Source organism: Rhopilema esculentum, chromosome 10, assembly GCF_057945365.1.
Source record: "Rhopilema esculentum isolate cy_ngs chromosome 10, ASM5794536v1, whole genome shotgun sequence".
In the NCBI taxonomy this organism is placed as follows: Eukaryota; Metazoa; Cnidaria; class Scyphozoa; order Rhizostomeae; family Rhizostomatidae; genus Rhopilema; species Rhopilema esculentum.
In genome coordinates, this window is record NC_142824.1 from 15,604,160 (window position 1) to 16,136,272 (window position 532,113).

The following is a 532,113-nucleotide window of genomic DNA, read 5'->3' on the forward strand; positions in this document are numbered from 1 at the left end:
AAGTGGCATCCAAGACCCTCACTCGTTTATATGAAATCACACAAGTGAAATGTCTTCACACATAATCCCAATGCTTAACGAATATTTGTTTGCTGCTGAGTAACACTAAAATAATTGACCATAACAAGATTAAGAAGATCCAGAAAAAGCAGATTTTAAACTCAGGAATTCGAGTCATCTCACCTTGCAATCCCCTGTTTAACTTTCGACGATCGAGCTCTTCAATAGGCCCAGCTACTCCTGCATAACGCCTTTCTTGACAGGGACGCCGGAACGACCAAGGGGCAAGAGGGGTAGGTTCGAATAAAAGGGCATTTGAAAGATAACCCTCAGATTCTGGTAATTCTTTCTACTAACTGTCATTTAATTGCGATCTTTTGTAGTTATCTTGAAAATTAGCTAACTTTGGCATAAGGATTTATTCTACAAATTTTGAGAAATGTCATCATGAATTTAGCACTACAATCAGAATTTCATATGAATCTCTCTTCATATGAAATTCTGATTGTAGTGCTAAATGCTGTTGTTCCAGCGTTTATAAAGCATCAGATTGGACTGGCCGTCAATCAACGGCTTGATTGTATGTCAGCCTAAATCATGTACCCTGTGTCAGCCAAAGGTTTAATTTGAGCATCAAAGTCACTGTTTGTGACGAAACGGGCTTTCTGGCTGGCATATCTTCGCAGTATCCCCGGAAAAATAGACTATCAAAAGTGCAACTGAGCTATGCTAGCTAGTATAACGAGCCTCAACATTAAATAATTGAAAATTTTTGTCTCCCAGCCCAGAAAACATGGGTGTCACGTGATCGACAACCTTAATGTAAGCCCACCCTTAGCTCAGCCTGATTTTCAGAACAAGCTTTTCAGGCTGAAGGGTATTGTTTGAAGAAAGGCCATTATCTCATTGAGTCTTTGCTTGAGAGTTTAATTCAACGTCTCAGGGAACTTTAACTCACGCTTTTTAGCCATCAAGCTTGTTTTTGGGCATTCAGTGATAAATCATTTCATTTTAGCTAACCATCTATCGAGTTCCCCCAACTCTTTATAGATAACCTTGTTCAACTGTACGATATTTTTGGAATGTGCTAATATGTATAGACATCAGCATGAATAGACATCTTGAGCTTTCACAATGCAGCGGAGATCATTAGAACAAGTCAAGAGCCTTGTGGAACACGTATCTTACTGCACTCAAAAATGAACTACTTCTATTAGACCAACAAGATTGCTTCCTGTTTGTTTTAGACAAAAATTACTGTTTTTGGCATGAAAATTTATTCAGCAAGAATAGATAATAATCGGAGATAATCTTGACTCGACCTACAGATATTTGCTTGGAGGGTGCAAATCACGCAATCTAGTTTATCAGCAATCTAGAAAACGTTATTTGACGTCATCAGGGGGGCGGTTAGACATTGGTCAATGTGATAATAATTGGGAGTAGGAGATTGGAAAAATTGAAATTAGTCGTTTTCTGTTTTCATATTTATGCACCAATCTTTTTATATTATTTTTGGTACCCATGAACTCTGTGTCTGTTGAATGCACCTCTTGAGACTAAGTTACAAAATTAAAGTGAATAATTTTATGTAAGTACATTGCTTAGGAAGAATAATTCAAAATTCCGTTAATCCCTCATCTTTTTTGTCCTCACTTTTATGTTGCTCTGCTACCCTGGATACCTAGGAATATGCTTTGAAAAAACAATTTGCTTTTAAAAATTACTCGCATGTTGCCAAAAAGAGCTAACATTAAAAACTGATATCTAGTGATCGTGGAGACAATTCACGGTAGAAAAATAAATTTTGAAAGTAAGAACATTTGAGCTTGAAAGCATTAGAAATTTCGATTATGAGCCTCAGCTAAAATGATCTGCTTCTTGTAAAAAGATTATACGCGTACAAGATTAGGCAGGGAGACAATGTCTCAACCTAAATTCTTATATGTGAAAAGGTGTTGATCATTGATTTAAAATCTTCTTCTTCCATCCAATCATCGTCCATTCTTCTTCATCTTCCATCCATTTCCATTTACAGCTGCAAATTTTCTATCTAGACTTATTTTGAAAAGACAAATGCAATTTTGTAGTGTTTACGTTGATTTAGCAAATAGTGTAAAGGCAACAGGATTTTAAAGACAACTAATAGAGAGTGCGGGAAATAACCGACCTGAGCGAGGCTCGAACTCACGATCCTTTCAAGCCATCACCCAAGGTCGAGTCATTCATCCGCACTGCCCATATAGCAAATACTAGATCAAAAAGTCATTTTACCTTTAATTTGTAGCTTAGACTATTCATGGTTTTGTTACGTAACTGACGAAAGAAAGTTCTAAATAGATATTTACAGACTTCTAGAATAATAAGCAGTGGACCCCTAAATTATCTACTAAAAAATTGGCTACCACAAGACTGCCATTCAGTACGTCCCTTGTCATCGACTGTCTTCAGAAAAGAACCTGGTTAACCAAATGAATACGCTTAAGCGGATGAAAATTTTCTATCATCTATTACAATAAACTGGGCTGGCTTTGCATAGCTCAGACTGAATATTAAACGCCTATTTTTGCTAAACTTGGACAAGTGGACAGTCTGGTGTCTCTTCCTCGTACATACAACGTGCTTACACCATAAGTTATAAGCAGAGACCAAATTACAGGGGCTTGACGAGGCAAGAACCTGTGCTCATTCGTACAAAACATCTACTTAAATTTGCACATTAAACTAAGCTGCACATTTAGAGGTATTTTGTGAAGCTCCTTCAGGTTATGAGATCCAAATTGAAGAATTATAAAATTACATTTTTCTGACACCGTCATTATAGAAATCTAATAGAGCCTTACCTTGTAATCTTTAAAATAGGTTTTTTTATTAATTGACTTTGTCATCTATTTGCCTCATCTATTACATTTGAATTCTCTGTCAGCGTATAAGGCAGCAAAAGAGGGCGGAATAAAACAACGCCAAAAATTTGAAATAGCTTTGTAATATCATGATTAAATGTTTTATTTCAACAGGCAGCTTTATTAAAATCAAACAAAACACCAGGTTTTTCAGAGAATATTTTCTAGGAACATTTAAAAACATAATAACGATTCAGCGGAAAATTCAAATTTAAAAATCTTTGCGTTTTCTTTGTATCAAATAATAAATCAGCGTTTTTATTCACTGCAGCTATAATTCAAAACATGACACTACCAAATATATCAAACAAAAAACACATTAAGGCTTTATGAAAAGAGTAATATTTTGCCGGAAATTATTGCATGAATAATTTGCTAGAACTATGAAGTTTATTTAATGCTTTCTACAGAGCATGCAAGATTGAAAATGAATTGTGAAATACCAATAAAGTCAAATGGGCTTCTTCTGGATATACCATGACAAACTGCTAACGTATGCCCTGAGAGTCTTTTAATTGGCATTCATATGCAACGGAGCGTCCGCATAGTGTGTGCGAATATGTGAAAAAGATGGCGAAGAGGTATAGTCAGTCAACTCAAATCGCTGGACCTTCAACACAATTCGTATTATATTGACAAGTTTACTGACCTCCGGAGATGGAACTGTTTATAAATGGAAAACAAGACTCGCTCAAAAATAGTGCACCTTTTTGAAATTCCTTCTTACTTAAAGATTTCTGAAAAGAATCGAGTTCTAACAGGTATCATGGAAGGTCTAAATGTTTATGTTTTTTGCGCTACTTCTAAGAATTTATCGAGGTTTAGAATTTTTGTGGTTTACAAAAATATTGGCGAAAACATTGCTAGCAACTCTAAGATTTTTAAGCATTTTGCTGGTACCTCCTAGCTAATGAAGACATAGCATTTAATCGCATTCTAGTAGTGCATTATAGCGCAATCAATTTCTCTAGAAATTATTGTAATAATAAAAACATAATAGATATCATAAAAGTTAGGTAGAATTACTGTTTCATCTGCTTATATTTATCAAATGTAGCAGGCGCTCCAGTCTTTCTTGGAGTTGCCACTTCTTGCTGTAAACCTCCCTGTCCTTTAAACGTCTATGAAATGTTCCTTCAGAACGTAATCTGCATCTAGCACCGAAGCGTACACCAAAAGATATACCGACCAATGCAATCACAATTCACAATCTCGTACTTTCCTGGCCATCAGTTTCTGGTGCAATTTTCAGCGTATAGTCCTCTGATGCATTGTCACCCAGGTTGATTGGTGATGGCTCTACGCTAACTGTTACGGAGATATCTACCGGTTGCGCAATTCCATCTTCTCCGCATTTGTCATCATTGCTTTCCTTCTTTTTAAGTGATTCTCTCTTTTTCTCAAAGTGGGACTTTCGTGCCGCTTCAAAAAGCTTTTGTGCTTCCACCCCTCCGGTTTGGGCAACAAGTTTGTACAACAAATTGTTCTTTGATTTCAGCAGATTGTAAGGTTTATCAAATTCTTTTATTCGACCAGCATCTAACACCTGTGTATCGAAGAAAAAGTAAAATCCATGGATTAACAACAGCGTGAAATTCGTGAATCAAGAATGACGTCTTGAGAACCTTTAAGCAGAAGGCACGTAGTGCTATTTGTGGAGTAACAGGGAAGCCTTAAAAGTCAAGTGGCGAAAAGGGAGCCTATTTGACGCTGGAGAAGGGGCAGTGGTTATTCGGAGTAACTGGTTAATATGTCATTTTCCCTTCCAATTCCTACCTAGAAATATACAATGACGCGGCAGACCAACCAACAGCTTTCAAGGAGACAACACATGCACAAATGAGGAAAAGTCCCAGATTACAAAAATTATTGCAATCTTAACATTTTGCCAAAGTAAATCCAGTTTTATTTCGCATGTTTTGTAAAAAATTTCTTTCCCATATAAATATAAAATGCTAGCTTAACTTTTTTATTGTCAAAGTTGTCAAATTTTACTTCAAATGTTGTTTGGTCGATCTTGTATCAAATCTGTCGAAGTTTCAGGCATTTCACGCTAATAGGCAACCAAGGTTAAGGTTAGATGTGGATTAATTGTGGTTTAAATGTCAGTAAGATATGGGTTATGCGTGGGATAAGTGTGGGATAAGTGCAGGTTAAATGCGGGATGAGTATAGGTTCAGTGTGGGTTAAATGTGGATTTAGTGCGGGCAAAGTGTGCGATCAGTGGCCAAAAATATTTGACGTTCATAATCAAGGCATATTAGATCAAATAGTTGCTTACCATAATCCGATCGGAATCCATTATCGTGTTCAGTCGATGCGCAATAGTGAGGACGGTGCAATCCTTGAATTTCTCCCTTATCTTCGTCTGAATTAAGGCATCCGTCCTGTATGCAAGACAGGTATTTTAAAGAAGTTTGGGACAGATGAAATTGATACAGCAAAGGAGCACAAAATGAAAGCGATGATGATCAGTACCAGATAGAAAGCAGGCTTTATCGACGATTGCCTTTAGCATTAGGGTATTGCTAATGAAACACTTGCCTCTGTCAGATTTCGAATATATGTTTGCAAAGAAGCAATTGAGATTAACAAGTTGCCATAAACGTTAAAATAGGTTGACGTATGGAATGATTTTTTTCATATTTATGCAAAAGTGAAATTTTTACAGAAACATTGTTGCAAAGACGATGCCATTGGGGGCATGATAGACGGAGTTACCCATCGACCATAACGAAAAGCAATACCCTAATACTAATGACAATTTGACGCAATTTTAGAAGGAAGTATTCGAAGAAGCTTCTCTTGTTCACGTACCATTAAATTTTATTCTTTGACATGCCTTTGATTTGCAATGGATGTATTCAAAATGCACTCATCTGATCATGGGCGAAATACTCCAGTGATATAATTGTGATTGACAATCTACTACATATTTTTAATTTTCTGATTAGCTTTACTTGGACAAAGAATGTCGTCAGCACCTTCCATAGCAAGCACTGACTTACTCCGAAGAAAAAGTGACTATTGGACGAAATAAAATGAAAAGTTTCTGCCTTCTGTTATATGCACAGTTAACATTTTTTGAGCTGATTCTTAGCTTTTCATTTTCATTCCTTTAAAACACAGCTGCTCTCTTTATACGTCTGGATCTGCTTCCTAAAATGCTACCCTTAGGCGCCTTTTCCAGTCAAACCTATGCTTTGAGAACGTTGCTCTAGCGAAGCTCAAAAAATAAGTTAGAAAACTCTTCGGGTCGGTAGAAACAAGAAATTAGTAATTAGAACAATGATTGGCAGGGTTCTTGCAACATGCCTCCATCAACTGCTGGTTTGAAAATATTTCTACTTTTAATCAGATGTTGCTTTATTGGCAGCAAAATTAGAATAAAAAATAAGCAAAATAAAATTCACAATAAGGCAAAAATGTGTAACTTAAGTAGAAATGAATCATATTGTCTAGAAAAATTGCTTTCACTCACACTGGGTCGACATTAGCAGTCGCCTCATCAATCACAAGAATCTTGTTCCTTCTTATAACAGCTCGGGCAAGGCAGACCAATTGACGCTGGCCAACGCTCAAATTACTTCCGGATTCGGCCATCTGGCTCTCAAGCATTCCTGGCAATGCTTCAACAGCATCCTTCAGTTGGACCTATTGCAAAGCAGACTTACAGTCACATTCTATGTAAAACATGTTTTTTTTATTCCACCGAAGGTTTACTATAATTTTCTAGCAATCGATGTCATAACAGTCATAAAGGTCTTGACACGAGTAACCTCTCAATCTATAAAAGAAACAATTTACGAACTAGTGGAAGGTTGATATTACGGAAACAGTTGCTTAGTTTCGCTGTACATCGAACTTTAATTCATTAAAGACTAATGAGGAGGGCGAAAATGCACCTTTAACAAAAACTTAGTTAAGAGTTTCCGTAAAATTACAATTTCCACAAACCTCTTCAAGCGCATTCCACAAATCTGCGTCTGAATGTTCAGAGAACGGGTCGAGATTCTTCCGCATCGATCCACCAAACAGAACCGGGTCCTGAATAATAAAATGTGACAGATTAGATAAAAATGTATTGTTAACAGAAAAATATACTAAAAGAAGAAAGGAAATTCTTACATCTTTCCCAGCCCACCCTATCACAAAATTTTTACAGTGTCTCTTGCTGTGAAAATGCTTGAAAAATGATGAAACAGTAGTTTGAAAATTTGAAAACAAAAATCCATTGAAGTGAAAATAGGCAATCTGCAATCTAGCCTCAAAATAAACGCCAACGTTTCAAAGTTTTGCTCTTCAAAATGGTGCATGTTTTTCCGACTTTTCAAAATAATCAGATATTTGACTGCATAAACTAGGCGAAATAGGCTTAGCGCGTAACAAATTTTGGCGGGAAATTGTTGAGAACCTCCCGAGTGCCTATGAAAATAAAGTTGCTGATCATTTAATTATGCAAAAAAATCCTGTTTGTAAAAGAATAGACCGTGCAAGGAAACGTAAAGCAATTTGTAACCACACAACAGCTGTAAGAATGTACAAAAGCTTTTTGAAAGTTAACCGATAGGAAAGAAATAAGCAAACAGACAAAATTGAATATGACTGGCTTCATAAAAAACTTAAAGATCACGATCCAAATGAACTTCACGGATCAGAGTATCTCCGGGCCTGGCCGATCTTCCGCAAGAATGCAATGACTAATTTAATGAATTTCTCTCAAAGAGGCCAACAGCATTTTCAAAAGTTTGCAGTTACCAAAAATAATATAGGAACGCAGGGCCGGCGAAATCGGGGGGCGAGGGGGGCCATGGCCCCCCAACCTTTCTGCAGAGCTAAAGAAAAATTTTAGACAAAAGTGGAAATAACTGTAGTATATGATTCTGTAAGTAACTTTGTCTAGTATTCTCTTAAATGTGTCCTCAGCTTTACCTTGGTTGCTATGTCTTTACCTTAGAAGACATACATAAAATTGAATATGGGAATTAGATCTAAAAAAACGGTCATTGTCTAAGTTTTACAACGAGCTTGGCTTAGCAAATAGATTGAGAAACCTAGTCCAGAATAACTTGGTGCCAGCACAAATTGATGGAGCTTCGTTTGTTCCGTTGCCTAAACTTGGCACACAGGGTCTATTTGTTAATGAAAATTTTTTCAGAAATATTACAAAAAAGAGAGAAATCAGCTGTTGAAGGAAAAGAAACAGCTAGAAAGAACTTTTTGAGGATATGAGAAAAAGGTATGGGCAGATTTGTTTTTAAAAAGTATCATCAAGAAAACTTCAGAGTTTGATCGTTTGGATAATCCATTCCTACTAAGAAAGAGAAAATATCGACGCAATTATAAATTATATTCAAACTCATTTTGACAAGCCCAGTTTGAAGGTTTTTCAAATTTTTGTTAAAGCATTTAATTTCTGAAAAAGTTAAGATCAGATGTTACAAGGCTATATCTTAACTGTACAAAATTGCTTAACTTTTTGTTTTCAGTCTCCTGTTGATATTTCAGCGCTAATGTTTTTTATTAATCCGTGTTTCATTTATTTTTCTCCCCCATCTTATTTCGGGTACTTTTAAATCTAAAAAAGGATTTCATTACGAGCTATATGATAGTGATTATTCTAAAACTTTGCAAAACTTTTCTATTTCAAGTCGACATCACAATAGACGCGACTATGCGACACCTTCAGTCAAAATTCATTTTAGATACAGTTTCTGGCCATCCCTAAGACACCATAATTATAAAATTTTTCTTGCCGCCAACTATGGTGGCGGCCTTTCCTAAGCCCTTTCAAGACTTTGATATTTTGGCCCCTCTACTTTCAAATACGTTTCGCCGGCCCTGGCAGACTGGGAAAAACATTAATTGTTTAGTTCTTAAAAAACCTTGTAATGAACTGAAGTTCCAATATTTGTGTGCTATTCACTCCTTTTTTCGAGATGATTGAATATTTCAAAAACGCATTTTTATGGTAAATCATGATTGTGTTTTAACTTTGTTAAGCTCTGTTCTCTGTTGGCAGACTTGGCAATCCCAAGACGAGTCGAAGCATCAAATCATTTTTGAGGTATCACACTTTAACCTTCAAAACCCATGATATGTAGAAAAGTTTTGAATCACTTAATCTTTTCTTATTTTAGATGCTCGGGCATACCTGTGGAATGATAGAAATTTTACTTCGGAGATCTTTCAAACCCATTTGCGTAATATCCATGCCATCAATAATGATTTTTCCACTTGGCTCACTGAGACGAAACAAAGTCGTAAGAAGAGACGATTTTCCTGCTCCAGTTCTTCCACACACTCCGATCTACAAGAGAACAAATCCAATTTCATGGCTTGCAGGGCATTGTCACAGAGTAAAAGTCAACAAGCAGGCTCTATTTAAGTTAGAAGGTTGTTGGGACAATAACCTGTTCAGCCTCAAAAGAACATTTGCTAATTAAAGATGAAATTTGAACATTAAAGATTAAATCATAAATTTCTAATTTTCTTCTGGCAAAGGATTACATGTACCAATACAGAATCAAGAGGAAATTGTACCAGACCTTTTCAGAGGATTTGATATGGCAATTGACGTCTTTTAGCACGTAAGGGAGGCCATCAGCATAACAGAAGCTCAAATCTTGAAATCGAATAGAGCCTCGGTCTGGCCATTTAGCAGGAGGCTTCGTGTCAGTTTCAGGGGGTGCTTCTGGTGGTAGATCACAATACTCGAGGATTCTTTCGACAGAGGTCATGTGATTCTCAAACTCCGTACTTTGTCGCACACATTGCTGGAAAACTCCTGTGATATTGATAGTGTAGGCCAGTATAAGACCAACCTGACCAGCAGTCAAACCAAACTCATCACGTAGAGCCACAGAGATAAACAAAACGAATGAAATAAAGAGTAAAGACAAAATCTCGAGTCTACAGGCAAGCCATGCGGCTGAACCAATGAAAGCAAACCAAGATTTTGTGTGCTCATCCTGGTATTTGAAGTGGAAGTCAAAAAATCGTTCCTGTACTCTGAAGGCACGTATAGTTGGTAGCCCAAGAAGAGTTGTAGAGACGTTACCAAATAAAGGACTGCGATCTGAAAAAATATCAAAACATTAAAGTCATTTCTTGTACGCAACTGCGCACATTTATATGATTCTTTATTTTCAAATGACATTTGAATTGACAATAATGTCAGGCATCTAACTGATGCTCACTAGATAAATTGAAAGCCATAATGACAAAACGTTCTATTTGAAACAAAGCGAAAATGAGCAAGGATCTTCGACCACTCGCGGACAAAAGGTCCTCCATTAGATCGTTCAGCAATTAAAGAAGAAACCATGGTGTCTTGCTTGAAATTTTAGATTTATCAAGGCAGATGTTATGTCCTTTCACGAAAAACTTTAAAAAACTTACTAAGGCCTTCGATTCTCTTCACTTCGCGGGCTGTTTTGATGTAGTAGTACCGCAGAAGTAGGAAAAGGATGATAACAGGAGTTGCCCAAGCAAACACCACAGGATTGTTGGCACAAACGAGAAGTACTATTCCAAGAACAATCAAAACAGTCTGAAAAAAGTTTTATACAGAAAATTAGCAAGAAAAAATTTGTCCGAGCAAAAGCATGCCACACTCAAGAAACTATCGTGTTAAGTAAAAATTTTTTAAGTACATTTGTAAAATAAATTACTATTTTTACGAGATCATATAGTCAAGTTTGGATCGAGTCTATTTGATTTGATTTAAAGAAAATCAGCCAGATGCCAATTCTTTCCAACTGAGTCATTTCAACTACATGAAAAAGTAACCATATTTAGGTAATCATTCAATTAGGCCGTTTTTAGGTCATCATATTCATGTCACTTATCAATAGCTGCTGGCAACAAGTACCTAATAGAAATAGAGAATACCTTAAGCACAAAAGCAAAAAAATTGAAAATTCTACAAAGTAATAGCAATTGATACCTGGATGAAGTCGAAAAAAACAAACGAAAACATGTCATCAACAATACCAGTGTCTTTTGAGAATCGATTCAGGATACGGCCTAGGAAATAAATTAATTTATGTGATTGGTATTAAAAAAGGTTCTATAAATAAAAAAAATTGATATTTTGATAAAAAAAAACAAAGATCAATTAACATATGGTCTCACCTATGGAATTGGTGTCAAAAAAGCGAAGTGGGGCCCGAAGTGTAGCTCTAAACATTTGATCGTGCAGAGATCTTGATGAACGTAACATCACGTGGAAGAACAGAAACGCCCGGCTTATGCCGAGAACAACGAGACAAATTACAAGTGCAGCGTAGATTCCCAAATCTCGATTTCTGTGTTTGTAACTTGGGTTTTTCTCTTCCTCGTTTGTCCTGAAAGACAATATAGCTTCAAATCTACCAATTTAGTTTGAAACATGAATAAATGAATAAAAAAAGGTTCATATGAGGTTTTCAAATCGTTCTTTAACGAACATTAGAATAATTGCCCAACAAATAACGTAGACGGATCCGATCTGGACCAGATCCACCCGTTTACACGGGATCCGCTCCAGATCGGATCCACACGGAATCCCAAAAATGTTCGTATAGCGGATCCAAAAGTATACGGATCCACCAGTTCCCGTGTAAACGCAAGGTCTATTCGTACTCTTTTGGATCCGATCCGGTTCGGATCCACTCTCGCGTAAACGGCGTCTTAATTAGTTGGCTTTTATTGGAGCTAATCCTTCTATTAACTTATTCCCAAAATAATTATAAGCATTAATCAAATTGATTCTTCATCCTAAGAATAAACTTTTCCTTTACCACCTCCTTTACCACATATAGCTCCGTATATGATCTATGCTTTGTGGCTACTATTTGTTACCACCTAGACAACCTCGTTTCTTAATTTGTCCATCAATGACTAGAAATGCTACTTAAAGCAGCACAATTTGTATTTGATGGTTAACTTCCTTCAATAAAGTTATGCAATATCAAACAGCCTTCCACAACACTATGAAGTCTTCTTGTAACAAAAAATCCATGCTTTGTAGAAAAACACCAGCGATAATACAAATCTGCAATGCGACCTTCATTTTAGAACCAAAGAGGCACTAAATTCCATGATATCTTATAACAAAGAGAGTTTAATTCCCAACGTTCCTTGTGAAGCTGCCACTCTCTTGTTAAATAGGTAGGGTGTTGTTGGTCGAGATTACAAAAGTCTTCCTTCTAATGTCCACAAATTTACGACAGAATGTCTTGAAAACTAAGTCTCTATTTCTGTAAGTGGAATATGAGTCAAAAATCTGAATGCCGATTTCTGTTTCCTTCCAGAAACTTTACATTATGTCGTTTCTTACTTTAATGTAGATGTAGACTTACGGCATTAAACGTGAAAACAATAAAAAGATTTACTTTATATGCTTAGAAATACGGCTTTTCTTTTTCGTATATTTTAATTGGTGATTCACTAAAAACGATACGTGACAAGGTGCCCATACCGATTCGGGCAAAAGCTGACACAAACAGTGCGAATTCAATTCACAGAACTATCACATTTGAATTCATATACTTTGTGAAAATAATTTCATATTCCATTCTATTCTTGTAATAAGCTGTTTTAAGCGATTGTTATTAGGTATTAGGCTGTGTAGCGGGACTGTGTAACTGTACCATCCATTAACACATAACCAATTGTATCTGTCAAAAAGATAGCTTTTAAGAAAGACAAATGAGCAATATGTTTACGAACCATCGGGACAGCCACCAGTCAGCGACGATGTATACTCCTTGACATGTTATAAACATCAATAACACAAGTATCCAGATTTTCAAACCAAAGCCTGCTCGAAAAAGCTTCAGGTAAGAGCGATATGTGACGGCTCCTTCGAATTTGAATTCTTTTGGCATGTTTCTCTCCTCCTGTAGTTATAGAATAGCGCGAGAATTATAGTTTTAGTCACTTTAAATCAGTTTTTTTCTAGATTTTGGCTTTAAAATTCATAGCATGCACAAAAACTACATTTTGGTTTATACATATGGAATATTTCAAATATTTTGAAACCATTGCAACATATTTACCTCCCTTGTATAAGTTAAAATATTTATCCCAAGTATCTAATTGATTTTACAAATTTCCATTTAGATGGATACCTAGCATTCGAAGATTTAGAATAGGCAAATTATTAGCAACGTATTATGAAGCTAGATGTCCGTGGCTAAGATAAACCATTCTTTATAATAAAAAACTTACAAAAACTTTAACGCTTGCAGCTTTGCTTGCTACGCTGAGATCAGAGCCTAAGTTGTCTGGGTCATTGTGTGACAAAATGCTCTCCTTTCTTCTCCTGACTATTGAAGGGCTTGATCTTCTTTCACTGACAGCACTAGGGGTCCTTTTTCTGTGAGCATTTGAAACCTTCCTCAAGATATTTGGTGACCCTCTAGTTTCGTCGACACCGCTTTCTTGTCGACTAAAACTGCGAGCCCGCCCGTCGTCATCGATATCAGTATCTACTGCAGAATCTTGATCATCGCTTGCTTGCAGTAGGCTCATGAAGTCGATGCCACTCGCTAACAAGCTGTCAAATGACCCCTTCCCGAGACATTTTCCCTGGAAATAATGAAATGTTTGTACAGTTTTTCTATCATTAAGATCAAAGTGAATCAGATGAAGTTCAATTAGATCAACTATAACAATAACTGTGTCATGATCATTAGAATTGACTAACAATGCATCTATTTCAAGAAGAAGGAAAGAATAATAAGAAAAATTTGCAGACAGCTCTTTTTCCTCACCATTAATTAATGATCAAAAATGGTTTCGTGAAAATGTATGAAAATTACTTAATTTAATACTCACTTATTGGATGCAAGACATAGAGTAGCTTGTCTGTTATGCAAAAACGTTTAGAGGCAACAGAAATGTAGTTTAAAAGCAGAACGTGGCAAAAAGGTAAGAGAGCAAGAGGCAAACAGAGAAAGACGAAATAAGCAACATCCAAGAATGGAACAGTATGAAAAATGGAGATGAACTCATTCAAACTTGTAAAAAAATGGATTCTTGAAAGGGCATGATCGTCATAAAATTATGGACCAAGATCAAATTACAGAGATTTCATAGGGAAAGAGCCTGTGCATGTGGCCATATCTCAGCCAATTTGTAACATATTAAACTGATTTTGCACAATTAGAGATATTTTATAATGCTTTTGAGGGTGACATGGTCAAAATTGGAAAATTCCAGAAAATAGATTTTTATGACGTCATCAGATTGGAACTCTATTAGAGTTTTTGATAAATTGCTCGATAAATGTGACAATAAATGCTTGATAAATGTGACAATAAATGCTTGATAAATGTGACAATAAAACAAAGCAATAGTTTGTAATCTGATGTGAAATAACATGGTCTAAAAATAACATAAAAACACAATGAAAAACATTCAAAAGAAATAATAAAAAATTAATATAATTACGGAACACAGGAGATCAAATAAAAAGAATGAGCAAAAGAATGATTACAATGCTGATTATTCTATAATCGGAAAACCTTACAGGAGAGGTGAATTGTGCAACATGTAACAAAGTGATTCTATCGATTCATTATCAAATATTAAACATCACAGCATAATTACTTCTGACAGGACCAAGACTTGATCAGCGTCGGAGATGTACTGCAGTTGGTGTGTAACCAAGATTCTTACTTTGTTTGATAGGTAGCCATTGATGCACCTGCGAAGGAACATTTACAAAGATAATTCTATCAACGATACACGGAAACATTTACGCTAAAGACCTCAACACTATTTGTTGACGAATGGTTTCGATCTCTACTGCCTACTCCAATTTGTAGCATGTTAATCAATTTGCGAAAACCGCTGAGTTGCCTTAGAAAGACTCACATAAGACATAATACTTAACGTTTAATGAGCCGAATTGTTTTTATTCAAACATTTTTGTTGTTATGCATGGGCCTCGAAGTCTGCCTTGCTCTCAAAAGTAAACAGTTGCCTTGGTAGCATAAATTTATAGATTCATTGGTTTTCTTGCATTCAGCTATCAATATTTTAGATAGGATTGTTAGTAGTAAAAAAATAATTTAGAAGATTTCTTCTTTAGAAAGATTGTAAAAACATTTTCAGGGTAGCAAGAAAACTCACTTTATTCGTGCGTCAATGGATGATACCTAAATGCATTTATCTTTCCATCAGTGTACATATTAGATATCTATGAAAATCCTGAATATCATAAGTCAGTTCAAGACATTATTTTCCTTACTGGTCAAAAAGATGTCGTCCCACGTGGGCATCTACAGCACTCAAAGGATCGTCAAGAATGTAAATATCGGCGTCAAAATACACAGCTCTAGAAAATAAACGTAGAAAACAACAAAATAAAAAGCAAAATAAAGGAAAACAACAATTCTATGTGGCATATCTACTTCTGACAGGTAATAAACAGCGTAACATTCTAACTTCATTCGTGACATAAAAAGGCAAAAAGTATACCAGCATCAGCGTTCACAAAGATAAGAAAATTGGCAAAAAGCTGTTTCTTGAAAAAATAACGAGGCAATAAAAGCGTAGCAAGGTTGGATCAAATGATAAACATTGCTCTTCATTTGAACAATTCTGGGTGTCACTTTTGACGGGGTCCGTGACTTTGCAATGATAGAAACAGATATCCGTTTGAATATGATTAATTAATAACAGAGGAAACATTTAGGTTTTTTATGGAAATTTTAAATTATCTTCAATAGCTTCTCCTTCGACGATTATGCTCTAGTAACAGCACAAATACTACCTCTACTTTGCAAGGGATGATTTAAAAAAATTTGATAAAAAATGAAAGAGCAGTTTATGAAATTCAATCCTCATTTCAACAAAAGATACAAACCTTGCTAGGTTGACTCTTGCTTTTTGGCCACCGCTTAAAGAGACCCCTCTCTCTCCTACTAAAGACATATCACCTTGGGGAAGCATTTCGATGTCCTTTGAAAAGAGATGAAACGAACCTTTAAAAAGTTTTAGAAGCTTTAGAAAGGCTTTGATGCACGAAGAAAATAAAATGGTAGAGACGGTTTGGATTGATGCCTGGAGTGATTAATGTCTTGTTATTACCATTGCTCGGGCAACATGAAAAAACTGAGGCACAGACCTCGATAGAAACAGATTCTTATTTTTTGCCATATATCATAACATAATGATTTGCAAGGGTAACATGTGTGCAGATATAACATTCCATTGCGAAGGAGAGTAAGGGTGGAAGCTAAGGTAAGGGCTCCAAAGATGAAAATCTTTCGCAACAAAATATGAATTTACCTTTTCCAAAGCGCAGATTTCAATAACGCGTCGGTACTTCTTCTCATCCAGCTCTTGACCAAAAGTTATATTGTTTTTCAGCGTTCCATTGAATATCCACGCCTCTTGAGAGACAAACGCAATTTTTCCTGAGGTATTCACAGTTCCGCTTGTAGCAGCCAACTCACCTAGCATTGCCATCAACAGAGATGACTAGAAAAAGAATTCCTTAGCAAAATCGCCAATTTGGTCTTTTGGGTTGACAGTGAAGGACACTTTTCTCTCTGTTACAATACCAAAATGACTCTAGATCACATATTCCGTCTTGATACAAAATATTTATTTAAGAATTTTGCAGTACAAAAAAAGTTAGAAAAAATTATTTTTACGCAAATCCTGATGCAAGAAATGACGATTTCTGTTAAGAAGTTATAACAATCAAATATGGAATTATTTATTCCTTAATTGCTATTAGCAAAATAATTAATAAAATTTCTTTTAGCATAAGCATGCAAATAAAAGGTTTAAAATGAATTTATAGAATACCAAATACCTTGCCTGATCCAACTGGACCAACAATAGCTGCCAATTCGCCCTAAATGTGTTTTGAATTCAACAATTTAGTAAAAATGCTTCTTAATTACGTTTTGATTATATCATATTGCATAATTTGATTAATTTGTGATGTCGTGTAGTATAGTATCAGCAATATTCCATAATATTGTGTAGATTTTTACTTCGGATTATGGGAAAGATACCAATAAGTTAGAAACAAGGCTTGGTAATTGTTAAAGTTCACAAGACTAACCAAGTCATGGCGATTTTCGCTTACTTTTAGTTTCACTATAGAATGAATAATAGTTTTCTTGTCAGGGTTGCACTGCTATTTTCTAAAGTGTGTATTTCGTTTACGGAATTAATTCACAGAGAGTTGTGTTTAATTCCAGAATAAGTGACAAAATATTAGAAGAATAGAACAAGAGCGAAAAGCAGCAAAAGCTAAGAGAAATGAGAGTACCTGTCCCACCGTCAAGCTGATGTCTTTCAATGTCTCTGCCTCCTTGAAGTTAAGAAAAATGTCAAATGACTTAATTTAACGCATGATATAAGGAAGTGGATTTCTGGACAAAAAAACAGGACTTCAGAACCCGGAGCCGGATATATAGCTTGAGACTACACCAGAAACTTTCAAAGTAAAGCATAATGCCCGTTTGGCCCAAATTTCAGTTCTTCAAAAGTATCAACAAAAAGTCGCAACTTGATGAGAAAAATAAAATGTAAAAAACATGATTTTTCGTAAAGGTAGAGCAACATTTTTTCCAGCAAACGAAGCCTCATCGGAGTAACTATATTTATGATATCACTGGTACTTATAAACTAGAATGAAAGTAGAATAAAAAAAACATCCAGACTCTAAAACAGACATAAGCATTACATCGATATTTAAAAAGCTTTGATACAATATAAAGGTATAAGATTTGATTCTAAAAATCAAAACATTTAAAACAACCTCCTGAGAGTCAGTCACTTTCAGAAAATAAGAATGTGATCGAATTATCGGATACGATTAAAGTAAATTCAAATTTTAATGTAGATTGAATAAATTGAATCTAAATTATTCAATTCCGAGGCATAAAACAGTTTGCAAAGTCCCAAAGATCTATTTGAGGATAAGGGTAATTGTTCCCTGGACTTGTGTACTATTACGCAAAGAAACCCCCATTTAGCCATTTGAAAACTGAATCCTTTTACGTTTTTGATGAGTTCTAAGGTTTTCCCTAACATCAGTAAATTCTTCACCAAACAGGAATCATGCTTTTCTTTACAAACCTTTGTCCATGATGCATGTAGACGATCGATAGTAACTTGACAGTTGAAAGATCTAGGGCGCAAGTTTGTTTTCTCCATACCGGGAGCTCGTAGCTCATCCATCAAAAGCAATTTCTGAAAAATTTAGAAAAGGGTTGAGTATTTGATAAAACAAAAGCACACAATTGTTTGTAACAAGTGCAAGCAAAGGAATATGTTGCGATGACAAATCAGTGAAGACGACCGTTTACCGGTCAATTATATAGAGTCTGATAACGCATTGGCTCAGCAGTGCAAGCTTTGGTGTAAAAAATACAAAGGTTCTTAACTGCAACTCCGAGTTTTACCCTGAATGCGATCATCAGATAACTGTTGCCGATGATCACATTAAACCTTGAATTTGGATTTGCATTTTAGAACTGTTCTCTTTTATTTCAACAAACCTGCATCCTTTCTAGAGAAACCCGGCCTTCATTCATCAATGTCACAGCGATCGGGAAGAACAATGTCATGACCAGTCTCGAGCCATTGAACAAGGCAACACAAGTGAAAACCTTTCTTGCTGTTAATGAATTTCCAGCTAGGACATAGGTCATCATAGTTATAAAACTGACAAGTGATGCTGAACTGAAGAAAAAAGACATGAATGTTGCACGGAGGAATGACAGCTTTCTCACTTCGCGAATTTCTTGCCTGAAATGAAGTAGACTCTCCTTAGCTGCCATAAGAATTGAGATGCATCAAAATACACAGGATATAAGTACGAAGGCTTAAACTTTGGCATTGCGTATGAAGTATGATGAACCAGAACAACAGCAGATAACTTTAACAAGTTTAACAAGTTTTCCATTCTTGTCTGATGTTCCAAAAAATCCAAATTTTTACTTCAAATCCTAGATAACAATTTCTGATCCCAACAGCTTTTCCACAGTCCCAGTTTCGTGAAATCTGGGATTGAATAATCCCAAATAGCAACTCTGCAGCCATTCATGCTATACACTGCACAACGGCACAATTGAACTTCATTGATAAGCCCCTTAAAAAGTACTAAAAGTGGAGTTGGCTTTTTAAATTCTTTCTGAGCTCATTCTCACTATTAGCAATGGCTCATATGAACTAGTGCTATCGAAACTTTGAATTAAAAGCTAATTTAGAAATGGACTTTGACTTACTTTCTCAAGGATTCAACGAGCTGCGTGAAAGGATCTTCCCAGGTGTATAGCTTTAGCACTCGCATCCCAGAAATGACTTCATTCATCACCTTTACCCTCCGATCAGTGTATTTTACTATTTGCCGCCTGTCAGTAACAAAAACAGACAATCACGGCCACCCATACTAATAATTGGCAACAATATTGCGGTATAGAATTATGCTTTTCCATTAACATTTACTATTGTATTACCCCATTTTATCCATGCAAGAAACAGTGTGTTCAAAAGTGAATAGCAATTTATGCCAAATACTTTACAGGGCTATAAAAATGGTAAGAGAAATGCATTTACAAAGAATACAAAAGAAATTGTTCAAAGAACCCCGATGGAAATGCAGTTACCTGAAATTCATGAGCAATTTTCCCATTCCCATTTGCAGTGGCGCTAGCAACAACAACAGCCCGAGCCCAGAGAGGCTAGAGACGCCTATTTCTTGCCATAGTAAATAGCCTGACACAGCCATAATGATTGGACTGATCCACAGATAATGCAAAAACAGGGCAGCCTGGAAAACGATCTCTTGTTTCATTAACCAATTTCATTGTTATCTTTTTAAATGAGAGTAACCTTTAAAAGATTTTGCTTACGTTTAACAAATATTGAATAATAAAACAAAAGCAAAAACATGTAGAAATAAAAAAAAGCATTTATCCATGAAATTTTCATACGACCAAGCTACGTTGTTTAAGTAGCAGGACTAGTTGATTCTTTCAAACAATTCTCGATATTTTGATCTTTTTTTACTTTCAATTAAATTGAAGAGAACTCACAAAGTCAAGCTTCTGAGCATCAACTGAAACGAGATTAACAATATGTCCTGTTGTAGTTTGAGAAAGAGCTTTGTTGCTTAACCGTAGAATCTGCAATGGAAACAACATTTGATTACCCTAATGGAGAAATTTCTAACAAAGACAAGAGAACAGTTTACTGTGATAGAAGTTTGATTAGAAACAACTATATCAACTACAAAGATAAATAGCACGTTTAGTTTCATCTGCAAGTCAATTCTGAAATATATCAATTATCACACGTCTAGCTGACTGAATAAGGGTCAGATAAAAATGGAGCATAATAAAGAAATATGTTTGAAATACCTTTTTATAGACCAATGCACACATTGCAATTCTTACTCTCATTCCAATTCTTTGTCTTGTGAAATTCAATGGTATCATGTTCAAACTTGTTGCAAGTGCACACAGGCATAGGCCAAGGGAGTACAGGTAAGCATTTTTTCTGCTGTCGCTTGTGTTTGGTTTTGAGAAGTATTCAGTAACCATGCCAAGAAAGACGGGCTGAGCAAGCCTGAAGCCTTCCTAAGGCAACCAAAGAGAATTTGTTGCTCAAGAGAAGAACAGTCAAATCAACACTCTAATTTCAAGGAAAGTACCAAGTATCCAACCAAATGATTTTCATGCAAATCCATTGTAAAAATTATGAAAAAAGACACGTTCTTCATACAAAAGCAGTCTAAAATGTAATGTTTCAATGTTCTATAACGAAGCAAAAGTTTTAATGATTCGGAGAAGCTTCAGCAACTTCTTGATTATTGTTAAACTCAAAATTCATTGAAAGATGCAAATTTTCTCAAAATGAATTACAAGAAACTTGGGGAAAACTCATATCGTAAAAACCAACGTAGGAAAACCAAACACCTTCGTAGCAAAAAAAATGCTAAAGATACGTATCATTGTATTCTTTACGAATAGCTAATTATCAGCTTACTCGTTCTGTTTCCCAAACCTTAATGCTTGTGAATGAAATAATCTTGAATTATCTGCTGTTGCTATCACGAAAACTTTGCTTCAGCCTTTTCTGGTTTTTGTAGAGGTATAGAGTGTTTATATACGCTTTGTTTTGTAATATTTTATAAAGCTTATTCTAGACTTAAACGCATTTTGACTCTCCATAAAGCTTGAACAATTCTTAAGGTTATTATTACACAAAAGCTCTAGCTGTCATTTCTAAGATTATAGGAATTTTAACATATATAGTGAAATCATTTTATGTATAGTATGTGCAATAAAAGACACGCGCCTTAGTTAACCAAGAAATAGGCTCTTTTTTCAATGGCATGATAGCTTAAAGGCAGGAAATATATGGAACCATATCATCAGAACAGTGTCATTAAAAATAAAAAAGTGATGTGAAAGAAAATACTCACTGCAAGCAAAGATGGAATTGCCAGCAACATATACTTCCAACCGAAAACGCGAAAAATGACTTTTATAATCGATGCATTCTCCTTTATATTACCATTTTCATCGTAAGCTTCTCTGTACCATTCTCTATTTAAAGAGATTCGAGAGTCAAAAGAAACCTTAATTTTTAGGTCTTCAAATGTTTTTAAAAAAAAAAATTCTTTGAAGATGAATCAACTGAAAGGCGATAGAAAAATTCCAGGATACTTTTATACGGTTACAAATTACTGATGAAAAAATAAAAAATACGATAAAAGAATTATTGGTTTTGTATGCTACATTTTCCTTTACTAGCTCCAAAATCAGGCTAATAGATTATTTTTGTTAAAAGCTGGCTGTCCATCGCAGACGAAGTGAGGAATGTATGCTAAAGTTTCAAGTTTTTTAGTTCCTAAATGCACAGAAATATGTCTAGAGATTTACCAACTCTTAGTATTTCCCTTGGTTTAGTTTTCTACAGTACATTGAAAGGCCAAATTGAAATTATCAAGAATTGCAAAAGAGAAACTAACAACTTGCACAAGACTTCATTTCGTGGTAGTAGTTTGCAAAAATTGAAGATGCTACAGAAAGGTGTACCTTTCAAGTTTTTCGCAAAGCACGCTGGAACTATCATTTGGTGTGATGTCATATAAATCCTCTGCGTCTAGCACCTTTTTGTAGCCAATGGAAAACAAACTCTGCATCCACCTGGACAGAAGTAACACATCAATAAACTCGCCAGGGGTAAAATTTGTTAAAGATGACACATGATCTTAGGAGAGACAAAAATTTGCAGGCTTCTACAGCGAATTAAATCTAAATGGCAAAATGCATCCTTGGCTTTTCATCAAGTTACTGCTTTTGTAGCAGAAATGGGTAATTGCTAAAAATATTTTTTATTTAGAAACGATTAAGACTTTAAAATGTGCAGGGAAATTCCAGAAGAGATGGAAGATTAACTTTTCTAGAGTTGTGTCTTTAAAGAAGCATTTTAAAGAAGGCCTGAATGGTGCGGAACAAATTTCACACTTATTTATATGAGCATATTAATCTACAGCATTTGCATTTCGCAAAGAAACAATTGACTTTGCATACTTACCAAAAAGTAACATACTTTGAAATAAAAAATGCATTTTTAAACGGAGACTGTTTGGATTTTTTCTTATCCTGCTTTTGCGATTTATGATTTTTTTCAGCTTCTGGTTTTTCGTTTTCTTGCATATCTGAAATATCAAGGCTGTTCTGCCATTTCTTCATTGCTCCATTGGAATTTTTATCCTCGTTATTGACTGAATTGCCCTCTGGAGTTAAGTAATCCATTGCAAAACCCTTATTCAAATGGCCTTTCTTTTCTGGAGACATGTCTTTTTCGTCATCGTCCCTTTTGTCAGAATTTAAACTGATCTTCTCATATTCAGTCGATAACGCAGGATTTATATTTCCAGAAGACCCTTCATTTCTTTTTTCATTATTTTCTGCTGCCTCTTCATCACAGTGATTTTCATTTTTACGTTCTTCCTCGACTTTTATATCTTTTACTTCTCCATCTAGATCCCTTGCTTCTTCATTTTCTCCATTTTCTTCTTCACCATAATTGTTTTTTGGTTCTGCCATCGTTCACAATTATATTGCTGCTTCCTTAACCCTTATTTCACTGCAAGAAAACAATTTTAAAAGTGTTTGTAACAAAACCGACTTACTTGCTACTCAATGGCAAGTTTTCTTGTTTAAATACCCGATGGAGCCCTATTTCAAACAGAATTAACATCGTTAATTCACAAGCATTTCATAGTTAGCGGTTACAAAAGAAAGACCCTACAAACAATCTTCAAAAAACAGAAGCAAGAAATAGAAAAGCGCTACAGGCGACTCTCGATGTCTTGATCCCTCACGGAAATAAAGAATTGTTCAACACTGCGGAAATTCAAGGCATCCGGAGTTTCTTCAATATTAAAGAGGCTTCATATGTAAATATAGAAAATGATCCCAAGTAAAAGAGCATCTTTGTTGTGAGGATGGTTTAAATTCAATGGCATGAATTGACGTCTATAGCATTTCTAAGGTCCCTAACTGATGGCCTAAATCGGATTTCGTCAACAATTTCTACAGATGCATGGTTCTTCATGCAAAGATTTTGCAAAGATGCAACAATTGCATTTGCATACAGATATGTTGCTATGTTACTTCTGGAACCGGTTCAGGACATATTCTTTTCATAGCTATCATTGAAGTTTGCAGATGCGTAAGTTCCATTGTTCTCCCTAATTAATTATATTGTTTCTATTTTACTTTCTGTCTCGTTGTTTAAATGCATGAAACCCATGTAAAACGAACGTGACATGGTAGGTCTTTCTTTCAAGAACGAAAAGATCAGATGCCAGATGTATTTGTTGTTTATCTTTGCTTTCAAAAGCCTGTTGTTGGGATGTAGACGATATGGCTGGTTTTATAAAACATGCCTATTAAAGACAAGGGCTTATGGAAAAATGAGGAGAGTCTTACGTTTATAATGATATTGGCACGGTTGAAGGCAATGAGTTATAAGCAATGAGTTATAAGCAATGGGATGTAGCAATGGAGCAATGGAATTACGAACAATCAACTCCCCAAGAAATCAGCACTTTTTCAGAAAACCGAAGTTACGCATGGTTGTATATTTAAAAAACTTTTTATTGTGTAAATGAGGCAGACCATTTGTTAATTCAATCCGTCAGATTTAAAGCCGCGATTAGACTGAACCCTTCAGTAATGAGCAAAACAAAATTTCGTGTATTCTCCCATTTGTGTTTTTAAATGAGCCTCTACCTGATCTTTATTGATTTGAATTTCAAATGCATAGCTCTAAGATTATTACGATGACACAACAAAAATCGTAACAAGCTTAAACTAAGAGTGGTTTTTATAACAAGAAGGATTAATAAGATATCAAACCCTTACTTGCAGCTTCGTGTCATGTACCTCACGTCCTATACTACAAAACTGATGGACATTACTACAATAGCCAGACCAGCTTATTTAAAGACCTTTTCTTGGTAGCAAACATTTTGGCTTTTAAGACTATCAATTTTTGAATCTATTAAGGCTTTTAAGACTTTATATTATTTATTTGATTGAGTAGAAATATGCAAGATTCTTCGATACCAACCTGTGGAGATTACAAGATTAAGCACTCTGCATTTCTTATCAGTTATGTACGAGCAGCAGAATGTTTTTCATCGTAATAACGGCATTGCGAGCAATGTTTTTTACGTAAGTTCATAGCAGCAGAACAATGCATTACTCTTATTTAGGCGATGTGGTATGCGCTGTTTCTCTATATCGAGCACGACCTCGTTCCTCTTCCTCGTTCCTCTTCCTTGTTCCTGTTCCAACCCAATAACATTCAACGAAGCATAAGAAACTTTCAAATTGATGCAAAAATACAATTGTAAGCAAGACATTTAGCTTTAAAAGGAAAGCGATACACTATGTACAAATTTTTCTTGAAAGCCCCTAGTTTTATTTCTGATTGTATCATATAGCAAAAATACGAAATTTGATAAAAGGATCTCTCCTTGTCAGAGAAGTCACGGTGTGTGATTAAAAAGTCATTCGTCAATATACAGCTAATTGATAGATAAATTCGCGCAGGTGCAAGTGCCTAATGTGGAAATCCCTATATGCCCATAGAAACACTTGAGTCCAAACATTTTCCCCTTTCTTATGTTCCACCGATTTAACACCCTCCCCTAGGGGCTCTTTCTTGCTCATGTGTTTATGTTTCTAAGTAATTCGATTTGATGTGATACAGTAGTCCTAATTCAAAATTGGAAAAACCTCTTTAACCCTTTTGCAAAAGACAAAATTTGACAAAATGCCAAAATTCCAATATTTGGCTTCCTGCTTTCAAAAATTTGTATGAGCTAGAATGTACTCAATTTTATTGAATTTAGAAACCTAAGTAAATTTACTTTAAAATAATAGATTCTTTTGTGCGAAAAAGACAATTTAAATTTACTCAATAGGATATTCAAAATAAAATAAACATCGAGGCAAAATGATTCAATTTTACGCATATTTCTGAAGGTCTCATTGACTTTAAAAAAAAGCGTGTTCTGAGACACAAAATAGGGATAAATATAAGGCCCCCAATGAAGCCCGCTATAGGAGCACCCTGAATCTTTTGTTAACACGGGGACTCAACGGACCAGTTCGCCTTATCACATTGGAACAGGCCGGAATGACTGCGTACCGTTCCACATTTAGAAACCCCCTTCGGAACGGAACGGAACGGTACCATTAAAAGCGCTTCCGCGTGAGCTCAACACTTAAGCGTTCTACTTTTGGGAAAGGAATGATATCGAACAGTAGGCAAAATGTTCCCATGTGAATGGAGTCTAAGAAACTCGAAGCCTCCGTGTATTTCCCAAAAAGAACAAAAAATAGTCTCGATTAAATTCCAACTACAGGCACATTATCCGTATAACGAAAGTAAACTTTAGCTGTAATTGCTGTCATTACAAGTTGAAGTAGGACCGACTTTGTTCTAGTTGGTTACTCAGATAGAACAGTTGGCAATATCTAGCATTACTTACTTGCGAGTTTCACAGCAGTTCATGAATAGTGCAGATAGATATGCTCACACCAGCTGTCTGAGGCAAACGGCCTCAACCCGTCAGCTATACACAATTACTGTTCAGTTCAGTGCTTCTATGTTATGCAATAGGCCCTGACAAATGAAAGCTTTTATATTGTCTTTGTTTAGACGTCTTTTGATGTTGTTCAAGGATGACTAAACTGTAATCAAATGCAGAGTGTGTACATCTGATGCATAAAGCAACCATTCAAAAGGAAAAAGATCTACCAAAGCCATGTCATGAATGATTAGGCCAGAAGTGTCCGCTTTCCAAAAATATGTTCGCACAGTGGTAGAGGTTCTTGTCAGCTGTATTTCGTCATAAAAGATTACAAAAACTTGAATCGACATGGCTTTGAGTCGAGTGACCAAAGAGCATGCAGGTCACGTCTTACGTGAAAAGAAATATGATGCCATCTTAATCAATCAATTTTGATGACATAACGTAAATCCTCAAATTGGACCACTCCATTTGATAATTTTTGCCATCGAATTGGACCCCTCCATTTGATGAGGTTGCCTAAGGCGTTTTATTGAATCACCATAACAAATTCATACTTTTGGTAGTAATTAATTAAATGCTCATAAGGAAATTCCTACTAAAATAAACGAGGTCTTTTGATAATGTCTTCTTAATGTCTACAATAATTTTATAAGCCTCCCCTCGCCCTCGAAAAAGCCCCCTCGAATAAGCCCCCATCCAAAAATATAAAAAATAAATAAGCCCCCAGGGCTAATTTGAGGATTTGCGGTAAGTTATTGGTCCAAGGGGTAGTGAGAAAGGCTCTTCAGGGCAAAGGAAAAGTTAGACTTAAAAGGGCTTTTTGGGGAAAATGAAAGTTTATCGAAGAATAATTCTGCAGTTTTTTGATAAAAAGTATGGATATCTTCATTCTGAGGAAAAATAAGGACTTCATTTGTAGTATGGAATTGTTAAAAGAAAAAATTAGATATTTGGTATTGGATATTTGGTATTTAGAAAAAAAATAATAGGACATCAGATTACAAGACCACAAATGATTGAATAACATTAAATTGTATTGAAAACCGTAGAAATACATATCTTATTTCATATAATGAACCATAGACCTTGGTTTGACCACAGAATAGAAATAAAACCGTTCTTGGGGAGCAACTAAGTCTATAGGTATGTACAAAACTATTAGGAAAATTTCTCGTTTTAAGCTACTTACTATAGAAATTCAACGATAAATTGGATCTTTCAAACCAAAATTATATTGGAAATACTTTGTCTAGTATGAAAGAAATTTTACAATGCAAGTCATGTTTCAAGAGGAGATATGTACAATCCTTGCCTTTGATTAATCTATCAAGAATTATAAAAGCGCTTCTGTGATGTTAAAATCGGAGCTGCTGAACCTTAATGTCAAGTACACCATGGATACAAATGAGCTTTCAACTTCAAAAAAAGAGAGTAACGAGTAACTAACAGACTTACTGCTTTCACTCTAATACTTCACTTTAACAGTTGTAGTAGGACGTTAGAAGGAGAAACTGTCACTGATATTTGTCTACTATTATTTCAACTAAATGCCAAATTTATCACCGAATCTGACAATAGGTGGTGCAATAATCTAAATTATCCATCTAAAACTACACACCAACTTGGAAAAGGCTTTTGTTATTAATCGTTCAATAATTTGTTTTTTCAAATTGCAATTCGTGGTGCAACTTCCAGTGGCCAAAATAAACCATGACGTACTGTGTTTTTCACCCTCTTGTCTTAGTGCAGTGTAACGGTTTGGATTCTATATTTAAAGACTGGTTTTTATATAACGTATTTTGACGTAATGTTCTCGTTGCGTGTTTAGGTCACATGTTCTGTCAAGTCCGGTTGTGTTAGTGAACAATGTATGGCAATGTGTTTGTCTTTGAACATGTAGTGTGACGCTCGTATTGTCCTGTTAATTAGCTTTTGTTTATGTTATTAGGTTATTAGAGTCCCTTCCGTCCATTCAAAAGGACTGCGTTCCTGCCACGCGAAAAAGTTCTGTTGTTTATGAATTTACGTGCCAGTGTGATTCTGGCTACGTAGGACGCACTACCCAAAGATTGGAGGATAGAATAAAACAACATGTTCCGCCTAGTATTAGAAACAAAACCCATCCCCAAAGAGAACAGCCACCTCGGTCTTGCAAATTTAAAATTACAACTAAAACCTGCGATTCTGCTATCGGGCAGCATTTACTGGAAAACCTAGATTGTGCAAGAAACTACAATGGCGACATGTTCCGGATTATTGGTAAAGCCCGATCGTCGTTCCACCTAGCAGTTTCGGAATCTATCTACATAAGCATGTAAAAACCGCTACTGTGTAGACAAAAGGAGTTCGTTTTCACCTCAGGACTCCATTAGTAACATGCTCAATAGGCAAGCGGCACTGATTGGTCAACCTCAACAGTCATGTGCTCAAGTTTCTGATTGGCCTATTTAGATCCACAACTGGGAATATATATATATTTCTTAGCGTAGAGTTTTCGATCTATGTTCTGACGTTTTAAACTCTGAAGAGTGTCAGACGAGAAGCTTTAGTTTACTAAATGTTTGCTTTTTTCAAAGCCATTTTCAAGTTTTGTACCACCAAAAGGTTGGTTATTAGAGTATTCCGTTCAGTGGTGGCGCCAAGGGGTGGTATGGGGGGGGGGGGGGTTATTACCTCCCCACTTTTCTGAAAATATGGTCTATATATTTGTTCTAAAAATGGATTAAGGGTAGATCAAATTTCCCAAGGAAAGGGACGAATCACTGGAACGAGGCAGAAGGGGTTGTGGTCACACTGACCACGCCCATTACCCTCCCACTTTGTAATAGCTGGCGCCGTCACTGATTACGTTATAAATTAGTCCTTATGTTGAAGCATTGGAGATCACATCAAAGAAGTAGTATCTTTTGTTCGTCACTTATTCAGGGCCTGGGCCTTTTGGCCTGGCCCATCGCTCCACCAAAGAGCTGGTTATCAACGGGCTATTCTCCGTCATAAAAAGAACCCTGATCGTTACAGCAGCATCACGTGACAAAAGTTTTCAATGACGCGATGTTAACTATCCAGCTAAAACTTCAGTGATTTTCAATTTAACTTTGACAGTCAAGATTTTTTTGCTTAAAGAAATTATCCCTGCCCCTTCATATATTATTAAGTTGTTTTATCATAGAGCCGTCACAGACGCGTGTTTTCATCACATTTGTAAAGGTTGTTGCCTTTTTGGGATTAAATCTCCTAATTTCAGAATGCATCTGTTCAAAGGTAACCTCTTGGAATTTGAAGAAGTAGTTAACTTGAGCAAAACTACGACTTTTCCTAATGCTTGGAAGTTTTGAACATTTTATTATGGCCTTTTCTTTAGAATATGATATAGCTTCTGCACTTATGGTAACCTCCCTGTTCTCTGTAAGACCTAACGAGTCAGTAATCGATGATATAAAATAGTTATTCATGGTTTCTGCAACTTCCTTATCTTTGGAAATTATCGTATTATTATCGATATGCGTAATTCTTTAATTAAATCGACCTTCATCGGAAAAGAAAAGGTTTCACAGTTTTCTAAAATTTCTTGTTGTCTGTAATATCAGAAGCATTAAAATTTTTCCAGAAATTTCCTATTTCCGTTCTAAATTATTTGAAAACAAATTACGCTGTCGACCAAACGCTTCTCAATGTTCAGCAGTGCAGCTTTTATTATATCTATTTTTCAACCTAGAACGCATTACGAAGAACTCGATACATGAAGGGACCTTAAAACAAATGCACACTAGTTCAAATTCAAACTTGAATGATTTTAACTGTTTCATTGTGCTGTCACTTTCCACATAGACCAACAGACCTCCACCTTGACCATTTCTACCAAGCCACAGTGGATCAATGTAACTGTTTCATTGTGCTGTCACTTTCCACATAGACCAACAGACCTCCACCTTGACCATTTCTACCAAGCCACAGTGGATCAATGTAACTGTTTCATTGTGCTGTCACTTTCCACATAGACCAACAGACCTCCACCTTGACCATTTCTATCAAGCCACAGTGGATCAATGTAACTGTTTCATTGTGCTGTCACTTTCCAATTAGACCAACAGACCTCCACCTTGACCATTTCTACCAAGCCACAGTGGATCAATGTAACTGTTTCATTGTGCTGTCACTTTCCACATAGACCAACAGACCTCCACCTTGACCATTTCTACCAAGCCACAGTGGATCAATGTAACTGTTTCATTGTGCTGTCACTTTCCATATAGACCAACAGACCTCCACCTTGACCATTTCTACCAAGCCACAGTGGATCAATGTAACTGTTTCATTGTGCTGTCACTTTCCACATAGACCAACAGACCTCCACCTTGACCATTTCTATCAAGCCACAGTGGATCAATGTAACTGTTTCATTGTGCTGTCACTTTCCAATTAGACCAACAGACCTCCACCTTGACCATTTCTACCAAGCCACAGTGGATCAATGTAACTGTTTCATTGTGCTGTCACTTTCCACATAGACCAACAGACCTCCACCTTGACCATTTCTACCAAGCCACAGTGGATCAATGTAACTGTTTCATTGTGCTGTCACTTTCCATATAGACCAACAGACCTCCACCTTGACCATTTCTACCAAGCCACAGTGGATCAATGTAACTGTTTCATTGTTCTGTCACTTTCCACATAGACCAACAGACCTCCACCTTGACCATTTCTATCAAGCCACAGTGGATCAATGTAACTGTTTCATTGTGCTGTCACTTTCCACATAGACCAACAGACCTCCACCTTGCCCATTTCTACCAAGCCACAGTGGATCAATGTAACTGTTTCATTGTGCTGTCACTTACCAATTAGACCAACAGACCTCCACCTTGACCATTTCTACCAAGCCACAGTGGATCAATGTAACTGTTTCATTGTGCTGTCACTTTCCACATAGACCAACAGACCTCCACCTTGACCATTTCTACCAAGCCACAGTGGATCAATGTAACTGTTTCATTGTGCTGTCACTTTCCATATAGACCAACAGACCTCCACCTTGACCATTTCTACCAAGCCACAGTGGATCAATGTAACTGTTTCATTGTTCTGTCACTTTCCACATAGACCAACAGACCTCCACCTTGACCATTTCTATCAAGCCACAGTGGATCAATGTAACTGTTTCATTGTGCTGTCACTTTCCACATAGACCAACAGACCTCCACCTTGCCCATTTCTACCAAGCCACAGTGGATCAATGTAACTGTTTCATTGTGCTGTCACTTTCCACATAGACCAACAGACCTCCACCTTGACCATTTCTACCAAGCCACAGTGGATCAATGTAACTGTTTCATTGTGCTGTCACTTTCCATATAGACCAACAGACCTCCACCTTGACCATTTCTACCAAGCCACAGTGGATCAGTGTTACTGTTTCATTGTTCTGTCACTTTCCACATAGACCAACAGACCTCCACCTTGACCATTTCTACCAAGCCACAGTGGATCAATGTAACTGTTTCATTGTGCTGTCACTTTCCACATAGACCAACAGACCTCCACCTTGACCATTTCTACCAAGCCACAGTGGATCAATGTAACTGTTTCATTGTGCTGTCACTTTCCACATAGACCAACAGACCTCCACCTTGACCATTTCTACCAAGCCACAGTGGATCAATGTAACTGTTTCATTGTGCTGTCACTTTCCACATAGACCAACAGACCTCCACCTTGACCATTTCTATCAAGCCACAGTGGATCAATGTAACTGTTTCATTGTGCTGTCACTTTCCACATAGACCAACAGACCTCCATCTTGACCATTTTTATCAAGCCACAGTGAATCAATGTAACTGTTTCATTGTGCTGTCACTTTCCACATAGACCAACAGACCTCCACCTTGACCATTTCTACCAAGCGACAGTGGATCAATGTAACTGTTTCATTGTGCTGTCACTTTCCACATAGACCAACAGACCTCCACCTTGACCATTTCTATCAAGCCACAGTGGATCAATGTAACTGTTTCATTGTGCTGTCACTTTCCTCATAGACCAACAGACCTCCACCTTGACCATTTCTACCAAGCGACAGTGGATCAATGTAACTGTTTCATTGTGCTGTCACCTTCCACATAGACCAACAGACCTCCATCTTGACCATTTCTATCAAGCCACAGTGGATCAATGTAACTGTTTCATTGTGCTGTCACTTTCCACATAGACCAACAGACCTCCACCTTGACCATTTCTACCAAGCCACAGTGGATCAATGTAACTGTTTCATTGTGCTGTCACTTTCCACATAGACCAACAGACCTCCACCTTGACCATTTCTACCAAGCCACAGTGAATCAATGTAACTGTTTCATTGTTCTGTCACTTTCCACATAGACCAACAGACCTCCACCTTGACCATTTCTACAAAGCCACAGTGGATCAATGTAACTGTTTCATTGTGCTGTCACTTTCCACATAGGCCAACAGACCTCCACCTTGACCATTTCTATCAAGCCACAGTGGATCAATGTAACTGTTTCATTGTGCTGTCACTTTCCACATAGACCAACAGACCTCCACCTTGACCATTTCTACCAAGCCACAGTGGATCAATGTAACTGTTTCATTGTGCTGTCACTTTCCATATAGACCAACAGACCTCCACCTTGACCATTTCTACCAAGCCACAGTGGATCAGTGTTACTGTTTCATTGTTCTGTCACTTTCCACATAGACCAACAGACCTCCACCTTGACCATTTCTACCAAGCCACAGTGGATCAATGTAACTGTTTCATTGTGCTGTCACTTTCCACATAGACCAACAGACCTCCACCTTGACCATTTCTACCAAGCCACAGTGGATCAATGTAACTGTTTCATTGTGCTGTCACTTTCCACATAGACCAACAGACCTCCACCTTGACCATTTCTACCAAGCCACAGTGGATCAATGTAACTGTTTCATTGTGCTGTCACTTTCCACATAGACCAACAGACCTCCACCTTGACCATTTCTATCAAGCCACAGTGGATCAATGTAACTGTTTCATTGTGCTGTCACTTTCCACATAGACCAACAGACCTCCATCTTGACCATTTTTATCAAGCCACAGTGAATCAATGTAACTGTTTCATTGTGCTGTCACTTTCCACATAGACCAACAGACCTCCACCTTGACCATTTCTACCAAGCGACAGTGGATCAATGTAACTGTTTCATTGTGCTGTCACTTTCCACATAGACCAACAGACCTCCACCTTGACCATTTCTATCAAGCCACAGTGGATCAATGTAACTGTTTCATTGTGCTGTCACTTTCCTCATAGACCAACAGACCTCCACCTTGACTATTTCTACCAAGCGACAGTGGATCAATGTAACTGTTTCATTGTGCTGTCACCTTCCACATAGACCAACAGACCTCCATCTTGACCATTTCTATCAAGCCACAGTGGATCAATGTAACTGTTTCATTGTGCTGTCACTTTCCACATAGACCAACAGACCTCCACCTTGACCATTTCTACCAAGCCACAGTGGATCAATGTAACTGTTTCATTGTGCTGTCACTTTCCACATAGACCAACAGACCTCCACCTTGACCATTTCTACCAAGCCACAGTGAATCAATGTAACTGTTTCATTGTTCTGTCACTTTCCACATAGACCAACAGACCTCCACCTTGACCATTTCTACAAAGCCACAGTGGATCAATGTAACTGTTTCATTGTGCTGTCACTTTCCACATAGGCCAACAGACCTCCACCTTGACCATTTCTATCAAGCCACAGTGGATCAATGTAACTGTTTCATTGTGCTGTCACTTTCCACATAGACCAACAGACCTCCACCTTGACCATTTCTACCAAGCCACAGTGGATCAATGTAACTGTTTCATTGTGCTGTCACTTTCCACATAGACCAACAGACCTCCACCTTGACCATTTCTCTCAAGCCGCAGTGGATCAGTATAACCATCAATATAGAATTGTTCTATTGGGAAAGAATCATAAATTTTTGGTTTTGCCACCAATAGAATATCAAGATTCTTTTTAATGCATCAAATTTACTTCTAATGGAATTCAAATAAAATTATCCGATAGTCATCCATCCTATGTATCTACTGGTGTATCTACTGGCCTTCTCTCGGTAAACTACATCTGTTGTTGTTGCCATAGCTGCTGCTTGTGGTCATGTAATAATATCTTTAGTTAAAGGGAACTAGAGGTAGATTAAAACCTTCTCCACACGACAGAAACTAACCCGGCTTCACTCCATGTTAAGCTAACCCAGATTTGACCCAGCTATGTTTAATCTGACGGGTAGTGATTTGGCTAAAAATGTTTTTGAGATTTTGATGTTATGCAGGATGCTTTTCGAGATGAAATGCATGATCTAATACATTCATTTTCATAAGAACAATTTGATAATAACACGAGCCTCAAAAGTGGTCAAAAGTTAAGAACAAATAAAAAACAAGCTGAGTCTGAAGTATTGTAAAATGTAATTTTAAACAACGTTTCATCTCAAAAACGAGGATTTTGAACCATTGGTGGATGCTTTTCGGTGAATTTTCAAACTTGTAGGCAAATGAAGGTTGTCTCACTCACTTTGTTGGCAAACGAGGCCTGAACACCTCCTTAGAGCGAAAAAGCTAGAAATCGCACTGCTTACACCATACTAGTTTAATAACAAATTAGGAACAATCCAGCCTCAGATTTTCGAAAGAATTAAGAACAGTCAGACTGAACTTGAATTTACTGGTTCTTATAAGAAAGAAGTATATTGAATAATTTTATGAAGCGGCATTGAAAACAAACTAGATTTTCTCGAATTAAGGAAAAATTTGTCAGGAGACTTGGTTAATTGTAGAAAGTCTTTTTCGTTATGATAGGAATGTCCTAGCCTATATGATTGTTTAAATGGGACAATGGGACAGATGCGAGCCGAGATCTCTGCACTCGTCCTGTATTCCCAGGTACAGAACAGAATTCGCCAATAAATGCGTCCACCATATACCATCCACCCCGTGCACGGAATGCGTGAAATGATGCTCCTGCTTAAATTTGTGAACAACCAACTAACGCTAGATCGTTTCATAAAATGTGCAAAATTGCTTTATGCTGATGACTCAAGTTCGGAACTACAGATACCGGATAAGAAAGACAACGATATATTGTTTAGGCACTAAATTCTAATTCAAATAGAGGACTGTACAACTTTATTTCTAACGCATATTTTGACGTGTTTGTTTAGTGACTACAACAACAACTATTGAGGAGTACGTTATACAATACAATTTCTTACATAAAACAACTTAAACAAATCTACAGTACAAAATACATCTCCCTGGAAAAGCAACAAATTTATTATTTAAAAGGCTTATCATTATTTACTTATTTCTAATAATAAGTTTTGTTATTTATAGATTGTTATTTAGACACCTTTATATTGAAGGGTATATTAGTGTATAAGGAATATAAAATGAAAAATGAATTGAAATGAAAGAGTGAAATATTGCGCGTAAATAATGGCTACAAAGAAATCGAATCCAAGATTGCATTGCTAATCACTTAAAATCGAGATCACAAATCACTTTCACTAGCGATTGAATCAATGTTATGTAAGCAAAAAGCGTTATTAATTGGGTACAGTTGATACGGAAAGGGGTTGTGTTATAACGAAATGCTGATAAACAAAAGTGACACATGAGAAAATAAATTAAGTGAAATAGATGAAAGTCTTATCACGAGAGTTAAAGGGACCAAACAATTCGTAGTATTTGTGGAGGATTTCTTGGCCGAAGTTGCGTGATTCGCATGAACCAGAGAGTGATTGTTACCAAAACCCGGAGGTGGGTGGGATGGTTGCCAAAATCTAGGGCGACGTTTGTTCGTCGAACCTCACGGGCTCGTAGATCGGTTTTGGTTATACTTTTCGAAACGATTTTCGCGATTCCCGCAATTAGTTTGCGCACCAAATGCTGCAAATTTTTTTTGCAGCTGTGTAGCCAAGTTTGGTCTGCCTTATCCATTATAAATTCCAAAGTCTCCTGAAATAGAATGGTTGGCAGTTAAAAGTTGGCTAGTAAGCTTCCTTTGGGTGGTTACCTGACCCTCAACTCAAGTAGTAGCCTGTTTGCGTGAGTAAAATTTTTGATCAGGTAAATCGTGACTTCCTACGCAAAATCTATTTTTAGTGTGACTAACAAAGTTTCTGAATCAGAAAGTTTGTTGCGGGAGAATGATGCTTAATTTGTGAGTACTTCTCCACTTGTCAAATTTCGCATTTGTTTTGAATTGTTCAATAAATTCTTTTACTAACTTCTTTTAAGGTAATGTGTCCATATAAAAGGACTGCGTATACCCAACTTGTCAAGCCACCCATCAAAATAACGGTTTGCGATTGGTTAGTATTCTTGCGATGCAAAACTGCTCACATGAAAAGCTGACCACGCAGCAGAATAGATAAACAGAACGACCGTAATAGAGTACCGATGATGACGTCATTCTGAATTTCGATCCCAGGATCTGAAAGAGCATCATAAAATACCTCTAAATATGCAAAATCAGTTAAAGGCATTACGAATTGGTTGAGATATGGCCACTTGAGCACAGCCTCTTGCCCCATCAAACCTCTGTAATTTGGTCTTGGTTCATAACTTTAGGAACCAGGCCAGAATAACAGTAATCCGTTAGCAAACTTCAAATCTTTCATTTGTCATAGCTCGTCCAATTTTGAACATATCTAGCTGATTTTGCATATTGAGAGGTATTTTAAAGGTCATATGAACCGAAAAACGATCTTCACATATTTGGTAGAGCTTTTTTCGCTTGTCAAGACGCCGTTTCCCGTTTCTTTCTATGACTTGAATTTGTCTAGATATGGCGCTCGAAAGCCCGAAAAAGTGACCTTCAAAAGCGATGCCACTCGAACGCGGTCAGATCGACGCTGTGACGATTATAGGTTTCGTAACAGGTTTGACACGTCCCTTCGATAGCCATTCAGAGGAGGTGCGAAGCTAGAACGCGCGTGCGCATTACGTTGCTTTTCACGAAGAAGCTGTTGGCCGATATTTGCGAAATTTGCGGTACAATTACAAACGGTAAGTTCTCATAGAATTTGTTTATGGTAGCCCATAGAATTTCTAGAGACTTTAAATCTTGTCTTTTTTTATTTATATGTTTGGATATTTATGTCCTTAAACTCGTTTAAATGCCAAAAATGAGTTGTAAACTTTTTGTGGTTTAGGCCCGTCTTGCGAGTTTCGTCAATTGCATATATCCTTGGGCCGTGTAAGCCCTTTCTCCTGTGGGGACACATTCAAGTAATGTATATTTTGAGCTGATAGCCATTGGAACCTTTGTCAGTGATGTTGATAAAAAAATCTTGCAAAACAAGATAGAAGCACGGAACTTTGTCAGAATACAGAGTTTGACATGCTGAAACAGATAGGATGCATATCTTATCTGGCAAATGCCCCTTGTGCTATTTTTAGACTGGGGTACTCGATTCCAGGCCTTTGAAGGGGTTTTTCCATAAATCAGTTGAAGATCGCGATAAAAGCATGAAACTTTGTGAAAATACATAGTTTGATACGCTGAAAAAGAAAAGATAGGATGCGGAACCCAGTTGGCAAATTACCCCTTGTGCTATTTTTAGACTGGGGTACTCGATTCCAGGCTTTTGAAGATTCAAAACACAATTAAAGCAAGAATCGTGCTGCGAGTACATGACTTGATCGCTGAAGATTGGATACTGTCCTCAACTGTCAAGTACCCCTTGGGCTATTTTTAGACGAGGGTACTTGTTCCCAGGCCTTTGAGGATTTTTTTTCAAAAATCAGTTGCAAAACACAAGAAAGTCCAAGGAATTTGAAGGGTTTTCCAATAAATCAGTCATGGAACTTTGCAAAAGTGCGTAAAACAAGATTGTTCTAGAAAACTACGAGGGCCGTTCAAAAAGTTTCCAGATATAAGAAATCTGTTATAAAGAAATGTACGTTTCTGCTAAAAATGAAATCATGTATCTATAAATAATGTATTTTGGAAGTTTTGTTTACATAGCTTGAAAAACATGAACACAGCTGAGTTTTAAATGTGAATAGCTCGATGTAATCACTTTTCAGTCATGGAGCTCCAACGCACTCAATGGCGGGCTATGATTTTTTATGACTTTAAAAGTGGGTTAAATCAAAAGCAAAGCCTTGAACGACTTCAGGCTGCCTTTGGAAATGAAGCACCTTCAAGGACAACTGTTTACGACTGGTTTGCGGAATTTCGAAGGGGCAGGAACTCTTTGGAAGATGACCCCCGCTCTGGGCGTCCAACAACAGCAACAACAGAAACCAAAGTGGCTGCCGTACGTAGGATGATAGAGGAAGATTCCAGAGTAACGGTCCTACAAATTGCTGAAAGTGTTGGAATATCATCGGGAAGTGTTAGCAACATCCTACATGATGTTCTTGGACTCAGTAAAGTTTCTGCAAGATGGGTGCCACACATGCTGACAGATGAGCAAAAATGCAAGAGGGTGCAATGGTGCCGCAAAATGATCGAAAGATTTGACAGAGGGAGGTCAAACGCTGTTTGGGAGATCGTCAGTGGGGATGAAACTTGGATTTACAGTTTTGACCCAGAAACAAAACAGCAGTCTCAGCAATGGACCCCAGTTGGACAAAAGCCCCCGCAGAAATTTGCCCGTTGCCGCACCGTCGCCAAACAGATGATCGCAGTTTTTGTCTCTCGTGTGGGCCATGTGGCAACCATTCCACTTGTAACGCAGCGAACAGTTACTGCTGCCTGGTATGTGCGAGACTGCCTTCCTTGTGTTCTTGCTGCAGTTGCTGAAAGGCGCCCAAGAACTCGACACCGTGGGCTGCTGCTGCATCATGACAACGCTGCAGCGCACAGAGCAAACGCTACACAGGAATTCCTGCAAATGGAGAAAGTACAACAGCTAGATCATCCACTTTACAGTCCAGACCTGGCTCCCTGTGACTTCTTTGTGTTCCCTTTTATCAAGTCGAAGCTCCGTGGGGTGAGGTTTGACACCCCTGAACTTGCAGTAGAGGCATTTTTGGAGTACATCCAGGCTATACCACAAACAGAGTGGGCTAACATGTTCCACAAATGGTTCCAGCGCATGGAAAAGTGCATAGATAATGCTGGAGAGTACTTTGAAAAAATGTAGATAAAACTGTTTAGTTAGTATTGCCGCGTATTAGTATAACCGGAAACTTTTTGAAATGCGCATTGTGTAGCAAAATTATTTTGTAAGGATAATCAAATTGTGGTTATGACATGGTAATTTGCATTGAGAAAATTTAAAAAAGCCTTTAGAAATATAAATCTCAAGTACATAAAAAAATTCTATGCATTTCAAGTTCATATCAAATACATTTTAGGTAGGATTCCAAGCATTGAGCTGGCCCCGCCTTCTTTCGGCGGCCCTGGGGAAATGCTCGATGTTCGTCCAGGGTGCATTCCATGTAGTTTACGCCGGAGATCTCCGGCGTGGACTTGGCTTTTTCCTCGGCGTAGCGGCGTGAACTTTGCTATTTGCGAGCCTTGGCGCATTGGCGTACGTGATAAATTTTCGCGATCGGCGTAGCAAAAACGGTACTTGTACAGAATACGTGGACAGCCTGATTATATTGATATGGACAGTAAAAGCAATGCCTGTATGTTTTACACTTGGCGTAGCAACTAGAATAGGTTGAAATTTCTCTGGCGTGGGTCTAACATGGAATGCACCCTGGATGTTCGTTCAGTTCCTTGTGACAACACTTCCTGATTCAACAGCAAGTGTTGATTTTATTCCACAAGTGAGAGCAGTTCGTACTGCCTTTGAGTCTTGTCCTTGAAATATGAGCCGGCAAGGAGGATAACTTCTTTGTGAACAAGATCCTTGAAGGGGTTTTATTCTGTTACACCGTTATTCATGCCTGTGTGTTAAACCATCAGATGTGAGCGTGTCCTACGTCTCGTTTATTTCTCGGCTGCAGCAGTACTTCCTTGTCTGATAAGCGATTATGTTGAGCACTTTGTACACGAGCACCTGTGATAGAAAAATATAATCACGATTCAGTCTTTCCCTTTTCCCACCAATTTAATGAAATAGAGTTCGCCAATCTAGTGAAAGCTTACACACAGTAAGGTTTGTTTATCACGCTAGTATCCCGTTTGCTTTAGGCCAGTAGGCCAGGCTCGTGTCAGTGAAAGTTTCTGCCTTGAAATACTATAAATTGTAAAGATAATGGAAAAATAAAGAATTTAGTTTACCTTTGATTCAAGGCAATATGTCTCTCAAACCAAACTCCAAGCTGTGTTAATCAAATGCAATCTTCATTCACAGGACACAGAAGAGAAAAAGTATTCTGTGCCCAGGATGGTCCTAGTCCTCTCCCTCACATCGTTCGACGAGGATTGATGATTCTTCTTCGGAGGCTACCGGTGTTTTGTGCTAGTAAAGCTAGAAAGGCCACCAAATTCAGCCAATGCTCCCTCACTCATTTAATTCATTCGAAGACTGATCCAAATCAATATTACCATACGTCTCCTCTGCAGTTGCTTAATGTTTATGTTTACTACGGCTTCAAGGCCAAGAACATGTCAAACCTATTACGTCACTTCCTGTCTTCTCGTCCCAGACCCCGGTATCACTTTCGGTCTCCAAAATTGAGTTTTAAAGTTGAAATTTTGGTGTCTTACAAGTATCTTTAGAAAATTTAATTCAAATTGCGTAAAATGGCCAATAAAAAATTTCGTTTCATATGACCTTTAAGCTGTTCTTTCAGATTATGTGGCCAAATTTAAAGGTAATGTGTCCAGCTAAAGCAAGCGACTCTGCGGGGGTTTTTAGAAACATGTGATTTTTCATGTCATCGCCCCAGTCATTACGGTCGTTCTGTTTATTTATCCTGCTGCCAGGTTAGATTTTTATGTGAGCAGTTTTGCATCGCAAACTGTTATTTTGATGGGTGGCTTGACAAGTTGGATATACGCAGTCCTTTTATATGGACACATTACCTTTACCACATGTTTCTAAAATCCCCCGCAGAGTCGCTTGCTTTAGCTGGACACATTACCTTAAAAATCATTGATTGAAAATACATTACTATTTTCTACTTGAACATTTCTGAACTGGAGGTCTCCATGAAAATGAGGCAAAGCGGAAGTTAACTAAACGGAGACGGATAGTGGGTCAGTGAGATGGGAGAAATCGAATCGAAAGTGAATTCAATCTACGATGAAATGGAATCAGAATGGGCAGTGAAGCAGACCTTTCATTACTCGATGAGGTAGAGTAGAATATAGATCAAATATTATATCTTTTTGAGCAGAAAGCCTCTTACTGTTTTCAAATCAACAGTGTTTTGATCGACTTCTTCCTTGTTTTACCTTACGCAACATAAGTGCATAAATTTTCAAATCTGGGACAAAGTTTTCAAAAATCTGGTGATAGGCACAAATTTGGCACTGTCCCGGTCTTCAATATCAAATAGAGATATAATATATAACCAATATTGACCAATTTCTATAACCTAATTTGGCCCTTGAAAATTCGGATTTTATCTGACAAAATCCGAGCAGCAAATCACTCTATGGTAAAAATCTGTGAATCCTCAGCAATCATTTTGATTTGTAGAAATATAGGATTTTAAAGGCGTTGAGTCATGGTAAATAGGCCTTCTCTATAGGGGGTCATTTGGTTTCGGCGTGATCGCTGCTGTTTCATGTGATATTGGCATCCGTTGTTGACAACTTGCTATTGATGGAAACTGTTTTGTTAATCAGTACGAGGTCAAGTCTGAGAATTTCCCGACAAATCAATGATTTTTCCGAAAATCTGTCAAATTTTGAAAGCAGAGGAGCTCACGGCCCCTCTGCCCGCTGACAATGACAACATTGGAATTATGAGACTTTAACCTCCTTGATGACCAAGACTGCAGAGTATACCAGTTTCTAACGAGTAAAGATACATTTAGTGCTTGTAGACTATAGCATTTTACTTTGAATATGCGTCAAAGAATGCAGTCTTTCATTTATGAAGTTTTTAACAGGTTCTGCTTTATGATTGATGTAGAATATTCCTGCCTTGAATCACCAATGAGATTTAAATAGTTTAAAAAGTGACTATTTGACAGTTTAGAATTACTATTTAGGTTTGTGTGTCTTCAAGATCATAGTCTAAAACACTCAATAAAAGGACTGTATATTTTCTTATTTGACTTCAATATGATTAGGCTTCAATACAAATATGATAAGTATGCATTTATATGTGCACTCAAATATTGAGTTAACATGGAAACAATTTCATGAGAAACTTACATGAGTTAGGTAGAAATCAATGTGGCATACATATGACAATTGGATTGGTTGTCTTTTTTGTCTGTCTCTCAAGGAAGGGGGGTGGGGTGGACAGTGGCGTACCCAGGGCTGTAGTAGTGGAAGGGTCTGGGGTGCAGCCCCCAGAAAATTTTTTGGACCACGCCCTTCAAACACTCGCAAATGCGGGAAAACGCCCTTTTTGCAAATTTTTCCACATTATTTGATTCATGTTAGTTACGGTAAATAGCAAAGCATTTTACAAATGTTATTGACACAAGCATACAGTATACTACCCCCCCCCCCCAATGAGTTTTACATCGTTTTTGGACAAATCTCGAGGACCCCTCCATTCCCCCCCTTCGGTACGCCACTGGGGGTGGAGGTCGCTGAACTTTGGCTTTGGCCAATTTTTTCAGGCCTTTTTCTTATTTTCGTTTTTTGAATTGTTGTTTACGGTATCTTTCTTCCCAAACAGCTAGCTAGCATGCCTCAGCAATAAAATGCATTCACATGAATGACAAATATAGACCCCAAATATCTTGAATGTTGATGACTTTGATTCATGATATGGTATTACTTGAGGTGAGGTTGGTACTCACTCATCTATCAGCTAAACGTGTGCATAGAAATACAATGTGGCATTATTTCCAAAATTACTAATTTGCCTATATCTATCCTCTTTGTTTCCTAGCTTAGGACAGGTTTTCCATTATTTTACGCTCATTTGTCACAAACACGAGATATCTTTTCAATAAAATTGAGATATCTTTTCCATTAGTCTAAAGGAAGCCTCATATTGTGCAAAGTTTTATTTCCACTGTAGTAAATTAAATTGGCTTAATAGTCATTCACCCACCAAGAGCTTTTCCCCCATTCTTAATCTATCCTTTGCATTTTTGTCAAGGGATAGCATTACCCAACTTTAAAGAGTTGTAATTTAACATATGCTCTTAAACATTCTTAGCATTTTCAAAACTATTTTAGCATAAAGTGCAGAGATTTAACCGAAAGTCTATCAAGTTTAAGATCGTAAATTTTATTTGAAGATTTTCAATGTACTTATAAAATGGATGAAAGCAAGGATGTCAAATTGTTACACGAGCTTTGCTGTCAAGGGAAGTGCCAGAAAGTTAAGGACTTGCTTGAAAAACATGACAAGGCTAGTTTTCTGATAGATATGAAATCAGGCAGCTTTGGGTATACAGCATTACATGAAGCTGTTTGCAATGGAAAACCTGATGTTTTGGAAATATTGATAAGATTTGGGGGCAATGTTAATGTAATGTCGAATGGAGACTACACTCCTTTGCACATTGCAACAACAATTGGAAATACTGAATGCATAAAAGTGTTACTGAACCACGGTGCTGACATCTCATTAACCGACCAAAAAGGAAGAACTGCCTTGGTTTCTGCTATAGAATGCAGGCAAGCTGAAGCCTGTAAGCTTTTGAAAGCTGCAGGTAAGAACTCTCATCTCTATTTGGCTATGCTTGTAGATTTTAAAAGGTATTCTTTTTCGGATATTCAAGTCTTATATTTCTTTGTTCTTTATCTATTTGAAAATGCTATTTAAAGTTCATTTAGTAAATACAGTGCTTTTGATGCAGTTGTTAATCTATTTTCATTTAAATGAAATGTCAAACTTTGTTGTTAGTATATTTTATGTTGCTTCAATTCTGATTCATTTAGAATTTTTCATTTCGCAAAACTATTTCATTATATTGATTTCATCTCCATTTAATTCGAAATCTTGCTGTTACACAGGAACATTTATAATAGATTTTTCTCTCTGAAGATTCCCTCCTTGCGTCCTGCCGGTGCCCATTTAAAAAATGCCCATGCCGATCCAAAGAAGATAAGCTTAAAAGCGAGATAGCATTACAAGCTTGAAATGAAAACGGAAGCCATTCTAGACATTATCATTTTTAAGGGTTTCTTTATCCTAGAGAAAATGTATTAATGTGTCCTCCTACGAAAGCCATGCTGTAGGATACAACTGTGTCGAGTTGAAATCGTATGGTGATAGACTCGGCAGTCGTTCTTTTCGTTTAAACAACACATATTTTCCTTTAAAGAACCTCAATGGAAGAATTTTAGAAGCAATGAATAGATCTTGTATTAATTGTTGTCCTTCTTTTAGCCTTTTTTCTGATGGTTATTGAAAACAGGAAAGTAATGTAAGCATGTCAAAAAGACAAGAATATTTTGAATATTTTAAGATAGAATATTTTCATTTTCCAGTATTATTTTTTCACCTGTGCTAACAGTAGGTATTTTTCCCTTATCAAACTTGTGTTGTTCGGGATGATTGTATACTTTTGACTTTCCTTTTGACTTCATTACACTCTAGAGATGAATAAATTTGCAGAAACTGATGATCAGAAGCTGACACAGTTGTGTCGTAAAAGTGAACAGGATCAGGGCGTTGACCAGGCCTGCTTGGATGCTGTTCTGCAAACTGCAGTTAAGCACAACAGCCAAAAGGCTATCGTAACGTTGATCAAGGCAGGCGCTAAGAATATCCAAGAATGCCTACAGGTAGCTTTGATTTATCCTGAGCTATGTGAATCAGCTGTGTTGCTTTTGATGTTTATCGCTTTCAATGAAAATGATGAAGAGCTAGTAAAGCTGCTATTGACAGACCGTGCTAAAGAGGAGCAAAAAGACGACGGTTCTTTGTTTCCTGAGCTGTTGCAAAGGGTATACTTCCCAGAAGAATGGAATCATTCCCTTCCCTCAGACACCCTGTCAAAGCTAAGGTAGGTATAAATAGTTAACAGAACGTTCAGCTGTTTAGTGCAGTTTTCTTCTCTTTGCTTGCTCAAGTCTTTACTTCGTGTTTTGCAAATTTTCTCTCTAGCTGAGGTGGTGCAGCTATTTTATGGTTACGTTATGCTTTGTTGAATGTCAAAAACTCTGTGTGTCTTTCCAAATTATGTTGCTTTTGCGGCCATATCCTATGAAAAAGCAAGAAACATGTCAACTTCGAATAAGAGATTGATCGTTTCTCTTCTTCATAGGCAGCTTACCGTTGCATGTTCGGATCTTTGCAAAAATTATTAAAGATTGATATACATAGGCTGCCAATTCAACAATGATTTTCAAAACGTATCAAGGAATTTTTGAAAATTGCAAAAATGTTTCTATTTTCAGAGAACAATTTTCGGCACAATTTTCAACTCCTAGATTATTTACCTAACGTTTGAGACTTTGTATAGGCTAGATCGTACATGAACCGTTTATGGCAAAAAGGCATTTTAACTCTAGTACCTTTTTAAGCTGTAACTTGCAAATGATCCTCAATGGCTATAAGAAGATTCTCAAGATGCGTAGTGTGAACGGGCCTTAGTTTGTCGCTTGAAAAAAGGATTTGCATTTGATAAAATTAATCTGATATCATTTAAACTCTATAGGATGGCTTGCAAAACAGTCGATTTCCGGAATCTGGTGCCATATGCTGTTAGACTTAGCCGAATCAACGTTGCAGAAATTGTACTTTTGGAAATGTTTTGTAATGTTGCTATAAGGAAAGCAAACTGGCAGGGAATGGAATTAGGCCAATTAACGCAGTTCTTTTTAAGAAGAATTGATAACTACCATAGCCTGAACTTATCTAGAAATGCAATTTCATCTGTTCCTGCTGATGTATGTCATATGAGCTGCTTATCAAAACTCAGTTTGGCGCAGAACAGAATTGAAAGCGTGCCTAAAGAAATCTTTGAACTGAAGCTTCTTCGAAAATTGAACTTGTCAAAGAATAGAATCACTAGCTTGCCAACCGTCGATAAGTGGAGCCCAGCAATGAAAACGTTGAACCTTCAAGGAAATAAATTGAGTATTTTAGATGAGTCTATTGCTCGCTCCAAGCTTGTAGAATTGAATTTAGCCGATAATGACATCAATACCGTACAAAGTTGCCTCTGTGACATAAGAACATTGAAAAGTCTTTATCTAAGTCGAAATAGAGAAGTTGAAGTACTGCCAGCCGAACTTGCCCGACTTTCCAACCTGACGTATCTAGAAATTGAAGAAATGAATCAGGTAACCATTCTAACGCAAATTTGGACAATGAAAACGACATAAAATACGTCGATGATGACAAAAGCGATAACGACGACGATAACGACGATGACGGCAACGATGAAGATGGTGATATATGACATATTTACGTTTTACCGATAACTACCTAAAGGCTTCGTAGCATATCCAACGGTAATGCTATCAAAAATTTTGAAAATGTACCGTTTGAATGGACATGACTATTAATTTATATGTGGTAATATCTTAAAAATATCTTACAGATTATATAACCCTTATAAGTTTAGGTCTTATAACTTAGACGTTTGCGTGTATATAAAATATACTTTAACATCGTTGCTAAGGATAAAATGATTGTTGATTAAAATATAACAAAGATCAAGAATATGAACTAGGTAATCGTGGTTATGATTCTGATAATATTTTTCAGTTGATAGAGCCTCCTGTTGCTCAAAGGCAATGTACGTCTGATGTGATGCGATATTTGAACAACAAGCTAAGAAATGCCCAGCCGAATTCTTCGATGAAGCTGATGATTGTAGGGTCAGCTAACTCGGGAAAAACCACTCTGGCGCACAGAATCGCCAAAGACTTTAATTTCAGTCTAAATGAGTCAACAAAAGGTCTATAATTTTCAGACATTCTGTTGCTATTTAATTCCTGTTTATAGTCATAGAAAAAAGTTATTCGAAATTTGAAAATAACACCTTCGTAATAAAAAATCTTAGTTGCTTTTTTGGCCGGGGGTAATACCATATGAAATCAACATAGGGCAGCAGTGAATCCCAACATCTCAGATTTTGATGAAAATGTGCTTACTTGTTGATGTTTTTATGATGTATAATCTAATGGGATTTCATCCGCATCTGGGCTTCCCTTTCCAAAAAATATGGCTCTTTTATATTGCACCTTTTTGGTGGATTAGCAATCCCCCTTCTAGTAAAAAGGCAATTATTTATTCTGTAATAGGTTGATTAGTTAGTGGAAAGTATCTAGCATTTTGAGTTTTTTCTTGAAGTTTTTCCAAATCAGTTCTAAAAGAAATAAGATTCGCTGGAAAACACCCCTGCGACCCCCCAGAAAAGCTCTAATTTATTATATTTTGATGATCTTCTCTGTGATGAATGATTTCTCTTAGTAGATGTTTTTCCTATTGGCAGGAATTGAAGTAAAAGACATATCGGTGGACGATGTAAAATTCAAATGCTGGGATTTCGCCGGTCAAGATGATTATTACGCCACACACCAATGCTTCCTGACAGAACGTTCTTTGTACGTTATTGTTTGGAATGTGACTGAGTGTGAGACAGGGCTTGAAACCTTGAGGATCTGGCTTGAAAATATCGAATCGAGGGTAGAGAATGCGGTTGTTCTAGTTGTTGGTACCCATTTGGACAAAGTAAGCCAAGAAGCAATAAAAAAAGGCTTCGTGGAGGAGCAGGTGAATAAGGTTTTCGATTTTATCCATAGACAGTTCCAGAAGGTAGCATGCACGAAAGAAGGAATATTCATCATTACTTGCAGTCATGAAAGGAAAAACCGGAACGAATGTAGTAGAGGTAAAAGTTTTTTACGAATAGAGTTGGCATTTCAATCAGCTGCATAGATGCTTAAATAGTTTTAATGCAATTCCTTATAAATGGTTTGGATGTGTATGTAAACTCTATAGGAGTTTCAATAGATTAAACGTGTACATCTTTCCGTAGAAGGATAGATCTCAAGTATTGGAAACATTCTTTAACTGTTTTCGTTCGTATATGAAAGCTATTGATGCTGCTGTCAGCTTTCCAACTAATAACGAACATCTTACTAATGCCATTGCTCTATGACTCACGAGACCACATTATCACAAATTGTCCACCTTCACCATCCTATTCATTAGTTTTTTTAAATCCCTAAAGAATTGTTTTTTTCAAAATTTGCTTATTTGATTGAAGGAATTGAAAGGTTACGAAAAGCCATTTGCAATGCTGCAAAGAAAGCTGTTTTTGAAGAGAGAAAATTTGGAGCACTGGAGATCAGAAGAAAGGTTCCAGTCCTTGGAGAAATGGTTCCAGCAAGCTTTTTGACTTTAGCAAAAGCTCTGTCCGAGAGACAATCTGCAATGAAGAGTGCTGGTAAAATTCCAGTCCTTACAACAAAGGAGTTCATTGAGTTTGTTGAGGAAAACGTGAATGCTAGGCCGCATGAATATTTTGTTCCAGAGGATGTGCAACGAGCAACACGCTTTTTACATGACGCAGGTAAACAAACCTTAAAACCTGCGATGCCTTGAAACCGTGAAGTTTAAACGAATGTTCATATGAGTACTTTTTATATGTATTACCCTGAGTGCATGCCTTGTTCTGCTTCTCAACACATTTTGCTTGTTGGTTTTTAATGGGCAGATGGTGCAGTGATACGTTGAGGGGCAGATGCTCTATTTCCCATTGTAGAGATCACCAAATTATGAAATTATTATAAGAAGAATGTTTAAACAGGATGTAAACTAGTTAAAAACAGCTGCTATTTGGGCATCACCCACGGGTACCCGTGCTCTATGCCTATCTGTGATATGTGTTGTAAAAATAGAAGTACAAATGCATTAACTAAAAATCAAACATTAAATGCTCAAACTTAAGGATAAATGTCCAATAAATTTCATTTAAAATATTCTTTGACTTTATTACTTCATTCGCTGTAGCTTTCCATTTTTTCGAATTTCATGCGATAGTTCATTGTATACCTTTCGTACCAGCATTAATTTTGTATATTACACATACAGATTAGCTACATTAGCCTGAACTGTACCTTTTTATTGATGATTTTATAATGAAGCCAAAAGTTAGGCTGTTGCTACAGCAAAATCTGAACATATATTTGCCAATGCCGAATTTTGCATAACCATCTAGCAACCTGCCTAACGAAACTTTTTAAAGTTTGACTACAATTCGACTACACAGTCATTAATCATTATTGAAGTAAGTTGTTTGACAATACGAAAACTTTTAACAGTAATAAATTGTAGCTAGTAGGTCAGATCACATTGTCGTATTATTACATTTTACTCAGTTTTGCAAACTCTTTCCAATGGTATCATCAGACTTGAAAAAGTCGAAGGTCAAATTTTGCTTACCATTTATGTTTCACGCTTCCAGAAACCTGATCTCTAGTCATTTTCTAGAATGTTCCCAAGGCTTTAAATGATCAGCGGTCTTTAATTTTCTGTTTTAAATTTTAAACTTTTTGGTTAGGCAGGTTGCTAGATAGCCATGCAAGATTCTCTATACGAATGTACGAATCGTTTATCAATACTGCTACAGTAGTTGTTGTTTTGATAAGGAGCTTGTTGTGAGTACCCGGCGCATGAATAGTCTTGTTCCTATCACCAGTTATTGATATTGTGTTTATACAGGCCTACCAACATCATGTTTTACGCTCTTTTGCCTACAAACAAGGCAGAATTTATCTTTGTAGTCCTACAGTCCATGTATCTTTTTGTAGGCGTTATTTTGCACTACGACAATGCCAATCAGCAGCTGAAAGATTTGTACTTCATAGACCCGAAATGGTTATTTGATCTCATGGCGAAAATTTTAACTGTAAATGAGGCACACAGTTTTATCCGTAATGGAATTCTCCTGCAAGAGCATATACCTTTCATTTTCAAAGATGATTGTGGCCGATTTGTTGATAGGTTTTTTCCTCAGTATCTGCAACTGGTTACTGACTTCCACATTGCCTGCCGAATCGATGATCAAATGGTCCTTGTTCCATCAAAGCTCCCAAGTCAATCGCCATCGTCAGGTTTTCTCAAGCCATCTTCGCCGCTACTACGACGTGTTCATACGCTTCCTTATATATCTCAAGGATTCAGAAGTCGATTTATATGTCGTTTTCTGCTGCATTTCGTTGAGCTACTTAAAGTGCAACTAAATGGACTTTATCACGGACCCGTTGATTTGTCAAGTCTTTTAACTCGAAAGAATTTGAATTGCTGGCGCAATGGCATTGTGTTTAACTCCTCGGATCTATTTCTATCAGTCGCACTCAACTCTATGCAAGATGGACATCATGAAATTGAGACAGTTGTGACCCGGTCAGTTGCGGGGTACCGCACGTTGGTATTTGTTGTTGATCAGATTGCTACCTTGATAGTTGAATGGTACCATGGATTCAGTGGCACAGATGGAAGCACTGCATATGTGCGCCAGTTTGCTTCGTGTCCAATCTGTATGGATCAAAATGTCAGCAATCCTTTTCAATTCGAAATCACTGACTGTTTCAAAGATGCTCTGACAAAAGATCATACAATCTGTCTTGAAGGTCACAGCCCGCTTGTTGTTAACTTGCGTGACATATACCCAGAATTATTCTTCATGGATTTAGATCCATCGTTGATCCTTGCCTCTAATGATCTAAACTTCACAGAATCAAATGACAACTTGCTCGGAGAAGGAAGCTTTGCAAAAGTGTATAAAGGGTCTCTTGGCAGCTCGTTGGTGGCATTAAAAGTCTACAAATTCAAAATGAACACGAATCGGAATACGTTTGATGCGCTTGCGCACTTTTTTAACGTGAGGCGAGAAGTGGCTGTTTTAAGCAGTGCAAGGAGGCATCCTTACATTGTTCCGTTTTACGGACTTGCTTTACTGCCAAAACTATGCCTGGCGATCGAATATACCGATAAAGGAACCCTGCGAAAGATTCTGAATGATTCGCAATGGCCAATTCAAAGGATTGTCATATACCGCATCGCTCAGCAAGTAGCTGATGCCATTGTATTTTTGCATTCAGCAAAAATTATCCACAGGGACTTGAAATCAGATAATGTTTTGGTATTTTCATTAGAACCTCATAGTACCGTTAATGTCAAGGTGGCAGATCTTGGCGAAGCTAACTTCATATCTCCGACTGGGTTGAACAATGTTGCTGGCTCTATTCGATACAAGGCCCCAGAAATCATCAGCAAAAGTATTCAAGGCAATTTTGAAATGCAGGAATACGACAGCAAGGTCGATGTCTATTCGTTCTCAATGTTGTTGTATGAATTGATGTCAAGACGGATTCCATTTTATGAGATGGAATCTGATGAAATTGGCATGGCTGTTTTCCGTAATGAGCGCCCCAGTTTGGATGATGTTTGTTTCACCAAGTACTCGCTTTTAACATTAAAGGAGCTTATGTTGAAGTGCTGGGTACAAGATCCCGTGATGCGCCCTGAATCAAAAGTTGTCAGTATCCAATTGAAGTCACCAAGTTTCTATCTTCTTTATGGCTTAAACAAAATTTCAAGCAATAGTTGTCAGCCATGTTTTATCCAAATGATGAACGAGTTATGGATGGTGGAAGATGCTGGTCCGGATGGACTATCAGTAGTTGTTTTTGACATGGAAACTACTTTCGTCAAGCAGCGATTCTCTCCTGAAAATGATGCTTTTGTTGCAGATAAGCACAGCTGGTTGAAAGTTTCATTCATCTGTGAAATTGACTTTGAGCATGTGGCTTTGATTTTTAGTTACAAGGCTGACTATGTCAAAATCTATTCAATTGAGACGAAACTGGCAATGCGGTCCTTCACACTGCCTTTCATTGGTACAAGGGCTATTGTGGCTACGTTAGGTTTCATTGCCATCGGATTTGAAAATGGTGTCTTTTTAAGGGTGAAAAGTGAAGATTTTGTAGCTGGACGATTGGGTAGCGTCACTAGGTTTGTCGTCAACGATGGAAGACCCATTTCTTCAATGTTTGCTTGCGACACAGGACCTAGATTGTTTGTCTGCTGTGATGGATCTGTTTACAGATATCCTATACTGCCTGAAGACCCAGCTGAAATCAGTAAAGCAAATGTTGGGTTTAATGTTGAAAACAAGGTGATATTTGCGTTCCGAAAACTTCTTTTTATTTCTGATGCAAAGGGCAGTCCCAAAATAAAAATTTTCGGAAAAGAGACTTTGGCTTTGATCGGCAGTATAGATTGTGGGAAGAAACTAAACATGATTTGCCCAAGCTGTGTGGTGAAAAATATGAGAATTACTTGTTTCTGTATTAATGGAAATGCCCTCTGGGTAGGCATGGGCACTGGCCACCTTCTTATATATCAGGTTAAGGAAGGTCAAAAACCTGAGTTTATCACCTGGTTGAGACCATATAGAACAGCTGTACAATCGATTACAACGTTTGAAAGCCCTAAACCGGGGAAGTTTGTTGTCACGACAGGTGAAAATTTGAACCCCTCTGTTTTGTGCTATGGAGATGTTCAGCTTTGTCAGCTCACAACAAAACTTCTTCATCAAGGGATTCAAGATGAGAATGATTCTACTTTAGAAGGCTCCCAGATTGCAAATAAGAACTCTGCAATTTTGGTTTGGGAATGCTTGGACCCTTGTGTGCTGAAAAGGATTGCCGCAAAGCCGTAGAAAAGAAAACTTCAACATGGCAAAGTCATTCTGCAGCATAACCTGCTTGTGTTTATGCCTCGTTTTCAATTGCGGAAATGAAAATATGTAGAAATGCTTTCATTTTTCTTTATCACGTTAAGCATACTAGGGACTTTAACATTGAAATATTGTGTTGAGATTTCAGTATAATTATCATTGGGTTACTGTTGTCATGAAGTTACGAGGTCGAGGTTACGAGGTCGAAGCTACTAGGTCAAAGCTACGAGGTTGAAGCTACGAGGTCGAAGTCTCGGACATGTCAAGTACTAGACCATCAGTTTTCTATTTCGTATTTTAGAATTTTATTTGATTAGCGCTTCTACCTGCCTTTCCATTTTTAGAAATTTTCAGAAATTCCTTAGTTTTTGGCTTTGACACTTTTTTTAGAGATATGTAAAAAGACGACGAGTGAATGAAAATCGTAGGAATTTGTTTAGGATAGTGACTGTGCTTCTTTCTAATAAGCTAGGGAAGTCGGGGCTCGGGAGTCGGGGGCCGGGTGGGGCACGCGCCTCCACAGCGACCAACACTTTAAAGAGGGGCGCTTGAAAAATGTAAACGAAAAGACCACTCGGCATAGCTGCATCCCTTCACACTTATCCGTTAATAGTTCACACTTGGTAGCCTCATTGTTAAACAAAGGCCTCTATTTGAAAATGTGACAATTGGTAATAGCGACTGTCCATTGTTAATCATGCTATTGTTAGCATATTATTCTGGAGCAATGTGAACATGACATCATAGACTTTGCAGGAGTTATAGCGCTTACAGTTCAGGAAACAATGAAGGTTTTGAACTTGTTTGTCGTCATGGTATCCACCCAGCATCATGTTTTGCTTTTTTGATATTACTCCCATAAATAGATGCATTGCAAACTTACAAACTTGTAATGTATCTAGCCTGTAATCAATCTATATGTCATCATCTCTGTATCATGTTTGTAATGTACTGCTGTCACTATGCTTTGTACTCTGGTGTTGTTGATTGATTGTAACCAGATTCATGTATTTTGAGTAATTGTAATTAACAATGCAAGTCAGTCGTGATTCAGAATATGATGAATACAGGCGTATGAACCAGTGTCCTTTATTAGCGTTAACGCTACATTTTGGTGACAGGAATGGCGACCAACATTATTCCGGAATGATTCAGCTCTGGCGATCTCCTTTCGTGGTTTCGCCATTTTGAGCGCTGTGCTCAAGCCAACTCATGGAATGAGGAAACCCGCTTGTACAAACTGCCCGCTTTTCTACAAGGACCGGGCGCATCCTATTTCGAGTCACTTGACGCTCGTGATCGCATCACATACCAAGAGTTGGTCGACGGTCTGAAGAACTGTTTTGCCCCTGCAGTAAACCAGGAACAGTATTATCGAGAGTTTGAGGAACACCGTTTACGACCAACAGAGGACCCCACCCTTTACTTTTGGCGACTTAAAGATGCCCTCCACCTCCACCAGATTTATCCGAAGATGCCTTTGATGCCCTTTTGCGACGCCAGTTCTTCAAAGGCCTACCTAATGTTGTCCAACTGAAGCTCTTGGAATCCCATCCTACCCCAGAATTGGACGAAATGTTGGCGTTTTCGAAACGGTTTCGATCGCTTGAAGTTTTGCCCTCCGGCAATCCTGCATGTGCTACTACCACCCACATCGTTCCTCCGCAGTTTCCTTGCGATGAGCTGCAATGCAAGTCATGCGATGACCTACCAATGTTGTTGACCCAAGTTGTGGAAGGCCAGAACCAATTGATCGCAGCTATCGGTGAATCAAGGAGAAGCAGTCGGCCAGAAATTCGTTGTTTTGAGTACCGTGAAGTGGGCCACATGAGACGGCACTGTCCACGCCGAAGACGTTCTGGAAAGGGACATCGACAATGCTCACTTTGATCCGGATTAGGACACAACGAAAGTATCTGTGCCAATAACAAGGGCCGATTCACCAAGGAAGGTAACGGGCCTAGGCATCTCCATTTCCGGACAATCGACAATTTGTTAATTCAGCTAGGCCTCATTATTTAAATGGTAGTAAGGCGTCTTTAAACGTCCAGGGGGTGCCTCGTTAAGGGGCTGGAACGACGAGCACCCCTCTGTTTTTGCTGTTGGTTCTGCTTCAGACTTTCGTTTGAAACCCTTAGCTCCTCGCCAACCCCTGCTATTTTGTGAGCTTGAAGGTGTGCAGGTTCCAGTTTTAATTGATACTGGTTCCATGAAATCCCTGCTTAGTTCAAGTGTCTTTCAGCGTATTTCTGCACGCTGTGTACACCAAAACAAAGCCCTTCCTCCACTTCGAAGCATATCCAACAGTTGTGTTTCTTTTACCGGACAGCCGCTAAATTCTTCAGGTTCAGCAGATATTTCTTTGTCTTTTCCGGGAAGCCAATTTTTGTATGTGGGAGAGTTCTTGGTATGTTATAATGTGCTTGCCCCTCTGCAATGTGTACTTGGTTGGGATTTTTTGACCTTTTCTTCTTTGCAGTTGACTGTCGTAGGGGATTCCTATTGCCTTGTTGGGCCCCATGGCAGCACACCTTTGACCCCTTTGCCTCTTCCTGTCCAACCACCAACCCAAGGTCTTTCTGCCCCTGTCAATTCATCTTGTAAGGAATATCTACCTGTTTTTGTCCAATCATCAGACTATGGACCAGTCTTTGTGACCGACATTATATTATCGCCAAGAGTTGTAAAGAAAAAATAGGTATGGTATGTAGCCTCAGTGAGGATTCTGAATCATCTTATATTACTGCATACAGTATCAGTCAAGCCTCTGAGCGGATGATACCAGTAAGAATTCTCAATCCGTCTAAATCTTCTGTTGAACTTCATGCAGGCCAAAAAATAGCTAGGTTTTGGCCAGTTATACCCTTCAGCCTCATCTAGTCCACCTATACACAACATGTGCGCTAGTGTTCAAAACAATAAGTTTGATTCAGTTACCTTGTCTGAGTTACATGCAGCTATTAGTCCTAATCTTAGTAAGTCAGATCAGAAACAGATTCTTGAGACATTGCTTTTTTTTTCTAGATGTTTCTAATGATGGTTTAGGCCATACCTCGGTATTATCTCATAGTATAAATACTGGTGACTCTTTGCCAATAAAGCAGCATCCACGACGGTTGCCTTATCATTATAGAGGAGAAATTCATAAACTGGTTAATGAAATGTTAGAAAAAGGGGTTATACCACCAAGCACTAGCCCTTGGGCGTCTCCCGTTGTCCTTGTTAAAATGATGGGTCCTATAGATTTTGTGTTAACTACCGCAAGCTAAACCTTGTCACCAAGCAAGATGCTCACCCCTTGCCTAGAGTAGATGACCTTCCTGATTCTCTAAATAGCAACAAGCTCTTTAGTACTCTTGATCTCCGCAGCGGTTACTGGCATGTAAGTATAACCTCAGAAGATAGAGAAACAATAGTTTTTATTACCCCCTGTTGGCCTATTTGAATTCCTTCCTATGCCATATGGGTTATCAACAGCTCCAGCAACATTTTCTAGGGCCGTTAGCATTATATTATCAGGTTTAACCTATGATATATGCCTTTGTTATTTTGATGACGTAATCATTTTTTCTGATACCATTGAACAACACTGTGAACGTTTAACATCTGTTTTGCAACGATTTCGTGAAAATGGGCTGCGTGTCAAGGCTTCTAAATGCTCTCTTGGTGCCGATCAGGTCATTTATTTAGGTCACTGTGTCTCAAGTAAAGGGGTTCATACTGATCCATCTAAAATTAAGGCTGTGCAGGATTCACCCGCACCAACTGACCTGGACAAGCTTAGATCATTCTTAGGACTAGCAGGGTATTATAGGCGTTTCATCCCTCAATTTGCAACCATGGCAGCACCCTGTCCCCTCGAGAGCGAAATTATTCCACCATGGAAAAGGAAACCTTGGCTATTATCTTTGCCACTCAACACTTTCGTGTTTATCTTGTAGGCCATGCATTTCAGATTATCACTGACAATCAGGCCCTTAAATGGTTGCATTCTGTAGAACCCAAGGGTCGTATCGCCAGTTGGCTCATGGATCTCCAAGAATTTGATTTTACAATAAGCCACAGACCTGGTAGCTCCAACCAAAATGCAGATGCTCTCTCTCGTTTAAATCATTACCAAAATAGTCAAACCAACCCTGCTGTAAGTTGTTTAGTGAGTTTACTACCAGATGCAAATCTGCATTACGCTCAGCATGCTGAACCTCATATATTGAAGGTTATTGAAATTAAGGAACAGGGTTTTCCAAAATCCCCTTTATTTGTGTGGAAAAGGAATCCCAATCTTTCATCTTTTTGGAGTTGCTGGGATCAACTGTATGTCAGTAATGGGCTGCTGGTAAGGGCCTTGGTATCTAAGCATGAGTTTTCTAGGGAACTTGTGGTCATACCTGATAGTTTAATCCTTAATATTCTTCAAAGTCTTCATTGTGGCCCATCTGGTGGACATATGGGCATTAGGCGCACTATAATGCGGTGTAAAGAACGATTTTTCTGGCCTAAAATAATTGATTCTATTACCAACTTTGTTCAAAATTGTCCAGCTTGTAGCCAAGGTAAACATGATTCCAAACAGACACGAGCTCCTTTGCATCCCATTCAAGTCAGTGAGCCATTTGTTTTTTGGACAATAGATTATATGGGGCCTATCTCTGAAACTGCTAGGGGTAACAAACATATTCTTCTCATGATGAACCACGTCACCAAATGGTGTGAGGCACTCCCAACAAAGGATCAAAAAGCCCCACTGTAGCCAATAAACTTGTCTCTCGCGTTTTCTCCAGGTTTGGTCTACCGACGGTCATCCACTCAGAACAAGGACGAAATTTTGCAGTACATTATTGCATGAAATTTATAATCTCATGGGGGTTAAGAAGTCACGAACAACAGCCTATCATCCGCAGGGTGATGGGTTGCTTGAGAGGCAAAATCGCACCCTGCAGGACATACTTAGTAATTTTTTATCAGACCATAGTGGTGACTGGGACCAGTGGTTAGACCAGGCCGTCTTTGCCTATAACACAAGTATACATGAATCAACAGGTTTCTCTCCTTATGAGTTAGTTTTTGAGCACCCAGCACGTATGCCCATTGAAATTGAGTTAAGTGTACCTCTACAGAATCCATCAAGCCAATCTGATTATAGTCAGTCCTTACGCAAGGCTATTCAGAATGCCAATCAGATTGCTCAGAAAAACTTAGAAATAGTTAGATCTAGACAGAGTATGCATTATAACAACAAGACCCTTAGAGAATGGCAATCTTTCGATATTGGACAAACGGTTTGGTTATGGCGCCCCAAAAGCTGGAATTTTGGTAGGAAATGGGTTGGGCCATACCAAATCTGCACTCGACGTGGGGTCAACTATAACAACAGGTCAAGCAATGGCAAATTTCTTGTAGCCCATCACAATCAACTCAAGGCTTAGCATTTGCCCCTGGGCCAGGGTCAACCATTCCATCCAGTCCCTGAAACTCCAGGGATAATTCCTAGAGAGGGTTTTCCAGTTGTCCAGCATGAAGAGATGCAAGGAGTTGCTCAAAGGGGTACCACCTCACCTTCGTCAGGTCATTAATCCCCCCCAACGTTATGGAGAGGTTGTTGCACTTTTACACAGACCAACCTTTGCTACACTCAACATTGTAAGGGAGGGGAAGGTGTAATGTATCTAGCCTGTAATCAATCTATATGTCATCATCTCTGTATCATGTTTGTAATGTACTGCTGTCACTATGCTTTGTACTCTGGTGTTGTTGATTGATTGTAACCAGATTCATGTATTTTAAGTAATTGTAATTAACAATGCAAGTCAGTCGTGATTCAGAATATGATGAATACAGGCGCATAAACCAGTGTCCTTTATTAGCGTTTACGCTACAAACTAGACTTTAGTTTTTTGAGGGCAGTGATAAAAAAGGCCATTGTTTGAACTTACGCTGATGAAAGTTGGTTTCATGAATCGTTATGAGTTAATTTATGACTGAAACCGCAGTTTAATTGGAATATTTACCGTCGTGCCAATTTTTTCCGAGTAAGCCTTGGAACAGAAGAGTGCTTAAAGGTGAACTGACACGCAAAATTAACTTGACCTCAAATGAAAGCATATCGAGCATAAATACCTGGTACATTATTATTTTTCTACTATTCAACACAGTTATCGAGTTATTGAGCCTCAAAGTTAGCCACCGAACATTTTCCGAGCACGGACGAGTTTGCCCGAGCCTTCCGCATAATCGTTACGTCACAAATACCATGCTCACATCACTTGAGCAACACGACAGTCTGGAAGGGCCGTACTTTCATGACTTTGCAGATGAGCATCGATACATTAATTGAGTAGGTTTTTGCTCCATTTCGACAACCTGATTGGAAAACAGATTATGACTCCTTTACAAACCTTTCATAATCAGATTTGCATTACATCAAATGCCGACAATGGTCGAACACTCGACGATAATTTCATGAAATTTAGAGCGGACAATAATAATTGACCGAAAATTGCGTCAAAACAGACAATAATAATTAACCGAAAATTTGAAATTAAGATGCCATGCATCGTTTTCTGCATTATATCAAAAAATAGTTTTGCGTGTCAGTTCACCTTTAAAAAACAAGTAAGTTTATCAAGGATAATCCCATTGCATCAATAAGGCGCTACTCCTGTTGAAATATTACAATATAAATGTTAGGCAAGTTTGCTATCACCTTAAAACCGGAGCTCCAGTATTTGCCTTAGCAAATAAATAGACAATATCCTTGATATAATTTTAACAAAACTTAGATCGTAATGATCATAAGTTTATATTCTTTTTGCTATATAGAAGTCATTGATTGTGTTTGTTTCCCTTTTCTCCAATCTCGGTTAGAAATTTCGATGTGCTTTAGGGATTTCCTCAGACAAAATGGCAATTCTCTGAACCTTTATCAAAATAAATAATTTCTCAAGATTTCAGTCACATTATGCTACTACAGGAATGGCTTATTTTTTGTATTCTGAGAGGTGAATTTCTAATTAGCGATTTAAAAGAAAATACAGTGAACGTTTGAACATTTGCCTTTCGCGTTTGCCATATAAGGTAATAACGGAAACACACATGGGCGTAATAGATCAGATCGCATAAAACGATTGCTTTTAGCATTTGAAATGCCCTGACCATTCTGCTTGACCATAGAGTTTATTCATTTTGAAAACTGTTTTAGGTTCTTTTTGCTTGAGAGTCCTTTTAAACCACTGTCATTTCACCATTTTTTCATTGTTGAAATTATAAGACTACACTTTTCTAGCATGATTATGCAGCTGCACACGAATTGGTAACATGTGTTACTTTTTTCAGCAATGTCTTCAAATGACCGAAAAAGGTAAAAAAACCGGTGCAGAGTTCAGAGGAAGAGGCAAAATTGAGTCAGTGTATGAGCAGCATGTATGAGCTGCATAAAAAAGCTGATAACAACAAAAGCGAGTTCCAGAAAGGAACATTAAATATGATCAAAGAAGAAAATCTGACATCCATAAATGATTCGCAGTTGATAGAAGAATGTCTAAAGGAACCTGTGACTGGGAGATGAAAGCCCATATGATACTGAGCAGCCAGAAAATAGCGAAGAAGCTCGTTTTAGCTCCAACAACGACCCTCTGCGACAGAAAGTTACGTTGAAGTTCATTCCGCTTACCGTGCACAAGAAGCACGGGAGCATAGTGTAAATAATGTTTGCCATGCGAGCAAAAAGAATGGTTTGGAAAATGCTGACTTTGAGGCCGAGACTAGCAAACATTTGCCAGAAGCCAAGGAGAGCAATAAATATAGCAATCAGGATGAAGAGAGTTCACCAGATGTGGACAAAAATAAATATGAGGAATTTGATTGACGAAATGTGGACGGAACAATCTCAAATTTGAGAACATCAAACAATGTCTTCGATGTTGAAAGCAAAACCAGCCCTGCGATTAATGCTATAATAGATTAGGAACAAAAACGGTTGATGCGGCCCTGCTCACTGACCTGAAGCTGTATACAGCGGACAAGGAAATGCTCCTTAAGCTTGCGCTATGTCAGCCCAAACAAATTGTATTAATATCACAGAAAATGCAAAACACAGAAGTTCATCGTCAATGGGTTTCATATTCTGTAAGCAAAGATGCTGTCTTTTGTCTCCCATTTAAGCTGTTTTCAGATCGTGTATGCTCTACGTGGAAAAAATCAAAGCAGGTTTTAAGGCGATACATTTACTGTTACTGGCTTTTTCAATTGGAAGAAGCAGTTTAAATGCAAAAGCATGAAAGATCGGAGGTTCACATCAATTCAAAAGGGGCAGAGGCATTACTTTTTCAGGAGAAACCTCTACAGTATTCACTTGATGAGCAGCATACTACTGGAAATCAGCTCAGGAAGGCAGCTGTTATTGCAACAGAAGAATCATGAAGCGGATTGTACATATCATTATGTTTCTTGAAGACAAGGCCTTGCCCTAGGATAACATCAAGAATCACTACACAGAGCTGTGGAAATTTCCTCGAACTTTTAAAGCTTCTTGCCGAATGTGACGAATCTTGTAAAAATCATTTGAAGATGGTAAAAAAGCAACAGCAATGTCCCTCATCGTCCAAACAGAAAAACGAAAGACCAAAAGTCGAGAGAGAGGATCTAAGCTTACATTCCTTAGCAATGACAGCCTGAATGAAATAATTGACATCATAGGCACAGCTATCAAGATAAAGATTAGCTCGTCATTTGAAAAGGCGGTTTTCTTGATTGGAAAGTGTGAAATTTTAAGCTCAAAAGGCATTGTGTTCAATTTGTTAATTATAACGTGTCATAATATCGCACTACGGTGGAATAACATGATTTGAAACACATTGCGTTTCACAATGTTATACTTTTGCATAGGGTACCAAAACGCGTATTACACCGTATCCCGGTGTAAGGCATTTCTAAACAGTCATAACTTAGATCCTGGATTAGTTATTTTAGCGACCCATACAAATGATATGCACAGAGCGTTAATTCGAGTTATCACCTTTTTGAAATGCCCCCTTGGAGTGGGTGAACACTCACTTGACAATGCTAAAAGAAAAAAACGTGGAATTCACCCTCTTTTAAAAGGGAAATGTAGAAAATATAGATAAGATAATACAAATGTAAACTTGGTATGCTTTTGAATTTTGAATGTAAAGTATGAATTGAATACACATTCCCTCGAACGAACTTCTTCATAGTACCATAGGAACTTCCCCAAGGCAAAATTGGAACTGTGAAGGAACACGTAGAATAAATACAATTCAACTCAACGGCTACATGGAGAGAAAGAAAAGTATTGGAAGTTGAACTGGAATATTCACACTTTGCCAAAAATGGGGTCAAAGTGCTCCACTATACAGCTGGAAGAAGAAGATGTTCGTGAAATAAGCAAGGATACAGGATGTATGATTCTTACTTTGCTCCTTGAATTCATTGAAGTGGCCTTTGCTAGCAGTGGTTTTATAAATAAAGCAACAACGCCATCGATTTTTGAAAACAACAAAACGAACTTCATCACAACAAAACGCGAGACAGTATTTTTCTTGCTTTTCCTTCGAACCATGTCCACAGGCCTTGAAATATAATTTTCTTACATTTTGACGTTGTAAAACTTTGAAAATCCTTGTTGCATTTAATTAATTTGGAAGATTGGAATCTTTAGGTAATAAACCTGAACTTGAACCTGAAACCACTCAGAAATATTATCTGTTCCGGTCAATTTTTTCTCGTTACATTTACCAAAATGGGTCATAGAATTTGCCGATGTAGTGAAAACATCTCCTCTCACTGTCTGGCTGTCCAAACAATATGAATTTTTTAGCCCAGACTACTTTCAACATGAAGATTCATATTTTATTAGAATAAATCTAATAGAATTTCAATCTTCCTGTCAAATCTACAGAAATATATAAGTAAAAATTTTGTTTTCCAGGCAAATTTAATGCTTAAAAGTGTACCACCTTCAAAAGCTGTTTTGTTCCCTTGCGTTTGAGGTAACAAAAACTGACTTATATCAGCAGGAAGTGCAGATCCCAAGCTACCAAAGTGTGTCTCAGATTTCTCAAATTTTTCTTCCCTCGCACAGTTGTATTTTGATATAAAAGACAGACATGAGCAAGTGCAAAATTATTGAGACCGACTTTGGTTACCTGACATCAAGATATAATAAGGAACTAAGATAGTCTAACTAAAACCCCTTGATTTGCCTCCATTTTTGCATCCCAATTTTTGGTGGAATGAGCTCAGTTGCTCAAAACAAGACCACCTTTGAGCAAGCATTGACAAGGCAAATGAGCCGTTGCTCTTGTATTTCTATCAATGTTTGACCATGGTTTCTAGCCTCTTTTCCTTCACAAACTTTCATGTTTTGTATGCCCTTTTCCAAGGCAAAGTGATGATTTTATCGATTTTCGGATGCGAAAAGGGAGGTAAACCTAGGGGTTTTAGTTAGACTATCTTAGCTCTTTAATTTATTTTGCTGACATCTGTCCCGACCATGTGCAAATTTTTGAGCCATTTGATTGGTTCCTTTGGTACAAAATAGCTTTTTCATACCTGTATATAGAGGAATCGTGAGGCTTGAGAAAACGGGATTCTACTGATTGCACTTGCAAGGTACACTCGCAAACCACAGTGTAATCTCGGTCAAGTCCTTTAAAGCTTAAAGATCAATAAACCTGTTTAAATAAACACACCCCTACATTGGATAACTATATGTGCCAGGGGACTGTAACTAGTTATTGCAAATGAGACATGCGACCACAACCACAAAGCAAGGACGGTAGGCTTAAAAGGTTAAATGATTTTCAGACCTCAGCCTAAAACTCTGATAAAGAAATTATGGAAACCTTCTGCAGAAATCGAAAAATGGATTTCTTCATCCAGAAATGTTTACTGTAACCGAAATATTTCAAATACAGATTTCTGGGTTTTTATACATATAAGGCTACAGGTGCAAGTTTGCCCTAGCCTTGCAAATCTTTTTGCAACCAGATTTGAAGAGAGGTTGGTGTATATCTCTGGTTACTTTATATATCAATTAATAGATGAGTTTTATGGATGAATACTATATCCTCTTATTAAGAAACAAATTTCAGATTTTGTTGCACTTTAAATTTTTATAATAATCTGTGATCTGAATTATTTTTATGTTTTCTTGCGGAAATTTAAGGAAAATCCTTTTATTTTCATTAGAAATATGCTTGTCATGTTCAGGCCTTATGATCAGAGGTGCTCAAGCTTGTTCAAGCGCCCCACATTTGCCTAGGTAAATCTAGGAGCTTGATCAATCAAGCACCTTGTAAATTTATGCTGTCTAAAAGTAATGAGGAAAATCCAATCTGCCATTAGTCATATTGGTAATATTTTACAACATATTGTTTTTGAGATTCCGTTAAAGAAATTGCAAACAGACCTAAAACGATGATAAGCTATATGTTTACAACTCCACTTTTCTACATAAGTCCACCTTTGGCCAGTGCAGAGTTTTCATCCTGTTCTCGCTGACATTTTCGTCTTGGGCAAAATTCAGTTCAGTTCAGTTTAGTTTAGTTCACTTCAATTCAGTTCATCTATATTGTAAATGTGGAGAGATGAATCTTTCTCAGTTTTTATCTGAGTGTTGTTTGTTATTCAATGATCATTACAAAAAATGATGTCAGGAAAACCAACATACCATAGATCTATAACTGCTTTGGTTTTTTCTCCAGTTACAGCAAGACAGATAAAAAGACTTTACAGCAGGTTTTCAAATCTTGATAGAGGGAACCTTGGGAAACTAAGGTGAGATGATTTATGCATTAGTTTGTTAGTTTTTGATAAACATTTGCATTTTCTAAATTGTCTTGCCAAAATAAACTGGTAATGATCTGGCTGTATTTTAACTTGCACATTTTATATTTCCCACAGTTTTGCTGCAGAATCCCAGTTGCTCAGCCTGTTTGTATTTCTTGTTTGAAAGAATCATCTTAATTTACTTAATAAAAGGACTGACACAAGAATAGGCAAAATTTGGCTCAAGTTGAATGCTAATTGAACAATGATGATACAACAACTACAAATGGATTTTCATTAACAACAAGCTAAATTAACAAAATATTAACAATAACGCAAGTATATAAAGAAAATGTAGCAAATATGAAACACCGCAATACGCCGAGAATAAACAACAATAAAAACATGTAAATCAGTAATGATTTACTGATTTACGTGTTTTTATTGTTGTTTATTCTCGGCGTTTCATATTTGCTACATTTTTATCGACTTTTCGCCACAAGAAGTCCTTGGAGCCCTTCGAGCAGCCTGCTACAGTGGTCTTTTCTTCATTCACACATATAGAGAAAAGTTTCATAATTACTAAGATTGATAATCTCCAGTGGATGTAAAGAATAAGGGGGGCTTTGAGTGTGGTTGAAGGGAAAACCAGGAGGTGCTCAAGGTAGGGTATGACATAGATAAATGAGCCAATATGTCATATGTGTACAGAGATTCCTAATATGGAATTACTTGAATAAGCTTAGATAAGGTACCTTAAAAATCATGGGATCAAACCCATGAATACAATGACTCATTTCCCATGCCAAAGATGCAAGGCCAAATATTATGTGAAAAGTAGGAGAAGTACTACACATCAAAAAAGTAGGCCAAACAATCTCTTTATTTAAGCTATAAATATTGAGCCACAGCCACAATGAACACAACAATTAAAGCCCTAAATAGGCTATTCTTATCTGGGTTTTTCCAGTAAGAGCTTTTGATTTGCTGTTGATAGCCTATTTATGTACTATATATCATCTAGCCATCCCCACTAGCAGGGTGAGGCTGCTTTAATGCAAGGAAATTGTTGCCTGGCCAAAGTGAACAATATCTTTGTAGATTGAGATTTCTAACAAGCATACATAGAAAACTAAAACTGTCTTAAGACAAAAGAACTTGACTAATGTGGATGGAAAGAAATCCTTTCTTTTGTGATTGGCCACAAAAGGAACCTATCAAAAACACCATTCTTCCTGTTATGTTGCTTTTCATCTGTACCTAGGTGTAACTTTAATTTAGCCTTTTGGTCCTTATCAGATGGTTTATATCCTTTGAATTAACAACAAAACGTTTATTTGAATGTTACGAGAGTCGTGCTTACAATTTTTGTGCCAATTGGAAGTTCCACAGTGCAAGACGCTTATTCAACTTTTCATACAAAAGCCCCACTAATTTAATGTCCATGAACTGAAAATGCCAAGGGATATTTGAGAATGAACCATATTTGCATAGTCTTCTTTTAATGATTTTTTAAGTTAAATGAGCTGCTAGTGTTGCTGTAGATGGTCAGTTCTCAAGGAAATGCAAGTTATTTATGCCTTTTACATTTGTACTATAGGAGAGAGGATTTCTTCAGAATCCCAGAACTTGCCATAAACCCACTCGGGGATAGAATCGTGCAGTCTTTCTTTGCATTCAAGGACAAGTATGTAATAATTTTCTTTTTCTAAGATCTCTTGAAAATAGTAGATTCATCAAATTTCTGCTATATAATCTTAAAATATCCGCTTAAATCATTTATTTATGTTTATCCTTTTGTAGGTTATAAAGTTGAGATAGGCAGAAAACAAGTATGAAAGGAAACTGTTCTTCAATCTTTAAAAAGATTTGATTTGTAGTGAAGTTTTACAACCTTTTTTGAAGTGAAGCGATAGGCTGTGGATATTTTGTAAAATTAGCTTTGAAAAGGCAAAAATTTTGAATCGTAGCACTTTAGCTTTCGTCTGACGTCGGAACACAGGCCGAAAACTCTACGCTGGGAAATATATATACCCAGCTAGAATCGAAAAAGGGCAATCAGAAGAACGCAAGCACATGACCGGTATAGTTGTCCAATCAGTACCGCGTGCCTAAAGAAAAATTACCATTAGAGTCAGTCCAAGAGAAAAAACGGTATCCTTCTAATAACACAATGACGGCTTCTTCGTTTGTATGTAGATAGATTCCAAAACTGCTAGATGGAAAGACGACCGGGCTCTGCCAATTATCCGAAACATGTCGTCGATCTGGGTTGTCTAAAAGGTGTTGTCCGATGGCCAGTCAAAATTGTGAGCACATGACGGTATAAACTCTGAACAGTGTCAGAGGAAAAGCTACAGTACTATGTTTCAAAATGTTTTCTTTTTCAAAGCCATTTATAAATTCTGTACCACAAACGATTGTTTGCAAATAATGTTGTATTCACCATAAGAGCTAGGCAGTTTTACCTTGGAAGTATTTCCTTTATCCGTTCAAGCTCTTTTTATGCATTCATCATTTCGGAACATTGCATTGCGTTTTACATTTTGTCAAATCATTGCACTACGTTTTACATTTCTTACTTCGCAGGGACGAATCAGATAGTGCTGGAATAAATTTCAAAGAATTTGTCCGAACGCTAGCCTACTTCAGACCAATAAGAAAGAAAAACGAAAACCCTTTGAATACTAGAGAATGCAAACTTGAATGTGAGTACTGTAAAATCTCTACCATCTGGAATCATATAATTTTTTGCATAAAAATGTCCAACCAAGACATCGTTCTCCCAGTTTCTCTAATATGTTTTTGACTGTTACCCGTCTGATAACTTGACGCGATGAAAAAATAAACAGGGACTTACAATTTCGGCTAGTTGTCGAACAAATCCTGAACCCTCTAATTCCCATTTCCCCTGCTTATCCATCTCCCCATATCAGAGATTCCAGACCAACTTTTCATATCCATTGACTATTTTATATTATCTCTCAAACTTTTCCTCCTTTTTCAGTTGCATTTAGGATTTATGACATTGACGGCGACGGATATATATCTAGACAGGAGCTACTCGATGTAAGTTTTGCAATTTTTGTTGGATCGAGATAAATGGTACCACAAAAGTTGAAAATTTTCTAAGCTAGGCCTGCATTTCAAGGTTCAGTCATCAATGCCATCCAGTTTTTACAATTCTCTTATATCAGTCTTATTATGATTCTTATTCATAAACATTATCAGTCTGCCTATGGCTGAGTCAGCATAAACCACGTTCTCTCTTTCCAGGTACATTTCTACGCAAATATCGATTTGCTTTACGGGAATCTTTATGGTGTAATTGACCAGCCAGTAGAAAATAAATGCCAAATTGCTTGAGTTGAAAGATTGAGCTTTAGCATAATAAGCGAGCCATCGGGTCTCATCAAAAATAACTTTATATATATTTATATGTATATATTTAGTAACTGACTCTTTAAGAAAGAAGGAAGTTGCTTTTGTGAAGTGCGCCGAGAAAGTTACTTAATTGATTTTTTGATAGAATATCGAATATCTTGTTTGATTTGCTATAGCTTTTACGGATGATGGTTGGTGTCAACATTAATGATGAACAATTGGAGAGCATAGCAGACCGGACATTATCAGAGGCCGATGATGACCAGGATGGGTTCATCTCATTTACTGAATTCAGCAAGGTAATACAGCAATCTAGTCAATTCATGAACAGATTCTTGCATCCTCTATGAAAAATAAAAATAAAACAAAGTTAGTTCTAGATACGGACTAGATACTAGTTAGTTCTAGCAAGGAGTCCCTATTACGTTCCGCGTATCAACCCCTCAAAATTCTTATTGCGAAAAAGGATTTTTCACTGAGAATGATTTTAACTGGTACTATTCTTCACCTTTTTGCGTATTTCAAGTGATAACCTCTGCCTTGATGACAAAACAGTAGTCTAGTAACTGCTCGTAATCTAAAAAGCAAACTTATTTTTTATTCACTCTTCGCCACCATTTCCTGCCCAATTCGTCTCGATAATCATTGATGTGAATTGCAAAAGAATCTTGATTCCAGCAGGCGTCAAATCCTGATAGCGTAAACTGGCATGAGTTGTGTGTATGCTTGTCTCGGGTATTTTGTTTAATCATAGTCTATTTATCTTGTTTTAGATGATGGAAAAGACGGACTTTGAATCCAAGATGAGTATCCGGTTCTTAGCTTAGAGGAATTACACAGTTTTTTCTATTGAAAGGACACTGGCCATGTGTCGTAACATCATCAAATTGTATCCTATTGAGACGAAAATGAATTATGGCAATTTAACTTTAATTTGACCAAATTACTTTGAACCGATCTAATCCAGGATACCGGGCCTGGATTAGAATTTGTAGACACCCCTTCTGGACAACTTGAGACTGTATCGGACAAATGTAGCTTGTTGAATTACTGTGCATTACCATATGCAGATAATGGGTATGTGTATCGTCTAAGTTGGCATGTTATGCTATGCTGTTGATGTGGTATCACACAAAGGTATAAGACAGATCTTACAGAATGTAAACAAAGGCATGAAAGTGAAACAAGTCCTTAGAAAAGTGATTTTTGTCACACCTCTCTTCGAAAATGATGTTTTAATCTCTCTTGTTGCTCTTAGGTCTCTAGCAGTACACTCTAGTGGCATTGTATTCGATTTGACCTCTTCAAGCCCGAAAAAGGGAAAACAACGAATAATGAACCAGTGTGCATTGGTTTTCCAACGAGCAGCCAAACGTTTCTAAGGGTCTGATAAAATGAGAGCTGCTCAGGGATATAGCAAACTGTGATACAAGATTTGTTTTAATTTTTCCAGGAACATCTCGTGGGTTTTAATGACCTTTTATGCTTTAAGCAGAAAACTACAGAGAATTAATGATAGCAGGATAACTTCAGTAACCTGAAATGAGATAATCGGCTTCCTAAGGTCGAAGACTTTTACACGACTTCACTTAGAAAAACTATCAGCAGCTCGCGAAATAAGACAAGTATTTACTCTGTAAAATTACTGTTGAAAATCTCAAATCATGAAATGTAAAAGTTGATCAAAACAACTGTCCGAATCCGCAAAATGTAAATCTTTCTCGCAATAAACAATGAAAAAAGTGATTTTCAAGTTTGGCACTTTAATTTTTGTCTTTAGCCTTAGTCACCACAGTTCCTATTCTGTGTCCTCACAGTTGTTGACCATATGGCCGCAATGTATTGTGTTATGTGGGAAAGTCTACAGCTAAGAGCCAGAATGTACACAGAATATTTGAAGAGAATCTTGGAAAAAAGTTCTTAATAATATTCCTAAATCACTGACATGAAATAAAAAGGGTTATATTGATAGTCCAGAACACTGTCCGCTCGCTAATAGCATTGAACTTCGAACGATTTGGTATTATTAGCTATCTACATAACAATAGTCGCACAATTTACATCACACACTAATTTAGTTTAAAATAGTACAGGATTCCATTTTAAAAATACACAATTCTGTAAAATACCTCAAAGTCACTCTGAACTACAAAATATAACATTTATTACTCTCGGATCTGCAAAAATATTGAAACTTATAAAAATGTTTGTACATGGTCTTGAATTAAACCTTGAATTTCTCCTGACTTGTGATAATCAGCAAAGGTCTTTAATAACAGTTTAGTGCTTCCTTTTCAAAAGAAATGGAAGAATATTCCCAGGGGAAGTAGAAAAGTTGATACAAAATTAATATGCAAATTAACTATACGAATATTTAGTCTGGCGAATATTATACCAAAGCCAAAACTTAAGTGAAAAAGAGGTAAAATTAACGTTCATTAAATCTAAGAAGGGCGGGGAATTTGGAAAGAAAGCTTACAAGGGTAGTTGCGGAAACTGTTTTACCATTTTATAATCTTAAATTATTTAGTAAAAATTCTTGAACATCACTACGAAATTATTATTTGCCAAGTTTTTAAGAATAGGAATTATCATTTTGAATAAAAATGCAAAAAGCAGCTTGGCTTGCAAAATGTAGAAGACGAGTACACAAATACATTTGGATAACAAGTCTCTGTTGGTATTTAAATTGGCACCTTGTTGATCAATCTGATCAAAAAATTCCTAGATGTGTAACCAAGGAGGTAAGTATTATGGCATTATTTCTGCAAAGACCACTGAAAGACACAAGAAGGGATATTAGAGCGGCTATCTGTCTCAATAATCTTCATCATAAGGTACAATGTGCTGCCAACAGATTTGATACCTGAAACTTTTTTATTGTTCCACTTTACTTGGCTTAGGAGGAATAACTGGTGGCGGCGTGCCAGGAGGCGGAAGACTGAACCTCTCAAAAACATCTGGTGTGGCTGTCAACGGAGTTCTTGGTGGGCGGGGAGGAATAGGCGGCGCGCTATCATCTATGACTGGCGAAAGTGGCGGGGGAGGAAATGCCCTTCTTATAGGTGTTCCTGGCAGAAGGGGTTCAGGGGACTGTGCTGTCCTTAAAGATTTCGATCTGGCGGGGCGTGGTGGAAGAATAGGGGGTCTTTGAGCATCTTTATCGTAGGCCTCCCACAATTTCGAATTTCCTGACAAGTTGTCAATGTCCACTGACGGCTTACGAGGGGGCACCCTAGGAGGTGGTGAAACTTCCTCTTCAGGAGTCTCTTTGATTGGCTCAGGAGTTGAAAAGCTCTTATCAGGGCTTCCACCATTTTGGATGCTCTCTTCATTTTCAGAGATTTCCGATAACGACAGTGAGCCACCTGGTCGCCTCTGAGGCGAACCAATGATCTCGAATGAATCTGAACTTGATGTTGACAAGGAAATCTTTCTGCCTCCGGTGCTTGTTTTTGATTTTATACCAGGAGATTTCAAAGACGTCTCTGTCTTTCGTGCCTATCAGGAAAAGACAGTCATATTACCGGCACCTTAGAAGTACGGTCACAGCAGAATCATGAAGGTTACGTTACTCCATGATAATAATGATGAGGTTATTGGTTGAGGAATGGCAGTGCAACAAAATTGTCATTGTTTGGTATGATTGAAAGGCAGTTTGAAAGTTAGTATAGACCGTAATCAGGTGATCAGTATGGACCATTGCATTTGAGCTACAATACGCCCTGCAGAAGTACAATGCGTACAATGAATAGGTTAACAACTTTGATGTTATCAACTCTTGTGAAGCCTTTAAGGTCTTAGCGGTATAACACAGTTACACACAGTCTGCATTTTGTGATGAAGACCGGTCGATAATTGTATGGCATGAAAATAACACATCAATTGAAACAATAATGATATTTTCAAACAATCAGCAAGATGAGAATATTTGATTAATCAATTTAAAATGAGAAGTTTCTGTGCTTCAATTAAACTCACAAATTTTGGAGCTTGTTTTGATCCTCTTGGTTCAATTTGCAACGAACCATCATAAAGAATGTCATTGACCTCTTTCTCAGACATGTCACACATCGGATTCAAATCTTCGAAAAAGGCCTTCGAAAAATAAAACAAATGTATTTGCATAATGTATCGAGAAGTAAATGTGACACTCGTTCTCATATCTCAGACGTTTCAAATCGTTAAAAACTCTTAACTTGCAGTTCTTAAATGAGGTACTCTCTACCAGCAGTTCTCAAACGAGGCATGCAGAGAGGGTAAGTGAGGTGCCCACCATTTTGGCATTTTGAATTGAGATTAACATGGTAAATAAACAAGACCAGATGAATAGTAAATAGATAACAAGATAAATAAGCTCTTTTCAATGATTTGACCATCTAAAAAGTGCACCTAAGAGGAGCCTTATAATGTATTGGTTTTGTATTGTTGAACTGGTGTGCAATGAAAAGGATTTACCCGAATAGTTAGTTCTGTTTGTAGATTGTAAGGTTGATTCTGATACTGTTGAATCTCGCCTGTTATATCAGCAACCATTCGTCTGTAAAAAGTTATACATTATCAAGCAAGCAAAGAAATAAAGGTTTGCTGTACAAATGATGAAATTCTGAACTGCTTTTAAGTAAAATGCGACTCCCATACAATTTCCTACAAGCTCATGATAGATAAAACGCGCGTATACTGACAAGTTCACTTAGATGTATTACTGCAATTTCAATCCACAACGATACTCCTTGAACATTAAAGCCTGATAACTTGTAAAGGAAGTGTGCTGATAAAGTTGCTGATACATGCTAACCAACCAGCGATTAGACACGCCGTATCCAGGAATGTAGTCTGATTAAGTTGTCTAGTTAAGGTTGGAGAAGAAATAACTGGAGAACAAAATACCAAGGCGAAATCGGTCAAAAACCATGCAAATGAGGAAATTTTTATCTAAAGTAAGAAACAAAATATTTCGAACAAACTGTAACGAAATTACCTTTTGGTAAAGTTTATAATTCCCTCTTCTCGGTTTGGTATAAAATCTGAATTCCCTTCCTCTATCTTCAGTATGTTTGTCAAATACATACCTGGATTAAAATGGATCATCAAAGTAACTTTTTAAACCAGATAACAGCCATGGGTTGTTTTAAGAATAGTTGGAAAAGGAGAAATTCAAATTGAATACGAGGTAAATTAACTAAACCCCCAAAACAATACATTTAACAAGCAAGAAGTGCTCTGTCGGCATTGGGATGACCATATATGGTCAACCCTCATTTGAGTATTGTCAGGGTCATGCATTTTATAACAAGCAAGAAGTGCTCTGTCGGCATCGGGATGACCATATATGGTTAACCCTCATTTGGGTATTGTCAGGGTCATGCATTTTATAACAAGCAAGAAGTGCTCTGTCGGCATCGGGATGACCATATATGGTCAACCCTCATTTGAGTATTGTCAGGGTCATGCATTTTATAACAAGCAAGAAGTGCTCTGTCGGCATTGGGATGACCATATATGGTCAACCCTCATTTGAGTATTGTCAGGGTCATGCATTTTATAACAAGCAAGAAGTGCTCTGTCGGCATTGGGATGACCATATATGGTCAACCCTCATTTGAGTATTGTCAGGGTCATGCATTTTATAACAAGCAAGAAGTGCTCTGTCGGCATCGGGATGACCATATATGGTTAACCCTCATTTGGGTATTGTCAGGGTCATGCATTTTATAACAAGCAAGAAGTGCTCTGTCGGCATCGGGATGACCATATATGGTCAACCCTCATTTGAGTATTGTCAGGGTCATGCATTTTATAACAAGCAAGAAGTGCTCTGTCGGCATTGGGATGACCATATATGGTCAACCCTCATTTGAGTATTGTCAGGGTCATGTATTTTATAACAAGCAAGAAGTGCTCTGTCGGCATTGGGATGACCATATATGGTCAACCCTCATTTGAGTATTGTCAGGGTCATGCATTTTATAACAAGCAAGAAGTGCTCTGTCGGCATTGGGATGACCATATATGGTCAACCCTCATTTGAGTATTGTCAGGGTCATGCATTTTATAACAAGCAAGAAGTGCTTTGTCGGCATTGGGATGACCATATATGGTCAACCCTCATTTGAGTATTGTCAGGGTCATGCATTTTATAACAAGCAAGAAGTGCTCTGTCGGCATTGGGATGACCATATATGGTCAACCCTCATTTGAGTATTGTCAGGGTCATGCATTTTATAACAAGCAAGAAGTGCTCTGTCGGCATTGGGATGACCATATATGGTCAACCCTCATTTGAGTATTGTCAGGGTCATACATTTTATAATACTGATTCTTGCATCATATATTTGTACATTTATGCTCAGTAAAAAACTTACTTTTTTGATGATACAACTTATAATTTGCATATATGATGAACTACTGATAGAAAACATAATATGCAAATTATTAATATCATTCTTTTATATTTCGAGAAGTAAGTTAAGTTAATCAGTTTATTTTCTTTTTGGCCTAGTTGAAAAGTTTAATTGGAATAACTGCAAAGAGTACAAATACTTGCCTAAGAATGGAACACAAGGAGGATTTATTGACCTGAGCTTCTCAACATATCGCTTACTGTGGGTGTCAGCCAACTCTTTCGCTTCTTCAAGTGCTTGCAATCTCTTGGGAGGAACTTCCTAAAATAAACAGGTTCCACCGGTTTGCTTTAAAAGTATTTTAATAATGCAGTTTTAATAATGCAGTTTTAATAATGCTGTTTACTAACAAAATGAAGCAATGGAGCGCTTGAATGTAACGAATTATCAATTTCACATATCTCTGTGATTACCGACGCCTAGATAAAGTTGTTATGGTTTGGTAAATATTAGGTCAGAAATTGTACGGGAAATGGTCAGGTGCCCGAAATTTTTTACAGACAGTCCTAACGATTTGTTAGCTTTATTTTTTTGGACGCTTAGCTAAATTTGTTAGAAGGTTTTTGACAAAATTTTGTTACAACGCTAACTCTAACTCGAAGCATTCATTAAATATAAGGTGAATAGGCATTTGAATACCGAGAAGAAGCTTTCAGCTTGATTTTCAATCTAAATGAGAAAGCTGATGGTACTCTCAAAATGTTTCATAGAAGACAGTTACTGACTTACAGCAAACGTTATGTAACGCTTACAAAAGCTATTTAATGCTTACAGCGAACGTTAGATGCAGCCGGTGAACAGGTGCTGAGTTGAGAGCACTAACCACCTCCATCATGCCGTTGAAATTGTTCAAGTCTTGAAAAACCTGCAAAAGAGACAGGTAATCCTAACTTTAAGATGTTCCGACTAGCTTTACCAATGCAACTTAATTAACTTCAAAAAATTTATGAAAAATACTTGGCATAAATTACTTGAAGCCATTGCAATACTCTGTGTTGCACCATTAATCTAGGAATAAAAGTTTGGTAGCCAAGAGATTATTTTTTCACAAGTAGGCATAGGTTTTGCTTCGAAAAGCAGAAATAACAGTCCCGTCTCTTCACATAGTTTCGACTTATAAGCCTGGCATAGCATACTTTTAAAAGCACCTGATTTGTCAATTCCAGTTTCGAGAAACGGAGAAATATAAGCATTCGCCGTTAAACAAAATATGACAAAAACCTGCCTTCATAAATGGCTGCATTTATCCAGTAACATATACTCCCAAACGGCAATGCAAAAGACGGCTAAAGTTCAGGTATAAATCCGTGCTTAGAATTAAACGCCACTTCTAAAAATGCCACTTCTTTAATTCAACTTCTAAAATGCCTTTTTTTAATTCAACTTCTAAAATGCCACTTCTGAAACGCCACTTCTAAAAGGCCACTTTCTGAAATGCAACGCGCCAGTTCTAAAGCGCTGATGCAATTTTCAAGACTCATTTTCAAAGACGGTATTCATAACTTACCAACAAAATCTCTATAATTCTTGTTACAACAGACACTCTTTCTTCAAAGTTTTTGGTATCAATTATACTCTTTTCAAACCAGTAGGTGATTTTGTTCGAAAAACGGATCATTTTTAGAGCATTCGGAGATAAGATTTCTTTGTCCTTTTTCGTCCAAGCAACACCAACAAGTTCAGCAGCTTTGATTGATCTATAATAGAAATTTAGATCGGTGACATCTAGCTAAAAATGGCAAGTTAGCTTGGCTGGTTGGTTGGTATAGCAAAATGGCAAGAGAGAGGCTAGTTTAGACTTTGAAACTATTCATTTCATGCAATCATAAAAAAGAAGGAAAATAAAGCAAAAACGATTCGGTGAACAAAAAATTTTTAGATTCTTCCTAAAAAACAAGCTAATGGCGTTTTCACTGTACAATAAAAATTTCAGCTCTGAAGTGATGTTCCTAAGAAACCAGTGTTTGTGCAAAAGAATTTCTACCTGAACATGTCGGATTCGATGAGCGTCAATTGTCGTCCGATTTCCAGCGGATGTAACTGTGAATATAAAATTTGAAATTAATTTTTAACTATTTCAGTTTGAAACAATGATACAAGTGATATGAGAAAAGTAAAGTTTTGATGCATTCACAGTTTATTCTATGTTCAAATAATCTTTGTCCTAAACAGGAAAGTAAAAAACCGACTTTCAAAGTCTTAACTGATCACTTCAGGATATAAAAAAACAGGGGTCTCAAGGAATGTAAGGAAATCAGGCAAGTGTCGTTCCCAAATACCTCCAAGAGATTTTCTTACTTACTGTCAAAATGTCGAATTTTTCAGGATCCGTCGTGAGATGCCATTCGAGCGGAGGGGTTGGACTCGAAAAGCTGTGTTCTGGACTAAATGTCGTGGCCTCTTTCTACAAGCGAAGTGAAATAAAAATGTAGTGTTAAGGCCAACATTTTTCAGTCACAAAATCTTTGCTTTGTTTATCTGAGATTGAAGATAGAAATCTTCTGATCATCACTTAAGCTTGACATATTTTATTCAATGAACAGAAGTTTAAAATATTATTTTTCTAAAAAATACACGATGTACACAGGCATTTTCATACCCTTCTATGGATAATTTTGTCAATCGATTCGACCCATTTCTTCGCAGCCTTCGATCTTCGAATTCGACTGAAAAAATCTTCAAGTTTTTCAAGTAGACCCTCTTCCCGCTCAAAGTCGTAGAAATGCTGGTCCACCCATTGCCGGATGACATTCAAGACCCTTGACGTAAAAGAAAATTTTTACAGCATTCAAATTCTCAAAATGCATGGTCGGTAACATTGATTTACAGCATTAATAGCATTATAAATCATGCGAAAAGAAGCAAACATTGTTCTAAAAGAGAGCCTGATGCTAAACTAATAGAAAAAAGCAGATAGTTTACGCCTCTATCAACAAATTCTGGTTGTCAAAAGTCTAATTCTGAAGCAATACTAGACGTTGATGGGTGCTTGCTGGTTTGTCAAAACACAGAAATCTTCCTTTTACTAATAGAACTCTATCAAGTTTGCAACTGAACCTGCGTGCAAACAAGTGAAATTAAGAGCTACAAAGTAGCACATTATACCTGAGCTGGACTGGCTGTACATATTCCTTTCTAAATCTCTTTAAATCTTCTCTTACAACAGCATGGCCTCTTTGCGACACCATTTGCTCTTTTTCCGTCAATAATGGCTCGGGAATTTCATACGTACGGGTATGTCAAGGTTACAAAGCATGCATTGGTCACGAAAAGAGTTAGGTAAATCCGGTTAGTCAATAACCTATTTAGAGGCATCGATGGAGAACCAACAGAGATATAGGTGGCTTTTAGATGACAAATGCAAGTTAATTAAGCAAAAAGGGGAAACGAAACATGTTAATGCAAGTTAATTAAGGAAAAAGGGGAAATGAAACATGTGACGCTAAACATCCGGTCAATGACAGTATATTGATTAAGCTATTACTAGAATGTGTCAATAGAGCTTGCATAAATGACTTATGGAAAATTCGTAATAAAGAAATATAATCGTTTCATTCAGATTCGTTAAATGATTCTGGACGTTGAATGATTCTTAGTAATATTTTCATGGAAAACTATAACTATTTGCAAACGAAAAGATATCTTTTCACCAGAAAATCAAGAAATTCCATCGGCGTGCAGAAAGATCGATAAGTGGTTAAAAATATTCTCACAAAAGTCGGATCTAGAAGCGAAAAGAGTAAATAAGATATCAGGTAACGTATGAAATTCTATAAAAAGATAACCAATCAGAAATTTGCTAGCACTTTCAAACAATAGATTCAAACAATAGATTCAAAGCTCTTTACCCAAAAAATCTTTCAGATTTAGGTGAAGGAATTGGCCGAAAAGAAAACTGCGCCTCTTTTCGGTGTTAGATGGAAATCAAGCACACTCGAACGTACTGAACGCCTTGAAACTGAATAGAACAACCGCTTTCCTTTAATTGTGCAGAAATGTTGAAAAATACCTGCATATTTATGGTACGTCAATCTCTCGATCAGCTTCAGTAATGTCCCACCTTTGAGCACAGGGACAGCTCGATCCTAAAGCAAAAATATTATTGATATGTGGAGCAAAGCAGAAACCGAGGTAAACAGAATCATTAACAAAAACATTCTCACATTTTAACAAAAACATAGTCGGTACGAGGTGTCCTTGTCCTGGTTTAGTAAATATTGAAACCGATAAGTCAAATGAATGTCAATTTAAACTAGATTCTTCGTTTGCAAGGAAGACTTCATTTAGATTCAAAAGATCTGTTGCTTTAGAAAACGAGCACTGTACAAATCTATGTTTATTTTGACGTTTTATTCTATAATGAAAGCAGTAAGAGAGAAATCAGTCTCCAAACATTTCTATAATCGCCTAGCTGAACGGAACAGTTCGCATATAAAAACCTAAAGTTGGACAACCATTGGTCTTTACGCAGATCTAGCATGGTAGCTTGACAAGATCTAAGACACCTAAACAAACATTTAGGTTGCTGCGACCAATATTCGTCAGAAAGAATAAAAACTTTGCAAACAGTGAAAACAGGTTATGTAAACAACGCGTACATATTCCAAATTTTGCAAACCAGCAATCAAACCAGTGAAATTCTGATTCATTATAGTTAAATGTATACAAATTGTGATAATACGCCATGTTAAAATAGGTATTACGAGGATTATGTTTTCCCTTACTTCCTGTCCTTCTTCAAATACTATATTTCCATCCGAATCTTCAACGGCAAAACTGGAAGCGAAAAAGACCAGGTTATGATTTGCATTATCTATTTAAACAATGCATAGCAAGATATGACAAGTAAGGCTGAAGTTCTGTGAAACCTTTGTTTTCTCGATTGCCCAGATCAAAATGGTTGCTACTCTATATCAGGTTGCACGAAGGAAATTCATTATTATGCTGAAAAATCTGCACCTATGGATTGCCAGAAACACGATGCAAGCTACCACTGGAAGTTTAAAAATATTCAAGAAAGCCACAATAAACTCACCAATATTGGTCTGGAATTTTCCATTGATTTTGTGAAAGTTGCCCCTCACTAACCAAGATTGCATCAAGCATACGATCCAATGTGCTAGCGGGCGAAGAAAAGAATCTTATAGACTTGACGTAAGCCCACATCAAAATAAGGAGTTCAACTGAGGTTTTTTGCTAAAAATTCTTTGTCACTGTATCTGAGAAATCAGGTATAACTGCATCTACAATTTAAAAAGATCTTGAATTTTTCGCCTCAGTTTTCTTTGTTTTGTTACATACAATAACAACAGGCCTTGAATTAATTCAATGAAATTTTCAAACAACTTGTGATCTTACAACAGGTGTTGTAAGTAGATAACAGATCTTTCAGCAAACAGGCTGTCAGGTTATGAGTCAACAAATGCCCTTGAGCCGCAGTCTCAGATCTTTCCAATCTTAATTAGCCAACAAGATTTCAGCATGAAAAAGCAGGAAAAGGGAAACAGATTTCAACATAGGCCAATTTCTTAGGTTATACTTTGCATGCACGAAATACCTTCTGTACAGCAAGGTTAGCAAAATTGCCATCCACTCATTCTTTTCTTCTCCTGTCTTGCAAAACATTACACAAGGAGGCTGCTCCTTTGGTAAGATCTCAAATGCATTGGTATACTCTAAAAGGATGGAAAAATAATGTTGGATGTATAATAATATCTAAATTCATTACGATCAGCATTAGAATCAAATTGATATAATTTGGCACACCCTTAGTGTGACATGTTCGCTCAGTTTTAAATTCGGGCACCTGTCTGCCACAATCGGTGATATATCACCTCCATCGTTCTGTCTAAACGTAGCCGGTGTGTAGCTATATCACTAGAAAATCTCCGCAAAGAAACTTTTTGAAATTTTATTTCTCTATCACATTTTAGCTGTATTCTATCTAGAAATACTTAAAAAAAGAAAACAGATTACTATCCAAAAAGGAAACAGATTAAATGGTCTACCATAGTGACACAAACGTTTGTTTATCTTTGGCAGCCAAAAAGCTTTGAAGTTCATGAAAAAGGAGCTGATATCAAGAAACTAGCTGACGAATAGATTTATAGCCTTGACTATAAACTGTGGCATAAGGAGAGGAGAAAATATATTGAACTCGACTATCCGTAATATTACACCGAGCTAGAGAACATATCGGAAACAATGATAACATTTTTTGTCCAATTAACACCTCAAATTTCGCTCTCAAACCCTTTTCACTCTTAATTTTCGCTCAGATTAAATTCCGCGGACATCGGTCCTGTGCCAATTCCGATACCACGTGATTTAAAATAGAAGTAAGGCACACTAAGTACCCAGTCGAGAAAATACAACCACTCCAAGGTTTAAAGCCTTAATTATCTACTTATACGATATTTTAAATAAAACATTCTTCCAATAGCAAAAAATAATTGTTTCTATAAACATGCACAGTAGCTCGATCTAGACTTACTCAGAAACAATGCTTGGTTTATTAAATAAAAATTCAAGTGTGAAGAGCATCCAGACGCAAAATTGTTATTGCCTGGGTTAGGAAATCTCCAGCGAGAGATCAGATCGAGGTAAGTCCAGGGGGGTCTAACACGAACTAGAACAAACTAAATTTGCGTCTTTATAGATACAAAATGCTTCGGTGTACATAATAGGACGGTTCCAAGTTGCAGCTTCGAGTGTCGCCCTTGATGAGATCATCGGGCAACTGTATATAGTATTTTTTTATTATAAGCTGCCCTTGTTTATATGCTTCCCTCAATTTAATACAATTTAAAACCATGCAGATACACGTAGATTGAAAGGATGAATGCAAAAATTGATAGCAATGTTCAAAAGCTACTTAAGTATAAAAATAGACATAGGAACTTCAACCAACAACATTATTCAGCATGGAATAATCAATGTCGCCCAAAAGCAATCCTTCCTTATCTTTTGCACTATCACCCTCAGCTTCACAGTCGCAAGAACGTTTGTTATATGGATATGGATAAGCAGCCCTCATTTAAAAACCACCCTCATTTATAAGCCACCGTTATTTACAAGCCCCCCCCCCCCCCTCATTTATAAGGCATCCTCGTTTACAAGCCATGTTCATTTATAAGCCACCCTACTCTTCAGCAAAACTAGGTTACTTTATTAAAAAGCTAAAGGTTACCTTACCGTCGGAGTCTTCTAAGTCTTTTATCTCAACTTTCCTAAGAAAAAACTTCTCCTTCAGCCTGTATTCAGCTCCCGTTAAGCCAGGCAGAGAATGCCTAGCGTTCTGTAAAAGAACAAAAATAATAACTGTAAAACTATCATTACAATTTACTAATTATGCAAACTTTCAACTGTGCGTCACGCGAACAATTTTACATCCGATTCAAAATATGGTACAATGCTGCTTCTTCTAGTTATCAATTGCAATAAACTATTCTTTATAACGTGATTCAAAAATTTTAACCAAATCAGAGAAAGAATTTCATTGCAAGTGAATTCAAGAAATCATTTGTAGATCTTACCTGCTTTGTCAAAACTAAAAGACTATCAAACAGAAACATAAAGCGGTCGGTAGCACCCTATCAAAGAAGAAACAAAATGGCTCAAATTAATGAATTTGAACTTAAAAAAAGTATCCTCTTTGTAAGCGGGCATGAATCGGTAGAGTGAAATGACAGGCGATCCAAAGGGTGCTCATTTCAAAGAGAACGGTTTGTAGTATAACTATTTTCATGTACGAACAACAACAAAAAAGAAAATCTTTTGTTCTTTCAGGTCCTGCAGGATTTCGAGGAACTCAGTATTTCACTGGCATTGGCTACTGCATCTTGGTTGTTTACCAAACAGGAATGAAAAGGATGCAGCCAAAACAAGAACATCAAATGGGACTAACGTAAAAGCAAACATTTTTAGAAACGCTAAAGCTTTTTAGATCCATAATGAATCTATAGGCCTAGCTGAAACACAAGCACATGGCAGTTATCGTCAAAGCTTACCGATATATTAAATATCCTTACACGTATGGAGCCAGTGGCGCCCCTTTAAATCAAAGCTTGTAAAGAAGGTCAAGTCAAGGGGGGCTGCAGGTCTTTGCGGGGGCGGCTTTCAAGTGGGCGAAAGGAGCATAAGTCATTTTGGTTGAAAATGATAAATAAATCATCAAAAATTAAATGTACATAACTACGATTTTTAACTTTCGACAACGGTGCCATGGCTAGTTTCAATTTATGCTTTTTCCTTTTCATGTAACACATAATATTAATTTTCTGGTGATACAAATACCTTTTTGCCACCTGGAACTATCTTCCAGAGCGGACCCTCTGAAATAAACCATAAAAGACAGATTTTTAAACTTTCTTAAACCAAGCAAAGTCAGTGAATATGATAATTATCTTATTTTCGATCTGAGTCAAGAAGATAATGACAAATGAGCACGTTCAAACTAAAAGGCTGTTTCAACACAAACCTTTCCTCTACTGGTCAAGATAATCAGAATTATTTCTGTAGCAATATTCTCTCACAATAAAACTGGGAATGAAAAAACTTTAGCACATATGCTATCGTACTTGTCATACCTTACAAAACAGTGACCAATAATTGTGGAATTTAGAACAGCTCGTTCTTATTGCTTCGATAAGTTTTTACCTTAACCTGCTTTGGAAGCCATCATACAGGAAAATCAAAAGCCATCAAGTTCTTTTCTATTGTTTTAAAGTACTTTTTAGCAGAGAAAATTTGAAAAGGTTTTAAACGCATTGATTCACAGCTTCGAGCCAAGAAACATGCATCTTCTTCGATAGGCAATATGGAAAATACTTTATGTTGCTTTTAGTGTCAATCTACTTTAAGAAGAAATGAATACTTGATCTGAAAATATGCAAATTACCTTTCAGGAATTCTGATGTACATTGACAAATGTCCTTTCCCTAAGAAATACAGAAAGAAAAACTAACTTATAACACATTTAATTTCGTTCATTTTACGAGTGTGCCTGTCTCGATGAGCTTAGTTAAAAGCTAAAACTTCACTGAATGTAAATTGCAATACCTCCCAGCCATCGATGTTCTTCTGAATTTCATTAAGTTTAGAAGTTGGCGAGGTCGACATTCCTCCGATCCGTCTTTGATAAAAAATCCGGTCTCTATGAATGACAGAGAAATAGAAAACAATAAGTCTTCGAAATGGCATGTAAGCAAGTACTGACTATATCCAAATGCAGTTTGTCGAAATAGATCTGCAGGTCGTTGAAAAAAGGAAGGTTTTTACCAACTTGTCACAAATCATGATATTTGGTATACTTGAATACTTGAATTGTAACTAAAATGAATATATCTCCACAACAAAACTTGTTTGTAGAAATCAAATTCGAAGGTGCATGTATCATTGACTCGAATATCGTTATGAACAAATTTGATGACATCATTGCGATGGTGAAATATCAAATCAAAAATATTTTGTTGTAACAGGATAGAGAATCCAAAACGCAACAGATAAATGAATTGAAACCTACTCAGCTTTGGTTTTGAAGGAATTTCCTGATCCAATTCTTTCTAATGATACCTGAAGACCACGCAAGGCTCCAAGAGACTAAAATTTGAATGGGAAGCTTGCTTTCACTTCTATTTTCAAAATATTGCACGCTAGCTAATAAGATTATACTCAGGTAATTTTCAACCAACTTTGCAGCCCTGCGTTGTCTTAACGTAACGGGAAGGCGGGGATGCGAAAAAAAATGGCTGAGTTACAAACTCTGCAAGAATGAGAAAACAAGACTTGATGTTTTACCTCTACCGGCATGGATACCAACAAAATGTTATAACTATTCATTTACTGCCCCTTTACATTTAATTTAGACATTTCTATTGTCGCAACAACGGTCTTATCGTGCACATTAGATGGGGTAATACGTAGGCATATCGGACGATTCCTTCAATAAACAACCCTTTTAAAAAATTAGAAATAAGATACAGTGCGTTGCTTGTTGATTCATGAACGATAACGGTTTGATATTTTTAAATGCTGGTATCTCATTGCCTTCTTAAAGGAATCAATGTAATTTAATTTGGAGCCAATTTTGCTACATAATCTTGACAATTTTTTAGATGATAGCTTTCTGAACATGCTTGCAAAATATTTCTATTTTATGGGAGATTAAAACCCCTTAACCAAACATTCAAATTTTGGGGGGGGGGGAAGTGTCACCGGGTTCTGTGACTTAAAAGACGACAACGATGGCTTTTTGATAGGCCGTTGCAATGGACAAACCATGCCGGAACTTTCTGCAGAACAAAACATTAGTCAAACCAATTGAAAACTATCCAAACAACTTTTCAAAAGTTCACAAATGCAATCTTTTTAAGTTAGAGATAAACCATTTTTGTCTTGCCTGCTTATGAAGGCTGACAGATTGATCTGCTACAACATTTAAGAGGGAAAACTGTCCTATCTCAAATTCCTTGAGACAAGACCACACGAAAAACAGCTGGTTAAAAAGTGAAAAATTCACTGTAATTGACAAAGTGAAACTTTGTTTGCATAGATCATAAGATATAAAAAGTGTTGGTGTTCAGTAGAACGCAGAACATTTCCTCGAAGAAGTCCGAAAATATCAAAATGCAAAAATATTGAACAGGCAATTAAAGCTGTCATAATTGCATCTACGTTATTCAAGTTCATGCTGTTAAGATAATTCTTAACGAGTAAGATAATTTTCCAATGTTTCAAAATGTGACTATAGGGGCGAAGAGTTTTCATTAACTGAATTACACTTGTGGGTTGTGGGTGTAACGTCTGGGTGTGTAACGTCTTGGCGTATAACGTCATGGTATATAACGTCTTGGTGTATAACTTTAGGCAATTATAAGCTGGGCGACAAGACAGTGTAATGAGCTAAATTTACAACAAAACAAACCTCATCTAGCTTCTCTCTGTCTTCTTCATTCGGAGATGTGTTCATTAATAACTAGATGAAGATCGAAAATTATATATTTCTAGGATGTCTAGGACAAAAATAATGTTCGATAGAATAATTCACAAAACAAAATGCATTTAAAAATGGTTAGGAAGGAAATAGCATTTGTTGCTTGCATTTAATAGCATTTAATACTTTTGATTGAACTGCACCAATCACTTGGCATGATTTACTAACAAAATCGGGATACTTAAGTTAGGAATCAAGCAGATTTTTCACTTCTACATTACATTAAAAATAAACAAACTAACCTACAATAGTAAAATGTTGTAAATTTCCTTTAAAAAATCCATGATGAAAATTCAGTACAAGTATGGGCAAGATAAAACTGCTTAAAACTAACTAATTTAAGTAACTAAAGATGGCCACTGTAATGATGTACGTCTATCATTGAACGAGTCTTTTTCATACAATTAAACATATACGTCGCGTGTGGTACTTCATCCAAAATAACGATGATATGGTTAGCAAATAAATTGAGTACCAGAATGAAATAAAATAGTTGGATTGTTCTAATACGATGTTTCGAGCATCTACTCGTTTTTTTTACGTTTCAGATCGACGGTATTTGTAACAAGAGAACAGAGAGGACTTTGGTTTGCAAAGAATTCCTGGGAACTTAAGCTAATCATTGAATGTCTCTTTTTCTTGATGTGCCTATTATCACCTACACACTTGCAAGAAATGTTTTGAAAAAATTATTTCTCTCTAAAAATAACTCTCAAAAATATATACTAACGTTCATGTATTCAAAATACTCCAAGCAATGAAAAACAGGTATGTACAGAAACTTGGGCAAAATGTACTGAAAGTATGACTTCATTGAAGGCTGCAAAAGATTTTAATTAATAAGAATAAGAAAAATCAATTTGAAATATCTAAGTGTCAGTTTAGAACAATCTAGCACAGGGTTCAACGACTAGACTAAAATTGTAACGAAAAATTGAGTCTGGAAAAGACATTAGAGATTGGCAAAGAAGAAAATGAACAAAAAACATCTTTGTCTATTGCCAACGAAGAAAATGGTAGATTAAAAATACTATTTCCAAATGAAATAACTGTAGCATTTAACAAACATGAAGGTTACCAGCCCTTTAGAGTGATGCAGGTGCTTGGAAAGCAGCATTGACCAATCATTAGGCTCGAATAAAAACAAATTTAAACACACCTCTAAAGTTTCCCTGACATTCGCCCGTTTCAGTATCTCTTGTATTTTCATGAAAAGATGCTTAGAAAACCCATGGCCATTGGTCGAAATTCCGAGTGCATAATACTCGTAAATATCGAATTCAGCGGCCTAAAAGCGAAAACAGAGACGCAATTTAAAAACAGCATTTTTAAAAAAACGAGTATATTTTTAGAACAGAAAAGATCGAAACAGTTTTTATTATTCAGAAATTTTAAACTCTAGAAGAGCGTGATACGAAAATCTTGCTTTCTGCGCCTTAAACCTTTTTGTTTTTCTGAGACAGTTTTAAAAAATATTAAAAATATGCCATGAGGCCTATAACAGACGCATAACATTTATCAATACGTGTTCCACTTTTCCAGTGACAAAAAAACGTTGATTGACTGGCACCGTCTCCTACAGGCATTCATTGGTGAAAGGTTATTACGCAGCCAATGTGATAACATCTATAACTTTTTGCTCATTGTTTTGCAGGCTGCCTATAACCAACTTTAATAAGTTTGTGCGTTCGAATTAGCACGATATCTATTAGAGATTAATAGCAAATATGGCTTACTTCTGCCATTTCTTCAAAGCAATCGCCAACAAGAGGACTCTTCTTGGAAAGTGAGTCCTCATCCGCCATTTCAACGGCAGCTTCCAGCATACTGTAGAATCCTATTGTTGTTTCGTAAATATCCTTGATGTTGCTGAATATGCCTATCAAGTCCTGGAGATACAGAAATTGAACTGTCAGTCACATTCGGTTGGCAATAAAGATGGGCTTCATACTGGTAAATTGAAATTAATCCCACAGTCTTGTGCAAAATATTCAGATTGAAACATTCCAATCTCGGTGTCAATAAATCGCAGAATTAATACATAAACAAGACAGAAGATTGTTCAGATTTTAATAGATCAGTTACATATATTATAAATCTATATTCATCTTCTTATGGCAAATAATATGATGTACGAGTGAAAAAGAATTCGTTTGCTTGAGTGAAAAAGAATGCAAACCTCTTCAGATATTTCGTCAACAGCTACCAACTGCTGCATAAAGACCTGACAAAAAGAAAATTCATTCATCGTCCAAAACAGATTTCAGGGATGAATTACAGAACTAAGCCAAAATACTCCAGGCCTCTCAATGTGGAAAACTGCACTTATTTCTATGAAATTCTGCTAATCAAGTGACTGAGTATGACCCATTTAGCCTGGAAAGAGACTGAATTTTGCCTATTTGATTCGACAAAGCATCAAAATGTTTCTCTAAAGCACAATGAAAACAAAGAAACCTATTTTTAAGCAGTAAAGATAAAGGCAAAACGACTTTAATGCTGAAATAGTAGATGACAAATTTCCAATCTTATTTAAAACCTCTATATCTCAATTACAATAATTTTCTTATAAGCAAAAAACTCCATATTTTTAATGTATATAAATTAAAATGCACGTTCAAATAAATTTGAAAATATCAGGACTGAAAATAAGTATTCCAAGGTTATGTATGAAGCTCTTTGATGTATAATTTAAAAGAATGAAACAAATTTTAAGTGGAATCTTGTTGATGGCGATGAGAAAAATCACAAAAAACCTTGATCAGAAGGTTTAGCTCTCTAATGTACTGATCTTCTGAAATAAGAAAGTCCTTGAGAATGTCTTCATATGAAAGTGAGCCACGTTTTGCTAAAGGCTGAAATAATAAAATACCAAATATTCGAGTTAAATGAAACAGATAAAATTCAAAAAGTGTAGAAAGATCATCTGGATAAAACAAATAACTGAAGTAATTGACAGAAAGTAAAGAAGAATGAACAAATTACAGAGACAAAGAGCTGGCCCAAAACCAAAAAATATAAGTAATTGACAGAGGAAATTTTTTATGAGGATAATAAGATGTCACTATGTAGAGGATTTACAAATCTAATCTCCATTGCTGTCTATTCTGATTATTTTATTCTTTACTACATAGTCGTCAGTGGCAGATTTAAGGACACCAAAAAGCTTTGCTTGTAGAGCAGTGTCCTGGCCCCACTTCTTGATGTGACCACAACTCTAAATTCCAACACATGGATATACCAAAAGCTAGTGACTACCTTCACCGTGAAGTGACATTAATGCCAATGACTCTTACCAAAGACCCTTGGACCTGTAGTCTGCAATGCTAGCCACTGAACTACCCTAGCTTTAATTCTAAACCCATTTTAACCAAATGATGCTAATTTGTGGTCATAATTGTAGCTTTTCTGCATACTTAAGACAACTTTCCTATTGAAAGGATTGAGCACCAAAACTAAATGAAGCAACATACCTCAAACCTGGCCTCAATCAGTGGTTCAGATTCATCACCATGGAACATCTCTAGCAGAACCTGTTTAAAAGAACAAGCAAACAATTCAATTTCATTATGCAAAACAACAACTTTGTTTTTAACTTCTACTTACTTTTTTTACATCATTAATATTAAAGTTTTTCTTCAAAAACCAAAGTAAATATCTTACATATCTATATACCTCTTTTCTTCAACTATACACTTAGCCTTCCCATTCAGTTGACAACACTTTTCAAAATCACATTAAATTTGTTAATAAAAAGTTTTGTTGCACAGATTCAAATGAGATATACTCAGTGCAGTTTCTATACTAGTTTTATTATATTGAATTTAGAAAAAATTCAAAACGATTGAACAATAGGAAAGGAAAAGGATTCTAAATAAAATTCCATACTTCTATCTAGCTTAGCAAATACTGACTAACATGTAAACCTCTTAGAAGATTCTCCAGAACAATCTGGGAAGTACAGTAAATAGCAGTGAGCAAAACCTTCGATATAAAACAGATGTTGATATAAAACATGACTGACCTTGTCTGCTTGCATAGCAACTTTGATATCCTGACAGGTTATCTCAGTATTTCTAATATTCTTGACATAGTTCCCTGCAAGCTAGGAAAAATATAATTTATGGAAGAAGCTTTCGTGCAAAGGCATTTTTATAATCATAAACCTTAACCATGATTTTGCTGGACAACTATAAACCTTAACAATAATGCTGGTGTTTAATAGGGATACTCTTTATTCATATTTGAAGAAAAGAAAATTAAACCAGGGGCGGCTGGGAGAGATTTTAAACTGCTATTAGAGAAAATCAGGGTATCAGGGCATGGCTGTCGCTGTTTTGTACTTCCAACCACACCCTCTTCAATGGTTGTTTTCAATATTGCACTGTTTTTTTCTATGCTCTATCTCATCGTTACATCTTGATTTTCTTGGCCGCAAGTCGAAAACACCCTGCCATTTTCTATTGTAACGCTCTCTTTCTCATAGTCATAAAGAGAAAAGCAAAAAATCAGGGGGGGGGGCTATGGCCATGGTCGGAGGTTATTTGATCTCCAGAGCAAAATGGCCCATTTTCAGACTTATCAGACCTTTAATTTTGATTTTGATACTAATCCTAAAAAGATTGTAAAGTTGCAGCATGTTTCTTAGTTCTAAATAAAATTCAGAGGCATTCTTTCAAATTTCTACTAAAACAACCTTCATTGGGATATATCTACAGTTCTGAGTCATGTCTACACATTCAGTCTTTCAATTACGACTGTAGGCTTTGGCTTCGATGGCCTGCGACACGCAGATGAATATCATCAGCTTACAATGAAAAGGCCCTCTGTCCATAATCGTAGCCTATTTTTTGTTGCTATTAACGGCCGTTTTTTAATAGCAAAATCATATCAGCAAGTATCGTACATTGAAATACTCCTTAATAAGGACAAACATTTCTGATAAATGCTCATTGTTAACATAAAAAACCAAAGCACCATATTTTTCAATTCAATTTAAGTGCAGATTCAGATTTTTGATGAAACTAAACTAACGTGTAGCTTGAGAATAAACAACATATCGCTGAGCCTAAAGAAAATAAGAGAGCGCTATCTTTCATATATTTAAACAAAGTCGCTGTTATTGTGTTTATTGTTGTTGTGAAGAAAGGATTTTCTGTCAGTATGTCATTAAAACCCCCAACGTAAACTAGAAATGGCCATATGCATGAATGGAAGAAGGATCGGGGGAATCTTGCTATTAGAAGTGACCCAGCTAATAGTAAGTCTGCATATATTGGGTCTTTTACAACAGCATGATTGGCCACTTTACGTCACACAAGGAGACACAAACAAAGGTGGATATGAAAGTTGCTATTAGGATTCACAAACCTAATAGCAAAATTCCAGGGCTGTGGCTGTAGTATTTGTTTGAGGCTGTCCGATGAAGGCGTCACAATAAGTGTCACAAGAAGCGTAGGAGGGAGGTCTTTTTTTGAAAGGATCAAATCAGTATCAAGAGTAGCGGCTTCTGCTCGCTTTACCATGGCCATATCATGCCATATCATTTCAAAATGGCAGGAAAACAGTTAGCTGTCCAAATAAACTGTTTTTGCCAAGGATTCTCAGTGCTAGTTTCATTTAAAAGATATATGACCAATAGATTATGAGAGCGCTTGCTGAAAAAAATACCGCTCCCAGCCGCCCCTGATATAAACTAATGAGGATCTGTACTATTATTAAAAGTATTCATTATCATGTTGAATGTTTGTTTCAAAAATTATTTTTTAAAAAACCAAAATGATGATGTTAATTGCTGAATGATTCAAAAAGATGAATAATGTTGTAGCAGAGCATAAGCAAAATATGATTAGCAGCATCAGGGTAAAATATTAGCAAAATGTTAGCAAAAAATTAATGGTGGATTTCCTTTCTCTATTTGATGAGAAACATTGTATAAAGATTTTACCTTCAGAATATCAGAGGATATATATTCCAATATAGCAACAATAAATGTTGATGTGTAGCTTTCCACCTTATAGCTGAGCACTTCCTGCAAAGGCAAAAAGAAAAAATTCAAACCAATGCATAATTACATAGAAACACTGAATAAGATAGATTTGGTTCAAGAGTTTGCAGTGTTTTATGGCATAATGTCTGTATTGTAATTGAATTGGTATATAAAAACTTGATTGGCATATTTCTAACAATCAGAAAGCTGGATAAATGCCCTCTTTGCTTTTATATTTTCGAAAGTACTTCATCCACATACAGGTATTTACTTCATTTACTTTCAATATATAAAGTAAATGAAGTACTTTCTTTCAGAACATAACATTTGCCTGTGGGTGTAGGTTTATTTTATTTTTCATCTGAAATTCATACATATAAAATAACAGCAAACATTTCAGACTAATTTTTAATGCCTGCTAAAAGTCTTCTGGTACATTAAACTAAGTTTTTGACTATTTCAAACTGCAACCTTCTCTCGCCAGCCACACAATGTTTCTTTATGCAAAGTTTAGAGGTTTGCAGGGTCAAATGGATTAATTTCAGATAGCTAGGATATTTAAAACTTTAACCAACTTTGCTTTGGAAAAGAGAGGATGCTATGTGATCCTTTTTTAAAACAGTTGTGTTTAAAAAAAAAAAAAAAGCAATACGCATTCCAGAGACATTGGGCAAGGATTTTATTTATTCAAATAAGAAGACAATATACATAAGAAAAGATAAAGTAATGAATAAGACAATACCTTGCAAAGAAATGGGTGTATTTTATCATGAGGGAGTATCAAGCCTTTCTTTCTTTTCCCTTTTGCAAAAGCAATTGCCCATTCTTTAATCTTCTGTGGGAAAGTCTTTGTTACTCTGTCTTCAACATCTTGTATTGTATGCGGAGATGATGCACTGATCAGATACATCAACTGTATAATAAGCTCTTCCAAATAGGTGACTGCATCTCCAGAAATGCTCAGGGAAGGTTGAACCTGTCTTCCAACCTTAATAAAAGTGAGTATTATAAAAGTTATGGCCCACAAGACATGTTTAAGCTAAGATATGATATTTAGCAGACACCGTTATTTCATAATAACATGCATAGACATGGTCACAGATGTCTCAAGTACCACTGCTGCCCAGGGTACCATCTTTGCTGCCAATGGTTGTGCCAGTGGTCTGATACTGATTGTGGTCTGTAAAAAGTCATTGAACGGATATTTATTAAACCCTCAAGTCTATTAGGCTAAAACATATTCTAAAAACCATATTGTATTGAAAGCACAATTACTGAATTCATATTAGCTATCTAACATCATTTTAACATTAGTTTTCATTTAACATCTAACAATATTATATACTGAATTTACTATTGGTATCTTTTTATTCTGTAGCATTCTTAAAACATTGGCAGGCTAGCTGGTATTTTTAACAGTAGCTGAAGAACTCACTTTTTTCAAAGAATTGACCAGCAAGCCCCTCCATTTAGCACAAGCGCTGAGAGCTTCATGCTGGATGTCACTTCCAGGCATTTTCCACTGTAAACTAATGCGTCGGTATGGTCATCATTTTAACAAGTTGCCGACTCAAGATGTTTATCAAGACATGTTTGCTATACCAGAGACAAGTAGAAAAATATCATCTCTATCATCTATCGGTTCTTAAAAATTTGATGAAACAGTTGCTTCTTTTTCAGTTGACAGGGATGTTAGAAATCTGCGAGTTCAAAGGTTTGATGACAGCTATAATCTACCGTCCGTCAGTGTCTTTTGTGATCGGAGGATCTTGGTTATGACCTCTTCCTCATTTCAGCAATCTATCTCTGATAATTAAACTAAACATAAACAGTCACCCATAGTTGTGGCAATTTATTCACAGTTATCGGTTCGATGCCTCGTCATTTATTTACCCTTCTTCCGTTACCTGACAGTGCCCATTTGTACAAAGCAAAACATTGCCTCCCAATCTTGCCTCTTTTTATTCCCAAATCGAGGTCGAGAAGCAGTGAAGGAGCAAAGTCCCTTAGAAACAAAATGGCACACAATGAGTAGTTGCAAATAACAGTCCCATTTGCAGAATGGAGGTAAATGAGGTAAGTATATTGAAATTATTCAAATAAGAAAAATATAAGAATTTGCATTAGAACTAAAGCGTAATATTAGATAAATAATGTGCCACCTTCAATGCCAGTTGACAATGCTACTTTAATTTCAAATTGGATAATTTCAACATAAAGTAGTGAATTCAATTTTAAGAATGGAATTAATCAATAGTAACAAAATTTCAAGGCACACTTCACAAAAAAATGAGTGCAAAGATATTCTCAATGTATTTTTAGCTAATCTAAAGGGTGCGGTTGCAAAAATGGATGATTCTGAGCCTGAATATTCTTATAAACAATATTCTTATAAAAAGGATATAGGCAATATTGGGACAAGTTTCTTTCAATGGAAAAACTGCCAAAAACATTCTGGTTTCTATATGGGACATATCACCTAAATGCATGCTATCTCATTTTTTATTTTTTTGTCAGCGGCTTCATCATTGGCAGTTACAATGAATATAAATTATTGCACCTTGAATGTTTGTCTCTAGCGCCACTCCTGAATATTTGTAGCCACCTTTGCTCCATCGTAACAATTTTTCCTGACAAGTTCTGATAGGTAAGCTGGCTTACATAAATGAAAAAACTTAAATTGCATTTAGCAATTTTGTGAATCGTTTATATGTCTTATACTCTGCCCTAGCCAGGGCTTTCAGTATGCATGCGTGTGCCTTTTGCCTTTCTAGTGATAAATATTTCTCTTGATGCTCAACTTAATTCATCTTTGGGAAAATTAGTCATGTCTGCCAGTAGTCTAGAGATTTCCAGATGCTGATAATTTTTATAAACCAATCTTTAACTTTGCTGAACTAAGTTCAACCCTGACAATATTCTAAAGTCACTGAAACATCTCTTCATCTCACAGTGCCATTGATGATAATTTGTTTGTTTTTGGAAGTCAAATGGAAAAAAATCATTGAGAGAGCTTTGGATAAATGTTGGAAACAACAGGAAACAACAAAAAAGCTAAAATACAAATGAGGAGAAACAAGGAGAATCGAAAAATCTAGGCCCTCATTGAGTGAAATTCTGTCTTGTGTTCATTTCCCCCAAAGTTTCTCAGTAGAAGCATCAACTGCTTGGGTCACAAAAGATGACTAAAAATTTGTTAATTAATGCAATATTTTTTCCGGAATTACTTACTACTTTTCACAAGAGATCAAAGCTCTAGTGGTTGGGTTTGCGCAAGTGCTGAAATATAAACAAGCTTAAAAATAATCACCCTTAAAGTAAGTATGAAAACTATATAAGCAATTTCTTGCTCATGCTGCATTTGCAAACCATTCATAGGACAAGACGGCTATGTAAAATGGCAGAGAACCTACTGTACATTTATGTATTTTATTAGTAATTCATTTATTACTGTTAGTGTTATTGAATTCGGTATTTGTTTATATATATATATAAAATTTCTATATATATATATATATATATAGAAATTTGTCTTTTGATACTTCCGTAGCACAGTGCTCAATACGTTAGCACGTAGAGCGTGATATATCATAGATTGAAGAAATTATAGAGATAAACCATGTAGTTTTAATTTCTTCAATCTATGATATATATATATATATATATATATATATATATATATATATATAGTTGATTTTCAATTAGCTTTAATATAGCTAGAATTGTATGTTACCAACGTTAAAGAAAATGGAAAAACTTTGAGTTAGGCCCTGTCTCCAAACATTCAAACATTGTTCAAGAAGTAGATTTTCAGCGATTACAGGTTGCTTTTCTTGTACATTGAAGTTCTTTTATTTAAATTAAGTTTTTTTGTATAAAAAACAATATCATTGAGTTTTCCATAATGATCTTAGACAACAGCAATGGCTTTGGAGATCGACATGACCGAACATATAGGCCACTGCCAGGGCCATCATGAGGCAAGCCTTGTCTGGGGGCGGAAGGGGGGGTCGTGGACTTCAAATTTATCTGATTAAAAATTTTTTGCCTGAAATTCTTTAGTTGCTGTCACAAACCTCTCCAATAAATTTTGTCAATCTAACTCTGTATATAACTCACAACTTTCATTTCAATTTGATAATAACGGAATTTTCCTAATAGTTTTGTCAAATCTCTATATCAGAACGGCAAGCGATAAAGTTACTACCTGAGGCGGCATCATGGTTGCCTCCAAAGGAGGATGAAATTTTTGAATTTTGATGCTTCTAGTTCCTTAGAAAATGCACTCTTTTAAGCACATTTCACTAAAGCAATCCTCCTAAACCTATTGAAAAGAAATTTTTTTGCAAACAAAAATATGTTGTCAATTACTTCCAAAGCTAGGTAACAAGCAGCACTGGTTGTCAATTTAGAACCCTCTTTCCATGTTATTGATGCCTTTTGAATGTTAAAACAATCTGGAGCTCATCACGTCTGGGTTATTTCTTATGAAATAAACCAAACACTATAGGCCTGCATATACTATAGGCCTTGGTTTATTTCTAGTGAAAGTGAGCCCGCCAAGGTTATAGGGTGATTCAGTTATGCTAAAAATATCTTCCATGAAACTTGGGTTTTCGTGATGAATAGTTTTGTAAATTTCTGTTGCAAGTTGCTTTAAATTCCTTGTCTGGATGATATCTGTATTGTCTTTGAGCAGTAGTTGTTCAAAACAAAAATTGTTACAATAGTTATCAAGAAGGGGAATTTGCAATGTTGTGTCATGAATGTTATTAATGAGTTTATTGTTTTTCCTTCTGCAATACATCAATACCAATTCTACTTGTTTCCTACTTGTTTCTTCTTGTTTCTTCTTGTTTCTTCTTGTTTCTTCTTGTTTCTTCTTGTTTCCTAGTCGTTTCTTCTTGTTTCCTAGTCGTCTCTACTCATTTCCTGTTATTTTCTACTTGTTTCTTCTTGTTTCTTCTTGTTTCCTAGTCGTCTCTACTCATTTCCTGTTATAGTAACCACGGCTGTGGAGTTACATTGAAAAGGAAAATGAAATAAACAATCAAGAGCTCCAGCAATGGTTGATTTGTCTGAGTCTGATGAAGATGGTGTAATTGAGAAACTTGGTTTTTCGGAATAAGAACTTTAACATGATAAGAAAATGTAGCATTTTTTATTTTAATAGTTTTTTTGAGCTCAGTGTTCCACATCCATTTCCAATTATTGCACATCTTGTTAATTTTGAAATTCGAAAGCCTGGTCTAATGAATAAAAATAGAATGGTTTACTCAATTTCACCAAGCCTATTTCAGGGTCAATCAATTTTAGATGAAAGCTTTAATTTTCACTTTGAGTGAAATGAAATCTCCTGGGTATATACAAGTATGTTGTTAGGCAAATGCTTGCTTTAATGTTCTTTTAGATTGTCGAATTTGTTTGCATCAGCATTGTACAATTTTTTGTGTACTTTACTTTACATGACGTGAAAATATTTGATATAAAGAAGATCAACAGTGAAAATTATGACACAATTCATGAATTAATTGCAGACACCAGTGAAAATTAGTTTGGATCAGGGTAGCATCATCAATGGAATAGTCAGTCTACCCAAAGAAAGATCTACCTGGAGTGAATTTGCAGTGGTTATAACCCACGGTGCTGGAGGAGACATGAACATACAGCAGTTGAAGGAACTGTCGCAGGCTGTTGCACGCGCTGGGTTGGTTTGCTTGCGATTTACTTGCAAAACACCGAATTTCGGCCACAGAGTTAGGTGCTTTGCAGCAGCAGTGGTATGACATAAATAAATCGTTTTAGTCCTCATTTGTTTCCTGATGCCCTTCAAAGGGAGTCGTGCCTCATCACATGCCAACGATATATACTTTTCTCTTTTCCTTGGCTGTTATTTTTGTTTGCTTTTTCTAAGAGATAATCGCTGTTACAGCCATGCATCCACACTTTTTATCCTTTTTTCTAGTAGTCAATCCAGTCCTATTTATTCACAGAGGGCTATTTCATTTTCAATTATGTTGTCAATTTTTTTCTTTTAGAGACATTTAAAAACAAGTGAAGAATTCAAAGTCAAGGGTTGCATTGTTGGAGGTAGATTTTTTGTTTTTTGAATATAAATCTTCAATTTATGTTTTGCAACGTGAATATTTGCTAGCCATGCGTGCCCTAGTAATGTTTACATAAAATATTCTTTTGGCAACTAGTCGTTGATTGTTGATTTAGAAACGGGGCAGTGTTGCGAAAGTCCAGCAGAGTTTTCGTAGGCAAGTCGACTCAAATCAAGAACAAGCCAATCCTGAGGTAATGTGTCCTTATGACAAATAGACATCGCGAATGTTCAGTATTGTCTCAACTAATAAAATCCAAAGTAACCTTGTCTAAACCATTCAATTCACAGAGCAGTTGAACTCCCGACTGCATCGCATCACCTGTTTTACTTAGACTTTTAGCGATGGTGGATGCAACTTCAATCTTAAGAATAGACACACTTCCTTTTGTGTAAGCAGAAGATCCTGTTGTTCACAACTTGGCAAGAAAAAGTTTAACCAGTTATTTAACCTTGTTTAGAATTTTTGGATATTGTCGAATTTGAATAGAGTTTGACTTTATATGGTCATTTAAGTAGATTTTCAATTCAGGGAAAAAAATCTTTTGCTCTGATGAAGCCCCGTATGCTGTGGCAAAATATAAGCTATTACTGATTTATGTTGTTCATTCTCTTCGCGCTGTGGTGTTACTTATTTACTAAAAAATAATCCAGTACTGCAAAAAAATTCAGGAAACAAATTGCCAAGGCATGAAATTCTTTGTCAGCTGATATTTTGAATTTGTCAGAGAAAGTTTTAACTGGTATCTGGACGATAAGTGAACAGCTTAAATGAGTTATATGTATTGATTGCGTTGCACGTATCTTCTCATAAGGTGTACCTTATATGGTTATCAATCATTGTTCTTCAGGGTACTAATCATCTCAGTTAATTTTTTGTGTTTTTAGGAAGATCTATGGGCGGTCGTGTTGCTGCAGAACTAGCAACTTTGCATGGCAAGGAGGATCCTTTTATCTTGGGTGTTTTCTGTTTGTCTTACCCTTTGCATCGACCAAAACGCTACAATGATCTTCGAGTGGCTCACCTGATACATCTAAGTGTACCCGTGATGTTTGTAAGTGGCACAAAAGATCCTATGTGTAGAATGGACTTGATGGAATCAACTATCGATAGAATCGGCAGTGATGTAAGAGTGCATTGGCTTCACGATGCCGACCATTCTTTGAATCTCAAGGGAAAATGCGATGCTGAAATCCTGGCAAAGATCTGTGAATGGACCATCAGCTGGATTCAGTCAGTGTTTATGGCTGAAAGGTGACCTGTTGCTCAACCTATTGTGCCATTATGAAGAGTTGGGAAATCAAGGCCTCGCCTTTCAGCGTACGATGTGTTTATGTAGCCATTGTTCTTCGAAGACTAAACGAGACAGTTGAATAATCTTTCGCGATGAACAACTGCTACCTCCAGGGAGAAATTTATGAATTTCTTGCATCTCGTTATGAATATTAGACGTCCTTTCTATATTGCTAAGAAAAACACTTTAGAAATTTACAGAGCATGATTCGAGTTTCTTTATCAATCAGATTTTAGGTTTACGATTTCAGGGGCTACAGCTGGAGCGGGATACCCCCTCCCATCTACATTGATTTGATACCCTTGTTTCTACAAATTCGGCGATCTTTTTCAAGAACAGCACCCCATTTCTTGTTTTCCTGTTTCATTTTCCATTTCTTGTTTACCTGTTTCATTTTTAGAGAACTGTCAACGAATATGTATTTAATACTTTATGCCGTTGCATGACTTATCATATATTACATACATTAAAAAACTCTTGTCATGAAATTTCCTGTCGACGTCTTATCTTGTCATGGTTGAGGTGGGTAAAATTTAGCACATAGCCTAATGGAGTTATGAGGAATTACCGAAAACAAATTCCTTATCGGCCTTTGCGAGCGAAACCTTTTCTTGTTATAAGAATTGTTCAAGTATCTACAGTGGTAACACAAGGCTTAATTCTTGGAATGTTGCTGTTTTTAGTCTACACGAAGAATAATCAGTAGTAGAGCACCTTTAGTAACAACAGTTTTGATTGGTTATCATTCACAAATGGGGATCCCACCAGTACCGACCGTACCGAGTTTTTACTGGCTTTGCTATTCCTGGCTCAGAATTTTTTCTTTACACTAAGGTTCTTTAGAACAGATGTACCTTGTAGTGTGCATTTACTCGAATAATAATTTTGGCTGTTATGATGTGCAAGAATCCACTTCAAATTTAAAGAACGGAAGATCCGATAAGCAATTCCATCATTGCTGTCTGTTCCGTCGAAGCTTTCGACGGGGAACTTATTCTCCTCATAGCTAAAAATCTGTGTAATTTATGTAATAATTCTAATGGAAATGTTATCCTTTCTGCATTTGTATTTCTCAAAACCCGAAACTAGACCGAATTTTCCAACAGTTGGTTATCGTGTAAATGTTAAAACATAGCTAATGATACAGGGGTGTGCAAACTTTTTGGAGACTGGGCCAGATCCTTCAGACCTTTTTTTAAGCGGGCCAAAGGTAATAAGAAAAACGAATACAATAGTTGTAATAAGATGATAACAGTAACAATGAAAAACTTTTATTTAACTTTAATTTCGCTACATTTATAAACCTTTTCGCGTTTACATAGACAGTTTGCAACGATAGATAAGACATTCGTGAGTGCAAGAAAGAAACAAGGGCGCCGGAGCCACGGTTGCCATTGTGGTGCGGGGGCAGCAAAGTGCCCTTTTCATGAAATTAATTTCCAAGCGATATGAATTCATATCAATATTATGAATGCTAATGAAATCTAGGTTTCAAGTATCTCTTGATACCTACATGCAAGAGAGAACTGTTAATCGATTTGCCAAGCAATTTGACTATGCTGAAGAGGTTTCAGATTGCTACCGATGTTGGCTCACATATGCTCGATATATTTGTCAAGGCATTAATGATGTCTCAAACTCAATCAAAGGCGTAGGAACCAGGCGGCACAGTGGGTACGTTCCCCCATTTTTTTCCAAAATTCAGGTTACCTTCCTCTTTGTAGCTCACTGAGTTGCCATTTTTGCCAACTGCATAACCAAAAAGTGCCCTTGAATTGCTTAGGTGCTATACGTAATGAGCAAAGGGGTAACCCTTTGGGGCCATGACAAAAATGTTTCTATTCAATCTGCTTTTAGAAAAACCAAAAGAAAACAAGATCAGGACCAGGGTTACCGCGAGGTGGTGGCGATGCTAAATTGGCCATTGAGGTTGAGGGGGCCCTGGAAGTCTCCAGTATGTAAAAGCAATGAGTAAGACATAGCAGACATAGAAAATTACTGCGAAAAATATTCTGAAATGGATTTTTAGCGAATCTAAAGGGCATGGTCGCAAAGGGCCTCTTTATTCCGTTCTGCCGCAAGGCCTCCGAATTTCCTCGGCGGCACTACCCACAGCTAAGCCAGAAAACGACATCTCAATCATTGTAGCCAGGCTCTATGTACCAGCCGTTTTAACCTTTATGGAATCTTTATTAGGGTGCCCCTTAAACAGGCTTTTAAACCTTATGAAATTTTTGTTAGGTTGCCCCTTTCAACAGGTACCCCCACTTTCATAATATTTCCACGTTCTTGAATTCAAGACTTTTTATTCAAGACGTTTTTTTAATCAAGAAGCATTTATGCAGCTCGGTATTCCTAGACGACGCTTCTAATGTACCGATTGGTTGGAAAGTCGCCCCAGTGGGCCCATTTGCTTGTCCTATTGGGTCCTTTTAAAACCCAACTAGTTGAAACCACCAACACTTGGCTTAGATTTGGTAAGCAGTGCTAGAATGCACATGTATTTTCATGAGCCAGTACTGAGAGCTTCTTAAACATTTTGAGCAATTTCAGTTTCTTATGAGATCTTACGGGAACCTTGTTGCAATCTGAAATTTCAAAGCAAGTCTTTGAAGCCTTTTTGAAGACGAATTGTCTCTCTTCAGAAGTAGCAATAATAGAATGATATGATTTCGTTTGCTCTCTGCAAGATCTTTGTCATACAGATCTAGCCAAATATGGATTTCAGTTTCAAACAAAATAAATACTCTTAAATAGTTTACAAATATTCAAGAAAAAATCTCAGAATGTTCATCGTTCAATTGTATTTTGATTTTTGCAAGGAATACGTATGGAACATCAGTTATATTTGATTTGAAATATATTGAGCATTGATAGTCTAAATTACTTGGCTTCAATTTAGCTACAGATTTTTCCAACTTTAAATAAAGAAAGAAAAGAACAGTATGTTCAGAGGAGTATATCCAAAGTATATCCAAAGTACAAGAACAGTATATCCAAAAGCCGTAATATCGAAAATGGTGGCAGTAATTTCATTGGGTCCGTACACTGGGTCTTGTTTGAATTTTAGGCCTATCAGTTTTATTTATTGAGTCTGGGGCCCCGAGAAATGCTGAATAAACCTTAGATTACATGTTTTATGATTCATCTTTTAAGCTAGGTTTCCCTGAGTTTTGCAAAATCGTACTTATTGGTGGAAGGGAGCCCTGATAAAAAAATTAGGTAATCTTGTTTTAATCTATGACCCGTTCAAGTGAGTTATGTTTGCATTTAGACTCGTTGCATAAAGATATATTATACTTTTGGGGCCCCTTTCAGCATTAATGAAGAACCGCTTACGTTCAACAATGACTCAAGACAGACCCATGACTCTTTCGATCGAACACAAACTAGCAAGACAAATTGATTCCGACAATATCATTGATCAGTTTGCAACTGAAAAAGCAAGAAAAATTAACTTTTAAAGGACGAAAGTGCAATGTATAAAAGTTTGCTTTCATATTAAATTTTAATATTGCGTGGCTCACCAGAAAAAAACAGTCAGAATTGAAAGAACACATTTTGAAGTGCTCTTTAATCAGCTAAAAGGGTGTGGTCAAAGAGCGTACTTATATCGCTGACCTCTAGAATTGATGCTTTTTATAACATTTTATGATATTTTAACGATATTCTATAACGTGCGCAAACGTTTGGAAGTAATGGGCGTTTCCCATTTTAAAAAAGGGCATGGTCTCAAAAATTTTTGTATCCGACTCTAGGGCCCCAACCGGGACTTTGTCCCTAGGCCCAGGCCGCCTCTCGGCGGCACTGCTTGTAAGATTCATTCTTGCTGCATTTGTGAATTTTTGTCCAGTCCCTCAAAGATTCTGCTGTCCTGTATTCAAGCAGGACATTTCATGACAACGGATAGTGAACAAATCTTTGCATGGTTCCCAGGTTTTATAAAGATATTAGATAATCTAATTTTGAAGATAATCTAATTGTTTCATTCAATATTTTGCCACTTCTCAGAAAATCATCCTTGCAAACCAAAAAATTGTAATATAATATTTTTCTAGAAATGTAACAGAAAATGTTCAATAGCCGCAAAAATAGGCATCTTATTCAAGCAAAAAACGTGTGCTGATATCGAATTGTTGAAAATCATGCATGGTGACAATGTTTCGGATTCAGGTCTCCATTTTGCTGATTTGATGCAAATTGCAGCAAAGCAATAAAGCAAAGCAAGCTATTCCAGCAGTATCATGTTCAGCAGAACGTTCATTCAGCTCATTGAGGTACATAAAGAAGCGATTATTCAAATCTTGTTAAAAGTGCAAGATCAACATGGACAAGTCCAAATGGAATGACACAAAACCAACTTGAAAACATTCTAATTGACAAAAGATACAGAAATGCCATCAAAATGCAAAAACAAGAAAAGATGCAGATTGTAGGTCAGATGACGACCCAGTTTGGATAAAAATCCATGCAAAATTGAAAAACAAAGAGAAAGAAAAATATTGTAAAAACCTGGAATGTAAACAAGCTTAATAACAATGAAATAAGCGAAAAATATGCAACAACTTTAAACCAAACCATGAATTAACAGAATAACACCTCGGGTCTATGGAATCATCTTAAAGATTGCCTAACAGGAGTTTCAGATGAAATATGCGGTAAAAAGGAACGTAGAGGAACAAATCAAAAATGGATGACAGAAAAAATTATTGGTATTATGGAAAAAGAAGATATAAAGCATTATCCAAAATAATTAACAAAAAAGGCAGGAAATAAATGACTGCTACAATACTGGCATTTGGCACCTAAAATTCACATTTGTCACCATTCCAAAAGTGGACAATACGACATTATGTGACAAACATCGCACAATTAGTCTCATATCCCATGCCTCCAAAATTTTGTTACAGATAATGAAGAGAGGAATAACAACTTTCTTTTGGTGGTTCAAAACTTTGAAAAAGCAAACATTTAGTAAACTAAAGCTTTTCGTCTGACAATCTTCAGAGTTTAAAACGTCAAACATAGATTGTAAACTCTACGCTAGGAAATATATCGGTGACAGTTCCCGACGTTTTGAAAGCCAAAAACAGGCCATTTCAAATTGTTTCTTTGCGGTCAACCCACGTGTTGTTTATAGTACGAAAAAGGCCCTTCCGTCCATTCAAAAGGACTGCCTTCCTGCCACACAAAAAAGTTCTGTTTTTTATGAATTTACGTGCCAGTGTTATACTGGCTACGTAGGACGCACCACCCAAAGATTGGAGGATAGAATAAAACAACATGTTCCGTCTAATATTAGAAATAAAACCCATCCGCAAAGAGAACAGCCACCTCGGTCTTGCAATTCTAAAATTACAACTAAAACCTGCGATTCTGCTATCGGGCAGCATTTACTAGAAAACCCAGATTGTGCAAGAAACTACAATGGCGACATGTTTCGGATTATTGGTAAAGCCCGATCGTCGTTCCACCTAGCAGTTTTGGAATCTATCTACATAAGCACGAAAAAACCGCTACTGTGTAGATAAAAGGAGTTCGTTTTCACCTTAGGATTCCATTGGTAACATTCTCAATAGGCAAGCGGCACTGATTGGTCAACCTATACAGTCATGTGCTCGTGTTTTCTGATTGGCCTATTTCGATCCACAACTGGTTATATACATTTCTTAGCGTAGAGTTTTCGATCTATGTTCTGACGTTTTAAACTCTGAAGAGTGTCAGACGAAAAGCTTTAGTTTACTAAATGTTTGCTTCTTTCAAAGCCACTAACATCTTTGGCAGAAAAAAAAATTGGTGAAAGTCAACTCGGTTTCAAAAAAGAAAAAGGAACAAGAGAAGGTATCTGTCAGCTCTGAATACTCAGCGAAAGAATGATTGAAAAGAAAAGAAAACTATTTGTATGTTTTATAGATTACACAACAGCCTGCGACAGGGTTAAAAAACACGACAAGCTAATAGAAGTTCTCAGAAAATATGAAATACCACCAGAAGAAATAAGGCTAACTAGCAATCTATACTGTAACCAAACATGGTCAGAACTAACAACGGAGAGTTAGACAAGGATGCATACTATCGCCAATCCTGTTTAACATGTATAGCGAAGAACTCGTACAAGAAGCTCTCAGCTGGAATCCAAGTAAATGGCATCAAAATCACCAAGCTTAAGGTATGCAGATGGCACAATTTTCATCATTAAAGAAACTGAAGAAGAACTTCAACTTATGATAACAAGACAAAACGATGTTCAATGCCTGCCAAAATTACTTGGAACACCGGCTATTCACGCTGCATTTGATATCTGTCATTTCTTTCATGAAAAAATTACTACTTCCGCCCCCTTCCCCCTACAACAAAGTTGATAATTTAGAGAAATATCATTGAAGAAGCGCAAAGAAAGTGTTTCCTAAAATCCTAACCCGTTTGATAGTAAACCAACATTGCTCTTTAGGGGAGAGGGGGATGATTGATTTTGACATAGGAAATTGACGTCAGTGTTTCAAGACTTTTGGCAGGTATTGTATGTAAAATTTACGGTATTGAGCTGAGCGCTAAAAATACCAAGGAAATGGTAATGGAAAAAATATCGGGAACTAATATTCGCATAACATCAGAGAAAACTGTATTGCAACAAGTTAAAAAAGTTATTGTTATCTTGGGTCATTACTCACAGAGCACGGACGCTTTAAAGAAGAAATAAAGAAACACAGTGCAATGGCGAAGATTCCATTTAAACACCACAAAGAATTGTTTAACAGCAACATCAACAGGGAGACAAAACTCAACATTCTTTCTATTTTTAACTACGAATGTGAAGCCTTGACTATAGGAAAAGCAATGAAAGACAAAATAAAATACAAGCTTTTGAATTATGGTGCTATAGCCAAATGTCAAAGACGGTTTTAATCCGAGGCTTTTTATGTTCTTGTTCGACAATTTGATCATTCCCACTATGAATTATTCGTGTGAGGTTTGGGGCCAAAAGGGGTGGCCAACTCTGGAAAAACTCCACTTGCAAGCCCGTAAATATGCTCCTGGTGTCAAATCGTAAACGACCTCAGATGCAATTTACGTTGAATTAAGCAGAATTAACATATTAGCTATGAGGCATATTGCCATAATTAAATTTTACTTTAGATTATATAATTTAAGTCCCGAATGCTACGCAGAATTCGCTTTCCTTATGTTATCGGGTGTTGCTTTGACTGGTGTTAAAACCCGGGTTTCAGATATCAAGGAACTGATCGCCGCATTCTACAACAATAATGTCTCTGATAGTGTACCAGCTATTAAATCTAAGGTAATGCTTCACTTCAAGCATCATGAAAAGAATTCAAGGCCAATGGTGTCCACAATAACGAGAGTGAGAGTTGGCTTATTATAGTAATAAAAATATAATTTTGATGTTTATAAGCTACATTAGGCAATCATTCAAACAAGACGAATAACAATATATCAATTTAACAGAAAATTGCTGAAGAACATACACTCTTTCTTTAAAAGAACCAGAAAATTTTTGTCGAGCCTCGATATTCTTAACTTTTTGATAATTTCAGGTTCAAATGTTCTTAAAATTATTCTTATTTTAATAGTGATTTCTTTGCAAATATTTGAAAAGTTACATACTGTATATATTCTAGTCATCTATTCTACTCATTAAATAGGCCCTGTTTTGAAGCACTTTCTTACAGTTGAATCTGAAGAACTCGTTTTAGTGCGCGTGCAGCTACGAAAACTATGGTGGCCCATTAGTGCCACACGGTATTTTCTTGTTTTCAATCTTGTTTTCAATCTTGTTTTCATTATCTTCGCTTTTAATTCTAATTTTTTATTTCCATTTCATCTCTGATCCATTTTTATTTAATTCGAAAACTTAAAAAAAAAATTTTTGAAAAGAAAAAAAAATTTAAAATTTTTTGAAAAGAAAAAAAATTTAAAATTTTTTGAAAAGAAAAAAAAATTTAAAATGTTTTGAAAAGAAAAAAAAAATTAAAATTTTTTTGAAAAGAAAAAAAGTAAAAGCAATTGGAAAAAGACAGGTGGCCCATCGGTGCCATCGCGAGAAGTGCCATCACTGATGCAAAGGAAACGTTAATTTTACGGGTAAAATTAAACACTGATACACAGTCCATACCAAGGGAATGCAAAATAGAGTTTTCTCCATTCCTGCTTTGAAATTCTTTTTATTTTGAACTTCCACAAACACGAGAAAACAGCCCATCAGTGCCATGCCCGATGATGCCATCCGCAATGCTGTACAAAAAGGCGGGAAAACTAGACCTGAACACAAGCAAAGCAAAATGGCTGCAACCAGATCTGATTGGAAGTTAGATGATAAATTGAAAGCTGACTTACTTAAATATGTCACGCAAAATCTTAAACAATCGTTGGACAGTCAGAAAACCCTCGTCCGCTTCATCCTTCTTCCCAAATCTTTTCTTTGACATCCTGTCATACATTGCATTCCATTGTTTTCTTTTGGACATTTTGAATGGAGTCAAAACTGGTTTTAAACGTTGTGCTTTTCCTGCTGCTTCTTTGAGCTTTATACTTTCTGCAACGCTCGATGCACGAGGATATATTTCCCGCCTTTCTTACACGGCATTCTGGGATATGGCACTGATGGGCTGTTTTCTCGTGTTTGTGGAAGTTCAGAATAAAAAGAATTTCAAAGCAGGAATGGAGAAAACTCTATTTTGCATTCCCTTGGTATGGACTGTGTATCAGTGTTTAATTTTACCCGTAAAATTAACGTTTCCTTTGCATCAGTGATGGCACTTCTCGCGATGGCACCGATGGGCCACCTGTCTTTTTCCAATTGCTTTTACTTTTTTTTCTTTTCAAAACAATTTAAATTTTTTTTCTTTTCAAAAAATTTTAAATTTTTTTTTCTTTTCAAAAATTTTTTTTTCAAGTTTTCGAATTAAATAAAAATGGATCAGAAATGAAATGGAAATAAAAAATTAGAATTAAAAGCGAAGATAATGAAAACAAGATTGAAAACAAGAAAATACCGTGTGGCACTAATGGGCCACCATAGAAAACTCTCTCTTACGTTTTCGCTTGGGTTAGAGCAACTACCATTGATAATTATGTATGAAGCCGTTGCTAAAGTTTCAGATAACTGGTTTTGCCGCATAAGAACATTATCAAGCGTTTTAAAGAGTGTTCCCCCGCTATTGTTTGGGGCCCTTTTCCTTTTGAAATTGAACGGGCTTCAAACTTCGGTATTTCAAGATAATAGGAAGCTCGATCCAGTGGTCTTGACAAACACAATCCACTCGCTTGTCATTTTATTTTATAAATTTTTTACAATGGTGTTATCTTGAGGATCGATGCTCCCAGGGCCTTAAAATTTTTAATGCGGCCCTGGCTAGAGCCCTGGATGGACATAATAAAATACAGCTTCTTCGTCAGCTTCGACAACAACTGCCTTCTCTTTTGCTTACAAAACACAAAAGATGAGAAGGTTTTCTGTTCGCTATCCCGATTTTTTCTCATGATTTGCCGATGATTGATTGTCAAATCATTTGACTATTTTTGGTGGGACTGCGAGTCCAAAACATCGATATTTTGAACCATCGGCTCACTAACGATTTCACCAATCAGAGAGCAGCATTCTACCGAACCACAGGGAGTCTATGATAGATATAAATAACAGTCATCGTCCCATGTGTGTTCTCGCTTCCTGTTCTGTTGTTGGACTTGCACCAAATCGCAAAAATGTTGTCACTGAAATTTATATCAGCAGCAGTTTTCCTTTCTGGACTCGCATCATGCATGGAAATCAAATTCAAGGACTGTGGCAGTAAGTTTTATTGGTTTTGATCTAAATCGGTATCAATATGTCATTGGTTAGCCAAATTGGTTAGCTATTTGCAGAATCCATTCCAAAATCTTTCTTTTCAAGACTTTGCTGTGAGCTGAAATTGTACTTGTTTTTTATTCATTCAGCGCGGTAGTAAGTGGAAAATTGTTGGGGCACAGAATTTTGGGAGGGCGCCAGGAGCTCCTTACGGAGACAAATTGCCAAGGATATTTTGTGTAGACTTTTATTTTGATGGTCTTAGAATGCTTTATTTTACATGGATATCGTAAACCAATATCATCTATCAAACGAAATGCACAGTCTATTATGAAAATTATATCTAGGTTGTTTTCGTGGTCTCAGCACAGTCGATTTCGGTCCAGTATTTTACTGCATTTTATTGTTATCTAGTGATTAATGAAATTGTGAACGTTCAGTATTTTCTAATGATAGGTACTAGTGCCAAAGCGACCCATGTATACATCGATCCCTGCACTGCTACTCCATGCACCTTGCACAAGGGCAAAAACAGTACCATTTCAGTTGCCTTCAACCCAACTGGGACGGTCACCAAAGTAAAGGCCATTGTCCACGGTGTGATTGCTGGCATACCTGTGCCCTTTCCCATCACAGGCGATGATGGTTGTCAAAACTCGGGCCTCACGTGCCCCTTGAAAGGTGGCGTCGAAGTAAAATATTCAAAAGCCATCCCTGTCTTATCCCAGTATCCTTCAGTAAGTACATGTAGATACTTGAAATATTGTATACAAGTGTATTCAATTTCATTTCATCAGTGTCTCTTCCACTTTTAGATTACCTTTGATTTACATATATAGTTCCTATTTGGTTTAGTGTTCTGTTGTATGCAAAATTATACAAAGCTGCATATTCTTGTAAAAACATATCAGTAGTTACAACAACATGCAGTTCTTATGGTCAGGATAGGAAGAGTATCAACAGGAAGTGGTTATAGTCATAAAATTAAATCAGTTGTGGCAAGCTAGCACAAGTAAGGACTGATATGGAAATCTTTAATCATGTCCTGAATCTATTAAAAACATTTCACATTATCTTTTAATAGGCATATGTTGCATTAACATTGGCTAATAAAACAAAAGCCTTTGGAGTTGAATTCCATGCTTTGTACTAAACAAAAAAGATAATTGTATTGCATTAGCCAATCATGTTCATGACACATGCCCTTTAAGATATCACAACAAATATACAATCTTTCTCATGTTTGATGAATTAAGAAATTCTTTTTTCATTATATATACCTTTAATTCTTTCTGAAATTATATAATCTCTTTTCTAAAGTCCTCCAAGTCTCTCTGACTTAACAGCATTCAAATAAATATCTATTAAGTCCTTTCTCCATCTATGTCTTGATTTTTGCCTCTTCCAGTGAAGGTCTTTTTAGTCAAGCATATTCCATACCAAGATGGAAGTTGGCAAAGTAATCTCACTTTTCTGAAAAGGATACCAACCAATCTTCTAATTATTGACCTTTCAAAGTTCTTTCTGCCTTTTGCAAAGTTGCTGAAAATGCATGTGTAAAACCTGGCCACTAAAGATTAATAGGAAAGCATTAAATCTTATTTATGTGCTTTTCAGTTGGGTTTTGTGCAAACTTCTCAATCAACAATGCCCTGATTATTTGAACAGAGGCAATAAAAAACTTTCTAGTCAGTATAAAAAATGATTTTGTGTTAAGTATTTGTTGGATTACTCCAGCCCAGAAAATTACTTTTTATGAACCTTGAGGATTATTGTATTAGAGGTACTTCCTTAAATTAGCTTAAATTTTATTTCTTGATACTGAATCTACTGTTGATCGTAAATTTCTTGTTGTCAATTTTGCTAAAATCTTTTCAAATAAGGAACATGTAACAGAGGTATCTTAAAACTTATTTATTAAGCCTGTTTTATGTTTGTCAAAGATGTGTCCTGAACTTGTTGGTGCCCCTTAAACTTTTTCATCGTATCCAGAATGCCAGCTTCAATGTAAAATAGCATCGAACAAATTTTTGCAGGGCCTGTAAGGTTGGGGACCCTTACTTTTTTAAATAAAGGTATCTTTGGTCTATTATGCCTTTGCATGCCAGTATTCTGGTACAGAGACATGATTTTAAAAACATTACTGAGACAAGATCTCATTTGAAGTTATGCTCCCTCATCTTTCCTGATCTTCTCTTACTTAAGTAAGATCTATATTTTAAAACTGTTCCTTTGATCCTTTTTCCGAAACTAAAAGACTGCTTTTTTGAAACAATTGCCTATCATATTTGAAAGAAAGCTTGCCACTTGAAGCTATTTAAGAGTTCAATTAACATGGGCTCCGACAAAGATGGAAAAGTGAGGGGGCAAGGGAAAATTTAACACCCATAACAAAAGATTTTGAAAAAAAACTCTATTGTTTTGCAAAAAAGTGGCCCCCCTTCGTCGGCGGCCCTGATTAATCAAGCTACAGATGACTGCAGTTTGCTTAGTCAGAGCTTAAGTTGGATTTAGTTATGTTTTTTTATTGTGTTTATTGTAGTAATCTCACATACTGAATTTTTATTTTTGGAATTTTGAGTTAGGTGAAATTAAACAGTTATATACCTTCTTCTTTTTGGTTTCATTTTCTAAAAAGTATGCTGAAAATTGAAAATTTGATTGTATTGTATTGAAATTTGTGGGATGAATTTTTTTCTGTTCTAATTCAAAATTCTTTACTGCCCTTTATTGACCCATCTCACCTACAATACACTTTGTTTTAGTTAAAGCTTCTTGTCAAATGGGAACTACAAGACCAGGATAGCAAAGATTTGGTATGTGTTGAGATGGCAGTGCAAATAAAATAAGCAAAGGATGTCTTCTTCTCATTAAAATGTGACTTCAAGAACTGAGATAAAACCTGAATGTGTCAATTGTAATTTAACTAATTTAATTTGATTTTATGATATAAATGTTGTATGTTATTGAATTTTTGCCTAAAAGAAGGTGCGTATATTTTTAATACAGTGGTTATGTATGTATTTTGTTCTTATGTCTAAAACACGACTGGGATGAATAAGGCATTCTTGTATGTAACCTAAAACTGGATCATCGTCATTTTTATTAATTTATTCTATGTTCACTTTAAGCTGTATGTAATCTGTCAATGATCATTCATACTTTGGTATTCATTGTCAGATGTAAACTGCAGAACTAAGGAAAGATTAGCACAGTTTTGGTAAATTGTGTTCTTGTAATATGTTATGTAACAAGGGAATGGTGGAGTTCTATTTATATTGCTTTTTAGAGTTTTAGCCTATGGAGCTACTAAACAAAATCCCTATCCATGTCACTTTCTCTGCTTTCATACCAAATATTCAATTCATTCAGTTCTAGAATTCCATTACTTTTAACTGAAATAATAATATAATTCAAAAGTACAATGCAAAACAAAGGGGGGATTTGCATGTAGGGGAATAGAGAAAAAGCTCTACCAAAAATTAGACTTTTTAAGCAGAGACTATCCCCACTATCTCATGGTTAAAGTTTAGGATGTTTGTGAAAATCTTCATTGGTTAAATTTGAAACCCTTTTCCCTTTGTTCACAATAATTTTACTTTTAAACCACGTACTGATCGAAACATTACATACACAGATGCCGATTGCAAATTCAAAGCATGCTCTCTTTACTAATTGGTGTTTTATATCGACATCCCAGGAGAAAAAGTGACGATCAATTTCTGAACTATCTTTCGAAAACGTTTCTTCCTCTTATTTGTAAAGGAAAGAAAACTGCTGAGCTTTGATACAGATACCTATACAGAACGCTTCATAATTTTGCTCTTATGAAACTTCTTTCAGCCTCGCATACTGCAACCAACATCAAACTTTTTTCAACCTCTCTCAAACATACTGCAACCAACATTAGTTCAAGCGAACCAAAAAACCTTCCATAATAGATATATATTTTAATGTCTTTTCTGCAATAAACTCGACTATAAACTAACACATAAAAACAAGAGTTCTACCACGACTTTAAAAACTTTAATGTTGATGCATACTTGACTGACCTTCGAGAAGCTAATCTAGAAATTTCATTGAAACCGATGTAAATGATAAATTTAATTACTTTCATGAATGCATCGTTAACACTGTGAATAAGCATGCCCCTCTCAAACCAGTATCAAGACGGATGCATAAACAAAAATTAAAACCATGGATAACGAATGGTATACTGAAATCGATATCAATTAAACTATAAAAACTATAAAAAAATACTATACTATAAATACTATAAATTCTAATCAACAAATACTATAAAAAATTCTTATCAACTAAAGACCCTTTTTGGCACAGTCAAAAAATTCGTACTTCAATCAATTCAAAGACAACTCCAAAAAAATGTGAAAAGGAATTAAAGAAATTTTACAAGAACAAAAAATATCAATTCTATATGCCTTAGAATAAATGGCAACCTGGAATCAAACCAACACAAAGTGGCAAATATATTTGGTTATTACTTTACAAACATTGCTGATAAACTGGTGAAAAAAATGAAACCTACTTCTAAAAGTCATCGTGTCCAAATAAAATTTTTCTACAACCTGTCACTCCTGATGAAACAGCACATCTAATAGGAGTTTTCGATGATAACAAGTCTAATGACCCATATAATATTCTAGTTAAACTTGTTAGAATTGCCAGTGTCACCCTCTCATCGCCCGTTACTAAAATCTCGAATGCATCCTTAGTCCAAGGTATCTTTCGAAACAGTTTAGAATTCGCCAAGGTAGCCCCGATTCATAAAGGTAAATAAAAACTAGAACTTAACAACTATCGACCGATTTCCATTCTTCCTATTTTCAGTAAAATTCTTGAAAAGATTGTTCACAAACGCCTGATTGAATTCCTAAACAAATATAAAATTATTTACAAACATCAGTTTGGCTTTCAAAGAAATGAAAGTACCTCTAGCCAAACTTGACCGACCTTTACAAGTCCTTGATAGATAAATCGAAAAAGGCCTTTTCTCATGCTGTATTTTTTTTACTTTTCCAAATATTTTGATGCTGTAAATCATTCCATCTAGACAAACTAGAACATTATGGTATCAGAGGAAAAACATGAACTTGGTTCAAATCTTATCTTTCCGACAGATGCCAGTCTGCCGAAATTTGCGGTATAAACTCGAAATATAAATTATGGGTTTCCACAAGTTAGTGTTTTAGGCCCCCTTTTATTTTTACTTTACATAAATGATATCCACCTAAGTTCAGCCTTATTTGATTTCCGCTCGTTTGCTGATGATACGATCTTAGTCTTTAGGAATAAGAATTTAAAATATTTTGTAACTGTGCTTAATAGAGAGTTGTTGAATGTTTCAAATTTGGCTCCTTTCAAATCTAACTTTCTTATAATACATCCTGAACAAAAGAAAACTAATTTGAATATCAAATTATTTATCAACGAAGAACAATAAGAACAACAAAATTATACTAAATATCTTGGTGTTATAATTGATTCTCACCTATCTTGGAAACTGAAATAACATCCTCTGGATAGCCGTTCTCCAGAGAAATCTTAGTTAGTTTTTCAAGTTCCGAGTCGAGTTTAGACTTGGAACAAATCATCAGTGCCCTATGTGTAAGCGTTTTGATGAGGCTGATTTTTCTTTCTTTTGGGCAAAACGAACTCCATCGAGTGTAGACACTAGTGAGAAATCCAGTGTCAGATTTTTCAACCAAAACATCTAGAAATGGCAAGGAGTTATTTTCTTCCTTTTCAAATGTAAAATGTAGGGCTGTGTGAAGCAACTGGGCTGTGTGCATAAAACAACTTGTAGCAAAACTCTTTTCAAAAACCTAAACAAATTTACATGACAGTAAATAACATATCTTTATTTATTGACCTATTATAGTTTCTAAATCAAATTCATACTTAATACTACACAAATTTTACGTCAGACCGGGGCAAGTGGCTAGATAGCTCTAATGAGTTTTTTCCACTTGTCCTACAGTTTTGAATAGTTACTGTTATAGATAAATATATGTAAATATCTATTTCCTGTTATTCAATCTTCTTAAATTTAGCCGTATCTTTATATTTTTCGTTGCTTAATCACATGTAATGAATTGCTGTGAAATGAAATATTTAGCCCACGGATTTTCGAGGTTAGATACGCCTATGGCAGTCATTGCCCTGATAACTCTGTGGTGCCTTTCAAGTGCGATGAGTAAAATTCGTGGGACTCACAATTCCTCTACATGCAGCTACGAAAAAGCTATTTTGTACCCAAAGAGCCAATCGAAAGACTCGAACTGCGTCTCAACATTTTGTATTTTGTAACTTTTCAACACAGTCTTTTAAAGGCAAATACAACCTTGGGAAGGTAAACAAGTTTTTGACAGGCTATAGCTTCAAGGCGAGGATTAGATCTCCCGCCCAAGAGTGCCAAGAGACTCTTTCAAGGCCCTTGGACCTTCAGAATTTAAAGTTTTTTGACTCTCGGCAAGGCGATTCAAAAACGACGATGGCTTAAAATTCTTGTTTTTTCAAAGACAGAGGAAAGGACACAAGTTAGCGAGTCCCTAACTGCTGGAAATTTTTCGATTTTCTAATGTTCTCTAATGTTCCCTATACAGAGTTCTCAACCTGTTATCAAGGCCGTCGCTAGCGGGGGGGGGATGCGGGGGGTGCGGCACCCCCCCTAGAAAATTCTTGTCGGCAAATTTTCTGAAAGTAGAGTTTTGTCGGGTTTTACTTTCGAAGTTCTCAATGCGATAGCTTTCGCAAAAAGTTTGGATAAGATGAGGATAAGACCGAAAAAGTATCACACAAAAACACTCAGCAATTTAAAATAGGTACAGATGGCGCTATGGGTGTCGGCGGAGGGGCAAATGTCTACCAAAAATTTCAAATGACCTCCTTTCGGCAGCCGGAGTCTAGAATCTAATGTTCAATATCCAGGGCAACCTAATTTCTACCTGAAGTTTGGGGACAAAGTTTATTGAAAAACTCTGAACGTTGATCCTGGAGGTACTGGAAGCCACTGTAAGCGGGGCTGCCGAGGGGAGCAATGGGACAAAGAGGTTGATGGGGCCTCAAGGAGTAATGAACTCCATTTTAAGAATGAAATCAATGAAACGTAGAAGAAGTATGCCTAAAAATAGCTGAAAGTTTTGAACGATTGCAAGAAATGACTGCAAGAAATATTCTGAAATGCATTTTTTTAACAATCTAAAGAGCGTGGTCGCAAAAAATTTCTGCTCGCTCCGCTCGCAGGGCCTCGTCTTTCGGGTTTCCTTCAAGGCCTTCGAAGCCTCCAGTCCTATTAGTAAAATCTACTAATGCAAACTAAGTACCCAGAGTCACTCGAAAATTGAAGCAATGATTGACTAACGAGAACATACTCTTTGATAAACAAAAAGAATTGTGTCAAAATACCACACCCAAAAATTGAAATACCTTAGGCCACGCCCTATTTTGTCGGCAAATTTGTGGCTGGCACCCCCCTAAGTGAAAGTGATTAGTGACGGCCCTGCCTGTTATGAGTTTTTTTCATAGTAAGTAGATACTGTTGGCCAATCTAAAACATGAACTGCCTTAGTAATTTAATATGAACCAAATGATCCACAGTTTGCAATAAGAAAGGTTCAATTGATAGAATTTTAAATAAAGCTCGATTCAAACCTGCCGCAGGAACCACGTTACCGTGGTGGCCATGGCCTCCCCACTTTTACCGAAGCATATGATTTCAAAGCTGCCATAAAAGGTGAAAGAAGCCTTGACCCCCGACATTCGTTAGCCTTGCAAACCCCCACCCCCTTCTCCAACGTTAAATTTCATGGCGTGGGCCACCCTGCTTTCTTCTCATTTTGTTTCAATTAAGAAAATACTTTCCTGTTTCTCATCTTTCTTGTACCTATTAAAGGATCCTTACCCACTAGCTCTAGTCTAGTTTACCTGTAAACCTCATAATGAGCACAGCTAATAACACCTTTCAGTGCAGTCAACTGTACTGTTGAAACACGCCACGACATAGCGACAATATATCTTTACGACCATGCAAAGTTTCCTTTTACAGGAAGTTGTAAACATAAATTACAAGCTTTACCCGTTGCATGAATATTGTCAGCATTGCAATATCTTAATAAGTTAATCATTACCGCCGATTCTCCCTGAGACTCGCCTCCGGCATTTAGCCGCATTCTCCCAGTCTCCTATAATCCAAGTTTTGATTGCTTTCTCCCAGTCTCCTATATTTCTTCTTTTCTCTGAGGTTCACAGAAGCAAAGCAAAAATGACAAGAGCTCTTGTGGCTTTTTCAATAATTATCTAACACCCAACAGTTTTTTGTGCTATAGATTTTCATCGTTTTCTAATTTATATTTGAGAAAGTTTGAGGTAATCTGGTTTATGTTAGCGGTACACTATTCAACAAATCAGCATTTGTTTGATTCAACTGCACTTGAATTTAAACAGAGTTTTTTATTTTGAAATCAAGTATCTAGACCGAGATGACCCTTAACTGCTTATAATTATACAGCTATTTATGGTGATTTTTTAAAAAACTACTCAATAATAACAAATCTAATAGTTTAAAGATACAATTACGGATGAACTAAGCACAATATTCAGCAAAAGCTACTGCCATAAAAAAGTAAATGTTTGAATTAAAATATTATTAGTGTTGCTTAAAAAATCGATTTTTTCAGATGATATTTTGCAGAAATTCCCCCAAATGTTTTGGTGCTTTATAATTCTCTTGGGTCATTAGCCAAATGAACATGTTGAAATCAAGAATTAAGAATTAAGTTGAATTAAGAATACTTGTATGTTTAGTGGTTTTACGACTTATTCTTCCGAGTTCTGATAAAGCTAATAAAAGTCGTGGGTGATGCACAAATTATAAATGATGATACTGTTTTATGTTTTTCTTAAGTTCTTTTTATGCTTACTAGATAAATGATAGCAATGACTCTCAATGATTAATTTTTTAGTGCTCATGGATAAACAAAATATAAAGATCATTATGTTGATACGTCTGGTAATCATTTCTGTCTACTGACTAAGACAGGACAATCTTGTTGTTCGGACATCTTTTAAAATGGTCGAGGAAACTTTTCGTTAAATGCCGCTGTCCTTCTGAAGGGAAGTCTAAAATCACCAGGATTTTTTTAAATTACTGGACTGAAAGGTCTGAAAGGTTTAAATTACTTTTATATCTAATTCAAGTACTTAACAATCAGTTGCCGGAGGTTCCCGCAGATCAAAGCGAATGTTAGCATAATGGAAAACATGACGACTAAATATGGTTCTTCGTTTGAAAGCAGATACAACAGACATCTTTAAAATCCAAATCATCTTTTTATTCTTTCGATTGTAAATAAATTTAGGCCTCTTGTATATCAAACCCCGGCTGAAGGGCAATTAGAATTAAATACTTGCTTCCAAGGCAGTGTATAAAATCGCTAATATGAAGCCTGTGTTACCTTAGCTTTGTTAATCAAACAAACTCACACATTCAATTTAACCATAAGCGCACTCACTACAGGCTTCTCACTATATGCTTATTATTATTCGCTTTCAGTTGATGCACGTGCTGCTCAAATTGGACTTTGATAACTTTCTGTTCCAAACATCAGTAGCAGGTTGGAACTCTTTCGTTGTCAGTTGTCCGTGGTATTTCAATTTCAATCAATGCAATATTCAACCTGTTATTCTGGCAGCTTTCTTGAAAGAAAGTCGATGCATGAGGCTATCATGTTCTTCAGGGATGCATGTTTAATGAGGTCAACTGAACTTCTTCTTAGAACTTTCTTGGGTTCACTTTTACTATCTGTGGTAAGTTGCTGTCTTAATGTCATCAGGCCTTCGCACCAGAATTTCCCGTACTGTTTTTTATTTCATTAGGCATATAGATTCTGAAGTGGAACTTATATTTCAAGACAGTCCTTCTTTCCTAGGGCACCAAAAACCACACGCAGCGTATATTTTTCTGCTTGCTCTCGCAAAACAGGTTTAACGACATGTGGAGGATTGCTGCAAGAGTAAAGAAAGAAGAGAATAATAGTGAGTTGAATTGGAACAGAGAGGAAAGCAATAGGAACCTTTAGCTGTTGATAAGTCGTTTTAATCAAGATCAGAATGAGGAGTCTGTATTTCAGAAATAGTTGTTTTTTGGTACAATCCTGGTTATGCACATCGTTACAGACGGTAACATGTTCGACTATCTGCTGGTCCACATGCTCCTTGAAGACTGTGCTACAGTCTCTTTATTAGTTTGGATTGCTTCTTAGTTTCCTAAGCAATGTGACAACCTTACAATTCCCTTTTCATTCGCAGGCATGTCTTTCTTCTGGTGCTCGACATACGTAGCTAGTACCCAAAGACAATTGATGAATGTAGTTGAACCATATGAACACACTGCTACAATGTCCAAGAATGCTCTGCACTTTACTCAATTTACTTTTACAGCAGCAATTAGGAAGTTAACATGATGCTTTTCTGTTGTCAGCAGTTTTTGGCCATACGCTTCGTGAAATTTCTCACAGATAAAGCTGTGGTGCTTTGCTCCGCGTTTGTTGCATTCAAACAGTCTCTTCATGGATGCGACTTGCTTCCGAGCTTTGGTAGAATTCATTTGTTGCTGACAGTTGACAGTACGCACTGCCAGGAAAGCTGGTGTCATATGCGTTTCGGTAACCTTATGCAAACAGTCCGGGTACATGCAGGGCAATTTTACTTATGCAAAAATGTGACAAGCATTTAACAATAGGGTACCAAAACGAAGGGTGGAATTTAGCATGCAAAACGGTCCAGGTACATAAAGGAATGGCAATTTTGTTAATGCAAACATGTACCCAAGCATTTAAAAAAAGGTACCAAGAGGAATGGTGGAATTAGGCATGCAAAACGGTCCAGGTACACAAAGGAATGGCAATTTTGTTAATGCAAACATGTACCCAAGCATTTAAAAAAAGGTTCCAAGAGGAATGGTGGAATTAAGCATACAAAACGGTCTAGGTACACAAAGGAATGGCAATTTTGTTAATGCAAACATGTACCCAAGCATTTAAAAAAGGTACCAAGAGGAATGGTGGAATTAAGCATGCAAAACGGTCCAGGTACACAAAGGAATGGCAATTTTGTTAATGCAAACATGTACCCAAGCATTTAAAAAAAGGTACCAAGAGGAATGGTGGAATTGAGCATGCAAAACGGTCCAGGTACACAAAGGAATGGCAATTTTGTTAATGCAAACATGTACCCAAGCATTTAAAAAAAGGTACCAAGAGGAATGGTGGAATTAAGCATGCAAAACGGTCCAGGTACACAAAGGAATGGCAATTTTGTTAATGCAAACATGTACCCAAGCATTTAAAAAAAGGTACCAAGAGGAATGGTGGAATTAAGCATGCAAAACGGTCCAGGTACACAAAGGAATGGCAATTTTGTTAATGCAAACATGTACCCAAGCATTTAAAAAAAGGTACCAAGAGGAATGGTGGAATTAAGCATGCAAAACGGTCCAGGTACACAAAGGAATGGCAATTTTGTTAATGCAAACATGTACCCAAGCATTTAAAAAAAGGTACCAAGAGGAATGGTGGAATTAAGCATGCAAAACGGTCCAGGTACACAAAGGAGTGGCAATTTTGTTAATGCAAACATGTACCCAAGCATTTAAAAAAAGGTACCAAGAGGAATGGTGGAATTAAGCATGCAAAACGGTCCAGGTACACAAAGGAATGGCAATTTTGTTAATGCAAACATGTACCCAAGCATTTAAAAAAAGGTACCAAGAGGAATGGTGGAATTAAGCATGCAAAACGGTCCAGGTACACAAAGGAATGGCAATTTTGTTAATGCAAACATGTACCCAAGCATTTAAAAAAAGGTACCAAGAGGAATGGTGGAATTAAGCATGCAAAACGGTCCAGGTACACAAAGGAATGGCAATTTTGTTAATGCAAACATGTACCCAAGCATTTAAAAAAAGGTACCAAGAGGAATGGTGGAATTAAGCATGCAAAACGGTCCAGGTACACAAAGGAATGGCAATTTTGTTAATGCAAACATGTACCCAAGCATTTAAAAAAAGGTACCAAGAGGAATGGTGGAATTAAGCATGCAAAACGGTCCAGGTACACAAAGGAATGGCAATTTTGTTAATGCAAACATGTACCCAAGCATTTAAAAAAAGGTACCAAGAGGAATGGTGGAATTAAGCATGCAAAACGGTCCAGGTACACAAAGGAATGGCAATTTTGTTAATGCAAACATGTACCCAAGCATTTAAAAAAAGGTACCAAGAGGAATGGTGGAATTAAGCATGCAAAACGATCCAGGTACACAAATGTTCTGGCTCTTATTGTTAAGAATGTAAAGAACAATCGAACTATTTTTAGCAAGAGGGTACTAATTACAAGCGGTGCTGTGATTTCCCTTGTTAAGTTTATGTACAGAATAAACTCAAAAGTTTGCGTGATTGACAAGTGTGAATTTTCAATATCGAAAAGCATTGTTTCCAATTTGTGACTCATGATTTGTCATACAGCACACAATGATGAAATTGCGGGATTTGAATCACATTGCGTTTCACAATGCTACACTTCTGCAGAGGGTACCAAAACGCAGTGGCGGACTGGCTACCTTCCAACCCACCGGGAAAAGCAACCAAAAGGGCGCCAATAAGTAGTGGTGGCGTTAGAAGTTCTCCGACGGAGGGGCTTGACTGACCTTCCGACAGGGTGCTAGGCAATTAGAGAGAAATCATGGAATCCCAGTTGCAAAAAGACGCACAAACATTACGATTATGACAGGACATTCATTTAACAGACAATAAAGAGCAGCTTCGTAGAGCGAGATTAATATTTTTGTGGGGACTAGCTTTTATAAAAAATGTCCCTAAAACGACAAAGGACATATATTAAGAAAGTTTTTGTATATCATTTTCCGTGATTTCTCTGAATTCTCAACGTTCTAAACTTTTCCGAGCAATAAAAAAAGACGTCATTTATTGATTAAATAGAATAGGAACAATTTTTACTTAGGTAGGTTAAAAGTCTTGCTAGCTTGCAGATTATTGCTCGTGTCGCAATAAATAAGTACACAAATGGTACTTCCTGAGGTTATGAAATTTTCGAATTTTAATGATTCCAGTTCGCTGGAAAATCCACTCATTGCATCGATTTTTTCTACCTTTAAAATACAACCTTACTCTTAGAATCAACATCCACATGCCAAACGCTGTTGGATGGTTTCTATCGATTTTCTGGAAATCATTCTCGTAATTCGTACACCAAAACCTGAAGCATTTTAATGTCAAGTCAACACAGGGAATATGCACACATTACGTAATCAAAAGTAGGCAATATGGTTAACTATCTATAAAGAATTGGTATAAAATGAATATATGGTACAATCTTAAAAATGTATAAGATATAATATTCTAAATAAAACCTAACCCAGCAATAAACATTTTACACAATCTACAGCCGCATTCTACAGGGTGTGCTCTTAATTCTTTTTTAAATGTTGCCAATGATTGGGACTCTCTTATACTGTGAGGTAGTGTTTGCCACAGTTAATTATGACTTGAAACAGTTCTTGTATAGAATAATCAACTTTCTGCCCTGCATCATTTTTAGCCAGAACAGCAACCTCTTATTGTACTTTGCAAGGATTTCTTTTGATATTTCTGGATATATCATTAACATAATGATCAGAGAATGTAGGAGTGATAATGACTTTAAGCCCAATGGGTACTTCTCATCCTTCATCCTGGAGTGCCTGGCAAGTGTTCAAAAATATGTTATTTTGTTCGTCCATTTTCTTTTTCTCATTGCGTTCAGCCCTTGGCATTCCATTTCAGCATTGGCAAATAGAAACAAATCTTTTTGTGGCAAAAATTTAGACATGGCCTTGAAAAAAGCCTTGTGAATGAAAAGAGAAATCACAATCCCCTTTTGTTTTAGCTCATGAAAAACATGTTTCGCGAACTGTTGGAACATAATCACTACAATTTTTTTCGAAGTAGCCAATCTATCGTTGAATAGACACTGATTTGGTCGAAAGTAAAGCAACTTTTTAGAAAGGGCAAACCTCCGTTATTTGGCCTGTTTATAAATCTTCTTAAAATTAAAACTTAAAAATTAAAAGTTCTTAACAAATTTCAAACGACTATCTTTCGGTTCCATATAAATATACTGTAAAAATTACTCATTTGATTATTCGTGCACAAACTTGCGACGCCGAACCTCCCTCAACATTAGCCAAAAAAGCGGAAAACAGACCTATCCCAAGACAAAACCTTGAATACCTCAAAAATGTTCTCATTATTCGTCTCTAACATCTTGGTACGATTATCCCATTATTATCAGAGAGCTCCCTTCTATTTTTTATTTCAACAAGGAATTTAAGGTTTAACTTTCAAGCTGGCAGGAATCAAAACAGCTGCCATGTAAATACGTTATTATACTTAATTTGCTGTATTTTTTATGCAATAAGAATATTATAACACAGAATAAGAATAATTATTCTTATTCTTATTCTTATTCTGTGATTATAGTATACAGTATGTTTATGTCACTGATCAATGGTTACAGTTTACAGTTTCAGCCTCTTTTGGTATTTGTGGAAACGACCAAAAGGAGGCTCGAACACTGTCTTCAAAAAATTATCTATTTTCCACATGCACAAAACCTTTCTTGTACGTTAATTTATCGAGAGAAGAAAGACTTTGCCTTAGGGTAAAACTACTTAACAACTCGTTCAAAGTATGTTTGAAAGGAAACTGAAAGCACTTGGATTTCATCATCCAGAAAACTTCTCTCCAAACGGTAAGTCCTACATGAAAACAATCATCTGAGTGTCGTTCTTTTCTTGGAAATGTAATTAGACAGAACCTCCAAAGACTAAATAGAGCATATGGCATGTGCTTTGAAGTTGGAAGTTCTCTGTCTATAAATTTACTGATGCGTGATATATCTTGGTGACTTGTATGTGAACCATTTCTTCAAGTATCGCTGCCATTTCAAAGTTTAAAGTTCAATTAAGTTTATTGATTTTGAGGTATACTGCATTCTGTAATATGGAATGCACCCTGCAGCCAACTCTTTATCTTATTATTGAGTTAAAAAACAAATGAACATAAGAAAAAAAAGGTTAAAAGGATTTAAAGTCTAGACGAATGATTGTTCCAGGGGTGTTCTACATCGTTATATAGCAAAGAATTATTTTAGAAACAACCATAGGTTAATGATGACTTCTTATTCTTAGTTTCGACTCATTGATTTTGCATCACCAGACCTTTAGCAAGAATGAACCTCAAATTTAAAATTATCATGTTGATATTTTTTCCGGTGTCATATGCGTTTCGGTAACCTTATGCATTTTGGTTCAGGTACACAAATGCATGGATATTTTGGTTACGCAAAAACGTAACCAAGCACTTAAACAATGGGGTACCAAAATGAATGGTAGAGTTTAGCATGCAAATCAGTCCTGGTATCGAAAGCATGACAATTTTGGTTTTGCAAAAACATACCCAAGCACTTAAACAATAGAGTACCAAAATGAATGGTAGAATTTAGCATGCAAATCAGTCCTGGTATACAAAAGCATGACAATTTTGGTTTTGCAAAAACATACCCAAGCACTTAAACAATAGAGTACCAAAATGAATGGTAGAATTTAGCATGCAAATCAGTCCTGGTATACAAAAGCATGACAATTTTGGTTTTGCAAAAACATACCCAAGCACTTAAACAATAGAGTACCAAAATGAATGGTAGAATTTAGCATGCAAACCGGTCCTGGTACACAAATGTTTGGATTCAAATTGTTCAGAATGTAAAAAACAATCAAACTATTTTTAAAAAGGGGGTACTAACAAGAAGCAGTGTTATGATTTCCCTTGTTAAGTTTATGCAAAAAAGGACAACATCAATGGCGACTCCAATGTTTGCGTGATTGAAAAGTGTGAAGTTTTTATCTCTGATAACCTTTAACTCAATTTGTTATTCATAACATGTAAAAACATTGCACAATGATGAAAACACATGATTTGAAACACATTGCGTTTCACAATGTTACACTTTTGCATAGGGTACCAAAATGCATATTACACCAGCACTTTTTTCATGGAAAGTGGTGCACTTTTTCCAGCCAGCTTTTGGATCCAAAATGATGCAAAAGTAAAGCTGCACCTTCCTCAGCTGTAAAGCTAAGCTAATCATTACTGAAATTATTGCAAATTATTTGAAGGCTCTGAATTAGCCAAATGCTCTTAATTTAACTTATCATCTCTAAATCCAGATGTGTTTATCCTCCTAGAGGGGTAAAGTTATTAAGAACCCTTCTCTATCTAAAAATTCCTCTTTAATAGATTGCCTTTTTGAATGATAATGCCTTGGATGTAAATGCTAAGTTTAACAGATTTTTATCCTTGCTTAATGAACTAGTTAAACCTCATGCTCCTCTGAAAAAGCTCACCAAGAGTGACATTGAATTTAAAAGCAAACCATGGATTGATGGCAAAATTAAAAAAATGATGCGCATCAGAGGTTAGCTACTTGGCAGGCTTAAAATTACTAATGACCAGTCTGTGAAAGATCTCTACAAAAAGTTTAGAAATCGGGTATCTAACTCCTTGAGAGAAAGTAAAGCTAACTATTTCTATAACTATTTTCATAACATGAAGCAGTTACGTCTCAGATCAGTAAGCTACTATGTAGCAAAGGGCTGGAATGACATTCCTGTAAATATTAAAAGGTCACCATCTGTTAGTGTCTTTTGTTCTAAGCTCAAAACCTACTTCTTTGAAAATAATTATTGAAAATACATAAGTTTCTGAAATTATTATCTTAAAAGGGGGTGCTCTCTCCTCAATTAGCTTTGCTACTGAGAAAGCTACTCCTTAACAATTCCCTTTCATGCAAATCCTCTAGTGTAGTGTCAAATCTTTGTTATATTCTATGTTTATTGTCTCATGTATTTATTGTAAGTAGGTTAATATTAGAGTATGAAGTGGAATTTAAAATGAATGAACTGAACTGAACTGAACTGAAATTTATATCTAACATATTAGCAAATATTTTGCAGTTGGGATTTGCAATTTGCAGAAAGGCAGCTTCTGCCTTTTTGCCATCTCAAAAACAATTTAGTGCATCAGTTATGACAAGCAGCTAACGGTAGGGTGTATTTGAATTACTGCTGAAACAATTTAGTCCTCCTCCTGGGGTTTCATCTTTTTAGGGCTACATCCCCTTTTGAACTAAAGGTGTTAATGGGGCAATGATGAATTCAGAAAAATTGCACAAAGGCAGTTGCATTGGTTGCTTTTCATAAAAGGTGTCCTTTATTCTTTTTAAGACAGCACATCAAACTCAGTGGCAGCAGCTGCCTGTCTTCAAATTGTAAATCCCAACTGCAAATTATTATGTAATTTTCAGTTCTAGTTCTAGTGCTTTTAGTATGTACATTGATTCTATTGCTTTTGTTTAATGTAATGATGTAATGGAAATCGGAATTATATAAAATTGCCAGTTTCTTGTTAAAATCCAAAATATGCACACATATACACTCCCCTAACGAAAGTACCCGGACAGTTTGAAGATCGATGCGCTTGCAGACAAAAACAAATTTAGGCTGACGAAAACAACTCTTTAACTTAGTGATAATAATTTTTTGAGAAACCCTTCCAAAATAAACAAGAACATTTAAATGCTGCAAAACTTCTGTGCTTTTGCATGGAGATGCCACCGATTGATTATAAAACATGGATGACATTTGGTAACATTTTACCAGATTAAAAACTCTCACGCAAAGCAGACATATCATTCAGCGCAGAGCCATATTGTTTCTTTAGCGCTGCAAGTCTTGCTGAAGGCAGTCGGTATGAGGGTAGATTCACAATTGTTTATCATTTTCCTTGTAATATTTATCAACAGCTTTAAAAGTTTAATTGTTAATGAACATTTAATGCAATTGAAAATTTGGTTAGGGTGGAACGCTCAGATGTTGGTGTCGCAAGAGCTCTTGCTCTTTTTGACCGTGAAAATTTTTTTTAACTTTATGTTTTTTCAATTTTTTTTGCATATCACTTAAGTGGCAGTCTTGTGCACCCAATGATCCTAGCAATTTAATGATAGCCTTTTCCCATCATTGCTAAAAAACATTATTTCTAGACACTGCTCAGAAGTCAATTCTGTTGTTTCGGTTGCTATCATCTTGAGGAAAAACTCTCACAGAGTTTGTTTACATATTGTAAGATGATTTTTTTCCACGAATAAATGGATTAAAGGCCAAAAAAACTTCAAGAAAAAATTTGAGGAAATTGGTAAAAACGTTTTCATGAAAACTGACTTTGAAATTTGTAAACCAATTTCTCTAACAACAGAATTCGGAAACTGAATTTGATTCGCAACTGAATTCAAAACTGTCCAGATACTTTCATGAGGGGAGTGTAATTATATCTAAATGTGTGAAATGTTAAGGCAGATTATTTGAATTGTAAAGGAATTTGGAAAGTTTAATTATTTCAGAATTGATGTAGCTGTTTTGTCAATTTCTAGATGAAGAAGACTTTAGGAATCTGATTATTTGGCTTGAGGACCAAGTCATACGACTATACAAGATAGAAGATAGAGATCTTCTTCGTGAAACAAGTAGCTCTGAATGGCCATCTATTTTTGAAAAGGTTTATAAGAATTAAAAATTGTTATTGCCTAAAAGTATCGTTTTGTTTTTATGCTGTTTGCCATTATGGCCAATTGTCATCAAAACAGAATAACAGTCATCAGTAATATTTTCTACAAAATTGTGGTATTCTAAGAAACACTCTGCCTCTGGTAAATCTTGATTCTAACATTATACAACATCCATGTACATTTAAATGTTTTCCTTTATGTGTGTATAAAAGTTTGGCTCAGAGTTGCAACTCTGAATTCCACATTTGGTGTACCTAATGCCATCAGCAAGCAACTGTCACACTAATCTCTATGTTTGATTTGTTATTGTATAATTGCTTGGTTTTATGTTCCTGGAGATATCAAATTAGCTGTTTCTATTGTCCTTAGGTGTTAAATAGGGATACATATAGAACGTATCTTCCTGTATGTTATCAAGCACTTTGATACAGGCCTTTAATCCATCATTTTTGTTAGGCAACCATTAATAATTCTTTGATGAAATATCTTCTTTTATATTGAATTCAAATTTTGAAATATTTTAGTATCTGGATGACTTAGCTTGTCCTGTGCGAAGAGATGAAAGAGAAGCTGTGGCCTCTTGGTTAATAAGTCATGCAGTTAGAGTAGAGTATCATGAGAATGGTATAGTTCTTATTTGTTATGTTGTTTATTTCAAACAACAATACCTGATAATAGGCCTAGCTATTTGCTAAAGGCAGACTTTTTTCCACATCTCTGTGCTTTATGTAATTACTCCAAATTAACAATCTATTACTTACCCTTCTGATTATGATTTGTATTCACAAATGTGTTCTCATGTGTTTTGAATTTTTTACAATTTTCAGGCTAGTGAAGTGAGATTCAATATGAAACTAAATTATATTTAATGTCTTCATGTGATCATTGAGGATGACAATTGATTGTCAATATGAAATTTTTAATTCTCCAAGCTTCTACCAATGTTTGTCTTTAAAACAAATTGTAATTTTTTTTAGTAGAGAAAACTGAAGTAGGTGAGCAGAGAAAACTTAAGTAGTTGCCATGATTACATCATAGATGGCAAATGATAATCTTAGTTTAGAGAATCAAAATGAAATATTTATCACAATTTTAATATCCTTTAATGTGCTTTGCAGCCACTAAATTTAATGACCTTGACAAAGAGAGAAAGAAAGTGAAAGAAGATAGCACAAGTGCCAGCATTAATGGACAATCAGGTTCAGGTGCAGTTAGTGAAATAACAGGTACTTCATAGTATATATCATAAAAATTTTCTTATAATATCTTACAGTTTCTTACATAATTTCTTATAATTTCTTATATATATCATAAATATTTTCTCATGTATTAGATACTTTCCAGCGATTAATATCCTGCTAGTTGGAAACCCGCTGTTCTATCTTTATTTCCTTTGTTTCCAAGGCCTTGCTCTTTTTATTTATTTTATTTTAGAGCTCAGTGTCAGAGACTCCAGCTCAATGTTGGAAATTTGACAACTATTGTAATCTGATAAACAGATAACAGAAGCCGGTGCTCTATTAAATCTGTACGCAGATGATGTGTAATTTCCGTTCAGAAAATAATCTTGTCTTTGGAAGCTTTCAAAGGATTGTAGGGCCTATTTTTCCTTCAATCCTTCAATCTATCAAATACATATCGATATAAACATATAGAAGTTTTAATTCAACTGATGCAAAAAGTGATTGTTAAGGTATTGCAATGGTATGCTGGCAATACAAGAATTGATTTGAAAGAGGCCTGTATTTAGCAATATACTGAACTATCGAGCAAAACAACCAGCAAGAGCAGTAACATTCAGCTTCTGTAGATTTAAAAGAAAAATAGAGGACTGAAAAACCACCCGTTTTCCAACCCCAAAGAAAGACATAATGCTTTGAAATGTTTAGGGCTCAAAGTAACGAGAATTAGTAATGAAAAGCAGGAGGTATTTCACAGCGGCAGGAAACAGCCATATAATGCATTTCATTACTTTATTAGCACACACACATATGACGCATTGACAGTTAAATTTCATCTTATGTCACCTTTTAAGTCTAAGTTAACCACATATGATTCAACGTAATTGTGTTTTCACAATGTTTTTGTAGGTGATGATCCTGACCTGAAAGCAGGTATCTCTTCGTTATCAAAGCTTCTTGGAATTCCGTTCCACCCTGACCACATTACTACTTTGCAGGTAATAAGGCTGTATGCTCATTAGTCTGGGGAACATTCCATATTGATCTCAATCTTATGCGGATTTTCATTTCTCTTCCCATGATTTCCTTCATCTTCTGAAACAAAACTTCACTCTGAAGTTTGAAGTGGATTAGTCAGCATGAAGCATCTACCGAAAGGAAATTTTGTTGTAATACTTGTATTAAAAATCGAAGGCTTTTATACGTAGATTCCTTTATTAGAATTATAGTACTGCAAGCCTAAAAGTAATGTTATTCATATCTATATTTTAGGCGGTTCAAAAAATTATCAACCGGAAGCTCTCTCCTGAGAACGTAGATGCTTTAAAATCTGGTAAAGAAAAGGTATTTGTAATAGTTTTTTTTACAGAATTTTAAACAATTTTATAATTCATTGCGTTTGGTCTTATTTTCAAAAGGTTTACAGACATTAGTCATTTGATATGAAAAGCATGCAGAGGATAATTTGTTCTAAGAAGCTTCGTTTAAGTGCTGTTGCTTTATTTGATTGTCTGAATTTCATGGTTTTTTTGCAGAAGAAGGGAAAAGGAAAGGAAGGCGACTATCGACCCATAAATGAAATCGACCTTGGTTTTCAAGTAAATGGTAAATTACAAATTTTGATTAGCTTATCATTTCTATTTCATTAGAGAGAGGTCAGCATGCTAAGATTGCTTGTAAGGTAATGCAAGATGCAGTCACTCTGCCGCTAAGGTTTTTATGAGCTCAGTTTTACTATATAAGGCAAGATGCCGTTTCGTGTAATAGCATTTGTTTTAGCGATGCCTTTGAATAAAAGCATTAAATTTATTGGGGCAAGCATTAAAAAGAAGGTAGAACCAGGTTGCCGGTTTTTGCAAGTTTACTTCAGCTGAATTTAACTGAATTGCAGATCCATCTTAGCGACACGGACTAATCTGTTAATTATATAGCTTATTTAAAAGTTCTCCATTATTATCATTCTGTTTCTTTCTTGCTTCTAATATAGATTCTGCTGTAAAAGAAGCTGCCAAAATTCTTCGCCTTCTTCATCTTCATGAACTTCGTGATCTCCAAACACAGATAAATAAAGCGATAGTTCTTGTACAGAGACAAACCGCCAACCCAAAGACAGACCAATCCCTTGGCAAAGTTGGCAGATAAATCTATTCTTGTCTTATTTTTTTGAAATTATAAATTGTATATTTGCTTATCAAATAATTTAAAACCGATACGCTTAATGAATAATTGCATTACGAAGTAGTCATTTGATTCACAATGTCCCGCAGAGGCAGTTTTCCAAGTGTCTCATTTTAAGATGCAGATACTTCGGTAAACATGTGTCTTTTTGCAAGTTATAGCTGCTATTTGCATAGCCCAGATATTTGTCGAAAGAACGTGAGAGGAAAAGTAACGTGAGAGGAAAAAGTAATTGATTCAATGTTTTTGACCAATCAGCGACCGCTTACCCCTCACGTTGTTTAAAACGAACTTGTGTAGACAAAAACTAACAATACAACTTCTGCCTGTAATCCAGCTTTTTGTCTCCAAAAAGTGCCAAATGAAAAACGCCTTTGTATGTTATGTTTCCGCTTTTCCTTGCTGAAGTCAAATTTTCCATTTCTTAAAGCTTGTATGGTAAACATGGTCCCGTTAAATTTGAATTGTCCGTGCTCTATCGAAAATATTTTCATCCAACAAAAAAATTTCAAGATTGGGATTTGTTGGCTAGCTGTTGCATCCGAGTTTTGCTCTTTAAAATCGACTCAACACCTGCAGAAGTCAGTTTGGATCATAGATGGTGTTGGCTGTTAAAAATGGTTTCCAGCAAAATAATTACAAGCAAAGAAGAAACCTTTTAAAGAATTATAATTCCTAAATATTATTGAGGTAGTCGAAAATAAACCGTTTATGTTTGCAATGGTATGTCGTGTTTTTAGCTGCTGCTTAGATTCTGATTCTTTGACAATGCTTTTCAATATTATCTGCTGTGTGTGTCCTTAAGACCTTTAATCATAATTATGTCACAACTAACTAAAAAATGTCGATGAATTTTCCACTTGCATATCAGACATTCGGTGAATAAAGTTAGATTTTGATACATACCATAGCGTTAACCACAAGTGAGCATGCCCAACGGTTATTTGTGACGTCAAATTCTGTCCCGGTTTTGTTGCGTCATGCTTCGCTGATATAAAATGGTGCGACTGTGAGACTTAACGGTTATTTGTGACGTCAAATTCCAGCTGAGTATTGTTACGTCATGTTTCACTGATATAAAACGGTGCGACTTGGAAACACTAGGCATTTGAGTTGAGTTACAGTTTTGTGCAAGCAAGGCTTACTCTCAAGGGAAAAATTAGTTGATTGATGTTATCGAAGGAGTAATTAGAGAAAGTCTCGAGAATGGCGAATTCTTCTAGAGTAAAGAAAAGGAGCCCGATTAATGAGCTACGAGGAGAGTTTGAAGGTTTCAAGAAAGATATGGTCGTGTTGGAAGGAAAGTTGTCCAACATTGAGACAGAAAAGGAAAATCTTCGACTTGTTAACCAAATTTTGATTCAAAAAATTAAAGCAGTGAAGAATTCAGATCTTCCTTTCAAGGTTTGTCGATTATTTATAATAAAATCTTTAGTTCAGATGCTCCTGATTCTCGAGTTGCAATCACAACTTACAACTAAGGTCTTGATGACAACTAAGGTTTTGCTGCTTGAAACCATATCTTGACACAAAATATTGCTAGTCCGGTTGTTAACAAAAAAAGCTTTACACGAAATATTTCCAGCGTGTTGAAACTTTGAGATTTCGATCAAATTTTAGAAATTTTTCTTGGAAAGAAGATATGAAAGAGAGAAAGAACTCACTAATCTAATGTGGCAGAGGCTGGTGTCGAAACGAGGCTTTATTGAATCTGTTCAGCACCATATTTGCGAGATCGTAGAAAAAGTGACATTGCAGAAAGGCCAGGAGAAGAATTTTAATCCGATTGTTGCGACCAAAAACCGCATAACATTGCAAGGACAATCGAAGGTATCATTGGACGCAAAGACGATTGCAAAGGATGAACCTTGTCTCTCAAACAATAGCAAGGTACAGAGTGAGGTAAAGAGAAAGCCATGGTGGACAATCCTGCTTTGCTATTGAAAGAAAACTTAAATCGTTAGATAATAATCATACCTATTTATGTTTAATTTGATTGTACTTTAATCAAAAAACTGTTGCTTGAAATTTTGAGATTTTTTGTCGTATTGGTAAAATTATATCATACTGCATGGTTTACTGCTCGTAAACAAAGAGTTATTATTTTGTTTTCTTTTTGGAAGATCATTCGCAATGTCTGAAAAGTCAACTATCTATTGGGGAATGAATAAGTAAATGTTGCATCTCTAATGATAGAATTCACTCACCTTTTAACAATTCAAGACGGTTATGAAGATAGTAATTCCGAATCGCGCAGGTCCACATCGGCATTGTTTGCCACCCAACTTTTAAACCTACTTTAACAAATAAACAATGTATGTATGAATCTCTTTTGAAGTGAGCTCTTTGATGAAATTTGCCTGTAATTGTCTGTTGTAAGGGGGACGTAGGGCCATTACACTTCATTTTTCATCAAACAAATTGCAATAAATGAAAATCGAAATTTCCAATGTCATGGCCCTTCTCCGTTCACATAGATTACATATGCTGTTATTGAATAGTTTGTAAAGCTTTATATTCGGTACGATTTGACTAAGAAGAATGTATCTTGATTAAGGGAACCAAGTCCAAGCTGTCCTTGAGAGTTGCGGGGATGGTTCGTGTCCTTGAGTGTTGTCCTATCTGTAAGATTTTCCTTTAAAGGGGAAGGGGATCTAGTGCTATAAGTATTGTCAAAGCCTGTTGTTGCGATGCATTGCATCTTGGATAAGGCAAAATTTTCAGGGATTATTTTAGGTAATTTTCATCGCTGCACATTTTCAAAATTTTTGTTCAAACAAGTTTTTAAAGAACAAAGATCTTGAAAGGAAAATGAAGAACAAAGCAAATTTAATAGCTTCTAGATACCGATATCGATAAAATTTTGACATTTCATAGAGACATTTCATAGATTATAATCACCGTTACTGTTATGTTCTCATTTTTAATATTGTAGTGCTTTTTTATAAGCTTCATGTTTCTACTGGGAGTTGCTGCAATTTTACATTTTCACCACCTTTTATCACTGCACAAAATTTAAATTTATGACTGCACAATTACGATTTATCTCTGCACATAATTGTTATCACTGCATGTTAAAATAAACCCTGAAAATTATAGAGACAATCCTATCAGAGCCATGCATGCTTCTTCCCTGTAAATAATACCACAGGATATATGATACAGACAGCTATTTCGTACTAAGTTACATATTACAAGACAGTTCTGTTATACAATAACAGGTAATTCGGTCCTGATCGTTGCAGTCTTCTACGATGTTCAATTGACGTTCTTTTAGCGTAGCGATTTCTGTTAAAAACTTTTAAGGTTTTAGCATCTCATTCTAAATTAATTGATTTGCAGGAAAGTACGTCATACCATTTTCCTTTTACCATGGTATATGTAGCAATGCATGAGTTTTGCGCTTTCATCGTTGTCATTCATATGATACTTTGAAGAGGAATGTATGCCGAGGTAATTAAGTTGAGTCCAAAAAATTGAACTTGTTTTCGGAAAAAGTACCTTTTTGAACCTTTATAGTAGCTTACTTTAAAAGAGAAATTTCATTTGTAGCATCTAACTGGGACTAAGAACTTGACTTAGTTCAAAGATTTTTCAAACCCATGTAACATGCCACCTTTTAAGCAATACCAGAGCCTTTTTAACTTTCAAGGAAAATTTAAAGATTTAAAGAAAAAGGAAATCAAAGGAAACACGGAGGAGTTCTTTCCTTTGCTGACTAAGCATGGTAAAAAAGCAGCTGCTTGGGCAAACCAGAATATCGAGTTATATAAATGCGGTTTTGCTGGAATATCCCTTTTGCAATAGAAATCTTCGCTTGGGTTTAAATCGATAGAATTTCTGAAGATAAGCTGCATCAATAATTGACATCGTGTAGATGTTTTACGCGAAATTGTAACCAAACACTGGCAAAGCGTTAAACGCTCCTAGACATCTCTCTGCTTCATCAGATAAGCATCAATCGTATGATCATTAATTAAAAAGTTTGTTTTTCAGTCAGAAATCAATGAGATTTTGATATCTGCTTGCTGACTGTGTCTTTTAGGTGCACATAATAGGCTAAATGTCTATTCTATGTGTTTTTTGGAGATAGGAGATGCAGTTGCCTGGAAGATGAGTTAGTGCATTCATCTGCCCTCGAGTTCTGCAGACATGTCAAGCACTCGCATTGCTCAGATTATCTCAGCAATCTTCTTTCTCAGTCAGACAGGTATATCAACGATCTCTTTTATTTATACATTGCATTCATGGGCAGATGTACTGCTAGATGGTGGTAAGACAACCTAGGCCTAGCTTTTTATAGATTAGATTTTAATTTAAAGATTCTCCTGACATTATCCTAACCTGTTCTTAGTGAACCCAGATAATGTTCAGTTACAAGCTGTCTTCTGCTGTTGACAAGCAACAGTTTTGGTATTTTCTGTTTTTATTGTGAATTATTTGATTAGGCTTTCCTCAATTCGCCTTGCAAAAGTGACATCTAATATTTTTCAGCGTTTGGTCAGAATCAACGCCCAATTTTTGAAAAAACAACTTACATTGCTGAAATAAAAGAAGAACTGGCGATAGGTATGTCTTTAGGTTGGTTTATCCCTCAAAATAAACCACTTACCATTCTCTAAATATTTCTAAATATTAGAATCGTATGGAATCGTTCCCTTTTCTTGGCGTTCTACTCTTCTCTATGCTTTGATTTTTTATCCTGCTTTAATTGTTCATGTTTATCATAGAGAGAAGGGTAAAAAAGTCTTAAAAAAGAAGTAGGGGAAACTATTGAGGATGATTGAAGTCATGAAATTTATCAAACCCAAGAGTGATGAAATGATTGAAGTGCAAAGAGCAATCCTTTTGAAGCCAATCTGCCAACTGAAAATTCTTATCCACCATTTTTAATTATTTGAAAACATGTTTCTCAAGGTTTTGTCGTTTGCGTTATACTTTATGTGCTAATTTTACAGCTAGTTTAGAGTATTTGCTGCCATTATTGCATGAGGCATCTGGCCTAGTTAGCTTCTTCTCTGACACACACATTTCATTTCTCATTGGAGTTTTTGCAACTTTCTTATGCTCCTTTATCATGTGGTACCAAAGGCGTTAAAAGGATGGTGTTTCCAATTTATCGATAAAGATGTAATATCGGTCTTGTTTTCAAGAAAACCAAGAATACAGGCAAAATCTCGAATTTATTTCCAAAAATTGGGCAACGATAAAAACAAACGAGTAAAGGAATAGATTCATTCCTTGCATTGAAAAGAAAAACATAGTGACAAGAGTAAGAAGGCTGCACATTTAGATCAACTTCTAAGGGACGATTAAAGGACTGTACTTAAAGCATGGGCCATTCATATCACTACCATCGTTCATTGTGGATTCAAATTAGTCACCGAAAGACTCGACATACTGCCAAGCTCATACACAGGCCGGATAATCAATAACTAAGAGGCCAATAACACATTAAAGACATCATATACGTCAATTGTGAGCCATATATAAATAGAAATCAAAGGTTGAATGAACTACTGATAATATCACAGATATTGCTACACTTTGCCTTTATCAAAATTTATTCAATGGAAAAGAAATTTAGACATTTTGAGATCTTTTACAGTTAGCTTTTGTAAACTAATTGTTACAGAAACAAAGTTTCACATACTGTAGGTTTGCAATGGAAAAACTGGAGTAATAATTGCTAAAGACTGATGAGAGTATTGAAGACATAGTTTATGATCGCTTCTATGGTGACTAAAATCAATAATAGAACTGGAGCAGTCGATGCTGCAATGACCAAATTCAGTTTTCATTCTTGCACAAAGGGGTTTAAGAAAGCGTTTCTTTACAACCTGGAATTTTATTTCAGTCCAATCCATTTACGTAGAGTTGAAGTAGATCAAAAATAAAGACGAAATAAGCCATGACCTTTATCTCTGGAATGTGATCCCGAAAGCAAAAAGTGCTCTAGCGACCAAATGCGAGGAAGCTTTTCATCTCTACTGTTGTTTCCATGCCCTTGCTAGTAAATAAAAACATATGAAGAAATTACTGATAAGAAAATAAGTGATTTCGTAAGTATCTGAAAGTAATAAAAACAATCTAAACCCTCATTTTACTAAGAGTGCTTACTAAGAGTACTTAAAAGTAACTGGAGATAAAGTTACCTGATTGGAGGAAAAATTTAGACATTGTATCAAACATACAAACATGGAGCAAAAGTAATAATAAAATAAAAATTCATCTGTGGACTCTGGGAAACATTTGTTCTGGTATTTTGGCTTTTTGTGCCTTATTTCGGTAAAACAGCTAGTTGGTGCTTTATTTTTTGATAAAATTGAATCTAACAATGTATTAAATGAATCTTTCAAGGTTCTTCAGTGATTCAAGTTCGTGCGTCAGTCATCGATGGCAGTACAACCACATATCGGCTTGATGCTTTGGTCAAATTGTTCGCTATTAACCTTGCCACTGGTTGGATTTTTGTAGCTGGACGACTGGACAGGGAGGTGAGTCACTTCTTTCACGGAAGAGCGCTGGCAGTGTCAGATGTTTTCGTTCTAAGACAAATCAATCTCCGTTTTGACATTTTTTTTAATCTTGAAATTTATTAGCTGCAAAGATGAATAACTAATTTTCTAAGTACCGTAACAGCATATATTCTTTGATGATGCTTTTTAGGTTTCAGATAATCAGCGGTTTTATGCCTTTGCGAAGAACGTCGCAAATGGTCTAGAGGTTTGCTTTCCACTTTTGCAATACATCTATAATTTTCATCTTGGTAAATCTTTTGTTTTTTGATATAAAAACAACTGTTTCCTTACTTTTCAAATATTTTTAAACACATTTTTGGTTTTCAAACAAATCTGTAATTTTGCTGCCTTTAAGTGTACTTTAGAAATTAAGTTTATCGAGCTCTCGCGCCATCTTCAGAGTAAGATGAAATATGTGTGGATTAGGTTTGGTGTATTTATCTTCCAAATAAGGATATTTGGTTCAATCATTGCAATCAAGAAATGCTATACTTTTTATTTCTTTTGTGTCTTTCTTATTATAAATATCACATTAGCTTTTTATGTTAAATTATCTCTGACAGGGTATTTATGGTTTTTTTATTGTCGATTCTTTCATAAGTTCTTTGTAGTTTCTATCTATAGTTTCAATTTATCAGTTTCTATGGCATTTTGCTTACTTTCATCATCAACTTTAATAATAGTTTTACCTATTTCTCTCGTTTTTTTCTCAAAGAGTCAAGTTGAGGTTGTAGTTCACCTTTCTGATGTCAACGACAATGCACCGCAAATAGAAAACCTGCCCACTACAATCAGCTTGAGAGAAGTAACTAGTTTTTGCATTTATCGAGATTTGTACAATTACGTTTCTTGGCCTTTTTTACAAGGTAGAATGAAATTTCATCAATTAAATAGCCTTAAAGCATTTTGAATATTCAAATTAGGTATTTTGAAAGCAACCTAAGGTTTACTTATTTTGTTTTAGAATGCAGAGCCTGGCTTCACTCTCTTCACTGTTGTTGCGAAAGACAAAGATGCCTCTCGAAACGCTTTGTTAAGTTATTCAATCACTCATGGGAACCAGGTGTGCCATTTTTGTACTAATATTATGCAAATTTTGCACCAACGTGGTACTAATTTAAATGGTTCTCCTCAATCTAATCCTTTGTTAAGCTATGATACCAATCTTTTCTAGGAGAACAGATTTAAGATCGATTCTTATTCAGGGAAAATCTCAACAGTGTCACGGCTTGATTTTGAGTCAACCAAAGACTACAATATTTCAATTACTGTTGAGGTGAGACCTGGTTCAAAACATTTCTCAATAGTACTCAGATAGTATTTGCCCAAACAAGCCTTTGACGTTATGTGCAATATTGAATGAACTATTGATATACATTTTTATTATAGTACTGCATTCTTCTGCATCAGCTGTATCAATATTCTATTGATAATGCGTATTTTAATTTTTTAAGGTTATTTTTTGACATGTCAATAAGCTTTATCAATTCAGTGCATTAAGGTGAAATGATTCCTTCAAATCTTGGAGACCCATTCAATTCCATTGATTGTAATTATACCTTCGTCCCCTTTCTTCAGACATATAGAAGCGAACAGCTTATGTCTTTTCATTTGCATGCATCATAAACGCATAAACATGCTTGCTCCTATCCTAAGCTTTATCCTAACTTTCTTTGTAATTTTCTTCTTTACATCATGTCTTTCACGGCCTTATTCCGTCATTTTTATATAGGACAATGGACAGAACATCACCCTTTCCAACTCTTCTGTTCTTCGTATTTTTGTTCAAGATCATGACGACCAGCCTGCTAAATTCCAACAAGCAAAATATTTTGCAACTATACCAGAAAATAGTGCGAAGGTAACGTGGTGAATCTAGGTATCTTTCATTTCGGAGTTATTGAATTGCATTGAATTTTGTTACAGTGCACAGAAGCTATTCTAGTTAGAACTTTGCCGAAGACCTCCTGGTTGGCATGTTTAACCATGAGCCTTCTGTGCAGGATGCATCGTTGAATCCAATGCTTAACTTTTGTCTTTCAGGGTCACCTTGTCACTGTCGTCAAAGCCGTGGATTTAGACACTGCCATTAATGCACCCGTTGAATATAGCATCCACCAAGGTATGTAATATCTTCAAATTTTGAAATTAAACTTGCAGTTTTTCTGAAAGAATCTTATTTTCATGTTCGTCAGTTAGCTATGTTATCTCTTTATCATTCAAGTCATTGAGTTTTAGAATTTAAAACATTTTCTGCAATTTGTCTTTTTTTGGCAATTCTTTGTTTTCGGTGAGAATTATGATTAAGATGTTTATGAAATTTCATTTCACCTTGTTTCATGCTTCGGTTGCTAGGTAGCAACAAATATAAATACAAATACAAATACAAATACAAAGACGTGAAATTAATGTAGATCAGTGGCGAAGCTAGCCAAAAATAGTTGGTCCTGCTTTATGGACTGGGTCACGCCCTTATTCAATAGGAAACGCCCATGAAAATAAATATTTTTTGCAGATGATTCTTTTCTTAAATTTTGTCTAACTTTTGTAAAGTAAACCCATACTTAAAGGTGTGCTTAAGGTTTTCAAAAAAATGTTAAGTTGTAGTAAGGCTCTACAACTGAAGTAAAAGTTCAAATTGGTGATAACTAAATTTGACAATAGAAAGGGGCAGGGGTGACATTTGAAGTTGCATGTTATATATTTGTGGTGGTTGAAATAGTATAATTAGACTATTCGAGATTTTGGTCTTATAAATTTGGCAAATCTAGATACTTTATCAAAATACATAAACAACTTCGTTTGCCAAACCATTAGACCAGTAAACAATTTAGGTAGGAAAAAACACTAGTTACTCGTTAATCTCTTACAAATACAAGTTCCGCTGAAATTGGTATATTCTCCAACTCCAAAATTTCAATTATTCGACAGTAAATTCAATTATGCTTTTATCGTCCTTGTCCAGGTCTAAGAAAATCTTACTTATTTAGGCCACCATGATACACCGTACCTCATATGAAGGCCGAAATCAGAGAAACATTTCTTTCTCGCGAACTTTGGACTCTATTTTGTTACAAAGAAAATTTATGCAGCTCAACTGAGGCAAGTTTTGCTGTCAATAACAATAACATTGGTATCGTCCAAGCAAGCAGGAAATCCACATTCACATCGCCTCGCCATAATACTTGAACTGGCCTCCTTGCTAGTATTCTCGTCTCAGTGTCTCTAATTCTAAACAGAACGAGAATGCACAGGGCAGTCCTTGCAATCCTGCTCTCAGAAATAGCAGGACCAAAGGTTTTCAAAACAATGATCTTTGGCCTACGTAGGCGAGCCCTCAACCAATCAAATCACTACTGCTTACAAAATGTTACTATGATCATTTCGACGAGGTCCTGCTCCCGAAATTGAGCAGGACAGCTCTTTGCTCTAGACTAGACTATTGTGAAGCAGCACTAAATTTACAAAAGCCCATTGTGAAGCAGGACCAAACATAGGGTATCAAAGTTATGAGCAGGGCCACAATTCAGGTTTGCCGGGTTGCCGTAGTAAAAAACAGGACCTTGAGATTAGCACGGGATGCCTGGCTGGCGGATACTTGGGACGGACTGTTTATCAAATAGAAATTGAAACTTCCTTTTTGCAAATAAAGAAATTTTTTATTGGTTACAGTAAATCTTATCTTTGGAAATTCTTGCTCCTGCTCAGCAGGAACAGCAGGACCTTTGGCTTTGCCACTGATGTAGATAGCAGAAGTAGACTGAAACAACATTATTGTCATTGCTATTATCAACTGATGTTGAAAATTCACAGAATTTGAATGCATTTTCCTTATTACAGAATCGAACCTAGGTTTTGCGTTTAGCATTGATAAATCCTCTGGGGCAATCAAAGTCAATAACTCACTTGATCGAGAAAATATTGCGACATACAAACTGCAAGTTAAGGTATGAATTTTTTCTGACACCATTTTAGGCTTGTTAAGATTACTCTACACCGGTTTGTTGCATGGCACTCGATGCCGTGCAGACGGAGCTATAAACACTTTGATGTGTGAAGCCGAAAGGTTCTAAATTGCTGCTTCGAATTATAACGTGTACTAAATCTCTATATGAAAATAAATTTCTCTAGTTGTCATTATTTGTATATTATCAGATAGCATTAAGAGGTGCACACGTAAATTCCTACCTTTTTCCAGAAATGTATGGGACTTTTATCTAATATCTTTTAAAGAAGTATAAAAAAATGAATGTGATCTCAAGTCCTGTAAAACATTCGTTTCTCTCGTCACAGCTCGCTTCTTTCAAATCTTTATCCTCTTTTTATCAACCGTATTCAAATATATTAAACTAACCTTATTCAAAAAATTTCTTAACAAGGCCTCCTCAACAATATTCAACCCGGATTATGCTACAGTAGAAATCACTGTCGCTGATGCAAATGACAACCGACCTAAATTCTCAAAAGACCGATACGATGCTTCGGTGGTGGAGAGTGCGAAGGTTGGAACAACTGTTCTTCGTGTATCAGCAGAAGACAAAGATGCGGTAAGTTTTAATCAAGGGTTTTTATGGTATCGAGATCTTCATAAAACTCTTCTTGACGGAAAAAGAATAAATCAAATTTTTTTGTATTAGGGAACCAATGCAGAATTCAGTTATGCTATTGTTGGGGGTGATGCAATTTTTGGTGTATCCTCAGCAGGAGATATTTATGTGGACGGCCTACTGGACAGAGAAAAAACTACGTTACACCAGTTTGTGGCAAGTATCAAAGGCGTCTTATTTTATTATAAGTGGTTGAAAAATATGTGCTGTTCCTTGCTTGCAATTGACAGGTTTTTTTTCCAAAAAAGGCTTTTGTATTGCATATTTAAAGTGTGGAAAAGTATAACATACATACTGGAATATTTTCTATTCAAAACTCTTCTGAGTACCAAATGCAGAATTTCTGTATCTGTCTGTATTGAAGCAAAATTGAAAAATCAGGTTAATAACAGTCAAACCAGAACTAATTCAATGCTGATAGACTTGCTTTAGATGCTCGTTTCAATTTGACAAATTTTATAAAGCCTGTCTTGACACAGAGCGAATGTCAAGTAATCAGGTAAATGCATGTCACGTTTTTTGTTTCCACCAGGTTGTTGCATTCGAAACAAAAACCACTGAAAAATACGACAGTAGCGCGAGAATTTACATTTCTGTTGAAGATGCGAATGACAATCCGCCAGAATTTCAACAAAATGTGTACTTGTCACATGTAATAGAAAATGTGCCAGTTGGAGCTTCAGTTATGCAGGTAAATAATTGTTAATGCGAATGGAGAAACTTTGTGTTAATCCGAATGGCTATTTATGTCGTGATGGTAGCAAAATTTCATGCCATTTTCAGTTTGTAAATATGCATCCACCTTTAAACAAACTTAATGCTCCTACGCGACCAAACCTCTGCACGGAATGGTTCGCTACAGATTTCTGCCACTTCAAGTTCTATAATATATTTTTTAATTCATTAGATCACCTTGTTTTACAGCTTTGTATCATGTACGTTTGTAGATAACAGCAGCTGACAAGGACAGTGGAAGAAATGCAGAAGTTGTTTATAGTCTTCTTGGCAGCGCTGGCTTGAATTTGCCTTTCAAGATTGACTCGCAAACGGGGCTTATAACAACGATAGCAGAGATTGACAGAGAGCAAGCTTCCTCCTACAATATGACTGTATTTGCTTCAAACTATCGAGCTAATACAATATTGTAAGTTGAAGTCAATGCTATGAGCCTTTACGTAAAAAGAATAGGATTAAATCTCATACTGCGCTTTATCATGAAGATATTATGATAACTATTTTTTTTGTTAATTAAATCTGCCTCTATTAGAGACCTTTCTTCTCTTTATAGAATTTATTTGTTTTGTCGTTTTGATTAAAAATACATAGCAATTATTGTTCATTATTTTGAAACATTTATATACTTGATTGTCATTCTTTCTCAAAGGTCATCAAATGCAACGTTGGTTATTCTGATAGACGATGTGAATGACAACCTGCCGATATTTCCTTTGTCGCAGTACAGTTTTCAAGTTTCGGAAAATAACCCTGCCGATCATGTTATTAATCAGTTTACAGTGAGTGTCTGTTGAAATATATATTGTAACTCTAGTTTCCTGACCTCTGGTGCTAACTCTAATGCAATTCTAAACTGCAGAATGTCCATGATTGAGATGTAAAGAGGCGACAACTCGTTGATTTCTATTCACCTCTGGATATTATTTATGTAAACATTTCTATATTTTTATTGAATAAATTGATTTTAAGGCATCAGATGCTGATAATGGCATCAATGGCACTGTCACATACGGAATTGTCTCTGGAGATGCGTCGAAGTTTTTCATCGGCAATCAAAGGTAACTATTACTCAATGCCATTTTCATCGTTAATGCAGAATATCAAAGGATTTCCTGTTTGTTTAGAAACTTCATAAGCTGCAGATACTTGAAATATTTACGCCGGGTGACCAAATTTTTACTGGAATTGTCCACCCCTGTCTCCAAAGTTCCGTTTTGGGAGACCACAGACCAAAAGTGGGAGAACACAGACCAAAGGTGGGAGACCACTGAAAGAGCTGGTTTCCCACCGAGGAGGCCACCTCTTTACCGGAATTGTTCACCCCCGTTTTGACTAATGAACCTGATTAATATTTCCATAAATTTAGCTCAAAAGAAAGTGAAATATATTCCAGAAATTATATAATTACTGACCATTTTCCTATTTTGCTTGTTTCCCACAGTTCGCATTTCCTCATACATCTATTTGATTTTTAGAACGTATTTTGAAATTCGGTAAATCTCGTATTTTGAGAAACAGTAAATCCAGACAAAGGCTTGTGCTATTATTACCATTCCCTACCTAGTGGAGTGCTAAAGGCCAAAGTGTCGTTAGACAGGGAGGAACAAGCTGTTTATAACCTGATTATCGAGGCAAGAGATGGCTCTGGAAAGGTATTTTTCTCGATAACAAATTTACTTTTTTGTTGATAAGCTTCCTTGAGCTCATTGGTTATTCTTCTGTGAAACATTTCAAATGACGAGGCTTAATGTTCTCGTGGTAGTGTTACCAGATACTCGTGGCTATATACAGTTGCATAACATTTTATATTTACTTTGATGTTTCATTTTATGTGTTTAGAATTTATTTTCTCAGAACAGCACATCAAGTGTGACAGTTGAAGTTCTAGATGTAAACGACAACATTCCTGAATTCTCGTCTTCAAGGGGCTATGAATTCTTCATTATCGAAGGAGAAGTGGATGCATTTGTTGGCCAAATAAAGGTATAAAGTTCACTTGCTTCTGTCATGACGGTTTTATCATATTGCAACCCTTTTTCTTCAACTTCTGCTACTGTAACGATGCGCGTGGCTCAAGTGACGAAATGGAATGGAAGGTGCATAACATTGTCATACAAAACTGCGTGTTCACGTGGTCGCTCTTCAATTTTGCATATGTTCCACTCGGTTAGCAAAAAGAGTTTTGTTACTTTCTCTGATTTATCAAGAGAGGAATGTCATTTGCATTATGCGTATAGTTACCCAAAGTTCTTTTGCTTTTAGGCAAGTGACAAAGACGCTGCTAAAAACGCCAACGTTACCTACATGTTAACTGAAGGTGGAGAACAGTAAGTTATTTGTTGAATTGAGCTTTTTTTCGAAATGGGACAAAAACGCCAAGATGGTGCTAGATGTTGGATGAGTGTAATAGTGACAAAATCATTTAATCAACAACAAAACATTTTACCAAACCTTTCTAGTATTAGAAGTGAAAGTTAACGTTGGCATTGATGACAATGCGTATTATCAATGGAAAAAGGAAAGGTGATGTCAAGTTTCCCCGAGTGAACCATCTTCGAAACAGACTATGTGCCTTAGAAGTTTTTAAATGCTTAAACGGCATAGCGCCAAAAGCGTTTGGAAATTACTTCATAAGGCACAATCATAAAGTGAATACCCGCAAAAACAACAAAAGTGTAGTCATTCCAAAAGTTAGGACAGAAACGGGGCGGAAAAATTTCTTATTCCAGAGTGCAAAGATTTTTAATAACTTACCAAATAGCTTGCAAACTGAAAAAGCACTTTTGAGATTTAAAGCAACCAGCAGGGACACAAATCTAGATTTTTAGTGTAACTTTTTTAACTTCTGTAGTATAACCTTTTTAACCTTTTAAATTTTTTAAGCTTTAACTTCAATCTCTTATAATTTTGAACCATTTACTTTACAAACTTTTATTTTAACAGGACCCTTAGTGATAGCAGTATTATCTCTACTGAAAAGGCTATCCTGTATAAATATGGTAGATTATTATATTATTGTTATTAATTCAACTATTTCTATAGATACTGACATGCCATTATTAAGCAATTACCTACCTTTAATCAATTCTTATCTTTTGTATTTATTTCAATTGAATTTCAGTTTTTCTATTGATTCAATAACTGGTATAATAAGGAACAAAGTTGCTTTCGATTATGAAAGTAGAATTTCCTACACTGCCGTTGCCAAGGCCACAGATAATGGCTCTCCAGCACTCCAGTCATCTGTAAATATCAAAGTGACAGTTCTGGACGTAAATGACAATAAGCCGACCTTTGAACGTCGATTGTACCTCTTCAATGTCACAGAGAACTCACCAGCTGCTGTAATTGGCATCGTGAATGTAAGTATAAACACGGGATTTTTCACCCAACGGTCAAAAGATTTATCAATCATTGTTAGTGTTTTGTCAGTCAAGAATTCTTTTTCCATAAACTAGGACTTCATTAAAGGGCGATATCAAGGAAAACGTTCTTTTATTTTCATTTCTCTTTCTCTATTTACCTTCCCTTGTTTTATATTGGTCTATATTTTTCTTATCTTCTCCTTCTTCTTCTCCTTCTATTTTTCTTTCTTTATCTCCTTCTTCTTTTCCATCTTCTTCTCCTTCTCCTTCTTTTTTCTTTCTACTCCATCTTCTACTCCATCTTCTTCCTCTCCTTCTTCCTCTCCTTCTTCTTTCACTTCTCCTTTTATTCTTGTTTCACTTAGGTGGTTTATTCTTCTCTGATGCCGAAATATTCTTGATGGTGCCTTCGAAGTCTTGAAAGTGACGTGCATAGTGCAATTCCCTTTGGGTCAAATCCACAAGTTTTTTATGGGGGGGGGGGGGGGGCTTTTTGTGCCCGTAAAATACACAGGCATCTTTAGATTGAGATAATTTTCTATAACTTGGATCTATTTTCTAGGCTAGTGACAGAGACAGTGGACTGAATGCTTTCTTGAGATACAGGATCGTTTCAGGCAACAAAAATGATGATTTTTCTCTCAACTCTTCCTCTGGTTTTTTGTCAACGAGGAAAAGCCTCGATCGCGAAGTTGCGGAATTGCACATACTGATCGTGAGCGTAACAGACACTGAAAACCAACAAAGTATCCGTGAAGACCTTGCAGCAATTCAAATCAAAGTTTTTGTCAGTATTTTATTGAAGATTTTTCATGTTTTATAGATTTTTTAATGAATATAAAATTTATTTGTAAGAGAAGTTCGGCAATGATATGGGTTATTTTCATCTTTAAGGGTATCTTCTCGTCTGCCCCGAACAACAATTTTTTAGGCAACTCTAACTTTTATTTTGAGGATTGTTGAAAAGAGGATATTTCCTCTTATCACATTTTGTTGAAAAAAAATGAAGTTTAATTTTTTCAATATTTCTATGCTTTACATTTGCTTGAATTAGGATCAAAATGACAATTCGCCCATCTTTGAAAAAAGTTCGATCTCGATAACCATTGGCGAGGATACCCCAGCAGGCAGCGTGGTTGCCAGCTTTAGAGCGACCGACAAAGATGTCGGACGGAACCAGCTGATCCGGTACAAAATAACACAGGGAAACACAAATAATAGATTTTCTATTGATGTCAACAGCGGAGCAGTCTTCGTTCTTAGCAATATTGATAGAGACCCGCCAAACAATGAGCACTCATTTACTCTTTTTGTGAGTATTTTTTTACATTTCGATGAATATTTAGTTTTATTAACTCAATCGTAAATTGCTTGCATGATTGATTTAGGCTATGTACGGTCAGCATTATATGTTAATTTACCATACTTTTCGGGTTAATCAACAGCGCACAGTGAATTAACTACTATGTCAGTTTCAGGAGTGGCGGCATGGGGGGGCAAGGGGGGCTTTAGCCCCCCCTAAATTTTTGTTAGCCCCCCCGTCGGCAGGCAATCAATTTTTGCTTTCTCTATACCGTCGGCACTTGATGGATGTCACCCGGTTTACATGTTGTTTGAATGACATAAATAATCGAGGAGAAAACTGCACTGGCTGGTTTATGGTTTTCTCAATGGCTTTTCTTCGGCAATTTTACTATCATAGTGTCATTATATCCTGTCGCTTCCGTGAAAGCTGTGACTTAATTTCATGGTGCTCCTTCGCATGACCCACAATACCATCGTGCTCCTCTCGGTTATAAATAAAGTCTTTAATGAATTTTCTTCTTAAGGGATTCTCTTTTCGTTTCAAGACATTATTATTGCCAATGAAAACATTTCGATCATGAGCACATTTTGCGTAATAAATTTTTCAAAAAGCACTTCTTGTCCTATTTCATCAACTATTTTTCAATAGCATTGTTCACCGCATAGCTTGCGACAAACGAATGGTTTAGAGAAAACCATCGATTAATTTCTTCCAACATAGATAGGAAGAAATATTCAACAATAGGCAATATTTGCGCACTAAGTTTCTTACAAGGCACAAATTGCCGAGAAAATCTCGTGGAATCCGACACAGGTTGGAAAGTGGGGACGGGGAGGGGGCAAGGGAGAAAATTGCACCCACAACAAACGATTTTGGAAAAATGCTCTATTTTTAAAATTGTTAAAATTTTTAAAATTAAAATTGTGCCTCGTGTCCATTTCTCCTAAAGTTTCTCAGTAGAAGCATCAACTGCAATTCACTATGAGCTCCAGATTTTTCTTAACATTCATAAGGCATGCTAAGATGGAGAGAGGGATCTAAATTTAAAAGTAACTGACAACCTGGTATTTTTCGAGACCACGGCGAAATTGTTGATTTTATCTGCTGTAAAAAGTTTTGCAAAAAGACAATAATTTTCAATAGGATTAGGAGGATTGCTTTAGTGAAATCTGCCTAAAAGAGTGCATTTTCCAGGGAACTTGAAGCATCACAATTCGAAAATTTCCTGCCCCTTCGGCGGCAACAGGTGCCGCCTCAGGTAGTAACTATATATTTTGCCCGTCCCGATATAGAGATTTGACAAGACTATTAGAAAAGTCGGTCATTATCATACAGAGTTAGATTGACAAAATGTATTGCAGAGGTGTGTGACACCAGCTAAAAAGTTTCAGGCAATAATTTTTTAATCAGGTAAATTTGCATTACACAGCCCCCCCCCCCCCCCCACCCAACGAGGCTTGCCTCGCGACGGCCCTGCCTACTAAATGGGGCAAATCGAATTTTTTTTCTGTCGGCAATTTGACACATCCAGCGTCGGCAGTTACGGAGAATATAATCTTCGGCACCTCGAAGGTTTGTCTCTAGCGCCACCCCTGGTCAGTTTGCGCTGTTATCCTGAAGCGCAATGGCCTAGTTTGGGCAATAGACAAGGAAACTTATGACAAAAGTAATTTCGAAATTTTAATCAAATTGTGTATCGGTGTGGAGCTTCGTTCAGTCTGTAAGTCGGTAACAATACAGTCAGTCACCATTAGGTCGTTCTACTACTTTGAATTTGTAATGTATCCTACCGTAACAATGCAACCTCTCTTTCAATTGATCAACTTTTTCAGATCAGTGCAAGTGACATGGGAATTCCTCCGCGTAGTGCATTAGCTAAGGTATTTGAACCTACTTATTTAAGTGTATCAATCTCAGTTCTGAAGATGCATCAAGTTTTCATTGCACAAACAATCTCCTCCCATTGACAAAAAATTTTCATCAAAGTTTTTGAAACCTTACCTCTTTCACTATAAAACCTCAAATTTTCTCTCCTTCGCTCATTTCAAACAGTTTATTACAATCTTCATCTCAGATTATCTTAGATTTGCTGAATGAATTTTTATTTCAGTTGCATGTTTCTGTACAAGACGCAAATGACAACAAGCCAACATTTCACCCAGGTATTGTTCTCTAAGCCTTTAAAGCTTTCGGGATTCGATGTTCTCTAAGCCTTTAAAGCTTTCGGGAATCTGTTTTCTTTTCAATTTATTTTTTAATTGTCCCTATGAAATATCTAGTATATCTTTGCTCATCTTTGAATCTGAATTCGATTTCAGATGCGATTGAGGTATCCCTAGAAGAAAATAAACCACTTGGAACTAAAGTTGTTACTTTAAACTGCACAGACAAAGATAGTGAAAGCAACGGTCGGATCAGTTTCCGCCTCGTCAAAGGATCAAACATGGTAAATAATTCCTCTAGGTCCCACTAAGGCAAATAAATTTCAAAATTGTCTACCGTGTGTTGCTCGGTACTCTCAATCCTTAATATCAAATTGACAAAGGTGTAAAACGTGATTATTTCAAATGAATTATTTGAAATGGGTTTAAACTCAATAACTGCCATAACGCCTAATTGTGAAACAACCAATTACAAGTTAAATTTATTTCCTTTAGAAAATATTTTTATACTGTGTTTTACCAGAACAAAAAAGGACATTTTGTTCGGTTTTGAAATTACATTTTAAGAAGTATATACTTTATTTGTTCACATGTTCAACATATTAATTTTCCTTTGTAAATAACTGCGGCACTTTTTCCCGATGACAGGGTTTTAGCGTGGACCCTTTGACTGGCAGCATAACGACTACAAAAACATTTGATTACGATACTGGAGTCAGAAGCTACCCTCTTGAAATTGAAGCGAGTGATTTTGGAGCTACACAGCTGAAAAGGTAGATATATTTGCAAATATTGATTTGGCATCATTTATTCTTGGAAATTTTTGCTCAACAAATTTACTCACTTATTCTCTATTTTAAAAATGGATAAAAAGATAATCACCCTATAGATGAAATATAAGTGAAAGTATTTTTAATGAAATACTGCGGCTAGTAATTCTTTATACCAAAGTAAATAGTTCTTTATTCTTAATTTTCATCGACGAAACTGCTTCTGACTTTGCTTTGATTATTTGCAGCTCATCTAAAGTTCTTGTTAAGATTATGAATGTCAATGACAACTCACCTCAGTTCACTGCAACAGGTCCATTTAGTTTGAACGAGGTGAGTGTGCTGAAAATTTTCTTCCTATTTTAATAGTTTTTCTTAACACTACCTATTTCATTACTTAAAAACATTTCGAGTCTTAGCTTATTCTTGCGTGCCGTCTGAGCATTGCTTTCATTGAAATTAAGAGAAAGTGGAAAAAAGGCAAATCGATCTGGTGAACCTGTGACGTCAAACTACGACGAACAGCTTGGCTTTGGTTCGCCATGTTTTGATTGGTGTCCTTAAGTAATTTTGTATACAACTTTGCATCACTGGGGATTTCCATCCTGTGCATTGCAGACATACGAATTTACAGACAACAGGACATACGAATTTGTGGCTTTACCTACATACTCAGGAGAAACCATACAATTTGCACTGTGACGTCAAATTTACGTCAAAGATTCCCCGAACCACAAATCCCTTTCCTTGCAATTCATTTTAATTGTTGAAGTGAAAGCGCTTATAACTGAAATAGGATAAAAAATATATCAACGAGAATTATAAGTTGGTGATCAGCAATTAAATTCAATTAGATTAACTGATAACAAGGACTTGCACGTTTTAGCTAGAAAGGCCTTAAGATCAACAACATACTGTCTCTCTCACTGGGTACGTGTTCTCTACACGTGAAATAAAACTCGAAATAACATCAAAGATGGAAAGTTACAGGAAACAGGATAGGAACCACGGCAATCCTGCTTCATAATTTCGTTCCTATAGGCCTTTTCGAAATCTTGACGCGATACTCAACCATTTGACAAGCGCAACAGACAAGGAAAAAGGTGCGAAAAACTAACAAATTGCCTAATTTCGATTTTTTTCTTCGGCATTTCTGCATTTTAATGGTTAAAGATCAATATTCTGAGATGGGCCATCGCGAATTTTTTTTAGCTTGCACGTGATTCGTGACGTCATAATGCAAAAATAATTCAACAAGAAGGCTAATATTTCTTGTACCAAAGCCTTATAACAACAATAATTGTATATTCGGATAGCTCTAATGAGGAGCTTTTGTTTAAGGCATAACAAATTCTATTTTGCTGATATCAGCAAATTAACTGATGACGTCATCAAGTCAGTGCAGAAATCCGAAGAAAAAAGTTGAGATTAGGCAATTTATTAGTTTTTTGCAGCTATTTTCCTGTCTACAAAAAGTAATTGTATTTTTTTTGTTAATTGGATTATGTTTTATCAGTTGAGTGACATTGTTGATGCAGGACTAATTATTGCTGGTTTTTCAGGGAAATTACACTGGCAGAAAATTTCGAGTTGGAAAAATTGAAGCTTATGACAGTGACTTAGACACGGCAAGCTCAGTTTATGGTCTTACGTCATATCAATTTGTCAACATGTCAAGTATGTTTTAGTGTTGTACAAATCCTGAAAGTATTTGATAATGTCTTTTTTTAACCTTTGAATAATTTTGTTTCAAAAATTAAAGCATCGCAAGGGGTTCACATCCACCTTTACAGCTGGTGATAAGGGAAAATTTATTATCTACAGAAAGCTAATTGCAACATATCTGCTAGCGAAAAGAGTCCTCGTCATTCCTTTTTAGGCTACTATTTCAACTACTTGTGGTTATTTGATGCTCTTTCTACTGAAAACTCGGTTAATGACGTGAAAATGAATCTCACGGCTGTGCTTCATGGTGCAAGACTGTTCACAGAGGCAGGGATGGGCAATGTTGTTAAACTTTCTGGCTCTCCAAACTACATTGTTGCAGGCGATTTCAAAGGTATTGGATTTAACTTTCAAAATAATTTAATATTCAAATTCCAATGAAAAGGATCACTTCTTTCGATATCGACAAATCATACTGGCTTTTAAGATGTTTCTTCTATAAGCAGATCTTATGCTTTACCTTCGACCGCATTTAGATTATGGGGATATCATATACCATAAACACGAGCCTGAAATGCATCATCATTTCACACAAAGGTTAGAACAGACCCTATACTCTGCTGAACTAGCTATCACAGGCGCTTAGAGAGATACAAGTAGGCAAAGGCTCTATGACGAATTAGGATAGTACCGAATGGTAGATGGTACCGAAGATTGTGCCACTTCTTTTCTCCATGCAAAGCACCAGAATACCTTTATTTGAAGATACCATAGCAGAACAATTGGAAGAACAATTCGGTACTCAAACTCGTATTTCCAAAATACCGTATCTAAACGGAATCTTCTGTATAATAACGAATGAAATTTTCCTTCGATTTTCCAGTTTAAAAAGAATCTGCTTGCTATCATGAGGCCAATTAACAATCCTACCTACAACGTTCTTGACATTTTGGGTATCAGACTTCTAACCATGCTTAGGGTTGAATTCAGCGCTTTGAATGGACATATAGATTTAAGCATAACTTTGCCTGTTTAAGTCCAATGTGTTTCTGTGGCACCGGTAAAGAGGACAATGAGCATTTTCTCCTGCACTATCCTCAGTACAGCATGAAACGCCAGGATCTCTTTGACCAGCTCTCAGGTATCGATGGATTTAATGTTGCCGACGTAAATAGGAAAGACCTTCGGAACTTGGGTACAGAATTATATTAGAAGCATCCATTTCCTTCGTTAAGGCCTCGGCAAGGTTAAATTAATGCCAAAATACAGCAGCAGCAGTCCTTTCTTTCCTTTTTCTAATTTCTATTTTTTTATTCATGTTTTTTTTTTCTTAGATGGTGAGGACTTTGTGGCCTTGTGTCTTTCCTCGCCATGAATGGTAGTTTAGCAGTTTCAGTTGTTCTTAATTGACATAAAAAGATGTTTCTTTAGGTATATTCACTTCCTGTTTGAACACTTTCAGGTGACTGTATAAGCAACCCGACTCTCTGCACCTCTGGCCTCTCTCTGGCGATGTGGATCAAATTTGAAGCAGGGGGTTATATATTGTCTTCTGGAGCCCAATCTAACCACGCCACTGGATTATCTCTCAACTTTGAATCTGGCTTCTTTCGGCTGCGACTGGCCACTGAAACTAAAGAGTTTGAATTAAGGATTAACTCAGTATCTGCCAACTGGTACCATTTTGCCTTCACCTGGGATGAGAACTCTGGGTTAGCATATTATGAAAATGGAGCTCTGTTAACAAAGGTGGATTTTTACAGTTTCACTACTTATTCAAACCACATTTGCTTGCAATTGAAAGATTTCAAAGACATTATGCAATCAATCTTGTTGAAAACGTGTCCGCTGCAAAGAGCAGAACTTACAATTTTTGATAAAACAACATCTCATTTTTTGAGGGATTGATCTTGTGTAAATGCGGGGATACTTCAGTTTTTTATCAATTCCACTCTCGTTATCACTAATTGTAACTGTGTAATAGAAGATGAATTGAAATTTCTCACATCAAAAGAAAGCAAATTATTATGACTGGTGAAATTACCTTTAAAATAACTTGGAGCTTTTGTTCTAAAGTGAAAATTTTAAGAAATTTAAGGTTTTCAGTATCATTTTGATAGATTTTTGATAGTTACTTCAGCTTTGTGAGTTTTTAGGTTGCTCATTTAGCATGATGATCAAATTAATTTTCGAAACTTACTTCCCAACTTTCTATCTTTGCTTTGTATTTATCATTATTTTCTTTTATTCTTTCCATGTTAAGGCATACACAGTTGCTGACGTATCAAGAGTTGCCGATGCCTATACAAAGCTGATTATTGGTCGTCCCAACGACGCTGATGCCTATCCGCAGTTGTTTGGGCGATTCTATGTAGGCGAGCTGGTAATATGGAAATTAAAACTTGCAGACTACGAGGTCATGCATGCATTCACAAATTCAGGTTATCACAGCCATGTCATCTTTTTACATTTATGAATTTTCTTTTTACATTTATGAATTTTGAATTTCGTACCTGGTCAGAAGCTTTAAATTTCTTTAATAAGTGCACTTTCTCTAAGCTAAAGGCTATAAATTTCTTGCTCTAAGAAATTTCCTTTTTTAAATTTCTTTTACTTTGAGCAACTCAAAATTTTAAGAGGTAAAATTGCTTCCACAGCCAGAAAATCTGGGATACTAATGTCACGTCAAAGGCTAAATTGGCAAGGTTTGTTTTTTTTATTCTAATTGACTCTTTTAAATACTTTGGTAGTTAGTTTCTGTTATTTATGGAAAATTTCTGTTAATGCTTGTAAAAAGGACTATTAAGGAAGTCGTGGCATTTTTTTAAGGTCCGTTTGAAATTGATAGCCGAACGGGTGAGATTTTCGCAACTGGTGTTCTTGATAGAGAAGCAACAGCTTCGTTCAGCCTTGATGTGAAAGTGACAGATGGCGACCCAGCAAATCAAAAGCATAACCACACACAAATAGATATTTTGGTTGTTGATGTCAATGATAATGCACCAACATTTGGACAAGATACAATCACAATACAAATACAAGAAAACCTGAAAATAAATACGGAGATCTTTGCAGTGAGTCATCATACCTTAAAATTTTTCTTACAATAGGCTTTGTCACTCTTTGTATTTTACTCTGTTGATCTATTTGCCTTGTTTTCCCTCATTATGTTCAAATTTGTAAAGGCAAGAGTTGCTTCTATTCTTTAATGTCGCGATAATGTTTTTTACAAACCGAGCAGAGTGATCCATGAGTTACATATCATTGATTCTTAATAAAAATATTGTTTAAATTTTAGCTGTATTTGTTATCCTGTTGTATCTATAAATATTTTGTTTATGTGTTGGATTTTTCTTATTAATTACTGTTGCTGTAGAAGCCTATATTAAAGTGTCTGCTGCTTGCATAACATATTGGTATTCCAGTTTGCAGCACGCGACGAAGATGCCGGTAACAACGGTTTGCTGTCGTATTCAATTGCGTTTGGTAATACTGCTAACACGTTTGCTGTGAACGCAAAGTCAGGAAAATTGACAAATGTTGGGAAGATTGATCGAGAAATGGTTTCTCATTTCACTCTTCAAGTCGTTGCTGAAGATGGTATACAGTCCTTTTTATTTGCATAAGAAGTATTAGCGAAAGTGGACCAGTTTATTAATTAATGCATCATCAACAATATTACAAAAAAGTTATGGCCTAATTTTTCAGTTCTGAGATATTTGCCTCAAAATAGTTTTATGCCGAAGTAACAATATGTTAGAGCATGGAAGGTTTTTTAAAAATAGTCTAGAACTGTGCTCCCAAATAGATATTTGTTGGCTTCAACTTGTTATTCACATCGATTCATTTCTAGGATGATTTAAAATGCTTATTGTGAACTCTAACATTTTGAAGACGACCTCGCATAATTAGTAACCTAAGCTACCAATAATAGGTAACATCATCACGCCATGATTGTGCAGATCATGCTGTACTGTGCTCAGATCTACCTCGCTCTAAAAACGCCCCGTCACAAGACAACCAGGCCAGTCCCTTCATCATTATATGCATATTTTTTCTGAAAGAAATGACTCATTTGATTCCAAGTGATTTATTAACTCGGAATCAACATACGGTATGAGAAGCAGGTTACGTCCAAAAATGACCACCTGGAAGGAAATCTCTTGACTTCCAAGAAACTGGCCTTTCTAATGAGTTTCCAGAATTTCCAAAAGCTAAGAAATCTTTTTTTAAGTTTAAACATCTTTTTAAGGATTTAAGAATTTTTGCTTTTAATTGTTTAAAATATCCAAATGTTTTTTTGCATGTCCTTTGTTAATAGCAATACTCTTTCTGATTTTCGGTGTAAGTTAAAACATAGTATTATCAATAGTAAAAAAACTAAATGATATTTTTTCTTTTGCAACAGGAGGAACTCCACCGAGAAGAAGTACTGCCTTTCTAAATATTCGCGTCATGGATGCGAACGATGAATTTCCTCAATTTTCTCAACAGCAATATTTAGCTAGCATCAAAGAAAATTTGCCTGCAGATCAATTTGTAACACAGGTTAGCTGACAACTTTTGTTCAAAATTTCAAATGATTTTGAAAAATGTTACGATCAGGGAAACATTCAAACAAAGATAGACCATATGTTGCTTAAGCTTTCAATTGAATCAAATATGCTATATCCATTTATTAACTTTTTACATTCATTGTTATATCTACGCTTCCCACATTCTTTTCTAGGTCTTTGCAACCGACAAAGATCTAGGCGTCAATGGCACTATCAGATACAATATGTCCAGCGAATTTTTCTCAATTGATACTACAAATGGAAAAATTACCACAAAGTTATCTTTAGATCGTGAAAATGTTTCGAAACATACTTTGATTGTTACAGCTTTTGATGGTGGCAGTCCAGCAAAGGTAAGTTTCGTAGTGTACAATTCTATGTGTACATTTCGTTGTGAACATTTCTTAGTGTACATTTCATAGTGTACATTTCGTAGTGTACATCTCGTAGTGTACATTTCTTAGTGTACATTTCGTAGTGTACATTTCTTAGTGTACATTTCTTAGTGTACAATTCTATGTGTACATTTCGTTGTGAACATTTCTTAGTGTACATTTCTTAGTGTACATTTCGTAGTGTACATTTCGTAGTGTACATTTCGTAGTGTACATTTCGTAGTGTACATTTCGTAGTGTACATTTCTTAGTGTACATTTCGTAGTGTACATTTCGTAGTGTACATTTCTTAGTGTACATTTCGTAGTGTACATTTCTTAGTGTACATTTCGTAGTGTACATTTCGTTGTGAACATTTTGTAGTGTACATTTCGTAGTGTACATTTCGTAGTGTACATTTCTTAGTGTACATTTCGTAGTGTACATTTCGTAGTGTACATTTCTTAGTGTACATTTCGTAGTGTACATTTCGTAGTGTACATTTCTTAGTGTACATTTCGTAGTGTACATTTCTTAGTGTACATTTCGTAGTGTACATTTCGTAGTGTACATTTCGTAGTGTACATTTCGTAGTGTACATTTCGTAGTGTACATTTCTTAGTGTACATTTCGTAGTGTACATTTCGTAGTGTACATTTCTTAGTGTACATTTCGTAGTGTACATTTCTTAGTGTACATTTCGTAGTGTACATTTCGTTGTGAACATTTTGTAGTGTACATTTCTTAATACACTCCTTAACAGATAAATTCATGATTATATTCATAAGGCTCTTAAAGATTTATAGCCAATAGTTTGTTAGATACCAAATGTTGATTAGAGTTCTGCTTTAATTTTTGCTCAACAAAGGTTTTGAGCCTATCTATTAGAAATATTTGGTGTAGGTAACACCAAATACGACTTTTCCTAAGCGAAATTCTTTTCATCGGCTGTCTGCCGCGAGGCAGGCTCAGCGCCACATGCGCCAACCATCACGATCAACTCTACGCTTGAATTTTCCATACGCTTTAGTTCTGCCATTTTTTTCATACGCCAATGATTAAACAATGTCATTCTGTTTCTTCCTCCACTCTTTTTGCAGTAAATCGTTCCTTCGATGACATCACTTAGTAGTCCCTAGTGTCTCATAATGTGACCCATCCACTTTTTCTGCCGGTTATGTATGGTTGAGATTAATCTCACTGCATTTACCAACTGACCGCCAACCTTTGCTCCTTCTTAAGGAGTTAAGGAGTGTCGCAATTCTCTAATGAGGCTCATTACTTCCGCAAATGTGACGCACCCCTCTACCAATCACTGTTGGGTCCGACTCTCCATTAGTAAATTAAGCCAATAATGTTCTATTTTTGTTCCAGAATTCTGCTGTTCCTGTCATTATTGATGTTGAAGACGAAAACGACAACGCTCCTGCTTTCGAGAAGCCAAATTATTATGCTTTAATTACAGAGAACAGAAAGGTTGGATCGTCCTTAATACAAGTTGCTGCAAAGGATTCTGACAGTGGACTTAATGGGGCGATTCGGTACAGCATGACTGATGGACAAGGTATCTTTGCGATAAACCCAAACACTGGTATGTCTTTGTGTTATACTTTACTACAAAATTAAAAATTCAACTTTGCAACAAATAGACACCAACTTTTTTTAGATATTCTGTATCAGGTTTCCAAACTCTTCAACAGGTTTAGTGTTGACTGCCGACATTGTGGACCGGGAAAGATTCCCTAATGGCTTCAATATCATTATCACATGCTCAGACCAAGGCACAAAGCCACTTGCTGCGTCCGTCAATTTGTTCGTGAACATTTCTGATGCTAATGACAACTCGCCTGTCTTTAGTAGATACTCGTATCGAGGAAAGGTTATAGAAAATGCGATTGGAGCTGTTGCTGTTGCTGTCAATGCAACGGATGCAGACACTGGGCCTGCCGGGGAAATTCTTTATACTATAACCGGTAAGTCGCAAGTGTATACGTGATCGATACACTCAGGCTGTACACAAGCCAGGAAATGTGGTGCAACGTTTTCTAACTGATCCTAAATTTTATGCCTAATGATTTGACGATAACTGGGTCTACGGCGTACTGTGATGTGCTAAGGTTTTTTTGATAAAATAGAATTTTATTTACGATGACGTCTTCAGCATAGTTTCTTTTTCAATTATATTTGAAGGAGGGAATTCTGAAGGAGCCTTTGTAATAGATGTTGATGGACGAATCAAAACAGCAAAACGTCTTGACAGAGAAAGTAAAGCAGTTTATGAATTGGTTGTGCGAGCCAAAGATCGTGGGGGTAAGTTTTTGGTCGGATTGGTCGGAGGTAACTTCTAAAATGATACTGAATTTTTCATTTGAATTAGGTTATGTTGACTTTTTAAGGTTATTGATGAAGATATAAACTTTCAAAAGCCGCCAAAAGATAAATTACACATTGAATTATAATCTTATTATTTTTGATATTATTTAGTGATCTTGTTATTAGTTATGGATTGTTGATCAAAACTGCTTACACTCTTATAATTTTTTATGATAGATTTTTGAAGCTATATGAAAAGTAAACTACAAGAAAAACATGGATGCGTTGTAATGAAATTTTGTTATTAACATGGAATAGGTGAGCCAAAGCACGCTGATGTAGAAGTAGATATTGAAGTTCTGGATGCAAATGACAACGCACCGAGAATCGGAGATCTGCCTAATAATATTTTGATTAGCGAAGCAACATTGGTTGGTTCTCAAGTCGTTACAGTGACTGCAACGGATTTAGACATTGGTACAAATAGTTTGTTCTCTTTCCATGGTATATCAGTTGGCTCACAATTTACAATTGATGGAAGAAGTGGGGCAGTGCTCACTGCAGCTTCATTTGATTACGAGCTTATGTCCAGGTAAAATAGATACTTCTACTCTAGCATTTCAAAGCATTCTATGTCAATGTTTGCAACAAATTTCACTCTATGGACGATAATGGTCAGCTTGTCTTTCTTCTGTAATCTTATTGATGTCTTGATTGTCATATTGGCTTTCAGAGATGTTGAGGTATTCAGAACAGGCTGCCAAATTCAACATGTTCTTGAAGCAGCCACCTCACCATTGACAACTAACACGTTCACTTTTAACTAAATTCAATTTGCATACCATAGTTGTAAAAGTGATTCTATTGTGATATAAACGATGCAAGAAAAGTATGAGCCATAATCATTCTATTCAAGGTACACATTCATTGTTTGGGCCACAGACAATGGAAACCCTAGCCTGAACAGCACGAAAGTCGCTATCAACTTCACAATTGTGGACTCCAACGACAACAATCCAGTATTCAACCCAGCAGTATACTTTGCGTCTGTTAAGGAGAATTCAGTTTCTGGCACTCGCGTTGTAACAGTGAATGCATCTGAAAGTGACACCGGCTCAACTGTTATTTATTACATTGCCAATGGAAATCTTGGCAACGCATTTCAAATTGACAGCCGTGCAGTAAGTTTAGCTTTGACAAGGTGTACTCTTTGTATCCATAGAAAGCTCAAAATAATAAAAAATACTAAGTATATAGAATGATTTCCATCCTAAATACATTTCCAAATATAATTTTTCTCGTATGATGTAACTTTTTTGACTAGATTTTCGTTTGCTCTCTATTTTGACTTTCTAAAAGAGTCATTCACGTGAAGATTTAATTTTTCTTCGGTTTCAGGGTGTTATCAGTGTTCATGGCAACCTGGATCGGGAGACAACGTCGATCTACTATCTGCTAATCACTGCTTCGGACAACGGCATGCCGCCGAGACTTGGACAAGCCTACGTAATTAAGCAATAAAAACTTTTCAAATTTAATTCACTTTTCAGTTCCAATGTGGAGGTTTCCATTGCCTTATTAGCTTTAAACTACAGTTTGCAATCATAATGCAGATATGAATAGAGAGGTTTTACTCCTTTAACTCCTTTTTGCATTGTCCTTTCGTTTTGTTTCAGGTCACTGTTACAATCACCGATGAAAACGACCTTCCACCTAAATTTCAGTTTCTTAATTACGGAGGAGAAGTCAAGGAGAACATGCCTATTGGCACAAATGTCGTGACCCTTACTGCAACAGATCCAGATTTATCGAACAAAACTAAGGTCAGTTTAGCTTCTGAAATCTGATGTGCAGCTGTTGGTGTTTGCTATGTCTCACAAAAACTGCTAGCTTGATAGAAGCGTAAAATTGCAATTTTTATGTTAATTGACCTCTGTCTAAATGTTATGTTAAATCATAAAATTGCTTTGCAGCTGCAGTTTCAACTTGTTGACGGCAATGTCGAAAATGCGTTTTCGATCTCGACATATCAAATTGCAAATGAGTTTAAGGCGGTTATAACAACAGCTGGAAAAATTGACCGGGAGACCACTTCGCTGTATCGGCTAACGGTTAGAAGATTTTGATCTTTATTTTTTTCCATAAAATGTAGCTTTTTATTTATATATTGTGCAAGAAATTCCTAAAAATAGTCGTTCATGATCGAAAAGTTGCCGTTGAAGTAAAGTTTTTACGTTTTTCGAGTTTTTGATTCTTTAATTTAGAATGCCATGTACTTTTGATTTTGCAAACATTAGCATGAATTGAATGTCAAAATCTTTAACCTTCAAGCAAACGATTTCAAGCATCCTTTCATACACGCTCATTTGGTAATTTTTATCAAAGCCTGAGCTAAATCTGTAGTAAGGGATATTATAAAAACAGCAATACGAATTGCTTTCTTGAAAAATTTTGTTCTCTTATGAAAAAAGGTTACCACAACGGTACTTGCAATATACGATTTTGACGGAATATATTTATTGCTAAAATTTTCTAGGTCAAAGTTTCTGATGGGTTCTTTTCTGACTTCGTTAATGTCACAATCAAAGTGATCGACGAAAATGACAATTTCCCAGTTTTTAATTCAAGCATTTACCAAGCAACGGCATTCGAGGTGAGTGTTTTTATCATGATTTTGAAATAGAACCCCCTTTTTAATTGTAATTTTTTGACAATCAAGATTTGTTGTCTGAAAAACGTTACGAGACTACATGATTTTTTGGCCTTCGAATGTAAATATTGATGAATTGTGTTTCTTCAACTCACACTGATTCTTTTATATATGTGTGATTATATCATGTGGTTATATGATTTTCAACTAAGTCATCTTATACCGCTAGAATGAAGAGGCTGGAAAGTTTGTTCTTAAGATATCAGCAGTCGACTTAGACGAAGGTCAAAATGCGATGTTGCGATATGGGATCGAAAGTATGATTCTATCTCCATTTTATGAATACATTCTTTAAAGAAATTTTTAGAAATTTTTAACCTAAGTATTTGATACATGTTGATGGCTTTGATCCAACATTCAAAGCAACCTAGTTTTTGGAGTAATTCTTTTCTGAGGCATAAGCACATCTTCTGATCATATCAGCTTTAGCTATTGAAGTTCTTTCCCATTTCCTTTAGTATTATAAATGGAACTTTTTGTAGAACTGCAAATCGATTATGCTGAATTCTAATATTCTAAACATATTCATATTGTCGTCTATGACTTTAATATTTCTTCAAATGCATTTCAAGCAATGGTAAATGACATGATATTCTTTGTCATGAATATCATGTCATTTACCATTGCTTGAAATATAATATAAATTAAATGATATTAAAATTCTTTGTTTATTTTCATCAGATTCGAATGGCATGCTGTTCATTGATCGATTTTTTGGCGAAATAACGACTACTACGAAAACAATGGACCGAGAAGCTGCCAGCATTTACGACATTTTATGCTCCGCACAAGACTCAGGCGGTAAAAAGGTAACACTTCTATACTTTTCTATATTTTTATATTATATTAATCTATATTTTTCTGACTCGTATATTTTTATTAAAGTGACAACTATTCGTGGAGGGGAATTTTTCGGAGATTACGCATGAATAGGAGTCAGATAATAAAGGGTCAAAGTTCCTTTTTAGCCTCAAGCAATACTTCAGAACATTAAACTCAAACTGAAAATTAGGTAACAGATAATAATAGTAAGATTTGGCAATAAATGGGAAATCTACAAGATATTGCATAGTATTCTGTACGCCTTTTGTGCTGGAAAGCTGCACAAATGTATTATTCTTCAATGCCTTGGAGGTATAATCAACTCATTTTTGCAGGGGTTTACGATCGTGAGAATAACCATCCTTGACAAGAATGACATGAAACCTGTCTTCAGCCCCTTGAAGTATGACTTTGAGGTCCAAGAAGGGCTTGGAAGCAGCGGGAAAATTGTTGCTGCTGTGAAGGCGACCGATGCGGACGATGGATCAAATGCGAAACTGCTTTACAGGATAAAAAGCGGAAATTTTGGGAATGCATTTCACATTCACCCAGAAACTGTATGTTCTCTTTATTAATCGGTTGTTGATTCTAATCTGAAGATTTCTTTTAGCGTTTTAGCAATTTTATCCAAAAAATAAAGGCCTATTACTCAAAAGCCTTGAGAAAACGCAAAAAACAAACCTCGACTGATATTTTTCACGTAAACTTGAGGTTCTGGCATATCAGCTTATTTGCTTCGCACTGAATATCCCTGCAACATTAGAGGTATTAAGTGATGCTCTTTTTAAACAGAGGTTCTAAACTATAAAAACCAGATAATTTTATGACGTCATAACTAGGTCACTCTCTTATCGTCCAGCTATTTTCACTATTCTATTTTATGCATAGGGTGTTGTTACCTCAATAAAAGAACTTGATCGGGAGCAAGATGGTCTTAAACTTGATGCAAAGTCTAGAGGGGTTTATGAGCTGGCGATTGAGGCAGTTGATCAAGGCGACCCGAGTCTAGTATCCACTACTCATGCTCAGGTAAGAGTTACTGAAAGATTGCAAGAAGCGAAAGTACTCATACTGGATAAAATAAAATAAATCCGCATAATTTACCAAAAATGATACGAAAGATTCTTATTCGACTTCCAAATCCAACATTGCATCAAAACTTCCGAACAGGTAAAATATAGATGGTGATCGTTCAGAGGAAATTTTCAAGGTTTGGATGAAAGATAGGATCGAATCTGTGACGTACCTTTAAAGTACTTGTTTAGTTTAAGCAAGGCAAAACGAAGCCAGCCAAGAGACCAACCATAACACGAAATATATTCGTCACAACTCCCATGCTGTTGTTCTGCTGTTTTCTTTTTTATGTGGGCCCACAACCATATTTTCCTTGCCAGTTCACGTCTTGTAATGTCCTTTTTTATGTTTATTTAAGTCTTCTTATGTTCTTCCATCTTTGTCTGAGTACTAAAATATTTTGCAACCGTTACACAATTAAAATGCCACTTTTATACTGACAGGTCAATGTTTATCTCCTTGACGTCAATGACAACCAACCAGTATTCCCTGCAAATGGCTTCTCCGTGTTTATATCTGAAGGAGCTTTGGCAAATCAAGATATTGTTAAGGCGACCGCTGTTGATGTTGATGCTTGGAATAATAGCGAAATTCATTATGAAATAATCACGGGAAATGAAGAAGGTAACAGAAAGTCAAAAGTTCATGATATTTTCTTGGAATATCATATCAACATTATTTTAAGCTACGTCAGTGTCTTGTTACATTTTTAATTCTGATAAGTTCACCTATGTTGATTGTAATAGCTCATGATGATTATGAATCAACTTTTGAACAACTTTTAATAAAACATTATAAAAGAATAAAACATTAATATCTCATAAGAAACATTTACAATATCTTGGATGAAATATTTTCCGTGAATGAATGTCCATATTACTCAAGAAACTCCCAATTCAAAACAGCGGAGCCACAATACAAAATATATGGATTTAATACCGTATCATACAGATGTAGCCAAATATTGAACTCAGTCTCAAACGGAATAAAGTACGAAATACTTTATCAATATTCAAGAAAAAAATTTCAGAATTTTACATCGTTCAATTGTACTTGTAATCTTTGCAAGGAATACCTATGCAACATCGGTTATATTTGATTTACATTGTATTTAGTGTTTGTAATGTAAATTATTTGGTTTTAATTAGCTTGAGTATTCATAGCTAGAATTTTTCACCAACTTTAAATAAAGAAAGAAGAAAAAACCTATTTCCTTTCAGAACTCATCAATATAAATGATTCTTAAGATCGGACGGTCATTCCGAAATTCCTGAAGTATTTCACATTGCCGGGAGAAATATGCTTCTAGTCTGTTTCTATGTAAAGAGGAAACCTAAGCTCTTAAAAAGTGTCATAAATATCTAAAGGTGTTAAAAATTACTTTTTCTTGTCATTGCTCTATGTAAAATGGTTTCTAAAAACATAGACGCACCCGTTAGTATAATATCTGAGAATTTTTAGAGATAAAATAAGGTATTAGTGCAATCTTGGATGATGATTTTTAGAAAGGTATCTGATTAAAGCATCAGGTTGATTGCTTCTAAATATAGCTCAAATGTAACAAAAGTGTGCCTGAAAATAGTAAACGTTTTAAACGATTATTTGAAACTGACTGCAAGAAAAATTTAAAAGGTATTTTATGCTAATTTAGAATGCGTGCTTGCAAAAATTTTGATTTTTGCCTTGCCCTGAGGCTTCCAGATTCTCTCGGTGGACCTTGTGACATCATTTGACTTACAACAGACTTACAGGTATCACTCCTTATTGATTTCAAGGGGATTTCAAGATGAACAGTAAAAATGCGATGCTAATGACTGCAAGGAAACTCGAAAGACAAAAAACATTTGCTTACAACCTGACGATCAAAGCCAGTGACTTGGGATCCCCATCGCTTGCGTCACAAGTATGTAATTTGATTTCAAAACGTTATTCTATTGATTGGGCATTTGAAAATAGTTTTGCTTTTCTACTCGTTTAAATCGTTTATTACTCGAAATGAAAATTACTTCATGTTTCTTTACTGAAAATAGTTCCCCCTGTTTTTATACACTGTGACGGTCACCATTCTGCTTGTTCATATTTTCCCCGCCCTGTTATAAAAAATTTTTAGACGCAGCTCAGAATAACAATTGGAGATACAAATGACAATGCACCGGTGTTCAAGAAAAAGAACTACTCCATCCAGGTGTCTGAGAACATCTCTGTAAGCTCTGTGGTAGTAAATATTTCCGCAACTGATGCTGATACCGGACAGAACGCCATCATTCGGTACGAAATTGTCGGTGGAAATGAAGACGGAAGCTTTGCTGTTTCAAACAAGGTTTGATGTTGCCTTAGCTTATCGCGTTCGTAATTGATAAGCAATTTAAGAAGAAAAAAATTCTTCATTGTATATTGAGTCAGGCTTTTCTGTAAATGTTCTGCAAAATTGCAAATTGAATGTTATTGTGAGGATTCCGGTTTTGGCAGCTTTTGGATTGAGAATAGTAAGACTCTGCATCTCTGCAGAACATAAAGAATTGCCTATATCGACCTGCCAGTTGTACTTAAATGGATTTACTAACGAAGTAGACCTCGTTCAGCATATTACGTGGAACGGCTCTTACGCAATGAGATGTTATAGCGTGTGTATGTAAACTTTAGGAGGATGAGTATCATAAAATGCGGTTCCAGTTGAAGTCGTTCTGAGTTACCCGCTTTGAACCCTCCTCCAACGAAAGCTGATATTGTCTTTAAACTCCTCCATCCATTATGTAATGTCTAATGTCTGACATGCTTCGGTTTTGTACAGGATGGTTTTGCATCGCTCATTGTGACAAGCAGAGTTGACAGAGAAAAGAAAGCTTCGTACCACTTATCAGTCATGGCTATCGATGGTGGGATACCCTACAGCAGAATGGTAATTTTTCAATGATCTTTGCTCGCTTATTTCAAAACTTGAAGAAATGAGTTTTATAAAGCTTTAAAAGTTTTCTTATTTTATTAATAACACTTAAACAACGAGAAGATATTTATTTATCATAATTGATTTTTTTTAAATTGTGCACTTACCAAAAAAACGTACCACTCCTGCATTCCCACTGGTGACCTAGCATTTTGGGCGAGGATTTGTCTTGTTATTTATTTCATATGGAATTAGTTTGGTTTTCACTGCAAAATGTGTTCATACTCAGGCAATTGCATACGTCACAATTGGTCTGTTGGATGAAAATGACAATTCCCCTGTGTTTACGCATACCAAATATACCGGATCGATAAATGAGGGCGCGGCAGGCAACATACCAGTTGCAATGGTGAGCAGCCTTTTTCACTTCAACACTTTTCTGAACTTAGTGAAATCAAATCATATCTACCTTGTCACTGAAATTCATATAATTTTTAGTATTACTCAGCCTTTTATCTTTACTTTCTTAATATAAGTATCGGGCCTTCTGGGCCATCATAATCTCTGATTTTTCTGTTTATAATTGCTTTCCTCAGCCTATTATGACAAGTTAAACCTTGTAAAGTTTTCTATCTTTTATGTTTATATTCATTTTTGTAATTTATGTAAATGGAGTTAGCAAACATATTAAAATTCCAGATTACGAAAAAAATTATCAGTTTCTTTGTGAAAATTAAAGGTAACTTTTCCTAGATTTCCTAAGCCATTTGGAATACATAGCTGTTCCTTATCTAAGTTTAAATTTCTTTCTACCGTGTTTTCCTAAGAGAGGTCTAGCGCTAACCTGGCCGTTTATAATATTTTATATTTAATGCAGAGTTCAGATTCATAGAAGGGATTTATTGAAGAATGATAAATCTAGCATCTCTACGCTTTTCGATTCCTCATTTCTCAATGCCTTCTATGCCTTAAATGCTTGTTTATTTTTAAGCCAATAAGAATTCAAGCCGCTGATGCTGACGTTGGACTCAATGCCGAGATATCATATACACTTGAAGGTCCTGACAGCAGCGCCTTCACAATTGACGCGAGTGGGGTTCTTAAAACTACCCAAACATCGAGTCATTTGATTGACTATGAAAAGAAAGCAAACTATGATTTCGCTGTAGTTGCCACTGACAGGCTGGGAAGTGGCCTAAAAGCTGTGGCTAATGTAGCAGTGTTAGTGACTGATGTTAATGACAACTATCCGATGTTCCTGACGAGCCGATATTTTGCTAGCATTAAAGAATCTGTTGCCATTGGACAATCAGTCATACAGCCAAATGCAACAGATCCGGATTCGGGATACTTTGGTTTCATTTCATATCGAATCATTTCAGGGTCTGATGGAAAATTTACCATTGACCCATCGACTGGGCTGATCCGAACACAGGACGGATTAGACCGGGAGCGCAAGGATATTTATATTTTAAACGTATCCGCGTATGATGCAGGCCTACCCCCTAACGTTGCTTATTGCTCTGTTTTCATTAACATTACGGATGTTAATGATAATACGCCAATTTTTGATAAAATGGATTATGCAGTCAATTTTGTAGAGACAGACGCTCTGGGAGCCTATGTAACGAAAGTAAGAGCAACGGACCCAGATTACGGGGAAGCTGGGAAAGTTACATACAGCATTAACAGTGCAGGATTCCTCATTGATAGCCAGACAGGAGTTGTCAGATCAAGGAAGGCTTTGGATCGGGAGATACAGGATCGTTATGATGTCATTGTCTCTGCAGTGGATGGGGGCGGTAGAACCTCAAACGCTTCGTTGTCCATAACTGTACTTGACATCAATGACAATGTGCCACAGTTTCTTGTGTCCAGTCCACTGATTATCGATGTTTTCGAAAAGACTCCGAATAACTCAATCCTGGCGATTTTAGAGGCCAGAGACAAAGATGTTGGAAGAAATGGTAAAGTTGAGTACACAATAAACGGCAGTGATTTTGACATATTTTCGATCGACAGGGAAAAAGGAATTTTACGGTGAGAATAGATCTATACAAATCTTAGTATTTCCGGATTTTTTTGTTTGGTTTCGGATTTTCTTAAAGTAGGTACTCTTTTTAACTTAACTTAACTTCAAATTGATTGAAAGATAAGCATTGCGTGAATTGCAACAATAGCAGCTGAAGCGCATTTCTAACCGTCGGACTATGGAGGGGCATGAATTTAGTGTTTATCAAATCTATGTAGCTGCTTCAATCAGAATTTGGTTTTAAAAGTCAATGCCTATTCTTTATTTCATAGATTATCCAAGAACCTGGATGTAGCAAAACTCACAAGTAATGGCCTTCTCTCAAATGGAACAAGTTTGTCTTTAAACATAACTGCAATGGATTATGGGGAAATAAGACGGTCGTCGTTGCTGGCTCTAAGGATAAACATAATTGACATTAATGAAGAAAACCCATACTTCAATGCTACTTTATACAATGCGTTTGTAATGGAAAATATCCCAGTTGGAAGTTCTGTTTTAAAGGTAGAGGCCAGAAAGAGCTCATTAAGCAAAAGTTTATCTTACGGATTTGTGGGACAGCCGCTTGCTTACTTTGATATCAACCAAAAAACTGTGAGTTCCACTGAATTATCATATTTGTTTTTCTGCAATAGACTTTTGGCTTAGACTCTTGTACATATTTTCATGGATCTTTTTAAATATTTCTATCTGCTCTGCGATTATTTTGCCGGTAGAAATTTTGAAACAACAACCTCTAGAAAGTTTGCTGAAGTGATTAATATGCAAAAATTATATTCCTAAGAAAATTTTTCTCTGATATATCAAAATTTTTAAGTAGAGATATTAAGCTATTGATGAGAGTTTTCAATGATAAAATCCTCGTCAAAATTTCCTTTTATGATTAATTAGAAATAAAGTTGCAACACCAGTTTTATCGACCTTTGAATAGAATTGTTACTTCAAGACTTGGCTCAGCAAAAAATACTGATATTCAAATATCACCTTCATGTATGGAGGGATATTTTCCTTTAAAAATACATGCTGAAGTTTTTGTAGCACAAAAGTGTTTGCTGTTATTCGATCATTATCAGATTTTGATACACTGACGAAAAGTGCGTCAGTACTCTATATTTCCGCCATTCCGTGTCATCTTCAAAAGTATCGCATTTTTATACCTCGGTTTTGCTTTTTAGGGAGAAATTACAACTGTTAATGAAATAGACCGTGAAAAGAACAGCAAGTTCATTTTGAATGTGAAAGTTAATGATAACGAACTCCCGCCAAGGTTCGGGTACACGACGGTATGTTTATTGCATATTTAGTATCTACATTGCCAGCTTTGTTTTGATAAAAATTTTTACCTCTAATCATTTCACAATTTTCTTTTCATCTTCATACACTTTCACTTTGCTAAATGGGCATAAAGTACTTATTTATCTAAGAACTGTATTTTACGATTACATTATTTACATTTAATTACCGTTCTCAGAGGATTGCGATTATATTTTGTAGGAACTCTAGACCATTCTTATTTTTATAAATTGTTTAAGAGCAAATGCATTTTTTAAGTGGGCCCAGAACGGTAGGCTCTATATGTGTTGTGACGTAATCCTGAGAAGTGTTCTTTTGACGTAGGTTTGGTCTTACGATTAGGAAATGTTTCTTCTTGCATGTTGAAGGTCTTAAATTAATCTCTTTTGCGCACAATGTCCCAAAGCTAGATTGTGCTTGAGGGAAGCCAAAATTCTAGATAATCGAACCCGCTTTGTTAGAGTTGTTTTACGGCTGGCTGTCCTAGGAAAAATGAGTTTTTATACCTGGATATTGGCGTGCTCGGTCCTTGGGGTGTTCGTTCTTTAGGGTGCTTGGTCCTTGGGCTGTTCATTCCTTGGGCTGTTCAGCCCTTGGACTGTTCGGTCTTTAGGGTATTCGGTCCTTTGGGTGTTTGGTCCTTAGGGTGTTTGACCCTCTGGGTGTTCGGTCATTGGGGTATTACGGATATGAACAGCTGATAACTCCGATAATGTGATTACTCCGGTAATGTGAACAACAATGAAAATGGCCGATATTTTATGAAAATAGAAATTTACGTTCTAATTTTCTTTCCTCTTTTGCTCAGGTGGTAATAACTGCTTTGGACAGCAATGATAATGCTCCAGCATTTGATTTACCGGTGTATAGAGCACAAGCATCAGAAGGATCAAACGTTGGTGACATCTTCTGTACGGTAAAAGCATCAGATGCTGATGCCGGAAAAAACTCGCTGATCACCTACAGGCTAACGCATGCGGATATTGGTAAAATGTGACATGTAATCTTTTTTTCATTTTGAGTCACAATTTGTTAAGCTGTTTCTCAATATTAAATATCAAATCACAAAGAAATATTGCAAATTTCATTGCTTTAGGTACCAAAATGATAAAAATATTGCAATAATTTCTTATGTGCTGAGAATCAAAGTTTAAACAAGACATTTTATTCCTTTTCTGCTATCCCAGGCAGAAACGGAAGCATGGTGCGACTTGATTCTATCTGCGTTAATGCTTTGGGACTAGAAAGCCAGAAGATAACTGCTAGTCAAATGACGTCATCAACGACACTCATAGAAGAGAATAAAGATTTTTCACCGACCCAAGGAAGATTCAACAGTGTTCAATATTTGAAATCCGGCATTCACTATCAAGGTATAATGTAACTAAGGATAATTATCATTTTAAACTCTTTTATTTTCCACGTTTCAACTGCAAAAGGTTATGACCCCAGTTGCCTTAGTTATTGAACAAGGCTTCTCCATTTTTATGTATTCTAGCACGATCTTTCAAAATCTTTAGATTTTTGAGACCATGAAAAGTATTTTTGAAATTCTAATGCATTTCAGTAATTTTTGTGATCCAATTCACCTCAGGGGCATGGTGTGCTGGGCTTTCTGACACCTGGCAATTCTTGCAGATTGATTTAGGGACAGTCACAATTGTGACGAAAGTGGGACTACAAGGAAGTCCTGGAAAGAACAACTACGTTACTTCATTCAGCCTGCTGCACAGCAACGATGCAGAATCCTGGAAAAATACATCAAAAGTGAGATTCCTGTAGCTTGTTTTATTTTGTTTAAAGAATTATTGATTTCATGCTTCTAAGGTTTTAGAAAAGAAATATAAAAGTTCAGTGAACATTGCTCTATTAGTAACCTAATTTGCGAAACAATTTTGGTTCTAATTGTAGAGTTAATCTAATTGCCGAATCTTTGAAACAACGACATTGCTCTCAAGCTACGCAAAAATGCTCTTTTAAAAGACCCAAAAGATTTATTAAGAATTAGATATCCTGGTGTGATATCATAAATGATGACCTTTATTTTCTAGAAACTGTTTGCCTTTTAGGTGTATCCAGGTGCAGAAAACAACTTGGACACTGTCATCAGAGATATCATTCCAGAAATTCGTGCACGATATATCAGAATAAATCCTCTTTCTTGGAAGAATCGAATATGTTTGAGAGCCGAGCTCTATGGTTGCGAGTCGGATGATGCGTTGATAGGTGAATCCTTTGAAGATGGCTTCAATAATAATTTGCATTGAGCTATCTCTCTGATGAATCATAACTCGTTTTGATTTTATCTTTCAAATATCTCGTTTCCTAAATAAAATTATCAAATGTCTATTAGATTTTTCCCTGACTTTTTTCATGAGCCATCGTGAATGATAATTTTGCATATCTTTAATACCTCACATATGCTTTATTGACTTTACTTTTTAACAGAAAACTTTTTTTTTCTAGTGCGGGTGCCATTTGATGTACACCCAAGATCCGGAGCAATTGCTGTTACAGAACAAATGAACCGGGAGGTCAGAGGAAAATACCGTGTCGTTTTAGAAGTAGGCTCTTTTCTTTAATTAAGAATAACTTTCCTTTTGATTCAAAACATAGGCTTGAATGAATTAAGTAATTCAGCCAAGAGATACAATTAAAATTCGATTTGCGTTCTATTTTTCCAGTTCATCTTGATAAATGTTTTTTAAGTCTTAATTGCCAATCCTTCAGGCGATCGATAATGGCGCTGTCCCTTTGAACACCAGCACGCTATTAGAGGTAATGGTACTAGATGCTAATGACAACGCCCCCGCATTCGCTTCAAATTTTTACCACGCAGTGGTACCAGAGAACTCGTTACCAGGCTACGAGGTATGGTATCTTTATAAATATAATTTTGTTGCTGACCCGTGTTTTACGAGCCTTGCACCTATAACGACACTTTTTTGTTTTCTATTACTTGTTAGTTTGGAAATTGTCGTGTTTTACTAGATTTTATGTGGTTTTTGAGCAAACAATCTGGAAAAGAAACCTTTTTTGATTATTTATTTTTCTTAGGTCGCTACTGTTGTCGCAACGGATGCTGATGCTGGGAGAAACGCCGAAATTTCATACCGACTTATAAATGGATTTTCTAGATTTATTATTGAAAGTAGGTTTACAATATTTTTGCTTCCTTTTTGAAGAGGTAATTTAATAGCTTTGTATAAATATAAAGGAGTCCATTAGAGATTCATACCATATGAATGAGGTTGAATTACATTTTAATTCCTTGCAAGAAATTTGGGGGCTTTGCAAATTAACTTCAAGACGAAGTAAAATAATACAGTAATGTAGATTCTTTATTGAAATTTTGGTTAAAAGAGTATTTTGTAAATGTTTTACAGTTTATTTGTTGTTTTGTAGCTTCTTCTGGCATTGTTCGAGTCTCTGGTCACGTGGACTACGAGAATCCTTTAGAGAGGCAATTTACAATTGAAATTGTCGCAGAGGACTCTGGGATTCCCAGTCTACGCTCAAAAGCCATTCTCCTAGTCAATATCACTGATGTGAATGACAACCCACCTGTTTTCAACAGTAGTCTGGTTGAGGTCACGATCTTTGAAGGAATGAGCATCGGAATTGCTTTTGCTGTTGTTGTTGCAACAGACAGAGATGTGGAGGAGAACTCTCAGGTTTCCAGCAACATTTTTTTTTAATTTCTCGGCTGCCTTCAACGGCACAAGCTGATTTAATCGTTACTGATGAGAGAATTTCGATGTTTCCTTCCTCATCTTGCACGATAATGATACAATTTATGGAAAAGTATGGTGGACTTGAAGGTTATGTGATTATGTTTTTAGCAATATGGTGTTTTTATTTCTTTGAAATACACAATTGTGTCATTTTCCTTCAGATTTAAATTGATAAAAAACGTGGTGTTATTAATTCATAGCTTGTCGTTTTCTTACAGATTAAATATAAAGTTCTTGAAGGAACAGATTATTTCAGTGTAAACGTGTCGACTGGAGCTTTGCGTTGCTTGAGAGAGATTGATCGCGAGAAAGATGCAAGTTTTATCATCAAACTCGAGGCAAGAGACAGCGGGAAGCCCTCTTTGCATTCAACTGTCAAGGTCTGTTTTCCATATATTTTTATATACAGTTTCATTTTGTTTGATCAGTTATAATGCATTGCTTCCCTTCGAGACCAGTTTTTTTTATTGATTTTTGTCTTGACATCTTCAAAGATGAAATTATATTTTTCAATTAAAGCTTTAAATTTGTGCTAGGAGCGCTTTGAGATGCACTGCACCCTGTATTGTCCTTCTAGCTAAAGTCTAGTACTTTTATCAATGTATACTTGATTGAATTAACTGTAAATGTATCTTGATGTAAATTAAGTTTTCCGAAATTGTAATTTATTTAAAAAATAATGATTTTCATTAGGTTTCTGTAATTGTGCTTGACATCAATGACAATCCGCCGACATTTGCGCAGCGGAATTACGTAAGAGTGTTGTCAGAGGCAACAAACATCGGATCAGTTGTTGCTGTTGTTACTGCGACAGATCCTGATGCCGGGCATAACGCTAGAATCAGCTATTCAACCATTTCTACAAATTACACAGGTTAGGTTTTGTTCTTTTTATATTGAAAGTAAGAGAATGAAGCAGGGTGCTGATATCGATAGAAGAATGATGGAACTTTTATATGAATGCTGCGTGGATGTGTCAGACATTTGTTTTGCTGCACACTTCTCTTTGAGAGATACTCTTTTCTAAAGAGGTTATTCTCAACGTGCTTATATATGTACTATTAGGGCAAGTATAAATTTAGTCTACTGAAATTCGATGCAAATTCATGAATTCGATGTTACATTATAATTACAGGTGCATTCCAAATGGATCCTCGTTCTGGTGAAATCTCCTTGACTCAAAAACTTGACCGTGAACTGTTGAGTATGATTCAGTTCCAAGTCCTCGCACAGGATAACGGGAATCCACGATTTAATGACACAGCAAATGTGACATTCTTCATATCCGATGAAAATGACAACTCGCCCATAATTTATCCCGACACCTTAACCGTCGACATCAGAGAGGTATGGAACATTTCACTATAAGATATCCCTTTCAACTTATTGTTACAAAAGCAATTGAGCTTTTGCTTGAGATTTAAATTCAACGAAGATGTTAATGTGTGATGAGCATTTACAGAAAAATGGTCAGGAATCGATGGAAAAGGACCCAAAAATGACCAAATGGCAAAGTTGGTTCACCAAATCAAGCTCAAAATGTGTTCTTTGCTTAGCTAATAATGAAACTGGAAGTTTGAGGTGCACTAAATAAGGTCTTGTTTAGATTTTCGTTTTAGAATACGGAGATTTCTTGTCATAATTTACTATTATTCTTGGATTCAGGATGTCCCAAAAATGACATTTGTCGTGAAAGTCAATGCAACTGACAGAGACCAAGACGCAAATGCGGAATTTCAATTCTCTTTGGTACATGGAGCCCAGGATCTGTTTTCAATTGACCCAAAATCTGGTATCATTACCACAAGCGGACAACTCGACAGAGAACAAAGTGATCATTATTCCGTGAGACTTTATTTTGTTTTCCTCAATTTATCAAAATTGAAATAATTCTTTTGAAGAATCTTTGTTTCCATTTTCTTTTAGTTGCAATATTCTCATTTGTTTTTAATTTGTTTTTGCCAATTATTTATTACTTATGAACGAGTTATAATTATTTCGATACACTTTATTTAATGGTATATTCCAAGGTTTTTCAAGCTAGATTTATGACGTGCTCACTGACTATGATTTTCCAAAAGAAATGAACTTTTCTTCTCTTCGTTTTTGTCATGTCTTTCTCATGATAAAGCAATCAGTGAAATATCTTTGCTTGATTTAATCGTTAAATGACAGTTTCGCCATAGAAATAACTTTTATATGAATAAATGTTTTGTATGTACTAAAGGTGGTTGTGATGGCAAGCGACAAAGGAAAAGTGCCGATGCATGGTTTTGCTACTGTGCGAATTAATCTTTTGGATGTTAATGACAACTCTCCAGCCTTTATGCAGGCAAGTTTTTCTGGCTTGTTCTGGCTAACGCAACTCATACTTAACTAGTTATTGCTCCAATTAGTTATTGCAAGTTAATTAATTGATTGTAAGATAAAACTGCCACCTTGATGCTTTGAAAGGTTAGTATCAGGTAATGAGATATAGAGAGCCATCAATTTGGAGCAAGTCACACATCTGTAAACAATCTTCCTAACTTTACAAATATATCGAAGAAAGGCTTGCTTCATCACTTATTTTATCGATTTTTTTAGCCATAAAAGCGATTATCATTTGTAGCTTTGTGCTAGGAAAAAACGAGTTGTATTGGCCTAAATGCTTTAGATGAAAATATTAGAACTAATAGACTATATCAAATATTGGAACTGTTGAAGAAGTTGAAGTATATTTGATTTGAATTGTAGGTTTCGTCACCTCTGACTATATTTGAAAATGTTCCATCCGGTACAATTATTGGACGTATCCGTGCCATTGACAAGGATATTGGAGAAAATGCATACATTGAATACTTTCTTGCAGGTTTGTTCGAAAGTTCATCTTGTTAAACGATTAAGTTGGTTATCAAGCATCGTGGGTACGAGAAAAATGCAAAATCAAGTTAAAAACCTCGAAATTGTTAAGCATTTTTTTTTTAAATATAATGATTTAAAGTTCTCATACGTTTTTCAACAAGATTCAGTTTTTTGATTTAGTAGACTTTGTCTAGTGTTGTTTAATTGCCAATTTGATTTTCTTCTTTTAGGAGAAAGTGGTGATAAATTTGCTATCGATAGGAAAAACGGTCTTATAACAAGCTTAGTCCAGTTTGTAAGTGCCTCAATGAATTTAGTGTATCAGTCTTGTAAGCTAAAACTATTTTTCTTAAAAAATTTTTGTATATTTCTTTCAGACGAAGGAAAAGCGTTTAGTTTGATGTACGATTTAAATGTTTAGAGAAATTTGTTCTCTCATTTTTTAACGCCTTAGTTTTTGTGAATTGGATAAATTAATGAAAATTTGAAATTCATTTTCTTAGCTATGATAATCTTAATTTTGTAATTTTTAGTTTGATTTAGTTTGTAAACTTCAGTTTGATTCTGCTGAAAAGCCCTGCTTGTCCTTTAAATTGTTAGGATCGCGAGCAAAGGGAATACTACAATTTAAGTGTCAATGCAAGCAACACACAAGCAAAAATTATCAAGAGCACGGTCAAAATGTTTTTCCTGCGCGTTTTGGACACTAACGACAATGCACCCGTCTTGCTTCCGTCATCAAAAACAGGCATCGTGTCAGAAGATGCCCCGATTGGAACAGAAATACTGCAGCTGAGGGGAATTGACCTTGATTTGGTAAGGAACTGTCCATTCTAATGTAAAAAGACTGAGTGGTAAATTGTTATCGTTGAAACCTCGCATATAAACCTTGGGGTCTTCCTCATACTCATCTTTTATGAAATTTAAACCTTCACAATATGTAGCTTAATAAAAATTGTCCTTAAAATTTCATAACAGGATTCTTTTCTCGGCCTAGCCATTGTCATAACCCGCCACCATCACTATGAACTATAATTTGCAGCCAAACATGTCAGACCTTTTTTGATTGATCATTACTGTATGCTCTTTTTTCCCAGGGGTTGAATGCAAAACTCGCTTTTAACATTCTGTATGCAAAGAGTGACCAAACAGCAGACTTTTTGGCAATAAACTCACAGACTGGCGTCATTTCAACGCGTCTTAGTATCTTAAACAGAGAAACCAGAAACGTGACGGTAAAGAAAAACTTTTTGATCTTTTCATTGAAAAGGTCTAGTTTTGTCATTCAACTCTGATGAATCTCTTTCCAGTTGTTTGAATTTAGCTTTACCTTTGATTTAGTTTTACATATAGCAGCATACAAATCTAACGAATTCATTTAAAAAGCCAGTTTGTTTCTTGAACACCATAGGAATCTGCATATAAAGGTGAGCGGTTCAAAACTCACATTGCTTTTTCTCTTTTTAGGTTTACATTGAAGTAAGTGACTTTGGAGAGCCACATCGCCTGAACAGCACCGAGAGATTAGTGGTTCAAATTCGCGATGTTAATGACCATCTTCCCGAGTTTACCAAAAGCATCATGAGGTATTGCATGGACGCTTTTGCTTTATTTTATTTAGTTCCTTTTGTTCATTTCCTTTTTTCAGGTATTTATTTCATAGTCAAGACTCCTGCCATTTGTTCTCTCGCTGCCTTGGCGAATGCCTCTTTTCAAGTATTTATCTTTAATCAATGTTTCTTATCTGCTTGGTCAGGGCTTCTATTACTGAAGGAAAGGAGAATGGGACATTCGTGACTCGTGTTGAAGCATTTGATAAAGATGAAGGCTCTAATACCGACAATGTTTATATGATTCTTTCTGGTAATGAAAAAGGTAGGTAAAATTATTTTTTTCAATTTGTTATTGTTGCTTTTAATTGATAAGAATCTTCCTATCTTTTTCTCACCTTTAAATAAATAAGTTGGCTTTAAAACTCATTGCAAGAATTTTTTGTCTAAAGCTATGAAAATTTTAGAGAAAATATGCATATCATACCATAGTTGTGTTTCATATTTTCAGTGTTTCATATTGTACCAAGTGATCTCTATATGTCTTCATAACCATTAGCATAACCTTCATAACCTAAATATTATGCTTATTGTTTTGCTGCCTCCATTATATTTCACTCAAAGGTCTTGATTGACACTCTGAATCTTGCAACTAATTTTGGTTTAGGACATTTTAAAATGGACACGGCAACTGGTGTCATCAAATCCAACCACTCATTGGATAGGGAGCACCTTTCCTCATATGTGTTGAATATATCAGTTGCAAATGTCATCCAAATCTACAACAGTAAAGGTGATAACCAAAGCTTAACGTTTTTGCATATTTTGTATTTCTATTTCCAGGAACTTCATGTTTATTGAATTGATTATGTATATTCCAAAAGCATTGAAAATTAATAGGACGCAGATCTTTGCTATCAACGTTTTAATCATTTCCATGAAACTTTTTATTGCTCTTTACATTGTCAATAATTTCCTGTGAATTTAGGAGTCATACCTCAAAAATATACCATTATTTGCATATTTGTCTTTTCTGGGGTCTTTCTCACTGATTTCTACCATGGCACACTTATCAATCGTGTGCTACTTCTTACAGGTCTGTCTCAGAATTACAACACCGCAACGCTGGTAATAAATGTGACTGATGTGAACGATAATGCGCCATATTTCACTCGAAGTGTTTTTACTGGAGGTAACCTACAGTCACGAATAGTTAGGACAGTTGCTCAAAATTCAGCATTTGCATTAAAAACTATATAATTTGTTCTTGGCTAGGGTTTTTTGAATCATAAAAATTCTCTTGGTGGTTGAGACTGATTTTTTTATCATTAAAGATTTTATGATTAAGCATAAAAAACTTTTAACTTACGTTTTTCTTTGCTTGATGTTTGTTGGAAAACAAGATAGAAACCGTTTTGGTTTTGGCTAGGTTTTGTCTCTACCACTGGACCTTTTCGTAAATTAAGAGGTATTTGTCTGACTATATTCTGACTACTGAAATACATACCCGATATTTTTCGATAAAGCAAAAAAAGTTTTCCCTCCTTGGTCTCAATTGCTTATATTTTCAATAAAATCCTCGCGTCTCTGAGTAGCCTATTTTGTTCCACAAATGGGTACATATATTTCCTAGCTTAGAATTTTTGACGATTGCCAGAAGAAAAGCTTAAAGCAATAAGTAAACCATTGATAGCTAGGGCAATTAATCTACACTTTCAAATCAACAGTTACTCAATATTTCACAGTTTTGATACAGTATCTTTATAAGCACGTTTAGACACCTAGTAACTTTTTGAATGTTCTATATGTTTTATTTCTTTTAGTATTTCACTTTGATCTCTAAAATTCTAATAAACTCAAATGAACTAATGAACTTAATGTCTAATAAACTCATTCGAAGGTGTGCCATCAGGTGCGAAGATTGGAACATTCATAATGGAGGTTAAGGTACATTAAATATTTATCTTTTAATCTTTGCATACCGGATCAGGAGTAAAATATTTTACAAGAAAAGAAATTTGTCTATGACAATGCTTTGAAAGATGCAAAGGCTTCTAATAATTTTGAATTTGCTTTTAAGAATGCAATTAAACTGTTCGTGAAGGAGGGATGCTGTTCGCATTCCGTGGTGAAAAACTTAAGCAATGGGAATTTGAGGACATGTAGAACCAAACAGGAAAATTTGTTTTGCTTCAAACTGCCTGAATTGCAGAATTTATTAGGCTGTATAGCTGGTATAATTGCCTAAATCTTCAAGACAGGGTGTTTGAGCGCATCAAAGAAAATTAATAAAATGTTTATGTTTTAGTACCTACCACGAGGTAGCTTAACCGACCAGCTAACAATTGTGCTATCAATTTTAAGATCCAACCAACAAACTAATGAAAAAACGAGATCTGAGAGCATCTTGCCACCCTGGCAAACAAGCTCCTGTTTGTATTGTTTCACTGTACCTTGCTGAAGTCTAGATTTTATAATTTTGTATCCAGGCAAAGGATAATGACTCTGGAAAGCATGCTAAAGTGGTGTACTCTTTTGTTAACGGAAATCAAGACCAAAACTTTCGAATTGATGTCAGGACGGGGAAAATCTTTTCAATGACATCATTGGTTCGGAAGTCTGGTCAGCGTTTTCAGCTTTCTGTCTCTGCCAGTGATAACGATGGAACGCCACCATTTAATTCCGTTTCCAATTTGACAACGGCAAGGGTAAGTCTGACCTAGTGTTCATTAGAACTAAACAAATATAGCATATTGTGGAGTGCGAATGCTTAACAACACACTTACTAGGACTCAATATACACGTAGCTACTTCTGTTTGATGATCCATATATTAGTTTTCATATCTTGATAGTTATTGGTTTATGATCTTTGCAAAATAAACCAGTTTGTATGAAACTTAATTTTTGGATGATTGAAGCATTTGTTTCTCAATAAATTTAAGCAGGACTTTTGACAAGGAGCTTTTGAATTAATCTAATAATTCTGTCACTTTTTTACTCAGATATATATTTTACGAGAATCACAAAGGGTCTGGTTGGTCTTAGGAGTCTCGTCAAAATATATAGAAGAAGAAAAGGCAGACTTGATGGGGTGTGTACTTGTTTCACAAATCGTGCATTGAAACGATTTCTCGCTTCATTTTTTCATCGTCTGTTTGTATAATGGTATGTTTAATGTATCTGTTTTTCTCAAATTAATAGGTTTCTTGGAAACATGACACAGAGCAAAGTTTACATAGAATCGGTGCTTGACGTGAAAACTCCAGATGGCACACCCAGATCTGAGATTGTGTTCCATGCAGTGGACGAAACATTGGGCATCATTCACGAAGCCGACTTTGTCATTAAGTACTTCTTTTTTATTGATTAAGTTATATGAAATGAATTATAAGGTAGGATAATTTGAGATAGTATTAGAAAAGCTCAAATGCCCTCCTATTCTGTTGTGATTTTGGCTTGGTATTTGTGCTCTCTTCTGAGAACTTTTATTTTGCATCTTCACCATAATTCCCACTTGTTTCAATCGATGTTTATACAATGACGATTAACACTAACCTTTGCATTTCACAGACTTTGATCAATTGGTTAACAATTCCACACTATATTTTTATTTTCTTTTGAATGCAGAAAGATCGAGGCGAATTTGCAATATTACCAAGATCAGTCAAGGCAATGGAAAATAAGGAATGTGTCGCCTGCAACGTCACAGCAAATCAGACAAGAATCGATTGAGACCCACGTTGTTGTGATAATTGTTGTTGGTGTTGTGATTGGGTTGTTGTTGCTTTTTGCACTGGCAATGTTTATAAGAATGCGGAGAATGTAGGTTTCAAGTTCGGAAATATTAATTTGGCCTAAAAACTTTGTTTCTAAGTAAGAATAATACCCAGGAATTGGCTATTATGCTTATCATTCAATTTTATTGACCTTTGCGATATTTTTGGAAATATCTACAGACAAACTGATTCTCTTTGGCAATATAAAAGTATAGGTTTGCACCAAAAAGCATGCCATGCTATTGCTCTGAAATTTTGTTGGGTTAAAGAAGGTACTGCTTTTGACAGTATCAGCATACCTGTTTTTCAAAAGATCATTGGCAATCGAAGAAATATATGCTCACATAATGTCTCAATCGCCAGTCGTAAACCTTTATTTGTGTTAAAAAAGGCTCATCATATTTGCTAGGAGTATTTTGTCGAGAGTCTCTGCCGATGATCCTTTGTCACAGTACTCCAAAGAGTCAAGAAAGAGACGAAAACGAGCCAAACATTTCAGGTTTGCAATAAAAACTTCATATTTCTAGTTTCATTTTTCACTTCTTTATTCATAAACATTCTCTGTTCTCTTTTCATTATCATTTTGCCGTTTTTCTGCTTTTTGCCGTTTTCTCCCTTGTTCAAGTTATTTAACTTTCATTTTGCATCTTGGGCAGTGACGACACGTTAGGATGGATCAATCATTATGGAGACTGGTGGAAGCATGATGCTCAAGAAAAATCAAAAAGGTGAACTTGCGTTTGTTTGTATAGTCTGGCAACGCATCGTGAGAAATTTGTTGATTTGAGAGGAATGAGCGAACTTATTTGTCTTTTTCAGATCTGTTTCTTACATTCATTAAAACTTTGCGATAATCTTCAAGAGCAAATTTGATTGCAGAACAAGCAAAAGAGGCTCTTCAGACAACGAATACGTCGAAAGAAAAATTGGCTTGTGAGTTTATGTACCATTGACCTTTCAATAACAATCTACACTTATTTTTGATAAGTATTGCACCACATTGTCCTATCATGTCATGGCAAACCTCGAGCTGGAAATAGGGGTACACAAGATTTAGGAAAAATTTAAAATAAAGCAGATTTGATGATCTATTTTTCACTAATATGTCAGATAGTTTTTAAAGGTTTGAAGACTCAAAATGCAATAACAACAAATATCTAAAAATCTTTAAATCAATTTTTGGATTAGCAGCCACGGGATGTAGGATGATACTTCTCTGATTGAAGAAACTTTTGGCAACGTTGGCTGTGCTCGGGTGCATTACCTTACGGAGTAATCGTGGCTATTTATTTCCTCACAAGATATGTCAAGACGGATGGTTTTGGCGAAGAAAAAATTTATTGTAGTATATTAATTCTTTGATTTGATTTCACACTCAATTTTGGCTCACAGGTCGAGATTGCCCTTATTAAAGATTCGAAATCTTAGCAAAACTAATAACATGAATACATTGTTAATGGTTACCTCACAGTTCAAGTTAAATACCCCAGCCAGGTAAAATAAGTAAGTATATAACTATTTGTTAAAAACGTGCAAAGAAATTTTTGTCTGAAAAGAAATTGCTTATCTTAATATGTTATATTTAGCATTTTGCCTGACAGCTAATATCTTCTTGAGACAAATACCAAAATAATCAAATTTTTTACACAACAAGCTGTCCGTGGAACCCTCAACACACTTTGGTAACACATTGAAGGTTGACAGAGCCGTTTTAAGCTCAAACGTATAGTTCAAGCTTTATTTATACAGTCAGCTCTCCATAAGTGGAACCCCGGATTAGTGGAACTTTCGTTTAGTGGAACAAATTTTTTCCAGTTCCTTGGATTTGCATTAACAAACCTCTCTTATTTTATTCGGATGAGTGGAACCCTCGATAAGTGGAACTTTCGATAAACGCAACCATTTTTTTGGTCCCATCAGCAATAGTTATTCAAATAAGTGGAACTTTTACAAAAAATCATCTTAATTAAGTACTTTCGAATCGTTTTAATCAATACATTCTTTATTCGAGTATTCTTGCGAACTTTCCAAACAAAAAATATATAACACCAGTCACATTTAAAAAATTGGCAGCTGTGCGGTCTTCGAAACGAAGATACGCCTGTTTAACTATAGTCAACAAATACAAGGCTTTAAAAGAAATTGATGCAGGCCAAAGCTATATAGTTACAGCAAAGAAACATGGTGTTGCTAAAAACACAGTTTCACACTGGGTAAAAAAGAAAGCTGTAATATTTGAAGCAGTTGAAGGAAACAATGCTTCTAAAAAGAGAAAAAGAATGAAGACTGCAACATATGAGGAGTTGGACTCTGCCGTTTAAAAATGGCTGAAAACTGCAAGATACAGCAATATTCCTATCAGCTGTAGTATATTTAAAGAAAAAGCTCTAGAGTTTGCGAAATCATTAGGACTCAATGATTTTCATTCTTCTGGTGGATGGGTGAGTCGATGGAAGAAACGATTCAATGTCAGTTTCAAAACTGTTTCAGGTAACTAAATATAATTCTATTACATATATATTTATTGTATATCTATAGAGTCTTTCAAAAGTTTATAAAACTATCCTCAGCCGCAAAATATAACTTGCAAGCCACCTTCATTCCTTTTCCATCTCCTTGATTGATTGTTTTTCCAATAATTTCGACGGAGCAAGTGTTTGAGTCGCAGGCTCGAAGGAAGTAGAAAACCATTTTTGCAAATCTTCCTGTTTTTCCTTTTGGAAGACCAAAAAGACATTTGTCATGACTGCTTTCAACATTTCACTCTTCACTGGTGTCCAACGATCTTTGTATTCATGATGTCCCATAACATAAGATGTGAATTCAAATGTTTTATGTAAAACTATTTGAAGCTCATTCTGCTCAACTATTTTATGTGGTGTAATTTCCGTATCCATTTCTTCTCCTATCGAATTATTTTCACAATAAAGTGATTCTTTTTAAATAAAGTTGAAATTGCTTGAATCAAAACATTCGACTCGAATTCGTAGACCTTTCCAAAAGTCCCCTTACGCAAAAGAATCCGTGTTTTCTCTTGATGTGCATGCAGCATCCAGTAAAAAATAATATGTGTGAATATTTAGTGTACATCGGAACGGCGATCAATGTAAACACTAAATAAATCCATCCTTGACTAACGTGTCATTTCCAACCCAGCGTGTCTTATTTTACGTGCAGAGAACACGGAGCCAGTGAGAGAGACAGTGTGTTGCCTGTGTAACTCTGATGTGAACTGAACTGAACTGACTTAAATAAAAATTAACATGCTTATATACAGAAATGAATATCTAGAATTAACACTAATGATGTAAGGAAAACAAAGGATAGAAAGGGTTAGGCTAAGTGTGAATAGTTTATGAATTGAGATTTAGGTAGATGTGTAGGGTTGATGAGGGCCTAAACAAATAAGAGGAAATGTTGACATAGTGATATGCTCGTAGAGTGTAGTGATGAGGTAGTGATGTGAAGAAATTACTGTAGGTAAAATAAACAAAGTAGAAATGGATGGCGATAGGTGAGGAAAAATTAGAATGAATGGAATCACTACAAATACAACAAATACAAAGTTTTTGTTAAATAATTTTAATTGTTTTTACAGGTGAGGCTAATGCTGTTTCGGAGGAAATGACAGCACCTTGCCTTGAGACAATAGCCCAAAATATTATCAAATTATTCCCTTGCTGACATCTACAACTCTGATGAATTTAGATTGTTTTACCAGGCATTGCCAAATAATACAGTGCACTTCCAGGATGAGAAATGTGCTGGTAGGAAATTTAGCAAGCAGAGGTTAACAGGAATAGCAGCAGGTAATGATCTTGGTCAAAGTTACCTATGTTTATAATTGGCAAAGCAAATAAACCAAGATGCTTCAAAAATCTGAAAGACCTTCCTTGCCGCTACAGAGAACAAAAAAAGTTGGATAGACAGTGATTTGTTTGAGGAATGGGTTCCTGAACAGGATAAGAAATTTGAATGCGAAAACCGGAAAATCTTACTGATAGTTGACAACTGCCCATCTCCAATGGTGGTTGCGATGGAGATGTGTTTTCTGCCACCAAGAACTACCTCTATAACGCAACCTATAGACCAAGGAGTCATTCGGTCACTAAAAGCCAAGTACCGTTCCCGAATGATTGAGCAAATCATCAAAACAATTGATGCAAACAAATCTATTCCAAAAGTGAATGTATTAGATACCATTAAAATGCTTACTGTTGGAAGGACGTAACTGAAGAAACAGTGAAAAAGTGTTTTGCTAAATCTCACATTTCCCCCAAGACCAAACAAGCGCACAAGACAATCTAGATGACCCGTTCATTGAATTAAGAAGCGATCTGGAAAAATTGAAATCTCTTGGCGTTGACGAGTATCCTGAAGAGGTTTCACCGGAAGAATTTGCAAGTTTTGATGATACCGTTGCCGCAACAAAGCCTATGTTATCTGACGAGTCAATCCTTGCAATGGTAGGTGAAGTAGATGAGCCAATCGAAGTAGAGGATGATGACGAGGATGGCGATGATTCAAATGGAGATCAATGTCTGGAAAAGCCTACATCAACATAATTAAGAAGTGCCATTGAAACCCTATTGGACTTTAGTTTTTTTATAGAGTCAGATAAGCTTCAACGCTGTACCATGGAAATTTCCAAATTAATTGAGAAGGAACTTTCACAAACTCTAAAACAAGCGTGTATAAAAAATTATTTTGCATAACTACATTGCTTTAAAAATAATCATCATATGGAACATAAACACTTATAAAGCCTTTTCTTTTGTTCCTTTCCCCCTGTTTTTCATTATTCGTAAATGCCCCGTTCTCCAGAGAAATCAGACAAGGAAGAAGTTCGATAAGTGGAACTTTTTTTCGGTTTCATGAAGGTTCCACTTATCGAGCAATTCGGACAAGTGGAACATTCGATATATGGAACCATCTTTTTCGGTCCCGTGGAGGTTCCACTTATCGAGAGTAGACTGTATTGCTTTATAATCTATACGTGTGAAAGATTTTTCCAACAACGTTTTTGGCTTTTGTGAGTTTCTGTTGCACTTATGACATTCACAAAGGGTAGATCTTAGTTCTCGCACAACAACTCGTCAGTCCTTGTCTGTCCACAACAACATGTATAAGATTGCCTTGTCTATCCAAAGCCATGACATCTTCACTCTTTTTCTAGATTAAAGCAAGGAGCATTGAGTAAAAGAAATCGAGCTCTTGTCATGTGAGTATTAACACTGCTGACAGCTTTATTTTTTTATAGAGCTGTATTTGCCTGTATCCTGGTGGTGTTGCTGCTTGACAAGGTCGACTGAAGCTACTAGCCTGTATTTTGTCATTAGATTGCAGATGTTAAATTTGCACAGCCATGAATATGCTATCAGCAGCGTGATTCTCGTTAAAAGTAAATAGCAGTAAGGGTAGTTTAACTTGTGAAGTAAATAGACATGTGTTATTGCGTCAGATTGTTGTTTTCATGCTTTTATTCGGTAAGTCGTTTGTTTCAAGATTTATTTAACAATAAACATTTAATCAATAAGATCACATCTTGAGTTCATGAAATGTCGTATTTTCTTTACATATGCCTTAGGGCTACCAAAACATGGCTTGATGCAGGTTTTGTAGCAATATAAATGTTTCTAGCCTCGCTTTTAACAGATCGATAAACCTAAACCTTGCAACACTGAATAATTATCCATCTTTTTGCAGCGAAGAGAACGAAAAGCGATTTGGCTCTGCAACTGTGGTGAGGCTACGAAGAATCTTTTTGGTTTTTAAGTGCTTTTACATGTTGATTATATTATCTTTGTGTGTCACTAACAGTTAGATTGTAGCATCAATGACGAAAAGCAAAATCGATGCTTGTAAGATATAATTAATCATAGCTGTTTCTATCCCTTTTCAAAACTGAATGCAAAACAATTCAAAATTTTTGCAAAGATTGTCACAGATAATTATTTTGAACGTATCAAAAGAAGTTTTCCGCTACATTCTTACGTTGCTAGCATTGGCATTCTTCAAAACGAGACTTTGCTCTCCACACAGCTTTCGACAACAGTTGGTAAGTTGGACGGAAGTGACAGCGAGGCATCTTCAAAAAGGTCAAGGAAGCAGAGCAGTAGCATGGAAAAGGCTTCACCCGAAAGTGCTAAAGCCGAGAGTGGCTACGACGAAGTGACAACATTATAGACTACGTAAAAAGGCTACTTAAAATAATCATGTTTTTTTAGTTTTTAGCAAATCCTCGCACTTCTTAATAGATTTTAAGTTAATTACAGGCCAATTTTTATGTTTTATTGATGTCGACACTTTATGTCGTAAACGCTTATTAATTTTTAGTTGCTTGAAAAAAATGTTCATCTGAAATTTGATTTTGGCTAAAGACCGTTTGTTTTCATTTCATCGGAGCATTTGATCTTTCATGCCTTTGACCTCCAATCTTGAAGATTATACCTGCTTCTCGTCTTGTTTCGTCGAAAATTCATTATCAAAAACTGGTGACTTTTCCGTGTTGTTAAATGGTGATGTCAGCTCTTTTTGTTTACGTTGATTTCTGAGATCGTTGTCATTGATTTGTTTTCACTGGTTTATGTAGCAAAAATAACTATAAGCACGTTGCAGATCAAATAAATAATAGCTCATTATTACATTGATCATTCTCACACCGCTGAAAATCGCTTATGCTTATTCCCATTGGAGATATTTTACAAGATAGGTACAGTCCTCTGATCGTATTAACAAGAACTCATAAGGATCATTGACTTTTGTTGTAGAACTGCATTGACAACTACAAGTATATTGACAGCATTATCATTCATTTAGTCATTTAACCAAAATAAATAAATTTTTTGTCGGTTTTGTTTACCATCTTTAGAGTTCCCCTTCGCAATCTGTTTTTGCTTCAGGTTTCGAACATTTCTGAGTGTATTGTATCTAGTTACCTCGGTGTCTTTTCTTAGAGGCTGGTAAGTTCTTATGTTGGGGGTTGGGCCCAGAAATCCCTGACATAAAGCCTCTTCAACACTTTAACAGAATTTGCTTACTAATTGCAAAGCCCATGAAATATGGCACTCAGAACGACCAACAAAAATGGATTTTTTTTAATGCTTCTTGAGTAAATGCTCCAGATTGGTTGTAAAGCCTTTAGGAGTTACAATTGAAGATAACGTTAGCGCCATGTGCAATCTATGCCCTCCTTGGCATGCACATACTATTTTAAGGAAAGTTTTATATTTGGATGAGCACTTAGCTAATTGATTCAAGAAATTCATAAATTTCCCCAATATTGCATGCTTCCCACGAAGAACAAAAACAAATAATAAAATAAAAAAATTTCAAAACATACATTTCGGTTTTTCACAGGAGAGACAGCTACTGCGAGCCACTGCGATGGATATTTTCCCTGTGTCGCATGCGCATTGCCACGTTGCCTTGAGGAGCACAAAGCAATCAAAATGGCGAGAGTACACTGTTTGGTTGTCGTGCCTTTCATTTTCTTATGTATCTTTGTTGTTAAAGTTCATTCCCTATCATTTACACTCTCGGCTGGAACAAAAAAGTGTTTGCGCGAGGAAGTTCACAAGGATGTATTGGTTACAGGAGAATTTAGGCTTTCTGAAGCGCCTATCAAAACACATCTAACGGTAAGTCTAGGCCATCGCATTCGCATTATTTGGCCAGATTGGAAAATTTATTGGTAAAATATGTCGCCATTGCATTTCAATAGTTGTTTAGCCGTAGTTTACTCAAAGGGAGTAAATTCTATAGATTTTAAATTTAAATCCACAGAATAAACAGGGTCTGGGAGTTTAAAAAGATTTCATTTTAGAAGTTAGACTACTTTGAGATATCAGACTTGAATGCTGAATAAGCACCAAGAACAAAGAGCAGAAAAATCCGATTATAAATGCTACAGAAGATTACTGAGGATAAGGTTGTTGGGGATCTTGCATAGGAGTTTGCTTTTAATTTATTTTGTTGAATTTTGGATAAAAATAATAATTGGATGAAGCGACAGGGAAAGAAAAGACTTCTTAGCACATTAACAACAAAGTTGACTGTTGAAGAAGACAGTAGTGTATAACGAGATATACAGATGTCTCACAAAAGCTTTTTGGGTCACATAGAGACAGGAGAACCTACAAAAACAGACAAAAACCTTTGGATTTCCACAGCTAGTGCGCTTGTGGGATCACAACAAATGTTTAATTGGTGGCAAAACAACTAAACATTTGCTAAACAACACTTAACAATGCTAAACATTTTTGACCAGGATCAAACTTTGCTAAACAGCACTCAACTCAACTAAACAACACTAAACAGGGTAGCAAAACGACTAAACTTTTCATTAAACTTTTGGATAAACAAAAGTTGAGTGAAATGTTTAGTGAAATGTTTAGTCATTTTGCCAGGGCTTTTGTAAGTTGCCGCAAAAATAACTGTCTTGATTATGAATAGCCACACAGAAACAACTATGATCATGCTTAGAGCACACAGAGGGAGAAAAGTGTTTGTTATGGATAGGCTCAATCTTTGATACCTTTACTTAAATAATGCCACTATGAATAAAGATAATCTCAACCTTTTCTGCTGAATGCATAACAACTTGACTAATTTGTTATCTAGGTTGTTGATACAAACAATCATGTATTGTACAAAAAGCAAGATGCACAGAAGGGAAAATTCGCCTTTACCACTGATGACTATGATATGTTTGAAGTCTGTTTTGAGAGTGAAGGTATTTCTTTCTTTTTATAGAATCTAATCATAAAATTTTGAAATCTTTACATGAAGGCTTATTAAAATCTTTACTTCTAGGTGGAGCCCTGTTTAAAAAAGGAGCAGAACATTCAATTTTCCAGGCTAAATGGAAACTGAACAAAGTTAAAATGCTATCAAGAAATTTGAACATTATATATATATATATATATATATATAAATATATATATATATACAGATAATTTTGAATATGCATTGATAGTTAAACTGCATCCATTAAGAAAGCATGACACTTTTTTATTTGGAAAGCTGATTGAAATGAAAATGGAACCATATGCATGAAGAGAAGTATCTAAGGTCATAAAGGACCTTAAAGGGCATCTAAAATCAAAGATTTGTCACCTCATTTTGCTTTATATAATTGTGAAATTTTTTGATTGATTAAAAAACTAGGTTCAGACTGAAAGAATGTCAGATGGTTGCAATATATGTGAAACCAAGAACCATCCTGTTCTGGCTTTAAAGCTTATTTTTATTTTTCTATTTTTCTGTAGTCAAACTTTAAAAACTGAATGGTTGAAGTGCAGGACTTGATTTTCAAGTTGAATTTGTACCAGAATCTTGACCGTATCAAATGAAAATGCAACAACAAAATTTTTTACATTTCTTTTAATACCTTCAAACATAATGGTTATATATATTGTAATGTGTATTGAAAATCCTCATCCTTTATTTATTTCTTCCTTTGTTCAGGTCAGCATGGTCAAGGAATTGATAGGGAAATCTTCCTTGATGTGAAAACTGGAGTGGAAGCTAAGAATTATGATGATGTAAGCATGCTTAGCACTTAAATATTTGTTTATTTCTGTCTTTTATTATGGAATATTCCTCTGTGATTCTACATAATCACCTTGAAATCAAACTTTTTTGAAAGGATTCTTTCCTTGTTTTTGAAGAAATCCAATATGAGTTGAAAATTGCCTACATCTTTCCATTGCTTATAACCTTACTAATCTTCCATTGCCAGATTCTAAGATTCCAACAAACACCCTTATCCAGTGCCTCTTCCTTATTGAAAAATGAATTCAATTGCAGTAATAAGTTGTAATTGAATCCTGAATCAGCATTTTTAAAAATATATATCGCCCCCTTCCACATTTTGTCATATTGTTTTATATAAAAAAGGCACCTGTTAACATATCTTGTAGCTTGCAAAGGTAGAAAAACTAAAGCCAATGGAATTGGAACTCAAAAAATTAGAAGATTTATCAGAGGCTATTGTCAATGACTTTGCTTATATGAGGTCAAGAGAAGAGGAGATGAGGGATACAAATGGTTCGTACTTTCATTCTTAGCCTTTTTTCTGTACATATATATTTGTATAATAAACTTGACCTGGTTAATGTTGTTTGCATAACTGTTAAAGAGGAATTCTAGGAATCTGTGACCTGTACTGGTGTGTTAGTATTGCCGCAAGGCCAGTTTGTTACTTATTTTTGAAGGATGGCAGAAATCTGGCATAGCAAAAAATGATATATAAAGACAGCAAATATTGCTGTGCTGGTGTACCAAATGATACTGGATGTTTGGATTGAAGTGTTACATTTCCATAAGTCAATTGCATATGTTTCCGAAAGATGAAAAACAGCTTTGATACTGATTCATAAGAAGACACAATGCCAGTTTCCACCTGTTGTCTTTGTCTGCCCTATGACCGGAGAAGCTTGTCAAGTATATACATAAATTATAAGATCTGATAATAATTTTCAATTGATTCCGAACAGTTTTATGAATCATTAAACATTACCCAGGCCTGGCCGTTTGAGGCGAGCGATAGCTCGCGCTCGCCTCCACGCTCCCCTCGCAACCTGAGGCGAGCTATGAATTGCTCTCCTAAACAGAACATGAAGGAAGAATCGCTCCCCTAAAATTTCCTATTCAGAGAATTATGAAAACGCACGAGGGTTAATTGGTTTATTTTTGTAACAGCGATTTCTCCTGTCATTGCATTTATTGCAATTAACTTTTTGCTTGTTGGGCGGTTTTTTATGATAGGCATAAACTTCAATCTATTCTGAAAAGGATAGTTAACGGGAAAGTACGTTTGTAGCGGTTAGAACCTTTCAATTTTAATAAAACAGGAATATTTTTGGAAGGAAAGTCGAAGAAATTGGCAGGAATTGTAGATTGGGGATATATTAAGACAGCAGGTCCCTTCCAGCAATAGAAACAAAACTATCCCTCAAAGAGAACAAGGTACTCTGTCTTGCAGATCAAAAACGACAACCAAAACATGGAATTCAACTATCCAGCGGCATTTACTGAAAAACCCATAATTGGGTGAAAACTATAACGGCAACATGTTTGGCATAATTGGCAAAGCCTGATCATCGTTCCATCTAGCAGTTTGTGAATCTATCTACTATATAAACATGACGAACCGCTTTTGTGTAGACATAAGTGAGTTCGTTTTCACCTTAGGACTCCGTTGGTAACATTTTCAATAAGAAAGCGGCACTGATTGGACAACCTCAACAGTCATGTGCTCGCGCTTTCTGATTGGCCTATTTCGATCCAAAACTGGGTATTTTAGCGTAGAGTTTTCCATCTATGTTTTGACGTTTTATTATCTGAAGAGTGCTAGAAGTATAACTTCAGCTTGTTTTAAATTTTTTTTTCAAAGCCATTTTCAAATTCTGTACAACAAAAAGATTGTTTTGCAAGATAATTGTTGTTTTTGTGTTGTGCCAGCTTTACATGAAACTGAAAGAGTCTGTTCTTTTAAATACTTCAATTAAAGGGGGTGCCTAAGTCACGGTTAAAGCAAATGCAAATTGAAAGAAGTAAAACAGCATACTCCTGACTGCGGCTATTACATCAAGGCAACCGACAGATACTAGAGGGGCTTATTAAGTCATCTGTCGATTTTCTTTAAAGTACATTCTATGTGTTACTGATTTAGCTCGCCTCAGCAAATGAGGGGAGCGATTCACAGCTCACCTATAAAAATACAAACGGCCAGGCCTGATTACCCTTATATGGCTTAACTTTGAAGCTCTAATGAGGGGCATTTCAGATCCTGCCAGGCTTTTTAATTTGTAATAACTTTTCGGTTTTTTATTTTTTCATAATAAGCAATCTGAATGTCTATACAAATGTCTAGCTTGCTAAATGTCTAACTCGCCAGCAGTTGGTTTCACTATTTGCTCTTTGGTCTTCAGAGGAAGATGGCAATAGATTGTTCTGATAGGGATAGAACATTCCATGTCAAAAAACTCCTTCTCTTACTTCTGATACGACTTCCTCATTGTTTAGTGAAACCAGGCCTGGCCGTAAAACTTTTTACAGGAGAGCAGTAAACAGCTCTCCTAGTAGTATTCAGGTGAGCTATAAGAATAGAAACAAAGGAAAAATTGATTTCAAGGAGAGCAAGTTTGCTTTTTAAAACAATTTAGGAGAGCAATCTGTAGCTCCCCTCCAGCGTTTGAGGAGAGCCTGGAGAGGAGCAAGAGCTATGGCTCTCCTCAAACAGCCAGGCCTGGTGAAACATTTGCATTCAAAAATTTCTGTCCAACCATTGGTTGCTTGCTTCTGGCAATTTGTCTATCAACTCATGTAAAATTTATTTTTCTATTAAAGGGAAACATTTTTTATAAGCTCTGACCTGATGTTTTATATGCTTCTCAGGGCTTTAAAGAATTTTTGACTTATGTAGTTTTGATTCTATAAACTTGCCTTTTTATTTTTATTCTACCTTGCTTGTTATTGCTTGTTGTGTAATTTTCTAACTTGCAGTAATAAAACCAACTGGTAGAACAAAATAAGTATTTTTATATCTGAAATTTCTTCACAATTAGATCTAGACCTAATCTATAGTTAACTTTTTATTTCTTTTCAGAATCAACAAATGCACGGGTGCTGTACTTCAGTGTGTTCTCAATGCTTTGTCTAGTTGGACTTGCCGCATGGCAAATTTTCTACCTAAGGAGATTCTTTATTTCAAAGAAGCTCATTGAAAATTAGATGAAGATAATTTGTGTATGGCCTACTTTGTTTAAATTGCTCCTTTCTATGCAAGTCTTCTTTTCTCTTCAGCTCTTCTTAAGTATATTGACAGGTCTTTCTTTGTGAGCTACTGAATTAAGATACTGGAAGCCATATCGATCGTGCTACATTCCAGTGCAAAAGTTGAGAACTGGAACTGAGGGTTTGGATTTTTAATACCTGCGTATGTAGCTATAAGATCTGTAGAAAAGGTTTTTTAGAAAAGAAATTGAAAGATTGGTTCCTTTGGAGCTTCTCTCCTTTGGAATTCACTTCATATTTCCTCTTCATATTCCATTGTTCTTAGCTACTGCTTTGTAAATGTCAATCCATGCTAGTCGTAAAATTTATTTTCATTGTTCATTTCTTTGGTCAAATTTGTTGTTTAAATGTATTAAGATAAAACCATGCACTTACCCTGGATTAGTTTATTATGGTGTTGAATCACTCCTTGTGAATTTTCATTTAACATCTTAAAGGCAATCAATAGATGCCAAAGTAGTTGAAGCTATCAGTCAATCAACAACTGGCCAATCAGTGAGTATAATGAGACTAACAAGCTTTTTGATAGGTTATTTATGATTGACAGATGGCCAAAGGCACTTTCATATCTGTAGATTCCCTTTAAGCGGCCGTGCAGTTATTTGTAATCAATTCTAGAGAGGTATGTTTATTTGTTGTAGTGTATCTTTGGGCTTGCTAAAGGGGACTCGAAGGAAAACAATGGAAACATTTCATTTTCAATTCAACTTAAACTACAATTACAAATCTCCCTATTACAAGGTAATTTGCAATTGGCTAGCCTGGTTTTACAAGATAAAAACTATGACAATCATAAGGTAAAAGGAAAAACTTAAAAAGAAACCAGAGTTAAAAAGGATGTAATTCCGGGTTTGTCCATGGCTTATTTTTGCAACAAAATATGTAGTACGTAGTACGGATTGCATATCGGAAAGTTTTGAAATGAGATACCGTTTCTGTTGCTGATTGATGGAGAGAGAGTCACACATTTTGAAGAATGAATTGCAGGAATTGCGGAAGATGCCAAGAGAGCTCATAGAAAGATTAACAAAGGAGACACATTTGAACTGCCTCGGTAAACCAGATAAGAGAGGAGCATACTTGCTGTGTTTTCTTGTTGCATTTGTTTCAATGATAATAATAATAATAATAATAATAATAATAATATCATATTTATTAAGGTTATCTTTGATCAGCAACAACATGCTGTTATCAATAAAGGACCTGTCCAAAATATACATGGATTTTTACAAAAAGTCTTAAATCTTAAAATTCACATTTAATTTCTGCTCCTTGAAAGTAAAATACCTTCTTGCCTGCTTCTGACTGTACTTTGGGCAAAATAATATATTTTTACATTGGCACGCGTACACTGACTGTGTTTTACTCTAGTGAAGTAGTTCTTCTACTGAAGTAAAACTCTAGTGAAAAAAATTTTGAAGGTTCTTCTACTATCGTGTGAAAGTTAGGTATGATTCCTTTTCTCCAAATACTTGTCATTGCTCTGTAGTTTGGACAATCTCAATGGTTTTGATCAGTGTTTGCAGTGTTCCTTATATGCCACAAGGCAAATATTGCTCTATATTTGGTCCAAACCTTGTTTTAGCCATGTATCAGCTCAGTGTATTTGACAAGAAAGAGTCTTATCTGGGTATTTCAAGCTATTTGAAACTGTTTATCAGAATGAACACATTTGTCTCAGGATTTGAGAGCCTTCCCCTGCTTTTAGAAAGTAATTTCGTTTGGCTTCTTCAATCAATTCAAGCCTTTTGATATCATTTTTTATTTCTTCCTAACAGAGTTTCTATATGCCTGGTTTGTTCGGTAATGTTACCTGGTCATTTGGGCATAGTATCTTGTGAAGCTCTTCATGCCAACCAAACATCTTAGTGCTATCCATTATGGCTACAGAAATTGCCTCATCATAACACCACATCCTTTGTTTGTAAGGGGACAGTGCTAGGTTCGAAGAGGGTAATTTCCTATGAATGAATCTGAAAAAATGCATGAGATAGGTTTGAAATCAGTGGCAAAGCCAGTTCTGGAGAGTTGGTCATCATATTATATAAAGCATGTACATAACAAGGTAAATGCAATTTTGACAACCCTTCCCTATTTCCTCATTCAGATCTATAGTACTTACCAGTACAAATAGTGGTATTATTTTTACAAACAAAACAACCTCTAGTCAATAATGGTTGAAAGAAGATTGCAGTATAAACAAGTAGCTTTGCTTACTTTTTCAATTTTTTTCTCACGGGAAATTGCCCAGATAACATGGGTTCCAATGCTATACTTCTTTTTTGGCCTTGCTTAGCATGACCTGTGTGACCTCTAGCTTCGCCATTTAGAAAAATGAAAACAAATTAATATTAAAATAAGGCACCACCATCTTGAAATAAGGCAAATTAGATGTAAAAAATGAAAATTTTGCTGGCAAGATCAACTTTAGAATTCAGCCGGACAAAACTAGTCTTGCACAGATTTCTCCACCAATGGGGATGTCCTGGAGGAGCTCCCCTGAAAGATTACTTGTCATTGCATCATCATCTGCCTCGTTTTCACAGTGGTGGTGCAATCGCCGCTCATCAGGTTGTTTATAAAAGGAGACTTGATATCTCCAACAGCAAATCGAAGAAAATGGAGTCTTTTGGTTATTAAGGTGATTTGGAATCAAGATGAAGTATTTCGATGCATACCAGCTTTTGGCTCAAGTTAGTTTTGTTGGTTACACTCTGCTCCGATGTTCCATTGGGCATAGAAATTTTTTGTATGAGCCTGGTTGATGCTCTTGTAGCAGAAAAATAAACGATAAATTCAAGGCGAATCTGCCGAGAATCATCCTACATCTTTACTGCCAATTAAGTTTCTGGAATCGACATCTGATTTACCTGTCAACCCAAAGAAGTTCGCCATGAAGTCCCGAAGAGGTGTTATGCAAGAACTGCATTTCCTCCTTAAGAATGTAGAATTTCTAACCGAGGGACAATGCAAAATCACAGATATCGACGAAAGTGGCAAAGTAAATGCACTGAGATTTGTGGTTAAAATAGTGCCGGACAGCGGACCATATCGGTTTGGAAAATTCGATTTCTTATTCAAAGTAACGCGTAGTTATCCAACTATTTGTCCAGACATCAGATGTTTAACTCATATATACCACCCAAATATTGATGAGTCAGGTGAAATTTGTCTGAGTCTTTTCGAGGACTGGTCCCCTGAATATAATTGTTTGATGCACTGCGTTTATGGACTGCTTTTTCTGTTGAAAAACCCGAATCTTGATGACCCATTGAGCCCATATTTTTGCCCTGAAGATGCAAATTGCTTGGAATCATTTCATGAGAATGTCAGAAAGTCTCTGGAGGGTGGAGTAGTTGATGGATTCATTACGTTTGAAAGAAATCTTGTCGACAAAAAGGATTACAAAGAGTAGTGATCTAAAGTAATGAACATTTTTGGCAGCTAACCAGTGCCCCCTTTGAGCTGAACAGTAGTAAATCTGTTTCATTTATGCAATATGTTTGAGTCAAGTTATTTGGGATTGATTTACTTAGTTACCGCAAACCATTGCGAGAAAGCCAAAAAATATAGCTTCCATTGCCTTAAAGGGGTTTTAATATGATTATTTCCAGATTTGAATTTTTAACGCCCTTCCAGGGTGGAAAACTTGTGGCCTACTGCAGCTACCCTAGATTTCTTGCACCTTTGACCTGACCCACAATAGCAATCTTGAAGTCATGTATGTTGTACTGTAGTCATGTATTTGTGAGCCTGCAGCTTTGCCTAAAAAGACTTTGCTTGCATGTCACAGCTAGTAGTGTGCTGTTGCTCGTAGCTACACATAGCCAAAATCACACGTCATATTTTCCAACCTGGCTGCCCCTAATCCTATATTGGAAAGAAAGAAAATAAGGATGTTTGGTGTAAAGTTTTAACACTGTAGATTTGTACATATTTAAGATTGTTATTACTAATGACACGTGTCTTTGAACAATATTGTTAAACATTGTAGATTTTCTACCTTTTTCTGTGTTAATGCTACCCTTTTTGAATTGGATGATGCAATCATTCTGAATATACTATGTAAATTTCTAGAGATGAAAAAATTATTTAATAGTTTTGCTTTCACTTTAAGAACATCATTAAAACTAGTACATAGTCTGGTTTTCTGTTTTTTTCCCTGTTCAAGCTTCAATAATTAAAACAGCATAAAGATAATATTTCAGAAAGCCATGAAAGAATGAGCCAATTTTGATTTTATAGGACATATCACTATACACTTTTTTGGCTGTAACAATGCTGTATTTCTCGATAAAAATTGGCAAGTGCATGTTACATGCTTATGCACCAAGATAATAACCATTTTGTAAATTAAACCTGCAGTGTATTATGTAAATACGTTGCTGGTCAACATCTTTTATACTGTTGCCAATCAAAAAATGCTTTATCAACGAAGTGCTTCATTTACCTCAATGATAATTTTCAAGTAAAAACAAGTGTACATCTCAATTGTTATAAGAATTGCAACTATGCACATAATTATCTTTTTAAGCCCCTCATTTATATTGAATATGTTTTAAATTTTCAACTATATGAATTTCTTTTACAGGCATCATATAACTGGCTTATCTGCATTGCTGACCTGCTAACAATATTTAGAAATCTATCAGGGTTAGTCATGATTAGTTTCAATGACAAAGATATATAAGTTGCAGTGGGTAGGAATGTTCATTTGTTTCATCAAGATAGGTTTCGTTTCATTGGAGTCGTAACTGAGTTGTTGCAGCATGCCAGATAAAGTATTAGATGACGTTCCAAGAATGCCACGGGCACTCCAATATGAAAATTGCCGTTTTAGGGGTCTTGATATCGTGTATGCGTAGGCAGGGTTGGACAGAGAAAGAAAAGTAAAGGTTCGATTCAATTCCCCATTCAGCAAAAACGTGAAAATAACTTCTGGCCAAATCCTTCTAATGCTCATAGGCATCCATTTTAGCAAAACTCTTCAAAAACCTTCAAACATCATAATGATAAGGTAAGTACAGCTGCAAAGAGAAAGAATGCCCCATGCATTTGAGCTAAATTAAAAGCCCCCATTTCTCAAGCATTTTGCAATAGGCTAGTTTGAGATTACATTTTAGAATAACAATTTATAATAATACAATATACATCTATATTTATACAATATATACAATATGTAGATAAAACTGAAAATAAACAGTAAATGCAATTCTTGGCATGTTTTGTACGTACAAAGTCAGGGGTCGTGGGTTCGAGTCTCGCTCGGGTCGGTTATTTTCCCGCACTCTCTATTGATTTTTTAGTTGTTGGCCAATGGAGAGATAGTTTCCCATTGAACTGAAACGTATCCAATTGAAAATAATATGACTATAACTGAAAGCAGTTCACTCTAATTGGAGAAAAACAAAATGACCCCCATTTGTAGCCAATGAAATTAAAGAAAAAACCCCATTAGTTACTATTATTGACTAATGAAAGCTTTTGAAATAGTTACGATTTTTCAAAATGAAGTATACTAGACATAGTTTAATCCTTCTTTACTTACAGGATTCCATAAAGGCTAAATTTTCCTTTGGTAAATTTTGCTTTGATTCGGCAAAAGCAATTTTTGGTGGTCAGTAGCAACAAAATAATGCAAAATTCACTTTATTTATCTTCTAATCTTCTAAACCTTAAAGAAGAATTTTTAAATTTGGTGTTTCCATCATTTTCCAGTCATGTTAAGGGTGTGGCAGAAAAATCCAATAATTATCTAACACAACCCCAACCCCCAATTCTTGCCGCTTAAATCCGTACATACAAGAGAGGCTCTGCCCTAAACCCCTTTGCTTTACACCTTTGTTTTCAACACTTTACTCTAAATCACTAAAAGCTTTGTTTGTGAATTTTTGTTCGACTTCTTTATTATTCTTTCCATATTGAGATGACTGAATAGTAGTCTTCATGTCAGAAAACGAGGCCTCCATTGACCTGTTATCTGCAGGAGACTTAGCAATGCATCTGATTCTCCGCCATGCATTGCCAGCAAAACTATTTATTTCTTTGTGCATTTTAGCGTAAATAAGGGGATTTGTGCAGCTATTAATGTTTGTGAGCACAAAAAGAAGATAGTTCAATGTCCAGATCAGATCAAAATTTGCCTCTTTTCTTAGATACGTCAAAACAAAGTGGATTGTAATGTAAAACACAGAGTAGGGCAAAGTGAGAACAGCGAACAAGCTGACAAGGGTAACAAATAACTTGACTACCCTTCTATTCTCCATAGCTCTTTTTCTTGTCGTGTCATTGGTTTCTTTACCAAAATGGTTTCTTTGAAGCTCTTGCGAACAGAGGCAATAAATGATTGAAACCGCGAACAAGGGCATAATCCAACCGACAAACAACCATAAACAAACGTAAACACTTTTCGTTTTGGGATCCATAAAGTTGAAGTCTTCAATGCACAAATGTTCGTTGTGGATTTTTTGGCTCAAGGTGTATGGCAATGAAAGCAGCACAGCAAAAATCCACGAGAAAACCACAGCTGCGCATTTTAGTTTTTGAGATATTCGTTGTGCCAGTGGTTTTTTAATCACTCTAAGAAAGAATGTTATAAGATCGATCAAAATTTTTGTCACTTTGTTTGTTAAAAAGTTCATTTTAATAAATAATTGTGTCATTTATTTATTTGCCCTAACATGTAATTGGGATGTATCTGCAATGAAAATTTATTACAAATGTGCACTTGATAAAATTTGTTATAAAATGAGAACCGGAGGAATAAGACATCGTTGCCTGTTTCATTCAAGATTTTCGATTGCTTTTCTCCGGCGAATGACTTTATATTTTCTCGTAACAGAACCCTATCAGGCCAGAATCAATCACTTTCAGTTTATTTACTCCAAGAATTCTTTTCTCATTTTGCACAAGGGGCAATTCACTCGTGAAAATAGCGTACGACCCTGATTCTGACGTTTTATGCTCTGAGGAGTGTCAGACGAAAAACCTTTTAGTATGTTGTAAAATGATTGTTTTTTTCAAAGCCATTTTAAAATAAATGGATTTCTGGGGATTATCAGATACAACAATAGGATTTTCACAGAAGGTGTACGAGATTCTTTTAGAGTGATTTGCCCCTTGATCTTGCATTCCTGAAACATAGCAGCATCCTTACATTTTTCGTCAAATATCTGAAGAAATCTCAAGACAATCCCTTTATGATTATTTATATCTATAATACACGAATAGGTCGACATGAGATATTCAGTAGATCCCCATTATTTTCTGATAAATATCTGATAAGATTATCTAATCGAGTAAAAGGGTATCATAAATTCAGATTCCTCAAAAATGCTGACATATACCAATTGGCTCACCTGTAACGATCAATCGCAATCAGAACCAAAGACCAGGACGACACAATGAGAGTGACTGGTGAGATGGACGGCAATATCTTGCACATTGCCGCACCGAGCTGCCATTTCAGATTTGACACCAAGTCGTGGATTACGAGCACTGGCACAAAAACAGACGCCAGCAAATCGGCAAATGCAAGCGAGAGAATGAACGTGTCTCCACCAGTCAGCTCCCGTTTCTTTCCTAAAAGAGAATCGATTCTTCATATCACTGTACATTCTTTAGCGTGATGTACATCGTTAAATGAGATTCGCAGCAGTCAAAACTTAGCTGATAATGAATCATTGTCATGATATGGTCGAATAATGCTAAACAGTTTACTGCTGCTTATAAATGATGTGATACAGATGGAAACACGAGGCATCTCACATACCTATGATGTAAAGGACAAGAGCATTTCCAAGGAATCCAAGAGCAAAAATCAGGCAATAAACAGCAATCAAAGAGACTCTTGCTTCTGTTGACAAGAAAGGGGAAAATCCCAGTTGCCTTGAAGCGCATGTCTTGTTGAAAGTTGACTCGTTGAAGCCAGACTGGCCGTTTTGATCACAAATATTATTGGAAGTATTGGCAGACATCTTGAACGTGAATATTCAAAGCCTTTGCTGACAACGTATTCTCTGGTTTTTCCTTTTTAAACCAAACTTCATTTTCTTTGTTGACCAACTTTATTACTTTGATTAATTGGGTAAAAATAAACGATACGAATAGAAGCATTATCATCTTTGTAAATATTTGAATCTACTTGTTTTAAGCATTTGTTGGCTGAGCTGCTGTACACATTTTTTTCTAATCGAAAGATGCCAAATGTAAATAAGTAATTTCTTTCCTCAAATTGCCTCTTTTCTTTTAAGATTCAAATTACACTTAGAATCAAAGAAAAGCCAGTTGGTGTTCCTAAAAAGTCAATGAATGTAGTTGCACCTTCTTTGTCGGCCCTTCTTTGCCGACTCTAATTACTACAAGTTAATGATTTCGCTGTGCCGCTTTTTAAGGGCCCATATTGCATCATAAACTTTGCTTGCAAATATTTACAAGCAAAAATTAGGTTAAAAACAAATAAAACGACATTGCAGCATTCAACTTTTAATGGTATTTTTACTACATACAAATCGAAATGATTACAAAATAGTAATTTCTAAGAATGATTTATCTTAAATATGGAAAATGATAATAAACAAAGCACTGATGGCTGGAATCTTCTAGAGATTTTCCATCAAAATTTTGAATCCAAAAGAGGAAAGAAGCTGTTTTGTCATATATTGCTAAAGCAATGAGGGTAGAAACGTGTCTTTTGTGATGCAGGTAAAGAGTTTAGACGAATGCCAAAAGTTTAAAAGTAAACGCAAATTATAAATATTGAGTTTCATAGTGGATAAACTTTGTAGAAATTAATTTATAAAAGTCGTAGATTAAAATTGGTTGTGGAGTTGAGTTACTCAGTAGAATTGAGGCCCAAATGAATTCATTTATTCCCAATTTAGAGAATTTCCATTTGCACAAACGCTTTATGATAGAAATTTGCTTTAAAAATTAGCGATAAAAACTTCAACACTGTTTTTGCCAGCTTTTTGGTAAAGCATTATTTCTCTGCCAAGTCTTTGGCTTCTAAGATCTTCCTTTTCAGTGTTAGCATTCTGCAAGTGGTTTTTAATTTTTTGTAGATGGATCCTAGAAGTGATTGCAATTGGGTGGTAGCTGGTGAGAATAACATGTTCCAGAAAAAAAGGTGATGTGAGCATGTTTTCATATTCAAAGACATTTTTTTAGATTTTAAAGTTGGTATGCAATTAAGGACTGATGATCTTGTATGCATTTGATGCTTGCTCACCATCTCAATACATTCAAATTACAAACAGCGTTCCAGAGAAACAAAATTTCCAGAGGCACAAAATTTCGCTGCAGTATGATTGTAATTCATAAGCTTTCGTGATGAAAAATTAAAGCGCTCCAAATGGCGCGGTGTTTCGCATTTTTGGTATTTAGGATTCCTTACTGTGCAACAGTGAGAGTAAATGAGTTGATAGAATGCAACAGACTTTCAATGTTAAAAATTGCCAAAACTTCCTTGATAACGAATTTCAAAACCAATAATGTTATTTTATCAGAAAATGTGAGAAAGAAAGAACTTGAGCCAAAGAGCAGAGATTCGTGAATACATTGTTAAAAAATGGTTAATGAGTTGGGTTTTAATTACTTTGAAATGCACCGAAAAGGCTTTTTCTTATGAATCAAGCAGCTGGTTCTGTTCGCATGCATAGAGAAGAGCAGATTGGCAAGCATTTGCTAGCAAACCCTGGTTTAGAAGAATCGAGTTTTGTCGAAATTGAATTTAATATCGTGAATTAAGTTTTGTTTTAATTACTTTGTATGTGCCGAAAAGGTTCGCTATGAACCAAGAAATTGCTTTAGCGTTATTATTTTTAAAGAGAGAGCACCGCTTAAGTAGAGGGTTTCTTTTCAGACAGTAAAAGCCCAGCGAATCTTTTGCTAGAATATTTGCAGTTAGCTTAAATCATATTTTCAAATCTCTTTAGTACTGGCCTATAACAGTTGTATTTCTTTTAAAATAACAAAACTACAAGCGAAACGTCAAGCATGATTCTTGAAAAACACTGAATTGCACATGATCATGAATTTATGATAGTATGCAGGGCCTAAAATAAGCGTGGATCTGACACACTTTGTGGAGTTGTAAATTAAAATTGTGGAACTGTAATTGTAGAGAGTGTGGATTTGTAAATGATGCATGTTCTTAAAAGTGCAGCACAGAATACCAATCAAAATGCCTAAGAAAAAAATGGGAACATTTTTTCAATTCGTGAATGCCCAATCCCAGCCTTATGTATTGCACTCATTTCTTTTAGAAAATTGCGATAAGAAATAAGCAATGGACAATAAAAAAGAATTAAGAAACTTCAGAACTCAAAGCTTCAGTACATGCGGAGAAAAATCAATTGCTCTTTATGATATTGTTGTGTGCTTTCTTGAAGTAAGATGGACTCTGTATACAGCTTTAACTTCAAGACACAATGATGATGAACGATGATAAGCCTCTCGGTGGTAGCTGGGAGGAAAATTCAATTGGGAATGTTGCATGACAGGGACTATAGTCCTCCCCAACTTTTTTGTAATAATGGGTTAGAAAATGTTTTGAAAATTCACGCTAACAAACGCATTAGTAGCAGTTCTGCTGGGAACACGTTTTTGTTCTTTTGATGGTGCTTTATCTTGTGTGGTCAATGATAAATTTGTATTTTATCTAACTCGGTTTCGTATTTTTATGTTAATCAACATCTTCTCTAAATCGTTATGTTTATGAATAATGACAGATAGAAGCGATTATTTTCTGAAAGGAGTGTTTTCCGGTGTTTCAAAGGGCGTGGCCGTAAAAAAATTCAGGGGCAAGCCTCCTAGTCCCGTTCCAGCCACTCCATTATGGGCTGGTGCCAGTGTGACCTGATCTAGCTTAACATTAGGATAATATTGGCCAAAAATCGTCATTTAGCATAGAATCTAGCATAATTTGGAATCGAGCATAACTCTGGCATAATTCTGATATTATTTAAAAAAATCATTGTTTCCATTGATCCATTGTCTATCGTTACCAAATGAAAACACTTTACACCAGCATCTATGGTTTCATTAAAGGGTAAATTGTGACTTTCCACCTTCAGAATTTTGTCAGTTGTTTGGAATGGTTGGCAGCCACATATTTTGTGGTTGGCAGCCAAATGCAGCCAGCTAAACGCAGTATACAAAAAAGCTAAATTTTTGCTAATTATTGGTATCGTAATCAACATTTGCTTCGTAGGTTACAAAAGTTTTCACTTGCTTTTATCAAAAACTGTCTGTTATCATTTAATTTGTTTCATCATTCATCATTTCCATTTTTGAAATTATTTTAAAAAGTTTTGAATATTATCTGTGCAAAAATTTTTGTTTCCTTTGCATTTTCGTTGTTTTTTGAAACATGCGGCCAGAATTCAGCCAAATTTTGCTTCTTCGGCCAAATCAATATGTGGCGGCCAAGGGGTTTTGAGAAACTACCAAAATGGAGAAATTTGGACATCAAACCATGAATCTTAATTGCCTCTTCTACAAGCTTTTGTTTTACTTTCTTCAACTCTATGATATATCACGCTCTACGTGCTAACGTATTGAGCACTGTGCTACGGAAGAATCAAAAGACAAATTTCTACATACATACATATATCATAATCAACATTTGCAGTCCGTCGGTTGACAACGATGACTGTTCTACGTTTTCGGTTGAATTACTGTCCCCTATGATTGACGATCCCGCGCTTTGGCTTGCCAGTTCTGCGTCCTAATGTCCCTCCACTTCATATTTCTCTTTGTCACGTCTTTAAATCGGAGTCTTGGTCCACCCTGATTTCGCTGCCCCATTTCTAGCTGCGAGTGGAGGATTTGTCTCGGTAGGCTTTCGCGTCCCATTCTGTGGACATGCCCAATCCATCTCAGACATTTTGTGATAAGCATATCGGCCATGGATGGCAGTCCAGCTCTCCTCAAAATCTCAAGATTGGTTATCCTGTCTCGCCATGAAATATTCATTATTTGTCTTATGTGCCTCATCATAAAAGCATGCAGCTTCTTTACTTGGAACCGATAAATTGTCCAGGTCTCCGCATCACACAGTAGGCCTTACAGGACAACCGCTCTGTATACCTTGCACTTAACTTTGATAGATACATGGTGGTTATTCCATAGCCTCTTTTGCAGTCTACCAAAGGCAGCACTGGCTTTACCCATCCTATATATCAGTTCTTTGTCGAGTTTGGCTGATTCGAAGGTGGTGCTTTCTAATTACACGAAGTTCTTACTCTGAACAAGCTTCTCATTGTTGATCTTATTATCAGAGGGCATGGGCGGAGGCATCACTAGCTTGCTTGCTTGATAAAGGCACTCAGTTTTCTTGATGTTTATCTTAAGACCGAAGCTTCTAGCTGCACTTTCAAACCTAGCCACTAACGCTTGGGTTCCCTCAGCAGCGTGAGCCATGATGGCACTGTCGTAGATCCACGTTGTGTCGTGTCAGTATATACATTCCCTTCTCGGTGCTCCTAAAAGCTACTTCCAGCATAGCCGCGAGGTAGAGTGAAAAAAGAGTTGGGGCCAAGACGCAGCCCCGTTTGACACCTGTGGAGACAGAAAAATCTCTTGACTGAGCATTTCCGTATAATACATGGGTTTGCATTCCATTGTGGAGAGCTGCAGTCAGCTTTATGAATTTCTCTGGGCACCCAAACTTCCGGAGTACTTGCCACAAACCCTCTCTAGACGCAGTATCAAACGCCTTGCTGAAGTCGATGAATACAACATAAAGCGGCATGTTCTGTTCTAGACACTTCTCCTGGACTTGACGAAGAGAAAATATCATATCTCCCATAATTCTCATCATCAAGTGCGGCTTTCCACTCTTTAGTAAGATTGAGAAGAAGCCTTTCTGTATTGCAGGTGATAAAAGGCTACCAACTTTAATGAAATGAAATGAAATGAAATGAAATGAATTGAAATGAAATGAAATGAAATGAAATGAAATGAAATGAAATGAAATGAAATGAAATGAAATGAAATGAAATGAAATGAAATGAAATGAAATGAAATGAAATGAAATGAAATGAAATGAAATGAAATGAAATGAAATGAAATGAAATGAAATGAAATGAAATGAAATGAAATGAAATGAAATGAAATGAAATGAAATGAAATGAAATGAAATGAAATGAAATGAAATGAAATGAAATGAAATGAAATGAAATGAAATGAAATGAAATGAAATGAAATGAAATGAAATGAAACGAAATGAAATGAAATGAAATGAAATGATGTATATATAGATACGAAAGTAGGAGATGAAAAATCTAACGCTGGGAAACTTTGTCGGCTAAAAGGGCATGTAACATATTACGCTACCGGAACACATGAAAAAATAACAGACGACAAAGTAATGTATCCTAACTAAAGAGAATCATGAACAAATAAAAGCATAAATGCGGGACTGACTTAGCATGAAATATGTACCTCTGTTACAAGTTTATCAATTATGACAAATCCAAGCCGCTACAACAGCGGAACAGCTGGAGTATCAGAAGGGCTCCTGGTGACAATCGTGGCAACTCTGCTCTGTAGTTTCTGCAAGTTTTTCAACTTGGTTACCCCGCAACATCCCTAGACAGAGCAACGATGGATATTCCTTTGTGTGTTCTCTTGCACATATTGTTTGGCATACTTTAAAAGTCCTAAGCTCTCGAGATCTTCTTTTGTACGCAATAAACATCGCTTACCCGTTTTAGATTATCATAAATCATGAGACCAAGATACTTAGCTTTTTAACAAGGTCAATCTCATTTCCATTTGCTTGAATAAGAGGCAGCAGTATCGTTGGTGTATCAACTTACCCTCGAGTGTGGGGGTGGGGGGGGTACCTTAACATGTTTGAAGATACAGGGACGTGCCATTATTTAGGGGTACCTTTTTTCTGAAAAGTGCGGAATTATCGGTATCACTTTCTGATATGTGCGGAAATATGAGTACCATTTGAAGAGACATGCAGAATTATGGGTACCATTTTTGGAAGTATTGCAAAATTATAAGGAGGGATATTTAGCATTAACAAGATGAATGACCAGTTAGAAATAAAACTATGAAATATGTGTAATATTGAAAAATTTGTTTAATGATTTTTATGTGCTTTAAAAATGTTATTTGCTTTGCGGAATTATGGGCATAGTTTTTATCATTTTTGCGGAATTATGGATCACATTTTTTCAGACATTTGCGGAATTATGGGTTCAAATTTTTAATCAAAATTGCACGTCCCCATCAAAAATTAGGCTTAGTTTATCCCCCCCCCCCCCCCGAGAACTTACCTCAACTTTAAAACCGTCCTATCATCATGGCCTTGGCCTATTCTTGACAACCTCCAAAGAAAACTTATTAAAATGTTGCCATTTCTCAAGGCAGGCAACTTCACATTAACGACATCATCAATCTCTTCTTTGTTATCTGAAGAAAATTTAATTGCTGTATCGTCGGCATACAAAGTCGTTTTTGTCTTTTTAGTGCAAATGCTAGGTCATTAATGTATCTAAAAATAGAAGCTATCCAAAGCCTTGAGATACCCCTATTTTTGATTTCATCTCGATCAGAGGTGAAACCGTTATCCTTGCACAACTGGCTGCTTTTATCTAAGTATGAGCTCAACGAATGGTGTTCAAGGCCGTCGATTCCGTTATTACACATCTTATTCAGAAAAATCTAATGGTCAACTGTATCAAAGTCTTATATAATAATAACAATGGAAATGTTTCATTTTGAATTCCAGTTGAAACTACTATTACAAAGTAATTTGTAATTGGCTAGCCTGCTTTTACAAAATAAGACTGTTACAGCTGAGTAATGAAGAAAGAAAAGAAAGTATAGGACATTGGATAAGGAGAAATATTTGCAAAGAGAACATATCAGCAAAATGCAGATTGTGTAGTGAGGATAATGAGACAATTGCACATGTTTTGTCAGAATGCAAACAACTTGCTCAAAATGGATACAAAAAAGATGGGGGAAGGCAAGATAGCTGCAGCAACACACTGGCACCTGTGCAAGAAGTACGGTTTTCAGTGTGGGGGACAAAGCTACCAGCATTTGGTTATTTAAGATGATAGTGTCCTTGAGAATGATGAAGTGAAAATTCTTTGGGACTTCAGCATCCAAACGGAACATAAAATTAAGCACAACAGGCCTGACATAACTGTCATTGAAAAAAAAAGAAAAGCTGTGCTATGTAATGGACGTTGCATGTCCATTTGATACGAGAATACAGACGAAAGGAAAAGGAAAAAGTTGATGCCTACACAGATCTCAATTACGAAATTCTAAAAGTTTGGAGAGGGGATGTGAAGAGAGTCGTCATATTGCCAGTGAAAATTGGTGCATTAGGCTCGGTGACAGGAAGACTCCAGAAGGAACTGGAAAAACTTGAATCCAGAAAGCATGATTACTGGGATCTGCAAGAATAGTCAGGAAAATGCTGGAAAAGATGAAAAAGAAACAAGGAAGAAACTCAGATGGAGTCATCACCATGTCAGGATCTGAGACAGAACTTGATACTGTATTAATCCAGTTTTCAATGCTGCGTACATCTGCAATATTAATTATAGTAATAATTGCTTTATTTTAGGTTGGTTTCTTGTCTAGCTAATTAATTTGTTAATAGATACCAACCAAAACGTAAATACACGTTGATGATAACTAAGGATTTCTATTGTTTACAAGGATAAATCTATCAACAAAAAGGATATCAATTACAATCATAAAAACCCCAAATTTCTAATAAATCGTTCGCACAATCTACAGTTGCAATCAAACTGATGGTTTTTAATGTCTTTTTTGAAGCTATTCAATTTTTGGGACCCTTTTAAGGAAGTTGGCATTGTATGCCATATCTTCGCTTCAAGAAAATTTGCATTTTCAATTCATTACCCTATCGTGTTTGGCTTTGGTGCCAAAATATTTCTGCCCCGATGAAGGGTGTCTGGAGTTCTCCACAAAGATTTTATTTATGAAACTTTGATTCCGATTCATTTGAGTTTTTAAAATTTCAGTAGCAAACAACTGCAAATTTTGGTGGTGAATAAACACAGTGTCTGCTATTGTCAATAATTCTTCCAAAATTGAACAGCTATCCATGCATGCGATTCTCAAAGCTCTCTCGTGAATTTGGTTTATTTTCTGATTAACCGACCTATCATGAAACATCCAAACAACAAAGGCGGAAATTACAGTTTGCTGAAACCGTAAGCTTCAAGCTTTGCAGTGATTAGTTCGTGATTCAGACAATCAAACGCCTTTGAAAGGTCCATTAGAATTGCACCTGCAAACCCTTTCATATCTAGAAAAGTTCTGCCTTTTTCAATCAATTTAAGGAGTGCATGTTGGGTGTTATAGCTTTTGCGATAGGCACAAAGATAAGGAGACCAAGTATTTTCCATAAAATGAGCAATTTGACCTGAAATGTTCTTTCGTAAGTTTTGGATACAGCCGTCAAGACTGTTCTATACCTGTTATCAGAAAAACAATTTTGATGAAGTGGCTTGCTATACCATCTGTACGAAAGCCATACGAATTTTTTATTTCCTCCAGAAATTTTTCAACAGAGATAGAATTGACGGTCTTAAACGTGAAATGTGTACCTTCTTGATTCATCAGAAAGTTAGAGGTTGGTTTGCTGCGTTATATCTTTATTTCGTTGCTGACAATTAGATTGCGACCAATCAACATCATCCTGTATAATCCTGTATAATCCTGTGTACGCCCGTGAAATGTTATTGAACTTGCAATGGTCAGTGTTGTCGTTTTAGTACTCTTCCTTTTGTTTTAGTATATTCTATTATCCTTTGCAACAGAAACTATTCAAAAGGCTGCGAATTGGCATTTTAAAGAACAGGTTAAACACATTTTGCTGCCTTCCTTGCGAACCTGGTGGTCAGCAAAACACAAAAATCTACGTTTTATCTAAAGCCAAGAAACATTTGTATGTTTCGAAGGGATATGAATATCTCATTTGAATATAGTTGAAGTTATCTTCTGTAATCTTCTGTAATTTTGATCATAAGTTTTTTTAATTTTTGAAATGAAGAGATCGGCGATAGATCTATTTGGTGAGATATGAGCAAACACATTTGATTTTGCAATCTTTCACAACAATTCGTTATTAGCATTAAAAAAGTTTAGGAAAATTTACGAGTGATAAATTTTCGGGACATTCTCAGTTTTAAGAGAAAGTTTTCGGACTTCTCTGGGTGAAAATAGAACCAACCAAACCATTTAGCACTTGAAATAGACATTTAAGTCGTAAAACGTTGTTGCATCTTGATTCTCAACACTTTACTCTAAATCACTAAAAGCTTTGTTTGTGAATTTTTGTTCGACTTCTTTATTATTCTTTCCATATTGAGATGGCTGAATGGTAGTTTTCATGTCAGAAAACGAGGCCTCCATTGACCTGTTATCTGCAGGAGACTTGTAGTGACCCGGCCTAGGCCTATTTTCCATCCTACGCCATACACTCGTTTCTGCCTATTCATCACATTCCACTTAACACATAAGACATTTCCCAACAGGCAATTACGGCATCATCATCATTAATCACCATGACGATCATCAGCATCAAAACACTGCTGTTCCCACATGACATTTCCTCTCCTTTGATCATCTGTCGTCACCTTGCCTCTCCCAACCTATGCATTGTTTTCTTAGCGTCATTCAATTATATTTACAACAATCAGTTTAGTATATATGTATGTAGATAGATTCATTTAATTTAGTTACGATAACCCCAGTTAAAGTCAACACGCGTCTTACTGAAGCTCCTCTGACTCCGTGTTCTCTGCACGTTAAATAAGACTACATCGAAGTTCTACTCATCAACGATGGGTCGTCACAGAAACACAACTATGATAGGTAACGCCGCTCAACAAAAACTCGCGTTCCTATAGACTTGGCAATGCATCTGATTCTCCGCCATGCATTGCCAGCAAAACTATTTATTTCTTTGTGCATTTTAGCGTAAATAAGGGGATTTGTGCAGCTATTAATGTTTGTGAGCACAAAAAGAAGATAGTTCAATATCCAGATCAGATCAAAATTTGCCTCTTTTCTTAGATACGTCAAAACAAAGTGGATTGTAATGTAAAACACAGAGTAGGGCAAAGTGAGAACAGCGAACAAGCTGACAAGGGTAACAAATAACTTGACTACCCTTCTATTCTCCATAGCTCTTTTTCTTGTCGTGTCATTGGTTTCTTTACCAAAATGGTTTCTTTGAAGCTCTTGCGAACAGAGGCAATAAATGATTGAAACCGCGAACAAGGGCATAATCCAACCGACAAACAACCATAAACAAACGTAAACACTTTTCGTTTTGGGATCCATAAAGTTGAAGTCTTCAATGCACAAATGTTCGTTGTGGATTTTTTGGCTCAAGGTATATGGCAATGAAAGCAGCACAGCAAAAATCCACGAGAAAACCACAGCTGCGCATTTTAGTTTTTGAGATATTCGTTGTGCCAGTGGCTTTTTAATTACTCTAAAAAGAAAGATGTTAGATCGGCTCAATTCACCAATAGCTAGTTTATTTGTTAAGGATTATTTTACTGAAAATAACATTTGGTGATCACCCAAGCTAAACTAAACTAAACTAAACTAAACTAAACTAAACTAAACTAAACTAAACTAAACTAAACTAAACTAAACTAAACTAAACTAAACTAAACTAAACTAAACTAAACTAAACTAAACTAAACTAAACTAAACTAAACTAAACTAAACTAAACTAAACTAAACTAAACTAAACTAAACTAAACTAAACTAAACTAAACTAAACTAAACTAAACTAAACTAAACTAAACTAAACTAAACTAAACTAAACTAAACTAAACTAAACTAAACTAAACTAAACTAAACTAAACTAACTTAATCACTAAACTTTTCACGAAGCTTTTTGTGATTAATTAATTTGTAATTAGGCTATTCTATTTTGCTAGTTTATGTTTTGCACAGATTCAGCAAAAAATTTTGGCTCACCTGTAACGATCAATCGCAATCAGAACCAAAGACCAGGACGACACAATGAGAGTGACTGGTGAGATGGACGGCATTATCTTGCACATTGCTGCACCGAGCTGCCATTTCAGATTTGACACCAAGTCGTGGATTACGAGCACTGGCGCAAAAACAGACGCCAGCAAATCGGCAAATGCAAGCGAGAGAATGAACGTATCTCCTCCAGTCAGCTCCCGTTTCTTTCCTTAAAGAGAATCGATTCTTGATATTGCTATAAAATCTTTTAGCGTGTTGTACATCGTTAAATGAGATCCGCAGCAATTAAGCGTAACTTCGAATATGAAATGTAATTAGATTTACCAAAGCCATTTAATAAACTAAAAAATTGTGTCCCCAAAAAGAACAGCAACCTCGGTCTTGCAGATCTAAAAGTACAACTAAAACTAGCGATTCTGCTATCGGACAGCATTTACTGGAAAACTCAGATTGTGCATAAACTATAATGGCGACATGTTTTGTACTATTGGTGAAACCCGATCGTCGTTCCATCTAGCAGTTTTGGAATCTATCTACATAAGCACGAAAAAATCGCTATTGTGTAGACAAAAGGAGTTCGTTTTCACCTTAGGACTCCTTTGGTAACATTTTCTATAGGTAAGCGGCACCGATTGGGCAAACTCAACAGCCATGTGCTCACGTTTCTGATTGGTCTATTTCGATCCACAACTGGGTATATATATTTCCTAACGTAGAGTTTTCCATCTATGTTCTGACGTTTTAAACTTTCAAGAATGTCCGACGAAAAGCTTTAGTTTACTCAAATGTTTGCTTTTTTCAAAGCCATTTTAAAGTCAAAAATATCTAATTAGCTTTCAGGTCACTTCATACTTTAAATTATATCAAAATTTGGCGGTAAATCTGAATTATTGTATTGATATGGTCTTCGAATAATGCTAAAAATTTGACTGAAGATGGAAGCACGAGGCATCTCACGCACCTATGATGTAAAGAACAAGAGCATTTCCAAGGAATCCAAGAGCAAAAATCAGGCAATAAACAGCAATCAAAGAGACTCTTGCTTCTGTTGACAAGAAAGGGGAAAATCCCAGTTGCCTTGAAGCGCATGTCTTGTTGAAAGTTGACTCGTTGAAGCCAGACTGGCCGTTTTGATCACAAGCACTGTTTGAGGTAGTAGACATCCTTGGAACAGAAGCTTATTCTGAAAGCTGTTGAAGAAAAATGATTTCTTAGAGCTTCATTCTTTTCAGGCAAGCTTCTATTTAAAATATAAAAAAGTAACATTGTTGATACTGGAAATACAGTTAAAACATTGTAACTATAGCAACTTAAGGTGTAATTTAGATGCATGTATATATTTCTGTAGCTACTTGTGTACATGTCTCTTTTGACTACATAGACAATAGTGGAAATTTGTCATGATCAATTCCATTAAACTACAATTATAAATCTATCTAATACCTAAATAATTTGCAAATGGCTAGCCTTGGTTACAGAATAAGACCATAACAATCGTATAATAAACAGGCAGGTTGATATTCAAAAAAATGATATGTTTTATACATCAAAATGGTTGTAGTTCTGGGTTTGTCCATGTTCTTCCACAAAAGTAAAGTAAGTGATACGAATAGCTCGGTTGAAAGATTTGGAGATAAGATTACTTTTCTGTTTGATCGATAGAAAGAGAATCACATATTTTGCTGAAAGAGTTGTTGAAATTGTAGAATGTGCCAAGAGAACCTATAAAAAGATTGACAAATGTGGCTGTTGTAAATCAGAAACTAGAGGCACATTCTAAAGTTGTGATTTATGCACATATTAATTCAACATTGCATAGATTAGAATAATTAGCTAATTAGAGAACGGTGCTGTAAGAATGCACGCTTTGATCTATGTTCTGTTACGTTCCTACGAAACATACCTTCTCTGGTGTGCTACCTGCGATACAGAACATAATAAATGGCGACAAGGATTTAAACATATATTTTTCAACATAAAAATGGCTACAGCTCGTATTGATCTTGCTCCATTATTGCCCTTCGACCCGTTTACTGATCCCAGCTCTGTTGGTCAGCGATGGACATCATGGCTCCGACGCTTCGAGACTATCTCCAAGCCATTCTTGATATTACCGATGCAAAACGTAAGCATGTTTTGCTTTTGTATTAAGTTTGGCAACAAACTCAAGAAATTTTCGACACTATTCCAGAGGATGGTGCTGCTGATGATTATCAAACTGCCGTCGGAAAGTTGGACACGTATTTTCTTCCGAAGAAAAACGTGGATTATGAAATATTTAAGTTTCGTCAATATGCAACTCATTTATGTAAACGTGCCGAATTATCAAATGTCTAATAATAAACGAAATCAAGGCTGCAATAATCCAAAGTTGCACATCTAAACGACTAAGGAATACGCCCTCCGCAAAGGCGCTTTAAAATTAGCCAATTTACTTTCCAAAGCAAGAGCATTTGAAGAGAATGAGCATCAAGCACAAGGAATAGAAGAGTCATCACATGTTTATCATGTTTCCTTTTGGATTTGGTGTCGATATTGTCGATATATAGCTAGTGCAGTAGCCAAGGCATCTGAAACGACGATCTTGCGCAAATTGTCATGAAAGAATGAAAATCTGCACAACTACAAAGTTTGTTATGCTGAATAAGATGGGGTCGGGACCCAATCTGAAAAATGTCCCTAAATCCTACTTTTAGAATGCTTAATTGTTCTCAGACTCTTAAATTGATTATCTTTATAACTTTGTTGAAAATGACGTCAATGACAAGAAAATTGGCATAAATACTAATCATAACACGTAAATGTGATTTAGATTAACACCCATCGTTAGAATGCCTCAAATGCTATTTTCAGGTCATGTACTCGTTCCCAGACCTCTAACACGCTTATCTCTAGAACTCCGCTAAAAATAAAATCAATAGCAAGTAACTTGATTTAGATAGTAGTTAGAGCACACTAGAAGTATTTAGTTCGACGCGCATCTTCAAAATGCCCCCAAGTGCTATTTTTAGAACGTATAACTGTGCCGATTACCTATGTAGCTTTGTTGAAATGAAGAAAAAGATATGAAAATTAGTACAAATGTTAATCATAACACGGTAATACGATTTAGATTCAGAATCGTCATCAAAATGCCACCAAATACTTCGCTAAAAATGAAATCAATTCAAAGCAACTTGATTTAGATACTAATGATAACAATGCCAAACAGACTTTTATTCACACCCGTCATGGCAGTGGTCCTGAAATGTCAAAACTGGGGAAGGATTTAACTTAACTGTTCACTTAGACCCCGTTTACACTGTCCCGGGACAATTTTGTACCGTTACGGTTCGCAAGTGTTTACACTGTCGCGGTTCCAAATTGTTCCGTTTAGCCGTTCCGTTTACACTGTACCGGTACGACCTTAATTGAATGGTAGAACAATGTTTAGAAGAAGCTGTATTTAGTCAACCGAGGCTTTTATTTTGCTGCCGAAGTCAACAATCTAAATTTTATTGAGAGCTAAAATGGAGCGAAAGGCCGATAAAAACTTTACTTGGACCGACGACAAGGTGGCTTTAATTTTCAGTGTTATTTTAGACTACAAAACTGCAAAGTCCAATGAAGGCTTGGACTGGGAAACAAAACAAGCTTTTTCTGTCGTCGTCTTGTCTTCAGAATGTCCTTTTCTTCAGAATTTGACAACGTAGATACGCCACAATCAAAGCCTCGATAACCTGAAACAGCCATACAAAAGACCTCTTTGTGAATCCGTGACAATATCGTCTCGGATAGGTGTTTACACTGTCCCGTTCAAAAACGGAACCGTGACGGTACGAAATTCGTTCGCTTTCAAAGCAGGGTCAAAAACTGTTCCAGATAGCAGAGCAAAATCGTCTCGGTTCCACAGTGCTAGTGTAAACGGAAGGGCGAACCGCGACAGTTTTGTCACGGTTCCAAACTTGCACGGGACAGTGTAAACGGGGTCTTACCCTGCTTTGTTTACTGCCAGCAATGTGGTAACGAACCACTGTATCAACGCATGCAGGGTCGTATTAACCATTAAGCAGACTAAGCATGTGCTTAGGGCACCACAATCTAAGGGGGCATCACATTGTTGAGAAATGGACGACAAGAAAAGAAAAAATACGTGAACAATGTAAAATTGGCAAAGCTGATGTAAATTGATAAAAATATTATGTTTCTTGGTCAGGTAATGTTCCCTAGTAAGTGTAAAAGAAATCGACAAAACTATTACAGATTGATGTAAATTTTCTGCTTCTTGATCAGGTTTCCAAAATAAGGACTGCTACCGCATTGCACTGTGGCATCTGTGGGTCAATATTTCAGATTCACAATTTTCTTGTGAACTCTGTGTCTAATATGTAATATGTACATATTTTTACTTTTTTTATTTAGAGAAACTGCATGTATTTACTCAGTGACGGGTCTAGGGGGTGTTATAGGAGTTCCAGCACACCTGATCTGAGCTTTAGTCTTTTGTTGAGTAACCAATTAGTGAATGGTTTGGTCAGCAAGATCTACCTGAGCTTTCCCAGCTCATGCTGCTCACGTTTGGTGCTCTGTTATTGACTCCTTTGGTAATTGAAGAGTGAGCTCCTACACCTCTAAGGTTTTTGATTTTGTCTGGCAGAAAACATCGTCATCCTAAACACCATATGTATGGTTTGCAATTAGGTGGATTGGCAGCATTATCATTGATAGGTCTAATGCCATGATTGCTTGGTGTATTGCTCTCATACCTGGGTTGGCCTTTCTAAATCTTTTTTATGTCTTCTCTACAAAATCTAAATGCTTGCAGTAAAATACTATTCATCTCATCAACAACTGCAATTTTTAAAATCTCTTCAACTTCATTCTCTTCGGCGTTGTATTGCTAGCCAATCCCTTTTTGACAGTTATTCCCATACACATTGCTACCAGGAGATCTGCTCTTTAATTCCTGATTGCTCAAGATATCTTATTCGTCTTTCCTTCCTAGAGCTTGTAAACTTTGAAACGCTTTAGAACGCCCTTCTTGCACCCCAGATTCTTATAGCCTGTCTTCTTTTGAAATCAATACAAAAAGCCTGATATCATCTCCCCCTTTTCTTAGCCTTGGGTCATTGGTAAAAGGAGGGGGCACCAAGATTGGTGAGTGCTTGGGGCACCAATGAACCTCGATCTGCTCCTGAATGTGAAGTTATTGTCGGCTAGCACTAATGACCTTTGTGAAGAATTAACTCTTACAAGAGAAATTCTTCAAAAGACTTTGAAAGATGAGCAAATAGTATTTTGTGATTGTTAGTGTTAAATCGTAAGAGGGAAAGGCTGCAAGTACATTTAGATGTTCTTGAAAGTGAAATTTTATGCCATGAGAGTTAAAAACCGGAATTGAAAACATCAAAGTGTTTTGGACGAGATGCTTCTCTCATCAGAACAAATCGTATGTGAAAACATATTTGGAAGAAGAATGGGAGAGGACAGTTGGTTAGGTAAAGGTCCTGCTAGTCCTGCTGAGACCAAGAATTTCACAGATAACATTTTTTGTTTACTATAAAAATACTCCAGTACTAATCGAGTCGAGGAGAGAGCCCCCCCCCCCCACCCCATTTGAATAATTTCAAGTGAATTTGGTTGGATTTGAATAATGGGGCAATTCCAGCTAAATCCAGCAAGCAACCACCAGGTCACAATACAAATCCTTATACAAGGAGTCTGAAGGATACGACCCGACAGGCACTAGCCGGAGCCGGCCAAAACTGCCCAATTTCAATAAATACACGTGTTGCTCTACAGAAAAAAAATAGGACTTTTGCAAGTAACAAAAATGTTCAATAAGTAAATTTCCAGTTGCTTTTTGAATGATATTTTCGATGACACATTCCGGAGTTCCATGGGCAATAAATTCCAAAGCTTAGAACCAAGATATTGAATTGATGTTAGACCATAATGAAGGCTACTTTTCAAAATAAAAATAGATGACCTTGACTAGCCTGTCTTGTGGAATATTGATGAACAGATTAACTGAGTAAGAAAAAATTATGAAAGCAACTAGGTAAAATTTTGTTACCAACAAAGGTCAAAAGTCTGAGCTCAAAAATCTCAGAAAGTTTGAGAAGAAAGTCTCAAATACCTCTTCTTTTGAGATACTTCTTCTTTACAAAAAGAAAGTCGCAATTTCTATTGGACAAGGAGTCTCCAGTTCCGCTGGCTGATATAGGGATCCCACGCTAATCTTGAGGTCCTGATTTTTCTGTAACAGTTAGTAGGCCAGTTTAAGAATTTTAACAATACACTATGCATTTGAAATTTCTCTCTGCTTCGGGTGATGGCAATGTTACGTTAATACCGAATTCGCAGGTATAAAAGATAAACCACCTCAGGAGTACTTATACCGCTAATTTACTTTCGACTGGTGTTGTGATTCATTGCTATGTTATAAAATTGTAGTTATTTTCAGCAATAAAGCGTGGCATGAATCAAGTGTACTTCACTATATCAGACAAACTCTTATCAAACCAATCATCAACTTTCTATTTTATAATGTCACCCCATTATTTATGAATTATGAATATTCTCACCCCCACTTTACACAAAAGAACCAATTCCACCACTTCGTCAGTCGAACACATCTTCAGAGATAACGTGAACTCAATTTGTCTAACAAACGATGGCATAGAGGATACGGAACACTTTTTGTTGCTTTGCCCTTCATTTGAAACCCATATATGCAATCTTCTTGCTGTAGTATAAGAATTATTACGACCATTTCCTCAAATAAACAGTAACTCAAATATACTAATAGTACACCTTCTATTGTATGGTGATAAAGACCTTCATGTGATTAACAAAAATATTCTTGATGAATTGACCCAAGCCTATTTCAAAATTATGAGTCACTGAGTCATTTTACCTTTTTGTCTTGTTTATTGCTTTTTAGTTATGTAAAAAAATATTAATACGCAAACTAAATTTAAAGGTGTTTAGTTTTGTTAAATGTGACTAAGACAATATATAGCTAATTTCATTTAAGCTGTTCTTTATGCAATGGTCCCGGGGTCGTCATTATCGCTTGCTTTCCGGGGTATTCGTTCTTGTAATGTAGTACAGTAGTTACAGTAATTTTTATCGGTGTCTCGTCAGTGTAAGTTTTTATTGAGTATATATATATATATATATATAAACTAGTTTTTATTAATACAACATGAGTATTTTTGGATACGTTTCTTTATCAGCAAATCTATTGATAAAGATCCATGCAGCTGCAAAATAATCGTGCTGCAAAAAGAGTGTCCCGTACAGACTACTCTATTTTGTTTATTAAATATATTTTAGAACTGTATTTAGATTTGCCAGATTTATAAGAATAAATCTGAAATAGTCTTATAAGACTTTTTCAACCGCCATGAACATATAAAGAAAACACCCCTGGCCATTCATAGGACACCCCTGGCCATTGATAAGACATCCCTGTTCCCTTTTTATTGTCAAATTTTGTTAACAACAGCTTGACAATTTATTAAATCCGTAGGGGCTCTGTGCAAAATAAAATAAATTTCTGAAAAAAGTAAGCAGCCTCTTGAGCTACACTTAAAACATGACAAACTTTTCAGCAAAAGAAACAAACTGATTTTTTAAAGGTTTATTTCTCAAAAAGTCATTAATACTTCATAATGTCATTTTGACAGTTGCTTTATACTAATGTATGAGAAACTCGACTGGAAAATATAATTTTTGGTTATGGGCATTAGCTATTGAATTAGGGCGTGGTTCAGTTCATGCAGCAGCGCCAAAATTTTTGGCTAGCTTCACCACTGGGAGACGATGAGTTTATTCACTTTGGCTGAAACGTGAGTTTATTCACGATGAGGCTATTCAACTACCAAATATATGAAATTCTATTTAACTTTTACATAATCGATTGGGAAATGATATCGTAGTTATAGTATCAAGAACCTTGCTTAACTCCAAATTCAAATGGACGTTATGATTCTTGCTCATTTTATTCTCACTTTTCAACTTTAACCAAATTCCTAACAGTTGTCATTATTGAAGTTCCTTCCCGCTTTTTAGCATCTAAAAGATCTGCAGTGCTCTAGCGATGACATTGAAGAGACTTCCATAACCAATAAGGGCCAGACCATGGGAAATAACGATGATCAGCTTGATGCAGACGATGATGAGTGGAACTACATTCTCTCTGGGAGTTCCAGCAAAGGAGACAGTGATGACGATGAATGGATTTATGTCATTTTCTATCCAACAAGATTTGAAACTTGAATGATTGTTTCGCTAGCTGAAAGTTTTTAGGCATACTTTCCCGTGATATTCAATTACCTTTGAAAGAAAATGACGTCATTAAATAATGATGACGTCCTTAAAAGCGTTTAGAAGTAAAGAAAATAGTAATTCTATACATCTTTCAAAAGCACTTAATATTCACTATTCGAATATGGAAGTTATTTGACAATTATAGTTGTGATAAAACAATTAAAAAGGCTCCAAGTGAATTTTCTGCAAGGTTATGATGTCTTCAAAGATTTGACTTTTGCTTAAAATATTTTTCATTCCATCTCAGATTTGAGATCCTTGGCTGATTTTTAATGAATTTTTATATTTTATGATGACGTCATCAAAACAGGTAACTTCCAGTGACAATTTTTGACCAAACTTGGATTTGAAATCTCCATGGTCGTCTAAGTTAGAATGTGAAACTAAGTTTTAGGTTAGGCAGTTTGCTAGTTTTTTCTACAAAATTTCCTGTCTAAGCAATGTAGATCGTAATTAAAAGTCAAATGGTAGTATCTTGCTAAGGTAAAGCCGAAGGCCCAAACATATCATAGAATCATAGAAATATAGAAATATAGAAAGATATTCGCCACAGAGCGTCAAAATTGGGCCCAAGGTTTTGATAAATATTATTGTATAAATGTATTTATATTATACTTTCTTTACTTTGTACTCTTTCATCAAACTAATAATGATATAAAAAGCAATAGCCATACAAAACAATTGATTTGACCGACTTCGGTCGCTAACCTCTTGACGACGGTATATCGACGACACTTTTATTACACTTCCAGCTCTTAGATTTACAATTAAAATGAGCAAAATATCTCCTTGTGTTTCCTTGATGTTTCTGTGCACAGAGAAGGAACTGTATTTCTTTCTAACCAGTGTTTAGAGGAAGCTAACGTTTCCCGGACAATATATTTGTTGGAATTCCTTTGGTCTAAAAGAAGGTTTATTCAAACCCTACCACACAGGGTTCAGCTCCAAAACTATATTGGGTTCTGAGCTTGACAAAATTGAATAAATTCTTTTGGAAAGTAAAATGTGATTCGGCAATTGATCAAAATTTGCTCACCAATCTAGAGTGTGCCGAAGCATATAATGACGAGAGAGAATTTCAAAATCGTTTGGCATGTAAGTTCTTTGGCACCTATTTACATGAAAACAAAAGACCCTGACTTGTGCAGAGTGGATGAGTTTGTTTTCTCTCTTGGACACTTCAACTAGGTGAGGTGTTAGTGGTTGCTGATTGGTACAAAACAAAAGAACAAGTCAAACGCGTCTTTCTTCCTCTCACGTTGTTTTCGATCCACAACTGAATTTAAATTTTCTTCTTAATTTCGGTCATTACCCGACGTTTATACATTGAAGAGCGTCGGACGAAAGATGTTCAGTTTGCTATGTTTTTGCTATTTCGAGCTTTCTTCATATTTCACATCCTTAACTCATTGAATAGAGACTACCTCTAGTCCTTACTAATAGAGGATAGATAAAATAACTTCTTTTTAATTCTTACTGTTGTTATTACAACAAAAAATTTACAGTTTTTTAAGAGAATGGCCTGTCTTGCTTTTGATCAAGTTTTTTCCAAATTAAAAATTCAAATTAACACCTTTTTGGATATTTTTATAATCATAATTGCTTTGCTAGCCATGATTTTAATTCATTGAGTATATGTTTGTCTCTCAGGTGAAGTAATTTTTGCAATGGTTGGTCGAAAATCAGTATTTTACCACAAGCTGCCTTGAAATTTAAATTACAAGCAGTGATTATGAAAAAAGGATTTTTAATTAAAAGGATTTGACAAAATCAGGAGATCAATTGTTTGCGACATGATTGATTTCCAACTGTTTGCTCTAACATCAGCAGAAAGCTGTAATATAATGTTATAAGACTATACAAGCGTAAGCTAACAGAAACATTTTCTTCATCACTCCAATTCTTGGGAAACAAGATATGCTTCAAAACATTTTCTATCTGTTTTATTTTGAACACATGTTTTATTTTTCATGCAAATGATTTATCTCTTAATGAATTCAAGCAACTTATTTTTTGGGGGATTCTGCCATACTCTTGATTAAAAAACGCCCTAAAGTGATTAGCAGGAAAATCAAAATATTTCTGAGATACACTTAATGATGCAGTTTTGAAAATGTATAAATGTATTTTGTTCTTATTTTTGACAAGATAGATTCAGATTACGTGTGTTTTTATTGTAAATCATTGAATTGTTTTTTATATTCTACTGCAAAATACCAAATAAAATAGTAAATCTACCTGTTTTCGAGGCTGCGATCTCTCTTTTTCTGGCTTTTGCAATAATTGCCAATCTCACGCTGATTTCGAAGGGACCTGAGCCAAATATCAAGCAACTTCAAGTGTCTTTCATTCCAATAAAGGCTTAAGGTGCCTTTATAAATGATAGGCGAATACAGGTGAGCTAATATTTAACTTGCTAAATGAAACATGTGAGGGTTTCATCTGTGCCGATAGTACAATTCATGTCGCTTTTATGAAACGATTTAATCAAAATCATTTACAAATTATTTAAAGGATCCCCTATTTTCGTGACTCGTTTTATACGTGGTATAAGTAATTTGTTTTTGTGACTAAAATAGCAATTTCTAAACATTCATTATCAATACTTGGCGGACGTGGCAAAGCTTTCTACAGTTACCGCATTCCAATTACCAAATTTTAACCTACTGCCCTTGTGTGAATAAAACAAATGTTGTAAGGGTCAAACGAACGCATCATAAAACACCGTAGAACATTGTAAAACATGGTTACCAAATGAATAAAACATGTTTCACCAAACAATGTTTTCTCGAAAACTTGAGGCTAGAAAATTTGTTCTTTAATTATTAGGGTATAAGGCAGTGCAGTTGCTAGGTGGTGTACTCTAGGGAGTTACTCAGGTCTCACCTCCCAATAAAGAGAGTGAGACATTCTTCATTTACATACAAGTTTGAAAATTCACCGAAAAAGCACCCCGAAATCGCAAAAATTTCGTCCTTTTAAAGACTCAACATTGTTCAATTACATTAACAGTATCTCAGTCTAACTTGTTCTTAATTTTTCATTAACTTTTGACATTAGATTTCGACAAAATGCGAAGCTGATCCTGGTCAGTATAGAGAAGTCCCGACCAGGGAGTGACGGGTGTGACAGCCCCCCCCCCCCCCCAACTTTGTGGTTGAGCAATTTTTTGTAGAAACTTATGCAGCGCCAGACAGAATCCAAATCAGGAAGACTAAGGAGCAAAGTAACCAAAGATTTGGCAACCGTTTCTTTTTCACGAGGCAACAACTGTTTGCTTCTGAAGCCCATTAGGAAGATTAAAAAGATATGCTACAAGCAAGACAGGCGAAGAAAAATTCAGAAAGCTGACAGTTCTTGCTCGCTTTTTGCTGCAGAAAGAGATATGACTGACATATTAAGCTTGAAATTTTGAGGAAGAGAATTAATTTATTAGGACATAATAATAATTAAAATACTTCATGCAAATTTTGAGAAGCGGATAAAATCTTTTCAGGTAATAAAGGCGTTTTCACAAAAAATCAGGTAACACCCCCCATACTCAAAGGTTTCGGGTCGTACCTGCCTGTTAGCCCCCCTTGGCGCCGCTGTTGGTTGGATTTTTCGTTTTCTGGATTGGATTACTTCTAATGAGCGCTGCTTTATATCATTGCACACTTTGTATTGCTATGCAGGTGTTGACGCTGCGAAGGAAAGTGGCAAGGAGGCAGTGGCAATATGAAAACAGGAACAAGGATTTGAAAATGTTTTCGTGCAAAGTCTAGAGGTGGCGAGAAATTGGAATGGTCAACCAGCCAGTTTCCAAAACTTTGTAGTCATGGTAAGGCCTAACCATATTTTTATATCCAGCATTGTCTCTATCTATGCTAGGCCTTATGAATTTAATCCAGTTTAAAATTGTCAAAGAATATTCCTAAGATGAATAATTGAAGACCATCTTACACAATGCATCTTTTTCATGCCTCAGACTCAGCTAACTGTCAAGCTACTGCGGTTTTCGGAACTTGCATGTAGTGTGAATTTTAAAATGAAAACTGAAACGGAAAACTGAAACTGTACTGCACAGGAGTGTCTTGATCGCATTGGTATCTTGATCATATTTTTGGCGAATGAAAACTTATTGTAACTAACAAAAATACATCACCCAGTATGAACACTACATGATGAAAAATAGTATAGTTTACAAAGAGGGAACCACCAAATGTACAATGAGGAACATCTTTCAGTTTCAAATTGTAATATTTTGTATAAAATTATTAAGACAATATTTAAAGAGTTTTTCTAGAGTTTCATAATAAAATGTCCTTATGTATTTAAATTGATGGCATTCGTGGCACACAACTATAGTCAACTATGCTCACTATATCTCTAAAACAGTCAATACTTTGACTTGCTGTTACACTTGTTTATAAGAGGTTTCCATTCCTCTATTGTACATGGGAAGAATACATGTTTACAGTAGTTTCCTGATCGGTGTAAAGTGTGGAAAGCCAGCTGGTGCCAGAATTTTTTGTGTCTTTGCTGAAGTTGTAGGCAGTCTGCAGGAAAGGGTATTAGATTGTCATGAATCTTGTATAGCATGCAGAGTCTTGCATCTCTATGTCTTTATCAGGCCTCTCTAGGAATAAAAAGCACACAGGCTAACAAAGACCCCTGCTGGTTTGGCTGCGTGGGCTATTTAGCCCTGGCAGAATTTGTTGTTTATCTATCTTTATTTGAGTATATACAAGCCAAAAAATAAATTATCTTGTCTACTTGTAAGTTACATGATTAATGTTAAGAAGACAATTTGTGTGTATTGCTACTCTAAAAAATGACAGAAGAGATCATTAGTTTTGTTTGCAACATGGCAACGTTTTTGTAGAAACGCAAATTTATTGAACCAAACTCATCTTTATCCGAAAAGATAAAGAGCAGTACAATGAGCAGTACAGTGTAATGGAAGATTAAGTTGATTGGCATTAAAATTTCAAGAAAGAATAACTGAAATACACTTCTTTTCTATCAGAAATGAAGGTCAACTTTTAGTACTCCATTTCCTTAAGGGTATAGCAAATTCCAATATACAGCATGGAAGAGCAAAAAAATAACATGATAAAGATTGGCGGATAACATACACATAAACTCAAAGCATAAGGGGAAGCAGAAATGTGGATCTAAAAAAACAAGAGGGTTCAGAAAGGGTGAATGATTGGTTCTTTTTTGACAAATTGCAACCGTTTATCTCTCACCCAGTTGAAGAGTCAAAGCAAAAACGAATCATTTCTGAAAGTTTTATAATTTTTTCCGATTGCCCAGTTTTTGTTTCTTGTAGTGTGTTTCTTATTAAAAATGAGTGTATTCATAACAAAAATTTTTACTTTACAGTGTCATGTAACAATTCTCATTCTTGCTTTTCTACGCTATCTGTTGTTCCTTCCCTGCACACTCATTTCCTATTCCATTGCTAGTTTTCACAGGTAATACCATGATTTGTCAAACGAAATGGAAATTTCCATTTTATAACGATATTTATAAAAACCTCTTTTGAGTTGATCAATGTTATTTTTAGTACAGGGGTCCTATACTGTGGACGCATACTCAACAGTTGGTCTGACTAATGTTTGGTAGGCTTGTGGTTTCAACTGTTTGTTAATTACTTGCAAGTTTAGTCTCAAGAATCCTAAAGTTCTGTTAGCTTTGCTGGTAATTGTGCTAATCCCATGTGAGTTTTATGTTAAAAGTCATCCCTAAATACTTTGCACTGGTGACATGTTCCAGTCTGTGTCCATGCAGAGTGTATTCAAACCTAATGGGACTTTTACTGTGACTTATTGATAGTACATTGCATTTATCTGGATGAAACTCCATAATCCACCTTTGCTCCCAACTTGCAAGTGTTTGAAGGTCATCTTGTAACTGTTTGAATTTGACTGGCATCTGAATTTGATTTCACTGTGAGGTATGATATTCAGAATTAACTCTTATGAAATATTTCATATGGTTTGAAACCAATACACTTGGTTTGAAACCAATTAGAAATACATTGGAAGTGGAGACAAAGACGCAAAAAAATTCACCTATCACCGAATTTAGGCAAGACTCGCGGCAAAAACATAAACCTTGACAGGTATGGACTTATGCACTGAAGTTGCATTAGTTTTGAAACAATAGTTGAAATGCTCAGATGATGCATTTTTTCTCAAGAGTCATTTTCACACCAAAGCAAACTCACAAGAAAAAGGGCTAAAGTTTGCCTCCTAGTTGTGGGGGTACTTAATTAATTACAATTTGATAGGAGAAGGAAGAAGGCATGCCATATTCTGCACACCTAGAATGCTGTGGGCATGAATAAAGGCATTTTGTATGTAATATGTATGTTTGCTGTATTGTTATTCAAAAGCCTGCTGCTGCTCGAAAAAGCATGACATTTTACAAATTGACACAAGGTCAGATCAGAGCACAGCATGATGGTTTTCATTGCTTGAGGATTCAAGAGATGTCATTTGATGTCAGATCTCATTAGGATTATGCATCAGGAAAACTATATTTATGAGCCTTAAGAAACTGTATGAAACATCAATTTATAGTCCAAAGTGCCCTCCTAGCACTTAATGTTTATCTTCAAATATTTTATTTTGCAGAAGACAGAGGATTGAACAAAGGCAAAAGTGATTGTTTATCTTAAAACAAGCACCATGAATAAGGGGCTTGCCTTATCAAAAGAACTGCAACAAGCACGTTGGGATGAAAGATGGGGAGACATGAAGGATATCTTCAATGCTTGGGCCTCTAAATTTCCTGTGGTGACAGGTGACCTTTTGTTATGACATCCCTACCTTGATTTGTTCTCTGCTGTTGATTTAGTCTCTAGTATGACAATTCATCTGATTCCCACTCAAATGCAATAACGTAAAATTTGTTTATCTTATTTTTTTTAAATTGTGTGTTCCATACTGCAGATGATGTCACCATTCTTAAACATTTTGTAAATGGGGAGTCAACAGTTGAGTTATATATTACTGAAAATAAAGACAAAAGTAGAGTGGTAACAGACTTTCTAAAAGAAAAGCCATTGAATGAGGCTGTTGATGAACTCAGAAAAAGTTTACACCTCTATAAAGAGACATACAAACAATTGCAGGTGTGTAGTTTTATATTCTGTAGCTTATCCATTGAAAATCAGAGACCATAAACCAAATTTCTAGTTTGAGTGGGTAAAGTAGAGTTCAAACACTCTTTGTATCATGTAGCAAACCCTCAGTTTGCATGTAGTGATTTTATTATAGTAAAATAGGCCTGGCAAACAATTTTTAGCTTGGCAAAAAATTTTCAGCAGAACTTGATAAAAACCAGCTGTTTTTTGAAATTATTTCTTGATTTTTTTACAACAGATCAAAAGTTTCTACAAATAAAAAGTTTTACATGTTTTTTTGAAAGCTTTAAAAAAACTTTTGCTCCTTTGTCAAATATCACAAAAAATTCAAAACTTGGAATCAACCTTCAGTTTCCTTGTCCAGGACCTTATTAACTGATAAAGCTACAGACCTAAAGTAGGCAATTTATGTGTTTTAAAAGTGCTGTTTTAGTTGCCTTATATCAGGCTATGATTTCAGATCTTTAAAGAACAAAAGCTATGAAAATTGCATGCATTTCTTTCTGCTAGCAATAGAATGGTCGACTTGAGTCTTGACTGAGGTCTTGATAGACTTGACAAAGTGTTGAGACTTTATTGAGTTTTTGGCAAACTTGGCAAAGTCCTTGATTAATACTGAATCAAATTCTGATGTTTTTTCAAGATTATATTTGTCCTTTGAATATTGAGATCACTATTTATCAATGTAAAATATCATGTTGACATGTGTACCCATCGTATGAAATAAAATGCTAAAAAAGCTGGCTGATAAGTAAAAACAGGTAACAAGATTCATCTTTCCTAAAGCTGACATTGTAAAGAGTACCATCTATGTTGAAGTTTTCTGTCAGTAAACATATCCCCTATTTGGTTTCATAAATCAGTTTTACTTCTTCACATAATCAATATTCGCCAAAGACAAAAAAGATGCAATCGACTGAATTAGATATTTTATTGGAAATTTTCTCTAGACCCAATAAATTAGAAGCCCTTGCATAAAAGTTTGTGCGTACTATTTTTAGTACACAATACTTTCACCTAACAGAAAAATCTTTGCCCTGTTTCCCAGGTTCCCAGGAATAGAAATATTTTTTGTAGCCTGCGCGCAGACATTTCAAAAAATATAATGACAACCAAGTCAAAATGTATACTATGTCCTGATAAAGTTATGTTTGGAGAATGCTTGCTGGAGAGGCCATAGCTATAGCAATTATTTTCAACATTGTCCAAAGACAATCAAAGTTTGCATAAGATGTCAAAGTATAGATGCAATTTTGTAGCTATTTTTTTGCGTGGTAATTTTCCTAAAAGCATTAAGACAAAAATTCACTTAAATGCATTTCTTTAAGGGACCTGTTATGGTGGAGCTGCTTTTGCTTCTATGTAAATGCTATTTCATTGCAAACCAGTTTGAAGAGTCTTTGAAGTTTATTGATGAGAGTGGTGTGACACAGAACAATGTTGAAGATCTCTCAAAGCGAGGTCATCTATTGGCTGCACAGGCATTGTGCTATAAGGGTTGGTTACTTGTTGTTAGGTTTATATTCTAAATCTATATAGATATGTTACCATTGACAAGCTATTTGTTGTATAGAACAGGACAGTTATTAGTTGCTATTTTGGGTCTTCATGCGATCTTTAGGCAACCGTGTACAGATCTGCTTATACAGCATTTTACAACAGTTTCAGTAAACAGTAATTTTCGTTACTACCATTAACATCTATCCCTTGAATCATCAAACAACCTGATGTTAAATGTGCTTTTCTCATTAAGGTTTCTGTAGTTTTAGATTTATCATTGTACTAAGATATTAATACGCAATAGGTGGATTGACATCTCACCTCCCTAATTGGTACATGAATAAATGATGAAAAATTATGACTTCGGTAATTAGAATCCATTTATCTAATATTCTTAACTTATGTTTTTTACTAATGAATTCAAGTGTATTTCCATTTGCGAAAGGTTATGTGGTTATTATGAATGAAGCTTGTACTTGCCAACCATACATGAACCAACGCTGCGTTGAATGGGCCAGTCTTCTTTAGATACTTTTGGGTGCTTTAGCTGGAAAAATCTTTGAAAGACATTTTTTAAAGTCATTATAAAATCGGTTGGTACAAAGCATTGTCCCCTGAATTATCGATGAAAATTCAACTTAGGGAGTACTGGCTCTGCAAGAATCAACCAAAAGAAATACTATTTTCGTTTCTAAAGTAGGAGACTAGCAGTTATATAAATCTAGTAGATATGTTTTCTACAATGAATAAAATAAAGGGATCAGTGGATTTTTAATTTGATGTAAGGAGTGCTCTTCATTGAAGGTGTCATGTTGGCGAAGACGAGACCAGGATCAGAAAATGAAGTTCTAGCAGCTTATAAGTTTTCAGCTGATATCAGTTTATGGCTTTATAGCGACGAAAATAGGACTGGAAGCCTAAAGAAGTCGTTGGAGATGCCAAGAATCAAGGTTCTCCCAAGAGATCAAGTCCAGTCGTTCGTGAAACCAGTGGAAATTGAGCTTAGACAAGGGTATGGCAACCCTTCATTGTTTTTTAATTTCTGATTCATCAAGGCATATAGGCAAAGGTTTTCATCTTCTGTTGAATTTGTCTCTTTTTTTTCGATGGTTTGTTGAGAATTGTCAGCTTTCATGCCTAATTGTGTTATTATTATCATTATCATTTCTCATTTGAAAATTTTCGAATTATATCGAATATATCAACTTATGGATTTAAGCTACGGTTACTTCATTTATTGTTGTTTAATTACGCGGTGGTGCTGCAGATATTAGGCCAAATTTTGACTTTATTCTTCACAAAAGGAAAAAGTTGTCCGAAGGGCTGTTGAAATCATGCAAATTTTTATCTTTACTTTGAGTTCAATGAAAGGAAGGTATGCATGAACTATTTCTATGGCATGAACCAACAGCTCAGCTTCCTGGGAGACAAATAGCCTATTGTCAGTTTGGAGCAATTAAATCAATTTAATATCTTGCCATGAATATTATTTCCTGAATATTTGAAGACGACTTTTTCTTTGCAAAATCACATACGTAACTGCACCAACAACCTTGTTTTGCTTTATTGTTGCTTGTCTACATATGCTAATATTCGCTTTTCCAATTCCTTCGACGCTCAATGTGCTCTTATGCTATACTGTGTTAACAATCTTCAGTTGTATATTTTTCTTATCTTTTGATTGCATTGAGTTTTATTTTATCTTAGGAATGTGTATGAAGCCATTAGTTATTACCGTTCATTTCTCCGTGTTGTTGAGTCAAGAGGAACAACACCGCTGAGAAAGGTAAGCAGCCGCATTGAGAATCGAATATTGAATCTTTGTATTACAAAGTAGCCGTGCTTTGCTGTATATATAAATTAGCTGCATTAACATGGCTATATTGAAAGTCCAGTTGCCTTCCTTCTTACTTCGAATCATCTATGTTTTATCAGCTATTCGCTCTCTCTCATCTTCTAGAATATGTCATCTTATAGGATTATCTGTTGATATATGAGATGTCGTAATGGCTTTTTCTAAAATGTTACAAACTGCTGTTTTTCCTTCAAAAGATTCTTGCCTTAAATCTTGCTGACATTCTACTGTTTGGTCAATGTGAGGGAAACTATAATCGACCTCCGATTCATATGTGGCAAAACGAGACTCGCACCAAGTCAGGATCATTGACGCTCAAGACATACCAGGAAAGGACTCTGTCGTCGTCCTCCAGCGGAAGATCAACCCCAAAAGTGTCTCACAAAGATTACGGTAGATCAAATTTGGCAGCTGGCAAGGATGGGTAAAACTTATCTGTGATATATTCGATGTTTGCTACAACGGGGAACTTCGCTTTACAGAAATCATAGCATGAATTTTTAAATATCTGAAACTCTTCCTTCATATAGTATGTACAAAGAGAGAAACAGATGATTCCAAGCACCTTGAATTAATTTTTCAAATCTAGAAATGAAAACAAAGGAAGCACTGTCTTAAAGGAAAACCAAAGCGTCATATTTGAAGTCTGCTAAATTACGCGCCCTACGCACGAAACGTGCAAACGTGCCAATGCTTGGTATGTGCCCACTTCCCATTTTGAGAGTTAATTTTATATGAACCAGCTCTAGACTAAAATCGATAAGAAGTGACAAGCTGAAGACATCTAAGCCTTCGGACAACTCCAAAAAAATCAATTTCTACCCAAAGGTAACAGAAATGATTGGAATTTATAACAAAAACAGTATACAAATTTTTTCAGCCATGAAAAACATGTAAGAAAAATTGCATGTTGTTACGTAAATACTTATGGCAAGTTGGCAGGTTGGCACAAGCAAGATTATGAGGCATTGCTACGTGGCAAAAAATGGCACGGTAGCAGGCACGGTGGCAGGCAGGCACGGTGGCAGGCAGGCAGTCAGGGTGGCACGTACCAAGCTTTGGCACGCTGTCAAGTCGTGAAAACTGCGAGGATATTTTTTTGCAGCTGTCGCTTGTTATGATGTTCTTTGTTTTTACATGGCTTTGAAGCACGTTAGCGCCTTTAGCACATTAGCATCCTATACGTGTTTCCGTTTTTTCTTTGTCACATTCTGTGTATTGAATCCCGTGTATTGCTATAATGTTTAATTCTTTTCGGTTTTTAATTATTTGAATGTTCAAAGGTTCCAGTGTGGTTTTTGTTCTTTCTAGGGCATTTTGTCCAAAGGATGAGTTCGAAGAAGCAATATTAGTTCTGTTGCTTAGCGAGGCGTTGGTAGGTATTCCAGTCTCAAAAGTTTTTCCAGACTCGAGAAAGCCAAATATTGAAATTGTTTATGAATTGAAATTTGATAATTTAGCTTTATTTTTTGGCCAGTAACTGAAATGTTGTTGTTTTTGTAGCTCCTTCGTGATGGCTGCGTTAGTTTGTTTGATAAAGATAGAGTGACACGAGAACAGACCATCGCAGAGGCTCGATCAGTTTACGATTTACTTTGCATTGCGACAGCCAGAAGGAAACAATATGGTTTCCTCTTGGAGGTAATCTTTTGAGTTATTCTTTGGTGTGCATGTTCATGGCGATTTTAAAGAAAAGGGCTTGCCATGCTCGATTTTAATTGTCCCAATTTGCAATTTTATCCTGATGACTTCATGCATTAAACGGAGTATATTCATCGAGTTTTAGAACCCCTTTGCAATAAGGAGAATCAGGAATCGCTTTTAAACTCAAGGCGAAGTTGATTTTAGTTTTTCTATCTCACTTGGTCTTAAAAAATCATGTTTATGCTGATTAAGCTACAACTTTGTTGCGTTCGGTTTTATGGTTTGTTGCCTGTAAACTGAACACGTAGGTAAGATTGTCATTGAGTGAGGCTAAGAAAGAGAATTATTTTTTGTTGCTATCTTAAATTGTTGTTATATTTGCAGCAGCAGAATAGCGTATGATATATGTAGCTGTTTTTAGATTTTTCTAGAAAACCACGAACAATAATAACTACCAATTTAACTTAAAAACCTTTGCTCTGCAGGTAGCCAAAAATATTTCTTGATCCTATGACAATTTCACACCTCCGTAAAAATTAAAAGCAATTTGGAAAACCTGGACCAGGTTTCAGTTCTCGGCGGTCCATATACACTCGAGTAAATTCTTCAATCAACACCGAGCTCTCCCCACACTGAGTTTTAAATAGCTTCAAAACCTCATATAAGTTGGTTCCTAGAATCATGGCTTCTAAAGAAAACTATTCAACTCTTATTGGACATTCGAAGGAAGCACCACCATTATAAGGTTCTAGTTGGCACTGGTTTTAGTTTCAGGATTTTTGTTAAAAGTACAATTAAAATGAATACCAGATGCACCATCAGATATTCTTTGTTATGGTTTGTGTGAAGTCAGGCTGGTACATTTATTATTTTTATCGCATTTGTTCAACTAAATCTAAGCTACAATCCTTAAAGCGCGTGTTGATTTCCGATAGTGCCTGGAAAGGGGAATGAAGCTGTCATATCAGGAGTTTAGTCTTTGGTTTCAATATGGTTTGGCTTTGATATGTGATCAGAGGGTAAGTCAAGACTCCGTTTTAGAGACGCATCTTGTTTTTATAAATGTATCATAAGCCATAGTGGGACTATTTTTCTAAAACCAATACCAAATCCTGGAGTTGGTTTAGTAAAGGTTTAGTCGCAGTATGAAATAGATACTTTGCTACCCAAACAACAGTATCAAAGGCTTAGTAGGGAGGTGCTAGCTGTTCCTTGCGACTCAAATAAGTGGCTAATGGTCTAGATGTTCTCGTTCTTGTTCCATCACAAAAAATAAAGAGATGGGGGGGGGACCTTTCGATCACGTGCAAGCCTTCGCGTAAGAACCCTTTTCTTAATCCAGCATTTTTAGGTTTCTGGGAAGTGTGATAGATTTGTTAGTTATATTCTAATCTTAAGTTTTCAAAACAAGTAAAAACAGAGTAGTTTAAATAAGTGATGTTTTAAATTTCAGCATGGTTACACGAGATAGAAAAATGCCACCATAACATTGCCTTGCTTAAGTAAACAAAGTTCATTTGTAAGAATAAAGCCTTATTTGTTTAAAATCGTGAAGTCGTTTAGATTTTGCGGTGATGTTTTTCTCATCTCTTGTTCAATTTACCAGACAATTTTTGAAAGATTTATTTAAATTACTTTCGAATCCTTTTGTGTAAACCCTGATGTACGTATATCATAATGAGTTAGAAGTAGTGCTGGAATCAAAGACCTCTTGCAAGTCGATTCTTTCCCTCAATCCTTAGGGAGAATGGCACTATACTTAAGACTTTTTAACATTTCTGTCATTCTCATGTTATATTATATATCTCATTTAAAGGGTTTATGTATTTCATGAGTGAATATTTTCATAATAAATTCAAAATTTACTCCTATTTGCATCTTTCGGAATCGCTCTGTTAATGTTTTTACTTCTTTTTTTGTTGCTAAAGTACAAAAAGGCCTTGGTAGTTCTCAAGAGGTGTCATGAACTGCAGCCGGATAATCAAGATGTAGTTCTTTATTGCATCAAAGTTTGCATTAACAATCTGCACCAGGTATCGAGTTGAAAGATGACTTCGTATTTCTAGAAATTTTACATCTTAAAGGGCAATGTTTTTAAAAATATTCAGTTACTCAACCGTCTTAATGCTCTAATTTAAGGCCAAGTAAGTTCAGGCAAGAGCACATCATTGTTGATAAATTCCCAGATTTTCTATTTTTTCATGTTGGATTGGTCTCTTTACGTTAGTACATTGCCAGGAATGCTGCATAGAATTTTAAAATATTATTAATTTAATGTGCTCAATTCAATTGTTCATAGCAGTATCAAGTAAGAAGTCTTTTTTTATTTCATAATCATGGACAAAGTATATCGATGCAAGTCTGTTATCATAAACTTTTATTAAAACAAAATTTAGCTTCTTTCTATCTGGATATTTTGTCAAAAATCGTAGATTTATCTCCTTTGTAATTTATAATGGAAAGGAGGGAACCGAAAATACAATACCACACGTTATATGGTAGAGCGGGAGGATGATCGATTCTTTAATGTTCGAAATTTATGGCTACAGTATCCCATGCATGCAATCCTTAACTATTAGTAACCAATTAGTAACTACCTGCGAGGATATTTTTTTGCATTCTGTGCAGACTCAGTGCGAATACGCAGCTGTCGCTTGTTATGATGTTCTTTGTTTTTACATGGCTTTGAAACCGTAACCCGGATAGAGTTTTTTTTGCTAATGCAACATCGATGTAACAACTAATACATTTCAGACAGAGCCTTTTTTCAATTCAATGCATTCTAATAAAATGTTTATGTTTTTATTGCATTTATGTATGAGTGACTTCTGTATCTTTTACTTAGTTTGACAATGCAATTGACTTCGCCAACAAAGGTTTGGGAATGGCTAATGAGCCAAGCACAAAATCACTCTTCCATTTCGCAATTGGAATATGCTACAGTGCTCTAGCTTCAAAAGGTTTGATTTATCACCGGATAATAATGAACGACATACTGAGCTTTTGTATTGTTGATTGCTTTAATTCGGATTGATTCTGCTACCGTGACATTCCTAGGCATGACGCTCCTTGCAAATACTTGTGAAAATTTCCCTCTTCACTATTGTGTCCAAGTTGATGTAGAGATTATGAAACCATTAGCACCAGAAAGTCACTTTGGCTGAAGAAGGCTTGGTATGATATGTAACCTGCTCTGCTATTTAAGTAACTTTGCCTTGAAAGAAAGAGGAAGTAAATTATTTCCAATACTACTTAGATTTCACCCACCGCTTGTTAGTGAGTGTTTAATTTAGAGAGTGTTTAATTTATCTGCATTACCTGCTCTGCGCTTATCAACCTTCTCATGTTTTCAGCGTCTTGTCATGATCAAGAAAAAGTACTAAGAAGAAAGTCAAAAGAAGCATTGGAAAGGTATGTGTATAATGTTGCCACATATTCTACTTTTGCAGTCTTACTTTATCATTTATTAGATCATTAAAGACTGCTTATTTGCTTGACGATAATTCTTTCAATTGCTTAACTTATTGACACTCGAGATTCATTTTGCAAAATTTGCTTCTTCTAGGGCAATGGATCTAGACCCGAATGATGCTGATGTGATGTGTCAACTTGCTCTTAATCATGCAATCAGTAAAGAGGTAAAGACAAGATACATGATATCTTTTTAAGGGGTTTAGAATTAGTCCTTTGTGCTATAGAATAGATCTTCATACCGTATTTTCTAAACTGTTTTGCCTTCTTGCTAGATTTGCTAAGAGTGTTTATTTTGGTGCCGTATTTCCTTAGAGCTTTCTGTCTTGCAGCTGGCCGTTGCAGCCAACCTGGTTAACCAAGCATTGCAGGTTGATCCTTATCACAGAGATTCACTGCTCTTGCTCTCCCTCATTTTATCGGCCCAAAGCCGGGTAAGTAATTCTTCCTCGACGTGCGCTTGAAATTTCGATACCCAATGATTTATAACCTTTAAGCTTTCACTGCCAAATTGACTTCGTCATTTGTTCATCATTCAATTTCTGGTAAGTCAGTTCAAAAGATATCTTTACGTTTGTTATTTGTTTCTCAATTTTTTCAGAGTCAAGATTCATTGGAGATAATTGACGTCGTTATAAGAGAGTTCCCTGATGATTTCCTGTAAGTCAGATGTTTTATTTCATTCTTTCTTCCAAATAAGAGCCTAGCTTTTTGTACCCTAGAATTTTATGTTCTGCCAAACTTCATTTTGCGTAGCGTTTTGTCGTTACGACCAACAAATCTCTTGTGCTCTGGTGATGTTGCCTTATTATGGATAATTTTTTGTAGTTTGCTGCAAGTGAAAGTCTTTTTGACAGAAGAGTGTTTTGGTGGAGAGCAAGCGCTGGCACTCTGCCAAGAAATGCTAAGACTTTGGGATGATTTATTTGGGGAAGAAATTGGCGAGTAAGTATCTTGGCTTTGAAGTTGTTTTGGCGGATTTTGACTTTCAGTCATTTCCTAGCTGCTTTTTGTTGGCATTGATATTAATAATAGTAAGTAGGGCCTAAGCTGCTAATCCAGATTCAAATTTTTGCAAACTGTTGCTGCACTTTTTCAAATACGTTCACATCATTTATTTTGCTAATTTTCATAAGTGACATCGCTGCGCAGCAAGGAAGAGACGCAAAATCTGGAAAAAGTTCTGTTCTGAAGAAGCCAGCGGCAGACACGAGGTCTGTTGACGGAGTAAGTGTGGCTAAAAGTGCAAAAAGCTTGGCATTTGCGGATGGAATCAAACAATGCCATGGTATTTATTCTGAGACAATTGCTTTCAATCATCCAACACAGTTTTTTCAATTTTTCAGTATGAAGAAAATTTCTTGCTTAACTTAGTATAAATAGAAACAATTAATTTTGTCCTTATCGTTTAGCTAGGCCGGCTTTTCAGGTTTCATTTTGCGCCAAGTAATACCACATTGAAAGGGAACTTTTCATACATTGCTCTTGTTGTTATAAACATAGCATGGCGTTCTTGACTCAGAATTACTGTCACAGTCTTCTCCTCTCTTTATTTCGAACGTCATTAAATCTGAGTCCAAATATATTCTCAACGCTGCCATATATACTTTGCAGTGCATCTTTTGGGACGACACGTTTTACCAGCTTTTTAGGTCCGCTGGTACTCTCACTCGCCCAGTTTTAATATCCTCTTGACACAGGATTCATCTTTAATTTTTGTAGACGTTTCAGATTTATCACGGCCGATTTTATGCAAGTTTTCTGGTTTTGTCTTCACCTGTCAATTTCACCATGAACAATAGTTATTTGTCTATTTTGCAGACGAAGACGAGGTTGGCAGCATAACTGAATCTGTAACCATTGAAAGGAGCCTTTCCGAAATCGCCTCTACGACAGTTTCGGGGGCGAAACTCAGAGGACCAGCGGCTATCGCCATTCTAGCTAAAATTTGGCTCATTACAGGTGGGTAGCCAGCTTTTCACTAGTTGACGTGGTCTTTAAAGTGGTGATTTCGTATTTTGAGCAATTTTTACCTGTCATTTCATATTGACATTTCCCTGATATGTTATCATTTAAAGGCTGCAATCTGTTTTTCAGTATATTTCACCGATTTTCTTTTCTCCTTATTCTTTTACCACTTAACCTTACATATCATCTGCTTCAATAAGAGACAACATCAAGACAAAATCAAGACACTGTTTGCTAGTCAGTCGCTGTGATTGCCTTGAAGTAAACTAAGCCTTTCGTCAATATTACTACAGACACTACCACACTCAAACTTTCGTTGAGGTTTTATACCTCGATAGAACTCATTTCTATTCCTTTTTTTACTTTAGCTGATGTTTATCTAAACATGGGGAACACAAACGAAGCATCAAATTGTGTACTGGAAGCCTCTTCAATATTCCCCGTTTCGCCTGAAGTTCTGTCCATGGTAATTTTCATGTGTCATTATTGTCCTATTTTTTACCGTCCCTGGCTACATCTTGATGCACCATCGGTTATAAATATGCCACCTTTTTGTCATTAGCCAGTGCTTGAGTTTTGATTTGTTTCTAAAATAAAATCGTTGCGCGTCCCACTTGACCTTTAGCATTTACATTAATTGACATTATCCACAGCAGGGGGCAGCCCTATTGAGCATTTTCATGTGCGTAATGGCCTTAATTTCATTTTTATCTTTCCTACCTTTCACGGAATATTGCGAACCCTGAAGTTTCTTCTTTTTGTCACAGAGAGGCAGACTGAACTATATGCAAAGAAATTTTGAAGAAGCAAAGGCATGCTTTGAAAGTGCGATGGCAGTTGCACCAAAGTACGTCGAGGCAATGGAAAAACTGGTGAGCTGCAGTTTTACTACTTTTTAAATCTATGTTAATCCCTCACATCTTGCTTCTGTCAGTAATGCCTAAGATTGGTCTTGCATATTTGATATTGGCAATGTTTCTATTGTAGGCAATTCTTCATCATGAAAATGGATCGGCTTCTATGGCTCAAAAATACATCCGAGATGCAATATCTTTAGATCCTATGAAGCCGTCATTATGGCAAGTGTTTTTCTTAAAGCGAGCTTTCTTATGGCATTCATTAATTTGAAGTTATAAACCCAAAAAGACGGGATGTAACCAAACAATATGATCAGTATTGTTTATCAGTAGTTTGTTTTGATGATTCCGAGGCCGGATCAGGCGAGACCCACGAAACAGAGAGAGGGATCTCGGCCTACCGAGATCTGCAAGAACAACAACTTCTTCTTTTTCACTTTCAGTTGAGATGGACTAGCACGGTTAGGAAATATAGAAAGCAGGATTTTGGTTAAATTAGTCATAAGCTCACTGTCAGATTTATCTTGATTAGAAATTTTATTAATTTCTGTTTCCTTAAAAACAGAATTCAACTTGCAGCCATGGCATTTAAAAATCTACAACTTTGGACCTGAAGCTGCATGTTTGCTTACTTCAATTCGATAGGTTTTTAAAATCAACAACTTTCAGATCTAGAATTGCTGTGCTATGCATTAAATTCATATTTAATTTTCATCTTGATTTTTTTTACGCATCTTTTTTTCTTGAACTAATAAAGCTCTAAAATACTGACTAATATATTCGATTTAATTAAGTAAGTAGGCCCTTGTGAAATCGTCAGAATTTGGATAGCGGTTGATCCATGGTCTTAACATCCTTTTTACCGTCTCTTCAAGATCTTTCGCTTCCTTTTTCAATGTTGAGTTTTCTGTAGCCATTAATTGCCGCTCTTCTTGCAAATTCATCATTTCCACGTTTAAAAACGAAATTTCCTCTTCGAGCGACTTTTCCAACTCCTTCAATTTTTCTGTGCCCAATATAGATAGCTCCTCCCAAGAAAGCAAATCGGATTCTTTGCTTATTGTCTGCACATTCCTTAGCGCCGATTTCGATAGTTTTGCTTTCAGTCCATGTGCCGCCAATTTGTGTTCAAGGTCACTTTTGCCGAACATCGTTTTCATGTTGTAAATGAAGCCTTTCTCTCCTGGCTGCCTCTGTTAAAAGAACAAAAAGTAAACAAAGAGAATTCACTCAAAAAACTCAATCAAATGCCAAATACTTTTCAGGGATAATTTATTTTGCCGGACGTACTTGTCTTTTGCTTGCTCTTCCTGTTTTGACTTTTCCATGAAGGGGGCAAATAAACTGGACGTCTGATTCAGGAGTGGAAGGGCTGCTCTTCTTGTGCTCTCTCTGCCGACCCGTAAGCACATCAAGCCCAATGTAAGAGCTTGGTTGGATTTTGTTCTTCTCGCTCATTTTGCTTTGTTCTGCGTGACTCTTTGGAATTGCTCTCTCATTGCAACTGTGATTTTCATTGCTTCAAGAATGTGGTTTATTTGACGTCAAACAACTATCCTGTAATTGCCAAAAGGATATTTTCACTGAAAATTTTCAATCCTCTTCGATGAATCGTTCGTTTTTAAGAAGCTATAATCTCTTTGGGCATTTAAAGAACCCATCAAATCGCCCTACGTAGAAAGCATTTGTGATTTTCTCTCTGGCAACTATCATTAAGGAAGCCACTGTTTCAGCGAGGCTTATAGAATGAAAGAGAAATAAAGAGAAAATTATTCTAATAACTTTTTCGTCTGTTCATAAATGTTGTAAGAGGAGCAATGTTGAACTTTGCTGAACTCTGTATAGCATACCAGGTTTTGATAAGTTCCCCTACCGAATAAGCGCTCCATGGTTATGCTAGAATTGCTGCGTGAGTATATATAAATGATAAATTGCTGGTAAATGGAAACCTGGCACGGAATTTAACAAATCTTAAATGTAAAACTGCATAGAGAGGAGTAAGGATTTTTGGTCGTTTGAAAGAAAAGCTGCTTTAAGAGCTATTTGAAGGTTTCGGTCGATTTACTGGTGTTGTTGACTGTTTTTATATATTTTAGCTTATATAACATAATTAGATAGATTTTTTTCCAATCAAGCAAGATCTCTAAATCGGGTGGTCGAGCCAAAGTCTTGATTTCGGGGCTAATTGAAACGGTTGGAAGTTATGGGGAGTAGAATAACCAAATTTGCACAAAGTATTGTTCCGCCATTACCATAAGCTCCTTTACATTAAAGTGTTCCTAAAAGATCATCGTTCATGGAGATAAATGTTGAAATTGTTGTTAGTCTAAAGCCTCATCGGGTAGGGAACATCTTTGGTACAGAAGCTTTTTACGCATGCCTAGACTTTTCGTATGGGAATTTGAATCTGTTTCAATTTTTTCAATGACGTCATTATCATCGTAATTTTTCACAGGTTGGTTGTAGTTTAGCTACGTTAAATCTGATGCACAGTCTACTGCTTACATGCAGATTTGGAAACACTTTAATATCCAGCCTTCAACATTTCTGGGGGACAAATGCCCTCTGCTATGTACAGCCATGAAAATTATGTTCCATGCTGTCACCTTTCAGGCATGTCCTTGGAAACGTCATGGCTGCCAGAGAAGAACACGACGAGGCATCAGATTGTTTTCTCACATCACTGGACTTGGAAGCAACTTGCCCTATTCTGCCCTTCACCATGGTGCCAAGTCAGTTCAAATCTGAACACTTATAAAAATGTAGGAGTGCCTAGACAAACATGTAGTTTACAGTTTTAATTTAATCTTCAAGTATTATGAAAATATGTCAATTGTTTCTTTTTAGTCAATAACTACCAATAATCCAATATGGCTTTGGAAAAAACAGGTTTTTAAGCACTGTGGAGTGCCAAGAAAAGTATGGGATCTACAAAAAGTGATGGGGCTAAAACCAAATAAAAAAAGGCTTTACTGGTAGTTTATTGCATAATATTTTGCATTTTTGCAAGAAGCAACCCCAGCCCCCCTCCCCCTGCTTCGTGATGCCTGTTTTTGCCATTGTTTTAGCCATTTTAGGACCAGTATAAGCCCCTTTTAAATCGATGTCAAATCTAGTGTTCTCAACCCTTAGAATAGAAGTACAAGGAGTATTTATTTGATACAGCTTCTAACTATTTGTTTAATTGATTTATCCAAGTTGCCAAACCATCACAAAACCTTGAACAAGTCATTTGATGTATGTGGCACAAGCTCGGATGAACCTGCCAAGCTTTCCTGATACCTTGATGGTAGTAACACAGGAGTTGAGAAAGAAATTAACCTGGATGATGCTGACGACCCCTTATTGGACGATATTGTTAGCAGGGCAACAGCAATGGCGGAAATTATGGAGTTTGGGGGAGCTTTGGGGGGTTTTGGAGATTCTTCTGAATAGAAGTTATTTTCAAACGTATTTCTTAGTGACGAAAAGAAGATAAAATGCATAAAATGAACGTAAGACTTGTCAAAAGTGTAATCGGTCTACCTCTTATATCATCAATTGTCTTAGATGAGATATCAATCTTGATATAAAAAAACATGAATTGATTGTTCTTCTTGCTACCTAATTATGGCGTGGCCAGCAAAGATTTCTAAAGAGTCCCGTCAAAAAATCAACTTTTTTTTCAAAAGGTGCAGTTTATTTAAAATTACACATGGTCCATGATGTTATCTTGTCGGAAAATCGTAGGCCTGGCCCCCCAAACGAAAGTCTGAATTTCCGCCACTGGGCAACAGTGTTCAAATTTGATTAAAAAACAAGGTTTATGTCAGTTTTTATGCCCATCTTTTCAAAACAAGTATCTCTGCATAGTTTTGTGGGTGAGGCTCAAAATCAAGGACAGCTTACCTTTTTAAGCAACCCTTTACTGGAGCTTAAAATTTAGGGTGGCTGATACACAAGGATGGCTCCTTATTGAATAAAAATTGTACAGTTTCCCAACGCCTCTTGAAACTGTTTAAAGTTGAGTTGACAGCTCTTGAAAGCAAAAAGGAAGTCTGCTAAATATCAATCATTTATCATATCTATCAAATATCCTTTTGGTATGTTCTATATTAAAATTTATTGAAACTGAAAACTACTATGTAAAATGTACAAAATTTATCAAAACAAATTTTTATCGTTTTTATTACGTTGCATTGATGTTGACAGTACAGTGTCAAACTATATAGTAAAATGCTTCACATTGAAAAGTGACTACCTTCTGTGTAACAAAAAGGAATAATCAATTAAAAAAGGAAACACTAAGCTATTAAAAATCAGTTGCATAAATTTTTCGTCAATCAACAATTGAAAGTTAGAATCTACTTTTTGCATTTGCAAAGTTTTCCATATGCTGACATTAGTCCTTTCACTAAATTGCAATTTGATATGTGGTGCATTCACCATGCTCAGTAGATGGAAAACCTTTGATATTTACCAACCCAACAAATTTCGTACCAATTCTGGGTTGTACCAATTCTGGGTCGTACCAAAACTAAAAGTGGCAGAAAATTAAAAGAAGATTATGAATCTAAAATTAAGAGAAAATTTGAAAGGGACAGAAGCTTTATTTTTTAACAAGTGATAAGATATTTAGCAAAAAGTCCTTTTACCAGTTTTTGTCTTTAGCTAAGACACAGATTAATGGCACAGTCATTGTATGCCCAATATCTATACAATTATACTGTTGATGCAAAAGGTTCTCCAAGGTAGCAGATGAAGGGTTATGCTGTTTATGATTACTTCACAACCATTTTTCTGTGTGTTGCTCTGGCAATCATCTTTTTTCCCAAATGTGCGAACATATTTGATAAGCAGCTCGGTTGACACCTCACTAAAGAATGAGTTTTTCACCTGTCTTCACAAGCTTGACACAAATTCCAGCTTTTTGGCTCAGTAAACTCCAGGTGGAAAGAATAGGCCATGGTATCTCCCAAGATGCCGCACATGAGATGGCATAGGTATCTGATTCATTTTTGTGTAACTTCCAGGTCCCGGAGTTTTCTAAAACAATAGGACTGTATTAGTGAAATATTAATCTCCTTGTGACCAAAGTGTAAAAAAAACATTCCCGTATGATGTTTCTTTTCATAATCTCAATAATTGAAGGACAAGTGACACGCTTTTGGCACCAAATTTTTTTTTTTTTTAACTTAAAGTAAAATGCTGTATGAGAGTGTTGTTGAAATATTTTTCCTTTCTGATTTCATTTTCCTACATAAAAACCCTTTTCAAATTATGGTGGGAAATGACTCACGTGACACCGTGACATAGATTGTGATAATTTGTTATTGCTGCTACTGGTATACAGTGCAATATTAACGTTTATAACACACTTCTAAACGAATTCAGTTCTTCTGGACCTATCGCGTCATGTTTCGTAAACTCTCTATTAATGACAGGAAAATTCTGAGTTATCACAATGTACATCATAGGGTCACATGATAAAAAGCAAAATCACACCCCCTGCACCCCCTGATTAGAATTTTTGTTCTAAACCAGGAAAAATTTACCTCTAAATGATGATCTATTAGTTAATGAAATAAAAGATAGGGTGAAAAGTGTGTCACTTGTCCTTTAAGATTTACTTCTGTTGAGGGAAAGTTTATATACCTGAAAGTGGGGTTTGATAAAACGAGGTGTCTTTGACTTGAATGGTGCAGTTGCCTTCAAACATTTTTTAACTTCTGATTCTTTAAACGCTTCATATTGTCCAGGAGCTGGGCCCTCTTTCTAGAACACAAAATTGAAAAGCAAATAAAAATTAACTTTCAGTAATAGACATCAATAGTTGGAGATATTTTAGTAAATAGAGCTAAATGGTCAATAAAATTGAAAACACTTTAAAATTTTATTAAGAAAACATGTTTACTTACTGGTTTGAAATGGATAGTTGGGAATCTTTGACTCTGTGATTTGAAAACAGGGTCCCTGAAACCGATGGTAAATATCAACCATTTATGTTTGGAAACAAGGGGCAGAAGACAACTGGTTGTTGAAAATAGTCAGTGCATTATAGTTTTTGAGGACTGAAACATCCAATTTCAAACTGTGGATATGTCAAAATAAATTTCTTTAAGAATTAGTCATTTAATTCCATAGGCAGTGACCTTTTTTAATGATTCTCACCTGACTGGGAAACAAGGAACTGGTTTGTAACCAGGGTCATAGGTAGCTGGACCAACTTGACTTTTTTGTATCACCTAGAAATATTGGTGATCTGATTAGAATATCAACCTGTTGTATTAAGTACAAGATTGTAAACAAAACCAAATACAAAGAGACTTGCAGTTGCTCTAGAGTTCCAGTTTATTATGTTTTATAATTTGAACATATGAAGGTATTAAATCAAGATTTAAAAAAAACAAGTTTGAAATTTGAAAAAAACTTAAGCTGGTAATGATCTGAAAATAAATATGAAACTTTACTTTGTCAACTGTCCCTGAAACAACTCCAGATAAATCGTTTCTGTCAACTGATGCAAAGTTATATGTCATCCTTTTTCTTCCAAGCTCATGTACAAGGCCATCCTTTTTATCATATAGCCCAGGCATTAAGTAATGACCTTTCCTAGAAGGATCAGCATTTCTTTTTCTCCCTTCACTTTTGAATCCATATGTTTTTTTGACTGGTTGTGCAATGAGCTCATCAATAAATGTCTTTGTATCATATGTTCCTGGAATGGGTGTATTCTAAAATACAAGCATACCAACCTCAAAAATTAAGACACAATAAAATGCAAATGTATTCCTTCTGAATGCTAACTGATTACTAAGATTCTCAATGCTGCCAAGACCTCCCTTGATAAAAGAGGTCAATCACCCCTGCAGCTACCGGGATACAGCTGGGTGCAGTGGCAAATTGTTAGCTTAGTTAGGGTACAGCTCTTTATAAGAAAAATTGATGTTAATGGTTGGCTTTTCGCATTTTTTAAAATAACTAAAGCAAAAATTAAGCAAAAAAAATTTGCACAAACTTTTTTGCCTAAGCAAACATTGTATGCTACTTACTTTTATTGTTCTGCGCCACCATAGTTCTCTCTCGTTCATTTCAAAATACTCTTTCTCCTTAAAAAAAATGGGAGATTACATCTTCATCATCTCCAGGCATGTGAAATAATTATTGAATGATATATATATAACGCATCTTCGCTTAGAAGTGCGAGTCACTGTTCTATCAAACAGGCTTTTTCCCAATTGCCGTCCTATTATCATGAATCGAAACTTGTTGTAACGTAATAACAGGAGCAATAACCAAATCACAACTATCGTAATGACATTTCAATTTATTCAAATTCTCAGAAAAAGCGTTTTTAATTTAAAACTAAAGATGTTTAATTTACAAAATTGTAACACAACAAAAAACTAACTAATAAATTGAACATCAAAGACAAATGATTGCTGACGGACATCTGAATAGAACTAAAGAGAGCTCTCGTCATTTCGTACGACGAGACAAGTTTATCATCCGACTGCCTTAAAAATCAATTTATGCCAAGTTAAACATCTCTTTGAGGAAAGAAAGCATTAAGAACACTATTCTTTTGTAACACTTACCTTAGATTGCCATAACCTAGAATCTGAAACCGATTGGCCACTCTGTGGCGTGACTTTCGAAGCCATTTTCAGTGTTTTGATTCCTGTGACCTTTGTTGTTACGGCAACACGAGGACATCTGTTGAGGCCACTGGTTGAGGCACCTACAACCACAAGCACTGACGAACACCTCAATCCTCATGGCCCCACTGGAACTGGGTTACTGATCAGTGGGCTTGGTAGAGGGGGCTTGGTAAAGGGGTGATCTTGTATTCTGTCTTTCTTCCATAAATTCTCTGAAAATTTCATCATATTTAGCTTCTTTCACTCTGAAATTTTACCCTTTCAGAGTCTTTTTGATGGGTGCAACTAATCTTTTTTCCTTAGTGCTTTTGAATCTTAGAAGTTTTCTCGGTTGTGAAACAGTTTAGCGAATGCAGTTTCACTTAGCATATTTTGTTACTAAATGTGGAATCACACTCACTTTGCCTATGAATCTCAGGCAGGGACGTAAATTGGCATATATTTTGGGGGGGTGAAGGGCTCAAAATTTCCGACTGACAAAGGTAAATTCTAATTTTGCATGAGGGCCTTAACTTTAATAGTTTTTTACCAACAAAACCTTATAAATTGTCTCGTAGTTAATTATTCCGCTGTATGATAAAGTTTCTTGATTTCGTAAATTTGGAAGATCGAGCACAAAGACTGTTAATTAGCGCATCAAAACATACCTAGTCCAAAAATCAGATAATAATTTTTCTCCTTCTACGACTTGCCCATTGCTCAACTATCTTATCTAAATTTACGTTGTCCAAAATGTCTTTCTCGCAAGTAAGAATCATGAGGTCGTTTAGTCTTTCACAGGGGCGGCGCCAAGAAATTCAAAGTGGGCGCTCGAGTTGATAAAATTATTAGATTAAAGAACCATCTTTTGAAAAACGCACTAAAACTCTTCCCCTTTTTATCCTTTTATTTTATGGGGCACTCATTATGCTAGCGGTACGTTTGAAGGGGCCGGCGGGAGGTTAGCGGAAGGATACTCGAAAGAAGTGGCTTCCCGACCACGCTTTTTAGATTTATTTAAAATACATTTCAGATTACTTCTGGTAGGTATTTTCTTGCAATCGTTCAAAACATTTTGTTATTTTTAACCACGCAAATTTTGTCCTCCCATTTATTGAACTGAATTAAATTGGTGTTCTGTAATAGCTTTTACATGAAGTAGCAGGGAATATTTGGAGAGAGCTGAGGTGGCATGAAAACTTGTAGAATCGGTCGACAAATTTGAATGAAGATATAAATTTAATATTACCGATATTATTAAGTATGGTTTGAAGTAAAATACATCGAAGTACCGTGAAGAGCGAAGAACATTTACTGGAAATAGAAAGCAGAAATAATCAAGGAAGAAGAAGATGAGAGCAGGGATGAAACTAGGACATTTGACGTAGGCCCATCCACTTCGACCCCAGATAAACACTTGAGAAAGTAAACCGATATTCCAAAAGATCTCAAGGCATTGTCCAATTCTTGAAAAAGATTAAAGCAAAGTTATAACAAGAAAAAGAGCAAGATCACTTGGATTAGAGTCTGTAACAATTAATAAAACCAAAGTTTGTTTCTGAACAATAATGTCATCAAGACGCACATGGCTTTAATCTCACAAGAGTCAATAAGTTACAGCATATGCTATCTCAAACTGCAATCTTTGGATCTTGTAAAAGCTCCAAAGGCAAGCTTATTATGTTAAAAGTTGATGGCAAGCAAGTTGGTTTGGATGAACCCCTTGTCCTTAAATGTACCAATCCATTGCCAAGGTAGTACTCTTTTTCATACAAGCCCAAGAATGTAAAATGCCATTTGAAAATCATCGAAAGTTAATGTCAGGTGTGTTTAAGCTGGTATTGAGACTGGTCTTTGGCTGACAAATATGCTAAAGCTTTGCACTGCTTTTAACCTTCCATTTCCACTTCCTCATGCAACATATAATGACTTGGAGAAAAAGTGTGAGTGTTGTTGTTACTCAAATGAGGCTGATGCTTCACACCAAAAGGCGACACTTAATCTCAAGAACATTATAAAGAATAAAGCAAAAATAAAAAAGGACAAGATTACATGGCTGGTAGATTCAGCATCCACAATGTTCTCTAGACTGTCTTTACGAAAACAGAAAACAGAAAGAAGACCCAAAAGAACAAAATGACGTCAACTAATGATAATGGCATTACATTTGTCAATTTGTCAATGAACACAATATACCTCTGGTTGTGGAACATGACAAAAAAGAATCAAATAGTAGGACAGCCTGTTTTAATTTGTCCTCTGAGAAAGGAGGCACAATCTGATGCATACTGGCTATGATAAAAAGTTCTTTTCTGTCATTATGATAACATTTGTTGTAAAAAAGTTGTTTATAAACTTTCAAAGCCATTTTCGAATATTAGCCACCTTTGACTTTAAGAAAGGATATCTCTAAAACTATGTGAGATATTTAGCTCAAACTTTTTGTGATACATTATTTTCAGGTTGTTTTTAGAATAAGCAGATAGAATTTTGATATCACTTGTAATCCATAATTTACCTGGAAAAAGGGCTATTTTGGGGTTTCCATGGCAACCATTGCCTGGAGGAGAAATCCCTCTGCTCATTCAAGTAACATCAACTTGGCAAGTTGTTTGGTATCTTTATGGTTAAATTACATCAAACTGTTTGTCTCAAATCTTTTCTCAAAGTGAAAATAGTGTTCCGACAAAGTGGTCTGTAAAATACAGACCGGTCAAATGATTTGAATTTTTTTTTGGAAAATTTCTTTCCAAGTTATAAATAAATATTTTTTGTAAGTTTCAGATCTGTGAGTCCTGTCATTGTTGAAATAATTACATTTATGTCTAGGAGACATGATTTGTGATCAAAACCTAGATAACCCCCTTAAGGTAAGCTCTTATTACGTTTGATTAATTCCAGTCTTAAAATTGAATTCATTACTTTATGAGGCCCCATAGACCTCGGCGTATTCCTTGGAAATCAAGCAACTAAAGGATTTGTCGGATTATTATTTTCTTTACATCTTTTCCTTTACTCTTTTCTTTGCTTAAAGATATATTTTTGCAAAAAAGTGAGGGGGCTGAAGCCCCCAGCTCTCCACTTGGCGCCGCCTATGTTTCATCGATCGATCTCGAACGGAGAAAGTTCTTGACAAGTCATGGGAAATGTACTGCGCTTTTTTAGGCATTATTACTGATAAATATTATTTAAAAAATTCTATTTCGTATCCCGTTTTTAGAAGCAATTCGATGGAATGATTATCACACTATCCCCATTACGACGAATGTAGTTGAAAATACTTGCATTTTCATACAAAACTTCGTTTTTTCGGTATTGCGTCGCCTCTCATTCTTTTCAGGACTGCCTTTTACCAAACACCTATTTTTTTATACTTCTACCTTTCTTCTGCTTCTCTTTGAGCTACAGTTCACAAGGTAATTTGAGTCAAAACTTCAATTTTCACAAATGATTCAAATTTTTTCCGATTAATCTAGCTTTCTACCAACAGCTATAAATTTCCGACTGTCCTCAAATTTTCCGACTGGATGAAAGATTGGGGGGGTGTGACACCCCCCCCCCCCCCACACCCCCCAGTATTTACATGCCTGATCTCAGGGGTGTATTGCTAGGGGGGAGGGCGTATTGGTGGGTGCAACTAATCTTTTTCCCTTAGTGCTTTTGAATCTTAGTAATTTTCTCGGTTGTGAAACAGTTTAGCGTATGCAATTTCACTTAATTTATTCATGATAGCATATTTTGTTACTAAATGTGGAATCACACTCACTTTGCCTATGAATCTCAGGGGTGTATTGCTAGGGGGAGGGCGTATTGGTGGGTGCAACTAATCTTTTTCCCTTAGTGCTTTTGAATCTTAGTAATTTTCTCGGTTGTGAAACAGTTTAGCGTATGCAATTTCACTTAATTTATTCATGATATTTTGTTACTAAATGTGGAATCACACTCATTTTGCCTATGAATCTCAGGGGTGTATTGCTAGGGGGAGGGCGTATTGGTGGGTGCAACTAATCTTTTTCCCTTAGTGCTTTTGAATCTTAGTAATTTTCTCGGTTGTGAAACAGTTTAGCGTATGCAATTTCACTTAATTTATTCATGATAGCATATTTTGTTACTAAATGTGGAATCACACTCATTTTGCCTATGAATCTCAGGGGTGTATTGCTAGGGGGAGGGCGTATTGGTGGGTGCAACTAATCTTTTTCCCTTAGTGCTTTTGAATCTTAGTAATTTTCTCGGTTGTGAAACAGTTTAGCGTATGCAATTTCACTTAATTTATTCATGATATTTTGTTACTAAATGTGGAATCACACTCATTTTGCCTATGAATCTCAGGGGTGTATTGCTAGGGGGAGGGCGTATTGGTGGGTGCAACTAATCTTTTTCCCTTAGTGCTTTTGAATCTTAGTAATTTTCTCGGTTGTGAAACAGTTTAGCGTATGCAATTTCACTTAATTTATTCATGATATTTTGTTACTAAATGTGGAATCACACTCATTTTGCCTATGAATCTCAGGGGTGTAGTGCTAGGGGGGAGGGCGTATTGGTGGGTGCAACTAATCTTTTTCCCTTAGTGCTTTTGAATCTTAGTAATTTTCTCGGTTGTGAAACAGTTTAGCGTATGCAATTTCACTTAATTTATTCATGATAGCATATTTTGTTACTAAATGTGGAATCACACTCATTTTGCCTATGAATCTCAGGGGTGTATTGCTAGGGGGAGGGCGTATTGGTGGGTGCAACTAATCTTTTTCCCTTAGTGCTTTTGAATCTTAGTAATTTTCTCGGTTGTGAAACAGTTTAGCGTATGCAATTTCACTTAATTTATTCATGATATTTTGTTACTAAATGTGGAATCACACTCATTTTGCCTATGAATCTCAGGGGTGTATTGCTAGGGGGAGGGCGTATTGGTGGGTGCAACTAATCTTTTTCCCTAAGTGCTTTTGAATCTTAGTAATTTTCTCGGTTGTGAAACAGTTTAGCGTATGCAATTTCACTTAATTTATTCATGATATTTTGTTACTAAATGTGGAATCACACTCATTTTGCCTATGAATCTCAGGGGTGTAGTGCTAGGGGGGAGGGCGTATTGGTGGGTGCAACTAATCTTTTTCCCTTAGTGCTTTTGAATCTTAGTAATTTTCTCGGTTGTGAAACAGTTTAGCGTATGCAATTTCACTTAATTTATTCATGATAGCATATTTTGTTACTAAATGTGGAATCACACTCATTTTGCCTATGAATCTCAGGGGTGTATTGCTAGGGGGAGGGCGTATTGGTGGGTGCAACTAATCTTTTTCCCTTAGTGCTTTTGAATCTTAGTAATTTTCTCGGTTGTGAAACAGTTTAGCGTATGCAATTTCACTTAATTTATTCATGATAGCATATTTTGTTACTAAATGTGGAATCACACTCATTTTGCCTATGAATCTCAGGGGTGTATTGCTAGGGGGAGGGCGTATTGGTGGGTGCAACTAATCTTTTTCCCTTAGTGCTTTTGAATCTTAGTAATTTTCTCGGTTGTGAAACAGTTTAGCGTATGCAATTTCACTTAATTTATTCATGATATTTTGTTACTAAATGTGGAATCACACTCATTTTGCCTATGAATCTCAGGGGTGTAGTGCTAGGGGGGAGGGCGTATTGGTGGGTGCAACTAATCTTTTTCCCTTAGTGCTTTTGAATCTTAGTAATTTTCTCGGTTGTGAAACAGTTTAGCGTATGCAATTTCACTTAATTTATTCATGATAGCATATTTTGTTACTAAATGTGGAATCACACTCATTTTGCCTATGAATCTCAGGGGTGTATTGCTAGGGGGAGGGCGTATTGGTGGGTGCAACTAATCTTTTTCCCTTAGTGCTTTTGAATCTTAGTAATTTTCTCGGTTGTGAAACAGTTTAGCGTATGCAATTTCACTTAATTTATTCATGATAGCATATTTTGTTACTAAATGTGGAATCACACTCATTTTGCCTATGAATCTCAGGGGTGTAGTGCTAGGGGGGAGGGCGTATTGGTGGGTGCAACTAATCTTTTTCCCTTAGTGCTTTTGAATCTTAGTAATTTTCTCGGTTGTGAAACAGTTTAGCGTATGCAATTTCACTTAATTTATTCATGATAGCATATTTTGTTACTAAATGTGGAATCACACTCATTTTGCCTATGAATCTCAGGGGTGTATTGCTAGGGGGAGGGCGTATTGGTGGGTGCAACTAATCTTTTTCCCTTAGTGCTTTTGAATCTTAGTAATTTTCTCGGTTGTGAAACAGTTTAGCGTATGCAATTTCACTTAATTTATTCATGATAGCATATTTTGTTACTAAATGTGGAATCACACTCATTTTGCCTATGAATCTCAGGGGTGTATTGCTAGGGGGAGGGCGTATTGGTGGGTGCAACTAATCTTTTTCCCTTAGTGCTTTTGAATCTTAGTAATTTTCTCGGTTGTGAAACAGTTTAGCGTATGCAATTTCACTTAATTTATTCATGATAGCATATTTTGTTACTAAATGTGGAATCACACTCATTTTGCCTATGAATCTCAGGGGTGTATTGCTAGGGGGAGGGCGTATTGGTGGGTGCAACTAATCTTTTTCCCTTAGTGCTTTTGAATCTTAGTAATTTTCTCGGTTGTGAAACAGTTTAGCGTATGCAATTTCACTTAATTTATTCATGATAGCATATTTTGTTACTAAATGTGGAATCACACTCATTTTGCCTATGAATCTCAGGGGTGTATTGCTAGGGGGGAGGGCTCTTAAAGCTAAGAATGAGCTAAAGGAAGATTACATAATCCCTCAACAATTAATGTTATCCCCGACGGCTCGTTATCTCCCATTTTTGTATAAATACTTGAATGACGCCCGGTGTCGTGCCAGGGGGCGATGCCCCTCTGAATAGGGGCGTATATGAAGTTTAGGGGGCGCCAAAATTGTTTGCTTGTAATATTTGGCTAGGAAAATCAAAATTGATCGTACACGGGTAGAACACATCGCTGTAACTTGCTGTTAACAATCTAATAAAACGTATGGTTCTACAATCAAAGCACGTTGCGCTGCCATGACCCTTTCAACATTTGTATTTTGTGTCAAATGTTTTCATGTGAACTATGTACGTGGCTTCATCTTTAGCACGCCTACTAACGAAGATTTTACGCAACGTGCTAACGAAGATTTTTCTATTAGTTTGCACTCGGAACGCCAAGAAGCCTGCGTGTACGCCAAAGATCTTCGGGCCTAAGTGCATGGAATGCACCCTGGCAATCAATACAGCAGCTTCTTGTTATTAACATCGACGTGAACCAAAGGTCCTCTTTCTTTCTTTATCCAACGCATGAATCCTCCCTCCCAAAGTTTTTCTAAAAATCAAAAATCAATGTTTTTCTGAGCATTGTCGAACTGTCTATTCTGAACGGTTATAAAAATTTGTTGAATTTTAGTCTGGGAGATGGATTTTTTGCCATTCTAGAAGACTTGATTTCAAAAAATTTCTTGCGCGTCGGACCCAACCCGTGGGTCCTCCTTTGTCACTAAACTTGATTCTTAGCCCGAGCCCAGATTCAATTTCGTGCCGCCGCCTCTGTCCGATTCAATTGTTGTTGAAAGAACTACTATTTAATAACTACTAAAGAATAACAAACTTGAACCATGTTTGTATATCATACAAAATAAATATGATGACACTAGGCTGATAAAATCGACCATTAGCAGTGGCGAAATGGACTAAGGTTACCTTTAGTTCAAAAACTAAGGAGCCCGAAACAAAAATTTGCTCTACGTTATTTTACTCTGAAGGTGGTATTCTGGATATAATAAACGAACTAAAGAGGCCGCCAGCTTGTATGAAACATCAGTGTAATTGAATAGAATGTCTTTTGATTAGTATTTAATGTTTTGCCTACCGTATTTCCTCGAGAATAGGCCGACACTCGAAAGTAAGCCAATTCAAAATAGCTATATGATCGAGAAGGTCAAATGTTAGGATTACATAATTTTTACATTCATATTCGCATTTTGAGTCAAAACCTATTTATGAAATTTTGGATTCCAATTGCAAAAATCGATTTCCCTTCTAGAAACACATGCTTTTATATAACCACGATATATAAATAGGGCACAAAAATCGACTTGGCCACCCCAGGGAAAATATAGCCACCCCGCTACTGATGACGCTGTACCAAAAAGTTAAATTTTTGACAGTGCCCCCTCCCCCTATTCAAGTATAATTTTAACCCGATTCCACCTATATGATATAAATCCATTCCTGTAGTTGAAGTTTCAACAACATTTGTTATGTAAGCCGCAAAAATGTTTAGTGAAGATTCAGTATTACTGACGAACAAACGTTTGGGATGAATATATGTTTTAAAAACAAATGTAGGGGATATTGAAATATATTTCTGAAAGTGGTAACCGAATTCCATGCTTAAATCAAAACATTCAAGCAGTTACGTGATATTGCTCTACAATTCTGAAAGCTAAATCGAATTCAAAATAATTGTAAAGCCCTTTACAATTGATCTCTCTTTATGCCTACATTTGAAAATACTTTCATCTTCTACTGTACTTTGCAGTCATTCTAAGTTAATATAGCCAATGTGATCTAGCTGGAGGAAAGGATCACATAGATATGTTTTCTTAGCGTCCGGTTCAAGTTGTTGATACTTTTGTAGAAGAAGATATCCAGTTTAGAACAGATTTTTAAGAAGAGATTTTTAGAACAAACGGAAACTCGTTGATACAAATTATTAATAGTAGAGGTTCAAGAAAATATTCCTGTACAACACCAAAATGCAGCTCTTCCTTTTGTGACGTAACATCATTTTTCGAAGCAAACTTTGGACTTCAGAGACTGAGGATATGATGAACTGAAACAACACAAATTTATTTCCACTTTTAAACTAGAAATAGATTTTTTAGTTTCTTCTTTAGGCAGTTGGAACGCTTTTAACACCCAAAAGCTGAAAATCAAAAGTCCTGTTCTGCTATGCAGATGGCTTTATATTAAACAGAAGCAGTTGGCAGCAGCACCAGCGTGAAGAAAAAAGGGGTTAGGGCTAAGTTCCGAGCAAATCCTATTGAACAATGTTTTAAGTTGGGCATTCCTTCGTATACATATACAAGGAAGACACCACATCCTTTCTTTATTACAAAAGCCCAACATGGATGTATTTTAATAATATTGTATTGTTTTCGAAAGCAATAATGGAAAAGTGTGACCTATTCTTGCACAGTAGATATTTCAAATTAAGTTGCCAACCTGAAGGCGAGTTTACTTTTGATAAATGCCATGTTGTATATGACATATGGACAAAGAGATAAATGGGTCGCTTAGATTAGGAGGAAAACGACGAGGAAAAAAGTAATTATAAATAATCCGAAATCAAATCATGTACAATTGCAGTCGCAACTTGAGAATTTTTCAACCATGGGTATCGCCATTCAAAGTGGAGAGAGGTTACAACATGGATACAATAAGATATCACTGCTAGCATTTTGTCCATATTTCTAATTAAACTGCTACATTGTTAAATTTAGAACTGGCCAAACCCGCACACTGGGCATTGAACTTACTAAAAATCGTTCACCGCCGATTTTTCCATTACCGAATTACCGCCCAATTTGGGAAAGATTACCGGATTACCGACAGAGGAAAAGGAAAATACCGTAATACCGTCAACCCCAAAGACCCCCCTCCCCCAGCAACATTGCTATTTTCTTTCTATGTTCAGTGACCTCTTTTTGAATCTTACTTGTGATAAAATTGCTTTGTATAGAAATTTCTTTGTATGCACATGCCAATTATAAAATTGAATTTGCATTAAGGCTCATTCAGCTTGTGTTTCCATTTCGAAGCCTAATCAAGCCCAAACATTTTTTCAATGTAAGCATACTAGGCATATACTTTCTCTTTTTATATATATTCTCAGCGTTACAATTATTATACAGGGTAAATACAGAGCATACAGAGTAAAAACGTCGGATAAGGTCCAAAGGTAAGCAGAAAATTTATATCCAGACACGGATTGACAGTAATTTGTAAGTGAAGTCATAGACACTTACTTCTTGTCTTTGGTGGAATAGTCGAGATTGTCTATCAAAAGGACCTTTACGTACGTAGTAGCATTTTAGGAAAAGTCAGTAGCATTTTAGGAACAAATTGAACTATTTTAGTAGAAATATTCACAATTCCAATCTCGAGCCATTTCTTGTATAAAAAGATTGCAGTCGTTGCTTTAAGTAGAAGCTGACATACCCCTTGGGAAAAAACACAGGCTCTAATCTCCGGACACAAGCCAAGAAAGGCTCTAATCTCCGGACACAGGCCAAGTAAAGATGAGATTTTCGTCAGCGTCAAGTCAAATACTTTTCAAGTCTTCTCTCAGAATGATGAACAATGTTTCGATAACTGTTGTGATATTCTGGTTTAGAGAAATAAAGGAACTTTCGAAAGGATTATTTTTATTTTAAAAAAACTAATTGGTTTAGACAGATGATTACCAACAAGAGATAACATTGCCAGGTAAGAATAATTCTACGAATGTCCACTTCTGCATTGCTAATACAATGAATACATCGAGCTTGTCAAAATTCGTGCAGTTTACAAAGATGCTTTGCGGGGCTGCTCCTACTATCCGAGTAGAGAATGTTTCTTCTAACTTTCCAACTTTGTGCTTCGTAATCAAAGTTTTGAAGCACACCCTAAACAATATTGATTGTAAAGTACAAGATTTGTTGGCTACGCTTGATAAAATGCCAGTCTTTGTTACAACTGAAGAGCGGGTTTTGTCTATTTTGGTTAAAAACAGGCTAAATAGCTGAAACATTAGAAAATACAAGCAGAAGAAAGGTGCACTGGTTAAGTGTTTCAATTGATTCAATCGTGTTGGATAATTGATAACAACGCAGAAACAGTTGATCGGAATTCTTGTAAATGTCTGGCTTTCAGAGTAAGTGGACACTTAATGGTAACAAGTAATAGATCCGTTTACGTAGAACTTTGTGCAACCTTATGCAGCTAAAGACTTCTTACTGCAGAAATAAGAACACATTGTATCGGCAAACACGAATCGAAACTCTTTCAATCAACTGCCACCTGAGAGATTTCAGAAAGGAAATTTAAAAATAGAGAACTACTCTTGGTTACAGTTTTTACGAAAAAATTGGTTTACAAAGAGCTATTATACAAAAGAACAAACATTAATGTCGTTGCTTGCTGGAAAAAGAGGGTGCTCATTGAGTTTATCGCAGCGAATAGAGTTTGGCTCAATCAGCCACATCATTAAAGTGTTACTTGAACTGCTACTTGTTCCGTGTTGCCAATCAAAACCTTAAATTAAAGCCTGCACCTTTTGCAGAAAATCCTTTCGTTGCAGCTGGCATGTGGAATCCAAGATTTGAGTCTTCATTCGCCTGAAACAATAAGCAAATATTACACACAATTTCAGACTACACCCTCACTCACGCCACGCCCCCTAAATAGTCAAAAGAAACAACCTACAATGCAAATTAATTCATTGAACTAGCAAAAAAGACAACTCTCAAAATCCTCCCTATCTGTCCCTGTGTTGCCAAAGCATATCAGGCAGAATAACCAAATTCGGAACCCAACTTCAAGAGAGTTGAAGACCTCTCGAAGATTGATCTCGATGAACATGTAAATGATCTTACCAGCTTGGAAGCAGCGGCTCCTCCCTCGGGGGGTTTAGGACTTGCGTTGTGTTTTCGAACTGCACGGTGTGCTAGCTCACTTTTCGCTGGCCACGTGGGGAACATAGAAGGATCCACTGGCAAAGGTGATTCCTAACAGGTTAAAGAGAAGGTAGGTAAATGAACAAAAGGTGAAGCTTTTTCTCGTTAATTTAGGAAAATTTTGTTCAACGAAAATTTCTTCTACAGAAAATCTCCATCGAATAGCAGTTTTGAAGAGCAAGAGAAGATTGTCAAGCTTTGTCAAGGATATGACAAAACGTGCCCAAGTGCAGAATAAGACTGAGCTGAGCTTCTCATTTCTAGATAATGAATAACGGCAAGATGGAGATTTGAAATTTGATCTTTTTACCTCAAAGTACTCGTGACTTAATGCTTCCTCGGCTGTTATTCTTCTTTGAGGATCATATGTTAAAAATCTGACAAAAAGAAAAAAAAATACATTAAGACCCTAGACTTTCCTTCATTCAAAAATCTACCAGTCAACACAAACAACATTGGATCTACTTATTTTGATGCTCAAAAACAAAAAACGTTCGTTGAAAACAGCAGTTAAAAATATCATCGACAGATAATGCAAAAAAAGATTAAAGGCGTTTGAAATTGTGATAGAAAACAGAATATTTACATCAATGGGAACAGTTGGAAAATAGAACTCCTCTAATATAACAAATGGGCAAAAAGATTACCTGTTCAAAAGATTGAACCCTTTGTCCGTAAATGTAGCTCCGAATCTATTGCGTAAAACATTATATGGATGGTGTGCAAAGTTTGTCTGAAAAAAGATCAAAGTCCAGTACAAGGCCACATCACGTGATTAGAAGATAGAAACAAGACTAAAAGATACAAATTAGAATATAAATTTCAAATAGCTGCCCTCTTTTTTATAGGAGGATTTGGAGAAAAAGGCTTGACAATTTCCAAAAAGCTGCAGCTAGGATAATATTTGCCAAGTAAAAATTGCAAAATAAGACTTTGCAGAAAGTTACCCAAATCGAAGTAAATGCAAATCAAGAAAGATACCTTCTTCACCATTGACAATTCGCTATAAGCCGGAGGGCCAGGCCAGATGTTGTCATTTGGAGTGCCGAGTTCCTGCAAACGATCAGATAAGTGATCTTTATTCAAAGAAAAACGCGAGATAAGTTGGTTGTGTAAGAGATTATTTGAGAAAAAGCATCACATCTAGAGATGCACAAGTAACGCATCCTAAAATGTTTTTGGGCTTTACTGTTTCAGGCCCCTTGTTTCCGTCTCTGCTGTCTCATAAAACTGCCAAAGCAAAATAACAAATTATCAGTTAATAATCTATCTGAACTCAATATAAAACATAACCCTAGGTATATGGAAAAGGACGACAACTTAGAACTTGTAAAGTGTAATCTTCATTAAAGACTTACCTTAAATATTTTATTGATCTGATCGATCTCCGACTTTCCAGGAAACAATGGTTTCATCAACAAAAGCTCAGCAAACACGCACCCAACTGACCAAAGGTCGATTGCAGTTTTGTATTCCTTGGCGAAATTAAGCTTTCGGTTATTTTATCAATTATCAATTTAAATATTTCACAGAACTATAGCAATGTGGAAGAATGTAAAACGAAGTTTAATGTAACTCTTTATGCTACAATAAGATAATTACAAAAAAAGATAGTTCTGAAACTAACTGAAAAAGGCAAACATAGAATATAGCAAAAGTTATTAAAGAAGTAAAAAGAAATAAAAAGAGAAAAATAAACCGAATAAAAAATAGACCAGAGCAATTCTGCAAATACATTTGAAGAATAAAACCGAATAAGAAAAACAAATAAAAAAATTGCGGCAATATAAATAAATGCATACAAACATAAAAGCATTTGAAAAAGCGATATAAAAACCTGCATGAAATAAAAAATGAGAAAGAGCCTTGGGAAACATAAAACCTGTATAGAAATCAAAATGAGTAACAAACCATTGCTAAGAAAAAAAATGTGTCAGACTAAGTACCTTTGCACCAAGCAGTAGTTCGGGAGCCCTGTACCAAAGGGTGACAACAATCGGCGTGTAATTTTTTAGAGGTGAACCATACTCACGAGCTAAACCAAAGTCACCAACCTTAAGAAAGTCAAGTTATTTCAACTTACATGAAAGCGAAAAACATTTTTAATAATTTTTGTCCAAGAAAAAGGCCATAGAAACTAACAGGTTGGAAATGAATGCGACAAAAAACAGGTATGCAATTGCGCAAAAAAATACAATAGTTAGTGGTGGTTTGTATAGGCTAACTGTATATGTGACCTAAAAACAAAATTAATTACAAAAACAAAGACACAAATGACGATGACAACAACAGGACCAGCGCACGGCTGTCGTCTCTATGACTGCTGTTGAAACCCACTGGAACTTACTTTGAGTATTCCCTTGTGACTCAGCAACAAGTTGGATGCCTTGATGTCTCGATGCAAAATCCAGTTATCGTGCAAGTGATTGACGCCTCTTAAAAGTTGGATCATCAAAGTTTTTACTTCTCCTGAAAGTAAAACGAAACATCGTGATTGAGCCACAACTGCAGAACTGCCACAACTGTATCTGTTCTTAAAGCTAAAAGTCGAAAAAAGCTAACGAAGTAAAAGTTGGCATAACGATTAACAGATAAAATTGAGAAGTTGAAAGTAATCGAGGTTGGAAGAGAACTAAGGTATAATAAAATGGAAATTTTGACTGGAATGGCTAGAGAAAATTTATTCATTGTCTAATGACAGCAAAGCTAAAGGGATAGTGGGAATGGTGATGAGTCTTACCAACTAAAAACGGTTGCGTCATGGTTTCCATGAGAGCTTTTAAATCATGTTCTACATAATCCATTACAATGTATATTTTGTCCATATTGCTACCAACAACGATTTCCTAAAACGAAAGTACGAAAAATCACCGGCAGAAGTAATTGAAAGGGGAAAGTTACTTAATAAATCGTTAATTCCACTTCCTATTTAAAAAAAATATATCAATAATAATAATGGACTAGTTAAAACTACAATTACGAGTCTCTATCACAGAGGCAATTTGTAACTGGCTAGGCTATTTTCACAAAATAAAACTATATCAATCATAGTGATAAAAATAAAAGATCAAGAAAAAAAATAAAATTCAAAACTCATAAATATTAAAAAAGTAGTTGAAATCCTGGCAGTAGAATTATGAACCTTTTGCAACTCTTGTATTTTGCAATCCAGCCTAGACATTAAAAAGATGCAGGATGAATAGTTTTTCTAGCAGCTTCTGTTGTTAGATACTTCCCGGATTGGCGGACAATATACAAGTAACAAATTGCTGAGTAACAGAGTTCATGAATTATCCGTCTATGCAACGCTATCTCGTTCTAGATGATTTTCATAAACATCATTGTTGGAAATCATTTATTTTCAATTGTCGAAAGAAAAAAGGACTAGGAAAAAAGGAAATTTCACAAACCCGAACAGTAACAATGTTTGGATGCTGGGCTTTGAGCAAAGTGTTTATTTCTCTCAACGACGTTATTGGAAAGCCCTCCTTTTCTTTCTCCATTTTCAGTCTCTTGAGAGCAACGATTTCGTCTACAAGCAAATTTGATGAACTGCTACTTAAACCCGATACTAAAGGTGCGGAAAATACCAAAAACTCGCTCGCTATATGGCAAAATAGTTGGCGATTTGGTTTCAGGTGAATACAATGAAAAAAAAGAATATTTGGGCATATGTTTTCATATAAAGCATACTGCATTGTATTTTCATAGCACACATGACATGTACTAACATAAATCGCAGGACTTTAGCAATTTTTTTGCTCCAAGAAAGGAGATTCAGAGTTTCGGATATTGAAGTGTGAAGGAAAATGAAAAACAATCTAATGAAAAGAATGTTTTATCAACTGTTTACAGAAAAGGATTTCCAATAGAAAAGAGAAACATTCCAAGTATGATTCTGAGTATGATTCTGATTACGCAGTTAAGAACAGCTGCCAACGAACGCAATGTACTTACCTGTACGATTATCCCTCGCGCGATATACAACTCCGTATGTCCCTTCTTCGATTTTATTCAGCCACTGAAACTCTTTAACGTCTCGGCAGCCCATAATTGCTGGATAATAAGTAGGCTTTTTTAGTTCAATTGGAGACGGGGGTGGAGAGAGCTCTACCTCTGAGCTGGCTGGCGAGATGTCATCATAATCTGCGTCTGCCGATTTCGATAAATGTTCATCGTCGTCTTCTTTGTTTTCATCTTTCTCAAGATCAGCACTTCGCGCCCTTTTTGGTGCTGGCTTCTCATATTCTTCGTCTCTGGCGACCTCCTCTTCACTGTCCTCATCTTCAAGTGATCGCTTCCCTTTACCAGATTTGGTTTTGTCTCTGTGGCGTTTTTTCCCTTTCTCGCCTCCACCCTTTCCTATTTTTTCTCTTTCTTTTTTGTGTTCTTTTTTGTCTTTTGTACCTACAACATCTGACTTTCCCTTTCCTTCTTTTTCCCTCGAAACGTCCTTGTTTTTGTCAATTTTTTCTTTACGATTCGACTTTGCTTCTTTTTTATTCCAGTCTCTTTCGATGCGCGCATCTTTTGGTGCTTCATCTTTCGTTGGTCTTTTCGATGCTTGCAATGCTCGTCTTCTCAAATCTTCCTCAGTTCGCTTGGTTTTGCTTATGGATTTCGATTTTTGCACTTCATGTTCAGCCTTTTTTTCATACTTGCTTCCATCATACTTTCGGTGTTTTCTCTCTTCGTATTCATCGTACCTTCCTTTCTTTTCTTTCTCCCGATCATCTACCTTTTTTCGATCTTCCCGAAGTCTTTTCTTGTCGTCTTTTACATCGGATCTTTCACTCTTATGACTTGACTTTGCCATTTTATCATGGCTCTTCCCCTTGCTTTTTTTCTTTGGTTTCCTCAACAAAGCTTGCTGAGGCGCCGCAATGTCAAGATGATCTACAACTACTTCTTCGCTGTCATCGTCGCTGTACTTGCTCTCCTTGGCATCTCTTTTAACAGCTTTTTCTTTACTTTGCTTTGTTTTTTTGAATATCAATGATCTTGGTTTCTCGGTATCCACATCACCGTCACTCTCAGATTCCGATTCCGCCTGTCTCTGTTCGCCTTTCATCTCTACACTGCTCATTTCACCTGCCACAGAACCAGCAGCTGATCTTCTTTCGCTGTGATCCAATTCCTCTTTAATACTGCTTTCGCTATCGGAAATATCGATTATATCCCCTGTCTTGCCGGCATCGTCAAAATTCATATCGTCTCTTGACTCTCGAGTATCCTCGTCACTTGCGTCGTCATTATCGTCATCATTATCGTCGTCACCACCCTCGCCGTCATCACTCGACCCGCTGCTCTCCATATCAGATTCGGCTTGTACTTTTTCTTCCACATCTGAATCTTTTCCAGAATCTCGTTTGTCCTCATCCTCGCTGCTCATATCCTCGTTAGAGCTGGATATTGCCTTAACTTCTCTGTAGACCTGACCGTTTCCACCTACAACATAAACACACACTTGCACAGTTGCCTGATGATCGCATCAAGAGTGAAAACTCGGAGTAATAAACTAGACCCGGTCTGTTCTATACACCAAAAGCTTGTACAGTTCTGCCTATACGACATCGAGCACTTCTTGACAGACGGGTCAAACAGTAATTTTCATATACACAAGCTTGCACAACTGCTTGCGATTTGAAAGCAAATGTACGCAAACAGCACGAAGGACAGGCTTTTCCTATCACCAATCAAATTAGAACCTGTTCCCCACCAATACAAGCAACGAGAGTGATTAAAATTGGAAATTGGAAAGTCATTACATCGTGCAAAGTTTTTAATCTGAGTCACTAACCTAAACGTCATTGGTAGGGATCTATGTTGAATTAGTTAACAAACAGTGCCGTTGGAACGAAATTCATATTTGGGGAGGCTTCCCATTGTATTCCTTCTCATTCAGTACACTGCTAAAAAGACAACGTACCCCCCCCCCCCAGCCCCCGGGTTCTGGCGGCCTTGATACAATCAACCTTCAAAATATGTTACATAAACTATTGAATTACACCTATAAATTCAATTTGTTTTTGAAAGAATGGCATAGAATTTAACAATTAGGAACATGAAATTTGCTAAACATACTCTCTATAAATTCATCTGGTGCATCTCTGCTAATTTCTCCTTCGTCGATGTCATCTCCGCTATCAAGCTGTGGGTTAGCATCCTCCCGAGAATCACTTTCTCTTTCCATCCGTTCTTCAACTGAATCCGCAGAGTGGGTCTTTTCACTGAATAGCCCCTCCGTAGCTGTTTGGACAGAGCGGGCAGGAGAGCTGTCAGTCGTGCTACTGACATCACTTTCAATTTCCCCCTCTTCTCGTTCTCTTTTAAACCGATACCTTTCGTGACTGTCCTTTTTTCTTTCTTCTTTTTCTGAAAATGAAAGTTAAAAGGCTCGAATATGCTATGTCCCCTGAGTTTTTTACTGGAAACGAATCCTTGGAAAAAATAGTGGCTTTTAGATACTTTTGGAAACACTTTGAATTACCTCGCAAAAAAACCTAGATACATGATTCAATAGGGAAATTCTTGTATATTTGATGAAACTTTTAATAATTCCAAGTCATATAATTGAAAGACCATGCAAAGCAAAGATTTCAAATGTTGAAATGTACTATGTGGCATACCAGACGTATGAATTGAGGCATGCATCAATCCGTCATCTTCTGAAGTATCCCCATCCATTACTTCAATCATAAAAAGAAAAAATTGACTGTTAACGATTGATTGATAATGACTAATAATTTTGTAGTGTCAAATAAATACACGAAAGGTATTACAAGTCTTACTCGCAGCAAATGCTAAAGCAACTGAGAATGAGCTTAGTCTTATTAGTTTTCTTATGACAGGATCTTAAAGTGCAACTCCCGGTAATAACGCTGAATTTTGCTAACCTAAAGGCAAGCCTAAAGTTCTTCAACAGAACTGATTTACAAATGAGGGCTGACAAATGCTAAAATATGCTGGACAAAAGAAAGACCAATAACTACTAAGCAAGTCAGAAATGGTGTGGCACACCATGGGCAACAATTTTTCTGCAGGACTGCCAGAGGGCTAAGTATAAGGACTTTTGTTTTTTGTTTACAAGAATGATCTCACTGTTAATGTCTAATTTATGTCACAATATGTAAACAGCAAACTGCTGAAGAGTCCAATGGGGATTTTGAGAAGGTACAGTTTTGAGCAAACAACGGAAATTGCAATTAGATATCTAAACTAAAGATTTAATTCTTCTTACAAAAACTCAAGCAATCCTATTCTCCTCTGCATAAGCATCTGGGACTAAATCTTGTTGGTAAATTAAATTTTGGAATTCCTACCTGAGAGGCTAGAATAAAAGCTAAAATGAGCACCGGCATGGTTAAATATCTTTCTAAATATGTTTTTAAAAACATGCTCAATGAGATTTACAAGCAATATGCAAGGCTCAATTCAGACTTTGGAGATATCTGGAATACAGTTCAAATACTCAACAACATATTCAATCATTTATTAAAGAGCATACTCAATCAGCTACCCTAGTTGCAACTGGTGAAAGAAGAGGCCATCTAGATAGTCACTATACAAATAGCTATCAACCCTAAAAATTAACAATCTCAGTCTTACTTATTTGTGAAAATCACAGATGAATGTTATCAGGTGGAAAATCATTTCTGGGACCAGATCCCAATTAGTTTAATGCCCAGCAGAGGCTTTATCTTTAAAAAATGTAGATATTTGCTGAATACTTTGTTGAGTCAGGCCTTGCAGTTTGAGGCACCTAATTGTCTTTCTGTGCCTTGGCACAATATGCCAAGGAGAGACAAGATGCATATTTTGTCACGCACCTGCTTCCCAAAAAGTAGTGATATCATGCATCTCACCATTTGGATTTAAGATTACTTTTTTATCAGACATATTGTCTTGTTGCTCCTGGAAACATTTTTCCAAGTACAGCATTCATCATTTAGGGAATCACAACATATGTATGTTAACAATGAACAAAGGCCTAGCTAGCGGGGGTGTAGGGGGTTCTGCATGAGTTTGTCAGTAAATTTCTAGTTGGTGGAAAAATACCCTGGTTTGTCTGTAAAATTGTCTATTTGTAGGTGAAATAGCACTTAAATTTCTCTCCCTCCATGTCTTTGTCAGTAAATTTTAATACTCATGACCCTTCACCCCCCCCCCCCCCCCTAGTCTGGAAGGTCAAGCTACACCACTGACAATGAAATACATGTTTGTGCTGGCTGGATGTGATGAAAGAACCACTCTAAATCGGCACAACCACTCTCATCATGACAGAAGTAACTTTTAAATTAAAAACGTATTAATAGTCTAGCTAGGCTTATTCAGGATCAAAAAATAGAAATTTCTTTTGTAGGTGTCTATCACACTTAAGAGTCAAGAGTTATATAATTGTTTGGTAACACAAAGCTTAAAAATCAAACAGAAAAGCCAGTAACATCACTTGTACAGATATTACAATGCGATTTAAACTTGAAGTTATGAATCGTATGCCTTGATAAAAAATATTGCACCTGGTGCAATATTTTTTATCAAGGCATACGATTCATAACTTCAAGTTTAAATCGCATTGTAATATCTGTACAAGTGATGTTACTGGCTTTTCTGTTTGATTTTTAAGCTTTGTGTTACCAAACAATTATATAACTCTTGACTCTTAAGTGTCAGCTAAATTCTTTACAGAGGGGCCTGTTTAATAATTCATTATGTAGTAAGCAGGGTTGCCAGGTCTCAAAACTGGCCAAAGCCAAATTTTGCGTGTCAAAAATTCAAATTAAGCCAAATATGAAAACGAGGTTTTAGAACAATAGAATCGAAGAAATGAAAACGAGGCATCTTTAGGTTTTGCAAATAAATGTTAATTTGTCATTATCCGACAATTGCTCTCAAAAATAAGGTATAATTAATAGAATTCATATTCTTTGCATGTCTTTCTGATTTCTCGTGGCTCAACAGATTAGATGCTTTAGGAGCAATTGCTCAACTTGCAAAAAGCGTTTTGTGATCCATCAGAAGCTTGTTTAATCCATGAATATTTGTCTTCCTCTGACTAAGCGTAACGCCGCCCATTCTCGTACGAAGATTTCCATTTAGACATGATTGCAAGAGAACAAGAAACAGTGAGGATAACCTTCACATTTGCATAAGTACATCGCACCAGGGATAAACATGTTATGACACTTCACACATCATGTTCTACCTTTAAAAAGAAACCCGAAAGTCTCTGTGAAACAAATGTTCAGAAAATTTTGAGAATTTTTCATATAAATCCAAAATAAGCCAAATTTTTGGCCAAATCCAAATCATATTTTGAAAGCCAAACAAGTTTTCATAAATCCAAATTTCTGGAATTTGGATTAGAAAAATCCAAACTGGCAACCCTGGTAGTAAGTTGTTGTGTTCAGCAGAACTTATTTTGGACACATCTTTGCTCTGGTCTGGCAATGATCTTTGATAAAAATGCCAAATTTGTCCACTCCAATATTATCTAAGTGCCTCTTGATGACTTAGGTACAATGCAAAAGGTTAGGGACAAAAAACCAATTCCCAAAAGGAAATGACTGCTTACATAAGACTAGACATAATCAGTGGAAACTTATATTGACAACTACTTTGCTGAATAGATGTTTTAGGTAACAGATCACTTAATATCTGCATCCACTGTCAAATACAAAAATGTAAACACAGACATTTGATTTATTGCATCTTTATTTTCTTGCATTCAGATCTCTATCTATCCATCTTTCTATTTAAGTACCATGTCCTCTTGTAGGACGTTGGTGACCATGGATTTGCACAAATCTCTATCTTTGTAGGCTATTAACCCTCTTCACTGTAAAACGTTTCACCTCCACAACAAGAAATTGGGCCAGCATCTATTCACTATAACTAAGACACTAAGTCAGGTAATTCTCCATACTCCTTTTATCTTTCTAGCTTTTTCTCTTCTTTTTTTCTTTCTTTGTTTTTTCTTTTTTTATCCTTTTGCTTCATTTTTTGGAGCAAGAAAAATTTATGGGCAATTGGTCCAGACTGGAAACTTTGTTTCTGGCGCAAACAGGTCCATGTGCCTGACTGCACAACTGTGTGCAACACGCACATTTAATAAATTTGCAATGTTATTAATGTGAAATGTATTCAAATAGGGACTTTGCGCGGCCAAAATGCAATAGTGCGCGGATGGAAAATTTCAGTGCTCAGGCAATATATCACGGGCATGCAACAAAGTTTCCAGTTTGGCAATTGGTGTTGTGGTTCTTTTTTTCCACCCTAATGAATGTCAGTTTATGTAAAAAATTAATGTATTAATTGCATGTATTTACAACCAAAATATTGGGTGAAATGTCTGCTTTTCAAATTCATATTTTCAAAATACTCTTATTGAATAGAATATGTTTGATTAGGATTAAACACTTTTTGTGTATTGCTGAATTACAATGCGAAATACTCACAAATGAAATACCATTAGAAGGTTTAAACATACTAAACTTATGACATTAAGTTCTCTGAAAACATCTTTTAAAATCTAGTGTGTTCCCTGGGTTCAACTGGGTTCCCTGGTCTACTTACGTGTCTGTGGATGATATTCCGTGTTACTCGACTTCAATTTACGTTCATATATTCGACTGTTTTGAAAGTCACTGATATTCGAATTCAAGTTACCCTGGGAACAAGACTCACAGTCATTCACAGTAGTTTAAAATTATGAATATGATAACGTATTGAGTAGCTTGATAAACCCAAATCTAGGTTAAAACATCTTGCCCGAGCCGACCGAGCGGCGCGCGTCCAAACAAACTTTAGAACGACCGTCCGAACTTCTTCAGAAACGGCTCTTCATTTCAGTTTGTGGCAGATTTATTGGAAACGTTCACTTTACCATGAAATTAAATAAAGATTACCTCGAAATGGTAACAGACAGTATTCTTTTGGATAAATCTGCGAAATATTTTCAGCAGTTCAGCATCAACAAAGACTGTCGCAACAGCAACTTCACTTTAGAATACCATGTTCATGTACCATGTTCAATCGACCTCCTATCGAAGTACTTGTCTCGTTTCGGTTCCGAAGTAAACACAGAACCAATGAGTGCAACTGCAAATAGATAGAGATAGAAATCTGTAGGTGCACAGAACAGAACGGCAAAACAGAAGCATGGCTCCTTTTCAGAGGACGAGTTGAACACGAAATGATTCGAGATAGCGATTAAATACTAACAATGGCTGATAGTGGTGATGTCACCAGACAAACCACCACATTTCCCTACAAAGAAATATATTTTCTAGGTTTAGAGTCCCAGTCAAATGTATATTGTTGTACAAAATTAGAGAATAGGCAACCTCTGAAAGATGGCGGTGATAAACTATTAGTTGGCTCTTTACGGGGAACAGTTGCCTGTATTGAGCCTATAGTAGATTATGGAAATGGTAATCCCCACCAGCTAACATCAAGTGAGATCTACTTTACTTACATCCCAGGTAAGTTCTCAGAAATGAGCAACACTCCCCCCCCCCCCCCCCCCAACTCAACTGTTTATGTGCCAAACAACTGAAATTTATATTTTGATTACCTTATTACTGATCGATTCAACATTGAACAAATCCGAAAATTGTCTACTTTAAATGGTCATCCTTTCAAATATTCACCTGACAAGGGTCTTGCACAAAGCTATTCAGTTTACACTAATATTCACCTTCTGGAAACTATAGCAGATTTTTTACATTTAACCCCTCATCCTGAGACTTTTTTATAGAAGGAACCAAATTTTTTAAAAGAGCTGGCAATTCTTAGTGAGATTTGATTCAGGCACATTCATTAGGCATTATCAGGCATGTTCAGAGGTTGTATGAGTTTTTTGAAAGTGGCTGATTAGATACAAAAGCAACAAGAATGTTATTAAATAATCAAGAGAATACAAAAGGCATAAGTTCAATAACGAAATTTGAAGATAATGCAAGTGTTATATTTATTTGGTTTCACCTCTGGTGAAGCTGACCTGAAATACACGATCAGTTTTTATCAGTTTTTAACTGACAGTTTTCAGTTTTCAGTTAGAAACTGATCGTGTATTTAACAAAAACTGACCAAAACTGATGCATTTATGAACGTCACTTTTTGACAGAAGAAGTTGAACGGTGTCTAACTTTGTCAGTTTTTAACTGATGGGATTTCTATTCATTGGTGCAGACTCTATTGTTTTAATCTGCCATCACTCTTATACCCTAGCGCAAGATGCAAATTTTTTCATAACAGTGTTGATTTCAAAATGTGAAAAAGTTACAAACACAGATGAATTTATATATGCCTGGAAGTAAGGAAAATCGTTATGCAATGTGACATCAGACTCAAAAGTAGTTTCGAAATATGAAAAAGTTTAAAAACGATATCTTTTTCATTTTTCCCTGTTTTTGCTTTTCTTGACGATCAAAGCTGTAGCAGAAAGAACTGCAATTTGTACACGATCAAGTTCCATATAAAGAAAGAGTGAGCTGTCAGTCAAAAAGTAAAGAAAACTTATCACGTATGGAGGATGTTTGCTTTAAGAGACTGAAAACTGTCAGTCAAAAAACTGATAAAAACTGATTGTGTATGTCACGCTTTAGACTATTTATACTTTGAGTAGTGCCAGCTGTCCCAGTAAACAAAAGTTTTGTTAATAGACAATGGTCTGTCATTTGCTGTAATCAGACTGGCCTTAGGGATAGGCTTAAAAGAGGATTTTTAAAGGATCTTCAGTTTATTGAAATTTTGTCTGTTCCTTTTTTGACTAGGGGATGCAGAAATAATCTCAATGGATTCATTCTCACGCATTCCTGGATCAAAGAATGAGTCTGTTGTCATAGCAATATCACTTATATTGGTGAAGGTAAATAAATTTGAGTTTTATGCTTTCTTCATGTCCTGTTGTGATATAGAATCAAGTAATATAATACCAGTAAATATGTTTATTCTGCTTATCTGAAAGAGCTCTAAAGAGCTTCAATCAACCAACCAGTATTAGAAGTCATGCTTAAAATATGATTATGTTTGATCAATTTTGTTATCTATTTATCATGCAAACTCAAAAATTTGTTTTTAACCAACAGAAGGCTCTTTTCTTGATTAGTTTACCAATTTGAGAGAGCTTCTTTTTCAAGAAATTATCTGCATGTATATCTGTTATTCTGGTAGTTAGAATTTCTTATTAAAATTTTTTATGTCTACCGTTGTACTTTTATTAATTTGTCATTTCTAAAAGACTGAACACTCCAAGAACAGGCTGAACACCCCAAGAACACCCCAAGAACACCCCAAGAACACCCCAAGAACACCCTAAGAACAAACTATTAAGCAGCGGAAACCCTTTAAAATATATCAAAATCGGCATATCATTTGCAAATAATTTGGTCAATCAACCAAAATTAATTTTGGGGTGGGAAAGGGCCTGTTAAGTCTAATGCTGTTGATGTTGCTACAACCAACTAATGTTTTGCATGCCAAAAGTGTGAACGGGGGTTTGTAAATTGTTGTGTGGCTAAAGCCCTTATAGTCCTTCTGCTACCATGGTTCCTGGCAACAAAAATTCAAATTCCGATTAATTTTATATTCAGAAACTTAGTTAGAAATGTATAACAATAAGATAATTATCCATTATAAGACAATAAGATTATCAGGGCCCCATTTGAGCACAGGCCCTAAAATTTGCCCCTCCTAAGCCCTCTTTTAAGTAACATGCTGTGGCCCTGCTGCTACCCTCTAACAAGTCCTGCACTATGCATTTTCTGTTTCATTTGTCAAAAACTCCTTATAAAAATCCTATCCAGGAATTGGGCCTGCAAGTGCACCAGCTGGAGACGTCACTGCCTGAAGAATAACAACACAACAAGAGAGGAGGTGTGTGTCTTGTTCCACTTAGCTAGCGTGCACTAGCATACCGTGCCCACATTATAGTTAATTTCTATTCTATGCCGTGACCATTTGGGCAAATTAGCAGATGGGAAGAACAATTGTTTGGAGGACAATAGGTAGTCAAGTGACATGTTGTATTTTTACATTGTCACTGGATACGAAAGATTTGAAAACAACAGGAAATTGCTTGAATGCACAAAGGGAGTAAAACTCAGAGTTGTTCTGCCTGTACAAACCCCCGTTCACACTTTTGGCGTGCAAAACATCAGTTGGTTGTAACAACACCAACAGCATTAGACTTATCAGGCCCTTTCCCGCCCCAAAATTAATTTTGATTGATTTTCCAAATTATTTTTTGAAATGCCCATTTTGAAATGTTTTAAGGGTGTTCAGCCGCTTAATAGCTTGTTCTTAGGGTGTTCAGCCTGTTATTTTAGAATCTATGTTTATTAATTGTGTTTTTATGCTATTTTTTAATGAAATAAAAACTGAGCTGAACTGAATATTCATACTTCTAATTCTACCCATGGTTTTGTTAAAACATTTCCTTCAATAGAAGATCACAAGATCTATTTATTATAAATAGACTTTCTATATGAAATAGAGCTTTTAATTGTTATAAATAGAATTAAAACTATTTATGAAGTAACTTAAAAAGTATGTACAAAAGTATGAAGTATTGAAGGAATTTGATGCTGTTTGTTTGCAAGCAGACAGTTAGTGACTGCCCATCTTATCTGATAACTGTTTATTGTCATGAAACATCACATCAAACAAATGGAATTTTTATTTTTAGAGTTTTGTTTTGCTAGGTCATTGAGGGGGCAAAAAAATATCAACATTTTTTGAATATCTACAAGGCAATGGGTCCTGAGCAGAAGGATTCCTTGCGTAATATTGCAAGTAAGGCATATATATTCATTCATGATTTTTTGGGTTGAAAATTTCATATTTGTGTTGCAGCCACAATATTTTTAAATTCAGAATTCAGATTTTAAGAGTTTTCTGTCATTTACTTTCACTAATGAAGCATCATCATCAGCTCATCATATTTTATCACCTAAAGCCTGAGTATGAAATTTTAGAGTTTGTGCTTTCCAGATAGATTTAAAGATAAATTGTTTTAGGCTCAGTAAAAATAAGCAAATGAGTTTTTAAGGAAATTATCAAAGGAAATTTTCATGTTGACCATAAATGCCCCAACTTGAAGGCATCCTACTTTGCAAGGAAATATTCTCTTATTAAAAGCCTTAAGGCAATCTTTTTTGTGGTCTCCACTGGTTAAACATAACTTGAACTTAATTATGGTCTTCCTTAAAGTGTCAGACTTACAAAAAGTTGTACATATATCTTTCCCTTTCTAAACGTTTCCTTTCCTTGCCACTGACAGCCTAGTGGCTGGCTCTTGGTCAGCTTTAGGTCCCCATTCGATCTAGCTGTAATGACAAGCCCTAACATTGGACAAGATCGGTCTATAGTTGACTGTTTGAGACTATGTATAGTTGACTGTGTCAGTTGGTTCTTTCTTATCAACTCTGTATGTTGGCTTACAAACTGCAAAAACCTCAGCACTGCTTTGTAGTGCGGTTTTTGGTTGCTTTGCTCATTAAAGAGACTGTCCTGGAAATTATTTTCAGGAGCAAAAACTCATTTTCTCTTCGTTTTAGGAAGCTGTCAGCATATTGAGTTATATTTTGTGCCATACCAACTTACTCACACAAGGTTTGCATTTTTGCATTTTACTTTGTTAGTAGGATGTTAATATTTTGTGTAATGTTTGCAAAATTGTAAGTTTCGTTTTATCTTTAGCATTACTTTTATGAATTCAAAGGCCATTGATGAATCATCTGCTCGCAAAAGGTTGCTGCAGCAGGCTCTTTGTCTCAAACTGAAGCCTTTCATTGTGAAAAATCTGCTATATCCATATTCATGTAAACAGGAAGTCTGCCCCTATCCACCATATAAACCCAATCTATCCATATAAGTTTTTATCCAGATCAAACGTTATCAGTAATCCTGTAAATGCAGCCTTAGATCCTGGTCTTGGCCAGCTAAATCAACAGCACCCCAGAATCACCCATTCCAGTTATTTAGCATAGTATATGAAAGGGACCGCAATTTCCAGCTTTAATTTGTATTGTTCAAAAGATCAAGCTTTCTTGACTGTGAAGATCTGAAACAGCAAGCAGAAACAATTCGTAATGACAAGAAACAATGTAGTACAATAGATATAGTCAATGACCTGCAAAACAGAAATACTTAAACGATGTAAACTAATGTTGCATCCGGCATTTGGGGCTTCATTAGAGTTGTGTCCTTGGTCCTTTAATCCTTTCCTAACATGTTAATGACAAGAGCAGCGCATATAATTTGATCCTAAAAAAGTTGTTGATGAACCAATTTTTCAAATCTTGCAAGCATTTAGAATGAATTGATATGTGACACAAGTTACAGGACTATCAGTGAAAGACTGCTATTGTGGAAATCAATGTCAAACTTGGCATTAAAAAAGTTTGCTTGCATGACTGATAAGCAAAACAGCAGGTATCAAAAGTATTATTTCGGCTCAAAACATTGATTCTTTGATGCAGATATATGTTATCACTTCTTGAATGCAGATATATGTTTTCACTTCTTGTATGCCGACGAGTTATCACTTCTTTTATGCAGATATGTTATTGTCATGATAAAGGGGGTTCTTTCCTAGCTTCTTAGATTTGCTATTTTTGAAATTTTTATGCTTCGTTTTGCTTTTCCATGACAGCATCATTTTGGGGAACCAAGGCAAAGAACAGGTTTTGCTACTTTCTGGAAGTGATAAAAAAGTGCATTTGTTTAAAGAGGTATGTCTGTAATTAACAATAATTACTCTCTAAACTCGCTGTTGTAGGCATTTGTCCTTAAAGTTTTATTTATAATCCTACCAAGATGCTTACAACTGTTTGCAGTCGTTGACGGTGAGCGTCGGGACAGCTGAATGGAGTTGAACTTTCACAATCGTTACGCCTGTCCCGATTAGAGAAAATTTGATTAAAAGAAGAACAGGTTTTAGGAACAGGCACGTCTTAGCGAGAGACAGGTTTCATTGCAGGCACTATTTTTCTGGGCCATTCTCCAGTTGGTTGGCCAGCCAGTCACAGTTGAAACTCAATAGGTCGAGTTTTCAATGCAGAAGTTTGTTTGTTCTATCGAGGATTAAGCTGGGAACTAAATCTTGCTTCTAAATACCGCCTAACTGGCCATAAATTGATATCAAGCAAAAAAGTAGCAATGAATATTGAAAAATATATTTTTTCATGCACCTCTAAATGTATCTATAATATGTCAATAGTTGGTATATATCTATAAATAATGTTTTAAAGTTAACATAAAAATCTAATAGCTACGTAAAAGCTAATAAACGCCAACAATCGAAAAGGAAACTAGACAGGGGAATCTCATGAGCAATCTAGCAAACAGGGTAACCGAGATTTTTTCTTTTGATATGTGATCCTGGTGGGTCTTTGACTCAAAATCCATCAGGGGCCCTGACGATTTTATTGTTCCCGGCCATCGAAAAATTTTCAATCTAATCTTAAAACCAATGATATCCTTGGAGAGAAAATTCAAAAATGAATAAAAAATCGTAGGAAACCTATATTGTTAAATAATAAACCTGTCGAAAGATATGAGCTCTTAAAATATTGCGAAAATGAGGTCATCAAATGAGTACAAAATCTTTACCATGTCTTTTCTCGCTTATTTTTCGTTGTTTTGATAAGCGCTAAATCTCAGAATGGCACAGGATTACTTTTTGGAGACAATCGAACTATTTTCGATAAGAAAAATTAATATTTGTTGCATCTTTTCACGCCATAATCATTTCAATTAAAGAAAATGTCTTTTGCAAAATACGGCCACACTCATGTTTTGTTTCTTCTGGAAAACTCGGTAATGATGAACGAAGCTAGGAACGAAGTTAAGTACACGCATTAACTAGGCTGTAGAAACAGAACTGAAGCAGTTAGCAACTGAGTAGAGACCGCTCACATTAACGCTCCAAGTTAAGATAAACTTTAGCGAAAACAATCAAAAAATCTACCCATAGCGTACACAAAGAGGACCGTAGCCAAAAGTAGTCTCTGTCAGCAAGTACTGTAGATTCCGTTGGTGATCGAGTACTGCATTATCTAATTTCAGTCAAGTTTATTATCCTTAATTATTGTTTTTATACAAAATTCTGAGTTCCTATTTTGGAAACGCAAAACATCTGGGCATAAAATTCTTTTTAACCGTATTAAAATGGTTGTTAAAGAATGTCCAAGGATTTTAACCTACCTAGACTACGGTCAATTTGATCCTGTAAAGTTTAGTAAAATTGCTTAAATGTAGATGAAAAGACTTCGTCATGAGTTAATTAAACTTTAAGCAATTAAATCGTGTTTGACAAATATGTTTGTAATTATACAGCGACTTTTTACATAGTTTTGAAAGAGGCAAACATTTTGAAACATACTGAAGTTTCTCATTTTCATTTTTTTTCAAGCAGTTTTTAAATTCTGTTCCACCGAAAATCGTTTCTTGTTATTTTTCTTCGTTAATAAATTTTGCAATAAGTTGTAAATAAGTCCTACGTAACCTTTGTGTAATTTAATTTACTTTGATCTTGTTTATCTTGTTCGGGCTTAGCAGACCTATTTACTGCTGGTAGTGAGAAATTTGATCGACTTTTCGTAGCGGTATTCGACTCATCCGTACTTCGATTTATCCGGTGCCATTTCTCTACGTAGGTCGGTAATAAGGCTATAGTTACTGTTTCAACGCGAGGAAATACTAATCGGATTGTGTGTTTGTTACATGTATTAAGGCAACTTCATCTATCCCTTGTTTAGAACGAAGAAATACAACGATTCGAAGAATACCCGATCGAGGAAAGCTTTCCAGAATTTTGCGATTTGCCCAGCAGGTACTTCGTGACAAAGACCCAGTATACACTATACTAGGGATCTAATTCATCTTTATGGGTCGCTTTTGAGCGCCGATTTCAACTTGGAATTTACCATTGCTGAAAAACATTTACCATTTTTCGAAACATAGAACATCGCTCGTTTGTCATATTATAAGAATATATAGCAACGTATTGCAGAGATCATGAATCAATTGTTGTAAAACCGATTTAATTTGTCAGCGAATTTCTCCACAATTCCACCACTGTTTTTGGTTTAACTGTTTTTGGTTAAACTGTTTTTGGTTTATAGTATGTTTCAGCAGACATCCTTTATCTGAACCTCTCTATTATCATTGTTTATTGTTTCAAGGCAAATGATTCTTCTATAATAGTTAGTAAGGCAGAATTTTGGTTCCAAAGCCTTCCCTAGGTGCTTTTGAAAGCAAAACACGTATTACTAAATTATTTCTTACTGTATAATTTTTGTTTAATTAAGATCATGTTTTATGTTTGCAGTGTTATTTGGATGGACGTGAAGCACTGTCGTTTTAGTATAAGAGTGACAGCGTTTGGATGTGAAAATGGCTTTGCCAAGGTTACTGCTGTTGATGCCAATGCAGGTATTTAAGAAGTTTCTAAGACGGTCTTTTCTTGAAAGCTTTGCGGTAATTTCATTTTAGGCTTTCTAAATTTCTCGTGAATTACAATTCCAAAACCAAATCACTTCAGATTTTGATATTACGAACTTTTGCAATCTGAGGATTAAGTCTGCATCTTTCTTGCGTATATCATCACTGACACGGCCTCACAAAGCTGGCTGTTTAAGGATTTGCAATGTCAGTTTTAGCTGCATTTTGCTTGTGGGGTTTTTAGTTTTTTATTAATGTAAACTGTTTTCACTGTGAGATATTTCTTGAAAAAACTTCCATTTAACAGTTGTATTAAAAAGCTACACAATGGACATCGGTGGGCTTGTGACGTCGGTGCGTTTGTTTGCACTGAGTGACGCATCATTGGCGGGCAAAGGTAATGTGGATAGCAATCCTTTCTATTTTTCCGTAAAGTTATGTACGTCTTGGCTGAATATGATACGTAAAGAAGACGAAAGGTGTGAATTCTTGTGGTAACCACCATGACGACATTCTAATCCATGAAACAGCTTTTCCTGATAATCTTGAAGGCGCAAAATTGACAATCATATCTATGCTTCCCTTTCTTATTGCTTTTTAGATTTATTTTGTAGTTTCAGGTCTCTAGGCACCAGCTGCTAGACCACTAGCTTCAGGAAAGACTGATTTTTCATTCTTGTGATTAGATTGAAACCTTCCCAAATTGGCTTGATTTATTTTTCATTACTTTTAGAACAAACTTCAGAAGAAAACGAGTTTTTCCCCGCGTGTGAAGAATTGTCATTGCTTGTTACATGTGCCATGGAACTCTCCGTTGTTTATTTGTAAGACAGCCCAGATTCTGTTAATTAATCGCCAAGCTTTAACATTTTCACATTTAACGTAAAAGCAAAGTTTTCTTTCCGTTTGTGCCTGGCACTTGCACCAACTTCTGATAACTCGAACTTGCGATAACCCAAAAAATTCGCCATTTCTTGGGAGTTTCAAGTACTTTTTACGGAATTATTTTGAGTTCTATTTGTAGCTTCCGAATTCAATTCGAGCATGCGCACTTTTGATGTGGATATCAGTAATTTGTTGACCGTCGATCTTTCTCCTCAACCGACTGCTGGCCTATATCGATTACCGATTGGCTACTTCGATGCTTTGTTAACATTTTGAAACCAGATTAGCATTACAGCCCGCACTTGATAAGATATTATTTAACATTGATTTTCATGAACTTGAGATTATATTAAGACTTTTTATTTTTATTTTTAGACTGCTAATAATATTCTTTTAGGAATGTATACAATCGTGGCTTTGATGAAATGGTTGTCTTACCTCAATCGGATCACTTTGACAGCGTCTTATGCTCAGCAGTTGCTGACTTTGATCTTGATGGCCATTGCGAAATACTTCTTGGTACATATGGACAGGTGCGTTTGGCCAATTACTGTTTATCTTTCGATTTTCTTTTTTTCAATCAAAAGCTTTTTATGTCAGCCTTTATCAAGTTAAAGAACCCTTTCCTGTGTATTTCATTACTTTTTGAAATGTTTTTGGCTGCCATATACATGGTGTGTGTTTTCTGTCTCCAGATCTTTTGAAAATGATAACACCATCAATTTTTTGGAGAACTGTAGAAAAATCTTTACTTGCTACCTTTTGCCACCTTAAAAATATTCATTAGGTATTTTCTTCTCATACAAGGACCGTCTCAGTAAATGAACCATTTAAGAGATGTTGCGGGTTACAATACAAGATTTCAAAAGCTTTCGGATTCGTCTTAGGGGATCTTTGGTATTTTGCTATAGGCTTTTGAATCAGGAGATCCCTTTAAAGGCCGAAATAAGCCACATTAGCTTGAAATAAGACGAAGATGGATAATATCTATTCAGAATATGCTGATCCGTTTAGGACTGAGGAGAGTCTGGAAATGTCTTACATGCTGGGAGAAGTTTTTTTTCTGAAAATCTTTTGGAAAATTTTGAAATCCTCATTCAATTTAAATCCTCTTGCTTTTCGGACGCATAAAAATTTAGGAATTATCATTCTGACTATTTTACTTTTTTTACTTTCAACTAATTTGCTTTACGCTATTAGGCGTGTGTGTTTGTTATTGCTGCTTTATCCAAATATATATTTTGTTCTTTTCATGCACGAAGGAGCTGCTTGTGTACAAGTCTCGCACTTCGTCTGTTCAAAGTGAGTGCATTCCACTGCATTTTGATCTTCAGTATGCAAAGAGTTTCCCGAAACCGATCTTCGCCGTGAAAATGGTCGACTTAATAGTGAATGGGGTGAAAGACCTTGCTGTGGTTACTATGAATGGCATCCATATATTGCAGGTAGGTCACCTGGCAGTTAAATAATTCAGCTAGTCACCACAGATTCAAAGGTCCGTGACAAGTTTTAACAGATAAACCGCACATGTTTTGCCCTATTTTTACCTACAATTGTTTCAATTTGATGCGTAAACCTAGTTACCTAATATTATTCTAGCTGTATATTTCATCAATTTCAAAGTTGAGATGAACTCGTTAAGCGTTTGGCTTTTCGTTAAATTTTCGTTTATTCAGCGACAACTCGCTGTATACTTTTGCTACATTATTTCACCGCTTTTCATAACTACTTGTTCCTTGATTTTCAGTTTGACGTACACCAAGCGGCAGAAGCTATAATACAAAGGATTTCAGCCGCCCCTCAAGACTTGGAAGTCAGTGACTGCAATAATGAAAGAGCGTCACAAGAGGGTGTGGACCCCATGCCCCCATAACAGAAGAGAGTTCAGCACACCTTCGATACAGCAGCAAGATATGAAAGAGGCGACATTTGTTTACCACAATCTAGTGTCTCTGTTATAGCTTCACGGACATTAGATACAATGAAACATTTAACGAAGGCAACCCTTCGTTTGAGCTTCAACTAAGGTTTCTTTTAAATTAAAAATTGTGATTATCAATGAGACTATACCTTGATAAACAGTTTTAAAAACTTCATATAAGCCTGCCAATTTGGAGCGACTCGAGCCGGAATTTTGTTCTTTACCCCCTATGGTACGCTTGAAGTTGCTTGATTGCTTTAAGTATGTAAATGTAGAGGTCAGATTGTGAGTTCCCTTTTTAAAAGCAAGTCATCCCGTCATGTTCAGGACGTGATCAATTTGCAGTGCAGAAAATAAAACAGAAATAAAGTCTTGCAGCGACGCTTCAATTTCAAAATAATTTGTTCTATTCAATCACACATGAGTGAATTCCTTAAGCCCTACACAATGTTAACATGGGGTTACAAGTAAAATAACCAAATATGCAAAGGTGAAAATTGTGGAAGTGCTTCAGCAACTAAAGATCGTGCTTCAGCACTGGCAATCATAACTTAAGGTTTTTCAAGGCTTATGTCTATGAATGTCGGATGCAGAAGTAAAAGAAAAAACGTGGAATCTGATTGAACAGCTTATTGAAACAGAGGATACCTTTATGAGTATTTGCCAATTCCATTGCCTTAGCTTTGAGTTCTTCCAGAAAAACATGAAAGATAACAGCTTCTGTTTACATAAGCAAGAAAAGCTGCTTTTGCATGTAGATTTCTGCAGTTTCCTATTAAACTCTAATTTGTCATAAGAATATTAGTTTAAAATTTGCTTGCGAAATTGGTTTCATGCAAAAGTTTTAGTCAATACATTGGCATCCAGGGAACATTGCAAGGTGTTAGATCGCAAGCTAACTTTGTTGATGTGCTGATTTAGATGGTTTCCCAAGCGAACTGTTCCGATGTCTGGTATCGGTTGTTTCGTCAGGACTATTAAATGCAGTTTTGCTTTTTTAGCTCTCAACCCGTATTGACATTTTTTAAACAGAACAAACCATATTGTATTGACAATACAAAGCAGTGCAGTTTAGCATTGAGATGTAATTCCACTCTATTCAGCTGGTATTAATTTGGCATGGAGCATATAGAGTGGCTGGCTACGGCATCAAAAACCACTGAGTTGCCATTTTCAAACGTAAGAAAGGTGACTTGTGGTTCATGAAATTTTCATTTCTTAAATTTGAATTTTCTTATTTCCAGTTGTTAAAGTATATGGCTTGGCATGTGTTCGTACTTCATTGATCAATAATTCATCGCGCCAACTGCTTTCATATATTGCCAACTGAAGTAGTGATCTTTTTATGGTCGTTGTGTGCTTTGTTTCGTCATACACGTTGTCAAAGATGCATGTCGCAGTTTTTAGAAGCAAGCTCTGTGGTTTAGTCGATTCAATTCCTGAGTGACCTGAATTTGCTTCTTAGCAAGTCTAAAGTTTCGAAAGGAGTGATTACTATGGTCTGGAATTGGGACTCCATTAACAAAATTATTAAAGATGATTGCCGTTAATGATTCACAGGAAACTAAGTCAGATGTATCTTTGAATTTATCGCAGTCGACCCAGCCACCCTGGAAATTATCAAGCGAACTCAAGTGCTCCTTGTACGTTTTATACACACTAATCAGTTCATTTGGAATCAGTGGAAACATTGCAGTTTGCTACATTATCGGAATTAAGAAAAAGCGAAAAAGAAGATTCGATATTCTATTGATTTCTCTAGCTTTTGCAGATTTGCTTGCATTGATATCGGGATCTGTAACAATGATAGGTGATTTAGCTGGAGATTTGAGTCATTGGTATTTTGGGTCGTTTCTTTGTAAACTGTTGCCATCAATCGCTCCCGTCACGCTGTTTGTGTCGTCATGGACTTTGGTGGTTATTTCATTCGATCGTTACCAGTATGTTGAATTTAGCATACTTACATTACTATATTACATTTACAGCTTAGTGCGTTATGTCTCTATTTTATTCTTTTTTTTGTAGGAAAAACACTGACTTTCAAAAGATTTTAAATCTGTAGTAATGAGCTATAATTTTAGAGGTTTTCAATTTCATTGCACTTTCAAGTACTTTAGGCAAAGAGGCCAAATAATATATAAGCAAATGAAAAGTCAAAGTAAAATATTGCACAAGACTAATAATCTTAGTAACTGTCTTTTTTTATCCCTTTTATATATGAGTAACAGTCCTTTTAAGGTCGTCACACATTACTGGTAACACCGGCAACATTGCTTCGGTATTTATTGTTCTGCCACGATTTATTTGTCTGTTAAAGCAATTTCCTTGCCATCGCAGAGTCATGCGCAGACGACGACGCGCTGAGTTGTCGCTGCGAGTCATTGCACTGCAGTTAGCTGTCGTCTGGATCTTGGCTGTTTCGATGACATTTCCGTACATGGTTGGGTCACAATACGAGAATTCCCAATGTTTAACTGTACCGTTATGGCCTCCGCATCCCTGGGTCATGTACGTTGGATTTTGGATCATCACCGGCTGGGGAGTTCCTCTACTTATGATAGGTATCTTTTACTGCTTAGTTCTTCGATCGCTTTCCAATGGACTCTCCGAAGGATGCCATTTAACCATTCTGCAAAAGAGGCTCAAGCGTAATAAAGACATTTTATCAATGTTTATCGTCATCGTTTGTGTCTTCTTCTTGTTGACAACGCCGTATGCTGCGTTTTACTTCTCCGCCACTTATTTGATGCTGTTGAGGCCGCAAAGCATCGATCATGGAACAGCTCAACAAGTCAATTACGCCCTGTTCACGCTGATGATGGTCAACTCCAGTATCAATCCAGTCATTTATGCAAAACTACATAAAGAGGTCAACATGTTTGTTGTAAGATGCTGGAAACGTTTCACAGACCAACTTCGTGCACTTTGCTGCCCTCTGTCAAGTCCAAAAATCGTTGTTTATGAGATGGCAGTTGAGAGAGGGAATGCAAAGAACCAGTCCAGCATGGTTTGAGAACTTCAACCTCCTGAGACTTTCTTTTCGTTTCATTTATATCATTTTAATTTTTATTTTGTAATATTTACACACAATTCTCCTTCAGCTCTTTTTAGTATAATATAATTTGAAATTTATTTTCGTTATGGGTGGGGTAGTTTGATATCTAAGACCTAGTTGTAAATTTTGCATTACGTAAGTTGTGTATCATTGCCAACTAGATCTTTGATAACAAAACAATTAATAATCCGGTTTGGCAGATCTAGTTGGGTGATTTTAATTTAAAAACACAAGCCACTGGTTTATTATCAGCTGAAATATATTTTTTTTAAATTAAACGTTTGCAACATATGGACTTGGTTGATTTTCAAAAAGCATGCCAATTACCTACAGAAATTTGCTGCAATATCCAACGATATCAAAATTCTTTCGACCATGCCAAGGAATTGAAACCTGCAATTCTCTGTAATTTATTGAATACTGTAAATAATGGAATATATCTACCAGCACATCTAAATCAAAATGTCGGATATTTTTAAAGGAAATGCAAGGAGACCTTCTTCCGTTGATAATGTTCCACTTGAAAATGTTGATACATTGACATGACCATGACATATCTAAGCATTTCAATAACCTTTATCTGCTTACATCTATGACATCTAATGATACTATCGTCTCACGAGAGCCCAACTGTGTTAAGTTTACTTTAATCAGCCTGATCAATCCAAAACGCCTTTATACCAACCCTTTTGAAATCATCAACTAAACAGATAACTTTCTTGTTAGGCCGAACTATGTAGACATTCATTCAGCACCGAAAGAAGTTCTGAGGTTTGCGATTTTAGAAACAAATGTTACTTTTGCCTGCCAATTATCATAGAAACCAAATCAAATACAAGAGATAACAAAACTACATATAATGAGCTGATTACACTCGACGGAGAAGATTATACTGCTGTTTATTCCAGACATTGTTGGGTTATTCAACCGGTCACAGGGTTTTCCTTAGGTAAAGTTTTTCGACAGCTTTCCACCCTGCTTTTTGCTAAGAGGCTTAGTCGGGGTATCAAAATTTCTCCTGGTTATTATCTGCACGGCTCGGTTTGACAGTTTTTCTTGCTTTTCTTTCAATAAGTAACACGTAATTAAGTTATGTTTACTTGTTTCAGTTGTTAATATTTATCAATTTGCTGCAATATTATGGCATAATTTGATGAATATTGTATCACTTCATTAAAATAGTTTATGTAAATAGTTTGTTAGGAATACTACAGTGTTACAAATTGAACAATACTGAGTAGCCAAAATATTGCAGTGATAGGATTTTGCAATGATCAATGCGAAGACTGAAACAAAACAGTATGATACTGCAAATCTGTGCTCGAGAGAGTGGATTTCAACTTTCTAGATACGTTTTCCAGAGCTCTCTCTCATGGGCACTTTTCTACGTTATTACTACCTGTACATCACAAGTGGGAGGGAGTAGCTGTGTATTTAACTGTAAAAGATGCGTACAAATGTGATTGTTAGCAGTGAATGAAGTTTCTCATGGCGGTTTATTAACGATGATGATTGCCTAACAGAAGTTGCAGATTAAATATGCGGTAAAAAAGAACATAAGGAAACAAATCAGAAATGGATGACAGAAGAAATCCTAGATATTATGGAAGAAAGAAGATTTGCAAAAAATGACACAACAAGATATAAAGTATTATCCAAAATAATTAACAAAAGATGCAGGAAAGCTAAAGAACAGCACTATGATGAAAAATGTAAGGAGATCAAACTTCTAGACAATTCACACAATCTAATCACGTATCAAAAAATCAAAGACCTTAAATTTGTCCTAATGAAATTTTTTTAATATCTGATATCAAGTATGGTTCTTTTCATTTTGTACATTTTCATGTTGTAGAGATGAAAATAAGAAAGATCACTGAAGCAAACCCTATTGCGTAAAAGATCACTGAAGCAAACCCTATTGCGTAAAACTTTAAGAGGCAACTAAGGCAAAAAGTGACCAATAAAACGCAAACAGATCAAAATGTCATAAAAATACAATAATCTCTTCAGGCCCGCTTTTAGTGTGTTGGGGCCCTGTGCCCAAAGTTGATTGGGGCCCCTTAAAATTTACCAACAAATTTGTTTCACATTCACTGCACAGTACTTGGCTAAACATAATCAACCAACTATAAAACACGAATAAACTTGTATCCATTGCGCATTTCAGTACATTCCCAATAAAACTGCCTAACTGCTGGAAACTTTTCGATGGGGTCTAGAACTGCCAGGACATCAAAATCTGCTGCCATTAAACATAAAGAAACAATGCGCTACTGTGACATTGTGGACCTTGGCTCACACTCTTTTTACTTACCCTTTTCAGCAAGGTGAAATATTTTTCACCGGGGAAACATCTGTATAGCAAATTGAGCAACAAACTAAGGGCAGTCATTGCATTGGGGGAAGCTTCAACCAGGACAAGCGAAAGTTTAAAAAGCCCTGGGGTAAAAACAAAATATGAGGCCCCCTGCGAGCGGAGCAAGCTGAAAATTGACCACGTCCTTTATCCCATTCTGAAAATGGAATTCGTTACTTTACGAGGCCCCCTAGATAGAAATCAAGAGCACTTGAAAGGCTTTTAAAACTTTGCACGGTGCCCACTGAATCGAAGAATTTTAGGGGGCCCATAGGTAAATGCGTCATTGAGATTCTTAGTTACTTTTCTTGGAAGATTAAGCAAATCAAAAAATATACGCCTCTAAGAGAGCTCATCGGCATTATTTGAAATGACATTTTTAAAATTTTGAAATAACCTCAGCTGTATATTCTACTATTTATCCTTTAAGAAGACACCGGTTTTCTTGCTGAGCTATTTCAATTCAAAGTTTAGCATTTTGTACAAAAGAAAATAAAAGTTGTCAGCGTTGATAGTGCAGTTCACCTTTCTTTATTTACAATTTGGTACCCTATCTAGCTATGCATGCAAGCTAATTAAAACCAACTTATTTAAATTACCAACGCTAAATATAATATAAATCAAATATAACCGATGCTGCTAACATATTCCTTGCAAAGATTACAAGTACAATTAAACGATGTAAATTCTGAGATTTTTTTTTGAATATTGATAAAGTAGGGGTAGTACTTTATCTCATTTGGAATTGAGTTCTATATTTGGCTTAATCTGTATGATACGGTATAAAATCCATATATTTTGTAATGTGGCCCCGCTGTTTTGAATTGGGAGTTTCTTAAGTAATATGGGCATTCATTTATAGAAAATATTTCATCCATAAAAGGTGGATTCAATCCGTTAAATGTTTTGTAAATTTCTATCGCAAGATATTGTAAATTTTTCTTATGAGAAGTTATTGTTTTATTCTTTATTAAAAGTTGTTCAAAAGTTGATTCACAATCATCATGAGCTATTCTCATTGCTCTTTCATGAATCCGGTTTATTCGATTTTTACTTTTCCTACTGCAAAACATCCAAATAAGAGGACAATAATTAAAATATGATAATATGAACGTTTTCATTAAAAAATTCGCTTAGATTCGTCCATATACGAAGCAATCCTGGCTAGAGCGTTTACCTTTTTCCCAGCTTCTTTACAAAAAACTTTAATATGTTCTTCTAATCTAAGTTGATGGTCTAGTGTTACTTCCAAAAGTTTAACATTCTTACTTTCTATTATGCTAGAACCATTTATTTGAATTTTAGATTCCTCTAAATTGGATCGATTGGCTTTAAATGTTATAAGCTTGCTTTTATCGCCATTGAGCACCAACAAATTTTCATAAAACCATTTATTAAGAATAGCTGCTTCCGATTCTAAGTCGTCAGTTAGTTCATTCATATCAGTACTTGACAGCCAAATTGTATTATCATCTGCATAGTTGCATAAGTTGCTTTTGTTCAAATGCAGCAAAATATCATTTATGTAAATATTGAAAAGCAAAGGGCCTAAGACTGATCCTTGAGGAGTTCCTTGCTTTGTTTCCATCCATTCACTAAATTCTGAGTTTATTTTTACTCGTCGTACTCTTTAATCTAGATAACTATACATAAATTCCATTGCGTTGTCGCTAAAGCCATAAGATTTCAATTTGGCTAGTAGAAGTATATGGGGTAAAAAATCAAATGCTTTTGATAAATCCATATGCACTGTACCAGCCACATCTTTTTTATCCAGGCACTTTTTTTCAGACCTTTAATAAGTCGTAATAAAGCATGTTGTGTGCTATAACCTTTTCTGAATCCACAAAGCAAAGGGAATAGTTTAACAATGATGTAATTGTAGATTTGATTGAACATTATTCTCTCAAAAACCTTTGAAGCTGAGGGGAGCACACTTATTGGTCTATAATTCTCTTTACTAGTTGAATCTCCTTTTTTGAAAATAGGGCACACATTAGCCATTTTCATAAGAAAGGGAAACGTTTTATCAGAAATAGATCGATTGAATATTTCAGCTAGTGGTCCAGAGACAACGTCTATTGCCATTCTAAGAACTTTTAGGAGGATGTTATCGGCTCCTGTTGATTTGTCCTCCTTTGGGTTGTAAATTATCTCTCTTACCTCATTTGAAGTTACATTTTCAAAGTTAAACTTAGAAAATTGATCAAACGTTTCCTTGATTTTTAAAATACTACGGTGGTTTTTATAGCATTTCAATTGATCTAATATGGACGAAACTGCCCCTTCGTCAGACGTCTGTTGCACATTATCAGATAAAGGTCGGGCGATATTGAGGCTTTCAGTAATATTTACGAAGTGATTATTCAACGTCTGTGCAACTATTTTGCTGTAAGACAGGATTTCGTCGTTCTCTATCAGTATGATTTTATTTGCCTTTGCATTTTTATCATTTAATAAAGGCTGGATAGTTTTCCAGAATTTTTTAGTATCGTTGACGAATTTAACATCTAAATTTTCGAAATATCTTCTTTTAGTGCGTCTAATTAATTTAACACATCTATTTCTGACTTTTTTGTACCTCTCCCTATTAGAAACTGTTTTATTTTTGTTGAGCTCTCTTTTTGCCTTAGATCTCAGCATTATCAATTTTCTTTTATCTTTATTCATCAAAAGGCGCATTGTTTGCTCTTACTAATTTTTTCTTCGGAGGGGCATGTTTATCGAGAATCGAAATCAGAGTTTGATTGAAAACATCATACGATACATTTTCTTTAGGTATTTTAGCTAAATTAAATTGAAGATCCTCGTTAAATTGATCGGTAGAAAAAGTTTTATGGCATCTGTATGAAATAGAAATGGGTTCAGATTTTACGAATTCAGTTTTTAGTACAGTATAGGTTAGCTTATGGTGGTCAGACAAACCTGTCTCATATGTATCTGTATTTATATAGCTGTATTTCTTGTTTGTTAAGATCAAGTCATAGCATTTTGGCGGATTACTTTTGCAGCATGTTGGCTCTTTCATCAGATTATATAGATCATAGTTTCCCATAAAATTTTCTATGTTAGAAGAACCAGGTTCCATATTAAAGTCCCCAAGTATTAGAATTCTTTCATAGCTTCGTGAATAGAAATCCAATAACTTACCTAATTCATCAAAAAAATAGATGCCATTTTGGTTTGGAGGGTGATAGATTCCAATAATTATCCATTTTTGTTTTTTAAAATTACCTTGATAGTGCAAGGTAAAGATTCTCGTAATTGTTATTTTTTTCACCTCGATCTTTATGTCTATATCTTTGTCATCATTTTTACTGAATTTGTTCATTAAAGTGCCACTTATTAAGGCTTTATCTCACATCTATTATCAGTAAAGCCGGGGTGCTGGATGCTAATTTGATAGGGTTAGGGTTAATAGTGTAGGTTTGATAGGCTTAGGGCAATGAGGTGAATAGATTAGGGTCAATTTGTTTACATTACACGCTTTATTTCGTTTTATGTCCGTTTTCCCCCGAGAATTTATCGCTCAAAAGGGAGGCGCAGCATTTTAGACTCAAGTTTTTTTCAATGTTTTCGGTGAAAGTATATACAGTGTTAAGAAATTGCAAATTTTCAGTGGGAAGGATGGAAGAGCAGTTCTGTTATTCATTTTTACATTATCACTTGCTAAATGCCCTTTTCAGTGATTTAGATTCTCAAATTTTTTCTGGTTCAGAAGGGACCTCATCATGTTGCCTTTTAGACAGTCTTGGACGGTCTTATCTTCTTCAGACTGTTGCTTAGTTAATGGTGCACATTTAAATTTTAATACCTAAAATGTGTATTATATCAATTCTTATTCTTCTAGTCACGGATAAGTTCTAGCATTTATAGTTGATAAGGGTTTTTATACCCTGGGTACCAGACTCACTATATAAAATAATATGTTATTTCATATATAGTGAGTCTGGTACCCAGGGGAGGGTTTTAATAGTAAGATTTTATATTTCACATTTGTAAAAGAGTTCTTTCGTCAATAAAGAGTGAAAAGCTCGAAAGTGAGTAGCAACGCCATAAACCAATTCAAAAAGCAACTTTGTAGCTAAATTCAAATGCAGGTTAATGTATGGTGCAGATTGGGACGTAAGTCATCTCCTGTAACCACTTTGATGACAGCCCCCTCCAATGATCGCAATCCTTGAAAGAGCACCCTAAAAAGCCGAGGTTAAAAGCACACATTGGGTTTACTGACACAAAATTACCTTTGAGGATTTGGAAGTCGTCTTATAATGGTATTTCAAATTGCAGTCATACTTACATTACAATTTGTATGAAAATATGAGTCGAGTCATCGCAGTAAATAAAAGAATTTTCCTCGGGCCTTTTTCTACCCGAGCTTTCCTTTAAACATCTTCTTGTTGCTACAAGCTAAAAAAGCTCTATGCCTGACAAGCCCAAACTATCAGATCAGATCTTTAAAATGCAGCTTTTTATCTCTATTTCAAGATCAAGGAAGCTTATCTGCTAGCTTTTGATTTGGCTCTCCAGATCCCGTTGATTATGCACACTGATTCTTAACTGAAGTATCTTTCTACTAAAAAGGGCAGTGAACCTTTAGTCTCTCCTTTCGTATTTCCTTTCCAAACTTTGCTGCCATCAAAGGGATGTGCCGACTAGTTGGCATGGGGGGGGGGCGTCACGGCCCCCCAATGCCTGCAAAACTCTAAGAAAGTTGGTCATGCAGCGGAGACCTTAGCGTTAATTATAATTATAAAGTTTGACCAAACGTCAACTCGTAATTCATTGATTTTGTTGGTCATGGTCGGTCATATTCATCTTTATTTTTGGTAATATTGCAAATAACTTGCCATAACTAACGGCTATAAGATGCAGTCGATTGAACATTTCAAACTCTTAACTTACTATTTCGCAGAGTCAGCGAAACAGCGAGGACCATAGCCCCCACTTTTCTGCAGAGCAAAATAAAAGGTTTTATGAAAAGGGGAAGAAATGTAAGATATACAGGGACAAAGCAATACGACGACGAGAATCCAATGTCACGAGATAGAATTTTCAAAATAAATTAAATTTGAAGAATATACTAATATTTCGCCCAGGCATACAGGGCTTCATCAGAGTAAATGAAACGAACGAGTGAATGGATTTGAAATGTGAGATGGTGGTGCCGGATTGGTGGATGTTGAATGGTGTGAATGCAGCGCAGTGGAGAAAAAATGGGATGATGGAAGTGGGGGAGGAAAGGGTGGTGGGTGATGTAAGGGGATGTTGGTGGTGCTATGGAGATTGATGCAATGGGATGGTAATGATGACTGAGAATATATATATAAAAATAAGAAATAATAATTATTGTGATGGAACTGAGAATAATGGAATGTTGATGATGGTAATAGTGGTGATGAAGATTATAATAGGTAGGGAAAATATGGTGTGGGTTGTGAGGGCAGCGTGATAGGTGATAAGTTGTTTTGTAAAGTTAACGGTCGGTAGTTCTGTTCATGCCGTTGGGGGTGAGGGTGTTCGCCAGGCAAATGAGATATTGCTCCTTAGCTCGATGAACACTCTCTCGTTTGTCATTAAGTTTAAGTAGTGGAATGAAGCCTACCATTCTGCAAGTAATTTTGCCAAGTCTTCCCTAAAAAATGCCCTTACTTCTAGCTTGGTTACGATGTTCCATAAAGTATAGATATAAAGTTGAACATTAGAATTCGGTCGAAGAAATCCGTCATTGTCCAAGTTGTACAGGCCACTAGACACTGGGGGAAGGGGGAAAATACCCCCAATAATGTGCAAAAATTGTGTTTGAAGCAGGGGCGGACTGGCTCCAAATTTAGGGCCCGGGCAAATTCGTCAAGAAAGGGGCACCGAAATTCAGATTAAGTTTTACGGGTATCCTTTGTGGCAACATTTTTAAGGCTGGCCTAAAAGGCTATTGGAATATTGCTTTTAGTTTTCCTTAATTTACACCACATAACTTAAGAAACGCCAGATTCATCACAGTGGAGCCACATTAAAAAAGAAATGGATTTAATACCGTACCATACAAATGTAGCCAAATATGGGACTCAGTTCCAAACGAAACGAAATACGTATGCAACATATGTTATACTCAATTTACATTATATCTAACTCTAAATAAATAAAGAAAGAAAAAAACCAGGGATGTAGGCATTGGCGTAAAAGATTAACATGGGGGTTCTACAATCCATTATTTGAGTATTGTGATGTAGGCTAAGAGGAAAGAGAAAATCATGCCATTGTTGGGGAAAAGTTATCGTTTTCTAGCTAAATGACTTTTTAGTAAACGAATTGGGAGAAGAATGTAGTAAAGAAGATTTAACGGCAGGTTTTGATCGAGAATTCATTTTTTCTATAGTTTATGAATTTTTAGGGTATAATCTGGCTGCATTACGCGTCGCTGTAGTGTTCTACTAAACTTTCGATTGGTGGATGGCTAAACCCCTAAAACATAAAAGTCCGCAAGGAAATAGTGTCATCCAACAGAGCAAATTATGGGCCTACTGGAATGTCTCAATTATTCAAGTAAAGCTTGATATGTAATTTTCCAGTCAAAGCACATTGGGGGTTGATAGTTTCTCCGATCATTAGTTGAGCAGCCAGGTTAATTGATTGGTTGAGCAGCAGTCAAGATGAAAACATCAGTAGAATAGGCAGGGCTGGCGTGTTTAGATTGCTCCGGGGTTTACTAGAGGTCATCGGCATGGTTAGGAATTTTGGCTGAATTCAAGAAAAAGTTTGGAAATATGACATTTTAGAGATTGAGCAGAAAATGCATCTAAAATATTTACAACTAAACATAAATTTTGACTAAAGGAGGATCCTAGGCAATGCCTGTTAGGTTTCTTTTAAAATAATCCCCATGGTTCAAAGGTTTGATTTTGACATAACAATCGGAAGGAAGTTGGAGTTGGTTTTATAATAAACTTTAAGCGTTTAACAACGCATGACTACGAGGAACAACATTCTAACAACGAGGAATGAGTTGCAAAAGGTGCAAGCGATGCAAATGTGGAGAGTCAGAATCAAAGCAACTGACTCTAGGATAATCTGAACTGAAACAAAACAAAACTGGGCAAAAATAGAAGGAATTGGAAAATGGGTTGGAAGTACAACAAAAACAAGCAATTTCTTAGAAATGTTCTGCGAAGATTTCCTTCTCAGATGAGCATGTAGAAAAGGCTACAGCTTTAGCTTTCTCTTCCTTGCACCCTTATTTGTGGCTAAAGATGACAGTTTTTGACCAGTGAAATGTGTTCGCGTAAAACCAATATCCTTAAATTTTTCAAGTAATTCTATGAAATGATGTCCCTGATGATAATTTGTTGACAACTACCGACAAACCACCAAGATCATAATCTCAACTAATAGCGACAAGCGCAACATTTCCGACATACAATGCCTGCCAAAAGTCTTGGAACACTGACATCAATTTCCAAGGTCAAAACCAATCATCCCCCTCTCCCCCACGGAACAATGTTGGTTTACTATCAAACGGGTTAGGATTTTAGGAAGCACTTTCTTTTGCCCTTCTTTTATGATATTTCTCTGAATCATCAACATTGTTTGAGGGGGAAGGGGGAGGAATAAGCAATTTTTTTTCATGAAAGGAATGAAAGATATCAAGTGCAGCGTAAATTTGTGGGTTTTTCAAGTACTTTTGGCAGGCATTGTACATAACTTTAAGCAAATTTCTAAATGCAACAATAAAAAACCCTGTATAACCTGTAGAAGACAGTTGCTAAATATTCTCAGTAAGATATCTTCAAAAGTAGAGAGTCATTCTATTCTTTGTTTAGATGTCGAACTATGACTACATTTCTATGAGTATAAAGCTTGTAATGCATCTTAGTCTTCCAGTTGCATCTCGTCGCCTTTTCTTGTTGAGTTTACAATGGCAGATATGTGATGGAAGGGAGCGAAAATTTTGTGCCAGCTTTCTATGCGTTTGTAATAGTGATAGTTTGGTTTTCGTTTGTTTTGCATCCTGTAACCTTAGTAATTTTATCACCATTTGCACATTCGATTGTTTATAATTCCTTTTGTTATCTAATTGTACCTTTAGATTCATTAACTATTTCTTTTGGTATTTTTAGTATCATTATTCAGTTTATGTAATTAATCTTGGGAGTAATATATTTTGTATTCACTATTATTATGTAAATTTACGTAGCTATGTAGCATTACAATTAGTTCTTGTTTAGATATATTTTGGGCGTGTTACATTTAGAGTTGGAGTTGGAGTTGGAGTTGGAGATGGAATTACGGTTAAGAGCGATTAGGTTAAGTTTTGATATTTTGTATATTTAGGTTCTCGACGTTTCACTTATGTGGCAAGATGCTTGTAAAAGATCTTGTCGACATGAGCTATGCTTTTTTATAGAATACGTATTGATATTGATGGAATCGCGCGGGACGATTATTGTGGATCATTTTGGCTTATTTGATATGTTTGAGAGGACAGTGCTTGAGAAAGACTGTGCCTGACATTAAGAGAACGAATCGACGTTACGGGACAACCGTAGAGAAACATTATATTTATAGAACCTTTTATCGCGGAAAGATCGTTTGATCTGAAGAAAGACGTTTCAACATTATCGTTGTGTCTATTTGTTTCATTTCTCATTGATGTAAGAACCATTTAGTCTTGATGATAACGATAGGGTGGATGCATTCGTTTGGCAAATAACCCTATTACACGTTACACGATTCTTGTCTGACCGAAGAACAAACAAGGAGGGGGCTGAGCCATCCGCTGTTTTGATGTATATTCTCAAATCTATCTGGTTGGCAATAAAGTAATCTACCTTTCTAGGAATTGAGTCAAAAATCTGTCATTTCCTTGCAAACATTGAAACTGACGGCCGGAAGAGAATTTTTTGCGATTTTGGAACTCCCATTAAGTACCGTCTTATTGCATTAGGAACAGCGAGCCCTGAGCCCAGAATACTGCGTGCTTACGTGGGGCCCCAAATTTAGGAAAATGTCTTTTTCAGTACTTAGATACCTCAAAGTGATATTTTTATCGAGAGAGTCTAGGTGTAATGGCAAGAGAAGGGGGCCCCTACCATACAATACAAAGCCAGTTCGAGGTAAAATGAAGATATGTGGGAGGGCAATGATTGTGGGAGGGCCCACCGGGCGATCGCCCGGTAGCCCGACCGGCCAGTCCGCCCCTGGTTTGAAGATATTATAAACGCAGCTCGATCTGACAGTATTACGTAAGGCAGGTATAGAAAAAGCTATACTTCTATCCATGCCCCCCCCCCCCCTGTTCCAGTTTAGCTGTCTACGGGCCTGCAGTTGCACCATGAATTGCAAATTGGCTTAGGAAATAGATAAAAAAGATTAAGAATAGCTTGGTGCCAGCATAAAGTGATGAAGTTTTGTTTTTCTTTTGCCTAAACTTGGCTCGCAAGATCTATTTGTCAACTGAAAATTTTCCAAAAACATTGCCAACGTATGTCAACATTACAATAGATGAAACTATGGGACAAGTTGATAAAAGAAAGCTTGAAAATATTGCCTCAGATTTTCCTCCAGCCAAAATCATTTTAGATACAGTTTCTTGTCATTTTAGGATCCATATCTTCCTAAAATATTTCTTGTCGTCATCCATGGTGGCGGCCCTTCTTTGACCCTTACAGAACACACTACAATAATACATACATCGCTTCATTACACAGAAATTATTTTTCGCTGGTTAATAATTCGTTTTACTGATGATAGGTCTGGATGTTATCCAATAAATTATATTTGAGTTAGAAGTATTTTGAATTAGAGAAACTTCAAGGATTTAAAGATTTAGCATACGTTCCCCTAGGCATATTTGCCACGCAAGCCTTTTAAAATTCTTATAGGTTTAAGGAAAACTTGAATTATTGTTATGAGGAGCTCAAAGAAACTTTAGTCTATTTTTGCGGATTAACCTAAAATAGGTTTTCCTCAAAAACATGCTTATGGATTCCCCCAAAACGCGAAATCTACAACAATTTGTTTCTGCAAACTTAATTTCCTTTTCTACTTTCACGCTTTTATTTGCTCTAACTTTGTTATCATTAAGTGTGTATACGATAATACATTTACTTTTTAATATATTTTTTAAGTAGAAATAGTTGGTCAAAAAAGTGTAGTTGGTCACTTTTTTCTGAACGCCCCCCCCCCCCCCCCACCAAGCTAAATTGTCTAGGCACATCACTGTGCAATCACACCCTGATTTCCACATGAATCTTATTCAAGACCTATGGACGGATAGGTTTGCAATTTCGAAAACTTCTTTCAAAAAACATTCAAACAAACAAATTTTGGAGGATACCAGAATATATATTAAAGCTGAAGTAATTTTACCTCAATTAGTCTTAGACAATTTAACCAACTACGCAACGCAGGTATAGCCACAAATTCAGAAAACAGAGACTAGGAATTTCGGAGCATCGCGAAATTTAAGACAGACTCTCTGCTAAGCCGTTTCAATGTGCTTTTCAAACTTCTAAGAGTTCAAAACTTAGTGATAACTTTCGCACAAAACCAGATTTCAAAAACCAAATACATAGAAACATACAATAACAAATCCATGTAGAATTCGAAATCTCTCTTAATCCAAAACTCAGTTTTTTTCACAGGGTCTTTCAAAAGCACAAAGCACAGTTCAGCCTAAACAGGCTTGGCACCATTTCTGAACATTTTTGTACTTGTTCATAGCTGACCTGCTTGAAAAGTGACACACCCCACTTCATAAAGTAACGAAAATTAATTAATTGATATTCTAATATATGTATTCGTATTTACATAACAATTGTGAATACAAATAGTTATAACGTGAAAGACTAATTGTAGAAACTAAAAGTTGATAACCAAACCCTAGGGAGAAAAGTGTTGTACCAAATTGATTCAGACGCCGTATTAATCATGTATTAAATTGAGTCTATTTAATACGGCACATGAATAATATGCCGTCTGAACCAGGCCTAAAGGTGTGTAGTTAGATAGCCAAAGAAATTATAAACAATGCAAGATGAAAAAATTATGGATAACCTATGAAACAAGCAAGAAAGCAAAATGTGTTCAAACAAGCACTATCACACGTTATCATCAGGAACAGATGGGTCAGTGCTGACCCACCGTGGCACGCCCAATGGTCGTACGCCAGGTGTCTCTGTTTCTTGCGCTTCGTAGAAGACCAGACATTGACATTCCCAAGACCTCTTCAACATCATTTTCAAGTTTTCGCCGTGGTCTTTCTCTCCTTCGCTTGCCACTGACCATTCCAGAGAGAATGTCATTTCCTAAGCCTTCGCTTCTTGCGAACACGTTATAACATAAAGAAAATCAATCGTAACGTGCTCTTCTTCTTACTAATAATATAGTATGTCACTGGGGCCAGGAGCTGGAGCCTAATTTTCTTAAAGTAAAACTTTCATCCATTTTTAAAGAAAGTATTATTTGAGCAGTTTGTCAAGGTTGAGGCTGGCAAGTATGACGGCTTCTTGACTGCTGTCATCTGGAGGATTGGTTTCTTATAGACTGTTTTTATCTGAAAGAATTGTAAACTTCTTCTCTATACGTCAGGAGCATACATATTACATTTACTGCATCAAAGACGCTTAAAAAATTTGGAGATGGAAATTACCGGGAGGGAAGTTATATTATATCCTGTAGACCCCTAGAGATCCAAATTTTCTCACCAATCGTTGCTCCTACGCTGCAGCAGCCATTGTTCGTCGAACAAGTTGCTAGCGCAGGCGCAGCAGGATGTGTACACTAGACAAATGGGCGAGAATTACACCCGCCCGGCCCGAGTAGAACGAGTAGAAAGTCTACTTCTTTGGATTTAGGCCAACAAATTGATAGTCCTTTCGAGTCCTTGTCTAGAACCAGATGTGATTTTACATATTTGCCACCGTTGCAGAAGCATCGCAAGGCAAAACCGGTAGTCGAAAGGCCTTGGCAGGGCCTCGGATGGACCTTGAAACCTATCGTTCCACTGTAACATCATCACAACTTTGCTCACACGATTTCCTGGATAGTAGGATTGCTCCGCACAACTGTGAAAATGGCATTTAGCAGAGAAACAAATTTGGGGTTTTACTTCATTTTTGGGATGTGTACATTTTTTATATGGTGTGACCTGAGTTTTTTCAGCGAATTATCAGAAAAGGGAGTATCGAATAACGTTACGAAATCAGGACGGCCCGTGGCAACGATCAAACTGCGAATGCAAGACCATTTCGCTCATTATTTGTATCTACCGTTCTGCAACTGGGTGGAAACTGCCTTTAAAATTTCTGAGATTCCTGGGGTAACTCCGAACCTAATTACGTTGATACATTTTGTATTTGCGATGATAGCAGGCCGATTTATGGCAGATGCAGACCTTTCATGGCGTCGTTTGGGGGCAATAATATTCGAAATGCGTAGCTGCTTAGATATATTAGATGGTGTAGTTTATAGGTCACAGTCGCATAGCACTAAATTCATGTCAGGACATGGGACTCTAGGATGGTATCTAGATTCTGGAGCAGATACACTTGGCTCACTGTTTTTTGCCGCAGGTGTTTATGTTTACTACAACAAATTTCCTCCTGTTAAAACGAAAGGCACCATTAAAGATATGAAGCTGAAAGATGAAGAGAGCGCCGTGAAGCTCTTGTCGGATGGATCAGCAGACGAGGACGAAGCATCCCATTCCAAGAGAAAGCGTTTTTCTAGGAAAGCCATCAATGTTACTATAACTTTGTATGCCATTCAGGTTTTCCTTCGAAGTGCTCTGTGGGACCACTTTCTTCAAGCATACAATGAATTGCTAGACAGACCAGTTGCTGGCGTTTCTCCCGTATGTATTTTTGTCTGAAGTGATAATATGCTATTTCTTTTATTTTTGATGAAGATATGTAAACAATTCTTATTTATTCTAGTCAGTCTCTGTAAACAGGTCAAGAGGCAATACACAAACAGGTCACACAGTAGCAGCTCTTACAAATCACCCTGCCCAACCCCTCTCTAAAAGACTTTTATTGGTGTATATTTGTGCAATTATTTAACATTCATAACTTTCTAAACAGATAACATTGCACAAGTGTTCAAGCGAAAATCTATTGCACAAGTTAACTCTGTTTGTGATTTGATTTATCTTTGCAAGTCTGATGTTGCGAAGGTCCAAGGCTTTTTGTGGGCTCTGACTGTATTTAAAAATGAAAAGCCCTGTGTATTTCCAAGTCCTCTCTGCACCTTTGACAACATTACAATAATAATGATAATATTAGCAGTATATTATTATTCTAAATTGGGTACTTCATTCATGAACTTATTCTCTTTGATTTCAGGCACTACAAGCCAAGATTTTGCACTACCACAGTACATGGCTAATGCTTTGGTCTTGGAAGATCTTCAGTGCAGATGCATTTTTGCATTATTCAATGGTCGCAACATTTTTCAATAAGCTTTGGGTTTGTCTTGCTCTGATTCATTTTTTTCCATTTAGATTAATTTTGGAAACATTTAGAAAATATTTGCAAAATTCTTGAATAATCCTCTCCATTAGCAATCTATCTTTTCTGACTCGTTTGAACTTCTGAGATTTTCAATTGATTTTTTTGTTTAGATTTTGGTTTTTGGCTTTAAAAATTTAAAAAACCAATATCTGATTTCATGCAAAACTATATATATATATGTTTGGTGTTTGATGCTGAAAGTAGCTTTTATCCCTATCTTTGTTTATCAAAACCTTTAGAATGTTGTATTGATCATAAAGTATCTTGAACGTTTTCTTTTTCAATAAGTTAGAATGGATTTTTTTCCCACTGGCCTTACCATATATGCATCATACTAGTAAAATGTATCAAATACTGTGAACCAGTTTCTATTTAATTCTTCTTTAAAATTAATGATCTTTATTTTTAGAGTTGGATGCGTTTTTGGGTGATATTAGGACCAGCAATATTGGCTGTACATTGTTTGATCGTACAGTTACATGTCATTCAGGTTCGTTTTTCTGAAATCCAAAAAGAATTGTACAATATTAAATGTTATTTGGGTAGAGTATTTTCCTGTTTAGAACCAAATTTTGAGGAGACTACACATTGCTTTTTAGTAATTATCAATTAAGTTTCAGCATAATTTTTCCTTAGAGGAATTCATGTTCCATTTTTTATTTTTGGTAGAATTGTTTCAGTATGTAGATTTGAATTTGTATTTTTACATAAAGTATTTTATCAACAATTTAAGTAATTTTTATAATGATACATTACAGTTTGAAATTCTTCAAAGTTTGTATTTATTTTTCTTTCCAGGTTCGCAGTTGGCTTGGTATATGAACTTGTGTTCAGCTTGGTTATGCAAAAAATAGTAACTTCAGTCTTGAATCTAATGAATTGTGCTAATTTTTTTTATTTAGCTGTCAGTTACGGTTTTTGTAATCAACATTTAATTAATGATTTTATTACTCACCGTAATCATAAGTCAGTGTGTGTTTTCATTCTTATTTTAAACATTTCATAAAAATTCAATAATCATAAAATATTGGTAAAAATTTGCCTGGCATTTTTTAGAATGCATTGCAATTAACATATTTAATTTAATTGATTGTATAGTTGTAACATATTTTATTGAAAGATAGTTGGTTTGTTGTTTTCTCTAATTTTGGTTGTTTCAAGAGCAAATATAAAGGGATTTTGAAACAACAGTGCATGTACACAAATTCTGGTTTTCACTGAAGAGTAATTTTCTCTGTCATTTATTTAAAATTATTTCAGTTTACCGGAAACTCTTTGCATGAGCAGAATGACCTCTGTGGATGATTTAAAAGTTATTTTTGGTTGAGCTCTTGAATTTAATGATATTATATTATTCAAGCCAGATAGAAAGGTAGTCAAATTCATTGTATGGTGAGTTTTAAGATGATATAATATGCACTCTACTCTTTCCCTGGTTTGTGACTGGCAATTTGAATGGCTTATTTGGGGGCAGCTGGCAATTTGAATGGCTAATTTGGGGCAGCTGAAAAATTTTAAACAATAATGACACCAGCTGAAATCCCATGAATTTTTCTTTTGAAAAATTTCAAGTTTATAGTTTGATTGATAAGAAAGCCAGAATAAATGGTAAAAATAAAACCAAGAGTGGATATGCAGATTGGATGGGAATCAAACTTCAGCAGTAATCACAATACTAAAGCCAACTTTTCTGCTTCAACTGTTGTGCTGGTGGGCTCCTTACTGTCTATTTTTACCAGGCAAACTAAAAATATAAATCATTTCCGTATCAAAACTTAAATCAGGGGTCGGCAACCCGCGGGCCACATGCAGCCCACAAGGTACTTTTATGTGGCCCGGAAGGTGCCTGTTAACCTGTAAATAATTTGGCCCAATGCACGAGTGTCGGCTCGGATTCAGTGATCCTAGATTCTTGTCTAGATTAGCATTCCCTGCAGTCATTACTAGTCACTCGACAAGCTGAACAGGAAGCTTCAAGGCCATGGTCAATTTGTGAATGTCATGTATGAACATGTTGTCATGTTCCTGCTTATGCAACATCTTTGGAAAACTAAGCTGAATCAAGGGAACTTGGTTCACTTTCTATCTTCAAATGGAGTTGATCGAGCTGCAGGGTACCAGAGAATTGAAACAGAAATATCATATCATCCAGTTTTATATGGAGTATTTCCATGGTGGATGATGGTTTATATCCAGGTCTGGTGCAGCATGCCAAGATGTGTTGCATGTTTGAAAGAACTAACCTTTGCGAAAGTCTCTTCTCAAAAATCAAGTTTCCAAAGAGTTGACTGCGATCTCAAATGACTGATCAGCACCTTGAAGGCAACTTGCGGCTGCCAACATCAACAATTCTGCCAAATTTTGAGAAGCTGGCCAAGGACATGCAACTTGCGTATTAGCTTCTTGTAATATACTGACCAGTGAACATGTACTTTACATCTATGTTTGTATTTACGCACAGCTTCCATGTTACAGTACATTTACTGGTAATACAATTTTATTGAATAGATTAGCAGTTAGGTAGAATTGGTATGTATTAAAATCACACTGTATTTTGAGTTGCGGCCCTCATATACATTTCAAAAATCAAATTTGGCCCGTTGTTTTATAAAGGTTGCCGACCCCTGACTTAAATCTTACTTCACAACTACAAAGCAGCTGTGGTTACGACAGGTATCACCTGAGCCCAGAGAAGTTATGAAGGGCATTTACAGTTAGCTATAGAGTTGGGTAGTCAGAATCATAATGGTAAACGGGGATCTGCTGGTGCATCTGGGGGCTGGGGGGCTTTTCTTCCTAGTCTCTTGGGCTTACTGCCTCTGCGGAGGAGCTTTTAACGACTTGTTGATTTAAACCACCAAAACAGAGGTGTTTTGCAGGTCACGTGACTTATATTACCCTTTACCAATAATGTAAAATTTTACCATATCTGGAAGAGTAAGGCCCCTTTCGTTCAAGAATACTTCAAACCTTTAAAGCGTTTGGAGAAAGCTGAATGTTCAATCCAGGCTCAAAACCTTATCCAGTCACAAACTTGCCAATAATATCAAATTTATTTTCATAATTCCTTGGCATTCATAGCAGCACCTACAACTAGCGTGACATTGGCATTTTACTTCATCTGTAAGTACAACAGATTCCTGTTTGTTGTGATAGAATCTGTCACTTTAACATTGATAGGCGGTAAATAGAGCATCACTTTTGTCTTGGACGATTCTTGAAGTAAACCTGCAATTCTTAGTTTCATTCTCCACTCAAAGAAAGATAAAACCACTTAGTCACCTGAATACGCATTCCTTAACATCATTTACGCAATGGACAAAGAGCGAAACGAAAATTCCAGCAACTCTACTTCCGTCTTGCTGCACTGGGTTTGAGCCGATTGCTCTTTCTTTGGGTTGATATATAAGTATTGATGAAGCTCTCACTCATGTCTTCAACATTTCGTTTCCTTGTTCGGTCTATTTTCATTTTGTTGCATAAGTTACCATTTTGCGGTTTATATTGAAGTTATCAGGGCCAAAAGTACTGTGAGAATTGTTTGTTTTTCTGATTTATAGGCCTGAAAGGCAATATATCACCAATTTCAGAGAGGGAGAGAGTGGTTTCAGCCAGTGGCGGCTCCAGCCCGGGATAAGTGGGAAAGACCAAAGAGAGTCCGGGATCACGTCCTTTAAGACCATGCTCTTTTCCCCGTGAGAAGAATTTTCTTCCTTAAAAAACACACCTTGTCTCCCAAGAATTGTCATTTAATTTACCGTTGGTAATGAACACTATTGCCTGAAACTCAATTTCCGCCAACTAGAAGTGAAGTTATAACAGCTTTGCCAATCTCTTGGTCCCAAATTAAAATAGAAGAGGAACATTAAGATTTTCATTTTCAATGACCAACCAGTAGTTTTATTTTAACCCAGCTTGGCCTTTCGGAGTTAAATGTGCACAGTAGTTGGAGATCAAGGAAAGGCCTAATAAACGAAATGAACTGCGAAAAGATCTAAACAAGGTTCTCTTCTCTTCTGGTTCTCTTCAGAGTTCGCTATATCGAGATTCCACTGTACTTACAAGACTCAATGCCGGATAAGATCAATCCCAGATCTTCCTTGTGATCTTGTGATGGCATGGGTGCAATGTAGATATTATTGAAATGGCTGAATATAAGATTTGCCTTTCTCCCAGGTAAGCCCAATATCCAATATCTGATGAATTTGACTTGAAGTAACCAGGAGAGATGAATAAAGAATCTTGAAACTTCATTTTTCCCATTTATGATAAAGGGTGATACAATAAGCCAATTCACGTAATAACCAGAAGACAAATTTCTCCGAAATAAGCAAAATTGCAACAAAATCACTTATCCAATAATTTTTATCGATGCCTAATCACAGAATGCAAGATTTCTACCACTAATCGTAGAGAGAAGCTTGCTTTTCATTTTTAATAAAAGGTGTCATAAGTCTCGTGGCCTAGAAAATCCCCCCTCCCCCTCCTTCGAATGATGTCCAAATGTGTTCTTGGTGATTGTCTATATGTTGTAAGTGTAATCTCAAATTAGATTGCCTTTTGCTGGTTTGAAACAACAAACCTCTGCAAATTTTACAGAAATTGTATACCTATAGTAATTTGTGAAAGTAGCTCTTTATGGAAATTGTATGAAAGACAAAGAGAAGGATTCCAGACATTGCAACTATTCCAGTCCTTTACTTTGCAAGAAACGCTTGCTACACAAGTCCCTGAGATTACGATTGACTCGGGCCAGTATAGCTTCCATCAGTCGAACTTCGCAACCTGCCGTTGGGTTCAAAGAAAGAACACTTTTCATTTGTTCGATCAGGGAGTTCTTTTTACTTGGGTAACAAAGATCGCCATTCGAATATGCTAATTTTTGCAGCAGTTACAGAAGTATCATAATGGAGGTAATAAGCGATCAGCCAGAAATTAAATTTGGAATTTTAAACGATGTATTTCTTCAGGGGCAAAATGTTGACTGTTGTATTTTCTTTCAAGGATACCAGTTTTCCGAAGACGACAAAATATCATTGTGGGGAAGCATTAGTGGAGAAGACGAAAAGTGTTTTTCCTATCAACTTGTCAAAGAAGGAGAGTTGTCTAGAGAGAGCGATGTAGAAGATACTTCTATGACATTTATTTTTCAAGGATACGAATTCAGCTCGGCACATATTGAGCGTTATAAATTTAAATACATGACAGCTGATTTAAGGATTCTAGCAGAAAGTAACTCATTTGCAATTGCAAAGGAAGATGCAAACGGTGATGGCGACGGCATCAGTAACAAGAAAGAAAATGTCACGGATTCGCTTGCTTCCAACGAAAGAGATACGGAAGAAGCTGTTAATGAAAAAATAAAACGTCTTGAGAGGGAATGCAAGTTGCTGAGAAAGGAGCTTTACCAGGCACATCAGGGAATGGAGTTACAGGTTTCTTGCAGCAAAGTTCTTCAGACAGATAAAAGGATGATTTCTGACAATTTAGAAGAAGAAAAGCGGCTGCGGGAGAGAGCTGAGTACACAGTGGAGAATCTGGAAAAGTGTTTGACAGAAAAGTTAGAGCATATCGACGTGCAGGATGTCAAAATAAAAGACCTCGAGAGAACAATCAGACTAGAAACTAGAATGCATGATGCTTTAAGGGAAGATTTTGACGGTCAAACGTCAAACAACGAAGAATGTTTCATGGAAAATGAGCAGCTGAAAATGAAACTTATTGAATTCAAAAAAGAGTATGTGCGCTTAAACAAGCTGAATGAGGATGAAAGAGAGCTATACAAGCACGAGTTCAACAAACAAGAAAAGGAAATGCTACTGATCAAGCACAGTATGCAGCAGAAGCTGGATAATTTTGCGACATCTCTACAAGATGCTGAGGAAAACAACAAAACTCTCGAAAAAAGGCTAACAATTGAGAAGGAACGGGCTTACACTTTGGAAAACAACCTTCGGGAAATATCGAAAGAATATGATGAACAGCTTGAATTGAAGGAATTTGAGATTGCAGAATTGAAAAAACAAATGGAAGAAGTCGAAGAGATCCTGTCTGTTGAGAGGGAGAAAAAAATGAACCTCACAAGGGACTATGAAAGCACTATCGAAGAATTGGAACGGAAACTTGCATCTGAGCTGAAAAGGGTCAATACGTTAACTTCAAAATGCAAAGAAATACAAAAAAGGGCCGGATTAGCAGAAGAAGAAGTTGATGTTCTTAAAGGAAGGCTGGAGAAGGCCGATAAGAAAATGAATGAAATGGAAGAACTTGTTAAAAAAAGCAAGTCAGAGCTTGAAATTCTACAGCAGACTGTTAGTGCGACCGACATGAGTACAATGAAACAGGAAGTCGATTCAAAATCATCAGCAAGTTGGGGCAAAGATGGGAAAACAGAACACAAGATACCTATGAACTACAGTGAAAAACCGCTGTCCAAAGGTGTCACAAAGCTTACGAAATCGAAAGACTTTACGACTACTGATTCGAGGTGTCGTTTGAGCAAAGAGAAAAATGCGAGCCAGCGAGACAGTGCGGGGAAAACAAAGAATTCGGGAACAAAAATTATGTTTAATTGTACTGAACCGAGAAGACGTTATTCAGGAAGGAGAAGAAATGACTTAGACAGCAACAATAATGACAACTGTTACTACTATGACAGAGACAGAGTGAGAACAAGTCAGAGAAACCCTTGCGACAAACCTGAACGACAGACTGGTCTATTGCGGCAACATCGCAACTCATTGCTTAGGGAGAATTCAAGGCTGCGTTATAGCATGAAGATGTTGAACCATGATTGCGCAATTCTCAACTACACCTTACAGCAAGTTATTGTAGAAGCCGAGCAAAAGCTGGAGTCTTTGTACTCACTCTACATGAGGAAAGAGTCAGAATGTGCGGCTTATGAGCAAATGCTTGCACCTGGTGGGATTATCAATAGCTACGATCCATATATGGTACCAAGCGACTATATGGAGACTTATCTGCCAGATGGAGCCTGCGTGCAAAGTGGAAATTATGAGCAGTACACCGATGGCTACTACGACTATTTTGGACCTAATGACACTTTGATGCAACAGCAAGGATATGCAATTGACGAATTTCAGTACCAACTGCAGCCTTATCAAATACCCAACCAGCCATTCAATCAAATGTACTTTGTGCCTCAGGTGTACTTTCCGCAACAGATACAATGTCTTGAGGCTCCTTTGCAGTTACAATGTGAAACTCAAGTCTTGTCAAATCAGCAAACCATGAATTGACTTAGAAAGAGAAGAGATAGTGAATCACAACAAAACTTTCCAAAACTTTCCAAAGCAAATCTTAGCATTTTTCACAAGTTTATCCTTATTTCTGCCAAGTTTGAATGGTGGTTTAGTTGAATCTTGTTATTTTGTTTTGAATTAACACCCACCAAAAGACGAGCATCTTATTTAATAAAAAATTTCGCGGCAAGAAATTTCACTGACATACATGACTTGATATTGAAGCTTTTTATCAAATACAAGAATCTAGCCTACATTTTTAAAGTCCTCTTGTCCTCTAGCAAGCAAAGTTAATGATATTTCTTTTTCCAAAAGTACCTTTAAGAACGAAAATTTTCAAATTGCTTAAGCGCAATAAAAAATTGCTAGTTGCTTTTCATAAACATTGTTTTTAAGGAAAATGGAAAATATTTCATCTTTCATTGGGAAATGAAACAAAATTGAATAGATTATATCCTTCTGGTAACTTCCTTTGTTTAACAGAAAATATCTATGACATGTTTTAACTATAGTTAATTAATTGTGTTGTGAATGAAGCAAAGACTAAAAGATAAGATTTGATTGACTGCCTTTAGTCATTTCTAAATTCTAAAGTAGGCATTTAACCACAATTTATATGTTCTTTAATTTCAAAATCATAAGAAACCATAATCGGGGCCTATGTCTTAAATTTCAACAATACAATCAATGGAAGGTATTTTTTACTGAAAAACAATAGGAACCATTTCACAGGCGATTGTGATTTGAAGGAAGCAGAGTCCAGAAAAATTGATGGCTCCACGGCTGGGAGCCGGAGGAAGGTTTGGCCTCTTCATGTCATATTTGAGGAATGTTAATAAGTAATTTCAAAAGAAATTGGTTATCAGGAATTTTTTTGCAAATACCAAAATTGAGGAAGATTTGTCAATTTTATGGAACCCTTGAAACAACCAATTTTCCAAGTTTATTCATGAATATTATTGGAAAGCTTTGTTCAAATTGGATATTTACTAAAAATGTTCCTAAAGCTAAAGCTCAATCTTCCAAATACCAGCTACTTCAAAGGCTTTACTCAGGACGTCTGTGAAAACTCAAATATCTTCAGCAAGGCAAGGGATACTTTGATACAAGGCAAGGAATAGCAAGAAAGTTCTTGAGGAAAGTGCTAAAATATAGATTTATGTTTCTCAAGCAAACACAGTTTCTAACAACCTGAGATTTATCAGTGATCTGAACATGGTGATAAACAGAGAATCCCACTACTTAACCAATCTGTATTTGAACATGAATTTAATGCAGAAAGATAGGAAAAGGGTGTTTCATTTGGTATCTTTCATCTTAAAATTTAGTTAAGAATGAATTGATAATGTATAAAATAAATTTCTTTTTGTGATGTGCTTTCTGTGACAAGAAATTAAATTTGGTGTATCTGTTGAGTGATCAGAACAGGGCATAAGTTTCTATAATTCTTCTAAATTAAACCTTGGTTACTTAATTTATGATAGTCTCAATTAGAATGTGTTCACTATTGTAAAAACTAATATTAAATAAACTATACAATACAACACAAAAATCAACCTATGTATAGAATGATACAAACTGCTCTCTAACATTTTTAAATTTAGAACTAGCTTTGGGAAAATAATGTGAGTTAGCAAGAAAGGCAGATGCTAGATGTATAACTATAAACCTTACATTGCAGATCTTTTAACAGAAAAGATTAAAATGACTTTCTTCGTGACAAAGTTTTTTGTTGGCGTTTAAAAATTAACGAAAACGTTAAGTCCATTAGGAAGAGGCTACCCATGATGATTGTTGTCAATAAGTGTTTGTCCAACATGACTTTTTTGACAGGTATGGTGTTTACAAATTCAACAAAATCCATGGATCTCCCTGTTTTTGGCCAAATCTCCGTTTTTCTCAAAAAAAATCTGAAATCTCCAGGTTTTGAAAATTTAAGGTTGACAGGTCTGGTTTCTACTGCTATGAAAGTCAAATATAGAATTACATAATTTGCCTCTGGATTTTAAAATTTTTATAATAAACTGACCGCCTGAGGAAAACAAAGAAAATTTGTCACAATGCAAAGAGTGGTAAAATGTATGCTCCATCAATGTTCATGGTTCTATCAACTAGCTCATATTTTGCATATGTTCTTAGACATTAATCACCATCGTGTTGTTGTGTTGTGTGGCTCATATCGACAGGAAGAACCAGCGCACTACTCCACAATCAGAGCTTCTCATTTTTCTTAAAACTTTCTTTTTATATGAACAGAAATTCATTTGATTTCTTCTCATGAATTGAATGTTTCTCGTATCATGTCAGTGTCACCACCATTTTGCTTTTACTGAAATGAAGCCTCATTTACGATCACTGAAAAGAGATTAATTTTGGCGGGAAAACGAAACGTGGTGAAAGTCCAAAACTAAATTAGCCATTAGGTGTATTGCGACGGAAGCTCTGTAGGTGGCTACAATTGTTGGGGAAAGGATGGAAGCAAGTGTCGTGTAATTTATTTCTATTGTGGAGAAGAATGCAGAAAATATAACCTCAAATAATAAACAAATACAAAGCTTTATGACCAACCACCCAGATAAAAAACAAAGAGTGTAGAGGGCCCAAAACAACAATTTTTTCAAACTTCTGCCTTCTCGACAACACATGGCAACTAACAAAAGAGACTAAGAGTACCGTGATTTTAAAAGTACATGTATGAATTTGATGTATCATAATAAATGTGCCTGACAATCTCATTTAATTTGATCGATTTTAGTAAATGGGTGTGACCATTGTTGAGGGTTTTGCATTCTAGATGATAATGTTTATTAAAGGTGGGGAAATGAGTTAGATAACAGGAGTTTGTCTTTTAAGACAACAAAATGAAACTTTGGAAAGGCAAATCAATATTACAATTCTCACATAGATAAAACTTTATTTCTAGTTTATTCTTAAATAATTGTAAGATTTACAAAGTACAGTATTCAGTCCAATACAAAACCTTTCAATATATCTTTCAAAACAACAGAGAAAAATTTGTCTTAAGAATGACCTTGAATACAACCTTGTTGATGTCAACAGATAGTTCACCTTTCGTTCCTTGTTTACCTCCGCATGCTTCAGAATAACTGCCAGATGAAAGCTTAATGTGGTTTCTATGGGAGGGAATAAAAAGAACTTTCACTTCTTACTGACAATCAGGTACCTTTCATTTCCTTTACCAAACGATTTATGTTTTAGGCCATATTGTCGACACAATCTATGAATCAATGCTCTATCATCCTTGGAAAGGTCACTTGAAAACTTAATATCAGAATCTGCACTTTCACTTATGAACCTAAGAAGAGTCTCTTCAACTGCACTTTTTCTGATACTGAGAGATAATTCATGTCCAAACCCTTTTCTTCTATCTGAACTTTCTAAAAACACAGGTTGAGCTATTCCTGTTTTGGTAAGTCCTCCATCACCAGTCCAACCCATATTTCGTAACATGATATTCCCTATATTTGTGTCATCAATCTTTTTAGCATTCTGAAAAGCTGATTTGACCAATTTTCCCTTTTCTACATTTTCTATACTATTGTGATCTACTGGCAGTTTCACAGGCACTGAAGTTCTCAATCTTTCAAGTGCTTTGCAGGCACAATTCTGCTTGGAATCTCTCTTGCTTCTCGCCATTCCAGTTCCTAAAATAGCTCCTTCAATAGCAACTGCTGTTACATGCAGAAGAGTTTTATCTTTATCTTCTTTTAGGCCCAAGTAGTGAAATTCTATGGTCTTTTTTGATTTTTGAGCACTTTCTGTCAACACGCTGATTGGGTTAAAAATTGCAGGGTTTCTGGGCTCGAAAATGGTAAAGCCTTTAAAAGGACTCTTAGATAAAACACTACAGGACTTCTGGCAAGAGTCAGATGAATCTTGAAACTTTACCTGACTTAATCCTTTGTGGGAAGGTATTTTGCCCAATGCTACTTGGACTTCAGTTGGAAGCTCCTGGTCAAGTTCATTCAACATTGCCTGAACTGGCCGGCAATATGTACATCCATGGAATCTCCAATTTGCCCAAGGATTTGAGAGTGATGCCAATCTTCGATCTTCAAATTTGGCTTCATGAGTCTGTATAAATACTCGCCTTGCCTTCCACTGAAACTCATTCTCCCACTGATATTTGTACACGAATGTGGTTTCGTCCGCCATGCTGATTAAACTCCACTCCACTAATAACATCGCTTCCCTGTGGTTAAATCTAGATGTTGCATGGGCGTAGCTCCTTAGAAAAATTGACCACGCCCTTTCAAATGTCTCAGAAAAACCTCCTTTTATAAAAAGAGGTTTATATCGACTACTCTCTTTTTAACCAGACTAATAACAAAAACGGCGACAACAAAACATTCCAATAATAGTTTTCTTCTATTGACTTGCAGGACCGGCGAAACCGGGGAGGCCACTTTTCTGCAGAGCAAGATAATATTTTTAGGCAAAAGTTGAAAGAAATCTAGTCTACCATTCTGTTAGTAACTGTGCTTAGTAATCGCTCAAATACGACCTTAGCTAAGCTTGGTAGCTATGTATTTACCTAAGAAGACATGGAGAAAATTGAAAATTTGAATCTGATCGAAGAAATAGGTAACTGTCCAAGTTGCACAATGAGTAGCAGCTTATCGAGAAATCTGATCCAAAATAAAAAGTCTTGTAAAAAGATCGTAAATCGTGTGATCTAATCTAATTGTCAGGAGCAGTCAGGATGCGAAGAAAAACGCAAAAAATGATAAACAACCTGAAAAGTAGCTAAACAAGGAACAAAGGCTCTTTTTATCATAAGAAACTTCTGTAATTTTTCAGTACTGAAAGTTTCTTACTTTTTTATAGAATTCAGAATTAAGTTTCTCTAATTTTTATTCTTTTGAAATAGCAGAAAAACAACGGAACGGCAAATTGATAAAATAGCATCCCACCAAATCCCAACTAAGGATTTTTTAATTAAAAGGTACAAACTGGAGCAGTATTTTCATGCATGCAATTATGTAATGTATTGTAGACGGCTGCAGTTTCAAACTATATTTCTGAGAAAAAATAATGGAAACACTGGCACCCAGGGAACATTCCCCATTACACTCTTTTTTTATAAGAACCAGCAAATTTAAGTTCAGGCTGACTGTTCTTAATTTTTTCAAAAATCTAAGGCTGGGTTGTTCTTAATTTGTTCGTAAATTGAGAAGGTGTAAGCAGTGCTATTGCTAGCTTTTTCGCTCTAAGGAGGTGCTCAGGCCTCATTTGCCAACAAAGTGAGTGAGACAGCCTAAATTTGCTGACAAATTTGAATATTCATCGAAAAAGCACTCACAGATCGCAAAAATCCTCGATTATGTGAAAAAACGTTGTTCAAAATTGCATTTTGCAGAAGCTCAGCCTCAGCTTATTCTTAATTCGTTCTTAACTTTTGACCAGTTTTAGGGTTCGTGTTCTTATAAAATTGTTCTTATAAAAAAAGAGTGTACCGAAAAAGGACAGTGCGGGGTGCCGCCATTTTATAGATTCTAAATTTATAATCATTCGCTTCGAAGTTATAAAAAAGGGAAAAAATTGTCTGCAAAATCTTAAACAAATGGCTCAGGTCTTGAAAGCAGTTTGGTCACGTTGCATTATCATGTTTTTAAAAGTCATACAATTTTTGTCCGTAAAATCTGGGAGCCTGTATCCCCCACTATTTTGATTTAACTTTGCCCCTGAATTTGCCCATTCCTTATTGAAGTTTGCATACTTGTCCGCTCTCACAACTTTCTTCATTGGCCTCTTTTCATGCCTTCTCTCAGTAGACGCTTTCGTTGCTTCAAAGATTAGAACTTGTAGCCGACATTTAATAAAGTACCACTCACTATAGTGTGCCCTCTCTTGAATTAAAAAAATCCAAATTGCATCCATCTATCGTCCCTCATTGGTCTTCACCTTCTTTCTTTTTAGCCTTCTTTCAAGCAGTCGCTTTTGTGCTTTAAAATATTACATATAGCAAACTTTTAGGGGTGATGTTTTATGATTAAATAAAACACCTTGCAATCAGTGACGTAGCTTGACTTTCAAGACAAGGAGGGAGGGTGTAAGAGGTGGTGGAAGGTCATGAGTAGTAGTAAAATTTACCAACAAAGACAGATAAAGAGAAATTTAGTTGCTATTTCACCGACTGACAAACCAGGGAATTTGGTACCAACTAAAACTTAACCGATAGCTCATGAATAATCGAGGGGGTGTAACACCCTCCTACACCCTCCTACACCCCCGCTAGCTACGCCCCTGCCAGATGTAGTGCCAGAGGGGGGCAAGGGTGCTACAGCCCCCTCCCGTCGGAGCTGCTTAGGCAAACCGCCGGAAATTACATGAAGAGAGTTCATAATTTTTTCGGAGCAATATTTTGCTACCGTTTGTAAAAATTTTGCAAAAAAGAAAGAGTAACTAATTACAAAAATCCCATTGATTATTAATGTACAGCCAGGAGACTCCCAAGTAATTTACACACCACATCGGGAAGCTCAACTCTCTCTTTCGGCATACCAAACGGCAATGGGACTATCAATATAAGTAACATTAGGACTACTAGGACATAGTTTTAAAAGATAAAGAAGTAAAACAAGTATGGAAACAGCCCCCTATACTCGCATTTAAAAGACATTAAAACATTGGAGATCTAATAGCCCCCACCCCAAGAGTTCTAAATCACTTCTTAACTCGGTAGATTCGTCATTTTTGGTGCTCTGAAATCTCATTTCGATATGACCCTCTTGGCTCTTTGACACGTTAAAAATTAAGAGCGTTCATAATGTAAAAAATTCACAGAAAAAGATCTACAAAGAGCTTTTTAAATATAAGTCTTTTGTCTCTTTAGAAACATTTTGTTGTTGAATTTATGTCCTGTCATCATCTTAATGTATGTGCGTCTTTTCGCAACTGGGATACTACGTTTTATCTCAGATTGCCTAGCCCCCCAGTCGGAAGGTCAAGCCATTCAGTCGGAAAGCTTCTACTGCCACCACTGACCCCTGCTTGGAATATGGTTTTGAGATCTTTTGAATATGCAGGCGCCAAACCCCTAGAAGAATTCCTTCTGTCATCAGGAAAGCAATCAGCACTAAACACCTCTGCGCCCATCCCCCTAAAAAGGATAATATCTAAAACCACGCTACTGTCCTGTACCCAGTGCCGTACTAACCGCGGGGCAGATTGGGCACTACGCCCCGGACCCCTAACGTTAAAGGGGCCCCAAATTTTTCGGATTGTCCGACAAACATAAACTAACCTATACTCTATAAACAACTGAATTTGTCAGATTTGACCCTTTTCTTCAATTTATTTAGCATAAATTTAGCTCAATTAACATAATGGCAGTATACATAGAACGTTTCCAGTCAAACGCTGATTTCTATTCTCCAAAAACATGCAAAGCAAAGTGTGTTAAATTAATAAGAAGCACTTCATAAAAATTTTTTCAAAAAAATAATTGAAAATTCGCTAAGGATAATAAAAAACTCTGGAAAACTAACCAGGCATTATTAGATAAGAAAGATAACAATTCAAATCAAATCATACTGGTAGAAAACGAAACAATTTAGTCTGACGACAAAATTGAAGCACAAATGTTTTATAATCACTTTCTATCTATTACTGAAAGCCTCAATATATCTCTACCATATCTTATCATATAGTCCAGTCGCATAGCTCCATTTTTCGGTCCGATTGTGACAGACTGGAACAAAGCACCAAACTTGTTGTGATGATACCTTGGGGCAAGGACAACATTTCCAGAAGGGGTGCCGGTTTCTATCGATTTCGGGGGGTAAGCCAGAGACAAAAATGGTATGACGTCATAGAAAAGTCCCCAGAAAGCTTTCTTTGAGATCATCCATCTATGATAGTATCAATTGACAAAGATTTAGATGACTGATTTATTGCTGTAAAAGAACAATATATAAAAATGGTTTTTTCTATTTTGGTACATTTGAATTTTCTCAAGATCTGGGGTCAGCACATAAAGGCACAGAGATCACTTAGACTTGGCCTGGGTAAAGGTTGAGCCAGAACAGCTAGCAAAGTAAAGAGCTCTGATTCCGTAGCTTACTAAAAATAATTCGGCGTTAGCTGTAGATACAGGTAGGAAAGAACCTTTTTCTTTTACTGAAGCCATGGCTTTAAGGAAATGCTAGCAGAACCGTTTTGAAGATTCTTCTTCCGAACAATCTAATTTTCTGCTTTCGCTCGACTGTTGAAAATGGAACAGAGCAGGGTAAAGGTATAGCTGCATGTAATAAAAAACTGACAAGAAGTGCAAAGAAAGCGCTCAAAGAATGATTAATTATTGTCAAGCGATGGCAAGAAAATTGTACGCTCTGGGCGAGTTTGAAAAATAGTATATCATGAGTAATAACTACGTAAAACGTCGAGTCGCAAGTAGTTTTCAGAAGAGGGGACAAGACTGTCACAATGTTTTTGGCAAGCAAAAGAAGAAATGCAAATTGTGTTGGCATTTGATTAAACTGGTTTTCGTAATAATTAAGAGTAAACCTTTTGTTGAAAGTATTGCTATATATAAGCATACTGTATACTTAATGTCTGAAAATGCAGACAGCAAAATGATTCAGCAGACGATTACCAAAGTTTCAAGGAAACCTATTTAGGATGATTTAGATACACAAATTTCGTGCAGCGGTATAGAAAACAAATTCGATGGAAGCGTCTGCAAGTAGACATAGAAATTCATAGAAATGAGCCTAACTCTGTTGAGCCCAATTATTCTCAGCTGAAAGAAGCATTGTCGCTGAATGCAAAACTGAAGGCAACTATACAGAAGATGAAGAGCGAAACAGCGTTACAGAGCAAGTCATGTTCCCTAGCAAGGACCCTTCAATGTGCGCTATCGAAATTTAGACACCATGTGGGGGCCTAAGTCAATTCTTGCTTGTCGTACAAGGTCTTATGCACGTTATCAGTCACTTAATTCAACTGCGAGAGTTTTTTCCAAAGTCAAATATGTTAAAGTATCGTCCAGGAAGCACTACGAGAGAAGATAGGCTTTAAGTTACAATGCTAAAGAGTATCAAAATTGTGTTGCTGAACAGTTTAAAAAATGAAAGCATTATAGATCGTCTGGTTCAAGCAGTCAAGGAATAGCAAAATTGAATTTGGAAAGAAAAAAATGAAATCCTAATGAGACAGAATGTTTGCTATTTTATGTTTGGTTTTATTTACGCCTTACTTTATCAGATCACACCGGCCAGAGCTTCAGATCTTTGTGGCCGGTTAAAAGTGCTGTGCCAGTCTACCGTTGCTTAAAGTTTGCAACATCAAAACTGGATAATGCGAAACGAAAACAAGCTGACCGTAGTGAAGAGAGAAAGTCCAAACGAAAACTAATTTGATTTCATTATCAAGAGGCATGCATTTTCTATTTCTATTCTTCCGGACCCCTTGACAGTTGCTTGATTGCCAACGTAGAAAGATGGCAACTGATTTAGAAGACACTGCTCTTTTTGCTAGGATTATAAAAAAATCTGTCCTTGCAACTGAAACCCGTTTCTGCCGCTATATGATGAAAGAATAACTTTATCAGCTAGGGATAAATGTGTGTTCTGATTGGGGACATGTTCGCAATTTTCGTTTGCAACTGAAGTCTACAGTGTAATATTGTGTGACATGTTAATTTAAGGAAAGGCTTTTCAGTGTAGGTGCGCTTGGCAGTAATGACTAAAATCCATTTCAGTAACTGATCTTGTCAAGGAACAGGCATCAGTTTTTTAAGTCCCTAACAAATAATAATAATATAATAATAATCTTTTATTTACAGTAGGCAGGTATAATATAGCTGTTTATGTACAATTTGTTTACAAGCTAATTTAGGCTTACTTTACAAAAACTTAGAAAAAAAAACAATTAAGAATGAATGATTAATAATTACATATATAAAACAATTAGTTAATAAATGAAAAAAAAGAAATTGAAGATTAAAAAAAAATATTAAATCTTACAATGCGTTTACAGTTAAAAGATGTTTTAAAATTTTCACACCAAGACGACTTTTTTTCAATTTTCTAGTCAAGGAATCCAACCTGAGCTACGTAGCATCTACATAATTTGCAGCAACATTCTTCTCCTTTCCATTTTTTATTCGTGTTTTAAACTGGGCAAGATTTCATGACTCTTATATTTCTGTGGACTTTTAATTCTGATTTTACAACACTTTTAGAAAAGGACAATGCTGTAAAAATTCACACAAAGAATTTACAGCTTCTCAAGACTGAAATATATAAATCACATAATAACCTTAATCCAGCATTTATGGACAAAGGAGAATGAAGGAACAAGCAAATCTCTTTTCAATGTTAGCCCCAATTCGAGGTCATAAAAATGCAACCTCCCGCCTAATCATGCAGTTGTTGAGGCAATAAAATGCCCTTCTCCTAAGTTGAAAATTGACTTTCCAGAGATTGAGATTAGTTTCGATGTAAAAAGAGCACTACAGATTGATTGATGAATGACGTAATTCCTTGACTGCATAAAAAATGCTCAGGAAAGGGGAATAAAACAATTGGCCAGAATATCTTGCATCAATTTCCAGTCTACCCGACAACCAACCGGCAATATCTGCCCTCCTGCCACACCTTTTTCATTCAGAAGACCCCGTTACCGAACACTAATTTTACCGATAGGGAACGCCCTACCCTGGGTACCAGACTAACTATATATAAAATAAAATAGAGTCTGGTACCCACACTCTGTTATTTTATATAGTGAGTCTGCTACCCAGGGTAGGAACGCCCATAACTAATTTTCGGTTACCCTGGTTTTTGGCAAATTCAAATTCACAGAATCAAGTTCTCCGATATTTTCTTATCGAATGTAGAAGAATTAAAAAATCTACCCTTTCGAAAACCGGGGGCATGTCCTGTGGGGCGGTCGTTGCCTGATATTTTCAGACGCCTAAACTAGAGCATATTTCATGTTTCATAAAGTTGTAATTTTCAAAATTGAAATAATCTACATTTAGATGTAGGCTCAACGGGGCCAATGCTTGAAAATTAGCGTGGAAAGTTTTGCTCTGACCCCCGGTTTTGAGAAATTTTAAATGTACCGAAATAAAAACAAAAAGCGGTTTTGCATATGGATCATGCACAGTAGTAAATTAGTCATCAAAATCTTCTCCATTGATTCAATAATACATAGATTATCTCCAAAAAAGCATTCTGGTGATTTTCCAAAAAAGCACCTCTAGCTTACCCCCCGAAATCGATAGAAGCCGGCGTTTTCCTTCTGGAAATGTTCTCCGTGCCCCTCACCATGAAAAGTTTTGTACTTTGTTCCAGTTTGTCACGATTTCCTAATCACTGGGTTATTATGCAAAAAGCGTCAGATGAAATACCCGATTGCTAGAGTCTCCATTATTTAGCCTCTTTTTCAAAGAAAGAAATGCAACTTTCTGTTTCGGGGGAGAGGGCAGCCTTGATAAATATGTGTAACAACAGCCATATTTTACAAAATAAAAGTATTTTACGCATGCCACTGAAGTTGTTTTGGGGGGCCAAGGCCCCCCGGTATATTGGTCCCTGTCAAAAAAATAGCTTGAAACAAGCCAAAGAAATATTTTTTCAACGAAGATTGTCGTCACGCAGCTGTCTACAATATCTTATTCACGGATTCATGAGACTCTGGTACCCAGGGTACTGGTGAAAGTACAGCCTCGTCACTTTTAGATCAATTGAAATGTTTTGACAACCATCGTAGCATTTCAAAAATTCAATGAAACGTTTGACCGTTTGACCAAATTTCTAAGTTTAACATTAAAAATGTTTATTCAGTAGATGTAAAAGAGATAATTTTCAACTTAGAGGAAGACAAGTCAACATGAGCCGCGAATATTCAGTCAAAAGACAAAAATTCTCAGAAAACGCTAACATTCAGGCACAGCGCCACTTTTTCAAAGATAGAAAATATTTGACCGTCTTTTTTAACTATTTTTGAAAAAGTAGTATAAAAAAGAGCAAACTGAATTAACTAATTTATTTAGGTATATTTCTATTATTTGACTATTACTTGCATCAATTCAGTAGATAACTTTATGTATCATTGCAACGTCTGCATTTTGGATGCATAAACATGGCCTACTGAAAATACTTGAGACAAAGTAGATGCACAATAGTGTCAAGGAAGTAAAATTCTCTCAATCAATACAACAGTTTCTTGTAAGTTATTCACATCGTTGTGCACTTTGAACCAAAGGTTGCTCTTTCTTATTTTCCCCGACGTTTGTCATTAGCGTTTTAGCATGACTCCTCCCCTCACAAACTTTTCCTGAAAATAGATAACCAATGCTTTCTGAGAATCGTCAAATTGTCTGTTCTAAGCAGTATAGAAATTTGTTAAATTTTAATCTTGAAGATGCATTTTTAGCCATTCTAGAATGCTGAACTTCAAAATTTTTCTTTCGCATCGTACCCAACCATGTCACTAAACTTGATTCTCAGCTCTCCCCCCCTCCCCCAGGTTCCATTTCGTGACGCCGTCCCTGACATTGCTAACATGATACTTGGAAGAAAGGCAGAAAAAACAATGTTACATCAAACTAAAAAGTAACGATTAAAAAACCTTAAATTTGACTTAAGCCTTTTTAATATCTAAAAGGTAAGAGTAAAATTGTTCAATTTTGACTAATGATAAATTCGACGCCCATCGGATAAGCTTAAATTGGTTCATCCGTTTAAAAAGTTTTACTCTTTGCAGGCATGATTTTGTTACTTTAAATGAATTCCATTTTAAAACAGAATTCATGACTTTATGAGGCCCCCTAGATCTTGAGACCCTGGGGCAATCTGCCCCCCTTGCCTCCCGTCCCAGCCACACTGACGGGTTATGAACAGCACTGTCTTTATGATTGTCTCTGACCTGATTGTCTCCCACATTAACTCTTACTTCCAAAATTGAAAGCTTATGGACTTAGTAGAGATGCATTATCATTAATCTAAGACTACCTACAAGGGCGATTTTAACGGGTAAAAATTAATGCTAACTTTTGCGAATTGAAAGAAATAAAAACAGGTGTTCCCCAAGGCTCTGTCCTTGGTCCCCTTCTATTCAACATGTTTGTTAATGACATTTCATTAATGATATACCTAGATCAAAGCAAACTATGAAACTATGCTGATCATAATACCATATGGATTGAAGGTACTGACAAGAAAGACATATCAGCTAAACTAGAACATGAAATCAACATCATAAACCAATGGTTTATAGACAATACTATGCAGCTAAATGGAGACAAATGCAAACTTATTATGATTTCAGCAAAACCAAACAGTGTTGAAAATGTAGCATTTATGTAAACAGGTAAATAGTAAAAGACGAAGACAAAGTGAAAATGCTGGGCTTAACAATAAACAACAAATTAAAATTTGATGGCCATATCAAAAGTATTTGTAAAGAAGCAGGGAAAAAGATAAATGCCCTTGCAAAAATAGCGCCTTATTTAAACGAAGATAAAAGAAAACGTTTGATGAAAACATTTGTTTTGGCATTCTTCAATTACTGTTCCTTGGTATGGATGTATTGTAGAAGGAAATACAATAAATTTAATTTATTAATAACATTCATGAAACAGCATTGCGAATAGCTATAACGATTTTTCATCTAGTTTTAAACGACTACTGCTCAAAGAAAACACCGTTACAATCCATACAAGGAATTTAAAGCAACTTGCAATAGAAATTTACAAAACTATTCATCACGAAAACCCAAGTTTCATAGAAGATACTTTTAGCATAACTGAATCATCCTATAACCTCAGAGGGCTGACTTTAACTAGAAACAAACCAAACACTATAGCGTACGGATTAAACACTGTATCCTATAGATTTCAAGAAGTATGAAACTCAATTCCCACAGAAATAGCCTCGAGCTCAAAAATAAAAACCTTTAAAGCAAGTATCAAAACTATTGCGGTGTTTCTTGTTTACTATCATCAAAACTATGTCTGCGATTTCTTGCTCATGCCGCATTTGTAAGCCATTTATAGGACAAGTGGGCTATATAAAAAAAACAGGGAACCTACTGTACATTGATGCATCTTATTGTTGCGTTGTTAAATTCGGTTATTGTTAATATATTTAGTTGGTTTTAATTAGCTTAGTATAGCTAGTATTGTATGTTTACCAACTCAAAAGAAAGTAAAGAAAAAAAGCACACTATCAGCAGTGAACTGCGTGCGCGAAGGCATGCGAGCCGTGTGAAATGACGCTGAATAAATAACTGTAGAATAATATACAAAGCTTGGTCGGTAGTATAGGGTCGTAAAAAGCCAGGGTACCTACTAGTCTTGCCCCTAATTGATGATTGCAGAAGCTCCGATTTTCAATTTTTAGGACCACCCTGTTCCAGTGCCTATTTTAAAAAATTTTCAATACTGCACTTTTATAATTATATTTTTTTCACAGGGAATTTTTTTGTGGCAATCAGTGCAAACCCTTGCGAACCCCAGGTGTCTTAGGCTCTTAGCCATGCAAGCGTAGCGAGGAAATGCCCCGAATTTTAAAAACGTGTATGGGCCATGACGCAGAAATAAAGAACAGACAGATGATAATATAAATAATCAACAATAACAATTCAAAACAGCAACAAAACAAACAGCAGCTACAAAACTTGAATAGAAACATAGTCATTTATCCCTTGTAAAAGGAGTCAGTATCTCATGTTTTGTCTGGACAGCACAACTAAAAAGTTTATCAGGCCCTTTATCTTTCTTTTTGTTAAGTTAAGTTAGCTTTTGCTAGATGCCCAGAGCATGATAGGCAATGTTGGCGCCAGCCACTACGTCCTTTTACCAACAGGGAACGCCAATTTTATCCTAAGGGAACGCCTATGACTAACTTTTGTTTAAAAATTGGCAGTTTGAAAATCATAGGATTACATCACAAAAAGTACGGTGTCAAAATATTACCCCTCCCCCAACATTTTCTCATCGAATTTAGAAGAAATACAAAGTCGATTCTGCATAGAACTGGGGGGGGCGTGTCCCCCCAGTCCCCCCCATTCACATTTTGTGAACAAAGCAGGAATCTGGGATAGCCGCAAAAAGATATTTTCACAAATCTCAAAATTCAATACTTTATACTGCACATTTTCGAAATCAATATTGCACGTTTTTAAATCTATACTGCACAAAGTGTGTAATGCTACACACTAAAATATGCCCTGCCCTGTTCTAAATAAGAGTTCGTAGACATTCTTACCTACACTTCAGTTTCATTTATTGGGCTGGCATCAAAATATTCAATTTTTGTAACTTTCATGATTGCGTTCAAAATAATTTTATGTTGAAGAAGGAAATAACTTACAGAAAGTATTTCTTTTCTTTACTCGCCGAAATATTTTCTTTCCACCGAAAACTTAAAAAAATATGACCGAAATTGTTTCGACCGAAAATTTTTACCCCGAAATTTTTGGCACCGAATTTTTTGGTACTTAATCTGTCTGATTGAGATCTTTCATTAATATCATTTTTGGTAAAGATAGAGAGGTTGACAAACATGAACATACTTTAAAATGAATTTTCCTTGAATATGTAGTATATTTTAAATTATTCTCTAAAAGGAATACATTTACCTTTTCAAATGGCAGGGCTGTACTATCATTATTATATGTTATTGGTACGGGCGATCAAGGATCACACTCCCTCCATGTGAAGTCCATTGTCAATTTACATAAGACGACAGGTGAAATTGCCAGCATTTTTAAATGGTCTCCAAGCCACGCTCTGCTCGTGGACGAACGAAGTGACAAAAACAAGGTGGCCTATGTGATTGGAAGGAAGATCGTAGACCAATTTACTTAATATTTCCATGTGAATTACCACAAACAAAAAGCTTTTGAAAGACAATGTAATTGCTTAGAATAAAAGACACTCAGATTTATGGGCCTATTTTCACAAACGCATTTTACAGACAAATAGTGTTCGCGCGTTGCCGATTCTGATAATTCTTGGGAGGAGAATTACTTAATCCATCTCGAAATTTTCAGACGGAGGGAAACAAAGGAGTGATTAGGATATCAATTAAGTTGGGTCAGGTGTGAATATGGTGGAATCGTTATGACATGAAAGCGTTTAGCTGTGGCGTAAAGGTGTTGCCTGATATTTTAATCGACTTATATTGTAAATTCGTTTTTCTCTATTTTGCTTTTTGGAAAGTCAATTTTTGAAACTGGCGGTGGAATAATGAGGAGGTCTTTCCCAGCCACTGTTGCTCCAAGAGGGACGCCAACAAGAAAATTGGTGAGGAAGAGCGCCAGTGCTAAGGACATCCGGTGTCTTTCAGATAAGGTGAGGGACCTCTCTTCATATAAAGTTCTTTTTTTCCTTTAGTTTGTATTTTTCGTTGGTTATGTCAGGGAGAGGTCCAGGGGCCTATAGTAAAGTCCCAACACGGAAAAGGAAGGAGGGGCCAAGAAGAAAGAAGTTGGGTCAAGTTTGTTTTTTTCGGAAAGAAGACAGGTTGAATAGGAGTCTGGAACTCGAACTCAAATCTTTTTCTCAGAATTAACAAGTTAATCACAATATCCTAAAACATACCAATGAACATATTAAATTTCAATGCAATTACAAAGAAATTATTATTAATGATATAGGAAAGGAATGGCACTATGGGATGTCATGGGGGGCAGCTGCCCCCCCCCCAAAAAAAGTTGCAAATGACAGCCTGTCAGCAGCCCAATATAAACGAAAAATAATTGTCGGCACATAGTAACTGTTGAATGAGAAATTTACTTATGAACCATTAAATTGAAGTTCAACCTAGCTTTTGACTTTCAGTAAAACCATTAAAACCATTGAAACTTTGAGGCTGGATTGTTCTAAATTTGTTCTTATAAATCATAAGCAAATAAGTGAAAATTCAGCATCAAAGGGCCCCTAGATGGAAAAAACTTTGTATTTGAGAGGAAATTTATTTTAGGAGGTTTCACAACTTTGTTCAGAATTAAATTTTAAAGTACCTCAGCCTCAGTTTGTTTTTAATTTGTTCTTAACTCTTAAACAATTTGACTAAATTAAAATTAACCAATTTGGAGGCTTGTGCTCTTATCTTCAATCTTCAATCGTTAACTCCTAAATACTTTACAACCAATCTGGAGCATTTACTCAAGGAGCATTAAAAAAAGGAAAATTAACTCAGGAGTAGGATTGATACCATTTCCACCGGCGCCTCAGTTTGTTGATTTCTACAAATGTTGCATTTGGTTTTGGTTCAACAGATCCAAGCAGTGTTAATCATAAACAAAGTATAACAAAAGGCTAACAAAAGAGTAAAAATTGTATCTAATAAGTCTATACTAGGGTCCAGGTGTTGGTGGAGGCTACCTTCACCCACTGACGTGGACGCAACCATTCTGTCACTGATACTTTGAATTTGTCTTCTCTCATGCAAATCATAATTTCTGATGGTAGGCTATTCCTTATCCTAACTGTTCTTACGAAGAATTAATTTTTGAAAGCTTCAGAGTGGAGGCATTGAATTGTTTGATATTTGAGCGGATTTCTGGTTGAGGAAAGGACAATTTCTGGAAATGAGATGTTGAGCATGTTGTTTCGAATTTTATTGAAGATTTGAAGGTCATGGGTGCAGTGTTGATGTTGTAGTGGTATCCAGTTTAATGATTTCATTTTCTGTGTCAATTTATATTATAATATTGTTCTTATGAGAAAAGATTTTATCAAAAACTATCACCCAGCTTCATGATTTATTAGGACTCTGAGAGGTATCAGATACTCATTTTTGCAAATATTTCAAGGATTTAAAGAAACTGAGAAGGAGTTCATGAAATATGTCAGCAACCATTTTTACAGTTTTCGGAACTTGAATTTTTCTGAGGTTGTCGGCACATCATGGCTTGCTATCTAGCCCCACCTCTGGGAATGGGTGGGTACAAGGATATTTTCTTATGTTTCTAACATATTTAAGGGGACCAGGGATTATATCTCTGATCTCCTGGGAACAATGTCAATGGAAATCATGTCAACCAGAAACACAACAAAGATGAGAAAAATGTTGGAAGGACTTAGAAAAGCCTGTTTACACTGGTATGGATCCAAATGGATCCGTATTAAAATGGGCACACTAAACCTACTTCCAATCAAGTGTAGATCTGCTATTTGTACCAGTTTGGAAACACACTTCTAGGTGTTTGCTGGTCCACGTCAGCTTAAGCTATCAGAGCCCTAGACTGCATTAACAATTTAAATCTGGCTTGCTTGTTACCGGTTTTGCCATTTCAGTTTACATCCAGTGCAAATGACTGGTACAGGTCTGGACAGGTATGCATTTAATGCAAAACAATGAATGAGTAGGTCGGGCTGGCTAAGAGTTTTAAAACATAACAGTCTAGACATGGAAAGCAAATGGCATTTATAAACCAGATGTTAAAACCAGAAATTGTCACTGTCACAAAATATTTTTTTGAACTTTGGAAAAAACAGAAATTGTAACAGAAAATATATTTTTTGCTGCGGCTAAATGCAACAAAACCTCCAACTCTATAATTTCTACAATGACTTTCTCCAAGCTCTTTATAAACCATTTTAAAAAAGTCTCCCACTGAATATCGTCTGCAACCCAGGCTAAGATCTTATACAAGGTGATTAAACAGAGCCATTACAGCACAGTTTTAGTGTAAGTGAAAGCTGATTTGGATTTCTTCCAATTTTCTTGGTGTTTACTTTACATGATGAAATGGAATGCATAAACTGGATTTTTTCGATTGTTTGACAAAACTGTAAATGTGGATTGAAGTAATCTTTTCTTGTCCATTAAGATTTTTAGCTAAAGGTAAAAGAGCTATAGCCCCCTATTCCCCCTCTTCCATATTTGGGTATATTTTTTCTTTTATTTGTTTTAAACAATAGCTGTTTTAGATTAAATTGAAAACCTTTGGGCAGAAAATAATTTGTATGAACAGCTTCAGGCTAAAAAATTTGGACAAACTATTTCCCATGCAGTTTTTGTGTATCTATTAAAGTTGATACATAAAATATACTTAGAGTTGAGGCCTCACTTAAAACAAAACGTGGCAAAAACTGTTGTAGCAATATTTAAATTGGCTTCTTTCTGCATTGATGGTTGGGGATTGAGCTTCCATAACACCACCCCCCCCCCCCTGGGCCTCAGTTATGATGTTGGGTGGTATTTATTTGTATACAGTATCATCATATCATGTGAACAGTTCTCAGGCCACATATGTTTTCAAAAGTTTGCATTTTGTTCTCAATGAAAACAAATCAATTGTTTTCATCTGAGCGGAAGCATTGCATTATCATATATCATTTTATTTTTAAACAATTCAACTGAAACCAATATTACTTTATCAAGCAAAGTCCTTTTAAGTGAAAGATGTGTTAATTGCTCTTTAACCTTTTCTTATTTTCCATGACTTCTTTACACTGTACATCTGGTATCTCATGAAGCTAATATGAGGTAGCCTGCGTGCAGACTCGGAAATTTAAAAGAAAAGATAAAGTAGAGTCTGCGCAACAGAGCCGCTATTCTTGTTTGCTGACATCAACATTTTATTCTAAGCACTAGAACAACAACTCCATTAGCGTGCAATGTTTTTCTGTAATTTTAGTTGTTCAAAAGAACAAACAGACCTATTCTATTATCCTGATCCTATTCATTCCTCCAACCATTCAAATTTGGTTCCTTGATTTTGAGGAACCTGTGAACAAGAAAGTCAGCTCAGCTTCCCAGACTCTACTTTTTCTCCTATTTTCAATTTTGTCAACAGAGTTTGCACGCAGGCTAATATGAGAGGTCCGGAAAAGTACTTGTCTTTGTTCCTTTACTATAAGAGCATAAAAAGAGAACTTAAATCGAACTTTGGAACAATTAAAGTTTGATGTATGTAAAACCATCTCCAAAAATCTACCCTGTCACACGATCTTTTTTCAAGTTATTTGCGATATGGTAAAAACATATGGATTTGTGAATAGCTAAAAAACGGTTGAACAGGGGGTGTTTTGATGCCATTTTGGATTCCCCATTCCATAAAACGTATCTGGGTGAATTTGTGGAGCTAGAGCATTTTCAAATTGAAGATAATCAAGAAATGTAAATTCAAAGTGGCTGATTTATGTCATGAAACATGATGTTAATAAATCTAAAAAATGCATTACTTGAAAAACCTTTAGAGTTAGCTGCTGACATAGAATTACCCAAGCAAGTTTTTTTATATTTGCCAGCTTTCCAGACCAGTGCTTTTCAATTGACTATGATTGAACAGAATCACATATGATCCTCATAGTAATGCGGTTTTGCCCATTCTCGACTTTTTGTGGTTTGTTCTTCATCTTCCATTTTGACATCTATCAATGCTCTTTAAATTCCAATCTCGAAAAGAATCCTACAAATGAACAAAGAACTGATAAACTTACTATCAAGGATAAAGTGAACCTCAGCTTGTATCCATAGCAAAGATTTTCATGATTTATTTGCTGTAGGTGAGTCTGGAACGTGTGCTTGGCTTGACCTCTTCAAATACCAATGGTTTAACATGCAATCCTTACAATGGCATGCTTGCATATCCTGCTGGGTGAGAATGAACTTGATTTTCCTTATTTTCTATTTGCTGTTTTGTTTTTGTCCTCCTGCTACTATTTTATATTTTATTCCCGTTTCTTTTTTATGTATACATTGAAATAAAAAGAGAGGATTTTTATACAAAGTGGGTTTTAATATTTGTAGTAATCAACTTCAAATAGCAAATAAGTCAAAGAACATTTCTAATTTTAAATTTTTAGTCAACCTCTTTTATCCATCAGGTACAGGAGTCTTAAAATGACTTCCTAATCTCAAAGTAGCAAAGCATAAGCTTTTGTTCTCCTTATTGTTGGACTTTATATGTTGGTATTATCAGTTCAGTATAAGGTTACCTAATTGAAGAAAACATTCAGGTGATTTGGCTCTTTAGGCTTTATATTCTGCCTTTTTTTTATAAACATTACTGGTTTTTTTGTAGATGTGTCATTGTTTTGTTTAATTCACGGACGAACTCACAGTCTCACATTTTTAATCCTGAAAAGTAAGACATCTTTCGTTACAATTGATTTTTTGTCCTTAAATTGTCCGTTACAATTGTCCTTAAAAAGGTTGCAAACTTACAGCCATACATTTTTAACCCTGAAAAGTAAGACATTTTTCGTTACAATTGATTGATTGCTTGAAAGACTTCTACAACACATACTAGAATGATGGATCAACTTGTTTCCTTTTGCCACTTTGTCTGTGATCATATCATGTAGAGCTTTTGTAATGTCGAATGGTTAATTGCATATCTTGTAGGAAAACCTTGACAGCATTAGCGTTTTCAAGCGATGGAAAATATCTCGCTTCTGGAGAGGTTTTTATCTCTTTATGCATATTTATTCATTTGTTTTTCTGTCCTAACTGCTTGTAAAATTTGTTAATTATATATATTGAAAAAGAAAAAGAACTGTGACATTGTAAAACGCTATAAGACCCATTACCAATGGAAATTTTGAATTTAATCCTAAACAGTCGTTTCTTTCAATGCAACCTCCGAAATATCCGAGCATTTCTTTCAATTAAAAAGTTTTTCCTCAGACGAAAAGTTTCTGCAGAGAGCCGTTGCTAGTATTTTCCCATATTTCCTGTAAACGAGCTTGAGCAAATATGGTCTTACTGAACATACGTTGTCTAAATTTCAATGGACAAGTTTTGTGGTCTTTTAAAGATAGGGTGATTTAAATGAAAAGTGTTCGCTGAGCCTAAAAAAGTGTCTTCCTTAGACGTTTCTTAAAAACGCTAGCGGTGACTAGGCGTCGAATGCAAAAGATCTGGATGAAAACATAGAGATATTTATGCTAGATCTTCTTGTGTTTTTCTTGCTGTGAGCATTTGAATTATACACAAAACAGTTTGATGGTTAATTTTATAATTGTTTTGATGCTAGCTGATTGATCAAGCAGTTAAACTCTGTTCTTGTGTTTCCCTAATTGTGAGGTTTTAATGACTTTGTATCCTTCAGAGCGGCCACAATCCTCGTGTTCGTGTCTGGGAATTGGGAGAAACGATTAATCAGGTTGCTGAGCTGAATGGACACAAATTCAGCATTAATTGCGTGGTACGTTTTTCGCAGCTATTTTTTTGGTAAATTTGTGTAGCATCATCTCTCTTAGAGGACTTTCGAAACAGTTTCCTTTCGCTCGTTTAATCCATAACCATTTTAAGCTTAAGCACTTAACCCATTTGAGTGCCGTTTTGAGCAAAAATTCCAGTGTTTGAACAACAGTTCCTTTGGTTTTTTAATTTCATGGTAGAAATGAAGTAGTTTGATAAAGTTGACATGAAACTGCTCTTTAACAGAAGTGTAGCTGTTTTCTGGTTAAGAGGAACTAATTTCCTAACATGTTGATCCATTGCGCTGCATTTGGTTTGATAAGCGACAGGTACATTGTTTGCTTGTTGAAAATCTTGTTGAAAACTGAGCTGACGGCTTTCTATGGATTTTATTACGTTTTTTTCATTCAGGCATTTTCACCAAACTTGAAGTATCTGGTTTCCATTGGAGATCAGCATGACATGATGGTTAATGTCTGGAACTGGAGGGTAAAGTTGCTTTTTATATTTTATTGATTATAGAAATTACGGGAATTCAATTCAATTGTACCGGTTTTTATCTCCGTTTCTATTAGATAAAGAGATTCTGAAACCCTCATTATCGGTGGTAACATGAATAAATCATTTTTACGCAAATTGATATCAATCGTATTTCTATAGAAGATTGCCTGAATCAAAGAGGGGTTCAGATCATTTAAAATACAAGTAGATGAATTGCATCTCAAGTAGATATCCTAAACTATGGTCTCAGATTTGATTGTTGTATTTTCTAATTTCTCTCGATTTGTTTTAGACTGGGTCCAAGGTCGCTTGCAATAAGATAGGATGCAAGGTAATCATCGTCTCTTTTTGTAGGACGTTTGTTATTTATGAAGGCAGAGGCATTTAGGAAAAGCTCATGCAATGGGTCTGTAGACGCCCGTCCTGTCTTCTTTATCCGAAATGCAGTCATACATATATATCGCGGACAATTTATCATTTTCTGATACTTTTTCTCAACTACGAGCTGTATGTATTATTCATTAAACATTGAAAAAACAAAACATGATGACGACTTGGTGTTAGATTGGCGTGAGACAATATGATCACCCCATTGAAAGAGTGCTGTTTACACGTTGTTAAATGAGAACCATTCCGTGAAGATTTAGGATTGAGAGAAAAAGTATGTGAAAAAGAAAACATTGGTTCTATTCGTAAATTTTTACAGTGTTTATATAAAGCCATCTTTGATTTTTGAAATGTTAGTGTCGCAAAATTAAATTATAATTGCGATTTGTAGGTAAAATTTGAAAAAAATGACATTGGGAAAACTAAACACTTAATACACACTTCATCTTTTTGTCTGACACTCTTATGAGTTTAGAACATCAGAGTAATGTTCGTTTTGAACGGATAAGTGGCGTGGATTTTTCATGTTGTTGTTAAAACATCATTCAGTAGCATTTTGTGTTATTGTAATTACAGGTTCGGAGTGTTTCTTTTGCCGAAAATGGGAGCCATTTTGTCACTGTTGGTAACAGGCACGTGAAATTTTGGTACTTTGACACAGAAGTTGAGCCAAAGGTATCAGCAGTTTTGTGTAAAATCATCAAATTTAAGTGAAGCTAGCCACTGTTCGTCCTAATCGCTACTCTTAATACAGGCAACATACAGGCAACGCACAAATTGATAACCTCTATTAAACATTTTCTGTCGGACGGAAGGAAGTTAATATAATTTTGCTGAGGGTATTCATGATCAGTTGCTTTTTGCTGTTTTGCTGGCTGTATTCACACGTCTCTTCTTACCAAGGTTCCTTACACTCATGAGCTCCTTTCCAATATTTACTGAAGCTGACCCTACTAACAATATTAATTTATCCCTCCATTATGCTCCTCGAAATTCTCATAAATCCGAGACTTGATTTTGTTGTCTTCCTCACCATTAAGTCAAATGTACCAACTCCAGTCGCTGGAAGATCTGGTATTCTGGGAGACCTTCGCAACAACTGTTTTTGTGACGTAGCTTGTGGAATCGGGGATAATTCGTCAAATACGTACGCAGTCACCAAATCTGGTTTGCTATGCTCCTTCAACGAAAAGCGTATTCTGGATCGATGGGTTGAACTTCGGGTGAGTGGTCTACTTTAATGTCGTGATGTGACGTCATTCCTGGTGTTTTTATAGAATTACCCGGCTGTGTAGGGTGCATGTTCTATTTCAAAGTAGCTGTTAAGTATTTTTCCAGAAACTGCGAATGGATTTTTGCAACTGGTGGGCAGATTTAGATTCATAAATAATCTACGTTTCGTGTTATAGGGCAATTTTTAATGAAAACGAAGCATCCGATAGAAGGGAAGATGAACTAGCTTTGATAAAAATCAATACAGTAGTGTGAATTTAACCGATTTAAATCGTCTTATCATGCAATGATTGTGGGTAGCAATCAAAAAGTTATGTTTTATAAAGATTCAGGAGAAAAATTTATCATGTGCTGATGTGTGAAACTAATTAGGCGACTTTGCGTTGCGATTGTAAAATTTACCTAGTGATTTGGTTCAGTCTTCAGGTGCCAACTCGATTGTCGTCAATGAAAAATACCTGTTTTGTGGTTGCACTGATGGCATTATCAGGTATTCAATCGTTAAGTCATTATACTGTTTATCTACTTATTTATAATATTTCGTTACGAGTCTATTTCGGTTCTTTATAGTTTCATCTTTCTTGTATGCGTGAAATATTCTTGTTCTTTTAGGGTCTTTCATCCAACTACCATGCACTTCGTTTCATCTTTGCCAAAGCCGCATTTTCTAGGTGTTGATGTTGCGGCAGGTCTTGATGCAAGGTAATTTAATGAAATGGAAAATGGTATATATATATATAGTATATATGATATAGAGCGTAATATATGTATATGTATTTTCCTGGGCGAAGGTGAAGGATCCGGTTCGGATAATCCGATTATCCTCGTGTCATACATGTCAAGGAGTTTTTTGACTGCATCAACGAATCACAGGTCGCATAGGGTCAGGGAACTCTCTCCTAGAAATATGACATCAAGTAAAACATGGTAGCTCTCCGGATTGTTCATGTCCGCCTTTTCCTGTATATTCTTCATTTCACGTTTTTGGCGTATGTAATTATTTGATTTATCACATAACAATATAATAATGATAATTATAAACAATTATTTAAAGTTGGCAGAAACAATAGCGTTCAGCTTATGAAAACGGACTATACAAAATATATACAAAGTCTAATTACAAAAACCTAAATTTCAAATAAAATTTTTACACAAATCACAGCTTCAATCAAAAGTTTTGATGGACTTTATTTATTTTAAAATTCGCTAATGATTGGGACACTAATTTTTCTTGGCAGAGTCTGCGATAATTTTTGACGAACAAACCCGATAGTATTAATGCCATATAACTTTGTCCTGGCTTTAGGTAAAATCATCTTTATTCCCGAAAACAAGCAAATTACTTTTATCCTTTTTCATCTTTAATTGGTTATCTTCAAACCAAAGAAAGAACAAAGTGGCATCCCCTTGAAGTTATTCTAAGATTGAACCCAGATCTGAACCACACGCAAAGATGGTATATCATCTGCATAATTGCAAATCTCAGTATTATTTTAACGGAACTTAACGGAAAGGAAATTATAGTTTTTTGCATTAACTGACGGCATTGTTTACAAAAAGATATCCTTACCAACACCATTCACGAGTTGCTTCTATTTCCAGTCATATGGTGGCAAAAGACACAAACGTCAAACACCCGGATGTCGTCTCTCTTGCCCTTGATAATGACAACGATAAGGTTCGTTCAAAATATCCTCTCGTTTCTTGTTCAGTGTAATCACGAAATTTCCTTCGATTTTATTACCAACGTATATACCATATTTTAGTGAAGCTGACTTACATTTCCTTTTCCATTAAGCTATGATTTCTTTTTATTTAGTTGTCTTGTATATACAATGACCACAGTCTTTACGTCTGGGACATTCAAGATGTAAAAAAAGTTGGTAAAGCGTGTTCATTTCTCTATCACAGCGCCTGTATTTGGGGCGTGGAGGTGAGTACCACAATTTTCGCACGGCCATTCCAAAGAAACCCTCTTGAAAGTAACATATGAAAGTAACTAGGTTGGAAGTAACATCTGGAGTTGCTTCACACCCTCATACCCTCAATATTCCTACCATCGTCCTTTCAGGAATACTAAGCCCATGTGAAGTTTCGCTTATAAATTCGTCGTCTTGTCAATCATTTTAGATTTTTTAACGCTTGAAACTTTCAGAGCAGTTTTGGTTTTCTGACACGGTTTCAGACACAGTGGTTTTTGATCGATGGTTTTGGTAAAGTTTAGGTAAAGTTTTGGAATGCTTTTAGAGGTCTTTGATTGATAACAGTAGTTTTATTTACTGGACAAATCAACCTTTGTGAACAAGAAAAATTATTACATCAAGATATATTTGATTTGTTTTATGGTAAGCTTGCAATATTCACTCTTCAGACGTATCCTGTAATGCGCGAGGATTTGCACCCTTGTCTTCCAAGTGGATCCTTTTTAACTTGCTCCTCTGATGATACAATAAGGGTCTGGAACATCGAGACAGGTGAATTTATCATTATAGTTTATCATTTTATCGTGTTAAGTGAGTTCTTCATTGATCATAGTTGAAATGTAGTTGTCCTGTGTATCATCTTTTTTTCGTCGTGATTCCGCACTGGCCTCGTCGCTTGCTTTAGTTAGTGAATATGTCAAGCCAGCCGTGTTTGAATGGCTCTGATCTACGCTTTATGTTATCATCTTGTAGCCATATAACGAACTTCGCTAAGATTTTTCTTAATTTTTTTTACAGGAATTTCAATGAACAGCACCTTTCCAAGAAATATCTACAGCAAAGTAAAGTTTATTCATTTATGTTTATTTTGGCTAAGTCCGCTTCATTTTGTCTGACCATTCTTTGATTGATTACCAATGTTGTTTCATATTTCATGTTCAGGAGCTGCTTAAAATCATTTACACTGACGAGGATCTTGCCAACATTCAAGACATTTCTTCAATTCCAGGTGAATCAATTTTTCTGTCTTTTTATTTTCACTTTATATAAAGATTATATTTCGTGGTGAAATATCTAATTTAATATGATAAATTAGTATCAGATTTAATTACTTAAGAGAGTCATATCCGTTCTTTTTACTGATAATTAACATCCTGCATCTTACATATTTCATCTAATTTTTAACCACAAGCAATTTTTTCATTAAATAGAAAATATTTTGACTTGTTAAACAAGAATTTTTCAATCTTTGGGTTTTTTATTTTTGGATTCATCGACTCAAATATTTCACCCTTCTCCTCTTGTTTTGTAGTGACCACGTCTTCAGACATGAAAACTGGTGTCCGCTGCCTTCAAATTAGTCCGGACGGACAACTCTTAGCTGCTGGCGATAGATCTGGCAATTTGAGGCAAGCAATCAATTTCAAATCGTGTCGTTGATGCTTTTTACAACTGCCATGAAAAGGTTGCAAATGAACATCAACTCTGAAGAAATGAAAATAAAACATCAGCTACTTCTAATAGAATTGCTTTTATTGGCTTTCTGTCTATTTTTATAAACGAACAGTAGTAGGCTACAGAGCTCCCGTCAAAAACATCTTTTAAAGCTCCATTGAAGAAGTGCTCCGAAAGAGAAAATCGGTACTGTATTTTAATAGGTGACGTTCGCTAAACTTGTTCTTTTTGGCTTGCAGGGTTTATGACTTGCAGTTTGTTGACGAAATAATGAAAATTGAAGCCCACGAAGCGGAAATCTTGTGCGTGGAGTTTTCAGATCCGAAATCAGGTACAAATGTTAATTATTTGCATAGCAAAGATAACAGAAAATGTTTGTTTTCTTTTGAATTTGCTTTCGTTGAACTGATGCTGACTCTTTACATGTTTATTTTTTCTTTATTTCCTGAAATTTTTAGATTGAGATTTATATCTTCCTTGTTTAAAATGTTTGTGTTTAATTTGATAATGTTACCTTAGTTTAATGTTCCGTGTCTTTGGAGCATTTATTTCACAAAAGGAAGCAGTTAATTGAAGCTCGTGTTCCCCTTTCCATTGTTAGTGACGTTCCGATTGTTAATATTTTTAGGCTACCGACTCCTTGCGACCTCAAGCCGTGATAGGCTGATACATATTTTCGACATTGATAAAGATTTCGCGTTGATTCAAACGATTGACGACCACGCCTCTTCAGTAACTGCAGTGCGGATGAACTGTAAGTTTCTCATCTGATTGTCTTCAGGTTTTATTGATCATGGTAACAAAATTTTCGTTAATAATTGAGAGTTGATGCAACTTTTTTATATTCTTCACTGTTAGTAATATACGTAGCCACTAGCGAACATCTTTTTTTGTTTACAATGAAAAGTCGAATTTTGTTTTTCAGACGACGAAGGCGTTTTCCAGTTGCTGAGCTGCGGTGCTGATAAACACATCATGCTCCACACTGCTCAAAAGGTAGTATTCCTTTTGTTTGATTAAATTATTAACAGTAATCTGACTTCTTTTTATTTTTACACCTTTGTAGAAAATTTCTAGTACTTGTGATAGCAAAGTACAGTTATGATTTGCTTACATAGATTGGCTTACTTTGGCAGGTTGAGGATGGTAAAGCAATGCAGTTCGTGCGAGAAAACACCATCGCCATTGGAAAAGCAACCCTATATGACATGGATGTAGACCCTACCAGGTTTGAGTGACAGTTTCTTAGAGAATGAACCACTGTTCACTTTGCTGCTAAACCTGTTCTTTTCTTGTGGATTTATCCATTAAGCATGATTATGACTAATTTCTTGACTTCAAATCAAAACTCCAAAATGTTTAAAACGGTTTTTATCTGATGTTGTCCCCTACTCGTCCAAATATAAATGAAACTTTTTTCTTGTCTTTAAAATTGATGTTTCTAAATTTAGGAAGTTGGCGACCACATGTGGACAGGACCGTAATGTCAGGTGTGTAAAAAGCAATGAAAATGTTATTTTGTCTTTGTTCTTTTTTCAATTGATCTGCCAGGAAAATCAGTGGGCTCTTTGTGTTCTATACTGTCTACTTAAAATATATTTGTAGTAATATATTTTAAATCATTAGTTGTTTCTTGTGAAGAATGACACGAGAACAGCATAACACAATGTCAAGAGAAAAATGTTGAAAATATTCGTTTCTCGTGTAGTCATCGTGCGGATTTTATTCCTCACAGCAAACCTTTTCTATAGTACCTCGTAATCAGTGGCGGACACTTGGGGGCGACCCCCCCCCCCCAATACTTTAGAGAACAATGATCTTTTGTTCTGAAACAATGGGAAATGTGACGTCATCTTATTAAAACAATAGGCTTGCCCCCCAAATATTTCACCAAGTGTCCGCCCCTGCTCGTAATTTCTTCTAAGGTTACCAGAGTTTGCGAAATTGTTCATTGTTTTGCCATTTTGGTCCTTTCAGAGTCTGTTATCCGGGAAAACGACACTTTGCTTCAATTTTAATATTATGCTATTTCTTCCAGGGTCTATGACATTCAGGCTGCCAAACAGACTCACTGCTACAAAGGTGCCGTCAGTGAGGATGGCACTCTGATAAAAGTATGGATCTCTTTTCTTTACGTTGCTTGCACAACCTCGCTCTGTGCGCGCGTGTGTGTTTCATTTTAGATTACCGTAATTCTTGCTTCATATGTCTCGACATTGATATGCATCCTAATGAATTGTAATGTGCAACAAGTCCATTTGCCGTTGTAGATTCAATTGGATCCGTCAGGGGTGTACGCTGCGACCAGCTGCTCAGATAAATCAGTCAACATTTATGACTTTGAGGCGGGAGAATGCGTCGCCGTGATGTATGGGCATTCAGGTAGGCGACTAGCTATGCACCTAACCTTACAAATTCTGTTGCTGAATAATTCAAGTGCTACTCCTTTTTTTGAAAGAAATATTTTTAGTTGGATCCCCCATTAGATCCTCCAGTAATATAGAAAGTGAAATACAGAAATGATATTTACTCAAATGTAATAAGACCTTTACATGATCCAACAGCATTTATTTTTCTAACATTCTAAATGAAAAATTCCAACTATTTCTCAAAGCATCTTCTACACATCTTGCAATGTTTCATTACATAGAACTTGTTACGGGACTAAAGTTCACGGCGGATGGAACGAGGCTGATCTCAGTTTCCGGCGACCAGTAAGTCACCTTTTTAACTTTTTTCTGACATTCATTTTGGATTAAACTATCTTAGATTGTGAATATTATTGCTATGGCAAATCTCTAGTAACCAGGTTTGTGGCGATACAAACTGCCCTTCAAGAAAATGGAATCGGGAAGAGACTGGTGAACCCAATTTTTCTTACAGTTTCCATCTAGTTTAAATGAGATAGCTTGCGTGTGGAATTCTTTCGGAAACTGAATCCCGATCTATTGCAAGCCTACTATGCTATTAGCATGTAACTATTTCCTAAGCATGTATCTATTTCAGATCAGTGAAAAAGTTATAGGAAACAGTCAGTAGGTGGTAACATCAAGGGAACATTTATCGTTCCATTTATCGTTCCAATAAACAATGGCTGCCTGTCGTCGGGGTCATTTATCGTTCCATTTATCGTTCCAATAAACAATGGCTGCCTGTTATAGGGGTCATTTATCGTTCCATTTATCGTTCCAATAAACAATGGCTGCCTGTCGTCGGGGTCATTTATCGTTCCATTTATCGTTCCAAAAACAATGGCTGCCTTTTGTAGGGGTCATTTATCGTTCCATTTTTCGTTCCAATAAACAATGGCTGCCTGTTGTAGGGGTCATTTATCGTTCCATTTATCGTTCCAAAAACAATGGCTGCCTTTTGTAGGGGTCATTTATCGTTCCATTTATCGTTCCAATAAACAATGGCTGCCTGTCGTCGGGGTCATTTATCGTTCCATTTATCGTTCCAATAAACAATGGCTGCCTGTCGTCGGGGTCATTTATCGTCCCATTTATCGTTCCAATAAACAATGGCTGCCTATTGTTGGGGTCATAACTGTTGTTGTTCAGAGAATTGATGGGTAAAGCCTAAAGTTTATTTCCCCATATTTTTCAATGGAACGGTTTGATAATTATTGCAGGATATCTGAACATTGATAGATTAAGAGATAGTGAGCCCCTGCAAAAGCAATGCAAAGAAACGTTGGGGGCGTTGAATTTAAGCCAGCATGTCTCAAAAGCAGATGCACCAGTACTCTGATTGTTCATATTATTACATATTATTCCAATAAACAATGGCTGCCTGTTGTAGGGGTCATTTATCGTTCCATTTATCGTTCCAAAAACAATGGCTGCCTTTTGTAGGGGTCATTTATCGTTCCATTTATCGTTCCAATAAACAATGGCTGCCTGTCGTCGGGGTCATTTATCGTTCCATTTATCGTTCCAATAAACAATGGCTGCCTGTCGTCGGGGTCATTTATCGTCCCATTTATCGTTCCAATAAACAATGGCTGCCTATTGTTGGGGTCATAACTGTTGTTGTTCAGAGAATTGATGGGTAAAGCCTAAAGTTTATTTCCCCATATTTTTCAATGGAACGGTTTGATAATTATTGCAGGATATCTGAACATTGATAGATTAAGAGATAGTGAGCCCCTGCAAAAGCAATGCAAAGAAACGTTGGGGGCGTTGAATTTAAGCCAGCATGTCTCAAAAGCAGATGCACCAGTACTCTGATTGTTCATATTATTACAAACATACCACTCATAGTATCATATACTGGTGTGCTTCTTTGCGCTCATTTTAGTGAACATGATGCGTTGATAAATATAAGAATGAGATGCAAAGCGCATAAAAAGCTGTTTAATAGAAAAGTTATTATTATTATTAGTGATCAATAGTTTAAGCTTCAGGACTTTCCTTCTGCCTATTTTGTCACTGATATGACCCGCATAAGACTGATATATGATATAGGCTCTTATTTTTACATCTAGGAATCTCAATATTACTTGCTTAATGTCGATCTAATTCAGCGCATCTTGAAAAGTCACCTTAGTCGACAATGACATATTTTTAATGCTCTTCGTTTCTTATCGCATACACCCTGATTGTGTTCATCTTTCCGAAAAAATATGTATCTTGATGCCCTATGCGCCATTCGTTATAGCTATCTTGTACCTGTGCAAGGATCTCTCCCGCCTGATGCAAGGAAACTGATATTCTTTAACTTCACATCAATTATTTTTTCAGCTGTATATTTGTTTGGAGACTTGTGCCTTCTTTCACTCAGGCAAGTAAATTTTTTCAATTTTCTTATTCATAAATGTATCTCAGTTATCGTTTGTAAGTATATATAAGTATATGCCGTAACACCTAGGGGACTGCTTTTGATAAAACGGTATTGATTTCCTTACTATTCGCATTTCAGTGTTGTTTATTTGCATGCTTATTTGGATTTCCTACGTAATAGATATTGACGCCCTCTGGCATCCTTGGAAATAATTTTCTAGCCGAAGTTAAGAGTTTCATCACTCTAGCAGCCTTATCTAGCATCTCTAGCTGTTTCACTGACATGCTGAATAAGGTAATGGTGAAATGCAATTGGAAACAACCATACACACAAGTGACTTATTAATGCACAAAAGGGACCTTGAAATGGATGGCAATGTTTAAGATTTTCATTTTCAGGATACTGCTCCAGGCCCCACCCTTGACGGCTTTTTTTATCCTTAGGCAATTGTAACTCGCCTTTTGGATCTCGGAAAACCCGTCCTTGGCAATCCAAACATCAACAATGATCCAATGAGGTACATTTCTATTTGTAAGCAACTTGTCGTTCTTATTTCTTTTGATTGTTAAATGACATTTAGATAAACAAGTGAATAATTGTTGAACAATTTTTTTCATTCAGTGCTTTGCGCAACACCTTTGTTATCCCTAAACCTGGTAAAGACGACTTACAAGATGTCATCGAAGAGGAAGAGTTCTCTGCAGCAGAACCAGATTTTTTTGACAAAGAAGGTAGTTTGCCAATTTTGCTCGTTAACCTCACATGCCATTGTTTCTTTTTTGCGAAATATTTGGAATAACATGGTATTATGTCTAGTACAGGGCAGTGGCATGCTCCGACAGGACATGAATGGGGAATTAAAGCGACCCTTCCCTCCGCTAGCTTACAGGTCCAGCCTGACCCGACTGGTACCACCTGGCAGGGTTCCCTAGCTTAGGGCCACGAGCGATGGCTAATGGCTAACTCGGCGGGAGACCGGGAAGGAGGGCGAATGAGCTACGACTCCAGGGGTCAACGGCTTCGGGCGGAAGAACTCCTGGAAAGAGGGATGGTGTCCCTTTAAAAACACTGTAGAGGTGGTTCTGGGGTCGACTGGTTTTCCCAGAGATGAATCTAGTTGACTGGATATTTAGTTGATTGGAAAATTTGATGGAACTGTGACAATGGGATGTGATGGAACTAATTTAATCTTTGGGAAAACTAGTCGGGTCTGCGCGTAGGCTAGTTTTGGGGGCCCATCTCTACTATTAGCCCCTTAGTTTTATCTATGACCATGACAACAAACCAAAACTCAGATTTTGATATTCTGAGGATAGGGATAATTGGAGGGTCATGGTAACCAACCTTCTGATAGAGGATGGTACCTGATGATGATGATGATGATGTCTGGTTTCAGACAGTATTTGACCAGTTTCATTTAATATTTGAACAGGTAACAAGGAATTGGATGGAGAATTCGATTACAGATTCAGTGTTGGACAGTTGCCAGCTTGGGCCCAAAAACAGGTTCATTTGATTAAACTTAATTGTTCACTTTTGTAAGACTTTTGCAGATATCATTTTCTTCTCTTAGCATTTGGTGTATGGTTTGTAGAGAAACATTTCGATTTTAAAGCTTGTCGTATTTCGATTAAATTCTTTATTAGAAACTTCGTTACTGTTATCGTCACTGCTAAATCATATTTGTATTTTTGATAGATCAAAGGAGGGTCTGAAAATACCGATGCCAATCAGGGAGCTGGGTTCGCTCATCCATCAGGCAGGTGGGCCCAGGTATGCAGCCCCTTAGTTTTCTTTCATTTGGCTTTGTTTCCCTGTCTTGCCGTTTTGATTCCCCTTTAAGACTGATGGTGATTATTTACGTCTCAATTATGTCAATCATGCCTTCTTTATAGAGAGCTTCAGTTAAGCAGTTGAGTTTTCCAGAATTTATCTTCCTACTGCCAGCTTTTTTAGCTCCATGTCTGAAGCAGCTCTACTGCTGTTGCTCGTTCATTTGTGAATTGTTTGATTCGCTACCTGCGTACCTGTAATATCCTACCTTTGTCTTCTATTTTTAAAGTTTGATTAATTTTCTTCAGAGGGTAAACGATGCTCCAGCCCTTGTCCCACTAACGATAGGGACAACTATCTCAGACAGCAATGCTTCATATTTGGATCTAACTGCGGAAGGTACGTCATATTTATTGGAAAAATTCATCGTGATCCTAGGTCAAATCTTTAGTTTAGTCGATAAAAACGCTTTCGAAGATAAGGAGCTACTTTGCATCTCATCAAGGATAGTTTGTTTTGCTTTTTCATTCAAGTAATTTCTCGTCAATGATTTTTATTCAACAGATGCTCATAACGACCTATCAAATTGCGCGAGCCTTTCGATGTTTTTCATTCTTTCTTTTTAAAAATGCTAATTCCTATCCACTTTTTGTTATTCATGTGAACATCCAGAATTTCACTGCAGGTTGTACCGAACCTCTACTTTCGCTAAATTCGAAAAATATTATCGAAGAATCACCATTTCAAAGAGGGGCACCCTATTCAAGTCACCAAGATGTCAAGACCCGCAAATCAGAGAGTGTTATCTACATTCCGTCGAGTCAAGATGAAACAGAAGCGGAAACAGCAAGGTTAGAGTTTGATGAATGTAACAAAGTTACCACTAAATTACAAAGATCTAAGCCACCCATACCTTGCAAAGTAGCAAGCGCCAATTGCCAAAACAACGGAAATACTTCAGATAATATTTTCTTTACTCTTTACAAAGTTGATGTTTCGTCGTTTGATTCCGAAGCGAATCAAAAGGGTTTCACAGCAAAAAGGACTCCTGTACGTTTAGGAAAGCTAGAAGGCGACGGACACGATGTGGCCTTTGATTATTCAAGCAAAATTGAGCATTTGTCCCCTATCAAAACTGCAGAAAAGCAAAATGTGAAAGAGACAGCTAGCGGGACTGTTTCATGGTTACGCTATAACTCTGTGGCTGCAGGAAACTGCATGAACATTGCAAGTGAGCTTGGGCCTAAACTAAGCGAAAAATATGAAATGCTTAACAACTTCGTAGAGATAAACATAGTTTCGTTAGATGCTGATAAAATTGCAGATGATCTAGCAAATCGATTAAACAGTGACGATAAATTGACAGAAAAATGTAAATCTTTACATGAAACTGTGAGGGAATTGATAAATAACATTTTTGAAAGCCCAAGAAAGAGGCTGCAGGAATTGCCAAAGAAACTGAATTTGATCAAGAGGCCAAAGCAAGTAAAGATATCTATTGACAGTCTTCCTAAGGATAAACTTGATTTTATAATCGGAAGTCCTAAATGTAATGCAAGTTTTGTGGATATCTTAAGCAGTAAGAGATTTTTATTTCTGCAGTTATGTTTATTGGCTGTTATCAGTATTTATTTGATGAGTTTTTACAGCTTAAGATACCCTTTTAGAGTTTCATGATAATTGTTAAAGCTTAGTATTTTTGCCTAAATTTGGTAAAGTTTGATAAATATTTAAATAATAGATGGTTCAAATAAATTATTTTAGTAAAATTTTTGTTAAAGCGAATGCGATAAAGTTACTTTGTGAATTGATATTCCTAAATATCAGTCATTTTAACTCAGTTACTTAGTTTGTAACGTAATTTGCTAAAATCATAATTTTATGGTATCCCGACGGTGACTTAAAATAATTTTTGAAAGAGAGCTGATAAGTTTTATTATAATGTATCGGTAAACTTTTAAAGTAATATCTAGAGTTCTTTAAAGCAGCTCTCCGAAAGCAGCCCTCTTAAACATCCCTCTTAAACAGCCCTCTTAAACAGCTCTCTTAAACAGCCCTCTTAAACAGCTCTCTTAAACAGCTCTCTTAAACAGCCCTCTTAAACAGCCCTCTTAAACATCCCTCTTAAACAGCCCTCTTAAACAGCTCTCTTAAACAGCCCTCTTAAACAGCCCTCTTAAACAGCCCTCTTAAACAGCCCTCTTAAACAGCCCTCTTAAACAGCTCTCTTAAACAGCCCTCTTAAACAGCCCTCTTAAACAGCCCTCTTAAACAGCCCTCTTAAACAGCCCTCTTAAACATCCCTCTTAAACAGCCCTCTTAAACATCCCTCTTAAACAGCTCTCTTAAACAGCTCTCTTAAACAGCTCTCTTAAACAGCCCTCTTAAACATCCCTCTTAAACAGCTCTCTTAAACAGCTCTCTTAAACAGCCCTCTTAAACAGCCCTCTTAAACAGCTCTCTTAAACATCCCTCTTAAACAGCCCTCTTAAACAGCCCTCTTAAACATCCCTCTTAAACAGCCCTCTTAAACAGCTCTCTTAAACAGCCCTCTTAAACAGCCCTCTTAAACAGCCCTCTTAAACAGCCCTCTTAAACAGCCCTCTTAAACAGCTCTCTTAAACAGCCCTCTTAAACAGCCCTCTTAAACAGCCCTCTTAAACAGCCCTCTTAAACAGCCCTCTTAAACATCCCTCTTAAACAGCCCTCTTAAACATCCCTCTTAAACAGCTCTCTTAAACAGCTCTCTTAAACAGCTCTCTTAAACAGCCCTCTTAAACATCCCTCTTAAACAGCTCTCTTAAACAGCTCTCTTAAACAGCCCTCTTAAACAGCCCTCTTAAACAGCTCTCTTAAACAGCTCTCTTAAACAGCCCTCTTAAACAGCCCTCTTAAACAGCTCTCTTAAACAGCTCTCTTAAACAGCCCTCTTAAACAGCTCTCTTAAGCCCAATCTCCAGTGAGAAAAAGTCTTGCGAAATTTCGCTGCGAAATACTTCACGCGACAAATTCCTTTGAATGCTTTTGTTGACCTCACGACATTGGAATGTAAAGTTTGGAAGCGTGACAAAAGAATACGGAATATGATTGGCTGTTGAAGGATTTCGCAAGCGAAAAGCGAAAAAAGTTAAACTCATTTTAACTTTTTTTCGCAGAGAAATTCTTCGCGAGAAATCCCAGCAAAAGATTACTGCGCATGCCTAAGACGTATTTCGCGCGAACTTTTTCGCATTTCGCAGTTTTTTTCTCACTGGAGATTGGGCTTTAAACAGCTCTCTTAAACAGCCCTCTTAAACAGCCCTCTTAAACAGCCCTCTTAAACAGCCCTCTTAAACAGCCCTCTTAAACATCCCTCTTAAACAGCCCTCTTAAACAGCTCTCTTAAACAGCCCTCTTAATCAGCTGAAGGTCTTCAAAATTACTTGATGATAACTGTAAAATAATTCTGTTCTACTTTTCCTAAATTCTCCCATCCTTTAAAGCTGTCCCTAAACACATACAGATTCAAGATATAAAGCACAAAATATTAATTAAGTAAATTATTCTGCTGAAAGTTTTGAACCAAAGCTCAGCATGTTCGTGCATTTTCTGGGAATAAACCCGAGAGCATTTATTCCAACAAGATGTTATCGAGGTACAAATTAGCTGTTAAAAACGTGAAATTTTTAGCAATTTGATCTTTAAAAAAAGAAATTCTTCCCTTTGTTTGTCTATTTTGAATTTTGCTCCTCTGCATTGATTTTCTGGAACTTTTTCTCTTGCAATTTTACATGTAACGTTCATGTTTTGTTTGTAACCTGTCAATCATTGTCTTTATTGCAGTGTGTCTGCGTTGATAGTTTTTCAATATTTTTGCGTTTGTTTGTTTCAAGCTTACCCACTTCATCATTGAGAAAGGTCAAAAACCTGAACTCAAATGAAGAAGATATCCGAAAAGGTACCTTATCGTCGATAGCCAAAATAAAGAGAAAGATTATAAGAAAGTCACCCAGTACTAGCAAGTATATAGGTTCTAAAAGTAACACAGTTGAAAGCCCAAAAACTCTTAGACGTGCGAGTAAAGAGGGGGAGCCTGTTAAATCTCCCAGACAAATGAAGAAAGTGCTGTTTACAGTTGGATGTGGAAGGCCCTTACATCATAACATGAGGCGAAACACGACAGGATCAATGGGCGAGGCATTCTTGATGAGGAGAGCCAGTCTGCCATCACTATCTGTTGATAAAGTCACTAATACAAATAAGCATAATACGGAATTAAAGAGCCTAGCCAATAATATAACAGTTGCTAACAGTAAATGTAGCGAGAGTAACCAACTGTTTGAAGTGCACTTTGTGAGCATGGAGGCAGAAGAGAAAATCTTAAATGAAAAATTTAATATTAACAATGGATATGGCGAATCATTGGAGGATCAAAGTAAAAAGTACGGTAAACGTAAATTTTTAATAATAGTTTAATGTTTTAAAAATTCCACCTGTCATTATGATATCCTAGATACTTATAAGGTATTACAAATCTAGATATTCTAAAAAATGCTGATTTGACTAGATAATCAAATGACTGATCTGTGGCTATCCACAAAATGTTTGATATTCATTCGATCCTGTAAAGTTTTGTTAATAATGGCTTCTCATTCCAGTAAACTAGATTAACATTCAAATTGAAGTCATTTATCTAAGTCATAGAACAATTCCGTATCCATTTCCTAAACAACTTTGAACATGCAAAAGTGATTTTTATTATCGTGTTTTGAACAATAAATTGCGATATATATATATCTTAATAGCGATGTATCGTCTTTTTGAGTATGCAACTAACTTAATAATAATAATTATATAATAATGATACATAATTATACAGGATAGGCCTTTTCAGTACATGTAAAATACTGCTATCAATAAGGGTCTTGTTTAAAGAAACTGTTGACAACGTAAAATTTTTAAAGGTTTGGGGTACGTAAGATTTTTACGTACTCCAAACCATTTTTATCAGTCCTTTTCAATTTGAAACTTACCTTTGCACACCACAAATCATTTTTATCTGTCCTTTTCAGTCTGTAACTTACCCTTGCTTATCACAAGCCATTTCTATCCATCCTTTTTATTCTGTGACTTACCTTTGCATATCGCAAACCATTTTCCAGGCTCCCCATCTGGCTTTACGTATTTCGAACTATTTCGTTGAGTCTTTTTCAATTTGAAATTTTGCTTGATGTACCAAACAATACCTGCTACTTTGCCTGCTACTTTGCATTACTACTCTTTTTCAGTCTGCATCTTAGTTTCAAGTATCATTAACTGCTCTCATGTACTACAGTCTTGCCTGCTTGCTTGCAGTGCATCCAGCCTGCAAGCTAACTTGACATATCATAAATCGTTGTTGATAGTTTCAACAGTGTTCAATTTACCTTGAAACATCACGAGTCGTTGCTGATAGTCTCTTTCAGTCTACGAAATTGCATTGATACAATTGACCTTTTGTATCATGTTTCACGCCCTTTCCTGGCAATATCGTAGCTGCTGTCATGTTACTTGATGTGTTTTTTGCGTTCAACACTCTTCTTATGTTCTTTTATGTTGCCAATGATACCTTCTTGGCTTCTTTAGTTTTCAGGTAACGGCAAGGGCGTCTTTGAGACGCAAGAAGAGCTCAGATGACACTTTAAAAAACAGTCTTTACGAGGCAAGTACTCTGCGATGCATTTTTCCCTCTTGTACTCTAAGGTCCTTAATAGAAGGGGGGTCTTGATAGTTGAGGGGGGGGGTTCAGAAATTTTTCAAAAAATAAATAAGCGGGGGGTCTTAGTAAGGGGGGGGGTCGGAAATGTGAAAAATCTGAAAAATCACGCTATGATTCTTTTTTGGGGTCAAAGAGATTTTCTTCTGAATACATTCGATAGCAAAATGACAATCATCACCATGTAATAATGTATTGTTGTATTACTAAAATAAGCAAACTAATTATTATTGTGTACATCAGTCAGGCCTATGTAAATTTTTTAGGATATCACTACTTTTCTATGTTAAAACGTTTGTACAATGCAACCTCTTCATTTAAGAGAAACTTTACAGAAATTTAACACCTGCAAGATCAAAGGACAAATGAAATAAGGGATATGAATGACTGCATATAAAAATTAATAAACGGGGGGCCCAAATAAGCTCCGGGGGGGGGGTCAGAAAAAAATCAAAAATTAATAAGCGTCACCCCTTCTATTAAGGACCTTAGAGTAAGTTAAATATGATGTCTTTTGCGTCTTTGATCGCTCGGGGGCGATCATGCAAAAGTTATCGTGACTTGGGTCTTGATTTCGCAGAGCCTATGAACCAGTTTTTTATATATTCGTGTATCTTGTGTTCTAAAAGCTGTATCTAGCTTGGTGGTCCAGTCTATAAGGATAGGCCTGAAGAGAGCAAAACCAACTCTGTGCTAAAGCAAAACTCCTTGTTTGTTTCTTGCTTTTTTAATAGTTAAATTTTAAAAGTTTTTTCATTATTTGAAGGAAATAGACAGCTTTTCTCCTAACAGTCAGCATCCACGTTAAGACGTTTTGTTGAGACCACGAGAGAGGTTTTTTTTCATACACGTATATGATCTCATCATTTTGGTACATCCAATTAGTTTCATTTATTAGTTTAATAAAGAAGCCAATTAACAGAGGAGGAAACAATACTCAGAATATGACCAATTACGTTTTAATCTCTTTTCAGATCAGATATATTTTTTCCAAAGAAAATGTTTCTTCTACAGCCAACGACTTATCATAAAAACTTTCTGCTTTGAAGGAAGATTCGTTTTGAAATAAAAAGTTAGAAATTCCTCCATTTAACAATGACTTTACAACTCCTTCAAGTTTCAAGCAATTATCTTTGATTCATTTGAGGGCATCCAAACGGGTGTTGGTTTTGTTCCGTTGCATAAATCTTGTATGTTGAAATGTGATTCGGTAAATGGATCTTCTGACTGGCCCGTAAACAATCTCAACAGGATTTTTTTTGATTATATTAGTTGGTCTATTTTATAAAATATCAATAGAAAAAATGAACAAAACTAATGTGATTGCAAATCTTTGTTTCTGTTGTAGCAGTCGAAGAGTTTGGGAACTGATAACATTAAAGGTATTTTGCTAAGTGTATTTTTCGTATTTATAATTCTAGGACTAAATACTATGTTTTGTTGTTCTTGGCAATAGCCACTGCTGACAATAAGCCAAATTCCTCGATTATCTGTTTGGCATTTTGGATGCTCTAATTTATCCTGCATTCTATTTTAGATAACGAGGCAAATGAAGTGGATTTGGATTCCATGGACGAGGAAGAGGATGAGGACGAAGATGGCGAAGAGTTAACAGACAGTGATGATTTTCATTCGGACCACGCGCCTGAAGGCGGGGATGATGAGTTGCTCCTGTCGCTGCTTGAGCAGCATTTCGATTATTTGGCTGAAGACATGCCAAACGAGGCTGATGCTAAGGAAGAGCTATATCAGGTTAATTCTAGTCCTGGGAGCGAACAGAAGCAGAAGAAAGGTCAAGGCTTTTTGAGTAGATGTCGTTCAAGTATTTCTGCAAAATTTCTATCCAGATCACAGAAGACAGGGTAAGATTCTCTTTTTTCATCAATTTACTTTTCAAAAAAATGACAACCCTATTTCACCGTTTTTCATCAAGTCTGATAGTCCTCATTTGGGCCTCTCCAATCGACTGGTTTTTTGAATCTAGTTTTATGTCACGCAGCATTTGTCTTTTGAATCTAGTTTTATGTCAGGCAGCATTTGTCTTTTGAACAAGTTTGTGAGAGTTTTAAAGAAAAATGAGCTTTTATAATTGGATGGCATTCGTCATTTTCTTCATAATGGTTTAGATCTGGATCTGAAATTGATCTTATTTGTATCAGATGTTTTCTAATGCATCTGTTGTTTTACTTCATCATTGATTCATTTGTATGAAACGACAGTATATCCGTCTTATGTACCCGTATTAATGATTTCAAGAGTCATCTAGACGTTGCTATAAAAGTCAATTTTGTTTTATTATTTAGAAGACGTATTCGTAGCGTATTTAGAGTTTTTATTTCTTTTTTATTAAAATGTTCTTCTTTCTTTTTACGTCAGGAAGAATTCTCAAATTTCAGAAGATCAGAAGAAACGTATTGATATGGTGAGCTACCTGAACCATGTCGCTCCTTTGAATAACTTTCTTTGTTTCTTAACTCATTAGCTTTGTCGTATATTGAATTAATCCATGTTCAATTTGTATTTTTATATTTAATATTTACACAGTACTCTATTCAATTTCCATACAATGTTTAATTTCATATGTAAATTAGGTGTGCCCAAGATAATAACTAGACGACGGCCGTTCTCCAGAAGGTTTGTTTGGTTTATTGGCTTACTGAAGAGTAGGTGTTGAAAGCAAATATTATGAAACCATTAGTGTAACCCGGTTATACAAAATTTCAATCTATCCAACTATAATTCTTGATTATCTTTATTGTAGCTTAAAAGGGTAATGGACCAAAATCAAAACTATGGATCATCAGGTTTACGCGCAGGCAACTCAAAAGAGGCTCGAAGGATGAAAAAGCTAATGGCCCAGTCAGAACCGAATCTTTCCATCGGGGTGAGCAGCTTATTGAATAAAATGTTATCAGATGAAATGTCACAAACACTTGCTAGACATTATTCTTAGTAGATAAAAACTAGCAAGAGGAGCATGTGTGTACCTCAAGCAAACACCAAAGCCAATTTTTAGCTGATTTTGCCTGTATTTTGTTGCTGCTTTTTGTTGTTGTCGTATTGTCCATTCAATCTTCTTTTGGCTTTTTGCTACAATGAATTCCATGGCTCAAAATCGATTTTTCTTCTATTTCAGAAAGCAAAGCTTTCTGTGTCATATTTTTTTATGTTTCTATTTCATTTGTTATTCTTTTCAGGAGGGCTGTCCTTCAACATAAGCTGGTTTGCAAGAAAACCCTGATAAAAACATTTGATTTAAAAGCTGTTTATTAGATCAAATCATGAAACCAGTTTAACGATTTTTAAATATTATGTACAACAAAGTGATGGAAGGATTAAAAATTAACAGAAGACTGACAATGTAAAACATGTAAAACTGACAATGAAAAAACTTAACTGGTGTATGTCAAAATAAATGCACTGAATTTGCTTTGCTCTGTGCCAGTAGGCGACTGAATGTTCTTTTAGTTGTTGAATTTGTTCTTTAATGGTATCTCTTCCAGATCGCACCTCAAAGCAAAACGGGTCGCAAGACAAATCATCGGAGAGGCTCTGGGATTTCGGCTGACAGCAGCAGTGAGCTACGTGTGATTAAAGAAAAAAAGATTCCAGAGGACGATTTCCAATCAAGGGACCGGGTAAAGTATTTGAGAGCCAGCAGTACTTCTTCAGCAGAGCATGAAAAATCTGCATCTGAGTTGATAAATTTGTTCAACCTAAGAAGCAGTACCCCGAAACATAAACTAGACCTTCCTTTTAGCCAAGTGGGTAAGCCTATCAAATCATATAAGCAAAGAAGCAGTCCTGGGGTCTCCCCTGTCTCTTCTCCAACGAAATTGAAACAAAGCTGGAACCAGTTGAAGGAAGATAAAACGCATGAAGGCATTCCAGCCAACTCGATGAAAGAAGGGGCTGTTAAAAGAAGACCTAAGGCTGATGATCGACCAAGGTTTCGAAGCCGTCCAAAGTCTCTTGTTTTACCTTTACAAACGTCTCTCGATGAAATGATTGAAGTCCACTGCAGCAAAACTAATTCTGACTCTGAGTTGAATGATGACTGTAAACTAGAGAGCAAAAAGAAAGCACATACCCGTGTGGATGATGAGAAGCCTGGTAAATACGCAGAATCTTCTCAAAGCAAAGTTAACTCAAATAAGGCATCGGTTATCGTCCGGCCGATAGAAATAGAGGCTGATGACAGTCTAGAAAGCTCTGCAAGGAAATCAACTTTAGATAACACAGTGATTTTCAATGATGGAAAGAACATGGAAGTAGCAAATGAAGCGCCTTCGCAAGATCGTGTGGGGTGTATTGAGGCTCATGCCGGCACTACAACGTGTACTTCAGAGAACCAAGCAACGTTAAACGTGAAGCTTGTTGTCAGAAGCAAAGAAGTTGCTCCTGCCAGAGAAGAGCCACAAAGAGAGGAAGGCGAAGCAAACGAGGAAGCGAAACCGAAACACGATAATGAAAAGGTTAATCATTTTCTTTTTAAACGACACAGCTGCTTCAGGAACAAAACGACTATCTTGATCAAATTGGTAACAAACGTGAAGATGGCAATCAAATTTAATGTAGAGCAGATATTTATGTATCGGTTGATTGTTATCTACTTTGTATTTAGCCGCTTTTTATTTACTTCTTTTTGTGTTATTTTGTCCATAGATAGAGACAGCTTCAGATGAACCATCATCTTCAACTCCGACGGAGACTGGGGGTACTGAGTTATTTTGCTTTTAGCTATTATTTGTATATTTCTTCTTATTTTTTAGTTGGTATATTTTCCATTTTTTGCTGTCTACCTTTTGCAGATGGTATGATTATTTTGCGTCGTGAAATGATTGTCTCTTATTTGGGTATTGTCTTCGCTTTTTATGATGAAAACCAGCCTTTTGTTAGATGAAAACGCCACAAACGCTGTTCCTTCGCCGACAGAAGCTGCCGCAAATGTTACCCTTTCTTTTTTACCTTGCTATTTGTATTTTTCTTCCTTTGTCCTGCATTTTCCATTCTATTTGCCCCTGTCATCCAAACGGATCTGTTTCAACACGAGTATCGTATGTTTCAAAACAAGTACAGACAGAATACAGTGATGCCTAATTACCCAAAATGCTGCTTTCACCATTTCGTGTGCAGGTTCTGATAATTTTTTAACATCTTGTGTCAGTCAATATTTTCGTAATTATATATGATAATTTGCTTTTGTTTTTAGCATTGCTAATAACAGAATGTCAAGCAGCTGTCAGTCACTTGTTGGCATCCTTTGATGCAATATCAAATTTTCAAGAAAAGGTACAAACATTCTACTCTTTGCCCCCGATCGTGCGTTGATGTTAGCTGTAGACCATTTCATTCTGTAAATATGCCCCGAGAGAGCCATGCTGCAAAATGTGATGGCAAACTAACGATTGCAAGATTTTTTTTATTTCGTTTTAAGAAGGCATTATTATTTTATGATTAACTTTTATATCTTTGTAATTTAATTTTATGATTTTCCAGGTGTTCAAAAGTGGAGACGTGAAAAATAAGGATGAAATTGTAAATATGCTCTCGAGCACTTATTGTACAGTTGCTAACGTTTTGACAAAGCAACAAAGGAACCTCACAAATGTTTCTGTTGCTATTACTGATGCTGGAATCGACATACAGGCCAAGCAGGTTGCATCGTCAATTAGAAATATGGAGGAGAGCCCTAGTTCTACTGCTGATAAAACGAAGCAAGTTGTTGGCCTATTGGAACAGTATTCTGATGCCATCGTTAGATTAGTTGAAGTAAAGCTTGCGAATAAATCGTGAATTTTACAAGTTACATAGAAATTTTTCAAATTCAAAGCCAGGTAGCTTTCGCTTATTCTTGAACAATGGCAGTTGCCTTTTTCTTTTGAAACCAGCCGGAAAAAAATATTTTTGTATAGTTTAACATGAAGTACGATTCTTCGAACATTGTTACAAGTTTTACTTTATGCCGCGAACAGATCTTTAATCAGTAGGGGTGGGTGTTTCACGAACCATTGCAAAGTACTTTAGTATATTGAGAAATTTTGAAAGATGGTTAAAGAATATTCCGATCTTCGCCTGCGTTGAGACAAATTCTGCTTACGTGACATTCTAACAGCTTTTGTTTGGCCAGTTTCTAGTTCTATTCGAAGAATGGGCCCTAGTAAACGAATCTGTTCAATGCATTAACGTATTCTTCCGTTAGAATAATATGCCGTTCAGGTCAGCTATTTATTTAAAATATTTCGATAACGTCAGTAGCAGCAAAGCAGCTGGATAATTGACACTCGTTCGTCTTTCAAATCAGCAACGAAAATTTTCGTTTTTCCTGTTAATTGAAAATTGTTGTTTAAAGAAGTGTCGTTTTGTTAGTTCCCGTAACACAAATTGTGTTTAAGGATTAACAATGTTTCGTCACATGATGTGCTTAACTGAGTTTCGGTCCATTTAGTTCTTTTTGATTATCTTTTTCATATAATTTTGCATGAAATTTTACCAACAACACCTCGATGAGCTCGCACGACTATGAACTTTCATTTAGTGATGACGCAACAACTGTACTTTCGCTAGAAATATCACAATGCTAAACACAGACGAATAGTAAAAGGTGCAAACTGTTTTGAGGGGCGCAAATTAATTTTTTTTGGAGGAGAGTGGGTGTCAGGACAGGCATGAACGACTCGCTTACGAAATGGACCGACCCCTAAAAACCAATCCAAGCAGATAAATACAATTAAAATGTAAAAAGAATACGTTTGAGGAAATGGCAAGAGACATCGCACTTTGAAAAATTGGGGAACCCATTCTCTTTGGAAATGTAGTGGCCTTTTTGTACTTTTTAGGGGTACCTAAAGATACCAGATGAAATAATTATCTTTGTTTTGCTGTAAATGTTCTTTAAGAGCAGTCTCTTGTATGGAAGATACAGCACTAATGGGGCACACAAGTCCTGAAGATACACTATGCAAGAAAGGTTCGGGGGCATGCTCCCTCGAAAAATGTGAGTTTCAAGGCCTCTTGCTTGGCTCTGATGGCCTCCTGACCACTGACCAAATCCCCCCTTAACCCCCAATTTGCGTCCCTGACTGTTTCATCCAGAGTAATTTTGGCTATTAGAGATCTCTTTTATAATGGGGTAGCAAGAATAGCAGCGTCTTGGAACCCGATTTGTCTAGAGCAACTCGGAGCCTCGATTCTGAGTGTTTTTCAAGATACCCTAAAATTGAGAGCCAAGTGAGGCTTTAATATTTCGACCTTGTCAAGTATATCTTCTTGCGTCCACTTCCTTGCTAATTTGCTTTTAAAGACAACTGTTATTGCAATCTTTATTTAAGTAAAAATATGAACACGCGAAATAGAGTGCAACCAATTTGTGGTAGAATCTAATTCGTAAGGAGCAGGTAAATTGTGGTAGAAGTAAGTTGTAGTTTTATAGAATTTAAGAGAATAAGCATTGTAAATATTTTTGAAGGTGTGTGAATTTTAAGTTTCCTTGCAAAAGAAGGAAGTTCAACAATTGATTTACAATTTTGCTTTGTTTTCTTGCAACTGCTTTCATCTTCTTATTAGATTCACAAAGTCTGATGTAACGAAATCTAAATACAGCACTAAAAGTATCCTAAAGCTAGAACCAAAATTTCAACATTTATTTTACTTTTTCAAGAAACATTCACGTGAGTGCTTCAGCAATTATTTAATAGGTATGCTAAAATCCACACCAACTCACGGAACTTGTGGACTTGGCATCAGAAACGAAAGAGGAGAAACTCTCATCGACTTCTGTAAAGTAAACAATCTTGTCGTAGCCAACACGCTTTTTGATCAGCATCCAAGAAGACTGTACACTTGGACATCGCCTGACAGAACGATCAGAAATCAAATCGACTACATCATGATCGAACAGAAGTGGAAAAGCTGCCTGAAAGATGCAAGAACTCTACCAGGAGCCGACTGCAACAGTGATCACCAACTTCTGTCCGCCAGGATCCGAATGCGACTGAAGAAATTAGATCAACCACCACCAACGCTACGTCTAGATTTCTCCACTCTAGGCGAAAAGTACAAGATTGACATTAACAACAAATTCGAATCCCTGCTAGAGTGTGAAACTGAAGAAATTCCCCCTAACGACTTCTGGAAGTTAAGCAAGGAATGTCTAGTCGAAGTTGCAAAGCAAACTATCCAAAAGCGAAAAAGATAAAAAATGATTGGATCTCAGAAGAAACAAGAGCAGAAATCGAGAAACGAAGATGTCTGAAAGGAACAACCGACGAATACAAAAAGCAAAATGCAACAGTACAAAGAATGATGAGAAAAGACAAAAATCAGCAAATAGACAGAGTCTGTAAGAAAATTGAAGAAAACTCCATAACTAATTCAACCAGAGATCTGTATCGAGGAATCAAAGATCTGACCAAAAAGTTCAAACCAGCCATTGACACAATAAAAGATGAAAACGGTAATGCTTTGTGCAATGGAGATGATGTCAAAGAAAGATGGAAGTCATATTGCGAAGATCTGTATAAAATTAATGACAACTTAGCACACGACAACTTTGCGTTCGACCAAACCGAAGAAGAACCGCCCCCTCTGCGGAGTGAAATCCAGAAAGCCATAAATGATTTGAAAAACAACAAAAGCACAGGTATCGACGAAGTGGCCGCGGAACTTGTTAAGAACGGTGAAGAGAATGTCGTCGAGTTTTTCCATGTTCTCTGCAAAAAGATCTGGAAAGATAGAAAATGGCCAGAGGATTGGATTACATCAGTTTTTGTACCCATCCCAAAGAAAGGAGACGTTTTAGAATGCTGTAACAACAGAACAATATCTTTAATCAGCCATTGCAGCAAGATCCTTTTAAAAGTTATAGCCGGTCGTCTGAAAGGTAAACTAGATGAAGAAATTGCAGATGAACAATGTGGATTTCGTGCAAACAAAGGCACACGAGATCAAATTCTAAACTTGAAGCTGATAATGGAAAACACAGAGAGCGGTGCCATAACCTGTATATGTGCTTCATAGACTACTGGAAGGCATTTGACACAGTCGACCACGAAACACTGTGGAAAGCACTGTTTGAGATGGACTTTCCAACGCACATCATCCATCTCATAAAAGATCTTTATGACAAACAGAAAGCAGTTGTAAGAACCACTTATGGCATGACAGATTTCTTCAACATCGGTCAAGGAGTCCGCCAAGGTTGTATACTGTCGCCGCATCTTTTTAATGTCTACTCTGAGAAAATTATGCGAGAAGCTCTAGACGGATTCAAGGGATCCATAAAAGTGGGAGGAAGAACCGTCAGTAACCTTAGGTACGCTGATGACATTGTCCTTATTGCTGGATCCATGCAAGAGCTGGAAGACCTCGTCACAAGAGTCAAAGTAGCAAGCGAGCAGGCAGGACTGATGCTAAACACGCAGAAGACGAAAGTCATGAAGATGGCTGGTGATCCAGACAACATGGAAATGCGAGATCTTGCTGTTAACGGCGAAGTCATTAAAACAGTGGATAATTTTATTTATCTCGGTGCAAACTTTACTAACGATTGCAATGACAGCAAAGAAATCAGAAGAAGGTTGGCCATAGCAAGAAGTGCAGTAGTAAGCCTCAGCAACATTTGGAAAGACCGCTCGATCACACTCCAATCAAAAATCCGAATCCTCCATACGCTAGTATTCCCTGTAGCAACTTATGGATGTGAATGTTGGGTCCTCAAGAAGTGTGACAGGAACAGACTGACGTCCTTCGAGATATGGTGTTACAGAAGAATTATGCGTATAAGTTGGAGAGAAAGGAAAACGAACGAATGGGTCCTGGAAAGGATCGGCCAAGCAACCCTCATAAACAGCATCAACAAAAGGAAGTTATCTTTTATTGGCCATGTTGCGAGAAGTAAAGGCTTGGGAAATGACATTCTTTCGGGAATGGTGGACGGAAAGAGGAAACGAGGAAGACCACGAAGGAAACTGGAAAACGACGTGGAAGATTTACTGGGAATGACCATGGCCGAGCTGCTTCGGAAGGCGCAAGACAGGGACACTTGGCGGACAACCATTGCGTGTGCCACGGCGGGTCAGCCTTGACCCTTCCGTTACTGATGATGATGATGCTAAAATGACCAGTAATGTCTTTTGAATATCTTTGTGATATTCTATACCAATAACCAACATCATTTTTAAGGGTCCGTTAAACCTTGATTATTTAGCTAAAACCTAGCTCACATCTCCAAGCCCTGATTCTTAGGATTAGTGTCATTTTTTGTACAAGTCTGATTTTTAGACTCTCTGGCTGTCAAGGTTTCCATACTAGATTTGCGCTTTTAAAAAATACTATTAAAAAGCGTGCGCCAAAGGCAGCCCTAATCCGAGCAGCACCTGGTGGAAGTTAATATCTAGCAAAACATGCAACCTAATTAAGTAGCAATCCTTGATAACCGAGATGGGTGTGTCCTTGGTAATTCCAATAATATCACCTGAAGGGTGACATTAAGTTGAAATGGTTCGCAAAAATTCATTTGCTTTGAGCATCGTAAGCTTTTCGAGCCAATGTATCAATGGAAGATATGCTTGTAACCGGATTTTTTATCTCGATGCCTTACGGCCTGTTTTTACGGAGAAAATCATGTTTTATTTTTCTAAGGCAAACGATTATTTATTTTTTGTGTTCTATTTTTATGGCAAACGAGCCAGCCCGATTAGGGAAAATCAAACTGCATGAGAGGAAAGGCCTATGTTGTACCTATTTGGTATCGCCCATCTCGGAGTTCGCGACGCAGTCATTCTATTGTTTTATAGCTAATTAAAAATCCCTCAGGTGGAACTAACCAACGAAAAAGAGCAACTCGGGGGGCTGCAAAGGGGCAGGTAAACTGAATTTTGGAAAAAGAGGGTACGTGCCCACTGTTCCCCCGGTTCCTACGCTTTTCTTTGAAGTCAAGACTTGACTGATATGTCGAACATATGCGAGCCAACGTTGTTAGCAATTTGAAATCAGTTCAGCATAATCATGAAAGTTTAAGAGATCTAATCAACGAAACAATTTCTGTTGGTCAAATTGCTTTGTCAAGCGATTTTCAGTTCTCATCAAGATGGATAATATTGACTTTTGTCTTGCATGTAGGCATCATTAATAGCTACATGCTTGTGTTTTGCATGTAGACAATCAAGAGATGCTTGAAACCTAGATTTTATTAGCATTCAAAATATCTATATGAATCAGTATTGCTCGGAAATCAATTTCTTGAAAAAGGGCACTTTGCTGTTTGTATATCATACATCATATATACGATGACACTAGGCTGATAAAATCGCCCACAAGCAGTGGCGAAATGGACTAAGGTTTCCTTTAGTTAAAAAACTGAGGAGCCCGAAACCAAAATTTGCTCCACGTTATTTTACTCTGAAGCTGGTATTTTGGATATAATAAACGAGTTCAAGGGGCCGCCAGCCTCTATGAAACATCAGTGCAATTGAATAGAATGTCTCTTGATCAGTATTCAATGTTTTGCCTACCGTATTTCCTCGAAAATAGGCCGACTCTCGAAAAAAAGCAAATTCAAAAAATTGCTTGATATTTTACCGAACCACGATCAAGAAGGTCAAATGTTAGGATTACATAATTTTTACATTCATACTCGCATTTTGAGTCAAAACCTATTCATGATATTTTGGATTCCAGTTGCAAAAATCGATTTCCCTTCTAGAAACACATGCTTTTATATCGCCACGATTTATAGATAGGGCGAAAAATCGACTTGGCCACCCCACGGAAAACATGGCCACCCCAGGGAAAACATAGCCACCCCGCCACTGGTGAACAAAGCACGAGCTCCTTGTGAAATTAACCCTGATTGAATTTAATTTAATCTTCAAGAAATGGTTTTTCTTCTTTGTCTTCTTCTTTTGCCCTCTTTACTGAATATAGTAACCACAATCCTAGATTTTGATGTGCAAGGCTTCCTTTTTGTAGACACCTTGTTTGCCACGAAGTTCACGGAGCAACCCAACCCTGCGATGGAGCTGCTGTCACCATAGCAATAATATAGGTAAATTCAGAAAGACGCCATTTTGCAATCTTAGAGTTTCAGGCAGGACGTTGAATATAATCAAATAAAATTTTTGAGAAATAATGGAGGAGCTGGTGCAAACAGAAAATTTTATTGACAAAGAGCTTGAGGATGAAATCAGGAATGCGAAAGCCTATCTATTAAGAACGAGTTCAAAGGCTGGGGAAAATTTGTGAGTAGGCCTATCTTTTACAATAATTTTCTAAGGACACTTTCTTGCAAAAGTGTAAGCTTCTTTAATTTAGGTGCACGTGAGTTAACTGACGAGAGTTTTACTTTGAAGTGGATCGAGTTAAGTATTGTAAAGACTGTCTTCAATATGCAAGGTAATTGTGTTCCCAAGTCGTAACACTATAGGACTACTTCGAGACATGAAATCGCTATGGCCTATAGATATCGTATTAATTTTTTATTGAAAATGTAAAAATTAAAAATATTTCGAAAATAAATCTGGAAAAAATACATTTTTGATCAACTTAAGAGATTTTTGGTAATTCAGTTTTTCTGTCTTTAGTACCTATCTATCAAGGTGTCATTGCTAATATATATTAAATGAACTTTATGATATATAATATGTTATATGATATATATATATAAATATGAAAATATAATCGCATACAGTGTTAGTATGTTAGTAATTAAAAACACAATATTAACAAATAACATGGCTATGCAGAAATAAAAAGACAGGCCAGCCAAGAAGGTTGGTGTTGATACTTGAAATCAGCAGTATGCGCTGTATAACAAATGTTTGCAATTACATAAGAGTAGTTCTGGCAGGTTGGTTCAATCAAGGAGGACTTAAAATCCAGTTGCTTACCAAGGACTATTCTCTCCACCCAACCACACCCTGTAGCTTCATTGATACAGCAGTAAAGCCTTGTTGTTTTTGGTTCTTATCATTTGATTTAATTATCTATATGAAATTAAAATGCAGTGTGGTAAGAATGTGATGTGCAGGGCCTAGTCAGTTGGTGCAAATACAGTGCACAGAGTAGTCAACTAGTGCAAAAACTTGTGTAAAAATATTACAAAAAGGTCTTTTTGGTGCACAGATCTGATTCATGTCCATCATTGCACACATCAACTTACAGAAATCTTCAAGAAACAATATTCTGCCAGGAAAATTCTATGTGCTTTTGGATACTGTTACCTAGGGTGCTGTTTGAGGCCTTTTAATGCTTTGATAAAGGGAAGATTACTTATTACAAAACAGCCAACAATGCAGTAATTGAGTTTGTATTCAAGATTTATGATTTTCAATTATACGGATATTTTCTATTTCACCATGATGGTTAGAAAAAAGTTTAAAGATAAATGCAAGTTTGCAACATCTTATGGTCAGGGTAATTTGACTACTACTGGTGAGAAAAAGTCATCAATTTCAAATTTTGCAAATTTCTTCCTTTTTCTTCTTTTACTCTAACCAATTTTTATATTTTTTGAGAATAATCCTGAGATTCCAATCTTTTGTTAACATTCCTTTCCAATGTTGCAGATTTGAGAAAGCAAAAGAGTGTCATATACTTTTTCTGTTATGAGAATTTGTTGCTTCCTCCCTTTCATTAATTTTTAAGTCTTTGTTCGGGAGATGAATCATGCCCATCTTCTAGACATGCACTAGCCCTCGTTGCTGCATCATGTGCATTGTCATTCCAAGCCCTGACTGGAAGTTCAATAGTTGTGTGGTCCCAGACAGAACAGCTGTGCAAATGCTGTTTATTAATGCACATGTGCTGACCATGCAACACTGATTTGTTTAAGATGATATTGTTTCAAAACAAATGACTGAAAGTTTTGTCTCCCAAACAAGTCTTCACATAACAATATTGTGTGACCAAGAAATAACAAGAGAACAATGGATCAAGTGTTTCTTTTCTTTGTAGATAGTTATAAGTTTTTACAAAATGACAGCATTCTGTACCCCTGTGTGTGGCGGGTCAACATATCAAACAAAAACAGGCATAAATTGATAAAAAAGAATTGAAAAAATGGCAATTAATTGTAATTTTCAGCATTGAAAATCTTTGTAAGTGATGTTGCAGTTTAAAACTACACAATGACTCCTTCATGTGAGTGACTTTATTGCACATTCTTAGTTTTTTCTTTTTTTTCTGGATACCTATCCTTATGAACTTCAATAAATGATGTTTACAAAGATTTCAGATTCATGTCACTGTTGTTTGGCATATTCATATCCAATCAAATAAAGAATTTTTAGAGGTCAAGAACCTGGTGCACTCAATTTATTTGGATGTAAAAACAATATATCAAAGTAATAATATTTTAGTTTCATTTGAAGAAATATGATTGATTCATGATAAGATGATAAAATTCTAACATTTGTCTGTATGATTAATATCAGAACTGAGTATTTCTTCGAGTAACTAAAAGTGCCTTTTCCTTCCAAACTTGAATTCCCTCCAATCATAACACTGTACCAGCCAGCACATATCTTTTATGATTCATTATCCTCAAATTTTCATATATCTTGGATCAAAGGCTACATAGATCTTCTCAAATAGTAACTTAACTATATGAACTGAACTGTCAAGTTTGTGTGTGATTTGCATTCAAGGAATAAAATCATGGTGTTTGTGCCATCACGCATCTTGTGCCATTAAAAGTGCTGACAATAGTTTAACACTCTAGGACAATTTCATGACATGTAAAGCGCAATTGTGTGAAAAGGGACAATAATAATGAACAGAAAATTTGAAATTAAAATTTCATGCATCATTTTCTGCATTATATAAAGACAGTGATGCATTTCAGTCCACCTTTAAATTTTAGACTCTGCCATGAACCCTGTTTTTAATCAACCAACCTCAGAGTATAGCAGGTACACACATGCAATAACGAATAAGGTTGCATGCAGAAATTGTCCTAAGTTTCCTCGCTCTAGTTTCTAATTTCTGACTTTACGTGCAAGTATGTCTTCAATTTCTGACTTTACATTTTCAAATAAGATCTAGTTTCTCAAGTGCAGTATGTCTTCAATTACAATGTACATTATTGATAGCTTTTCTTCATTTAGGTACGATCACCTAGTATCAACAATAACAAAGATTCTAGAAGACAAACCACAAAATGCCTCAGGTAATTATTTAGGCATACTCTTATTATTGTTTATGTTTAAAATTTAGATGTAATAAAAAATTAGTTATTCAATTATGATAAAATTCATATCTTTAAAAGGGACTATTAGAAATGGGTAACAAAAGGAAAAGTAAAGTTAACCTTTGTTAATTCTTTTAATAAAGTTATCAGGTAATTGCTATAAAAGGCCCTTGGCATTTTTTTTACTATTGAAGTTTGTTTTCTTTAGATTGATAGTGCTTCTTATCAGTTTATTGCAGTTGATTGTGAAATTTGATTCCTGTTCACTAATTGGTTTCATATCATTTCGAGTTCACGACTTGGCTCTTACTAATTTAGTTATCTATATTTTGAGTAAATTCTTCTAGCAAATACCGTTTTTCTCAAGTAAGTACACTACGTCCTCATTAAAAAGCTATGTTTGAGGATGAATACTTTTTCAGCATGTGCCCTTATACATAACGATAGATTTGAAAGGTTCTAAATGTACCACCAGCCAAATGCAGTGTCGTACCTGTAATTTGCCTGTAGAGCTATTTTTACTAGATTCACACATTTCTACAACACACTGCAGAAAAAAAACAGATATAGACACCTAGAACATTATTTGGTTGTACCAGCGGTCTACCCCATATGCGCAATAACAGCAAAATGTTTTACATGTGGGGCTTTCTATTCCTTTATAGTTCCCTTTCTAAACTATTTTAGATTTGAAATGTATTGAAGTAACGATAGTTGCTGAAGATACGACAAGAAAAAATTCATTAAAGTCACCTTGTTTGACCTTTCTTCAAATATGCCCACATTATTCATAATTCGAGGTACTGAAAAGTGTGGATGTTTTTCTATATTTGCCTATATATGATTGTACGCTTATTCGTATTCGCCTGCTTATCCAAGTACGATATTCACTCACTCACTGCCATCAACTTAAATGAAAACAAACAGTAAAAATTGTCGATTTTGTAGAGTTTTTTTAATTGAAAGACTTTAGTTGAGAACAAGTCAAAAGTTGTTTGCTTTGGTGAAAAAATGAACAAAAAGCAAAAAGAACTTTGCTTTTCAATAAACCTGTTGGGAAATGAAAGAGTGTCCTGGCAAAGAGTCACATCGTATTGTTCTTTGCAAATGACTCAACCATCTGTTAGACTTCATACAACGAACTAAAATCCCGTTTCATGATGTCGGTTTAGACAAAAGAGAGGCAGAGAGGGAATTATGATTGTAATAGATCGTATGGGGTTGGATCATTGGGCAGGGACGCAAATCAAATTATTTTAGGAGGTTCAGGGCAAGTTGGGATGAATTGCGTACACTTCGGATGAATTGCGTAGACAAACCCTTCAAAACCAATTCGAGCAGTTAAACAACATGAAAATGTGAAAAGAATGTGTTGCTAATTTTCCTTGTTTTGCTAAACCTGTTCTTATGGAGCAACTAAACAAATTGGAATCGCATGTCTACCGAAACAGCACAAGTCTCCTGTGAGAGAAATTTTGAAATTGAAAGCATCTTCTTTCCCTCTGCAGTACTTCTAGAGACCTAAAAAACAGACTTTTCAGTTGTTATAAGTCACTTTCATGAAAATACAGTCCTCGGTGCATTAGAGAACAAGAAATAATGCCAATACAAAGGGCATGTCAATGAAACCATCTCGACGATCTTCTTTAGGAAGGATAAATAAAACAAATTAATTACACGTTTCGAGCGATATTCTTGCGTGTTCTTTGGCTTTTCATGATATTTCCTCATTGTTTGATAAACTATTTATTTCCTTTGTATCAAACGAAAAATATTTAAAATCATTTATAAGCACTTATTATCAATTTTATATCTATAATTTTCAGTTCAAAGATGTCCACAATAACATCTTCTAGCCTTATAAGATACTGCTTACATGCTTCTTGCTAGTTTGTCGTCTCCATGCATCAAACTTTACGTGGGGTCGTTCCGCACTATACCTCCTCTAGGTTTCCCCCTGACATACAAGATGGATAACAGGAAAGCTTCACATATTTGCTAGGATTGACTCTTTCCATTACACGCTTAGCAATGGCCTGAGAAAAATTTAACGTGCAGTGATGACTCATTTGTGCAATAATGAATGAAACTTGTACAATGATGAAAATAACATTTATGCAATGATGAAAACTTTATTTTCTTTTTGAATCTGCAAGCTTTCTAAACGATCAGTATCAAGATAACAAGCAGGCCCTTTAACTATAGTAAACATTCTAAAGTTGCGATGACTGTTTTCATTTAGAACAAAGTCGTTACATATGTAATTGTCTATCAGGTACCAAACCGAGTCGTTATCTTCTTAGGTTTTATTATCTTACTAGACAGACCATTTTCCCAATAAGACTTGCATTACCAACTGACGATGCTATTAATGCATAATTTTACTGTCGAAAAGATAGCTATAAAGTCAAATCTTTGCATGCTAAAAATCATATTTGATTCTGCTTCTTTGCAGCATTATTCCTGATATGCATGAGGCATGTTGTCACTGTGTTATATCATGTTTTGAAAAACCTGACCAGTTTTAAACTTTAAGGAAGGTTGAATATCGAAAAAATCATTTTGATTTTAGCATATTATATTTTTGCCTCATTCGTTATTGCTGTTTATCTTTTCTCAGAAATATTTGAAGACATAAGCAGAGAACAGAAAAGAAGTGCTTTTAAAACAGAACCAGATACCATCCAGGTATTTATTTAAAATGCATAATGTCCTATCATTTCTTGGATATGGCAGTTATATTTATTTCATATTGAGTATAAGTTTGAAATCATTTTCAACTTACGTTTGTCAGTAAGCTCACTATTATATACTTTAGAATTTTTTGTGTGCTACCAGCTGTGACTTATCGTAATCTTCATCACGTGTTGTCAAAAATGGCAACATTCAACTGGACCAAGACGGACTAAATGTTCACGAGGATACAAAGATCCTAGGGTATGGTTTTTCCAGAATGCTCAGTTTCCGTTTCCATATAGGCTAAGTATCTCTATTCATAAAGTGTTGCTTCAGCTGCTGGGTGATCAAATTAAGCGTGGCATTTGTTATGATCGAGTACATTTTTTATTGTCTGACACAATCCTGATATGAAGTTCAGATTCTAGAGGTCCCATGTTCATGACATTGCAATGAAAAGGGAGTGGGTTAGCAAAAGTTCAGAACTTTAAGATTTGTTTCTTGGGAGAAAGGTGTTCTCCTAGATTGTGTTCCCCAGTAAATTGCCATGTCCGCGCAATATATGTGGTATTGGAGAAGTAAAGGAAAAAGGTCGCCTAGAATTAAGCAGAATTCAAACTCAGTCATAGACACTATTGAGTTTGCCTGTGTTGGCACTCCGACTGAAGAGTTTCCATGGGTATATATACAATGGTTGTTTGATTATCTACTTTCATTTTTCCAGGATCAAGTTGAGGTGCTTTCTGAAGTTTATTTGGCAAATGAACACCGGTGCTTGTTTGAGGTATGAATTCATTTACCCAATCAGTTTTTGAATTCATACTTGATGATATGTTAAAAGAATAGTTAAAAATAATGCTGCAAATATTTGAAATCGACCGTAACAATGTAACTATGCTTTTCTAGAGAAAAGATGCGGATTTGCCAATCATGGCTGAAAATGAGATGGAAGAAGAAGGAAGACAAGTTCTTGGTGATGTTTTAGAGCATGCTCACTATTTTGAACAAGCGAATGTTGGTCTTGGAAGGGAGGAGACCTTTAGAGTATTCCTTGCAACCAAACAGCTATCGGATGCTTATTCATTTGAAGTGTGCCGATTTTGGGGTGAGTCTCTACCATCATGAGTGTCCGAATTAAAGGAGATCGTTTACGCTCAAATTGAACTGATAGGCCGATTTGGTTGTCTTCAAAAGTCGACATGAAACAAATTTGTCAGTGATTCCTAAAACATAAGAACAAATGTTTTTGTAATTAATCCCCCTTTGATAGTTGGTCTTCTTTGTTTCAACTAAGAAATAACTATGACCAGCCATTTTTCAGGTAAAATATTTGGCATTGAAGGAAACTATTATGTTGCTGAAGCTCAATTTAGAGAAGGAGAGGACCCATATGTCGATGAAGACGACACATCATCGCAGCAGGTAAGATGATCTAATTGAAGCAGAAACTAGATTGTTCGATGTTTTATCTAAACGTAAACATGTAGAACTTAGTTCATTTGACTTGTTCAAGCATTATGACTTGTTTATTGCTTTTTATAGACCTTGAGTATAGACTAGTAGGTGGGTTTAAAACAAAAAAGTTACCGCTAAACCAATTATCTTTAAATTGACTGACAGCTCTTTCTCATCCTGTTATAAACTTCTCATTCTAGGAAGCAACTGAAGCTAAAGAAACCTTGCTTCTTGCAGGTAATAACAATGTTTTAGCTACGTTTGCAATGTTTTTTTTGTGAAGAAACACATAAGATTTTATCGTTAGTTTTTGCAGATTTTTTGCAAGTCATTTATGACTCGTTCATAAATTTTTTTTGTACAAAAAGAACAGGAAGAACAGCTTTACAAACCTCCCCCCCCCCCCCCCCCCCCGCAGTGCTCCAAACCTAAATTGGTTTTGGTTAAGCTGTAAAGACTTGCTTAAAAGGTTCTCTGTAAAGACTTGCTTTAAAAGACTCTTCTTTATATTCTTTTTTCTCATCTTCATGTCAAGGGTTCCACTTTTCTCGTTTGGTCTTTAAAGTCGCTCTTTTTGCTTGCGCTTTGGAAATTTGTCTGCTCCCTCTTTTGTATTACCGCTTGCTATTTGTCTTTCGCCAGGAGCCATTTCAATTTGACTAAAATCTTCGTTTGCAGGTCCTTATTGCACCGACTGTTTTCATCCCTCGCTTCCTGTATTTAAACAAAAGCCGTATTTGATGTGTTAACAACCGCACTTTGAGCATCCCATTATTTTTCCTTATTTGTTTATTTTCTTCATTTTTTACTTATGCGTTTCACAAAGGCAGTTTTATTGTTCTCCAGCTTCCGAGTGACCTTGTTCTTTCCTGCCGCAGTGACTTCTTCCTGCCGCAGTGACTTCTTCCTGCCGCATTTCTTTATGTAGTCTTCAAGCATATAATGGCAGTATTGTGCAACCTTTTCTTCTCCTGGTATAATTTTTCTGTAAAACCACTTTATTTTATCTTTTTTCTCTCAACTATTTTTTTATTATTATTATCATTATTATTATTATTAACAATTTCTTTAACGTTGGCAAGAAAGAACAAAAAAATACATATATCTAATAAGCTAATCATTCGGTCTGTGTTCATTGCTCTTAATAGATAGGTTGTTAAATTTTGTTCTTTCTCTGTCTTTAAATGGATTGTAAAGTAAATTCTAAGCTAACGCAGCTTTTCCGTTAGTTCCCGTTTCCAAATTCTGGACCCCGAAGGCTTCGCCGTCGGTACAGTGGGGCATTGTGACAAACTTTTTGAGAAAAAAATCCGTTGCAGAAACGGAGAGGTTTTTGCCATGTATGGGTGCTCCGTCGGCTCACCCACTTTGTCGAAAAACAGACCTGAACACCACCCTTGACAACAATAGCAAGCGACATCCCTGCTCTTAGCGAGTTTCAGTTAATCGAGTTCCATCTGTGAATTCTTGAGCAATTAAGATCTCATCGGTCCTACTTTTTGAATTTCTAAAAACACGGTTTTCGAATTACTTGGAGGTATTGTCTCTGGAGGGTATGCATAAGCTATAGGAAGCACCCTTCACTCGTTTGCCCGGGTCCATATGAATAGCTATATTCTGTAGCAAGCAAAACATTCAAAGAAACCTCGCTAGTATTTCTTCTCGCTGCTATAAATTCGCTAAATTCAAAACACAAATCAAACAAATCAAATATGAACTTAACAAACAAGCGTAGCAAAACAAAGAAAAAGAACGTAAAAACGAAGGTAAATTATAATAAAAATAATAAAGTAAGTTGCTGTCTATTAGTATTCCAAAAGGCAAAAACAAACCCGTTCACCATGCTTGGCATGTAAGTGAATCAAAGGACAAAGAACTTTTCCAAACAGAAAATTATCGAAATTTCCTTTCTAATGTAGACATTGTTCACCACGAATTTGAAAGCCTAAGTAACGCAAGTAAGTAAGTAAGTAAGTAAGTAAGTAACCGTTTTATTTGCTTCTTGCAGAAGAACAGCAGTCAGAATTTGACGACATCCCTAAAGTAGATTACAAGCCACCGATTCCGATTCCCAAAGAAGAAATTGGAACTGGTTGCAACGCTAAAGTATATTTTGTTTGCAACGAACGTAAGTGATTTTCATACATGTTTATGATGGTTCTAAAGCATGCTTAATAAAACTGAATTTGGAACAATCAGAATCTTTATTTTGTCTGCATTCCTATGATTTTTTCTTCTGGTTCCCTAATTTATGTTCCCCAATTTTAGCTGGAAGGTCGTGGCATCGACTGCCGCCCGTTACACCGCAACAGATAAGCGTTTCACGAGTGATACGTAAGCTCATGACAGGAAGACTAGATGCTGAGGTACTTTCGCTTTCCATCTTCTTATTTAAAGACATTTAACTGGCTGTATGAAAATTTGAAAGAAGGTGAATTGATTAGCAAGAAAAACGTACTTTAGAAAGTACAGGATTTTTTATTTGAAATATGCATGTACGTTATACAGCCAAATAAGCTAGCTCGCCTAAAAAGGCTTTGTAAGTGAATCACAGCTCAACTGGCAATAAAAAGCCAAAAAGCCCTTGTTAAGTACCTAGTTACGTATCCAGTACCAAGACATACCAAAAAATATATTTTATAGGTATTTAGGTAACTGACTGCTTTGTTTCGCCGGCTGGACATATACTTTATCTAACTAAGCGAGTCAGATTACGCCAAGTTAAACAATCTGCATAGTTACAAGGCTATTGTGCGATACCCAGATATTCACTGGGTACTAATTACCCATTCTATAAATAGCTTTTAGTGAAGTTTAGAAGTTGGAGCTGCATATCATTCTATTCAGCACGTCAAATTGCGCCTGGAAACATAGTTTCGGTGATATAACTCGCATTGTAGTAAAGTTATAGTGTGATACTCAAAAGTGAACTTGGTACAAGTGCCCTAGTCTAAAAAAGCTTAGAGAAAAATGATCTCTACAAGCCCTGTCCTGTAAAGTAAGTCAACTTCCATGGTTGTGCTTGTTCCGCTTGCTTGCTGTTGTTGATTAAATTACGATACATAGTATTTTTCTGTCATTCTATTGTACCTACTTCGAGTAAAAACGGGACTCCCATTCTACTAACGTTTAATTCAAGTATATTACAACACACCTCGACTGGGGGTATGCACTAGTAAATTATACTCAAATGATGGATGATTGATCGAACACGTAACTGCCTTATTACACGAAAATAATGCGGTACATCAACTAACGCGAATTGAATAATTCCGCGGAATTTAATTTGTTTCATATCTGCGTAAATTTCTCCTCCGTTTTCAAATGTCAAGCGTTAAATAAACATCCGTTTATTTCATCCCACTTTAAAATTTTTTATGTAACTTTCAAAACTATTGAAAATGAACAGATTGCCTGATGGTATCTGCAATACATCATTATTATATCTGAAAAATGAGGATAATAGAAAGTGCCAAAACGTAAGCACCGGAAAGTTCTCTTTTCACTAGTTCTATTAAAAGGAGAACACCTTTTCCCAGTTTTAAGCAAGGTACAAAAGATACATTTGAATATCCTCATTATCAACCGTTCTCCCTGAAATTCCACATGTTCGTCATCATCTTCATCTTGCTAAATCCCTAGTACTTTTCGAGTCATCAAAATACTCTCTGATCAGGGGGTACTTGATCTCTTTCACCTTACCCATTAAATTGTCAATTTTTCAGGCTCATCCCACGTGACTGATACCCTTATTGAAATCTCCAATCTACCTTGATTTCAAGTATTTGTCATTTTTTTCCTGTACTGAATTTGAATATATTTCAGTAAAAAATATTTTGCTGACATTAGAAATTCGCGCTAATTAAATACCATTTTATAATTTTGTTGATTCGCGTTAGTTACCCCACATTTTGGAATCCAATCTCGCTATTCGCGTTTATTTGTGATCACATTATATTTTTCCGCGTTATTTCGTGTACCGCGTTATTTCCGTGTAATAATGTATTTCCCTCCTTTGTGAACAAATCGTTCTAAAATTTTGAATGCTACGTTGGACGTTACGAAATATTTGGTCCTGATATCTTGCGGCATACTTTTCAGGTCATCAGTTACCCCCCGTTTCCTGGCAATGAAGGTAATTACCTGCGAGCCCAGATTGCACGAATATCCGCATGTACACATATAAGTCCTCAAGGATATTATATATTTGAAGAAAATGAAGAAGATGACGACGAGGGAGTTGGTTAGTTGCTTCTTTTTTTCGTTATCGATTTGAGTAAAGTGTTAACATTTTTTTCGATATTGAAGCAATTTCTTTAAAATCTTTGCAAAGTATCAACTTAAGAACTGAAGTTATTCTAAAACTATGACTGATATGTTGATGTTTCCATTTTTGCAGGACCAGAAAAATTTGAGATGAACATAGATTTCGAAGGACTACCGATTGGTGAATTAACTGATGCATCACTGTCATTCTGGGTTCACCACATGCCCTACATCCTACCGCAGGTCAGTTAAATTTTATCTCCTTGCCCTGAGCAACAAAATTAACATCCCGCCCCTTAAAAGTAATTCTATTTCACACATAATTAGTGCAAATTCTATAAGGCTTATTTATTTCACATCAAACTTTCGTTAACCATTTTTTGAAAACTCTGTTTCATCTAGTTTCAAATGGGAAAATTCTGAGAAAATGCTTTAAATTCTTGTTACTAAAAGAAAAATCACTTAGAAAAGTTCCTCTGTTGTGAACAAAACTAAAGTCGATTAGAGAAAATCTGACATTTTAAACATTAGCAACGAATTTGGACAATTTGACACCTTTTTTAGTAACAATATGGCAGCTTCTTTTCTTAACGTTAGCGTTCCGAACTTGATTTGCAAACAAGGACATTGAAAATTTAAGATACTGAAACATTTTGTTTTCGCTTCAGTTAATCTCATCGAGGGCCCATTATTTAAAAACTTGCTTTTCAGGGAAGATGTTCCTGGTTCAATCCAACCCTACCGTCCGAGGAAGAAGAAGAGGAGGAAGACGAAGATGACGAAAGGGAAGAACCGGACGAACCAGAACCCGAGAGTGGCCCACCATTGCTCACACCAATTTCAGAAGACAACGGCAAGCCATTGCTCTATTTTGCTTTTATGATTTTAACCATTCTTTGAGAAGATCTGTTTGTGTTTTCTTAAAAAATCTTTTGTTGAAATACCCCCCCCCCCCCCTCTTTGGAAAACAGTGACATCACTGATGAGGTCGGAAAAAAAGATACCTATGGACCTCTTACAATTCAAAAACCTGACCATGGCTTTACAATTTGTATTTTACAGAAGTGGATGGTATGCCTGCATGGACAGCACAAAAATCAACTAATTTGATACCACAATATGCAATCGCAGTGCTACACTCAAACCTTTGGCCGGGGGCCCATGCATACTGTGTTGACAAGTAAGGATGGACATTACTTACTGCCTCTTAACCCCGGGGGGTCTACTTAATATATTAAATACCCGGGAATGTGCCTGCCAACAGGGGACCATTTTCAGCTGGAAATATAGGACATGATTATATCTTTGTCACTATTTTCCGGCACAAATATGCCGATTGAAGAAACTTGTCCCACGACAGTTCATATTTGCCATGAAAATGTCAAAACATCTTAGATAAGAACTTCCAAAGGTAATAATAAAGAAAAAACAGAAACATTTCTTCAAAGAAGATGGTCATCCTTTTTTATCCAAATTTGAAAAAGGCTTAAATTTATGCTTCAAGAAGATGTGAACTCTCTGTAGCAATCAACAAAATGTATTTTCAGTAGAACTGTTTTTAAGGTTAACCATCAGTTTTTTCAATCTTATTTAAGGACGGGTTAAAATATTTTCAGAATGTTTTCAGGCCTTGAATACTTTGCTTACCAACAAACAATCATGAGCTGTAAACGGTACATGTTTTGCGACTTTAACCTTGCAGGAAATTTGAAAACCTCTACGTAGGATGGGGGCTTAGGTATAGTGCAGAGAATTACAGCCCACCAGTGCCACCACCAACCCAGGATGAATACCCGAGTGGTCCCGAGGTTACAGAAGCAGAGGACCCAACAGTGGAGGCTGAGCGAGCGATGGAAGCCGCGCAGCAAGAAGCCAGAGAGCAAGAAGAGGAGGAGGAGGAGAGCGAAGAGTATGAAGATGATTAGAGTGTTGAAAATGGAATTTTGAAAACTTGTTCACTTGTACATAATGCTGGTAAACTTTGTAATTAATATCGTAAACAAAATTGTGCGATACTTTTTTAAGGAAATCGAAGCGATATTGTCATTATTAAGTGCCATAAAGCAAAATATCGAGTAGTTGTTCCTTTCGTACACAACTAGGTAGCATCTTTAACATCAAAACAATTGTAACAATTACACCAGGTAGGTCTTATTCCCACAGAAGAATAACAAAACCAGGAGTGATAAAACCAGGAATAATAAAACCAGAAGTCTAGATTTTATAAAAACCTAAAATGTTGTCCAATTCAGTGTAAATCATACGAATAAAAATGACTTGAGAAAAATCAATTGGACTAGTTAAGCTTCACTATTCAAATGAACTCTTGTCATTAAGGGTTTGCTAAGACGTATCCTTGTAGTATACTGTTTTGCAGCGCAAGTGACTGCGATTGCAATGCGAAAATTGATCAATCAGTTGCCATGCGACATTGGGAAGGTGGCCATTTGTTTATAATTGTCTGCATTCTCTGAAAAAAAAGATGAGAGCCTTACCATTTCGGAAAGTTGAATAAGTTTTCTTTGGTATTAGTAGTACCTGACCTACGCAAAAGATTCGATTTCGTAAGAAAACCAAATTTTTACTTAACTAACGACAAAAATTCTTGGCTTATTCTTTCCTTTCATATTTCTAATAATTGCATCCAAGCAAAAGCAATATTTAGCTGAAAAAATGAGAATGTAAGCTATCCCTGCCAAAATTTTGTAGATCGCATACCCGAAAATTTGGATTCGGTTTCAAAAAATCACTTTAGAATTTAATTATTTTCTGTAAGAATTAAAGGCCACAATATTTATTTCCTTTTAGAAAGGGATATGAGATCTAATATATTTTCACAATCCGCTTTTTTTAATCTTATAATTGCTGTTTTTCACAACTGGTTCAAAGCAGAGATTGTTCATGCAATCGTACGGTATTAACGAAAGACAATTTAAGAACCAAACATTGTATTTTCAAGACCTAGACCATGATAATCTAGAAAGGATTGAAAAAAGTTACCTTTATTTTCTAATTGAGATGATCAAATCCACCAATTCTCCTCAAATCAACAAACTCGCTTTGAGTACCAAAGCAAGATCTATAAAAATAGTAGATTCTAATAAAACACGGGCTTTTGCAAAAAATCACCAGCAAACTAGGCCTTATGTTCATATAAATGTGTAAAAATTATAAGGTACTGCAAAAAGGCCATGAACGTACTTTATTGCCATACTGAAGGGTCTTGACTGAATGGGCGTGGGCAGTGTGGGCGTGGGCAGTGTGGGCGTCGGCAGTGTGGGCGTCGGCAGTGTAGGCGTCGGCAGTGTAGGCGTCGGCAGTGTAGGCGTCGCCAGCTCCTTCACCAACGGGTGAATTTATGCGGCCAGAGGAATCAGAACACTGTGAAAGAAACAAACAAAACAAATTAGTATTGTCGATGAGAAGACGCTGACAATAATTACAACTTGCAAGAATATGTACTTCATTACTTGGATTTGTTGCAAGATAATTTCGTAGAATTCTGTAAACCACACTTCAAAAATGAAACAATTTGTATGTACATGGCATCAACTACAAGTCATATGATCATGTTGTTTCACATTTAATTGATCTACTTGCAATTTTCGCTCAATAATTTTCCACGGATATGTCTGGTTTTTTCAAGTTTAGTGACTTAAAAAGTTGATCGATAGAATCCATGTTCGAAGTTTCGAAACGAAATAACAGCAGAACCACGAACGTTTTGAAACCGAGAAAGAAACACTGTCAGCATGGACCCAGCACATCGAGCATATCATCATTTGTAACGTCTAGCTCGCGAGCTTCCCAACACGTGTTTGGCACACGAACTAACAAACGAAAAATCCTCCCAGACGTGAGATCCGACCACTTGCCCACGAATGGCAAATAACAACGACAAGACTTCTTCGCGTCAGCTCGAGAAAGCTAATGACCAAAACAATATTGAACCGAAGCTGTTAGAAATACTTAGCATATATACAATACATACCTTGCTACAAATTAAAATATTTTACCTTTTTAAGATGCCACTAAACTAGGCAGGTTTTGGTGACTTACTTGAAAAATGCTCTATCTTGAAACATCTTCGATGTAAGAAGGGAACTTCCAGTGTAGAGAAAATAGATACGATCAAAGGTTAAACTCACGCTTCAATCCGTTTATTCAGTGACAAGAAATTCAATTTATGCCAAGGCGAACGAGACAGGAATGAATCCCGACGGGCGCTGTCTGCTATACATACGATGCGTACTCTTAACATACCAAGGAACAATAATACGGTATTCTGGGCATTTTGCTTTATCTGTTCTTTTAGATATCCGTGCTTGTTGGCATCGTAAACGGTGATCATAACTGTATCGTTGATGCACTTCGTCGACGTATAGAAAAAGTAGCGTCCGAACTGGTGATAGAACAGAACGACTTCTAAAAATCCTGTGAACGGTTCACATTTTATGCCTGGCCTTTAAAAGTTCCATGATAGAGAAGCAAGCCAAAACTCAAAAGAATATTGTGTAGCATCGAAAGGTTTTTCAATGTTTCATACATCTCTTTTGAATTGGGCAAATCTAATCTAATGTAAGGGGGTTTCCAGTTAACAGGGGCTGAAGAGACGACGCTTTCATAATCAGCATTTTGTAGCAATAAAAAGAAAAATATAGCTTTTGTTAATTTCTCAAAACACATTTATGGAAACTAATATCAAAAGAACTAAAACGAAAGTCAACAAGCAAATTCATATATGTATCAGTTGATAAAATGTTCGTTGACAGGCACAGGCTTCAACTGGTATAACGAATGGCTTTCAAATACAGCATCCACGGGGAGTTTTCTACGACTCATTCATCGCGACAGTTTGACTTGACGACGTGACACGACTAGTACCGTCCGGCGGCTGATCTTGGAGGAGCAGACGACTCGCTGTACCTATATCACAAAATTTTCATACAAGATCGTGAAAAGATGATACAACGTCACAATTTATACGCGAAAGGTCAATGGTGCATTGATGCATACACAACATCTTTTTTCATTGTGCCTAAAATTCATTACAAAATCACATTTGCGATGTTAGAGATGTAACTCCATTTCCGACAACATCGGCACGAAATGAGGAAATGAGAAAACCAACCTCTGCCAACAGTAACCAAACTGTTGAAGGGCCTAACAAACGAATTTGCACAAACTTGTTTCTCTGCTGATTGGCATGACTGGTTGCCCAAAGAATAATATAACCCACTTCAATGGGAAATAACTGCTTTATAAAAGGCATTTTTACAGCAAAGAGCTTAGCAAAAATGAGCATTATATCCATTTTATTTTTACTGTTTATTGGTCAACAGCCTTTCAACTTGCCGAGTACCCCTGGGTGTTCTTTTTCTTGCACCACTTGTCAATGCTACGATTACTGATCCTGCAGCCAGCAAAATGAATATAAATAAAGAAAACATCAAGACTCACCTTTTTGCCTGTGATGTACTATAAGGTGAAGCATAGCTGTCCTGTGGTTGTCTATAGCTTGCATAGGGATCAGAGGATCTTGCATAAGGATCAGAGGATCTTGCATAAGGATCTGAAGACCTTGGGTACGGGTCTCTTGAATATGCATCACCTCGTGAATAACTTTCCCGGCTGTAATAAGGATCTCGTGCATATGGATCCCTGGCATAAGGATCTGAGCTTCTGGGAGGTAAGTATTCTCTTCTGAAATTAGCAAATGAAATCACAACATGAAAAAAGAGGCTTAAACACCAACATTTCCTAATTTCAAGAAAGCACGACTAAGTTTTGGTTTAAAAATATATATATTCTATATTTATTGAATAGAAAATTATGAATAAAATTATAATAAAATAGCTGAAAATATGAATACAATTAAAAATAGCTTTCAAAGATATAAAAAATACGAGCTATCACATTATACCCAACTGTCATTGTCTCTAACATACAATGATTTGAATTTTTTAAAAATCAGTTCAACATTAAAAAGGATTATTTTTCAAATCAAACAAATCAAACAATTAATTCCAACGATGACTTTAATATATCATGCCTGGCTGGAGGTGGACTTCTGCTCCTCCCTCTGTAGGAAGCGGCATATTCAACAGGTCTACGTGCAGGTGGCGGGGCTCTGTCATAACTCTCATACCCTCTTGGCACAGGACGGTCGTAATCATACCCCCTAGGGTAATCGTCATAGCTTCTTGGGGGTGGCCTCTCATAATAATAGTCTCTGCTTTCTCTTGGCTCCCTTGACTCTCTCGGCTCTCTCGAGTCCCTTGGTGGTGGGGCTCTAGATCTTGGCGACGGGGGCAGCTCACGCCTTGAGGAGCCTCTTGGTGGTGGTGGGGGTGGTGGTCCGCGTCTTCCTCCTTTGGCTCTACAATGAATTTCACTAGTACAATGACAGAAAGAACATATGCAATGTGTAGAAATCTAGTACACATAGACCATTGCAATCCAATGTCAAGCGTAAACTGAAACAATATGCGCGCGCATCCAGGTAGGCAGAGATGTACTTCACACTCAATGAATTACCTTGACTTCTAGGATGCTAGTGATAAAAAGAACGTGGAGTGCAGACAACAAGATTTTCCTTGCAAAACAGCAGAACAAACGAGCACCTCTAAGGGGACCAATATGGAAATATAGTCTGTTTGACCTTTTTATGTTATCCATGCCATTGAAATTAGGCGTGTTTATCTCTTTTTAATTTCTATTATTGCATCATTTTATTATTTTGGTAACTTGTATAACTTGTAAATAAAATTAGTTTGACTTCCAGCGTGGGGGCCACATGGAGAGGGCGGGGCCTTGAAAATTTATTATGACTGGCAATAATTTTGACATTTTCAAAGATATTTTCAAATGAACTTTCTAGCTCAAAGCTATGCCATACGTATGATTCATTTAAAAAATTTTACCTTAATATTTCTAACATGATAATTCAAATATTTAAACAAGCACTGTAATTACTTACAATCTTTTGGGACACTCTCTTGCCCTTAAATAAATAAATAGATATATATATATATATATAATTAATTATATACATCTTTTTCTTGAATCGTCAACAGTTCAACAAATGAAAACAATGCAAGAAAGTGGAAAAGGGGCTAGAAAAAGACTCACTTAAAGGGGCTATGTCATGGTTTTGGAAACAAACCAAATACACAGGACATTGTGCGTTTCTAGCCTGATTTGCACATCGGGAAAATGGAGGATGGTGCTCCGGTGCATTGACAAGCTCGATAAATTGTATTTTCTGAGCGTATTCATCGAACATGGAATAGACAAATGCTATATTTAAGCATATGTACTGACTATTGAAACGAAAAGCTTCATTCAATCATGACGAAGATATTCCGTTTCTCTTGGTAAATTTAGATGGAATTAGGAACTCTACAACAGAATGATTACTCCAAATATGTCCTTCAAACTTTAATAATGCTTTTCGCTCATAATCTACATCAGTAAGGTAGGTTTTTAGTGTCATTTTGGCCAATTTATATAAATAGCTCCCTGCGAGTTATGGTATCCTAGCCGTTTAAGTGGCCATTGTTCTATGTATCGCCATCCTTTATCCAAAGAAATATGGTGATAAGACTGAAGAAAGAGTCTTTATTATTTGTTTCCTTTCATAAAACATGCAAAAATGCCAAAGCTTCGCAAGATGAGCATGAATACAAAAAACTGTTCTATTCCATATTGGTTTTCCTATTGAATGTAGGTTGTTTCACCCAAACAACTTTCGCAAACTGGTGTGTTGTCACGCGGTGTGTCCCTTGTGACACAGCCACTTTAAAACCAAGCGATTTGAAAAGAGATTTGTAGCTTAAAATAGCCCAGTGTTAGTACTTTAGAATAGCAAAACTGAAATAAATTTTTTACTAGAGCAAAAAATTCTGAAATTGAATACCATGCCCTATACCGTTCAGGGTGTAATGGAACAAAACAAGCATTTTCTAATGACACTGGACCATCTGGATTTGTTCTAACATACAATGCATGCTAAATATCTTGAAACTCTGACATCAGTTTGCAAGGTCAAATTTGGCCACCCTTCTCTCCCCCAAAGAATAATGTTGGCAGCAAATAGTAACTATAAACCAAAAGGGGCAAATTTTCTGCCCCCTTCCCCCCTAAATTTGATTTCCTGGTAAGGAATTTTGTCAGCCCCTTTTGCAGAGTACTCTAGCAGAGTTGGAGCCACTATGGCTGAGCAACAAACAATCAGCCGGAAAATATATAAGTGACAAATTTTAATAAGAAATCTTCAGTCATGTTAGACTATATATCAATGTTTTGGCACAATTGTGAAAATTAATAGACAGCATTCTGTCAGTAGTAAGAGTCCCAAATTGTTGCATACAGTGTACACTTGTCACCAATTTCTAAAAAAGTTTCAGCACCCTCATAAACCAACTGTCCTCCTTCAAATTTGCTCTGGATCCGCCCCTAGGTCTATAAAGGTTGCTTGTTATAACTGGACTAGACTAAATACATATATATGGTATGCTAGCTCTGCTTTTTATTATTATTTAATATTAAGCTTGAAAGAAAGCTTTTCAGTACAATAGATTCTAAAGGAGGCATGAGGAACAAAACGGAAAATTTAGGAGAAAAATACCAGTGTCCTTTTTGACCACATTCATAACACTGGTTATCATCTTTGTCATCCACATGAAGCTTACTTCTTGCCATCTGTAACAAAATTTGGTGACAAAATATTAAACTGGACTCACATTTTGATGATGTAATATCTAATAATATGATGCTATTTGTTGCATAGAAAAGGATTGTTGTAAGTTGCTACTCAGGATTTCAATGTTAATGCAAAGAAACAACACTCTCTAAAGTTGTTGCTGTTTCTAGTTGTTTTGTTCCTGGAGAAATTAGGAATTTTGATGCTCATATTGGTGCTAATTAAGGGGACAATTGCATATTTAATTACTGGCCGTTAAACAAGAGAAACTTATTTTGGTGTCAGCATTTTGAAATAAGTTTATATGCTTGGGGTAGAATTCTCACTTAGAGGTAATGATGGCAAGAATTTCTTCCAAAGAAAGTTGACATGGTTTACATTAAGCCTTTGACTCTTTCTTATTGACCATTTGATAGAAAGGTCCTCCTATTTATATTCAGTTACCTGACAAATTTAGACAAGTTTTGTTCTATTTTCGTATTTCTATCCTTGGTGTATCTGAGATGGTTGGGATAATGCTGTTTAAAAACATTATTAGCTAGATCAATGTAAGATTTATGCATATTACTTCCTGTATATCATGCTATTAGACTAACAAGCCCCACTCAGAGAACACGGATCCTATATAATAACGATGAATTAAACGTAATCTCACTATTGCAAAAGGTTATTTGCAATCAGTTATCCCAAGATTACAAAAAAAAATTCAAAACAACAACATATGATTTTCCTTAGCCTGTTTCAGAAGTTCTCTGTTCCAGAATATGTCAGAATGCAAGAAGTTCAGGATTGACCCAGGACAAATATATATGGCAGATAACATTATCGATAGTAAGAAAAGTTCAATAATTTGGTTCAGAGGTCATGAAACAGAGATGACTCTCAATGACATCAAGAACGTTTTACATGCCAATGAAAGAGGAGCAGGAGAAACCAACAATACCAAAGGAAGGTTTCAAAATATATTTGACTGCATGTCATTCAACATCAGGTAACAATATTACTTTTAACTTACAACAAAATTGTACACAGAAAGAGTGAATTACATTCATAATGTTTAAAGTAAAGCCCACTATCAAGTCATGATACTCAAGAAGCTTTAGAAAGATTAACAAAAAAGAATGATCAGCTTTACACTTCAATTTGCAGGTGAAGACCATAAATGCATTATCTTGTAATAATGACAAATTTTTAAGGTGGTAATTGATAAGGTAGCCATTGCTTTAAAATGTAATAACAACATGGTTCACCTAAGCAAAACCTGTCAGGAAAGTACGATTTTAGCAATGACTAACAGTTTTAGTTTGATCTAATATGAATAACAATTACTTTTGCAATGTATATAAATTTACAGTAGTAAAAGTACAAACATTAAAGACAACATGAAAAGCTTGAAGCCCACCCAAACTAATTCCTTCATTGTAATTTTCAAGATGAACTTACTTCAACTTGTATTCTAACACCTTGAAAAGTGGAATCATGAAGCCTCTCCACTGCTTCATGGGCTGCATCTTTACTATTGAATATCTGAAAGTAGATGGAGACACTGCTTATAATATAGATAAAGGGGATTGTTTATTCAAAGTATCTATGCAGCGAAATTTTATGTCCTGCTTTTTTCAAGAGTTATATTTCCCCATCTTTTCCAATACGTTTGATACCAAAGTTGTCATAATTTGACCAGCAGAAGTATGCTTAATCAGAGTTTGAAATTGAGTAGCACTTGAAAAATACCAAGGCCAGTTTGTGACAACACAGTGATGAGTCAGGTCAAACTGCGGTTGTACAGAATAGGTATTTGTTTTGTGCACTTGTATAAAAGTTGGTTTTGTCTTTTAATTTTCAAATATTTTAGTGTACATCAGAACAATTGATGTAGGCACTGACAGTAAATAAACCATCCATCGACATCGACATTGACATCCATCGTGTCTTTTCTGGCCTTTTCCAAACCCAGTGAATCCTATTTAATGTGTGAAGAACACGGAGCCAGATAGAGAGAGAGATAGTCTGTTGACTGTAGAATTCTGATCTGAACTCAACTAAAATTACTTAAAAATTAATATGCTTGTATATAAAAATCAAAATGCTGATTAAGGATGGGTTAAGATGCCGAACGAATTAATGAAATGTGACAAAGAAAGATCTAGGCATAGAACGGAAGACGTTGAGTCAGCATGGTTTAGAGGAGTGGAGCTGTAAACAGTGGCAAAGGGAATGTCCTATGGTATGTGATGCTGTTAATGACATAGGGGGATGTCATGACGATGGTAAGCTTGATGAATTAGTAGGAAGTGAGTGTAAAATGGTCTGAGAATGGTCACTACAATATATTGCGCGGATGAGTCTGCAAATGATAACGAAGAAACAATAACAGGGCCCATGCCACCAGGGGGACTGTGGTGAACTTTTTTGCAAAGCAAGTAGTTTGAAGCTGCAGTTATAAGGGAAAGAAGTCTTGGCCCCTTACTTTTGCTAGCCTTGCCCCCACCTCCAAATTTGTTGCGTGGGTCCTGGTACCAACCAAAGTTCTGTGTCAGACAGTGAATAAGAGAGAGGTGGACTATGGAGTTGTAAATGTAGGTACGGACAATCTGGGGACAAATAATTTAGAATACGTCTAGAAATCAGTTGCAAGCATATGCCTGTGTGTTCATAAACCAAGGCCTGTCATTGGTTACTTATGATTTTGGCATGACGAGCTGTTTTCTTTTTATCGCCAATGGTATACACATGAGGAGCCTCACCCAAAAAAAGTGAGGAAAATCCTTTGTTCCTGCCTAAAAAGCACATTTTTCATTTTTTTATTTTGCCTCCATATCCTATCCTTTTTGGCATATTAAACTGTCTTTTTGTACCAAAGTGAAACTGAGATACGATATTACCATCCCTTTTTTATATATTTGGTATAAAAACTTACAACAACGAGCTACCTAAAACAGTATGTACAAACTACTAAATTACATCACAAGGACGGAACCCAGGAGGAGTAATATAACATCAGGCCTTGCCCGGAAAGGCGCTCGATCGAGCGCGCACGCCTAGAGCGCACCCAAAAAAAGCCTTGGAGAGCGATTTATAGAGCCCCTCAAAACGTAAAAACAATATTAACACGGAGCAAAATAAATTTTTGGAATTTTTTGAATCAACTTGATCAAGCATAAACAATCTTCCCAACAGACCGCAATATTATGATTTGCGTAAGATTACCCCTTGAGAAAAAAGTCAGCAAATTCAATGTTGGGTTTTCGATATAATTTTTAATCTAATAACCCTCTAATAACCATCAAGGACACGGGCAATCAAGCATATTCTCCGGCAGATTCATTTGATTTTCGAGCAAGCGTTATTCTTCTATTGAAGTATAAATTATTTTCTGTTTTTTTAATAACTTAAAATCGCCTGTGCAAATCAGCGATCACGTTTCCGTCCAAATTATCGCATTGCTTTTCATTTTTAATTTGCTTTTGCGAGTAGTAGATGTTCTAGCGTTTCTATAGAATGGATAACATGAAAAAAGGAAACAAAGTTAAATGTTCGATTTAAAGCCATGCGTTTTGATGAAGCAATATGTGAAGCTGAACATAACAGTAGTGATACTGACACTGATAAAAGCTCATCAAATGATGGCAACTTACATATCTAGAAAAATCTGAGCAACTTTGCGATTTTGTTCTATTATATTTCTATATTTATATTAACATAGTGTTTGTTGAATGTTTTGTTATTTCATATTATGGTGCTTTCTGGTATCATAGTTGAATTTCATATTTAACATTCTTCCGAAGCTTTCGATATGAAGCTCTCGATCTCCTAAAGCTCTCGAAGGATACTCTCAAGGAAATTTACTTAGAGGTGCGAAATAGAGCGCCTAGAGTTTCTAAGGGGCTCTTTTTATGGAGCACCTTCATTTTACTTAGAGCAAGGCCTGATAACATGACTGCCCCCTGGGAAATGACATGTATCTAAATATAACTAATAATACAACTATAATACTACATATACATATACTAGATTATAATACTACATATATAGTAAAATACAACATATATGTATACAGTAAATACTTAAGCCCGTTTCACATTGGACGCCATTGGAAAATACGTTATAATGTTCAAGGTTTAAACCTAATATGCAATTTATTGAGAAAATTGGTATGGAGTCAAGATGGATATTCATTAACACTATAATAAACCTAGTGTCAAATGCAAAATGGGCAAAAAAAGAAAAAAAAGAAAAATAAGTAGGCATACAAAACTATGTGAAAAGGGACTTGGTGGCAAGAAGACAGTGACCTTATTCGAATCTACCAGTTCTGTGAATGTATTGGAGAGTTAAATCGATTATATTTTTGTTAAGGTCATTTGGGAGGTCTTTATCGCCATATAATAAAAGTTCTATCAAAACCTCATTTGAAAGATTGTTATAACCTAATGATTGTACCAATTCAAAGACTCTAGGGAGAAGATTTCGATGTTCAATTTCAAGGCAGAGCAGAGCAACAAAAAGTGTTCCGTAGTCTCGATACCATCGTTGTTAGGGCACATTGGGTTTATGGAATCACTAAAATTGTGCTTGAATTTATGAAAGCTTAATATTACTAACTGTAAAGGTCTATGGCAAAGTACCCCACTTTAAAAATATAACAAGGGGGAAATTTTTGGTCTGGGTCTTTACCATATTGTTTTTAGCGTATAAAACTGCCCCAGCCTTAAAATAAAAAAGGGGGAAAATTTCAGCTGGGGTCTTTTTCCTATCGTTTTTAGCATATCAGATTGTCATGTGTTACAAAGTTTCATTTTATTGTACTCACTTACAGCAGAGATATCGTAATATCGCCACTAGAGTCTAGGGGCAAAGTACCCAGCTAAAAATAACTGAAGGGAGCAATTTTCAGTTGGGGTCCATATCCTATCTTTTTCAGCATATCAAACTACCAATTACTGCAAAGTTTCATGCTAGTATCGTAATTTGCACAATTCAACCTCATAAGTGATTTAACAGGCCTGATTAAATGGTTTCTCCTCTACTCATCACTGTGACATCACAGGGGGAAATAAAATCTTTTAATGCAACTGCAAAATGTGCATACTTTGACACTCAATAAAAAAAAGAACCATTTAACTTAAACGGAATTCTGTTTTTTATTTCCTTTAGATGAGCTGTGAATCACTATTGCTTGCCGCAAACAGTCAGGCCTGCTTTAAATAGTGCAATTCACAGGAAAATAACCTGACGGTTGGGTGGATGCCCAAGATCACATCTTGTTGTCTGGTAGTTCCCAATCTTATGAACACTTCAAGCTGGCGTAATAATGATAACAAATAGAAGAGGTTTTGTTGACAGATTTAGAAAAATGACTTCATCATATATCTAAATGACTAAGTTATCTGTTTGTTAACTTTCAATGTTGAAGTATTTAGGTACAATATAACCTCAATGATGCAAAAACATACTGCAGTGACACAGATTGGTTTAAAATAGGTAGGTTCACCAAACCTAGGCACAATATTCATGCCAAGGACATTATGAGAGAAGTTTCACAAAATCCTTAATGTGGAGTGAAAATTGGTGGTGTATAGTACTCCAACTTACATTTGGCTGATGACACAACATTAATGTGCAATTTAGATTTGGAGTTACTAGATCTTTTGAGGCAAGTAAAAAAGATCAGCAAGAAAAGAGGTCCTGCTTTTGGACACCAAGAAAACAAAGATCATGGTTGAAAAATGTAATTGAGCAGATAGAGGAGTTTATGTTCATGAAGAGAAAATCAAAGAGATTAATAGTTTTGTTTATCTGAGGTTCAGTTATTGACACGCCATGTAGAAGCAGCAAGGTAATGAGAAAAATGCTTGCAATTGCAAGGTCTAGTTGCAGAAAATTTTAACTTCTGGAAAAACTGAGGAGATCAACCAAGCTGAAATTATGGCTAAGGGTGAGAGTCCTGGGCATTCACAGAAATGGACCTAGGAAAAGGCTGACTCATTTGACCTAGGAGAAGGTTACTTTGAGGAAGAAGAGTTTCCTTGGTCACATTACATGAAAGGGAGGTATGGAAAGGTGCATTATCGAGGGAAAGGTTGAGGGAAAGGCAAGTAAAGGAAGGCCACTGACATCAAAGGCAAGTGACATTGTAAATTGGTTGGGGGAGGTTTGGCTAATGCTGTTTTTCAGGTTATTGAACAAGAAAGGTGACATGCTCTTGTAATGGCCACAGCAGTGCATCAAGCGCCAACTGACATAAAGAAAAAGAAGACAAAGAAAAAGAAGACAAAGAAAAAGAGTAGGGCACACATTACACTGAAGAGTTTATGCCTAAAGAAGGTAACAAATTTCTTCTGAAGCTGTAAGTGAGGATTCAAGTAGGATTGGTCAAGTCATCCCCATGCTGAAATTCCATGGTTCAAGAAGGACAAGAAAAGGAGTTACAAAGCAAAAGAAGAGAGTACAGTGGTAGATATTGCCTTACTTTAAAGAAAATACGAGTATTTGCAAAGCCCGGTTATTTAAACTGGATTGAGCTTCGAAGTCAGGTGTCAAACATTGGTTTTTGGATTTCCAACAAAGGTTTATCTCAGGACACATTGTGCTCCTTACTAATATCACCAATGATTTATATAACAACATTGCAATTTTCTTGTAATAGAAATAACAGTAATTTACTGGCTAATAATGTTATTCAATCGGAATAACTTCGGATTTAAACTAAAAATGAATTCGAATTTGAACAAAGCAGATGAGTTGTTTGCCTGCCTAGGAAAACATCTTGAGTTGAGCTATATATAATTTAGCACGATGCCAGACAAAAATATTTCAAAACTAGTTAATGGCTTCATTATCTCTTTGAATGTTTTCTTTAGGCAAGAGGTAGGTAGAATTTAGGCCCAAAAAAGTCATACCACAAAGGCGAAATTTTTCACAATGTCGGCTCTTTCTAAAGATCCAAACTGCTTACAAAGGTCCTCGATATCTCGCTCTGTGCAGCGCGGTGGTAGGTTACCGATGTATATCTTTGCAACTCCGTTTTTGCTTGAGGTTTTCATGACGGTTTCTTCCTCGGTCTAAGCGATACTTCAGGTCAGTCTTCTCCCTCTCGTCCCCGCTTCACCTAACGGTCATAAATAGATAGAAGTGAGTTTGATCTGTGATATATGGCCTATCCTCTACCCACAAGGCAATATGGTCACAGGGAGGATGACCCTCTTTACCACTCTCACCTTGGGAGGGAGCTAATCTAAATATGTAAATTTATTGCAGTTCAAATTTTGATCAGGTTAAAAAAGCCTTATTGGCCTAGATACCTTTTAATTAAGAAATTTGTTGCTTAGATTTTCGTTCAATAAAGTTACATATGATAATAATTGATTGTTCTCAGCTTTTCATAAACATTAGTAAGACAGTGATTCCGAGGCCGATTATGACACTATTTTGACACGTGGCCCTAACATAAAAAATGTCATTATACATTCATAGCATTTAGAGCAAATCTAAACTATATTATAATCAAGGATGTGATGTTGGAGGGGGGGCTCAGGCTGGAAGGCGCATCTCCCCTTGTTAAAATTTTCGAAAAAAGTTGGGGGCTCAGCCCCCTAATCGTTTGTGCTTGGATATAGTAAAGAATCATGTAACGCAAAGAAAGCTGTGAAGAACTGCTAACTCACCCTAGGTCAGCAATTGACGACTAAACCAACCAGAAAGAGAGAGAGAAACAACTGGCAGGTTTAATTGCATGGCAAGCTTTATACGCATGGAAATATATACAAAGTTTGACATATATAAATAGAAAATTACCGAATGATTTCTTACTGAATACATTTAGTTGCAGTTTTTTATATACAGTTGGTTTGTTGTTGTTGCATTTAGTTAAAGGGGTTAATTGCCTGGATCTATATATCTAAATCTGCAGGGACTTTCTTCACTGACTGCATATCTCAAAGTGACCGTTGCACAGAGGAGACCGTTATCAGAGGTTCAACTGTATTGGTTATCTTTTTGCAATTGTTTTTGCAATTTTATATTTTTCAACGCTTTTCCTTAATACTCTTTTTTCCCTATTACTTCATCACCACCATTACCCCCCAAACAATGTTGAAAATTTAGAAAAATATCATGCAAGACGCAGGAAAAAGCGAACTCCCTTATCACCTATTTCAGTGGCGTCGCCACGGAGTGAACTGGGGCGGACATGTTTCCCAGAAGTCGATTTTCTAATTTCTCGAAATCCTTTGAAAAACCTTTGGTAGGGGGAGGGGGGGGGGCTGAAGGGTGATCTTCAATGAGTTGGAAATTTGTCTGTGTTGTTGAGAAAAAGAATTGATGTTATACTGATACGCGATATGATATCACGGAGTATTTAGGTTCCTTACCTAATTTTAGTTTCATTCATTCTTTTAATGTTTTTGTGTGACTTTTCTTTCATGCATATCATTATCTTTTTGTACGTCAAGTTGTACGTCGACCCCGGTTTTCTAGGGCTGGCGACGCCACTGCCCTGTATCGTTTTGTAGTAAATCAACATTATCCAAAGGGGGGGGGGAATGGCTGAATTTTCCCGTGAAAACTGAAGTAAGTGTACCAAGACTTTTGGCAGGCATTATAGCTGCAGAGCTGCCATCATGTGTTTTTGAAAGGCTAATCAATCAGTGTATGCAATATTTTGAAAACATCTATGTGACGTAGTTGGGCACAAAAAAGGTACCTTTATATCGGCAAAAACAGAGAGAGAAAGTGGAAAGCCAGTGTTGATAAAAAGGGGTGTCACAGACAGAAAAAGTCTTATCTAGTTATGTGAACTAGAGAAGCAGATGAACAGCCAAAATCAAAAGCTAAAGTGTTTTTGAATTAAGGGACTGACCATTTGCTATAATTCTTCTTAAAAAATTGTGTTTTGGTTTTTTGTTTAAATGTGACCATCTTTTTACACTAAACGATTTTTACATGCTCCAAAAAATTATTCAAGATGGTTGATTTTTTACAACACTACAAATCAGATTGACAGTTCCACAAAATGGCAACAAAACCGCGTTAGAATAACCCTTGATAAGGACAATATAATTTTTGCCCATACCTAATGCTCTTATTTTCTTGATAATTTCAGGCTCGGGTTTCTTAATGTTGCTTTTATTTCAAAAAAGATTTTCAATATCTGCAAACTATGAATACTTTCTAAGTCAACCGAATAACAGTTTTGCATGACATTTCCAGTAGCACGGTTCATTAGCTGATAAAATCTCCTCGAGAGAAAATGTGTCAATTCAAAATCCAACCAATGGGTCATTATTGTTAAAAAGAAAGTTATTCCTTATCGTTGCTGAAAATATGATCTCAGTTGCTGCACAAAAAGTCAATGTACCTGGCTGCTCAACCAATGATCGGAAAAAACATCAACCCTTGTCATGTTCAAATTGCAATGATCACATTACAAAATTTCATATAGCCCTCCTTGTTAAAATTTCACGACTACATTCTATAATCTGTTTTATATATTTTATATATATGAACTATGCGATTGAATACACAAGGTAAATTGCTATGAAACAACATTAAAGATTAAAAAATCTCTAATTTCTTAAAAGCTGCATTCTAATTCTGAGAACTTTTTGCTGATTTTTCTTTATCCGACTAGCAGCTTTTACAGATTTTTACACTCTTTTCTATTCATAAAAAACTAAACTAATGCAAAGATAATCATGCTGTTCACTTAAACAATTGAATTTAACTGCATTGCATGCTTCAATCTTTTGATGGGGAAAGCGACCTATTCTAAATTTTTGCCAGGAAAAAGTTACTAAATTTTGCAGGTAACTAATATTTTAGCAGGCTTGTTTACCTAGGTTACCTTGGTTACCTTGCATTATAGTTGCAATCATGCAATGAAAGTCTGATAGCCCTGTTTCTGAGACCCTGTTCACACTGCTCCGTATTCATATGAAAACCGATAAAAAGTATCCGTTTGTGCCTTGCGGTGTGTGCTTTCAAAAGTATCCGTTCACACTGCTCCACATTGAAAACGGAGACTTTTGAAAACGAAGGCTTTTGAAAACGGATACTTTTGAAAACGGAGGCTTTTGAAAACGCAAAAACGCAGTGTGAACACCGAAAACGGATTCTTTTGAAAACGCTAACAACAACAACAACACAGCAAGATACTTAGACCGCGCCAATTTGAACAACTTTTCTTAACATGGCTGATTCACTCAAAGTTAGCATACTACTTGGAGGAATATTAGTGACAAGTGAGCTGTTAGTACACTACTTGGAGGAATATTATTGGCAGTGAGTTGTTTAAAAAGTTTATTAGCAGTGGCAAGGTCTGTAAACCAGTTGGTGGCGTTTTCCTTTTTATCCAGTGCGGAGCAATGTGAACGCTTCATCGTTTTCATACCGTTATCAAATGTATCCGGAGCAGTGTGAACAGGTAAAACAGATCGATACGAAAACGGATAAAAATGAATAAGGAGTAATGTGAACATAGCCTAAAAGTCTGATAGTCTGATAGAAATGGGGAGACTTTGGCCCCGTTCACATTGCTCCGGATTCAAATGAAAACGGATAAAAAAGTATCCGTTTGTGCCTTGCGCTCACACTGCTCCACCTTGAAAACGGAGACTTTTGAAAACGCACTTTGAAAACGGATACTTTTGAAAAAGGAGTCTTTTGAAAACGCAAAAACGCAATGTGAACACCGAAAACGGATTCTTTTGAAAACGCTAACAACAACAACAACACAGCAAAATACTAAGACCGTGCCAATTTGAACAACTTTTCTTAACATTGCTGATTCACTCGAAGTTAGTACACTACTTGGAGGAATATTATTGGCAGTGAGTTGTTTAAAAAGTTTTTTAGCAGTCGCGAGTGCTGTAAACCAGTTCGTGGCGTTTTCCTTTTTATCCAGTGCGGAGCAATGTGAACGCTTCATCGTTTTCACGCCGTTATCAAATGTATCCGGAGCAGTGTGAACAGGTAAAACGGATCGATATGAAAACGGATAAAAATGAATACGGAGCAATGTGAACATAGCCTTTAATACGTGGCAAAGAAACTTTTAAAAAAGCAAAGAAGTGACAAAAATTACCAAAACCCTGATCACCAATTAATTATAAAAGTTCTGACAACCACTATCGCAGAAGATTATACAGATCAGTCACTAATTGAAGCAATAAGTCGAGGTGGGCAGCGAATAAAACTATGTAGCGAATTTTTGAATTGTTGATAAGATATTTTAGATCAAAAACTTCAACTGACTCATTGCAAAGGATTGACACTTGCAAGATGACTAAAGCCTTATAAGCAACCAAGAAATTAATTTACTTTGTATGTGCCGTACTGTGTATCAAATAAATGTACTTTTGTATTTACTTTGTATGTACCTTGTACGAACTACTTCTGCGTTGCTAAGGCGTCGCAATGAACAGTTTTTTGATCACGTGTCAGCATTAAAGGGCTGACTCAGGCTAGGGTTACACTATACCGGATTGCTATCGGAGCGAAGTAACTTTTACTCCGGAGCGATATTTAGGGTAGCAAAGTATCCCAGTCTAAAAATGGCCGAAGTGGGCAATTTTCAATTGGGGTCCATATCCTATCTTTTTCAGCGTATTAAACTGCCCCTTTTTGCGAAATTTCATGCTGGTATCACAATTTGCACAATTGTCTGACTAACAGCCCTGACTTTATCGGAGCGGAGTAACTTTTACTCCGGAGCGATATTTAGGGTAGCAGTTACACTACGACGCTCTGCTCGCTCATAAGCCTGCATTCCTTTGCATTTCTGATACAAAAAATCCACCAGATTAAATTTTTTGATGATATTTTCGAATCTATGTGCTTTTGCAAATTCGTTTAGCTATGCATAAAATGACGAAAACAACCATGAAACTGAGAGATAAATGATGGTGCTCGTAGTACAGATAGCGAGATTGTGTTGCTATCTGATGTGTTAAAGTATGTTTTTCGTTCAAGGACCACTTCATTAAAATTCGAGAATAGATGAAATCCAAATACGAAAATATTTTGACGATTTCGATTTGGCATCATCCAACAGCAAAAAAATCTCAGAAAGCGCCATTGTTCACTAACGATCGAATTGCTTCAAGCAGAAAACAGAAAATCCTTTGTTTCGAAGTGGAGCATATCGGATTCGTGCGATTACACTACAACGCTCCGCTACGGAGTGACTCCGGAGTGATTTTCGTATCACCTCCAGAACGGAGTGATTTTCATTCCGCTAATCAGAGCGTTGTGTATCGGATTGGTGTGGCGTAGTGTAACTCAAACCCGTATCCGATATATAAGTTACTCCGCTCCGATAGCAATCCGGTATAGTGTAACTGGCACCTCAAGCCTTTTGCGCAAACAATAGAGTACCGAAGTGTTTTTTCATTTAATTTTTATTCTTTATATTCCATTTAATTCTTTATACACAAATATCCCTTCAGCTTACAACTAAATACCAAATAAGAAAATAAATACCCTAGTTACATTAATACAATTTATAGATTTTTGTCCATGTTGTCATACCAATAGTCAGTACCATTTATCAAGGATGTTATAGTAGAATACAGTTTTCGAAAAGCAGATTGATTTAGGGTCAATACTTTGTTCGCTTTGAGAAATTTAACAAGCTGATCGTGAACTATTTTTGTGACGTCTTCTAAGTGTGACGTCATCAAAAATCTATTTTTAGAATTTCTTAAAATTGGCCACATAATCTGAAAGAACGGCATAAAGTACCTCTCATTATACAAAATTAGTTAGATATGTTCCAAATTGGGCGAGATATGGCCAATGAATGATTTCAGATTTGCTAACGGATTTCTATTATTCTGGCCTGGTTCATAAAGTTGTGAACCAAGACCAAATATTACAGAAGTTTGATGGGGCAAGAGCCTATGCTCAAGTAGCCATATCTCAGCCAATTCGTAGTGCCTTAACTGATTCATGATGCTCTTTCAGGTTCCGGGATCAAAATTCAAAAATTCTAAAAATAGACTTTAGTGCCGTCATCACTTCGGTATTCTATAGTCTGAAACAATAGCCTTCCAGATCAGTTTTCGTTCTATTTGGCATCGTATTGACTATGAATCGATAAAGTATTTGCTCTTGGTAGAGACATACAAAACGAAATAGAATTTAAATCCTAATTTCATTAAGCAAATTTTTGAAGAAAAGAAACAATTCGACTTGAAATCGATACAGTCAGATTTATTGGGCAAAACTATGGAAGACACTAACAGCAAAAATGATCCAGACCCCCTTAAGCTTTTCAAAAAACTAATTAAAGATTATGTTAGATATGTTATACAAACTTAGACTTTTAATCATAATTTATATTTTGTATTCATTTTATAGCAATTTGTAAGTATTTTGTTTCAAATAGTCGGCCTTAATTAGCTTTTAAGCTACATATTTTTAAATGCCGACTTTAAATCAAAGAATCAATAATAATGGAAACTTTTCTTTTTTAATTTAATTAAAACTACAATTACAAACTTCACTATACAAAGGTAATTTGCAATTGGCTAGCCTGGGTTTACAAAGAAAAAGACTATTACAAGCACAAACAAAATAAATTAACAAAAAAAAGGAAAAGTGTGTTCGTCATTGTTTGTTTTAGAAGTTGTCAGTAGCAGAGATTGTTATAATTGAAGAAGTTCAGGATTATTCCAAGACTTATTTCTGGGGCAGAAAATGTAATAGGTAGTACGGATAGTCAAGTTGGATAGTTTGGAGATCATGAAGCGGATATGATTCTCGCTGATATCCAGAACGTTGCACACGTCGATGAAAGAGCAGCAGTAGACCAAAGATACCTAGGGAACTGATAGAAAGATTAGCAAACATGATAGAAGAAAAGGCTGAGCTTAGGCTGTGAATGAGATGCGAGTATTTCTCTCCTTTGCGGTTAGCATTAAAATCCAAGTTAATTTCGTATCCTACTGTAAGCTCAAGTATAATAATACTAATAATAAAAATAATGATAATAATGGAAACATTTCATTTTCAATTCAACTTAAACTACAATTACAAATCTCACTATTACAAGGTAATTTGCAATTGGCTAGCCTGGTTTTGCAAGAAAAAACTATAACAATCGTAAGGTAAAAGGAAAAACTGAGAAAAAAATAAAACAACCAAAATTAGCTTTGTATCTGGCTAGCCTGTTTTTACAAAATAAAACTATTGCAATCGTAGTAATGAAAAAGAAAAAATGTTAAAAGGGAAGTAGCTCTGGATTAGTCCAAGTTTCGTTTCTACAGCAGAATATACTTTATTATTATTAATAATAATGATAATAGTAAAAATGATAATAGTAATAATAATAATAAATTCTCTAGAGCCTGAGTAATAAATTCTAGCACATTTCCCTAAACCTCTATTTGAATGTGATCTTTTTTGATGGAAAGGAAACGGAAAAGTTTAGAATTGAGGAACCAATGCCAACACAAGGCTCCCCCAGTATCAAGTTCTGACCCCCGTCCTCACATATAACATTTTCAAATATGGCGCCGCTGCGATTGAGCATGCGTAGAGTGTTCTCCTTCTTGACAAATGGCGGCAAGCCCCCTGTGCATAAGAATGACGGCCTGTTCGAATGAACTCATGTCCTTTGAAGACGACCATTTGAAACGATTCAACAGCCAAGACGCATGCAAGGGATGATTATGGAGGCCATATTGGCTGTTGTGGAGATCTAGATAAGGCCTTCACCTCTCACGTAAGCTTCGATGCATTTTGTTTTCTTTTTGGGCCAAGTATCTTGTTATATAGAGAATATAGGCTACAAATATGAGAATTTTAGCTGTGGCAGAGAACAACCTGCTTTCAGCTCGGGACCCTTTGTCTCCGAAGCAGGCCGTTTGCTGTCAGATCTGATGGTTGATCATCTCCGATTCGATATACCCAGCTACCATCTGTCCAGGCGGTGGGTTCCTACACTGAATTGCCTCTAACTAATATCTAATACTAAATCCTATCCCAACGATACGAACTTTTATTCTGTAACTATTCCAGGGCGGTCTAGCTCAGAGGTGATTGTGAATTTAGCGGTAGCATTCAACAGCGTCACACGTCAACTGCCGTTCATTCACCAGCTTGATGTTGGTATATTTGTTCCGCTGGCTTCACAACTAACACGATGGATACATAGTTGATGCAAAGCGTAATGTACCCTGGTAAGCACCTTGCATTGCTCCCTAACATAGCAATATTTTTTGTTATCATTATTGATTAATCAACGTCAGGTTGAAATGTTTCACTATTTTATTAATTCCAATATTTGTAATTACTGTAGGTACCTATGTCTGGATCCCCATTTATTTATATTGAATAAAATATCAGTGAGATTTTTTAGAAGGAGTCAGCAATATTTTGTAGCAAATTTATTATCTTTATGAAAGCTTACATTTTTCAGTCTATAAAACATATGTACCCTCATTAAATTTCAAAGCTTCATGGAGAAGTTTGTCCCACTCCTAATGCATTATCTACCTATGAATGAAAAAAGGAAGAAAAAGTTATTTAGACAAATTTAACTGCCAAACTGTAACCAGCTTCAACATAATGGAGGCTAATTGATTTGTCATGGAGTTCCTTTTTTTGAGTCTCAGTTATTAAATTGTTTAAAAATGTATATCTTTGCTGCTGACATGGCTCATGAGATACACATCAATGAATTTTTTGAAGTTTTCAAACTCTGTTCATATTCCCTATTCAGTTTCTAAAGACATGGATTACATTGAAAAGCTTAAAAATAATCATATTTTTTTCAAGTTATTGACTTGACAAATTGGTACTTTTTATTGGCTATATTTGGCATGGTGTACAAGTTACCAAAGTTGTTGATATGTAGGAAAAAAGGTTTTTCCTACTTTCTTTATGAGTCGGAGATCTTTTTAGCTGATTGCCAATCCAGTATTGGTTTTTTCAATCTTATTTGATGACTACCTGATCAATTCACTCATTTAATTTTGCAGGTTAAGTGGTAAAATGAGTGCACTTTTGCCACATGTACAATATTTTGAAAATGCTCTCCAAATTGAGCAGTTTCTAAGTCATACTGAACAGGTGTTTAAAGAGTCAATATCCGATTTAAGGTAAATGTGAAATTTGTTTTTTAAAAAATTGTTCTTTCTGTGTCAATGCATATTTTCAGGCCTTTAGGTTTAGGCATGGTTAAGAACTCAATGACATTCGAATGCTCAATCTATGGCATTGAAAGGGTTTGCACTGAAGATAGGCAAAACAGGCCTTTTCATTTGACGCGATTGAAGATAGGCACCCGCGCAAACCCAACCACGCAAGCATTTGATCACTCATGCAAAATGGTAATTGTATCTTTTGTGCACCAAGCAAGTGACATGGGCAATACAAAGCTGGTATATCAAAACACAGGAAATATAAGTAAGCTGACTTAACCACATCTCAACGAAAAAATGCATTTGAAAATCAATTCCACAGCGAATGTCTAGGAATACTTTGGGTGCTTAGTATTTGAACTACAATAGCACTTAAGACATTTTCTGGGCAGTAAAGGCTGTTAAAAAGGGATGGAACAACATTTTGCAATCATCCATCAATAACATCTTTATGACCTTCATGATGTACATAAAGTTTATAAACCAAGCACACTTATAAAGGGGGTTTAGTCTTTCTTGGAGTGCATTAAGGTAATTGTAGCAATTCTTTTCATTTGATGTTACCTCAAACAAAAGGGTACCTTATAGCAAAATCAATTTTTTCACTATCAGAGTGATTACTCAGGCAAGAGAAATAAGGTGAGCAATGGTTCACTCGAGTGGGCTATTTCTCACAAAAAAGCCTGGCAAAAATATTCCACTTTCCACAAAATAAAAGGCCAGTGATTTTCATCTTGGTACTCCAACACTTAGGTGATCTTGCTGATGTTATTTGAAATCTATCCTGTATGCATTTCTACATTCAAATAGATTTGAAAGTAAGCAGTAAGCAGTGCTTTTTTGAGCACAAATAGCAGAAAATATATAAGCTAGTTAGCTTGAATTGTCCAAGTTATGAGTTACATACTAAAATGAAGATGCTCAAGTCTATGTTCCTATTCATATGTGCCTAAGTATGTGCTTAAGGCTATGGTCCCATTCAAAGTGTCTGATCCCATTGATCTACTGAACAGTTTATGAGGGCTAATATTTTATAGATGTTTAGATTACCCCATTTGCTAAATATTACTTTTACTCAGTAGCACCATCAATAATTTATCACATTTGATTCAGTTATTTGAACCAGGGTATATGGATGTTACTTACAGAATAGATACAGATCCAATAGATTCAGACTTTGGAAAAGGCAGCTTGATGGTGTAACTTATTACCAGTGCGATGACAAAAAACATTGTGGCTTTTTAACTTGAATCCATCAACAAAATCAATGATAAATTGACATATTTGACATAATCACATGATTTGTGATCCTCTTTGTTTAGCATTTCCCTACTTACAGTTTTTTTGCCTATATTATATTATACCAAAGATGACTCTCTCTAGAGTTGAAAAGTTTATTTAATTTAATTTTTCATTCTGTTTTCTAACTGGATAAGTCTAATGTGCTGATCAGAGCTCATTAAAAATATTTTGTGCCTGCGAGCAGAGAGCTAAGTAAAAATGTGCCTGCAAGTAAAACAGGGTGCAACATATTGTGAGTCTGTGAGTTGTGAATCTTCCTTTCTACCGAGGTCCACTCAGTACCATTACGCCAACTTACATTAAGTACCAACAATTTTGGCGAAATTTATTTTCAGTAAAGCAGGGCAACTTAAAATTAATACCACCAAATTTTTGCGAACCAAAATTTTTAAACACTTTCAAAATCTTGTCTTTCACCAATGGAATTTAAAACTAATAAAACCATTTTTCTGGATATAATTTTAGTTTTCCAGTCTGTGGTTTTCCTTCGTCATCAACATTCAAAACATCCAGCTTATCTTCTCTTTTTCCCTTTCACCGTCTACATCCAAGAAATTAAAGGCCATGGGCTGCACTGATGCTTCTGCAGTCTCTTCATAATTTCTCTCATTTATTTCTTTCAAATGTTCCCACTGTTTCAATTTGGACGCCTCAATTTTCAAATCATGGTTGATCAGAATTTCTAATTGCCTCGTTGCTATAAAAAATTTTGCAAACTGTAAACTCTTGCAGTTAATACTCATGCATGTGTTGTAAAAATGAGATAAAAAAGACCTGTAAAAGAGAGTTTATGACATTGTGGCCTACTCTTCAGTTCCATTCATTGGGCTGACATCAAAATGTTTGACTTTTCTAACTTTTGTGATTGGTTTCCAGATAATCTTATGTCATGAAATAAAAAAAATTACTGAATAAGACATAGACAATTTAGATGCTATTTCACCTAACTTCAAGCAATTGTGAATTTATCTGTTTCTATAGCTTGAATTTTTTGTCAACACAAAAAAGGAAAAAAATGAAATCTCTAGTCTTCATCAGGTACACTTATTTCAAAGCTTTGTCTTGTTAAAATTTTATGAAGATAAAAGTTTTGAAAAACACAAAAAAATTGCACAGTAAAATTGTAAACAAAAAGCAACACATTTGACATTACCTTAGCAAATGCAGCAGCACACCTAACAACTGTTATGCATCAACATCCTCACACACTGACCAAAATGTTTCATGTAAGGACTGGGAAATACAGTATGGGATAAAAATATTTGTAAAAAGGTCTGCTTTGGTGTATAGAACAGGATTGTTCAAAGCTGTAACTCTGAATTTCAGGCTTAACGTGGTGGCCAGGCATGTGAAAAAAGTATGTTGCCTAAAACTTCATGCATTTCTGGATAAGATGGAAAGATTTCAATCCTCCACTGTAAATTTTTATGTTGTGAAAGATTTTTTTGATCACAAATTGCGTAGAATTCCAAAATAACCCTTTCTGAAAAGTGAAGTTAATGAAGATAATGTGTGTCTTTGATATATATATCTCTTAATACTGAGAGGCAAATCCAATCCACAGATTCAAAAATGGACTCATTGAGCACATGAAAGCAAAGTACAATGAGAATATGGCTTGATTTTCAATGGACTTAGTCAATTTTTATCATTCTTTGCTATTTGTTGGTCAGAGAAAGGCTGCTCTTTGTTTTCATTTGCTAACACTACTTTTGTCTGACTTTTTCTTTAACTCTCCTGAACATAACTCTCCTTAGCCTCTTCACATTTGTAAGTCGCACAGTACCAAACCATAATTTGATCGTTTTTTGAAATTGTTATATTTGGATTAGAGATGAATGGGAAGATATCACTGGAAGAGTTGGGGATAAATACCCCAAAAAGAAAATGAAAGTTAAAACATATCTTAAATGCATCTGAACTTCAAAAGAAATCAAATTTCAATCTACCAACAATTCCTTCTATGGCGAAATGTTTCAACAGAAAACCTTTATTCTTGTGTGTTATCCAATGAATTCGATTTGCACACCCAACTGTTATTTCACGAATTTTTAGAGGGGCATGTTAATTTTTGAGCATGAAAGCTCTATAATGTAACAGCTCGTCATCTTTGCTTTTGTCTTGCAGTGTGAAAGCACATGTAAGTCTGTTTTATTCCAACAGTGATGATGACCCAGAGACTGATGATGAGGATAATGATGATATCAAATTTGAAAAAGAATCCAAGACTGAAAATGGATTTAAATCTGCAAAATACAGAGACAGCTTTGGAAGTGAAGGTGACCTTTTCAGCTCTATATATTTACTTTCAATAACACAATGTTAAGAAGGTGATTTGCAGGCTCTTGTTGGAGCAATATTGCAGGCATGCTAACCACCACACTTTATCAAACATGTAAATCTTTAAGCCTAATGTAAACGGACCTGGAATTTGGCAAAATTTTCAGTGCCATTGGAAAGTTGCCGCTGCAACTGCAGCTGCTCCACTTTTGCATGGGTGGTTGACAATTTTCGCCCAATATCAGGGATTTCAATGGGTCGCGCGCGATAGCAGGCGAGCGTTCATTCTAGAGCCGTTCCCATTGCTCCGGCCCGCAACGTTTTGGCAAAACAAAAACGAAGGTTTTCCCATTACTCTGTTTTGTCCGTTTTTATATCCTTGGTTCGAGCTCATCTTGAAACAGAAGATGAACGAATTCCTTTATAATTGACTCCGTTTTTGATTTTCTAATTAAAACAATTCGTTTTTGAATGACTCCATTCTCCAAAAACTTCCTTTTTCCTGTTCTCATTTAAACGATTCGTTTTCAAACAACTCTGTTTTCGGTTGATAACTTAGAGCATCATTATCAAATGCCTCTGTTTTTGAATCCAAAATGGGAGCCCAAAATCAAAAACAATTTATTCAGCTCCGTTTTTCTACGAAAGCGGAGTAATAAAAAACATGGCGAATACTTCACGATAACTTGTGAGTGTTAACAAATAAATTTGATTCGTGCGCCCCCCTCTTATCACGCGAGTTTTTGGCTGCGCACGTTGATTTTCGAACGTGAAAGCCCTGCAATATTTCACGACAAGATCAAGTGAGTTGGTAAAGTGGAAAATATATATATTCTAAAATACAAAGTACATGTTACAAAGTATATTTTCAAAGTACATGCTTGGAAAAACCTTCTATAGACTTGTTTAGGTGATCCCCAACCACTCTGCATTCTGTGTACTCAAAACAAATAACTGAATTAAAACATTATTATTGATTAGTGATCGGAAATGAAAGTCTTGTTAACAACACTTAATGTTTCTCTTAAAATTCAGGGCAAAATAGTCTGTTATAGTCTTCTTATTTTGGTAGGTTTACTAAATGCATAAAGCCTTTAAAGGGGTAAACTTTTGCACACATCTCTTCTCCATTTACACCATCATAAAATGTGCATGTTTGCCAATGATGTTTTGCCGATGGCAATAATGATTCGCCCAAAAAAGTGACAAATATATACTATGAATTAGTAAACCAAAATAACGGTGAAGTTTTCTAGAAAAGTTTGTTCGTTGCCCCCCCCCCCCCCCAAAAATTTTTGAGGGCAATGGTCTTTTGTTATAAAACAATGAGAATATGTGATGTCATCTTATCAAAACAATAGGCTTGCCCCCCCCCCCAATATTGGACCAAATGTCCGCCCCTTGTGCAAAAACCTACAAAACCAATCATATAGAATTTTGCCCTCAACATAAAAGATGAAGTGTGATATTTTGAACTCCATGAAAGCCACGGCACGCTTCCTACCAAAGCCTAATATGTCATTATACCCAAGCTGCAAACCAGTTCATAATCATCTGAAAACTTGAGGTTAGAAATTCACTTTTGAATGTGTTGATTTCACATGGAACATCAAATTTGTTTATATTGATATAAATTGTGCTCACTACATTGATGGTATCTTTTATACTAGAGTGGAGAGCTGAGAAAAGTAAGATGTACAATTTTGGAATTGTTTCAGATGACAGAAAATGGATCAAGGTATAGTTTCACTTATCTTAAAAAACACTTATTGTCTGTTACAATCTTTTCTTCATGTTATCTTAGTCTAACAGAGTGGCAAAGTGACATCATCAAAAAATTCTATTTAGAATCTAAGAATTGCAACCCCATACCCTTGAAGAACACCACAAAGTACCACTTAATTTGCATAATTATTATCCTGCTTAACATTAACTGATATATCACAAGTTAAAGACACAAGCTTACAGATTACATTGTTTTGGTCTGAATCTTCAGATTTTAAAGGCCAGGGCGAATTTACTTTGGGGAAAGCGCCTGTGCTTATGTGGCAATATCTTAGTTTATTTGCCACAGATTCCTTAGCAGAGGTATTTTGTGGTGTTCTTTCAGGAAAGGCAATCCCAAATTTTTAAAAATATTTTTGGTGACCCTGCTGTGTCATTCTCTTATCCTCAATAAATGCTTATAAGTTGAAAATATACTTTGGCTTAGGAATTGTAACCATAAAACAAAAAAAGACTCGTGCAAACTTCCTGGAAGAATCAAGCAATTTTGAATGCAAGTTGGATGACCTTGTAAAGGCAAAGTCACATTACCACCTTGAAATTGCCAAAGAAACCCATTTCATTTTTGATGATGAAATTTATGTACACTATGTCACACTAAATCACACTATGTATCAAACTAAAGTTGAGAATTATCTGAAGGTAACCAAATCAATGTAGAATTTCACGATTGCTTTGTGTTCTATAGAAACGTTTTTTGGCCATTGCAATTGTCTTTGATCTACCACCTTTTTGTAGATTTTTATAGTTTCTTCTGTGGAAACGTTTTTCGCACACTTTTAAGATGTACTCCAACATGGTAGTTTTCCTACATGGTTTAACTAGATAATGTTGCAAATTGTTCATCATTAGGGCTTTAACTTCAAGATATCAGTTTAGGCTACCCAAATATCACTCCATTGTTGTTCTAAAGGTGATATTTTGAGGCCTACTGATTCTCAGTCTTTGTATGCTTTTTAAGGAAATTCTTCTAAGTGACAATTCAGATGATTCGGATGCAGATGTAGTTACAGAGGATGATGTGAAAGAGATGCTTAAAGACCATGTCAGGAGAAAGAGGATTCACCAGAAATTCGTTCGTTTGTCAGAAGAGGTTCGCATTGTTCTTTGCTTTTTTTATTTAGCGGATACGTTTGTGAAAGTGTCTTTGTATTCAGGTCCTTAAAAGTTTTCATTTGGCTTTTGTTCAACATTGATTGGCCTTTTTTCAGATACAAGATGAATATCATTACTATGGCTCAAGTTTAGTATTAGACCGAGATAGGTTTGGTGAAATTCAAAGGAGAAAGAAAAAAGATTTGAAAAGCAACAGGAAAAAGATTGCTCCAGGTTGGTTTATTGTGTATTCTGATTGATTCCTTGAAGTTAAATTTGACGTGTTCAGAATTTCAGAAGGTGTGATTAATTTTCAATTTTTAAGGTTATAATCCTGGGCGCAATGCCGTGAATGCTATTGTTTTTTAACTGTGTCTTTCGTACTTTTATAGATATGTCAATGTTAAAGAGAAAGCGGCTTGTTGAGGTACTATAATTCTTGATCATGGTTTTGTCTATTTGAATTGTGAAGCCAATTGTAGTAGCCAATTGTCATTTCACTTTATCTTAGTGATTTTTGTTTCATGGCTATTTTCTTTGAATGTGACATTGTTCTATGCATCCCTTATTCATCATTTAGTAGAGGTGCTAGTCTTGCATCTTCAAATTGACGTACCTTAACTGGCGCTCTTTTACTTAGGTTGACGAAAGAAGAAGGAGATTAATGGAAGAGAAAATTGAAAAGAAAAAAATGCAATTGCTAAAAGAAAGTGACAACAAAAGAAAGAAGCTTTGGGTGTTGATAGCAAGAAAGGAAATCCCGAAGGTATTTTCTACAGTGTTTCAAGCATCTAGTCCACGTTCATGTATGCCCCATTTTTTGTTAATTTTCTCTTTTGTCTCTTCTGGACTGTTATGGTATTGTAGTAAAATATATTTACATTTGCTAATATTTTTTTATATGTAGTAGTCATGCTTTTAACACTTTAGGCATACAAGCAACGAAACACAAGCCGCATCAACTCACAGGCATCCATTCGTAAAGTAAGTTGTTTTGTTGAGAAACATCTTCTGAAAATGTGTTTCAAATTTTTATTAGTCAAATTTTTCTTTTTGGCTATTTTTATCCCAATTTCTAACAAATATGTAACTTCTTTGTCTTATTTTGACTTTCTCATGCATACACCTTGCAAGACGAATAGTTGTTGAAGGCAGAACATTTTTTATAGATTGCTCAAAACTGTCAGAAAGAAATAAAAAAAAGTGCTTTGAAATCACAGAAAACCTCACGCGACTTTTCTTCCCGTGCCAAACGAATGGTGAGAGAGGTGAGAAACATTTTTTGGCTTTACATTGTAAATGGCTTTCACCAAGAAGAATTCAATGTTTCGGCTTTATATTGTAAATGGCTTTCACCAAGAAGAATTCAATGTTTCAGCTTTATATTGTAAATGGCTTTCACCAAGAAGAATTCAATGTTTCGGCTTTATATTGTAAATGGCTTTCACCAAGAAGAATTCAATGTTTCGGCTTTATATTGTAAATGGCTTTCACCAAGAAGAATTCAATGTTTCGGCTTTATATTGTAAATGGCTTTCACCAAGAAGAATTCAATGTTTCGGCTTTATATTGTAAATGGCTTCCACCAAGAAGAATTCAATGTTTCGGCTTTATATTGTAAATGGCTTTCACCAAGAAGAATTCAATGTTTCAGCTTTATATTGTAAATGGCTTTCACCAAGAAGAATTCAATGTTTCGGCTTTATATTGTAAATGGCTTTCACCAAGAAGAATTCAATGTTTCAGCTTTATATTGTAAATGGCTTTCACCAAGAAGAATTCAATGTTTCAGCTTTATATTGTAAATGGCTTTCACCAAGAAGAATTCAATGTTTCGGCTTTATATTGTAAATGGCTTCCACCAAGAAGAATTCAATGTTTCGGCTTTATATTGTAAATGGCTTTCACCAAAAAGAATTCAATGTTTCGGCTTTATATTGTAAATGGCTTTCACCAAGAAGAATTCAATGTTTCGGCTTTATATTGTAAATGGCTTTCACCAAGAAGAATTCAATGTTTCGGCTTTATATTGTAAATGGCTTCCACCAAGAAGAATTCAATGTTTCGGCTTTTTATTGTAAATGGCTTCCATCAAGAAGAATTCAAGATGTCTCATTATAATGTAACAGGCTTCCTCAAGATTTAAGATGTGGTATTCTTGGGATTTTCAAATTGAAAGATGTTTGTAAAGTTGTTGTGCAAATGGCAAAGCAAAGCATTTTTAGATGAATAAGGCCAGCAATGAATTAGGAGCTTCTAAGTGTTATATCTTGCAAAAATGTATTTGAAGTAAAGTTTTCTATTCAAATTTTAAGGTTATGGTACAAAATATTGAATTCTGTTACTGCGATAATGAATATCGGACAATAGCTGCATGGAAATTACTTCATTGATTCTAAATGACAATGAACAGTAAGTCGAAGAAACATTGTTTGTTTTCTAGATGCTTGTGTACTGGAAAAGGTTTGATAAAGTTGAAAAAGAACATCGGAAAAAAGCAGAAAAGGAAGCCCTGGAACAAAGGCGACAAGATGAAGAAATGAGAGAGGTTCGTTTCTCTTCCTTCAGCATTTTGCTTTTTTGGCAGTCATCAATGGCAGGTTAATAAATGTTGTCTGAACGTAAAATGTCTATCAGTTTTCACTGTTTTCGTTTCTTCAGCAACATATGAATTCATGGCTTCATACATTGATGCCAGCCCCCCTCCCCTCCCCTCCCTAAAAGAAACACTGTGACATCAAATTTGCGTTACTGTGTCACCAAACGAAATCTCTTTCTATTTATTCGGTCCGAATGTCAAAATGCACTCTTTTGCAAATGAAAAACCATCAATAATAGTTGAACTATGTATACAGAATATTAACGGTCAGCAGGCTCATTCCATTAGATTAGTTAATAAAAAGGCTACTGCAAGTATTGGTTCGAGAGGCCATTTAGCAAAGCAGAGATGATGCTTAACCGGATGTCTTTGCATTTACAGCGTTTGTAACGTCGATTTACCCAGCAGTATTTATAGATACACATGTTCTAGTCAGCCATTTTGTTTTTTTGTGCAGATGAGGCGGCAACAAAGGAAGCTAAACTTTCTCATCACCCAAACGGAGCTCTACGCTCATTTTATGAGTAGGAAAATGCGCGGGAAAGGTACTACTCTCTATTGTTTTGTAGTAATATTGGATGAGGTACTCTTTAGTCTCTTGCTGTGATTAAAGGGAAAAAGTGTGCCATCTTGAACAGAGATTTTATACATTTATGCATTAAACCGTGAAAGTCAAATTATCACCAGTTAGACATTTAGTTTAGGATGTTCACTATACATTCAGTTGTGCAGCGTTAAATATTACCAGCATGTTTCTCTTTTATTGATCGTATTCATTAGAGCAGCTCAAATGTACCGATTTGTTAATCTAGCTGGGATGCAGGATTCAAGCCAAGACGACATTTTGAAAAAGTTAGACGAAATTCCACTGCAAATGAATGCGAAAAGTGTGCATGGGGGTGTGTTGGTCAGCACGGACGACATAGATGATTACGGTGCGTTTTCAGCGTATATATGTTCACATACACTTCACTCACAAACGTATTGCTCCACCGAAGGAGGGAAACTGGTGCATGAATTATTGAAAGCTATTGTTATACAAATTGGTTGTGTTTTTAAATGGCTAATGGGATGGGGTCAAAGCAAAACAACCACCAATCAAAACTTCACTTTTTGTTACAGCACTTGTTTAAATAATAGCATTAAAGCATCTTTGAACAGTTTCAAATATCAATATCTTGACGGGTAGCTGCGAACTTTTGAAACCGCATTCAGCCTTCTTGAATTGGTTGCACATAATTGGGCAATGTATTCTTGTCAAACCTGAAGAATTCTTTTATTTAATGATTCTTTGGTTCTCGGAGAACCATTTGGATCATTGTTTGTAATGTTTTTCATTCGAAAAGCCAAACATTTTCAACAATATTTGAATCTGAAAGACATGATAATGTTTGAAATTATTATTTTTCAAGAATTGTTTCCTTTTGCTCAGAAAACTTTTCATTTTGTATTTGGTAAGACTATTTGTGTAAGAAAGGCATTCTGTAATTGTGTATAACAGAGATTCATATTTGTCTGACGAGCTTTTAGCTGAAAAAACCTTGCACAGCATTGAGTTTCATACCCTTTAGTGTCCCTTAGTGTAAACGTCGTGAAGTGAAACAGACAAATATTCACCCCACTGACATCTTTTTTGCTACTGAAAAACTCTCATCATCGTAAATGCAAATAGGAAAGCTGAAAACACAGCCAAAATTAAGAAGGATGTAATTCAGGGTTCAATAAAATCATCCTAGGAGGAATAAATATGTTTCATTCAATATTTGCAACTGCTCGGAAATCATCCTTCAAACCAAAAAAATTATGACATGATTTTATTATCTCGCAGGCCACAAATTTTGTTCCCGGGCCGAATTCTGGCCCGCAGGCCGTAGGTTGGCCACCCCTTTTTTAAAATATGTTTTCTACGGCGCCAAAGAGATTTTCAAGAATTTCCTGCCTACATTTATTTGCTATAATGCTCGCAAATTTTACTTAAATCATGCATTCAAGTATTTGGTATGGTTGCAAAGTTGACAAAATGTGGCGCCATTTTGGAAGAAAATGCTGCTATACTTTTGCAAAGAAAGTGTATAAATGATCACATATGAATGTATTCGTACATATGTATTCCTAAAAATGTAAATTTTCACATATGAGTATCTAGCAAGGGAATCTGACTACAAAGTATCTCCTACAAAGATTAAGTATTTCAATCAAACATGATTTTGTATGATGTCAAGTGATAAAGTTAGACCACTCATGTAATCAGTTGATAAGCTATAGCATTTTAATAAAAATCTTTTTTGTTAAAGATCCGGATGCGATGAAAGCGCAGGCATTGATAAATGCACAAAATGCTGTTAGGCTTCAAGAAGAACAGGTATTGTTTTTGATTATACGTACAAGTAAATATACAGTTGAACAAGACCCTGCAATGTCAGCTGTTTTTAATATAGAGCCACAGGCTTTAATAGACTATTCAGCAAAACATTCTGCCATTCAGGGTAAACAGTTTTCCCGCTCAGAACAAGGCTGCACTATTAAGTACAGATTCTGCCGTGCGACATGAAGTTCTGCAATTCAGCGCTCTTCTATTCAATTCAATGCTCTTGCATTCAACCCAAGGCTCTCTCATTCAACCCAAGGCTCTCCCATTCAACCCAAGGCTCTCCCATTCAACCAAAGGCACTTCCATTCAACCCAAGCTCTTCCATTCAGCCTAAGGCCCTTTTTTCAACCAAAGGCACTTCCATTCAACCCAAGGCTCTTCCATTCAACCTAAGCTCTTCCATTCAACCTAAGGCTCTCCCATTCAACCCAAGCACTTTCAACTTAAGGATCTCCAATTCAACCCAAGGCCCTTCCATTCAACTTAGGCTCTTCCATTCAACCCAAGGCTCTTCCATTCAACTTAGGCTCTTCCATTCAACCCAAGGCTCTTCCATTCACCTTAGGCTCTTCCATTCAACTTAGGCTCTTCCATTCAACTTAGGCTCTTCCATTCAACCCAAGGCTCTTCCATTCAACTTAGGCTCTTCCATTCAACCCAAGGCTCTTCCATTCAACTTAGGCTCTTCCATTCAACCCAAGGCTCTTCCATTCAACTTAGGCTCTTCCATTCAACTTAGGCTCTTCCATTCAACCCAAGGCTCTTCCATTCAACGTAGGCTCTTCCATTCAACTTAGGCTCTTCCATTCAACTTAGGCTCTTCCATTCAACTTAGGCTCTTCCATTCAACCCAAGGCTCTTCCATTCAACTTAGGCTCTTCCATTCAACTTAGGCTCTTCCATTCAACTTAGGCTCTTCCATTCAACCCAAGGCTCTTCCATTCAACCTAAGGCTCTCCCATTCAACCCAAGCACTTTCAACTTAAGGATCTCCAATTCAACCCAAGGCTCTTCCATTCAACTTAGGCTCTTCCATTCAACCCAAGGCTCTTCCATTCAACTTAGGCTCTTCCATTCAACCCAAGGCTCTTCCATTCAACTTAGGCTCTTCCATTCAACCCAAGGCTCTTCCATTCAACTTAGGCTCTTCCATTCAACTTAGGCTCTTCCATTCAACCCAAGGCTCTTCCATTCAACGTAGGCTCTTCCATTCAACCCAAGGCTTTTCCATCCAACTTAGGCTCTTCCATTCACCTTAGGCTCTTCCATTCAACCCAAGGCTCTTCCATTCAACTCAATGCTCTTCTATTCAACTTAAGGCTCTTCCATTCAACCCAATGCTCTTCCATTCAACCCAAGGCTCTTCCATTCAGCCCAAGGCTCTTCCATTCAACGCAATGCTCTTCTATTCAACTTAAGGCTCTTCCATTCAACCCAAGGCTCTTCCATTCAACCCAATGCTCTTCCATTCAACCCAAGGCTCTTCCATTCAACCCAAGCTCTTCCATTCAACCAAAGGCTCTTCCATTCAACTCAATGCTCTTCTATTCAACTTAAGGCTCTTCCATTCAACTCAATGCTCTTCCATTCAACCCAAGGCTCTTCCATTCAGCCCAAGGCTCTTCCATTCAACCCAAGGCTCTTCCATTCAACCCCAAGCTGTTACATTCAACCCCAAGCTCTTGTATTCAACTTAAGGCACTTTTATTCAACCAAAGGCTCTTTTATTCAACCTAAGGATCATCTATTCAACGTAAGTTTATTCCCATCAACGGAATGCTGTGTAATCCAACCCAAGGGTCTTCCATTCAACCCATGGACCTTAATTTTCGTAGATGCTCCTCAAGGTTTTTTAAATTAGCCATCCAGACAAGCGCAATTGTTAGGTCCTGCTATATATCTAAGGAAAGAATGGGCCTGAAGTTTAATAGATATTCATCAATCTCTTTTGGTTAGGTATCCATTTTTGACAAGCACAGTTTTTAGGTCCTGCCATATATCTAGCGAACGAATGGAGCTTATGTTTCATATTTATTCATCTCAATTTTATTTTATTTCCTATTCATTTTAGACAAGTACATTTGGAATCGGAACAAAGAAAACGGAACTTTCCCAAGAAAACTGTAAGTTAATTACGATGCTCTAGTTCAAGGATGCTTTTTTTAGATTTTAGTGAAAATATGTTTTACATTGATATATGTCGATCATGGGTTTTATTTTTACTTTTTAGTTGATCAAGATTTTAGTCTTGCTAACCCTACCATGGGTGCAAAGGAAGTTCCACAGCCCAAACTTTTTTCTGGAAAGCTCAAGACCTACCAACTGAAAGGAATGAATTGGTTGGCAAATTTGTACGAGCAGGTGAGAGGGATGCTTTTTTGCAATTACTTTTGTCATTCCGCAATTGAAAATGGGCAGCAAGAGGGTTCTAGAGTTATTATACAATATGTTTTGTAGGAAATTAACTTCAACGGAAAAACGGAAGAAACAACGATTCTCCTTTCTTGCACCTCAATTAGTTGTTGCTCTATTCAGCAAATTCACGAGGAAGATTTGAAATAATTTACATTCAAGATAAAAATCTGGCTATTCAAAGATACCATAACAAGGATTAGGGCAGATTGAGCTCTCGGTTCTTTGTTTCTTTTTAATAGCTTAATCATGCGAGCGGTGCTTGTTATTTGGAACTTTTCATGTTTGCCTCTTTTTCCATCCACAAACCTGTTTCACGCTTAATTTCTGATTAGCCACATTAAAGTTGCTTTCAAATTTGATTGCATTTTTACGGAGCATGATTAAATCCTTTTCAATCTGCATGCTGTTTTTAACCTTGCGAGTAGAGCCTGCCAGCTGATCTTTGTTACCAGAAGCTTATTAATAATGATTCGTTATTCAGGGAATAAATGGAATTCTTGCCGACGAAATGGGTCTTGGTAAAACAGTTCAAAGCATAGCCTTTCTTTCGTACCTTGCAGAGGTAAGATCTCCTGACCGAATAATCTTCGCTCGTTAATGTAATTGTGAAGACTATTTGATTTGTGGTAGCCTTTGATTTGTGGTCACTTTAAGGGTGCCAACTAGTTTTATGTTCCTGATTTTAGGCTGATGATATCTGGGGCCCCTTTCTCGTTGTTGCGCCGGCGTCGACACTTCATAACTGGCAGCAAGAAGTTTCTCGATTCGTTCCAGAATTCAAGGTAATTGCGGCAATATCTTCCAAGACCAGAAAAATCTCATTTCCTTCATTTTTTTCTAACTTTCCTTACTTTCTCTCTGCCTATAATTCTTTTTCTCCTATATTCATTTCTGCATAACAATCTTATGTTTATAATTTCAAACTTTTTTACAGGTTTTACCATACTGGGGAAATCCAAGTGACAGGAAAAGTCTGAGAAAATTTTGGAACCAGAACCAGACTTTCATTAATACAAAGGAAAATGCACCTTTTCACGTGTTGATAACAAGTTATCAGCTGGTAAGAAACAAATTCTCATTCGAAGCACCCCCTCCCCCTGGACCTGACATTTTGTGTAGATCATCTAAAATTGAAAACAAAGAAAGTTTTGTGCTTGATGCCTTATCACTTTATATTTATCAAGATAAATGTCCCTAAAGAGCCTGGTTCTCATATGCCAGGTCATCGCAGGTCATCGGAGATAAGTATTATATGAGAACACTTGTGTCGGTGACGGTCACTGGCAGTCTGCGATATTAGAGAACCGGGCTTAAAGCACTTATGGAGTTTCCCGTGTATAATCTCCAATTTTTAAGGATTTTTCTTGATGTGGTGGTGTATTAAGCGCAACCTCACTTCTTCAGATTAGGAATGTCACTGATACAGTGAACTGTAAATGACGAATGTTTTAACTATCAACTTTCTACACGCTGTAATGAAGTTTCAGTGAGTTCATGATGTAACCTTTCGTTAATTGTTTAAATTAATAAAGAAACAACATATATATTTATTTTCCTAAAGGCGCTTATTTTACTTGATTCAGAGTTTCGGGTCTTAACTCAATACGGAGAAAATATATCCCATCTCATTCTTCCAAAACACTTTTAACACCGACCCATAAAAGGACATTGTATATTGTCCATTCTTTGCCATTTCACTTCTTGAGATACAAGGAAGTTGTTCGGTACCTTAATGAAGAGTATTGCATTTACGATGCTCGTTTAAAGTATGGTTCAATTAATCTCTGTAGGTGGTTCAAGATGTAAGGTACTTCCAGCGTATAAGGTGGCAGTATTTAGTTCTAGATGAAGCCCAAGCGATCAAAAGCAGTTCAAGGTAAAGTTCATTTATCATTTTTCATACCGCATAGTGTACTGCTTTGTAGCCATGTAGCTGAGTCTTGTTGATAAGTTTCGTTTTTTAACTTTGTCCTCGTTTCCTGGTAACAGGAAAGCTCGCAATGCAAACGCTCTACGGTCTACGTATAACTACGCAATATTTGTTGCATGAATTATGAATTTAAGTTTTTTGATTGCCGGTGTCTGTTGACAGTTGTGCAGGTTTTGATACTTCAAGTGAGAAATTCATAAGGCAAATAGACCTTTTGGTGAAAACACGCTATATCACACTGTATTATGCTGCCTGTCTTGACATTAATTCATTCTCTAGCGTCTTAAATGAAAGTTGCATTGGTATATTTGGCTGACCGACTGGTTTTTTATATATGATTGAATGATTTGGCTGATTTATATGTCATGATTTATCTTATCAATCAATTTACCAAATAAATTTTAACGCTTCAAAACCTTCTTTTTGTGACTGACTTTATTACATGTGTATACGTGTTTTAGTGATGTATACAGTAACAATTAGTCTGATGTTAAAATTTAATGCCTATATTGGTAGGAGGCCACAGCTTTGTGGGTGTTCCAGGGCCGAACCCTTTGGGCCCTGCCTTAATCCGGCGGTGGACTTAACTATTGTGAAATGATCCTTGTGATTGGAATGCAAGTGTATATATCTTATTAATCTTCCTTTTCAGCGTTCGATGGAAAATTCTTCTTGGATTTAACTGTAGAAATAGGCTGCTGCTAACGGGAACTCCTATTCAAAATACAATGGCTGAGGTAAGCTTAGTTTTCTAAGCACGGTAAGATTAGTAGACATAGCGATGCTTATCTATTTCAAGCTACTTTAAAAAAGGCAGAAATAAAAAATAATTTCAAATTATAAAATGTAAATTTTTGTTAATTTTTTGTTTTCAGCTTTGGGCTCTTCTGCATTTCATTATGCCTACACTGTTTGATGACCACGAGGAATTCAACGAATGGTTCTCCAAAGACATAGAAAGTCATGCTGAAAATAGATCTCACATTGATAAAAGTATGTGAAATTCACCAAATAAGAAATGAGTGCTCAACTGTAACATCTTTGCTTATTTTTGGTATAATCAAAAAGATGTTTAAAACTTCTTCATTTTCTGCGCTTTTTTCGTTCTCATCTTCTTCATTGCACGTATAAATACGGAAAGAATAGGGAAAGTGGCAGACTCAGACTACCTATCGCTTACAGCGTTTTTCTACCATTTTTACCTGACTTCATTCAACGATACTTTTTCATTTAACAATGTGCACTTTAGAGATTCCCTGTTTTTTAAAGATTGTTTATTGTTTAAGTTTAAAATGAGCGTTTTTTGAAAACTCAATTTTTGATTGGTCTTTGTTTCCTTCATTGGAAACAACTAGAACGAAAGCAGGTAGTGGAAATAGGGGCTGCTTTAGATTTCTTAGTGCCGATAACAATTTTGATTTGTCGTATGTTTCCGTCAAATTTTTTCTTTTATTCTTGTACGTAACCCTAGAGGAAAATGGTTCAAGTGTTTAATTTACTTCTAGTATTGCTCTTAGTTTATTTACAGATTGACTTATGCGCCATTCCGTTTGCCTAGATTCCGTTTGCCTAGATTCCGTTTGCCTAGATTCCGTTTGCCTAGATTCCGTTTGCCTAGATTCCGTTTGCCTAGATTCCGTTTGCCATGATTGCTTCAACGAGCTACCAATCGAGATTCGAAGTTTAGACTCGATTGTTGTTTTCAAGCATAGACTTAGCGAACATTTGAAAGGATTATAGTCGTTTTTTTTCATAACTATGATTTCTTAGGATTTTTTTAGAATTTTTTTAAGAAGAAATATTAAAAGACATTTTAAGGCTTTTACTTTGTATTATGTATTTTTGATGTGTTACATTTTTCTTTCAGACAGGGCCCTTATTGATAACAATACTCGTAGTATTGACAAGGTTTTACCCTGTATAAATATTCCTCTTATTATTATTATTATTATTATAGATCAGTTGTCAAGGCTGCACATGATTCTGAAACCATTTATGTTGCGAAGAATAAAAAAAGATGTGGAAAATGAATTGTCAGATAAGGTGAGTCGAAATTCAGTTTACATTGGTTTGTAATCGAATTTGTCTTTACTTCTGCAATTTTCGATAATCTCGTTATCTTCTCTTCAAAATTTTCCTTTAAAGGTGAACTGACTCGCAAAACTAACTTGACCTCAAATGAAAGCATATAGAGCATAAATACCTGGTACATTATTATTTTTCTAATATTCGACACAGTTATCGAGTTATTGAGCCTCAAAGTTAGCCACCGAACATTTTCCGAGCACGGACGAGTTTGCCCGAGCCTTCCGCATAATCGTAACGTCACAAACACCATGTTCACATCACTTGAGCAACACGACAGTCTGGAAGGGCCGTACTTTCATGACTTTGCGGATGAGCATCAATACATTCATTGAGTAGGTTTTGGCTCCATTTCGACAACCTGATTGGAAAACAGATTATGACTCCTTTACAAACCTTTCATAATAAAATTTGCAAAAATATCGTATTATTCAACGCGTTTGAGGCCCTTTCTCCGTCTTGCAGGACCCAGTGTGTGGCGGGCCAACATATCATATAATGGTAGCGATAAATATATTGACAGGATTTTTTATTTTCTGGAAACCTAAGTAAAATACTTTTATTTTGTTAAATACGGCTGCTGTTAGACTAATTTATCAAGGCTGCCCCCCCCCTCCCCATAAAGTTAATCTCGGTCTTTGATCCTGGTTAACTTCAATATATGTAGTAAAGATTTCGAATGTAAGTCACTCGTTTTCGGTATATTTTTTATTCAATCACATGAAAGATTTTCAGGGGTTAAGAACCTGGTACGATCGAGTCGCTATTTGCAGGAAAACAACTTTGTAAAATTTTCAATTCCCAGGCCGCTGCACTCCTGTAACTCGGGTGAACCGACGAGTTTGCAAACCCAAAATAAAGTAACGTTCATAATATATATTGATGTAGAAATATTCTATCGAAGTAACAATATTTTGAATTTATTCGAAAAAGAAGCTAGATTCATGATAAAATGAAAAGATTCTTACATTCGTCAGCATGATCGACTTCAGAATTGAGAATTTCTTCGAGCAGCTACAAGTGCCTATTCCTTCCAAACTTTAATTCCATCCTAACATAACGCAGTACCAGCCAGCACATATCCTTCGTACATTTCATTAGCCTCCAATTTTCATGTATCTTGGATCAAAGGCTACGTAGATCTCCTCGAATAGTAACTGAACAAGATAAACTGAACTGTCCAGTCCGTGCGTGATTTCTATTCAAGGAATGAAAACATGGTGTTTGTGACGTCACACGCATTGGGTCACATGAAATGCCGACAATGGTCGAACACTTGACGATAATTTCATGACATTTAGAGCGGAATTGCGTCAAAACGAACAATAATAATTAACCGAAAACTTGAAATTAAGATTCCATGCATCGTTTGCTGCATAATATCAAAAAAAACCTTTGAAGCTGAAGTTTCAAGGTATTTCGTCACAAGTTTGTTTGATGCAAAAAGCTAGTATTTGTTGAACTCTGATGAACCAGAGAGTTTTAATGAAATGGGTCTAAAGTGTAACATTCGTTTTTCAGATTGAAATTAAAATAGAATGTGAAATGTCTCCGCGGCAAAGATTACTGTATCAAGCGGTAAAGAACAAGATTTCCATCGAAGATCTTGTGTCACAATCATCATCTTCGTCATCAACCAATCAATTTGCAAACACATTGATGAACCTGGTCATGCAGTTCAGGAAGGTGAGCCAATCAGATGAGCTTTGATAATTCTAAACAGTCTGTCTCTGCTTTAGGCAATAACAAAATGTCGAATGCCATAAGGTTTATTTCGTTGTCTCTCCTATTTGTTTTGTACGTTCCAAGCTGACAGGTTGCTGATAAAAATAGCTTTTTTCAACTTGCATTTAGTATGATTAACAATTTCCATGCTATCATTAAGTATTTAACTATTACCGTTATGTATCGTCATGACGTCATGAAACAACTGTGTATCAGTGTATCGTTATGGATACCCGTGCCATTTTCTTATTACAGCCAATATAATAATTTCTATTCTTTCGAAGATTTAAACTTAAAGTAACTTTTATGATGAGTGTGGTAGCGCAGGCTTCAAATGTTAGTGTAAAATTATTTTTTTACTACAGGTTTGTAATCACCCAGAAATTTTTGAAAGAAGAGACATCAGGTCACCTCTTTGCTTCAAGTTTTCCCAGTTCCAACTGCCTCGGTTACTGCATCATAGCGGTAAGAGTTACATAACGTAATTTACTCTTGACCAAAGGCCTCTTTTTCTTATGTAAGACAGTTGATTTCTTTTTTATTGCAGCTTTTTCTATTAGAGTTCTCATTCGAGCGTATCATTTTCTTGTAGGATTCATTGATCGCTTGGATGTTCCCAAGAGCAGGTAAACTGTATATCTTTGACTTGGCATCCCAGCCTATAACCAGAACTAAATTTGCTCCTTCAGTGCAGGAGACTTTTAAAAGGCTTAGTGATGGTCATCGTAGCAAATTTGCTTTGTTTCATTATAGCGTTAATTAACGCTGGCTTTTTTAGGAAGACGTCTCATATCAGTTTTGTCTATGGTGCTATATGCTAATTGTTACATACATCTTTATCAAATGTTTTTCAGGTCATATGTTTTTGATGGCAGTATTTGGAGTCCCGGATATATCTCAAGCACTTTTCAGACTAATGACAGTATGGGTCCAAATTTATTTCTCTGTCATCTTTAACTGTGGTCTGTTTTAATATGTTAATATGTAAGTTAATATGTATTCTATACGTAAGGACCACAAACAATTATGTAATCCATTGATCGCTTGGATTGCTGTATGTAAGCCGTTGATACAGCAATATCTGAAAACAGCATTGAAGAGCGCAAACATATAATACTAAAGTACTTTTCATCGTCATAGTAAAAAAAACCGATAATATCCAAAGATAAGCAAAAAATTTATTACCAGACACGGATCAAAAGTTAAATGAGAGAAAAAAGAAAGCGTTTGGTGGGTTTTTTGTTTTTAACCAGTCACCACCGAAAGAGTATTAAAAACGGAATAATATATGCTAAAAACATATGTTCTAAAATCAACGAATTTAAAACTATCAGTTGTCAAAGTATTGATGACGTCATCATATGCGTAATTCACAAGCACGGGAAATGGGTAATTTCCGAATGGGTTTTTGAGCTTCAAATCTTTCGCATCTTTGTAGATGCAGATGAGCTGCGTCGAAAGTGTTCATATTACTTAGAAGACTCTCGCTACTTTATAATGGCGTTTTAGTTTTGACGGGTAGTTTCAACCAATGAAAATTTTGTTGGACACCCTTCATAATTTTGAAACATTAGCCCAAGGAAGAGGTAACAAGTGAAAAATATCTGGTTGCCCTCTTCGCTTGTTCATCGGCAAAAATTCCCTGTCTAATGGTTCCGCTTTTCCATGCTGTTTTCATATTTTCCTTTTTTGATCGTTTTACCTGCTTATTTTAACGTCGAAAGTCCTCTGAAAATGCAGCTATAAAACTGATATATTTTATTAAGAAATGAATATAGCATTTTGATTTTCTTCTGATTTGCCGTTCCTGTTCTTTGCCTTTTCTATTGCTTCGGTTTGACCAGTGTGTTTTCATTCAGAAGTCGAACTGGTGACATACCTTTAAAGGAATTTCATCTGTGAATAATGACGTTATGCATTTTACCCTTGTAGATGGAATCTGTTCTAGCTGTTTTTCTGTCACGAGGTTCATTAATCTCAGTCCAGCGGAAGTTTACAAAATATTCAAAAGTTTTGCTTTTCGGTAATTGAGTATTCATTTATTGCATGTTCTTAATTTTTAATGTTTCTCCATTAACTGTGTCTTTACATTAGTTGTGATAATTATATTTTTCATCTCTTGATGAGTAGTCTCTGTTTATACATGGTTTTAATTTATTTTCTAAACACCTCGTTTAATACCACAATATTCACTTCCATTTCTGCTACTCTAGTCACCAGCAGCGAATACTTGTTTATATTGTCTTTCGAGGTCTATGGTCTTGCAGTTGTACGGTTAACAGTCCATATGCTCGTGACTAAGCAAGAAACTTAATCATATTAACCACACTTTTCCAGGCTAAGCACAGTCTTCTCATCGATGGAGGATGCCATGAAAATTCGTCACTGGCGGCTTTGGTCTTTACAGCATACTGCCAAGAGGTAAATTACCGTTACGGCCATTATTCTTACTGTTACTTCCGTACAAGCTTTTCTATGCGAGCTGCATATTTCCCAACTAAAGAGATATTTTATATTGTTGATGAAAATTTTGGCAACAAATGGATCGTTTTATTGGATCGTCAGCTGTTACTGATTACTTCCTTTAAAGGAGGCTTGTTTTGGAAATCATTTCATCAATAAATAACTGTTTTCAAAGGCCTCCTGCGAAGGTCTTCATTGAAAATTAGCGCAAACTTAGCCAGAATACTTTGTTATTTCCCTTGTTTTTGCAGCTGTTCAAGAGATTTGCTTGTGTGTTCTGAACTGCCAACTAATTCCTTGTCAAGAAGCTTTCCTGATGTCATGAACAAACTGGTTTTTACTTCGAACATTTCAACGTTTGCTGCTCATTTAACACAGCGAATTTCACGCATCCCAGAGCTTGTCGAGAGAAGAAAAGCACAGTTGCTTGAGCTTAAGACAGCGAAAAGATCATCCACAAAATCTACGCCAACTTCACCAAGAAAGTCACCTAAAAAATGTTTGCACAAGTCAAATGAACATTTTATGCACGAGGACTCTCTTTCACTGCAAAGGTCATTTCTGCTTGCTTCTGTTTGATTCCAGTGCTCTTCTGGTTTATATTCATTTTTCATGCCACTTCTATCCACGTTAATACCTAAGAATAATTCTTCGAATTTTTTTGGTTAGATTTGATATTTTTTCTTGCAATTTTTCGTCGCTTTTTCTTCAATTTCTTCAACTTAACACCTCCTGATGGTACATTTTTTCAATAATTTATCTTCCTAATCTGGATTCGCTTGCACCCATTTTGCTATAACAGTTTTCCTGTCTTATCTTTCGTAGATTGTCTAAGGATTCCGTTGTGACAGAGGAAAGATTTACTGTACCAACTTGTTACCCATCGTTTCTTTTTGCCTTTGAGGAGACGGTTCGTACTTTACTCTCGCAGAAGTTGGATTTTATGTTAATAAGCGTTTTCTGTACTTTAAAAGGTGGTTTTTCTGCCTTTTATTGGCCCGCAAGAAAATGTTGGGCTAGGAAACGGGTTTTGTTGACTTTTCATTGAAAAATGTTGGTTTGCTCTTTGTCCCAAACACCTTAAGATTTTCAAAAGCAACCAAAAAGTTTAATTCTAAGCTTCTAAACAAACAAAAATTAGCAATGCACGTATTCTTAATATCCTCGCTCCCTCTTTCCTGCTCCTTCTTTCCTGCTACTTCTTTCCTGCTACTTCTTTCCTGTTTCTTCAACAAAATGCCACGTAAATTTCCCAAGTGCTCTTTTTATTCTTCTCTCCAGGTAATATCGCCGACTCAGCAATACTATATCGCCGATCGAGATGCAGCATACAAGTCGTACGACTTGCAGTTTGGAGGAGCAGACCTTCGTTGTGTCATTTCTTATGGTTCATTGGCAGATAATGTAAGGCACCAAAGAAACGCAGTGTTTTTTCCACCTGAATTGGCAGGCCTTGAAGCAGCTAAACCATTGGATGGGTGGTCGCATGTTAGGTGTCCAGGTGGGGGTTTCTTCTTTCGTGAGAAAAAAGTTATTTTACAATTTTAGTAGATTTTTCATTTAATTCAAGCTATTATTGACAATGATAGGACATTTTGAAATATTAAAAACTATTGGTAATGATAGGCTGTTGCTTTGGTAGTTCGAAGTTGCATTCTTCATCTGATTAAACAGATGTAAGGTACGTTTTTCTTGATGAAGGCGTTACGTTGACCCTTCTTTTCAGATCGCAATGCTTTGATAAGTGACAGTGGAAAATTGAAGGTTTTAGATGGCCTTTTGAAAAAGCTCAAGGATGAAGGACATAGGGTTCTTATATATTCCCAGATGACAAAAATGATCGATATTTTAGAGGTGAGTAACATGTTCTAATTATGATCTTCGTTTTTATGTATATTTTGTGTTAGTCTTTGCATTGCAGATCCTTTTGACATGCAAACAACTCAGCAATCTGTTAAGCAACCCACCAAGCAAAAAACCTAGAAAGCAGGCAAGCTAGAAAGCAATAACTCATTTAATTGCTTTTACTGCTATAAATTTACATGCATTAGATGCAGAATTTTAAGGCACGATTTGTTTGTTATTGTCGTTCCTTTATCACCATTGCGTATTTGTCTTTGCTTCTAAGCTGGTATCGATGGAATATTATTGAAATAAATATAGACAAAAATGCTTCAAAGACTCTCGCATTATTACTCTATCACCACTTGAAGACACCTTTTATTTTTGTTTATTTTAACTCTTTTTTGGTAGATCTTCATGAATTTCAAAAAGTATAAATACATGAGACTGGACGGCTCTTCGAAGATTTCAGATCGTCGAGATATGGTTGCGGAATTTCAAACAAAGTAAGTATGCTCACTGGGACAGAATAGAGTCGAATCTCCATTACAATGATTACTATAAAAGTGATGACAAATAATTATTTGATCTATGTTTTTCCTTGAAAATAGGGATGAAGCCTTGCGAATTTGTATGCAAATTGCACCAATTGTGAAAAGTTGGCAGATTCCTTCCCATCTTTCTTTTCCAGAGCTTGTAAACATTGGAATGTTTTTCTCTCTTCTTGCTTCCTAGATACCTATAACCTATTTTATTTCGAAACCATAACAAGCTTGATCTCATCTAGCTTTCTTCGTAGCCCTTTCGTATTTTCCCTTTGGCAGGGATTCGTCTTAGCCGCTCTATAGCATGCCCGCAAAGCTTTTCAGTGTTCCAAGGAAGCTGACCCCCTGAATCCTATATTAATTTACAGATATTGTATCAGATGTTTTAAGATTAGCTATTTTCTTGAATTTACAAGATTACATAGAACTGAGAGTAATTCAGTGCATATTTGAAGACATGTGTGTTCAACATTCGTTCTAATAATTGATGTTGAATAATGAGTGTGAGGTGACAGAATATTTTTAGGATTGCTGTTGTCTTTCTGTCATTTACCATCTTCTAATTTGTAGCTAATGTTCTTTACAGGTCGGATATTTTCGTATTTTTGCTCAGCACTAGAGCTGGAGGACTTGGCATCAATTTGACTGCTGCAGATACTGTATGTTTCCTTTAAGAGTTTAACGTTAGAATATTTACCTTTTCAAATTTGTTTAGCGCTTTTAGCTAATGATTCATCAAACTCAAACGTCTATTCCCTTGAGAATGGTATTTCATTCTAACAGCATATATAATCACCATTCTGCATCATCATCTGCATCATCCTAGCACCATAAAAACCGCTGCGGGTTTTGCATTTGCTCAATATCATACCTGCTCTCGCTAAAATCTTATTTTCAACTTTTAGGTCATTTTTTATGACAGTGATTGGAATCCCACGGTGGACCAGCAAGTAAGTTCTTACACATTGGTTTAAACATTTTCATTGTGACACACCACTCTTTTTGCACATCGGGTTGGTGGGAAATCTTTCAAATATTTTTAAGCAGAGGTGTATTTTTGTGGCACAAGAATAACGGTAAATGCTTCCCCATCTTGCACGTCGTTTTCAACAGCACAAAACAAAGATTAACGCCCCAAACCGAAGATTTGCATGCTGCGTTCACACGGAGCCGGCCGAATATTTGGTCGGCCAAACAACTGGCCTGCTACTGAAGCTGGCCACAAATGAGGTCACTTGGGCGTTGCATTTACATGGGGCCGCTATTGTGACCTAATTCTTATGTCTTGCGCAATGTGTCAAAAACTTGGCGCCAAAAATCATTGAAAACGGAGGACTAACAAAACAACTTCTGGCATTCTCTGTTCTTGTGTGCTCACTTTGCAAAATTATGTTTGAAATGGATGGCTGAAATAACTGCTAACCCTGATTGGAAATTTACGACTTTTGTTATGCTTTTCAGAATGGTCATGAATTTTGGAATGTATTTTCCGAAGAAAGTCTTTCATATTTTTAGCAAAGCAAACAGCAATGCACAAGCTACAAATTCAAAATCTAACCAGTGACACTAACTAATAATAATAATAATGGAAACATTTCATTTTCAATTCAACTTAAACTACAATTACAAATCTCACTATTACAAGGTAATTTGCAATTGGCTAGCCTGGTTTTACAAGAAAAAACTATAACAATCGTAATGTTAAAGGAAAAACGGAGAAAAATAAAACAAATAATAATAATAATGATATCATATTTATACAGGTTAAAATACCTGTCTAAAATATACATGGATTACCGAAATGAAAATTATATACATTATGAAGTTGAAATCTTACAAGGCAAAGTTTAAATTTTTACAAAAAGTCTTAAATCTTAAATTTCACACTTCATTTCGTCTGTTAATTTATTAAAAACCTTTGCCTTCTTGCCTGCTTCGGATTGTACTTTGGGCATAACAATATATTTGGACATCTGCACAAATACACTGTCTGTGTTTTGCTCTAGTGAAGTAGTTTCGAAAGGCGTGTGGCGATGCACCATTCAAACTTTTGAAAACTTCCAAAGCTCACATTTTGTTTCGTATACTACTGACTTTCTCCAGCTATACACTGTCCCTGTTGCCCTTTATTACTTTCAGTGCCCGTCTCTGAATGTTCTCATAAACCGTCTTTTTTAATGGTGCCATGTGAAGGAACACATTGTTGCAATAAAGAAGAATTGGTAAAATTGTAAATTGTAAATTGTTTCTGCTGTGTAAGGACTGATATTATGCCGGATACGCGACAATAACTTTACACTAGATGTGGCTTTTTTCATTGTTTTTTCGAAGTGATCAGAAAACGTCAGGTTTTTGTCCATCTTTACTCCAAGATATTCGTATACGTTAGATTCTGTGATCTTTGTGTGATTGATCTTGCTCTCCATTTGGATTTTGAAGTTCTCTGGTTTGTACCGTAAAAAACGCACTCGGTCTTGGTCTTTTTAAGATTAATAACGAGATTATTTTGATGAAACCAGTTAGGAATCTGTTTTAGATCACTGTTTAACTTTCCTTCGATAAATTCACATTTTTTACCAGCAACGTACAAAACAGAATCATCAGCATAGAGGGTCATTTCACATTGGCTTAAATTTTTATCGATATCGTTCACGAGTAAGGTAAAAAGCAATATGGGCCCAATTTGAATCCTTGCGGTACTCCACAGGAAATAGCTTGACTTTCTGACAAGGCTCGATCATATGATACAATTTGCGTTCTATAAAACAGATAGCATTCAAACCAGCAAAGCTCCTTGTTTTAAATATCATAATTTAGAAATTTAGATAGGAGTCTCACATGGTCCACCGTGTCAAAAGCCTTTCGCACATCAATAAATACAGTTCCAGTCATAAGGCCCCTGTCCATATTGGTTCTGATAAAATCTGAGAAAAAAGTAACTGCATGTTGAGTAGATGATCGCTTTCGACAACCAAACTGTCTCTCCGAAAGCATATTATTGGCCTCAAGATAGTCATAGAGCTGATTGTGCACAACCCGCTCAAAGACTTTTGAAAGTTATTCATGATCGTCTTTTCACCTGACTTGTAAACTGGCGTAATTTTAGAGCATTTTTCAGCACATGGGAAGATTTCTATTTCAAGATATCGATTGATCAACTTTGAGGGAGGACCAGCTATCTCGTTTGCCCCAGCAACAAACAATGGTGTTGGTATATCATCACAACCAGCAGCCTTTTTTCTTTTAAGTTTCGTTAAAATGTCTCTGATATCTTAAATGCTTCTCATCTTGAAATTAAAGGTGACCTTTTTGGGGTTCTGTCTATGACCCAATGTTCTGTGTTTGTGATATTTCCAACTTTTATTCACTATTTCCAACTAACAACAATACATTAGATTTTAGCCCCAAAACTTTGATTTGCCATTTTATGTTTGCCTCCGTACCCCACATCGACACCCTTTTTTTTGGAACTGTGCAAATATTTGGTCGGCCATAAAGGTTTGCATGAGGCCGCTCGCGATTTTTGCCTACCAAATATTCAGCCGGTATAAACATATTCACACGGGTGTGAACGCAGCTCCAGTTAACATTATTTTATTTCGTGCTTTTTGTGACACATAACGTTGTTTTTTGAAACGGTTCTGATGCTATTAACATACAATCCTATTAATAAACAATTTAATTTGTTACGAAGAAGACTATGGGGGATATTTTTTAAGAGGAATGAGGAATTAATTTTGGTCGATTTTAGGCAATGGACAGGGCTCACCGACTGGGACAAACTAAACAAGTGACGGTATACCGGCTCGTGACAAGAGGCTCGATCGAAGAAAGAATTTTGCAAAGAGCCAAAGAAAAGAGTGAGGTATTGTCTAATTGTTTGCCCTTAAGTATTCGAAGTTTTGCGTGACATTTACAATTTTTCATTTTTTTGTGCTGGAATAGTTTTTTTATCCGTCGAATTTGTCAATTATTGTTGTTCTTTCAATGTATTCTAAGAGAATACGTTTGGTTTTGACGATGTATAACCAGTTATATAAAAAGTATAATGACAAACATACATGTATATCTACCGTATTTACTCAAGTTAATGCCAGGCCTTTAGTAGACGCCGGTTTCGGATTTGTTCGAGTTTCTTTTAAAGGCATTTAATCTAGTTAACACGGTAGCTTGTATTGACAATAATTGTAAATATTTCCTTGTTTAGATACAAAAGATTGTAATTTCTGGTGGCCACTTTCGTCCTGATGCCCTGAAGCCAAAAGAAGTTGTTTCGCTGCTGTTAGATGACGCAGAAATGCAAGATAAATGTAGGCAACGCGTGCAATTCATACTTGTTAAAAAGGCAAAACAACGTTTTTGCATCTAACATCCCCGTGCTTTTTCTGCAAATATCACTAAACACTATCAAATCTAGCTGAAGTCAAACATTCTTGTACAAGTAAATACAGTGTTTTTTCCAGCAAATTTCAAATCGAAAGGCTGAAAAGTTGGTATTTGGATATACATTGAATCTGGACATACATTGCTATACCCGTGACAATTGAATTTCCTCAAACAGCTATGAGTATGGCCTATTTTCTTGTTTTGTTAATCATATCATAAATTTTTACAGTTTTGCAACGTGAGGCAGAAAGGAAAGCAAGCGAGGAACAGACTAGAAAAGGCGGGAGGAAACGAAAACTGCCAAATGGAACAAATCAGGTAGATACCTCATTTATCTGCACTTTATGAAGGTATCGATTCCAGTGAATGCAGATCCAACCTCGTTTAAGCACAGTCTTTTCAATTTGACTAAAACTACAACTACTGTGTAACCTTTTATAGTAGCATGTAGTAGATGTTGTTATCAAACCTCCTTAACAGAGTCTCAATGGAAAGATCCAAGCATGCAAAAAATATGAACTGTTGCGTCAATTGTATTTACGGTACAAATATGCTGTAACCTTTTATAGTAAATTGTATGGTGGCTAACTAAGCCTAATTTTGGACGTGGACGTGCCATTTCGGTTACAGAAATTCGACCCATAATTCTGCACATCTGAAAAAATGTGACCCATAATTCCGCAAACATGATGAGAACTATACCCAAAATTCCGCAAAGCAAATAGATATTCTTAAAGCACATAAAAATCATCAAACAAATTTTTTATGCCCAAACTTTCCCCTAAAATCTCAATATTACACATAATTCATGCTTTCATTTCTGCTGGACATTCATTTTGTTAATGCTACATTCCCCTCCAATAATTTTGCAATATTTTCCCAAAATGGTGCCCATGGTTCTGCATGTTTCTTCAAATGCTACCCGTATTTCCGCATATTTTTCGAAAACTGATACCGATAATTCCGCACTTTTAAAAAAAAGTACCCCTTATTAATGACAATTCCCTGTACCTCAAACCTATTAATGTGCCCCCACCCCGAGGTGTTCACTTGTGACAGTTTGTGAATAAGGTAGATAGGGTCCCTAAAAAAAGCGATTAAGGGTGGTATATATATTAACTAGTTACTTAAGGCTTACATGTATCACTGAGTGACATCACAAAACCTCTTTTTCTTGATACGGAAGTTAGTTTTCAAGGTTTCAGAGAACACTGACATTGGCTTTTTCCTTAGAACTCGCCAAACATGACAAGCCAGAAGCAAAAAGGAAACCAGTTTTCAACACGTGCGTCGCCAATTGGAAATGATGTAATCTCTTTTGCAGCAGAGTCGATCGATGGTGATAATTCACTTGTTATTGATGACTCTGCCAGTATTTGCAGCACAGATGCAGGTATTTGTGAACATTGTTTGATAATTAGGTCATATTGTGTAACTCAATGTAGCATTAAATAGTTGGTCATGAAATAGTCAAGTCGCTTGTGCTCTGGAGATCTAAAAGTTACTGTTGTCTCCACGTCATGACACTTACAAAAGATGGCTCGTGGATCATGTTTGTTAAGTTTCTTTAATCTTTATTTTTTAATTTTTTCATATTAATTTTCAATGCTATTCATATTTCAAGTTTCATCAGTGCTACGGGGAATTTTTTGCGTGAAGATATCGTTGCCTGTTGCTGCCTGAATTTCTCGTTATTTTTGCTTGGTAGACTAATAGCAAGTGTGAGTGATTGTTTTGCTTTTTTCAGCTTCATTTTTTCTGAATGAAGACATGACTGGATCTCTAAGTGGAATAGGTGGCACGAGACCACCATCAGCCATTGGACACGGGACAGAGTCGCCAACCTCATTTTCAAGTGAAAAACCGGTTGGGAGAGGAAAAAGAGGCCGTGGATCAGCAAGGGGCGCTTCGCCAAAGCCCCGTGGCCCTAAGCCAGGCTCGACGCGTGGACGTGGCTCTAAGTCAAAAGGGAGCTCCCTGGCTGCCGCCGCCGCTGCTGCTGCCGCCGCCGCTGGTGCAGCTGCCGCTTATGCAGCACATGGTTACAGCTTCCAAGCCACTGGACAATCGTTTGGTGCCAACTCAACATCTAGTAAATAATTCGCTTTTCCAACTATGTAATGACTGCCTTCCCTTTAAGGCGGACTGTAATTTGTATTTACTGAAACATGCCGAATGAAAAATTTTTTACAGCAAGTCTGTTGAGAGGGATATGATGTCCGAAGACGCAATAACCCTGTGCCTCAGTTATATAACCTTGTTTTCTGCAATGTATTACCATCTTCGCATAAGAATGCCTTCGACACAAGTTTGGCGTTGCACCAAGAAACCGTTGTTGTGATTGACAGCTATCGGTCACTAAATCTGCTCATAAAAGTAGACAATATGATGCTTTTTAGTGTAGAACTGAATTTTACTTTCATGTTTAAATAAATTTAATTTCATTAAGAGGATCGACGTGCAATGCGCCAATGTGCAGTGCGCTTGTGTGTTATGCTCCAATCGCGATGCATGGTTTTGGCTGAGGAAGAATGGCAGGGCTTATTCCTCATTCCTTTCCCTAACTTGCTGTTTCGCCCTTATTATTTCTACTTTTAAACCGCGTCAGCTTTTGAAGATATTGCTGATTATGTTAATGGAAATCAGCTTATAAATTCATCGAGGATTGCTTTGTAATCAATTGAGAAATGATACGTTTTGTATATTTATATTTTTAGAGAATAATTCATAACTGCATTTTTCTGAGAAGCAACAACGATAAAAGTTTTTTATCTGAATCTTTTATTTTCTGCTCTGTCTGTCCCCTGTTCGCTCCATCTCATCTCGCGTATAGATATGAAACGTTTTTAAATGAAATAAAACTGAACGTATTTTTGCATTTTGAATATACTTTGGTCTATAAAATATACTTTTGTCGTTGGTTTATTTATCTTTTAGAAAACAGTCTTGCCTCCCATCATTTGTGGTTGATAATTTATGCTTGCCAATATTTTAATTTTTCTCTTTAAGACACTATTTTCTGCAAATACGGAGTGTTTCTGCTCAAAACGATTTTCCAAGAAGAGTTTTTCAAGTTACAAAATATTACCATATCAGATACGGTGACGCACTGATTTTAGTACGGCTTGATGAAATGCAGGTGTAGTATCCGCCTAGCAAAATACATATTGAATAGGAATTTGTAATAGTGGAATCCCGATATAACGAACTCTAAAGGCAACCAGAAAATAGTTCATTATATCGGGAGTTCGTTAAACCGGGAGAAAACGTTTTTTAGGTCTTTTCGTAGTACACGCCTAAATATACCTTTGGTGGGCTTGTTTAGGCTATCTCCAATTTCTGTGCACATTTTGCTCAAAAAAAAACCAAGCTGAATTCAAGTATTTCTAATGGTTAGACATCGAAAATGAATCTTCATGTTCCTCTTATAATATGGGACCAAGAGATTGGCAAAGCTAGGTCACTTCACTTCTAGTTGGCGGCTGAATGACGTCTTAGAGCACTTCACATATTTATTTGTCTTCTTCTTTTCGCATTCAATCTGGGTTTCTCAATAAAATTGTCTCATAATGTCTCATAAGTAAGAAAATGTTCGTTAGTATCAATGTACTTATTCGCAGTTATTTTTGACGTGATCAAACGTTAATCCACTGTAGTGGTCTATCAGCCAGTGCTTGAAATGTATCATCAGCATTGCTGATGACAATAACGATTTTTCCCCAAAAGAAAGTGAAATATGAACACCGAAAATAATTAAGTATAAAAATCAGATGAAGAATTTATGAAAAGTTCGTTTTATCGAGGGTAATTATGATGAAGGGACCCAAAATTTGGTTCGTAATATCGAGAGTTCGTAATATCCGGGGTTCATTATACCGAGAGAATTTGTAAGGAATTTGTTAGGCAGAATTCAAGGGACCATACATTTAGTTTGTTATATCGGGAATTTCGATATACCGGGGTTCATTATATCGGGATTTCACTGTAATTCTTTTTCATTCATATTAGCAGAACAAGAACGGGAAAGAAAATTCGACCTTCAGAGACCCCAATGTCTTTAATCTTGAACTGCAATCGGAAATGTCTTCGATCTGCATTTAGGAATGAAGCAACCTGGGAATGGGTCTAGAATATTTCAGACAATGATTGTCATAAAGCAATTGTGCTTTAAGACTTAATCCTGATGTTGTCTTCGTTAGTTGATGTAGGAACATCTTTGCATAGTTGATGGCACATAAACAGCGTCCAAGCGATTCTAAAAGCTTTTTCAAAATATGTAGTTGGGTCGAAATCTTCAGAATGAGTTTGGGTATCTTTGTCATAGGCGTTTACAGTAAATCATTTCTTGAGACAACCCCTAAAATATTAGTTTCAAATAAGGGTTGCAAAATTTTAATTTCTACAGTTCTGGATTCATATGTTCTGACGTCAGGGGCCGCCGAAGAAACCTCTATCTGATTATACAAAATTAAGGAAAGATATAAACAAGGATTACGAATGTCAACTTTTCAAGCATAGGTCTCATGCATTAACATTCAATGCCACTGAACATTCGAGTCAATACGAATTACATAAGACATAGGAAGACAAAAATTCTCATTTTAACCAACAAGGAATTACAAAGAATTGAAATCAACGAGAAAGTCAAACTAATTAAAACTAGTAAATCAAGGAAAAAATGAAACCAATGAATGAAAGAGCAATAAACACGTAATAAAATTGGTTTATAAATAAACCAAGTGGTTGGGAAGGGATCTTATAGCAGAGCTGATATATAGGTCCCACCCGGCCAATTTAGACCTGCTAATCGAGGTTTTATTAGCTGAATTTAACCAGGCCCGAGGCCCGTAGACACTGGGAAGGGGGGCAATGCCCCCAATAATTTGCGATAATTATGTTTGAAGATCGCATAAGCGCAGTTTTACGTAGGGCAGGTATAAAAAAAGCAATATTTCTATCCATGCCCCCAAAACCAGTTTAGCTGTCCACGGGCCTGAAGGAAAGAAGCTGCTGCTTCAACAGTAAAGAATTATTTCCGTGATTCAGAGTTGTATATCAAAACTCAAAAGCCAGATTGGAAAATAAGCGTTTAAAGTGTTTTTTATTTGTCACATTATTGAAGAGAGGATCGTTTAGCGAGTAATAGTACCATGCTTTAGTACCAGTGTATCGCAGAGAGCTTAGCCCTTAAGTAGTTGTGTTGAATTTTTGTGTATGTCCTCTAGCAGATCAAAGACTAGTCAGTCGATTGTGCTTATTTTCAAGTATATGAAAAAGCCAGTTTAATCCGCTTGGAAGTCGATTCTTTTCAAAGTCATGCATAAAAAGTAATTGTTGAAGTCTGAGAATGTTATCTACCTTCAAGATTTTAAGCCTCTGAAATGCGGCGATGCGTGATCGTTATATTTTAAAGCAGTGATTGCTCGTCTAGCCCGTTTTTTTGTAGTATACGAATCCGGTCAGATAGGACATCAGTTGCACTACTCCATCGTACGCAAGTCATGCGTTAAAAATACTCTGGTACAGGTGTTTTAGAGTTGAACTCGAAAAATTAATAAGCGTCCCCCCCTTCTATTAAGGACCTTAGAGTACATTTATATTACATAGATCTATCTAGTACTTAACACGATTGGATTCATGAAGAGTTTTGTTATTCAAATGGAGAATGAAATTGAAGTTTCTTTCTTCGCTCAAGTTGTTCCTAAAGAGAAGAAATTCCATCTTCGCAACATTAAAGTGGACATGAATCGTCGTTAAACGATTGCATTCTACAAGGTCCTGCTTTACAACCGAATTTAGTATCAGTTCTCATTCGTTTCAGACGTCGTCCAATAGCACTTATGACAGGTATCAAGAAGATGTTTCTTCAGATTGAGCTTGTTGAGAAAGATCGAGATGTTCATCGCTATCTGTGGCGACACATGAAGATAAATGAAGAGCCTAAAGTGTACAGGATGCAGAGAGTCAGTGAAATGAGCAGAAGTTTTAGGAAAGCTTGGATCCAATGTGTTTTATATAGTTAAGTAAAAGGATGACAAGTGAGGCACATGCTACTAAGCCGTATCATGAGGATGACAAGTGACGAGGCGTATCATTACGTGCATGCAGATGAAAACCACCAATCTACAGTTGGGTCGATTTGTTTAACAGTTATCTCTGAAGTTCCATACGTGTTCATTCGGGAAAATTCGGGATAATAGACGTTTTCACATGTTAATGAAACCCATGTCAATCAACGGTAGAGGATGTGTTCTCATTCAATGAATAATATTACAGAACTAAAATTGAACTCTTGGAAATTATACGACATTGCGAACTCCAAGATCTGGATTTGATCATTAAGTAATCTGCATCTAATTGACCAGATGTTTAAGGAATGATCACTCGCCTAATTAATTTAAAAAAATGTTAACACGGAGCTAAACAACTGCCATTATATTTAGCAATGGCTTAAAACTTAAGATATCTATTACATAAAATACACCATGTATTTTAATATTGATTCATCTGTGCAACTACTGTAAATTACTTGTAGTATATTGCTTAGTATCACTTCGAACAGTGACAAAAGTTACAGTGGATATGGAAGTTCCCAAATCACATTTCTTGTCAGAACATTTTGGTTGATCCATGTTGTTGATTTGTATGTCTCGAGTCTATCTTTATGAGAACATCACAGAACTGCCCCCCCCCCTAAAAAAGACCCACTGGCTTAGAGCAGGGCTTGCTTTACCCTTCTAAAATTAAAGTTTGCCCAGGATTTCTTTTTACACAGTTTTTGGTGTTAGCAATAAATTTTGCTGGATTGTTTATTGCAAATTCTAGTAACAGCCCATTTTTGTATTAATATTTAATTCAAATAGCATTACACTATTTGAAACGAAAATCCATTCAATCTATTCCTTTTTGGCAATGCGTGATTATCGTTTGATTTCTTCCACAACCTCCACTTTATGGTCCAAATGCAATCAATTCAAATGCAATGGAAAAGCACTTCTTTGTGACCAAGGAATTGAGCCATTGGAGGGTACACCCATTATGAGAGGGTATACCCAAATATGCCAAGTCATGACTTTAATGCTGCAGTGCTAATTATGAACCTGATACTGGTGACATGAACCTACCCTAGACTGATTTCAGAGCACTTTCTGAGAAAGGCAAAATGTGTACAAAAGCCTTTCAATATCATGTGAACTAACATGGTGAAAGCAAGTCATATCCTACAAAGCAGGCCTTTTTACTATGACTAAACTTCTTTGCCCAGTTTATTTGTTTTTAATGATGAAATTTGTAAATACGATGATTAGTGCGAATGGAGATTGTTCATTATCAGAGGAGATTATTCTGACAACTCTAATCTGGAGTTCAAGGCAATCTGTATAAGATTTGAAAGTGTCACTCCACACAATAACATATTGGAAATGTAAGCAAGGAAACATATAACCAGGCTAACACATTTAGACAGAATAAGCTTTTATCATAAGAAATAAAGCCACAAGCTCTATCAAGCTTTTTGGGTGAAACTTCCAATTAAGATGAAACTTCCAATCAAGTTTTTTATCAAAAACCCTATTATTCTTAAAAGTCACTTATACACATTGCTCATCCCAATATTTTTGTCATTGTAAAATTTTAATCATTTATAAATTTGGTTTAAAATATAAAATATGCCCTTCAATTGTTAAACTTGAAACTGCCAAACTCATACCTTTTATGTAAAACGTCCCATTAATTATGATTAAGATAGGAGAACAGATAATATTTTGTAATATTAATAGAATTATAAATAGTTTTGATTTTTTAAGATGCAAAGAAACACAATAGTTTTAGATAGGGTAGATAAAAAGGCATTTCTCTGTTTAACTCGAAGGAACTTGATTCTGCAATTCATAAATTTGCGCTTGTTTTTTTCTGAACCCTCGCGTTTATTTCTCCTCAGGGTGGCAGGATCTATCTAAACGCGATAGGGAGAGACTGGTGCCCAGGTTACGTCCCTTGTTTACGGAGTGAGGTTAAGAAGCTTCTTATCGAGCTACAAGCTACACAGGGGTGACATGGCCGGGGTGGGGTATGGAAAAGGCAGGACAAAACCAATGTGCAAAAAACAATAGAGTCTCAAAAGATGCATACACTTTGAAAAGTTGAGCATGCGCGTAATGATGCTATTGTTCTTTAATGTAAACACCTTTCCGGATATGCAAGGTGTACCTCTCCCTGTGGTTCACAACCCAAAACACCCCGGACGAAACAGAGGAGGTTTTCAAGTGGCTGCGAGAACTGGATGTCCATGACAGCAAATAAAGGCGATACTGCAATTACTACAGGTTCCCCACAAGGCCTAATTTCTTTGCAATGAGAGGCCCTGCCTGAAAGATCATAGACTTTCCAAAGCCAGTTGGCAATACGGTGAATATGGCGGTGTCTCTTCTCTCTACAAACAACGTTTTTAATGCCGTTAACTGTTCGGTTTTAAGTTTCACAGCGCGCGGAAAATATTCTTTGAGTACGGTTTTAACAGCTTCTTCAAACTCAATCCTTACGGTCGCCATCGTTAGTTTGTGTTGTGTTCTGTTTTGTTCAATGTTTCACACCAGAGCTACGTTTATTGTTTAGCTGTGACCTAACGTACAGAAATATGTACATTCGCTCCTGGTTGGTTAATATCAGTACACCAGAACGAGAATGGGGCGCACTAGACCAGACTCTCTATTTTATATTTTATATATAGTGAGTCTGGTAGTGATAGTAATATTAATATTATATAGTAATATTAATGTGAAACGTTGGTAAAAAAACGTTTATCTAGTCATGCCTGCTTGAATTCGTGGGGAGGGTAGTATTTCGAGGTGATCATGTCATCAATCATCAAAATCATCTGTTGAAAATTGGTGACTTGGAATTTTATCTAAAACCGAGTCAGTGGTTACAGATTGGTACATTTGGAGGCTTTCAAATAATTATGTGTGAGAAGAATCAGAAGTATTGTCAAGGTCTGTGTCAACAACGTTAAAAAACGGCATTGGTTTACACTGGTTTGCATTGAAATACACTTCGTACAGATCCATTCTTTGTTTTCCAAGCTTAAGCGTGCATAGGCCTCTGTTGAGATTTGTGCGCATTTTACATGGGATGGTTGTTTACAATAACTACATTCAATTTTTCGAAGATGTAAGTGTCTTCGCAACAACAGCACCTTTCCTTAAAAGCAGTGTTGAGTTTTTTCTCGTTAGTTTCGGGCATTTGACACGTCTGTTATATCAACAAGAGTGAATTAAAATAGTACTATTTGAAGTAATTAAAAGTTTCGGTGCTCTTGAAATAGAAATTTTGGTTTATGTACTATTTGCGAAAACGTTAAAGTTGGATTAGGACTATGGATTAGAGCTGAATGTGTAGTCAGGGTTCTGATTGTTAGAATTAAATCTAACATGTTTTTGTACCAATTTTATTTAATGAGCCTCCTGATTTAACCAATGGCGTACTTGGTTCAGTTCATAAGGTCAGTTAAGTACGAATTAGGTCTAGAATATTTTCTTAAGAACATAAATAGCAACGTTAAGGCCGCCCATATTAATGAAAAATGTTGACTGCTTTTTCCAGATATGGTTACAAGCAAGGAGAGACTTATTCATTGCAGATTTATGCTGTGTGAGCAAAACTGCTTTGCCTTTTGGTCTGCAAACCCTGCCAAACTCCTTTAAAAGTGCAGGATACAGCGCAAAATTTTGTCCTCTATAGCCAATGCGCTTGCCAAAAGGTAGGTCTGAAACAATTGCATCCACCAGTCCATCTCGTAACGGTAGATGACATGCATTCCACTGTATGATATTACAAGGTAATGTCATACTGCTGAAAATAAGAAACAGCATTAATGATATACATAATAGAAATGTAAAATGAGAGTCACATATAATAGAGACATTATACTCTATTAGAAATGACACCAAAACATAAAGACAATATTTCAATCACAAGACAAAATGAAAACAAGAATAAAATGAAAAAAAAAACGGAAAATGTAGTTCTTTACTAAGAAATTGATCAAAAATTGACATGGATTAGTTTGACAAAGAATAAATAGTTTTTTCCATGATAGACGGATCCCTAAAGATCAAATAACTCTCATTTGGTGCTTAAAATCGGTCCAAAAGAACTTTTGCTGGTGGATAGGGTCAATATTGTGCGGGCAGCGTTAGTGGTAGAAATACGCAGCATTGCTGGGGACTGCAGAGATTGTCAGGCAAGTCTTAGAGACCTAGGGTTGCTGTGTGCAACTTGCTCTCTAGGACTTATACCGGAACCATCTACACGGAGATAATAATCACGGCATAATAATAATAATAATAATATGTCATGGGTATGAATCTAGCCTGCATATGGTTGTGGAGTTTCGACTTGGGAGAAAGAGGTTACCTTTTGCCACAACTACCTCATGGCCACCCTTGAGCAAGGTTAGTACTCGTCAACTCTTCCCGAAACCACGAAATACCGGGTTGGCACCCGGTGGGGGCTAGAGGAAATAACTATAAGAGTAAGAAATGAACATAAGGCTCTAGGAGTAAGAACCTGGAGACTGACCATAATGCTACAGAGATATCAAACAGAAACATAGCACTTGAGATCAAGCACAATTTTTTTTTGTTCACACAGGGCCCTTATTGATAACAATACTCGTAGAATTGACAAGGTTTTACCCTGTATAAATATTCCTCTTATTATTATTATTATTATTATAAGGGAGAACAAAGAACCCAAGACAATACCCCAGCTGAAGAAGATCCCTTTGTACTCCCTTTGTACCCCCTCATCTAAAGCCACAAGAAATTTCTCGCAAGACATCAGGATGTCGTTTGGGCTAGACTAGTGTGCGGTCCTAGAAACGAAAAGGGGCCAAAAAGATCAGCAGTAGTGGAATAATCTTACCAGACGATTAGGATATCAGAGAAGAGGAAGGTTTTAAATACATTGGTTTCCTGCAGTTGGATAAGACTCTGAGCACGAAAATGAAAGCAAGATAACATCAATCTGGCATCAACGCTTGGGTCGTGAGTGTACTACGTCACAGTGCAGGTTTTGTGGATTTGGACAATAGAATAGCTGGTTAGCATGGATAGAAAACTAGGAAAATTTTGGCAATGAATGGATGTATGCACACAAGAAGTAATGTTGCAAGACTGTACTTCCCGAGGAAGGAAAGAAGAAGAAGGCAGATCAGCACTAACGAGTGTGTAAAGAAGCAAAGAAAGTCCTTGCATGGCTGTTTGAGAAAGACCACAGAGTGGATGATTGAAGCTGCTTTGAAGGAAAAGGTGTTATATGAAAAAGAGAGTCTCCAGGATTACCAGAAGAGGAAGGAAGAGGAAAAAGTCAAGAACTGGAAGGTGAAAGCCCTACATGGAGAGTTTAAGCGACAAACAGCAGATGTAGTTGGAGACGATTCTTGGAAATGGCTTAGGAGTGGTTTTTTGAAAAAGGAGCCAGAAGGTAGGATCTTAGCTGCTCAAGAACAGGCTTCAAGAACAAACTCGATCAAGCATGGCATAGATAAGACTTCTCCATCTAGATTTTGTGAAGACTCTACTGAAACCGTAAGGCATACTATCAGTGGATGCACGAAGCTTACCCAGAGAGAGTATAGGAAACGCCATGACAAGGTGGTCCTGCGGGTACACTGGGAGATTTGCAGAAAGTACGGTACAGAAAGAACGGGAGCATCGAAAGTGATACTTGGCAGTGATACTTGGAACAATCTCAAAGAACGCAAAGATCTGATATAGGAAGTTAGACATTCCTGACATCGTTGGAGGTGCACAGTTGTCGGCCATTCTTGGAACAGCTCACGTATTGCGGAAAGTGTTGTGTTTCTAAGCTGCGGAATTAACTGAGACACGACAAAGATAACCCAGAAGAACATCAATGGACTGGAGAGAATCACATAATAAAACGTAAAAAGGTACACCACCACCATTCCCCTACTCAATCGAAATTTTCTACCACTGGAATACCGGGCTCCGCCACTGGAAAACGGCATGAAATGTTCAATTGTAAACGCGTGAAAATAGGACATCCGGATTCAAAGAATGACAAAAGAACCATTTGTTTCTTGTTCAATATGTAATGAAATTGTTCTGCTTCAAGAGTGCAACGTTTCATGCCGTTTTCGAATCGTGCCGTTTTCGAATGTTTTATTTGATGCCTATTTAAAAAGAGTTTTAGAGTAAACGGAGGGTAAAACGGCATGATTTTACATGGAAAAGCTTACTTCTATTCTTAATATTGATCGCTACTGCAAAATTTCACTTGGCATTGATTTATAATTTTAGATTTTCATTGCAAATAATAATTGTTCTAATTCACAACCTGAAATTTCCAGATACAGTTACTTATAGGAACAGTTACTAACCCATTGGTTTCTGCTTTGACTTTGCAAAAGTAATCAATATTGTTTGCAGCATTGTGGCATCCATCAGGGTGAATCTCTCCGCCAAGATGGAACGAGAAAGGGAAACTGTTCACTCCTTCAAGGCAAATTGAAGCTGTACCACACATAGGATCACATATGATATCACCTGCAATCACATTATGGCAATGTTAGTTCAACAAAGAAACATAAGTTAAGGGAATATACAGTTGCGCTGTCCTCTTTTGTCATGCAATCGCAAATTTGCTTAGGTTATAACCGTCTGACAGGTACAGCTGCAGGGTCATTGCGTGTTTTATAAGCATTGGAAATTTCGGCTTCAATTATCTTTAAAAAGATTATCTCTAAGCCATTTCATTCTAAATTTAAACTGGAAAAAAATATCTTAATTTGTGTTGGCTGCAATTTGTTCAATTCATCTGACATCAAAATACATCAATGCATGTATATTCCAGAAACAATTTTTATAAAAATTCGTATTTGGAAACATTCATAAACTAGCATCATAAACAACTTTCACTTCAAGTGAGGAGAGTCGCCATCTCTCTGTAATTCCAGGCATGGGAATCACGAGGAGAGGTCACATCGAGAGGAGAGACAAGGACACTGCTTGATCAGCATAGCTTTTTACAACTACCTTCAAAAGCCAGGTAGCAACAAATGCAAATATAAACACAAAACAAGTACAAAAACAAATACAAATATAAACATAAATAGAACAAAAATAACTACAAACACAAATAACAATACAAACACAAATTCGAGTATGAGAAATAATAAGATACAAATATCAATAATACAAAAAAAAACATAAATACAAACACAAATACTATTACAAACACAAATAAAAACAAATACAAACACAAATACTATTCAAACACAAATAAAACGAATACAAATACAAGTAAAAACACAAATAAAACAACAAAAAACAAACACAAATGCAAACACAACTACAAGTAAAAACATAAATGCAAACACAATTACAAACAAAAACACAAATACAAACACAAACACAAATACAAACACAGATAAAACAAACACAATTAAAAGTAAAAACATAAATACAAACACAATTACTAACACAATTACAAGTACCAACCCAAATACAACAACAAATACAAACAACAAATACAAACACAAATAAAACAAACACAATTAAAAGTAAAAACATTAATACAAACATAAATACAAACACAATTAGAAACACAATTACAAACAAAAACACAAATACAAACACAAATAAAGACATGATTACAAGTAGAAACATAGATAAAAACTTTAATACAAACACAATTACTAACACAATTACAAGTACCAACCCAAATATAACAACAAATACAAACAATAAATACAAACACAAATAAAACATTTATACAAACATTACAAGTAAATTAGAAGCAAAAAAATAAATACAAACACAAATAAAAGTACAAATATAAACACAAACACAAATACAAACACAATTACAAGTAAAAACACAAATACTATTACAAACACAAAAAAACCAATACAAACACAAGTACAAACACAAAAAAACAACAAATACAAACACAAATACAAACACAATTACAAGTAAAAACATAAACACAAACAAAAATACAAACACAATTACATTTAACCTTCTATCTCATCACTGTGTTGGTTTGTACATGTTTGTGCATTACATCTGTATGTATTTATAATTTAGTAATTTCAATATGCTGGGAAATTGTTTTGGCCTTCCCCCCAATGTCAAAGTCCTAACTACCACGATGAACACAAGTACAAGGACCAAAACAAATACCAATACAAATATTAATAAAAATACAAAAATACAAGCAGATTTTTTGGCTCTTAGTGAAAAACTTCTGAGTAGTTTAGCAATAAGTTTTATTGCTTCGCGATTATGAGCTTAGAAGTAGAGTAATGCTCTGTTAAAAGGGCATGTTCTAGAAGGATTTTTGCAGACTTAAAGCCCACCTTGATAATTTCATGACTGCTGGCATTTTCATGCAAGGTGAAGGGAAGAGAAAACCTAGAAATCAAACACTTTTGTTTGGTTTATTTCCCCAGAGGTAAGAAAATGTTTGCTTCTCAAGCTAACTATACATAAAAAAAAGAGTTTATTTTATTTCCATGAAAACATAAATTCAGAAATGAGTAACGAGTTAGAAAAACAGGTTTATAAAGATTCATAAATAACCAATTCTTTTAAAAGAACCAAAATCCTTTTCTTGGCAGTATTCAGGCATTCATCGTTTATCTATTTGAGGTACAAAACAAGATAGCATCGAAAAGAAAAAGACAGAAAGAAAGCAGGGAAGCGGTTAACACTCCTAAGTGTTAGTAACTCATTTTTTGCATGACAGAACTTGGAATTTTCAAGCACACTTGCAAACCCAGCATGTTTTACTTTAATTTGATTTTAGACAGATTAGATAACAGTTTGCACCAGCAATTTGTTTCACTATTTCATCCCACAAATATAGTATCCAACTTGATGTAGTAATCTATAGCATTCCAACAAAGGTATTTTGTTTTTTCAATAGCGATATTCTTCTATGAAAATGTGGCATTCTACTAAAATACAAGGAACATTCCGCTTGAAAAAGGTAAGAAACCAATGCGGCCATAAAACTTATGCAGCCCTCGAGCTTCTCAGTGAGTGGCCTTCTTCTAAAACGGAAGAAAATTGAATGTGCCGCGCATCGGTACAATAAGGGTAGCTCACCGAAGAAAAAGAGCGCATTCTCAATTATTAATGCTCAAATAAGGCCCATTCACATACCTTCGGTTTGCGGTTTCATATAGAATCGGACCAGACTATTTCAGTTAGGACTTGCGTCCACATTACTCCGATATCAAAATGGCTAAATTTGAAAACCCTCTTTAAAAATCGATCAAAATACTCACATTAAATGAACAAAATCATATTTTGCCTACCCAGCTGCTATACTTACATAAATAAAAACAGTTTGCCTGGAATTGAACTTTAAAAATATGCAGTTTGTCTTCTCCAATTTGATGACGTAGATCAGCATCAATCTCACGATCCTTTTTTATTATCTGAAGAATTTGTTTTCTCCAATTTTTAAAAAACTCACTCTTAGCTTTCGAAAACTTAAAAATACTTATTCCTCTATGATTCCTTGAATTTGAACATCCGAAAATGAAGCAGTTCGCACCCATCAGCTTAGCCATGCTTTAATTTTCTGGATTTTGACAAAAATTGTTTGTCCCATTGTACATGCATTTTCTAGACTTTGCTATAGATATTTTTACTTTGCAGACACCTATGGAACTTTACAGTCTGGTAAAGTTGTAGGTAAGCAACAACAAAAATAATTTTAAATGGAAATTTCACTTCTCAGTTCTTCTCCTAGGATTAAAGAAAATTGGAAAAAAAGTTCTGCGATTGTTTTTTGATACTTTACAGTGCTACATGTGATGTGAAGTAATATTTCATAGGTAAATGATCTTCTCATTAGAAGATAGGCAGAAATTAGTAGATGTAGATGTAGATAGATTTTCAGATCAAAGCACATTGACCGTTATGTTGAGGGCAGGGACTGCATTATTCTATGCATTGCTGATGCAATACCAACGTTAAATAATAAAAAATGATGAATGAATTTTAGTAACTCCTCAAGAATGGGCAAATATAAGAACAATTGGTGTTACAACCACCCTTTTGCCAGGGTGCATTACATATGCAAAGCCCAAAGATTTTCAGCATGGTGTTCTGTTGTTTCATGTAGTGTTGGTCTGAGATAAGCATCTGTAAGTATGTGTATTTCAGTGCAGCACAAATCTTTGATTGTTTATCATCTGAATGCTAGAAAAATAGTTGGCATGGTTGCATATGAACCTTGGCATACACCTGGCATATCCTCAGCATACATTTGGCATGAAGTTTGCATGGAAAGCACCCTGGTCTTCCAGGCCACATTTTTCATTTCAATATTGAAAGAAACAGTGTCTGCAAAATACTAACCTCTTTTGGTTCCTGCTAGCTTTAATAAACAGTATGATGTTGTCGCTCTCAATGTTGTTGGACCAAAAAATGAAACGTTTCTGTTATGCTTGCTTTCAGATGAAATCTTGATGGCAATAGTTACTTCCATTTCATTGATAAATGCCAAAATTTCAATATCAAAGTCTTCAAGGTCAACTTGCCAGTTGAAATAACTTTTTACACCAGAGCCAATATACTTTGCAGCTTCCATTGATGTAAAACAGTGCTTTCCATTTCTACTGCACGTAACACGAAATTTCACTTCAGACTGAGGGGGTGCGTCCTCGCCATTAGAGCGTTTAGGCTCAATTATTTTCCATTCACTCGGCCTATGTGTTTTATTTTTGAAATGATTAAAAGCACGCAGTGATTTTTCCCAATCGAGCCTATCTGTAAATATCTCCAAGGCTTTTAAAATGTCTTCTTTGCAGCAGGCGTCACCCCATGCAGACGACGTCTGAAACACTTCAACCCAATAGTGATGAACAGACCTTAGATTACATAGTTTATCTAGTTGTTGTACATCACTTTCAAAGGAAACTCTCCCTCTTCCTTCTTTTTTAGCCCTAGTTTGGAACACTTCCTCGCAATCTGACACACATAGGAATTCTAAACCTGGAACAGTAGACACATACACTTTGATCTTCTCGACCTGCGACGCCATTTTATTTTCCATGCTTTCGATTGTTTATCGCAATGAAGTGAATGGAAAATTACGGCTACTTTCCGGGAGCAAGAACAATCCTAACTTTTCCCCAAACTGTCATTTCTGTGGCATATGTCCTGGGCCCAGAATACAAAATGCTTCCAGGGGGGCCCCAAATTCCGGACAATGTCTTTGCAGTACCTCAATGACTTTTCGCGCATGTCATGCTGGCGTGCGGACGTGGTTTTAACAGCTCTTCGCCAGAATGTAATTCAGTCAGTTTGAGAGATATTTTAATTTTTCTGTCTTTTAATAATAATTATGATTTAGGCAGGCTAATTATAAGTTTGGTTTTAATAATTATCAAGAATGGCTTCTAAGGAGAACGACGATCGCTTGGACGAAATAATCAAATTAATCAAAGGAGTCTCCGCGCAACACAATGCTGATTTTCAGAAATTGGACAACCGTCTGTCAAACTTTGAGAAATCGATGGATTTCATTAACAGTCAATTTGAGAACTTCAAACACACAACAGAAAACCTTCTGAAAGCTAATACGGAATTAGAGAAGAGAAACGCGGAGTTATCAAAAGATCTGAAACAAGTAAAGAAAGAGTTGGAAACATCAATAAAACAACTCAACGATCTGGAGCAATATGGGAGACGTGACTGTATTGAAATTAGTGGGATTCCGCAAGAGAAAAACGAAAATGCTGAGGCCCTAATAATCAAGACTGGCGCAATACTCGACATTCCTGTAGAATCAAAAGACATCCAGGCCTGCCACAGATTAGGGAAACGACACGACGCACCCATCATCTGCAAATTCCTAAACAGGAAAACGGCAACCGCGTTTCTCGCAGCAAAAAAACACACAAAAAAGCCTTTCAGGGGAGAAAAACTTGGCTTCAAAGATCACCCGGAATGTAAGATTTACATAAATGAAAGCCTCACGAAAAGGAATAAGGATCTGATGTACAAGGTCAGAATGAAGAAACAAGAAAATAACTGGAAATTTATATGGTCTAGAAACGGAACAATTTAAGCTCGAAAAGATGAAAATTCCGAATTCCTCAGAATCAACGACGAAAAAGACATTGGGAAAATGGTTTAGCGGTATTTCATCCTCAATCTGTTTTCAAATTATTACGTATCTTTCTGTCTTTACATATATATATTTTTCTGCTAAATAAGCCCCTCCCTCATGACGGATAGTTTCCCCTGCCCAAAATGTGATTTAATTGTCTCGGAAGACCAAAACTCGATATTTTGCGATGTATGCAAAAATTGGTTTCATTTGAGATGCAGTGGCCTGACACGTCAGAGATTCGAACACCTAGCCTCCGATTTGTCATCACAATGGTTTTGTAAAGAATGCATCGTTAGCGCCTTGCCCTTTCAAAAAATCAACAATACTCAATTTGTTAACTTAATTTCCTCTACACGGCGACAGGAAACGCCGTATATTGAATTCAACAAGCATTGTTCTGTTTGCACTCGTCGTGTTAACAACACTGAAAAAGCGATACCTTGCTATATTTGCAAACACTACATTCATCGGAAATGACTTTGAATTCAAAGCACTGGCACTGCATGCACTGTCAAAATAGCACATTCCCTTTTCATACAGTGAGCAATAACGAACTTCTGTCCGAAAACTTCAACTCCAATAATTCTTGCCCTTGTAATGATTCTATGAAAGATCTCACTGATTTTGACTGTGTAAATGTCATTTCAGAACTAAATTTAAATAAACTCGACCTTAACCATTCTCACCCTAATTCTGATAACGACATTGATCATAATTTGAATCTCAACTGTAACTTTGATTACTATACTACTCATGAATTTCATAAACTTCTTTCTAAACTTCACACAAAAACTAATGCGTCATTTAGCTTATTGCATACTAACATTTGCTCAGTTAACAAAAACATCCAAAATCTTGAACTACTAGCTACTTCCTTAGGTCATAATTTTGACATAATTGCGGTTTCGGAAGCATTAGACCGGGCTACAGTGGCGGTAGGTACCACCTCAGGGCGGATAAATTCAAATGGATATTTTCAGGTAGCTATGGGTCTGGTTACTTGGAAAAGTGATGGTGAACGGGAAATTGTTGGGGTTTAAGGGGTAAATACGGGGGTTGAAGTTCGTCATATTAGCATATTACTTCTGCGGAGGAGCCACTGTTTTGTTTACGACTTCAGAGCATGGCAAGTGTTTGTTATCATAAAAAATGATCTAGAGGGAGTCTTTTAGAGCCTCTTCTTTAAATTCCGACATATTGCTACAATAAGAGTAGTCACGTGACCAATTTTTACCCCTTACCATATTTGGAAGGTGAGCCTTTTTTAACAGAATACCTTTGTTCCTTTTTTTGTACCACGTATTCTTTTGTTTGATACTCTTAAATGTTTGTAGGTTTCATTTTCACTTTCTTTATCATCTCCGAAGGTCACGTCTTCTTCAAGATCCAGGAACAAGTCAGTCAGTTCGTCTGGAAATGCTTGTCGTTGCCAGTCTATAGTCAGATTCCCTTTCCAGCCAAAAGTAGAAAGATCTGGCAAATTTATAGACCTTTCACCCAATGACTTCTTTGCAATGGTGTTTGATCGCAATATGTGTAGCCTTAGTGATGATTGACATGGGGGCAAGAGTGAAATGTCTATGGCTTTACCTTCCCTTACATACTTCTTGTCAAATAACTTTTTCCTCACATCATTGACATTTTTTGCCGGTATCCATATAAATGGCAAACATATTTTTCAAGGTTAACAAATATTTGCTCATCAAGTTCCCATACCTGCCCAAGGAGCGAAAATGTGTTAACAAATCTGTTGTCCTTCTGGACCACCTCCCAACATTCTGATTTCCCTTTGCGGAAAAAAGATGACACATAGTCATTCCCCGTGAATGCATGAAAGCCTATCAGGCACTTCTTGAAACCATCTTCCATCTCAATATCAGACAAAAATAGTCCTTTTCTATTCAAACCAACTCCAAAATCGAGATATACTTGACTTTGCTCTTTAATAATACTTAATAAAATTACCAAGATGTCGATGTCGGAGGATGGAGAGCGTGCAACAACTTTTTCGATGGATGCCGAGTTAAAGCGTTCCTTTTTCCTTGTAAACTCTTTGCAGCAGAATTCATGGTATTAAAATTCTTTAGCTATGAGATCAACATCTTTAATTTCATAATAAATGTTCTGATCGATATTGGCTTCAGCAGCTTCTTTTACGCTAGTTCAGTCTGCCTCGTCGTGATCGTTATTGGTACATGATGTTTCTGTTGCCTCTTTACCCGGTACTTTTGGCAAAAATTACACACCTGGGGATAAACATCTGGTCTGTGAGTAGCTGCAGTCTTTAGTCTTTGTGGACGCTGAATAGCTTCAGTGCTAGTTTCTGCGAGGAATTTCTCGTGGGACAGGATCTTTGTAATTTTTTTATAACAAGGTTCTAAGTGAACTCCGTGCTTATTTGGATCAACCTCGTCAGGAATGGAGCTGCATTGTTCTTCGTGGAGATTTTTGCCACCAAGTCGTAAACGATTAGCCTTTGCAATTTTATCTTTATTGATGTCAGACAAATCTTTAATAATACTGTACAGACAATCTTTGCTCGGGTAATGAACAATACAGCCTAGGCCTTGCATGTTTAGAAATATAAATAAAACAGGACCTCCTCAATACTTAGGTACAGAAGTAAAAAGGTACACAGAGTATCCAATTTTCAGAGCGAAAATAACAACTTACATACTGAAAATGACGCTTAGAGCAAAACAATTCTTTCTTGGTAATGATGCAAACAGGTCTTTTTGTTCTGCTACGTATTTCCGTGGTTTCTTGAGTTCATTGCGTTACATATTTTTTGTTACTATTTGTACAAATATTTTCAAAGCGATGAATTGCGAAAAAAGTTGCCCAGCATCTGAAGGAGATGTGGAGTCATCACGAAATAACCAAATGCGCATGAAATCAAACGGACCTAATAAATTATCATGTCTTCGCAACCATTATTCTACACATAGTTAAAACCAGTCATAAACTCAAAGTTATTCAGGGTATCTATCAACAACAGCTCGGTTGTAGAATAATCTTGCTGATTTGTACATTATTGTAACATTTAAGAGTATTAAACAAAAAAAATTTCAGGTATTCTGTTAGAAAAGGCTCACCTTCCAAATATGGTAAGGGGTAAAAATTGGTCACGTGACGAATCTAATTGTGGCAATATGTCGAAATTTAAAGAAGAGGCTCTAAAAGTCTCCCTCTAGATTACTTTATTATGATAACAAGCACTTGCGATGTTCTGAAGTCGTAAACAAAACAGTGCCTCCTCCGCAGAGATAATCTGCTAATATGACGAACTTTAACCCCCGTATTCACCCCTTAAACCCCAACAATTCCCCGTTCACCATCACTTTTCCATGTAACCAGACCAATAGCTACCTGAAAATATCCATTTGAATTTCTCCGCCCTGAGGTGGCACCTACCGCCACTGTAGCCTGGTCTACATGGATTACAAAAGACACAGATACCCAACACCTTGCCCTGCCTGGCTATCAAAATTACTATGGAACCCCTGGACTAAGTCAAAAGGGTGGGTGTGGTTTTTTTGTAGGCGATAATATATGTTTTACTCCAAGACCAGACCTGGATATCTCATTTTCTGATAACTCAAGTGAATTTGAAGCGAGTTGGATTGAAATCACAAATCAAGGCAATAAAAATTTCTTAATTGCTGTTATATACCGTCATCCCAGAATGAAAAATGATAATGACTTTTTGAATTACATATCAAATACTATTTCAAACAAAGTCAGGAACGAAAAGAAAACAGTATTTATTACTGGAGATTTCAACATAAACCTGTTAAACATTGATTCTGATGACTATACAAGTGAATTCCTAAATCTACTCCTTTCTAATTTCTATCAACCTCACATACTTCAACCAACAAGAATCACCAATATCAATAAACCAACTTTAATTGACAATATATTCCTAAATTCAATCGAATATGATACAATTAGTGGCAATTTAACGACTCCAATCTCAGATCATCTGCCTAACTTTATTTTTTGTCATAACTTGCACGCAATCGTTAAGAAACCTTTTAGAGGTTTTTACCGTGACTTCAAATCTTTCAACCCTGATAGATATGTGTTTGACCTACGTAATGCAGCTTTAGAAGATAACTTACTATCAACTCAAGGGGCCAACGAACAATACAATACACTTCATGAAACATTAATCAACAATATTCAAAAGCATGCCCCATTGAAACCAATTTCGAGAAAAGCGTATAAACAACGTCAAAAGCCTTGGATTACTAAAGGAATTTTAAAATCAATATCAATCAAAAATAAATATTACAAAAATTCATGACCACAAAAAAATCAGATTACTATAAGAAATATAAATACTACAGAGATCAAATTAATCATCTTATTAGAAAAAGTAAAAAAGACTATTACATTACCTATTTTGATAACTTTAAAGAAAACACCAAAAAACTATGGTCTGGGGTAAAAGAAATCATAAACAAGAAGTCAAACGATAAAAGTAATGTCCTATATTTACAGATAAATGGGAAACTTGTCTCGGACAATAAAACAATTGCAAACTCGTTCAATAAGTACTTCACAACAATAGCTCAAAAACTACAAGAAAAAATGAAGTCATCATCAGTCCACTTTTCTAATTTTATGCACAATAACAATCCTGAGAGTATATTCCTAGACCCTGTGACTCCTGAAGAAGTAAATGACATCATTGCTAATCTAGATGAAAGTAAAGCAAATGACTCCTACGACATTCCCATTAAGTTAATTAAGCTGGTTCGTCATACTCTCTCAAAACCATTCTCGATTATTGCTAACTCATCATTCACTGAAGGAGTATTCCCTGACAAACTAAAATTTGCTAAGGTTACACCAATTTACAAAAGCAAATCAAAGCAAGAAGTTGGAAATTATCGTCCTATTTCAATTCTTCCTATATTTAGTAAAATACTTGAAAAATTAATGAACCATCGTTTGGTTCAGTTCTTAAATAAACACAATATCATCTTTGAACATCAATAAAGGTTTCAAAAAAATAAATCAACTACACTAGCAATTCTGGAACTACAATCACAACTAATCTACAACATTGAAAATAATCTTACATCATGCTGCATATTTCTCGATTTGTCCAAAGCATTTGATACAGTCAACCATAGTATACTACTAAGTAAGTTAGAGCACTATGGAATTAGGGGAGTAGGTCACAGCTGGTTTAAATCGTACTTAGATAATAGAACTCAAATTGTTACTGTGAATGCTGAGAACTCTACAGAATTGAAAATTAATTGTGGTGTCCCTCAAGGAAGCATATTAGGCCCCCTCCTCTTCTTGCTTTACATTAATGATATTTACAACTCCTCCGAAGTCCTTGATTTTCGTCTCTTTGCTGATGACACGAGTATTTTATTTGCTGATAAAAGCCTAGATACAATTGAACAAACAGTCAATTATGAGATGAAAAATGTTTCTGAATGGCTTCTAGCTAATAAGTTATCACTCAATGTAGCTAAATCAAATTTCCTCATAATAAGACCTCATAAAAATAATAGAATTGTAAATCTTAAAATAAATGACGAAAATCTAAAACAAGAAACCTCCTCAAAATACCTTGGTGTACTAATTGATGACAAACTTAACTGGAAACACCACATAAACCAATTAAATACCAAAGTATCTCAAAGTATTGGTATCCTATATAAATTAAGACATCTTATACCAAAAAGCACCCTTGTAACACTATACAACTCTTTTATTCAATCTCATGTTCTTTATGGACTTCTTAACTGGGGCTGTGCTAATAAGACTACTCTCGAACCATTGAAAATAACCCTACGTAAAGCTGTCAGAGTAATAGATTTTGCTTCTTACACAGCTCACACAGAGCCAATCTTTAAACGTTTCAAGTTATTAAACCTAGAAAATCTATACAAGCTCGAAACAGCGAAATTTATGTTTCAAATCAACCAAGAAAATCATAGTAACTTTCTTCAAAAGGAATTCATCAAAACTAGTAAATTACATTGCTATAATACGAGACAATCGTCCGATCTTGGTTTTTCTCTTCCCTCTATCTCTACAAACTTCAAAAAAAACTTTCTGACATTTGATGGGGTTAAGCATTGGAACTCCTTGCCAATTGAACTGAAGAATATCCGCAACAAAAATGCCTTCAAAAAGATGATGAAACTATACCTTTTACAGAACTCCTAAGCCATAAGAATTCGTTCTACTTTTTTAAACATATCCCTAACCAGTGAAATTTACCAGCCTACCGCCTGTATACATATATATATATTTTTTTCTATACTCTTACATCCTTAATTTTTTACTCTTACTGTTATAGACTACTTCAAACTGAAATGGAAATTATAATCTTGAGTTTAAATACGTCACTGGGACATATGACTCGATAGCTCCTGGCGAGTTTTTCTCATGTGTCCTTCAGCATAACAAACTACTTTATCTGATGTAATAAATTAATTAAATTTTTGAAAATGCTAACTTTTGTATTCTAAATTTTAATTCTTGGTATATTGTAATTAACATTTGTTTTTGCTGATAAAGATTTTGAGTTTGAGTTTGAGTTCAATGTGATCTTTTCATTCATTTTGTACAGACTAATTTCGGGAGAGTCTCAGAGTAATGGTTAGAGGCCAGGGCATCTACCAAACAACACGAATTGCCATTTGATAGCAAAATTAAAAAGAAATTTAAATAATTTTGAGCGATTGCCCGGTAGCCCGACTCGCCAGTCAGCCTCTGTCTCTGGTAGCTGGGTTGCAACCTAACTTTTTCCCGTGTTTTTTAAACAAACTTTAGCCAATTATCATAGTGTCAAGCTCAAGTTAGCTATTGTTGATGACCATTACTTATGTAGGCAGAGTGATGCCATGCGGGTCTGCCGGTGACTGCCTCCAAGGGGAGAATCACCCCAAGTATCCTATCGAAAAATAAATTTCAGAAAAGAATCGTATTTGTCGCTTAAATCTCGAATATTTATTACACTCCTTTTCAAGCTCCATATGTTTTGATCCCATCATAAAACGATCTTCCGTTAACTCGCAAAAAGCTTCTAAAATTGGAAGCAAGTCAGGATGAACCAGTAGGAAGAAATATTCCATGACTTATTGTGAGCCTTCTAGCAAGCAATTCCTATAAATAATTTACAGACTGATAGATTCAAATCTATATTAAATCTATATTAAAGTTTAAAAGCAAAATTATTCAATCAATAGCACTTGCCAGTGAAATATTCCATCTCAAATACAAATTCTTTCATTTGTTTAGGGTAGTAATCCTTCCAACAGAGTGCATCTTTAATTGGTAGAGCATGAATTTTTTTCCAAATGTACCAAAGTGCTTTCAATTTACCCTAATTCTGGCCCATAAACGGATATCTAAGAACATTTTCTACCTGGAACTTGGCAATATTTTAGCAAACTTTGTTTCTTTGTCTATATCACAATGATATCCAGACGTCTTGCTTTGATCATTGGTCAGTTTGGATGTTTCAGTCCCACAGTATCTTGCATGTCTCATTTCCTGTACTACTATTGGCTGATGTTAGTACTACTTTGTCTCTACTTTGATCCCATTTTTATGAAATAATTCCCAATGGATTCGTTTTTCAACCCAATCATGTCGACATTTTGCATTCACTAACGATATCGTTCACCATCTCATTCACCTGTCCACATATTCTGCACTTCATCTTGGCGTGTGTTGCTTTCTCCTGTGTAGTTTTTAAAAGTTGGATAAGAGCACACGACCATAAACACATGCTTACCAGGAATATTGAGCCAGAAACCAGTAAAATTGCCAATACTTTAGAGACATCATCTTAAGTAAGTAGATTTTTTTAATTGTATCTTCACATTCAATTGCTATTCCAGTTGTTCAGTTTATCGCCGCTGTAAAATATTTTGTACTTATTTAAATCCATAATTTACTTGTTTTAGATCGAATAAGATTACTAGTATACGATAGGGTGCATTGTTCTAAAGTCTGCCCTGTTTATAAGGAACCAGTCATTATCATTGATTCTGTTCCCCTTTTAATTCCTGTTTTTCTAAGCCAATTCCATCTATCATTGCCTGCTTCATTGTCTATCTGTCATAAACGTCCCATGCAAGGTCTTTTCCTTTTAAAGCTGACATCTTTCATTCATTTTCCGCACATTATGCTCAGCTTCGCTAACACATTGACAATATTTTGTCCATTGAGCTTCTTTTCTAATAGCTTCTAACTCTTCACTTGTATTCATTCCTAACCTTCTCTTTCCTTTTTGTATTAGTTCACAAAGCAAGACTTCTACAAAATTTTCAGTACTTTTCCATATTTCTAGGTATAAAAATGGTGAACTGCAAATATTCAGAACTATAAGGCAAGAAATACATAGAGAAAAAGAAAGAAAAGAAATTATTTCCATCTTGATGAAATTCAAAAGGGTAGCCAATCAGTGATTTTACCTAAAATATGACAAAATTTGAAAATGCAATATCACAGCTGAAATGATATATACAGATCTATATTCTATATTTTAAGATAAATATTCTAAGCTCACATCTTTTGAATTAACAGGGAATGACCCATTTACAAGAGGTACAGCTTACCCTGTATTATTATCAGTGAGAGGCATTATCTGGACAGTCAATATCACTACCCAGTTTCTTAAAAAAATTATTAACATAATTTACAGTTTAACTGACTAAATTATTATTAATGAAGGCCTATGACTGAAAGATTTTAAAGGCACTCAGACAACGATTTGAATTCAAAGCACTGTCCAGCTAAAAGATAGATAACTGCTTTAGCTTAAATAATCAGTTGAGCAAATTTTTTCCAGAAATCATACAATTTCAACAATATTCTGCAAATAGTTAGTTTATTTGTGAAATCTAGCAAATTATTTTAAGTGAGCTTTTAATGCTGAGCTTCTTATCCTCATTTTTTCAAAACTCTTAATGTTTTCCAGCCTTGCCATAAAGAATAAATTAAAAAACTGGCAACACTAAAAACTCTAACATGACGTAACTATCATTCTCTAGTAACAAATATCATTTCCTGTTGAAATAGTCTTCTGTTTCACAAGCATTGTCAAAAGTTTAAATGATTATATATTATAGTAAATAAATAATGCCATCTACAAACATCTCACAGAAGACCAGATGGCAAAATATTGTCCTAGTATTTGAAATGTAGACGACAGCAAACAGCAGCAGTAGTTCCTTCCCTTTTTCAAAATTCAGCTTTAAAAAATTTGTCTTTCTAATAATCTTGATTACAGTACGGACACCTTCTGTGGCCAAATTCCATAATCAAACGGTGGCATTTCATGTGTATAAGATGGCCACATTTTGGAGCCAAAGAGGGCTCTGTTGCAGTGTGGATGCTATCAAAACACACAGGGCACTTGTCCTTGCCGCTTTCTTCTCTACATTTATGAGAATCCTTTATACTTTTGGTAAGACAAATACCGCACTGTTTACAGTGGAAAAAGTTTTCCCTCCCACCTTTGCGACACAAACCACATTCTTCACAGTGGAACTGGCCATGGTCGTTATCGTCGAAAACTCTGCATTTAGTACAGGAATATAGGCCAAAAAGAATACCACAATATTTGCAATGAGATGAAACAGGCTGTTCCTTGCGACATTGTGTGCATACCAATATCTCGACTTCAAACCTGTTTACTTCATGATCCTCATTCCTATCATGACATAGACGGCAAGGATACATTTTGCCACAACATGGTGTGTTAAGTAAGCACCTTCTAACGTAATGTTCGCAATTTCCGACTGCAGACTCCATCCCCTCCCTAACTTGCATCTGATGACTTTGAAGGGAAGCTCTTACATCTGAATAACTGAAGTGAATTGTTGACCAGAGATTAATTTAGTTGAATGGAAAAGAGTGAACTGTGTCAGTATTAGTTTTTTAAAAAAGGCAAAATGACAGCATTTGTCCCTTTACCATCCTATTTGCGTTTGTGCCTACCCGATTTTTATGCTATCTCGATTGAGACAGAGCGAAATTTTCCACGAAGCTAATCAAACAAGAAGTATTGCTGAATTTGACGAATTCAAGATTTAAAAGCCATCCAACCCATCGATAAAAAGGGATGACTTACATCAGTTGCAGGTTCTGTGTTTGTGTTATCTGTTGCTCATTGTTGTGGTGTCACTGCTTCGATAGTAGGGCTGCGACCCGTGTCCATGTTCCTCTCTACAAAACTTTCATTTTCGTTAGCGCTAAAGTACGACTGCTGTCGCCTGTGCTCTTCTATTCTCCCTCTATGCTGCTCCTCGATTTCCAATCTCGTCAACTCGCCTGAATTACCGTCTACATTGATACCAGAAATTTCCCATCGAATTCTCCTCGCCAATTTTGTCCCGCATAGAAAAACAGTGAGAAAAACAATTTTTCGAATTTTTGAGCATCAAAGTTAACGGTCAAAACACTTCATAGCACGTTTGAGTTTCCCGTACCTACCGCATGTGGTATGGTATTGTATTGCATTGTTTAACATACGAAGAGGGGTGTTTTGTTGGGATTTTGACTCCTGTGCAGATATTATAGAATATTTCCACAGATTTGAAATCGGTTGATTTTTTGATTCCATTTTTTGGGAAGGTAATGTCTGCATTTGGATTCAGCTGAATCTTTGTGTGCATTTGCTCCCACTTGTTCTCTGTTCTTTTATTCTCTGAAGGCCTTAGTCGTTGCATAATAATTCGTCTCCCATTCATAGTTTCGTTTCAATCTTTTTCTTTTTGCACAAATAGCAATTCGGAACAGGTCCAGGATTTAGTCTAATGTCACCACATAGGAGAAGGATCAAAATCAAATATGAACTTCCATCTTTTTTCGATATGAAATTAGGCCGGGGTCTTTCGTCTATTTCAAGAACCTCTTTCTTTCGCAAAATATTCTTCCACTTGTTTCGGTTCCATAGCTTGAATCCATAGCTTTTCGTAGGCAATTATTCGAATGAGCCCGAATAACGCATCTCTCGCCACCATATCATCCTGACTTTTCGCTGCCATGTCCATGGTGAGGTTTTTAAGGTACCTTGTCATAAACGGGCCATCATTTCCTTCAAAAAGCTTGCTTTTAAATGGAGCGTCTTTACCAAAGAATCCAGTGAAGGCATTTTTAAAATATTTGTATGGTGGCCTATTTGCTTGACATCTTTGCTCAGTTTGCTCCATAGATTTGATCCACAAAATAAAATAGACCTTTGCCCATTTAGTGTTTAAAAAGAATAACATGCTAGTCAGTTTCAGTAAAGCGTATACCTCTAGGTCCGTTCACTAAACGCTTTTCTGACCCGTTATCTTCATCTGTTTCGACTGGTGTTGCGTAAAAAAATATCTTCGTCAATCTCTAGAAAATCTTTCTCGATTAGGGCAGTAACAGTTGTCAAGTTTCAGTAAAATCGTGGAAATAGGAGAGGTTTCTACTGAGCATAGTCTTAGCTTAGAAACTTTCGATTTTGTCGCAATACAACAATTTTGCACTTGTAAAAGTCCTGTTTAAACTTAGCTGAAAGACCCCATCTTACCTTACCCTCGCTGCCTAAATAAATTGGAGCAGCCAACTTTTGCGCTATGCTTTTTTCAGTTTCATTTGTCCTCCAAATACTACTTCCTCCGTCCCCCTCCTCCCCCCCCCCCAGAACAGTGTTGAAAGTATAGAAAATATCATAGCAGCCACATGAAAAAAAGGTACTCCCCCACTTCTTTATTATTTCTATAGTAAATCAACACTGTTCCTAGGGGGAGAGGGGGGTGGCTGAATTTGCCTTTGAAAACTGCCGTTAGTGTGTTCCAAGACTTTTGGCAGTGATTGTACCTTAAAACAAAGGGCTAATCGAGCTCCAGTTACTTACTTTGCTCTTTATAAATTTCATTACTCCCTCGGGCCTATTAAAACTTTATCTTTTTGATAGGTTTACTGAATAGTTGCTATAGAAATGATATTAACACTTTTTAAAATGCAATCTTTCTCCACTGAATGAACTGCTTCTAAGGTCTTTCATGGGATAGCAAGTTGATGCGAACATAAATAAAAGACTTTAAGAGCTATTCGCCAGAAGATAAAAAGATTGGCAAGAATGTCCTATGGTTATTCTGTAAGTTTTGTGCCTATTCTGTTTTCTTACAGGTTTAGCTCACTTTTGCGTAGACCTTACACTAGTAAAGTTAGAGTTGAGCGAGGAGTTGAGTCACCTTTTTTCACAAAAGTTTGTAACCTTCTCTGCATTACCGAGTACCCAGCTTTAGCGAATCAAATTTTAAATTTAACTATAACAAATGGAACAAAAAATTTGTTTCTGCGCATATCCTCCGCACCAGGTTGATATCATGGATTTTACATCTCGCTTTCTGCAGACATTTCTCAAAAAGGACTTCAGATTTTAAATCTTCATCTTGAGATTAGTTTACCCTTCATGTCGTTTGGACGGTTCGGTCGCGCGTTACTTTGTTTGAATATTTAGACATTTCACCACAGCAACAAATTCCATTGCTAAATTTCCATAAAAAAGCTAAATTTTGAAAATGGGGAAATTTACTGCCTCACAGCCCAAACAACATGAAATTTTCGGCACAGACTAATTTTTACAGGAAGATTGAAATTAAAATCCTTTTTTTATATGAACAATTTTATAAAAACACGAGCCTCAAAAGTGGTCAAAAGATAAAAATAAATTAAGAACAAGCTGAGGCTGAACCACTGTAAAATGCAATTTTGAACAACGTCTTACCTCAAAAACGAGGATTTTTAGCCATGTATGGGTGCTTTTTCGGTGAATATTTGAACTAGTTGGCAAATGAAAGTTGTCTCACTCACCTTGTTGGCAAATGAGGCTTGAAAAATCCCTAGAGCAAAAAATAAAAGAACAACAATCCAGCCTCAGATTTTCGAAAAATTAAGAACAGTCAGCCAGAACTTAAATTCACTGGTTCTTATCAAAAAAATTGTATATTATCCATTTTTGGCAAATATGAAGATAAAGAATTGATCGGAACAGATAATGGAGTATAAAGTATGATCCTCTAGATTTTCATAAAACAATTAAACATGTTGGGTTGTGATATCCATTATGCGTTGAAGTTAAAGAAAAATCATTCTATTTTATTTCATTCAGAGAATGTATTCTTTAAGAAGCGTATAGAGACGCGGTTGCATTTGATTTTCTTCTCCTTCCACTTCCCAGGAGCTGTTTCATTTGCAGAGAGAACATGAGACGAAAATTTTATTTTCACAAAGGATTGCTTTGTGAATTTTATTGAATTAGGAAACAAAAGTTATCCTAAATTTAAATTTGTGCATAAAACTACACACGGAGATCATTTAAAGGCTGTTTCATGAAATGCCTCATTAAAATATATTTGTAATTATGAGAGAGTTATAGCATGGCAAACAGGGCTTGAAAAAATATTTTTATTCCTGGCAGCAAAATAAAAAAATCAAGATTTCCTGCGAAGCTTCGACAAAGTTTCCAGCCACTGAAAGTTATATTTTAAGTTGATTGGTTTATTTAAACTTTGTTCTAAAATTAACCTTCATACTAAAAAGTAACTAATTGTTGGTCCTCAATTTTTGATCAAAGTTATTCGAACAGGCATCACTTTGTTTATACTGTATTAGATGATCAAGGAGAAGGTCATCGAGCAAAATACTGATCGAGCACATACAGCTTGTTTGTTTGTTCAAGGTTTAAGTTAATCTGTAAATCTCTAATTTAATATCAGTATTAGCAAACCAGATACTATTGAAGTATTGATGTAAGAGTACTATTTAATTTTTCAATAGTTAAAATAAATGTTTTAAATCCGTGGTGGTGCTAGAGGCAAAGATATCAGCCCAAAATGCTTACATTCTTTTGAGCTAGCGTTTAAAAATGATGTGAATGCCTGTAGGAAAGTATCAAAAATAATGGACACATCCACAAAGGCAATAATAATACACGAATGTTTATACAGGAATAGCCTATCAGTATGACCAGCATACTGTTATCATTAGGGTCCTGTGCGTAAGGAAATATCCAAAATAAAAGTATTAAATTAATGTAGCTAAAAATTTCATATAATTAAGTAAGATCATGTACTTGTGTTCTGAATAAAATCCTAGAGTCTAATTTTCTTGCTGAAATAGGAATTTTGTTGTAAACATGCGCAGCAGTCACAAAAAAACTTTTACGACCAAATTCATTTTTCATCTTTGGTACTTTTCATGGTCCTTTCTCTCAAAGTAATAAGTAGATATTTTCTGCAGTTGCCGAGTCGACTGCAGAAAATATTCATCTTAAATGAAATTGACCTTACAAGACTGGCTGTCTTTAAGTCTCTTTACTTACCTAGAATGGCTAATGTAAAAAGAGAAACGAACTTTGTTTATCTTCCTTAAACTATATTTGTCGCTGGAAATCATGCCTGAACTGCCGGAAATTTGGTATAACAGACGTTGACAATACCAGAAGATGGTATTTTGAAAGCTAAACTTCGTTTTTGATAGTAGTGCAGCACAAAAACCAAACAGTTTGTATGTAAATCACAAGAAAACAGCGTTCCATAGAAAAAGAGTAACATACATTTAATATTCATATTAAAATCAAGCAATGGCGATTTCACGCTAAAGATTTCCAGGCAAACAGCAACAAGTCGGACATTTTCCTGCCCTGATGGCAAATTATCAATATTAAAACTATCATTACCCAATCATTAGGTATTGTGAGTCCCCTTGCTCCCGTCAGTTACGAGTATGGAGCCTCCCATAAATTGACACCAGCTCAGTTGAAAATTCCTTATGTCAAAGGACAGTTATGTTTGAAAAGTTATGTACAGTTACGTACATGTTATGTACGTACAGTTATGTACAAAGGACAGTTATGTATGAAAGGAAAGAAATTTGAGAGTCAATACTTTAATCAAAATACTGCTATCTCGAATGAATTTTATTCCCATAACTCCATCACCAAAGTCAAAGTTCTGCCACTCAAAACAAAATGACAAAAATTACCTTCGAATTTTTCTAAAAGTTCTAGAACTTTTTTTCATAAATGATAACGTTGCGACACATTTTTTTAACATTTGCGAAACTTTTAAGTTAAGAAATAAATGCTATTTTTTAAAATTTATAAGTTCAATCACAGGCTTGGTAGTTAAGAGAAAAGCCATTTAAAGCTCTGATAAAAACCTGTGTATAAAATTGGTCATTAATCTTCGGAAAATTCGTTGACATTTTGACATTTTGGCATTAAAGATATAAAAGTCTTTATTCAATTGTAAAGAAATTGAATCGAAACTATGAAAAAATTTTACATGCTGCTAGAACACTCTATAGAACAAATCATATCATATAGACAGTGGCGAAGCTGACCAAGAACAGGTGGTCCTGCTCAAAGGGGGTCTGGGGGCTACGCCCCCAGAAAAATCGCGTGAAGCCACGCCCTAGAGACCCTCGGAAAGGGGGGAAACGCCCTTCTGGATATGTTGAAATCAAGATTGCAGTGAAACATTCTTCACTGCCACATTTTGGAAAAAAGGGGATGAAGGTTCGGATCCTTGTCAAAAGAGCATCACAAAAGTTCTTTCTAAAATAAGTAACATTAGAAAATGTTTTCATTGATTGAAAATTTTGAAATCATTGACTAAAAAGAAATTGCTTGTACAGATAGGCATATACAGTTGTAATACAAACTGGAAACATAATTGATTCAAATTATTTAAAAAAAGTAAAAATATTTTGTCACAATATGGATATGTCTGATGCACGGTAAATAGGGTCTTGAATCAATTTGTTTTGAATATCAAAGGAGACCCCTGACATTTTGCCAGTACAATACAATCTGAGTCACCGAGTACAAAAGCTCCCAGTAATTACCATGGTTTTCCTTTTCATCCTTTTCAAAGCGTCCTTTTCATCGGGACCTCTGAATTGTATGGTAGTTCCTGTTTAAGGCAGGAGGACGAACTGCTGAAATTAAATTTAAGCAAGCCTTTTTTCTGTCATGCACACTTCATCTCCCCTCGATCTCGACTTTCCTGGTATAAAAAAACGAAGATTCTCTCTCGGCAGCGGCTGCTAACTTTTTCTACTGTTTATAATAGGCCTTCGAATATGACTTCCTTTGCTCTCTGCAGTCTGAGAGAAAACTCTTAAATGTCAGGTTTCTCGCGATGTCTGTGATATTCTTGACCTATAACAGTAAATAGGACCAACAGAACGACTCTAAACAATTTTATTTCCATAAGTACCACTCGTCTTGAAACGATTGATTCTTGTATAAATCAAGTGACGACGGCCGAAGCTTCTAGCAGCAAAACTTCTTCAACAGCAGAATCATGACGGTTACAGTTAGTTTTATCCATGATTTCAAAATAGTTAAGCCTGACTATGGCCTGAGTGAAAATTCTTTGTGACCTGTGACCACGGTGCAGAAAATCAACAAATTATACCGAAACATAGGGCTCCAAGCAGTGGCGTAGCGTGACTTTTTCAACTGGGTATTCTCTATTAAACAAAAGGGTGGGGCAGGGTGTGGCTCGATGGGGCTTGGTGAAAATAGAGGGATAATAGGAAGATTAAAAGGACTAGCTTTTGACATTTAATCTATTACTTTAACACTTTTCTTTTTGGTTCGGTTGGCAAGTACTGCACTGTCAGGGCATTACTATGATGAAAACGATACTTTGCTAAAAGGACCCAACGCAAATATACTCTTCGAACTCATTCTTGCATCAAAATTCCATTTTATCAAAAGTAATTCAAATCAAAACGTATCATTGAAAATCAGTAAAATTTTGCTGGTCGAAATATGTCCCAATAGTTGTTGTTGAATCCTCTAAAATTTGCACTGATGTAAAGAGGAAGTAACTGTAAACACCTAATCTTGATACCTTAATACAAAAGGGCTTTCAAAAGTTTCGAAATTATTCACATAGGGCATTACACGAGTTATAAATAGCTTGTGGTATGCAGTCTAGACTTTTTCTTCATGGCCTAATCGTGATATTTTCAATACAAGTTAATGTTTGAAAGAATCGAAGGTAATGAGATGAGACTGCACAATAATGCAAATAAATGCGCTCGAATAATGCAAACAAAATAGGCCAACAAGATAACTGAATACACCAGGCAACTATAAGGATATTATCCAGGCCTATCTGCATTTACTTTAATTCCGTCTCATAACAAAATTAGAAGCATCCCTGATTGACAAGCAATAACAAAATTGACCTTTCAAGAGGGCACAGATCTGAGTCAGTGTAGTATTATGTAGAAGCCTACCTTACCTTTCCACTTTGCTGTTGGTAGATTAAGATTAGGGGTCAAATGAGAGAATGATTATGAAACAGTAATACGGACATTGCAATAGCTTTTGAATGAAGTCATGTTTACTGTTTTCGATGAAGATCCATCACTCCAACCGCTCCGACGTCCATTATCTGTTTATATCGATCTCAAAACGAGACTATTTTGAACCAACTTTGAGGCTGTACGCTGCATATTTCTCAGCGTACAGGACCATTGTTTTAGCTGATTAACGGCAAATATTATTCATGGAAAGGAGCATTTTGATTGGTTAAAGTACCGTCTAGGGTATTCACTGCGTATTCATGACCGATCTCCATTCAACATGAAGTAGCTCAATCTTCAAAGTTAGCTTCAAAGATCTCCCAGCCTCTCTATGCGTCGCAGTGTTGTTTCCATGAATTTCGTGATATTTTGTACTTGTACAAAATGTAGAATATCGAAGGTAATGAATTCAACCAGAATCAATTGCCCCAAAACATTTTTTTAGTTATTACAAATATACGTCGTATTAATATTTTTTCTGAGAAATCTCAGGGTATTCACTGAATACCTTGAATACCCGGACGCTACGCCACTGCTCCAAAGTCTAGGTCCTGCCTTCGTGAAAGAGCAGGACCTGAGGTCCTGCCATTTCTGAAGGGCAGGAGTGCCATTGTTTTCTTCTATTGTGAGGCAGGACCAAAAACAGGGCTACAAGGCGTTTGCCCATTGTTGGGCAGGACCAAACATAGGGTTTAGTCCTGCCTAATTTTTGACGATATCAATTTACGAACGGGATACTCGAAATTCCATTCCAGTCACCCTGTGTCTCAGAATTGTAAAAGGGCACAGCCACGAAGTATAAGTGTAGAATAAGACAAGAAATGCCTTTGAATCAGGCATATAATGATTTCATAAAATGAATAAATTTTTAATATTTTAAAAATTGTTATCTTTGGAAATTTGTGGTCCTGCCCGGCAGGACAAGCAGGACCTTTGGCTTCGCCACTGCATATAGAATAGAATTCCAGTTTGCTGCGGTATCTATAACCTTTTACAATTCAAACAATGAAATTAAACATATTTTGACTAAAAAAACAGCCCGTAACATTTAACATTTAATATGCCCAAACAGGTAAACCCGAGCTGCAACAAGACTACTCTATCTCAATCTTCAATAGTCTTTTTCCATGCATTCCGGTTTTTTCTCTTGTGTTGTCTGGTTAGTGAACGTTACTAGCAAAGTGACGCACGCTTCTCTTTTACCTTTAGCTTTAGGTTTGAAGAACTTTATCTTGCTGCAACTCCTTTATTCTATCTTGGTTGCAGTGCTTTCATTTCATGATTTTGTTTAAAAGTAAAATGTTTAAATCACTCTACCAACAGGGCTCTCGAGAAGGCAAAATATAGGTGCTTAATGACTTCCTGTCGTTCGCACATGATAAGTAACATGTGCATTGAGCAATATTTGCAATCATGTTGGTAGCGCTCGGGGTCAAATAGGGAACGGGGTCAAATAGGGAAATCGGGGTCATATAGGGAAATCGTTAATAACTCCAAAAATTGGACAGATATCTCAAAACCAACCTCAGAATCGGATTCGGCATGCCTCAATCTACCTTTTAGATGCTTATTTAATTCAACTACGGCAATTTTTACAGAATAAATGATAATGTTTTTCTTCTACGTTAGCTTGATGCGTGTCTCCTCCGTAGCGACGGGAGCAAATAGGCAAAACACATTGAAAAGCATCGATTTAACTAAAAATAAATAGCAAAAGGTAGAAATATCAATATAAAATACACATTCTCTTCATATTCATCCAAATTTCACACATCCTGCGACGAGGGTTACAAGTTTTCTCTAAATAAATCAGCTGAGTGATCGACGCGCTCGGGGTCAAATAGGGAAATCGACATTTGGGGTCAAATAGGGAAATGACTAAAAACTGCAAGAAACAAGCACGAAAAAGAAAACTAACCTCATTCCAAGGCAATGAGTAATTAAATCTGCTCTTTCTATCCGTTTGTCTGCTAGAAATCAAGCTATATCGATAGATAGATACAATTCAGACAACGTTCGACACGCACTTAGGCCCTTGTTTACAGATTGATCTCCTCCACAGTTTCGGGGTCAAATCACTGATCAGTGGGTCAAATAGGGAAACAGCTGCCTAAAGCCAATAATTGTTAGGAGCCCTGTCTTCTGACATTTGTGCCATTTGTCTTGTTATTACGCACCAAATTGAGGAAATTTTTAAATTATCATTCAAAATTTCATTTACGAATTCACGGAAAAATCACGTTTCACGCTTCACGTAGGAATCTTAATTCACGAAATTACCCATAAAAAATCGAGATTTCACGATTTCATGCACGAAAATATGGCCAATAACGCATCACGCAAAAATACGGGGGGGGGGCCCTCTAGAATCGCAGCGCATCGAGATTATTTTAACTTTTTTTGTAAGAATTGATTTATATTGTCATTGACAAAGCCTTAAATATTCATTTTATATGTATATTTTAACACCATTTCTTTGATCAAACCACGAGAAAAGACATTTTTACTGCAGCGGGTAGACAAGAAGGAAACATCCTAACGGGCTTTTTGGTCGAAGAGACGGCACAGCGATATCTTTCTTCGGAAGCCCAGGTTCACGAACAGTAAACATTCAGACTTGCTGCGATCATCAATATCCCTATTACACGCTGACTGTCCCGCACAAAATGTTTGTTTACAGTCACGTGACCCAGACATTTGTGCCTTGACTTCTGGGCCAAAAAACAAAACATAACTGACTTGGCTTCGGTTAAGATCTCCAGAGATGATTCAGATGTCTCCTACTCCGTTAATTGAGCCCTGCCCTTGTAATTAATGCTGTGAACTGGAGTTCGATTCTCTCCAAGACCATTAATCATTAACAACAACAAAATTCGTCAGATAACTTTTCGGCGGATAAACTTTGTCGAAAAAAAATTCGGAGAACTTTTCAGAATTTCTTCGTGACAAAATTTCGTCATGGATATTTAACAGAGAGATAGCAACATATTACGAAAATATTAAGAGACAAAACCTTACAGGTTGCTTTATATTCAATCCAATTGGTACCTAGCTACTTCGAGGAGACTTTTTCACACAGAAAAGCATGTTAGGAGAACCAGATCAAGGCGGTAGCTTTTAGACGGTATACTCAGTTTATGCAAAGGTGGGGTCAAAAAAGATGCTTTTAGCATTTAAAGAGTAGCTACTCTATATCTAAATGGTATGAAAGTGTATAAACAGAGTATTGATAAAAGTGTATAAATATAATAGTGTGAATATAAGTATAATATTCCGAAAGCAAAAACCATCTCCAACACTAAAAGTTGGCCTGGAAATTTTGCTTCCTGCGGAGTTCAGAATTTGGGTTAAAAAATGCAAATACCTTAAACGAATGAAAGAAATAGTACAGATGAGTGTAAAAAGACAGAGGTAAAATCTTTTGAAACTGGCGACAAAAGACAGTTAGAAAAGTAGCGTAGCCAGGGTGGTAGAATTGGGGGGGGGGGGGGCAAAGGCTATGATGATGGTGATGATGACGATGACAATGATGATGATGATTCAAAGTCTTAAAAGGAAAAAAATGTCGTCGTTATCAAATTCCGTCTTATTTTGAATTTAGTCGATAAAAAATTTCGGCAAAATATTTGTCCGAAATTTTGTCACGGCGAAATTTTTTGTAGTTAATATAGATCCCGTTTACACGAGACAAGTTTCAAAAGGGTCCCTATTCGTTTGAATTCACTTCCTCCTGTTAAGGTCTCGTGAAAACAAAATGCCTCAGTATAAAGATCTATACAGATCTCAATTGGATACATATCTTTCTGGAACTGGTTTCGTGTAAACGGTGTCATAATTGGGCAATGCCATCAATAGTGAGGTGTAATGCCACCAATAAAGGTTCACCTTTCTTTGCTATTCTAAAACTGCAATCGGGGCTGTGACCGACGAAATCCACTCATCCATAATAATGAAAGTGTTTCTAATGAACAAGTCTGTCCCTAGAATGCCCTCTCACTTGCATTTACTTTAACATCTAGAAGACTTATGCTGTCCCTAGACTTATGCTGTTCCTGAGTGTTGCTCCCTAGTTAATTTAACGGTATAACAGCTACTTTCAAGAAGTTTTTGAAGGAGTCAACCTTGTCCTCACAACTCGACCAGGCGAGAACGTATCATGGATGAACTTCATCAATACATTTTTCAAGCAATTTTTCTTCCAATTCTTTTATGTCATATAGACACGTGGAATGCTAGCAACACATGTCCAAATGAACCTCGTTTGTAAAATTAAATAGGTACATGTTCTCATTTACTCTTATGCGTTCTTATTTTCTATTTACGATTTCAAACATTGCTGGTAAAATTTTTGATTTCCAGAAGGGCTATGTCATGCTGCAAGACATTGATGAAAGACTGCGAGTTGAAGGATGCTATGAAGTTGAAGATGTAAATGAAAAACTTGAAAACCTTTGGAATTGTCTTCAAAGATCTGACGAATTGTCAAAAACATTAACAGGTCAGGTTTGCATGCTTCGTGAAAAGCATCAAAAAGAAATTAGTGAAATGATAATGCAAGTTGAAAAACTGAGGAGCATAACTGAAGACCAAAGTACTGTGATTTCACTTTTAAGAGACGAAAACAAGCAACTGAAAAAGCAGCAGTATGCTGAACATGTTCAACCTTCAAATGAGGATTTTGATGTCGAAGAGGAAATAGACCAACTTTTGATAACAGATGGAATGGTTGAAGTGATGGGCCAAAGCTTGAAGGAGAGATTCAGTCGGCTTGCCTTTAGGTTCACTGAATACAAGTACCTTGTCAAGACACTTGAAGAGGACAAATACAACTTGCAGCAGTACCATGAAAGTTCAAAAGAAAATAGAAAAAAAATCGCAAAGGTTGAACATATTTTTGGTGAGGAAAATAAAGACAAGGCTCAGGCGCTAGCGATGGAAAAATTAAAGATGGAAAAAGAGTTGATGCAAAAAGAAAGGACGTTGAGAGAGGCGCAAATGGCCATCAGTAACCTGCAAAGAAATCTTGAAAACAAAACGATGAGTCACAAAAATGAACTTAATGAAATTAAGAAGTCTTACGAAGGTAATATTACCCACAATTCTACGATTTATGCTTACATGAAACCACACTTTAAACGCTCTGAAAGTATTATCTCTAGGTGATCGTCCCGGGGAGGGGTGGTACTCCCATTAAGTCCTGGCTGGGGGGTTCAGTCGATTTGAGGGTCTTACCAAATGGCTACGAAATGGCTACCAAATGGCCCCGTTTCGATAATAACACTACCACTTCGGGGTATTGCAAGTAGTTGCTCCCTCTTAGGGGAAACTTTAATCAGCTGCTGAGTTTAGCTTGCGATTTATTATAGAAAATTAACAAGATCTTATCTTTCCCGAATCAACAACAGTCATTGGCGGAGAAATTTGTCAAAGTAGGAACAGGCGAGCACAAAAATTGATGCTACCAAGGGCATTATTTCGGTACTTATCCTACCGTTTGAGGGTTATTGTCATAAAAGACTACCATTTGAGAGTAACGTTCTAACACTTCAGTTTTGACCCTCTTTGACCCTGACTGGACCCCACTGTTAGGCCGCAATGGGAGTACCCCTGGGGTGATCGTCAAATTGCTTGCATTACAAAATGTTTCGAGTTTTCAAAAATTCTTTATTTTGACCCAGGTTTCCCTACATGAGCTACATAAAGCCTTTTCTCTTATACTCACAGCTTGCACAGCAGTTTAAATAAAGAAAATACATTTTAGTAGCTTATTTGGCCTTTTTATCTACAACGAAACAAACCAATAGGAAAGACCGCCTATCTATCAGAGCTCGGCATGGGGCAGGCAAAGATTTTTTGGATGGAGTTTTACATTTTCCAAGCAAATGAAAGCAGAAGGATTGTTTTCCTCAGGGGACCGACAAAATTGGTCCAATTAGAAAAATTTGAAATTATTAGAGACTCGAATAGCAGGTTTTTTATAAGGGATATTTAGAATATTTTCAAAAGACCTGAGACAGAGTTTCACAGCTTAACAGATTGAGAAAACTAAGAGCAACAAATGAACGGTGATTGTAATCATTGACGAAAATGCTGACATCTCTAAAGTGTGATTTCAATCACTCAATCAGTCAGTCAATCAATCACTCCAATCATTCAATCAGTCAATCAATCAATCAAAATCTCGATTAGTGTGTCAAAAATATTTAGCTTACAAGCTAATTTGGAACACAACGAAAAAGGAATATTAAGTTAAATAAATGTATAAAATATGAAACTTCAATCTAGTTATTAAAACATAAAAATCCTATGTACAACTAAGCTATAGTCTGCACTCTAAATGATTTTATGTGTACTAAATTAAATATTCTTCCCAGCAAGTTGAACAGTGTGTAGCTTGATGATGTTGATCTTAACTGCCTTACGTTACAAACGTAGAAATCAAAGGCATTTTGCTCAATAGTTTGGAGTCGACAAACCACAAAAAATCTTCATGGAGAAGACCAGAAATGATTTGCATCATTATTATATTTGCATGATACTTCTATTTCATTTTATTACGTTTATAAGAATTGTGACAAGTATCAAAATCTAAGAGATTTCCTTGATTTTCCATTTTTTCTTTAAACTTCAATGAAATTCTATTTTCATGAAATTTATGAACAGCTTTAAGGAGGGAGGGAAGAAGGGAAAGAGGAAAGGAGAAAATGAGGTAGTGAAGGAGTTTGGTTGGGAAATTTAGAGGGAGTAGAGGGCGGAGTTTGGGACGGAAGGAGAGACGAAAGAGTGTTAAAATATTGGATCCGTAGATGTTTCTCGACCCGTTTACAGTGAAGCGCTTAACTTTACTTTCATCTTCATGGGTGTCAATTCCAGGAAACTGATTACTTTGTGCAAAGACAAATCAAAAATTAAAAATCTAGTGCAAAAATCATTAACTAAAATTCTAAAAGCATTTTTTGATTACCAGATGCATTTCAGAAGAGTGTCAATGAGATAGAAAAAGAGCAGAGGGAGACAAATCGAAAAGTTTATGATACAAGAAGACTTGAAATTGACAACCAAATGATGCAGTTAGAAGTTGAGAAGCTTGAAACTGAAAGTTTGAATTCACAGAAAATGGCAAGTAGATTTTAAGTTTCTTATCACGTAAATGATACTTGTTTATAGATAGAAACATTGCAGCAAAGAACTTGCAAAACTCGCCGTTTAAAAGATGTTCTTAGCCAAGAAGGTGCATATTCTAAGTCTACTAGAGGTAGATAGAAGTGATAAGTACACCTTTTCAATAGTATTATATTTGTTTGTATGATGTCATTGTAACGAATTACTTATTAATGCATACATTGATACAGCTAGATAAAGCAGAAACAGCAAAAAGAGAGTTACAAGATGAAGTTTCCGAACTGCGCTGCTTGAAAGACCAAATGGCAGCTGAGTTGGCCACCACAGCAAAAGAGGCTGCAGAGTCCAAGGTGTGTCCTAATATCAGTTTAGAATTGATTTTCATTGATTTCGATCAATATGCTAAAACATGTTTATCCATATTAAAGCTAAATTGATTATTCATAGATGATTTAATTAAAAGCAAGCCAAACCTTAGAGTCATTTTCATATTTGTCTATTTTATTAATTGCTTCCATTGCTGTATAATGCTCCATACGATGTCTATTTTAACATTTGCTTCATAGAATCACTTCCATTGACCATTGCTATATATTGAACAATGTTTTTCTCAACAATTCCAGGATTCATTTCTTCGTGATCGTTCACTCATGGAAGCAAGGTAAAATATTTCTTCAATTTCTACCTTAGGCAGGAAATAGTCTCAAGGAGCGGGTTTTTTGAAATAAAACATTTGTTCATGTAACTACTTTGCTTTGGATTTGGTTTCAGTAGCCTAAACTTTTTGAATGCATATCCCCTTCCCTTTCAAAAAGCCTGATTTTGCCACAAATCTTTTGAAGTAAAATGTGTTACAATTTTCTTTATTTGCATCTTTAACGGGTTGAATTATTTAAAGCAGGAGGGTACAATCTACAGCCAATTTATGTCATAGGCAACACTTGGTTTGCGAGTATTGATTTCAAGTGATCAAATGCCCAATTTGAATCTCTTTTGAACAAGGAGAAATTGCAAAACTTGATTAGAGTTTGGTCAGATGAAAGTAGCTTGAGGAAAGTTGTGTATAGATGATTCTGTATATTTCTTTCGTTTAAATAGTGGTGCATGGATGGAACCAACATTTCAAGTATAAGGACGAGATGAACGTTTGGAAAATGAGTCAATGTTCTTTATAGGTGAATAGAAATCATAAAAACGGTCGAAGAACATCATATTGTCTCATCCATTCAATTTCTATATTACTTTTGATGATACATTCCGCTTGATTTTGTTACAGTTATTTGGAAAAGGTAGACGAGTTGACAAGGGAAAAGGATGCTATGCGTGAACGAATCCTTCAACAGGAAGAAAAACTGAAACAAAATTTAGAGGAAGAAAGAAATTTTGAAATGAAGCTGTCTACTCTGTTATTACAATTGCATTCAAAAGAGCAGGAAATAGTGAATCAAAATAAGTTGCTACAAGAAAAAGTGAGTTTTTCAAGGTTGATTCATCTTTACATTGTTTGCAAATTGTTCTTCGCTGGCAATTTATACTAGTGGTTTCGATATTCGTCTTGAAGGTTTGCTTGTCACATTTTCTTTATACCCATCAGGAAATCAAAGTTGTCGATTTGAATGCACAAATGAGTGACATAGCAAAAGAAACAAACGAGTTAAGAAGAATCGTGGCAACTCAAGAAAGGAAAACTCATGATGCCATAAAAAAGGTCAGTTTTCCAATGAATTTCTTCTTATTAACATTTTTTGGAAGCTAGTCCAAACTTTGCCGTGTAGCATCGTCACCTTTTGCAAGATACACCAAATAATTGTTTTTATACTTTACATTTGATGACGATGAATCTTACCAGTTGGCCAGAACCCCTACATAAAATTTGCATAAATCTGTATTCGATCTTTGTAAAGTCTCTCTCACGTAAGCCTCTTTTTTTTGCATTGCCATTATTCACTGATTAGGCAATTCAGCCTTGTTTATTTTTGCGTCGTAACATATGCACACAATCTTATCGTATTCATACCCGTCAAGAGTCATTAGAGGCTTAAGAAGAGGGGGATTTATAGAGAGGGGAGTTTATTTTAAATTTTTGCTTGATAAAGGGGGCTTAATAGGGCTCAAAAGAGAGAGGGACTTTTACGGTATTATAGAGATTATCACCTCTCGATTTCTGGTCTCACGAAAAGGTCCTCTTATAGAAATTTGCAGCTCAGATGCAATGCAATGTAATGGTTTCCTGTCAAAACTTTGCACCAACTCAGAGTCGTTCGTGGGTAATTGTAGGTCATATGTGCATGATGATTAGATTTTTATACTTATGATCGCTACTTATGTAAATTTAAACAGTCTTATCTCATACGGTTAACGGTTAAAATGCTAAATGAAAAAGGAAGGACCCTTTTTAACGCTTTTTCTCAGGTGCGCATACAAAACATAACTGACCTATCTTTGCAGAATTCTGAATTAACGAAAAGATGCAACGACCTGCAGTCTTCATTAAAATTTACCGAGGATCACAAAGCAGGTAAGAGAAACCTTTATTAGAAATCCTCAGTAATCGGAAGTCTAGGTAACGAATGAAACTGAATCAGGAATCGATAATTGCTAATAGTTATAATCTAAATAAATTTTTTTGCGGTACAGAATTTGAAAATGGCTTTGGAAAAAGCAAACATTTTACAACATACTAAAAGCTTTTTCGTTTGACACTCCTCAGAGCATAAAACGTCAGAATCAGGGTCCGAAAGAACGCGATGAAAAATATATACCCAGTTGTGGATCGAAATAGGCGTGGATCGAAATAGGCTAATCTAAACTGCACGCTTAACTGGAAAAACTTAAAACGATCTTTCTGGACAACGACTATCGATAAGACGTCATTTTATCTTAGACTATGTTAAACGCGACATCATAGATTTAGAAAAACATTTGCAAGATCACATTTAGTCATTGGAGTGCCAAGTTGGCCCTTACTGGCCCTGTCCTTAGTTTTAGATTTTCCTAAGATTTTCATCATGCCGACTATTCCACAGCTATTGAAACACTTGAGTTTGCCCATTTATCGCGGGAAGCTTAGCATTTTTTCATTCAATGAGCAGAAGAGATGCTGTTTTAAGCAATTTGCAGCATTATTTGGTCCCTCAACAACATCACAGTTGGTTTGAAAAGATGGGTTTAACTTTTTGTGACATATTTTATTGATTGAATTTTGATGCAAAATATCACGAAGTGGCCGCTGCAAGTAGGCCCATTGTAGCTCCAAAAATTCCGACTAAAAAGTTTAGCATATTCTCTAAGAACAGTGAATAAAATGAACAGTTCTAGACACCGAAGCAAAAAGTAAATATCCTCGAGTTGAATTTTATAAGATTTCGCAAATTGGTGCAAAGAGAAACTTTTTTATTGAAAATGTTTCGCAGGTACTTCAATCATCATCGCTCAATTTTCATGCTTTTGTAAATGTTGATATTGTTTGAAAATAGGCAAAAATCAAACATTTTCTTGCAATCGCTATTTTTGGTATTAATCTTTGATAAACATTTAATTATTTTCTAGCTAAAGTGTCTTCTTACAATCTTTATATAATTTGCTTAAGCTATTAGAATTTTGAAGTTTAGCTAACAAATTTTGCTGAGTGCCACCTTTTCTGTCTCAGCCTGTGCAATACTCACTACGTTTATACTGATAAAACGGTACGACTAGTTGCATATGTTCTGATCTTATTTGTTATATAAAGCCAATGATCCAACAATGCCTCATTTCTTTCATATTATTTTCAATCCTAGACTTGTTAATGAAAATCTATCTGAAAATCTAATAAAAATAATTAATGAAAGACAAATAAAACATTATCTCCCTTAAGATATCAGCAAGAAATTGATAAATGTAAGTGGGGAGCTGGCATCTTCAAATGAACATGTAATTCAATTGAAAGAAGATGTGCATTCACTGACATTGCAAGTGAAAAGGCATGAGAATGGGTCAGCAAAAGAACAGGTGAGTTTTGGCTTCTTGTAAACCTTTTATCGTTGTAGACGTGAAATATAAAACCAATCTCATCGCAGTGGCACATTCTTAGTGATTGTTTGTAAGAATCTATTACTGATTGTAAGATGATGAAAATTTTGTTTGAGTAGAAAATCAGAAGTGCATTGCAGGGGCAGATTCAGACTAAAATGTGAAATTCTCAAAACCTATAAATACCGGCAGGTTGAGCCCACTTTTTTTGAACGCCCAGGTAACAGATTTATGTTATGTATTCCAGAGGTGGAACTGCAGCAGGGACGTTGGAAACATTTAGAAGGTGGGGGCACAGGGGTTTAAGGGCACTTTAACCACACCCTTTATTCTAAGATCCACACTCTAGAATACAAAAGGTTTCTGGAATAAAGAAATTGAAATATAGAAGTGAATATAGAACCCAAAATATAGAGCCAAAAATCAAGAATTGCATTCTCTTCAATGGTTAAAAGAAAATATGATCAGTATATAAACGGAAAGGTAGGAAAACTCAATTGCATTACTTAATGAAGAACTATCTATAAACAGTTTTGACATTATTGACAATGGTAATATTCAGTATAGCAATCTAGGGAAAGATGGGTTACATGTAAATGAAGGGGGGGGGGGTAAGAAAGTTTTCTGGTAACCTGAGTAGGTATTTTAAGCATTCCTAGGGGTCACTCAGCTCAGCAAAAAATAAAGCAACAGGTAGAATTAGCGCTCTTGCGAAAAAGTGTTCTCAAAATAGCGTTTTCAAAAACATAGCAAGTCTTTTGTAAAAAAACCTTGGAAGTGAGATTGTGTCCAAGTGAAAATGATATTGATATAATTGGCTTGAGTGAAACTCGATTAAATATGTATGTTTGTATGTATAATTTTGCCATCAAATAAATTATTAATTAAGAAAACGAAAAAGATCTAATTACAGATATATAAAATTTAGAGATAGAAGTTAAAAACGTAGACTAAAAACATCTTAGGTTGAAAATGGCAGGGATAACATTAACAAGGTCAATACGATTTTGGCGCCGCCCCTGTGAAGGACTAAACGACCTCACGATTCTTACTTGCGAGAAAGAAATTTTGGACAACGTAAATTTAGATAATATAGTGGAGCAATGGGCAAGTCGTAGAAGGAGAAAAATTAACACCTGATTTTTGGACTATGTATGTTTTGATGCACTTATCAAACTAACAGTCTTCATGATCGATATTTCAAATTCACGAAATCTAGAAACTTTATCATACAGCTGAATAATTGTTTACTAGACAATTTATAAGGTTTTGTTGGTTAAAAAACTATTAAAGTTTAGGCCTTCATACAAAATAAGAATTGACCTTCGTCAGTCGGAAATCTTGAGTCCTTCACCCCCTCAAAAATATCTGCCGATTTATGTCCCTGCTGAAACAAAACCTGATACATTTATTTTCAGTTGTCTGAATTCTTTTGGTTAATCTTGATGAATTAGTGCGTTTGCTAGCAATCTACGAAGGGAGAAGTCAAGAAAATGTTGCTTTCTGAAAAGAGCCTGCCATTGAGTTTGCTTAGGATTCTTGTAGCCATCGATTCCCCGGACAGGTCCTCGTCGAGAATACAGCCTAAATATGTGACTGAGGTGTATTTTTTAATCTTGATGTCGCCTCTTCTGATGTCCAGTTTTTTCCTGTCCGTATGTTTATTCTCTCTACCAAAAAGTATCGATTTTGTTTTTTCCTCTCCAAAATGAATGAACGGTTTGTTATCAACAAACCATGTTTGTTCTGTTTAATTGTGTTTTTATTTCATTCACGTTATTGTCTCCAAATATAAGACAAGAGTCATCTGCATACAGAAGTAAGTCACAGTCGACTGCCTGTGGCATGTCATTTACATATAAAAAGAAAATTAGCGGGCCAAGATTAGAGCCTTCTGGAACACCACACGATAATTCACCAGGTGATGAGGAATCTTTTCCTATGTTTACATAGAAAGTTCGGTTAGTTGGATATGATCGAAGCCAAAGTATGACTGAGTCAGCAAAGCTTTTTTGTAGATCTATTAAAATCATGCCCATAAACATACTATTTTCAAACCGCTGAACTATTTTGTCGCTTAGATATGATAAACATGCGTCGGTTGAATGGTAGAGACGAAAGCCAGATTTGTAACGATAGATAATTTTGTTTTTATCGATATATTTTTGTATCTGCTCGTGGACAACTTTTTCAATTACTTTAGAAATTGGCGGCAGAAGTGAGATTGGTCGATAATTTTTTGGTTCATCTTTGTTCCCCTTTTTAAAGACCATCGAAATGTAGTGGGACATTGTACCTGAATGAAACAGTTAGGGACTCTGATGTGAACATTAAAGGTTTAAATATTTATAGAAATGATCGTAATGCCAGTGGCGTAGGAGTGGCAATTTATGTGAAAAAAGCTTGCTTAAACCAACCGTGAAGATCAAAAGTGACAAGCTGGAGCTTGAATCCACATCAACTCCTGCCAAACCTGTCCTTGTTATATGTTGGTACCGTTCGCCAACCTCATCGAAATCTCTTTTGAAAACTTAAGGGAGATACTGAGTAAATAAGCAAAGGAGGATGATTGGTGTCACTAACTGTGACTTCAAGAGCAATCAAAATGCCAATGCAAAGAACCTTAAATACAAAGATCTATTCCAAGTTTCAACTCACGCAGTAAATAAATAAGTACACAAGAGTTACTGTTACGACTAGTAAGCAAAACGACACCACACTTCAAAAACGCCAATAGACTTCACACCACAATTCACAACAACGAGCCCCAAAAACCTTAGATTGGGATGGTTGATCACTATATGGTGTATTGTATAAGAATAATTATTGCTTGGAGATTCGAAAAGAAAAAAGTAAAAATCATTGAGACTCGTAACCTTGACAAAAACGATAAGGACATTTTCCGGAACAACCTGCGTCAGATAGATTGGCCAGTCACCCTAAATCCACTCTACAAAGATCCAAATGTAATGATCTCCACCTTTTCAGGAGATTTTTGAGCTTATCTTCATTTGAGCTTAGCTTATATGATGCATGCCCCGCTTAAGAAAAGAAGGGTATGACATGATTCTGCACCTTGGCTAAGTCAATCCATTAGAATCCTAATGAGGGAGAAGGATTTGGCAAAAAAGACTGCTGATCTCCAAAAAAATGGAGTAATAAACGACTGAGAAATAGAGTAACTGGAGAAATAAAGGCTACTGTACAGTCATATTATTTCGAGTTGATTTACGAAATAAGGACAACCCGAAAAAACGTGGCAGACTTTTAAATATATTGAGTCTTAGATAAACCCTCGAAATCAACAATGCCTGCCAGTGGCGGCGCCAGGGGGGAGAATGGGACTAGTCCCCCCCACTTTTTCAGAAAGATGGTCTCTGAGATTCATGCAAATCCGATGAGAAAATGGGGGGGGGGGGAGGGGTAGGCCTACGTTCTGTAAATTGTGTCGCAAGATTATTTCGAAGTAAAACACAAAATTTGTTATTAAATTACATCCTTAAGATTTATTTATCTTACAACAGGAAAACATGAATGGGTCAGATTATAATAATTTAATCCTTTGCAAGAGAATATCAATAGTTGTTTCCGTATATTTACGAAGTTCACTTCATCAACATTTTTAACGTCTTAAAAAGAATAGTAATTATCTTCCGGCTCTCTGCCAGAAAAAATGATGAATTTGTTGCTGCATATCTTGACTTTCACTCATTCATCTGAAAGACAACGAAATGGCGTGTGCTTCTGTACGTGATCCGTCTTCTGAAAACGTTCTAAACATCGACAATGTCCTTGCAATGGGACGAATTAAGCCGGTTATCGATTTCCCAAAATCAGTTATTTCTGGGAAAGACTTTCGATTTCAGAAGATATGGTATGAGCAGTATGACTGGTTAGAGTATTCAATTGACAAAGATGCAATCTTTTGCTTTTACTGTCGCATCTTTGGGTCGCAGGGTAAGTGTTTTTACGTATTATTTATGGTTATTGGTTATTCCATCGTTATTCTTAGGCTAGCTGTCATATTTTAGTATATAAAACGCTTTCCCCATCTTTTACGGGCACAGTCGGGCGCAGTCCTACATTTAAAAAACCATTAGAGAGACATCTTTAGCCCTGTGAGAAATATTAAAAACTTCCTAATTAAAAATGCCCACGTGGGGAAATGGCTACCCAAATAACCTTTGTATGAAAATGTGTATTTCATACCACATTTGGAGCTTCACATAAGATAGTGGCAAGAATGTAGCACGTAACTCATGAAATATTCAAGAAAGTCCTAAATTTTTCAGTCCTAAGAAAGTTTTCAAAATCAATTCTTGAAAAACGGCCCACAACGCACAGCCGTCTTTGAAAAGTGGCTGAAAGAATTTTTCATAAATGAAGGACGCAGGGCCCTCCGATCTGTATCAGACACCCGTTGGACTGCAAGGGTCGACAATCTATCAGCCACTGCAAATACATTGCAGGCTTTGATTGCAGCACTAAGAGAGTTGGAGCCGAAAGAAGCTGCGTGTGCTGGTCTCTTAACACAACTAAACTCTTTTGAATTTGTGCTCAAATTGATGATTCTGAAAGAAGTCTTTGAGATTTCTAAGTATGCATCAGAATATCTCCAAAGGGCCGACATGGATATGGTAACGGCAGTCGACGCTGTTCAAACATTGATACGACGAATCACTTTTCTTCGAGACGAGAAGCATTTTGATGAATTGGTCTGCAAAGCCAAACTTCATGCTTCTAAGTGTAACGTCAATAATACCTTCAACGAAGCAAGTAAACGACGCCGCAGACTACCAGAACGCCTAGGAGATGGTCAAACTGTGCTTGACGCGACATTCAGTCACAGCATTGCAACTCCTTCAGAGTCCAGTCAGTCGGTTACAGCAGTAGGTAATTTTCGTCATGTCTTCTACTACCCCTTCTTGGATTTGATGCTCAACGAGCTTGGGAAGAGGTTCTCTGTTGAGTCATGTGAGGTGATGATGCAATTATCAGCTTTCAATCCACTTCACTGGAATGCTGGTAACCAGGGAAAAGTTGGCAAATTTGCGAGCCGTTATGGTATTCCTGCACAGCCGACCTGTCAAGAATACATGCTATTGAGAGAATCGCGATTCTTCACCAAGCTGCTGTTAGAAATGGACGAACGGAAAAAGAAAGGCTGGAAGAATCCGTGTTTACCATTAATTCTGAAGATGTTCCAGCAGAGTGACCTTGAGAGCCTTTATCAAAATCTACATTTGGTAATCAGAATTTCCTCGTGCATCCCCGTTTCTATAGCGTCTTGTGAGCGATGTCATAGCAAAGTGAAGCTAATTAACACTTATCTTCGGGCTACAATGACAGAAGATCGTCTGGAAAATCTTGTCCTGATAAGCAGCGAGAGGGATATTTCGAAAGAAATAGATTTATCGACCATTCGAAAGCAATTCGCTATCAAACCTAGGAAACTGGCCTTATAATCAAGTTGTGTTGAAAAAAACTACGAACGTTGTTTATTATAAGATTGTTTGTCATTGTTATTCATTGTTTTAAATTCTCGTTTTAGAATAATGATACCTTTTTGTTTGGCACTTCCCAATAAACAAGTTAAAATTAAAGTCTACAGGTTGTGTTGCTCTAATAATGTATGCAGAAAGAGAAATCAAAGGATCCTAAGCCATTTTGAGACCTCAGAAATGAGAAAATCCCGGGAGCTTCCGGGGGCTTCGCCCCCTGAATCCCTACCGAAGCGCTGCCCTGGACCCGTTGAGGGGCTCCTTACAGCGTCCCCAGACCTCAGCTGTTTTAGGCAACGGCCTCTGGCCATTGCATGCGTGCCTTCGGGACGCCATGTACACATAGAACAGCAAGACACAATTTTTAAAAACTTCTTGCACGCCCCGGAAAAAAATCACCCCCTCTTTTTTGGAGCTGGTGCCGCCACTGATGCCTGTGAGTTAAACATTGATGGCAAGATACAAACCAAGGAAGGAGAAATAATAGAGGCATTGAAATTTTATTTCAGTTCGACCAAAACTATCAAGTAAAATTGAGCAAGATGAATATGATGATCCTCTTAAACATATAGACGGTGAAAGGAACAGAATGCGACTCATCCCTACGGTCATTAAGCGACTAAAAATGGTAAGGCACCAGGGCCTCATAAGATTCCGAAAATGCTAATAAAGGACACCGCAGAACTCATTTGTAAACCGTTAACAATGATTTTCAACTCTTCTCTATAGAAAGAAATCTCTCAATATCTTCTTACTGGGAGATTTCAACTCTGATGTTCTTTCCAAAGGAAAGTCAAAAGATGAAATACTGCAAGGAAGACGGCTGCTTCAAATAACCAACCGTTATAAACTGAAAAATGGCATAACCTCACCAACAAGTATTTGTGAAAGCACAGAGACTACCTCTGATTTGATTTTTGTGGCAAAAGTAGCAACTTCAGGAACAGTTGAACCTGCCATTTCTGATCATAAACTGGTATATGTTACATTTGATGTAAAAGGAAATATTACCCAACCAGTATCAAAAGTCATAAGAGATTTCAAGAATGCAAATATAGAAAGCCTAAAAGATTCGACGGAAAAGGTACTGTGGTGAGTATGCAATGTATTCGAAGATGTTAATGATTCTTTATATATCTTTGAGGAGCTACAATGCCTGCCAAAAGTCTTGGAACACTGACATCAATTTCCAAGGTCAAAACCAATCATCCCCTCTCCCCCACGGAACAATGTTGGTTTACTATCAAACGGGTTAGGATTTTAGGTAGCACTTTCTTTTGCGCTTCTTTTATTATATTTCTTTAAATCATCAACATTGTTTTAGGGGGAAGGGGGCGGGAGTAGCAATTCTTTTTCACGGAAGGAATGAAAGATATCAAATGCAGCGTAAATTGGTGGGTGTTCCAAGAACTCTTGGCAGGCATTGTATATAAGGATGTCATAAATGAGCATATAAAGTTAAGAACGACAAAAGTAAGAGCAAAGAGACTACCTTGGGTGACTAGAGATATCAAACAAGCTATAAATAAGAGGTACAAAGTCCTGATAAAAAGAAAAGATCTTCTACTCAAAAAGTACAAGAAATTCTCAGCAAGCTTATGGAGCGTCAAATATGTCATCCAACGAATAGTCATTTGGCAAAAACGGGGATAAATCATCTAAAGCAATGGGGGTTCAAGCAGGGCTGTGGTACAGAAGGGCTACTTCTCTATCTTACTAAAAAGTGGAAAGCCGCACATGATGATGGGAATGATGTGGGAATACTGTTTGATTACTTTTAGAAAGCCTCTGACAGTGTGAATAGAGACATCACAAAAAAGAAGCTCCAAGCTGTTGGCATCTGTAAAGATATGTTTCACTGGATCTGTGATTATCTTGATGAAGTGAAGCAATATGATGAAGTGAATGGGAAGTTCTCATCAGTAGATGGAATTGACTCTGGAGTTCCACACGGGTCTTTACTTGGCCCGCGTCTATTCTCGATTCTTGCCAATCGGCGGGAAACCCCTTTATATATGAACTACGTGCATGGTGTTCAAAGAACCATCTTACTATACACACAGGTAAAACAGATGCAACGATTTTCTTGAACGCCAACTTTGTAAGGCCACTAAAGCCTGTTATGTTTGGGAAAATTATTATAAAATATGTCACAGAGAGCACTTCCCTGGGGGTCAAAATTGACAACAAACTAAACTGGATAAGTCATCTTATAAAAGTTACAAATAGTTTTAATAGTAAATTTGAAGAGATGAGAAGACTGAAGTACCTACTTATTAAGATTCAATAGGAGATATATTTTAAAACTGTGGTTAGTTCTATGACATACTATATTTCTGTTTGGGGCACAAGTTCTAATGTCCTCATGGATGATATTGATAATCTACATTGCAGCGCTGGGATAGTCATACACAGGATCAAATATAGAACCCTTACAAATGAAGAGATAATGAAAAAAGTAAATTGGCAGCCAATAAGTTATATTTATAAGAAAAGGCTGTTAACCTACATGCACACAACCTATTATGGAAACTGCCCCGCTCTTCTCTAAGGTATTTTGAAAAACGAGAGAGTAGAACTCGGAATACGTTGCAATTTGACATAAAGCGAAGAGATATTAGCAGAAAGAGTCTTAGATATAGAGGATCTCTTCTATGGAATGCAAATGCAAACAGTTTAAAAGGGAAAGAGAACACACATAACCATTTTAGTGCCACAAAAAACTACTAAGGCTAGCCGACTTTTTTCAAGGCTTCTGTTTTCATGCAACATTCTCTTGAATGCGTCTCTTGAAAGAGTAATATATTTGTAAATCAAAATCAAAATTCGTAATACATTATATTTGCAATTATTGTTACTCGTACAGAAACTCATGGAAAATGTTTTACTTTAGAAATAAATTTCAATTTTGTTAGACTTCATAAGGACTCTCTTTTGTGACAAGAAAAAGGACATTATTGTTTGGCTTCATAATATTTCATTCAAAAGGAATGTCGACAAAAGTTAGCTTCCTATATCCAGCCATTAATTCCATTAAATTTTGTCTGATCAATGGGCACACTAAAATAAGTAAATTGAAGCTTTTCTCGACTTTTTTCTTTTTGGAAGTAAACTCCATTACTCCAACTCGTGTCATATTAATTGTTTTTGCATAAGGTATATATAATGATGATGTCATGAGCGTGGTTGGAGCGATTTTTCAAAAAAGATGATAAAAAGTGTGATGACCGGGGAAAATGACGCCGTCGATCACGTGATTTCTATTGTGTTACAAAATGTATCCAAGGCTTAAAATATTCAGCAAGGCTGAAAGTACCCAAAATCAAGAGCAAAAACTAAGGTTAGCACTTTGCTTGATTGTTGTTAAAAATTTCCTGTCTAAACGTCTTTGTTGCGATCTTGTTCCGGCGCTTTAGGCCCTCTCGGCAGATGTGTTGGTTTATAACAGTAAACCAATCTTAATAGCCGAGTGAAAGCAATACTCCTTGATAGTTTGCAAATCACCAGCAGTCAATAACTGTTACAATTTTTCCAAAACATCCATACTTGCTACTGGTTGTTTTCAATTCATTCTCTAATCAAGCACATACGCATATTATTACCAAGCACTGCCACTTTGAAGTGTGGATTCTTGATCACATGGATTGGGGCTCCATGGCAAAATCTATTTCTTTGAGGAGCAGCCCGCAAGCTTCTCAATGTTCTCAAAATAGACAAAATTACATTAAATGTATGTGTGGCAAATGGCTTTACTACTTTATTTTGGCTGATTTTTCGCTCATCCAGGCCGTTGGTGGTTTGAAAAAATGTATGGCAATTTTCTGTTGTCAGCACTTTGTCAGCAGATTTTGTCACTTTTCTGCTGCCATGACAACTGTCGAACAATTTCATTGTCAATCAGTCGGCTTTGTCGAGGAGGTCGTTAACCGCCACCTCTTTGTGCGGAAGGCAATTATTTTCGGAGCGTTGCTCTGCCAAGACTCTGCTAAAGGCCTTCAGTTTTTTGGCACGAAAACGGTGCTGCATCACAGCTCGGTTCTCCGCAATGGATGGAAGTTTTGATTCGAAGTTTTGGGAATCAAAACCAGTCGAATACCACACCTGTTTCCCAAAAAACTCGAGACCGTACAAGCAAAAGTTATGATTGTCATGATTATCGCCTGTACATCGCTGTACGAATCCTTTATCGCAATCGATTTTAGCTGTACCCGTTCTATCACGTGTCCATTTTCTTACGTCTTTGTTCACTTCACGAAAACGAAAAACAAACGTCAAACCCTCGAAAAACTTCATGATTTTCAAAAGAGCGTTGGACTTAAATCAAAAGCAAACTGAGCACGAACAATTCTTGATAAAAAGAATAGTTTCGCATCAACTAGAGCAGCTGTTTTTGTAAAATTGTGAAAACCCAAGTCTTCTTCGAATGTCCTGACCTAAATTTTCAAAACAATCATTATCAAGGAACTAATTGTTTGCGGGCAGTACTAGCAAGAGCTATTTCTAGTATTTAATCAATTTAGTAGTGTTCCCATTGCGTGTTAAAGTCACATGTTTTGTTAGGTCCTATTGTGTTAGTGAACGCCTTTTTATGGCAATGTGTTTGTCGGTCAACATGTATTGTGAAGTTCGTATTGTCCTGTTAATTAGCTTCCGTTTATGTTATTAGTGTGTGTTGTTCACGTTTTAAGTTTTTATAGGTATAGAAGGTAAAAACTAAAAAAACCAAATCCAAAAATTGAAAAAAGAAGATAAGGAGTAGTCACTACCACCTGGTTACAGCACACACAACCACCCTTAATCCCAGATGGGGGATGGTTGTGTGTGCCCCTTGTATGTTTAAGCAATTAGGTTCAAAAAAGGCAGAAAATGATAAAAAAAGTAACTCATTAGCCAGACACCCACGAGAGACATTTCGGGGCTTTTATTCGGTATGTCCGTTTCTCGTAGGCGCCCCTCGCAATCCTGCGTCCAGGATCACGGTTGCAAAATAAAGATATAGGTAATAAGAATGGAAATTCATTAATTAGTGGATACCGTACCTTAGACGTAACTGTGTCTCTAGTGTAATATTTATATATTGTTAAAGTTAAAGGCGCATGATGCTTCGAGAAGCGGCTTTGTGCTACTGGCCTAATTAAGAGTTAACCAATTGATCTTTGAGGTTAGGCCTTCTAGTGAGGGCTAGAACCGGTCTGGTGTTGTTCCATATTTGTTTAAGAAAGCACCGGCTGAAATCAAGTGCCAATGTTTACCTTTGGAAATATACCCGCGAGATTGCTGAAAAATAGCTCTGACATTTGTTCCGAATCGTTGCAGCTTATTTTCAATAACTGCATTCAAAATGGTGTCTTTCCGGACCTATTAAAACTAGCAGGTGTCACTTCCCTCCACAAATCGGAGGAGAAAACCAATAAGAAAAATTAGAGACCGGTTAGTGTATTACCAACTGTTTCAAAGGTTTTTGAGAGACTTATGGATAAACAGATTATTGATTATATGCAATCTTATTTATTGTCACTTTCATGTGGTTTTCGTAAAGGGTACAATGTGCAGCACGCATTAGTTCGAATGCTTGAAAAATGGAAAGCAAGCTTAGACAGGGGAGAAAATGTTGGCACAATCCTTAAGGATCTCTCGAAAGCCTTTGATTGTATTAAACATGACCTCCTTATAGCAAAACTAGATGCTTACGGATTCAACCATGAAGCACTGTGTCTTGTTAACAGCTACTTGGAAAATAGGCATCAGAGAGTTAAGATTAATGGATCATTCAGTACCTACAAACAACTGTTCCTTGGTGTTCCGCAAGGATCAGTTCTTGGTCCCCTCTTCTTTAACATCTACATAAATGACTTACTTCTCTCCTTAATGGATACGGATATCTGCAATTACGCGGATGATACAACTCTATATGCGTGCGATAAAAATCTCAATAATGTAATTGCAAGGCTAGAGAATAACTCAAGTATAACTTTCCAATGGTTCGCTGATAACTTTATGAAGTAGAATACAAACAAATGTCATTTACTTATTTTTGGCAAAAGGTTAAAGTTAATGTAGGAGATTCTATCATAGAAAACTCGGAAGAGGAAAAGCTACTAGGTGTTGTGATAGACAAAAAACTCAGTTTTGAGACACATATCAGTAAGTCATGTAAGAAGGCTGGTAGCAAACTCACCGCCCTCGCTCGCATATCTGGATACATGGACGCTAATAAACTTAAAATCTTAATGAGAGCATTTGTAATTAGCCAATTCGAATACTGTCCACTAGTCTGGATGTTCCACAGTAGGCACTTGAATAGTAAGATTAATAGAATACACGAAAGAGCTCTGAGAATTGCATACAAAGACTATGATTCTAGCTTCAACACTCTGCTAGAAAATGATGGCTCGGTAAATATTCATGTAAAACACCTGCAAAATCTTATGATTGAAATGTTTAAAACAAAGGGAAATATTAATCCTCCTTTTATGAGGGAGATTTTCTGCGAGCGTCATGCTGTTTATAATTTGAGAAATAATAATGAATTTATGGTACCAAGAGTAAGAACAACCATTTATGGAACCGAAATTATCAAATATAGAGGGCAGCGTCTTTGGCTCTCTTTACCTCAGCACATAAGGAATGCTCAATCTATTATTGAGTTTAAGAAAGAAATTAAAAGCTGGAATGACACAGACTGTACATGCAAACTATGTAGGACGTTCGTGCCACAGCTTGGTTTTTTGTAATTCTATCTTTTAAATAGCTCAGGTTTTTATAGTTTTTAATGGATCATTTTGTACTTAAAATTTTATGTATTTAATCTCGTATGTATTTAGTTGATGTAGTAGTTTTAACAGTTGGCTTGGATTAGCTCATTTCTTTGTAAATAGCTATGTAGCGCCAACTTTAAATAAATTGATTATTCTTATTATTATTATTATTATGTTTAGTAAGACGGAACCTATATTTTGAGTTTTGATGTCGAATGGGACAACAAAAGGTAAAACTTTTTGTTTTGGTGGAGGTGGTTCGAAGCTGAGGTAGTGCGGCCCCCCTGTCTGGGTGCCCTGTGGGGTAGTAATTGAATTAAGTTAGTGCTTTCAGTTGAATTACTAGAGAAAACATCAAAACGTTACGAAAAGAACTTCTTAAAATTTATGGCAACAGCGCGTAAGCATTATCAAATCATCCCTAGATACAGGCAAAATGCTAAAAAGAGAAATGAAGAAGAATGTAACATTTCATTATAAAAAATTTAAAAAGGCTCCCCAGAAGTAGACAAAGTGACGTATTGCAAAGAAAGATTTGAGAAAGAAAATAAAGGTTAAAAAACACGATCAGAGAAATGGGGTTCAACTTATGAATCTGACCTCATTCGTTCTTTGTAATATGATATTTTTCATTTGAAAATATGACGTTCTCAATTGTTAATGTCTCACTCCATCTGAATTGATAATGTCTCACTCCGCCCCTGGTGCGTTTAATCGTATATCTACATGAATTTCAGCCCTTATCCCAATCCTAACTGCACTTTATAAAACTGTATACGACAGACAAAATAGATATTTCTTGCATGGCACACGCCACAAATTTGAAAGGGGGGCAAGACTAGCAAAAGCAAAAGTATGGGGCCAATGCTTTTTACCCCTTTTACTGCAGCTTTAAAACTACTTGCTACGCAAAAAAGTGGGGGGAAGGCTGGCCACCCCGGTCCCCCCGGTGGCGTGGGCCCTGCCTTTGTCACACGTAAATGGCACTTACCAATTTTATTCTTTATGGCAACGGCCTTCAGCAATACTGAAGTCTTTATCTAGACATTATATGTGCCCCCTGTATTATCTGGAATGGCCATATCAATTCACTTTGTTTTGTTACTGTCTTTTAAAGGAATATGTAGGTTGACTGCAAATATCTGGCACAGCCACATACAAGGCCTAGGTTCTTATCCAAATGCAGCCGAAAAGTTAATTTTATCCCTCACGAACAGCATTAACAAGTATTATTCTTTCATGATTTCAAAGTGTGATTCAAAACTGAAGTGTGGTTGCTGTTAGTTCTTCTGTTTGAAGACCTTTGCTTTCAATGTTTTAAATGTTTTTAGGAAAGGCTCCAAAGAGCTATTCTACAACTGAGCGAAGATCTTAGAAAGGAAAAGGAAAAGCAGCTAACAAAAAGCAGAGATTTTGAGGAATTTATTGAAGAGATTGGAAATGAGAACACAGAGCTTAAGAAGACAGTTGACACTTTGAAATCAGTATGTTATTTTGCTAATTTTTCTTAAAAGTGGCATCTATCACCGAAAGACGGGCGAAAACTGAAAGACAAGCAGAACATTTCTGCAACTAAGTCCTTCTAGATTAGTATAAAATACATTTCAGAATGACGTTTTGCTATTTTCAGGCACACTTTTACACGTTTGATTATATCCTGTTTTGCTTTTTGAGGCTCCCTAGATCTTGAAGCCCGGGGAAAATTTTCCCCCTTCCTGGCCGCTCTCTCGGTGGCCCTGGCTATAAGTACTCTTTTATTACCTTTTTGTTATTTTCACCTCAATTAGTTTCAATGTATATTTTCCTTTGCTATTTGTCAGAAAATTAAAAATCTGTCCCAGAGAGTCATGTTAATGTCTGCGGATGAAAACAGCCTGCAAAGAAAACTTGAGGAAGAACTTAGCTCAAAGAGTCAGTTAGAAGGCAAGGTAAAGCTTTTGCAGGATAAAATTGAAAACGAGAAGCTAACAACTTCAGAACTAAGCGAAACTTTGAAAGCAGCAGACCAAATAAAATCAAATTATGAAAAGGTGATCAACTTTTCACATTACATTATATTACTTCTAACTTTTGGCTTTGGAGCTGCGTTTCTAATCTTTAAAAGTTTTATCTATGACCATGACAACAAACCAAAACTCAGTTTTCGGGATAGTTGGAGAGTTATGGTAGCCAACCTTCTGATAGAAGATGGTACCTGATGATAAAAAAGATATCGCACGCACGATGGATACAAAGTTGGAAAAAAAATGATGATCGGTTTTTAGATTCGTGACCAATGTTGTGCAGCAATAGGTAACCATTAGATGTGAGATAATTTCAATCCAGGTATATAGAACATAAATCAATTGAGTTAAATCGGTTGACAACGCAAAATTCCACTCTAGCAGTTTCTCTAAACATTTCAACAATTTTTAACAACTTGGCGTCACAACCATCGTGTTTTTTGAAAAAGAGCATTTGTACAGTAATGAATTATCGTAATTTGTTTGTTGTGTGACATTTCTTTGCGTGCAAAGGGAGTTCGACAGAGTTTCTGTTGGCAAAAAGTGAGTTTGAAATTTTCATTTAACAGGAAAAGTCCCTGCAATGTAGAATGATGAAGGAATCGGAAAACATGCTGCGAAAAAAGGAGGCAGAGATAAAGAGCATGAAAGCTTTTATAAAGCAATTACGAATGAATCTACAAAACAATGAAGTAAAGGTAAATAGAGCTACAAATGTGTATAAAAATTAGCATTTTTATTCCTCTATCATTTATTTCACCTGCTCTGTAGATACCCGTTTTAAATATATTCTTGTTCACCTTAAAGGTTTCTGAACACCAAAAAGAATCATGGGATTTAAAAGAAAAGTTAAAGTATCTCAATCAGCAATTGGATGTTTTACCAAAGGTGCGCAAAGAGCTCAGCCTGAAAATCGAAGAAGTCAATGAACTAAACAAATATCTAGCAGAATGTAATGAAAGCAGGTTTGAAAATGATTTTCTTATGTTAGCTTGCAATTCTAGCACTTTTTTTAACTTTTTAAATTATGGCAATGATGTAAGGTTTTGACAAAAAAACTTAATTTCTGTCCTGCTGATACTCATTTTAATGTAACAGGAAACTGCAATCTGGTGTAATCATTGAATTACAGAAGCAACAATGTTTTCTGGAAAGCAGAGAAAAGAAGCAACTAAAAGAGTTGGAAGCATTACAAAAAGACGCTTATATGAAAGATGAAAAGATTTTTGAGTTGAAAAGAAGAAACCAAAAGTCTGTAAAAGAGGTAAAATTTAACACTTACTTAGATAAAACTAATAGAGCTTCGCAGTCTCTGAGTCTGTACTGGTTGTAGACAATCTTCTTTCCCCTTGAAGATTATGTGCGCATACTCGTTTTGCAGTAAGTAATCTGTCTTATGCAATCATTGAAATTGCTTTGTGTTTATCTTAATTTGCTATTGAAAAAACTATCATTAGATAATTTATATCATGGGTTTTTTACTGTTTTAAATGCCGGACCAGAATAACATGTTTATTATCTCCGGTGCCAGTGAGTTTTAATCTTTTATATAGCTTTTCAACTTTTACATTACATATAAAAAAGGTTGCTCAAAATGAAGTTCAGATCTCGTACTTATCAGGCTAAATTTAAAATAAGATGGGCAGGCTTGTCATTTCTTGTTAGATTCTTTATTCTTGAAATTTACCATGCCTGCCATAAGTACTTGGAACACCCAGCAATTTGCGTTGCACTTGATATCTTTGATTCTTTTCCCGAAAAAAATCACTACTTCCGCCCCCCTCCCTTTAAAACAATGTTGATAATATAGAGAAATATCATAAAAGAAACGCAAAGGAAAATTCTTCCTAAAATCCGAACCCGTTTGATAGTAAACCAACATTTCTCTGTAGGGGAGAGGGGATGCTTGATTTTGACCTTATAAATTGACGTCAGTGACGACTTTTGGCAGGCATCATATGTAGTGTACTTCTTTTCATGAATTAATTTTTCAAAGGGCGAATAAAAGATGAGAAAAGTAGGATGGCAATGATAACAGTTAAGAGGATGGTGCCGGCTTGATGCTGGAGGGATTGGCTCAATGTACAATGTACGACGGATTTACACACCCGAGGCCGGGGATAGCTATCCGGGGGAGGGGGGCTGAAGGTCTCAAGCTTAAAAAAAGCACATAAACTCAAACAATTACAAAGAAATGCAGAAAACACAGTTTGGTAATAAAGCATTAGCCTTTGCCCCAGTCCACAAATGCTGCCACATAAAAAAGCATGAGCTATAGATAATATTTGGCTTCAGACCTGGGATCTTAGAAAGTGGAGGAAGGGGCATGGTCATGGTGAGCACATCAACGACCTATTGAATTATTTTCTTACTTTTTTAACTCAACGTAGTAAAATATTTTGCTATGGACGATTAAATGAAATAAAGTGAAAGTAGTTAGGTCCTTCAGTGAATGGAAAGAAATCTACAAGAGAGTTCCACAAGGGTCAGTTCTAGGGCCTATTTTATTTAATATTTACATTAACGATCGGCTTATATTTGTACCAAACATAGAGATATACAGCTATGCAGATAACACAACTCTCTAGGCGATTGAAATTGACCCCACTCATGTAATTAAACAATTGGGGAAAAATTCATTAACAGTTGCAGAATGGTTTGGAGACCACTGTATGACGTTAAAAGGGGACAAATGCCACTTCATGACTTGCAACAACTTAATCAACGAAAGCGGCGAGGAAAGACTACTTGACGTTACAATAGACAAAAAACTCTCATTTAAGCCACACATGAAAGCACTCTGCAAAAAGGCTAGTCAAAAACTACATGCCCCCACCCGCATTTTATGCTACTTAAGCACAGATCAACCCAAACAAACAATGAGGACATATATGTGGCAAAACAGCTATTTCTTATAAGAAGCTACATAATTGTATTTGTACTGAGAGTTTCTAAGAAGTATCAGATCTTAAATAAAGATATGCCATTAGATTTCTTAGACTGAAGGATCTACGATAAAAAGTCTCTAAAATGATTTGTTCTTAGAATTGGAGTTTATAAGTGGTTTCTTATAAAAGTATAAGTATCCATACGACGTTTCAATCGGTAAGTGGGACCTCGATAAGTGGAACTTTTGCAGTATTCATGGGAATTAATTCCTTTGAAATGTGCAAATGATATTTCCGCCAATATTAACTCAATAGAGGTTTTTAATAGCAAATGCTCTTCCTTGCTGCCACTTACCCAGAGTTTTGGTTAACTGGGGCATTCGCTAAGGGAAACAGATTTTGTGGAACCATTTTTGACCCTTTTGATCATATTTCTGAAAGTACTAAATAGTAATACAAAAGTGTTTTACTTATGGTACTAAAATTTTTTGAGGGGGGGGGGGGGGGGGTAGGGCCTTTATCTCGGTCCTTGGTTTATGACCAGTTGTCAGAGTACTTGGAACAACAAGGATTGCTATCAGAGTTACAATATGGCTTTCGAAAAGGTTATAACACTGAGCTAGCTGTCACTGTGTTTACCGACAACATTCGCCGTGTGATTGACAGTGGGAGCTATAATGACTGGAGCTGTGTTCATAGGCCCTATTCGCACTGCATCTAGAAACCTGATAATGCTAATCCCTTATTGTTCTATCTTCAAAGGCGGCAAGGGTTTGTCAGAAAGTAGTTTAATTGGTAGAGTGGGAACAGCAAAATCTGAAATCTGACAAATTGTAACGTTTCGACTAATTGGTCAAAGCTTCCGTCGTAGAGCTCTGGAGCATCACAATCTCGTGAAAATCTATGATAACCAGCGGGTGACTCGAAGGACATGCCAGAATTATGTTGATATCAATAAAAAAGTCCAGGGTGCGATTTGAAATCATGTCACAATTTAAAAAGGTACAATTTCTTAATGGCAACCTGATAACGTGTTAGATAACAATACAACATCTCAGAAAACTGCCTAATGCGAACAGAAGTCTGACAAACTTTGTCAATCTTGAAAAAGTTTTTTTAATTGGCGTGAGAATATCGGGCTTGACAAACATTATCATATTTGCAGTGCGAATAGGGCCATAGACCTACGAAAAGCCTTTGTACATAAAGTACTTCCGTTGAAGCTGCCGCTCAAAGGAATCGTGGGTGGTGAACTCAACTGGATAGCAAAGCATCTGTCTGGTCGATATCAGTATGTTCAGTATGATGGAGTAAAATCTGATTGTGAGGTAGTCAAGTATGGCGCACCACAGGGCATTATTCTTGGACCGTTGTTTTTTCTTCTACAGTTAAACGATCTCGTCAAAAGTGTGGAAAACTGTAACATTCAAATGTATGCTGACGACACGGTCATCTACACATCACACAGCAACATTAGCGTCATCGAGCATACCTTAACATCGGAGATGAATAATGTCTCTAAATGACTAGACAAAAACAGGCTCATCAACAACTTGAATAAAGGAAAAACAAAGTCAATCCTATTTGACACAGAAAAACGTCTTTCTTCAAAAGATCCAATGGAAATGTATATGAATAAGAAACTTATAAAAGTTGCTAATGGGTACAACTTACTTGGAGATTGACTGCAACCAACATTGAATATGAACGAAGACCTCCGAAGAGTATTAAGAAAAAGATAAAGCTGCCCGAACAAAGCTTTTGTCCCGCATGCGTGATTAAAGACTCATTGCTAACAATGAGCCATTGCGCTACACAAGCATCCCATAATGCATTTTTAGACTGTCTGTAATCAATTTTGGTTAATCCGTAGAAGTTTACTGCATTGTTTGGACCGCTCGAAAAGGCCGATTGTTAGCAATGAGTCTTGTAACTATCGGTTTTTGCTGCTAGGCGGTATACAATTCTTCATTCTACCAACAATGCTTTACTGGCAAAGAAATAACCCATAGAGATAACTAAGCAATTTTTTTCTTTTGGGCTCTGGAATATATGACATTCCTACAAACTTCTGCTAAGGTTAACACGCATATTTTGGCAGTAATGGACAATTAAGCCAAAACGGTGTGAAGCTTTGGCTATCCACGACCCATCTTTATCTGTTGACAAAATCTTAGTTTTTATAGAGTGTTCTCCATTCAAATCAAAGCATGAACTTGATTCATGAAATTCAAAATGTACGGGTGTTTGGATAGTGATGGAGTTTGATTGTTGCAGGGTTGTGAAGAAAGCACTCTAAGGCCCTAGACAAAATTTGCTTTTTCAAGTATCCTCAGAAACATCGCACAAACTGATTCTGCAATAAGGCGACTCGGCGCCGTTGGAGCGAAATTCACATTAGAGGGATTGTCTGCCAATTGTATTCCTTCTCATTCATTTCACTGACATAAAGGAAAAATGCTACAGTTTGACAATTACCGGCGGGGGGGGGGGGGGGAAGCTCTCCAGCCTCCCCGGTTTCGACGGCCCCGCGACTCTATTAAAAAATTTAGCTTCATTTGCTTTCATTTGCAATTTTATTTCATCATTGGATTTGATAATTGTATTTTTAGCGGATATTTAATTGTCTGGAAGATAATGTATAGGTGGCAAGCTATTTATCATTTAAAAACCAATGCTAATTATATTTCTTCAGCATGAAGATGTGGACAACGTTACAAAAGCTTTAGCTATGCAGCTCGAGTCTCTGCAAGATGAAAATGAAAAATTGAAAATGGAATTAGAGTCAGTAAAAGAATTTCTGGATAACGAACAGTTAAAGAACAGAGAACATGCGTCTGCTAACCATAGCGAGAAACACATCGACAGGTACTCAATGTATAACTCAATAAAGCTATATCTGGATATTGATATTTATGTTACCAAATTCTTGATTAATGGGCAGCCAAAGGCCCATTTCTTGACAAACCATTGCTAAAGCGATGAATTATTATCGAGAATTGTTGATCATATCAGCTATCTCTATCAGGGAGTAGGGGGATGTCTGTCGAGAGGAAATTTTTTCATGCAAAGATGCTGATTGAGAGTGCTGCTTCCAATTCACAGGACTTCTCTCCCATTTCACCTCCCATGTATATCCTTAACAACATTAATCTTACATGCTTTTAAATTATCGCCGTTTGAGGAAGTTACGAATAAAAAAATTTTTTGTAATAGCTAATATATTGCGATACAGGTAACATAATTTTTAACATAAATCTAAAACTATAGAAAACTATGTATTGTAAGCAGCCGAATCCAGTTGTAAAACCATTTAAAGCGGATAAAAATGTTGCTATGATAATCTAATTATAAATTCTTTATCATTGAAAATCACCAATTCAGGAATGCAGTAAGCCAGCATTCATAAGAATGTATCGCCGTAATAGATAGATAGCACCCGTTAAAATTGGTTAGATAATTTCCTATGACGCTAAGTCACAAAAACATTACATCAAGCTTCGTCACGATAAACATAAATAGCCAAGTCAATTAACATGAATAGGATTACTGAAATAAGACAATAGCGAGAGAAAAATCCCACACTGTTCTTATTGCAGTTATAGCTACTCCAATCAAACAAGTATAAGATTTTTTCATTTAGAACTGCTACTAGAACAAAATCGAAACTAAATTCCAAAGGGGAAAATTTCTTTAGAACAGGCGCAAGCAATTAATTGTTTTATGGGGCTACATAAGAAATCTAAGCTGTGTTGGAGCGCCAAACCAATGATTACTTTAATCTGCTTAAAATTTTACTATATTTCAGTTACGTCGAAAGGTATAAATGTTACCAGAAAAAAGTATCCGAAGGGCCGGATGTGGCCTACGGGCCGTAAGTTGCCCAAGTCTGCTTTAGATACATCCTCCCAAAATTTTCCCTTATCTTTTAAAAATAGGCATTGATCCTTTAGTAATAAATACACTTAATAACTGTATTCAGGATTCAATTTTCCCGAATCAATTAAAAAGTGCTGATGTCAAGGGCCTGCATACGACCCAACTAAGAAAAGTAACTAACATACAATCAGTAACCTAGCTACGATTTCAAAGCGTATGCGAGACTCTGACATATGAAGAGAAATGGAAAAAATTGAACATCTCAGAAGTTAGAGAAATTTTGTTGGTTAAAAATGAGCAGATCGGGTGTTTCAGAAAGTCTGGAGGTCAACCCCAAATGATTGAATCTAAAGCTTTCATTGGAGTCTCAGTTGAAGAGAGGCATGACTATATCAAGCTAATCATTGATGAGAATCCTTCTTTATTGATCGTTAAAGGATCAATAAGAATCAACAGCAATAAATTCCATAATTTAGTATTATGAAGACATTTTAGAGGGCTCCTCGTTAACAGCATAGAAGTCCATTATCTGACCCTTAGGTTTGATATTTTGATCCAAGTAGCAGAAACTATCTATTTTTAATAACTGATTTTTCAGTTGTCATTGAAGTTCTTCTGAAAAACTCTTCATTTTTTAAACAATTTGCATCTTTGACGAACAGTATAATCATCTGAGAAAAGTGTTAACATTTAATTCTTCTTCAAATATTGTAAATCGTTAAGCAACATGAATGGCATATGTATTTTAATGTGATTTCATTTTATTCTTTAGGGAAAAATGTGGAAATAGGGCTCTTGAGGTGCAAGTAAACCAATTAAAAAATAACCTGATGATAACGCAGGGTCGGCTACAAAAAGAAGTGGAGTGGAGAATAAAAACAGAAAATGAGTTGCGAACAGTAAGGAAGGCCAAGACTGAATTGCAGTCACAGTAAGTTTAGCTTTTTTTAAAATTTTTCGAGCATTAAAGAAGCTGATGCTAGTTTCCAGGTGCTACTAATTTCAGCACCAAATGAGAATCTAGACAAAATTTATTGATTGAATCCATCTATTGATTGTGGGATCCTGTCAGAGTGTTTAAACTGCGCTTTGCATAAAGCTTTCAGCAGGTTTCCACAGAATCTCAGACATAGATAGCTTAAACAAAAGTTCGTAAGGGAGTGTAAAACTCATATATTTAATTTTGAGTTGAAACAACAAGTTGAAGTTTGATTTTGTTCAACTCTAAAATATATCACGCTCTACAGACAGAAATACTTCTACAGAAGTATACATAAATGTATGTAGGCCAATTTGACTTGTAATCAATAAAACGTCAAGTAAATAAGATATTTTGATTAAATGACTGGTGTTGCCTGTTAATGATTATTTAGCTAAACGAACTCTCTAAATTTCTAGGTCAGTTGTAGCAAGTGATCATTTGCGAATGATTTTTTAAGTCAAAAATTTATATTCTAGACTATCGCACCTGGAAGAGGATATTTCTAACAAGTTCATTGAATATCGCAAAGCTTTAATAAAAGTGGAACACCTTGAGAAGGAGAATTCCTTTCTTCGTTTGGAAGTAGAAAACCAATCAAAACAGATGCTTAGCCAATTGAAAGACGATTCTTGATTTTGAAGCTTATCATAAATTTCTTTTTCCAAAATAATCACTGATATAAAGTTTGTCAAGTTGTTAATATTAATTATTTTATTGAGAGTAATTTTGATATTGTTCACAGAACCAAAACAGAGTCTCCACACGTGCATTTTTCCACAGGGACCAAAATCAACCCTCTTGTCCTTGACATAATGAATCCCCCTCCTCATCTCAAATTACTTGGTTCTCAGCTTCTTTCACTTTCCAACTCAAATGGTGAGGTCTGTACGTTTATTTGTTTTGATTTACAGATATTTCAGCCAGAATGCTTTCAAATCCATTTTTAAAATTCACGGCTGCCAGTGCAGTGCAACCAGATTGCTTCTAAATTTTTGTATCAGCTTCAGGTTTATTATCTTAGAATTCTACTTTATATACACAATTGAAATTAAGAAATAGGGAATTTCTTGAAGCTTAAGCTCTCTCAGCAGATAAATCTACCACGGTGCGAGCACTCCTGTGACGAAGGTGATTGAATTATGCATTTGAATTGAAACAAATAAAGCTTTAGTGTTTTTACAAAGGATCTTTCACTGGACGGTGATCAGCTTTTTGAGTATGATATTGATGGACCAAAGCCTTAAGAAGTAGAAAGTTTTTTGCCTTTTGCCAGTTTTTTAGAAAGTTAAACCAAACCAAATGATACTGCCATTAAAAGTTTTCATCTATGGCGTTTTCCAAAAAAATTAACGTACTGATTTTTCTTCATTGGACTATTTTCAACTTTGATGTTGAGTTTTTATATTCTCATAAAATCTCAAAAAACAAAAAAGCTAAAAGACGATGTCACAGGAAACATAAAAATACATAGCAACCCTGTGACCATTACATTAAACATATTTTCTTAAAATTAGAATTACATTACATGTTACAGATCACATATAACAAATAACACTTACAATTATCAAGTTTAAAAAAATAGATTGACAAAACAAAACAAAAGTGGATGACAAATTAGATAATATATCTAAAACAACTTACTGGAACTTGTCAGAGATATGAATATATTTTAATGTTGAATTTTTGTATTTGAAATCAAAGATAATTTTCGTGTTCATAAAGAATTAATTGGCAAAGCTGCATTTGAAAGGTATGTTAATCCCTGGGGTTGCAAAATCGCCGTCAAATTCTCGAGAAGATCATGTCTATCTGCATGATACAGCAACAAAAAGTATTCCGTATACTCAATACCATCAGTTACTGGGCACATAGGATTTTACAAGGTTTCACTGGAGTTATGTTTGAATTTGCAAAAATTCAGCTTGTTAAGTCGAACAAGAAGATGCGTTAAAATTGACAAACCTTTTTGGGCCATGGATGTCGGTGCGGGGGATTGGGTGGCTGCCCATCGTTTTCCTTCTCATTCAGTACATTTTCAAAAAGGAAACAGCAGCCCCCCCAGCCCCCTCCGGTTCCAACGAGCCTGCCAGTATTCAGTAATAACTTATTATCTTAATGATCTTATTGAAACAAATCAAGACTTTCAGAGTCAAAGTAGATATTGGTATCATCTGCAAATAAGTAGCAGTCTGCAAAATGTCTTCATACACTAACGAAAATCTTCAATCTTCATTCCTCCCTTTGAACCAAATCGATTTGCTAAAAAAGACCGTAGGAGGTTAGTGCATCTTTTGTGACTGAAAATTTGTCTAAACTATCAGCATTGTTCTAGAGGGAAGGGGTGCAGGGGTAGAAGAACAATATAAAAAGTTGGGGGCTCCGAATACCTTTGACAAGCATTGCAGTTTTGAGAATGCTTTTAGCAAATCATTATTGTAGATTATAAAAGGAGAGGACCAAGGACTGAGCCCTGTTAGACCCCACATGCACAATTGAGATGAGTGGTGCTTGAATTATTTACTTACACAAACCGTTTCCTGTTTGAAATGTAGGATGTAAGGCCATAGCCGTTTGTAGAAATTTTTTACTCGACGGCAAAGTTAGCGTACCGCATTATATTACATTACTATCTTTCCTCGGGTTTATCCAGTTATGTATGGATTTACCTATGACACAAGCCTTCTTTCAAAGCTTATCTACCCTCTGTCGCTATTCATAATGACTTTTCAATCACACTTTTTAGAATAATAAAACCTCTGATTCTCCAATAATTTTTTCGAGCAAAACAATTAAATTCATAACAAAAAGTGTCGTCGTGAGATTTTTTGTACAATTTTCAAATGCAACGAAAACCGATCACGACGATAAAAAAGTCTTAATAGTTTTTCCCTGATTTCAAAAGATTCTACCTTAGCTTTTTATAGTTCAAGGTATTTGGGTTTTACAACATGAATTTTTAGCCTTACAGAAAGCAAGAGTTTTTCCAGACAAAATTTTCCTACCTTTGCCTCTTATGCTCATATTAACTGTTAAACTTTTCATAAATGCCCTTTGAGTGCTTAAAGCATACCATTTGATTTGCCTTTACATGATATGAAAAAATATACCAATTTTTCTTACATTTTCTTCAAATGTTGTTCTGTGAAATAAAACACTTTTGGGGCTGTATCATATTCTCAGTAGCTGTTCAAGCTCTCAAGTCTCTACGTAGTCGGTACCACTCAATATTAAACAAACTTAATGGTTGTGTGTAAGAAGGAAGAACCACAGGATAGGCTGTCCGCCGGATTCTGTGAATCTTGCAATGAGTAATAATACAAAAGATATTCAGGAACAAAGCAATACGACGACGAGAATCCAATGTCACGAGATAAAATTTTCATAATAAATTAAATTTAAGGAATATACTAAAATCTCGCCCCGGCATACAGGGCTTCATCAGAGTAAAAAGAATTAATGGTCGTGCCTTTAGAATAATGGTTGTGCCCCTTAGAAATATGGTTATGCCACAATATTGGTAGCATGCTGTTATCATTGTTGTGTTGAAAGGTCGATGGTGAAATTTTGTCTTGGCGAAGTCCTGAAAATTGTCCGAAATTTTTTTTCGATGAAATTGTTCTCCTAAAATTCTATCAATTGCTTTGCAAAAATTTTGTTCCCGGTCTAAACTCAACTCGGAAGTTGAACAACTGAAATACATTATTCTGGAGAACGGCTAAACAGAGGACGTCATTTTGGTTTGCACTATGGAGAAAGTTTCTCGACCGAAGTAAAATTTGTACAGCAACAGTCCGGCTTATAAAAAACTACCCTGGATCGGTAACAGTTTCTTGGGATTTTAAAGTCAGATTAAACAGCTACAACAACTACAATAAAAAATACTGTGCTTTGCAAAAACTGTAAGTTACTATAGCCAATGCGATCTAGCTAAAGGTAAAGGACAACGTAGATATGCCCAAACATAATCAGATGGATTTTGGAATGGACAGAAGAGACAGAAGAAAGTCTGAAGATCTTTCTAAAAGACAAAAACGCTTTCCTAGCGTCCTGTTCAGGTCATTCAAACTCTTTGTAGAAGAAGAGATCCTGTTAGCCTGGCAGCTTTTTAGACCAAAAGAAAACTCGTTGATTCAAATTACTGATAGAAGAGGTCCAAGACAAGATCCCTGTGGAACATCAAAATGTAATTCTGTCATTTGTAAAGTAAAAACATCGTTTATCGAAGAATACTTTGGGCTCCAGGCCCTAAAAAAGGACCTGGAACAACCCAAAATGATTTTCAAACTTAACTAGAAATTGATTTTTTAAGTTCCTTCGTTATCCAGTTGGGGCGTTTTAACGCCCAAAGTGATGTTCTGCTATCCTGATGACTTTATATAAAATAGAAGCTGTAAGCAGCAGCACCAGAATGAATAAAAAAATGGTTAGGCCATAGTTCCGTGCAAATCCTGTAAAGCAAAGTTATAATTTGATTATCCTTCATATACATATATCAGGAAGGCACCACAACCTACCTGAATTACAAAGCCAAACACGGATGTATTTCGATAATAGTGACTGCTTTGGAAAGCCAAAATGAAAATATTTGACTATTTCTAACACAGTAGATATTTCAAATTAAGTTGCAATTGATAAAAATGAGGGAAATCCCCTAAGTGTCCCCACCTGAAATCGAGTTTACTGTTTATTTATGACATGTTGTATATGACATATGGGCAAAACGAGAAATGGGTCTCTATAGCTGGCTCCAGTGAATCTGCTATATATGAATATAAGTCATTCAAGATTGTTAGAAAAAAGAAGAGAAAAGAGAGAAAAGTAATTATATATAAAAATAAAAAAGTGAATCATGGACATTTGCAGTTGCAAATTCAGTCTTTTTCAATCTGGAATAACGCCATTTATAGAGGAGCAATTGGATTTATCAGCAAAAAGTCACGAAGGCTTTAACATGGATACAAGAAGATTCCACCACTAGCATATAATCCTTCTAGCTGAATTGATAAAATTTTTCATTCAAAACTGGCCAATATCGCACACTGGGCATTGAACTTACTTAAAACCGAAATACCGTCCCATTGGAGGAAGATTACCGAATCACCGACAGAGGAAAAGGCAAATGCAGCAATACTGTCAACCCCAAAGGTGCCCTCCCCCCTGGTGCCTTTTAAGGAGAACCTAACTTGTTTATGACTTAAAAGGTACTCTTAAAATACTTAATATTTGAAGGGATAATCTACGGTTGTTACTTTGGTTAACTACAACATAGAATAATAGATAAAAATCTTAATTTCAAAAGTCACGTCTCAAATTTATGCAAAAGAGCCAGCCAAAAACTGCATGCTCTTGCTAGAGTTTCGCCATTTATGGGTTCTGATAAACTGCGTCTCCTAATGAACAGCTTCATAAAAGCTCAGTTTAGTTACTGCCCCCTAATTTGGATGTTCCATGACAGATGTCTGAATGCTAAAGTAAATAAAATCCACGAAAGAGCACTCAGAATTGTTTATAAAGACAGTCATGCTGACTACGAAGCATTGCTGACTTTGGATAATGCAGTATCAATTCATCAACGCAATCTACAGTACTTGATGATAGAGATATACAAAACCAAACATAACCTGAACCCTAATTTCATGAGTGAGATTTTTGAAACAAGAAATGTACATTATGATTTGCGAACTAAAAATAATCTTTGCATTCCAAAAGCCAGGACAACTTCTTATGGTATAGAAACTGTGAGATATTCAGGTCAAAAACTGTGGCGAACACTACCTCACAGTATAAGAGAGACCCAATCATTGGCAACATTTAAAAAAGAATTAAGAGCACACCCTATAGAATGCGACTGTAGATTGTGTAAAAAATTTATTGCTGGGTTAGATTTTATTTAGAACATAATACCTTTAACCTTTTTAATATTGTATCATATATTTTTATTTCATACTAACTCTTTATAGATAGTTGGCCTTAATTAGCTTCTTTATAGCTATCAGCCGTTCATTTAGTACGCCAACTTTAAACAAATAAAATTTATTATTATTATTATTATTTTAGAATAACAAGCTAATCCTGAGAGCCGAAAAACCTAAATACGCCAGCTTTTATGCCGAATGATAGCTTGATAAGCTGAAATAGCTCCAGTTTACATTTTTGGGGCTTCCATTTCACTTTTTTGTGTGTCTATATTTACATGCAACACGGGCGTTAGTCTAAGCTACTCTCCTTCATTCTTTTTTTTATCTACTCTGTTTTCTGTCTATATGTGTTTTTTTATAAAATTGTCATATTATGCAGAGAACCCGCCATTTCTTAGCTTGCTTTATCGATACTTTTTTCTTTCCTTGAATCGCCTTCCTTTTCCTTTAAACGCTGAGCAATTAACCGATCAACTTTCTCTATGACAGATTGATCTTCATTGCTTGTAGAGTTACTTCCTTTCTCAAAGTTAATACACGGCATCTTCAAGACATTGAAGTACAAATCGCCCACGGCATCTGCTGTGTGGCTGTCAGCGTACTTTAAGCATTCTGCAAATGCATCGTCACATTTACAATCGTACACCGTATATTCTCTCTCATTTTTGAACCCGTACTGCTCCTTTTTGGCAGGAATCGATCGGTCACAATTTTCGTGATCAATGCAACACCTATTTAGTCTCTCAAACCATCCATCTTTTTTGCTTTGTTTGCTCACCACAACAGCTGGGCCATTGTTTTGATCTTCTATCACCCTGTTAGGTTTATTCACTTCATCCTTCAAACGTTCTGGATGCAGATCTTTGTGGAAAGAATTCAAGTCTATAGTTTCCCTCTTCTCTCCAAGGCTGCCGTCTTTGTTTTTAATAATGCCATTTCCACAAACTTTGTTTCCTGCAATAATCAGTTTTTTTGCAAAAATAGACAATTCAGAAGTGCGATAACCTTTCGTAAAATTTATTTTATTTTATAGGCCGCAAATGATACATCTGAAGTGATTGTATAGTTCTAAATAGAACCATAATTTTCGCTCCAAACATGAAACATAACCGACATTTAAGTCCGATATGCCAATCTTAAAAAAATAAATTGGCAATTTCCTTACAATATTGGTATTAGAATAAACAATTTTGGAAAGAGACAATTTTGGAAAAAAAGTTGAAAATGCTACATAATTGTAGGCCTACTGCTTGAGGAAAAAAGGAAGTAGTGAAAAAATTAACGTTAATTTCAACTGACAAAAATAGGACAAAATTAATCTCCGTTGAATATGTTTAAATTAATTCATAAAATGCAGTTTTTCCAAGATGCAATAAACATATGTACACTCACAAAGAACTAATTTATACTTTTCCATCACATTCTTTTTTTTACACATACCACTTGAAAATGGCTTTGAAGAAGCAAAATTTCACAACAAACAAGCATTTTCCTCTCTCGTATTTTATTTTTACTCATACTCATATTTCGTTCCTATTTTCACTCTCATAGGAGTGAAAAGCTGCTAATGTGTAGACAGAAGAAGATCGTTTTTCTCCCTTGGACTTCAGTGGTGAATTTCCTATGAGCACGCCGGACTGATCGGATATCTATACCGGTAAAATGCACGTAGCAAGCTTATTGGTCTTTATCGATTAACAACTGGGTATATATCATCTTTCTTGTTCTTTTGGACCCTTATTCTGATGTTTTATACTCCTAGGAGTGTCAGCCAAGCACGTGTAACATGTTGCAAAACATTTGTCAAAATAATTTTTTTCAAAGCCAATTTCAAATTTTTTACAGCCGAATTTTTTTCGTATGTAGATTTCCAATAGCAGCCTCTAAAGCCATAAGTTAATCCGTTTCTAAAGTTATAATAAGATGAGCAAAGGTATGTTTTCATCTTTTTAAAGAAACTTTTATTAATTTTGCTCCCAAAGCTACTTCCACTCAATCATTTAAAACTGTGAATAGATTAAATTTTACATATGAAAACCAAAAAATGATTATGCTATTAAGCGAAAAACGATTTATTTTGAATACTTTCTTGATTTTGGAATGCTATGATAATTTTCAGTGGATAAGCTGTTTAATAAAAAAAATGAAACTCTTACCGATCATGATAGCTCTTTTGACTATGCCAGATCTTCTGTCAGCTTGCTCTGATATCACGATCGGATCTAGGTGAAAAATATTAAACTTATGAAACCTAGCAAACGATGTTGGAAATTCAAACAATCATTTATTTATGTACGATAACCCTTTGGGATAAAAATGAATTCTTACAACTGTTTTTAGAAATTTTTCACGAGTTTCGTTGATATCTACCTAAATGACATGTTTATGTTTATGACGGAGAGCAAAATATGCAAAAATGCTGATGAATACTATCTATGTCTGCGATAGCAATCATGAAAATGTAATCAATAGATTAGATAACGATACCGTTATTCTTTCAGATGGTTTCAAAATAACCACATGAGGCTAAATGTTGACAAGTGCCATTTGATGATTTTTGGAGAAAAAAGCAGTGATTTATTGATAAAAGTCGGAAGTACAACCATAACCGAAGGCACAGAAGAAGGCAAGAAAGCAGGTCAAAAGCTCCACGCTCTGTCGCGTATCTCCTACTTACTTGGCACTGAAAATTTCAAGCATACCATGCAGGCTTTTATTGTATCTCAGTTCAGATACTGCCCTTTAGTGTGGATGTTTTGTGACAAACATCTAAATAACAAGATCAACCACATTCATAAAACGGTACTGAGTAGTATCGCATACAAAGATATTGTTTCTGACTTTAATGCATTTTTGACATGATATAACTCTGTGTCTGTCCACGAACGTAATCTACAATTGCTGATGACAGAGATCTACAAAACTAAATCGAATATCACCCCAACCTTTATGACTGATATTTTCATTGAGAAGAATCTCCCCTATCAACTAAGAAACAACAAATGTCTGTTACAAAAGCCAGGGTTTGGATAGAGAGTATTACTTTCTTGGGATGTCAACTGTGGAATGGACCCTCAAATGACGCCAAACAGTCATTGAATATTTCAATCTTTAAAAAACGCATAAAAGAATGACAAGGCGATGAATGCAAAAGACGTTATACGCCTCTTATACGCCGACATTAAAGAAATATCCGATATGATTTGACAAGTTAAGAACAATCTGTAGTAAACGTCTTTTAGTCTTATAATATATATGGTCCTTGCACATTATGTTCCTAATAATAATGATAATAGACCAGACGGAGAATGGGGGTAGGGCCCCCCCGGGGAAGTAATTCTTATTAAGTAGCTTTGGGTAATTCTAGGGTGCTGATTCCGAAAGTCGATGTTATACGGGCAAGTTTGGGGACCCTCAGCCTCTATTTCATGCTAAGTCTCGTTTTCAATAAAAAAATAGTGGCAGTTGTTTTTAAGAATCCTTCCTTCGGGGAAGTATTTAGAATTCATTGGATCGAGAAAATTTTAGGATGTTGATTCCAAAATTCAATATTCTAAGGACTTAGAAGGGGGCGTTTGGCCTCAATTCCATGTTTTAACCTCGTTTTCATTCAAAAAGGACAGAAGTGGCTTGAAAAGATTCCTCCCAATCAGGAAATTTTTCCAAATTTGGCGCAATAGAGTAATTATAGTGTACTGATTCTAAGGATAATGTTTTAAGGATTTTTGGGGGCCTATTTGGCTCCACTTCATAACAAAGTCCCGTACATTGCTTCACATTACTGTACACCAAATTGTAACACCTAATTTGAAATTAAATGAAACTTCATTGCCTGTGTTTCATGTTTGTTGTTGGTAACGTAATGCATGTCTCAAAATCCTCAGATCCTTTTTTTGAAATGGTGGTTGCGATCAACATGAATGGCAGCTAAAAGAACTTGTATCGTTCACTAGGAATCGATAAGCAAGTCCGAAAATCTCGCTAAAGTAAGCGTTGAGTCATTTTAATCGTTGATTAGGTGCAGCAAAATTCACGAAAACCTTGGTGGAGAGAATTATCACAGATAACAATGCAAAAACCTTGCACAACTTTTTAAACATGATTAGGTATTCTACTATTGAGGACGCTATCAGAGATTCACTTATGCAAAAGCATTGATGAAGAGAAAGTTAAAGAAAGTGTGATTCTGGCTACGTAGGACGCACAACCCAGAGATTTTGGGATAGGATAAAATAACATGTTCCTTCCAACATGAGAAACAAAACAGCCCCTCAAAGAGAACAGCCTCCTCGATCTTGTAGGTCTAGAAACACTATTAAAACAAGTGATTCTGCCATCGGTCAACATCTTTTAGACAACCCAGATTGTGCAAAACTCTATAATGACGACATGTTTCGGATAATTGGCAGAGCCCGGTCATCCTTTCATCTAGCAGTTTTGGAATCGATCTACATACAAACGAAAAGCCACCATTGTGTAGACAGACATTGTGTATACAAACGTCATCGTTTTCGCTTTTTGACTCCAGTGGTAATTTTTTTTAGGCACGCGGCACTGATTGGTCAACTATACCGGTCTTGTGCTTGCGTTTTGCGGATTGGCCTATTTCGGTCCACAACTGGGTATATATTTTTATCGTGTTCTTACGGATCTTCATTTTGACGTTTTATGCTCTGAGGAGTGTCAGACGTTTGCTTTTTTCAAAGCTTTTAGTTAATATGTTGTCAAATGTTTTCTTCTTTCAAAGCCATTTTCAAATGTTGATTATTTGGATTAAACACTTTTTAAGGGTTGAAAACTGTGATGTTTCTGTATTCCATCCCGCCTTTTTTTTGAAGGCTATGGAAGAGATAATTTCAAGCCTTTGTAACTAACATTCGCAGACCACGGCAACTTTTTCATAAATCTATCGAGGAACAAATGTCATGAAATAAAAATTAGTGTATCTTAAAGCACATTTAATAAGTTAATTTTTTGTGTGTAGTGGCCTATTTTCCCTGCTAAAACGTGCCGAATAGGCCTAAATCTAGCTGTGAGGCACGTTTGTTATCATATTATTTAATTATGATTGGCTAATGTGGTATGAAGAATTTTGGTCCCCCCAGCCAATCAAAGATATGGAGCCTATGCTCTTCTTTACAGAGATGTAAGACTATGACTGTTTTAGCAACATTTCTTGACTATTTTTCTTTCCATTTCCATTTTTTTATAATCATTCTACCCAAATAGAGCAGTTTACATACCAATGAAAAATATACTCTACCTCGTTCATACCCACCCAGATGATGAAGAGAGTGTTCATTGCCGATTGTCATGCAGAAGGCAGTTAAAAGGGTCAATGTTTTCATTAGAAACATTGTTGCTGTGTTCCTGAAATGTGCAAAACCTGTCTAGATTCATTTCTATATCCATGTCGAAATTTTGTCATGGTCACAGAAATTCAAAGTGATAATCAAACAATAAACAAATCTAAGAGAAATATTCTTAGTTAGTTTTTAATTTTCATAGATTGGAGCCAACAATCGTTTTTACTCTTCATTGGAATATCAGGTAAGGAACAAAACATTCAATCGTAAACTTTGTAATTCATTCTTTTATTATCAACACAACAATTAGTTATGTCTTGGTGCAAAAGCAAACGAAGTAGAGACACTATCAAAAGCCTATCAAAAACCTATTTTGTATTTAGAAAAATAATTTGCAAGGAGAATGCTTATTATTCAATCTAAAATAATTTTAAGAATTCTTGAGGAAAGAACGACAACTGAAAAATTTTTTTTCTTTGAAAAATCGCATTTCACGAAATGTTGCAAGAGACTGGCTATCAAAAGATTCATATTTTCTCTATTCAGTACATGTCAATTAAAAACAACAATAATAAAACTTGTAAATTTCCTGCAGCCGAAAATGTTTTGAACCGTAGGGCTTGGACTGAATAACGACCGAGCTTTTAATGTTGACTCAAACACCTGCATTTATTTGTTTGACTGTATGCTTACTACATTGATTTTTCGATTTACAAAATTGTCTTTGATTGATGATTCATATAGTTAAAGCGGAAAGGTAGTAAATTTCGTACCTGTTTGCAATAGTTAAAAGTTCATCTTGATTTTACTGCAGGTTGATTTGGACACAATCCTTGAGATTTTCCACTACAGAGTGAAGGCCACCCGTTGACCTTTCGACTACACTGAATTCTCAAATTTCACTGGGATCAACTAAAGCAGGAACATTTACCTGCGCATGAAAACAAAGGAATAAACAGCTCCATAGCCATCTGCTTATCAATAAAGGCCTTAAGGCTCAGAGCAACTGGTCCATCGACTGTGCAGCAGGCATGAATTAAACCATTTACTTTTTTCCCTACCCTCTTCGCGCGACAGTGCGACATGCACAAGTGAGTGAGTTAAAACATTGCTTTTGTTATTCTGAACTTGCAACGTATTCTCATAAGAGGTACATAAAAAGATATGAATGTGCAAGAAATTAGCTAAGAGATATTTCTTTGCTTTTGCAGGACAGGAATAGATGGTGTTGCATCTTCAGGATGTGTTGCATCTAGATTTTGCCGGAAATAGTGCAATATGGCCTCGTACCTGAGAATAACACTAGGTGTTAATTGTCAATTCTGTCTGAAATTACACTGAATGTTATTTCCACATTCTGAGGCTGCTGCTTACATCGGGCTAGGTGGGTACGGCCGCAGAATAATTGGACCGCCATTGTAACGCCTATTTTTCGTAGGCCTACACTGAAAGGCCTACCGGAAGGACGATTTGCAATAATTTGGATAACGTAAATTAACATCTTTTCATCACATTGGAATGAATTGTTAGGTAAAATGAGAATCACAGTGTTAAATTTTATTCCATATGGTCCAGGACATTTAAACATTGCCTCAATGACAATTGTCGAAACTGTAAATACCTGAGGACCAGAATAATTAGACAGCCATTGTAACGCCTTAGTTTGGATAAAGTTAATTAACATCTTGTCAGCCAATTGGAATGAGTTATTAGGTAAAATGGGGATAATGGTGTCAGATTTTATTCCATATAGTCCAGGGCATTTTAATTTCATTCCAATTCAATTCAATTCATGTATATTTTCAACAATAATTAACTAAATACAGTATCAAAATAACAATACATCAATTTACCAGAATATTGCTGAAGGACATATGGAAAGAGCTCTGATAGAGCTTTCGGGCCATATGCCCCCTGTGACGTGTAAAAGACCAAGAGCAGTTAATATACATGCATTCATTGCTAAAATTTAAGAAAATATTTTATGATAAAGATCAAAATAAAGATGAACATTAAGAAGATAAGAACAAACTAAAACCATTGTAAATAAAAAAAGGGGAAAAGGGGTTGAGGATCATCTTGTATTTTTAGGTGTATTCTTGAAGTAACAATTGTTTAAAAAGACGTGAAAAGGTTTTTTTGGAAGCAGCAATTTTTATGTTACTTGGTATATTATTCCAAATTTTTATACCAGGATATTTTATGAATAAATATTTGTAGTTTGTTCTAATTTGAGGCTGGAAAAAGTTACCGCTAGTAGCCTGTCGGGTTCTAATGTTATGACACTAGGTAGTAAGATGAAAGAAGTCACAAATGTAGCTATCAACGTTCCCTCTTGAAACTTCAAACATAAATTTAGCACATTCAAGTTTGTACATATCTTCAAAATTTAGGAGGCCTAATGACTTGAAGAGAGGTTTACCAAGACATGTACTATTTTTGAAAAGAATTAATCGCATTGCGTGTTTTAGCTTTTTCCTCAAAGGGTCCAGACTATTAGAGTATGCTCCCCCCAGTTTATCAGACCATAATTTATGTATGGGGAAATAAAAAGAGTTATAAATACTAAGTAATATATCCTTGGGTAGAAAATGTATTAATTTGGCTAAAATACCAAGGCTTTTGAAAATTTTTATTTTAACATTTTGGATATGTGGTGTCCAGGTGAGATTCTTGTCTATCAGATCTCCGAGGTATTTAACTTATGTGTAAATGAAGAAAAGGTCACTGTAGCAGGCTGCTCGAAGGGCTCCAAGGAGTTCTTGCGGCGAAAAGTCGATAAAAATGTAGCAAATATGAAACACCGCATTACGCCGAGAATAAACAACAATAAATACACGTAAATCAGTAAAGGCTAATATTTCGCCCCGGCATGTGGGGCTTCATCAGAGGAAAAAAATGTAACATCGGTATTTTACATAGTCTGACTCTTTTAACTGTTCACCATTATTAGATATATTAAGGGTTTTAGGTTCCTTCTTATGACGTGGCTTGATAGAGGTGAGATTTACTTGTGTTTAGGGTTAACATATTAGCAGCAAGCCAGTCAGCAATGTTATTTAATTCGTTACATAATGCTTCTTCTAAAATGTTAAAGTTATAATGCGAATACAGCAAATAGGTATCATCAGCAAATAGATGAAAATTGAAAATTTTAGGTGCATTTAGCATTTAATTTATATAAAGCAAGAAGAGCAGGGGGCCCAAAACATTACCTTGAGGCACGCCACATTTAACATCCATGTCTTTAGAGAGCTCACCACCTGCAAATTCTCTTTGGGATCTCTCATTTAAGTACGATTTGGACCACTCCAAGGGAACACCTCTAATGGCATAATATTCGATTTTACGTAATAGTATTGTCTGGTCAACTGTGTCAAAAGCTTTTGCAAAATCAAGGAATATACAGCAAGAATTTTTTTATAAAAAATAAACAACGATGTCGACTTTTTCTTTTGAAAACCAAATTGATGAGGATACAGTATTTTATTTTTTTCGAGAAATTTAATTGACCGGGAGTACATGAGTTTCTCATAAATCTTGTTTATTAAAGGTAACAAAGATATTGGACGGTAATTGGAAGCTTCATGCGGGGAGTTAGCTTTGAATATAGGTAATATCTTAGCAAACGTAAGTGCTTTGGGGGTAATAACCAGTACTAAATGAAGTATTTACAATATCAGTTAAAGGTTTGACAATTGAGCTTTGGATAGCTTTAATCAGTTTAGCAAGAATGTCATAACAGTCTGGAGCTTTGGATTCATCCAAATTATTAATTTTATCTAATACCTCAACTTCTAGTACAGGTGATACAGCAAAGCTATTTCCTGAGGGGCTATTCAAGTAATCACTAAATAGTTTATTAATTTTACAATTTTTACTAACCAGGCTCTTGGCAATGCCTGTGAAATAATTATTAAGTTCATTTGCAATTATTTTATGATCTCTAACTAATTTTCCATCAATGTTGAGGGAAATATCATTTGTTGCCTTGTTTTTATGTCTGTTACTTAATTAATTAATACCTTTCCAAATTTGTTTCGAATTATTTCTACATGATTCAAAATATGATCTATAATGGTTAACTTTACTTCGTCTGATAGACGACTTAAAGTATTTATAGTATTTATAGCGTTCATACCAAACAAATTTCTTGATTTTTTAAAAATTTTTTTATAATATTTCTTTTTTATTGATATGGATTTTAGGATACCTTTTATAATCCAAGATTTTGCTGCATTTTAAATTGCTTTTTAGATAATGCTCGTAAAGGGGCATGCTTATTAATTTTTTCTAGGATTGTTTCTCGGAATATGTTATATTTTTCATTTAAGTTCGACCTGGACAAGTCAGATAAATCAAATTTTACTGAGCTTAAGTCATTCATATAAATTTCAATATTAAAATTTCTAAAATCACGTTTTTTATATAAGATCTATTTTTCTTGTTAGTTTGTTTATCAATCAGCATAAAGTTAGGTAAGTGGTCAGTTACTGATGCGATTAAATTACCACTAATGACATTATTTTCAATAGAATTATAGAAAATGTTGTCGATTAAAGAAGGTCTTTCCCTTCCTGTGCACCTTGTTGGTTGTAGAATCAGGGGCTGATAGAAATTAGAGAACATAAGATTTATAAAATATTCTGCGATAGGCATTGTATCTGTTCTAAGAAGGTCTATATTAAAGTCACCGGTTAGAAAAACTGATTTATGTTCCTTTGATAATTTTTTAATAGTCAAGTCTAGATATTCTAGAAGTTTTGAAGAGTCTTTTCTTGGGTGATCATAGACGGCACCGATAATTGTATTATCCAGTTCAATCCAGAAAGATTCAAATTCACAAATTTTGTCCTTATACGCAAACTGAAGATTCTTTTTTTCTTGGAAAGCAAGAATTTCATTTACTAAAAAACCACATCCGCCGTTTTTGTTGTTTCCCTTAATTCCTATGTATCTCATGTAACCCGGTAAGGTGACGTCTTCGAATAAATTATTATTTGATTTTGTATGCCACGTTTCTGATAGAGCGATAGTGTCAAATATGAAATCAAGGGTTTGTAAGAAAATTTCAGATTATCTCTGTTCGCTAGAAGAGATTGAATATTAGTACTGAGTAAACTAAATACAGGATTTTTAAGATTAGAAGTTGTCTTGTTAAATTTCTGTGTAGAGTTATAATCAAAATTTGAGTTAAATTTAGCATGGCTATTTACATCATCGTTAGACAGTGGGCTATGTTCGTTCAGCTCCAAATTAGAAAATTTAAGTTTTTTAAGAAGTTTATAATCACATGATTTTGAGTTTATGTTTTGGCAAGATGAGTTAAAATTCAGTTCAATTAATTCATTTTTAGTTAAATTATGAAATGGGAACTTAAGTTGCCAACAAATTGAGCAACACCAAACTGATAGGATCTTTGAAGTGCCTGCAAATTCCCAATATTGAAGTCGTGAACATTTTTATGTACGAAGAATGAGTACACGAAGGGGGAATTTTGTCGGCTCGATGGGCATCCATATATATATATAAATATATATCTCCTGAAGAGTGAGTTACTCACGAAACAGGCTTGTAGAGATAAACCATGTAGTCTTATTCTGTTCAACTCTATGATATATCACGCTCTACGTGCTAACGTATTGAGCACTGTACTACGGAAGTATCAAAAGACAAATTTCTATATATATATTCCAGACTGCGTTGTCTATTCTGACGTGACAGTGCTCGATGTGCAAAAGCACAGAGCAATATATATAATAAAATAGAATATAGACTAGAAGACAGACTGTAATGAATAATATTCCTGCTACCGCAGTATAAATATACAAAAGGTGTGATAAAGTTAGACAGAAGAAATTTTATTAGATACAGGTTAACTAGTTAGGTGGAGTTCTATTGTTCATGAGATAAAACTTGTTCTCGTGTCGGCATTTGGAGATTAATTCGGATCGTTTGTTTAGAAGAGTGTTGTTATTTGCTTTGATGATGTATAGTTTTTCTGTTAAGCATAGGTCACACTTTTTTGTAATGTTGTTGTATGGTTTGGCTGAGGTGATGATGGTCCCTTGTATGTCATAATCCTTGTTTTTGTCTTTAAGTTCCCAGATGTATTTTGATAGTTCGGTGCTGTTGGCGTATTTTCGGTTGCGGAAAGAGAGTTGGTATTGTGTAAATCGTTGTTTGAAGGTTCCTTCTGTTGGGCCAATGTAGTTTTTGCTGACAGTGTCTTCGGTTGTAGTGATATGTGCGTTGTAGATGATGCTGGAAGAGAGGCAGTTGTTGTCTAGTGGGCATTGGTCTTTTTTTCGGCAGTTGCATGTTTTCTCGTTGGTAGTGGTGGGATTGGTGTTGATAATTTTCTTGTTGTGTTTGTTGATGATGGTTTGCATATTATCCATACAGCTGTAGCTGACTTTCACGTTGTTCTTGTTGAAGATCTGATAGAATTTGTGATTCTTGGGGAAGTGTATGTGTATGAGCTTGAGGAAAGTTCTGCCGATGTTAGTTTGTACATTCTTGTTGTATGGTGGGTTGTACCAGATTATGTTGCGCTGTCTGTTTCTTCTTTTACGTGTGAGTGATGTGCGGTCGTTGTATTTTAGGCTGTCGGGGTATCCACTGGCCTTTAGGGCGTTTTCATAGATGGGCTTTGCTTTGTTGACTTCACTACAGTTGCATGATGTGTCAGTTATTCTACGATTGACTGCTCCAGGTAAGTGCTTTATGATGTTGGGGGGATGGTTGGACTTTGCATTGATGTATAGTGGCTGGTCGTTGGGTTTTCTGTATGGACAGTACGATTGATTTGTTAGGTTTAGTGTTACGTTGAGGTAGTTCACAATTTTTAGGTTGGTCTGTATGGTGATGCTGAGGCCGTGAGTCTTGAAAAGTTTTGTAATGTCCTTCCTGATTCTCTCTGCCTGTGGACCAGGAGTGTTCTTAAAGACAGCGAGTCCGTCGTCTCTGTATAGACCTATGTTGTCTTTTCCGTATTTTGCAACCAGCTTGTTGAGGATGAAAAGACCAACCAGTTCACAAATTTCCGCGCCGTCAATGCTCCCCATAGTAACATCGAACATATGGCTGTCTTTTTTCGCCCATGTATTTCCTTTGCTTCCATGTATTTCCTTCGAAAAGGATACCAATATCATTATGCATGCCCGCAAATCTCTCCTATTCAGCAAAGTCTTTAATTTTTTATGTAGGATACAAAAGAAAGTGCGGGAATGTGCGATTTCACGTTTCACGAGTTTCTGCAAAAATTAACTTTCATTCAAGGAACTCGGGACATTTAAAGAGTCTGAAGCAAGGGCGGGAAATTCGAAAATATTTCGAATGTTACAAATCTGTTTAGTTTTCCGCATGTTTTGCAAAGTTGGCGAAAGTTATTCGAAGGTTTCCAGGCCTGCAAAATTGTCGCAAAATGCTTGCAGGTACTTTTCAGTTTTCTCTAGGGTTGATCCAAAATTCATTCGAAATTCTTCAGACCCCGTTGGATAAGGTAGTTTGGTGTAGGAAAAACATAGAAACAATGGAAATTTGTTAAAAGTCTGAAGTCAGACCAACAGTTACGAGAATGATCTATTAATAATGTGGGGAATCCAAGGCCGCGTTGGTATAAATTTTTATTCCCTGTGACACACTGAATAGATTCACAAAAGTGCGTCTCTTTCAACGCTATAATAAGGTACGTTTTCCAGCTTAGGCCCGTATAGTTGTTCTCCAAAGATATAAACAATGCGTCGTGTTTATGTATCCATCGAATCCTCAACTAAAAACTCAATCCCTACAGCAAGCTACGTTACTCTTTTATACTCTTCAACAAGAAATTTCTAGAATAAACTCGTACAATATCACGTGTGGAGGAATACAATCTTAAATAAGCAAGTTACAGCATCTTACGTAAGGCTAACTCTAGAAGGTTCTGGAATTATTTCATTATTAGTCAACTTGTCTAGCGTGTTCTACTTATTTAGCATTATTGAGAATTTACTGGAAAGATCCAGTTCACCACAATAATCTTGTGACTACATTTCTTAATCAAATAGTTGAATTGCCGAGTTGAAGAAATCTTTGCACTCGCAACTAGAAAGTTTACAAAATTAAAAGTTTGGCTGCTCACAATTATATACGAAAGATTCCCCTTCGTAATCAAGTAATTGCACTGCCGTGAGATCATTATGCTGGAACCGTTTTGTCAGCGCGGGTCGTTAGGGATCGTTAGGCACGCATCGATTTCTCCTTCTGCAAGGTTGATAGTGGAATCCAAAGATATGGGTTTGTAAACTTACTGCGTCATAGCAGTCCCCGCCGTTTATCAAGAAACTGTAAATATGCGAAACGCATTTTGAAAAAGCAACCGAATAAGAATAATTATTCGTGTTATGTTATCAAGCGAAAAATTTCCTTCGTCATATCAGAAAAAAAAAATCCTAGTTAGGTTCGACTCACAGAGCCCCAATATATGAGTTCTGTAAACTTGCTGCGTCATAGCTTGTTTTTTAGGTATTTTAAATCTGTGAATCGCATTCTCATAAAGCAAATCTGTGAATCGCATCATCAGTTTTGTCCACATCACCAATTCATAATATTGAAGTACCATTCCTCCACATTCTTCGTAAATTGCAAAAGACATGCTATTTTTTATGAATGAGGCATTGGCAATTGTGCCGTGGCAGAGCTTGCAAGGATGGCAGAGCTTGCAACTTACGTCACAATACTTATCAACCAATGGCTGCTTAGAACTAGACCTTCCAATTTGTCACGGGACTGTGACGTTTAAGACAGCACCATTCTTTTGTCCTTATTCCGGGGGTCTGTTCTTACAGCGAGAATATGTAAACAAATGACTTCGAACTTGAGAATACAATAGTGAAACTCAGAATAAATTGCAATTGCGCTGAATTTTGTAGTTATACAGCAACACCAATAGACGTGAACGGACGTAAACCGCTCTCTTGCGAAAATTCAAGGAAAAATTTATACAGACAGAGTGATCTCAGTTTTAAGAATTCAAAGTCTTTTTTAAGAATTCATTTAGGCCCTTCCTCTTAACGAGATGTTCGTCGTTTATAGACTAGAAAACCTATTCTGCTGTATTATAATGCCGATCCAAGCTGAGAAGGTTGAGAAATGTCATTTCCCCCACTGCAGAAAAAGGCTTCAAATAACCAATATAAAGTGATAACTAGGAAGAGGGCAGAGAGATGGATTGTCGCTCTATATTAATTTTCCAAAGGAATGAGTATTTTATAATTTTCAAAGAATTTTAGGATTCACAGTTAGAAGCTGCCTAAAATGTCCCTGCTTTTGAAGGCGGTCTATTAACATTCTGTATTTATTTTATACTTTTAAAGAGAAAGACCCCTAACCCGAGAAGCAAAACAATTAATACATGTAAGAAATTCTCCCAGAATATATTCTCAAGGAGTAGTTTATTCTCCATATAGTTTTTAAAAATGATCCAAATAACTGTAGACCCCAATTTTCGACCATATGTCACAAAATCATGTCGCTTGCAATTAGAGCAAGCAAAATGTAGCAATTTAATTGCAAATTTATTTGATTATTGCCCGCAACTCGCGCGCGATAGCGCGCGAGTGAAGGGCTTATAGTCTGCCCCGCGTATAAGTAGCATATGGAAGCTTCAGTTCATAATGTCAGCACTTTTTCAGCAGATTTTGTCACTTTTCTGCTGCCATGACAACTGTCAATCAATTTTATTGTCAATCAATCGGCTTTGTCGAGGAGGTCGTTAACCGCCACCTCTTTGTGCGGAAGGGAATTATCTTCGGAGCGTTGCTCTGCCAAGACTCTGTTAAAGGCCTTCGGTTTTTTTTGCACGAAAACGGTGCTGCATCACAGCTCGGTTCTCCGCAATGGATGGAAGTTTTGATTCGAGGTTTTGGGAATCAAAACCAGTCGAATGCCACACCTTTCTCCCAAAAACTAGACACCGTACGAGCAAAAGTTATGATTGTCGTGATTATCGCCTGTACATCGCTGTACGAATCATCTATCGCAATCTATTTTAGCTGTACCCGTTCTATCACGTGTCCATTTTCATACGTCTTTGCTTCACGAAAACGAAAAATAAATGTCAAACCCTAGAAAAACTTCATGATTTTCAAAAGGGCCTTGGACTTAAATCAAAGGCAAACTGAACACCAAAAATTCTTGATAAAAAGAATACTTTAGCATCAACTAGAGCAGCTGTTTTTATAAAATTGTGAAAACCCAAGATGGTGTCTTCTTCGAATATCCTGTCCTAAATTTTCAAAACAATCATTATCAAGGAACTAATTGTTTGCGGGCAGTACTAGCAAGAGCTATTTCTAGTAATAACAAATAAGTTTTGCGGTATCAATGCTCACAAAATTTGCGAATTGTAAAGAAATTTATCGGTTAAGAGCACTTGGCATTAGCTGAATTTAGGGAAAAGTGGGGCAAAAAAGTCAGAGAAAGCACCTTGCAAGCTATTTCTCGGACATATTTAGAAATTTAGAATAAGAAGCAAAGCGATTTTTTACGGCTGAGCCTTTCAACAATTAAATTTTAGGCCATATCAGTCAAATTTTTACGCTTGGTATCAGAACCTAAGAAGTCGGGAAGGGAAATGAATGTAATCATAAATCCTCCCATATTCTTGGGTTCTGGTACACAGAGTATCAGTGGCGTAGATAGGAAATGTCATAGAAGGGGCAAAAGACTGAAATTTTCCGACAAAAATCTAACAAACATTTTAATCCCGCTATCTCGAACTCGCACGGGAAATGAAAATATTAAAACATAGCGGGACTAGATATAGGGACCTGGGGTTTTTTTATCAAAAAGGGGTTATCTGTATTTAAAAGTAGAATATGAACCAAGCAAAAAATGGCTCATTTATCTCAAAAGCTTTCTTAATCATCAAGCTGAACTAAAGTAAGTCTATTAATGAAGTTTGCTATATATTTTGGAGTGCTTCTTCAAGGGAAAATGGCAAAGGACGATAGTTTGATGTCTATTGCTTGTGTCAAAGTAGCAGTAACAGAAGAAATACTCATTATAAACACAACTGAATTCAAGTGAATTCTTATATCCAAGTCAGGGGTGTCGTCAAAGGGGGGGGGGGGGGTCGGGGGTGCGATACCCCTAAAACTTTATCCATCGGCACATAAATGACAAAAGAGGCAATTTTTGAACTCTTCATGTCACCTTTTTGCAACAATTGTAGCGTGTTAACTTTTTTGTAATAGTTGAACTTTCAAAGTATGGCATTAAAGTATGAACTTTGAAAGAGGAACGCATAAAAGCAGCATAAAAGAGTATTTATCTTTTGACAAGAGCCTCAAAGAGTGAGACACGCCTTTTTTGTCGGGAAAAACTAATTCTTAACCCCTAAAAAATTTTTTTGGCTTCGCCCCTGATCCAAGTGTACCACGTTTATCATTCTTTTTGACTATTATAGGACATTCACCAAAAGGAAAGACAGATAGATTTGCAAAGACAACCTTCTTTCTCAGGGCAGATTGTAACCGTAAAGATTGTCCTCTCAAAATGTAACACTTAAATAAAAGTAGAAAACCATGTTATATTTCCGACAAGATAAGAAGTTTTCCGACAAAATAGCTGTTTAGCTTTACAAGACGTTTTTTGCAGGGATGTTTCAAAAATCAGGCACGGAGCCGCTGGGGGCTGAGAGCCGACGCCCCCTATATTTCTCCAAAATAAATTGTTTAACCGTTTTTTCTATTATTTTTTAAAACAGAGTCTCAAATAAAATAAGAATAAACTGTTTATATAGTGCTGATTTTACTGACTTATTTACGTTAAATTTTATTTCTTGTCTATCATTTTATTATGCATCAATTTAGTAAATCAATTTCTGTATCATCGCACTATTTTCATTTTGGATGTATATTGAAACACTTAAGACAAAAAAGATGCACATTTCTGTTTAGTAATTGAAACTCTCCCGTAATACTTCATAAAAAATCCAATTGTTCTCCCCATCAGAGACCATGAAAGCGGGGGGGGGGGGGGGGGCCTACGGGGGCTTTAGCCTCCTTAATAATTTCCAAAATGTACTTAAAATTGCGCCAAAAATGGTCCTGCTCTTGGTTTTTAGAAAGTTTAGCCCCCCAAATGTTTTAGCCCCCTTAATCCGAAATATGCTCCACAGCTCTTACTCCCCACCATATAATGGCAATTTTTTCATTCTTTCCCCAAGGTCTATCACTAGAGTTTAAGCATGAGCCCTCCCCCCTAACTTTTCCCATTAAACAATAGTCAGTGTTTTCTGAAAAACGAGATTAGGCAAAGTTGTTGCAATGTCGTACCTTTGCTTATCGTTTCTGGAGCTATACTGCTTCATTCACTTGTTTTTATTCTTTAAAATCAAATCTTCGAACAATATCTTCTACCACTAACATACAAATTGTGATTGTTTTCAAATGCTAATGACATTTTTCTTCAAGAAATTCATCAAGAAATTTTGCGTTTTACATAGCGAAATTTTGCGATTCCGTTTTCGTTTTACATCGAGTAAATTTTTTTCTAGTGCTATTTTTTCATTTCTAAATGCCTTGTCGACATTTTATGCAGCACTTTTGATAAAATGCCCTCTTTAATAAATCCACATATTCTACGATAATAGATCTACAAATTTAACAACTCCACAAAGTTAGTCAAATCCACACTTATTGTAGGCCTTGGTTGTTGGCAGTGCATCGAATATGAGTGGCAAAGCTAAGGCTCTGAAAATTCGCTAAACATCTATGTCCCTGCCACAAATATTTATTCAATATGGATGTACATCACACTCTTGCAGAAAGCGAGACAATGAGAATTGGACTTGGTGTAGATCAAGGTCTCGCTCTACAATTTCATCACTTCATCAAGACAAGCCCCCCCCCCCCCACTTTTCTAAAATATGATCCTCGAGATTTGTCCAAAAGCGATGTAAAACTCACTGAAGGGTGCAGTAATGCTTGTGTAATACTGCTTTGTGCTTTGCCTTGCAACACATATCATGCTTCGCAGCGACCGCACCGCCACGCCTTACTTGTGTTGCTCAGCATTTTAATTTAATGGTTGCTACCAAGAAATCTACATAGGAGGTAGACTTACTCCATGAGCCTCTGTTTCGCTACTGCCTCACTTGACGGACGCTACAACAGAGACTCATAATCCAAAGTACTCAAAAACTGGCGCTCAGGACAACTTTTTGTCCTACCAATCACAGAGCAGCTTTTCAAAATACGGTTTTCTGATTGGCTGGCACCTCAATTTCTTTCATAACGAGGTATCTTTTTAAAAACATCCTAACCCCCGTGTTGTTAGCGTTACAAAATATCACTGTCGAGAAATGGCAGAAAACTGTTGGCTGTTTTCGAAGATTTTGAAAGTGAATTCTATTGCAAAGCGTACAATGAAAAACACGTTTTTGCGTTCGCCCTCTACTGCATATGGAAACACTTTGTATCATTTTTGTATGAAATTTTTGTCCCGAGGATATGCCTTAGTACACTCCACTCTCAGAAGTATCGCGCTGGCTTGACGAAAAGAATTAAATGACGACAGCGTTGAAAACAACCTGACCAGTGAATTTTGAACTTCACCTTTGTGAAGCCACTAGGCGCTAGTTTATAGCCAAGAACCAATTTAAAAAAAAAACTTTAAAAAATTAGCAACACTTTTCATCAAATATTTGATAAATTACTTTAAAAGATCGAAGTGTCGATTTTTTTATCGGAGAACCTTGAAACCATAGTGAGACCTGCTAAAATTTAATCAAAAATAATGATTACAACTTTTGTTAAACAGGATAAGATAATTTTGTATTTCCATACAAATTTATAATAATTCTGTCAATGATACACCAACAACCGTTAGAATTAATTGATCCTAGGGATTTCCTGTCGACGATACGTAGAGTAAAAGGACTTTTCCTTCATACACCTAAGGGATTTTTCTAATCCCAGTCCAGATAAATTCGGCCCTACCTACATGGAGAATGCACCCTGATATTGGAGAAGTTCAGACAATAAACACCACAACTCAGTGAATATAATTAGTATATACCAAATTCAATTGGATGCAAGCATGTTTACTACAACGTAATAAACAGTCAAGACAAAAAGATACTTTGACAAAACTGAAGTTATAAATTATACTATAAATGAGTTCATATTATATTCTTGAAAAAGTCCACAATGAAATTTTACTTTATTGGGAGAATTGTCTGTCTTCATTGAGTTGTCATCTAGAACATAGACATAACAAAAAATTACTCACAATAACAAGAGGCACAACTTTATCCATTTCAATATCCTAGTTTTTGCCGCGGTCCTAGCTACAAGGCCTAGTTCAAAATTTGGCTTAACTTACTATACTTGAAAGTGACATCAAAATTGAACTGGTCTGGAAAATTTATTGGTAGAATAAACGCCTTGAAAAAAATCGGCCCTTGTTTTTGACCTTCCTGAACCAAGCCTTTCTCCTTCAGTTACTTATCTATCTCCATTAATTTGACTTAAGATATCATCATGGAGCTAACAAACTTATCCACGTGTTTGTTGCCAGCCACAAGGCACAGTAATTCACGCAAAGAAGTGAAATAAATTATAAAAATCTTTCTACATGACTTCTTTGAAAAAATTACAGAAGAATACTGCAAAAAGGATAACTTACTGTTGCAAAGTCTTCACTGTAACTGCCACACCAGAGAAAATGCAATTCCCAGAGAAAAGAAGAAAAAACCATCCATACGTACGAAAAAACTAACATCTTTACACGCGAATGAAAAAGCTGTGCAAATGTGCAAATCAAGGGGAAATATGATTTTGAAATATTTGAAAAGAAATCGAGAACGAGACAAAATTGAAGTTGCCAGTTTTTGAGTACTTTGGATTATGAGTCTCTGTTGTAGCGTCCGTCAAGTGAGGCAGTAGCGAAACAGAGGCTCATGGAGTAAGTCTACATAGGAGGTTTATTTCGAATCTCATTTTGCTTGTTTCCAAGAGAGGGGCAGTGCGGGTGAATGACTCGAACTTGGGTGTTGGCTTGAAATCACGACCCGATAGCTCAGCGGTAGAGCACTTGACGTATGAAGTCAGGGGTCGTGGGTTCGAGTCTCGCTCGGGTCGGTTATTTTTCCGCACTCTCTATTAATTTGCTTGTTTCCTACCTTCACGTTTTCTAATTAACTCAGTAACACATTTGTATTTTCTCCGCATAATATTTTTTAATCCTATTAACATTGCAGATTTTAAATAGACCTTCACGTATCATTTATTTGTCCCTTGAGCTATACTATCATATCGCACAATTATGTATTTAGATTTTTACACAATTAGTTCGTTTTATGAGAGCGCTCGAGAAAGGTTCTCCAGTTAGTCTAAAATTACGATTTATTTGTAAAAGCATTTCGTCGATATACATCTTGTTGTTCCGATAAATTTGTCGTTGTTCTTTCGTTTGATTCTGAAAATAAGTGCTTAGACCGCTGAACATATTACACTTGTGTCAATAACAATTGTAAAATACTTTGCTATTCACCGAAGCTAACATGAATCAAATAATGGGGGGAAATTTTGCAAAAAGAGCGTCTCCCCGCATTTGGGAGTGTTTTAAGGGCGTGGTCCAAAAAAATTTTAGGGGCTGCGCCCCAGACCCACCACTACCCCGGCCCTGGGTACGCCACTGGATTTGCGGTAACTCTCGTTGGTATTACGGGATGCATGAACGGAAACGTTGCTTTAATATTTATGGCAAAAGAAAAGCCTGGTCAAAGAAAATGATAGAGAAGGGGCGGTGCGGATGTTTTCGAGTTTTACTGGGACGACAAAAGCGCTGACTCGTTCACTGATTCACAGCTGACAACGTGCTTTGCCTATTTGCTCCCGTCGCTACGGAGGAGACACGCATCAAGCTAACGTAGAAGAAAAACATTATCATTTATTCTGTTAAAATTGCCGTAGTTGAATTAAATAAGCATCTAAAGGGTAGATTGAGGCATGCCGAATCCGATTCTGACGTTTGTTTTGAGATATCTGTCCAATTTTTGGAGTTATAAACGATTTCCCTATATGACCCCGATTTCCCTATTTGACCCCGTTCCCTATTTGACCCCGAGCGCTACCAACATGATTGAAACTACGGCCTAAGATACCTATCTACCAGATAAGTGGTATTACCACTGTGGTAACATACAATCTTTGTGAAAAATTGCAAGACATCAGAAAATTTGGTTGAGGAATAGGGTGGCATGCCAGGTTGCGTTTCATTAGCCATGTTACTAGTTGATTTGAGTTTCGCAAACGTGAATCAATGTTGTTTGCTTTGAGGTGATTGTGATACTACGACAAAGCGTTAATTGAAGTGTTGAGATCTTCGCTTTGTTTTTTTACGCGAGTAATGGCATCGCAGCCCCCCTTTGTGATTTTGTTCAAAGAGGCGTGTAAATGCCTGTCAAAGTTCTTGGAACATCAACAAAATTTTAACATAATTTATATAATGAAAGAGAAGTAAAATTCATTTTTTTAGAACAAAATTCCAAGCTGCGAAAGATAGCTTTCAACCAGTGTAGCGAATTTCGTAAAACATTTTCCAAAAATTTCATGAAATACATTGCCTTATTTTGTACAATACTTTCCTTGCTTCCATAGCCACTCTTGTTTACCGTATTCTATCATATTTTTGGAGCTTATGTAGAAAAAGATAAAAATCCACCAATAAAAAATTGAGCTTTGGAATTTAAACAATCATTTTTTTGGAAAAATCAATCACACCTGTTATTGGCATAATCATTACAAAATTTCAATTTCATTCGAGTTGAAATCCTAGTGGATTTGCATAAATACTGGTGTAGCATCTTGAATATTGAAATTGTCAATATTGTCAGTAGTTGCAGAAGATTTTCCAAATTGAAACAGCATAGATTTCATTCAGGGGCGCAATTGCAAATTTTTTTTAAGGGGATGTTCTTTGAAGGAACCGAGTTTTCGCCACGACAGACCAATTTTTGCGATATTGTCGGGGTCGCTCTCCAGGGCCGTCGCGAGGCAGGCCTTGTTGGGGGGGGGGGGATGGTTGGCCTTGTGGCCTTGTGGCCTTGTGGCCTTTTGGCCTTTTGGCCTTGTGGCCGAGGCAGGCCTTGTAGGGTTGTGGATTACAAATTTACCTGATTGAAAAATGATTGCCTGAAATTATATAGCTGCTGTCACAAACCTCTGCAATACATTTTGTGAATCTAACTCTGTATATAATTCGCCACATATATTTTTATATGATAATAACGGGCTTTCCTAGTAGTTTTGTCAAATCTCTATATCGGAACGGGTGAAGGATATAGTTACTACCCGAGGCGGCACCATGGTTGCCGCCGAAGGATAAAATTTTCGAATTTTGATGCTTCCAGTTCCCTGGAAAATGAACTTTTTAAGCAAATTTCACTAAAGCAGTCCTCCTAACCCTCTTGAAAATTCTTTTTTTGCAAACAAATTGAACAGCAGTTAGAAATAACTCGTACAATTTCGCTATGGTCTTGAAAAATACCATGTTGTCAGTTACTTCTAGGTAACAAGCAGCACTGGTTGTCAATTTGGATCACTCTTTCCATCTTAGCATGCCTTTTGAATTTTACGAATAATCTGGATCTCATTGTGAATTGCAGTTTTTAAACTTTAGGGGAAATGGAAATAAGGCACAATTTAACCTAAAGAGGGCCTGGATTTTTAGATTTATTGCCAACAAGAATATCATATTTAACCAACGGAGGAACTACTTTTGCTTGATCCTTTATTGATTTTATGGCAGGAAGGTCTCTGAAATACCTAAAGCGTTTCTTCCACCGAGCGAATTTTACATGACATTTCCAATTGAGATACTAATGAGGGAATGTGACTGCTGCACTCGCATTCCCCTTGAAATTTGCGCATCCACCGCCACGCATAGCACGGAAACAAGATGAAGCATTTACATATGGTGAAAAAGTTATCGGTGTCGGTGGCAGCTAGAGTTTTTTCCAAAGCAGCTAAAAGATCCCAGAAAACGAGAATCAACATAACTATAACTGACAGCAATTTGCATCCTAACAAAAGCATTAGGGACGTCGTTCATTCAAAAACCCAGCAAATTCGTTCTGAAGGCATGTTATGTTGCTCATACAGAGTTTATCATGGACCAAAAGCATAAATCAATGTTCATATAGTCTGGCCATTTTCTTCTAGTAATTTCTTACAAAACCTTAGCTTTTTATCGGTTAAAGTGTAGATTTAGTTGTAAATATAGGTAAAGCTCCAAGATAGAAAAGGCACGTTTTGCGGCATGTATGCGGCATGTTGAGAAATGCCGTGGAAATGTTTTGCTTACAAGGTCTTTTATTCACTGTCGAAATTCTTCTGATTTTCGGATGCATGGAGTAGACTCATTTTTTTATAATAAACTGGCTATAAGAAACGAGTACTGGACAGTCAGAAAAAATTAGGAATTTTCAGTACTTGAAGCAGAAAAATTAAGAAATTATTAAAACGTTAAGAAACTAAACTTTTGTAAAACAACATTTTTGTAAAATCCAAGAACATGATTGCCCTGTTGGCCTAGAACTTAAGACACAAATGATGAAAATATCCTTCCCACATCTAAAAACAGCATAAGAACGGTAGCGAATCTCTTAACGTGACAAAAAAGGTCATGAACATTTCATAACAGTATTCATGACATCATAATTAAGAAACTCTTAAGAAACAATGAGAATTGAAATTTCCAGAACACTGGAGTACTCAACATCGACCTTTTTTTTATAAACAAATGAGAGTAGCCTAGACAGATGTTGCCATGGGTGTTGCCATGTTTTTACAATGGTGGTAATATCATCAAATGTCACACGTAAACCATGAGGTCTTGATTAAAACGCAGCAGCGCTGGTTGGGACCGGACTGGACCGATTCTGTCCACTGTCTTTTTTCGGTGATTAGCCCTTCATAGTAAATGCGTCCACTATATGCCTTACTTTACTGCAATACAGCATGGTACCAGCAGAATTGGGACCAGCTTTGGGTGTGATAGACAGAAAAACTAAGCAGAGGACTAGATGTAGAAAACCAATGTTGGACGAAATGTTGGATGCGATTGACCACCCATGTTGGGTCACCCAACATTTGCAAATCGATGTTGGATGAAGTTTGATCACGGTCAAAAACAAATTTTGTTTTTCAATGTTGGATGCAGTGGCGAAGCCAAAGGTCCTGCTTGTCCTGCCGGGCAGGACCACAAATTTCCAAAGATAACAATTTTTAAAATATTAAAAATTAATTCACTTTATGAAATCATGATATGCCTGATTCAAAGGCATTTCTTTTCAAAGGTCTGTTTCAAAGGTCTTATTCTACACTTATATTTCGTGGCTGTGCTCTTTTTAAATTTTGAGACACAGGGTGACTGGAATTGAATTTCGAGTATCCCGTTCGTACATTGATATCGTCAAAAATTTAGCCCTGTGGTCAGTCCTGCCCAATACTCGTAGGCAGGACTAAACCCTATCTTTGGTCCTGCCAAACAAAGGGCAAACGCCTCGTAGCCCTGTTTTTGGTCCTGCCTCACAATAGAAGAAAACAATGGCACTCCTGCCCTTCAGAAATGGCAGGACCTCAGGTTGAAAAATCTGACACTGGAATTCTAACCAGTGTATACCGTAAACCCACATTTTCGGGGTTATACACTCGCTGGAGTTCGTTTTGCCCAAAACAAAGAAAAATCAGCCTCATCAAAACGCTTACACATAGGGCACTGATGATTTGTTCCAAGTCTGAACTCGACTCGGAACTTGAAAACTAACTAAGATTTTTCTGGAGAACGGCTATCCACAAGATGTTATTTCAGTTTACATTAAGGAGAAGATAGCAAATTTCTCGGCTGACGTAAAATTTGGTCCTCAAAAGTGCCCGGTCTATCTAAAACTACCCTGGATCGGTAACAGCTCCCTACGTTTCGAAAGCCAAATAAAACAGGTCATAACAAATTGTTCATTCGCGGTTAACTCACGTGTTGTTTATAGTACAAAAAAGGCCCTTCCGTCCATTCAAAAGGACTGCGTTCCTGCCACAAAAAAAGTTCTGTTGTTTATGGATTTACGTGCCGTGACGCAGGATTGCAAGGGGCGCCTACGAGAAATGGCCATACCGAATTAAAGCCCCGAAATGTCCCTCGTGGGTTTCTGGCTGATGAGTTGCTTTTTTATCATTTTCTGCCCACTTACAAGCTAGTTGCTTAAAACATACAAGGACACACACAACCACCCCCCATCTGAGTTTGAGGCTGTAACCAGTTGGTAGTGACTACTTCTTATCTTCTTTTTTCTCATTTTTCTATTTTGGATTTGATACTTTGATTCACATATTGGTTTTTTAGTTTTTACCTTCTATGCCTATAAAAACAGGGGGCAATGAGCACTCTTTGATCTGCTTTGCCTCAATAAGTTATGAATGGCCAATGTTGTCATTATTAATTTCAAGCAAAATAATGGATGAAAAACAAGCCAGCGGCTTGCTATAATCCCAAACAGGTTTTCTGATATTCTTCTAGCTCGGCTGTGACGGTAGTTATAAATTCTCTTTTGATCATCAAGACTGGTTTAGGGAAATGGTTTCATCAGGTATGGTTTCAATGGAAATGCTTCATCACCAACTTTAACAAAATTCAATTTTTCTGGAGAGGATGGCAGAAATTCTGGCTCTGGAAGGTATCCCTTGTCATTTTCAAACTTCTGAGCAAGGCTACATTTACCCCATACCCCTCCATCAGATACTCTACCTGTCTACCATTGGTTCCAGCATCTGCATACAGACACTCATAATTTGGACCAGGAACAACCAGAACTATGGAGTGACAGTGTTTGTAGTTAAAGTACTTTGAGCCAGCCCCTGGTGGTGGCTGCATGACTATGTGCTTGCCATCTAATGCTATTTTTTCCATTCTTCATCATTTTGGGGTGTTTTGAGGTACACAGGAGCCATTTCATCCAGGATGACAAGGCAAACTTCGTCAATAATGTATGAGATTGCGGCCTTAGAGATACGAAATTGGAAGGCCAACGATCGGTATGTTTCACCACTTGCAAGAAACCTCAATGTTAATGTCAGTCTTGACATAGGAATGATCACCTTATGCCCACCAAGTATCTGTTTTGGAGTTATGTGTTTCTCTATCATATTTAAAATTTCTAAAAAACTGTCCATGTTCCATTCTCATCATTTCTCTATAACCAGCACAGTCCTCGATCTGCAACTCACGAACTATGGTATTGCAAAATCCATGCTCTTCTCTTCTCTTGATCCAGTTTCTGGTTTTATCCTTTTCCACCCCCTATCTTCCGTCCCGACGATTGTGGTTGCTAGCAATATCGCTGCTATAGCCTTAGTTTCAACAAGTTGTTTTCGAAATCAGCCATCACAATTCACTTTCAATTTACGTGCCTTTTTATGTACGAAGAATGAGTACATATAGAAGTGGGGGACCCTGTCAGTGGCGGATCCAGCCAAAAACCTGACTACCGCCGAAATGAGCAGCGTAGAGGGTTGACCACACCCTTTAGACCACATCCATTTCTTGGTGACACCCAGTTTTCTCAAATGATTATTGCTTTCTATAATTTGTTATGTAGACCATTTTCAAGAGACAAGCGGTGCTTTACTGAAATTTCATGTATCCTTACAACAAGCTTGAGAAGAAATAAATAATCTTATTCAATATTCTGAGGATGGATATTCTAAAAAGAATTTACGGCATTTAGACGAGGAACACCATAGAATTAGAAAAAAAGATACATTTGGCAGAATTTTGAAGTGTCGCCTAAAACTCGCATCTAGTCGGACAATTACTTATGAAAATCAGACCTGTTGGAAATTACAAGTTTAAAAAGCTAGATAAAATTTGCAATTATTGAGAGCAACTTTTGTTAAACAAAGAATCATACTTTTGGCGAATATTGTGGGCCTGACTTTTAATTTAATATCCTTTTAAAATATATTCCTACGAATAGTTGTGTATTGTACAGAATAATGGGTCACATCGGCTTTGAAGTTACAGTTTGCCCACTTGCAGAATATGTAGACATCCCCCCCATCTTTTTGTAACGTTTGAGCCGTGTTGAGCGGCAGTACTACTCAACCCCCCATCTGAGCGGTAGTCAACACGGTTGTTCATTGGTTGTAAACAAAATTTGTATGCATCCCCCCAGGTTGGCAGTGATTTCTAACGATTTGATTGGTTTAGGCAGGCTGACTACCGCTCAGTGCAGCTCGAATCCGCTCTACACCGACTAAACCCCCCTAGCTAGCAAGGCATGATTTCATCATCCCCCCATGCTGGCCTTCTATTTGCAAACATGTGGCTCGGCAATTGGCACGCAATTTCTTTTTTTTATTTTTTTATATAAGGCTTGTAGGCCGAAATGGCCCATCGCCAACACAATTACCATACATACAAGTTGACATAATTACAAATTAATAATAAATCTCAGAACATAAGTACAAATTAACAATAAATCTCAGAAAACAGCAAATAGAATTACTATACTTACAAGTTAACATAATTACAAAATTTCAATAGCGATAAGGATTAAAAAATATTTCTGTCTCTGTGGAAATTTCAGGCATGTTCCTAGGAAGAAAGGCTTGGTTTGCAGCGCGATCAAATATTTTCAATAATTAAATATTTGTTGGGGAGATGAGATGCAGCAAGTTCTTGAGTATGAAATGAGTACCCCCGTTTTGGGGCCATTGCACATGCGTATTATATATTCTGAGTCAAAGAGGCATAGAACCCCCCGAGAAAGGAACAAACAGAACTTTGCGATCGAATTTCAAAACTAAGTGAGCGGTCGGAGCTTATCATTCACATTGACATGGGAGTTTGATCATAGCAGAAATATCTTTCATACTGAAAAACCTGCCTGGATTCTCTGTTGTTTTATGTTTTTTGTTTGTATTAAGGCTCACTTTACTTCCAAAGGTAAGCAAAAACATCGAGAATTTTATGACGCGGCCTTAGTGTTTACAGAGAGTAGACATTCGATGTAAACAACACAACCTGATTTTAACTGACCTCCGACACTAGAGACAGGCCAAGGCAACTAAAACAACAGACAACGTACCTTCAATTCAATTATTCAAATTTTCAAGGCGGAAAGCTTCGAATTTTGATCTTCCCCTTTTGACTACATCTACAAAAAATTCCGAGGAAACCCCTAAATGAAAAATAAACAAAAATACGTACTTAAATTATATGCGTAAAACTCCTCAGAAATTACTAAAATTACTGTTCTCGACATGTTTGCGAGATCTCGTTGTGTTCCCTGGCTTTTGGTGTTGAGGATGGCCCGGGATTTTGTAGGGATAATTCGTTAGAATACGCATGCGTCCCTGCCCCTCGACGTTGATTCGCTCGAACAAATCATTAAGCCTTTTGTCTCAAACAATAGGAGTGAGATCTCATCTCCCCAACAAATATGGTTTAATTAAAGTAGTAGGATAAACATGAAAATGATCCTTGTTTCTATAATTTTTTGAATAATCTGACTACCGCTTGAGCGGTAATGGCGGTAGTCTGGATCCGCCACTGGCCTGTAAGTAAGTAAATAAGTAAGTAAGTAAGTAAGTAAGTAACTATCGAAGTGACACGGTTTCCGTAACAGAACGCTACGCGAAGAATTCCCATTTTCCTCTTATTAGTGTCCCGCTTTCTATTGCTTGCGGCTACGAAATGATATTGACTCAACGTCATCAGCAAGTCAATTTTTCAAATTTTTATTTTGGCCGTGCCAAAAGAGAAGTTGGCACAGTTTCAAAGGAAGCTGCAGCACACAATTCAGGGATTGTGGACTTGTACAATGGAAGAAGTGGCTATTGTAGGAATTAAGGTTTTCTATTCAATCAAATTTTCAATTATTGACAAAGCCGATTGATACCGCTGACAATCTCCAGAAACTTTTCTCACATTGTTAAGACTTTCGCCTATCTTTCGCTAGTTCTACGGATAGTTGTCGGTGTCCAAGAGAAAAGCCAAGAAAAAGAATCCTTTTAGCGTTCAGCAATTTCTATTCATCACATAATTCTCGTTTCTCTAGGCTTGAATACGAACACTACTGATAATTTTACATGTTTTTATATGTTCCAACAAGGAATTACCGAAATATCAACCAATAACAAGCGCTCTTACAATTTACGTAAATTTGTCATGTGAATACTTATAACAATCACGGGTTGGATAATTATTAACTGCCCTCATTTTCACGAGGAGGAATTTGCGTATAAACGTTAACTAAACAATACATACTGCGTAAAACAGCAATGATTCATTCCTATTTAAGCATTTGATAGTGCAAGCATATAACCACGTACTGTGGAATCTACGTAAATATGACTAACACGGAAACATGCTGCAAAGCAAGGGTTACTTAATGGATAAGAGGGCTGGGAAAATCCACACACATCATTGGTTGAGTTGCAATTAGCTGTTTTGTCAATGGAACTGTGCCTAGATGGACGTATGTCACAAAGTAATTTCCAGAATATGTGAGGCAGTTAAAATGTTCACCTTCAGAATCTTACTATAGTGATCATAAGCCACTTTTTCTAACTATAGAATTTCAAATGAAACAATAAAATCTTAAAGTTTGCGATATCTCTGCATAATAGTGAACTATTGTGAATGGATGCAATTGGTTGTGAACCAGCATTAATCACCATGAGCAGTGTTAATAATCGTGAATCATTGTAAATGATCGAGAATCATCATGAGTCATAATAAATCTGCGAAGGTCATCGCGAAACAGCTCAAATGATCATGAATCCCTGTAAATCATTGTAAATTAGCATATCGTAAAACTCTATCAAGCCCCCTCTCTATTAAGCCCTCTCTCCATTAATCAGTGGCGAAGCCAAAGGTCCTGCTGGTCCTGCTGAGCAGGACCAAGAATTTCCAAAGATAAGATTTACTGTAAACAATAAACAATTTCTTCCTTGCAAAAAGGAAGTTTCAAATTCTATTTGATAAACAGTCCCCAGTTCCGCCAGCTGATACAGGCATCCCGTGCTAATCTCAAGGTCCTGTTCTCTCCTACGGCAACCCTGTATTTTGGTCCTGCTCATAACTATGATACCCTATGTTTGGTCCTGCTTCACAATGGGCTTTTGTGAATTTAGTCCTGCTTCACAATAGTCTAGAACAAAGAGCAGTCCTGCTCAATCTCGGGAGCAGGACCTCGTCGAAATGATCATCATAACATTTCGTAAGCAGTTGTGATTTGATTGGTCGAGGGTTCACCTACGTAGGTCAAAGAGCATTGTTTTGAAAACCTTTGGTCCTGCTATTTCTGAGAGCAGGACTGCAAGAATTGCCCTGTGCATTCTCGTTCTGCTATGAGATACTAGCAAGGAGGCCAGTTCAAGTATTATGGCGAGGCGATGTGAATGCGGATTTTCTGCTTGCTTTGGCAATACCAATGATATTATTATTGACAGCAAAACTTGCCTCAGTTGAGCTGCATAAATGTTATTTGTAACAAGAAAGAGTCCAAAGTTCGCAAGAAAGAAATGTAAACAACAAGAATTGGCTGTATGAGGCACTCTGATTTCGGCCTTCGTACGATCGTTTGAGGCACGGTATATCATGGTGGCCTAAATAAGATTTTCTTAGACTTGGACAAGGACGATGAAAGCATAATTGAATTTACTGTTGTGTGATTGAAAGTCTGGAGTTGGAGAATAAACCAATTTCAGCGGAATTTGCATTTTTCTACCTGATTTGTTTTCTCGTCTAATGGTTTGGCTAATAAAGTTGTTTTCATTGATAATGCGACACATTATTCAATTGTACCTCTCTTTATCAGCTGCAGAATAATTGTTCTGCAGAATATGTGAACTTGCCACTACAGACTTTAAACTCTGTTGTTTATTAAAATTATTTTAATAGAGTATCTAGATGGTCAGGTTTATAAGACCAAAATCTGGAATACCACAAATATATGATATGCAACTTCAAATGCCACCCCTACCCCCTTTTATCGTCAAATTTAGTTATCACCAATTTGAACTTTTACTTCAGCTGTAGAGGCTTACTACAATTTAACATAGATTTGTTTGAAAAGTAAGCACCCTAAAGCACGTCTTTAAGTATGGGTTTATTTTTCAAAAGATAGACATCGATTTAAAATTTGCTTTTTACTGAATTTAAGAAAAAATTCATCTGCAAAAAGGAATTTTTGTCCATGGGCTTTTCCTATTGAATAAGGGCGTGGCCCTGTCCATATAGCAGGACCAACAATTTTTGGCTAGCTTCGCCACTGCCATTAATCCCCTGATGTCGAACAAAGAAAACAGGCGCATCAAGTCCGTAGCCAGGCCTGTGGAGTAGGGATGGACAACTCCCCAGACCTGTTGCAGGCAAACGTTTCAGCAAGTTTCCTTTCAAGTTTTTTGGTCAAGTTTTCAAGCAGCGAAAGTTTTTTGGGTTTTTGAGCACCAGGCACATCCTTAAGTTTTTCATGGATAACAAGTAACCTAAATAAGCAATTTTTCTTCCATCAATATTATCTTGACTCAAATTGCCATGGCAATCCAATGAAATCTACGAAAAACCCCATTAAAGATTGGGGACAAAACTCTCGGGGTGACAAACAGCTGGTATACTCTTGCTCCAGGTCCACCCCATGTCCAGTGGCGTCGCTACGGGATGGAATGGGATGGACATGTCCACGCCAGTTTTCCCAGAAGTCGATTTTCCAATTTCTCGAAATCCGTTGAAAAATCTTGGAGTTGGGCTGATCAGATCGATTTCGATTCTCGCACTAGCATAAAAGCCACCGTTACGAAAAATGCTGCTTGAGCAAGTTGCTTATCCAAAAATTCCAAAAAAGATATAAAATCCTAAAAAAGAATTTTCCAAGAGTCTGAAGGGCGTGGACGAGAAATTTTGTTCTTGTACACCACAGTTTCTTTGAGCTGGTAACGCCACTGCCCATGT

General features: G+C 36.1%; 27 protein-coding genes, 1 long non-coding RNA gene and 1 other non-coding gene across 47 annotated transcripts; 17 read left to right on the forward strand and 12 right to left on the reverse strand.

The window, feature by feature from the left end:
• Positions 1–2,970: 2,970 nt before the first annotated feature.
• On the reverse strand, positions 2,971–26,310 carry LOC135685380 (ATP-binding cassette sub-family C member 4-like). The gene is made up of 27 exons (XM_065201310.2): positions 25,942–26,310; positions 22,467–23,021; positions 21,965–22,075; positions 21,349–21,472; positions 20,282–20,500; positions 19,958–20,047; positions 19,529–19,692; positions 19,148–19,273; positions 18,419–18,668; positions 17,997–18,110; positions 17,185–17,226; positions 16,720–16,761; positions 16,188–16,379; positions 15,763–15,857; positions 15,145–15,231; positions 14,502–14,598; positions 13,119–13,478; positions 12,618–12,787; positions 11,040–11,251; positions 10,852–10,931; positions 10,305–10,455; positions 9,452–9,981; positions 9,058–9,213; positions 6,861–6,950; positions 6,385–6,557; positions 5,185–5,290; positions 2,971–4,449 (listed from the first exon to the last, which is right to left on the reverse strand). Exons 2-27 carry the CDS (start codon positions 22,979–22,981, stop codon positions 4,108–4,110), a joined length of 4,638 nt encoding a protein of 1,545 aa, XP_065057382.2. The 5' UTR covers positions 22,982–23,021; positions 25,942–26,310; the 3' UTR covers positions 2,971–4,107.
• Positions 26,311–41,121: 14,811 nt separating this feature from the next.
• Positions 41,122–56,319, forward strand: LOC135685367 (leucine-rich repeat serine/threonine-protein kinase 1). Of its 2 annotated transcripts, XM_065201291.2 has the most exons (8): positions 41,122–41,276; positions 43,353–43,769; positions 44,660–45,068; positions 45,723–46,350; positions 46,778–46,970; positions 47,508–47,906; positions 48,285–48,590; positions 49,831–56,319. In XM_065201291.2, exons 2-8 carry the CDS (start codon positions 43,373–43,375, stop codon positions 52,743–52,745), a joined length of 5,247 nt encoding a protein of 1,748 aa, XP_065057363.2. In that variant the 5' UTR covers positions 41,122–41,276; positions 43,353–43,372; the 3' UTR covers positions 52,746–56,319. The 2 variants fall into 2 exon arrangements, with proteins under 2 accessions (XP_065057363.2, XP_065057372.2); XM_065201300.2 differs by lacking the exon at positions 43,353–43,769 and having other exon boundaries at positions 41,133–41,276.
• A 5,702-nt stretch (positions 56,320–62,021) lies between these two features.
• On the forward strand, positions 62,022–68,867 carry LOC135686137 (calcineurin B homologous protein 1). The gene is made up of 7 exons (XM_065202317.2): positions 62,022–62,180; positions 64,487–64,559; positions 66,151–66,237; positions 67,140–67,258; positions 67,558–67,619; positions 68,111–68,233; positions 68,708–68,867. Exons 1-7 carry the CDS (start codon positions 62,111–62,113, stop codon positions 68,759–68,761), a joined length of 588 nt encoding a protein of 195 aa, XP_065058389.1. The 5' UTR covers positions 62,022–62,110; the 3' UTR covers positions 68,762–68,867.
• Positions 68,868–69,838: 971 nt separating this feature from the next.
• LOC135686097 (son of sevenless homolog 2) lies at positions 69,839–93,255 on the reverse strand. The gene is made up of 33 exons (XM_065202266.2): positions 92,756–93,255; positions 92,063–92,308; positions 91,279–91,362; positions 89,356–89,436; positions 88,805–88,864; positions 88,088–88,186; positions 87,511–87,555; positions 87,068–87,220; positions 86,491–86,619; positions 86,062–86,151; positions 85,263–85,313; positions 83,862–83,938; positions 83,399–83,492; positions 83,238–83,277; positions 82,634–82,671; positions 81,874–81,930; positions 81,533–81,635; positions 79,896–80,013; positions 79,374–79,457; positions 79,063–79,114; positions 78,348–78,423; positions 77,981–78,062; positions 77,444–77,566; positions 76,938–77,097; positions 76,641–76,742; positions 76,323–76,378; positions 75,846–76,035; positions 75,111–75,203; positions 74,482–74,599; positions 72,916–73,006; positions 72,393–72,474; positions 71,916–72,032; positions 69,839–71,435 (listed from the first exon to the last, which is right to left on the reverse strand). The coding sequence occupies exons 1-33, from the start codon at positions 92,834–92,836 to the stop codon at positions 70,812–70,814; spliced, it is 3,696 nt and encodes a 1,231-aa protein (XP_065058338.1). The 5' UTR covers positions 92,837–93,255; the 3' UTR covers positions 69,839–70,811.
• Positions 93,256–93,275: 20 nt separating this feature from the next.
• LOC135686116 (testis-expressed protein 30) lies at positions 93,276–99,739 on the forward strand. Of its 3 annotated transcripts, XM_065202298.2 has the most exons (5): positions 93,362–93,396; positions 93,900–93,967; positions 96,858–97,100; positions 97,359–97,410; positions 98,315–99,739. In XM_065202298.2, the coding sequence occupies exons 3-5, from the start codon at positions 96,978–96,980 to the stop codon at positions 98,683–98,685; spliced, it is 546 nt and encodes a 181-aa protein (XP_065058370.2). In that variant the 5' UTR covers positions 93,362–93,396; positions 93,900–93,967; positions 96,858–96,977; the 3' UTR covers positions 98,686–99,739. The 3 variants fall into 3 exon arrangements, with proteins under 3 accessions (XP_065058361.2, XP_065058370.2, XP_065058378.2); XM_065202289.2 differs by lacking the exon at positions 93,900–93,967 and having other exon boundaries at positions 93,276–93,396; positions 98,315–99,738; XM_065202306.2 differs by lacking the exons at positions 93,362–93,396; positions 93,900–93,967 and adding an exon at positions 93,999–94,637.
• An 8,632-nt stretch (positions 99,740–108,371) lies between these two features.
• LOC135690279 (NPC intracellular cholesterol transporter 2) lies at positions 108,372–111,530 on the forward strand. The gene is made up of 3 exons (XM_065207790.2): positions 108,372–108,529; positions 108,983–109,263; positions 111,292–111,530. The coding sequence occupies exons 1-3, from the start codon at positions 108,445–108,447 to the stop codon at positions 111,373–111,375; spliced, it is 450 nt and encodes a 149-aa protein (XP_065063862.1). The 5' UTR covers positions 108,372–108,444; the 3' UTR covers positions 111,376–111,530.
• An 11,631-nt stretch (positions 111,531–123,161) lies between these two features.
• LOC135685475 (tRNA-splicing ligase complex subunit RTRAF) lies at positions 123,162–130,640 on the forward strand. The gene is made up of 8 exons (XM_065201441.2): positions 123,162–123,351; positions 127,087–127,211; positions 127,746–127,845; positions 128,340–128,447; positions 129,312–129,400; positions 129,675–129,746; positions 129,938–130,007; positions 130,390–130,640. The coding sequence occupies exons 1-8, from the start codon at positions 123,291–123,293 to the stop codon at positions 130,542–130,544; spliced, it is 780 nt and encodes a 259-aa protein (XP_065057513.2). The 5' UTR covers positions 123,162–123,290; the 3' UTR covers positions 130,545–130,640.
• A 181-nt stretch (positions 130,641–130,821) lies between these two features.
• On the forward strand, positions 130,822–188,965 carry LOC135685459 (protocadherin Fat 4). Of its 4 annotated transcripts, XM_089110865.1 has the most exons (90): positions 130,822–131,984; positions 132,201–134,790; positions 135,075–135,149; positions 136,941–137,077; positions 137,250–137,306; positions 137,817–137,906; positions 138,066–138,164; positions 138,276–138,377; positions 138,834–138,962; positions 139,145–139,223; positions 140,942–141,048; positions 141,481–141,648; positions 141,739–141,864; positions 142,241–142,399; positions 142,656–142,852; positions 143,093–143,222; positions 143,413–143,501; positions 144,008–144,095; positions 144,298–144,426; positions 144,706–144,770; positions 145,565–145,805; positions 146,371–146,595; positions 146,863–147,120; positions 148,947–148,994; positions 149,225–149,276; positions 149,433–149,560; positions 149,925–150,049; positions 150,295–150,379; positions 151,609–151,723; positions 151,926–152,105; positions 153,174–153,460; positions 153,975–154,152; positions 154,369–154,416; positions 154,541–154,785; positions 155,137–155,311; positions 156,120–156,259; positions 156,441–156,620; positions 158,016–158,232; positions 158,342–158,614; positions 158,832–158,951; positions 159,273–159,546; positions 159,871–160,135; positions 160,353–160,460; positions 160,631–160,777; positions 160,928–161,065; positions 161,491–161,607; positions 161,834–161,921; positions 162,346–162,473; positions 162,822–163,043; positions 163,375–163,515; positions 164,004–164,184; positions 165,336–165,463; positions 165,671–165,880; positions 166,352–166,459; positions 166,734–166,853; positions 167,436–168,484; positions 168,749–169,070; positions 169,652–169,759; positions 170,578–170,755; positions 170,957–171,142; positions 171,364–171,536; positions 171,839–171,995; positions 172,236–172,333; positions 172,500–172,640; positions 172,827–172,920; positions 173,175–173,443; positions 173,722–173,883; positions 174,197–174,377; positions 174,639–174,850; positions 175,169–175,348; positions 175,731–175,835; positions 176,240–176,354; positions 176,578–176,642; positions 176,948–177,163; positions 177,445–177,582; positions 177,815–177,933; positions 178,104–178,222; positions 178,565–178,690; positions 178,994–179,089; positions 179,798–179,844; positions 180,387–180,605; positions 180,901–180,989; positions 181,100–181,246; positions 181,526–181,720; positions 182,084–182,173; positions 182,331–182,402; positions 182,554–182,607; positions 186,851–186,895; positions 187,381–187,417; positions 187,717–188,965. In XM_089110865.1, exons 2-90 carry the CDS (start codon positions 134,733–134,735, stop codon positions 187,858–187,860), a joined length of 13,527 nt encoding a protein of 4,508 aa, XP_088966991.1. In that variant the 5' UTR covers positions 130,822–131,984; positions 132,201–134,732; the 3' UTR covers positions 187,861–188,965. The 4 variants fall into 4 exon arrangements, 3 of the variants coding, with proteins under 3 accessions (XP_088966991.1, XP_088966992.1, XP_088966993.1); XM_089110866.1 differs by having other exon boundaries at positions 130,822–134,790; positions 172,236–172,303; XR_010516006.2 differs by lacking the exons at positions 187,381–187,417; positions 187,717–188,965 and having other exon boundaries at positions 130,822–134,790; positions 182,494–182,607; positions 186,851–186,872.
• A 130-nt stretch (positions 188,966–189,095) lies between these two features.
• LOC135685485 (transmembrane emp24 domain-containing protein 10) lies at positions 189,096–194,849 on the forward strand. The gene is made up of 5 exons (XM_065201452.2): positions 189,096–189,314; positions 190,297–190,408; positions 191,143–191,219; positions 191,598–191,724; positions 194,288–194,849. Exons 1-5 carry the CDS (start codon positions 189,126–189,128, stop codon positions 194,410–194,412), a joined length of 630 nt encoding a protein of 209 aa, XP_065057524.1. The 5' UTR covers positions 189,096–189,125; the 3' UTR covers positions 194,413–194,849.
• Positions 194,658–422,754, reverse strand: LOC148959503 (uncharacterized). The gene is made up of 2 exons (XR_016144168.1): positions 422,619–422,754; positions 194,658–195,678 (listed from the first exon to the last, which is right to left on the reverse strand). It is a non-coding gene; the product is annotated as an uncharacterized LOC148959503 (long non-coding RNA).
• Positions 199,917–202,700, reverse strand: LOC135685466 (C3a anaphylatoxin chemotactic receptor). Its single transcript, XM_065201427.2, has 3 exons — positions 202,247–202,700; positions 201,834–202,056; positions 199,917–201,054 (listed from the first exon to the last, which is right to left on the reverse strand). Exons 1-3 carry the CDS (start codon positions 202,449–202,451, stop codon positions 200,331–200,333), a joined length of 1,152 nt encoding a protein of 383 aa, XP_065057499.2. The 5' UTR covers positions 202,452–202,700; the 3' UTR covers positions 199,917–200,330.
• On the forward strand, positions 225,466–244,560 carry LOC135689288 (tetratricopeptide repeat protein 7B). Its single transcript, XM_065206469.2, has 23 exons — positions 225,466–225,631; positions 228,435–228,603; positions 228,753–228,934; positions 230,275–230,443; positions 231,251–231,458; positions 232,154–232,232; positions 232,499–232,725; positions 233,613–233,676; positions 233,805–233,942; positions 234,881–234,964; positions 235,874–235,978; positions 236,791–236,905; positions 237,299–237,356; positions 237,511–237,583; positions 237,749–237,850; positions 238,018–238,076; positions 238,245–238,361; positions 238,553–238,704; positions 239,238–239,378; positions 239,753–239,850; positions 240,152–240,256; positions 240,372–240,463; positions 242,855–244,560. Exons 2-23 carry the CDS (start codon positions 228,489–228,491, stop codon positions 242,997–242,999), a joined length of 2,628 nt encoding a protein of 875 aa, XP_065062541.2. The 5' UTR covers positions 225,466–225,631; positions 228,435–228,488; the 3' UTR covers positions 243,000–244,560.
• Positions 240,463–242,857, reverse strand: LOC135689312 (uncharacterized). The gene is made up of 2 exons (XM_065206495.2): positions 241,532–242,857; positions 240,463–241,434 (listed from the first exon to the last, which is right to left on the reverse strand). The coding sequence occupies exons 1-2, from the start codon at positions 241,697–241,699 to the stop codon at positions 241,027–241,029; spliced, it is 576 nt and encodes a 191-aa protein (XP_065062567.1). The 5' UTR covers positions 241,700–242,857; the 3' UTR covers positions 240,463–241,026.
• On the reverse strand, positions 244,866–247,966 carry LOC135689294 (protein STPG4). The gene is made up of 7 exons (XM_065206483.2): positions 247,819–247,966; positions 247,273–247,329; positions 246,691–246,954; positions 246,392–246,465; positions 246,139–246,193; positions 245,876–245,995; positions 244,866–245,266 (listed from the first exon to the last, which is right to left on the reverse strand). The coding sequence occupies exons 1-7, from the start codon at positions 247,882–247,884 to the stop codon at positions 245,156–245,158; spliced, it is 747 nt and encodes a 248-aa protein (XP_065062555.2). The 5' UTR covers positions 247,885–247,966; the 3' UTR covers positions 244,866–245,155.
• LOC135688419 (uncharacterized) lies at positions 258,999–270,627 on the reverse strand. Its single transcript, XM_065205263.2, has 14 exons — positions 270,521–270,627; positions 266,243–266,302; positions 265,698–265,988; positions 263,571–265,061; positions 263,024–263,145; positions 262,354–262,459; positions 261,961–262,082; positions 261,560–261,667; positions 260,972–261,088; positions 260,595–260,666; positions 260,261–260,346; positions 259,924–259,990; positions 259,533–259,664; positions 258,999–259,274 (listed from the first exon to the last, which is right to left on the reverse strand). The coding sequence occupies exons 2-14, from the start codon at positions 266,298–266,300 to the stop codon at positions 259,185–259,187; spliced, it is 2,862 nt and encodes a 953-aa protein (XP_065061335.2). The 5' UTR covers positions 266,301–266,302; positions 270,521–270,627; the 3' UTR covers positions 258,999–259,184.
• On the forward strand, positions 270,687–282,026 carry LOC135688446 (KICSTOR complex protein kaptin). The gene is made up of 12 exons (XM_065205302.2): positions 270,687–271,096; positions 272,390–272,484; positions 274,319–274,409; positions 275,174–275,228; positions 276,271–276,349; positions 278,378–278,451; positions 278,950–279,053; positions 279,370–279,459; positions 279,796–279,886; positions 280,345–280,480; positions 281,210–281,392; positions 281,695–282,026. The coding sequence occupies exons 1-12, from the start codon at positions 270,838–270,840 to the stop codon at positions 281,818–281,820; spliced, it is 1,383 nt and encodes a 460-aa protein (XP_065061374.2). The 5' UTR covers positions 270,687–270,837; the 3' UTR covers positions 281,821–282,026.
• On the forward strand, positions 282,220–289,400 carry LOC135688429 (neuromedin-K receptor). Of its 3 annotated transcripts, XM_065205281.2 has the most exons (4): positions 282,220–283,808; positions 284,206–284,875; positions 285,650–285,694; positions 286,447–289,400. In XM_065205281.2, the coding sequence occupies exons 1-4, from the start codon at positions 283,405–283,407 to the stop codon at positions 286,504–286,506; spliced, it is 1,179 nt and encodes a 392-aa protein (XP_065061353.2). In that variant the 5' UTR covers positions 282,220–283,404; the 3' UTR covers positions 286,507–289,400. The 3 variants fall into 3 exon arrangements, with proteins under 3 accessions (XP_065061353.2, XP_065061347.2, XP_065061360.2); XM_065205275.2 differs by having other exon boundaries at positions 285,650–289,400; XM_065205288.2 differs by having other exon boundaries at positions 283,637–283,808; positions 284,186–284,875; positions 285,650–289,400.
• LOC135689583 (ceramide phosphoethanolamine synthase) lies at positions 299,044–302,095 on the forward strand. Its single transcript, XM_065206865.2, has 4 exons — positions 299,044–300,132; positions 300,623–300,745; positions 301,200–301,280; positions 301,589–302,095. The coding sequence occupies exons 1-4, from the start codon at positions 299,353–299,355 to the stop codon at positions 301,610–301,612; spliced, it is 1,008 nt and encodes a 335-aa protein (XP_065062937.2). The 5' UTR covers positions 299,044–299,352; the 3' UTR covers positions 301,613–302,095.
• On the reverse strand, positions 311,193–312,273 carry LOC135689589 (NF-kappa-B-repressing factor). The gene has a single exon (XM_065206876.2). It carries the CDS (start codon positions 312,226–312,228, stop codon positions 311,212–311,214), a length of 1,017 nt encoding a protein of 338 aa, XP_065062948.2. The 5' UTR covers positions 312,229–312,273; the 3' UTR covers positions 311,193–311,211.
• On the forward strand, positions 323,810–355,499 carry LOC135684362 (WD repeat-containing protein 62). 5 transcript variants are annotated; one of them, XR_016144115.1, is made up of 43 exons: positions 323,811–324,382; positions 328,550–328,641; positions 329,068–329,130; positions 329,391–329,448; positions 330,097–330,192; positions 330,600–330,677; positions 330,982–331,020; positions 331,653–331,751; positions 332,117–332,299; positions 332,729–332,799; positions 332,922–333,011; positions 333,912–333,987; positions 334,129–334,242; positions 334,681–334,783; positions 335,030–335,073; positions 335,174–335,240; positions 335,544–335,640; positions 335,926–336,017; positions 336,315–336,440; positions 336,612–336,682; positions 336,823–336,914; positions 337,138–337,176; positions 337,725–337,800; positions 337,957–338,068; positions 338,337–338,400; positions 340,429–340,468; positions 340,912–340,985; positions 341,090–341,199; positions 341,901–341,974; positions 342,167–342,241; positions 342,550–342,640; positions 342,927–343,092; positions 346,114–346,662; positions 347,846–347,921; positions 349,324–349,357; positions 349,513–349,837; positions 350,352–350,397; positions 350,737–350,859; positions 351,479–352,450; positions 352,641–352,692; positions 353,188–353,267; positions 353,475–355,047; positions 355,211–355,499. XR_016144115.1 is itself a non-coding variant. In XM_089110418.1 (42 exons), exons 1-42 carry the CDS (start codon positions 324,278–324,280, stop codon positions 353,769–353,771), a joined length of 5,328 nt encoding a protein of 1,775 aa, XP_088966544.1. In that variant the 5' UTR covers positions 323,810–324,277; the 3' UTR covers positions 353,772–355,499. The 5 variants fall into 5 exon arrangements, 4 of the variants coding, with proteins under 4 accessions (XP_088966544.1, XP_088966543.1, XP_088966545.1 ...); XM_089110418.1 differs by having other exon boundaries at positions 323,810–324,382; positions 349,327–349,357; positions 353,475–355,499; XM_089110417.1 differs by having other exon boundaries at positions 353,475–355,499.
• Positions 360,010–377,238, forward strand: LOC135684387 (radial spoke head protein 4 homolog A). The gene is made up of 14 exons (XM_089110421.1): positions 360,010–360,214; positions 363,080–363,141; positions 365,783–365,850; positions 366,563–366,622; positions 366,745–366,943; positions 367,160–367,260; positions 367,494–367,530; positions 369,302–369,421; positions 369,562–369,659; positions 371,395–371,536; positions 371,693–371,802; positions 372,271–372,412; positions 372,622–372,739; positions 373,262–377,238. The coding sequence occupies exons 1-14, from the start codon at positions 360,105–360,107 to the stop codon at positions 373,482–373,484; spliced, it is 1,590 nt and encodes a 529-aa protein (XP_088966547.1). The 5' UTR covers positions 360,010–360,104; the 3' UTR covers positions 373,485–377,238.
• On the reverse strand, positions 373,773–387,436 carry LOC135684396 (uncharacterized). Of its 3 annotated transcripts, XR_016144117.1 has the most exons (10): positions 387,166–387,436; positions 381,707–381,790; positions 380,189–380,262; positions 378,539–378,562; positions 377,612–377,938; positions 377,020–377,262; positions 374,822–374,940; positions 374,761–374,791; positions 374,560–374,638; positions 373,773–374,029 (listed from the first exon to the last, which is right to left on the reverse strand). XR_016144117.1 is itself a non-coding variant. In XM_065199947.2 (7 exons), the coding sequence occupies exons 1-7, from the start codon at positions 387,307–387,309 to the stop codon at positions 376,437–376,439; spliced, it is 945 nt and encodes a 314-aa protein (XP_065056019.2). In that variant the 5' UTR covers positions 387,310–387,434; the 3' UTR covers positions 376,218–376,436. The 3 variants fall into 3 exon arrangements, 1 of the variants encoding a protein (XP_065056019.2); XR_016144116.1 differs by having other exon boundaries at positions 374,761–374,940; XM_065199947.2 differs by lacking the exons at positions 373,773–374,029; positions 374,560–374,638; positions 374,761–374,791; positions 374,822–374,940 and adding an exon at positions 376,218–376,485 and having other exon boundaries at positions 387,166–387,434.
• Positions 394,806–428,002, forward strand: LOC135685596 (chromatin-remodeling ATPase INO80). The gene is made up of 42 exons (XM_065201581.2): positions 394,806–394,988; positions 395,285–395,445; positions 396,247–396,366; positions 399,874–399,989; positions 401,661–401,728; positions 402,737–402,868; positions 402,987–403,104; positions 403,263–403,297; positions 403,511–403,636; positions 403,801–403,854; positions 404,040–404,138; positions 405,314–405,418; positions 405,927–406,014; positions 406,282–406,404; positions 407,764–407,831; positions 409,912–409,963; positions 410,071–410,201; positions 410,737–410,817; positions 410,942–411,037; positions 411,190–411,315; positions 412,046–412,131; positions 412,838–412,922; positions 413,061–413,178; positions 414,143–414,228; positions 415,792–415,956; positions 416,361–416,460; positions 416,588–416,621; positions 416,850–416,917; positions 417,928–418,018; positions 418,333–418,416; positions 418,710–419,012; positions 419,284–419,368; positions 419,740–419,959; positions 420,185–420,312; positions 420,712–420,806; positions 421,432–421,504; positions 421,751–421,795; positions 424,597–424,710; positions 425,053–425,155; positions 425,461–425,549; positions 426,465–426,624; positions 426,979–428,002. The coding sequence occupies exons 3-42, from the start codon at positions 396,260–396,262 to the stop codon at positions 427,329–427,331; spliced, it is 4,410 nt and encodes a 1,469-aa protein (XP_065057653.2). The 5' UTR covers positions 394,806–394,988; positions 395,285–395,445; positions 396,247–396,259; the 3' UTR covers positions 427,332–428,002.
• A 3,457-nt stretch (positions 428,003–431,459) lies between these two features.
• LOC135686163 (tRNA (guanine(6)-N(2))-methyltransferase THUMP3) lies at positions 431,460–442,497 on the reverse strand. 2 transcript variants are annotated; one of them, XM_089110869.1, is made up of 3 exons: positions 441,629–442,497; positions 437,635–437,800; positions 431,460–435,077 (listed from the first exon to the last, which is right to left on the reverse strand). In XM_089110869.1, the coding sequence occupies exons 1-3, from the start codon at positions 442,323–442,325 to the stop codon at positions 434,753–434,755; spliced, it is 1,188 nt and encodes a 395-aa protein (XP_088966995.1). In that variant the 5' UTR covers positions 442,326–442,497; the 3' UTR covers positions 431,460–434,752. The 2 variants fall into 2 exon arrangements, with proteins under 2 accessions (XP_088966995.1, XP_088966994.1); XM_089110868.1 differs by having other exon boundaries at positions 431,460–435,080.
• A 7,505-nt stretch (positions 442,498–450,002) lies between these two features.
• On the reverse strand, positions 450,003–453,233 carry LOC135685605 (RING finger and CHY zinc finger domain-containing protein 1). The gene has a single exon (XM_065201589.2). The coding sequence runs from the start codon at positions 453,201–453,203 to the stop codon at positions 452,643–452,645; it is 561 nt and encodes a 186-aa protein (XP_065057661.2). The 5' UTR covers positions 453,204–453,233; the 3' UTR covers positions 450,003–452,642.
• An 11,017-nt stretch (positions 453,234–464,250) lies between these two features.
• LOC148959504 (uncharacterized) lies at positions 464,251–468,009 on the forward strand. The gene is made up of 2 exons (XM_089110646.1): positions 464,251–465,822; positions 467,707–468,009. Exons 1-2 carry the CDS (start codon positions 465,021–465,023, stop codon positions 467,871–467,873), a joined length of 969 nt encoding a protein of 322 aa, XP_088966772.1. The 5' UTR covers positions 464,251–465,020; the 3' UTR covers positions 467,874–468,009.
• An 11-nt stretch (positions 468,010–468,020) lies between these two features.
• LOC135690612 (uncharacterized) lies at positions 468,021–494,747 on the forward strand. The gene is made up of 14 exons (XM_065208218.2): positions 468,021–468,211; positions 468,485–468,522; positions 469,138–469,330; positions 469,456–469,569; positions 470,310–470,379; positions 471,718–471,851; positions 485,463–485,615; positions 485,952–486,161; positions 486,704–486,832; positions 486,942–487,099; positions 487,233–487,398; positions 491,718–491,890; positions 493,674–493,832; positions 494,360–494,747. Exons 1-14 carry the CDS (start codon positions 468,074–468,076, stop codon positions 494,514–494,516), a joined length of 1,992 nt encoding a protein of 663 aa, XP_065064290.2. The 5' UTR covers positions 468,021–468,073; the 3' UTR covers positions 494,517–494,747.
• A 4,989-nt stretch (positions 494,748–499,736) lies between these two features.
• On the reverse strand, positions 499,737–508,417 carry LOC135690289 (uncharacterized). 4 transcript variants are annotated; one of them, XM_065207827.2, is made up of 4 exons: positions 505,881–508,417; positions 505,080–505,187; positions 501,958–502,023; positions 499,737–500,755 (listed from the first exon to the last, which is right to left on the reverse strand). In XM_065207827.2, the coding sequence occupies exons 2-4, from the start codon at positions 505,156–505,158 to the stop codon at positions 500,196–500,198; spliced, it is 705 nt and encodes a 234-aa protein (XP_065063899.1). In that variant the 5' UTR covers positions 505,159–505,187; positions 505,881–508,417; the 3' UTR covers positions 499,737–500,195. The 4 variants fall into 4 exon arrangements, with proteins under 4 accessions (XP_065063899.1, XP_065063892.1, XP_065063883.1 ...); XM_065207820.2 differs by having other exon boundaries at positions 505,080–505,171; positions 505,881–508,415; XM_065207811.2 differs by having other exon boundaries at positions 505,065–505,187; positions 505,881–508,392.
• An 11,748-nt stretch (positions 508,418–520,165) lies between these two features.
• On the forward strand, positions 520,166–520,238 carry Trnah-aug (transfer RNA histidin (anticodon AUG)). The gene has a single exon. It is a non-coding gene; the product is annotated as a tRNA-His (tRNA).
• Positions 520,239–532,113: the final 11,875 nt, after the last annotated feature.

Coding starts and splice junctions, on each gene's coding strand:
- LOC135685380 (XM_065201310.2), bottom strand. CDS start 22,981: ATGGCAGAACCAAAAAACAATTATGGTGAAGAAGAAAATGGAGAAAAT. Junction 16,762..17,184: donor TCAGCTTGACGGTGGGACAG/GTACTCTCATTT, acceptor AAACACATTTAG/GGCGAATTGGCAGCTATTGT. Junction 14,599..15,144: donor GGACGACATCTTTTTGACCA/GTAAGGAAAATA, acceptor GTTCCTTCGCAG/GTGCATCAATGGCTACCTAT.
- LOC135685367 (XM_065201291.2), top strand. CDS start 43,373: ATGGATGAAAGCAAGGATGTCAAATTGTTACACGAGCTTTGCTGTCAA. Junction 43,770..44,659: donor TAAGCTTTTGAAAGCTGCAG/GTAAGAACTCTC, acceptor ATTACACTCTAG/AGATGAATAAATTTGCAGAA. Junction 46,351..46,777: donor AAATTGAAGAAATGAATCAG/GTAACCATTCTA, acceptor AATATTTTTCAG/TTGATAGAGCCTCCTGTTGC.
- LOC135686137 (XM_065202317.2), top strand. CDS start 62,111: ATGGGGTCAAAGTGCTCCACTATACAGCTGGAAGAAGAAGATGTTCGT. Junction 66,238..67,139: donor TTCTTTGCATTCAAGGACAA/GTATGTAATAAT, acceptor CTTACTTCGCAG/GGACGAATCAGATAGTGCTG. Junction 67,259..67,557: donor TAGAGAATGCAAACTTGAAT/GTGAGTACTGTA, acceptor CTCCTTTTTCAG/TTGCATTTAGGATTTATGAC.
- LOC135686097 (XM_065202266.2), bottom strand. CDS start 92,836: ATGCCTGGAAGTGACATCCAGCATGAAGCTCTCAGCGCTTGTGCTAAA. Junction 80,014..81,532: donor AGACTTAGAAGACTCCGACG/GTAAGGTAACCT, acceptor CCATCCTTTTAG/AGTATACCAATGCATTTGAG. Junction 77,567..77,980: donor CTTGATTTTCTGGTGAAAAG/ATATCTTTTCGT, acceptor ACATACCCGTAC/GTATGAAATTCCCGAGCCAT.
- LOC135686116 (XM_065202289.2), top strand. Junction 97,101..97,358: donor GGTGCTTTGCAGCAGCAGTG/GTATGACATAAA, acceptor TTTTTCTTTTAG/AGACATTTAAAAACAAGTGA. Junction 97,411..98,314: donor CAAGGGTTGCATTGTTGGAG/GTAGATTTTTTG, acceptor TTGTGTTTTTAG/GAAGATCTATGGGCGGTCGT.
- LOC135690279 (XM_065207790.2), top strand. CDS start 108,445: ATGTTGTCACTGAAATTTATATCAGCAGCAGTTTTCCTTTCTGGACTC. Junction 108,530..108,982: donor CAAATTCAAGGACTGTGGCA/GTAAGTTTTATT, acceptor TTCTAATGATAG/GTACTAGTGCCAAAGCGACC. Junction 109,264..111,291: donor TCTTATCCCAGTATCCTTCA/GTAAGTACATGT, acceptor ACTTTGTTTTAG/TTAAAGCTTCTTGTCAAATG.
- LOC135685475 (XM_065201441.2), top strand. CDS start 123,291: ATGTTTGAAAGGAAACTGAAAGCACTTGGATTTCATCATCCAGAAAAC. Junction 123,352..127,086: donor AGAAAACTTCTCTCCAAACG/GTAAGTCCTACA, acceptor GTCAATTTCTAG/ATGAAGAAGACTTTAGGAAT. Junction 129,747..129,937: donor TAAAATCTGGTAAAGAAAAG/GTATTTGTAATA, acceptor GTTTTTTTGCAG/AAGAAGGGAAAAGGAAAGGA.
- LOC135685459 (XM_089110865.1), top strand. CDS start 134,733: ATGTCAAGCACTCGCATTGCTCAGATTATCTCAGCAATCTTCTTTCTC. Junction 143,223..143,412: donor ATGTTATTAATCAGTTTACA/GTGAGTGTCTGT, acceptor ATTGATTTTAAG/GCATCAGATGCTGATAATGG. Junction 150,380..151,608: donor GTCCATTTAGTTTGAACGAG/GTGAGTGTGCTG, acceptor CTGGTTTTTCAG/GGAAATTACACTGGCAGAAA.
- LOC135685485 (XM_065201452.2), top strand. CDS start 189,126: ATGGCGAGAGTACACTGTTTGGTTGTCGTGCCTTTCATTTTCTTATGT. Junction 189,315..190,296: donor CTATCAAAACACATCTAACG/GTAAGTCTAGGC, acceptor TTTGTTATCTAG/GTTGTTGATACAAACAATCA. Junction 191,220..191,597: donor AAGCTAAGAATTATGATGAT/GTAAGCATGCTT, acceptor CATATCTTGTAG/CTTGCAAAGGTAGAAAAACT.
- LOC135685466 (XM_065201427.2), bottom strand. CDS start 202,451: ATGTCTGCCAATACTTCCAATAATATTTGTGATCAAAACGGCCAGTCT. Junction 202,057..202,246: donor TCTTGTCCTTTACATCATAG/GTATGTGAGATG, acceptor ATTCTCTTTTAG/GAAAGAAACGGGAGCTGACT. Junction 201,055..201,833: donor ATTGCGATTGATCGTTACAG/GTGAGCCAATTG, acceptor ATTCTTTCTTAG/AGTGATTAAAAAACCACTGG.
- LOC135689288 (XM_065206469.2), top strand. CDS start 228,489: ATGAATAAGGGGCTTGCCTTATCAAAAGAACTGCAACAAGCACGTTGG. Junction 239,379..239,752: donor TAAAATTTGGCTCATTACAG/GTGGGTAGCCAG, acceptor TTTTTACTTTAG/CTGATGTTTATCTAAACATG. Junction 239,851..240,151: donor CGCCTGAAGTTCTGTCCATG/GTAATTTTCATG, acceptor TTTTTGTCACAG/AGAGGCAGACTGAACTATAT.
- LOC135689312 (XM_065206495.2), bottom strand. CDS start 241,699: ATGAGCGAGAAGAACAAAATCCAACCAAGCTCTTACATTGGGCTTGAT. Junction 241,435..241,531: donor GAAGAGCAAGCAAAAGACAA/GTACGTCCGGCA, acceptor TTCTTTTAACAG/AGGCAGCCAGGAGAGAAAGG.
- LOC135689294 (XM_065206483.2), bottom strand. CDS start 247,884: ATGGCTTCGAAAGTCACGCCACAGAGTGGCCAATCGGTTTCAGATTCT. Junction 245,996..246,138: donor CAACTATCCATTTCAAACCA/GTAAGTAAACAT, acceptor TTTGTGTTCTAG/AAAGAGGGCCCAGCTCCTGG. Junction 245,267..245,875: donor TTATCAAACCCCACTTTCAG/GTATATAAACTT, acceptor CTATTGTTTTAG/AAAACTCCGGGACCTGGAAG.
- LOC135688419 (XM_065205263.2), bottom strand. CDS start 266,300: ATGGATGGGGATACTTCAGAAGATGACGGATTGATGCATGCCTCAATT. Junction 259,665..259,923: donor TAAGTCACGAGTACTTTGAG/GTAAAAAGATCA, acceptor TTAACCTGTTAG/GAATCACCTTTGCCAGTGGA. Junction 259,275..259,532: donor GAGCCGCTGCTTCCAAGCTG/GTAAGATCATTT, acceptor TTATTGTTTCAG/GCGAATGAAGACTCAAATCT.
- LOC135688446 (XM_065205302.2), top strand. CDS start 270,838: ATGGCTGATAGTGGTGATGTCACCAGACAAACCACCACATTTCCCTAC. Junction 278,452..278,949: donor TTTTGCGATTTGCCCAGCAG/GTACTTCGTGAC, acceptor TTATGTTTGCAG/TGTTATTTGGATGGACGTGA. Junction 279,887..280,344: donor GAACTCTCCGTTGTTTATTT/GTAAGACAGCCC, acceptor ATATTCTTTTAG/GAATGTATACAATCGTGGCT.
- LOC135688429 (XM_065205275.2), top strand. CDS start 283,405: ATGATTGCCGTTAATGATTCACAGGAAACTAAGTCAGATGTATCTTTG. Junction 283,809..284,205: donor ATTTCATTCGATCGTTACCA/GTATGTTGAATT, acceptor TTGCCATCGCAG/AGTCATGCGCAGACGACGAC. Junction 284,876..285,649: donor CAAAGAACCAGTCCAGCATG/GTTTGAGAACTT, acceptor CTTTCTTGTTAG/GCCGAACTATGTAGACATTC.
- LOC135689583 (XM_065206865.2), top strand. CDS start 299,353: ATGGCATTTAGCAGAGAAACAAATTTGGGGTTTTACTTCATTTTTGGG. Junction 300,133..300,622: donor CAGTTGCTGGCGTTTCTCCC/GTATGTATTTTT, acceptor CTTTGATTTCAG/GCACTACAAGCCAAGATTTT. Junction 300,746..301,199: donor CATTTTTCAATAAGCTTTGG/GTTTGTCTTGCT, acceptor CTTTATTTTTAG/AGTTGGATGCGTTTTTGGGT.
- LOC135689589 (XM_065206876.2), bottom strand. CDS start 312,228: ATGGCGGACGAAACCACATTCGTGTACAAATATCAGTGGGAGAATGAG.
- LOC135684362 (XM_089110417.1), top strand. CDS start 324,278: ATGAGGAGGTCTTTCCCAGCCACTGTTGCTCCAAGAGGGACGCCAACA. Junction 330,193..330,599: donor AATTCAGCATTAATTGCGTG/GTACGTTTTTCG, acceptor TTTTTCATTCAG/GCATTTTCACCAAACTTGAA. Junction 335,074..335,173: donor CAAGAAATATCTACAGCAAA/GTAAAGTTTATT, acceptor TTTCATGTTCAG/GAGCTGCTTAAAATCATTTA.
- LOC135684387 (XM_089110421.1), top strand. CDS start 360,105: ATGGAGGAGCTGGTGCAAACAGAAAATTTTATTGACAAAGAGCTTGAG. Junction 360,215..363,079: donor TCAAAGGCTGGGGAAAATTT/GTGAGTAGGCCT, acceptor TTCTTCATTTAG/GTACGATCACCTAGTATCAA. Junction 371,537..371,692: donor AGATGACGACGAGGGAGTTG/GTTAGTTGCTTC, acceptor CCATTTTTGCAG/GACCAGAAAAATTTGAGATG.
- LOC135684396 (XM_065199947.2), bottom strand. CDS start 387,309: ATGAAAACCTCAAGCAAAAACGGAGTTGCAAAGATATACATCGGTAAC. Junction 381,791..387,165: donor TGAAAAATTTCGCCTTTGTG/GTATGACTTTTT, acceptor ATCTACTTTCAG/ATATTCAATAGTAAAGATGC. Junction 376,486..377,019: donor AGTACATCACAGGCAAAAAG/GTGAGTCTTGAT, acceptor TTTGTGATATAG/GTACAGCGAGTCGTCTGCTC.
- LOC135685596 (XM_065201581.2), top strand. CDS start 396,260: ATGAGTGCACTTTTGCCACATGTACAATATTTTGAAAATGCTCTCCAA. Junction 401,729..402,736: donor ATGACAGAAAATGGATCAAG/GTATAGTTTCAC, acceptor ATGCTTTTTAAG/GAAATTCTTCTAAGTGACAA. Junction 412,132..412,837: donor GCGATCAAAAGCAGTTCAAG/GTAAAGTTCATT, acceptor CTTCCTTTTCAG/CGTTCGATGGAAAATTCTTC.
- LOC135686163 (XM_089110868.1), bottom strand. CDS start 442,325: ATGGAAAATAAAATGGCGTCGCAGGTCGAGAAGATCAAAGTGTATGTG. Junction 437,801..441,628: donor GCTAGCAGGAACCAAAAGAG/GTTAGTATTTTG, acceptor ATGTGATTGCAG/GTGATATCATATGTGATCCT. Junction 435,081..437,634: donor GTCAAAGCAGAAACCAATGG/GTTAGTAACTGT, acceptor TCTTATTTTCAG/CAGTATGACATTACCTTGTA.
- LOC135685605 (XM_065201589.2), bottom strand. CDS start 453,203: ATGCAAGTTAGGGAGGGGATGGAGTCTGCAGTCGGAAATTGCGAACAT.
- LOC148959504 (XM_089110646.1), top strand. CDS start 465,021: ATGTTCTCATTTACTCTTATGCGTTCTTATTTTCTATTTACGATTTCA. Junction 465,823..467,706: donor AATTAAGAAGTCTTACGAAG/GTAATATTACCC, acceptor TTTGATTACCAG/ATGCATTTCAGAAGAGTGTC.
- LOC135690612 (XM_065208218.2), top strand. CDS start 468,074: ATGCATACATTGATACAGCTAGATAAAGCAGAAACAGCAAAAAGAGAG. Junction 486,162..486,703: donor TAAAATCAAATTATGAAAAG/GTGATCAACTTT, acceptor TTCATTTAACAG/GAAAAGTCCCTGCAATGTAG. Junction 493,833..494,359: donor AAGACTGAATTGCAGTCACA/GTAAGTTTAGCT, acceptor TTTATATTCTAG/ACTATCGCACCTGGAAGAGG.
- LOC135690289 (XM_065207811.2), bottom strand. CDS start 505,158: ATGTTTCTAATGAAAACATTGACCCTTTTAACTGCCTTCTGCATGACA. Junction 502,024..505,064: donor TCTGGGTGGGTATGAACGAG/GTAGAGTATATT, acceptor TTTTTCACCTAG/ATCCGATCGTGATATCAGAG. Junction 500,756..501,957: donor CAAAAGAGCTATCATGATCG/GTAAGAGTTTCA, acceptor TGATTATTGCAG/GAAACAAAGTTTGTGGAAAT.